Source organism: Mustelus asterias, chromosome 22 (genome assembly GCF_964213995.1).
Source record: "Mustelus asterias chromosome 22, sMusAst1.hap1.1, whole genome shotgun sequence".
In the NCBI taxonomy this organism is placed as follows: domain Eukaryota; kingdom Metazoa; phylum Chordata; class Chondrichthyes; order Carcharhiniformes; family Triakidae; genus Mustelus; species Mustelus asterias.
Window position 1 is genome coordinate 63027171 of NC_135822.1, and position 509310 is coordinate 63536480.

Below are 509310 nucleotides of genomic sequence, written 5' to 3' on the forward strand. Positions count from 1 at the left end.
CTTTCCTGTTCTGCTCTTCACCACAATAGAATGGATTATTTTGAAGATTTTGGTGTCCTTTATTTAAGCTGTGAAATCTGACAAAGTGTTTACCATGTGACTGGAGCAGTAACGCTGATATAAATTTAATCCCTTTCTTTTAGAAAAGTGACTGAAACGGGGGTAAAAAGCCAGAATGCAAAGAGCCAGTGAATATCGGAGTTGATGGAAATTTGTCTGAACGTTTTCAGTGCCTTTTTATTGCATTTTGTAACTGCAGCTCAGATCATTGACAGAACCAAAGCCTCCAACAATAAAAAGCAGGATTTCTGCTTGGAAGGATCACAAAACTAAACAACTGATTACAAACATGATAGGCAGGGTTTTTTAAAAAATCAAATTAAATCACGGATCACTCAAGATCAAACCTCTGACTGGGCGAGGAAGCGACGCGTGCTGCTGACCTGGTCCAATTTTAACACAAACGGCACCACGCCAGTAGAAATCTATGTTCAGCACCAGAGAAACAAGTTAAAATGATGCCTTTGGGCCTAACCTGCACAGTCCCAGTCCCAGTTCTAAGAGGAGAGGAAGAAGTCCATTTTGTCAGAATATGGATTAGGCCCCATGAGACGTTGGGATACGGATGCCAGTGTACGGTTGGTGGGGTTAATGTTGTGCTGTCAGCAGTGGCAGCAGATGCCAACAACAACTATCACCATAATAGTGTCAGTTGGTCATTGGAAAAAAATTGATGTGACTGACCATGCAGTTGAGTGTTTTCCCCTGTACTCATAGCGTACAGCACACAAAGCAGAAATACTGGTCAGGGGTTCAGTACAATGGGGGTTTCTGCTTGCAGTGTCACTGTCCTGCATCAAGATGAACTGAGAGTTTACATATAGAGTGCTGTCACAGTCACTTTGCCTTTCCTCATTCAGGAGTGCTCTGTGGTTGTAGCATTCATCCACAGGCTACCAGGAGGCAAGCAGTGTGACTGAAAACCAAAATGTCCAACAGAAGCATTGGCTGCCATGGGGGTTATTACTACTTCTCCACAGTGTCCACTGCTGGAGTTGCCTTCAACGTTATTCAACTTTGGAAAGACGTACCCAGGTGTGCAGAGATTCTCCAGAGTGATGGCGCTGCGTTCATACCTTCTTTCATCCTGAGCCATCTGCAGAAGCCTTCGTTTTCTGGGAGGTTTCTCCGTCTGCAGCCTGAAAAAACACAGAGGTTAGTGTGGAAGGCATTGCAGGACCAGGAAGAAGAGAAGGACTGTGGCCATGAGCCAGTGCAGGTCCAGGAGCAGGATATGGGGCCAGCAGCAGAAGCAAGGACACTCCTGCATCATGCCTCCTGCAGCCTGGAATATGGACAGAAGGCAAGCTGGGAGTCAGAGTAGAGGCAGGAGCTGGAGCCCTCCTGCCCGCCTGTCCCATACCACCTGCAACTCAGAGTAGAGGCTGAACCTCTGCAGCTCTGAGTTGGGCAGGGGCTGGAGCCCTCCTGTAGGATGGAGTAGGGACAGGGGCTTGGGCCCTTCTGTAGATCAGAGCTCGGGTCTCCCTGTCTATTGTCCCTTGCATCAAGGCCAGTGCCTCATGCATTTCAGAGTGGGGGCAGTTGGCACAGGACAAGGGGTTGTGAGTAGTTTTGAGTAGGGGCTCCCTTGCAGCTTGGGGAAGGATCTGCCTGCCTGCCACATCCCTACTGTCACTCAGAGGAGGAGGGATAGCAGCAGCAGCCCTCTGCCTCCTGTCTCCCAGGCCCAAAGGAAAAGCAGCTGGCTTTATGTATCCTTCCCCCAGACAATGAAGAACAGGTGCAGGAATAGGAACAGGAACACACTATCATTTGTCTCCAAGGACAGGTGGCATCCTGCCTCCTTCCCTCAGTCACTAAAACTGAACAGGAGGCACCTGCCTGCTACAGCTCAAGCAGAAACAGGACCAAGGGGAAGAGCAAGAACCACCTCTCTCTTGAGCCACTCCAAGGAATCCAACTGCTTCCCAGCCTATTGGGAAGCAGGAGCAGAGGCCCTCTTGCTTCCTATCACTTTCCCCCTTCCATGGCTCCTTATTTCCTAACCCTCCCTGGAGCCCAATTGCTTTGTGTTCCCTGCCTCCTGAAGGACCCCGCTGCCTCTCAAAGCAGAAGCCTCTTGGTTCCTACATCCTGATTCTCGGAGTAGGAACCTAAATGCTTCCTGCTGCTGAGGGGAGTGTTCCAGCCTCCTGCCGCCACTAGCTCTGGACTAGAAAGGGCAGACCCTTTTACTCCAGCTTCCTTTCTCAGGCCAGTTCATCATACTATCAGCTAAAGGAAGTATTGAGTTGGGCAGACCCACAAGCATTGCACAAGAGAATGCCCTAAAATACAAAGGCGAAGCTCGGAGAACAGCATTCTCCAATGGCCTCAGGCAGGATCATACGAACCTCGGGCGGACATGCTGGTAAAAGTCTCCCCAAAGGGTCTGAGCACTGAAATTATTGACCATTCACAACAACCGCATCTTAACGGGGAAATTGGTGACATCACATCACCATGTCAGCCAATGGATGAAACTCTGACGAACAACTATCAGGGAAAACTCGAACCTGATGCAACAACATCTTTAACGCAGGAAAACATCCCAATGCATTCCACAGGATCATTATAAAACCATATTTGACACTGAGCCACTGGTCAAAGAGGTGGGTTCTCAACTGTGTTTCAAATGAGTCAAATGAAAGTTTGAGAGAGGATATTCCGGAGCTTTGGACACAGATGGCTCAAGGTGGAGTGAATGAAATAAGGGTGTGCAAGAGGCGAGGCGAGGAGGAGCACAGCAGATGACAGAGATAGGGTTTTGGATTCCATTCGAGGCATTTCTGGATCTGAACCCCATGCAGGTCATCATGGAGCACAAGGGTGCAGGTGAATGTGGCTTCAGATAGAGACAGCAGATTTTGAATCAGCTCAAGTGTATGGAGTTTAAGAGATGGGAGCTCATCCACAAGTGTTTTGAGATGGTGATGCTGCAGGTATAGCAGCAAATGAGCTAAAACAGAGGAGAGTCCGACAGTGTTACAGATTTGCTGGTCTTGGTGATAGTCCAGGGATGAGGTTATTACGGTCAAAAAGTTTTGAATGGCCCGTTTCATCTTCAAACAGTTGCCAGCGAGAGGGACGGTGTCAGAGAGTCCAGTTTCTAATATGAAATTTTGCTCATCCAGTGATGGATCTTGGACAAGCAGTGTGACAATTTTGTGACAGTGAAGGAAGGGATCGGGGGAGGCGGTGGTAAGGCAGAGCTAAGTAGCATCAGCAAACTTGTGGCAACTGGTGTTGTGTTTTTGGACGATGTTGTGATCAAGTAGTTGAGAAGTAAGAGGGAAACTAGGATAAATCCTGAAGGGACACCATGGTCTGGAAGTGGGATGAGAAGATACAAGTGATTCCTGGCTTCGATGGTGAGATCAGATAAGGCAAGTGTGGTTTCTTCCTCAATAAACCTAGCAGAGTTGTATCCTGATTTTCAAAAAACATTATGGGTTGTGTAGGTCACATTCATACCTTCATGTTTTTCAATGTTGGGGCCATGTCAGACAGTGTCTCAGAATCTTGTGTCTTGGACTTTTCAGTGATCTTATCTCGTGTCTCGGATTCTTCAGTGATCTTTTGTTCCTTTGGCTCTTTCTTCAGGGTACCAGTAATACCGAGCTGGGGGGTAAAGACCACAACAGCTATAAATAATAATCCAATTCAGAAGATAAAATCAAGTTAATTGTTGCTGTAAGTGTTCATGAACAGATCTACAAACTACTCTCCTAGTAGTCCTAGTTGTGTATTGATAAAACATAATTCTGTAGGAGCTTCCTGTTTTCCTCGCCATACAAATGATCAAATTAGATATAATGTAAGAGTACATCATATAAAGATTGGAGCTGTATGGCATGTGATTTTAATGGGGAATGCGATGTCTTTTGATGGGATTACATACAAATGACTGGATGTCTAGCTCCAGTGTAAAGTGTTATTTGATTCACACTAAGCTTTCTATGGAAGGGAGAATGTGTAGTTAACTATATAATGTACTAGCTAAAGCCATACAGACATCGGGAAAATGTGGACAGAGATATTGCCCACTATACTGATGAGGCTAAGAGTTACCACAAACCGGACAACCGGCTTAACCCCTTATGAATTAATGACAGGACGGGCGATGATGTAGGTTCACAAAGGATGAATTCAGGAGATATGTTTTGGAACTAAGCACCCAACTAAAAGGGATGCACAAATTGGTAAAAGATAATCGGGAACAAAGAGACACGGAGAGAGAGCTTGAGGTGCTCCCTGACAGGTGGGAAGTTGCGTCCTAGTAAAAGCGCTACCTGACAAACCTGGGTTCGCCCCTAAATGGAAGGGCCCCTATGAGGTTAAAAATTGTGTAGTGTGCTTAATTCACAGATATGTGAGACGGTTGACCTCCAAGCAACTACCTAGTCAAAAATCCCTCTGAAAATAACTGAAGTCAGGTTCAAACAGGTGTGTAGGAGCTCAGACTGACTTGCCTGCTTACTTTCCAAGCCTTGACCCATTTACAATTTGGGATTCAGTTTGCGAAAAAGCATAGGTATTATCAAGCCAGAGCACAGTGTATCGCAGGGGAAAACACGAATTGGAATGCTGGCATTTCAACAACTACACTTAATCATGGGCACAGAAGGACAATAGCAAAGCACAGATTAGAAGCTGGAGCTTCCATCATTGTTGTGTTTTCATCTCTTTCTAGTTTTTATCTGGTTTCCTTAACTGGTCTGTTTCTCCCTCCCAATTTATATATCAATACCATTTTATAAACCAGTATCATCTTGGAAGTACGTTACCTCGATTTTTGGTACTTTCTGTGTCACAGATTTTGGCTTGATGTCAGTCAGGTACATCGCACGAGACAACAAAAGCAATGATGGAGGCACTTTTTCTTTGAGGTGCAACTCAAGCCACTGCAGAGAAAGGAGTTGATTTGTTTTATAAAAATTGTGCTTCTATTCAATACAGAGACTTGCATCATAACAATCCGTTTTCCAATCCAGAGCAATAGCACTTCACAAAAACACTTGTGTGTTTTTAATACTCCTTTTTAGAAATCTCCCTGAGTAATGTTGGGATCGGTTTCTGGGATACATTGCTGAAAGGGTTACTCAGTACAGTGTTATGAAGGGACTTGTTGCTTCCATTCCAATAAGCCGGCACCAGTGAATCGTCAGTTCAGCTATTGGTTACATTATCTGCCTTGGGTCACCAGTGTAATCGGTGAATAATTTTATAGATAGCCTACAATCTTTTCACAAAGATTCAATAACCAGAGGTTCCGTGAGCATCTGGACAGTAAAAACAATGTTCTACTCTGATTTGGTGGCAGAAAAAAACAATGAGACCACATGAAACTCAGAAGTAACTTTACATCAAAACCTCAGGTGAATACTAGGTTTTGGCCTGTCAGAATGTCAACTCAAAAAGCTGGTCTCCAAAAAGAATTTGCAGATGACTAACTCTGGAAACTAAAATGAAAGCTAATGATCGGATTGTTGGAACTCTTCCCTCCCTTGCCCATGCGGCAAACCACCGCAATATTGTCCAGCTGCATGCATATCAGCCTATGATGTGCGACGATCTGAAACGTTCACAAAGGTAGCCTTAATGATCCATTTAGTTACTGGCCCGAGTCCATCCCAACTCCTCAAATCAAACCTACAGCTCAGTAGACCTTTGCAAGTAAGCAGGGTGAAGAGGATGTGTCTGGGTGAAATTGTTGGGAGTTTTGAAAAATGACTTGATTAATATATTTTACACCAGGTTTATTTTCTACTTATTTTATTCGCGCATTCATGATACTGCGACGTTACAAGTCTGCACGCATACACAGTAGTTTCTACCATACTCAACACCTGTGTGAGCTGATCCCGTAGCTGCTTTTCTGTCAGTCCCAATGATCTCATTCCCCTCGCTCTGCATGCTGTTTGCAGTTCTGACACAGTCAAAAATTTACAACCTTCTTTGGCAATCATCTATAATTCAAAACCACAACAGGGATTACCAATTACAGAGCAGCAATAATTACTTTTGCTTTGAAATTCAGTTCTTAAAATAACACAGTATGTGGACCTTTGTATGAAATTTCTTTCAACGCCATTTTAGAAGTGTCAACTATTTTTAAGAAGGCAGAGAAAATGGATTCTTATAAACTGATTGACTTTATGCTAAAATACAAAGAGGTGAATTTCTGAGTAAAAGTTTAAAGTTTTGTTTTTAAACACTGCAACTATTGCTAAAGCTATTATTTTTGCCTTAGTAACTAGAGAATAATATCTGCAATTCTGCACTTACTTCATCGTCTGCTTTTATGGATCTTAGTTCCATCTGTAGCTGGAAGCGAAGCAGATTGTTTGTACCAAAAGGCTGCAATTCCAAAAGCCTGCACAGTGCCGTGAGTTGATCACGGTTCAGATGCTCCAGTGTCAACTCATCTTCAAAGTGCTTGGAGAAACGCACTATGTCCTGAGTGCTTGGATTTTCCCCTGAGCGACGCACCTTCATGTAAGTACACAAAGAACAGGACAACAATAAAACTGAAGCTTCATACGTTCCACTGCTTCTTTTTATAAAAGTAAATATAATCCAAATTAATTTGAAATGAAGTGTAGACATACTTCAAAACACACTGTGATGGGGTTGCCCCAACTTCAATCCTGCAAGTGGTGTTCAAGTATTTTCTCATTTCCAAAGCACCTGTTCCTATAGGAGCTTCCAAGCAAGAATTCTTCAGGACCCCTCATCCCATTTTGAGAAAAGGAGAAATGAATTGACCCATTTAAATGGCTGACTGGAGTTTTCCAGATTTCTGGGCTCCATTACATTCTGATTGATGATTATGATTAATTATGTTTGAATGTTTTGTGTCGAATTGCCAACCCATTATCCCCAGTATGAATTTTTCATTTTCTGAGTTTGTTTTTCCACACAAACCAGAATGGAATATGGGACAGACTTGCCTGATGACCTCATGTGAAGGGTCCTGAAATTAGCTTGTGGGGGATTAGGACCATGTGTGTGAAATGTCTTCATTTTTATAAAAGCACATGATTTCATAAAGTTTCCCAACATAAAAATTAGGAACAGGTGTTTCTGAAAACTGAAGCCACACCCCAACGCAATCGTTGAGTCAGCGGCGACAAAGAAAAATAACTTTGCGTGAAATTTGCTTAAATATTGGACAAATTATGTTTTTGGGTCAATTATTCTTTCAAGTGCGTCGCTTTCTGGGAAAATCCACGATCTTAAGCAGAAGTTAGAGCAACTGTGGCCCTGAAACCTCATGCTATGTACATCTGCCAAGTTGTTCCAATAAAAAGTAGTGTGTTGTAAATATGCCTGCAGAGCAATAAACATCAGTCATAAAACAGAAGCCTCAAACACATTAGATTATATATTTACTAAAAATAGCAGCTGCAAATAACGGCTGAATGATTCCTGTTCTCCACTTGCAATCACGTAGAGAACTGAAATATCAATAAAAATTAAAACCCCATCAATAACTTGGTAAGGGATGAAGATTACAGACTTTACTCAGTTTAATGAATAGAAACAACCTGAATTGCACAAGGAATGTAAAGAAGTAAATTTGAAAAGGTTTTTTCTCTCTCCATATGTGGGTGCAGTGAGTTTTATTAAGGATAAGATCATGATATCACATGGCAGACAACATCATTTTCAGCTGTTCAAAAAACACACCTGCCTTAAAGTCTACAAAGTCTAATCGCGACAGCTTCCTGAGGTAAATGGTAATTAGGCGATGTTTTGACAGCACTATTATTATCACTGCGTTATTATGGTGACCAAGGTTAATTCATCTCGAGAGGTCCAAATGACACCCAATCATAATGTAAAATTGCTCCTTAAATGATCGCAGGATTTCTGCTGCCACTGCTCTATCTGGCTTTATTCTACACGTTTATCAAGTTTTGTGTGAAGAAGAATTTCTTGATAATCAGTCCCAAAAATACTCTTCTATAGTTCAAACCTATTATGAGTTTGAATTAAAGTAATATTCTGGGTTAACGTTTTCTTTATATTTAACTATCTTGTATGATGCTGCTTCATTTCCTTGCTAACAAATCGATGGTTCTCAGGTGTTTCCTCATAACTCAGGAGTGCTGACACTGAAAGTCTGCCTCTTGGCTCTTCTTTGCACTGTTGCCATTCTTGCTCGGATGTCTCTTATTTCGAACCAGAACAATCTTTCACGTGAAGAATTTGAAGACCAGGAAATAACGTCACATCCATTTCTGTGGCTTGCCTCGCCCATGACCCAATGACAAAATATCTTGCCATCACTCTTGACCGTGCACTGACTGACCGGCACCAACTCCAGAATACTAACGCCAAGGTCAACACCAGAATGAACCTCGTATGGAAACTGATAGGTTCCATCTGGAACAGCCTCTTAGTCTACCCAACAGCAGAGTACTGCTGTTCAACCTGACTTAACAGCTGCCATGTAAAACACAGTAGATATCCACCTCTCGCAAGCCATGAGAATTATTTCTTGGACGTTGAGATCAACGCAGCTTGAGTGAATTTGTGTGCAAGCACAATATCCTGATAGCTGCAGGGAAACATCCTCTGTAAAGAACACCACTGCTTACTGCTAATAAATCACTCCTATTGAGATAGGATCTAATTTTAAAAAAGCCAATGTTCTCCTCTGAAATTCTGTAGTCCTTACTTGAACACACTCCACACCCTACAAACTGACAATAGTGTCAACTCTAGTTGGCATGCCTTTGGTTGACTTTAAACGTCACCAACCACAACCTGGTAATTGATCTGAGTGGTGAAGTGGAATGCACTGCCCGGGAGGGAGGTGGAGGCAGGATGCCTCACACCCTTTAAAAAGTACCTGAATGAGTACTTGGTACACCAGAACATTCAGGGCTATGGGCCAAGTGCTGGCAAGTGGGGCCAGGTGGGCAGGTCAGGGCCTTTCATGCGTCGGTGCAGACTCGATGGGCCGAAGGGCCTCTTCTGCACTGTGGTATTCTGTGGAGTCCCAGGTTTCAACCTTCTGAAAAATATCTCGGGAACCCTCAGCTCTTTGAGGATGGACCAGGGCGGCATGGCCAACTGCTTCGCACTGAAACATACGCAACAACTCAAATGATGACTGTGGCCATCCAAGTTAGACCATTGTCACGTATTGAACATGTAAAGGCGTCAAGAGGTATGGGGAGAGCGAGGGAATGTGGTGTTGAGATGGAGGATACTGAATGAGCAGGCTCGAAAGGCTGAACGGCCTACTCCTGCTCCTACTTTCTATGTTTCCCGCCTGAGAGGCATCATAACCATTTGCACTGCATCATCAGAAGCTATGGAATGAATTGTTAACCTTGCCATGAAATGGTAACCACTTTCCAGCGGTATAAATCAAGAAGAACTTCCCAGTCTGCAAATTGTGAAATTGTGCCCGGTATACACAAGTCTAGGTCATTAATATATATTAAAGGAAGCAGCGCTCCTCTTATAAACCTCTAGATGCTTTCTTCCAATCTGAAAAATAACAGCTAAAAAACCCAACTTCATATCATTCTGCCACTGCAGTGACATTGGCTCTCTGACAGGAGGCAGAATGGATGGATGTTTTTCAAACTACCATCTTTACAGTTTCACAATGGTAGTGTTGAGTCAGAGAATCATAGAATCCTACAATGCAGAATTAGGCCATTCAGCCCATTGAGTCTCCACCCACCCTCTGATAGAGCATATTAGCAGGCCCTATCCCTGTAACTTCACATATTTACCCCACTAATCTCCCTCACCTACACATCTTGGGACACTAAGGAGCAATTTAACATGGCCAATCCACCTTAACTTGACATCTTTGACTGTGGGAGGGGACCAGAGCACCAGGAGGAAACCGTTCAAGCTCCTGTCACCCAGGGCCGGAATTGAACCCAGGAGAGGCAGCAGTGCTAACCACTGTGCCACCATCCTGCCCCCCCTCCCATTACAATTTTTCATAGCAGACCCAGTCTTGGGTGAGGGAGTAGCATTATTATGATAATACAAAACCTGGCAGACGAGTAAATAGTGATGGGGATATTTATACGCTTCAGGAAGACAGAGAAAGGATGGTGAAATGTGCATTTTCACGGCAAATGGAGTTCAACGTGGAGAAATGTGGTGATGCACTTGGGGAAGACTGATCTCGCGGACTAAAAATGGCACGATTTTGAAAAGCACAGATGAGTAAATAAATTTTACTGCTCATATACACGAATCTTTAAAGCTGACAGTATAAGTTGATAAGATGGTTAAAAAGTCAGATGGGTTGCTTAGATTTATAAATCAAGGAAAATAATATAAAAGCAAGTAGATCATGCCAGAGCTTCATAAATGATTGGTTAGCCCTCAGCCAGAGAACTGTGGACAGTTCTGGGGAATCAGGAAAATGTAAAGACCTTAGAAAGATTACAAAGGAGGTTTCATTCGATTTGATTTATTACTGTCACATCTTCATAAGATACAGGAGCAGAAGTAGACCATTCAGCCCATCGAGTCCACTCCGCCATTCGATCATGGCTGATATGCTCCTCGTCCCCATTTTCCTGCCTTTTCCCGCCTTTTCCCCATAACCCTTCAACCCATTACCAATTAAAAATCTGTCTAACTCCTCCTTAAATTTACCCACTGTCCCAGCATCCACCGCACTTTGGGGTAGCAAATTCCACAGATTCACAACCCTTTGGGAGAAGTAGTTTCTCCTCAACTCTGTTTTAAATTTGCTGCCCCTTATCCTAAGACTATGACCTCTCGTCCTAGAATGCCCCACAAAAGAAATTATCTGCTCCACGGCTACTTTATCCATACCTTTTATCATCTTCTAAACCTCAATTTGATCTCCCCTCATTCTTCTAAATTCCAGAGAGTATCGGCCTGAACTGTTCAATCTCTCTCCATACGACAAACCCCTCATCTCTGGAATCAATCCAGTGAACCTTCTCTGAACTGCCTCCAATGCCACTACATCTTTCCTCAAATACGGGAACCAAAACTGTGCACAATACTCCAGGTGCCGCTTCACCAATGCCTTGTATAGGTGCAACAATAGGTTGGTAAAAAGTGAAAATTATTGTTTCATGTGCACTATACAAAGCATACCGTTCATAGGGAATGGAAGGAGAGAGTGCAGAATGTAGAGTTACAGTCATAGCTGCGGTCTAGAGAAATATCAACTTAATGCGAGGTAGGTCCATTTAAAAGTCTGATGGCAGCAGGGAAGAAGCTGTTCTTGAGTGGTTTGGGATGTGTTCTCAGACTTCTGTATCTTTTTCCTGACGGAAGAAGGTGGAAGAGAGAGTGTCCGGGGTGTGTGGGGTCCTTAATTATGCTGGCTGCTTTTCCCGAGGCAGCGGGAAGTATAGACAGAGTCAATGAGAGGCTGGTTTGAGTGACGGACTGGGCTTTGTTCACGACCCTTTGTAGTTTCTTGCAGTCTTGAATAGAGCAGGAGCCATACCAAGCTGTGATGCATCTGTAAAAGTTGGTGAGAGTCGCAGTGGACATACCAAATTTCCTTAGTCTTCTGAGAAAGATGAGGGACTTCAGTTATGAGAAAACGTTGGAAAAAATAGGACTGCTTTTCTGGAAACAGAGAAGATTTTGAGAGTTGTTGGGAGCTTGGCTGCACTCCTTGAAAAGGAAGCTAATTGTACCAATAATTTTAAAAACGGCTGAACAATATTGGACAATGAAGAACTTGGAGGGTTAGGGGTAAAAATTGGAGTGAACACAACTGCTTTTCCAAGAACTAGCATAGGAATGGACTCTTTTTGTGCTGTTTATTTCCTTGATTCAGTGTTGGATACTGAGTCTGCGGATACCCTTAGGATTGTTTCACATTCAGTCTGAGCATCATGAATGAGGAATACTTGCCATTTGTTTCTCTTCCTGCGTTACACTTTAACTGCTACTGCTCTTTCCTTGTGCTTGCTTGTTCAACTCGACCTGCCTTTCTGTTTCCACTGCCTCACATTTGATGTCTTCTTTGACCACTTTGTATTTAGATTCTGAGTCCAAGTCTTGCATGTAAATTCGAAGCAGCAGTAGATCAGTACTGAACCCTAATGCATTGGTACTTACCCCTTGAGCCATTCTGATAAAACTCCTTTCCCAAAGATTCATTGTTTTCTACTCTTCAGATGGTTTCTATTCCTTGCCAGGTTTTACCCTGACTTCTGAGTGGCTTTAATGAAAAGCCTGTTGTATGGAAATTCATGAAAGGTCTTTCTGAAGTAGAGATAAATCAAGTCATTGTGCAATTTTTCAATTTTCAATATAGAGTAATTAAGGAAAGTTAGCATGGATTTGTTACTAACTTGTGTGAAATTTTTCATGAGATGAAGTAAAGAGTTGATGAGGATAATGTGGTTGATGTGGAGTGGATGGACTTCCAAAAGGCATTTGATAAAGTACTGTATAACAGACTTGTCACTCAAATTGGCTGAGTTTCAGGAAACAGAGATTGGTGGTGAAGAGTTGTTTGTTGGACTGGGGGAAGATATTCCCTTCAGGGGTCGGTGTTAGTGTGTACATATGTCTTTTTCTCTCAAAGTACTACTGAACATATTTGGGCACAATCTTGCCTGCTGTTCATGCCGCGCACCCACTGCAGTGAGGAGAATTTGGTGGCCAGCCAAATCTCCGTTCACTGTAACGGGATGGGAAAATCCCGCCAGCAGGAATGGTGATAAGATTCCAGCCTTCGGGTTTTTGAGCTTTCACCTGGGACATATGCTATTCTCTGCAGGAGTTCCCTCGGCCGAGGCCTTCTGTTAACCAGCCACTGTTAAGAGAAATGTGCGTTGCTTTGCGATGGTCAGCTTTCCCTTACGGGGAAGTATCAGGCAGCAACTTGACAACATGAGATCAACATGAATTCTTGAAGCAAACCTTCTGTACGTAGGTAGAAAACTGTTTGGTCGCCTCTCCGCTTTGTGCTTTATTCCTTTTAGCCATTTCTGCAATCGTTTCCTGCAGGAATTTTGCAAGTTCAAGTTTCGCTGCCAGTTTCTTTCTCTGATTTTCTTCCTGGAAAACAAACACATTACCAAACCCAGTTAGACAAAATTCTTGCACCTACTGTCACCTCAATTAGGGAACTGCAGTCTATTACACATCTCTCATCAGTGCTCTTATTCCCAACTTCTCAGAAACACAGCCTTGTGTAAATATTGTAATTCCTTGAAATTCATAGCACCAGCGAAGCATATTCTTCGTCTTTAAGCATCGATCAAGTAGAAAACTCACGCGAGTGTAAGTTTTCTTTGAACAGAGGGGCCATCACAGTGAGCTGCATGCAGTACCTGTGGATGTCACCAAGTAACTTTTTCAGTTTGACTGAATAATGCTGAATAGTTCTGGACTCAACCTTGTTCATGTGTGAATACACTGAAAGGAAGCTCATTTAGTGGAAGGGAGGGAATCAGACAAACACTTCTCTCAGCCTGTTTTTAGTACCCAGTACTTCAGAGAGCAAAATCTTGGTTCAGTATTAATTCTGTTATCCAAAGATATATTTTTGACTCCCATCTCTTCCACACTCTGCTTTCCAGACCCTCTCTCTACCAAGCATCCTTCCCACAGCACATGCACCTTTCATCTGGTCATTTCAATTAAAAATATTCCATCAAATCACAAGCTTGTGCATCAAAATATCCCACCAACCTTTGTCAGTTTTGACTCAAATGTAGATGGTAACATCCCAGGAAACAATTTTAAAACAACAGGCAGCAGGAACTCCATAAACGGTACAATCAGAAAAATCATGAAGGGAACCAGGCGGAAGAGGTCAACGCATGTTCGAATAAGCTGGAACAGTTTACACAAGACAAAATGCATGATTAATGCAGCAACTAAAGTGTAGTTTAGATCTGAAACAAAGTTTTTAAAAATCGAGAAACTTTATAAAGGCAGTTTTAATATGATTCAATTCAATGAACTGCAACCAATTGTGTTAAGTTAGTAACAGCTTAAGACATGAAAAAAATGTCAAAACTGTTGTGTGCTGGAACTAAATGACCTCAGAATAAAATGAGGAAAGTAGAGTAGGGGATTCACCACTCTCTCAGCTCTCGTGTGTAGAATGACGTTCCAAGTGAGGTATTCAAAAGGTGGCGGACACTCGAGTTTTGGGGTCAGTGCTTTAGAACAGGAGAAAAAAAAGTGGAAGGAATTTTTTTTTTTTAATTTCTTTCTCCATAATAAACTGATTAAAAAGCAATATCACATTGCTTATCTTTTGAGAAATGAATTGTAGCTCTGAGATCCTACCTACCCTCCGTCTCTCTCGACGAGTGAGCTGGTGCCCATACAGTAACCTTGAGACTATCCTTGCTGCGACCTTTGTGTCGATCCAAAGTAATCTGAATCCATTGTAGTAGCGTTTCAGTTCACTGATAATTTTCTGCTTCCAAGTTTGCTTCACAACAGCCTTTTCAGTTGTTTGGGAAAGTGAACCTTCTGCCTCAGGATCTGGTGGCTGCTTGTTTTTATTGTCCGGTTCTTTCTTCCCTTGAAGCCACCGAACTGACAGGTGGAATTTGCACACGGGTACTGAAGAGGGTTGCATGTGAGGTAAACTGCAGAGGTGAAGAGGGCAGTTCCTCCCAAGTCCCTTATCTGTGGGATATAGTCTGTTTGATTGAAAATCACGCACATGGAGAACCACCACTGAAGTCCATAAATTGCTCTGTGTGAAACAGCATGTTCCTCTATATAAAACAAAAGGCATTATATTTTGAAATTAAAAATGAATCCCACATTTCAACAAAGATTTCTGAATGTACTTTGAGACCATTTATCACGTTCACTATCACCCTTCCCATTCAGACACAGGCAGCAGGGAAGTGCAGTCTACAAACACTGGACAAGTTTGATTCCATTCTCAACAATAATATATTGTTCGAATATATTTCAAACTGGCAGGATTTCTTCATTCTAAATAACCAGCTCAGGTAAATAGTTCTCATAAAGCATTCAAAATTTCAGCAGAAATGGGCAAGAAAGATAAATACAAACGTGAAGTTAAGAAATAAATTGTTTGTAACTGTTTTTTTGAAAGAGAATTATAATTATGGATGTCTGCTGGTGAGAAACTATCTTTACTTGTCCAACAGGTAGGTAAACGTAACAAACTCACAGAGCTCTAAACAGTGAACTTTCTTGTGTTTTAGTTTACTGCATACATCATCTGCTGTGGCAGGATTTCCACAATTTTGTAAAAGTTGAAGAATTAACACACATTTTGACATTAGGGCCGATGTAGCCAGATTTATGAAATGAAATGGATGAATGAACAGGACTAAACAAAGAACTGATTTGCACCAATTGCATATTTTACTCTTCTCCGGAGAATATGAAAATAGTAAAGATGTTTCTCATAACTCTGAATATACAATTGCATTTTGAAATAATTAATCTAACATCGCAGTTTGCATCCCTGGGGTTTCTGACTGGTCTTTTCCATCACTCTCACCAGCTTTTACAGATGCAGCACAGAAAGCATTCTTTCTGGTTGTATCACAGCTTGGTCTGGCTCCTGTTCTGTCCAAGACCGCAAGGAACTGCAAAAGGTCATGAATGTAGGCCAATCCACCACGCAAACCAGCCTCCCATCCATTGACTCTGTCTATACTTCCCGCTGCCTCGGAAAAGCAGCCAGCATAATTAAGGACCCCACGCACTCCGAATATTCTCTCTTCCACCTTCTTCCTTCGGGAAAAAGATACAAAAGTCTGAGGTCACGTACCAACCGACTCAAGAACAGCTTCTTCCCTGCTGCTGTCAGACTTTTGAATGGACTTACCTTGCATTAAGTTGATCTTTCTCTACACCCTAGCTATGACTGTAACACTACATTCTGCACTCTCCTTTCCTTCTCTACGAATGGTACATTTTGTCTGTATAGCGCGCAAGAAACAATACTTTTCACTGTATGTTAATACGTGTGAAATCAAAATCAAATTGTGGTCTCAGCCTAACTTACAACTAGAAGTTAGGTTTCAAATTTATACAATTTAAAGTTCTTCAAGATAAAATGAAACAAAGGTTATTAAAGCTTGTATCTCATAACATTAATGTGTCAGTTACTTACAGGATTCAAAACAGCCCTTCCCACACAGATATGACTGTTATTGCAGACTGAAGACAATACTGCCGGAATTATCTAGAAACAGGCCATTCAGCCTAACTAGAGCAGTCCAGTGTTTATACTCCACTCAAGCCTCCTTCCATCTTTTCTCATCTAAGTCTACCATAGTCACCATCTATTGTGATCCTTTTTCTTCATATGTTTGTCAAGTTTCTCCTTAAATGAAACATTGTGATTCATTTTGACCAGTTGCTATAGTAGTGAGTTCCAGCTTCGTCCCATTCTCTGGATAAAGAAGTTTATTCTGAATTCCCTATTGGATTCCTTGGTGACCAACTTAAATTGATGACCTCAAGTTATGCTCTTCCCACAAGAGGAAACATTCTCTCTGAATCCACTCACTCAAAAACCTTTCAGAATTATAAAGATCTCTATGAGGTCACCCTTCATTCAAGAGAAAAGAGATCAGGTCTGTCAATCTTTTCCTGCTGTTATCCGTATGAATCTTCTTTGCACCCTCTCCAGTTTCTCCATGCTCTTTTTATATAACCAGAACAGAACGAAGTGTGGTCTAACCAAGGGTTGATACAAGTTAGCATAACTTCCCGACTTTTCAATTCTATCCTTCCAGAAATAAAGCAGAGTGAAGATTTTGCTTTTCTTCTGAGGATTGGAGGATAGCCAATGTGGTCCCGTTATTTAAGAAGGGTAGGAAGGATAACCCGGGTAATTATAGGCCGGTGAGCTTGACGTCCGTGGTGGGGAAGTTGTTGGAGAAGATTCTTAAAGATAGGATGTATGCGCATTTAGAAAGGAATAAACTCATTAACGATAGTCAACATGGTTTTGTGAGAGGGAGGTCATGCCTCACTAACCTGGTGGTGTTTTTTGAAGAAGTGACCAAAATGGTTGACGAAGGAAGGGCCGTGGATGTTGTCTATATGGACTTTAGTAAAGCGTTTGACAAAGTCCCTCATGGTAGGCTAGTGAAAAAGGTTGGATCCCATGGGATAAAGGGGGAGGTGGCTAGATGGGTGGAGAACTGGCTTGGTCATAGAAGACAGAGGGTGGTAGTGGAAGGGTCTTTTTCCGGCTGGAGGCCTGTGACTAGTGGTGTACCGCAGGGCTCTGTATTGGGACCTCTGCTGTTTGTGATTTATATAAATGATCTGGAAGAAGGAGTAACTGGGGTGATCAGTAAGTTTGCGGACGACACAAAACTGGCAGGACTTGCAGACAGTGAGGAACATAGTCAGAGGCTACAGAAGGATATAGATAGGCTGGTAATTTGGGCAAGGAAATGGCAGATGGAGTTCAATCCTGATAAATGCGAAGTGATGCATTTTGGTGGGAATAATGTAGGGAGGAGCTACACGATAAATGGAAGAACCATAAAGGGTGTAGAGACGCAGAGGGACCTGGGTGTGCAAGTCCACAGATCTTTGAAGGTGACGTCACAGGTGGAGAAGGTGGTGAAGAAGGCATATGGCATGCTTGCCTTTATAGGACGGGGCATAGAGTATAAAAGTTGGGGTCTGATGTTGCAGATGTATAGAACGTTGGTTCGGCCGCATTTGGAATACTGCGTCCAGTTCTGGTCGCCACACTACCAGAAGGACGTGGAGGCTTTGGAGAGAGTACAGAGGAGGTTTACCAGGATGTTGCCTGGTATGGAGGGGCTTGGTTATGAGGAGAGATTGGGGAAACTGGGGTTGTTCTCCTTGGAAAGACGGAGGATGAGGGGAGACTTAATAGAGGTGTATAAAATTATGAAAGGCATGGATAGGGTGAACGGTGGGAAGCTTTTCCCTGGGTCGGTGGTGACGTTCACGAGGGGTCATAGGTTCAAGGTGAAGGGGGGGAGGTTTAACACAGATATCAGAAGGACATATTTCACACAGAGGGTCGTGGGGGCCTGGAATGTGTTGCCGGGCAAGGTGGTGGAGGCGGACACACTGGGAACGTTTTAAGACTTATCTAGACAGCTATATGAACGGAGTGGGAATGGAGGGATACAAAAGAGTGGTCTAGTTTGGACCAGGGAGCGGCGCGGGCTAATTGTTCCTTGTTTCTCGTTTCAAGGCTTCATTCTATGATCATCTTGCTGGTGCCAGTACAGAGCGGGACTGCGGATAGTTGGGAACCTGTCTCGGGGGCAGGGAATTCATATGGTGTTCGTGGAAGTGGAAATGACTAGGGTTGGGAAGCATTTTCCGATCAGGGCCATTGTGATCTCCTGGACTCGTTTCGATCGCCTCAGGGGGTCGGAGAGGAATTTCCCAGATTTTTTTTTCCCCATATTGGCCCTGGGGTTTTTCACTCTGGGTTTTCGCCTCTCCCTGGAGATCACATGGTCTGGAATGGGGGGGTGGGGGTGAGTTAATAGGTTGTAATGAACAAAGCATCGTAGCTGTGAGGGACAGCTCGGTGGATAGGATATTGGTATGTAGATAGGCTGGAAAATTGGGCGGGGATCCTGGATTCAGGATTCAATCCTGGACCGGGGAGTGGCATGGGCTTGGAGGGCCGAAGGGCCTGTTCCTGTGCTGTATTGTTCTTTGTTGTTCTGACCTTGCCAGCCTATGGGACAATTGGGAGAGATAGCCAATACTGAGGAGGACTGTAGCAATTACAGGACAACATGAACAACATTGCTGGATGGGCAAACAGTTGGGAAATTAAGTTCAACACAGATAAATGAGAGGTAGTAGATTTCGTTCAGAAGAATGGGGAGGTGACTGATAACTTGGCAAGTTTAAGTCTCGGTTGGGGAGAGGTACAAAGAGATCTCGAACAAATACATCAGTCAGCAAAAATTTTAGTTTAGTTCTGTTGGCACGGCTGGGTTCAGAGGGATTGTATGTAAGGTGAAGCTTGAATGCACATTGCACTCCAGGGCAGAGAAACATTGGAAGGAGAGGTTGAAACCCTGGAGGTGGATCCTGGGTGAAGACATCTGAGAGAAAGCATCATTTAGGAAGAAGATTCCAAGACATGTTTCTTTTTCCCTCGAGTGGAGAATAGAAACTTTTGTATGAAAGAAAGAGAAAGACCAGTTGTCTCAGTGTGAAAAGCAATGGGGGAGGATGGAGGTTCGGGGGTGGGTGGGGGGGGGGGGCGATTGTGGCCCCGCTGATGAGAAATCTGTAGAAGTTTTTTTAGGGTGGTGTTTGTCACTTGGTTTCAGAGTGTGACCACAGTTTGTCTATTGATTTGCATGGACTTCTCACTTAGCATGCACATTAGAATTTCAGATAGATTTTGTAACTTGTGTTATTCATACAAAAATCTGTATATATCTGTAAAAGCTAGTCATGATGTGGATATCCCGGTGTTGGACTGGGGTAAACACAGTAAGAGTTTTAACAACACCAGGTTAAAGTCCAACAGGTTTATTCGGTAGCAAATGCCATTAGCTTTTGGAGCGCTGCTCCTTCGTCAGATGGAGTGGATATCCACTCCATCTGACGAAGGAGCAGCACTTCTTCCTCTGGGTTGGGAAGCAGTGGTGTTCTGTTGGCACGGCTGGGTTCAGAGGAATTGTATGTAAGGTGAAGCTTGAATGCACATGGCACTCCAGGGCAGAGAAACATTGGAAGGAGAGGTTGAAACCCTGGAGGTGGATCCTGGAGTGGATATCCACTCCATCTAACGAAGGAGCAGCACTCTGAAAGCTAATGGCATTTGCTACCAAATAAACCTGTTGGACTTTAACCTGGTGTTGTTAAAACTCTTACTATATCTGTAAAAGTACAGTTGGCGTGAAGGGGTAGTGTAATTTAGTTCATCTTTTGTTTAATAAATGCTTTGTTCTCTTGTTTAACGTTTATCAGCTGTCAGATATGACTGTTCAGTAGCTGCTCTCCACACTGCTAAACAGAATATAAAAGTTAGCATCCATCTAGCCGGGTTCACTCTGGGATCTGACTTGTCCAGTAGTAATATCAGCTGAGATCGTAACAGTTAAAGTACAAACAATTCAAGATTTCAAAGTTAACATTTCCTCATTAATATATTTTTGAGAAGGATTCACCATCTTACCTTGATCTGAGAACAGAGGTAAGTAGGCTTGGGTTGAAATAAGCCATTTCTTCATCAAGTGGAGCATGTAATCCTAAATGATAAGAATAAATTAACACAGCAATTCTTTAAATTTAGCATCTGCAAAATGCAACATGCAGTTTAGGCAGTATTCATCTTAATAAGCGAAATGCTTGTTTGTGATTTTAAAGCCATAATTCCTATTCGCTGGTTCAAAGCAGTGAAGCTATAATTACTTCCAATGTTGCAATGTTGAGAAGAGGAACGGTAGCACAGTGGTTAGCACTGCTGCTTCACAGCTCCAGGGTCCCGGGTTCGACTCCCGGCTCGGGTCACTGTCTGTGTGGAGTTTGCACATTCTCTTCGTGTCTGCGTGGGTTTCCTCCGGGTGCTCCGGTTTCCTCCCACAGTCCAAAGATGTGCGGGTTAGGTTGATTGGCCATTCTAAATTGCCCCTCAGTGTCCTGAGATGCGTAGGTTAGAGGGATTAGCAGGTAAATATGTGGGGGTAGGGCCTGGGTGGGATTGTGGTCGGTGCAGACTCGATGGGCCGAATGGCCTCCTTCTGCACTGTAGGGTTTCTATGATTTCTATGATTTCTATGAGGAAGCAGTGCATTCCTGGTCATCAGCCCCAGCTATAAGGATACACGTTGAAATCAGGCAAAGACAGAACTGTGTTGTTTTACTCCCTCAAACAGCCCATCAATGCTCTTGGTCTACAAAACATTGAATGTTTGGAAGCAGTTAGATATAGCATTTGAGGCGAAGGATATGGGACGGGGGGGGCGGGGGGGGCAGTGGGATCAGGCTACTGAATTGGATGATCAGCCATGATCAAAATGGATGGTGGAGCAGGCTTGAAGGTCCAAATGGCCTCCTGCTGCTCCTATTTTCTATGTAGATTTGTCACGAAGGACAGTCATTTGAGTGACATGCAGAAGACCAGCCATCAAACTATGCCAAGTGAGGTGGTCAATGAGGATAACGAGGGATTTGGCAGAAAAAGCAGGGAGAAAGAAAAGCAGGGTAGCAAAAATGTTTCAGTGATGTATCTTTCTCATTGGTTTTCAGGTGGAATAATAATGATGATCCAATTTAAAAGCAATTCACCAGTATAATAAAGAGGAAATACATTTGTATTTCGGGCTGGATCATATCATTGACATAATTCATGTGCAAACATTCTGCTCAACCAGACATTGATGCAAGTTCGTTGAGATCTGTCAGTCATTTCAATTTGCAAAATATTGCCCAAATTCTATCATTCAGGGATATATTGAAAATTATCTTTTTCTGTCCAGAAAATAAAGCACAGCCAGAAATAATTATAGCACTGAAATACAGCAATGCCTGTCCTGTGAAGGCTCCAGAAAAGCTAGTTCAGTAATTGTGTGGCTTTGTTTGTGAAGAGGGAGAAGTGAAAGAGGAGGAGCAGGCACCTTGTTCAGTCTTGTTGGATCTTGCTCATGTAGAGTCCTATGGCAACCCACTATCCTTACCCAAGTAGTCATTCTTATGCAAATTTGGGCAATAGTGTCAGTAGATTAGTGAGCCAGCACAACCAATGTCCACACACCACACTTTTGAATAGGGACTACCGGAGGGTAACCAAAAGGATCCCCGGATGATTTTCCCCTGAGGGGACAGAGGAGTCAACAGTTCAGCTGTGGTTAAGATCCCCATTCTACTTCCAAACAACGTCAGTAGAATCAAGCTCTTCCAATAGCTCAACATGTAAACAAACAATGTACTCTGTCACAACTATTCACAACAAGAAGGTCCCAGGTTGGCGGTCTATGCTGCGAGCTACCCAACATCCATGGAGGATGACAATTGGACTCGGGGATAAGAACACCAGAGTGTGCCCTTAAATCCCAAAGTAGCTAGATTAGGTCAAACTGTACTTACGAAATGAGTGAATTCAGGTGCGATGGATTCCAACAAATGAAAAGTCCAACAATTTATTGTCCATTCTGAGACATTGAAACATGCAATTTTGCAAGCTCCTGGTGTTCTGTTGTAGAGCACTGAAGGAGAAATCATTGGAGTTTGTAACAAAGGCAATGCATTCAGCTTGAGGTAATTTAGCACAAGTTGGTATTTCAGTTTGTAAGTGCTGATAGTAAGGAAGCAGTTTATTTGAAAATAAATAGAAAACCAAAAGATGTGTGGGTTAGGTTGATTGGCCATGCTAAAAATTGCCCTTAGTGTCCTGAGATGCGTAGGTTAGAGGGATTAGTGGGTAAATATGTAGGGATATGGGGGTAGGGCCCGGGTGGGATTGTGGTCAGTGCAGACTCGATGGGCCGAATGGCCTCTTTCTGCACTGTAGGGTTTCTATGATTTCTGTTTGAAAGTACCTGCCGATGTATACAAGAAGAAAAGTTGTTTACCAATGAGCACTGAAACTAAAGGGTGCTGATTTAACACAATTGGGGTATTATGATCACTATTTCCCAGCAAATCTTTCATGATGATATTACTAATTAACCTTGCCTCATAGATCTAAAATAGCTTTTTCCTAGTCGGTTCCACAATATATTGCTCCACAAAACTATCACTAAAGCATTCTACAAACTCACCTTCCAGGCCACCTGTACCAGTTTGACTTGACCATAGAATCATAGAATCCCGAGTGCAGAAGGCCATTCGGCCCGTCGAGTCTGCACCGACTCTCCTAAAGAGCAACCAGGCCCACCTCCCACGCTCCATCCCTGTACTCCGCCCATTGACTGTAGCTATTCTACCTGGTCTGCACACTTTGGACACGAAGAGGCAAATTAGCATGTCCAATTCACCTAACCTGCACATCTTTGGACACTAAAGGGCTACTTATTGTGTCCAGTCAACCTAACCCACACATCTTTGGAGTGTGGGAGGAAACCAGAGCACCCGGAGGAAACCCACACAGACCATATCTGTGTGTCAAATTTAATTGCAATCCATTGTTAGTTTTTGAGATTTGATGAGACAAACAGACTAACAAACAAGGGCAAAAGCACTACATGCGTCCACCTTCACTGCGGAAGGTAATAAAATGCAATACCACTTTATCCCTCTGCACCAAATTCCTGATTGCGCATTAGGTTTATGAAGCACTCTGTTCTTGGATCACCTGATGCTTCCTCACGTAATGTGAGCATCAACAGTGAATTTTGACCGTGAAGTCAATACCTATTTTGTACATTTCCAGCAGGGGTCATTCGCGACCAGTACCAGGAACTTGACTTTTTTTTCTGTCTCTTGTCCAGGGTCAAGAGCAACAGGAGCATTCCAATTACTGTTCAGACTAAGACCTGATATCACAACACATGTCGATGATTCAGAATGTATGTACTTACCTTGTGCATTTATTGGGCCATAATGATATGGTTGAAAATGGAATGCAAGACTTGTGCTGGATTCAATTCTGTCTCCCCTCAGAATTCTCACAGAGGATGACTCAAACTTAGGTTATGCAGGGTAATCACATCCAACAAAACAGATTTTACAGAACTTGAATCTTGCGTTCTAAAGCAAATTATCTGCAAGGGAAAACATTGCTTATTAGCATGATTGCAACACAGAACAAATGAACAAATACAGAGCTAAAACTGAGTCAAAACAGACACTTTAAGGTTACAGCAACTTAGTCATGCGATGCATATCATCAAAATGGGTGACGATGCAACGAGAAAAAAAAAATTGAGGCTTTTTTTTTCCTTTGAAACAAAGGATAAAACAACAGTCCTTATTTCAACATCATTCACACCTAACTCTTCTTGCCCTATCCATGTGGAGGTTGCGGCACCGTGGGTCAGAGAACTCAAAAAGGAAAGGTGAAACCGTCAATCAGCTCCAAAATCATCCAGTTGGAGAACCACCCTACTGGCAGGACTTGGATTCAAAATGTGTGTCCAACTTCAAGGGTATGATTCATTTCACAAACAATTCCTTGCCCAAAATTTGATTTCCCTCACAGGTTCTAAAAATATACTGACTGACGGTTTTAAACAAAGGTGTTGGAATTAAAATGCATTCAAATAACAATTTCCAGATTGTGCATTGCAACTGACATTTACTGCACAAGACATTTTAATGACCGTTGTTTGATAAACAAACCATTATTGAAATTATGCCAATCAACAATGTCCAAAATACTTCCACATCTATTTAATACAAATATGATTTACAGGAAAGCAACAAGCATGGTTAATTTTGAGTTTCAGCAATGTGCGCTTACAAAGAAATATTTACATGAATTGTGAAACAAAAAAATTGTCTTCCCAAACATGGGCTGTTTGGAAAATTAAAATCTCAGCCAATGGAACAATTATTGATGAGAAATTAAGCACATCAGCTCCTTACGATTGACTCGAGTATATTTAGAAGGTACTATGAATAAGTTTTGACTCATAAGACAAGTCTGGAACAATGTTTCAGCACAAGCGAGAAAATGGAGGGTTACAGAGGGAGTAGAGGAGTGGCACTAATTGGATAGCTCTTGCAAAACAGCCTGCAGGAAAGCAGGATGATTCCACTGGCCTCTGCCAGAGTAGTGTGATTCGATGATTAGAACAAGAAAAAATGATGAGCTGTGTGGCCTCCCTGATCTCCACTTCCTTTGTGAAGTTTGATGTTTCCGATACAATATCACACAGGGCTTAAACTGGGTTCCAGAAGCACTGCTGTCTCATGGGCAATTACCTTTTGTTTTGGTGAGGGGAGGCATTTGAGAAAATAAGCCAACTTTATAAGTATTTTTTCAGCACAGGAAAGTTGAAATAAAATCTGTCGTGTCCATAACAAAATGCGAACATTAGTAACGGAAACAAATTTAGGCCCTACGACCCCTCAAGCCTACTCAATCCATCATGCAAACCAGCCTCCCATCCATTGACTGTCTACACTTCCCGCTACCTCGGTAACACAGCCAGCATCATTAAGGACCCCACGAACCCTGGACATTCTCTCTTCCACTACCTTCCATCAGGAAAAAGATACAAAAGTCTGAGGTCATGTACCAACTGACTCAAGAACAGCTTCTTCCCTGCTGCCATCAGACTTTTGAATGGACTTACCTCGCATTGAGTTGATCTTTCTCTACACCCCAGCTATGACTGTAACACGACATTCTGCACACTCTCCTTTCCTTCTCTAGGAACAGTGTGCTTTGTCTGTATAGCGAGCAAGAAACAATACTTTTCACTGTATACCAATACATGTGACAGTAATAAATCAAATCAAACAAATAAATCAAATAAAAATCAATTATCTGTAAGATCAGGGCTAATCCTCAAACCCAACCCAAAGATCAGCCATGATCTTATTGAATGGCGGAGCAGGCTTGAGGGGCGAGATGGCCTACTCCTGCTCCTATTTCTTATTATTATGTTCTTATTAACCCCAATTCTCCATTCAATCCTCACATGGCTTAATTCCTTTAAGGACCAACATATCTCAACTTTGACAATAACTGAGAGTTGAGTGCTCTGGATTTGTGATCTCCAACAATTCCTGACCCTCAGGGTGCAGAGATTTCTCTTCAACTCATTACGAACTGGTTGTCCTCTTACTCTCAAACTATGCCACGCCCCCTCCGCCCCCCCCCCCCCCCACCCCAAATCTTACAGTCTTTTGAAGGGGGAAAAAGGCCTGTCAGTATCCAGTCTGTCAGATCTATCAGGAGAGGACTACATGCTTCAGTGAGATCACTGCTCATTCTTGTGAACTCCAGTGAGTCCAGACCCATTCTGCTCAATCCAAAAATGCATCTGATGACAGTGCTGACATGATCACAACGGTGCTTGGAGACAAAGATTTGGAATCTTTGCACTTGGCAGCAGAGTGCAAGAGTGCTTGGTAATGGCTGAAGAGGCAAGTTGAGGGTGCACTAAAGCTGCTGGCTCTATATTGGGGGCGGGGGGGGGGGAGGGGCGGGGGCCTGGTTAGCCTCACAGTGCTAGGGACCCAGGTTCGATTCCAACCTTGGGGGTGACTGTGTGGAGTTTGTACATTCTCCCCACCGTGTCTGTGTGTGTTTCCTCCCACAGTCCAAAGATGTGCAGGTTAAGTGGACTGGCCATACTAAATTGGTAGCAAACGCCACTAGCTTTCGGAGCGTGCTGCTCCTTCGTCAGGTGGAGTGGGAGATCTCCCACAACAATCACGCTCCGAAAGCGAGTGGCGTTTGCGACCAAATAAACCTGTTGGACTTTAACCTGGTGTTGTGAGACTTCTTACTGTGTTGACCCCAGTCCAACGCTGGCATCTCCACATCTTACTAAATTGCCCATTAGTGTCAGGAGGACTGACGGGGTTACGGGGATAGGGCCTGAGTGGGATTGTTGCCGGCGCAGGCTCGATGGGCTGAATGGCCTCCTCCTGCACTGGAGGGGATTCTATATCTGGCCGGACAGTCTTGAGATGCTCCAGACAATCACATTACTGCAGCAAACATTTCACAAAATCAGAGGCAGGGAACTCCAAAACTGACACGAGAATGACACTGGAGTGAATGGTGGAACGCCAGCCCCTCGCTGGGGTTTGCTGCTTCAATCAGGGTGGACAGGGGGGAAGGGTTATCCCGCTGCACAAGCCGGTTTCTATGGGAACCACAAGCTTGGTGCACTCCACTCCCCTGTCCCCCCGTCCCCAAAATAGGAAGGGAGGAGGCGGCTCCAATTCAAAGCGCCCCTCGCGGCCACTCTGCGGCGCGCGCCCTCTCCAACCGCCGGGTCGAGACGGCACGGGTCTGAGGTGGGGGAGGGGGGGAAATCAACCGTCAATATGTCGCGAGGACTACCCCTACCAGCCGCGACGCACCGCCTTTTGACCGCGAGACCGCCTCCTCCCGATGATTGATGCCTCCCTCCGCCAATGGCCAGGCCGGATTGAAGATTGACAGCCGCCTGGGAACCAATCAGGCCTTTCCCCTCCCCCCCTCAGCCGCTGGGGGACCTTCCTGCTGGGAGGGAGGGGGTCAAGGACATGTTTGGGTGGTGGAGTAGCCCGCATCAATTTGGGCAAACTCTCAATACCCTGACTCCCCAGCCGTTCATCATCCTCGAGGCTGGCAAATTTTCCCTCGTATTTTGGTCAAAACAAAAAGTTGCACTTGTGATTTCTCCCCTAATTGAGTGACAGGATTAAGTTGTTGTGGTAACATGCAGAATTCCCAATAGTCTCCCCTATCCTTAATGAAACTCAAATTAATATGAAATACAACCACACCACCCATGCTCAGTGGTTTACACAATTATAACATCCACAATAAAGCCTGGGATATTGCATCATCCCTAATATTACAATAAATATTTTCACAATTCACATTGAAGTCAATTAACAAATTTCTACCACTATTTATCTACGATGTGACCTATTGCAACCCATTGCCAGAGTCCCAGTTCTTCACTATATCTGCCCCAAGGGCTGGAAGTTAATTTATCTCTCCTGGTTTCACTGGATGAGGACAACCCAGATCCAGTGAAAAGATCATTGAACTGAAGTGCTATTTCTCCCTCCACAGATGCTGCCTCACCTGCCCATCATTTTCAACATTTTCGCTTTGTTTCCCTGTATCTTGCTGTTTCCCTCCTCCCATCTCTCTCCCTCTCTTTGTAGGCTCCAAAACTGCATTACCGATCAAGCCTGAGGCTTTTCCAAATTTATCCAATAATAAAGCAGGACTTGGAACTGAGTAAAGTCCAATCTTGTGTTTCTTGTGCTTGCTACACAACATGTTCTTTGGAACAAGGATATAATGGGGCTTTATATAATTTAATTACTTCCCGCTCTCATCTCTTTTTCTTGCTTTGTCTATTCTAGGTGCTGCATTATGTGTATCTTTTAAAATGTTAATTAACTGTTATTTAATTGTCTTGTTTTTATGTATTCCAGATAATGTCAGCCTCTGTGGATTTGTGTGTGTGTTCTCATTACTGAGTTACATTTATGTTGCCCTGTGGGCTTCAAATGGATTTAATAGAAATCTGTGCATTACAGCTTTCCATATATGAGAGAAATGCCAATGAGATTTCATATTAAAAAGAATTGCTCACAGCTGGAGTGAATTCATTTTTTTCAGTATTACTTCAGATTATTTGATTCTTACAAAAGAAAAAAACAATTTTTTTGTTCAGATTATGAATTTTTTTCTTCTGTACTCCACTCTGAAGGTTTCAATGACATGCATTTCTAAAGTGACTGTTCTTCATTTGTACGTCTAGACAGTAAGCAGCAGCATCTATTCAACCATGGCAGATCATTAACCCATTCCTCCCCTTGTCTGATAACCATCAATGCATTAGCTCTTTAATCATTTTTTTTCATTCTTAGCCTCGACTTTCCTCTTCAATTTTCACCCCACCCACCCCCACCAGTATTTCATCTTAGGGTACAGTTCCGTGATCACCTGTGGCTTGTCACCTAACTAGGTAGTTGATGAAGGAAGAATCAGGTTCAACTTGATTCTTTCCTCATTCAACACTTTAAAGGTGAATTTCCAGCAGAGGTTACAGGAAAGCAATTATTAGATGTGCGAAGACTGCCTGGTTTCACCTGTGCCTCTTCCCAATACAATTATAACATCCGAACTGTTGATGTCTTCCTCAGATCAAATAACACAGGAGGGATGAGGAGCAATTGAATGTGGAACGCTTTTATTTATTTTAGCAATGCCTTCCTGCTGTTTTATTGTAGAAAATTAAACATACGAGAAAGACGGATGGGCACAAAGATGTAGCATTAGAAAGGAGAAAAAAAGGTACATGAAGATTTCAGAAGACGGATACCACTAGAACAAGACAGAGTCAGGTATAAGGTGGAGACAAGTGAACTGCAACCGTTCAAGAAGGTGGCTCACCACCACCTTCTCAAGGGCACTTCAAAATGGGCAACAAGTGCTGGCCCTGGCATAAATGTGCACATCTCGTAAAATAATTTTAAAAACAGGAATGCAGTAAAGTCTAAATTAGGTGAAAAATGAATGAAGAATGTCAAATACGGTTGATGAACCGCAGGCACAGATAGCTTTGTGGAAATATGATGTTGCGATGATAATGGAGTCCTGGTTCACAAAACGGGTAGGACTGGACACTAAAGGCAAGGTCCAGTGGCACCCTTCCTGCTGGGCGGAATGGCAGAAGCTCGTGCCCAATTCCATGCTGAGAAGCTCATTATATGCCTCGGTGGGTATCAGCCTGATCACCTCGTAGGTGGGGAGCTGATTTGTCACTCTCCATCAGCTAGCAGAGTTTGAAGGTCCAGGCACCATATTTAAATATTAATACAACACACACATCTCTGCAGCCTGCCTGTCTGCATAAAACTGTCAAACATGTCTGCAAGGCACAAAGAAGGATGCATCAGCCTGCTTTAGCCACCAGGCCTTTGATCCAAGGAGTCCAGCTGCCTAAGCATACCCCCTGCCTCAGGAATGGATCGGGGAGGCATTCCATCTTCACCTCTCTGACCTCGGAGGCCATTGCCCAGGAGGTCACCGCAGCTGGCAATTGCACCCAAAGCACCATCCAGTGCAGGAGGAGGATGAATGATCTCATCTGTTCCATCAGGGCAAGTCATCTAGCAACTCCCTCAAACAGCTACTTTCTTCATGGATCTCACACAGTGGAGGGGCATATATCAATGCTTATTCTCTCACACAGACACTTTCTCATCACCAACATCCCATCTATCATGTTCTTTACATCCCATCCTCTGGGGGAGGATTCAGCACACTCAGGGGACATGCATCTCACTTCTGCTCCATCCCCTCTGTTCACATGCCTTTCCTCTTTATGCAGGTTCAGCTGGTATACGACAAGTAAGAGTGAATCCAGACTGGGGGAGGGACGGCTGAGATCTTTGTCCTCACTGAATTTGAGGAGACTGAGTCGACCTGGCTGGGGGGGCTACAGGGATTGCTCCTGTGGGGAAGGAGAGATTGGCCTCTCCCAACAGCCTAGTACAGATCACGGTTCCATCGCTGCATCAAATCCTGACAACCACAATGAGTCATATGTAGATTTATATAGCTTATGCTCATCAAACTCATTTCTAGGCACAAGTAGATTGAGGTCCTCTCGGCAGCTGAGCAGCACTCACAGTCCCCAGACCACATCCAGGATGAGGCGGCTCATGAATATCCATTACAGCATTCACTTACACACTCCACCAGTGCAGAGACACACACCTCAGGGAGGCACAGCTCTCGATTAATACATTACTGATTCAGGGGAATGAGATGGGTCAGCTGTTAGTCGGGGAATATTTAGGAAACAGTGATCATAGTATCGTATGGAAGCAGACTAGGAGCAATTTAGAGTGAAAATACTTAATTGGAGAAGGGTCAATTTCAGTGTGATCAGAATGAATCTGTCTCGAGCAAACTGGAATGAAAGATCAGCAAGCAAAACGGTAAAGGGAACAATGGATTATCTTTGGAAAGAAGATGGTTCAGGTACAGTCAAGGTACATTCCCAGGGGAAAGGTAGGGCAACCAAAGCCAGAGTTCCCCAGATGATGAAAGAGATTGAAGGTAAGATGAAATGGAAACGGGAGGCATATGACAGATGTCAGGTTGAGAATACAAATGAGACCAGGCTGAATATAGAAAGTTTGGAGAAAGGGGAAGTAAAATGGAAAATAAGAGCCAAGGAGGGAGTCTGAAAGGAGATTGGCTGCTAACATAAAAGGCAATCCAAAACTCATCCATAGACATATCCATGGCAAGAATAGTAAGCAGAGTAGTAGGGCCAATTTTGAGACCAAAGAAGGGGACAAATGCTTGGAGATAAGGACAAGGTTGCGGTACTAAATGAGTTCTTTGTCTTTGTCTTTCTCAAGGAAGAAGATACCACTGAAGTCACAATAAAAGAGAAAATGCTGGATAGGCTAACAATTGATAAAAAGCAGACACTGGAAAGGCTGGCTGTACTTAAAGTTGATAAATCACCAGGACTCGATCAAATGTATCCAAAGGTACTGAGGGGAGTATGGAAATTGTGGAAGTGCTGCCCATAAACTTCCAATCCTTCTTAGATACAGGAATTATACCAGAGGACTGGAGAATTGACACCCTGATTGGAAAAAAAGGGTGCAAGGATAGACCCAAAAACTACAGGCCATTCAGTTTAACATCAATATGAAAATAGCTTTGAGAAACGATAATCCAGGACAAAATCACTTGGATAATTGTGGATTAATGAAGAAAAGGCAGCATGGATTTGCTAAAGGTATGTTTAACCAATCAGTTGAGATTTCTGATGAGAAAGCAGAGGGTCATGAGGCAACATGGATACAAAGTTGACTGAGTAACAGGAAATAGAGTGGTGATGAACAGTTGAATTCTGGACTGGAGGAAGGCGGGGTTCCTCAAGGGCCACTGCTTTTCTTAATATATATTAATGACCTAGACTTGGGTGAACAGGGCACAATTTCAACATTTGCAGAGGATAACAATAAATTTGTAAGTGTTGTGAATCATGAGGGGAGATTCAACAAGAGATTTAAAGGAAACATGGGCAGGCTGGTGGAATGGGTGATGAAATTTAATACAAAGAAACGTCAAGAGATTAATTTCAGTAAGAAGGCCGAGCAGAGGCAACATATTCTGAAAGAAACAATTCTGAAGGGAATAGAAAGACCTGGGGGTTTATGTGCACAAGTCATTGAAGGTGACAGATTCAGAACATGGTTAAAAAGCAAATGGGATTCTGAGCTTTATGAATAGAGGCAGAGATTATAAACACAATGAAGAAACGATGAACCTTTGGGCTTTGATTTAGCCTCACTTGGAGTATTGAGTCCAATTCTGAGAACTGGACTTCAGAAAGCATGTCAGGCTTTAGAGAGGGTGTGGTAAACATTCACAAGACTGGACTGGTAGACAAAAGGCAGGTAACTACAGGCCGGTTAGCTTAACATCTGTAGTTGGGAAAATGCTGGAATCTATCATTAAGGAAGAAATAGCAGGACACCTGAAAAAGAATGGTTCAATCAAGCAGACGCAGCATGGATTCATGAAGGGAAAGTCATGTTTGACTAATTTACTGGCATTTTTTGAGGATATAACGAGTGCGGTTGACAGAGGGGAACCGGTGGATGTGGTGTATTTAGATTTCCAGAAGGCATTCGATAAGGTGCCTCACAAAAGGTTGCTGCATAAGATAAAGGTACACGGAGTTGGGGGTAAAGTGTTAGCGTGGATTGAGGATTGGCTATCTAACAGAAAGCAGAAAGTCGGAATAAATGGGTGCTTTTCCGGTTGGCAATCAGTGACTAGTGGCGTGCCGCAGGGATCGGTGCTGGGGCCTCAACTATTTACCATATACATCGACGATCTGGAAGAGGGGACCGAATGTAGGGTAACAAAGTTTGCGGATGACACAAAGATGAGTGGGAAAGCAAATTGCGTGGAGGACACAGAGAGTCTGCAGAGAGATTTGGATAGGCTAAGTGAGTGGGCAAGGATCTGGCAGATGGAGTATAACGTTGGTAAGTGTGAGGTTATCCACTTTGGAAGGAATAATAGTAAAATGGACTATTATTTAAACGGTGAAAAATTACAACATGCTACTGTGCAGAGGGACCTGGGGTCCTTGTGCATGAATCATAAAAACTCAGTTTGCAGGTGCAGCAGGTAATCAAGAAGGCAAATGGAATGTTGGCCTTTATCGCGAGAGGGATGGAGTATAAAAGCAGGGAGGTCATGCTGCAACTGTACAGGGTACTGGTGAGGCCGCACCTTGAGTACTGTGTACAATTTTGGTCCACTTATTTAAGAAAGGATATATTAGCTTGGGCGGGGGTACAGAGAAGGTTCACCAGGTTGATTCCGGAGATGAAGGGGTTCACTTATGAGGAGAGATTGAGTAGACTGGGCCTGTACTCATTGGAGTTTAGAAGGTTGAGGGGAGATCTTATAGAGACATATAAGATAATGAAGGGGCTAGACAGGGTAGAAGCAGTGAGGTTATTTCCACTTACAATGGAAACAAGAACTAGGGGGGCATCGCCTCAAAATACGGGGGAGTCAATTTAGAACAGAGTTGAGGAGGAACTTCTTCTCCCAGAGGGTAGTGAGTCTTTGGAATTCTCTGCCCAATGAAGCAGTAGAGGCTACCTCGTTAAATGTGTTTAAGTCACAGATAGATAGATTTTTAACCATTAAGGGAATTAAGGGTTATGGGGAGCGGGCAGGTAAGTGGAACTGAACCCACTATCAGATCAGCCATGATCGTATTGAATGGCGGAGCAGGCTTGAGGGGCTAGATGGCCTACTCCTACTCCTATTTCTTATGTTCTTATGTTATTATCTAGGGATAAGGGTCTTCACTTCCGAGGATCGATTGAAGAAGCTGGGGTTGTTCTCCGACGGACGAGAAGGTTAAGGGGAAATTCAGTGTGGATGTTCAAACTCATGAGGAATCTGGGCAGAACAGATTGAGAGAAACTTTTCTGCCTCTGGCAGAAGTGTTGAGAGGGTCAGAGGGTACCAATGTCAGGTGATTTGCAAAGGAAGGACCGGTAGAGGGAAAGCCTTTTGATGCAGTCAGTGGTTAGGATCTGGAATGCACTGCCAGAGTGTGTGATGGAGGCAGATTCAATCGTGGCTTTCAAAAGGCAATTCGCTAAGATGCTGAAGAGAATAAAATTGCTGGGCTCTGGGGAAAGGTAGTGAGAGTGGACTATCTCAGCAGTTCTTGCCATGAGCTAGCATGGACAGGCCCAGGATATAACCTCATTCTGCGCTGTAATCCTGTTAGGATTCTATAAATCTAAGTTCTAATATCCACAATCGTAAACATTTATACTGACTTAACTATTTTCATGACTTAGAAGTAGAAGCATTATATCCGAGAACTTACTGAGACCAACCCACACTTTGCTGAAACTAGTTATTATCGACCCAAGCCAATAAATAAGTTACCCTGGTTCTCCAGTGAAACACCTTGACACATGGGCTAGGATTTTACACCCTCCTCCCACCTTGCAGGACCTTATAGTCTCCCAAAGTAAAGGGAAATTTAAACGGCCCACTGTATCTGCTGGGGGGATGGGGGGAGTGGGGGAACATACACCATGATGGGACTGTAAAGTCCTGGCCATGATAAGTATCTAACAAGGGCACATGTTTGCATCAGGCTTTGACAGAGGTCATCAGATCAAATCCATTGGTGTATATTCTTCAGTTGTTTTAAATGAAGGATTTTTTTGTTGTTGTAGACTGGGTCACAAAGCACGGGTTGTGTGGCATCAAAAATGGAATTATTTGAGGTCCCCCCTTTGTTCTGGTTGTGACTGGGTTAACATTTCCAATATGATTTGTGGTTTCATTTCCAAGTCCAATCCTAAAAGGGCAGCACGGTGGTTAGCACTGCTGCCTCACAGCGCCAGGGACCCAGGTTCAATTCTGGCCTCGTGTGATTGTCTGTGTGGAGTTTGCACGTCCTCCCCATGTCTGCATGGGTTTCCTTCGGGTGCTCCAGTTTCCTCCCAAAGTCCAAAGATGCGCAGGTTAAGTGGATTGGTCATGTTACATTGCCCCTTAGTGTCAGGGGGATTGGCAGGGTAAATACGTGGGGCTGGAGCCTGGGTGGGATTGATGTTGGTGCAGGCTTGATGGGCCAAATGGCCTCCTTCTGCACTGTAGGGATTGCATGATTCTATGAAAGGTGAAATCAAAAACCCATGCTTATCGGTGTCTTACTTTTCAGCATGAATAGGTAAACTAACGTAGTGACTTATTGTGACTCAGATAGGATGATAACTTTACATTAATAATCTAACTGCAGCACCCCGCCTAAACTCCTGAACTCTGCCGAGTTACTCGGATGCGGCAGCACTTGCTAAAGTCTGGGCTGGTGGTCGCTGGTGATCCTGCTGGGTGGGAGGAGCTTTAAAATCCTCTTAGTTACAGAGCTGTGCTTTGTGCAGAAGATTAAAAAGAAAATAAAGGAAGACCCATATTTCTGAAGCGCCTTTCACAGCATTAAGATGTCGCAAAGTGCTTTACATACATTTAAGTACTTTCAAAATGTAGTCATTTGTAATGTGGAAAATGCAGCAGCTAATTTGCACATTGCAAGGGGAGGCGGTGGTGTAGTGGTATTGTCGCTGGACTAGTAATCCACAGACCCAGGGTAATGCTCTGGGGACCTGGGTCCAACCCATGGTAGATGGTGAAATTTGAATTCAATACAGATCTGGAATTTTTAAAAAAGTCTAATGATGACTATGAAAGCATTGTCAATTGTTGTAAAAACCTATTAGGTTCACTAATGTCCTTAAGGGAAGGAAATCTGTTGTCCTTACCCGATTTGGCCTACATGTGATTCCAGAGCCACAGCAATGTGGTTGACTCTCAAATGCCCTCAAGGATGGGAAATAAATGCTTGTCCAGCCAGCGACACCCACATCCCATGAACAAGTACAACAAAAATAGCAATGTGATAATGACGAGAGCATTTTTTTTTTGTGATGTTAAATGAGGGATAAATATTGTCCGGGACACAGGGGATATGATCCCTGATTATCTTCAAAATAGTGGCATGAGATATTACACATGGGCCTGAACGAGAATACAAGGCCTCATCCCCAAGCAGCATCTCCAGCAAAGCAGCACTCCCTCAGTACCCGTACTGAAGTGTTGGCCTCAAAACCCAGAGTGGGCTTTTAATTTTGACTCAGAGGCTCGAATGCTACCAGCGAAGCCACAGCTGACAAAAAGAGGGTGGGCGTTCAAAAAATATCGTGAGTTCAGTAACAGGGTATCCATCTTTCAATTTTCAACAGCGTTATCCTAGGGATTATGTTTTTTGCAGTGACAGAAGATGTGTTTTTCTTTACTCAGCTCTCTGGTATAATGGCTTAGGCAAACTCCCAATTCAGATTAAACCCGTCCACAAGAACAATAGTCGTACATTCAGCAAGCTACCAATGATAGCAAGCGAGTAACTGATCTGATGATCCAGTTAAAATACTGGGCATTGGAGTATGCCACTTCATACAGGAAACTTCCTGTGCGGGCTTGTAACAAAGGATCTTCGACAAACAGCTGTGTACACAAAAATCACAGTGAGTATCTTTTTCTAATTTATACAGTCAAAGGAAACTGTGGAACTATTTGTCAGATATTGATCTGAAAATTTTGCATGCAGATATTCACAATTTACAGCATTGGGGTTAATTAATTTCTAAAATAGAGTGTGAAGTAGCTGCGCTTTTTAAAGTATAAACACTTGAGTGCAGCGTCCATCAGTTACATTTGGACATCGAAATATGCCTTGCAACCAGTGAACCTTCCAAATGTTCTTTGTTGCATGTGGCCCTTTTTTTATTTCAATGTGCAATGGCTGCGTAAGTAAGGGGGACAGCTTGTGAGTGGTCTGTGCAGTACCTTGAAGGTGTATGCACACAACTTACAAGAAACAGGGCGGCACGGTAGCACAGTGGTTAGCACTGCTGCTTCACAGCTCCAGGGTCCTGGGTTCGATTCCCGGCTCGGGTCACTGTCTGTGTGGAGTTTGCACATTCTCCTCGTGTCTGCGTGGGTTTCCTCCAGGTGCTCCGGTTTCCTCCCACAGTCCAAAGATGTGCGGGTTAGGTTGATTGGCCAGGTTAAAAATTGCCCCTTAGACTCCTGAGATGCGTAGGTTAGAGGGATTAGCGGGTAAAATATGTGGGGATAGGGCCTAGGTGGGATTGTGGTCGGTGCAGACTCGATGGGCCGAATGGCCTCCTTCTGCACTGTAGGGATTCTATGATTCTATGAAACAGTGTTTGACCAAGTTCAAATTTACACAACGTCACTAAATAGTAAAAATAAAGAGAAAGAAAATACAGATTAGTTTCCCTGTCCTTCTCCCTGGAGAGAAACACAATCTACACCATACCTTTATGAAGCCAAATCTCCCTACAACTAGTTAAAGAAGACAGCAACAACAATTTGTACATATATATTATAAATTTATATTTCACTTTAATGTCTCTCAAAAACACTTCACAGGAGTGTTAGCGAGCAAATTTTGACACTGTGGAGCACAAGGAGATATCAGAGTAGATGACCAAAGGGTTGGTCAAATAGGGACCGTAGATCACAGCATACAACTGGACCCAGCATATAAGACGACGCCATTTTTTGACCCCAAAAATCATGTTATTACATCCACTTGGAATATAAGTCGACTCCCTTTTCAGCCACAACTCTACACTCGCATTTGCTAGTCAGCCTTAATTTTTCACCGCACAAATGGGTGATTTACCTCTTGGTACCTTACGATTTGTGCAATTGGGATCGAGCAACCACTACGGGCTGTGCTGTGAACTTGCAAAGGAGTTTAAAGTACTACCACATAGAGTACAAACGATAAACATGGTGACTACTCACACCAGCAGTTCACTTTTATACTTGGCATGTCAGTTGACTTGTGGTTTTAGAGGGATTTTTCCAGGCATCAAAGTAGGAAAGAGGTTTGAAGATTATTTATTAATGTCACAAGTAGGCTAACATTAACACTGCAATGAAGTTACTGTGAAAATCCCCTAGTCGCCACACTCCAGCGCCTGTTTGGGTACACTGAGGGAGAATTTAGCATGGCCAATGCACCGAACCAGCATGTCTTTCGGACTGCGGGAGGAAACCGGAGCGCCCGGAGGAAACCCACGCAGACACGGGGAGAACGAGCAGAATCCGCACAGACAGTGACCCAAGCCGGGAATCAAACCCAGGTCCCTGGCGCTGTGAGGCGGCAGTGCTAACCACTGTGCTGCCACTGAAGTGGAGAGATTTAGGGAGGGAATTCCAGAGTTAGGGGCCTAAGCAGATAATGGTGATGCAATTAAAAGCTGGGTTAATCAAGAAACTCAAATTTGAGGAACATTGTAAGGCTGGAGGAGAGATTGCAGAGGTCGAGGGGAGCAAGGCCAGGGAAAGATTTGAAAGGAAAGATGAACACTTTAAATCGAGGTGTTCCTCAACTGCCAGCCAATGTGAGTCTGTGAGCACTGGGATGGTGGGTGACTGCGACTTGGTGTGGGTTTGGATACGGGTGGCTGTGGTTTTCGCAGGATGGAACTCAGGAGTGAGGATTTCAGCAGCAGCGGAGCTTAGGCCGGGATGGAGGTGGGTGATGTTACAGAGGTGAAATGGAAGGTTAGGTGATGCCATGCACATATTGTTAGAAGTTTGCCTTGGGGTCAAACATGGTTGTAAATAGCATGATTCAGCCTCAGATACTTGCCAGGGAGATCGATGGAATCAATGGATATGGAAATTGAGTTTACAGCGGGGCCTGAAGACAATGGCTTTGGTCTTCCCAATACTTAGTTGGAGGAAATTTCTGCACATCCAATCCTGGATGTTGGACATGCAGAATGACAATTTAGAGACACTGGAGGGGTCAAGTGAAATGGTTATGTGGTAAAGCTGGGTGTCGTTAATGTGCTGACAGTGTATTTTCAGTGTTGTGACCTGCTGCACTGTAGATGAGAAATCCTTGAAGGACGCCAGAGGTAATGGTGCGGGAGCAGGAAGTGAAGCCATTGCAGTTGATTGTCTGTCTACGACTTGATCAGTAAGAATGGAGTCATGCTTGTGCGGCCCTAACCAGCTGCTCAATATTGGAAAGGTGTTAGAACATAGAACATAGAACATAGAAAGCCACAGCACAAACAGGCCCTTCGGCCCACAAGTTGCGCCGATCACATCCCCACCTCTAGGCCTATCTATAGCCCTCAATCCCATTAAATCCCATGTACTCATCCAGAAGTCTCTTAAAAGACCCCAACGAGTTTGCCTCCACCACCACCGACGTCAGCCGATTCCACTCACCCACCACCCTCTGAGTGAAAAACTTACCCCTGACATCTCCTCTGTACCTACCCCCCAGCACCTTAAACCTGTGTCCTCTCGTAGCAACCATTTCAGCCCTTGGAAATAGCCTCTGGGAGTCTACCCTATCCAGACCTCTCAACATCTTGTAAACCTCTATCAGGTCACCTCTCATCCTTCGTCTCTCCAGGGAGAAGAGACCAAGCTCCCTCAACCTATCCTCATAAGGCATGCCCCCCAATCCAGGCAACATCCTTGTAAATCTCCTCTGCACCCTTTCAATGGCTTCAACATCTTTCCTGTAATGAGGTGACCAGAACTGCGCGCAGTACTCCAAGTGGGGTCTAACCAGGGTCCTATAAAGCTGCAGCATTATCTCCCGACTCCTAAACTCAATCCCTCGATTAATGAAGGCCAGTACGCCGTACGCCTTCTTGACCGCATCCTCCACTTGCGAGGCCGATTTAAGAGTCCTATGGACCCGGACCCCAAGGTCCTTCTGATCCTCTACACTGCTAAGAATGGTACCCTTCATATTATACTGCTGCTTCATCCCATTGGATCTGCCAAAATGGATCACCACACACTTATCCGGGTTGAAGTCCATCTGCCACTTCTCCGCCCAGTCTTGCATTCTATCTATGTCTCGCTGCAACTTCTGACATCCCTCCAAACTATCCACAACACCACCTACCTTGGTGTCGTCAGCAAACTTACCAACCCATCCCTCCACTTCCTCATCCAGGTCATTTATGAAAATGACAAACAGCAAGGGTCCCAGAACAGATCCCTGGGGCACTCCACTGGTCACTGACCTCCATGCAGAGAAAGACCCCTCCACAGCCACTCTCTGCCTTCTGCAGGCAAGCCAGTTCTGGATCCACAAGGCAACAGCCCCTTGGATCCCATGCCCTCTCACTTTCTCAAGAAGTCTTGCATGGGGGACCTTATCGAACGCCTTGCTGAAGTCCATATAGACCACATCCACCGCTCTTCCTTCGTCAATGTGTTTGGTCACATTTTCAAAGAACTCAACCAGGCTCGTAAGGCACGACCTGCCCTTGACAAAGCCGTGCTGACTACTTTTGATCATACTAAACTTCTCTAGATGATCATAAATCCTGTCTCTCAGGATCCTCTCCATCAACTTACCAACCACTGAGGTTAGACTCACCGGTCGGTAATTTCCCGGGCTGTCCCTGTTCCCTTTCTTGAATATAGGGACCACATCTGCAATCCTCCAATCCTCCGGAACCTCTCCCGTCTCCATCGACGATGCAAAGATCATCGCCAAAGGCTCCGCAATCTCCTCCCTCGCCTCCCACAGTAACCTGGGGTACATCCCATCCGGTCCCGGCGACTTACCAACCTTGATGCCATTCAATAGTTCCAACACATCCTCTTTCTTTATGTCCACATGCTCGATCCTTTCTGTCCACCGCAAACCAGCAGTACAACCACCCAGATCCCTTTCCACCGTGAATACCGAGGTAAAGTATTCATTAAGCAGCTCCGCCATTTCTAACGGTTCCGCACAAACTTTTCCCCCTTCACCTTTTAAGGGTCCTATGCCTTCACATCTCATCCTTTTACTCTTGACATATTTGTAGAAAGCCTTGGGATTCTCCTTAATCTTACCCGCCAAGGCCTTCTCATGACCCCTTCTCGCTCTCCTAATTTCCTTCTTAAGCTCCTTCCTACATCCCGTATACTCCTCTAAATCCTTAACACCTCCTAGCTCTCTGAACCTTCTGTACGCCTCTCTTTTCTTATTCACCAGGTTCATCACAACCTTCGTGCACCACGGTTCCCGTACCCTACCAACACCCCCCTGTCTCATCGGAACGTTGTCATGCAGAGCTCCAGACAAACATTCCTTGAAAATCCTCCACTTTCCTTCGGTACTTTTCCCCAAGAATGCCTCCTTCCAATTTACCCGTCTAATTTCCTCCCTGATGACACTGTATTTCCCTTTACTCCAGAGAAACACTTTCCTAGCCTGCCTGATCCTATCTCTTTCCAATGCTATCGTGAAGGAGATAGAATTATGATCGCTATCCCCAAGATGCTCACCCACTGAGAGATCCTCCACCTGTCCAGGTTCATTAGCCAGCACCAGATCAAGTACAGCCTCTCCTCTAGTAGGCTTATCCACATACTGTGTCAGGAAACTCTCCTGGACACACCTAACAAACTCCTCTCCATCCAAACCCCTAGCCCTAGGGATATTCCAATCTATGTTTGGGAAATTAAAATCTCCCATCACGACAACTCTGTTATTCCTACATCTCTCCAGCACAACATCCAGAAGAGGATGTTGTGCTGTCAGTGTTAATTGATTATGGCATGACAAGATAGATTATGAACAATACTATGGAAGGTAAGTATTTACCTCAAAATTATGGTTTTATGACAGGAAATTATACAAACTAAGGTTATATTCCCAGAATTTAGAAGGTCAATGGATAATTTGATTGAAATTTTCAAGATATTAAGGGGAACAGATGAAGTAAATAGTAAAAAGCTACTTTCCCTGGTTCGGAATTATTGGTCAAGGGACCATTGTTAAAGAATGCCAGGACATCAGGAGTGAAATTAGGAAATGTTACCACTCAAAAAGGATGACAGAAATTTGTAATTCGCTTCTGCAAACGGCATTTAACGCTAGATCAATTATAAATGTCAAATTGATAGATTTTTGTTATTTAAAGGTAAAAAGGTGATAAGGAGAAAAAACAGGCATATGATTTAAGGCACAGATCAGCCAATCATTAAATGGCAGAACAAGTTTGAAGGGATGAATTGTCTTTTCCTGTCCTATCTTCCTAAAACTATAGCTGCCAATCTGTTGTATGGTGGGATAGATCTTCAAAATTGCTGAAAAGAGAGAAATGTTGCTGAAGATTTTTGCTTTGCAGTCCTCAGGACAAATGCAAGATTGCCAAATGTTAAAAGTTTATTTTATTCGTGTCTCAAGTAGGCTTACATTAACGCTGCAATGAAGTTACTGTGAAAATCCTCTGGTCGCCACACTCTGACGCCTGTTTGGGTACACTGAGGGAGAATTTCGCATCTAACCAGCATGTCTTTTGGACAGAAACTTTTGGGAGGAAACCGGAGCACCGGGAGGAAACCCATTAAGACATGGGGAGAAGGTGCAGACTCTGCACAGACAGTGACCCATGCCCGGAATTGAACTCGGGTCCCTGGCATTGTGAGGGCAACTTATCAGTTTCTTAATCAAATGTCCCCATTTATGTACAGTTAAACTTTACTTCCCAAAACTAAAAAAGATATTCCAAAGAATTTGAATTATAGACTAGATTTTCACAACAATATGCACAACTAGGGTAAGTTAATATTCCATCTTTGAGAGCGATGAAATCACCTCCTGATTCCTCACGTACAATTCAGCTACTACACTATTTTGAGATTCAACAACTGCACTATTTTTAACTGTTCATACTGGAGTTCTAATTTCTGACTAATTCTTTCAGCATGATGCCACCACTGGACATGTCTTCCCCTCATAGCCCCTTCCCCCCCATCAGCATTCCAGGGACCATTCCTTCCATGACATCTTGGTCCATCCACTCCTCCATCACCCCCACCCTTATCCCCTTTTGATGGCAACTTCCCATGCAATTGCAGAAGGTGCAACAAGTGCCCTTCTGCCTCCTCCCTCCTCACTGTCCAAGGGCCTAAACAGTACTTTCAGGTGAAGCAGTGTTTCTCTTGCAATTCCTTCAATCTGGTCTACTGCATTCTCTGCTCCAAATGTAGTGTCCTTCACATCAGGGAGACTAAATGCAGACTGGGTGACCGCTTTGCAGAATAGTTCACAAGCATGGTCCCAATCTTCCAGTCATTTGTGATTTCAACTCAGCATCTTGCTGTCATTCCCACATGTCTGTCCTCGACCACCTGCAATGCTTCAGTGATGCCCAACTGGAGGAACATCACATCATACACCTATGACTGTGTGGACAAATTCCCCTCCAACTCCATTTGACCGTATGGGTCAGATCGCAAACAACGATGAGACAGAGTACAGGAAAGAGATAGAGAATCTGGTGAACTGTGCGATGACAATAATCTCTCCCTCCATGTCAACAAAACAAAGGAGATAGTCATTGACTTCAGGAAGCATAGTGGCGGGCATAATCGATCACATGTCTATCCCTCTTCAGTTCTGTCGAAGGGCCATATGGACTGGACACGTTAACTCTGTTTCTGTCTCCACAGATGCTGCCAGATCTGCTGAGTTGATCCAACATTCTCTGTTTTTGTTTCCTTTTAGCATATTGATTAATTAATGATAATACTGATTTTCTATCTCTAACTTGCTCCTCAAGCAGCTGCTTCTCCTGCCCTTCCGTTCACAATAGACCTTCTCTGATGAGAGTGTGCTGAAACATTAGACCCTCTCTGTCTGCCTATCCACCAGATATATATTTATGGAACAAATCCCTTTCTTGTTTAAGTACTCCTTGAGACCAATCCATATAATGATCAGCACACAGCACCTGTGGTAATACTATATTTGTTAAATTAATTCCAACTGGTACAATTATCACACATTGAAAATCCCCACTGTGACCTGAGCAACCTGACCTTGAATGTCTCGTGTTTCAAGCTCCCACAGACACTGATGGCCAGATCATCTATATTTTTGTGATGTTGATTGAGAGACAATGTTAACCAGGACATTGGCGATAACTCCCTGACTCTTCTTTGAAATAACACCAAAGGATCTTCCATGACCACCTGAGAATAGACAGACACCCTTTGACTCTGTCTACACTTTCACTGCCTCGGAAAAAGCAGCCAGCACAGTCAAGGACCCCACGCACCCCGGACATTCTCTTTTCCACCTTCTTCCATCTGGAAAAAGATACAAAAGTCTGAGAACACATACCAACCAACTCAAGAACAGCTTCTTCCCTGCTGCTGTCAGACTTTTGAACGGACCTACCATATATTAAGCTGCTCTTTCTCTACTCCCCAGCTACGACTGTAACACTATATTTTGCACCCTCTCCTTTCCTTCTCCCTTGTGTGCTGTGTGAACAGAATGTTTTGTCTGTATAGTGTGCAAGAAACAGTACTTCTCACTGTATCCCAATACATATAATAATAAATCAAACCGGGGCTGGGTTTAATGTCTCATTTGAAAGATGGTAGAACATGGGACTGGAGTATCATCTGGAACTTTTGTACTAAAGTCTCTGGGGTGGGACTTGAACTCACACCTTTCTGACTCAGACTGCAAACTGCTACAAACTGAGCCGAACCTGATGTACCTGACCTGTCTATATGCATGTATTCTATGCATGAATTATAGTCTGAATTGTGACAGTGTACAGTATGAAGGGCACAGTGCTGGTGGTCTAAGTCTCGAGAGTTGAGGATGAAATCGAGATTCACAGTCTACTGCTGTTACTGTGCAAATGCTGCATTCTTGAGGTGTTTGCCTTTGATAAGACCTTAAACCCAAGGCATATTCTGTTCTTCCAGATGGAGTTAAAAGACTGATGGCACCATTTTGAAGCGAAGCGGGTGAGTTATGCTGTGGCCAATATTTATCCCTCACCAGATCTCAGGAAAACAGATTGTTATCACGTTGTTGGCTGTGGGAACTTGCTGTGTGCAAATTATCTGTTGACTATTAATGATGAAACACTTTGGAACACCATGAGATCACGAAAGGTGCTATTTAAACGCAAGTTATTTTTGTCTTGGCTGGTTTCCCACATTCTACTATCCAGGAACTTCAGGTCAACCAGATCTCTGCTCCCCGTGTTCTCAGTCACATCAATTGGAATTCAACCATCCCCCTTTTTCTCAAACAATTTTCCAGCATTTTCTGTTTTTGTTTCAGATTCCAGCATCCGCAGTATTTTGCCTTTATTTTTAAATTCTCATCCTTGTTTTCATTCTTGGCCATTCGGCCCCTTGAGCCTGCTCTCCCATTCGATAAGACCATGGCTGATATGATTGTGGCCTGAACTCCACTTTCCCATCCGCTCGCTCATTACCCTCATCGATCAAAAATCTAATTTAGCCTTATTCAATGAGAATTGCACCCATACACTCCACAGAATTGGTCTGGATCTCAGGATGCCTTGTTCTGGCAGCATTTTTACTATGCCACCAGCTCCCTTCAATTGGATGATGCTGAACTGTTAGCCAAATAATCATGTTTTCAATATTTTTATACCTAGTAAACAGAATATTTGGAGAGAAATGTTCAAAAGAAAAGAAAAAGTTATGTTTTTGATTTGACTTATTATTGTCACATGTCTCGGCGGCACGGTAGCGCAGTGGTTAGCACTGCTGCTTCACAGCTCCAGGGTCCCGGGTTCGATTCCCGGCTCGGGTCACTGTCTGTGTGGAGTTTGCACATTCTCCTCGTGTCTGCGTGGGTTTCCTCTGGGTGCTCCGGTTTCCTCCCACAGTCCAAAGATGCGCGGGTTAGGTTGATTGGCCATGCTAAAATTGCCCCTTAGTGTCCTGAGATGCGTAGGTTAGAGGGGTTAGTGGGTAAAATATGTAGGGATATGGCCTGGGTGGGATTGTGGTCGGTGCAGACTCGATGGGCCAAATGGCCTCCTTCTGCACTGTAGGGTTTCTATGATTTCTATGACAGTGAAAACTATTGTTTCCTGCAAGCTATAGACAAAACATACTGTTCATAGAGTACACAGGGAAGAAGGAAAGGATCGGGTGCAGAATATCATGTTGCAGTTACAGATTGGGGTGCAGAGAAAGATCAGCTTCATACGAGGTAGGTCCATTCAAAAGTCTGATGGCAACAGGGAAGAAGCTGTTCTTGAGTCCGTGTTTTAAGACTTTTGTATCTTTTTCCTGTGAAAGAAGATGGAAGAGAGTCTGTCCAGGGTGCTTGAGGTCCTTGATTATGCTGGCTGCTTTTCCGAGACAGTGGGAAGTGTAGACGGAGTCAATGGATGGGAGGCTGGTTTGGACTGGGCTGCGTTCACAACCCTTTGTGGTCTTGGTCAGAGCAGGAGCCATACCAAGCTGTGATACAATCAGAAAGAATGCTTTCCGTTGTGCATCTGTAAAAATTGGTGAGAGTGGTGGAAAGATGTGCTGGTTAGGTGCATTGGCTATGCTAAATTCTCCCTCTCTGTACCTGAACAGATGCCGGAGTGTTTTCTTTTACCCATTCATGGGATGTGGTGTCACCGGTTGGGCCAGCATTTATTGCCCATCCCCAGTTGCCCTTGGAGGGCCGTTGAGAGTCACATATAGGTCAGACCCCAGGTAAGGACGGCAGATTTCCCACCCTAAAGAGCATTAGTGAACCACATGGGTTTTTCCGATAATCGACAATGGTTTCACGGTCATCAGTAGATACTTAATTCCAGATTATATTTTATTGAATTCAAATTGCACCATCTGTCGTGATGGGATTCGAACCCGGGTTCCCAGAGCATTAGCTGAGCTTCTGGGTTAATTGTCTAGCGATAGTGCCACTCGGCCATCATCTCCCCTGTGGCGACCCAGGGATTTTCACAGTAACTTCATTGCAGGGGGGTGGGGGGGAGATGGGGGAATGGGGGGATTGGGAGGGGATGGGGGTTTGGGAGGGGATGGGGGGATTGGGAGGGGATGGAGGGATTGGGGGGGGATGGAGGGATTGGGGGGGATGGAGGGATTGGGGAGGTGGGGGAATTGGGGAGATGGGGGAATTGGGGAGATGGGGGAATTGGGGAGATGGGGGATTGGGGGGATGGGAGGAGGTGGGGGATTGGGGGAGATTGGGAGATGGGGGGATTGGGGGGGTGGGAGGATGGGGGGATTGGAGGGGTGGGAGGATGGGGGGATTGGGTTTGGGGGGATGGGGTTTGGGGGGATGGGGTTTGGGGGGATGGGGGGGAGGATGGGGGGATTGGGGGTGGGGGGAGGATTTGGGGTGGGGGAGGATTGGGTGGGGGGGGATTGGGGGGATGGGGATTGGGGGGATGGGGATTGGGGGGATGGGGATTGGGGGGATGGGGCGATTTGAGGGGATTGGGGAGGGATGGGGGGATTGGGAGGGGATGGGGGATTGGGAGGGGATGGGGGGATGGAGGGATTGGGGGGGGGAATGGAGGGATTGGGGGGGTGGGGGGATTGGGGGGGGATGGGGGGATTGGGGGGGATGGGGGGATTGGGGGGGGGATGGAGGGATTGGGTGGGGATGGGGGGATTGGAGGGATTGGGAGGGGGATGGAGGGATTGGGGGGATGGAGGGATTGGGGGGGATGGAGGGATTGGGGGGGATGGGGGGATATGGGGGGATGGGGATATGGGGGGGATGGGGGATTGGGGGGGAGGGGATGGGGGATTGGGGGGGATGGGATGGGGGATTGGGGGGGTGGGGGGATTGGGGGGGTGGGGGGATTGGGGGGGGATAGGATGGGGGGTTTGAGGATTGGGAATGGGGGGGATGGGGGATTGGGGGTGGGGGATTGGGGGTGGGGGGGATGGGGGATTGGGTGTGGGGGGGATGGGGGATTGGGGGTGGGGGGGATGGGGGATTGGGTGTGGGGGGGATGGGGGATGGGGGATTGGGGGTGGGGGGGATGGGGGGATTGGGGTGGGGGGGATGGGGGGATTGGGGGTGGGGGGGATTGGGGGGGATTGGGGGTGGGGGGGATTGGGGGTGGGGGGGATGGGGGATTGGGGGTGGGGGGGATGGGGGATTGGGGGTGGGGGGGATGGGGGGTGGGGGGTGGGGGGGATGGGGGATTGGGGGTGGGGGGCTGGGGGATTGGGGGTGGGGGGGATGGGGGATTGGGGGTGGGGGGATGGGGGATTGGGGGGATGGGGGATTGGGGGTGGGGGGATGGGGGAGATTGGGGGGGATGGGGGATTGGGGGGGATGGGGGAGATTGGGTTTGGGGGGGGATGGGGGATTGGGGGTGGGGGGGGATGGAGGGATTGGGGGGGATGGGGGGATGGGGGGATTGGGGGGGGATGGGGGGAATGGGGGGGATGGGGATGGGATTGGGGGGGATGGGGATGGGATTGGGGGGGATGGGGAGGGGATTGGGGAGGGGATTGGGGGGGATGGGGAGGGGATTGGGGGGATGGGGGAGGGGATTGGGGGGGATGGGGGAGGGGATTGGGGGGGATGGGGGAGGGGATTGGGGGGATGGGGGAGGGGATGGGGGATGGGGAGGGGATTGGGGGGATGGGATGGGGGATTGGGGGGAGATTGGGATTGGGGGGGAGATTGGGATTGGGGGGATGATTGGGATTGGGGGGAATGGGGATTGGATTGGGGAATGGGGATTGGGGGTGTGGGGAATGGGGGATTGGGGGTGGGGGGAATGGGGGATTGGGGGTGGGGGGAATGGGGGATTGGGGGTGGGGGGAATGGGGGATTGGGGGTGGGGGGAATGGGGATTGGGGGTGGGGGGAATGGGGGATTGGGGTGGGGGGAATGGGGGATTGGGGGTGGGGGAATGGGGGATTGGGGGTGGGGGAATGGGGGATTGGGGGTGGGGGGAATGGGGGATTGGGGGGGGGAGGGGAATGGGGGATTGGGGGGGGAGGGGAATGGGGGATTGGGGGGGGAGGGGAATGGGGGATTGGGGGGGGGAGGGGAATGGGGGATTGGGGGGGGGAGGGGAATGGGGGATTGGGGGGGGGGAGGGGAATGGGGGATTGGGGGGGAGATTGAGGGGGGGGAGATTGGGGGGGGGGGGGGAGATTGGGGGGGGGGGGAGATTGGGGGGGGGGGGAGATTGGGGGTGGGAGGCTCCAGGCCAGCCCGGGAGGGTTGGCAGCAGTGCTGCGCCTCCATTCAGCAGCTTGTCCACAGGGCCCGGGGACTACAGCTCCCGTGCTGCAGCGCGGCGCGCGCCGAGGCCGGCAGCCAATGGGCGCGCGGGGGTTTGGGCGCTGAGCGCGCGGCCCGGGGCCTTTGTGCGGCTGTGAGGGGGGGAGAGAGAGAGCGGCCAAAAGCAGCACCGACACCCGGAGAGGCAGAGGCCTGGGCCCCGGCAAGGAGCAGGCCCAGCCCCCGAGCGGCAGCTCCAAACACACTGCCCACCACCCCCACTCCTCCCAGAGCCTGACAATGGCAGCTCCACACATCTCCCCCTAACCCTCCTCCTCCTTCCCCCCCTCACCCCCACCCCCTCTCCCTCCGCCCCTTCCCCATTAAACTGCGAGCGGCCTGGACATCCTCCCCTCCCCTCTCTCTCTCTCTGTCCCTGGATTAATTCAGCCCCATCAAGCTTGAGCCTCCCTGGCTCTGACTATAATGGAACAACCTGCAGGTAGTGTTGTGTTTTATTATTTAAAAAAAAATATCCACAACTTGATTTTCAGATTATATATATATATATATATATTTCTCCCTCAAGACACTCAGCTTTCATTTGATGTTATTGACAGGGCTGGTCATTCTTGAAAGGGGAGGGGGGAATGGAGGAGGAGGTTGGTACTGTGTTTTTTTTAATTTTGGCTTTGATGGGGGAGAGGGCAGAGGAAAAGGGGGTGATGGAGTGAGGATGGAGAAGGGGGGGGGGGGGGGAATGTACAATGTTGATTTAAAGGGGCACTGGCAGCCATGTTGCTGCTGCTGCTTCTGCTGTTGCTACTTGTCTCTCCCTGCTTGCTGACTGACTGAAGACGAAAAATGAAGTTTTATGTCAAAATCCTACATTCTGGCCTGCCTTTCAGTGTAGTTTTACTTGCACTGGATGTCCGGCATTCATTCTATTCCTTCCTCCCTGACCACCACCACCTCCTCCCTGTGTTCAGACATTAAGATGCCTTTATCTTTTTTAAATTTCAATTCTTGCAGACTTGGGGTGGCGGGGAGGGACAGAACTCCCATCTGTCTGAGCTGTCCAAGAGCTAATTTTGAAAAAAAAAGTGCTTTTGGCAAGTCAATATTCCTGCCTTGTCCACTTCTGATGTTTTATGTTTATCCTCACTAATTTAGAAGTTGACCATTAAAATGTAACTGTCATTTAGGAAAAAACAGGGAGGAATGTTTATGAACAGAAGTGATATTTGCTGATGCAATTGATGAAATTGAAAAGTTTATTCGGTGTATTATGTGGTTATCAAGTTTTCTTAAAAGAAATCTGTATTGATTTATTTTGCAGACTGTTGCTTTTTAGATTCATATGGCACAGAAAGGGATCATTTGGCCCACAGTGTCTGTCCCAGCTTTTGAAAGTGCTATCTTGTCAACTCACTGTGCTGTTTTCCAGGAGCCATGTAAATCTGTCCTCTCCAAGAATATATCCAGCTCCCTTTTGAAAATTTTAAAATATGCTTCCATCATGTTTTCAAGCAGTGCATTAAACAACATGATAAAAGCCAAACACTGCCGATGCTGGACTCTGAAACAAAAAGAGAAAATGCTGGAAAATCTGACGACGGGTCATCCTGATTTGAAACATCGGCTCTATTCTCACTCCATAGATGCTGTCAGATCTGCTGCGATTTTCCAGCATTTTCTGTTTTTGCATTAAACATCATAACTCATTGTGGAAAACATAAATTTCCTCCTCTCCCTTCTGGTCATTTTGCCAAATGGTTTAAATCAGTGCCTTCTCATTGCTAACCATTCCACCAGTGGAAACTAGATTTCTCGATTTACTTTTATCAAAATCTTCCAGAACTTTTACTTTTATTCAATCTCCACTCAACACTCACTGCTGTAAGAACAATTTCAGTTTATCTAGTCACTCCAAATATCTAGTCACTCCAAACAACAAAAGTCCTTCATCATTGGTACCATTCTTGTACATTGCTTCTACAGCCTCTCCAAGACAGTGACATCCTTTCTGAAGGGTTATTGGATACAATGCACCAGCTGAATAAGTGATGTACAAAGGAGCAGCTTCGCTCCCTTGTGTTTTTGTACTCTATGCCTGTATTTGGAAAAGCAGGAATTCTGAATGTTTTTTTTTAAAACGGCCTTCCCAACTTGACAGGCCACCTTGAAAGGTTTGTTTGGGCAAACCCCACTGAGCCTTTCTGTTCCTTCATTCCCATTAACATTGAATCATTCATTTATAATGCCTCTTCTTCATTCTAAGATGTATCAATGTGCACTTCTCTGTCAGTATATCTGTTGCCTTCTTAATTCTACTGTGCTCCTCACTGTTAACTGCACTTCTGAGTTTCATATTATCCACAAGCTTTCAAACTATATGCTAAATACCCAAGTCCAGGTTGTTAACATATGTATAAAAAAAGAACTAATCCTAATACTAGCCTCTGGGGTACATCACTGTATACCCCACCCCTTTCAGTGTGAAATGTAACTGTTTTTGACTTTCTACTTTCTGTCCCTTAACTAATTTTGTCCCTACACTGCCATTTTTCCCCCTCATGCCTTGGGTTAAAATTTTGTTAACAGGTTTTATTTGTATGTGATACTTTTTCCAAACACTTTTGGAATTATTTTTGTGAAGTCCATATAGATAGTGTTTTTCATTACTTCATTAAACAATAAAATCTGACAGTTTGTTTTCGACAAATCGATACGTCACTTATAATCAGTGTTTTTCCAGGTGACAGTTATTTTTTTCCCCCCAGATTGTCTCAAACTTTTCCCCACCGCTGATGGTGGGCTTATTGGCCTATGTTCGCTGGGTTTATCCTTTTTAAACAGGTGTGTCACATTTTCAAACCTCCAGGCCTCTTGCAAAATTCCTATATCCAATGAGACTTTTAAGGGGCGTCTGGACAAATACATGAATAGGATGGGAATAGAAGGATATGGTCTTTGGAAGGATAGGGGGTGTTAGTTCAGACAGGCAGCATGGCCGGTGCAGGCTTGGAGGACCGAAGGGCCTGTTCCTGTGCTGTAATTTTCTTCGTTCTTTGAGAGTTGAAAGATTGTAGCCACAGCATCCACCATCTCTACCCTTGCTTTATTCAGCAACCAAGGATGTATCCCATCTGGACGTTTCAACTTTAGACACTACCAACCTTTCAATTACCTTCTGTTTATCAATTTTTATCCCATCCAATCTTTCTTCTGCTGTGACGATGGAAACATCGTCCTATTTTGCGATAACTGTGCATTGCTTATTCAATATCTCAGCCTTGTTTTCCGCCTTCATGAAAAGGTCTCCTTTTTTGGACCCTAATTAGCCCTACTTTCTCTCTCTGCCCCGCTCCCTCCCCGACCCTATCCTTTTCAGTGTTGCTATTACTGTTTTATTTATGATTTGTGAAAAAAATTCTGGCTATTACTTATCTGCAAATTGGCATGTGAAAGGCTTTGTGTATATCGAAACATAGAAACACAGTAACTACAAGCAGGAGTAGGCCAATCATTTTGATCATGGCTGATCATTGAATTCAATCACCTGATTTCCCCCCCTTCACCTCCCCAGATCCCATGATCCCTTTAGCCCCAAGAGCTATATCCAATATCTTCTTGAAGTCAGACAACATTTTGGCTTCAGCTACATTTTGTGGTAGTGAGTTCCACGCATTCACCACCCTCTGGGTGAAGAAATTTCTCCTCACCTTAGTTCTAAAAGTTTTACCCCTTATCCTCAAACTATGACCCCTAGTTCTGGACTCCCCCACCGTTGGGAACATTCTTTCTGAAATTACCCTGCCTAACCCTGTTAGAATTTTATAAGTTTCTATTATAAGTATCCCCTCTCACTCTTCTAAATTCCAGTGAATATAATCCTAACCGACTTAGTCTCTTCTCATATGATAGATCTACCATCCAAGGAATCAGCCTGGTAAATCTTCGCTGTGCTCCCTCTATAGCAAGGACATCCTTCCTCAAATAAGGACACCAAAACTGCACACAATACTCCAGGTGTGCCTCACCAATGCCCTATACAATTGCAGCAAAACATTTCTATCGCTATGCTCAAATCCTCTCGCTATGAAGGCCAACATACCATTTGCCGCCTTCACTGCCTGCTGTACCTGGGGTGCTTACTTTTTGCACTAACAGTTTAAATAATTCAAGTGAGAGAATGTAGAGATGTGCAAAATTGTCTGATTGCAGTGAGGCTTGAACTTAAATTAAGGAAATTTCTTGACTGGAGGAGAAGTCTGACTGCGAGATGTCAAATATATCACTTCCTGATTTCCCCACCAGCTGTTGTTTACCCGTATAGAAGTTCTTGTGTGCCATATTGGCCAAGTTCTCACCAAAACAGCCACGTGGTCGATAGCACTACCGCTGGCAGGCTCTGGCGTGCTTTGTGAATAATCCTGAGCATGTTGTTAGTGTACGAATGACGTCTTGCAAATGACATTGGTAGCTGACACTTGTTATCTCAGTTCATATTTAAGGAAAGGCTATTTTGATGAGATGCTGGAGGACTGTCTGTGGACTCATAGCCCAGCATGAAATGGCTGCCCCATGAGAAAACGTTGAGGGAGGAAATAAAGCCTCTTGCAACATTACTCTTTACCAAAGACTGCATTATTTAAAACCCTTAGTCAGCTTTCAGTGCTCACTGAAGCTTTTAAAACTGTACGGTTCAAGACTCCAGATGCAACAAAGTGGCAGCATCAAATTGTGTCTGTTATGAGAAAGTGGAGGAAAAAAAGCTTGTTACATAATATGACACTGTGAGCTTGTACGTTCTCTGTATTCTGAAGCATCGGATTGTTGCATTATTATTAAAATTCATTAAAGAGTGGGTACAAAGTGATTGCTGAAATTGATAGTAGCTTCTCGGGAAAGGTATTATCCAAACCAGTGGAGTCAGAGTAATATTTTTCACCCTCAATTCAGGGTTATTTCTTTCGTGGCAAAGCAGCAAATAATAGATACTCTTTGTCTGGAAAAAAATGGAGCTTAAGAATAATTAATAATGTCATGCATTTGACAAAACAATTTTTATTTCTCAGGTGATGTGCTTTCACTAATAACATTATGCTCATCGAGCAGCGCTGTGACTGTTTTTCAGTCCCCAGGACCAGATTGGCCTTTCTGATAATGATGGTGCTACAATTTTCCAAATGGCTTCGATGACATTTTCGAGAAGGCCCTGTTTTTGCTTTGTTTATTTCAGATTGTAATTCTCTTTCATCCCCCCCCCCCCCCCCCCGGGAAGGGACGTGGCCAGGGTTAGTTCTCCAGCTTTTACCTCTTCTACCTTTTGTGCCACTTGAAAATGGTTTGACTGAACAGGGCATTTTGATGCAGACGGAAAGGATGTGGGTTCGTGCTCAGAAATCACGCAAGTGCCTCTTCTTGTTGGCTCCCCTGTGGGGAGGGAGGGAACGAACGAACGAACATGAGCAGCTGAGTCATTCCGTGCACCAACAAGCTGCTCAGTTGGTTCATACACATCTGTGAGCAGGTTCCTTTCCAACCCTTTTTCAGCATGGAAAATGTGTAGTATTGTGAGGTAGAAATGTCAGCACCGACGTTTGCTGTGTCGACAAACACCGATGGTGAAGCACTTCCTTAGATTATTGTTCACTCCTTTACTTGATGACACACCATCAGTGCCTGGATTTTTTTCTTGTGTTCTGTTTTGCAGTTATCACCACAAATATGCAAGCGTTGCTCGCTGAAGCAACCCATCAATTTGCAATATTATATGGTTATATAAATTCTTGCAGCTTTTAACTGTTAAATGAGGTTTTCCATTTTCCCCCCCATACCATTTCTCTGCACCCCAAACACCCAGTTTCCTCTCTTCCTCTTGAAGCCACTGCATATGTTGAAACATTTGCCTGAGGTCTGAACAAATGTATATTTCTCAAGGCCTTGTTAGAATCTGGCCTGACTGATGAGACTTAAATTCTTTTTCTTTCTATCCCCATCCACATTGTAGCCCCAAAGCCAATTGATTTGATTAATTATTGTCACATGTATTAGTATACAGTGAAAAGTATTGTTTCCTGCACGCTACACAGACAAAGCATACCATTCATAGAGAAGGAAAGGAGAGAGTGCAGAATGCAGTGTTACAGTCATAGCTCGAGTGTAGAGAAAGATCAACTTAATGCGAGGTAGGTCCATTCAGAAGTCTGATGGCAGCAGGGAAGAAACTGTTCTTGAACTGGCTGGTACATGATCTCAGACTTTTGTATCTTTTTCCCGACGGAAGAAGGTGGAAGAGAGAGTGCGTGGGGTCCTTGATTATGCTGGCTGCTTTTCCGAGGCAGCGGGTAGTGCAGACCGTGTCAATGGACAGGAGGCTAGTTTGTGTGATGGATTGGGCAACATTCACGGCCTTTTGTAGTTTCTTGTGGTCTTGGGCAGAGCAGGAGCCATACCAAGCTGTGATATAACCAGAAAGAATGCTTTCTATGGTGCATCTGTAAAAGTTGGTGAGAGTCGCAGCTGACACGCCAAATTTCCTTCGCCTTCTGAGAAAGTAGAGACATTGGTTGGCTTTCTTAACTATAGTGTCGGCATGGGGGGACCAGGACAGGTTGTTGGTGATCTGGACACCTAAAAACTTGAAGCTCTTGACCATTTCTATTTCATCCCCATTGATGTAGACCGGGGCATGCTCTCCACTCCACTTCCTGAAGTTGATGACAATCGCCTTCATTTTGTTGACATTAAGGGAGAGATTATTGTTGTCGAACCATTTCACCAGATTTTCTACCACATTCCTGTACTCTGTCTTATCATTGTTTGGGATCCAACCCACTATGGTGGGATCGTCAGCAAATTTGAAAATGGAGTTGGAGGGGAATTTGGCCACACAGTCATAAGTGTATAAGGAGTACAGAAAGAGCTGAGCACACAGCCTTGTGGGGCACCAGTGTTGAAGAGGATCATGGAGGTGGTGTCACCATTGCCGCTTAAAGTGTATGAACCATCTCCATTTAGACCACAGTTATGATAATTGAAGAATGTTTTTTAAAAAAAATTGGATCAGCCAATAATTTAATTTTTTAAAAATGAGAATTACTGCATAGTTGGAATAAGGTAACTTTATATTGAATAGAGTGTCGGGTATCACTTGAAGACCTTCCTGGTATCTGGGGACTGACTGGTACATTAACCCATTAAGTATGTTTAGATGTTTTTATTCCCTTGAATAAGATCAGTAGGGAACTCTGTTTTTTAAAAAAATAGTATCAGAATGGCGAGTATTGCAGCAGAACTATCGTTCTTCAATTGAAATTAATTTGATGTAGGCCAGTGTTGCTGCTTTAGTTACAAAGTAATGGACATTTTGTGAGTTAATTTTAAAAATACATTCAACAATGCAGTGTTTTCCATTCTGATGGGGGGTTTGCAACAGGGAATTGACTGAAGGAATGACAGCATGCTGTGATATTTTCCAGTGATGGAAGAAGCATTGACGGGATTCAGCTCATAGTGAAAGGGCTCGAGTCTGCCTTTTGAATTCTGGTTTACAGAATGTTGTATGGATGTACGGGCCCATGAGTCAAACCTTAAAACTTGAAATAATTCTATTTATGAAGTGGGCATTTTAAAATGCCAAGTTTGAAATTTCAGAGGCCCAATTTTCTCGCAAGACTGTGTTCTGATCAACAACAGCAGAAATTTGTGTCTGTAGAATGTCTTTAACATAATACAATGTCCCAAGGTACTTCGTGGGAGTGTTTAGAAAGCTATATTTGACAGCAAGGGACACAGTGAGGTACTCGGACAGATGACCAAAAGCTTGGCTTTAAGAAGCATCTTAAAGGAGGAAACAGAGTTGGTGAGATTTTGGGAAGAAATTCCAGAACTTGGGTTTCATTGATAGTTGAATCAGATCCTTCAGGTTGAAATGCAATACTTTTTCACGTAGCACTGTGTCAAACATGGATGTTATTATTTAATTGCCCTCGTGAATTGGTCAGTTGAAGTCAATTGTAAAGCATATTCAGTGTGTTTGAGGAGACCCCCATCCACCCAGAGAGAACATTGACTTTTTGTTTCTTAGCATGTTGATAGCTGTGCTGTGTATTTGAAAATTAAGAAAGGGGAAAAAATGATTCAGTATCTCTAATCTTGTGTGGGAGGGAAATGTGTGTCAGTTCTAAGTGATATAGGCAGGCACATGTGAAGTAAAGAATTACTGTACCCTGGGCATCCCCTCCATTGTTTGGTTTTACAGGTTTGCACCGTGCTGATGAGAACCTCTGCTTTTTTGGCCACTTATTTGTTAAAATTTATTACTCCATCCTTAAAGTACAAAGCCAATGCTCAGAATGGACTGGGCAAACCCAAATCCATTCCCTGCTTGCTCCAAAAACCAAACTCGGAATACAATTGAATCCAATTCAAGGTCCTCGAGAGAGAGAGAAACATGATCCAAGCTGACAAGATCAGGCATTGCACACCATCTTGAGCTTGATCTGAAGCTTGATCTTAGCCAAAAGGCCGAGAAGCATTTTTCTTCATTTGTCTGTTTGTCTCTGCTTTATTTGGATCTGCTGTTGCATGTCATAATATGCCTTCATTCACACCCCTCTTCCTGATACTAGCAATAGAGACTGCAGCCGATTTTGTGCTGGTGATTGGATTACTGGCTGTATCTTTGTTATTTAAGTGCTGCCGTAAAGTGTGTTGTTGCCGTGCTGTTTTTAGATGTCATCTTTTAAAAATAGAAAAGCTTCTTGGCAGTCTCCTGTTCTTGCATTCTTACGCACACAGAATGAGTAACTAGGCATGTGGAGGAGGAGCAAAGAGGAAGCACAGCACAGTACAGTGCACTGATTTCAACAGAGTGTTGTTTAGAAAGGTTTTGAGCAGGCGTCCACTTCTGACATTTATTGGCAGTGATTTGAAGGAAATGTTCTCCAGTGACTGCACCCAGAATCCCATTAGCTTAAATCAGAAAGTACCTTGGACAAATCATCGTAGCTTGGTTTCATATTTTGGTTTCGTTTTTGAAATTCGTAATCAAATATGGGAGTCTGAAGTTGGTAATGGTGTATGCTTTTTTTTCTTTTGAAGATTATTGACAAATAGTTAAGGCGTTTATATCACATGTTATTGCATAATATAATTTCCTTCATGTTTATATCTCTCTCTCTCTCTCTCTCTCTCTCTCTCTCTCTCTCTCCCCCCCCCCCCCCCCCCTCTCTCATAAAAAGGGTCAGGCTTATGTTGCATCTGTGTAATTATTGATTTCTCATGTTATGTCAGTGACTGGGAGAAATAAATATCCCGTTTAAAACTGGCTTCACAAGCTGATCAATCGCTGGGTTCTTTCTGAAGCAGTGTTGTTTTGTTGTTGTTGGGATGTTTCTTGTGTGCTCGTTTTCAACGTACACAACATCATGAGAGTCCATGTTCCAGTTCCTCACAAGTGAAAATGGTGCAGTAGAATATAAATAACTTGACAAATCATTTTCTGCTGTGAGCATATCATTCTCAAGCATGCTTGGTTAACACCCAAATAACTCAGATTTGAATAACATTTCCAAAAGTGACTTCTGAAGTGGAATGCTGCGTCAACAGTGAACACAACAAATTCTCAGCATTGCATGTCTTGCCTCTTTTTTGCTGACATTTCTTGTGTATAGTTTTGCCCAGTATCTCTGGGCTGACCAGCAGTGATGACAATATTTTGGTTTGCGTGCCTGTACTTCGAGCACACAGTGAAAGCAATAGCTGTGAAACAAAGGTTTTTCAGGAAAAATAAACAGCCGTCTGGCAATAGGAAAACGAGAAATAATTCCTTTTGACCTGAACAGGATAGAGCAGTGTTCTCTGACAAGTGAATGACCACATGTTCTCCTGAAAGCTCCTCCATCCATTATCAGTAAAGCTCAAGATAAAATGTTCAGCACTGTGCTGGATCACCTGTAGACTTACACATTGAAGTCTTCCGTTCGCTCCACTCCATTTAAAATTTGGCCATTTCATGCTGCCCACCCTATTTACAGCTACGGCTTGAGGCTATTTGAATACTGGACATATAGAGTGCTCTCTCTGTGTGGCAGCACTGATGTCCTGTGCTCTTGAGCAACATGGGCTCTTGGGCGGCACGGTAGCACAGTGGTTAGCACTGCTGCTTCACAGCTCCAGGGACCCGGGTTCGATTTCCGGCTTGGGTCACTGTCTGTGTGGAGTTTGCACATTCTCCTCGTGTCTGCGTGGGTTTCCTCCAGGTGCTCCGGTTTCCTCCCACAGTCCAAAGATGTGCGGGTTAGGTTGATTGGCTATGCTAAAAATTGCCCCTTAGAGTCCTGAGATGCATAGGTTAGAGGGATTAGCGGGTAAATGTGTAGGGATATGGGGGTAGGGCCTGGGTGGGATTGTGGTCAGTGCAGACTTGATGGGCCAAATGGCCTCTTTCTGCACTGTAGGGTTTCTATGATTCTATGAACATCGTGTAATTGAATGGAAGGCTTTTCGCTCCCTTTCTATGCTTCTGAGTTCCTGATCTCAGTTACTCTTCTATTGACAGGAGTTTGGTACAAATCATTTTTCTGACGACAGGGAGTGGAATGGGTGGACAGGTGTTGTGAAATAGAGCCGTCCCCATGTGTATGGTGAGATTATTGATGGAAATGTGGAACTGAACAAACACTTCGCTTGAGGATGCGTTGCATGTTTCTTTTTATTCCAGTTCAGCTGCAATTGGGAGCATTATCAGAGAGTCTTAAGCTTCTGATGAGTGAGAGAGACCACCTCAGCAATGACAACTGTAGATTCACAAAAATGATATTAAGATAGAAAGACATTGCAGTGGATGTCATAATAATTGGAATTTCTTGGAGCAGAGGAAGTTGAGGGTGGATCTTATAGAATGTTGACGATTAAGAGTTTGAGAAAATAAATAGTACTGGATGATTTATCTTGATGGACAAAACAAAAGGCAGAAACGTAAGTTAGAGGGAATTATTTTCAAGCAGTTAATATGTAGACTGCTTTACCGCAAGAAGCTGTTGAAGCGCAAGTCAATTTAAAAGGGAATAGTAGAAGTAGAGAAATGTGAAATGATGTGTGGAAAGAGCCAGGCAATGGGAGTAAACAACAATGCACTTACATAAGGCCATTAACACGGGAGCGTGTCCCAGTGTGGTTAGATCATTGGAAATGTCTTTGATTGGAACCAACAGGGGTATTAGCAGAATAAATGTCCTGGCCTCCCCTTTGCATCAACATATCTACAAAGAGTATTTGAAACGTTTCCCCAAATAATAGTTAACATGTTTAAAACTTGGCATTACAATGGAAATCAGTTTTCATGTTCATGTCTTCTGGTGATTGACCAAGTTGTCAGATCAGATGATGTCAGATGGGTGGGGGAGTGGGGGGGGGAGGGGAGGGTGTAGGGGATGCGGGTTCAATTTCCTGTTCTTTGCTGCTTCATGCTGTTTGAGGTTAGATTGTTTTTAAAAGCAATTTGAATAGTTGGTTTTGAAGGCTCTGTAAACTTAATGCAAAATGTCTTCATGCTGCACCCTTCCCTATCTCTGGAACCTCATTCAGATCGACAACCCACTGACAATTCTATGTGCCGACAACTGTGGATCTCGCACACCCTCTCTCTCTTTCCATCTAACTGTTGGCAGTCATGTCTTCTTCTTCTGTCACTCTCTAATTTCAGAAATTGTTCTCCATCTCTCCACCTCTTGACCTTCAGGACACTCCTTGAAACTGATCTCTTTGCCCTATTTGGTCACCTCTCTCAATATCTCATTCTTTGGTTAGGTGGCAGATGATGCTCCTGGGAAGCACCTTGTGATGTTTTACAACTCGCAGGCAGGCAGTATATAATTGCAGGTTCCTGAGTGTTCATGACATAACCGTTCACTGGTGTCAGCAGTCAAGATAATCTTGAATAAGTTAATGAGTTAGTACGCATTTATTAAATCTTTTGGAGTTATGCGTTGTGTTGCATGTGTCCTATTTTAGCTGGAATTCTGTTAGAAATTGCTGCAAAGGATGAGGGCTAATGGTGTTTTTTTTTGTCATTGTTCCACAGGCTCAACAGGAGAGAGGGAAAGTTGAGGATGCGGGGGCAACACGATGGATCTCTCCTTCACATTCATGAAAGGTATCATGGGAAACACGATTCAACTGCCACAACAACTTATTGATTCAGCCAATATGAGGCAGGTTCCTGACGTTCTGAATGCCAGCAGTGGCATTAGGGAAGACAGAGGGCAATCCTATGAGGCTTCCCTACAGCAAGGGTTTATCTTTCCTGCTTCTGGTGCTGATACAGTCTCACCAGTCACCAACGGCTACTCGAGTGTTAATATGTATGAAACACCAAGCAAATACCCAGCATACTCTCAGCTCCCCAATGGATCTGCCAATGGCTATGGAACATATAGGAATTTTGGTTCCACTGACTGTTATACAGGAGGAAATTACTTGGTGAAACAGCCTGAGATTCAGGAGAAAGCGCCTTCTCCACCTGTTCCCGAGCCTGTCACCCCAAAGAAGACGGGCTCTCCGGAGATTAAACTGCGTATCACCAAAACTTACCACAACGGGAAGGCACTGTTTGAGTCCTCACTCTGTGGGGATCTCCTGAACGAGCAGCAAGCTCAGGCTGCGGAGTCCACAGTGGCTCGCAAACAAAAAAAGGAGAAAAAGAAAAGGAATAAGCATGATTCTGCCAGCGTCGAGAGCCAAGAGCATAAAGCTATCAAAGTGGAGCCTGAAGAATGCAAAACGATTTGTGGGAATCCTCTTGTCCAGGTACAGCTGCATATTGCACAGGAATGTTTAACATAGTTTTGTTAATTTGTTGGAATCAATGCCTGGTTCCATCAACATTGAAAAGGTTCTGTGTTCCAACCAAGTAAAGTCATAAGTATGACATTATGCAGGGATGGCACGGTGACACAGTGGGTTAGCACTGCTGCCTCACAGCTCCAGGAACCCGGGTTCAATTCCGGCCTTAGGTGACTGTGTGGAGTTTGCACTTTCTCCCCGTGTCTGCGTGAGTTTTCTCCGGGTGCTCCTGTTTCGTCCTACAATCCAAAGATGTGCGGATTAGGTGGATTGGACATGCCAAGTTATCCCTTTGCATCCAGAGATGTGTAGGTTAGATGGGATGAGCCCTGGTAAATGTGTGGGATTGCAGGGATGGGATTGGGGAGATGGCTTGGGTAAGATACTCTGTCAGAGAGTCAATGTAGACTCGATGGGCCGAATAGCCTCTTCTGCACTGTAGGAATTCTACGATTCTTCTTCTGTGTTAAGTAATTTACACACACTTTTGTTTTGGCGGTGCTCAAGTCTTTTTGTCCATTTGGACCTGTCAATGTCCTTTGACACAATTGGACCAACTGCGTTCTCTGCTATTGGCCAGAGTGTGACTGCTTTCACTTGGCTCCACACTGCAAGGACAATGTCAAAGTATCTGTTCCAATAGCTTCTTTTCTTGACCCAGCGCTGTTTCTCTGGAGTCCTTTGTCCTTGCTCCTTTCCCATTTCTCATCTGCATGCTGCCACTCCGTAATATTTTAAACATGTGGTTCTACCTCAGCACCATCTCGGCTGCTTCTGTGATTTCAGACTGCTTGACTGAGGTGCAATTTCTACCCCCTGGGAAATCGCCATTGTTAGCGATTTCATTCATCATCTTGGTCGACCATTTGCAATCTGTGTGCCCTATCAGACCGTAAGCTGAGCGTTCAATCCTCTGCCCCCTCACTCTCAAAGACAATTTATTTTTTCCTTCATACCACACTTATCTTGCTTCTGCCTTAGATTTTCTGCTGGTGAAACTCCTCATCCAGGTTTCTGTCACTCCATGTCTAGATTATTCCAGTGCCCGCATCTTCCACCCTCCATCAACTTCAGCTTATCTAGAATTCTTTTGTTAATATTCAAGCCTACGCGAACGCCCACTTGCCCACCAGCCCTCTGCTTGCTGACATATATTGGCACCTGGTCCAGAAACATCTCGACTTTCAAAAACATTTTCGTCCTGTTGTCATATTTCTTCATAGTTGTCTCCACTCCTATATGGAACCTCATTCAGGCCTCCGACCCATTGAGAACTCTACATGCTTACAACTGTATATCTTGCACATCCTGCTCTGTCTGTTCATCCAACTGTTGGCAGTCGTGCCTTCATCTTCCGTCGCTCTAACATAGAAATTCCTCTCCATTTCTTCACCTCTTTCTTGTCTTTCAGGATACTCATTGAAACTGATCTCTTTGACCAAGCTTTCTCATCATCTTCCTCAATGTCTCCTCCTTTGGCTAGGTGTCAGATTTTGTCAGATGATGTTCCTGGGAAGCATCTTGTGATGTAGAACCATAGAAAATTACAGCTCAGAAACAGGCCTTTTGGCCCTTCTTGTCTGTGCCGAACCATTTTTTGCCTAGTCCCACTGACCTGCATTTGGACCATATCCCTCCACACCCCTCTCATCCATGAACCCGTCCAAGTTTTTCTTAAATGCATTTACCACTTTATCCGGCAGCTCATTCCACACACCCACCACTCTCTGTGTGAAGAAGCCCCCCCTAATATTCCCTTTAAACTTTTCTCCTTTCACCCTTAACCCATGCCCTCTGGTTTTTTTCTCCCCTAGCCTCAGCGGAAAAAGCCTGCTTGCATTCACTCTATCCATACCCATCAAAATCTTATACACCTCTATCAAATCTCCCCTCAATCTTCTACGCTCCAGGGAATAAAGTCCCAACCTATTCAATGTGTTACTACATCACAGGCATTTTATAAATGCAAGTTATTGTTGTTTCCAAACCACAGCCAAAGCCCCAATTGGACAACATTCAGGAGATACCAGTTGGTCTTCTAACTTGAGTAATCAGTAATCTTTTCTATTTGTCACTTCACCTCAGTCAGAGGAAACATGGGGTCTGTTGGGTCTGGCTGAGGATATCTACTCTGAACCTGCACATCAGTGCTTAAAAAAAAAAGTCAGAATACATCAGTAATGCCAAAGCATGAAGGGGTAACTGTCTCTGAGCCTCTTTATTTTTGAGCATAAGGATGTGGATTTGTTTGCAAATTAGTTTATCCTATTTTAACAAAGCAATAGATAACCCCAAATCATTCATCTGTTTTAATGAAAAGTATATTAGTCTGTTTGTATCATATCTTTGGAAAAATAGTCCAAAGATAGAATCACTGGACACATTAGCATCATAAATGTACATCAAGAAGGACATTTGTGATTCCCACTACATGTACCAATCATAGCAACTTCTGTAGAGTGCTCGACATATGAACATTAAATTTATTATGGTATTAGTGCAATAGTGCTCTGGAGGGGCAACTCCAATTCTCTGGACCCTGTAATTCGTACTGTAGTTCATAATGTCTTTATTTTTATCTCATGTGCTTCCTCAAGACTCGCCACCTGCTCCTGAGCCTTTTCCGTTCTCTTCCCAAGCAGTTGGCTAAGGTGGCAAAGTCCTCCTTTGTGATTAGCATACGTCCGACATTCACTTGATTTGCCACACAGACGTTATCTAAAGCATGCTGTTTGGAAGAAATCATGGCGGTCAGGCCATGTTGCAAAGCAGCTTAGTGTGGGTGTGACGTGTTTTAAATTCTCACTGCTGCCGTTATGGTGAAATTGCAGCTGAGCTCCTGTGTTTGGGGCCTGATGTGATAGTGGAGCGTGACTCACTTCAGGCAGATGTCTTGTTTCACTCTGTTGCCGAGTCAGTTTGGCATTTTATTATAGGTTTATTGTGATGTGAATGCACTGTTAATTTCTGCTACTCCTGGTCTGGGCTGTGTTGTCTATAGAAATATCTCAAAGGATAATTGAAAAGACCTGGTATTTCAGTAATCGTATTAATGGAAATTGGAAAGAAACAAAATGGATATTCAAGGAACTTGGAGTGCAGTCAACACCAGCCTTTGTTCCCCGGATCCTTTTTTTAAATTGCAGTAGCAGAAACTAAATTTTGGAATGTGGTCTGTTTATTTTAACTTTTACTGCTGTGGCTCTGTCATCAAATGTAATAAGCCATGCTTTTTTTTTTCTGTGGTGAATTTTGTTCTGTTGTGGCCCTTCGCTGTGCATCAGTGCAAAAACATACGGCTGCAAACTTCTGTTGCCGAGCATGTAGCAATGACTGTCCAGAGCTTGTGGCAACACATCCCATTTCAACAAGTAGTCATGTAAAATGATTACTCATACACAAGTCCCCCCCCCCCCCCCGCGTATAAGCATCTGTTCTCTTGTATCGTTTTGCTTGTTGATTGAATTGCACATCTGGCAAGGGCTGATGTCGAGGGATCACTTCCCGATGGAATATATAGGCTATTATAGCTCGAGCTAGTGTCCAGTGCAGGTTCCTTTTTCTGTGTGGTTTGAGATTTTTGGAAGTCTGCATTGCTGTCAGTGGCACTGGAGGCTTTGTTGCTGAACTGTATTTGGTTCTGAGGAGTAGATGATAATCCATTCATTACATAATTCGCAAGCCTTTATTACACACTTCCCTTTCAGTCAGATCCAGGGAGATAGAGTGGAATGTTGGCTATGATCGAGAGAATATCTTTCTGCTGGAGTGTGTTTGGATAGTGTATTACTTTGGAATGTGAATGGGGAAGGGAAAGATTTTGCAAAATTATGAATGGCAAACATTAAAATGAACTAATTAGAATTATGGAAATGGAGACTTGACCAGTGAATAAAATTGTCACACTGATTTGATTTTCATAATCTAAATGCCAGACAAATTTTTAGAATCCATCTTAAACTCTGTCAATTTCTTCTGCCAAATTTTGGGTTGGTGAGGCCAATTGTGGCAGTGATTTCCGCTAACTTGGTACCTCTTGGATCATCATTATTTGATCTGTCTGATTTAGTGCCACATATTGAAGGAAATTTAACTATCAAATCATTGAGGAAACATTTGTTTGTATGTGTGTGCGTGTGTATTGTGCATGCATGTGTGATACTGATGCCGGTTAATGGGAAAGATATATTCCTTGTTGCTGCTGAAAAGAAAAAGACATGTTGGTTTTCTCAGAGCCCATGTTTGCGTAGTCGCAGCTGACTGCGTATCTGCAATATTTGCGATTCTGTTGGAAAGTTGTTGGAAGCTTTTTTAAAAAAAAATGCACAGGCTTTTACTGATGACAGTTATAGGATAAAGTACTGTTCAGACTATTTTTAACAGAAGGGCAAGAGCCTCTGTAGCATTGCTAAAATTCTGAAGCTTTGCTCTTGTGGGTTTTTTTTATGTCACTGAATTAATGCTTTATTGCTACCTGACAAGCTTCTACCATCCTGTATTAAGTAACCAAAATCTTCGAGGATAGGCTGCAAAAAATAATACTTTGTTCAAAAAGGTGTCACGAAATCTTGTGCGCTTGATCCTTTCATCAGTTATCTTTCTCGTGCTTTAAAAAAAAATCTGCATACTGGCAAATAGTGGCTTACAATTCAATTGGGGAGGGAAGGAGTGTGCCATCTACACTCATTCTTCACCCACAGCTAACTTCTTAAAACCTTGAAACTGAGTGCCGTCTTGTGCAGATTGCCTAATGATGGACATTGTAGTTTTCAGTTGACAATTTAAGTGCCCAACTCTGTTTTCATAAGATATTCACCTTTCGATACACTCTTCGAGACACTCTGTGTCTATGGGCCATAACCCCCTGGCTTCCCAGCGTAGGATTTGGGGAGGCACCCTGAAGATCTGCAGGAGAATTCTTCTGGGAAGTGTCCAGAAGGGCTAACTTCCCCTGGACAATTATGCTAGGCTGAGAACCATCTGACAAAGTGACTTTAAATCACTAACTTCAGATGGTTCTGCTAGTTTTACCCTGATAGTTACTCTGAGAGAGTTAGAAGGAAAGATAGCGCTGCTAACTTAAGACAAACTTTGTGCTGCAGAGCTCTGCTCCTTCTACACATCGATGCTGGTACTCCTGAAATGCTTCACTGTTTTACTCTCACCTGGCTTGTGTTGGGAAGGTCAGGGGAGGCAGGAGCTTTGGATTTCAAGCAGAAGTTAGTCGCCACTTAGTGGTAATCCACTGCTGATTGCCTCTCTGGTGGTGGGGGAGGGGGTTATGGGCCCATGTCTGTGATTCACAACTTGCACTGGGAATGATTGAACAGCCCTTGTCCTTTCGTCTTAGCACCGTGGGTATTTGAATGAAGAATGTGAATTAAAGACAAGAATGGTTAAATGAATATTTCAGCAATGGAAACGGACTGTGAGTGATACAGTTTTGAGTGGATAGAGAATGATTTCTGTGGAAGATGTCTGGCTTGTATGTGGGGTTGTCTGCTTTTTAAGAGTTATTTTCAAAGCTTTGTGATCAACTTCTGGATCAAGGTACTGCCGATTGAAGCACTAACAAGGTCCCAATTTTTATTCTTGGTCTGTACTGAGTTAGCAGATCTTGGGCACCAGTTAAGAAATGGCAATTAACAACACTAAGATAGAGAACAAAAGAATCGGCCACAAGGTTGGAAAGTAGATGTGCAGATACTTCAACTAAATGCATGGCAGTATGTATACAAGTTGTATATCAAGAGTAGATCAGTTTTGATGTTCTCCATCGTCCTGTAGACTGCTGACACTGATCTTGGATGTGAAGTCTTGTCAGTTCATAGAAATCATAGAAACCCTACAGTGCAGAAGGAGGCCATTCGGCCCATCGAGTCTGCACCGACCACAATCCCACCCAGGCCCTACTCCCACATATTTTACCCGCTAATCCCTCTAACCTACACATCCCAGGACTCTAAGGGGCAATTTTTTTAACCTGGCCAATCAACCTAACCCACACATCTTTGGACTGTGGGAGGAAACCGGAGCACCCGGAGGAAACCCACACAGACACGAGGAGAATGTGCAAACTCCACACAGACAGTGACCCGAGCTGGGAATCGAACCCAGGACCCTGGAGCTGTGAAGCAGCAGTGCTAACCACTGTGCTACCGTGCCGCCCACCGTGCCGTTGGTCAAGCTATCACTGATACCCCAGCAAATGTCAGCAATGACAAGAAAAAGCAGCTGAAATAAAAGGAGGGTTTAAAACCAGAATCTTGATGCGTTCTTTTGATGAATTTATTGTTCATTTGAGGTGACCACTGTCGGGTTTGGGAAATAGGACACATCCATTTTGGGAAGCAGTGCCAACAGCAACATCAGTGATCACACATAGCAATTCGATGTAGCATGAAGTTGCATCCAGTGTGCACAATAATATCAGTGTCGATATTCCGAAACCATGATGTGCTGAACTCGTGCATCATTTTCCATTTGCTACAATAGTTCCAAATACAATCTGAGAATTTCATTGGGAAATTTGAAATGGTTTTGTATTTGAGGCTCTTCCTTGTGCGTTGGAACTAGATTAACATTTCCATATTCATTCTTGACAAAGGACCTTTAAATCTACCAGAGAATTGAGACTGAGGGTTGAAGTACATACGGATCTGTGTCTCAGAGGTGGAAACACCATATTCACTCTCAGGGTGTGGCCCAGTTCCTTTTTTTTAAGGCTTCCGCTGGAAGATAGTTGTGTAACTAACAGGAACAAATTGGATGTGTAATCTGTGTTCCCCACCAATGTCCCCATCCTCGCACACATTCTGTGTCCCTTAGTTTGTGTTTCTGTTCTGTGTGAAGCTAAAAGAAATAGGATATGAGAGTAAAGGCTAAGATCAAGGATAACGTCTATGTCAGGAAACAAATATAGTAATAAAACAAGTTTTAAAAGGGCAAGTGAAAACGAAAGGAAATGGAACAAGTACTAAAAGCGATATTAAAGTCCCTGTTTACAGCAATGCGCACAACATCCAAAATCAAGCAATACATCAGCCACCAAGAACTGAGTGACTGAAGCAGAGCTACTTAAAGAATAGGATTAGATGTTTCTGGTTCTAATATAATCAAGAAGGGAAACTAGGTGGGCGTTGGTGTAATTGTATTAATATAATGGCAGCAAGAAAAAAGGAAGATAAAAGCATTTAATGGGAAGTGTAGAAAGATTTGTCAAGGTGGTTACAAGAAGGATAGGAGAGCATAAAGAGTAGCGTGAAGCTGTTGAATCAAATGGCCTGTTTATATTGAGTAAATATTTTGCAATTAGTGAATGTGTTTTCACAATCCCCTGGTGCAGTTTCAAACTAAAGGTGAGAAATGTTTCCTTCCTGTTTCACATGTGAAATGCCATCTGAATGTCTTCATTACTCGTGGGGGGGCAATGGAAAAAGCCACTTCAGTAAATCGCGAGCAAACCCAACTGCAGAGCATGATATTCCACGTATGGCTGGCACTGGAGCAGGCATTAAGAGTCGACCGTAACCCTGTAACATGTAGGCAGCTTTTCTCAATTTACAGTGGTGAGAGATGTACTGAGTGCAGAATCAGTCAACAAGTGGACAGCCTGATGTTTACATACAAATGCTCAACACTCCCAATGTGGCAGGGCATATCTTGACATATGTTAGTGTCATCATCTTGTATCTCTGCCAGTTGGTGTGGAGAAAACAAGAACAGCCTTCCCAGGTTTCTGACTGGTGTGTTGTGACGCGTGATATCTGACTGAAGGTAGATTACTGTCGGAGATTATTCTGTACTTTTGAGTGTTTGCCTTCAAACAGTCCTGATTAGTAATGTTATTCAGCTTTGTGGAAGTGGTCAGCTGGGAGTGATGAGCACTGGTCACCCCAATTACTTGTGGATGCCCAGTTCATTCAGTATTCTTCAGAAGGAGAGCTTACCCCCTCATTTTGACTGGGAGTTGTGTTGCATGACAAGACCAAGTATGTAGAGCAGCAAATATCTTTCAAAATAGGGCAAAGAATCAAGCTCTCTCTGTCAAATGGCTTTTGGAGCTGGAAGTTATCCTTTTCTAATGAGTGATCCATAAGATAAGGATCAATTCATTGATATTAAGGTGACTATAATGGCATTTTGAAAGCAAGAGCACCCCAGAAGTGAGATTTCAGCTTTGTGTCGCAGAGGCCTTTTAAGCAGCTCCAGGAGTTTGAGATATTAGTTTGAGAAGAACATAGCATGATAAGGAACAATTTTTCATCCATTTTAATGGGGCATGTTGTCAGGTAGTGGGCGGGTGCTTTTACCACTGTAGCTTTTCTGTAATAACCAAACATCCCAGGAGGCACAGTAGTTAGCACTGGTGCCTCACAGCTTCAGGGACCTCGGTTCAATTCCCAGGGGAAGGGAAGGGGTGAGGGGAAGGGAGGAGGGTGTCAGAGATCCTGGGTACCAGCAACCTTTCGGCACTCTTGGTCAACTTGAGTGCAAAGCGCTGGACATCATGCATCATCCGATGTGAGGCCTTCAATGATTTGTGCACAAGGAGGTCCATCCTGCCCTTGCCCTGCAAGTGTTTCTGAAGTTACAGAAAAACAACTTGGCAATTATAGTCAATTACGGCAAATCAGAAACAAGCAATTTTTTGTAATCCTTCATTTACCTTGGTGTTCGCCGATTAAATCCTGGCTTTTCGCCCTTTCTCATTTCTGCGAATCCTTCATTTGCGTAGCAAACCCCCATATCTCGCCCTCGGTATTTGTTCGAGAAAAATCTGGTCTTGCTCACCCTCTGGTGAAGGCCAAAAAGCAGAATGTTACGGGGCCTACGCAGATTAAGTTTAGCCTGTTCATGCTGAAGGAACACCTCAGGCAGCTTTCAAATTTCAGGAAGAAAAATCCAAGAAGTTCCTCCCACTGTAGCCTTAAAGGTCATGACCAAGACCTGGCTAATCTGAGTGAACACAGTAAGAGTTTTAACAACACCAGGTTAAAGTCCAACAGGTTTATTTGGTAGCAAATACCATTAGCTTTCGGAGCGCTGCTCCTTCGTCAGATGGAGTGGAAATCATGGAGGCAGATTTCCACTCCATCTGATGAAGGAGCAGCACTCCGAAAGCTAATGGTATTTGCTACCAAATAAACATGTTGGACTTTAACCTGGTGTTGTTAAAACTCTTACTGTGTTCACCCCAGTCCAACGCCGGCATCTCCACATCATAATCTGAGTGTTGACAGGCATGCTAAGAATAGCCTCACAACGTCTGGGCTCATGAGTGGAAATCGGACAGGTTTCTCTTCCAAGTGGCTATCCAGTGACCTTTGCTGCAATGTACACAGCATTTACGAGTCGGTCATTCAGCCCCTCAAGCCTACTCTGCCATTCAATAAGATCATGGCTGATTTGACTGTGAGCTCGACTTGACTTTCCTGTCGATTGCCCATAATCTTTGACTCCCTTGTCAATCAAGATTCTTGTCTAACTCGGCCTTAAAAACAGTGACCTGGCTTCCACTGCTTTCTGGGAAAGAGAGTTCCACAGACTAGCAACCGTCGGAGAAGAAATGTCTCCTCCTGTATCTTAACTTATTTTTAAACTGTGTTTGTGTTCTCGTACCTTGCACACATCAGTATTGTGGATATTCTTTGAGGATCACATTGGGCTCTGCCTGCCTCTGATAGCTTCTCTTTCAGTTGGATGATATTATGCTTCGAGTGAAGTCACTCTGATGGCCAAGCTTGTATTCTCAGTTGTGGAATTTTTGCTTCAGTTCAGACAGATGCTGTAAATTGAACCAGCATTTCAAATCTCTATTTTCACTTGCATTCTATTTGTTTTATATAGTTTTGTTCTCAGAACATGTAACAGTTGAGCCAGTAAGAAATCAAGACCTTGTATTTTCGTTGTGCTTTATGTTGTTGGGATACCCCAAAATGCTCCATGACCAATGAATTCTTTTTGAACTGCGACCACTTGATATGTGTGGAGTTTGCATGTAATGTGTGCAGACACGTAGGAGCCAATTCATGTAGAGTCAGGAGCAATATCAATAACCTGTTTTGTTTGGTGGTAGTTGAAGGAAGGATGTTGACTTTCCTTGCTGCCTTGAATAAAATGTTGGTTTTACATTTGATCTGAAAAAGATAATGCTGCAGTCCTTCAGCAGAGCATTGAAATGTTTAATTGGATAATGTCTCGAAGGGATGGGCCCTGGATCCCACAACATCTTCAATGGGAGGCAGGTGTGATATCAGTTGAACCAAGACCAGATTTGTGCATTTCCAAGCAAACTAAATTTTCAACAAAATGCATTGACAACTCCCGGTGTCACAGAATTATTTACATCCAGTAAAATTATTTTGAAGTGTGGTCACCGGTTGCAATGTCAGACATGTGGCAGCCAATTTGAATCTAGCAAGATTCACCAACAGCATTGTGATAATGAGCAGGTCATCCATTTTAATTCTGTTGATTGAGGAATAAAGAGTGACTGACATCTGGGAGAACTCCCCTGCTCTGAAGAAAATATTGCCATGGAATCTCTTCCAGCCATCAGAGGGGGCTGGTGGAGCCTCAGTTTAAAGTTGTGTCTGGCAGTTGGCACTTAAACCATTGAATCTCTACAGTACAGAAGGAGGTCATTCGACCCATCGAGTCTGTACCGACCACAATCCCACCCAGGCCCTATCTTGTAACCCCACACATTTACCTTGCTAATCTCCCTGATACGAAGGAGCAATTTACCACGGCCAATCCACCTAACCCGCACATCTTTGGACTGTGGGAGGAAACTGGAACACCTGGAGGAAACCCACGCAGACATGGGGAGAATGTGTAAACTCCACACAGACAGTGACTCGAGCCGGGAATCGAACCCGGGTCCCTGGCGCTGTGAGGCAGCAGTGCTAACCACTGTGCCATCGTGACAGTTCACTGTACTGGAGCGCCAGTCTACACTTTGTCATTGGAGCGGAACTTGAATTCACACACGGCTAACAGATTCTCATCAATCCTCAGCAAAGTGTGGCTCTGCAGGCCAAACTGTGATGATGCTCACTCACACCTCTATAAGGCTGTATTGCTGTGTCCCTGTCTTGCTGTATCCAACAAGTGGAGCCATTCTCACTTCTTTTTCTTTGACAATGGGACATATGTTGAGAAATGTTGTATGGCATGGTTCTATTAATATAACTAATGAAAAATGTGTGTGCACCATGAGATCACATTGAAGGTCAAAGACTGTTGTGTTAACTTGAATACTGAAGAGCGAGACTGTAATATTGGCTTTCTACTCAGCATTTTGAGTACTGAAATTAGTTATTTATTTTGCAAATGATGCACAGATGGAAGAAATTCAAGACTAAGTCTTCAGTTCACAAAGAACCAGAAATTTGGGTTGAGATCATTCAGAGTTTAAAATTTGTGGTAATCAGGTAATGACTGCATGTCCTCTGCATACGCACTCTAAATGAGTTATTTACAGTCATAGGAGGAGTCCAGGCCAGCGTCCTGTAGAGCAGTGCAGTCAGTCCTATTCCCCGGCTCTATCCTGTGGCCCTGCAAGTTTATCTCTGTGCAACCCATTCTCCATTGGCCCTCATGCAAGCTTCTCACAATTGCAGCGTGTGTGGAATCGTTCCAACAAGCTGCACTGAGCCCACAGCACAACTTGGCCGAGCCTTTACTGTTACTCTTTCAGCTCGGGTAATTGTTGTGGTGTTCCCTTTTCAACGTCACTCTCCTGGAATATTAGCAGTAATGCGTGGAAAATATCTCAGTCACCGAACTTTGGTTAAATGCTGTCATCAGTGTTTAGCTCTTCGCTGCAGCGCCTTGTTAAAATCACAATGATTGAAGTATTAAAGTAGGCTCCTCAGCCCATTGTGTCTGTGCTTGTCCTCTGAAGGAGCAATTCACTGAGTGCGACCCTGCACATTCTTCCTTTTCAAATAATGATACAATTCTCTTTTGAAAGCCCCAGCTGACCTTGCCTCCGCCACAATCTTGGGTAGTGCATTCCAGATCCTAACCACTTGCTGCTTGAATAAGTTTTTCTTCATGTTGCCCTGCTTCTTTTGCCGATTAACTCAAATTTGTGCCTTCTGGATCTTGATCATTTCACCAAGACGAAGAATGTACTTCAATCTCCTCTGTTCAGACCCCACGTGGTTTTGAAAAATTCCATCAGATTGTCTCTGAACAGTCCCAAGTTCTAAAATCCTTCTATGCCACTGATTCCAGAGATGAGGAACTTCGTTCTCATGAATTTGTTCTGCACCCTCTCCTAATACTTTCACATCTTCCAAGTGTGGTGCCCAGAACTGGATGCAATGCTTCGTTAGTTACTGTTAGTGATTTCTGTGTACAATTGGGGACATGCATCACAGATTGTCTTTTGTTGAATATAACCTTTGTGCAGACTTGAAGTGCCGATATCTTTAGTAAAATGGACTGTGTGTCAGTCAAAATTATCTGAAATAAGCTGTACCATTGTTCGCGTACTTGGAGTTGATATAACAGTTTGTTGATGCGCTGTGAATTGGTAGAATACAAGCTTGCAGTGACGGTTCTCCTGGGCTGGAGGAGGCTAAGCAAAGCCAAGTCGTGAGGCAGATTGACTTGTTCAAGAGCAGTACTGACTGGGTGGGTGAAAGGAGGAAGATCGTGGTGAAACCTTAAAATGCAATGCTTGTGTTGTCCTGGGCTCAATATCATTTTCTTTTCCAGTTAGTTTGTACAAATACAGCGTTTTGATTAATCGCTTAGCCACTTTGGCAAACTCTGTGCTTCCAGTAGGCTGTCCTGACATTCTTTCTCTGATCTGAATTGATTATATATAAAATTCTTGACGGAGGTTGGTTGCCTTTCCTAACTCAGGCCCTGCAGAATCACATGTAAGAGTATCGTGGTAAGAGTAAATCAGAAAGAGGAAGTGGATGTGCTGACCAAGCATATTTCTTCAACGTACTTGAAGTCTTTACAAGTGCTGTGCAGACTCATCGGTCAGTGAGACGTGTGCAAGTGAGTTCAAGTTAGTCTGAAAAATACACGTGTATTCCAAGTAAGAAATGCATGGTAAGAATTATTGAATCTAATAATATCAGGAAGGCGAATAGAGGAGCATTCTACTAACCTTGGGTTTGTATTGTAGGCTTGGAGTGATTCCCTGAGTCAACAAAAGGAGGAATTCATTATATAATTCATTACAAGTCCTATTGGTTGAATTTCAGAAACAGACCAACGTCCCTTCAAACAATCTATGTAACAATGGACCAATCTTGTTAAAACGCAGGCAAGAAACAGTGCCAGGCATCTGCTCAGCCTGTGAGAGTGAGTGTAGGAGGGAGGAGGGCCTTGCCTGATGAAGAAATTATATGTCAAATGTTGAAAACGTCAGGGTGCATCTGATGCTCCAGTTTAAAACTGCAGCTGCAGGGTGCTGTAGGCCCTTCTTGTTCAAGGGCTCATTTTAATCTCGTCGAGTTCTGACACTACTGACTCAACTGCATAGGCAACTCCCTCGCTCCAACCAAGTGGCATCCAGACTCGAAACGTTGGCTCTATTCTCTCTCCACAGATGATGTCAGACCTGCTGAGTTCTTCCAGCATTTTCTGTTTTTGTTTCCGATTCCAGTATCTGCAGTATTTTGCCTTTAGCTTGGTGTTTAACTGACTTCCACTTCTCTTCCAAGTATTTTGCCTTTTTTTTTCCGTAAAGTTTACATTTCCAGGAGAGTCAAGCTGAAGGAACTCAGAGAGTCATTAGAGGTTTACAGCATGGAAACAGGCCCTTTGGCCCAACTTGTCCATGCCGCCCTTTTTTTTAAAAACATCTAAGCTAATCCCAAGTCCCCGCATTTGGCCCATATCCCTCTGTACCCATCTTATCCATGTAACTATCTAAATGCTTTTTAAAAGACAAATTTGTACCCGCCTCTACTACTACTTCTGGCAGCTTGTTCCAGACACTCACCACCCTCTGTGTGAAAAAATTGCCCCTCTGAACACTTTTGTATCTCTCTCCTCTCACTTTAAACCTATGCCCTCTAGATTTAGACTCCCCTACCTTTGGGAAAAGATATTGACTATCTAGCTGATGTGTGCCCCTCATTATTTTATAGACCTCTATAAGATCACCCCTCAGCCTCCTACGCTCCAGGGAAAAAAGTCCCAGTCTATCCAGACTCTCCTTATAACCCAAATCATCAAGTCTCGGTAGCATCCTAGTAAATCTTTTCTGCACTCTTTCTAGTTTAATAATATCCTTTCTATAATAGGGTGACCAGAATTGCACACAGTATTTCAAGTGTGGCCTTACCAATGTCTTGTACAACTTCAACAAGACGTCCCAACTCCTGTATTCAATGTTCTGACCGATGAAACCAAGCATGCCGAATGCCTTCTTCACCACTCTGTCCACCTGTGACTCCACCTTCAAGGAGCTATGAACATGTACCCCAAGATCTTTTTGTTCTGTAACTCTCCCCAACGCCCTACCATTAACTGAGTAAGTCCTGCCCTGGTTCAATCTACCAAAATGCATCACCTCGCATTTGTCTAAATTAAACTCCATCTGCCATTCGTCAGCCCACTGGCCCAATTGATCAAGATCCTGTTGCAATCGGAGATAATTGATTGTGGAATCTCCTCTGCTGGGTGGGAGAATGATGCAAAGCTGGATGGGAGGGTGAGCTGTGAGGAGGATGTAGAGATCTTTCCGTATGATTTGCACAAGTTGAATGAGTGGGTAAATGATTGGCAGATGTAGTATAATTTGGATAAATGTGAGATTATCCACTTGGGTGGCAAAAATGGGAAGGCAGATTATTATCTGAAACATAAATTAGGAGAGGGATATGTGCAACGAGACCTGGGTTTCTTCGTACACCAGTCACTGAAGGTAAGCATGCAGGTGCAACAGGCAGTAAAAAGGCAAATGGTTTATTTGTCTTTACTGCGAGAGGATTTGAGTACAGAAACAGGGATATCTTAATGCAATTATACAGGGCCTTGGTGAGGCCACATTGTGTGCAGTTATGGTCTCCTTGTCTGAGGAAGGATGTTCTTGCTCCAGAGGGAGTGCAGAGAAGGTTTACCAGACTGATTCCTGGAATGGCGGAACTGATGTATGAGGAGCGATTGAGTCAGTTAGGATTGTATTCGTTGGGGTTCAGAAGACTGAGGAGGGTTTTCACAGAAACCTATAAAATTCTGACAGGACTAGGCAGGGTAGATGCAAGAAGGATATTCTCGATGGTGGGAGTGCCCAAAACCAGGGGTCGCATTCTGAGGATCCGTTCAGAACACAGATGAGGAGAAATCTCTTCACCCAGAGAGTGGTCAGCCTATGGAATTCGCTACCACAGAACATAGTTGAGGCCAAAGCATTGTATATTTTCAAGAAATAGTTAGATATTGGTCTTGGGGTGAAGGGGATCAAGGGAGATCGGGGGGAGAGGTGGGATCAGGATCTTGAATATGATCATCAGCCAGATTATAATGAATGGCAGAGCAGGCTTGAATGGCGCAATGGTCCCGTTGTGCTGTTTTCTATGCTTTTCCGTGATGGACCCCCTTGCTGATAGTTAAGCAATGCACAAACAGTGGAGTGGAGTGTAATGGGCAGTTGTCAGATTAGAAACATCTCTGAGGAACTACCGAGCAAGTGGAACCATGACTGCTGCTGGCATCCTTCAGGATCCCATTGGTGTGTACATTATGTTCTCGAGCTCGTTGCCTGGACTCGAAATCATCAATTTTGACACTGACAACTTGGGTCATTTTTTTTCCCTCTTTGCAGAGGAAATTTGTCCTCTATGCATCTAGGATTCCTTACGTTTCAAACTAATGGCAGAAGGAACCTCAGTGGTCTGTGCTGCATTCGGAAACCTTGTCACCTTTGTAACAAAAGTACCGTTTCGCACTGGCATACTCTGATTTGAAGCTTAAAGGCTGTAGGTGTTACGTGCTTCAGCGAGAGTCTTGGAATCGGAGCAGGAAAACATAGAAACTGGAAGCAGGAGTTGGCCATTGGGCCCCTCGAGCCTGCTCCAACATTCATCTTGATCATGGCTGATCATCAAATTCAGTATCCTGATCCTGTCTCCCCCCACCCCCCTCCTCCCAACCCCGATATCCCTTGATCCCTTCAGCCCCAAGAGCAAGGTCTAATATCTTCTTGAAATCACGCAATGTTTTGGTCTCAACTACTTTCTGTGGGAGTGAATTCCACACATTCACCACTCTCTGGGTGAAGAAATTTCTCCTCATCTCAGTGCTAAAAGGTTTACTCCTTATCCTCAAACTTTGACCCCTAGTTCTGGACTCCCCCACCATCGGGAACATTCTTTCTGAATCTACCCTGTCGAACCCCGTTAGAATTTTATAAGGTTCTGTGAGACCCCCTCTCACTCTTCCAAATTCCAATGAATATAATCCTAACTGATTTAGTCTCGCCTCATAGGGGCAGTGATCCGGATGTCGAGTCATGAACTGAACAAGAAGCAGCTGAGGATTTCCGTCATAAGTGGTTTAAGATTTTAACCAGACGCTGCACACTTCAGCGAGGCAAAACGTGGAGTGTTTACAATTTCAAGAAAAAGCTCTGAATAACCATTCAGAACAAAGCTCCTTCACAATATTTACCCATATGTTCTATCACTGGAAGTCAGATCGTTCTTTAGAAATGTTTTCTTCTTTCTCTTTTACCTTTTTCAAGTCTCCTTTCATCTCCGTTTCTCCTCCATTCAATTTGTAATTCTGTTGTGTTCCCTTTAGGCTGCCAGCGCACATGCTTTCCCCTCTTTCCCCCCTCTTATGCGTTTGCCCTCTTCTTTTTGCAGTGGTTACAGCTAGGGTTTTTTTAGTTTTTAAATAAAAGAATAAAATAATTTGTTGCAAGAATTTGCGAATTGACTTTGCTCCCCTGCTGGGCTGCTGTGGTCATGTATATGCTGAGCTGGAGTCAATTCAGTTTGGATCAGCATGAGAGCTCTTCTGGACCTATCCGTGTCCAACAAACCTGGCCCATCAGGTTTTCATCATGGATGTTGAATGATGTATTTGGTGCATTGTTAACACATTTGTCTTTCATTTGGCCAAATTGATCATCATGAGCAGATTCCACGCAAGCTCTGTTTCGGCTTTCTGTCTGAGATTCCAGAAAATTCTGTTGGTTAGCCACTTGATTGTGCCACAGCCGTTTGGCGTAATATGATGATGTTGCCCTCCCTATGTTTTCCAGGATCATCGGTTACCAGTTTCTGGAAACCAGACTGTAGATTCGACTTCTTGTTACCAGATTGGAGACTTGGTATGGGCAAAGGTTGGCACTTACCCCTGGTGGCCCTGCATGGTGTCCAGCGATCCGTTGCAGCAGGTTCATACCAAGATCAACACAAGAGGTAAGACTGTGTCCCATGAGAATAATTGGCAGCAATGATATTTCCCTTGAGAAGCGAAGATCCTCCTTTATATTTACTTGGCTATAGCCAAGATGCGGTATTTGTGCTGGAGTCGGGCGCTGGGCCATGTGTCCAGTCAGGTCAATACTCTTGTTGCAATGTTACATTGAGAATAAAAAATTGTTGCTATTACTGGGATGAACTGTTCTCCTCTTTACATGATGTCCACTACACAGTGCTTCACTTGTTTCACTTTCAGCCTGTTAATTGTGAAGCAGAAAGTTTTGTTTTGGTGTCAGTAATTGCTGTCACATGTTTCTGGTGTCAGTTTTGCATTGGCCACAAGAACTAGGAGCAGGAGTAGGCCATCTGGCCTCTGGAGCCTGCTCCGCCATTCAATAAGATCATGGCTGATCTTTTCGTGGGCTCCACTTACCCGCCCGCTCACCATAACCCTTAATTCCTTTACTGTTCAAAAATCCATCTATCCTTGCCTTAAAAACATTCAATGAGGTAGCCTCAACTGCTTCACTGGGCAGGGAATTCCACAGATTAACAACCCTTTGTGTGAAGAAGTTCCTCCTCAACTCGGTCCTAAATCTGCAACAACTCTTGATTTTTTTTTTAATAGTCGGGAAAGCAAATGGAAGCGCGAGTCCTCTCACTTCACTCATTTCAAGTATTTGTGAGAGACTGGGAGGGTGACTACTATCTGGATCACCCCAGGTGGAAAGTCTCCAGTTTCCCCTGCTCCCCACACAGCATCTAACTGGTTTTTAAATGATCCCAGTGTTTTTTGTATTCGCTGCTACTACATGTAAGCCCACTTCACACACTGACTTGGTAACGGTGAAATTTCTGACACTGCTCACTGAATTGATTTATCCTGAGCTTGTCCAATACACGGTTGAATCTTGTCCTTCTGTTGACCTGCCATGTTGTGGTTTTACTTTTCCGATACCATCCTACCTAAAACGTCGTGGCAACAGCTGATTCAAGCGGCTGTGCTGAATTTATTCAGTAATTGATATCCAGAAGAAGGCAACAATATTGTGTCAATCGTACTGCTCTGTTCAGCCAATGGAGCAGAAAATCCTCTCATTTCCTTGGCCATAACAAATTGCCAAATACTTGGTAAATTTACCCACCCCCCCTCTCCAACTATGACTACAGATTAGAATTGTCATTAGCTGGATATTTTCATACCCTCAGCATAGATGAGAGAACGTTTGTTTAATGTGGCCTGTTAGTCTTAAGGTAGCATCTTGCCAGCCTCTTAATTTATATCAACTTTTTAAAAACAAATCTCAAATCCACAATAACTTGGTGAAGCCAGCTCATGTGAGAAACGGCGATGGGGTTTGATGGTAACTTTCAAAAGGAACTTGGATACATAGAAAAGGGGCTAGTTGGCAGAGCTATACAGAAAGAACAAACTCTGTTAGAGAACTGGCCCAAGTACAATGGAGTGAATGGTTGCCTCTGTAGTGTGAGATTCTATGTCCTGCAATCGTGCAAGACATTTGTATTTTATTCCGAGCATGTGCAGATGCTGCCTGTGCATTTTGCTTTGAGTGTTACAGTTGCAGCCTGACAAGTGGTTCGAGAAATATTCATTTTATATTGATCAAACGGTTCTCTTTTTACAACCAGCCAGGTGGCTTCTTTATGGCAGCTTGCGGCATAATACTGAATTCAAATGAGATTTGGCCAAGTTTCAATTTACTTGTGTACTTAAATTGAATTATTAACATGAAACGAATTTTTTTCTGGGCACTTCTCCAATAGCAGTATGTAAACAAAAGGTTTTTTTTTGTACATTCATTCACAGGATGTGGGCGTCTCTGGCAAGGCCAGTCTTTATTGCCCATCCTTAATTGTCCTTGAGTAGGTGACGGTGAGCGCCTTCAGGAGCAGTCTCTGTGGTGAAGGTGCTCCCACAGTGCTGTCATGTAGGGATTCCAGCGTTTTAACCTGGCGACAATGAAGGGACGGGAATGCATTTACAAGTCAGGATGGTGTGTGACTTGAGAACAATTTGCAGATGCTCCAATGCATCTGCTGTCCCTGTCCTTCTATGTGGTAGAGGATACAGGTTTGGAAGGCACTGCCAGTGGAGCCCTGGTGAACTGCTGACTGTAGCTTGTAGATGATAGACTCTGCAACCACCTATATATAGGTGGGAGGACATGATTGTTGTCTGTGGTACCAAGCAAGTGGCCTGCTTTGTCTTGGATGTTGTCGAGCTTCCTTGAAGGTTGTTGGAGCTGCATTCATCCAGGCAAGTAGAGGTTACTGCATCACACTCCTGACTTGTGCTTTGTGGATGGTGGACGGGCTTCAAGAAGTCAGTCAGAATGGTGAGTGGCTTGAAGGGGAACTCGCAGGTGGTGGTGTTCCCAGGTATCTGCTGCCCTTGTCCTTCTAGCTGGTTGTGGTCGTGTGTTTGGAAAGTGCTGTCTAAGGATGAGTTGATGCAGTGCATCTTGTAGATGGTACCCATGGCTGCTACTATGCATCGGTGGTGGAGAGAGTGGATGTTTGTGGATGGGGTGTCGATCAAGTGGGACTGCTTTGTCCTGGATGATGTCAAGCTTCTTGAGTGTTGTTGGAACTGCACCCACCCAGGCAAGTGGGGAGTATTCCATCACACTTCTGACTTGTGCCTTGTAGATGGTGGACAGTCAGTTTGAATGGTAAAAAGAATACTGCAGTCTATTGTGGATGAAGCTTGTTCTTCCCTCTCCCAGTTAGATGGGATGTAGAAATATATTTGAAGTTATAATTTAGGTGGAAATGGAGTACTGTAATGAGCGTCAATCACCTTAGTTAGAGATGATGAAACTGGCCGGGGTTCCTCTTCGAAAGTATGCATGTAGATCTCAACTGAGTGTAAGATTGGGCACTTGAGTGAGAAAGCAGAGGGTAAATGACTTCCCTATCCCACCAAGAAGCCACATTTTTATGGGAAGAAACAAAAAGAAAAAATACAAAAATGCATATTTCTGTGTTTGTGCTATTGTAATTAGCGACAGGAATGATCTGCCTGGTCATTGTTTGTAAGCATCTCTCAGATACTTCATATCACAATCATTCCCCAAAATGGGAAATGACAGGTCCCAAATTGATGAGTTCTTTATTTTCCTTAGCTTACCCACTTGGGTTTTGCTGGCAACGAGGAACTTGCCAGTTGGAATATGGACCTGTACCCTGGCTAACTGTGTTTGATACACGAAGAGAGGTTGTTTCTTCTCGAGTAGAGAAGACTGGGGCGACCTGATTGAGGTGCTCAAGATTATGAGGGGCATAGGCAGGGTGAATAGGGAGCAGCTGTTTCCCTTAGTTGAAGGGTCAGTTATGAGGGGTCACAAGTTAAAAGTGAGGGGTGGGAGGCTTTGGGGGGGATTTGAGGAAAACCTTTTTTACCCAGAGGGTGGTGACAGTCTGGAATGCATTGCCTGGGAGGGTGGCGGAGACGGGATGCCTCACATCCTTTCACAAGTATCTGGATGAGTACTTGCCACATCATAACATTCAAGGCTATGGGCCAAGTGCTGGCAGGTGGGATTAGGTGGGCAGGTCAGGACCTTTCATACTGCGGTATAGACTCGATGGGCAGAAGGGCCTCTTCTGCACTGTAGTATTCTGTGATATGCCTGTGGGCATCGATTTATCACATACTTTGAACTTTCAGTATGTTAAAGACAGTCTGTGGAAGCTTCCTCAATAACTTTTGACATTCGTTCATGTGGTGCGGGTGCCACTAGCGAGGCCAACATTTGTTGCACATCCCTAATTGCGCTCAAAGAGGTAGTGGTGAGCTACCTTCTTGAACTGCTGCAGTCCATGTGCTGTAGGTACCTCCACAGTATTAGCAAGGGAGCTCCAGGATTTGGACCAGTGACAGTGAAGGAATGGTGATATATTTCCAAGTCAGGATGGTGTGTTTCTTGGAGGGGAACTTCCCTGTGGTGGTGTTTCCATGCAGCTGCTGTCCCTTGTCCTAGGCAGTGGAGGGCATGGGTTCGGAAGGTGCTGTCGAAGGAGGATTGTTGAGTTGCTGCAGTGGATCTTGTAGATGATACACACTGCTGCTACTGTATGTTGGTGGTGGAGGGAGTGGATGTTTGTGGATATCAAATGGGCTGTGTTGCCTTGGGTGATGTTGAGCTTTTTGAGTGTTGTTGGAGCTGCATTGATCCAGGAAAGGGAAGAGTATTCCATCACACTCCTGACTGATGCCTTGAGGACAATGTGTCTGATTGTAGCTTCTAGTCATGTGGCAGGATAATTAAGATATTGAGTACAAAGTTTGTTCTGATTATTTCAAGATGATCTCTGTTTATGTTTTAAAAAGTCTGACCCATTTTGAGAGAACAATCTAATTATATTAAATTGCACAAAAGCTGTTGAGTGTCGCAAATTATTACCAATTGTTGTCACTTTTTTTTTGACAATTTAATGACTGCTTCTGAGGACGAGAAAGGTCAACTAAATAATGCTTAAAGACTTGTTATTAAACACCATGCTGTAAAAAGCCAGGGAAATTCATTGCAGTTGGGGATTAACAGGATGACAGTACATTGGACCAAGCAAGTGGGTTAGATAAACCAGGAATAGTTTTGCCTGAGTCATTTCGCCTCGTATTCCAGCAAAGCAAAACCATTTCACCAGAGCAGAGAAGATAGGTTGAGTCACCCTGAGTCATTCTGATGTCTTGTCCTTGACGAGTTGGTGGGCTGGCTTGTGTAAAGTACGTGGAGACCAATTGTCAAAGGAGGTAAGAAAAAATAACCTTTTGGAGGGGATAAGGAGACCAGATCACATTGCAAGGAATCATCCAACCACTCCATTTTCGTATGCTGTTGTAGCGAAAGTGATGACAGCCACATTCGATCATGCAACGACACTTCAGCAGTTCAGCAGGGCAGTGAATTAACAGCCATAAGTACTCTGGAACAATAGGTGCTGGGGTGAACAATACTCTGGAACAATAGATGCTAACATGGGGCAAGCAGGATGCCTTGGAAATTGTCAGTGAGTGCAATCAGAAATGTGGTTGACGTTTTCATTACTGAGGCCGTAAAACATCTTGTTTCAGTGGCGAAGTGTACACATGACAAAGTTGTGTCTCCTCTTTGTAAATATGTAGAAACCTTTTAGCATTGACTGGTGATTGCGCATCTTTAAAAATCGTATCTTTCTTTCAGCCCAGGAATCCTTTATCCTGCAAATTCAAGGGTTAGAGGTGGATCTTAGAGATTGGTGATGGTCAAAGTCTGTCTGATTTGGAAGTTGTAATCTTTGATCTGTTTGTGCAGGTGCTCGGGAGTACCACGTGCAGTTCTTTGGGACGGTGCCAGAAAGAGCCTGGATCCACGAGAAGCGTGTGGCGCCCTACAAGGGGCGCTCGCAGTACAGTTCCCTTGTGGCAGAAACTGCCAAACAGGCCAGCAATGCTGCAGAGAAACAAAAGGTATCCACGACGAGAAATTATCCAAAGTTAAACCAAATTAAGTTGCACCTGCGAATATGTTAACGGGGCAGCATCTTCATTTTCTGTCGGTTCCTGTGGATTACTGATTCTTGGGTTTGTTCATTTTTATAGGTTTACCGCAAGGGAAAGCATACTTGTGTATCCTACTTGGTTTTCCTGTCTTCATTTGCTTGTTTAATGTATTATTTGCACAGTTTTCCTGCCCTCTGCTGAAGATCTTCCATCTTGGACCCCTCCACTTGATTGAAAAGATCTCCAAAGAGATCTGAGCAGACGGACCTTTCCGATTGAGCAGGAATGGGAAGGCTGCCAATCGCTATCGTTCTCTATGTTCTAATGGCTGCTTTCTTCAATGCCTCCGAAGTCTTCTGCTCTCGGATGAGCTTGGGTGTCGGGGATGGTTATTCTGCCTCTGATCTGTAATGATGCTTTTTGTTTGTCTGAAACAGCTCAATACAAAGAGCCACTAAAAACATCGTTACTTGTTAGAGGCAAATTGGCTCTTCGTTGCTGGTCTTTGCCTTCTAAAATGGCAAGGCAGTACAAAAGGCAGACAAAATTGAAAATAGTTTGCTCAATCTGAGTTGAATGTAATGTAAGCTTACAATCCCAGTTGTGTAATCATTATAAAAGCTTTGGCAAAAGGCATTTGGGTCCAAAATTTGTGTCGTAGTGAAACTTTCTTTTCCATTTTTGCCTCTGTGTCATCTCCTCTCCGACTTGTAATTCTTTCTGAAAGCACTTTGACAGCCTGTTAAATTAACTGAAGCTCCCTGTGGGTAGAGCAGTCATTAGTTGCTTGATTGTGATGAAAAGACTGGGAGCTGGTGAGATATAGTGTATCCCTGGTTCGTGATTGACTATTTCATGAAGTAAGTGTTGTTTGGAAGCAGCCAACTTGAGCCCTGGTATTCCTGGCAGTCGCTGTTATTTCTTTTCAAGTTTCTTCGGAATTGAAAACATTCTGAAGAAAAATCAGACCGAACATTTTGTTTCAGATGAGGAAGGCTGTGGGGAATGGTGGACATTTTGGCTTAAGGTTTGCAAATAAAAAGTTACAATTTTGTCATATACGTGGTAAGAGGTGTTTGAGGTCTTGCAGTTTATCGATACCCACCTAGAAATTCTATGACTGCAATAAAAACCAATGAGTTAGAAAAGTAATTGACTGCGAAAAGTAATGCTTGCAGCAGTTTGCGCCATATTGGCCTTTGGAGTTAACAAAACAATTGTTCCAATCACACACGCAACACAGTCGGTGAAAACTTGAGGACTATTTCTATCTGTGCATTGGGAAGAAAACTGGACCCAAGGCATGATTTGGCACTATCTCGAATGTGTTCTGCCAGAACTTGTAATAATGTGGGTAGATTGGCCATCTTTGTTCTCCACATGCTCAAAATGTCTCCCTGATTAGCATTTGAGACCGTGTCCAGGTGCAAGGAGATGGTGAGGAGCTCCTCACCTGAGCTGCCAATTCGCATGTTAAATCAGTGAGGTAATCCAAGGTTGCACTGCTTTTCTTCCCACTCTAAAGTGCCACCTTTCAGATGAGACTTGTCTCTCCCCATGGGTGATGAGAAAAAAAATCCCAAACTGCTATTGGAAAAAAAGCATGGGCGTTCTCCCTGTTTTATGCCGAATAACATCAGGAAGGAAACAGATGATCTGGTCATTATCGTATTTCTGTTTGCGAGAGCTTGCAGATTGCCCAAAATGAAAACAGTGGAGGTGCTTCAGAATTATTTTATTGGCTGCAAAGAACTTGGAGTCACCCTGAGGTGGTGAACTGAGTATAAAAATGCAAGTCTTTATTTTTGAATTACTCAGTTACGTATATTCCCTTCTGGCTTTTTTTCTTTGATCTTTTAACTTGGATTTTTCTGTGCCAATCTTCATGCAAAAAGCAACTTGTTGGATTTCATTTCTCCCACCCCACTCTAGAATTTGTTTATTTCACCCCTGTTATGAAGCGGAGGTTGATTTCCCCCCCCCCCAAAAACACCTAACCACTCAAAAGAGGAGTACCTCACCTCATAATCTGTAAAAGTGAGTGTGAATTGGTACGATCTGCTCTCCAGCAACTTCCAGTGGTTAAATCAAAATAACTCCCTGACACACTCTCTAAAGTCAACAAGTAACAATTTATTTATCTATCAGTGAACAAGTTAACCCTATTAGCAAACAGAATAAAACACGATCCTAATGGAATGCTATTAAAATAAATACAATTCCCACTTATTAACAAAAAAAAAGAATTTTAGTCACTCTCTAAATTACAACCAGATTTTGTCTCTTCTGGAATATTCTGGGCCTTCTCTGTTGCTTCTTTTGTCTATAACTTCTGTCTTCTTTCTTTTTTGGTACCTGCCATATCAAGATGGGCTTTCCCTTAAGATATAAATGAAACTAAGAGCTGAATTAACAGTTGTTAGTCTGGCAGATGGCAGTTGCACTCTCTCACTCTCTAGAGCTGAATTAACAGTTGTTAAATGGCAGATGGCAGTTGCTCACCTCCTCCGCCGCACTGCCCCCTTCCTTTTATACCTGTGATGACATATCAATATCCCCCACAATATGATTGATCCTCGGTTCCAAAAACATCGGATTTAAATTTAATGGGTTCTTGGTATCTAAGTGCCTAATTCAAATTTGATTGGCTGAATTCAAAAAAATTCAAAAGCCTGTTTGTTGTCTTGGCAACACTGCTGCCTGGCCCTACGATGCAAATGTTTCAGTTTTGGGCACTCTGTAGTTGCATTTTTTAAACTTTCTAAAGATAGAAAAAGCACCACCTTTGAAAAAGCACCTCACAATTTTACAAACACCAATCTACAATTGCTCTTCTCAACCTCACAATAACCCCCACTTGCATTCCCTTTCTTGCTAGAAAAGACCAGTGTTCACTCAGCAATTCCTTTTTTTTGTCAATTATTTATTTAATCTTCTCAAGGGCAACTAGGGATGAGCAATAAATGCTGACCAGCCAGTGACACCCATGTCCTACAAATGAATTGAAAAACAAATCAAAATCCAGATTGAATCTAATTCATGGTCCCCACAAGGGAGGCGAGTAAGATGCAAGCTGACCAGATAAAGCATTGCACCCCATCTTGGGCTTGATCTGATGCTTGATCTTACATAGAAACTAGAAGCAGGATTAGGCCATTCGGCCCTTCCAGCCTGCTCCGGCATTCATCTTGAACATGGCTGATCATTGAATTCAATATCCTGTTTTCTCCCCTTCCTCCTATATCCCTTGAACCCTTTAGCCCCACTTTAGCCAAAAGACTGAGATCAGCAACTCTTCTTGACAGCCTGGACAAGATCCAGGAGTTGTTTTGATGGAGAATTGGATGGAGCAGGGAATAATCTGATGTGGTACTCGGAGAGCACAGGAACAAGTATTAATTGTAAATCAGTTGCGTTCATTATATGCAGGTGGGAGCATGGATTTGGTTTTTGCTTGAGCACTTCGCACAGACACACTGAAACTTGGATGGTTGAGTTAGAAGGTATCTGCTTGTTCTGTTTCACTCTAAATAAATGTAAGACTGAGTGAAGAGTGGCTCCAATATCACCCTTCACCCATTAACTTTCTGGACTGTATAAACAAGTATTATTTTCCAATGTAGGTCCACTATGACCGACTGGTAGCAAACTCTCCTCTGGAGTCAGAGGGTCCAGTTTCTGAGGGATTGTTGTGCTGACAGAGATGCTGCCTTATGGCTCAGAGGTTCAACCTCTTTATCCGCTTTAGCTGGATGTAGAAGAGTGCATCACACTACTTGACACAGAGCTGTCCCAGCATCATATCCAAGAGCTTATTCCTCAAACTAAAATCACTTGTAGTGAAGAAAGGAAGAGAGTATCTGGGTCATTTATCTCAATGTCATGTCTGGTACTTGGCTGTCGCAATTGGTCGTTAGGTTTGCCTATGTTTCAGTAGTAACTGCACTTCAAAAGTGCTTTATTGAATCATTTTGGCGTGTATTGTAGATTGAGAAATGAATGCAAGTAGCATGATAATTATGTTCAGCATGATGATTAATAAATTGTAATTGATGAACCTTTCCACTTTCCACTTATAGATTCTGAAGCCAATAGCACAACGAATTCGTCCTCAGTGGGATGTTGGCATCGCTCAAGTCGAAGATGCATTGAGATTGACTCAGGAGGAAAGGATAGCACAGTACACTTTCATTTATGTGGACGAGAAGCCCGATGCGTCAGCAGATACGACTGCAACGTCGTTAAACGTTGAAGCGAAGAGAAATAGACGACTGGGAACGTTGTCCAGTCCTCCACGTGACCAGGCAGTGGTGAAGCAGGCAGCTCTTGTGGTCCCTGCTGCCAGTGACACAGGTCAGCTCACACCCGAAAGGCAAGCAAATATCCAAGAGCCTCCCCCCAAAATGACTTGGCGAACAGCTGCGGCTCGAAAATCACTGCCGCCTTCCCTTGCAAACCTCAAGGGAAACCAGGCTGAGAAAAGAAATGGTGGCAGCTCTGACTGTGAGGTGTTGCCCATAAGAAAAAATGATCAGGTACTTGCAATCGAGGAGAAAGATGCCAATGGAAAATTGCCTAATCAGTATTTAATTGCCTTTAAGAGGAATACCACGAGGGTAATTATTAAATAGATTGTTTTGAAGGGTTAAAAAGAGGCAAATGTGATTTGATTGTTTTGCCCCATATTCCTTGCTCTATCTGTTGGCAGACTGTTGGTGATTGATTGAATTGTTTTGTGTGCATGTTGGGCATAAGAATCCGTGTCAGTCTTCAGTTTTAAATGGGTAAAGTTGTTTCCTTTGTTTGAAGCTCCAATAACAGCCCTTCAGTCACTCTGTTTGCAATCCCACGACATCCCATTGAGAGATCCATTCGCTGCACAACTCCACCACCCCCCTGCCCCTCGCCTTGAATCCCATATTTTATTTTCTTGGGCCATTTTCTTCCATTTGAGGGAAATTTAATTGATGCCGATGACCGCGATGAGGAAGCCAAGTGAAAATAAACGAAAGCCAGGAATCCCACTTGGGATTGCTCTTGCTTGACTGCTGTCCTGTGACTCCTGCTGGAAAGTAAGTGTGTCTGAGAGAGGGGGAGAATGAGAGAGCATTGGCTTCGTCAGCTCTGATGCACTGGCAGATTGCATTTTAAAAGCCTAATGTTAAGACCCAGGCTAGAAATTCCAAGGTGTTTTATGAAGTTAGTCTAAACCCGAAATTTTACATTTGATTTTGGCATGGGTGAGCATAAGATGTTTCACTCCAGGTATGATTTAAGTGACCCACTAGGAACCTTTCATCAAACAAAGTTTATTTAAGAACACAGTTAAAATATAACGCAACGAATTAGCATAACTTTTACCAATTACAAGATTTAAACATGATCTAGTATAATCCTTAACAGCTAGCTATCTATGTTGTTCCAAATCGAACACCATCCCGCAGACAAACGCCCTTCTTCAGACTGAGCACAAAAAGCAAGTATTCCCACATGGTGCTGGATCTTCAGCTTTTTGGCACCTGGTCCTTTGAATGTTGGATCAATTCTCCGAGGCTCCCCAGTCTTGGAACTACCAAAAAGCCTCTGGAGCGAGAGAGACAGAGAGACACTGCCTCCTTCCACCAGCTTCTGGCAGCAACTGAAACAAAACTAAAAACTTGGAATGCTCTGTGATTTTTTTTTAAAGTAGCTGTCCCCAGACATATCACCTGACCTGTCAATCATCCTCAATCAAGCTCCACTCAGCAATCCCAAGGGACACCAAAAAACCACAGGACCCTGTATTAGTTCAGATTAAAATCAGTATGATGTCTAGTCTGTCACTTCAGTATCAGTTAGAGGACACCGGCTGCAGACAACATGGTGCCGACAAAATCCTGCGGAGAGACATGATTAAAATAGATTTCTTAAAGGCAAAGTATCATTACACTCGCCGTTTAGTGAGATACCAGACTGCAACCAGTACCTGTTGAACTAAACCCAGCCTATGCCAGCACCTGGTGGACGGAGTAAATGTTGAAGATAAGTCAAGATTGTATTGAATGGCCAAGCAGGCCAACGATCCAACTTCTATTCTTATTTCTTATGTTCTTAAACTGAGGTGAAAAAAAAGACGAATGGAATAATTCCCTGTTTCTGTTGTTCCTGAGCTTAGGGATGGACGCCTGCCATCTGAGACTGTTATCTGCTTGTTTGGATGGCAGGCAGCTAATCAGCTACAGACACTACTTTCTGTACTTCATAAACAACTGTGGTTGAAGTTTTTCTCAGATCACGTGCTGTCATCAGTACTTGCATAATATGCAACAAGAGAATTGCAGAAGTCCTTGCGGAAAGTGAAAGATTCCTTCATTGACAGCTTGAATGATGTGTAAAATTATGATCTGTTCTTGTGGACCGATGCTGTGTTGGTGACCAAGTGCCAAATGTGAACAGAATGACTGGGCACATTAAAATGCCATGCACCTTCCTGCTGGAGATGCTGACTGTGTTCATTAATGTATTGTTTATACTTGTCTCATAGTTGTCCAGAGTGATGGGATGTTGACATAAAAATGTTTTCTTCTGGTGAATGGAACTTGCATTGTTCTGTAGGGTGTACATGTGTCTACTTTGGTTTAAATGATCTACAGAAATTAGATAACACACTTGGCAAATCTTCGAACTTGGCTTTTTCAAAATAATGTTTTCCTTCCCCGTTTTCTCTCCTGCCTTCCTCCAGTTAAAGCCACAGTGATGATTTGGGATAATCTGTTTCCTGCCGAGCGTTTTCTTGCCGCAAAAAAAAAAGTCCTGAGTTTTTAAGATTATTTTGGAACGTTTGTAATGTGTATTTGATTCCCGCGGAAATATTCCAGATGAGAAGACTCACCACTTGGCATTCTTTCAGTCAGAATAATGCCTGCATCGTGTTGAGCAAAATCAGCATCCGGTTAGCTGATTACAGAACTGCTTTGAAAATGTGACCAGAGAATTCCATCCGAGCTGGAAGAAGGTTCAAAGAGAAATATTTGGGATTTTGGATAAAGTTATTTGAATGGTTGAGAAAGACAGGAGGAATGTAAAATTGAAACTTCAAAAAAGATACAAGTATACACAATTAAAATTAAACCTGCTAGTTGGATTGAGAGATTTTCGTATCCTACGTCTTAAAGTAAAGTTTATTTATTAGTGTCACCCAGTAAGGCTTACATTAACACTGCAATGAAGTTACTGTGAAATTCCCCTAGTCGCCATAGTTTGGCGCCTGATCGGGTCAACCCACCTAACTAGCACATCTTTCAGGGAAGAAACCGGAGCACCCGGAGAAAACTCACGCAGACACAGGGATGACATGCAGACTCCACACAGACAGTGACCCAAACCAGGAATCGAACCCAGGTCCTTGACGCTATGAGGCAGCAGTGCTAACCATTGTGCCACCGTGTTGCCCCTTCCCTGTGCTGTTTGCCCAAAACCATGCCCTCTAATATTGCTGTGTTGTATCAATTTTATTGACAAGATGCAGAACAGGGGAAGAGATTTACAACTCTCAGTATATTTTCTATCAGTAAAGTAAAATCTCCCCAGAATTGTATTATCATTTTACGGTTATCAGAATGACAAGTAGATCTGGATTGCTTTGAAAGGTCCATTTAAATTAAAATTTGCATTTTGTCACCAAATAATTTTGAAGACTTGACATTTTATCTTCCTTTCCTCTTGTTTCCTCCTTTCTCATGACTTCCCTTTGTGTTTGGGGCACCTCAGGGAGGTGATGGTGGCTGATTTTGGCTTTGTGTGGGTAATGGAATCATTTTATTCCTAGAAGGGGACGAGTATTAAGGCAGAGCCATCGCCAAAAGACGTCAACGAAGTTCTCATCACCCCGTTAAGCCTGCGGAGTGAGAAACGGGAAGGGGAAGTTCATTCCTCTTTGCATGGAGAGACACACCTGACTACTTCAGGTAAACGCTTACCTTTGTCCCCTTAACTTCAGTATCTTGTATTCTTCACCCACCATTCCTCTGAAATGCAGGCAGGCTTTTCTCTCTCAACTCCTGAAACGACTCTGAAAGTTGGCTGCGTGAAGGCACAGATATGATGACTCACAGGTTAAGGTGTGTCTGGGTGGGTGGGTGTGTGCCTGTGTTGGAAGGAGGGGCCACCGCAGGGCATCACTCTGGCGATGCTGCCAGTGTGGCAGGCTTGCTATACTTGCAAGTGTGAGTGTAAACCCAAACTGGAAAATGCCGAGTTTCATATTGTTATATCAGTAGCTTTGGCCAGGCAACTCCCGGATTACGGAATGAAGCCAAACTGATAAAATTCCAATCTGAACTTTGTGTGAAAGTTTGGGGCTGAGCCAAGCCAGGCTTTTTCCTGCTCTTTGTGAACCTTCAGTGCGAGCTGTAAAAGAGTTTCTTGTTCTCCACTCAGTGTTGTGATTATTTAATTTAACTGTCAGGTTTAAACATTAATTTAAGGGTTGGGGATTGGGGGCGCTGGGGAGGAGTACAATTTGTTGGGGGTCTGGGAAAAGTAGTGGGAAGTCGGAGAGGATTATCTTTTCATTGTTGGAGAAGTGGAGCTTTCTTTTGTCTCAGCTGTTGAATATCCCAAATTCAGCTAATCTGTCTAATAGATCCTTGTCAAAGTCTTTTGATATTTCATACCGACACGAATGCCAAAGTTTTTAGTTTCTTTGTTTTGGTTTAAAACTCTCTTTCATGTCCTTCAGAAAGGAAACAGCAAAGAAGATCAGTTAGAAGTCGTTCAGAATCTGAGAAATCTACTGAAGTTGTGCCAAAAAAGAAAATGCGAAAAGAGCAGGTATGTCCTGTGAACCATGGGGTTGGTTACAGAGTCAGAGAGCACGGAAACAGGCCCTTCGGCCCAAATGGTCCATGCTGACTCTGGTGCCCCCTCAGCTCGTCCCAATTGCCCACGTTTGGCCCATATCCCGCTAATCCTTTTCCATCTATGTACTTATCCAAATGTTTTTCAAATGTTGCTGCCTCAACCACTTTCTCTGGCAGCTCATCCCATATACGCACCACCCTCTCTGTGAAGAAGTTACCCCTCAGGTCCCCTTTAAATTTTTCCCTCCGCGCCTTGATCCAATACCCTTTACTTTTAATTCCCATTCCCAAGGAAAAAGACGATGCGTTCATCCTATCTATGGTTGTTGGAGTGGAGACAAACTCATGTTCGGACATCGTAAAAAACATAGGAAACAGAAATATCCCATTCAGGCCCCCTAGTGCCCATCTCATCCTTCTGTTGGTTCACAGCTGAATTGTCCCTTAATTCCATTTGCCCATCTTTGATCCAAATCCTTAGATACGCTTAACTAGTAAACATCCATTGGTGTTGAAAGTTCCAATTGCCCCAGAATCTACAGCATTTCGGTAGGGGGAACGAGTTGGAAAATTCCACTACTGTTTGTGCGAAGAATGTGCTTTCAGATTTTGTTTCTGAATGGGCCAGCTCTCAGTTTACGCCCACTTGTTCTGGGCTTCCCAGTCAGAACCAGTAGTTTTTCTCTACCGAATTATATCCTTTATCAATTTAACACCGTGCTTAGTTAATCACTCAGCTGCCTAAACTTAAAGGAATACAGATTAGGTTCATGTTACTTGTATTTGATTCAACCAATAGTTTTGCCAAATCGGTTAATTTGTCTGTTGGCTTTGTTGCATTTTGCTCCCATCTATTTAATTAACTGGGTCTTCAAACTTGACATCTGCAAACTTCGATGTATGATACTCCCTTCCAAGTCTCACAACACCAGGTTCAAGTCCAACAGGTTTATTTGGTAGCACGAGCTTTCGGAGCGCTGACCCTTCATCGGGTGAGTGAACACTCACCTGATGAAGGGGCAGCGCTCCAAAAGTTTGTGGTGCCAAAAATACCTGTTGGACTTGAACCTGGTGTTGAGACTTCTTACTGTGCCTACCCCAGTCCAACGCCGGCATCTCTACATCATGACTCCCTTTCAAGTAATTTCTTCTTCCACCCACAGCACCTACCAACCCTGACCATGCCCCTTACCATTCTCATTCCCTGTCTCTTCCCAGATGTATAAGGGGTTTTGTCTGCTCTCTAACTGAAGACCTTTTGTTTTAAAGATGAAATCTAAACGTGAATAGCAGTACCTGTGAGATTTTGCTTTTAATTTTTTTCACTTGCATCTCTGAAACGTTGTACTTTTCCAATTATCAAACACAAGCTAGTTGGCTTCAGATTTGAATTCCGACACAATTATTGAACTACATCAAGTGCAATTCACAATGTCTCTCTCTGCTGTAAACAACAATTGGCTTAACAGAATAAGGGAGACAATTTGTGGTTTCAATTTTTATTTGAGAACTGAAATAGTCTGAAATGAAGTCGGTTAGACAACTTCACTGCATTTAACATAAATCGCTCATAAAGTTTTGCAAGAAGATTTTGAAATTTGGTCTTGTATCTTTCCCCGGTGAAAACAAAAGATGCAGCATCGCAAGTGCCAGAAGCTGAAGAAAAAATTCCCATCAGTATAACTGACTGAACAGGACTGATGAACATTGAGTTTGCAGCACATGTGCAGGTTGCACAGTGCAAATTTCGCTCTGAGTCACTATTCTGGGCAGGACAATCATGTTCGAGTCCAAGCCAGGGAATTCAAGCAAAGACTTGAATGAAAGCACTGCTCCTAATTCAGTGGATTAGTTTAACCATGTTCTTGTGAAATATGCATTTTTTTTTTGATTTTATGTTCAGTTCAAACCTTACTTTGGACATGCTGCTCGAGTTGAGGGGGGACATGATGGGTGAAAAAATAGTTCATCAAGCATTTGAATTGATTGGTATGAACCCAGTGGTGTGAGTATCAATCACTCGGTGATTAACTATACTCTTTGCGAGAAACGTGCAAGGTTGACGCACTCTCAAGGCACTTGTCATGAATTTTCAGTGAAATGTGCCCCCTCATTACCATACTCAATCATTACTTGATATTGATTTGTTAACTACTCTCAGAAATCTTTGGATTCACTATTAATTTGCATTTATGATTTGTGATCTGGTTCACAGATGGAAGTTATTCCAACGACAGCAGAGATGATTAGCCCACAGAGAGGTACCTCATTACTCCATGCACATGGGACAGTGAGTTCAGCTCTGCCAGGTAAGGCACCATTAGCACATGTTCTACAGTAACGATGCTTGATGATGAACATTCATATTTCAATTTGGAAAGTAACTTCCAAACCTAGAGTCATAGTGTCCTAGAGATATGCAGGCCCTTCGGCCCAACTCGTCCATGCCGATCAGGTTTCCCAAACTGAACTAGTCCCATTTGCCTGCATTTGGCCCACATCCCTCTAAACCTTTCCCATCCATGTACATGTCCTAATGTATTTTAAATGACGGGTTATTTTATTTCGTGACTCCTGTCTATTCATTCTGCTGCATGGAGGAAAGGGCACAGACCAAAACTGTAACTTCTGCCGGACTGTCTTTTGCTCTTAGGTGCCAGCGAGCTTTCTGATTCCTGCAAGCCACTGAAAAAACGTAGTCGGGCTTCTACGGATGTGGAGATGACAAGTCCGGGTTATAGGGAAATGAACGACTCTGATTGCAGAGGATTGCTGAGTGAGGTAGGAGCATGATGGGTGGAAAAAGAGTGATGGAGGGAGGGAGGGGTTTGGATGATTTATTTCTCGAAGGACAATACTTGAATACATAGCAATCCATTTGTTGCCATGTCTGTAATCGTCATCAGCCCCATAACCCGCCAAGATAGCCAAGCTCCTCTAGCTTTGGCCTCTTGAGCATCCCTGATTTCAATTTTTCCACCATCAATGGCTGTGCCTTCACTTGCCTGTCAGGAAGCAGGTAATTTTAAATCATTTATACTTGCATTTGTGGGTATTAGAAACATGTTATAGCTTTAAGTAACTTCAGTTTAATGTAAGAAAGGGTTGAAACCTTAGCTTCATATTAAACAAAGGTGCCTCCATGTCAGAGAGTTTTGGCCATTTTAAACTGTGCCGTCATTGTAATGAGAATTTATGACGTGAAAACCAACAGGGTTTACAGAGAGAGACTCATCTGTTGCTTCGCAACCAAGGGCCACCCTAGGTTAGAAAGGACCTTTGAGTTCAGCTTTCAGCTGGATCCAGAAGAAGGTAGACAGGGCCAGGGAGCTGCAAAAAGCTGACTTCCCATAAGATCAAAAGAGAGTCCGGAAACCAGTGAGTTGGGGGACAAAAGAATGTGTCAGGAAGACAGTTAAGTTACAGGAACAAAGAACAAGAAGTTGAACAAGGCTCTGTTAGGTGAACTTCAGGTAAGTAGTAGAGTTAAGAGACAACCACAGGATTCAGATTTAACGAAGAAACCAGACATCCAAGGTAAATCAAAAATTTGATAACATCTTAATTGGCCTGTGAAGCAGTGGTGTTCTGTTGGCATGGCTGAGTACCTGGGAGATTGCGTGGAAGCTTGAATGCACGTGGCAATCTAAGGCAGTGGAATACTGAACAAAGAATTTGAAATCCCGGATGTGGATCCTTGATGAAGTCATCTGAGAGAGTGTCTTGTGTAGGAGAAGATTTCAAGGTGTGTTTTTCGGGAGTGATGACTGGAAACCTTCGTGTGGAAGTCGGGTTCCAGTGAGACCAGCTAACTCACAGTGTGACAGGCATCTGGGGGATTTGATGAGAAATCCATACAAGTTGTTTTGGGTGGGATCTGCCACTTGGTTTTAAGAATGTGATGTATTTGACCACAGTTGACCTGTTGTTCACATGGATTGTATACTTAGTGAGAACATTATAGTATGATACTTTGTAACGTGTTATTCTTAAAACTCTGTGCAACTCTGAAGATGCAAGTTGGGTGAAGGAGTATTGTATTCTAGACAATCTTTTTATGTTTAATAAATGTTTTGTTCCTTTTTTAAAAAGTTAATTGGTACTCCTGTGAATCTGTTCATTTACATCTCTAACCAAACAATAAAAGCTATGGTCTAGTGAGCCAGAGTCCCATTCTGGGGCCTGACTGTCCAGTCGTAACATCAGTTGGGATTGTAACATGCCAAGGGCCTCACTCCACAAACCTCTACACTTGTCATTCCTCCTTTAAGATGTTCCTTAAAATTTATCTCTTTGACTAAGCGTTTTGGTTCCCTGCACCGATATCTCCTTTGGCGCTTGGTGTCAAATTATGCTTTGCATTGCTTCTGTAAAGGATCTTGGAACATTTTATTACATTAAAGGTGTATTTAGATAAAATTTGTTTTAACAATTTCAGAGATTTCTGTTGAGAGTTATCAGCACTTGGACAACATAGAGTCACCAGTCGCAATCAGTAGCTGTTTCAGAAGGTTTATATATCGAATAATAAACAATTGAATTATGATGTAATTCAAGGGTGTGTGTGTGTGTATGGCCGTAACAGTCATGTTTTTTTTATTCATCAATAGGATGTGACCAACATTTATTGTACATCCCTAATTGTCCTTGAACTGAATGTCTTGCTAGGCCATTTCAGAGGCTATTGAATACTTCACCACATTGCTGTTCCCATCATCATAAATTTAAATGTTGAATGCTTTCAAGTCTGATCAGAAATTGCATTAGGCCTTAAAATGGATCCGTGTGGGTCTGGAGTACATTGCGCTTTTAGTTGGTCCAGGAAATGGTCAAGAACTTATCAACCGCTTCTGTCAAACCAAACATGAATGGGGAACTATCCAGTTTTTTTTCGTCGTCCATAGTCTGAAATTTGAAATTTTGACCCCTCTTGCTCCCTTTTCTGGTCCGAGCCAACATTCCATGTCATGATGGTGGTTATTGGCCTATCAGCTCACTTGTTGCTGTACAATGGCAGATCCCAGAAGATGTGCCATTGCGAGATAGCCTGTGCATAGTTATTGAACAACAATGCACACCTTTTTGTAGATTTATTCACAGTGCCTTAGAGATTAAAGCTGGCCTCTACTTTCATCTTCATTGGTGGGTGTTGATTTCTAAACTGGCCACAAATACCTCCTTGCCCAGGTTTAGTCGCCCAAGTGGCAAATCAGCTCCTGGCCGTTTCCTGAACTGATTAATAGTGTTATGAGGACAGTTGAGGTAAACAGCAGTGGAAAGAAACCCCCTTTCAATATATTAGTGAAAGACTAAACAAGGAAATCATGAAGGAGAGTGAGATTGGGAAAGAGGAATTCGGCAATCGAAGCAAGTCACCAAAATGAAGGAACCGTAGAAAGTGATGGACAGTTGGAACTCCTCGTTTTGTGATAAATCTGTTAAGTGGGTTTTAATAAAAAACATTAACCTAAAAAGCTTTGTTCCGTTGGCATGCCCTTGTCAGGCTGATGGATTGGCCACCACAATGTGTGGTTAAAGCTCAATTGTGATCTGTAACAAGCCCAGAAAATGACCAAGAATACTTTTGAACTGAACATCGCCAAACGTGCCAGCTACAACCGTGCTGTGATGATCTTTGCTGTCCGGGTTTTCATGAAGTAAATATATACGATTGTCGAGAATAGTTGGCATTGAGTTAAAAGAGAGCTGTGCGGCGCTGCCAAAGGGTTTTAATGAGAGTGACTGCAAGTCTGAAACTTGTTTGATGAGCACAGTCTGGTAGAATCATTTGATCTGAATTTTTTTTTTGCCTTTGTGGTTGAGAGCTATGTACATGTTCTGAGTTGTGGGCACAGAAGTGCGGTGATGTAATCAGAAAGGAAATGAAGATGATGGCATATTTTTCCATTTTCTCTCCCTGTACAAAAGGCTGAAAATTGGAGTGGGGGGGGGGGGGGGGGGGGTGTTGTTTTCTTGGGCCAAAAGATGCTGTCAAAAGAAATGCTGATAGTATATGTGAAAATGCTTCAGCAATTTGGGGTGAAGGACAGGTGGAAGATTAAACATGGAAATTGAGAAGTTGCTGTCAGTTACTCCTATTAGCATCACTTTTTTGGATTCAAGTGAGGTGAACTTCCTACAATTGTGCAGCAAATGTGAACGGAACTCACCATCGTCGATTTAAACTTTTTGACAACATGGTGTGTTAAATACTGCATCAACTTTTCACTGCTACAAGTGTTGGCCTCTTTGCTTCAGCTTTTAATTGTCATTGTGTTTTCTTTTTCAATGAAATCGATTTGCTTTTTTTCGTTGTCTCTCCTTTTTCTCCCCCGCCTCGGTCAAATCTTTTCCCGCCTGTTTCCCTTTCTGCACCTGAATTTGGCATTGAATTTACCACTCCAACTTGCACTTCCTTGTTCACTTGCACTGTTGACGTCACGATCCTTCAGTCTGATTTGACTGAAGCAATGCAGAGTAGCTGTGCACCGTACAAGGTATTGCGCCTTTACCAGCTCACAATTGCAGCATCTTGCATTGTTAAGTGTGGGGGGAGATGAAATGGGCATGGGCAGTCGAATGAAGTGCTGACAGCATTTCCTGAATTGTGACAGGAATTTTGGGCCTTCTGGAGGATGACTTCTCTTGCTTCTGACGAGACTGGGCTTGGTGCCACCTTGTGGCGAAAGTATTGCCTATTCGAGATCAGTTCAGAAAACAAAATAAGTTTGACTAAAGGATGAAAATCTCAAAAGACCATCAGGAGTGTGAAGTTGTGTACAGCATATAAAATACTGTTGTCTTCAGCTGCTGAACTGTCCAACTCGTTTCTGCTACTTTCAGGCTTTTACGAGATAAACATAGGAACAAGGGCATAAACCAGCCCTTCAGAATTGCACTCAGTGAGACTCTTGTTGACCTGTTCTCTGAAAACAGACCCTCACTCCATGGCCCTCCACCTGCAGTTTTAATCTTGGTAATTTCCATCTGATGAGTTCTTTCACTGATTCCACTTGATCGATTGTTATAATGACTGACGTGGACTCGTTACATGCAGGAAGAAGTCCCATTAGGATGCTGAACCAGCTTCCAGCAGCGTACCAGCAATGACTTGCACTATTGCAGTTGGGATCATCGGCCAAGTTCCACAGCAGTTGGCAGCGGCAGGAAGTTGCATTTGTTGGATCTGGTTCCGGCTTGATCGGCCGACATTTTGTAATGTTGGTTTTTAAATGCCAAGCTGTTGGCGAGATAATGATCGAGTTTCTCTTGTGATAACATTTATCGTCCGACTGCCAGTAGTTCAGGTGGGAAAAGATAGGCATGTAGATTGATCACAACAAGTCAAGGCTGGCACTATTCCAGCATTGAGCTGCTCAGTGTGGCCATGTTATTTTTGCTGGACTCGTATGTTGCCTCCCTGCTTGGCATCCATTAACTTCCGCATGATGTGCTTTTGCATTATCTTGTGGTACAGTGCAAATTGGCACCTCATCTAGACTCTCAGTTTCTGAAGAAGAGTCATGTAGACTCAAAATATTAACTCTATATTCTCACTCCAGACCTGCTGAGTTTTTCCAGCATTTTCTGTTTCTAATTCAAATTCTAGCACCCACAGTATTTTTCTTTTATCTCAGTTTTAGAAACATGATTCATGGATGTTATAGAATCATAGAATCTCTACAGTGCAGAAGGAGGCCATTTGGCCCATCGAGCCTGCACTGACAACAATCCCACCCAGGCCCAACCCCTAACCCACGTATTTACCCTGCTAGTCCCCCTGACACTAAGCATAGCCAATCAAACTAACCTGCATGTACTTTGGCATGTGGGAGGAAACCGGAGGACCCGGAGGAAACCCACGCAGACACGGGGAGAATGTGCAGGCTCCACACAGTCAACCAAGAACGAAATTGAACCCAGGGCCCTGGCGCTGTGAGGCATCAACGCTAACCACTGTGCCATCGAATCTGAGATTTCAGTACCACGAGGTACTGAGATGTGTTTGCACTCAATTTTTGTGCTTCTCGTTTATTAATGTCAATGCAACCACACCCCAGTCACCCTCCCATAACTTGCTCAATGGTCATTAATCAAGAGTTGCCTTTGACAATGAATCAACTAAACAGTGTATCAGTCGAGGGCAGCCCCAACCTCATGCAATCTAGTTCTAATAAGGGTTAATAGGTAACAGTTAGGAATGTAAAATCTAACTGATTTACCGCCTACACCCAAATCTACTTTGCATAGCTTTAATCACCTTGCTTTTCTGTTTGAGTATTTTGTTGACCAGGTGACGTTTTTAACCTCTATACTCTATAGGTCGGCTCAGAGAAGCGAGCTGACAGCCCAGCAGTTCCTCCAGGTGCAGAGGTCTCCGACGAAACATCAATGGATTCGTGTTTGTCCAGACGTGGCAGTGGAACATCCAGGAAAGATAACATCTGCCAGGTGAGAGCTGAATGAAGATGGTCTTAACCATTGGCCTGTGATTATAGATTGGCTGATTAAAATTCATTGGTCCATGATTGTGAATTGGTTTATTAAAGTAATGTCAAAGATTTAAGTGGCAGATGGGGACAAGTTCCGAGTTACATCTGCAGTCCAATCTTAGAATGACTGTTCCAGACCTTCAGAATAGAAGCTGTTTGCTGGCCCACATCCCCATGCCTTGGGCGTATCAGCTTGAATGTTCTGTCACAAATTGCTTGTGTACATTAAGATCAAAGCAAAATGCTGCGGATGCTGGAATCTGAAACGAAAACAGAAAATTCTGGAAAATCTCAGCAGGTCTGACAGTATCTGAGGAGAGAGAATAGAGCCAACGTTTCGAGTCTGGATGGCCCTTTGTCAGAGCTCCGGTTAACATCTGGGATTCTCTGGATGGTTAATCAGAGGCACTCAGACACTGAAGAGTGCAGCTCTGATGAAGGATCATCCAGACTCGAAATGTTGGCTCTATTCTCTCTCCACAGACCTGCTGAGATTTTACAGCATTTTCTGTTTTTGTTGTGACTTGCGTGCAATCAATTGATGATCATCCCAGCACTAATGCCCTTGTACTCGTACCCAAATCACTTATTAGAATGATCATAAAATAATTTTACCACTTTCTATTGTCATGCATATTAAAATGGTCAAGGAAACAAGTTGTCCTCTTTAAGTTGAATAAAATTCGGGCTCGTGCTTTATTTGATGGAAAATAGGGAACTACAAAATATAAATGGGCTAAATGTTATTTGGATTTAAAAGGTGTTGCTTTAGATTACTCACATCAGGGTTTTTATTTTGACCATCTGCTGCCTTAGATTTGTGAGAAGCCTGGAGAGTCGCTGGTGCCCTGTGAGGGAGAGTGTTGCAGAGTCTTTCATATAGAGTGTCTTGGATTGGCAGAGCTGCCCAACGGGAAGTTCACATGCATGGAATGCACGACAGGTAATAAGGGATTGTTTTATCCATTCTTGGGCCTCTATCCTTCCAAAAGCAAGTCATTGTAAACATTTGGTAATGACAATTTTACTTAGTAATCCATTGGGTAATGTCCTTTGCACTCAGTAACCTAGTTGGTTCGAGGTAAAAGCAAATTACTGCGGATGCTGGAATCTGAAACCAAAAGAGAAAACGCTGGAAAATCTCAGCAGGTCTGGCAGCATCTGTAAGGAGAGAAAAGAGCTGATGTTTTGAATCCAGATGACCCTACAAAGGGTCAGACCTGCTGAGATATTCCAGTGTTTTCTCTTTTAATTGGTTTGAGGATTGGGCAACGTCAGTAATCCAATTGGTTTGAGGATTGGGTAATGTCCATTTTACTTAGTAACCCGGTTGGCTTGAGGTGTGTCACCTTGATCAATGTTCTGCTGGTGACAGATGATTAGATAATGGCTTGGCAGTTCATAGGAACTTGAGGATTTGGGATAGAACCTTAGCGCCCATTGCTCCATGTGCAAGTGGCCACACCACAGCTGTTGGCTCCAGTTGAGGTCCAGAACTCAGCATGTGGTTCATCTCATTGCAATAGTTTTTTTGTGACACGGCTGTAAGCAAAAGTTATAAGTTTGAATTGTAGTTGTGCTTCGAGCCAAAACAGTTAGATGTTGGAATTCAAGACAGTGGAATTCTGATGTTTCTCGAATACAAAAGCAAAGTTCTGTTCAGGTGACAGGTCATCGTCTTCCCAAAACTTGAACTGTTTCTCTCCACAGATGCTGCCTGACCCGCTGACTATGTCCATTATTTGCTGTTTTTATTTCTAATATTTCTCTGTTCTGGTACATCTGTTCTCTGACAGGAAACCACACTTGTTTTTCTTGCAAGTTGTCTGGGAAGCTTGTGAAGAGGTGTTCAGTGAATTCGTGTGGAAGGTTTTACCATGAATCCTGTTTGAGGAGTTATTCTTCAGCCATGTTTGAAGGGAAAGGTTTCCGTTGTCCTCTGCACTGCTGTTTGGCGTGCTTAGCAGACAACTGTGAAATGGCTAAGGCAACAAAAGGTGAGAAGAAATCAAGTTGATTATTTCTTGCAGCAGACTGAAAGAAAAGTCTTTATAACAACACTTGACCAGAGTAATTTGAGGATCAAATGCAAAAGTAAGAATTTAAAAGCTCATTGCAAGTGTCTTGGGTGGGGTCCGGATCCAACTAGATAGAGATCTACCCTCTGACTATTTAAGCAGAGATTACGGAAGCTATTACAGAGATTGTTTGTGTTCTTTCCCCTCTGGCTCCTTGTTTCTTTGTTAAGATTGGTCCAGTTGTCAAGTGACTATGTAGTTGTGACCACTGCAAAGTTATCCCTGTTCTTGTTGGTTTTAGAAATATTGCCCTTGGCAAACGGCTGCAGAGTTTTAATGTGGTATCCTTGTAAAGGGTAAAAGTGGTGGGGTGAAACAAAGCAGCTGAGGTTAAATCAGTGGTTCCCAAACTTTTTTCACTGGGCCGCACTTTCAGAATAAAAATTTGCTCCCGCCGCACCAAATTTTTTATTGATAAGAAATACATTCAAAAACAAAACAAACCAACTCCTAGCAGTGTTTGATTCATAACATAGAACACAACTACTTTATAATATGATCATGGGACATCAAGAAGGTATAAAACAATGCTAGTTTAAACCATGTTTAAATGTTTCTTTGATTGTCCTTGAATCTTCCCGCCACACTTGCCATCCTCTCTCGCTGCACCAGTGTGGCGCGCCGCACCCTTTGGGAACCACTGGGTTAAATCATCAAACAGCCTGCTCTAAATGTTAGTTATTGATGGAGCCTGTGGATTTTGCCTGGCCACAGCATGTTGACCATGGAGCTTTTAAATTGAGACAGAGTGTGGTGCATTTTGGGGCTTCCCATCTTGTCACGCAGGTGCAATTAGGATTTATGTTAACATTTCATATTTTTAACGTTATGCACATACTGTATGTGTAGTATCATTAGATATTGCATTGTGCTTGTTCAGTTTGTTGCACCACTTTGTGGATGAGACCATATTTCACCTCAATGATCTCAGCTTGGGTATGCGAGGAAGACATGCAAAAAATCCTTGGGGTGCTTCCTCCTTGGGAGTGAAGGTGAAATGTCCCAGAACATAGCACGAGTGGCTTTGGTAGTAAACTTTGATTAGATTTGGTGCCCATTTCATGGAAATAGGCCAGCCAGCCCAGTTTAGTGTGCATCTCCCACGTAAGCCCCAGCCGCAAACACATCTGTGCACCCCGTTCCCCCACCCCTCCATCCGCCTCTGCTTCAGCCATGTATCTAAGGTTCATTTCAACAATATTACCGAGTGAAGGAAATGACATTGGGTTCAGAAACCATAAAAAGCCCCATGAACGAAATCCTGATCACTGTTCCATTCAATGCACTTAAGAAGACTGTGTGGAAAATGGATGAAATTCCACATTGGGTAGTTGATAAATAGCTACTGCAAGTTATTATTTCACATTGTCGATTGGGAATTAATTTGGCTTGTTACAAGCTTTTATTTAGTTAATCAAGCAACTGGAACGTCCTTTTTAAAACCAGTTGTGTTTTTATATACATGTATAAAACCAGGTCGCATGCTGCGCTGTTTGCGGTGTCCTGTGGCTTATCACATGGGGGAGAGCTGTATTGCAGCTGGCAGCCTTGTCCTTTCAACTCACAGCATCATCTGCAACAACCACTCCAGCTTGAAGAAGGGCAGTCGCGCGTCTCTCCAAGTAAATGTAAGCTGGTGCTTTATCTGTGCCAGAGGTAAGACCACTTTCCAACCGTCTTGAGTTTAAATAACGCACCAGCTTAAAATGTGGCATGTGTAACTTTGAAATTTTTTGAAGCTTTTTCTTCCCTCCCATTTGTTTTTTGAAACCAAAAAAAAACTTTGAGACTAAATTAATGTTTTTCAGATTTTTTTCGGGGGGAATCATGGGTCTTTTCATTGCACCTCATGTTTTTTATTTGTTTCATGTAGGGGTGATTGAACAAGACCAATCCGAAACCCTTATCAGTTCTTATACATATAAGTCGCACTACCTCCTGAGCGAGTCAAATCGTTCGGCTGAGTTGTTGAAAAAACCTATGATTCCTCCCTCACCGTCAACTACAGTAAAGAAATGTGGGAAAGGTAATAAAACACAGTTTATCTCCGGAACCATGTGTGCTTGAATTTTCTTACTCCCCCAACCCACCCCACCTACCATGCTGTTATCCCTACCCTGCATCTGCTAAATCTGTGGCTTTATCAAATCCTGTCTGATCTTGCTTATGAAAATGTGTAAATTGAATTAATTTCCATTTTTTTGGACTAGCTGAGCTTAATGATCAGAATTGAAGGAAAATGAAGTTAATCTGGGCTTGAAATAATTACAAGGTCAACATTTGATCCTTAATCAGACTTTTCGGAGAAAAATATGCACATGACAGCATCGTTCTGTGATACTGCAGAATCCTTTTTTTTTCCTGCTGGGTTATGATTTGGCTTTGGTCATTTCAGACCTTCCCACTATTTACATCTGAGATGATTTGACAATTGCAGTTGCTTTCATGGCACAATAAAACTGTAACAATTGGGGGGAAAGTTACTGTCACAAATCTTCCATATTCTAGGCATAAAATTGAATTCCTGTTGCTTTTAACACAAGATTTTTTCAAGGTGAAAGGAAAAAAAATCACTGCATGTTCAAGGTTTTACGATTTGGATACGATTCTTCTCATGTAGTTCGCTCCAGATACAATGGGCATGAATTGTCTCGACATTGAAATAAATATCAGGCAGGATGCACCTTGCCTGATTGAAATGCAAATACTTGTATTTTTCTGTGTCTTTTCTGGACGAACCATTTGCAAGTCCTATTTCCTCCATAGCTTTTTAGCCTTCTCTGTCCCAGGCTCTTGATTTAGCCTTCTGCATTGGTCCTGCTGCTTTCTGGCTTTTGGGCTCTGTGTTTCATTTTCTTGGACTCTTAGACAGTGGTCTCTGACACACTCTAGCTCCTGGTGTGCATGCCTCACTCACTCCAACTTTGTACCCTGGACTCTGGCTGCTAATCTTGGTCACTGCCAAATGCTGTCCTGCTTTTTGAGTTCCCCGTTTCTTCAATGTTCATCCCCAGAATTGTCTCCCACTTGAGAAATGATTGGTGATGTAATCATGTACCTGTTGCCAGACTGTTGCAATAATTAAAAAAAAACATTAATGCTTGGAAAGTTTTCCATGTCAAAAGCGAATTTCTCCTTTTCCCCTTTGGGTGGCCCCCCCTGACTAACTCCCCGGAGTTGGTGCATAGCTGGAACATAAACGTGTAGGTTAGATGGATTAGCCATGGCAAATGTATAGATTATGGGGATACGGAAGGAGGATAGGGCCTGGCTGTCAGGGTGTGGGTGCAGACTCGATGGGCCAAATGGCCTCTTCTGCACTGTAGGGATTCTATGATTGTAGGATTCAAATATCCGACATCAGGTGTGGAGTTATCTTTTATATTTTCACCTTTCGCTGTGAATGGTATTAAGTGCCCAACCATTAGGTGAATTGTGCCTTTGTACACACAAGCATCATTTTCTAAAGGACAATCATGGTGTTTGAAAGTGCCTATATATATGTCAGGCCCACCCACCTTTTCAATGGGAGTGCAGAGTTGTTTTAATCAACCAACCTTTAAAAAAGACAATTTTTGCTTTGCTTTGGTGACCACTTGTAATTTGTGGGCGAGAGCATATGTTCCACGGAGGGAGCCTTGCAGTTATTTTGAGCCCCAATGTTGCTTAGCATGGTTAGGATGCTGCTTAACATGCTACCCAAGGTCAGCGGTGTTCCCTGCTTAATGTTTTCAGTCCAAGTTTCTGCTTCACTTCCGTCCATCCAGCTAACTGGAGAATGCTGCATCCATGCTTTTGTGTGTTAGAGAGACAAACTGGTTTGCTGGCAAGCTTAGATATTGGGGGCTGAGAGAGGAGAATCATTCCTTGTTACTTGTTGAGGCTGCCTTTCAAAAAAAAACAAGGCATTTTTTTGAGGAAAGAACTGGAGGTGAAAATTTCTATTAGGCAGGAGTGAGAAACAGGCAGTATTGCATCAGCAGCCTGTTAAACATCCTGCCTCTTACTCAGCCGAAGTGGCTGCAATGGAATTGAATATTGGGTACAAATTGTAGTTGGCAGCCTAAGCAATGCCACAAGTTTCAATCTGTCGCCTAAAATGAATTTCCACCTCTCTGCCCCTTGTCTTTACCTTTTCTTAACAGCTGACACGAATCTGTCTAATGTAAAATGCACGTAATTCATAGGGAAAGACAAAAGCCAAGGTGATACTTTTCTTTTTTTTTACACCAAAAGTGAGGGAGTTGCCAGCAATTAAACAATTCTTGAGCATGTTTTACGTAACAGCTGCTGTGTCTGTCATTCCGTTGTATGCTTTTGTTCATCTTCACCCCCGCTTCCATCTCGATACACTGTTCTTGAGTGGGGGGTGGGGGGGGGGGGGGGGGGAAATTGCATGTCTGGAATCAACTTCTCCAGTGACAAAGCTTCCCCGTGCTTCCACTGAAAGAATGCACGTACTGCAGGGCAGCCTGGCCCTGATCACGGTGTTATCTACTTGATTATTCTTCTGAGAACCCATCCACTGTTATTGTCTGGTCAACACTGATGATTGCTCATGTCATTTCTGCTGGGCAGATTTGAATATCCATCTGCACTGAGATTCACATTAACAACTGCGAAATGAGCAACTTCCCTTTTGAGCTTGAGCAAAATTCTGGTATTGCTTGCCTCTAGAGTTTTCTCCTGTGTTCCCGCTGTGCTGAGCTACACGTCTGGGACAGGTTCCATGCAGCTGAGTACGTCAGTGCAAACTTCACTGCAGTAAGATGCTCAGCTGTACGGCTAGATGTGAGGGCTGGAGGAGCAATGTGTTTGCAGAGACCGGGAGTGCCCATCGGCTCTGGTCGCTGTCACTGTAACCCTTGGTTCATCAAGCAGCACAGTTTTTGTGTTGGTTAACAAAAACATTTTCATTGGGTAAACATTCAGCTACTTCACATTTGGGTTTTAAAAATTGCAATTAAATGATTAAAACAGAAGTGACTCAAATCAGTTTAGTTTGAATTTGGAATATTCGAGGAAAAACTTGACTTTTGGGTTTGAAATGGGAATTTGCTCATTTGTTCTGGGTATGTTGAAAATGCGTGTCTGAAGTCTCTCTGCATGATGCTCAGCTGTGGGTGATAAATGACTCTTGGTGAGCATTGCTTCAGATGACTGTGGAAATCCCAGTCTGTGTAACTGGGAAAATGGTGAACACTAATGGTAGCGGCAGAGGTTGTGTGTATTTACCAAAAAGTCAGTAAAAGAAAGTTTCCTTGTGTGTCAAGGTGGCCGCCTATTATGCTGTGAATCCTGCCCAGCATCCTTCCATCCTGAATGCCTGACGATTGATATGCCAGAAGGGAACTGGTATTGCAATGATTGTAAAGCTGGCAAGAAATCACGTTACAAGGAAATAGTCTGGGTCAAACTGGGCATTTACAGGTAACTCATTTGTCTCTCTTTCAATTTAGCGAAGAGCTTTAATAACTCTGAAGAAAGGAAGTTTGGGATCAGAAATAGTATTTGGCAGTGTTGAGCTGAAATGTAATTATAATGCACCACCAGAGATAATGGAATGAAATATGAAGAGCTGAAGGGAATTTTGCCTGTGTTGGCTGCCCATTGTGCAGTTCCAAATTCTTTGAGAACTCATAACCGATGTTGAAGAATCAGAAGAGAATAGTGTAAGCAGCTAACTGAATTGAATTGAAAAGGAATGTCATTTGACTTTAGTTTGTGTGTTTTATTTTGATGTGTGCATTAAGGTAGTGTGTTTAAATTGGAGATACAAGGGACTGAACCAGATGGACACTCGGTGTGAGAGTCGTATCACAAGTTTGAAATGTTAAAAGTTCATAAATGGCATTACTCTGAATCCCTTGTGTAGTCATAAATGTCATCATTAAACAATGGTCGCAACAATGAAGAATTTGGATACACTTCCACTCAAAACACCTTGTGTCCAGTATCTTTTGTGAACTCCTCTAGACTAAAAACATCTTGACTCGGGTGACTGAATACATTTTAAAATGAATACTGCAATCATTAACATTTCCTGGCCAATTCATCAGCAAGCCTTAAAAGTCCTGTGCCAAGGTGACATGGGTTGTATCTTCTGGTGCTGAATGGGCATTCAGTCTTGAGACCTTGCTGTTGTTTGGATGGCACTGAATGGGGAATGTCTTCTTGTCTGTGTGCCATTATGATAAGTTTTCAAAGTTTGTGCCAGTGGATTCTCTGTCCACTGACAACATGTTGTGATGTGTTCAGAATGTGGTTTCGCTGCAGGTCAGAGTCAATCAGATGTGGTTGACCTGCACATCATAAAGCAAAACCAGATCTAGCTTCTAGATTTGAAATAAACAAAGCAATTTAATGACACATCTCTTCTGCATGACAAATATTGAATAAGTTATTGCCCTATCACATTGCCTTCAACTGCAGTGCAGTTACAGAGAGCTGGAGATAATCTGACAGTACACTGAATATGAACAAATATTGAGAGACCATTTTAAAGGGAAAGCCTCACACTTCACAGCAGTTGGTGAAAATCAAACAGTTTAAAAACTTTTATTGGCCAAGTGTTTGGTAGACTTTTGCCAACTTGAAGAATGGGGTGTGGACATTGCAAGGTCAAACACTGCATGGGTCTCTCTCCGACCAAAGGATGCTGTAAAACGAGTAGAATTGATAGTCTAGTTCCGTGCTGCTGTTTCTCACCATTTCAGAACAGATCTACAGATTAAATTAGTATCTCCAGTGTAGGTGAAATACAAACAGAAAATGCTGAAAGTAGTCTGCAGGTCAGGGAGTATCCGTGGAGGGAGACAGAGTTAATGCTTCAGGTCCACAACTTTTCATGGAAAAGTTAGACTGTTAGACTTGCTTGACAGAAATCACAATGTGAATACGTTTCTCAAACAAGTCCTTTTAATGTTCAGTTCAGGAAGCAAGAATATCGATGCGTTTTCTTGTACTAAGCTGCCTTTGCACATAAGATTTAGCAGTGATATTTCTCTAATGATTGAAAGTTGATGAACGTGGGGGGAAAAGTTGCTACAGGAAAGTCTAGTGGATGACCTGTTTATCACCATGTTTGTCTGGGAATGAAGTAAACAGAGTGTGATGGGCAACATTTCTGTTGACAGTGGGAGTGATTTAAAACAAAACCATAATCCCATTTTAGGGGAGAATTGGACAGTTATGTTGAGCAGAGGGAAGATGCATTTGTTTGGAGAGTGAATTGTTACGTCAAAGAGCAATCATCGGCATCATGGCCCAAATGGCCGTCACCTGTGCTGCAACCTGGTGTGTTCTGTAATGAACTTGAAGTTTTTGTTTGTGGTTCATGTTTTAGTCATCGACATTCCTGCCTTTATATTGCCTTGAACACAGCAACACATCTCAAAAGTGTCATGGATGTCAAAAGAGACACTGAGTCAAAGGTGATATTGGATCGGTGACCAAAGTTCTGATCTACAATTTTGCTTCGGCACAAGGAAGCATCCTGACCAATGTTGATGTGAGGTTCAAAATATGGAGGAGGAGGGAAAGTTTATCTCGAGCTCCCTTGACTGCTGACCTCCCAACTTTCATCCCTTGCCTCCCCTGCCGACTTACGTAAATAGTTATCTCTCCTTAGATAGTTCCCCTCCTTTTCCAAGCTTCCAATATCACCTTTGCTCCTGAAAAACCAATCGTCAAACATCAGAATAAGATTTCTGATTAAAGATTATGAACCTGAAGCATTATCTCTGCCTGTCTCTCTGGAAGTATCCACCCCAAAGGTTGGCTATTTGCAGCATTTTCTACTTTAATTCCACCTTCAAACTTTCTGAGCTTGTCCTGAACCAATGTCCATCACCTTTCCATAGCTTGTGAACACCTCTGAAACCAATGCTCACTGGCATGGAGTACTGCATCGCTTGGCAGAGCACAGAGGGCTGAGACTTGATGTAGTCGAACAAGATCTGGTGATGGATGCTTCATCTAGTTGTTAGTAAATATAGTAATGTCAATTACTTAGATTTGTTAAAGTGAATGGGGGCCAGTGAGACACGGACAGATTTGCAAAGAGGAATGTTATCAGAGATGGTGATGTTATGGCTGAGCAAAGAAACAGCAGGCAAATGAAAGCCTGAAGGCTCAGAAATTGAGAGTTTGAAAGTACAGATGTAAGTGACTTGGATGAGAGTTTAACCTAGGACCAGAAACAGAAGGAAAATGGGATTGGATATATATCTAAGTGGTGAGGGATGGGTAGATTGAATTGTAAGAAGTTTAACAACACCAGGTTAAAGTCCAACAGGTTTATTTGGTAGCAAATGCCACTAGCTTTCGGAGCGCTGCCCCTTCGTCAGGTGGAGTGGAGAAATGCTCACAAACAGGGCACAGAGACACAAATTCAATTTACAGAATAATGATTGGAATGCAGTCTTTACAGATAATCAAATCTTAAAGGTACAAACAATGTGAATGGAGGGGGCATTAAGCACAGGCTAAAGAGATGTGTATTGTCTCCAGACAGGACAGCCAGTGAGATTCTGCAAGTCCAGACAAGCTGTGGGGGTTACAGATAGTGTGACATGAACCCAAGATCCCAGTTGAGGGCGTCCTCATGTGTGCGGAACTTGGCTATCAGTTTCTGCTCAGTGACTCTGTGACCGCTGATCAGCATTTGGGCATTCGGCCTCTGATCTTCGGGTCAGCGTTCTCCAAGGCGGCCTTCACGACACACGACAGCGCAGAGTCGCTGAGCAGAAACTGATAGCCAAGTTCCGCACACATGACGACGGCCTCAACCGGGATCTTGGGTTCACGTCACACTATCTGTAACCCCCACAGCTTGTCTGGACTTGCAGAATCTCACTGGCTGTCCTGTCTGGAGACAATACACATCTCTTTAACCTGTGCTTAATGCCCCCTCCATTCACATTGTTTGTACCTTTAAGACTTGATTATCTGTAAAGACTGCATTCCAATCATTATTCTGTAAATTGAATTTGTGTCTCTGTGCCCTGTTTGTGAGCATTTCTCCACTCCACCTGACGAAGGGGCAGCGCTCCGAAAGCTAGTGGCATTTGCTACCAAATAAACCTGTTGGACTTTAACCTGGTGTTGTTAAACTTCTTACTGTGTTTACCCCAGTCCAACGCCGGCATCTCCACATCACAGATTGAATTGATCAGAGATGATCATGGCAATGATGGATACCATGGAAATGGAGAGGGCGCAGGAGATGACAATGTCAAATGGTGGAGAACTTCGGCTTGGTCCCTGTGAAGATTTAGATTCAGCCAATCAGAATAGTGCAACTGACCTTTAGTAAGAGGCAGATTCAAAGCATGCTGCCCAGTTTTTCCAAGATTTTTATACATGGCATGTTTCCTTTCTGCTATTTTAGGTCGGTGATAGCTTCTCATAGTTATAGACTGCATATTTCTGAAATCACTCCTGTTTGTAAATGCACTTATGCGTGAGATTGTTAATAAGTCCTTGTGTTGTCCTGTTGGCCATGTGTGACGTGGTGATGACCCGTGCTTCTTTGCAGTTGTCCTTACCCTGATGTTTGTTTCAGGTGGTGGCCAGCAGAGGTTTGTAATCCCAAATGTGTGCCACTTAACATTCAAGCAATGAAGCATCATATAGGAGAATTCCCTGTACGTTTCTTTGGATCGAATGATTACTATTGGGTGCATCAGGGCAGAGTCTTTCCTTACTTAGAAGGAGACAAGGGCAACGTGTCCGATGGGCGTGCTGGTGGTATTAACGAGATTTTCAAAAAAGGTAAAATCTTCAGCATACAAGCAGAGATATCTTTCCCTAATGCAAAATGAACAGCCTGCGCTCGTAAAGACAACTATTGCACGTTTGTCACTCATTGTATTGGCCGCTTTGTATTGCTTCCTTGCTCTTAAGTTCTTGCTGTAAGGGAATGAAATAATTCCAGCTTGTAGATATTTCCACAGCCATTGAAAGCCGCCCCTAGTCAATCTAGTGTGGAAAAGAGATCCCTCCATAGAATCTTTTCCATCTTTGTGCCTAAGGAATGCTGTTGAAATCTGTTTGGGTTGACGAGGAGGAGCTGAAGTGCATGATTTTTCAACACTTTGCATTTTGCTTGAATTTTCTTGCTGAGAATTTGGATGCGGTTGGTGTATAGTTATTGGGAAAAGTGGAGCTAACTCGCTATGTGCCTGCAACAATATACTGATTGCCTGAAGTTTATTATATAGCATGGGGAAGAGAACCCCATCCCAAATAAAAATGTTGCTTTCTGCCACTCCTAGCACTGGAAGAAGCTGCTAAACGATTTCAGGAGCTAAAGTTACTGAAAGAGAGCAAGGAAGCACTAGAAAATGAACGCAATGAAAGAAAGCCACCAGCGTATAGATTCATTAAAGTAAGTCCTGTCAATAATGAAAAGTAAAAGTAATCAGCATCACTTGAGATTGTTTCAATTATGTTTCTGAAGAAATTGTTTTTAAAGTCAACTTTTAACATTTTTTAACTCTGGGCAGCCTCGTTCAGACATACGGATGAAGCAGGAACTGTGTCTGCCACACTGCTGCAGCTTTTCGAATGAAAATGAAAAAACATTTAGCACTCATGATTTGCAACATTTTCCAATAATGGGCCCATTGACAATTCTGAACTTGCTCACTGAAACTAAACAGGAATTTTGTTTTAATGTCTCTCAGTAGAGTACCTTGTTATTTCCTTGCGCTTTTCTTTTGCTCCACTCCTCAGTGTCCTGGATGTCGCGTGGGGTACATTCCTACAGAATCCTGACAACCCCAAGTCCCCAACATATTTGCCATTCTTCACATGAACCTAGCTGTTCACCTAGAAATGAATGGTGATGAGCATTGTTGAGTGATAGATTGACATTGATCTTTCTGCTTTTTTTTTAATGGGACTGTACCTCAAGTGGCTCATGTGCCCATGAAAATATCAGGCGAAAGTCATACACGGTGGCCAGCTTGGGTCGCTGTCTGTGTGGAGTTTCTCCCCGTGTCTGCGTGGGTTTCCTCCGGGTGCTCCGGTTTCCTCCCACAGTCCAAAAATGTGTTGGTTCAGTGCATTGGCCATGCTAAATTCTCCCTCGGTGTTAACAGGCGCCGGACTGTGGCGACAGGGGGATTTTCACAGTAACTTCACTGCAGTGTTAATGTAAGCCTACTTGTGAATAATAAATAATTAAACTTTTCACCTTGAAGGATAAGCATTGCCAAAGTGTTTCCCTTCCAATCCTGGATACATTAGACCCCCAAGTACATACCGACAGTCACACCATAGGTTTATTGATTTGCAAAACTGATTGCAGTGACTATTTTTTAAATATACATCTCAGTCGTCTTTTTTCATCATCATATTGACATTTGTCGGGTGAATTAACTCTCTTCCTTGACTTATTTTTATAGTTTTTATCACTGTCACTGGTAATTTGGCTGTTAGGAGTGATCTTGAGCAAGTTATTCAAATTCAAGGAAAGTACAAAATGGTGAAGCATATGCACTAATAAAATGCGGCACTTTTTTCTACACCAGACGAACAAGCCAATTGGAAAAGTCCAGATCCACGTTGCTGACTTGTCAGAAATACCACGGTGCAACTGTAAGCCCACGGATGAAAACCCTTGTGGACTGGACTCGGAATGTCTGAACCGGATTCTGATGTACGAGTGCCACCCGATGGTCTGTCCGGCTAGAGAAAGCTGCCAGAACCAATGCTTCACCAAGCGACTCTACCCTGAGACGGAGCTGGTGAGAACAGAAGCACGTGGCTGGGGCCTCTGTACAAAAGTGGACATTAAAAAGGTGACTTTTTAACTCACTTTACTTCCTTTGACTTGCACAGAATGGCTGTCATTCGAGAGGTGTAAGCCTTGTGTGCCATCCATGTATATAGTTGAACAGAATTGTGTTTCCAGCCAAACTTGCTGAACTTGATGTAGGTGTTCCAGCAAATACCTTGTGTGGGTGGGAGGGGTGTTCAAAGCACCATCACATGTTCCTCACCTGTCATTTTTGCATGCAGGGTCAATTTGTGACGGAGTATGTTGGTGAGTTAATTGATGAAGAAGAATGCAGAAACCGCATAAAATATGCTCACGAAAGCAACGTTACCAATTTCTATTTGTTGACCTTAACCAAGGTAAGGCAGCAGTGTACTGGGTGTGACTATTACTTTTGTGGTGCTAATGAGGGCTGGATTGGGAAAAAGACAATTGCAATATCACGCTGGCACCTCAGGCTCCCATGCAGTGGATCACTGAGTGAAAAGGTTGCAATCTGCACTCACTCACTCTTGAGGTCCCATGTCACCAATTCTGTCCTCAATAAGAGGCATCAAGTGGAGGGAGACCTGGTGCTTCCCAGGAGGGAATGCTTTGTGAAGAGGGAGCCCTCTGTGCCAATTTATTGTGTAAAAGAAGCCAGGGAAAGAAATCCATAGTGGTTTTTGGCCCCAAAGTGCTTTGTAACCAATTAAAAAGATTTTGATGTGCGTGTCTGATGTATTATGAAATGTGTCAACCAATTTGCATAACCAATAGCAACAAGGTGACCTGTTCTTCAGCAAAGCTGGCTGAGGGATCAATGTTGACCAGAACTAACAGGCGAACTCTGCAGCTCTCCTTCAGTTCTTCACTGAAGTGTCAGACTGGGTTCTGTCCACCTTTCCTTTAGTCATCCTGAATTGTATTGGTGAAAATCCTAGCACAGTTTGTCGGACAGCCTTCTGGCTTAATGAATCATGATGGGCAAGGAGTTAGTGATGAGTGGTCAAAAACAGTCCTGAGTAACAAAATAGCTTGGAAGATTAGAAAGCTACTTCTGCTTCAGTGCTGGAAGGCTGTCGCGCCCAGAAACATGTGTCAACCCCCTGGCCTTGTGATGTTGTGATATCTGTGGTGGAATATTGGCCTTCATTGCAACGGGGGATGGAGTTCAAAAGAAGGCATGTCTTGTTACAGTGATACAGGCATCAGTGAGACCACACCAACAGTACTGTGTACAGCTTGGGACTCCTTACTGAAGGAAGGATATACATGCATTGGAAGTGGTTGAAAAAAGGTTCACTGCTCTGAAGAAGAGTCATACACACTCAAAACATTTACTCTCTCTCTGCCAGACCTACTGAGCTTTTCCAGCATTTTCTGGTTTTATTAGGCTGATTCTGGGATGAAGTATGTTGTCTTAACAGCAAAGGTTCAGCAAGTTGCAAGCAAAGGTTGAGCAAGCAAATTCATTGGCATAGAGAATAGAAGAGATGATCTTGATGAAATATCAAAGATTCTGAAGGCTCTTGATATGGTAGATGCTGAGAGAATGCTCCCCAGAGTTAGTGGACACAGTTTAAAAGCATGGGGCTCCCTTTTAAAACTGATATCTGTGAGGGCTGTTGGTCTTTTGAATTGTCTCGCATTCTCTACCCTAGAGAGCTGCGGAGATTGGCCATTGAATATACTCGAGGCCAAGTTAGAGAGTGTTTTGATCCACACGGGAGTCGAGGATTATGGGGTGCAGGCAGGAAAGTGGGAGTTAAGACCACAATCTGATCAGCCACGATCTTTTTAATTAGTAGAGCAGGCTTGAGGGACCAAATTCTTATCACCTTCTGGTCGATCTCTCTCCTGGTTCCTTATTTAGATCTCCAGCTGATACAATTGAGAAGCAGCAAATCATAGAAATCATAGAAACCCTACAGTGCAGAAGGAGGCCATTCGGCCCATCGAGTCTGCACCGACCACAATCCCACCCAGGCCCTACCCCCACATATTTACCCACTAATCCCTCTAATCTACACATCTCAGGACTCTAAGGGGCAAATTTTTTTTTAAACCTGGCCAATCAACCTAACCCGCACATCTTTGGACTGTGGGAGGAAACCGGAGCACCCGGAGGAAACCCATGCAGACACGAGGAGAATGTGCAAACTCCACACAGACAGTGACCCGAGCCGGGAATGGCGATCGTGGCAGAAAGCTGGCTTCTCGTGATAAAGAATTCAAGTTGAATTGTAATTGGACCATCCGTGTGTCTGAGTAGATATTGCGATTTGATTGTATAAATTTACGTGCGATTGCGTTACCTCTCAGCAGTCACTATTTTCAGCAATGGCGTTGTGTTTATTGCAGGCATCATCTTATATCACTTTACATTGTACCTTGTTCCTCAGTGCTTGTCTCCATGCCCTTTGCTGGTAAGCAAAATGAAGCCTTGAATTAAGGATTCTGTCGGGTTAATTCAAAACCCATGTGAAAATAAAGAACAGCCGAGAGTTACTTTCATTTTGGACTTCAGATAACCATTGTAAAGCGTGGCATTGCGTTTTCAGAGCTCTCGGTGTCTTGGTGGCCCCTCACAGGTGGACTGGATACTTTCACCATGATGGGTTTTTTCTGTGAGCTGTAAACGGGAAAGGTTTCTGGAACATAGAACATAGAACAGTACAGCACAGAACAGGCCCTTCGGCCCACGATGTTGTGCCGAGCTTTATCTGAAACCAAGATCAAGCTATCCCACTCCCTATCATCCTGGTGCGCTCCATGTGCCTATCCAATAACCGCTTAAATGTTCCTAAAGTGTCTGACTCCACTATCACTGCAGGCAGTCCATTCCACACCCCAACCACTCTCTGCGTAAAGAATCTACCTCTGATATCCTTCCTATATCTCCCACCACGAACCCTATAGTTATGCCCCCTTGTAATAGCTCCATCCACCCGAGGAACTAGTCTTTGAACGTTCACTCTATCTATCCCCTTCATCATTTTATAAACCTCTATTAAGTCTCCCCTCAGCCTCCTCCGCTCCAGAGAGAACAGCCCTAGCTCCCTCAACCTTTCCTCATAAGACTTACCCTCCAAACCAGGCAGCATCCTGGTAAATCTCCTCTGCACTCTTTCCAGCGCTTCCACATCCTTCTTATAGTGAGGTGACCAGAACTGCACACAATATTCCAAATGTGGTCTCACCAAGGTCCTGTACAGTTGCAGCATAACCCCACGGCTCTTAAACTCCAACCCCCTGTTAATAAAAGCTAACACACTATAGGCCTTCTTCACAGCTCTATCCACTTGAGTGGCAACCTTCAGAGATCTGTGGATATGGACCCCAAGATCTCTCTGTTCCTCCAAAGTCTTCAGAACTCTACCTTTGACCCTGTAATCCACATTTAAATTAGTCCTACCAAAATGAATCACCTCACATTTATCAGGGTTAAACTCCATTTGCCATTTTCCAGAAGCAAGAAGATTCTCAACGGTCAAGAGTGAAGTGAGACAAAAGTTTGAATTTGTGTTTTTGTAGGATCGGATCATTGATGCTGGGCCCAAAGGCAATTATTCCCGCTTCATGAACCATAGTTGTGATCCCAACTGTGAGACACAGAAATGGATGGTGAATGGTGATACCCGTGTTGGACTCTTTGCACTTTGTGACATAAGAGCAGGTGAGAGTTGAACGGATCTTTATTCAAACTGGATAGCAGGCAGTTAGTTTGCCTTATTGAGACAAGTTATGAAGTTGATTCGAAAATCCATTCATGAATATGTATATTTTCACATCAGAAATTAGTGAATGAATTGCAGTGACATAAATTTCGCACCATTCTTGGTGAGGTTACTTACCCTCCTGTTATTAGACCTCCAGAAATTACTCTTGTTCAAAACAAGAAGGAACGCTATTATTTGCATTTGTTTCCTCATGCATCAGTGCCCAGCGATGTTGATACCAAGTGGTAATCGAGTTGGGTGAAACCATGTGCTTAAATACTGGCAGATATTACATTGTACATGTTATTAGCTATGTTATTCCTGTGCCATGATGTGATTTTAGTCTCATACGACATGTTAAATAGTACCATTGCAGAAAGCTGTTTCAAACTGGTTTCACCTGCTGAAATGTTATTTTGGCCTACTTTCGATTTTCATTGAATTGTCAGAGTAGGATGCATGTCAGGGCTTTAGTACATCCGAATTAAAGAAGCTTCATCAATACAAGCCTGACTTTTCTCTTTCATGTCTTCTAACTTCTGAAGAGATTGCCTCTGCAGAGTGGTAACGACTTTTGAAATTGTGTCAATTTGTTTGACCTTCAGGATCTGAACTGACCTTCAATTATAATTTGGACTGTTTGGGCAATGGAAAGACAGTGTGCAAGTGTGGAGCTCCCAACTGCAGTGGGTATCTGGGTGTGCGTCCAAAGGTGAGTTTAATCTTTGTAACAGGTGGGATTGTAACATGAGATTTATTTCAGTGATAAAACATTGGGATTAGCTAAGATGGACGATGGGAAATGTAGTATTTTTGAGTAGATTGCTTTCAGATCACTCCAGAATGAAGAAGAAAGAACTTGCTTATCACATCCAGATGACATTCCCAAATGCTTCACCGGGAGTCCATCATCATAGGTGGAGCTTAAGCAATTGAGGAAAGATGTCTCTTTTTTGTATCACAAATTTCCTCCTCGTTGGGATGTGTTGACACATGAAACACCTTTCTTTTGGACAAACTTCACGATAGAGCTTTTTGTATCTATGCCTTTGAGCTTCCTTGTTTTAGCAACACCTTGTTCTTCTGCAGCAAACTGAAGTATAGCCAGAGACCTTCTCAAGGGCAATGAGGGATGGGTAATAAATGCTGGCCTAGCCAGTGATGCCCACATCCCATAAATCAATAAAAGAAAAGCAAGGCTGGGAGAAGCTCAACTGTGGTCCAGCGAATCCCTTGACGTTTTCGTGCCGCCTTCTCCGAAGGCACCTGTGACATTGGCTGATAATTCCATTGTGTTCTTCAATTTCTGCTTTGTTTCTTCATCTGTCTTTCTGCTTTTCTCAATCCTAGCAAGTAAAGAATCCCCACAGTGTCGAAGAGGGCCATTCAGCCCATCGAGCCTGCACCAATGACAATCCCACCCAGCCCCTATCCCCGTCACCCCACGTATATACCCTGCTAATCCGCCAGACACAAGGGGCAATTATCATGGCCATTCAACCTAATCCGCATATCTTTGGTGTGGGAGAAAACCGGAGCACCCGGAGGAAACCCACGCAGACACGGGGAGAACGTGCAGACTCCACATCGACAGTGACCCAAGGCCAGAATTGAACAAGGGTCCCTGGCGCTGTGATGCAGCAGTGCTAACTACTGTCTCACCGTGCCACCCTATCACAGGCTCAGAGTACCACAGGCTCAGCTAACCAAAGAGATGCAATAAATTCTGTCGACATGTTCAATTTTATTCATTTTTTTGTTGCTTTAAGTTGTGTTTGCAGCACATTAAATATCATCTGACAGTGTATGCATGTTGCATTTTTATGTTGCTCAAAATCTGAAGCTGCTGTCTATCGCAACAGTTCCGTTTTCCTTGATGAATGTGCACGCAATTGCCTTGATTGTACTCCATTGTTGATTTATACCGTAGTCACTTTTGTCTTTGACTTTAATGCTTCCCCTTCCTTTCTAAATTAGTTGTCTGCACCTCCTGAAAATATTAGTGTTCGGAGGCTGCTGTTCTGTGCCATCGTTCTGTTCCTTGCCTTCGAGTCCCTTCATCATGTTTCAAGCCTAGCCTGAGTCATCAGACTCTTAGATTTTTGATGTCAGTAAGGCATGAAAAGGAATCAGAACTGTATGTATCAAACCTTCATTCTTTTCTGCTATTTTAACACGGATTTTTGCTGACCCACAAAATGGCTGCTGCACGCCACATGTCTCACAAGATTGGTTATCTGTTCTGGAAGGTTCCGTAAGAAGTCTCACAACACCAGGTTAAAGTCCAACAGGTTTATTTGCAAGCTTTCGGAGCGTTGCCCCTTTGTCAGATGGAGTGAAAATCTGTTCTCCAACAGTGCACAGAGACACAGAAATCAAGTTACAGAATACTAATTAGAATGCAAATCTCTACAGCCAGCCAGGTCTTAAAGGTACAGATAATGTGGGTGGAGGGAACATTAAACACAGGTTAAAGAAATGTGTATTGTCTTCCAACAGAGAAGACAAGCAAAGTAGTTCCACTCTCATTCTTTTGGGATCTCTCGCCCCATTGTAAGACCACACTATGATGATGAAACTGGGTGACTGACTGAAGGAGGCCATTTGACCCATCAATCCTGCACTGACAACAATCCCACCCAGGTCCTATTCCCTGCTAACCCCCCCCCCCCCACACACACACACACCACACACACACACACACAAAATTTAGCATGGCCAATCCACCTAACCTGCACTTTTTTGGACTGCGGGAGGAAACTGCAGCACCCAGAGGAAACCCTCTCAGATACAGGGAGAATGTGCAAACTCCACACAGACAGTGACCCAAGGCCGGAATTGAACCCAGGTCCCTGTGCTAACAGTGCTAACTACTGTCACCTATTTTCACACGCTATTTTTGTTTTGTTTCAGCATATCCTGTTTCTCCATTGTTATCGAAAGAACTTGGGCATTGGTTCTCTTCCTTTTTGACCTTTCTTGGATAAATGTAGCTTGTATTTGAACCATCATCATTAAAGATAACCCATTGCTTCATTGCAGTTTTTCTGGTCAATCTTTTGTTCCATTTTACCCTGGCTGGTTCCCTTCCAATCCCACTCGAGTTTGCTCTTTTCCAAATTAGAACGTTGACCTCAGAAAACTTCAGTTCTGCCAAACCAATGTGAAGTGTTCACTTGAGCGGAGGTGAAAGTGGAGAAATAGACATGTTAATTTTCTAAGTGATGATTCACTGCTTAAAAAGTTGGTTAGATTTTATGAAACTGAAATGCTGCGTTTTGCCTCTTGGATCTACTAGACTGCCGCTGCAACAGCAAATGAAGAAAAGGCAAAAAATGCGAAGAAGAAGATGAAGAAACGGAAAACGAAAATAGACATCAGAAAAATGCACGAGGACTACTGCTTCCGCTGCTGTGATGGAGGCGAGTTGGTGATGTGTGATAAGAAGGACTGCCCCAAAGCATATCACCTCTCATGCCTAAACTTGACCAAACCACCATTTGGTAAGCACTGCATGGATCTTAAAAACAGATTTGATATCCACATTTCATTGTAATGTTGTAGGAAAAGATAATGCCAATTCTCTGAGGCACTATTACCGTTTGTTGTTTTAGCCAAGTATATTTTGGGGCACCCATAAAGTCTGCAGCTCTATAATCAAATTCTAGGCCTTTATCAACCTTTGAGTGAGAAATTTTCAACCACCATTTACTCTTCTGAGGTCACATGGCTATTAATGGTGTGATTCAAAGAAAAGGCAGCTGACTCAAAATTTTCCATCCTTTCATAGATGTTTTACTGGTTACCATAAAGGTGCTGTTGTAAACTTAACCTCTGAGAGAATCATTTACTCATTCAGAAGTCCTGAAAAGCCACCTAAAATGTTCTCTCGTAATGTACGTCCATTATTTCTTACAGCTGCAGTCTGTGTGTTTTGCGTGTGATTAGTAAGGGGAACCTGAACAGAGACTGGGTTTGTAAATTGCAGAACAGCACTTCAATCTGGATTTCCGAGACTCCTGGGGGGAGGAGGGGGGATGTTTTCCCGTCCTGCCCACCACGGGAATCGTACCAGCGGTCGGGGGGGCAGGCCATGCAATGGTCCGTTGACCTCGGGTGGGATTTTCCGGTTTTGAGGTGAGCATAGCCAGAAAATCCCGCTCTGTCTTTGTTTGACTGCTTTCTTGCTATTTTAGTCTGTGAAATGTCTTGGAATAGATTTGTCATCCAGTATCTCAATATTACTATTGATCTATTATATTATATTCAATGTTATTATTGATTTCTCAATATTAGCAGGGCAACTTGAGGGGGAGTAGGAGGTATGGTAGGGGCTTTGGTGGGGACAGGAGGAGACTCAAAGCTTCTTTCTTGGGAGAGAACATGGAGTGCTTTATACATCTTGTGGTCACTGAAGTGGCTTCACGAAAGGGAAAGGCACAAACTGGTTGTCTCTTGAGATCGGCTGGGTATTAATTGAGAGGAAACAATTTGTATGATTGTGAACCGGCTTGCAGAAGTTGTGTGCTCCATGGACACAAGAAAAGAGGGGTGCACAACACATTAAAACTCGAATGCATTTAAGCTTCTGCTCTTTTCACATGGTGTATTAACCTACTGGGGTAAAAACAATTGTGTTTCGATACGGTATCTATATGCTGAATTTAAAATTCTCTTTCAACACAAGTGACAACATGCAATCATTTCTAATGACATGGGACTGAACAGCTTCACTACAATACAGGAGTCAGGCTGGAAGAGATAAAATAAACCTCAACTGTAGTGTTAGGTACTTTTACAAATACAAAATTATCACTGCAGCATAAACTTTGGTTAGGATATTGTGCCCAATTGTCTATTCTTCAGTGGGCACAGCTGTTATCTGGAGCATGTGTGGAGGAGGATCACTGGGATGAACCATTTGTTGGAAACAAGTAGAGGGCCAAAAGGTGCAGAAAACTCGCAGCGAATCGAAGTGATTTTCATTTCATTCACCCTATCAATATTTTTCCCTCCAATCTCTAGGAAAATGGGAATGTCCTTGGCACCACTGCGACGAGTGCGGCAAATCCTCCACCTCCTTCTGCGACTTCTGCCCAAACTCCTACTGCAAGGAGCACCAGAAGGGAGCCTTGACTGCCTCCACGCTGGATGGCCGTCTCTGCTGCTCTGAGCACGACCCGAACTGCCCCACAGAATTTGACTCGTCCTCCTCCGTCAGTCTTCAGAACAACTCGGCAGCTGAGGACACCGGTGAAGAAACCACTGAGTGAATGCTTCCAAGTGGAGACGTCATGGACTTGCAGTACTTATCAGGGCAACCTTTAGTGTTCTGCTATAAAGGGCTCTGGGGATTGTAAATCATGCAGAGTGGAAAACCCAGATTCCGAGGGAGTAAGTAAAGATGACCAAAAGATTGTTTAGATTATTTTTTTTTGGTTTTAATTTTGGACACCTCAAAGTGACGATTGTCCTTTAAGAATTATCGTAATGACAGGAAACAGTGCTCTCATTTTTGTCTTTCTCTAAATTGTTAGTGTTCAGTGGTATTTGTGCCCGATTATTGACGTTGGAAGAATTACCTGCCCTTGTCCATTTAAAAACCAAAATCTAAGGATAATGCTATGTAGCTTGTTTGATTTATGTTTAAATTAAAATGAATAGTCGTGGGCAGGAGAGGGTGTTGGGGGTGGGGGGTGGAAGGGGAGAAATTAATGGACAATACATGAATCCCACTGAGTGGTCAGAAGGGGAAATCTGACTGACCCCCTTGCCTCCACCCCCACCTCACCTGTCCCCAGTCTAAGGTGGAAAGTGGATTGTGTACAGCACTTTGTTAATCTTGAAGAATCTTTCAGTGGACCACCATGATCTGCTCGTACCGGGAGTGGGAAAATAAAACCCACGTTAGAAGCAATCGTAAACTGCCAGATCAACAGTTGTTGAGCCTCAACATTCGACAGGGCAAAGGAGGAGAATATGAAGGGGTTTAATTTCCAGCACGGTATACAGGTATGAAGCCTAACAGTGGCTGGCAGTGTCGTGTTATCCTTGAGGTTCAGATAGTGCAAATAGCCCCAGCTTTTGCCCTTTGTGGCATTGGATGTCATCTGATATTCAAGTGTGGAACATCCTTCCCACGTTTTACTTGTAATTTTTATTGATATTTAGAGTTGTATTTTCTCCACTGTATAAGTGAGCATTCTAATTTGAGTTCTGCCTTTTTGGAGTTCATATTTTCTGTTGTCAGCACTACCATTATGGCTACGTTGATGTGATTTTATTATTTTTATACATTTATATGTAAAAAGCAAAATTATGATCGAAAAGAATCATGATTTAAAAAAAAACTCAAGTGTCATCTTTACTCATAGGAGTGTTTTATGGACAACTAAAATGCTCTTACTGAGTGAAAGTACTCCGAGAATCATAGAATCATATATAGCACAGAAGGAGGCCATTCGGTCCGTCACAGCTGTGCTGGTTCTGAAAGAGCCAATCAAGTTTCTTTGCCCCTTTGTCACTCATCAATCTGCTTTGACCAGCCCTTCAGTCCTGATCATCATAACTTGCTGTGCAGAAAGCGTTCTCCTTAACTTTCCTCTTCCTTTTGCCAGTATATTAAATCTGTATCCTGTTGTCCCCGACGCGCCCCCCCCCCCTCACACCCTCCTGCCAATGCAAACAGTTACTCACTATTTACCTCACCCAAACCCCACATAATTTTGAACACCACCGTTGAATCTCCCCTTGACCTTCTCTGTCCATCTATGATTCTATGCTAAAGTACTCCTGTATATAATAAACATTTAAATATGTCTGTATATTTAAAATAACCTTATACCTATCACGTTCTGATACTAGAACTTCGGTAGAATAAACTTGTGATATTTGTTTTTCAGCGTTATTCACGCATTGTATTTAATGGCAAAAAAAAAACCCTCCTCATCCATCACATGTCTACGTGTTGCAAATTCAGGGTACCTGTTGAAAAATGTATCGGTAAAACTGCCAAGTTTCCTCAGTTGCTCAGACTGAATTTCCATTCATTTGCTTTCCCACTTTGAATTTTCTTCGATTGGCTCATGACTCATTGCTGAGTTGTGACTGTTGGGTGCTACCTACCTTAGGAGACTCCCTCCCTGACTGTTAGCTGTGTCAATCCTTTCTAAGTCCAGCAAAACAAAAAAGAGTAACTGTCTATTAGCGGGTGCATATAGGACAGTGAACCTAAAATTGGCTGATTTTTACTCAGCCATCTTTTGGAAGAGAGCATTGGATTTCCATCTGTCCAGCTGTGCTTTGTGCACCAACGTATGGAGATAGTTGATAAAGTGGCAGCTGATGGGAGACAGATGAAGGAGGTGGTGGGAAGGATTATTCTTCTGCTTCCAAACCGCTTGTCTGCATTTGTGGGTCTCCCCATTCCCCAAAATTATCTGGACCTGCATCTGTCTCTTGTACTCCGTTTGCAATCCGCCTCCAATGTTGCTGACTCCAGTTCCGAGTGGGACTGACAAGTCAGTGAAACGTGTATCCAGTCTACTCTGACAGATGAAAGATGTTGAAATTTTTGCGTTGGATCTCAGTTTTTCATCACTAACAATGAGGAAATTTCAAGTCTCTGTAATCAGGACACACACGATGCTGGAAAGAAATGTTATTGTAGAATATGGTTATCGCAATGGCTTTCTCTCCTCCCCCACCTACTTGCATTTGCCCAAAATTATTTTTGCTTCTTTTGGCTGTATTCTGTCTGTCTGTTTTAGACTCCTCCCAGTTTGCATTATCTGTTTGTGCTTTTCAACAAAGATTCTTGAGTGAAGCTGTCTTCATTTTAAATGAGATTTTTTAATTTAGTCTTAAATGGCTGCACTTTATCTTTCCCCTTCTGTCTCTTCCACTGAGTCTGCGATTGTACTCAAGTGGAAGGACCAGCTGGGGTCTCGCAGAAGTTTCTTTTGAAATCAAGCACGTGGAAGGAACATGTGAAAATGTCTTGTCCTCACTGGATAGTTGCACTAAGTTGTTTTTGGGGGTAGAGATGGGTACTGTGTGTCCACTGCTCCCACTTTTCCATGTTCAATAAATCACCCACCACCCATGCCTATACCAGGCATTTTGGCCAAGAGTCCATCACCCTGCCAAATCCATGGGGAGACTGAAAAATTGATCTTTGTGTCACCATAACTCAAATGACACCTGTTCATTTTTCCAGAAAAGCACCAAAACCTGATGAGTATGTCTTCCTTTTGGGTTTTTGTTTCAGGACTGTGCGACTTTACCCATTTCTCCTATAAAATAGCTCTGAGCACTGATCGGAGCCAGAATGCCTTATGTGTACCTCTGTTCAGACTTCATTTCATTGTGCAATTTGTAGCATTAAATACACTACATGGTGACTGTGGTTGTGCAATGTGTTACCATTCTAGCAAGCCAACTTGGTTTGTCTGCCTTTATGGTGATCCTTTTCCCTCCTGCAGTTAGAGCTAGCATTTTAAAAATAGTTTCATAAATTGGCTAAAACCCACGTGCAACCTTTCTTTTTTGAAACATAAAGGGTCTTCGAGCAATTGTGCATACCCGTCTGAGCAGCACTTTTAAAATGACGGGTGCAATCTTTCACGTCGGCCAAGCTTTCATGGGCAGTGCACAGGTACTGGGGTGGAGGGAGGTGCAAACACTGACTTTTAACTGAGTTGCTGGCCAGAAGGAAGCCACAAAATGTGGGTGGGAAAAAAACGCATCTTCCCCCTCCACCAGCCACCCCCATCCCAGCCCTGCCTGTTTTCCTCAGCAGTCTGTTGAACCATAAGTGTTAAGGTGAAGTAGGGTCTGTTGAATGTTCCTCGATATCCACAACATGGCATGAGCTGGTGGTAGATCGGTTAAGCTGATCCTTTACCCCTCCTCAACCTATCCCTCACCTTTCACTTTAAGCTCAATGTATTAGTTTGCTAAGTGCGCTGTCATCTGTGACTTGATGGTTGAATTGTCTGTCATGTGGCACTAACTTCCTCTTGTTTTGATTGTCGTTGACTCGTATGGGTCCATACTGGTAGGGTGTAAAACAAAAAGTTGAATACAGAAACTCAAATGCTGCTTTGCGTTGTCTTAGTGTCCTGGTTCGTAAACTAGCAACTTGTAATCCAGCACAGGGGAAGGGAGGAGAGAGGGATCTCTCCAGGAAGGTTGTAGCTTACTCTTCAGGTTGAGAATGGCTGGTATCATCAGATGTGCTGCCAAACTAGGATGTTTTTGAATGTAATGTATTTTCACTTATTCAATTAAGGACAGTGAAAACGCCTGGCAAAATATTGCATGTGGCTTGTGGGATGCATTTGCAATGAATAGATGAGGAAACTTTGAACAGAGTATTAACAGTGGTGAGCCTGGGAATGTTCAGGTAGGAAGTCTATGATTTAGAACAGAGAGATTTCTGCAGATTGATCTGTTTGAGTGGAGAGGAATTTGCATTGCCGCTTGCAGCACCAAATCTTACAGCTTTCAGCACTTAATGCTTGTTTTTAAAAAAATTCCCTCTGGTTGGAAGGCTGTGCTCTGAACACCATTGCTGAATGCTTATTGCTCACTGAACATTATAAAATACGAAGGGGTGGTTGTGAATCCAATGGAAGGGTCTGGAACACTTCAAGTGGGAAAGTTTGAACCTTAATTGCACCCGAGAAGGATATTCGAGGCCATTTTTTATTTAAGATTGTTTATTTCATTATTAGCTGTATCCCTCCATATCCTGCTAGTTTTACTTCAGTTGCTTTGTGTTGCCTGATGGAAAAGGGTGTCTTTATCATTGTTGAAGATTGTAATGCTGCATACCAGTTTGTCGGTGGGAGGAGCGTTTTATTAATTAAATGTTACTCTTTTACTGTATAATAATCATGTAAATATGTGAAACATGTGAACAGGGTTTTAACCTACGAAGCGTTCCATTGTGTACAGAAAGGTGGATGTCTGGAAGTATGTTTATTCTTGCTGGGTCCTGGTCTATTATCTCTTACCCCATAACATTCTTTGGTTGGGGATGCATAGTCGCTCCAATTAACAATGTGTGATTGGCCTTGAGATTTTTATATACAGATAGAATTTAGTTACAAGCAGCTTTGAACACAAAAATAACTGAAACATTAAATGTACAAAGTTTTTGAAAGGCTAGGATTCAGGTGAAACAGTTGAAACCATTTATCGTGAGAACTACAAAGAGAAATGCAGAAACTTGGGGTAAGTTTATCAATCCTGTCTGTTAGAAATGGGAACAGCTAAACATGTACAGCATTGCTTTAATTTATTGTGTTCTTTTGAGATTTTCTTCAATGCTGGTGGGTGTTTTTCAACCGTGAGGCTGTGTGACACTGTATGGAAAGGACATGGATTCTGGTCACATTGGGGTGGAAGAGAAGGGGTTGTGGGAAACAAAATGGCGAACTCTTGATATCTGGTCTATTTCTGCTAGGAATTGCACATTGGTTGGAGAAATACTACAGGATTGGGTTTTTCAAATTTGACCAAGCAAGACTGATAACCACTCCAGAAGCAATCAGTCCAAGTGGTTATCATGTCTTGTTTTGCCTTGCTCTTAGCTGGATGGCATTTATAATGTGTTTACAAGAGAATTGTGACTTGGGAAAGGACAGATGATATTGGGTGCATGGGGTATCCTCACAGCAACGAACAGGCCTGGCTTGTTACTCGGATGAGAAGTCAGTGAGAATGATGACTTTGTACAGACTTCACCAATCCTGGAGGTGGAGGGTGCTTTTTCAATTATGTTTTCCAAGCATAATCGAATCACCAAGAGCCAGCGAGAAAGTACAGGTGAAAATTGTTTGTGGGGAACGTGAATCTCATATGCCAGCTTTTAGAACTCTCTGAACATGGGAAACTGAGGGGAGGGGGGATAATGAACAAAACACGCTGAAATAAAGCACTTTGAATGACAGTTCACACTTACAGAACTAAAGAGTGTGAAGTTGTTTTGATACTCTGGTCAGGCAGGGTGGACATGCTGTAGAAGTGGAGGCCTTGGGCACAAAGCTCAGGACACATGCAGGCTCTATGTTGCAGTGTCACTATGGATGTGGATTGCCAGCTTCAATGTCCATTTCTAGATGAGTTGTTAAATCAGTGTACAACTCTCTGCGAGGCCCTTCCCCAGCTCTTGAAATGTCTTGATCGAGGCCAGACTTCCACAGCTCTGGGAATGTTTAGCCAAGTGTCTAAGGGAAGTCCTCATTGGGAGAGAAGGTCCAACTCAATTGTTGCCAGAATCCCACTTAACCCGTTGGCCTTCCAGCGTCACAGACTGACTCCAGAACCAGGCAGCAACCCCTCTGTGGCTTTGAATGACGCTGATGTTGTGGTACAAATAGACCCTCAGCTTTCTACACTCAAATAAAAGCAAAATACTGTGGAAGCTTTGAATCTGAAATAACAACAGAAATGCTGGATAAACTCAGCAGGTCTGGCAACATGAGTGGAGGGAAACTGAGTGAACGTTTTGGATCTAAATGATCCTCCTTGGGAAAGATCATCCTTATCCATGCCTTTCTGTCTCTAACTCAGTATTATACATTTGGATTAATCCTGACATAGCGAGGGGTTTTGTGTCTTTTTTTTTTAACACCATCAGCTAACAAATTCAGCAAACGTATTGCACTTAGAAGCTTCCTCCTTTTGGATGCTGTCAAGTTATCTTTGCGAGAGAAAACGCATTAAAATCCAACTCAAAGAGCGTTGATTCATTCGAATCATCACTGGTACTAAACAGTCGCTCCTCTTTCACCTGGCTTCACACAAAAGTGTCTAAGATATTTTTTATTACTTGAAAGTTCTGTATCATTTCACAGTTATATTTGTTTTTGTAATTTTATTTATAGGTAGACAGTGCTGCAGTATATTTTTGTAACGCCATGAAATGTTGACTAATTGCAGTTCAGTATAGCTCATTATCAGGTAATGAAGTGTTTCTTGCAAATACCGTGTACAATAGGATAATGTTGCACAGCAATCAAAAACAATTCCTTTCGTATTTCCCCATTTATTTAAACTATGACATTTGTACAGCTTGTTACAGCTGAGCATGTTTCTTTTCTTTTGGAGAAAATTGAACTGCTTTGCAAACAAAGACAGGATTTGGGGATTCAGAATGCTGACAGAACACACTAACACTAACTTCCCTTATCAAACCACTTGGGGTGTATTGTTGCAAAGACGACCTGTTGCTGTTCAGAGTTTGCAGAATTCTGCTCTTAAACCTTGTTCATTTCCACATGTAATTGCACAGAGTGTGAAAACTTGCAGCTTTACTGAATGTACATGGACATCGCCCCCTCTCCTCACTAATTGGACTGCTTGTAATCTAGCCTGTGACTGTATTCTATGTGTTTGAATGTAGGATTGTTCAAATTCTTTTTGTATATGATTAGTCACTGAGATGGCTCTTTTTCTTAAAGAAAATTTTATTTCAGATTAAAGTTGAAAATTTGCCATGGTTTGCTTTCATAAAAGGTTCATTTTGAAGTTTTGTAATGACATTCCATTGATCTAAAGGGAAAATAATACAGACTTGCTTGATATTAATTTCAATAAACGGTTCTCAGTGTTCAAATGGAGGGTCTGCTTTCTGTGCTTGTCTAATCGAGGTACAATTTGCAGGCAACCAGAATGTCTTTGTAATGTCTTCATGTTAAAAGAAATCCCAACATACTTTCCAAATAAGATTGAGGCTGAGCCAGAAAGCAGGGTAAGAGGGATGACTGAAAGCCAGATTAAATGGTTTGATTCTGAAGAACTAAGAGTTGGACGGAGGTGGCTGCATAGAGGAATAAAGGGATGGGACAGCATGCTAAGGTCCAGGAGATTTGGAGCATTCGGAACAGAATTGTCAGCTGATGGGGTTTGGAGAGATGGGGAAGCATCTCTTCCAGACAAGGATTTTGAACTGAAGGCATCAGAAGCTGGGGTGACCATGCAGCTAAGTGCAGAGGGAGTGATGGGCAAATGGGAGTTAGGTGTGGGGCAGGTTGTGATCAGCAGAGTTTAGTTCACTGGAGAGTTTATGGATTGCGAAAGTAGGGAGGCCAGCAAAGGAATCATGGTTTTAGAAGGTGGCAGCTAAATGGACAGACAAAGGAATAAAAATAAAAGATGCATCTTAATTGAAATCGAAAACCAAAGCTGATGGGGTTTGGATTTTGGAGGGGGAAGGGGTGATGGATGAAAATCATGTGGGCCATTCCAGAGTAAATTGGTTAGCGAGAAGAGACCATTTCCACGAACTACAAAGATCAGCAAAATAACCTGCTTGATGGTCTGAACACATTTTCCCTGTTATTTGACATGTCAGATTTTGGGCATCTAAAAAATGTTGCTTTCCCCAGAGATGTCAAGAATTGTCCCCATACTGACTGTTGTTGGAAACTGGGGAGGGGGTGCTCTGTCTCACTGAGTGATGCCGAGAAACAAAGGTGAGCAAAGTGATCGGCCCATCTACTGGTCAATGTAACCTGATGCATCGCTCTCTCCAACCAGCTCACTGTGCGGCGATTCAACCAGCACCGACTGTGGCAGCGCCATCATCATCCAGGTTGCACTATAAGACCATAAGACATAGGAGCGGAAGTAAGGCCATTCGGCCCATCGAGTCCACTCCACCATTCAATCATGGTTGATTTCAACTCCATCTACCCGCTCTCTCCCCATAGCCCTTAATTCCTCGAGAAATCAAGAATTTATCAATTTCTGTCTTGAAGACGCTTAACGTCTCGGCCTCCACAGCCCTCTGTGGCAATGAATTCCACAGACCTACCACTCTCTGGCTGAAGAAATTTCTCCTCATCTCTGTTCTAAAGTGACTCCCTTTTATTCTAAGGCTGTGCCCCCGCGTCCTAGTCTCCCCTGCTAATGGAAACAACTTCCCTACGTCCATCCTATCTAAGCCGTCCATTATCTTGTAAGTTTCTATTAGATCTCCCCTCAACTAGTTCAAGGAGAGGGCCCACCATCAACTTCTCAGGCCGATGGCGGCACGTCCTGGCTTGTGAACATTGTTTATCAAAGTTAACAATGACACACACACACAGTCCCTACTAGAACCGGAGAGCACAATACCAGCCATGAAGGAGCAAATGAGACTGTTTTCCCTTGATTTTTCTATTGCTTCTCATCCAGCCTGACTGTGGGACAAAAGTTCTGTTTTGAACCCTCAGAGTAAGACCCAATCTGAATCAGGTGATACGCAAAACAGAACTGGCTGCATTTTGCAAGTCTGAACCAATGGATAGTTTATATGAAGAACATTGCAGAGTGTGCGGACATTGTAAGTATTTGCAAGTTCTTTCGCTTTATAACACCTTGAGATGTTTGGTTACACTGAAAGTTCTCGATAAATACAACTTTCTTGTTGCATCAAACTAACAGACCACGGCAGCAGCTGCAATTGAAGCCCATATGGTTAATTGAATTAGGTAGGGAGGATGGTGGATCAGTTTGGCCAACTGGCCTGTTTTTCTGCTATCGGCAGAATATATATATATTGTGTCACAAATAGGTTTACATTAACACTGCAATGAAGTTACTGTGAAAATCACAGTAGTCGCCACACTCTGGCGCCTGTTCGGGTACACTGAGGGAGAATTTAGCATGGCCAATGCACCTAACCAGCACGTCTTTCAAACTGTGGGAGGAAACCGGAGCACCCGGAGTAAACCCATGCAGACACGGGGAGAACGTGCAGACTCCGCACACACTGATCCAAGCTGGGAATCGAACCCAGGCCCCTGGTGCTGTGAGGCAGCAGTGCTAACCACTGTGCCACAACTATAAGTACTCAGCAAGTAAGTACTCAAAATATTTTTCCAGCTTTACGAATGACTGGGGCTTGAAGCCACTCTAGGGAGCACATCAGAGGCTTTCTTAAAGCAGTGGAATCCAGGGCATGGTGGACATAACTCGGACACACTTAAAACTCCAGGAACTTTTGTGCTGTTAGCTCGATAGTTTGGCACATTGGAAAAATCTAGTATGGATTTTGAAACCACGGGAATGGATCGCGAAAGGGCAGAAATATGGGTTGATTAATTCTGGGGCTGCCTGCGAGATCGGGCCAGCCTCAGAGGCCACAGAAAGGAAGCGGAGTCTGTCATTGAACAGAGACGGAAAGGAGATGTATGAAGTCAGAACCCTGAGGGGGCATGAATTAAGGAAGTTGTGGGATTAATGGTAAACAAGTCTGCTTCCAAATTCAGAGAGCGAGGAGGAGATATAAAGGCCAGTTGGGGAAGCTGGTGTTCTGTTTGTGTGTATGGTATGAGGAGGGACAGCGTTCAGTATACATTTGCAGGCTAGTATGCTTCTACGCTCCAATAAAACATATTGGAGCATAAAAACGCCAATGTTTTTATGTTGTAATGTGCGGTGTGGGGATCTCATTCAGTTTGGCCAACAGCATTAATAATCCATTTTTAGATGTCAGCAACTTTTCCACCATGCCTAATTTGAGGGATATGAAAGGGTATGGAAATGAGCAGGTAGTGTGTTTACTTTTTAACCTAAATAGGTACAAAATTGCATGATTTAAAATGGGCAGATAAATGGTAGATGCAGTTGAATGCACAGTCGTGTGAAGTGATGTAACAAATTTGGTTGAACCCGAGTTGCACTCAAGATGATGACCTGACCCACTTTGAGTTCAGTGAATCCTGTCCAACTCTGCATATAAAGTCACCCCTGCAACCTTTAATCCTTAAAATTAGTGCATGGGGATGTCACCATTGCGTGATATTTAGAGCAATATTAGATATACATTCACTAAACACAGATTTATAAACAGGAAAAGTCTTCCCCAGAATATTCTAATCCAGCTCACTATCAGCTAGGGTTGCATGGGGTAAAGTTTCCATTAACAGTGCAAAGGTTCCTGAAGCTTTAAATGTATCTGAATTGTGCAGGCCCTGGATCAACAATCTGAGATTCCCCCGCTTCAAGAAAGCCTGTGACATGCTCATTTTTAAGTGCACAATTTTTAAAAGTTTTTACAGATTAAAGAAAAATTAACTTGCTAAGAAATTGCCTTGTGTACACTAATTGAGCTTTTAAATATTTCTGTTCCATTTTCCAAGTTATTTTCATTGATTTTATATCAGGCTACTGAAGTGGAGGACAGGAGATCCTTTTTAAAATGCCTTTGCGATCAACTCATTGTCAACTGAATGAATAAAACTGCACCAGGTTACCACTGCGATGAATCAAGGAATGATTTTCTTTACTGGCAAAGGACACTGCGTTCTTCTGTTACAATGCATGATTGCTCTGGTTCATGGAAGATTTTATATCGGTGATTTTGCTAATTAAAACTTTATCAAACTTGATACTGAATCAGTGTAATTTCAAGCCCATTTTGCCATCAAACTTAACCCCACCACTACTGGCTGATAATTGCTCCACCATAGGTGGCCATGTCTTAGCTCACAGGGGCTTGAACTCTGGAATTCATCCTTAAACTTCATCGCATCTCTTAAGTACCCCTCCCCTGGAATATTGTGTGCAGTTTTGGTCTCCCTTTCTGAGGAAGGATGTTGTTGCTCTCGAGGGAGTGCAGTGAAGGTTTACCAGGCTGATTCTGGGGATGGCGGGACTGATGTGTGAGGAGAGATTGATTTGGTTAGGATTGTTTTCACTGGAGTTCAGATGAATGAGGGGGGGGGGGAGGAATCTCATAGAGACTTATAAAATTCTAACAGGACTAGACAGGATAGATGCAGTGAGGATGTTCCCGATGGTGGCGGAGCCTAGAACCAGGGGGTCACAGGCTGAGGATTCGGGGTAGACCATTTAGGACGGACATGAGGAGACATTTCTTCACCCAAAGAGTGGTGAGCCTGTGGAATTCATTACCACAGGAAGTAGTCGATGCCAAAACATTGAATGTATTCAAGAGGTGGCTCAATGGAGCACTTGGGATCAAAGGTTATGGGGAGAAAGCAGGATTAGGCTATTGAGTTGGACAATCAGCCATGATCGTGATGAATGGCGGAGCAGACTTGAAGGGCCAAATGGCCTCCTCCTAGCTTCTATATTTCCTCCTTTTTAAGATGTGGAGATTAACTTGCTGGACTGGGATGGGCACAGTAAGAAGTCTCTCAACACCAGGTTAAAGTCCAACAGATTTATTTGGAATCATGAGCCTTCGGAGCACTGCTCCTTCATCAGGTGAGTCACTCTTAACCTGCTGTTGAGAGACTTCTTCCTGTGCCCTCCTTTTTAATGCACCCGGGAGTTTTCACTATAATAGCTTGTATTTTACACACTGCATTTATGTACTTGACATCAAATGCAGACAACCAGTTCTGTCGTTTGTAAGAACTTCATCTCGAGTATGTGGAGAGAGATTTCACTTAACTTCTGTATGTGGTCTCTTCCAATGAGAATTCTCGTGTACAGGAAAATCACACCGAAAGGTAGGCCAAGGTGACCACTCTTCCGTAGAACAAAGTACTGAGCGAAGCAATCACTCAATCTGTGTGTTTGCTCACCCCCAGCACATCATGAGCATTGATTACAGGATGCTGAGTACAAGGAGAGTGTGGTTTGGGCTGGAAGGAGTGTTTGGGGATGTGAGAAGGGACAGGATGGAAGGGCAGATGCCGCATCTGCTGAGCTTGCGGAGAAGGTGAGACGGGAAGTGGAGTTGGTGTTTGAAGAGTGGAAGGAGTAGTTTCTTCCGAATGCTGCAAGATGTGATTGATCGTTACAGTGCTGGAAGTGGCTGAAGTGTGGAGTGCATGATCCACCTCTGCCCCCTGAGATTTCCACCCTCACATCAGCCAGTCTTCAATTAATTCAATTCAGTCTGTGTGATACGAAAGAACAGCTGAACACAATGGATACAGCCAAGGTTATAAGCTTTGACAAATCTTAGCGCCCAAAATACAGCGTCACTGTCGAGCTGTTCCAGTAGCTGCAACAATGTACAAAATTATCCAGCTATGTCCCATGCAGAAAGAGAAGGAAAAATCTCTTAGCCAATTACTTCCAACGTAGGGACTCTTTAAGCCCAGCAAAGTGATCAAAATCCTGTCAAGTGCTTGTTCTGATCAGCCTTGGTCCATTGGAGGATAAAAGAGGTGAATTCCAACGGTGAGGCAAGAGTGCCTGTCCTTGGCCCAGGCAGCAATTGACTGAGTGGAGCACCAACAAACCCGAATAAAATTCAAGTCAGGAGAAACTGATTGATTAGACTCATATAAAGCACAAAGATTATGATTGTTCGAAGTCAGTCATCTCAGTCTCAGGACATGGCAACAAGACTTCCTCTGGTGAGTATCCGAGGCTCCACCATCTTCAGCTGCTTCATTAATGACTTTCCTTCCCAAGGTCAGAAATGGGGACGTCCGTTGACTGCACAACGCTCACCATTCATGACTCCACAGATATTGAAGCAGTTTTGTGTTCATATTCAGCAAGACCTGGACAAGATGCAGACTTGGGCTGATAGGGAGCAAGTAATAGCGCCACACAAGTGCCAGACAATGACCTGAAACGAGAGGGAGTCTAACCATCACCCTTTGACCTTGAATGGCATTACCATGGCTGAAACACCCACTATCAATGTCCTGGGCATTACCAGTGACCAGCAACTGAACTGGACTAGCCATATACTGTTGCTACAAGATCCGGTCAGAGGCTAGGAACACTGCGGAGAGTAACTCACCTCATGAATCCCCAAAGCCCGTCTACCATCGACAAGGCACCAGTCACGGTTGTGATGGAACACACACTCTCCGCTTAGCTGAATGGGTGCAGGTCCAACAATACTCAAGAAGCTTGACACCATCCAGGATAAAGCAGCCTGCTTGATCGGCATCCCATCCACATTCACTCCCTCTACCACCACTGCACAGTGACAGCAGTGTGTACCATCTACAAGATGTAGGAACTCACCCAACCTGCTTCAACAGCACCCCTTGAAGTGAAGTGACAGGCCCATTGGAAGACTGACCACCTGGAAGCTTTCCTCCAAGTCAATTGGAACGAGATTGCCTTTACCTCCTTGTCATTTGGTAAAAATCCTGGAATTCCACACGCTTGTAGTGCTGTGGGTGTCCCTGCAGCATATGGACTGCAATAGTTCAGAAAGGTAGCTTCTACTTTCATAGATTAGGAATAGATAATAAACTCCAGTCTTGTCAGCAAGTTCACAATACTGTAAATTATTTAAGGAAAATAAGCACAGAGGTCATGGCACTGACTGGTTTGATCCGCTATGGCAGTTACTCCAATGTTGAGTTGTGCCTATTTGACCATCTGTCTGTAAGCGAACCTTCAAATATAAAGACTTCACATTGGTAAATCCTTGAAAAAGGTTTTACCAAAGAAAATTGCATGCAAAAAAAAAATCACATTTGCTGCTATCTTGTAATGAAAGGAAGCACCATGAGAGGGCAGTATATATTACTAGCTCTTCAACTTTGAAACAAGAGCATCACCTTTGTTTTTGTAAACAATTCTTAAAATATTCAACAATTAATGACTACTGAATAGGTCATAGCCATGTAAATGCAGTATCAATATTTTAAAGTAATTTGTTTATTAATGTGACTTCAGTTGCACAGCAGTGAATGGTAGACAGTAAAATGGCCATAATTTAGAATTTTACATAAGTTTGGTACATATTTAGTGAACACTGACATACAGTGCCGCCAAATGGAAAGCGATACAGATTTCAGAGACTTCTTGCCCTAAGCCAATCCTATTTAAAGAAGCAGTCTTGCTGTAGCTCCTGCAGTTTAGTGTTGCAGGATTACGATGACCTGCACACTTGTTTGAAGTTTATTTCCCTTAGTCGCATCAATATTACCATTTGCCGATTTTAAGGTGGTATTTCAGATAGTTTGACCAACTGCTGCTCTGATTTCTCTTGCAACAGAGAGCATCTGCAGCCAGAGATGACTGGGTGTGTTCAGCAACTTACTGGCTTTCATTGAATTGCACTGTAAATTCCATACTGCCTTCTTGAACTCCACGCCAGCTCTGGTGCCAAGTAGCAGAAGCCTGACTCCTGCATCTACAAAACCGGCATGGTGGTTAGCACTGCTGCCTCACAGTGCCAGCCACCTGGGTTCAAATCCAACCTCGGGTGACTGTCTGTGTGCAGTTTGCACGTTCTACCCATGTCTGCGTGGGTTTCCTCCCACACTCTAAAAGTGTGCAGCTTAAGTGGTTTGGCCATGCTAAATGGTCCCTTAGTGTCAGGTGGATTTGCAGAATAAATATGTGGGTTTGCAGGGATAGGGCTGGGTGGGATTGTTGCGGGTGCAGGCTCATTGGGCTGGATGGCCTCCATCTGCACTATAGGGATTCTCTGATTCTAAAGTCCACAGTTTTTAATGTGAAGCATACAAAACATAGCATAATGGCAGAAAGGACAAAATTAGAAAAAGCAGATAAACTACTGCAGCAATTACCATTGTGAACCCAAAATATAGTGGTTTTAATTTTCCAAAACAATCAGGCAATAGTACTAATTGAATAATTGGAGCATACACTAGTATACAATCATATGTATTTGTACACAATCTTCTTTTCCACTGTCTGAACTTCCATCTTGACAGGACATTTATACAGGTATGAGAGGACAGTCTCAGTGTAGCCTATTAAGAAATAGAACTTTTGAGGTGGCAATTTCTGAATGAAGATGGCGCAGATGACAATGACGTTAGCTCTTCTCTTCAAGACCACTTCATTGGCCAGACATCCGTGGAATGTTCCATAAATAAACTTGCGAATGAAAACATCTTCAATTGTGCGGTCTGCAGCTCCCTCTTCGCCATCCAGGTTGCCTGAATCAAGTTGAAGATGTTTAGTGTCCTTTACTGTTGCTCGACTGTTGCCAGCACAGTTAATCTGATAGCAAATCATACAAGTCCTCAACAGCACTACCCTCTGGGTGGTCTGTCCAGAACCACTTGTGGGGAAGGCTATGATCCATATTTCTTTATGGACAAAGATTGCTGAACATTTTGAAATTGGAACACCATAAGCAGATTAAATCACAATTATAAATATTTCAGTCATATCGAATTTAACATCAATCTCCATTGATTCACTAATATGCTGTACTGGTCAAGTGGTTAACTAGGAAGCTGTAAACAATGTTACTGCCTCGTGTACATTCAATGCATTTTAAACGCGCTATCCTACTTATATGGAGATCTTGGGGTATTTTATTGCTCTCTGACTATGGCTAGTTGATTTTAATGTATTCAAAAATAAATGTGTAAATCACTTACTGGTGTGTTGAGAGAGCCAACCTTTCCTGTGAGCAATGTAGTGAGGTGGATGCACCTCCTCGTAGGTAACTGGTTTATCACCTTTGCCAACACGAACACGAGCTGCTCGGTTCTGGAAAAATAAGTTCATCTCGAGTGAATCTGTAGGCTAGTTAGCTTAATATCTGTCATGGGGAATGTGTTAGAATCGATCATTAAAGAGGTTCTAGCTGGGCACTTAGAAAAAGTCAACGGAATCAGGATGAATTGGCATGGTTTTGTAAAGGGGAATCATATTTAACCAATTTATGAGAGTTCTTTAAAAATCTGTGTGAAGATTTTTGTCCTAATTTTCCCACTAGTTAATTATATTTAATTTCCTGTCCATTTCTCCTTGGGTTACCCTCCAGCTCCCCCCCCCCCCCCCCCCCCTGACCACCCCAGTATTGCCAGCTTCTCCATCTTCACTTCCACTAATTGTTTACTCCAATTCAGGGTCCTGGGGTGTCAGAGCCTATCCAGACAGGCAGTGGGTGTTAGACAGGATACACCCAGGCCAGGTGCCAGTCCATCTCAGGGCGCGCACACACAAACACTAACGGGCAATTTTACTGTAGCCCATCCACCTTACCTACATGTCTGTGGACTGTGGGAGGAAACTTAAGCACCTGGCTGGCAGCATGTGCGATCTCCACACACATACCTGAAGCTGGAATTGAACCTGGGTCCCTGGAGCCAGGCAGCAGCAATAACTACTGTGCCGCACTGGCTTCTACATTTTTCACCAGTTAAAGGTTCGTCAAGCTTCTCAGGTCAGCAGATGTGTTCAGTCAAATTTCTGATATTTAACTTAAGTAACACTTTTACCTTGAAGCATGATGCTGTCGTCTGTATACTTCTTCTCCATGCAATCCCACATTGCCAAGATGACAGAATCTGAAATTTAAAAAAGTTTAATCTTAAATTGCAAACTTAATGAAATAATACTAAATTGAGCAAAATTTGTTTAAGTTGGTCTTCCTTCACTGTTTTGGGAATTTCTCCCCACTGTTATAATTTTTTTCTCACTAAACCTGCAATTTTATTTTGGCAGTCAAACAGGTGATAGGGGCTTTGTGGTGAAAGATGGAAAAAGAGATGTCAGAAGCTGGCATGTAGTGTGGGGGCAAAGGACAGGTTAACTGGTTTCAGTGATTGTGTCTCCTCATTTTGTTTGCCAGATTCAGTTCCTGAGACTGGGTTGCAAACCTATGAAAATGATCTCTCCAAAAGACCTGGACTATCTGTAAGTACAGACGCTGAGGGACGTTTTAAAGATGTGACATAAAGAGCTTTCCTTTACCGGCAGCTGATAACAACAACTCCTCGCCGCTGCGGGCGCCGCCATGTTGCATTCGCACAGGACTGTGGGAGAGCGCCGGGGTTTTTTTTAAAAAAAGAACAGCGGTGAGCGCCGGACGAGTGAGCCCGGACCTTGTGGACGGTTTGTCGACGGCAGAGGTAAAATAATAAAACGGAATAAAATAAAACGAGCCGCAGCAGAAAGGGGGGTCAAGCACGGCCGGGGTCACCAACGGTCGGCGCCGGGGACAGTGCGCAGGCGCGCAGGGCGGAGAGCGCAGGCGCGGCACGAGCTAACGGTCGAGGCACGCGGGGCTGAGGTGTTAATTTTTAAAAAGTTTATTTGTCAGTGCCACAAGTAAGGCTTCACATTAACACTGCAATGAAGTTACTGTGGGAATCCCCCTAGTGGCCACACTCCGGCGCCTGTTCGGGTACACACTGAGGGAGAATTTTAGCACCCGAACCAGCACATGTCCATGGGACTGTGGGAGGAAACCCACGCAGACACGGGGAGAATGTGCAGACTCCGCGCGGACCGTCACCCAAAGCCGGGAATCGAACCCCGGATTCCCTGGTGCCGCGAGACGCAAAAAAAAGAGCAGAGGCGCCAAATGAGGAGGTGGGTTGAAAGCAAGCCCGGATGTGGAGCAGTCCAATGTGTGTGTGTGTGGGGCTCCACAGCACCTGAGGCTGAGAGAAGACTGTGCGTCGTCCTCACCCCGAGACAGGTGAATTACTAGTTTGGGTGGGCGCACATTCCTTGTTTATCTTCAAAAGCCACGTCAGTTATTAGTCGTCTTTATTGGTCGCCGTAAGGTTTATATCGCAGCGGTGCAGGTGGTTTAGGGCGTAGCGGCGTTTATTATTTACACACGGATTAAGAACGTGTTCCTTTAACCCCACCGTGAGGGTGACGTGTTGCAGCTGCAGAATGTGGGAGCTCCCGCACAGCCAGGTAGGTGATTCGGGGGAGACACGTTTGCAGTGGTTCGTCAGCCCGCAAACTGGAGATTAGATATAGCTCTTGGGGGCTAAAGGGATCAAGGGATGTGGGAGGAAAAGGGATCAGGATATTGCATACGATGATCAGCCATGATCAAAATGAATGGCTGAGCAGGCTTGAAGGGCCGAATGGCCTCCTTGTGCTTTTAATTTCTGTGTTTCCATGGCGGCTGAGCTGCAATCATCACGATCATCAGGCAGGGCTAAAGTTATCTGGGCACTTTTTTAACAGCTGGTGGTCACATCCTTCATAATAGGGTTCAGTCAGTGGTCAGGAACAGGAGTGTGCGACCTGTGAGGGAGGCAAGTAAGGGACTCCGGAAGGCAGACGTGGAGGAGCCTCAGGCTTTATTATGATCCAACAGATTTTAGCTTCTTGCAGCCAATATGGATGAAAGTGGTGATGACAGGGAACAAACTGACCTCGACACCTTGCTACAGGAAACCATTGTAGTAGGGGGTGTTAATAGGAATGTTAAAATATGTGATTTGATAGCCATTACAGAGAGACAGTTTTCTGCAGCCAAATGCGGGAGTCCACCTGGCTGTGTCACCTGTTCTGTGCCAGGGTTTGGGACATCTGTTTTGGGCTGGATAGGAATTTGCACTGGAAGGGGAAGAATCCAGAAGGTACCAAAAACATAAGGTTCCGCTGAGGGAGTACGAATAGCTCGGGCTAAACCTGAACCATGAACAAATTGGCATTGGGTAAATCAGAATAGAGAGTTAAATGCATGGCTCGAAGAATACTGTGGGAGAAATAGGTTTTGATTCATGGGACACTTGCACCAATACTGGGGAAAAGTGGGAGATACACTGTTGAGATGGGCTTCATTTGAACTGTGCTGGGTGACAATTTCGGTGAGTGGGGTGAAAGAGAGGGTGGCGCAGTGGTCAGCACTGCTGCCTCACAGCGCCAGAGACCCAGGTTCAATTCCGGCCTCGGATAACTGTCTGTGTGGAGTTTGCAAGTTCTCCGCGTGTCTGCGTAGGTTTCCTCCTGGTGCATCAGTTTCCTCCCACACTCCAAAGATGTACGGGTTAGGTTGGTTGGCCATGCTCAATTGCCCCTTAATGTCAGGGAGATTAGCGTGGGGTTATGGGGATAGGGCCTGGGTGGGTTTGTTGTCGATGCAGGCTTGATGGGCCAAATGGCCTCTTTCTGCATTGGAGGGATTCTATGTTTCTATTCTAAAAAGTGGGGGTAAGGGATCAGGTTTGGAAAGATGAGATAAATTGGAGAAGACAAAAGAACGAGGTAGGAATGTGGAATGTGATGATCAGAGCATGGCTCTGTAGTGCACAATAAGTATACAATAGTGTACAACCCTAAGAGTGCACCAGCAAATAAGACTAGAGGTTACAAAAAAGACACAACTGAAGGTTCTGCATGTGGACACATGAATTGACAGCACAGAGAGAAATTAAAATATGTGATCTGACAGCCAATACAGAGACATGGCTGCAGGATGTTGTTTAAGAAGGGTAGCAGGGATAACCCAGGAAATTATAGGCCGGTGAGCTTGACGTCCGTGGTAGGGATGTTGTTGGAGAGGATTTTTAGAGACAGGATGTATGTGCATTTAGAAAGGAACAATCTCATTAGTGACAGACAGCATGGTTTTGTAAGTGCCTTACAAATTTGGTGGAGTTTTTTGAGGAAGTGACAAAAACGGTTGATGAAGGAAGGGCCGTGGATGTCGTCTATATGGATTACAGTAAGGCATTTGACAAAGTCCCACATGGCAGGTTGGTTAAGAAGGTTAAGGCTCATGGGATACAAGGAGAAGTGGCTAGATGGGTGGAGAACTGGCTTGGCCATAGGAGACAGAGGGTAGTGGTCGAAGGGTCTTTTTCCGGCTGGAGGTCTGTGACCAGTGGTGTTCCGCAGGGCTCTGTACTGGGACCTCTGCTATTTGTGATATATATAAATGATTTGGAAGAAGGTGTAACTGGTGTAATCAGCAAGTTTGCAGATGACACGAAGATGGCTGGACTTGCGGATAGCGAAGAGCATTGTCGGGCAATACAGCAGGATATAGATAGGCTGGAAAATTGGGCGGAGAGGTGGCAGATGGAATTTAATCCGGATAAATGCGAAGTGATGCATTTTGGAAGAAATAATGTAGGGAGGAGTTATACAATAAATGGCAGAGTCATCAGGAGTATAGAAACACAGAGGGACCTAGGTGTGCAAGTCCACAAATCGTTGAAGGCGGCAACAAATGGAGAAGGTGGTGAAGAAGGCATATGGTATGCTTGCCTTTATAGGACAGGGTATAGAGTATAAAAGCTGGAGTCTGATGATGCAGCTGTATAGAACGCTGGTTAGGCCACATTTGGAGTACTGCGTCCAGTTCTGGTCGCCGCACTACCAGAAGGACGTGGAGGCATTGGAGAGAGTGCAGAGAAGGTTTACCAGGATGTTGCCTGGTAAGGAGGTGTTTTGCCGGACCGGTAACAGGTTCGTGGAGGTGGTCTGAGAGAAAGAATTCACACTACACCAGTATTGCTAGAATAAAATGTGTCTCTTTATTCCCCACAATACATGGACAAGTTCTACAAGTATCATTCAATGGGCTAAGCCTTATATAGTTTAACTACCCTGACACGTGGACTGGAGAGCCGTCAGTCCAGGTAGAGTGGCTTACCTCCCTCCGGGCGTCCGTACGTAACCCACGGCAGACTCTGCTGTAGTAGGGACTTTCCCGCATATTTATAGAGAAAAGCCTCTCTTTGTTCTGGACATCTGAATATGAGTCACTCTTGGTATCCGGCCAAATACGTGATGTTTAGAGCAGTCTTGTGCAATACAAGTTCTATTGTTCGCAGCTCAAGAAAACAAGTTTAATGGTTAATCATTCACGCTATGTCTTGGGCACGGATCTAATTTAATTATGTTTTGACATGGTTATCCTTTCATGTGGACAGGCTGTCTCCATTGTCCGTAGCAGTTGTCAGCATACGAGATTTTGCTGACAGGGTTGAAATCGGGACATTAACTCTTTATTCTCCTAACAGGAGGGTCGTAGCTATGAGGAGAGATTGGGTAAACTGGGGTTGTTCTCCCTGGAAAGACGGAGAATGAGGGGAGATCTAATAGAGGTGTACAAGATTATGAAGGGGATAGATAGGGTGAACGGTGGGAAGCTTTTTCCCAGATCAGAAGTGACGTTCACGAGGGGTCACGGGCTCAAGGTGAGAGGGGCGAAGTATAACTCAGATATTAGAGGGATGTTTTTTACACAGAGGGTGGTGGGGGCCTGGAATGCGCTGCCAAGTAGGGTGGTGGAGGCAGGCACGCTGACATCGTTTAAGACTTACCTGGATAGTCACATGAGCAGCCTGGGAATGGAGGGATACAAACGATTGGTCTAGTTGGACCAAGGAGCGGCACAGGCTTGGAGGGCCGAAGGGCCTGTTTCCTGTGCTGTACTGTTCTTTGTTCTTTGTTCTCTGATGTCAAAGACCTGAATATTCTATTACATTGAGGAAAGACAGAAAGCTAGGAAAAGGTGGAGAGGTTAATTAAATGACATTGATGCAATATTTGATTTGATTTGATTTATTATTGTCATGTATTAACATCCAGTGAAAAGTATTGTTTTTTGCGCGCTATACAGACAAAACATACTGTTCATAGAGAAGGAAACAAGCGAGTGCAGAATATAGTGTTACAGTCATAGCTAGGGTGTAGAGAAAGATCAACTTAATGCAAGATAAGTCCTTTCAAAAGTCTGACAGCAGCAGGGAAGAAGCTGTTCTTGAGTCGGTTGCTATGTGACCTCAGACTTTTGTATCTTTTTCCCGAAGGGAGAAGGTGGAAGAGAGAATGTCCGGGGTGCGTGGGGTCCTTAATTACGCTGGCTGCTTTGCTGAGGCAGCAGGAAGTGTAGACAGAGTCAATGGATGGGAGGCTGGTTTGCGTGATGGATTGGGCTACATTCACAACCTTTTGTAGTTCCTTGCGGTCTTGGGCAGAGCAGGAGCCATACCAAGCTGTGATATCACCAAAAAGAATACTTTTTATGGTGCATCTGTAAAGGTTGGTGAGTCTTAGCAGACATGCCAAATTTGCTTAGTCTTCTGAGAAACTAGAGGCGTTGGTGGTCTTTCTTAACTATAGTGTCGGCATGGGGGGATCAGGACAGGTTGTTGGTGATCTGGACACCCAAAAACTTGAAACTCTTGACATAGAACATAGAACAGTACAGCACAGAACAGGCCCTTCGGCCCACGATGTTGTGCCGACCTTCATCTGAAACCAAGATCAAGCTATCCCACTCCCTACCATCCTGGTGTGCTCCATTTGCCTATCCAATAACCGCTTAAATGTTCCTAAAGTGTCTGACTCCACTATCACTGCAGGCAGTCCATTCCACACCCCAACCACTCTCTGCGTGAAGAACCTACCTCTGATATCCTTCCTATATCTCCCACCATGAACCCTATAGTTATGCCCCCTTGTAATAGCTCCATCCACCCGAGGAAATAGTCTTTGAACGTTCACTCGATCTATCCCCTTCATCATTTTATAAACCTCTATTAAGTCTCCCCTCAATCTCCTCCGCTCCAGAGAGAACAGCCCCAGCTCCCTCAACCTTTCCTCATAAGACCGACACTCCAAACCAGGCAGCATCCTGGTAAATCTCCTCTGCACTCTCTCCAGCGCTTCCACATCCTTCTTATAGTGAGGTGACCAGAACTGCACGCAATATTCCAAATGCGGTCTCACCAAGGTCCTGTACAGTTGCAGCATAACCCCACGGCTCTTAAACTCCAACCCCCTGTTAATAAAAGCTAACACACTATATGCCTTCTTCACAGCTCTATCCACTTGAGTGGCAACCTTTAGAGATCTGTGGATATGGACCCCAAGATCTCTCTGTTCCTCCACAGTCTTCAGAACCCTACCTTTGACCCTGTAATCCACATTTAAATTTGTCCGACCAAAATGAATCACCTCACATTTATCAGGGTTAAACTCCATTTGCCATTTTTCAGCCCAGCTTTGCATCCTATCTATGTCTCTTTGCAGCCTACAACACCCCTCCACCTCATCCACTACTCCACCAATCTTGGTGTCATCAGCAAATTTACTGATCCACCCTTCAGCCCCCTCCTCTAAGTCATTAATAAAAATCACAAAGAGCAGAGGACCAAGCACCGATCCCTGCGGCACTCCGCTAGCAACCTGCCTCCAGTCCGAAAATTTTCCATCCACCACCACCCTCTGTCTTCGATCAGATAGCCAGTTACCTATCCAATCGGCCAACTTTCCCTCTATCCCACACCTCCTTACTTTCATCATAAGCTGACCATGGGGGACCTTATCAAACGCCTTACTAAAATCCATGTATATGACATCAACCGCCCTACCTTCATCAACACACCTAGTTACCTCCTCAAAAAATTCTATCAAATTTGTGAGGCACGATTTGCCCTTCACAAATCCGTGCTGACTATCCCGGATTAATCCGCATCTTTCTAAATGGTCGTAAATCCCATCCCTAAGGACCTTTTCCATCAATTTACCAACCACCGAAGTCAGACTAACCGGTCTATAATTACCAGGGTCATTTCTATTCCCTTTCTTAAACAGAGGAACAACATTTGCCACTCTCCAGTCCTCTGGCACCATCCCCGTGGACAGCGAGGACCCAAAGATCAAAGCCAAAGGCTCTGCAATCTCATCCCTCGCCTCCCAAAGAATCCTAGGATACATTTCATCAGGCCCAGGGGACTTATCGACCTTCAGTTTATTCAAAACTGCCAATACATCCTCCCTCCGAACATCTATTTCCTCCAGCCTATTAGCCTGTAACACCTTCTCTTCCTGAAAAACATGGCCCCTCTCCTTGGTGAACACTGAAGAAAAGTATTCATTCATCACCTCGCCTATCTCTACTGATTCCATACACAAGTTCCCACCACTGTCCTTGACCGGCCCTAACCTCACCCTGGTCATTCTTTTATTCCTCACATAAGAGTAAAAAGCCTTGGGGTTTTCCTTGATCCGACCCGCCAAGGACTTCTCATGTCCCCTCCTAGCTCTCCTCAGCCCCTTTTTCAGCTCATTCCTTGCTAACTTGTAACCCTCAATCGAGCCATCTGAACCTTGTTTCCTCATCCCTACATAAGCTTCCCTCTTCCTTTTCACAAGACATTCCACCTCTTTTGTGAACCACCGTTCCCTCACTCGGCCATTTCCTCCCTGCCTGACAGGGACATACCTATCAAGGACACCCAGTATTTGTTCCTTGAAAAAGTTCCACTTTTCATCAGTGCCTTTCCCTGACAGTTTCTGTTCCCATCTTATGCCCCCTAATTCTTGCCTAATCGCATCATAATTACCTCTCCCCCAATTGTAAGCCTTGCCCTGCCGTCCGGCCCTATCCCTCTCCATTGCAATAACAAAAGACACCGAATTGTGGTCACTATCTCCAAAGTTCTCTCCCACAACCAAATCTAACACTTGGCCCGGTTCATTTCCCAGTACCAAATCCAATGTGGCCTCACCCCTTGTCGGCCTATCCACATATTGTGTCAGGAAACCCTCCTGCACACACTGCACAAAAAGTGCCCCATCCAAACTATTTGACCTACAAAGGTTCCAATCAATATTTGGAAAGTTAAAGTCCCCCATGACAACTACCCTGTGACCCCCACACGTATCCATAATCTGCTTAGCAATTTCTTCCTCCACATCTCTATTACTATTTGGGGGCCTATAGTAAACTCCTAACAACGTGACCGCTCCTTTCCTGTTTCTAACTGCAGCCCATATTACCTCAGTGTGCATATCCCCCTCAAAGTGCTTTTCCGCAGCCGTTAAACTATCCTTGATTAACAATGCTACTCCTCCACCTCTTTTACCAGCTTCCCTACACTTACTGAAACATCTATACCCTGGAACGTCCAACAACCATTCCTGTCCTTGTTCTACCCACGTCTCCGTAATGGCCACAACATCGTAGTCCCAAGTAGCAATCTACGCCCCAAGTTCATCCAACTTGTTCCGGATGCTCCTTGCATTGAAGTAGACACACTTCAACCCACCTTCCTGTCTACCGGTACCCACCCTTGACCTTGATACCTTCCCCAATACCTCACCACCCTCAACACTGACTTCCGGACTACAACTCCTTTTCCCACTCCCCTGACAAATTAGTTTAAATCCCCCTGAAGAGCCGTAGCAAATTTCCCTCCCAGGATATTGGTGCCCCTCTGGTTCAGGTGCACCCCGTCCTGTTTGTAGAGGTCCCACCTTCCCCAGAACGTGTTCCAATTATCCACGTATCTGAAACCCTCCCTCCTGCACCATCCCTGCAACCACATGTTTAAGTGCACTCTCTCCCTGTTCCTCAACTCGCTATCACGTGGCACCGGTAGCGTACCAGAGATGACCACATGTTTTGTCTTTGCTCTCAGCTTCCAGCCCAGCTCCCGAAATTCCTGTTTTAAATCCCCGTCCCCTCTCCTACCTATGTCGTTGGTACCAATGTGTACCACGACTTGTGACCGTTTCCCCTCCCCCTTAAGAATCCGGAAAACACGGTCCGAGACATCACGGACCCTGGCATCCGGTAGGCAACAAACCATCCTCGAGTCTCTTTTGCTGCCACAGAACCTCCTATCTATCCCTCTAACTAACGAGTCCCCAATAACTATTGCCCTCCCGCTCTCCTCCTTACCCTCCTGAGCCACAGGGACGGACTCAGTGCCGGAGATCCTCTCACTGCGGCTCACCACTGGTATGTCGTCCCCCTCAACCGTATCCAAAGCGGAATACTTATTGCTAAGGGGAACGACCACCGGGGATCCCTGCACCGACTGCTTCTTCCCAGCCCCTCTCACCGTCACCCATCTATTTTCATTTCGCGGAGTAACTGTATCCCTGAAGCTTCTGTCTATGGCCATCTCTGCATCCCTAATGATCCTAAGTTCCTCCAACTCCAGCTCCAGTTCCCTTACACGGTTTTGGAGGAGCTGCAGATGGATGCACTTCTCACAGGTATAATCAGCAGGGACACTGACGTCGTCCCTCACCTCGAACATAGTGCAAGAGGAACATTGCACTGCCTTCACACCCATCCTCTCTAGATACCCTGCCAGTACCAGGTAGAAACAGCAAAAAATGAATTAACTCATCCCTGCTCGCCCTTTCTGCCTAAGCCCTGTGAGCCAAAGCCCTACAGCTTTCACTCTGCCTCCTGCTCACTCTGCTGCCCACTAACGACGCTGCCCGCTCAAAAGTGCGGCCTACTTTTAAACCCTCCAAAAACCTTCCCAGACTCCTGCTGGGCCCACTTCCTGTTTTTAAAAAAAAACCTCCGATTTTTTACACAAAATTTAACTTAAAATAAATAAATAAATGTAGTGAACACACCAACTGCCTTCTCCTCAGCCTGGTCCTGTGGAACAATGAGGCTGAAAACTGCAAGTTAAGCACTTTTAAACCCTCCAAAAACCTTCCCAGACTCCTGCTGGGCCCACTTCCTGTTTTTAAAAAAAAAACCTCCGATTTTTTACACAAATTTAACTTAAAATAAATAAATAAATGTAGTGAACACACCAACTGCCTTCTCCTCAGCCTGGTCCTGTGGAACAATGAGCCTTTCTACTTCGTCCCCATTGATGTAGACAGGAGCATGTTCTCCTTTACACTTCCTGAAGTCGATGACAATCTCCTTTGTTTTGTTGACATTGAGGGAGAGATTATTGTTGCCGCACTAGTTCACCAGATTGTCTATCTCATTCCTGTTCTCTGTCTCGTCATTGTTTGAGATCCGACCCACTACGGTGGTGTCGTCAGCAAACTAGAAAATCGAATTGGAGGGAAATTTGGCCACACAATCATAGGTGTATAAGGAGTATAGTAGGGGGCTAAGAACACAGCTTTGTGGGGAACCAGTGTTGAGGATGATCGTGGAGGAGGTGTTGTTGCCTATCCTTACTGATTGTGGTCTGTGAGTTAGGAAGTTCAGGATCCAGTCGCAGAGGGAGGTGCCGAGGCCCAGGCCACGGAGTTTGGAGATGAGTTTCGTGGGACTAATAGTGTTGAAGGCTGAGCTGTGGTCAATAAATAGGAGTTTGACATAGGTGTCTTTGTTATCTAGATAGGTGTCCTTGTTAACTAAATAGAGAACCTTAGTTCTGGGGATCAAGATATAGAATCAGCTTGGGTAGAAATGAGAAATAATAAGGATAAGAAGTCACTTGTGGAAGTGATTTATTGGCTCCCAAACAGTAACCACACTGTGGGATGAGATATCCAGGAAGAAAGGCTCATGAGAATGGTGCAGTGATAACTATGGGTGTTTGGCAAAGGTAGCCTGGAGGATGAGTTCATAGAGTGTTTTCAGGATAGTTCCTTAGAACAACATGTTTTTGCACCAACCACGGAGCTGGCAATGCTAGATCTGGTAATGTGCAATGACAGTAAGAAGTCTCACAACACCAGGTTAAAGTCCAACAGGTTTATTTGGTAGCAAATACCATAAGCTTTCGGAGCGCTGCCCCTTCGTCAGATGGAGTGGTTATCTGTTCTCAAACAGTGCAAACAGACACAGAAATCAAATTACAGAATACTGATTAGAATGCAAATCTCTACAGCCAGCCAGGTCTTAAATGTACAGACAATGTGGGTGGAGGGAGCATTCAACACAGGTTAAAGAGATGTGTATTGTCTCCAGACAGAACAGCCAGTGAAATTCTGCAAGCCAAGGAGGCAAGCTGTGGGGGTTACTGATAATGTGACATAAATCCAACATCCCGGTTTAGGCCGTCCTCATGTGTGCGGAACTTGGCTATCAGTTTCTGCTCAGCGACTCTGCGCTGTCGTGTGTCGTGAAGGCCGCCTTGGAGAACGCTTACCTGAAGATCCAAGGCTGAATGCCCGTGACTGCTGAAGTGCTCCCCCACAGGAAGAGAACAGTCTTGCCTGGTGATTGTCGAGCGGTGTTCATTCATCCGTTGTCGTAGCGTCTGCATGGTTTCCCCAATGTACCATGCATGGTAAACCATGCAATAAACCTGTTGGACTTTAACCTGGTGTTGTGAGACCTCTTACTGTGCTTACCCCAGTCCAACGCCGGCATCTCCACATAATGTGCAATGGGACAGGATTAATGAATTACCTCATGGTGAAGACACATTTAGCTAACAGTGACTATACTATGATTGAATCTCTCATTCCACTTGATGGAGTGAAGAGTGACTCTCACACTAGTATTTTAAACTTAATTGAGAGCAGATATGAGAGCATGGACACAGCTGGCAAGAGTAAACTGGGAAATTAGGTTAAGGGATAGGCCAGTAACGATGCAGTGGCAGACATTTAAAGAGGTATTTCAGAATACCCAGAAAATATACATTCCAGTGCGGAAGAAAGACTAAGGGAAGAACAGACCATTCCTGGCCAATTAAAGAACTTAAAGTTAGTATCAAATTGAAAGAAAAAGCATATAATTCCACAAGATGTGTGGTAGGTCAGAGTTTGGACAGAATGTAATGAACAACAAAGAATGACCAAAAGATTAATAAGGAATGAGAAAGCCGAGTACAAGAGAAAGCGGGTTCAAAGTACAAAAACAGATCCAAAGTGTTTCTGCAGATATTGGTCCTCTCAAGAGTGAGAATGGGGAATTAATAATGGAAAATAAGGACATATCAGATAGTTGATCAGATATTTTGCATCTATGTTCACTGTAGACGATATAAATAATTACCCAGAAATATCTAGGACTCAGAAGATGAAAGGGAGGGAGGAACTTGAAACAGTTGCAATCACCAGGGAAATTAAAACTGACAGTTCCACAGGTCCTGATGGACTTTATCCTTGGTTGCTGAGCTAGTGGATTGATTTTAATTTTCCAAAATTCCCTAGATTCTGGGAATGGCCAGCATATTGGTAAGCAGTAAGTGTGACTCCTCTATTATAGAAAGGAAGGATACAGAAAGCAGAAAACTACAGGGCAGTTATCATATCTCTGTTTAAGGAGGTTACAGCAGGGCACTTAAAATTTCAATGCGAATCAAGCAAAGTCAGCATGGTTTTGTGAAAGAGATGTCATACTTGACTAATTTGTCAGAGTTCTTTGAGGAAGTAAAAAGCAACATGGATAAAGGGGAAACTGAATGTGCAGAATTTAGATTTCCAGAAGGCATTTGACATCAAAGGTTACTGTGCAAAATAAGAGCTCCTCGTAGAGGGAGTAACATATTATCGTGGATAAAGGATTAGTTAGCTCACAGGAAACAGAGAGTCGCGATTAATGGGTCTTTTTTGGGTTGCACCTATGTCAGACTCCTATTTATTGACTACAGCTTGGCCTTCAACATTTTATTCCTACGAAACTCATCTCCAAACTCCGTGGCTTAAGCCTCGGCACCTCCCTCTGCGACTGGATCCTGAACTTCCTAACTCACAGACCTCAATCAGTAAGGATAGGCAACAACACCTCCTCCACGATCATCCTCAACACCGGTGCCCCACAAGGCTGTGTTCTCAGCCCCCTATTATACTCCTTATACACCTATGACCGTGTGGCGAAATTCCCCTCCAATTCAATTTTCAAGTTTGCTGATGACACTATCGTAGTGGGTCAGATCTCAAACAATGACGAGACAGAGTACTGGAATGAGATAGAGAATCTGGTGAACTGGTGCGGCAACAATAATCTCTCCCTCAATGTCAACAAAACGTAGGAGATTGTCATCGACTTCAGGAAGCGTAAAGGAGAACTTGCCCCTGTCTACATCAACGGAGACAAAGTAGAAAGGGTCGAGAGCTTCAAGTTGTTAGGTGTCCAGATCACCAACAACCTGTCCTGGTGCCCCCATGCCGACACTATAGTTAAGAAAGCCCACCAATGCCTCTACTTTCTCAGAAGACTAGGGAAATTTGCCATGTCAACTACGACTCTCACCAACTTTTACAGATGTACCACAGGAAGCATTCTTTCTGGTTGTATCACAGCTTGAGATGGCTCCTGCTCTGCCCAAGACCGCAAGAAAGTACAAAAAGTGAATGTAGTCCAATCCATCACATAAACCAGCCTCCCATCCATTGACTCTGTCTACACTTCCCACTGCCTCGGCAAAGCAGCCACATAATTAAGGACCCCACACACCCCGGACATACTCTCTTCTGGTTGGTGCCTGGTTTGGAGGGTAGGTCTTATGAGGAAAGGTTGAGGGAGCTCGGGCTTTTCTCTTTAGAGCGGAGGAGGTTGAGAGGCGACTTAATAGAGGTTTATAAGATGATGAGGGGGATAGATAGAGTGGACGTTCAGAGACTATTTCCTCGGCTGGATGTAGCTGTTACTAGGGGGCATAACTATAAGGTTCATGGTGGGAGATATAGGAGGGATGTCCGAGGTAGGTTCTTTACTCAGAGAGTGGTTGGAGTGTGGAATGGATTGCCCGCTGTGATAGTGGCATCGGACACTTTAGGAACTTTCAAGCAGTTATTGGCTAGGCACATGGAGCACACCAGAATGATAGGGAGTGGGATAGCTTGATCTTGGTTTCGGACAAAGCTCGGCACAACATCGAGGGCCGAAGGGCCTGTACTGTGCTGTACTGTTCTATGTTCTTCCACTTTCTTCCATCGGGAAAAAGATACAAAAGTCTGAGGCAACCGACTCAAGAACAGCTTTTCCCTGCTGCTGTCAGACTTTTGAATGGACTTACCTTGCATTAAGTTGATCTCTCTCTAACCCTAGCTATGACTGTAACGCTACATTCTGCACTCTCTCCTTTCCTTCTCTGAACGGTATGTTTTGTCTGTATTGCACGCAAGAAACAATACTTTTCACTGTATACCAATACATGTGACAATAATAAATCAAATAAAAGCAAGATGTAATGACTCAGGTGCCACAGGGATCAGTGCTGGGACTGTAACTATTTACAAATTATATCAAAGACTTGGATAAAGGGACCAATGTATGGTTGCTAAATTTTCTGATAACACAAAGACAGGGAGAAAGTAAGTTGTGAACAGGATATGAGTCTCCAAAAGGACATAGGTTAAGTGATTGGGCAAAAAAATTGGCAGGTCAGGTAGAATGTGGGATAATAAGTTGTTCACTTTGGTAGGAGGAATTGAAAAATGCATATTATTTAAATGGAGAGAGATTGCAAAACTCTGAGATACAGAGAAAGCTGGGTGTTCTGGTATGTGAATTGGGAAAAGTTATTATCCACGTACAGCAAGTGACTAGGATGGCAAAGGGAATGTTGGTCTTTATTAGAAGGGGGATGGAGTACAAAAGTAAGCAAGTTTTACAACACTTGTTCAGGGCATTGCTGAGACCACATTAAGCGTTGTGTTGGTCTCCTTATTTAAAAAAGGATATAAATGCATGAGACATTTTTCAGAGAAGGTTTACTTAGGATGGGGGAAGATTGAGCCGGCTGGGTCTTTATCCATTGGGGTTTAGAAGGTTGAGGGGATGACCCTGAGGTGAGTTGAAAGGGTGCATGCTGAAATAATTTTTTGGCTTGACACTCATGGGATGATGATGGAGATGAGAAGAAATTATTTCCCTCAAAGGGTTTTGAAGCTTCGGAACTCTCTTAACTAGGAAGTGGTGGAGGCGGGATGAATGAATATTTTTAAGGCAGGTAGATAGATTCATGACTTACAAAGCTGTCAAAGGTTATCGGGGAAAGCTGGAATGTGGAATTGAAGTTACAATCACATCCGTCTTATTGAATGGCAGAGCAGGCTGGAGGGGCTGATTAACTCCTCATCCTTGAGGGAATTAGGGAGATGGAATGTGGAGAGAGAATTGGGGAAAGAGGGAATGGGGTTAGAGATGGAAAGAAGGAATGGGAAAGGAGATGGGGAGAGAGGGAATGGGAAGAGAATGACAAATGAAGAGAACAATTAGGTGTAAGAGAGACAGGAAGAATGGGGAGAGCGCGAATGTGGGTGAGAGAGGGAATGGGGAGGAAGGGAATTGGAGGAGAGTGAGAATGCAGGGAAGAGAAAGGGATTGGGGAAAGAGAAAGGGAGAATGTGGAGAGAGGGAATGGGGAGAGTAAAGGGAATAAGGATAAAGAGAAAAGAGAGGAATGGGAACAGAGATGAAATGGGAAGAGAGAGAGAAGTGTTGAGAAGAGAATGGTGGAGATAGAGAATAGGGAGAGAAGGGAATGGGAGAGAGAGTAATGGTGAGAGATGGAGGGAGTTGAGGAGAGAGAAAATGGGGAGGGAGGGAACAAGGTAATAAGAGTGAGGGAGGGGGATAAGGAAAGAGAATGGGGAGGAAAGGACAGCTTGAATTGGCAGGGAGAGAGAATGGAGCGGAAAGGAGTACGTGAATGGGAAGAGAGAGGAAATGGAGAGAATGAAGGAATAAAGAGGGAGGGAGAGGAATTATGAGGAGAGAGAGGGAGGGGAATGGGGAGAGATGGGGGTGATGTTGTAGAAAATGGCAAAGGAAGAGATGGATGGAGCTATGGAGAAAGGGGTGATGGAGGTGAGATTGATAGATTTTGTTTGGTAATGTTACCAAGCAATATGCGACAAGTTAAGGTGCAGATCAACAAGGACCTAATTTATTGTAGCATGCCTCTGTTCCTAACTTTGCGATTACAGTAATTCCCCAATTAACGTCCTAGTTGCATTCTTTAACATTTCAGCATGAGCTGAAAAAAGGTTCTGCAAATCTGACTTTCCCATAAGAATAACATATATAAATTGGAGTTAGATCCCCCAGCAAGTCTCTGCCCTAATCTCCAGTGACTTTCACTCTGATCTGTTATCTGGATATGAAGAATCAATGATTCATTTGGGGCGAAGCACTGAGTGGACGGGATGCAGGGCGAGTGAGAGGCAGCAAGTGGGGCAGAAGCAGGGTGGATGTGAGGCAGAGAGTTTAGGGTAAAAGAGAAAGTAGTTAGAAGCTGTTGGACTCCAGACTGCAAAAAGTATTTTTGTCTCTCTCCCTGGTATTAGAAATTCTGCTGGCTAGTTGGAAGCAGTCTTTTTGCCTCTCCAGAGTGAACATTTTATAGCTGGTGGTTTGCTAGCTAGCAACAGGACACTCAAGGTAGAGATAGAGCGATTGCTTGCATCTAGCTAGCAACACTGTTATCCAAATAATGTTCAGTTAGTATAAAGATTAATTTGCTGAAATGAACTTCAATTTAGATAAATGTGGCACATTGAATTTGGAAGGAAGTGGTCAAAGTAAGGGTGGAATTTTCCATTCCAGGTCTATGTCAGATGGTGGGAGCTGGGATGGGGAGTTTTTCCTGTTGCGGAGGTCAGTTGCAATTTGTGCCATATCACGTGACCCCAACCTAATTAAATATGCTTTGGGGAGTTTTGCGGCATTTTGCGCTGTGGGCGCGGGCTTGGATGGCTCACACTCTGTCATCATATATAGACACCATTTTTGAAAGGTGCCTGGCGATGACTAACCCACGGTTGAAAATAGAAGATAGTGCTCCAGGAACACTGCAGAAAGAAGGTGGATCTTTAGGAACCCTCTTAAAGATGGAAGATGGACCTGCTCGAATGCACTGAAGCTGGAAGATCCACCTGATTGATGCTCTTCCAACCCACTCCTGTGTGTTCCATGGTCACTGGAGGTCTCTACCCACGTTCTGTAGACAGCCCTGGGCCACCTTTAAGCAAGTACCGATATGTACATGCCATGTGGTGCAACATGTTCTGGACCGGAGTAATTTCCTGCTGGTTTTGCAGATAATAGGGTGTGTGGGATGGGGTGGATGGGTTTCCGATTCCCGTCGGTCCTTTATCTGAATTCCATTAGGGGGATGCAAATCAGTTTCATGCTGGCCTTTGGTGGGAATAAGGACCTGCTATGGCAGGATTGGAAGATCCTGCCATCATTGTCCTGCCACATTGTCCCCCTATCATCCACTACTCAACCTGTCATGGCAGATCCTAGAAAATTCTGTCCTAAGTGCCTAGAGTCAAGAATTGGGGTCAAAATAATACTTTTTTGAGGGTTCCTTTTGAGATTTTCTTGAGGGCTACGTTTTGGCTTTTTATTTGAAGGCAAAGCAGATCTTAAGATTTAAGTTTGGAATCAAGGAATTTGCAAACTCTTCATTCGTCACCCCGAATCCCATCTTTATCCTCCAGTGATTGATATTAAAAGTGTCAAAGCCTGGAAGGTCAGTCAGGCTCTTTGAGCTTGAGTGGACTCCTAACTTTTTCTAAAAACTGAAAGATATTTTGAAAAGAACACACACAAGGCCAGCCAAAGAAAAGGGTGTACGCAGATTGTCATTTATATAGCAGAAACATTGAAAGAGAAACTTAAAAGAAATGAAAGAACTTGATTTTTCCCACAATATTTTTCTCCCTCTGCCCCAGATCTCTCTACTTTAAATTCTCCTCATAAAATAATTTATTGGAAAAACACAAAAAATGGCAGAAAAACAGTGAAAAAGATTCAACTTTGTTCTCTTTTGTTTGGTTATTGTTTTTCCAGCAGTCATTTGTAAACGTGAAAACTAGCCTCAGGAGGAGGGTTTTAGTCAAAAATGAAGATTTTAAAAATTATATACATAAATAAATAAGTTGTGTGCAAGTGCTCTATCTTGCCCCAAGAGGGCTCCTTTTCCTGTGAATAATTCACCCTTTCCTTCCTCATTATCTTTCGCCTTCCCTTGTCTCTTTCTTTCTCTCTTTCCGTCCTATCCTGTCAAATTCTCTCTCTCAGATGCAGCCAGAGATGCTTTATCTGCATCTGATCCTCCGCCATCTTAGTTTTCCCCTCTCCTCTGGATTCATCATGGCACTGCCGAGATCTCAATTCTCTTTTTTATATTACAGGCGGAGGCTTGTTATAACTGAGTGATGCGTGGTGGTTGTAAAGGGGATTGTTTATTTATAAATAGCTTTAAAAAAAGACTCGGGTCAATGTTCAACTTTTATTGAACCTAGGTTAAACCACATTTGGAGCACTGTGCATTATTCTGGTTTCAGCATTATAAAAAGAATAGAGATGATTGAGAAATTGTATGAGAGATTTACTTGAATGGCACCAGAACTGAGCAGGTTATATCTATCAGAAAAGACTGATGAGGTCTTCAAGATTATTAAAACATTCGAGAGAGAATGAAGATATGAGGCAAGACCTTGGGCCCATTAATATATGATCATCACCGGGTATTCAGAGAGAATTTAAGAGGAACTTCTATGGCCAGATTTGTTTAGAATGAGAAACTTGTTACCTCATGGAATGGATGTACTTGAGGGTAATCTAGATAAGTACATGACTGAGTAAAGAAGAATTGGTTTAGGTGAAAAAGGGTAGGGGGAGGCTTGTATGGAGCAAAAAAGCTGTCAGGATGCTGATGGGTTGAATGACCTGTTTATGTCATGTAAGCACTGTGTAAGATGCTGGATTTTGTTCAGCAATATTTCCAGATCTGAGACTTCTGAAAAATGTGATTAGTTTGAAATGTGTAATTTATATGAAGTAACTGTGACAAAGTATCATGTTCCAGTCAATTCTTTGTATTTTTAAAAACCATAAAAGCTACAAAAGGTGGCAGATGCAGACTCAATGTATTTTTCTGAATTCAAAGGGGTAATTTCAAATTGAATCGGTCATATAAAACTAGCTGTCTTGAATCCTCAAGGTGTGAAAGTCAACACACAGGATGTGTAACCTGCCTGGCTATGCACCTTATTTGGAAAAGGACTTTTAACTTGCAACAGGCTAAATGGCGAGACCGCCTGCTTTCAACAACACGATTTCTCCCTGTTTTAACAGATTCCACCAGATACCTTTCACTAACTACAATAAATCCAATTAGTCAAAGTGCAATACCTTGAAAATGAGCAAAATACTCTGCCCAACCTATTCCACCTTAAAGTTCACCAGGAAATCAACATCCTGGAAATTCAACGACAAGAGAATCCTCTGCTTTGAAAGACCTTAACTTCAGTCAAAGCATCATCTCAGAAATTACAGGAAACTACAGATTTGCCACACAAAAAAACTGGAATTGTTTTTTGTCATTCATCTGTATCTATTCTTTGTGTGAGTGATAGTCTGGGTGAGTTGCATGAGTGAGACATTGGACCTGATTTTACCATTGCGTACAGGTGCGAAAACGTGGTAAAGTCGGGCGTGAGGCCATTAACACGATCCGCGCCCGCGTCCACGCAGATGCCCACTTTACCGAGGCCTGAAAATGACCGTGATCTGATTCGCGCCCGAAACGGGCGCAATGGCGATTTAAATGCATTTGCATGCATTTCAATTGAATTAATGAACTGTCCGCCCAACTTTACCAGCATTTCCCCCTTTACCATCGCGTTCGCACGTCCAGATTCAGCACGAAACAGACCTGCTCGGCAAAGATCTGTTTCGGGCACTCCAGCTGCTGAAGAGGTATGTTCAGAGCTTCCAACGGCTCTCTGACTCAGATCGGTGGTGGGGTGAGGGAGGAGGGAGGCTAGATCGTTGTCTGGTGGGAGGGGGGGGGGGGAGGGGGGGGGGGGGAAATTGTTGTTTCGTGACAAAGTATCACTTTTTGCGGCCCAGGGGCGATGTGACAGTGGCGCGATTTTCAATTTTTTTTTCTAACTGCGCATGCGCAGTTCAGAGCTCCGATCGTTTCAGGCGTGCTAAGCTCCGCCCACAGCGCAATTCAGACCCGCAATTTGTTTTTCAGGCTAAGTGCGTATCGGGGCGCCTGAAAGCAGATTTCCAAGTCGGATCTGAATTGCGCCCAGATTCAGCACTTAGAATGAAAATGGTAAAATCGGGCCCATTGTGTTTTTTAAATTCCTGGGCAAGAGATGATAAATGATCTTATTTTTAAACACACAAAAAGCTTGCTGATGGAACTATTTAAAATGGGACAATTACCCTGTGAATACGAAAGCACAGATACCCACAAATAAAACACACTGACCAAAGACAGTGAGAAAATACATGAATTCTGTCCATGACAAAAGTAATAGACCATTTACTGGAAATGGTAGCCCGACCAAATCTATATTCAGAGACATGCTCATGTGATCTGGCTGACTTGGAAAAGAAACTTAACTTGAAACCTATTGAAAATCAAGTGACAATTTTCATACCTTGATATAGAAGAGGGGCAGCTGCTTTTGGTGAGATACAGAAACACAGAAGGAGACAATGCCAGTGTCCTGAAGAACAGCAAAAGATTGTTTTTATGTTAGCAACCAGGCAGGATGCTAATGAGAGAGAGTTCTCTGTTTGATGTTAAGAAGATGGACAGATGAGACTTCTGGCGATTTTGGGAACAAGGCGTCATTGAGCTGGAGCTGCGGGTGGAAGTTGGTTCTGGTATACTCAGGCTGAGTGGGGTGATTTTCAAAGGACTCCCAAAGATTTGGCCTGGTGTGGCAAGGAAAAGTAAGCCTGCTAGAAAACTGGGACTATCTGAAGACTGGATCTTGTGATGTGAGGTATCTGCCAGATGTATAGGGCACAGCTCAGAGAGTTGGAAGACATATCATGATTGCACTAGTTAGTTATTGTGAAACCTTATTTAATTCAATGTATTAAAAGTTGCTTATTTGAGTTATATTGATTTTAGTTTGTTTGTTAGAGTAAAAGCCTTAAAAGAGTGATATTTTGCCTGAGATTCTCTGGTCTCCCCCCACACCCCCACTATTGCTACCAGCGAGAATGGAGAATTTGTCGCTCAGCCAAAACTCCATTCACTGCAGTGGGACTGGAAAATCCCAGCTGTGGGTGAGGTCAGAGACTTCCGATCTTTGTCCTTGGATTATTCCAAGTCACTGGGAAATTCTTTTTTTTAAAGTTAGTGGTCTTCACGGGAATTACAGAAATGGACGAGATACTTTTTCAGATATTTTGTGATCTAAATGATGCATAATGTAAGTATATTTGTGCATCATTTCTTCAGAATAAGTTTGCTTTTGTGATAACTATTTAAGAAAATAGTATCTTACACCAGATGTGATACTTAAAATTATTGCTGTGCCTTTGGCTGCAAGCTTTCATTCTGTAAGACTTGAATCTGCCAGGAAACAGCAAGTACTGAAGAACCAGCAACATTTATAGTGAGTAAAAATGCTGTTGAAAATGAATTTTTGTTACATTTTGAAGTTCGGAAAGGAGTGTAACTGAATGTGAACAATATTCTAAAGTGTAGGATGAACTAGATTCTTCTTTTAAAGATCTGGCGCAGACATGGATGGGCCAAATAGCTACCTCCAAATGATCTGCAAATCTAGCTGATGATTTTACCTGCCTTAGATTTGGAGACCAAGACTTACCATATGACACAGACTCACACTAAATCCTTCATGAAGAATTTTAAACAAAACAGTCATCCCTCAGGTGGCTGATCTGAGATGACTGAAAGTTGCTTCGGACTGAGCTTGGACCGAGATCCTCCTGCTTCGTTCACTGGAACTCTTCCTATCAATCTATGTATTCTGATTTCACTTTTTTTTGAGACCTCCCTGTTAATATGCAGCTAATGTTTTCTTTCTAAGTGCAATATTTCAGGGGTTTACATACAGAACACCACTTTTGAAAGACTTCATGCACACTCTCCTCTTCTGTATGTTAGTTAGATGCATGATCGGCTGTTATCTTCCATTGGCTTCACTATGTATTCACAGGGCTTTTTCCTGTCCCGCTGCAATTACCTGTCTAACTTCAACTGCTTCCATTGATTTCAACTAGTTTGCTTTGACTAACAGTCCTATTTAATTCACATTATTCTATTAATTCAGGAGTATCACTGCCATAAAAAAATTTCAATATCGTTAGTAATAATTACATCACTGGGGTTTCCACGTAGTAAACACTGCTCAAAACTCGGTCAGTCCATAACCTGTCCCTTACCCACCTATGAATAACACATCAATTTTTCTTTTGCCTCTGAGCTACTCCTGGTTATTGAATTTTAAGCTGGCAAACAATGAGAGGAGTGCCTCCTCTAGATGACCTTTGATTTTAGATTGACCAGACTGCACTCATCCTTGCTGACAGGCGTTCTGAAGAAGAGTCATGTTGGACTCGATGTTAACTCTGTTTCTGCCTCCTCAGAAGTTCTTTATTTTATCCTTTATTCAGACCTGCAGCATCCACAGTACTTTGCTTTTGCATCCCGACGGGACTTCTTCTAGGCTGTTGTCATGTGGCCAGCAACAGGATTTGTTGAACATATGTCACAGCCATGTGAAAATCAATGACAACAGATTTTAAGTTATAAAGTTTATTTATTAGTGTCACAAGTAGGCTTATATTAACATTGCAATGAAGTTGTGAAAATCCCATAGTCACCACACTCCAGCGCCTGTTTGGGTACACTGAGGGAGAATTTAGCACGGCCAATGCACCTAATCAGCATGTCTTTCGGACTGTGGGAGAAAACCGGAGCAGCCAGAGGAAACCCATTGCAGACGAATGAGAGTTGGCATCATTCCCAACCAATAATACAGTGAGCCATAGTGGGAGAGAGGTGCGGAGAAACACTGGAGAAAGTGTGCTTGTTAAATAAAACTACACAAAATTAAAAAAATACATCACTATAAACAGCTGCATTTAGTAAGATTTGGCAGTTTTCAGCTGGAGGTCTGACAGATACAGTCTGCCACTGATGTTATGATCTGCCTGGTGTGTAGCAGTGTCCTGTTGCCAAATCCATAGTGATTTCAATGCACAAAGACAAATTGTCCAACAGTTCCATCTGTACATTGGAATAATTTGAGATACAGCGTTTAAACATTAATTTTAAAACAATTAATTAAGAAATTAATGACTGCAAGATAACCAAAGATTTGAACCATCATAATGGGAAGCATTGGCTTCAATAACAGCTTTTTAGTGCTCTTCTTATTTGGCCACAGGCTATTACAGGGTTTGGATTATCTCTGGGTATATTTGTCTTCCAGTTAAACAGCTGTGATACTCAAATGTTAAGTATAAGTCCTAAAAGGCTATTAGTGTGTAAGCTTCAGTGGCAGAGTGGTAGAACAATAGCTTGAAAAGGGGGAACAAGCTGGGTTCAAATCCCTGTCAGTGCCACTGGGTTTTTAACCTGAAGAATTTTTTTTAACTTAAGAATTAGCAAAACCAGCAGCCTCTGGTGGCATCCCTACAGTTATCATTGAATTTGATCTTACTCCGCACTAAGTTCACTAGCTCTACCATTAAATTAATTAATCTAGCCTATCCTATCTTAAACTGCATCTAAGGCCCTAACTGACACTTGAACCTAGCACCTTTCAGGTCTCATCCAATTGTCTAACCATAGAGCCACCAGACACATGCCTGAAAAAGAATAGTTTTCAGGAATACTTGAATGTTAAAATTTTATCATTAAGTCAAAACCTGAGTTATTCTATTGAACTCATCATTGAGAGTAAAAGATGCTTCTCCAGGTAAGTTTGTATTAGATGCCTTTTATGTTTTGAATATGTCAAATCCAAATGCCACCTGTGTGTTTGGACAAGTGGAAGTGCCAAAGTACCTTGCCGTTCTTTGCAAGCCTCAGCCTTAAAGCCATGACCAGACACAATTACTGTTAAAGATGAAGATTTTTCGATCTTAAATCTTCAAGTACCATTTAATGTTTTTCTACAATGCTTTAAAATCACCAACCCTTGATAACACTGCTAACAGATAAAGCCCAAATTGCAGAAAGATAGAACATTTTAACCACAGTCTCAATCGGCCACCTTCCATCAATGAAGACTGCCACACGTTAACAGCAACTGTTCTCCTGGTGACCCTCCCACACTTTGAGAAGGAACAAATGTGATCAAATTCCTGTCTTGTGGCAAAACTTCAGGAGCTAAAACTATCAGCTGAGGCCGCCAAGACAAGGTCAATGCCTAGTCAAGAAGCTCACTGAACTCTTTCAAAAGCAAGGAACCCCACAAGAAGACAAAGATGCCTCCAGTGTCCACCTGTCCAAACAGAAAGGGCAAGGGATCAAACGTGGGCAGATGCAAGGTATCAAAGAGTGGATAAGGGAAGAGCAGAAGGTGTTAAAATGGAGAATGATAAATAGACCATAACAGGAAGAGCCAAGGAGTAGAAATCAAAGAGTAAGTCAACAGATAAGGCAAGAGGTTGTAAAAAGTAAAAAAAAGACAAAACTTAAGACTTTATATCTGAATTCACAGAGCATTCGGAAAAAAAGATGAACTGGGAGTGAAAATAGAGATTAACAAGTACAACTTAATAACTGTTACAGAGACATGGCTGCAGGAAGGCTGCATATGGTGCATATGTTGGGACAGTGTCCCTTTAAGAGGTGAGTCATGTGAGTACGTGAAATCAGCTGTAAGGTTCACGGGCTTTTGTTTCAGTCTTGTATTACGGAGTGCATAACTGGCGAATAAACTTCCATATTGAGTTGTAGCAACCCACCAGTTTTATGTTCTTTGTTTTGACTGCGGCTCCGCCATTCAATAAAATCATGGCTGATCCTTTTGTGGACTCAGCTCCACTTACCCGCCCGCTCACCATAACCCTTAATTCCTTTACTGTTCAAAAATTTATCTATCCTTGCCTTAAAAACATTCAAATGAGGTAGTCTCAAATGCTTCACTGGGCAGAGCAGTCCACAGATTCACAACACTGTGTGAAGAACTTCCTCCTCAACTCAGTCCTAAATCTGCTCCCCCTTATTTTGAGGCCATGTCCCCTAATTCTAGTTTCACCCGCCAGTGGAAACAACTTTCCCCTGCTTCTATCTTCTCTATTCCCTTCATAATCTTACATGTTTCTGTAAGATCTCCCCTCATTCTTCTGAATTCCAATGAGTATAGCTCCAATCTACTCAGTCTCTCCTCATAAGCCAACCCTCTCAACTCTGGAATCAACCTAGTGAATCTCCTCTGCACCCCCTCCAGTGCCAGTATATCCTTTCTCAAGTAAGGAGACCAAAACTGTACACAGTACTCCAGGTGTGGCCTCACCAGCACCTTATACAGCTGCAACATAACCTCGCTGTTTTTAAACTCCATCCCTCTCGCAATGAAGGACAAAATTCCATTTGCCTTCTTAATTACTTGCTGCACCTGCAAACCAACGCCTTGTGATTCTTGCACAAGGACACCCAGGTCCCTCTGCACAGCAGCATGCTGCAATTTTTTATCATTTAATAGTCCATTTTGCTGTTATTCCGACCAAAATGAATGACCTCACATTTACCAACATTGTACTCCATCTGCCTGACCCTCGCCCACTCACTGAGACTATCTATATCCCTTTGCAGACTTTCAGTGTCCTCTGCACACTTTGCTCTGCCACTCATCTTAGTGTCATCTGTGAATTTTGATACACTACACTTGGTCCCAACTCCAAATCATCTATGTAAATCGTGAACAATTGCGGTCCCAACACTGATCCCACTAGTCACTGATCGCCAACCAGAAAAACACCATTTACCCCCACTGTTTGATTTCTGTTAGTTAACCATCCCTCTTATCCATGCTAATACGTTACCTGTAACACCGTACACCTTGATCTTATGTAGCAGTCTTTGGTGTGGCACCTTGTCAGGTGCCTTCTGGAAATCCAGATACACCACATCCACAGATTCTCCATTGCCCACTGCACATGTAATGTTCTCAAAGAATTCCACAAAATTAGTCAAACATGACCTGCCCTTCAAGAACCCATGCTGCGTCTTACCAATGGGACAATTTATCTCCAGATATCTCGCTATTTCTTCCTTGATGATAGATTCAAGCATTTTCCATAACGACAAAGGTTAAGCTAACCAGCCTATAGTTACCCGCCTTTTGTCTACCTCCTTTTTTAAACAGAATTTTAAAAAACAGAATATTGAATTGGTGCAGTGCTGTCACACACCCTTCCCAATGGAGAGGCTGATTATCTTTGTTTCACGTTCTCTAGCCAGCGCAGAGACACGATATGCACAACGAGAGAAGGAGGCCCTCAGCATCATTTTCAGTGTGAGGAAATTTTACCACTACTTATGTGGCCACCACTTCGTGCTGTTGATGGACCATCATCCACTTATGTGCATCTTCAGCTTGTACACTGGGATTCCCTCAATGACAGCCTTCAGAGATGAGCCCTACTCCTCTCAGCAGATTTGTACGATTACAAATGCAGGCAGGCAGAGTGGCACAAAAATGCAGATGCATTGTCTAGGCTGCCCCTGCCCTCAAGTGGAGAGCAATCCAAAAGTGGATTGAAAATTCTCTACTTCTCCCAATCTGAAAATGTGATGGTAATGGCGGCACAAGTGAAGAATCATACCAGAAACAACCATTTTCTGAGCCTTGGTTCCGAAAAGGTTCCGAAATGGACTTGGTTCCGAAAAGGAGGCCAATAGGAACCATCTGGAATTGAAACTATTTATGTCCTGGCAGTGGGAGTTGTCGGTTTAGAATGGCTGCTTACACTAGGGGATACATGTGATCAATCCTCTGAACATAAGGTACAAGGTGCTGGAGCAATTGCACCAGGGCTACTCAGGGGTGAGGAGGATGAAGGAACTAGCCAGGAGCAATTTTTGGTGGCTGAGTTTGGATGCTCATAAAAGGCCAATTTATTGCCAAACGTGCTGCCATTGTCACTGTTACAACCCTGAGAATGGCCCAATATGCTGTGGCAACATGTTCACGTTGATTTTCATACAATCCATAGAGTGCAGGCATTGGAAGAGAGGCAGGAACTCAAGAAAATTACAATCACCAGGAAATGGTACTTAACCACAAGTCCCAGGTCCTGATGGATTCTTAACAGCATACTCACACATGATCTGGATGATAGCATGTCTTCGGACCCATCCCCAGTTACTCTTTCTTTAAGCAAGGCTGTATATCCGTTCCAACCCTCTGCCATGCTTTCCTCAACCTCCATGGTGTTGATCTTGGTATTAAAATCAGATATCCAAAAAACGTACCAGAAATTTCTGGTAACACAGGTTTAGTGAGAGGGAGGAACTGAAGGAAATCAGTATTATAGGGAAATGGTGTTGGTGAAATTGATGGGATTGAAGGCCGATAAATCCCCAGGGCCTGATAATCTACACCCCAGAGTACTTAAGGAAGAAGTCGCCCAAGAAATAGTGGATGCATTGATGATCATTTTCCAAGATTCTATAGACTCTGGAACAATTCCTACAGATTGGAGGTGAACTGATATAAGCTAAGCGCAGCAGGTTGTAAAAAAGGCAAATGGTATGTTGGCCTTCATAGCGAGAGGATTCGAGTACAGGAGCAAGGGCGTCTTGCTGAAATCATACAAGGCCTTTGTGAGACCAAAGCTGAAAGATTGTGTTCAGTATTGGGCTCCTTATCTGAGGAAGGATGTTCTTGCTATAGAGGAAGTGCAGCAAATGTTTACCAGACTGATTCCTGGCATGACGTGCGAGAAGAGATTGAGTCAGTTAGGATTATATTTGCTGGAGTTCAGAAGAATGAGAATTGTAGAAACCTATAAAATTCAGGACTAGACAGGGTAGATGAAGGAAGGATGTTCCCAATGGTGGGGGAGTCCAGAACCAGGGGTCAAAGTTTGAGGATATGGGGTAGACTATTTAGGATTGAGATTTGGAGAAGTTTCTTCACCCAGAGAGTGGTAACCCTGTGGAATTTGCTACCACGGAAAGTAATTGTATGTTTTCAAGCTCTTAGGGCAAAATTGATCATAGGATATAGGAGAAGGCAGGAATAAGGTATTGAGTTGGATGAATGGTGGAGCAGGCTCAAAGGGCCAAATGGCCTCCTCCTGCTCCAATTTTCTATGTTTCTACATCGCATGGACAAGAAACTCCTCAATCTGAGACAGATTTGGGCAAAGACCAAGGTCTCTAAGAACATACATCGCAATTTTCTGTTTGGCGATGACTGTTTACCCGTTGTTGGATCAGATTGCACATATCATGTGGCAGAACGTTTTTTCCAGTGCACGTTATAACTTTGGTTTTATGATCAGCATAAAGAAAACTGACGCAGGTTCCAGGCTTCTCCAGGAAAATTCTAGTCTGAGCCCAAGGTTTCAGACCATGATCAAAAGCTGTGAACAGCAAGCTGGTTTGCTTATTTCAACAGCACACTCTCTCTCAAGCTGTCTATATCAATGACAGCAAAATATGCGCAAGAGGTACCAAAGCAAGCTTATGGCAGGTTTCGAACATCAGCTTGTGAACGAAGCGCAAGAGTGCATACCAAACTGCAAGTCTGCCCACTGTGCTCTACTTGTGAGACTTGACCTATGTCAAGAAGCTTGAGCTGCCTTAGGAAGCTTCTAAAGATCAGATGCCAGGACTAAATGCCAGACTCTGAGGTGCTCATCTGTACTGGCTTGCCAAGCATCCACACTGTACTGAGATGGTCAGAACTGAGTTGAGCTGGTCATATAACTGGAACACTTGCTTCCCAAAGTGAATCTCATGGAGAGTTTGAGCTGGGGTATGCTGTTATGGTCAACAAATGAAGAACAAGGACATTCTGAAGGCTTTGCTTAGGGGTTTTGATATCAACCCAAGTCCAAGGAGAAGCTTACGCAGGATCGATATAGCTGGCACAACTAAATGTGGCCTTTGAAAGAAGGTGCATAAAGGGCAGAGGGAAATGCAAAGCATGTAAATCTTGAACCAGCTACCTGCCCAAAACTCAGTCATCTGTGGTATCATGTCCTCTTTACAGCAGAATCTTCTGGTTGCAGATTAGCCTCAGTATTTACCTACATGTCCACTGGAACCCTGCAGATGATGGATAATGTGATGTGAACATGGTCATCTTTGCCTCAAAAGACAAAAAAAAATTCTTGACAGTGCACGTGCCTACCTATCCTCCTGAAACATAATGCCATGCATTCTTTATGTTAAACATCATATGACAGTTAACATAATCTGCTAACCTATCTCCTCCAAAAGCCAAGGGCAGCAACATGGCAAAGAAAAAGGACATGAAAGAAACTGGACCCGAGATCCCTTTCATTCTCTTCAACCATCTTCCCTGTTATTTCATCAAAAAATTTCAGTTACATTAGTCAAACACTATTTGCTTTTTACATATTAGTGGATTTTTAGAAATGTTTGTGAATCTTTGGAATTCAGCTCTTTGGTCCATTTGGGCCAAACCTGTAATGAAAAATGCATTGAAGAAGCAGTAATTGCTGAGTATGTGTCATTTGACAGCACTGTTGACAACTTTTTCATCACTTCGCTGATGATTGGCCAGATTGGATTTCTCCTGATCTTTGTGGATAGGACATACTTGGATAATATTTCACTTTATTAGGTAAATGCCAGAATTATATGCTCTTATACACTGTCCTCATTGAACCACAATTGGTACATTATCTTGATGGTAACAGCAGAGTGAGGTTACAGATTCCGGTGGAATACTGTTCTGATGATGACTCACAGTGACTCATTGAAGCCCAGTATTTGCTGCTAGATCTATTCTGAATATATCCCATTTAGTTCATTTTAGTGCCATATAATTGGATAAAAGTTATTGTCAATGTGATGGTGGGATTTCGTTTCCACAAGTACAGTGCGATGCTCACTCCTACCAATGCTATCGTGGACAGGAAGATTGGTGAGGACGAGGTCACCTAGGTTTCCCCCTTATGTTCCTTCTCTCGCAACTTGAAAGTCCAGCATGGCAGCAATTCAATTCAGAACTTGTCCAATTTGGCAAGTAGTGCTGCTATCGAGTCACACTCGGCGATGAACATGGAAGTTACCCCCAGAGTATGATGTTTCCTTTTTACCCTTAGTGCTTTTTCCCAAGCAGTGCACTGATTGATTCATCAGTTGAAAGCAGTCAGTAGATGGTTTCCTGGCTCACGTTGGACCACTTTGGCCTGACTGTATACAACTGTGTTATCATCTCTGGTCAGTCTGACCTGTCACTGGGACAGGACATAGGAGATGTTGGGTCAAGGTGTGATTCTAACAGCATGAATGTTTTAGACAATTTTGGCACAAGGTCCCAGATGTCATTGAGGATGACTTCGCAGGGTGACTGGGCTTTATATGTCTGTTATATTCATGTGATCTACCCCTTTTCATTCCTACCTTTTGTACCATTGTGATAAAAGAACTGAGTAGCCTGCTGGGCTGTATTCAGATGGCAGTTAAGAATAAGCACACTGTTGTGAGTGTGGAGTCATTTATAGGGTTAGGACAGCAGATTTCCTACTCTTATGTTAGTGAAACAGATGGATTCAATGCCAATCCAGTAGTCCAATACTTGTTTCTTTTTAATTCCAGATTTATTTCATTAACTCAAATTCATTTTGCTACAGCATTGGGATTTTCACAGTATCTTCATTGCAGTGTTAGTGTACGCCTACTTATGACACAAATAAATAAACTTAAAACTTAACCATACTCCTGGACTGCAGAGATTTCAGAGGATTGTAAAACTGGAGGAAATAACAGAAGGATGGGAACATGGCGAGATTTGAAAACATGCATGAGAGTTTTTTTAAAAATCAAGGCTCTGCAAGATCATGGCCTGCAAGAGGAATAAGTCAGTGGCAAGGAATGGCCTTTGTGATGAGGGCCAAGGATAATGGTTTGGTCTTCCCTTTATTTTCCCCAAAACTGGATGTCAGTCAAACAGCATGGCAAATCAGAGGCAGTGGTGGTGATGTACAGCAGGGTGTTGTCAGTGTACAGGTTGAACCTGATAATGTCACTGAGGGGCAGTATGTAGATGAAAATCAAGGATAGATAGATCTTTGGAGGATAACAAAGGTAACAGTGAAGGACTTGGGAAGAAATGCTCTTGCAGGAGATTCTCTGGCCACAACTAGGTATGTGGGAATAGAACCAGGTGAGGCAGCTGGACAAAGGAAGTGAAGCATTAGAGGAAGATGGTGTAGTCATCAAAAGCTGCAGCTAAGAAAAATGAGAAGGGACAGTTCATGACAAGTTGATTACATGGATTGCCATTTATGAATTTAATGAAGGCCCTGTCTGCTGAAACATAATGGCATGGCTCAAACATGGGAGTTGACGGAAAAATGGGCAAGAACTTCAGAGGTATCAATACATTTAAGGTCTTCTGCAAGATTGCGACATGGAGCAGTAGTTTGCAAGGCCACAGAATTCAAGACTAGATTTTGTTTTGAGGTGGGTGATGATGCCGGCAGGAGGGGGGAACAATCTCTGCGGAGGGGGAACTGCTAACAATATCACATGAAAGCCAGGAAGGAAAGGGATAAGAACAAAGAACAATACAGCACAGGAACAGGCCCTTCGGCCCTCCAAGCCCGTGCCGCTCCCTGGTCCAAACTAGACCATTCTTTTGTATCCCTCCATTCCCACTCCGTTCATGTGGCTATCTAGATAAGTCTTAAACATTCCCAGTGTGTCTGCCTCCACCACCTTGCCTGGCAGCGCATTCCAGGCCCCCACCACCCTCTGTGTAAAATATGTCCTTCTGATATCTGTGTTAAACCTCCCCCCCTTCACCTTGAACCTATGACCCCTCGTGAACGTCACCACCGACCTGGGGAAAAGCTTCCCACCGTTCACCCTATCTATGCCTTTCATAATTTTATACACCTCTATTAAGTCTCCCCTCATCCTCTGTCTTTCCAGGGAGAACAACCCCAGTTTACCCAATCTCTCCTCATAACCAAGCCCCTCCATACCAGGCAACATCCTGGTAAACCTCCTCTGTACTCTCTCCAAAGCCTCCACGTCCTTCTGGTAGTGTGGCGACCAGAACTGGACGCAGTATTCCAAATGCGGCCGAACCAACATTCTATACATCTGCAACATCAGACCCCAACTTTTATACTCTATGCCCCGTCCTATAAAGGCAAGCATGCCATATGCCTTCTTCACCACCTTCTCCACCTGTGACGTCACCTTCAAGGATCTGTGGACTTGCACACCCAGGTCCCTCTGCGTATCTACACCCTTTATGGTTCTGCCATTTATCGTATAGCTCCTCCCTACATTATTTCTACCAAAATGCATCACTTCGCATTTATCAGGATTGAACTCCATCTGCCATTTCTTTGCCCAAATTTCCAGCCTATCTACATCCTTCTGTAGCCTTTGACAATGCTCCTCGCTATCTCCAAGTCCTGCCAATTTTGTGTCGTCCGCAAACTTACTGATCACCCCAGTTACACCTTCTTCCAGATCGTTTATATAAATCACAAACAGCAGAGGTCCCAATACAGAGCCCTGCAGAACACCACTAGTCACAGGCCTCCAGCCGGAAAAAGACCCTTCCACTACCACCCTCTGTCTTCTGTGACCAAGCCAGTTCTCCCTTTATCCCATGAGATCCAACCTTTTGCACCAGCCTACCATGAGGGACTTTGTCAAACGCAGATGTTGGGTGGTCTGCAGTTTAATAACAAAGATACTATTTCCAACAATCACTTGGGTTGTATCTGGTGGGATTAAAATCATGGTTGATGCTGGACTGTAAGGATAACAGATTAAATTATCATACACACAGTGTTGTGGGTGCAGATCTAGGCTGGAATTTTCTGGCCATTGCCACTGGCAAGATCTTCCGGTCCCGCTGATAGCAAACCTCACCACCGGAATACAACGGGAAACCTGTTTACAGGCGGGACTGGAAGATCCCACTGCCCTCGCCGTGAAACCTGCTGTGGAGGTGCAGAAAATCCTGTCCATGGTATACAACATGTCTGATAATTCAACATTAATTTAGTTACTAATTTCAACTCATCATAAAAATAGAGGTTGATGGTACTTAGTCAAAGAAACAGTCATCATAAATCCCTACAGTGCAGGAGGAGGCCATTTGGCTCATCAAATCTGCACCGACACCAATCCCACCCAAGCCCTATCCTTGTCACCCCACGTAATGCCCCTGACACTAAGGGGAAATTGCACCCAGACCTATTCTCCGTAACCCCAAGTATTTACCCCGCTAATCCCCCTAACCTACACATCTTGCATTTATCCTTCCCCCTGGGGTTAGTGTCTCGTTGTTGGCAGTATGCATCAAACGTGGATGGGCTGGTCAGTTTATTTTAGTTAAAAACTCAAAACCTGTACCTGCAAAATATTACGTTTTGTAATGGAATACTGAAGGGCTCTTGCTCATTCTCAAAATAATAAACATAGGTCACAGCTGGAATTCAGAATTTTTATGGTATGTGAAGTAGAGACCTGTCACTCTTGCATTTTGCAAAAAGGGTGAATTTCAATGTATATTCAGCATCATTACAATATAAATCATTAACAAAATAGTACGTTCACACTGTAGTCATATTGTCAAGTTTTATTTCTAACATATCAACAGTTTTAAATGGTGAGAGGAACACATAGACCACATCCTGTAACATAATGTTTTTGTCCTCATATAAACCAGACCTGACAGAATTTCAGCTGCAGAGAACTTGAATAATTAAAAAAAAAATCACATTTCATATTCAGGCAAGTTGCTGTGTAAAAAGCAAATATAGTCCATCATTTTCAACCGTAAAAATATCTCCAGCAAAATCAGCATTTCCACACTTCAAGCCACGCGAGGCATTAAATGAGGTAAAACTCATTTGTTTAATTCATGGGTTCCACAGCCCTTGTAAAAAAAATAAAAAAATATGATCCACACACAGCTCATTACACTTAAGACCCCTAAGCTGTCTAATTTAAAACATCCATAAAAACACGATAAGAGGAGTCCTCTCAATGCGTTTTCACAGCCCTGCACAAAATTGTTAAGCGGTTGATCGAGTGCATGCAAACCAGGTTTCCATTACACATCAGCAGACAAAAGAAGATTTTATGCTGTTACAAAGCTCAGAAAGGAGAAGGAAAGAGAAATGTAGAGCTCTACAGGCAATCATTTTTGAAACCAACAGGGTTAATTATGTCATGCAAAAAAACATTTTTTTTGGCTATTTCAATAAGCTATTTCCTACACGAGTTTAACAAAGAAACCACAAAGTGAATCATGCCTTTCTGAGAGGCCTTCCAGCCAGACTGAACTCAGGCATCAGATTGTATTACTACACGCATCCAAGACTGTGCAATTTGAAAACAATAAAGCTCAGTACATCATCTGAACCCATGGCAAGTTAAACACAAAAATTATTGGCTATAAATATATAACATGCATTTGTAAAAATGCATATACAATTTTAACTAATGGCAACAGGTTTTTCTTTAAATCCTAGAGTTGGTAGCACAGTATAACAAAACAGTCAAGAACACTGAATTAGATCTTGCTACTTCAACATGATATAATTAACTCACTCACTTCTTAAATGAACAGAGCCAGGGAGGAGTTCTCCCGAGCTTTTTCAGTTTTCACAGATCACTTATATCTCAGCTGACGTACCTGTTGACCTTTTAAATTAACTTTTTCTTTGAATGTCATTATATCAAATCAACACATTTCACATGAAACAAGAGAAAAATCCATAAACAGAGCTATTTTTTTCCCCCAATACAGTACACACAAGGTATAAGAAATGAAAAATCAGGTTGCTGTGTTTCTTCACATACTCTAATTGCACTGAGACAACCTTGTGTGACAATTTGGTGATGGCAGAAGACCATTTCAGAAGTGATAGTTCCACATTTTAAAGAGTGGTTGAGAGGCCTGTTTGAATGAAATGTTGGCTGCTTAATTCAATTGGCTGCCTTCTGCCTTAAAACCATCCAAAATTATCAGTGGCTGCGACAGGGCCTCATTTACAGTTTCACTGCGTCAAGTGTAACTATGTCAGAACTTAAGATTTCAAAAGAATAAGTGACACATCTTTAGTGTACAAGAAAATATAAAATGGAACACTAACCCTCCAACATTAGGATGATCACCATTAAATTTTAACCTTCATGCTTTGGCAAATGTTTTGAATGAATTGTACAAATCACTGCCATCAAATGTGAATTATATAAAGTACATATACAGTAGCCATTTTTCATTTTGTAGATTTTTTTTCTTTTTTTTGTTAATGTCTACATCTTGAGACAGTCGAAAGAAACACCATATAGTTCCACGAACGTGACAATTATGCAGCCACCAGGAGCATAATGTGCATGCGGACACGTGCATGTTACTGCTGGTCTTCAGAGGCCACCAGGTTGTGGCTCAGCTTGAATGGTTGCTCGGGCCAGAACTCTGCCAACTTCTTCAGCTCTGCAGAGACATTTTAAAATCAATTAAAAGTAGACTCTTCCAGCCTTTTCTGAACAATAATCAATTTTATTTGCAACTTGGCCCAGTAGCAAGAGCATGGTAAAAATATAATGACATCAAAGTGGAGCTTTTTATGTTTACCAGTCACTTTTATGTATGGCAATGAAAGGAATGAAGGTAATTTTTGGTGCAGAGCCCTGATGTTGAGTTGAAGCATTTCACACATGTTTTAGATACAATGCTGGTTTTAAAATGCAGGCATAATGGTCATTCTAAACAGCATGCCATGCACTTTCAAATCTACATTACAGTGCTCGATGTCACCCGAGTGTGATGTAGAAAACAAGATGTGTTTTGAAGGAACTAAAGCTTGACCAGATATTATGAGTCTCCCCAAATGACTTGCTCTGTTTATCAGATGTGTAAGTGGGAAATACTGTGCAGGACCCACAGGAGCTGCAGTTTCTGGAAATGTGAAATTCAAACAGAATGTGCTGCTATTTGTTGGACTCATTGGGCAGGATTTGCCAGCCATGCTCGCCCCAAAGCCGGAAATATCCACCCAATGGACCTTTGCCTGGTCCATCTGCCCATTGAGTCCAGAAGGCGATCAAAGGTCATATCAAGCTTATGTTGGGAGTAAAAAGAAAATGGTGGGTGAATTGTCCGTTACAATCCTTGCTGTGTCCTTTTCCTCTTACACTTCCAATGAAGCTCAAGAGTTCAGAACCTCTGCCACCATTTTTCAGGCAGCAGCTGTTGGCAATGCTTCTGACATTCCCTTTGACAGCTTCTCTAAACCCTTTACTTGTTGAATTATCTGTTTTTGATTTACACCATCATTCTGTCTAAAGTTAATCTTGCCTGTCTTCCATCCTATCCTGATCTTTTCCTCTTTCCTGCCTCCTTTCTTAACTTTGTACTTGCCTAAAATCTACTACATCTCTAATGTTGTCCAGGACCAATGAAAAGTCATTGAAATGTTCAATCTGTTTCGCTCACACAAATGCAGCCTGAGTTGCTGAAAATTTCCAGCATTTTCTGTTTTTGTATTGTATGAGCAATGTTCAATATCAGGAGAGATAACGACTTGTAGTATGAGGTGGGACAGTCATACTAAACTATACAAGAACACCAGAATTAAAGGCAGAAGTAGACCACCAGGCCCTTAGAGCCTGCCCTGCCATTTAATACGATCATGACTGATCTATGCCGGCCTCAACTCATCTTCTGTGCCATTTCCCCTTGGTCCTCTGTTTCTTGATCAATCCAATATTCATCCACCTCCACTTTAAATGCTTTTAATGATCCAGCCTCCGCCACCCTTTGAGGCAGAGAATTCTGGAGAGTCACTACCCTCTGCAAGAAGAAATTTCTACTCATCTCAGTTTTAAAGAGCTATGTCCCCTTGTTCGAGACTCTCCCACGAGGCAAAACATCTCACCATCTATCCTGTCAAGCCCTCTCAGTATATGATATGTTTAAATATGGTCACCCCTCACTCTTCTAAACTCCAAGGAACAGAGACTCAATCTATTTAGCTTCTCTTGATAGGACAACCCTCTCATCCCAGGAATTAGCCTGGTGAATCTTCTTTGGACTGCTTCCAATATTCCTCCACCCCGTTTTTGGGTAAGGGGACCAAAACTGTATGTAGCTGAGGCCTCACTAACACCCTGTACAAGTGCAATAAAACCGCCCTAGTTTTAAACTCCAACCCCATTGCAATTTGGGGCCAAAATGCCGTTTGCCTTGTTAACGACTTGTTGGACCTGCCTGCTAGCTTTTTGTGTTTCATGCACTATAACATCTAGAAACCCCTGTACTTTACTCCATTTCTCTCCATTTAGATAATAATCTGCCTTTTAAGTCCTCCTACCAAAGTTCACGACCTCACACTTCTCAACATTAAATTCCATTTGCCAGGTTTTCGCCCAGTTACCCAATCTATCTGTATCCCGATGCAGAATCACAACATCCTCATCATAACATGCCCTTCCACCTATCTTTATATCAGCAGCAAATTTGGAAACCTTACATTCCGCTCCTTTCTCCAGGTCATGAATGTAAATAGTGGGCCAAGAACCGATCCCCTGCAGTATTCCAATAGTTACACCTTTCCACTCTGAAAAAGACCCATTTATTCCAACAGTCTGTTTTCTAAGTGACAGTCAGTTTTCAATCCATGCTAATACACTTTCTTCAAGTCCATGGGCTTTTACTTTATGCACCAGCCTCTTATGTGGCATCTTGTCAAATGCCTTTTGAAAATTTAAATACACAACATCTACAGTTTCCCCTCTATCTCCTCTCCCTGTAACATCTTCAAACAATTTGAGCAAATTTGTCAAACATGATTTACCTTTCATAAAACCATCTTGACTATGTTTTATTATATTCAAACAAGGCAGGTGAATTGGTTAACCACCTTAGACAACTCCTCTCTCATCCCATGTCTTGCCAATAATAGATATTAACCTAACTGGCTTGTAGTTCCCTGCCTTCTGCCTTTCTCCCTTTTTGAACAATGGCATCATTGACCATTTGCCAATCTTCTGGCAGCCTCCCGGAATTTAGCGAGTTCTGAAAAATTTCAACCAATGGGTCAGTCCACTATCTCTGCAGCCATTTTCACTAAAACCTTAGAATTCAGTCGTCAGGCCCTGGTGACTTGTCTGCCTTTAGCCCCTTGAGTTTCTCTAATACTCTCTCCCTTATGTTTGGGATTTTTGTAAATTCTACCATATTATTTGAAATCAGCCCATCTGATGTCTTAAGGATATTTGCAATGAAAGTAATTTGCAATATTTGCAATGAAAGATATTTGCAGTGAAGTCCGATGCAAAAAATTTATTTAGCATACCCAGCATTTCTTTGTTTCCTGTTATCAATTCACCCACCTTGTCCCACAAAGGTCCCACATTTACCTCAGCTGGCCGCTTCCTATTCATATATCCATAGAAACTCTGATTGTTTATTTTTATTGTGCATGCAAGTTTTTTCGCAAAGTTTATTTTCTTCCTTTTTATGAGCTTTTTGATCTTTTACTGCTGGATCCTAAAATCTTCCCAGTCCTCTTGTCAACTACTTGTTTGACATGAACTGGCCGGTGACTTGATCTCCCAAAGTGATCATTTTCTTCTGTTTATTCTTCCTCTCCCCATCACCCACCATTTGGCTGTTCCCAACCATCTGCTTAGTTGCCACCAGTGGAAGCTCCTGAGAGTTTTGAGAGTGTGTGTATGCACATATTTATTCTGAAAAAACAGTGGAAATACTGCAGCTCCCAGTTACTTCACTAATACAATTTCTCAGCCCAGATTATAACATTCAGTCTCAACACAAACAAGGCTATTTAATATCCTGCAGGTGAATAGTGGAAGGTCGAGTACATTGAACTCACTGTCCTATGCCATTTTGAATATCCTGCTTTTCAATTTAACATTATCCTAACCTCCTTTGTTAAACATGGATTTTGCCTCTTTCTCCTGGAATCCCTATTTTGATTGGGATAAACTCCTGCTGAGCAGGAGTGAATATCTGCCACTGCTCACTGCTGTTTGAATATCTGCCATTGCTTATCTACTGACCTGTACCTTGTTTACTCAGTTCACCTTAGACAACTCGTCTCTCGTACCATTATAATTAGCCTTATTTAAGTTGAAGACACATTTAAGTTGAAGACACAGCACATTCTGACAAGTTTAGTTAAAATTTTGCCATCATTTTATGCAGTCTTCTATTTAACCACAAATAGTAAAAACTTGTCCTCAGAACAGTGAGTTCAATGTACTCGACCTTCCACTTATACACCTGCAGGATATTAAATAGCCTTGTTTGTGTTGAGACTGAATGTTATAATCTGGGCTGAGAAATTGTATTAGTGAAGTAACTGGGAGCTGCAGTATTTCCACTGTTTTTTCAGAATAAATATGTGCATACACACACTCTCAAAACTCTCAGGAACTCCCAGTGGTAGCAACTAAGCAGATGGTTGGGAACAGCCAAATGGTGGGTGATGGGAAGAGGAAGAATAAACAGAAGAAAATGATCATTTTGGGAGATCAAGTCACCGGCCAGTTCATGTCAAACAAGTGTGTCACTGTCTGCGAACTGAGTCTGCTACAAATTAATTGTGGTGGTTTTTGTCTTATGGACAGTCTCAAGTTCCCCACATTAGGCTGGTACACAGGATAGCAAACATTCTTTCAGTTAGGTTCTCTACTGAATTGGCCAAACTAAACTAAATTCATGCCAGTGACTAAACAAAATGTGTGCAAGCATGGGCAATTGATGCTTGTGATGTTCCATTATAAGCTACCTCGTTTTCCCTTTCTCAATTGTATTGTTATTTCATCCCCAACTTTGAAATCGTACCTTCACTGGAGTGGTGCTGCTGGAGAACCTGAGCAGTGGAAGTGAACATTCTGCCATTTGCTGTCCCGACGGTGCCACACCCGTGTCTCCTCTGACTGGGTTGTCCGTGGCCTACCCTGAATGTCTATATACTGGGTGAGGCGAATGTATGCTATGCAGGCAGCGTCTTCCCCAATCAGATGAACATGAGGGTTCAAAATAGTCGTGTGGATGGGTTTGCTGTTTTTAGATAACACTACATAAGAGAAGAAGGAGGACAATAGTCAGTTCTTTTAATTGTAATCACTTCAGTCTAGCAGTTCAGTTTCTTCCCATCAACAGGAATTTTCCACAAGAAGAATCGGAAAAAGCTTCCCTATTTCCAGTTATTATCAGCAGCAATTATTCCTTAAGTCCTGAACATGGTTACTTTCCTCATATCTGCATCTTTTGACTCCTTCAGTACAATTAAATTTCAAATTGGACACTACTTTCCTGCAGTACTGCAGGGGTGATGTGGCAGTACCCAGGGAAGCAGAGAGAAGTCGGCGAATTACCGGCACACTATGTGTTAAGTGTTGAGTGAAATTAGTCGAAGCCTGGGTGCAAGTTGCCTGTCTATACTTTAGCTTGTGTGTACCCTGAGGAGAACATAAGGGGTGTTATGTTGGGGGGGGTGAGGTAGGTAGGTGGGCAAATAATTTTCTTTGATACTGGCAGAGGTAGCAGTTTGTATGTGACAGGCTAGCAGTTTTGATGTCGGAGTTCTAAACTGGGAGGCTGCCTCTTAATCAAGTGGGAATTAGACTGCTGATATGTGATGCTATCTCACATGTTGGGATAGCATACAAAGAAATTGTATTCACTGAGAGCGCATTCAGAAAATCTGCGTTAAATTCTCTCCGTATTTTAAAAGTTTTCTGCCAAACTGCCAGATGAAATACCAAAAGGTATTAGTGATGGAAATTTTTGAACAGAGACCAGGAATAACTGTGCAACCAGTTATTTCCTGAGTACAAGAAGAACCAAGGGTAGAATTCAAGGAACCAAACTATTCTGAGCTTAAGGAGAAAGAAGTCATGATGGTACATGGCTGGAGCAAGGACATACTCTGCTGGAGAGATCAGGCAAGGACACTGTTAGTTTCTCATTACATGAAATATTTTCCAATTCAGCTTTAAATTACATGACATGCAGTGCTAAAAATTGCTTACAATTCTCAAAATAAAATCTGTGGAAGTCCATCCCTTCAACAAGATTACCCAATGCTTCAGGTTCAAATGAGGTCAGTCCTGGATCGCAGATTTTCCTGAAAAGATCAAGAAATATCTTATGAAAATGTCAATTCTAAACACTACTGAGGATGATCAATGACAAAAGTGACCTGTTGTCAGGACTGGTGCAACCACTAAGCAAACTAGGCAGTTGCTTAGAGCAGCAAAAAACACGAAACATTCATGACGTTATATAAGTAAACTAACAGGCTTCAACAATAGGAATCTATATCTACTCTTACGCATCCACATATACTGATACACATATATTGATATATATATATATATATATAGAGAGACATATATATATATACATGTAGGGAGAGAGAGAGAGATTCCCATGTATTTACATTGCAATCTTTCCCAAAATTTCATTTTAGTTTCCATATTCTCTTTGTGACAGTCTATAAATTTATACATCTGCATGATTATTCCAAAACAACAAACCTGTAAATAATGCCAAATAAAGTAATTTAATAAAGCCCACTCTGTCATAATAATTATTGATGCTGTAAATTGTGCATATAATAATCTAGTAACTGTTGCAGCAACACTGAGTACTACATCATGTGAACCATATTACTCATTATAACGTGCATTTTTTTTAGTAGTACATATCCTGGGAAGTGTAGAACAATGAGATGGACTATCATCATATTCTTTTTTATGTGAAACCTAATTATAAATGCAGAATTTTTATTCATGCTCACGCACAATATTTATTTTTGAAACTTAACCTGTGGGAAGGGGTGGGGGGGGTGCAGTAGAGTTCCAGTTGAAGGTTCACATCGGGGGCTTAATACTCTTGCCCTGCCTACTGTTGGGTCCTAATCCCAAGACAATATGCAATTATTTATTCAGGAGCAAGATATGGGAGAAACACGCTTGGAATCGTTGCCCTGAAGTATAAGTAGTCATAAGGATGCAATTTACTGCTACAACCATATCAATGCAGAAATTAGGGCTATACATCAGACACCAGGTCCTAAAACTTAGGAGGGTGTCTCTCACCATTTGGACTTTGCACAGGTTACACTAACACCAACCCAATATCAGAACACATTTCAAAAGTGTGTCCAGGCGGCAATAACTGCCATGGAAACTTTAATTCTGAAAATATTTCACAGGGTATGGGCGTCGCAAAGCCAGCATTTGTTGCCCATCCCTAATTGCCCAGGAGATGATGATGGTGAGACACCCTGAACCGTGGAGGTGCTCCCATAGTGCTGTTAGGAATGGAATTCCAGGATTTTGATACAGCGACAGTAAAAGAACTATATTTCCAAGTCAGGATAATGTGTGGCTTGGAGGAGACATGCAGGTGGCGGTGTTCCCTGCATTCACTCCCCTTGCCTTTCTAGGTTGTAGAGGTCAGGTGTTTGGAAGGAGCCTGGTACACACGATTGCCATTGATGATGGAGGTGTGAATGTTTAATATGGTGGATGCAGAGCCAATCCAGCCATTTGTTTCTTCCAAATGGTGCCCAGGTTCTTGAGTGAAGCCGTATTCAGCCAGGCAAGTGTAAAGGATTCCATCACACATCTGTAGATGTTGACAGGTTTTTGGCAGTCAGGAGGGTAGTTAATCACCACTTAATTCCCAGTCTCTGACCTGCTGTTTATATGGCTCATCCAGTTATGTTTCCGGTCAGTGGTAGCCCCCAGGATGTTGATCGTGAAGGATTCAGCAATGGTAATGCCATTGAATGTCTTGGGGAGATGTTTCGGTGCTCTTTTGTTGGAGATGATCATTGCCTGGCACTTATGCAATGTAAATGTTATTTGCCTTTAATAGCTCTCAATATTTCTACGAATGATCAGGTGTTGGAAGGGCAGCAGTAATGAAGTATTAATGAATGGGAAAGATGATCTCTAAACTTACGCGTAAGCTTCAAAGTCCCCATTGTTGATAGCTTCAATCAGCTGTTCAGTTAACTTGATGATTTCTTGCTTCCGAGCTGAAAATAAATCAAAAAGAAAATGGGACAATTGATACCACCCAAACATCATAATTACTGGGGACAAAAATTAGCAGTTTGATCCCTGCTTACTGGTATCAATTCCCATTTAGAGTGATTTGCTTTATTCTGTAGCTAATTAAAATTGGTGCCTAGAATAGCTGGTAACACTAACTTTTACAATTAACTTTAAACTTGTACTTTGCATTGTTACCGTAATTTCACGAAAAAAAACCTGGGCTGTAACCTAATTACCATTATTACAATGTGTTTCTGAGAACAAAAGTAAATCACGTGTAATCCCGCACAATGAATCCATCCCACGTCAAAATGGCCCGACACAATGCCTGATAAAACTACCCTCTCATTCATATACATAAAGATTTAAACCCAACCATAAACACGCTAAGACAATTCCCTTGTTCACACAGACAGTTTAAAATCTTAGCCATCTCCACTTTTGCAATGACTTACCTCTTACCTGTAGGAAGACCGAAGTTGGCCAGCCATCTGCAAAAAAAGTCGCACATATAACCCGCCCACGAATATAAGCCACATTGCCTCTGGAATACGTTTAAAAAGATATACCCTGCAGGTTGTTTTCGTGAAAGTACGGTAATTACTTAAGACTTGCGACTCTCCGAGATGTGATGTCCTTCTAGTTGCTTGTTTTCAACAGACAAGACATATAACACACAACAGACAATTAAGCAATGTTCCCAGAACCCATGAACAAGATACATCATGGGCTATGGCTCACTTTACACTGAAACGGCATTATTGTTTGCAATGCTTGCACTGTTAAACTGTTTTGCTTCTTAAATAAAGGGCACTTGAAACCTCTGCCATTTGAGATAGCGGCTATGAACATAAAACACAAATTGACTTAGTTACTGTTAATAAAACAGTTGCTGTAAGGTCCTGGTCACAATTAAAAAGATGTTTGAATCACTGTATTCAGTAGTCATATACTGAATGTCAACACAAAAATGCACTAAATCGATGCCCACCTCAGGGGCATCTTTAAAGCCAAGTGATGTAAAATAATTAAGTTATGACATGAATAATTCAGAGACAGTATCCCAGACCTTATGAAGTTTTGTCACTTTACTAGGACAAAAAAGTTTTGTTTGAGGATTATACTTGTTCACTGTCTTACAGTTCTTTCCTCTGAAAAATAAATCACCATCCTGCCCTTCTGAGACCAAAAACAGTTAGCATTTAACCCCCCCTTTTCCCTGAATTTATATACCATGCCAAAGGCAGGGCTAACAGGTTGGCATCTTAAAAGTGCTTCATAGACAAATTTCTGACAGTATTCAAATTCATTCAAAGAGCATTTGACACAGGGAACCTTTGAAATACTAAACACTGTTTAACATACTCCCATACTATTGTCAATAAATAGGCTGAAATGTATCATGTGACAACTTAGATTACTATCCGTGCTCCCCACGCACATATCAGAATGTTCCATGGGAGACAATGAGCACAGTACATATGGCCTCTTGCAATAGGCTACAATTAAGAGTTATGAGAGTAGCCAAGTGACCTGTTCCTTGCCCACCCTCAAAGGGTGAAGTGAGGCACTCCTTCAAACGTACAACCTGGATATTTGCATGACAACAGATCTGTATCTCATTACTCTGTGATGTTGCATGCATATATGACAATACCCCACACTGTTGCCGTCACACTGCATCACGAACCAGCCATCCAGCCAACTGAGCTAACCCTAAGGTTATTCTTGAAGGCCCACCTTCTCAACTTTGCCCCTCGCTTGCGGTGTGGTGATCCTCAGGTTATCATCAGTCAGCTCTCCCCGGGTGGCATGGTGGCCCAGTGGTTAGCACTGCTGCCTCATAGCGCCAGGGACCTGGGTTTGATTCCCGGCTCACTGTGCGGAGTCTGCACGTTCTACCTGTGTCTGCATGGGTTTACTCTGGATGTTCCAGTTTCCTCCCACAGTCCGAAAGATGTGCTGGTTAAGTGGATTGGCCATACTAAATTCTCCCTCAGTGTACCTGAACAGGTGCCAGAGTGTGGCGACGAGGGGATTTTCACAGTAATTTCATTGTGGTATTAATGTAAGCCGACTTGTGATACTAATAAATAAACTTTAAAACAAAGGGGAGTGAAACCTATGGTCATCTATGGCAACTTTACCAATATCTCTTTTGACAATAATCCTCCACAATTTTTGGCTGTTTTATCCTTTTGCAATTTTACTTAAAGCAAAAAGTAATCATACCAATTGAGACTGTGTATGTATTAATTTTTAACTCATCTCACTTCATATTAGTGTGCTAACATGGGAGTATCTTTGAGTGTCTTGAGACCGAATACAGTAATGGACTCAATATTTCATGATGTGAAAAACACTTCAGTCAAAACAACAGCAGCATTTGAGACCACAAGAATACAATTGATTTTCCCCTCTTCCTATCTAATTTTAACATACATTTTTTTGTTTTGAAGAAAACAATGTATAAAATATGTTTTCAAATACAATGGCATAGTATAGTGATGGTTACATATTAGCTTTTTGGAGACGAAGTTGTGATCAATGTAATAAGTAGATAATATAAGTTTTCCAGGGGTTCATATGGTATCCAAGTTGTATGATTTCCCAAGCAACAGAACACAGTGATTATATAGCTCTGTGAGGCTCAGTGTTCAATACTGAATAGGTCATTCATGACTGATGGCTGATTTTACACTTGATATCATGTCAAATACTGCCAAATCCCCAAGTGCAATTCTTGCACAAGCCATCTGCAAGCTAAGTGTGCATCTTGTCAAGTCTAGCAGCCCAAATAATCCATGAGAAAGACGATTTCTGGCAGTTTTAAACCTGTAGCTGTCATTGAACCCTCCACTTGGAAAACAGTGGTGCTAATGTGGGTCTCAAAAGCAGTTGACATCAGATTATACCTTGAGGTAATTACAGTTTCGTTTGCAATTGTTCTCTAGTCTGCAAAGTGTTAGTGTTTACAATTCCTGTGTTAATACGAAGAGTATCATGGGGTTTTGGCTGGTTAGGCTGTAGATATACACGACCTTCCATTATTTACACAGTAGGAGTTTGAGGCATAAATTGCAGGCATTTCTCCTCATTTCTTGCAGAGAAATTGAAGATTATGACTATTGTGTTGGTACTTTCTACTGCTCAGTCGAATAAACCTTAAAAAGCTTTAAATGATCACCACAGAGGCAACGCCTCTCCTCCTCCCATTTTCTTCCTCTTCTGCCCACATTTCACTGTGGCATTCTTCTTCCTTACATTTATACGAGTCATCTCCTCTTTCACTCAGCTCTTGTTGGCACTCTTCTCCCGTCAGTTCAAACTGAGCCTCCTCTCTCCACCAATACCATGGGTTTCCCAAGTGCAGTATCCCAGAGTAACTGAATTCACCATGTTTCTTCTTTCACAATTTAATTTGGTGATAATTCTATGATGGAGAGATCCTATACGATGTTAATAGCTCCTCCTTTCTTCACTGACAAATATTATATAGAAAATTGGGAAATGTTTCAGTAAACCCAAATTGGTACACAAGACTCATTTGAGTCTAATGATTCTACAGCTATTCGTTCCCAAGTAACAGAGAAAATGATTGATGGAAATGTTTTCTTCTTTTTGGCTGTAAATGAAATTCTCTCTTTTCCCTCCATTAATTAATCTTCATCAAACGTGCGATGCAGGAAAATATTTCAGAGTACAATCACAAGTCATCCACATCAGTCTTCTCACATAAGATTTTTTTCTTCTCTGCATCTGTTGAAGTTATGATGTGGAGATGCCGGCGTTGGACTGGGGTAAACACAGTAAGAAGTTTAACACCAGGTTAAAGTCCAACAGGTTTATTTGGTAGCAAAAGCCACAAGCTTTCGGAGCCTTAAGCTCCTTCTTCAGGTGAGTGAGAATTCTGTTCACAAACGGCATATAAAGAGACAAACTCAATTTACAGAATAATGGTTGGAATGCGAATACTTACAGCTAATCAAGTCTTAAAGGTACAAATAATGTGAGTGGAGAGAGCATTAAGACAGGTTAAAGAGATGTGCATTGTCTCCAGACAGGACAGCCAGTGAAATTCTGCAACTCCAGGCAAGCTGTGGGGATTACAGATAGTGTGACATGAACCCACTGTTGAAGTTAACATGGAAAAGGCCATGATTTCCACTGAGACCAAAATGGCAGAAATGAGAGTGAATTAATTTGAAAATGATTCATCAGTTCATTTTCTGAGGCACACGCATAAGGGAGAGAGTACTGTGGGAGTTCCCACACTACAAAGACAAGAGTGGTGCATCTTCTCAAGAGCAATTCAGGATGGGCAATAAATGCTCGCCATGCCAGCAATGCCCACATTCCATAAGTGAACGATAAGAAAAAGTGGGCTCAGTGCCTGGGTTGGGGAGAGAACATCTAGTCATGATTCCTATTCCTAAATTCTAACCAACGACCTCTGCTGAAAGCATGAATTGGTGCACATCAGGTAAAGATGGAAATTGGTTTGGATGGAATACCTACTATATTGTAGTAATAGTCGATCTCATTTAAAAGTTGATCCCTGGCCTTCGACCAAAGCTCCTTAATTTTTAACATAACCTTGTGTATAATCTGACCCTACTTTTTGAAGGATAGGAGAACAGCGTGCTTTTTTCATGTTTTTTTGTGTACAATACTACAACAGAATAGTGTAAACACAAGCTACTATCAGTGATTATAATTTCCTGATAGTATAGTCAGACTACCAATACTGTGTGATTACCTAATCTTTAATCACAATGTTCTCTGGTACCTCACTCCAGATTATGTCTTCTAACGAGATGAGAAATAATGTGAGTTACTAATCCATTCAGATGGGGCTGCCAGCAGTAAAACAGGCGCTACCAACAGTGTTGCCAGGTCAGAATGGCGTTTCCACCAATGTTGCTCTCTAAACAAGCTGACACTAGGATAAATAACCTGTTTCGACCAGTAATTTTAATTTACTGATATTATGGTCATAATCTACCAATTGTTTTTGGATTATATGTGTTTTCCTCTGTTCACTCAGTGTGGTTTAGCGCTCATCGTATCCAAAAAGAAATTGAGGTTACAGCTACTATTGTTTAGCCTTCTGAAAGCATGGCATAGCTCACCAGTAATTGGTAAATATTTTTCATGTTTTAAGCAAACAGTTGTCTCTCCACCATGCATGGATTTCAACCTCTCAAAAATATTACTCGCGTATAAGTCAGCCCTCTACTTTTTGCTTAAACATTTGATCAAAAAAATTACTTTTACACAAGTATACTTGGTAATCGGCACAGTTGAATAGTTGCAAATGCCCTTCACATGAGGACTAAGACCTTAGTAAAAATACTGGAGCTTGTCAGGTGCCTGTGAAGTTGTGGCCTAGCCAGATTGATTAGTTGAATTGAGAAAGTTCTTTCCCTTAAGAAAGTAGGGCAGGATTACATGATAAAATGGGTGCACTCTTTTGATCATCACTGCTGCATCTGTACAAAGGTTAGGAAGCACTTCTTGTTTAATACTTGATTTACACAGAATGAACACAGTGGCATGACGGGAGGGAACATACATTAGAATTTGGCTGCTGTGATTGGCTGAAGTACCATTGGCTTGAAAAGGGAACAAGAAGTTCGCAACAGGAGCTGTTTAGAGTTACCATTCAGCAAGCCCTGTTGGGAATGTAGGAAAATTGAAGAGGATATTTTCATGGAAGAAAAATGTTTGGGAGAATCTCCTGTACTTTACTCAGACAATACAACTGTGAAGGAGATAAAAGCATTTCAAAGAGTTTACAGAGGAAATAATATTTTCAGTATCGACCCTTAACTGTTTCTACCATCCCAGGAGAAACATTAACCTGCATTTCTGATTTTTGATCGACCTGCTGTGCTCTCCAACACTCTGTTTCTCGAACTACGATTTGTTAAGGCATTGGAATAAGCATGAAAGATGTTATGCTTACATATTCTCCCCAGAAAAACATAGGAAGGGGCAAAGAACAATTTGGAAAAAAGGCTGGAATGTGGAAAAAAATATATTCACGTTATTTCACATTAACGTTTTCCAGAATTTACATTGACAGTTTGTGGCCAATATTTACACAGGCCAACTTTACAATGCAGGGAGGTTAAATAAGCATGCATTCATGGCCCTTTAATGTTCAGAAGCAGAATAGAATGTAAAGATGTACTTTTAATACCTATAAAATACATCTTTACACTCTATTCTTCCAGAATTTCCTGTTAAATGTCATAAATACTTTACTTAGAACAAATAGAACAAAGAAAAAAGTAATAGTCAGGAAAACTTAAACGTTCAGTATTAAGTAAATCAATATGAAGTATTTTTTCTATGGTCATCCATCCGGCTTGAATTTTTCCAGAATGAAGACTCAAAAAATCTTAGAAGGAATGAAGTTTCCATTCACTGAATAATGCACATGACATAATTAGTGCTCCATAACAAAGCCTGTTCTAATCAGATCAGCTTTCTACGAATTAAATCATCATTGGTTCACTTCAGTGCTCCTCTAGTGCAATGCACAGAACTGTCCTGTCAAACAATCAACCAGGATCTTAAACAGGGTAATTACGCAGATGAACAGTAACATTGGCTTTCTTCTCCAGGCTGCCCGTTGGGTGACAATCATAGCATAGTTCTTTACTACCAAAGGAAACAGCACTTAATGCCAATAATTACAGACAACTGAAAGCAGACCAAGATATGTTTTTTTCCATTCATCTCAGCATCTTTCACTAATATAACTCGAGCTTTCTGAAGTTAACATCCTCATTGCAAATATCAAGAAACATCCAAATATTTTATAATTAGAGAAAGTGTTCTTACAGTTCAACATACCTGCCACTTTGCTGGTCATTTCTGAGTGCTTAGCCATATCTTTCTACTAATGACACTGAGCTGTTATTTAAACTGAGTGACCTAAAGATGCTATTATTATCCAGCTGTCCTCAGATTAGATTTACTTGACAAGCTATGCCCTTCCAGATGCTCTGATATTGTAGCTGTCATCTCTGGTTCATTATAAATCGAACTTAACATGGCATAGGGAGGAGTTTATCAGCCAGAAGGATTAAAATAATTATTACCTGCTCATCAAAGGATAAATTGAGAATAGAAAGAGTACATCCTGTCTCTAGGAACTGTGATGTTGGTGATGAGGAAAGGTTACTTATGCCACGTTTGTAATAACACTGCTGCTCGAGTGAGAAATTAGATTCAAAACTTATGAAACTGAAAGTAAGAATGATTATTGACTCCTCAAATACAAATTATCATCTGGAGTGATTCCCCTCCATTTAATTGGAACTGCTAAGATTTCACAGAATCTCTACAGTGCAGAAGGAGGTCATTCGGCCCATCGAGTCTGCACCGACCACAATCCCACCCCACACATTGACCTTGCTAATCCCCTTGACACTAAAGGCCAATTTAGCATGGCCAATCAACCTAACCCGCACATCTTTGGACTGTGGGAGGAAACCGGAGCATCCAGAGGGAACCCACGCAGACACGGGGAGAATGTGTAAACTCCACACAGACAGTGACCCGAGGCCGGAATTGAACCCAGGTCCTTGGCGCTGTGAGGCAGCAGTGCTAACCACTGTGCCACCCAAAAAAAATGGAAGGCACTTAATACCATATGAGTGACTTTAAAAAATGGAGACATGTGATTGCATGAAATGTAACCACAAAGATATGGACATAGCTAGAAAGCATAATGCAAGATCCTAAGTAAATGTTTTTTTAAATTGGCAAGTTGCAGGTGTGGACAGATACCTTGTTTCTTCATTACAACTACTTCCTTTGCCTTTTTTTCCATGACAACTTTCTCATTTAATCTCTCCAGCCCACTATTATATCCTAGACCTTCCCTTTAGTTCTTCGCGCACCCCCCCTCCCCCCTCCTCCTGCCTTCAATGCCATAAAATCCATCACATTTCTACCTCCCCTTAGTTCTAGTTAACTTGAAACATCAACTGTTTCCCTCTCCACAGCTGCTGCTAGATCTGCGGGTTAAACAGAATGCAGATTTGTTATTAAAGATGTTTACTGCCTCAGCCATATAGATTGCTTGCAAGTGGTCTTCTGCTCGTTGCTCAGTGGAGATGTTATCTAGCTATTGGGAAGATTAAACCACCAGCTACAAAGTCATGAACTGGAAATTTAGAATGATTCTCTGTACAGGCTCAACAGATGACCGGAGACCTTTATTTTTGACCAAGTCAATCTAACGTTAAAAAACAAGTGGAAAATGCACCTGGTTTTGTGGAAACAAAAGTAACAACCATCAAACGCGTATTTGTTGTTTCTGTTGTTCAGTCATTATTACCAAGAAACCTGGTGTATGCCACAAGTTGAGACATGCTGGAATTCCCTGACAGTCTAATTAAAATGAACCCAAATGTATAAATGGATGTAAATTAACAATCAGGGCTAAAGGAACCTACCACACTTGCACCATATATTCCTTTAAGTTTAAAAATTAAATTTCCAACTCATTCAACCATCATTCACACACAAGCTACAGCATGTTTAAAACCTGTGACATTTTTGATATCAAACAAAAAAAAGTCTTGCTAGGAGAAAATGAAGAATAAAAATTCAAAAATATTGCAGTTAAACACCAGGATTATTACTTTTATGCTGTTCCTCAAAATCCAGTCACAATTTTGAGAGAGCTTTTAGTTTAGTTGTAGGAAAGTGGTCGGTTTCGGGGTTGGAAATGTACTTGGGGTAATAGAATCAATAGATGGGATTGTAAATTCCACCTTTTTTTAAGCCAGATCATTGACATACCCAGGTTATGTGCATCTTGAGCTGTGAGCCAGGAAGGCAGTTCATGGTCATTGTTCATAGTAACAGTCGCTACTGGACCAGTCCTTCAGCATCTATGAGATAATTTTTTCCACTCGATCTCACATCGGAACAGTGGAAGCATGTGATAGTTACCACTCTTAGTTTTTAAGTGCCAGTCATTCATAATGCCAATAGGAAAAACGTGTAGTATACAGAAGTTAGTTAGGCACCACTGGGAAAAGTGTTTAAGTTTATTTTTTATTGTGTCACAAGTAGGCTTACATTAACACTGCAATGAAGTTACAGTCAAAATCCTCTAGTTGCCACACTCCATCGCCTGTTCAGGTGCACTGAGGGAGAATTTAGCATGGTCAATGCACCTAACCAGCACGCCTTTCGGACTGTGGGAGGAAACCCACGCAGACATGGGGAGAATGTGCAGACTCCGCATAGACAGTGACCCAAGTCGGGAATCGAACCCTGAAACCTAGCGCTGTGAGGTAGCAGTGCTAACCGCCATGTCACCGTGCCGCCCTCTTTCAAGGTGTAACCCTGTGAAAGTGTTCCTTCTCCATTTATTTTCAACTGGGAAACACTTTGCAAAACTAGTGTCTAAATTAGGCACAGCTTTTATGATTTTTGTGATGTTCAGATAAAAGTTATTTAAGTTGAAAGTGTTCGTTAGCTTATACTATCAAAATAATAGTGTAGATGTAAACAAATTTCTTTCTGGGCCTTAAAGTAGAAAACAAATCTGTTGGGAAAAGGCTGCAGTTGCAGCACAGTTATTTTCTAATATGAATTGTTCAATGCCATCCTTAATTTTAACCACAATCTGCAGAACCCTTACTCGCTTTCCCTTATCTTTTCCTTCTTAATCCCATTCCATTTGGTTTGGATAATTGGACCGTTGGACACTTCGGTGCATGATCCTTAGTAGAGTTGTGCATAAGGGTGTATTCCCTGCTTTTCTATTCCAGCTCAAACCTGAAAATTCATCCTTCATTGGAGAAACAAGTTCAAAATGTTAGTTCAGGAGTGCTATTCAAACTTCTTGGCCATCTCTTGGCAAATCTCCAGCTGCATAAGTTCTCATCTTAGTTGCGAGGGGTAAATCATTTCTCATGTTGCACCATAATAATAAAGTTCCATTACATTATGATTTAAATGGCAAGCCAAAGCCATTTTTCAGACAGAGTTGGGAACCAATATCTGTAACACTTACATTGAGTTGGAGGTGGTGAGCTGAGGGGTCTCTTGGAGTCATTGGACTGACTCTTAACACTTATACGGTCCAAACCTTTAGCAACTGAGTTTGTGGAAAAAATTATATAAGATGTGAAAGAGACACAGAATATCGGAGACTAAAGCAGAAATGGATAGACTTTGAGGGAATGAGTATTTTTCCAAAAATATAGATAAAGCCATATTCTCAAGAAGAATAAATAATTTCCATTCTAAATGGTGTGATAATTTTGTTTCCAAAATGTGGAACTTTATTTTTTGCATATCGCACTCTTCCGTCACAGAAACAAGTTCATGCACCTTTCATGACCACAAGGTGTTCCAAAATGCTTTGCAGCCAGTGAAGTACTTTTTGAAGCCTTGGCCTTGTTTTACTGAAGGAAACATGGAAACCAATTTGCGCACAATAATTCTCAGAAACGGGAATGCAAACATGACCAGAAAATTTGTTTGTGATGTTGATTTAAGGATTAAGGTAGGCCATGACACCAGGGAAACCTATTCTGCTTTTCTTAATAGTTTCTTGGAACCATATTGTTGTTATTATATTCAGTCACAAGAAAGATTAAATTTGCCTGCCCCATTGTAACAAAGATGGTGAATTCGATTCACATTATTTTGGACTTGAAAATGGTTCTCATCATATGGCTGTGATTCTAATCCCAGTGACCTTCGAATTTCAGTTTCAGTGAACAAAGAGCTCGTGAAGAGTACTTTACAAAATAGAGGTCCAATTTAATGGACATTGGATCTTTGGATTTGGGGTTGTTAATTCATCTTCTCTCTTTACAGATGAGCTTTTGGCAATCCTGTGTCATTCTTTAGGCAGCTGTCTTGAAACTTGTCAAAGGTACCCAGAGAGAGAAAGGTTTCTAAATATTTTTCCCTCTCTTTTTCTTCTGTCTGATGAGACAGATAATTTGCTTTGTTCAGAATTGTGGACAGGAACTCATTGCTGCAACTTTAGCACCTCAAGGTGGTATGCAGAATCAGGACTTCTAAAGTCTAATTTTAAAAATAAGATTCATATTATCTTTGTAATCACTCGGGTAAAATGGGAGAGAATATGGCTTTTAAGATTAATCTATAAATTTGCTACCAAACGTTGCTGTGTTACTGCTATGTATGGATTACAATCTAATTCAGAGAATCATCTCACATGGTACCAATTGATCTTTCCAGATCAGTTAGAAGTACAGTTGTGCAGATATCTCAACATTTGTTTTGAATTAAGTGTCAAATTGGTCAGCCAATGAACAGCAAACTGAAAAAAATCAAAGCAGAAGTCAGGCTGTGCCATGGAAAATGTTGAATGAACGCTTAGTACGTAATTGAACCAACAGCTCAGATACAGTTAAGTTCTGTACAAGCATTTGATCCAGAAGGCAACTGACTGTAATGTTGCAGTAATGAAAAGTTCTCAAACATGCTGCACATCTTGGTTTGATAATGGAAACAAAGTGCCGAAATTGAGGGTTATTCATGCTATGTTACCAAACGTACAAAATCTCACTCAGCTAGAAACTTGATCTGCTTTTACAGTTATAATAAACTTGAACTGCTATTTTAATATTCAGTTGATCACTTGATTAATCACAGATCAGTGGAAATTCCCTGGATATTAGTTGCAGCTCTTATTTGAAATGGTATAAGCAATGCGATCGCAGCCACTATAACAGCACAAGTTGAAATAAGTTGTTTGATTCGTAAAACTCTGTAGGCTAAATGCGATATCACACATCCAGTCAGTGACATGCTGAGTATCCTGACATCTTTTAAAATATACGGCTGCCATCTCTTCCCAACTGCCATAAAATGAATTCCATTGAACCAAATAGTAAGAGTGTAAAGTAAACTAGTTATGTTGACGAAACTAAGCTTGGCTGTTGAAGCATTCAGAAGTAATATGGGGAATTGAGAAGAAACAAAACTTGCATGATCCAAAAATTCTGACAGTCATGGATGTCCAAATTTGAAAAGTGACATTACAGGGCAAAGAAGTGCTGTTTAATGAAGCAAACATAAAAATGGAGAATGCCCTCTGAAGTTGGAGTAAATGTCAAGTCCAAGCTCCCAAGTCCAGTTGCTGTGTGTCCTGGATTGTGTTCTGTAATCCTTATTGGGAGGACGGATGAATCAAACCATGAGCTAAGTGGGGGGAAACAAACTGACCTCCAGTAACAAGGAAATAATCTTAATAATTAACCCCCCATTACCCTTGTTGCATTAACAGTGAAGAGTCAGGCTTTGATAATATCTGCCCAAATAGCCAGCCTATTTGCTGCTTCATGAGCGCTGGTTACATTATTTGTGACTTTGTGAAGTTGTATAGTAGTGTACAGTGGAATTGTCTAGATATTCGTCAAAGCAGCATAAAATTAAACATGCAAAATAAATGGATGGATATGCAAGAAAGTGAATTAATTTATGAAGATCTGATGCATATTTAGGAAAGTCACATTCATAGAGTTTCAAGACAGAGCGGGTCAGGTATTAAACTGGTTCTGGCAGCCTCTTCCCATGCGTGTTGTCAAGTTACCACAAAAAAAGTCACAGCATTTTATATTTCAATTTCACAGTTATACTAAGATGCCATGTCTCAATATGAAATAAATGTTTCACATGTGCTTAACTTAAACTGGACCTACTAGGCAGAAGGAAAACTGCCTAAGTAACGGACAGCAAGTTGAAATACCAACTTGTAACATCTGTCAGATCAACTGTGTTAATGTAGGTGGGTGCAGAATAATTTGCGACACCTCCTTGCAAATGGGAGAGATAATCATGGGAAGTCTTTTCAGGATCCATTAGCCTGCATTTCTTTGTGACTGGTTCACAAGAGCCATCAGTAGAGGTCTGGCAGAACGTTACGTTCTGCCTTCAATCAGTGTAAGACATACAATTCTTTCAAAAGTAAAAACAGAATTTTCAAACAAGAAGTCATGCCAAATGTAGCTCAAAAAACAATTAGAAGAAAAATTGTTAAGTTTCACTTTCACACACAGGTGTTCAGGTAATAGGAAATGGCGATATTCTGTGTAGGAAAATGAATTTTAACAGTAGATAACCACTGGTTTAAAAAATGACAGAATACTTCATATAAAACAAATGGCTTCCCGATCCATGTATATTTACACATATCCAGATTCATTTTAAGGACAGTTTTCTGGTGCTTTAATTAAATGCATCAGAGTCGTATTGGGAATAGCAACTTTAGCTGAGGTCAGCATTGTTCAGAATGGAAACATGGGCGGAATTGTACAGCCTGGTTGTGGCGTGGCAGGGCCATAAAATGCAGCAAGCATTAAAAGTCCATTGACTTCTACTAGGACTGGAAAATCCCACCCATGAGATAAATACTTGTGCATGGGTCAACTTTTCAGAACCTTCATTCCGAAGCAGATTGAAAACTTAAGTTGGCTCAGGAACAAGTGATTTTAGCTTTGGTATTCAAAGCTGAATTTGTGCTAATTAATAGGAATGTACAAGTAACAGTTATCAAATATTACAAACTTGATTATTATCCAGGAATGTAAATATATCAGGCATTTTTCAAGAAGCTGTGTTTACCGCCTGGATGGTTTCATGTAATCTGTTATGCTCTACTATTTCGATCATGCCACTGAGTTTCTTATGTTTAAAAGCTCAGGTTGAAATTAAGTACTAAATTGCTTGCATCGTTCTACTCACTGCTGCTTGGTAACAAGAGCCACGCGAGTCACAAGCAATGCTTAATTACATACTCATGTACTAAATTAACATCCAGCATAAGTTTTGGATCACTGTCAATTATAAGACACATGCCTTCCACATGCTGTAAGCACATAGCATTCTCTGAGCCTTCTGTGGAATGAAGAATCTCAGTCAGGAAGCACTTCTTGCTTACTTACAAGGGGTGGAGAAGGGTGTGAGAGGTGGTGTCTGAACAGACTGGCCGCCCTCAGATTCAGCAAAAGGTGCGGACCCTCGCCGCACACTCTTTAAAACATCTGTGAACTTTGCAGCTGAGGATGGAAGGTGAAGAGATGATATAACATACAGGGTTTTAAACAACTGCTACAAGTGAAAGCATGGCAAGCTATTTATTACAGGTTACGATATTGCTCAGCAAACTGCATCTTGGACAAGTTAAAAAATTTAGCAATGTGATTTTCCTTCTCATCTTACATTGCTTCAAACTGTTCGTTAAAAGCTTTAGAATAGTGTTTTGTCATAACGACTGAAGGAATTGTCTGCATAAGTAAAATTGCTTAATTTATAGATTAGAATGAAGAGAAACTTCAGTCTTCCAGTTTTCCGCCAAGCTGATGTCTTGATTCTGAACCCATTATTTGAAAGTTTTAAAGCAGGAGTGGACGGCAACATTAAGAAGGCAAGGGTAAAGGTCAGCTGATCATCGGACACAATTATATTGAAAATAGTGTTCAGCAATGCACCTAAGGTTTTTGGAAAGTTTGAACTCCAGTCGCAGTGTGCTTAGAACATTTTAACACACGATCCTGCTCCCATGCCCACGTCGGTCCTTGGCCTGCTGCAATGTTCCAGTGAAACTCAACACAAACTGGAGGAACAGCATCTCATCTTCCGGCTCAGCACTTTACAACCTTCCGGTCTCGACATGAATTCAACATTGCTCTACCCCACCTCGACCCCTTTGTTTTCATTCTATTCTATTTAAATTTTTTTACTGTTCTCTACTTTTTATTTCTTTAATTGTCTTTCTTCATTTTTCTTCCCCCCCCCCCAACTCTTTCCCCCCACTTTACGCCCCTTCTCTTACCTTACCGTTTCTCCTCCTTTGCTTCTCCTTTTCTAAATTTTACCTCTGTCCCATCCATTTTCCTCCTCCCCTCCCCTCCCCCAACATCTTCATTTTAGCTTCTCTGCCGTTTGGCCATTCACACCCTTTATTCTCTCTGTGGACAGCTATTAGCAGCCTTTTCCCCTGGTTTCTATGGCCATGACTCATCTTTCATTCCCTCACCCTGCAGTATAAATATCTCCCACTTTCTCTGCCTTTTAGCTTTGACAAAGGGTCATCTGGACTCGAAACGTCAGATCTTTTCTCTCCTTACAGATGCTGCCAGACCTGCTGAGATTTTCCAGCATTTTCTCTTTTGGTTTCAGATTCCAGCATCCGCAGTAATTTGCTTTTATCCAGTACTTAGGACAATGTAGGCTGTCTGAAATACATTAACAAGGCAGCATCAAACTGCATTTATACAGCACCTTAAACACAGTAACACATCCCAAAGCATTTCATGGGAGTGTCAACAGATAAAATTTGACAACGGGCCGCAAAAGATGATGTTAGGGCAGGTGACCACAAGGTAGGTCTTAAAGGAGGGAGTTCCGGAGCTTAGGGTCAAGGCACCTGAAGGTTTTACTGCCAATGAAGGGCAGGGGAGAAGGAATTGGAGATGTAATAAAGCCAAATGTGGGAATGTATAGTTTTGAGAGTTGTAGGGATGGAGATAACAAAGGGATTTGAACACAAAGATGAGCATTTTAGATCAAGACACTGTTGGACTCGACATTTAGGTTAGTAAACACAAGTGAATGGAAATTCATGAGTTCAGTTTGGGATGACCTCCAGAGGGTGGAAATAGGAGGCTGGCTAAATAAGGACCAGGATATAAAGGTGTCTGAGGAGATGTATTTCTCCGACAGAAGTAGGACAGCAGGGACGCAATCCAATATTCTTCAGCATTGAGTTAATTACTCCTTCAGTCTTAAGTTTTCTCAATTTTGTTTCAATTAACAGACTTGTGGACTTAAGATATAGCATGGTTGCATTTATGCTACTATGAAAAGTCAGTGAAAAATGTTCAGCCTCGTTCTATTCTTTGAAAATGAGTTTGTTAATAACATATCTCGTGGTTGTTCATGGCAGTGCTCCTCTATACTGAGGCAGAGCACTGTGTTGTTGTGGTCTGCTTGCAAACATCATTAAACAAACTTCACAACAGCTTTATCGAATATCATCCACCAACACTGAACTCATCAGTATTAAAATGTGTGCTTCAAATGGGACTACAATACTGGCATTGCAATTTAAGCATTTATTTACCAGGGAGGTAAACAGCTTTCGCCCCAGTGCCAAGCAGTAACTTAGGGCTGTATCTTTTATTGGGCCATCCAAGTCTTTTTGCTAACTATCTGCACAAAGCTCATCATGTGTGTGTACAGGACTTGCATGCTGTCAGTACGCATGCTGCATGCTGAGTTATCTCCCATCACACATTTACTTACTAGGCATAGAGGAGGGAGTGAGAGGAGGCATCTGAGGCTGTGTGGCAGGAGTCTGGGGCCCCTCGTGGTCAGGAAAGGGTCCTGACCCTCTCCGCACACTGCTAAGAACATCTGTGAACTTTGCAGCTAATAATGGGACATGAAGAGAAGCTAGGATGAAAAGCTGTGAAAAACACAATCCTTATGGAAAATTGAAGTAATTTGAAATATATTTCTTACATCCTTATGATGGTGAAATGACACGAAATGGATTTCAAGAGCTCAGTGAAAACACAAAGCTGTAGATTTTACATGTTTGGCGTCCATTTTCTGTGCTGTTTTAGTTAGGCGATAAGGTTTTAAAAGCTATATTTGCTATTACATGATATTTACCAATATATTTCAATGTTTTGTTTTCCCATAAGTTGAACAAGGAAATAAAGTAACACACAGACAGGGAGAGAGTCGCTGAAGAAAAAGAGAAACAATAAAATTCACCACACTGCAGAACTTGCATCAGATCATGAACCTTTTTTGCACATAGAGGTTAATATTTCACAAGTGCCATTATTGGGTGGCACTACAGAGTTTGGGTTCACCTATGGTCCAGATTTAATGTGGTTCACTACCTCTCATTCTATGCTGAAGACATTATATGGTCCAGGAAGCAAACTATACATCCACAGCACTAAATCAGAACTTGCTGTGGACTAATCCCTGCACATTTGGGATTTAACTTAGGATTTCTGGATCTTTTTCAAGGCAAAATATGCTGGTGTAAGATACATCATCAATGTACCTTCTGGATAGAGTCCAAATGTAGGAAGTAAATTTCTTAAGGTTTCTCCAAAGTTCTGCAAAGTTTTTGAGGGTATTTAATTTTTCTCTCAGAACAACTCTGTTGCTTTTCATTTTGCAACGTTTTCCTGTTGAATAAAGGTGAGTTTAGAAGTCAAACTCAAAGATTTACACTATGAAATATATTGAAGGATTGTATCCTTTCATACCCCAGTTTTTTAATGTTATTGGCCTAAAATAAATGCTCACTGGCCAACACAAACGTTGCCTTGCAACAAACATTAGGTATGTGAAAATCGGCAAGGTCTATTCATCCCCTGTTATTTTGAAGCAAGTCACATCTCAGCACATCCGGTGGCTCAGTGGGTAGTGTCTCTGCCTCTGAGACAGAGGCTCTAGGTTTGAGTGCCACCCCAGGTCTTGATAGTCGAGGAAGACATATTCTTAATGGAGCCAAACAAACAAAATCCTTCAATCCCAATGGCAAGTATTAAGAGTAGGAGAGATTCTGGTCAGCCACGTGATGGAAAAGAAAGTTGAAGCTTCCACCAACATTATCCATAACCTCAGACGACAACATGCATGTAAATGTGTATGTTCCCACAGCAACTTGGGAGTCCTGGAGCTATCTGTAACAAGCATCACCACATCTCAGCACATCTGTTGGCAGTTTTCTATTTTGGGAACTAGCAGAATAAAGGAGATTAATTTCAATCACCGGGATGGCTACATTTGAAAAAGGTGGAATAGCACAGGGTAGAATTCCAGAATATTAGTCAACCAATGAGATTGCAGTATTGCATAATAATACACCAGGAATCGCCCTGTTTTATATTGCCTGTAATAGGTTAGCTAACATATATATTTTGATATTTAGGGTACAAAGATGTGTTATCCTGAAGCAAATGAATGATTTTTGCAGCTATCTTTAGTCGTACACATTTTGACCCCTAACTTCATCAGAGTGACAATTTCTTTTGGATTGCCATTGTGAATGAACATACCCCTGGCTGTAATTGCACAGCTCCTGTCTCGTCCCACCTTTCTCACTCAGACTGGGTGAGACGGGAGTAGTGCCGTGCACCTCCGGCAGCATCGGCGTGGAAAAACAGGGGCACAGAGACGTAAGTCAACCCCCCCTCCCACCTTTTATGGCAGTAACCAGGAGCGGGGAAGAGACAGGAACGGGTAGTGGGATTTCAGGGTCCCCTTGGGTATACCATGCGAGGTCTGGTCTGGGTGTTTAGATTGCTACTCTGGAGTCAGAGGTGTCTTTTTCCTTCTCTTTGAGACGAACTATCGGTAAAACTGGCAGAACCAAATTAAGTTAGTGATTTAAATCGCTTCTGTCAGATGGTTCCCAGTCCAGTACATTGTCCAGAGGAAGTTAGCGCCTCTGAGTAATTGACGGGTAAATCTTTAAGTGGGAACTTCCTAGAGGGGTTCCCCAATGCATCATTGCGGTAACCCCCAAATATGACGCTGGGGAACCAGGAAGTTATGGGCCAAACGTGGGCAATTGGGACTAGCTTAGTGGTTTAAAGAAAAAAGGCGGCATGGACAAGTTGGGCCGAAGAGCATGTTTCCATGCTGTATGATTCTATGACTCTGTCATACATGAATTGTTTGAAATGTAGATTGGAGTTCAAATTCTTTAAATTAAAACAAAATGAAGGAGAGACGAATGAGTTGCTGTCCCAACTGGTCCACACATAATTTTGGTGTAGATACTCAAAGTGGTGTATTCTAAGTTATGTGCTGACAAAATTAGGACTTGATCATTTGTGGGAGTCATATGATAGGTATTAAATTGTTTGTGTTTCGTTGGTTACTGTTCAGCATTCATAATAAAGTTTCATTTTAGTCAGTATCCACTGCACTGGAAGGATCTGAAATTTCATTTTTTCCAACAGGTTTTTTTTGCAGTGTATATTTTGTACATCATGAAGCACAGAGGCCATGCTTCAGAGTAGTGTGTATTGAGATTCTGTCATTTACCGCACTTGTTAATTCAAAACAAGTTCCCTTGCTGAATGAAACACCTGGTAACTGTTCCATATTGCAGAAATGTAGCATTGTCCAAATCTACTAAGATGTACAGTAACGTATCTCCAGCCCATTTCAACCCCTACATTTTAGCTCTGCACCATCTGTCTACTGAATTGATCATGAACATTTGGGGCGTTGGGAACAGCAGGGAGGAAGGGGCGGGGAATTGACCCACTTTGACCCTTGACGTATATAACCTGTTAGCTTTTCCCCATGATTATTAAGTAATGAAATCAAACCATTGAAATCAGAACTATGCTCCATGGTTAAAAGTCATAGTGAAGACCAGACTGCATTAGCAGTTGCCCACCAAACGTCTTCGGCAAATTGTACTTTCCAAAGCTTCATTTTAAGAAACTATTACAAAGCACCACCTAACTACAATTTCAGATTATCCACTGAAAGTTGATATTTATATTCCCTAAGTTAACAGTGAAAACCATCATAGGAGTGAGATACTGTGTCAGATTCAGTGAGAGATATCTTTTAAGAAGGGAGTAGAATGTTTTGCGTAACTGACCTTGTGACCAGTGCAGTAAAAGTTCTGGGCAGATGACAGCTATTCTCAAATGGAACCACACTGCTTCGAGGAAGTTGGACACAACTCCATCTCAGCAGCAGAAATATAGATCTAGAGGTTTCAGTATTTTAATTCCCAAGTTGGAGGTAGCATCTTAATTCAATGAATCCAATGAGCCTTTTCAACATTTTCATTATGAGTAGGACAGCTGACGAGTACTTATGTGGTATCTTTTCCCGATATAGGCAGGGCCCCACTGTCGTAAGCTGCAGGCCTATTTTGCTCTTGGATCACCAATGTTGAAGGAATGGTACCAATGCTGTCCCAGTCAGCTTTCCTTTATATCTGAACTAACACAACATCAGTCTTTGTTTAAACAAACATTTTAAAACGTTCGTAAGAATAATAAAAATATGCAAAGCAATCTTTTCACAGATGATCATTTTTCTAAAATTCCATATAGTTTCCTATAACTCAGTTTCAGTATAGGTTCCTCCCACCCACCAAGGCCATTAAAGATGGCAGGATGTTAAAATCCTTTTAATGACATTTCATTAGAAATATAGGAAACTTTGGAGATGTTTGAGACAAATGCAATGTGATTTAAATTATGGATGTTGCATATGAATGTCTTTAAAGCTGCATGAACCCACATTTTGATGCCATTTTGCCATGTCCATTAATGAGTCACTGACAGAGCATCTTAAAAATTAAATTAAAATGGCAGAATTTAACAGATCTTCACCCCCTCCATGCTTCCAATTCCTTCCCAGCCAAGAGAAATGTTATGGGATTTGAGCCAGCTACAACTAATAGCTAAATAATTCCCGAGTGAGAAGAAATTGAATCACAGTCTAGCCAAAAATGGACCTGTTTGTGGGTACAATAGTGTATTTGTGGTCATTGTACAGGATTAGCAACCCAGAGATTATAAATTCAATCCTAGCGAGATCTGAAATGATTTCAATAAATCTAGTAACTTGAACTCACATGAAAGAAAACAAAATGACCATGAAGGCTGCCAGATTTTAGTTAAAAATCTCAAATGGTACCGATTCTAAACTACACATGACTCCTAATCCCAGAGTACGTGATTGACTCTGAGACCTCAGATGTGGTCTTGTAAACTATTGTGTTGGAAACCAATCAATATGAATTAAAAGGTCCATCACTACTTTCTCGGGGTCTTTGGGGATGAGCAAAAACTGCAGCCTCGTTTATACAGTTTACACTTGAAGAACAAAATAAATAAACAGGGATTCTGTGGTGAAGTGAAAGCTGGGACAAGAAGCAGATTGGGAGAAAAGATATTCCCAAGAAATCAGGATTTTTGACATAAACTGCACAGAACTGAATCTACAGCAGTCACTTTCTGCATTCTGGAACATTCAGCTTTCATGCTGACAATGGCAATATTATCCAGAACAGGTCAGACTGATTAAGGTGGAGAAATCCATACTTGGGAGAAGAAATGCCTCAAAACATAGAAATGGAATGGGCAAACTGAAAATTGATAGAATTGTAAACAATATCAGCCCTGTTATGTTTAGGGATTGCTTCTGCACTCAGGGAGACTGATGGATCCATTTTCAAATTTTTGAAACTCCCTGAAAAATATGCGTTTGCCCAATTGAGCCAGTCAAGTCACCATGTGACGAGTTTTGGCTGTAAATTGAATCTATAGCTTGAAGGTATGGTGTTCAAATACAAGCACAGTGTGCCCCTCCCCTTCTTTCCCATCCGGTCAACAACATCAAAATCACAAATCATGCAGCTTCAAACATGAGATTCTGTACTTTGGGATGATTACAGTTAACCATGTAAAACAGTCTTAATGGTTCAAGCCAAGGTGCTGAAGCTGAACAGCATGCAGTTTTTAGCTTCGGCCATTCATAATAAATCCTGCCGCAATATTCAACTATCTGATTAATTTTAGACTCCATCTAAACAAAACACTGACAAGTAACTACAAGGTTGACAATTGCAGCTTTCAATATTTTGAATATTCACTTTCCACTGCAGTGTTATATACAATCTATTTAAAGACTTGCGTATAAAGCTCTTTTGCAGTTTCAATGAGATCAGTTTTACTTTAGGGACACAGGCCACAGCTACATCATCATTAGATCTGTAAAACTTAAAAAACTTCCAAATTTTGTTGCTGGATTAAAGTCATTCAAAACACAAGAGATAAATTACTTCAGTTTCAAAATAGTTAATTCCACAACTGAAGGTTTTTAAAATTTTGTGATGTTGTGCATAAGTTTGATATATTGGAATAGAAACTGGGCAGCATAAGTTTTTCTCTCCTTTCTTCTACTTAGTTGGTATCTCAATTTCTAACGACTAAGAAGAGATGCAAGCACTAAAAAATTATTTTAGTTTCTATGTCTTTTCTTTGAATGTCTTTGACCTTTTTTGTCATGGCACCTCAATTTTGCCATCTTGTGTGTCATGTAAAATCATATTAGTAACATGTGGGCTTAAAGTTTCTCAGATGTAGCTGAAATTGCAAAAATGCAATGAATTGTTAGATTTACAGGCATTGCTTTAGCATCATTTGCAATTTACTTAACTGGTGTGCTGGACATCTTTTGTGAGAAAGTTCAAAGCATTAAGATTACTTTACGCCATTGTGTGAATACAATAGATGCTAACTTCTTCTAAAGTACTATGTTCCTGGCTAACTACCTAATTGTATGATGCTCGATCGATGTGATCATCTCCAGGCAATTAAATCTGCAGAGGCTAGTTTTCTTTTTCACTGTTGTCTCAAATGGTTCGGAGAGGTTTTTGTATTTCTGTCATGTCTAATTAACAAATTTACCTAATTTTTACATGGAAAATTTATTTTAGTCATTCACTGTTTAATTATAAGAATAATTCAGGTTTCACTGGTATGGTAGAAGACAGGATAAACAATTAAAAAACAGATTTTTGGGACAAATTAGTGGCGTGACTTCAGAACATTATTCCATTTTTTAAAAATATTACCAGTTGAGGAGACTAACAGAAAAACGAATCCCTTTAACCCCAAGTAGAAACGTAAAGCTAAATTGTCAATTAACTACATATTGAGACATATTTTAAGTTTTCTTTTTATGAATGGCCACTTTCTACAACTTGGTTAACACACACAGGCAGTCACGTGATATGCAGAACACAGCATGCCCAGACAACTTACAGAGTACAGGAGGCGGAGGGTGAGCAGACTGGAGCACCTCGACCTGAGGCCCAGCACCTGACTGGTTCCTTACAGCACTGCTCTCAGCGCCCTTGGCTGGAGGCAGCATGCAAAGGACGATGGAAACAAACACACAGAGCATGTTACACAGTAAACAGAATGAATGATGAAAAACACCACAAGGTGAGAGGGCAAAAATAATGACGGGACATAATCTTTCCACAAGGCTCAAAGTCTAGTTTGGCTTATTCAAACACTTTTGTACAAAAGATCTGAAGTGGAAATGTGCACATAGAATAGAAGGCAGCATTATTGAATATCCCATTAAAAGAAGAAATTTCTCAATTCACTGTTGAAAAATTTCACCATTTTACATTACAGGCCCCATGTCTATGGCCTCTCCTGCTCTCCAGGATGAGAGTCTCACACTGAATTTTATAAGTGCCACATGCCTCCATTTTTCTCATTTTCTGCTGACCCACTGGACAGAGCAGCTTAGAAATGCAAAAACAACATTTGTTTTTGGTTTGGGCAAGGGAATTGGGAAGAAACGTTAGAAGGAAACAGTTTGTCTGCCTGTTGTCACAGAAAACGGTGATCCACCACTGAGTGATCACAGTGATAGCAAACAGAAACAATCTCCAACCTGGTCATGACCTCAGGCGGGTGAAGAAGAACAATTTAGACAAATGGCACAGGACAGAGTCAGTCAAAATTCATTACTGGCCTTTTGACATTCTCAAAATGTACTTTTGCAATGAACAAAATGGAATTCTCTGCTGAGATGAAATGGCAAAGGATGAAATAAAAAGGCACACACCATGACAAACTACACCAGTTACTCCACAAAAGTCAAAATTTAGACTTTGTATCGAAAAACATTCTGACCATGGCGAGTATTCACATTTATCAAGCCTGTGAGCTGATGGCTTCACATGACAAAATTAGGAGAAGTTTCAGGTCATAATCCCCAACAATACAGAGAACTGCTTTGCATTTCACTCTGAGATCCATGCTTCAGAAACGACCCACACATCATGGAACTTCCAGTCAGCCTCATATCAAACTTTTAAAATGTGTGGACTCGGTGATTTCTGGCAATTCACCACTGGACCCAGTTCTAGCCATAGATCATTGTAGCGTCTTGAACAGTTTTACATTTGCTCAGAATTATTGCACCATCACACATCTCACTTGGTGTGGAAGTAGGAAAAATTCCAGCAAGCAGTTTGTTTTTGCTTGGGATGAGCCCAGAAAGGTCACATATCTCTGACTTAATTTTTTTAATTCCAAAACTTGGTTAACGGTTAGCACGTCACTTAGAGTCATAGAGGTTTACAGTATGGAAACAGGCCATTCGGCCCAACTTATCCATGCCGCCCTTTTTTTTAAAAACCCCACAGCTAATCCCAATTGCCCACATTTGGCCCATATCCCTCTATACCCATCGTATCCATGTAACTATCTAAATACTTTTTAAAAGACAAAATTGCACCCGCCTCTACTGCTACCTCCAGCAGCTTGTTCCAGACACTCACCACCCTGTGTGTGAAAAAATTGCCCCTCTGGACACTTCTGTATCTCTCCTTTCTCACCTTAAACCTATGCCCTCTAGTTTTAGACTCCCCTACTTTTGGGAAAATATATATTGACTATCTAGCTGATCTATGCCCCTCATTATTTTATAGATCTCCATAAGAACACCCCTCAGCCTCCTACGCTCCAGAGAAAAAAGTCCCAGTCTATCCAGCCTCTCCTTATAACTCAATCCATCAAGTCCCGGTAGCATCCTAGTAAATCTTTTCTGCACTCTTTCTAGTTTAATAATATCCTTTCTATAATAGGGTGACCAGAATTGCACACAGTATTTCAAGTGTGGCCTTACCAATATCTTGTACAACTTCAACAAGACATTCCAACTCTTGTATTCAATGTTCTGACTGATGAAACCAAGCATGCCGAATGCCTTCTTCACCACTCTGTCCACCTGTGACTCCAGTTTCAAGGAGCTATGAACATGTACCCCTAGATCTCTTTGTTCTGTAACTCTCCCCAACGCCCTACCATTAACTGAGTAAGTCCTGCCCTGGTTCAACCTACCAAAATGCATCACCTCGCATTTGTCTAAATTAAGCTCCATCTGCCATTCGTCAGCCCACTGGCCCAATTGATCACGATCCCGTTGCAATTGGAGATAACTTTCTTCACTGTCCACTATGCCACCAATCTTAGTGTCATCTGCAAAGTTACTAACCGTGCCTCCTATATTCTCATCCAAATCATTAATATAAATGACAAATAACAGTGGACCCAGCACTGATCCCTGAGGCACACCGCTGGTCACAGGCCTCCAGATTGAAAAACAACTCTCTAAATTTTGTATCCATTTAGATACCTCACCCTGGATCCTGTGAGATTTAACCTTATGCAATAACCTACCATGCAGTACCTTGTCAAAGGCCTTGCTAAAGTCCATGTAGACAACTTCACAAAAGTCACTTGCCCAACCACCAATTTAAGATAACACAGACTCAATAAACTTGAGTAAATTCATACACGAGACAGACAACTAGAACTCACTCACTATGAATGGATCTTTGCATAGCTGAGATGGCGGACTTGAGGTGGAAATAAATCAGTACACTCACAAAAGACTGGCATTTTTCTTAGGTGCTAATTCAGTTTGTAGAAAGACTAAAAGGTGGGCAAGGGAGGGGAAACATTGATTATCGGTGTTTTTTTATTACCTTGATTAATAATGTAGATATCACTGAAGGACCTTCAGTTTGCCAAGCAAGTTAATACCCTGCTTACTACCTACTGAGCAATTTTAATAGCATCTGGCATCAGCCTTGAATGTCAGTTTTCACAATACACCTACATCAAATCACCTCCAAAATCACGGCAACTGTCAACTTGTCACAACATGCTGAAATCTAGACTAAAGAATGAGAACATTGGTGGGATGACTCAAAACCTACATTGTTGTCAAGTGTATAGTTACAAAAAGATAAAAACAGAATCACTGCTGGGAGACTTTACTGAAATAATAGTAGATGCAAAACTTGTTCAAAGAAGAACATAATTTACTGAAATATTGTGCAATTTCTGCCCAATTGGTCATTTGACAGTAATGAGCGAAAAGATTTGGCTTTGGTACAAAGATTGGTTGAGCTGAATCTACCCTACTTGCTTTGAAATTCTCATGACGTGACAAAGATTTATGATAGCTTACTAAATGAGACATCATTGCCCAAAAGCATCTAGTTGCTTTTATCCCAATAAAACAGAACATTCTGAAACAATGGGGCAGTTTGATGTCTCTATTCAGCCATCTTCCACTTTTAGATACCACCGAACATTAGCAGACTAGAGTAAAACAAATTCTACTCATACTCTGTACAGACCTCTCTATCGAATAAATATGATCAAAGAGGGGATCTCAGTGAAATGATAAAGCTCTTAAATAGTATGGAAAATATAAATCTGAAGTAAGTTCAAATATCCAAGTATATAAATGACAAATTACACAAATGAGAATTACATCTGAAAATAAACAAAATAACTTGGGGTTTTAGCACACTATTTAATATTTAAATACTTGAACAGGAACTTTCACTTTACTGCTCCTTATTAGATTCTAGAAACTATGTTTCTGCAAGCTTTGAACACACTCATGGGTGCTATTTATTTTTACTGAAGCTGTCCATTTAATATTTAGCGGGATCTAAATTTGGAAGGAGGCCCAAAACATTCCAAACATTTAGTACTGTTTTAAAACAAATATTAATAAAGTAATTATTGATTAAATTTATTGGTCCTACTTTCCAATAACATTAAAGGCTAATCTTATCTGGAACACAGCCATTTATAACTCTCAAAATGATTCCTTCCCCAATCCCACCTTCTTAGTTCTAGACTGTAAGTAGATCTTGAACTTACCTAATTTCCACTAAATGCTCACCCCATATTGCACTTTTGATCAACCTTCTTCTTCTTCCCTCTTGCTGCATGTACCGAGATCTTTTGTGTAAAATGCTGAAATGAGTAGATTCCCTCTGTGTCGTATCTAAAGATGCACTTGATCGAACAGGCTTAATATCCAGCAGTTTGATTCACTTCTTAAAATGTTTTGACAAGGATAGTGATGAGTTTACTCTCTGGTCTCTTCTTAATTCTCACTGTGATGATTCAATTCTATGTGTTGGATACTTGTATGGCATACTTTCCTTGAGTAATGTGCAATATTTGACATGCATCAACATGGAGTATTATTTGCTGCTACTTGCATATCCAGTGTGAACTTTTTACAAAATATTTCACTATATTCACCATCGCTCACATTTTCATACCACCATCACATCTGGTCAACTTGCAATTTTGGCTCCAGTACTCAGGTTATTAATGCAAATGTGAAATCAGAATTCAAGCACTCATGGAATCTATTCGCACCTGAACTAGAAGCATGCTTAGGACTGTTCATCAAACATGAAATATTAACCTCTCTCTCAGACCTGTGATGTATTTCCGGTATTTTTGGTTTTCTTTTAAGCACTATACACTGTTCAGTGTGCCATGAAGTTTCACTGGCACACACCTGAACTGGTGACGACAGGAAACCAAACTGATGTGGTTCCTCTTCACCATAGAAATTGTAAAGGGTGTCAATAAAGTCCTGATGCAAATTTAAACTTTCATAGCTTTGGATATAGACATGATAGAAGCAATCTGTAAATGACATATCAAAGCATCATTCACAAAGACTTCTCATGTTCATTTTGTTGTTGATTGAAAGTGACAACAGTAGAAGAAAATTTGAACTGCACATATGACTCGCAGAACTGATGTCCATAGCAGCAATATTACTGCACGCACATTATAGGAAAAATGCAACATATAAATCAGTGAGTTGGAGGAAAAGGTTTCTATCATTTGTGTGTCCAGAGTTATTAAAGTTGCACAAGAACATTCTGAACACCCTGTGTGAAAGTAGATTATGTTCCCTTCCTCATCTGAAGACTTTGAGTCATAGTGGAGTAGTGTTCTACAGGTGCCAGCTGTCCTCTGTTACCTCCCCCAGGTGTCCATACTGTTATTTGAAGTCAGACATTAATGAATTGAGATCATTTGACTAGAGTAAACCTAATGTTTACTTTCTCCCCAAATCCACAGATATATTATTTCAGCAGGGCTCACTGGAAGCCTGGCTGGTTTTCCCCTCTGCAGCCCAGAGCACTTAAGCCAACTGTAGCACCACAACTGCTTTACTTGGCTCAGACAAGTTATTTTACCAAAATTAGGGATTCAACCAGACAATCTTCACGACTCAAATCACATTCTGCCCTCACCAGATGAGTTGACAGGGATGTTGCAAAGAACTTTTAAGATATAAGTACATCAAAACTTGTCAACTCACAAAGTCAATGAAGAGCCAGCACACAAGAAATATGGCATTTTAATTCTTCTCCATAAATCCATGAAGACCTATTCTTTTGAAACCCAAGACTACTTTGCGAGTTCTTCTGAAAAGACAGGATGCTTTTAATTTGAATTTCCTTGATTGAGATGATGCTAAACTATGCGGTCAGTTGAAAGGATATAGAATTACAGTGTTCATTATGAAAACTAGATCACTGAATTAACCCAAGATCTCACTGAAAGTACCACCCTCCATTTCCTGTACTTGACCATCCATTGAAGTAAAGAAAAATCAACAATCAGCTAAGGAGACATAATTCAGGGTCAATAAAGGTTAACATTTTGTTCATAACTGCCAGTAGGTTTATCTCCCACCCACCATCAAATCACCTTGATCACTCTGAGACAAAGGATTCACATGTTCCTAAGTATCAGAAGAATGATCTTTCAAAGGTCACGAGTAAAATTGTAATGCACTGAGGGGAGATACAAATTACTTCAAAGCATTTAGCATGCTCCATACTCCCAGCAGTATCCTCCCTGGATATACCCAGTTTTGGCTCTCTTGCAAGAACACATTCAGATAATTTATTATAAAAATCACAGATTGATGCTGAATTTAAAATGGCTCAGAAGGCAATCATATTCAAATCATTCCATACAACTCCTGCAGTAAATTTTGCAACTATCTAATTGCAGAGTCTCTGATGTGACTGTAATTGTCATCAACAGTGTGAGAGGAATTGCGATGAAGTTATACTTTGTGTCACAAACATTTAATGAATTTAAAGCAAGAAAATCAGTGTAACCTCTGAGACTGAGTTTTCGTCCACTGAAACCAATCTTCAGGCATCCAGTTGACACCGTTGTCAACACATCTGTCTTAAGCTGCACGTGTGTTGATTTGTCCTTGTGGAGGAAAAGCTAATTGAACTCTTCGGAGTGCTTTGTTTTCTTTACTCTGACATTTGAATGTACAAAGAGCAATGTCCTTGACATTAGGCAAGGGGATTAATTAGTAGACAAGAACTGTTTGCACCCAAGGCTGATTTCAGGTAATGAAGCAAATAAAAACACAGCCATCCTAGGCTGGAGCTAAACACAAAGGGAGGAGATAACTGGGGAATTCAACACTGCTCAAGTTGGAACACAGCTGAAAAAATCAGCAACCGTCAAGTCCAGCTCAACATCATTTACACTAGTGTCAGGAAAGTGAGAGAATTTCTTCTTGTTCAGCGTTCTTGGGTCTTGGAAGTATTGCAGTGTTAAACTGGTTCAAAGTCCAAGTACCAACCAGATCATGATGTGTAAATAATGCCGTTGTGACTCACTGAAAATTCTGACACCAGATTCACGAGCGTCTGTTTGCATACAGCGCCAATGAGTAGGCATACCTGAAACCCTCAAGAGTGAAACTGCCCAACAAAGCTGGTCAGCTTCACAAAAGCAGTGCAAGTCTGCAGGCTGCCCCGAGGAACAGGCGTATGACAGCAAAGTGATATATAGTATACACTGAAATTAATCCACCACTTATAACCACAGATCCAGCCTCATCTCTTTCGAGTCTACGGATGGTGCACTTTTCAGTAGGTGCAAACATCACAGGCATAAGAATTTTCTCAAACTTAGCATGCACATACTGAAGTTTCAACCAAACCAGTGTGATCTTAATGATGAGTGAGGTGGTATTTTTAATACACTTGACAGCACACTCATTGCAGATTTCCTGTGGTGTCACAACTTACCATCAACACCACTTTTATTTAAGAACTAAATTAACAGCAACAAGAACTACTTGCTTTAACCATTTCCATCTGGGACTTTAATTAACGTAGGTGCTGCTGAAGCTAAAACTTCTAACATTGTTCATTCAAATCTGTTCTCATGTCAAACTTGGTTGCTTCCCAAACCAGTTTGTGTTTGCACTCACAACTGAAATACTGCCTCTCCCTCAAAAGCAAAGGGTGTACAATGAGACCAAATGCTCTCCTGACCCATGTTGGCTTGACTTTTAAATAGCCAGCAGTCCAACCTACCAACTAGTCAGTGAGACAGGCACAAGCTCATCAGAACGCATGAGAACCACAGGAGCAGAGTGAAAGCAAGCTGCATTCTCATTCAACCTTATACAATGATGTCTGTCTGATGCAAATGTTATCAGGCACAAATGAAAAAGTTATGTGGACAATATATGAATTCTAAAGGTCACATTTAAGTGGGTAGATATGAAACAATGGATGTGATGAGATCATTTATCTCTGCATTCTGATGGTAACTATAATGCATGATTACATATTTTCTCTGGTGGTTTTGGATATGAACTGAGTTACCCTACTTTGATAATGGATTATGGTTGCATACTCATTCATTTTTCAATCAAAATTATTTCCAACCTTTAACAAACTGCAAAGTCTTTGGATACAATCAAGAGTGTTGTGTTGAGGCCACAATCAGATGAGTCACGATCTTACTGAAAGGCAGAGAAGGCTCAAGGGGCTGAATGGCCTACTTCTGCCCCTAATTCCTAAGTTTAGATAATTTCAAAAGTTTCAATTTAGCTGGAGAAAACATAATCCATGCCTACTCATTCCAGCAAGGCACATCAATGGGATGAGCAACGGCAATGAAATCATGGTGCAGAAGCAGATACAAGCTGACTACAAAGAAACACAGGAATCTGTCCTTGAGCCCCTCGTGCCTGTTTTATCATTTCAGTATTTCATGGATTTTCACCTCACGGATAACAAGCTGGATGTGGAACAAAGCACAATTACTTTTTCAAAGAGCTAGCACGGCCACAACAGACCGAATGACCTCATGTGCTGCAAGTTTCTCTTATTCTGTAACTTCAACCTCATTTACTTGGCTTTCCTCCATTTCCCTTACCTACCACCAATCCTGCTTTCAACTGCTCTGATGATGTCACTTACCACACCACAGCTTCCAATATGTACTTTATTAACCATCATTTTTCCAAAACCTAGCTCATCATTCCCGCCACCCCCCGCCCTCCAGAGCTGTGACCTGACCTTCAGCCTTCTCATTTGACAGATCATCTATTTCCACTACCACTATCCAAAGACATAGTTCCTCTCCACTCTCTTACTTTCCAAATCCACAGTTTAAGATTCTGTCGACTGTACCATCTGCTCTCTTGCCCCGGCACCTTACAGCGCAGCGTCAGAGATGTCCAGTGATCTCCTCCCACACTTCCTTCTTGGGTTCCAAACTGCTGCTCGATCAGACAACAATTAAGCACACAATCACTGTTGCTCTTGGTCCACACTTTTCTGCATCACAAGACTAATGCAGGTGTGCTGAACACCTCTATTCTGTCTTCAAATGCGATCCTGTCCTGAACACTCTCCTGCCAACTAGCTCAGTTTTCATTCGACTCCCCTTCTAACCTCAATCTTTGGCTTTCTACACTGTTCAAAAGAAATTCAATGCAATTCCAAGGAAGAACCCCATATTTTTATAGCCCTCTAACCCCATTTATTGTCTTTAATAATGCCATACCTCACTTGAAGCTCCCATTTCCCCTCTCGCAGGAAGCTGCAATGTAAGAACTCTCAACAGAACTGCTGGTATACCTATACCAGATAAACTGTAGTGGTTCAAGAAGGCATCTCACTACCATCTTCTCTAGATCAATTAGGGCTAGAGAGAGCAAGCAATGCCCATATCCTGTGAAGTAATAAAAACAGGCATGATGGTTTTTTTTTACCATCACGGGGGGTTAAGCGGAAGGGGGGGGGAGGTCGTGCATGCAATTGCCATGTTCTCCTCATTAGATCACTGCACTGGTGAGATGCTACGCAACTTTGGTGACAACCAATCAGGCACCATGCTTTATGGAACCTGCTCAGTTTTGCCATTCTTCATACACTTTCTGTATTACCCTCTCACCCTTCAGCTAAACGTATGCACTCTACTATCTACTGGGCGGCACGGTAGCACAGTGGTTAGCACTGCTGCTTCACAGCTCCAGGGTCCCGGGTTCGATTCCCGTCTCGGGTCACTGTCTGTGTGGAGTTTGCACATTCTCCTCGTGTCTGCGTGGGTTTCCTCCGGGTGCTCCGGTTTCCTCCCACAGTCCAAAGATGTGCGGGGTAGGTTGATTGGCCAGGTTAAAAATTGTCTCTGAGATGCGTAGGTTAGAGGGATTAGCGGGTAAATATGTGGGGGTAGGGCCTGGGTGGGATTGTGGTCGGTGCAGACTCGATGGGCCGAATGGCCTCCTTCTGCACTGTAGGGATTCTATGATCTTATGTCAATCTCAAGTCTTTCTTTTGCTTATCTCCTGAGGAAATAAGAAAAAGTAGGGTCAGTAGGTCATTATTGGGAACTGGTAGCATAGGGCTAATATCACCACTAGTATTCCAAAACGCGATCAAATGATCTTCGGACCTCGGTTCACCATGGCAGCTAGTTGAATTATTTAGAATTCAACTAAACAATCAAAAAAAATCTGGAATTGAAAACTAGTCTCAGAGTGCCCTCAAAGAGGGCATTGTCAGTGATGCCCACATCCCATGAATCATAGAATCCCTACAGTGCAGAAGGAGGCCATTCGACCACAATCCCACCCAGGCCGTATCTACATAACCCCACTTATTTACCCTACTAGTCCCCCTGACACTAAGTGGCAATTTAGCATGGCCAATCAACCTAACCCACACATCTTTGGACTGTGGGAGGAAACCGGAGCACCCGGAGGAAACCCACGCAGACACGAGGAGAATATGCAAAGGATGAAAGAATTGTAAAAAAGCTTCGAACCTACTCAACATTGAACATCAAAAATGATTTTCAACCTCAACATCTGTTGCTAATTTAACCTCTTTACAAGCAGTACTTACTTTCCTTTGTGCCTTGTTTTTCTTACCCTTTCCTTGTTCCATTTTAAATGCTGTTCAACTGTAGTATCTTCCAATTCTGTTGAAGTGTCCATACCAGAAATTTCTCTCCCCACAGATGCTGCCTGACTTGCTGAGTCAATCCAGCATTTTCTGCTACGGTATCTCGCTATTTATTTATCCTTGAACATGATTTCCTGACCTCAAAATATGACAGCCATGCTCGGCTCTGATAGCAGCTGCCAAGAGGAGAAAGATTTGTTTCCAATCTCTTTACAGCCTGGCATGATCATGTGAAATGAAAAATCAAACCTGAATGAGGCCACTTCAATTTTAGCCTTTGATGGTCATGCATTGTTTTTACCCAGTCAAGAACCCCAAGAACAAATGTAGCACACGCCTTCGTATGTCTCTGAGCCCTGCAATGCCACCTTTAAAAGCTGCTCTCAATGTAGTGCTCACCTTTAACATCTTCGTCTTCAATAGTCGTGTTACTGCTGTCTGAAGACTCCTGCAAATAAAACAGAAACAATCTTACTTGAAATACTCCATGCATTCACCACCTGAACACTGAATTAACAGTACAGATACTGGTAGAAAAAGAAAAGCCTTTATGCGAAAGCTTGAGCGAAACAGAGCAGGAGGAAGCATGATGATAAAGCAGAGAAGAATAAAGGAACTACTTTTTATAATTTTGAACCATGCAACCTTTTGTTTACACAAATATCCTATTTACTTTTATATTATTATAATTTTAATTGGGTGGGTTTTTAAAAAAAGATCAGTTTAACCTGGTGGAAACATATTCAACAGTAACTTGCTGTTCTATGTAATTTGACTTGAGAGCAAGAAGGACAGCAGGATCAAATGCATATTGAGATTGCGAGCCATCTGATGTCCGGCAGTCATTTAAGTTCAAGCCCTATGAACGTTAAAGGGGCCCACTGTTCAAATGCTTAAAACGGCTGCACTGTTCAGACAAAGCTCTTATAATTAGAGCCACGGTGAATGCTGGCCAGTCATTTTAAGTTCCTATTCAAAGAATCATATCTTTTACAGCCTGAAGAACATACTGCACATTCATTGCAGAAAGATTGCAAGAAGAGATGATGCTGAGTTGTTGATGTTATAAGCTACCTGATTTGAGTGATGTATTGAAATTAACCTTGTGGTTGATTAGGGATTACTCTCCAATAGAGGCCAAATTAATTTCTAACCCTTTCCACATCTGCTTGATGTGACCACTCCTATCTATCATAGCTTTAACTCTCTGGATGTTTTGGGGTTAGCGTACCTCAAGACCCAATATATTCACAATTATTTCAGAAGTAAAGACTCAGTAAGTAGACACATTAATGGATTGTTTTAATAACCATGTTTGTTCAATCATTTCTAATTGGTAGGCTCATCCAATCAGCAAGAACAAAAGCTCCCATTGATCTGCCAGGCAACACAATGCTGAGAAATGTAAAGTGCAGCTTTTTGCTGTCAGTTGGAAATACAAGTGTGTTTTCCAAAAGATGGCGCTGCACTTTGTTTCTTTTAGCAAATGGATCTGGTGAAGAATTGGAAGGATCATGGCAGCGTATCATTTCATAAATTACCTCTCACATTCTGGCATTGCATGGTTGAGGGAAGTTAGTGTGCCACAACTTGGATCCAATGAGACGTGTGAAGCAGGGCTCATGATTGTAGCCACACAGACGTTACTTCATGGTTTGTACCAACATAGAATCCCTGCAGTACAGAAGGAGGCCATTCGACCCATTGAGTCTGTATCGACCACAATCCCACCCAGGCCCTATTCCCGTAACCCTCGTTTACCCTGCTAATCCCCCTGACACTAGGGTCAATTTAGCATGGCCAATCAACCTAACCCATACTCCTTTTAGACTGTGGGAGTACCCGGAGGAAACCCACGCAGACATGGGGAAAAAGTACAGTGACCCAAGGCTGGAATTGAACCTGAGTCCTTGGCGCTGTGAGGTAGCAGTGCTAACCACTGTGCCACCGTCTTCACTTTATCACCAAGTCTTTAATTAAACCAGTCTTTGGAGTATCTTTGGGGGATTTAAATCACTTCTTTGTGTCTACATTACAGCTCATAAACTGAAACGGTGAAATTTTAAAAAAATGTTGTCTGCTGACTGGGTGGGAAAATTATGTTCTCTGTTGGGTGTGAAATAAATGGGGAACTGCATTCCATAATTTAAACCCAAGAGAAAAAGTTGTCACTTATTTTACAATTATATCAGAATGGAAGAACTTGAGCATCTCAAAACAGTATTACATTTCAATCCAATCCTGAAATGGACTTCAGTTTTTTGATTAAAATGATAATGTATTTGGTTGCAAACCAAAGCCTTCTCATTAGCTATCTGTTGCACTTCCAACCACAGGTGGAGGTGTGAATGCTGACTAAATGTGCCATAACGGGTCAAAGGTAGGGTTCTGAAGAATGTGGAGGAACAGAGAGATCTTGGGGTTCATATCCATAGATCTCTGAAGGTTGCCACTCAAGTGGATAGAGCCGTGAAGGAGGCCTATAGTGTGTTGGCGTTCATTAACGGGGTTTGAGTTTAAGAGCGTGGGGTTATGCTGCAACTGTACAGGACCTTGGTGAGACCACATTTGGAATATTGTGTGCAGTTCTGGTCACCTCACTACAAGAAGGATGTGGAGACACTGGAAAGAGTGCAAAGGAGATTTACCAGGATGCTGCCTGGTTTGGAGGGTAGGTCTTATGAGGAAAGGTTGAGGGAACTTGGGCTTTTCTCCTTGGAGCGGAGGAGGTTGAGAGGAGACTTGATAGAGGTTTATGAGATGATGAGGGGGATAGATTGAGTGAACGTTCAAAGACTATTTCCTCGGGTGAATGGAGCGGTAACTAGGGGGCATAACTATAGGGTTCATGGTGGGAGATATAGGAAGGATGTCCGAGGTAGGTTTTTTACTCAGAGAGTGGTTGGGGTGTGGAATGGACTGCCTGCAGGGATAGTGGAGTCAGAAACTTTAGGAACATTTAAGAAGCTATTGGATAGGCACATGGAGTACTTCGGGATGATAGGGAGGAAATAGCTTGATCTGGGTTTCAGACAAAGCTCGGCACAACATCGTGGGCCGAAGGGCCTGTTCTGTGCTGTACTGTTCTATGTTCTATGTTCTAACATCTGTTGGTCAACTGCCTTCAAGGGTGACAAAAAATTGAACCTCTAATCAATAGTGTTCGGAGAACCAAACCTAGAATGTATGAAAGGACTGATGAAAGGGCCCAACCCGGTCTTCAGTCCCCCTTATTTACAGTAATTGTCTGCCCAGTTCCAAGTAGAAGACCCTCAATCCTGTCTTACTCAAAAACAGTAACCAGAACCTTTTAACTCTTACTTAATAACAGGGACACATTTTCTATGACAGAACGTGACAAAGGAAGATTTCAAAGTTGGGAAAGACTACAGCACAGACAGATGGTACCTTTATCCCATCCACAGGATTATGGATGACAGTAGTTTGTGGCTCCTAAAGAGATGAAAGCAGATATAGAAAAGGAAATTTTAGTGCGGAGAAAAGAGTTATAAACCAAACTAAAAACAGAGAGGCAGAAACGATCAAGGAAAAGAAGGAAACAAAACAGAGAAGGAGGAAAAAAAACTTGACACTTTTCTCCTGCAGAGTTTTACCAAAATAAACAGTCTTGAATGGCTAGAAATGGATAAAAGATGGAAGGATTGTAAATCATGATTTGAATGGGGTGACTGTTCCACTGCTAAACTGGCCCTTTGTAAAATTGCAGAATGAGAACTCAGCATTCCTACAGCTGGGGCCAAATGGTAGCCTGATTTCGACATTCTGATAGCTTTGGTTGACTGCTGCATTCAGTGGGGACTGACACACCACCGCCAATGCCTCCCAACTTACCATCCAACTACTAAATCGCAAAGATAACGTTGGTGAAAGAAAAAGTAACCTATCTAACATTTAATGAGCTGGACTTGTATATACCAAAATGTCTTGCAAAGTTACGGTCGAAATTAGATCAGCAATTGTTTTAAACAGCTGATTAACCTCATCTTTAACCAAAGTTTGGCACGAGGGCAGACATGGCATGAGGAATTCAGCGACTGGAAGAGGGATCCAGTTTAATTCAGCACTGGGGTTTGATGTGTCTGGTTTCAGATTGGAGCCTCCAATTAGCCACTTCCTCTCATAACCCCAAGCACCAAGTGGGCGAGTTGAAGTCTGCCAGAAAATTTCCTGCTCTATTAAATCAGGGGAAGAAGAGGGTGGAAATAGATCAGCTGGGCGAGTAGAAACAGGGATAACAAGCCTCACAATATAAGAATCCCACAAAAGTGAGGCACTCCAGAAAGATGTACATATCAATTTGAAGTGGGACAAACTAGATTACATTGCATCAACAACAAGTCCAAGGTGTTTAAAGGCCAAGTGAATACAGGAGAATACTCACATGGACGCTTTTCCAAAACGATTGAACAATCATGGCACAGATCATGTCAGTGGCTCCCAATCATGAGAGCTAAACGAGGACATGGGATATGGAGGGAGTGGAAATGTGTACGTGGCCATATTGCACACAATTACATTCAAACTTCTGGGGAACTGGATCAAGCTGATATTTTAATATTTTAACTGAAAATTAACACATCATATTAAACAGTTTAAAAAAAGCTGGCTGTTCTCCATTTCTGCCATGAACATCAATGACAATGAAAGCCCAAACATATTCTTTTAACTATAAATGTCCTGACATTTAATGCCACATGGACCGTGGTGGTCAGGGATGAGAAGGCAGGAAGCGGGATAAAAATGAACACAGAATTCTTCAGCACTGATTGGGAACAGGGGAGAGGCACTTGGAATGAACAGGTATTTTTCTCCGGGATTGTGGAAGAGGGGAATCTTAAATGGCAACAGAGATGAGCCATTGAGCACTGAGTTAGTGGGTGTTGCTGAGCTCAGAGATCACCAGTTTCAATAACTGCAAGACCTGAAGCAACCTGTCAAAATTTGAAGGATCAGGAAAACCGACCAGTTTTTCTAACATTATAAATATCCTTTGAGCCTGAGGCATATATGGACAAGCACAAGGACCTAGCGGTGTGATGGAACTGAGAGACTTGCCAGGCCACTCGAAAGAGCAGTTGAGAGTCAAACTCAAACATGTCAAACATGTGAGACCGCAGTCACATAGGGCAAGACCCGGTAAGCACATTTCCCTAAAGGGCATGAGGGAACCTATCAGATTCTTGCAACAATCTGGCAACTTCACGGTCACTTCTTATTTCTGCATTGTCTTTTTACGGAATTCAAATTCTCACACTGCAATTTGAACTCCCATTCTCGAGATTTTTAGGCCAGCATCATATCCTCCAATACAATTAGCATTTACAGTACATAGCTGATAAGGTTCTTATGTTGTCCAGTCAGTGTTGATTACCAAAGCATATTTATTAACAAAACAAGATATCTGATCAATGCAGGACTGTGCTGATGTTAAATGGCCCAATAGAGCCTGAGATTCTAAACATTTGGACCAAGTCTCGATATTAGGTTCCAAATAAAGTTAGTGAACAGTTCAAAACTTGACACTGTGCTGGAAAGAAACCCTTTGAGGGACCAAAGCATCAATATATACTGAACAGTAGCCAAGTAAAAACCCTGCCAATGTAAATTTCGGGGTGTCAGTAGGCTTTGAACATCTCAAGGCAAAATATTCCCTCTGCACTCCATGTTTTGTGCATTACACTGTATTTTTATGGTGTCATCTCAGTTTGCTTTCTCTTTGTGCTGACTGTGGCTCTTTCTGCTCACCCTTCATCCAGGCACAAAGACAGCCAAATTTAACTCTGGTCCTTTGCATCATAACCAACCATAAAAACATGCACAGAAAAACAATTAGCTGGAATTTCATGAATCTTTCCTCCTCTTCAAAAAATTAATCAGGAGGTGTAACCAAAATATTTTTTAAAATTTGGACAAAAACATTCATTTCTGATGAGAATTGTACTGAGCGTCCTTTCCTGCTGACACTCCCGTTACATACTGCTAAATCACATCACAGTCATTAGCAAAAGGAAAAGCCATTACAAGATAAAAACAAGCCAACTAATACAGGAGGTACTAATGAAACATGGCTTTCTTCAGGCCCCTGTAATGTAGGTGCCAAATCCATATAAACACTAATTAAGTAACTCAATTTAAATGAGCACCACTTATTTTAAGTAATCTAACAGGAAATAAAGACCACCAAACTTATTTGGAGCTCAATGCACAAACAGTTCAAGTTTCTGTCAGCCAAGTTATTAATTAAATGGAAACTTTGCCTTGCAATCTTGTATTTTGCAAAACGAGAGGAAGTTTTTTTCCTTCGGCAACTCAGAGGATTTAAAAAACAATCTTAAGGCTACTTGAAGGAGACTCAACAGGAAAAGCTCTTCGAATTAACTTGTATAAAGGGCATCATGCCCTTAAAACTATTTCCAAGTTTGGTCTTGAAACAAGGTTAACTAACGATCTAGCCATGCTTCACCAATGCCTCTGGAAGAAGATGGTATAAGAAGAAGAGAGCCAATACCAGTGCAGGGCAGGGAATGTTTCCTTTGGGACTGGTTACTACGTTGTTTTTGGTGCTGTTTGTCTGAGGCTGTGCAGAAAACAACAGAGGGTTTAGGTTTATTTCATGTCCACTTTTCACCTCCTAGCCCCGCCTGGGACAGTAGATCAAGCTGAGCCGGCAGATATTGAACTGTCTGAGGTGCAGAGCCTGTTCAGATCCAGCTGCAAACAGTGGCTTGTCCACTACTAGTTGATTGGATCAGGCTCACTTTGTTACTTTGTGAACTGGCTCCTAAATGCGAGCCTCAAAGAGGAGGGGACATAATTTTGATCACAAGGGAAATTTTTTTTTTAAGTCAATACATTATCCTAAACAGCCAGATTAAAATTACTTTATCTTTGTGCGGTTTTATCAGAAGTCTCTGAGTCTGGAAATTATACTACAGCTGTTCTGGAACTTTTTCTACCACACATTGTGAAAGCTGTATTTCTGCACTGCAGACTACACAGAGATCCATTAGCACAGCAGACAGTTCAATTTCTCTGGAAAAGCAGAAGCAAGAATTACAAACACCAAAGTCAGTGATACACCATTTCCAGCACTGTTTTTCAATCCCTTGTTAATCAAATTAGACCAGTCACTATTGTCAACCCAAGAGATTGAGTCTGAATGAATAATGGTGGTTTAACAAGCTGCACAGTGTAATCTATTTGATGGTGTAACATTATTAGAATGTTCTCCCATTTCCATACCCACAAAAGTAGTGCTATTTTGCACAAATAACACCTTGGTATGTAGCATCAGAACCAAAACCAAGAAATGGGATCATCTACCATCACCCACCAAAAATTAAATAAATAGTTTTTTTAAATTTTGCTGCTTTCATCGTTTTTTCCCAAAATGTAGAAAAGAAACTCCTTTCAAAATTCCTGGCAGAGTGTCTTCAATTTTTACTCAACATAGTCTAGTGAGGGTAAATAATTAACATAGTTGAAAAGTTTCATTAATAATTCCCTCCTGATCCAACTACAAATGTTCTGACTGTAGATCTTCCTGCTGTTTCAGCTGGGCTGAGGCTTTGTCATTTATTTTGGACTTCATATTTTAAAACCTCCATCAGTAACAGGCTAGTGACCTTTTCCATCCAAAGTAGAAGTTGTATCAATTTGTAGATTCTGATCTAAACTAAGCATTTACTATTAGATTTATAAGGCCTGTCTGGTCCATCATTACTCAGATGGCTGCACGACAGTCAAGCCCTCCAGCCGTCTTTGTAGCTGCCATCACTACCATAGCACATCAAATTGAAAGGAGACTTTTGGGTTAGGTATAGCAAGAATGCACACGAGGATTTTACAAACAGATCAGGAGGGGCGGCATGGTGGCACAATGGTTAGCACTGCTGCCTCACAGCGCCAGGGACCCAGGCTCGATTCCTAGCTTGGGTCACTGTCTGTCTGCACATTCTCCCCGTGTTTGTGTGGGTTCCCTCCGGGATGCTCCCGTTTCCTTCCACTGTCCGAAAGACATGCTGGTTAGGTGCACTGGCCATGCTAAAATTCTCCCTCAGTGTACACAAACAGGTGTCGGAGTGTGGCGACTAGGGGATTTTCACAGTAACTTCATTGCAGTGTTAATGTAAGCCTATTTGTGACACTAATAAGTAAACTTTAAGAGTGTTTGGTACATTGGATGCAGATATTTCCAAATTTAATCCACATCTGAACGAGCCGGTTAGGTCAGTATCAGCTTTTGGGATTTTACTTGGATCTTTATAAAGAGATGAATTCATGACTTAAGAAATGGAAGGTCTGTGTCTGACTCAAAACTAGTGTCAAAAACAGGTCTGTGCAACCTAATTGCATTTGCAGCTGAATGCTGTATACCAAAGATAATCTATTTACTTGATGAGGTCCTGAGAACAGAGTCAGTTTGTGTCACAGAGGGATGAACTAGATTTCCCTGACCACACAATTGCAATTAATTATTTCTTTAAACCTTAGTCTACTTGTCCACAAAATTACCACAAAGCTGCCTGCCTGAAAATGCAAGCTTCAGCTCATTTTCCAATGTTACAAACACACAATCATCATCTGTATTTATTCATCAGTTGTGTGTGAGTCTTGCTACAGAACCTTTTTATTTTCTGCTGGTGAAATTAATTGAAAATGCTTAAGAGTGATGGCAGGGTCACTTGGTAAGCGAAGGAAGAAGAATGGTTCATATTTCAAGGGTTCAACTTGAACCTATCCTCTTCTTTCGCTTAAGGCATTCACCAAGCTGCTGTGGTATCTTCTCTGGGATTTCAGGTTTTGATTTCCAGAAAAAAAACCTTCAGACGTTCCAAAATATTTCCACAAATACCAAATATTAAATTTGGAATCACTCAACAATTACCAATCAAGTTCTCAAAACTTGTAGCGCAGGTTTCAAAAACTATTTTCAATGCTGCAGCCATAAAGACAGAAGGTGCCATTTTTTCTCTGCTCTAATATTCAATTTAACTTAACATGCCCCTGAAGTTTCAGTTTGCAGATGTCACAGCACTGGCACTGTAGTTCTTGATGCAGAGCAAAGGAAGTATTGCTCATTTACTGTCAAATGTTAATGAGTTCCATTCATCCATTAACTCTGTGCTTGTTGATCTACATTGCTTCCCAGTCCACCAGTCAATACTGAAAGAAATGTCATCCGCTCAATAAAATCCCATTGTCGCCTTTCATCTTCCCATCTTGGGTACTTGGCTCAACAACGCACCCACCACCACCCCCATTCCCATATTAATGGCGGCGACAGCAAGAACGTTGCTCTTCACTGCCTGCTCAGGTGGATATTGAGGAGTCTTGTGCCACTGTTCAAGAGAGGCCAACACCAGGATTCAGCCTGACTGCTGTAATGAGAGATGTTTGGTGTCAAGGATTACCCTTAGAAAGCAATCCAGCAAGGTTATTGGAAATGCAAAGGCCAGAACAGAGACTACAAACAGATGACATTTTGGTGTGTGGTCTCCATGTCAAAACCTTAATGCTCTGACTGAGGTGGGAGAGGATAATTGCTCATGATTTTCATCGTTCTGCATCAGCTATTAAACTGAGGCTGGGCTGCCCAAAAGGTATGCATAAAAGATGTTACCGCATTATTTTGAAGAACAACAGTGGAGAAATTCTCCATTAACGAGCACATTGCTATTTGTGGGAGCTTGCTGCACACTAATTGGCTGCTCTGTTTCCTTACATTACAACAATATGATACTTCAAAAGTACTTCATTGGCTGTTAAGTGTTTTGGAGCATCCTGAGGTTTTGAAAAGCATTCTTTAAACATAAGTCTTTCTTTTTGATCTGATGGGGAGGGACATTTCTAATTAACATTTAGCAAATTTAGAACTGCATTTCTGACATTTGTACAAAGCTGGATTGTGGCACTCCGATTGATGACTGAACTACAATCTTGTGAGATAATCCTCAGACAAATTCAAGAATGGTTTTGATAATTCTTTTCTGCTTTAGTTATTGCCCATTTGTTCACAGTAGCAGACATCCATAAGTGAAATCAAATGCTAATATGTAAACACAAAAGGTTAAAAAGGGAGAGAATCCTATCTAATCACTTGAGCGCTGCTTTGGTTATTTGCAATTGGTTGAATTATCTAACTGACGAGGTTTTAATTCTGCTACAATGTTAAGTGCTACAGTGATCCACAAATTACATTACTGAATCTTACAAGGAGAAGCAAATGGAGAAAGTTGCAAGAGAGAGAGAAAAAGAAAGGAAGCATTAGATTAGTTTAATGCTATTTACGAAGATGGATCTCTAACCGTTGTCAACATGCACATACTTCAGTACTTTCTATTCTGATGGGGATTTAAGTAATGAAAAGCTGTAAACACAAACAGATGACTATCACCTCCTGGCAGAGAAGAGAGGGGAAAAAGAATAAGTGAGATTAACGTGAAGTGAATTGAAATTTCAAAAGGGTCCTCACCATTAATTGAACACTGGAACTTGACTTCCTTTTCTGAATAGAGACCAACACAAGAAAAAGAAAAAAAAGAACAAGAAATGGTGACTTGTTGCACATGTGGCACATTTCCTAACACCAGGTCCAGATCAGGTACACAATCTGAAGACTAATTCTCAGGGTCAATGTTTTTAAAAGGACACCATCAAGAAAACAAAATGCCTTGAAATCCTGAAAAAAGTGCAAATCATATGACTTAAAGACACAAGTGCTGAGCTGCAGTATCCCTTTCTCAGAGGCTCAGGCTGCACTTCAAAGACATAAAAACATAACATTATTCCAATGGACCCAAGCCAAATAGGAAAGTTTTCCAGTATCAGCTTACTCTGGATCAGCTTTATTGCGATGGAGTAATGGGATGGAGATCAGGCACCTTATTTACTGATCTTGCACCTCCAATCTGTTTAGTCACTGGAGAAAGTGTGTTGCATGTTCAAAGAAGGTTGAGGTTTTTGATTGTCTTTCATCTTGGACTTTCACTCTTTGTTCCAGCTCATTTGAGGCTTGTCATTAAGATGTGAAATGTTGAAATCAACTAGTCAAAAGGGAGAGACCGGGAGTGAAGAAATGAATGGCAGTAAAGCAGAATTATTCCGTTCTGCAAAGTGACTTTGTCTTGGTCGCCACTGTTGAAAGGCCAGCTAGTGAAGAAATTCACAGTTTAAGCTCTACCATTGTCCTTTCTGACAGGTGAGGGCAGTGACCAAGACTGAAAAAAGAGACAAACCAGGTTTGAGGTGGGGAACCTGATAAAGAGAAAACATATGCAACAATGGGATGAGAATAGGGGAAAGAAGAGTGGCCAAAAAAAGTTGTAACAAATGGAGAGAGCAAGTCTGAAGGACCAAATGGCCTACTCCTGCTCCTGAGTCCTATGACTAAGACTTGCATGTCAACCCAGTTGCTTGGCCAAGTCTATTTATTTGTTATTCCCTATCAATGATTCTATCTGTTAAATGGATAACAAATCTTGTTTGCATTTCAAGCATTGTAGTCGAGGGAAAAGTCTTCCCAGAGGCAGTTGGGTCCTACTATAGGTTGTCTGTAGGCTTCCCTGGGAGAAGGACCTGGATTAGACTGAATGCAGCATTAGTCTGTGCTAATCATGCTGATCACTGAGTAGCACGTCATTATCCAATCCAGTGAATCAGATTTTCACCCGGATCTCTGACAGTGTGACCAGGATTCACGTCATGACTGGGATGGCAAATGGAGATTTTAGAACATCATTTTTAAATGATTCAGTGTTAACAACAAAAGGGATGCTGCAGCTTTGTAGCATAAATTACAGTTAATCAAAGAATGGAACTAAAAATAGCTTTTACCACCCTTTCATCAGCCCAGTGGATTTAAAATCAATCTTTTATTGAAGGTAACGTGTTGAAAGGTTCATTTTAAACTCAAGTGCTCTTTTTTGATAACATTTCAATTTGAATAAATTCCCTGCACAATGCTTCACAGCAGAATACCAAATCTAATTGTTTCACAGGAAGAGAAATCTTTCATTGTGAATTCAAATTCTGAGACAACTCCACACAGGAGCCATTAACAGCATGCCTGCACTGGTGAAAGGGCTCATTCCATACTCAGGTAGAATGCTCAAAGGAAGAGTTGTGAACATGCATACACTTTGGTATAAATTATGACATTAGTTGAGATATTTTCGATCATGCATTTTATGTGAGACATCACTGATGGAATTTTATAAACCTCTCTCCCCCCACCACCCAACCACCCCCCAGCCAAACTCAAAAACAATATTCCTCAATGGGGCAATTTGTTTCTTAATTTAGATCATTTCCTTTTTAACCTTAACATTTTCTCTTCTATTTCTTGTTCGATGTTTGCCTCCTTTGCTTAACCCAGCTTGCCTAAGGAGGAAGCTGGTGCCTCAAGGACCCATCTAATAGTCACAGCTAATCCTTTTCCAAAGTTAATCAAAGAAAACAGCAAGGACAGCTCATTTGTCCTCTTGTCCGACCTTCCTTCGCCCACCACCTTGTGGAACACTTGATTTGGTACCCGTAGGATAAGGTGGCAGAACTCTCCCAATTGAGATGGGCAGTTGGAAGAATCGGGCAAGGTTGAGGTCTCATGGGCCCAGACCTCCTGCATGAGCGCCAGGCTGGCCCACACTACCTTTCTTCTTTCCTAAAGCGCAATTTAAAAAAACAGGATTATACAACACATTTTCTATCTTATTTCTGAAGTTTCCGAAATATGTTTATTGATCCATTTGTTTTGCCTCTGCTTGCCAAGATGTGTGGCAGCATTGGAGAATAGAACCCATCATTTTCTCTTTTGCATCCAGTGACAGTACTTCAGATTTGCATTAATGTGGTCTTTGAACATTCTACCCATTTGCAGTTCAAATAAAAGTAGAAAAACAAAAGGAGGAGTTTGAAAGCCATAGGTGACCTTGCACAACTTATTTCAAATAGACCAAGTTTCAGTATTTCAAAGCTGTTAACACCTTGACCCGACTAACTCCTTCAATGTTTCATTACACGAGGGATGAGTTTGCAGTTTACATTGGTATGCAAGCATAACTTTATCATCTAAAAGCAATGGATGATTTTTTAAGATTGACACTATTCTTTGTCTTCACTCGAAACAATAAGTCAAGGTCCAGAGTTATTCACTTATCTATCATTGGCTGACCCATCTTTGTCTGGCCGGGGGGTATGTTGTGACTAAATTGCATGGGCTACAGCTCCATTATCCATCCCAACAATTCCTGCAAGTTTTTGAGGCACGGCCCAACAACTGACTCCTCACTCAGCACTGATAACTGAGGGTGTTGGCAGCCACAAACGGCTCTTAAAGGGAAAGAAGCATGTCGTCCTAAGCTCTACACACAAAATCTCCAACCTCGTCTTTAAAAAAATCAGTTTGCTTCTAAATACTTCATATCCAAAATATCATTGAGATGCTTTTGCTTGAAACACGAGGTTTAGTTGTTTTTTTTTGGCTGTGCTCACACTGAATTAGCTAGTGACAGCCTTCCATCTCCTAAGATAATAGTTTGCATCAGGCAGTCAGCTGTGTTAAGCATTGCCTGGTGTGGCTGAGAAGCCCTACTTTGGCATGGCAGTCTTGACCACATTTGCTTCAGAGAGAGACAGTGGGCTGCGAAGGTGCATGATTCACTGGCCTCTGCCGAGCCAGCTGAGCATTTCATTTCTGCTCACCTCTCCCAATGCCCATCAAAACATTCATCCTCCAGACTCAGCACTGCAACTTCAAAGCATGATCTAAAGAATTAACACTTATGGTCACTAAATATGCTCAACTGAGATTCAATCGACAAACTTCAGATAAAATCCATTCCCAAAAGATGATTTGAATAGATATGCTTCTACTTCAAGATCTAATTCAGAAGTACCAATAGACAGCTTCAATCTTCCACACCAAATCTGCAATATCAGATTTAGCATCTGGGAAACTTGCACACTTCATTGATAGATGCTCAGGACTGGCTTCTCCACCAACTGACCCTTTTAGTGAAGCAATATTCAAACTAAGGAATGGAAAAGAAACTTGGAAGAGCAAGTTTTGACAAAAACAAACATTTTGAAATGAACTTGTCACAAAGTAACAGAATTCCATTATCCCACAATTTAGTTCTGAATTTAGTGCTGTGTTTTCATGTCCCAGCCTGGCATCGAAGGGAAAACCGAGATCACATCACTCTGAGCAGCACTCATATGCCAGGGTACCCATGACAGACAATGACACACTGTGATGACCTCACATGCAGGTCCTGCTCTTCCTGGCTCATAGAATCCCAATAGTACAGAAGGAGCCATTTGGCCCATCGAGCCTGCACCAACAACAATCCCACCCAGGCCCTATCCCTGCAACCCCACAACCCTTAACCCTGCTAGGGGAAATTTTGCATTACCAATCATTCTAACCCTCAAAGGGTGTACAGTTAAGAGGAGGTCGAAGAGAAAGCTTCGATTTGGTCAAGCAAAAGGAAATCTCATTTTCCTATCCTTGGAGACTGTTGTATATCAGCAACATTAGCAAAATGGAAACTTCTAAAAATGGCAACAGAACAGGAATGACAGTTTGCATTTCCAATTCTTCATGCAGTGAGTTTCTAACCTCAGCTGGGCATTTGAGAGAGCGCTCTTGTGCTACATGAGACACTCAATCATATGAAAAGAAACATAATTCTATTACTCAAATGCACCTTCAAGTCAATGGCTCACAGCAGTCCTGGTGTCTCGTTCTCAATGTGGGTAGGATTCATAGCAGGTGGAGGGGATGGGGGGAGATGTGACGCAGAAAATAAAGCTTTGGTGTAGATTGAATATAGTTTTGCTTATCTTGTTCATAAGTAACAACTCACATCATTTGTGACCATAGTAAATTGTCTCTCCTTGCCTTTCTCAACCTGTCTGCAAACTTCAACAGTTGACAACACCATCCTCCAATTCCTTTCCACCATTGTTCAGCTGAGTGGGACTGGACTCACTGATTTGTTCAGCCTTAACTAGATAATCCCCTGCAATGGTTTCTCTTCCATTACTTGCACTATTACCCCAAGGAGCTAACATATGCTGCCTTTTAATAACATCTTTCCAAAACACAACTTCAAAACTGCCGAGTAACACCTATTCACCCTTCTCCTAACTTCCCCCTCCCTTCCATTTCCTATGATTTGCGATTATGCTTAGCCAGGACCAGATAAGCGGAATTTTCTCAAATTAAAATATTGGGGAAGTCAAATGTCTTTGGTCACCACCACAAACTTGATTCTTAATTTCTGACTTTATCTTTATCCCTGGGCACTGTCTGAGTTTGAACCAGACTGTTCACAGTTTTGATATCGTTTAACCTTCAGCTGATCTTCCACTGCCATATACTCTCCATCAATAAGATATCCTCCTTCCAGAACTCTGTAATATTGCTGGACTCCATTACCACTTCAGCCCCACTACTGCTGAAACCCTCATCCATGCCTTTGTTGCTTCAAATTCATCTCATTCAATGAACGTGGAAGTCCCATGTTGCACTTTCTGTGAATTAGAACTCGACTAAAACTGTTTCCCATGTCCTAACTCACATCAGGTCCTGTTCACCCATCACTCTTGCGCTCAGTGACTTACACACTGCCAACTGGGTAAGCCTCAATTTTAAAATTCTCCTCATTGACAAATCCCTCTTTGGACTCACCCTTCCCTATCTCTGTAACCTTCTTGAGGCTAACAACCCTCCAAGATCTCTGTGCTCCCCCAGTTTGGACACTTGAACAATCATGATTTAACTGCTCCATCAATGGGGGCCATTCGTTCAGCTGTCAAGCCTCTAAGCTCTGGAATTTGCTCCCTTATTCTCTCGCTCCTCTGATAAGGCAAACCATAAAAACTCTTCAATGTCCTTACGTGACTCAGAGTCAAAATTTGTTTGATGATGTTAAAGGCGCTGTAAAGATATTATTGAGTTGTGGCTTGCATCTTGTAAGATAGTTTGGATATTGATTAGCAGTTCTTGTGCGTTTTGAATGACTATTGCACTTACTGGGGGCTGACAACACAACATGGTGAGAAGTGTAGGATGAGAAAAGTCTCCTGATTTGGCCATGGATGGCACGTGCAGTCAGAAAATATATTCGAAAATGGCAAGTGTAAAGGAAAAAAGCATTTTCAACTAGAATAAAATGTCAAACAGCAACACGAATGGAGGCCAAGTGTGTGCAGGTGAATTGGACCCGGAAGGAAAACCAGAGCACTGAACTGGATGGTTATGTTGCAGAATCATCTCCTCCAGAGCCTATATGGTAGAAATCAGAATTTAAGAGTAGGGAACTGAATCAGGAACCCTCAAATGGTAGGTAGCATTTATAGGCTATGCTTTTGGTTAGATTAGTTAATATATTGTTAGGGCTTGCAGTTTGACATGTTTAATGAAAGTATTTACATAAGTATTGTTTTCCTTTAAATTTTATTTTAAAAAGTGACCTTGTGATTAGTTCTTAAACCTGTTGCTCCTGTTTCTCACAACTGTTACATACAGACCTCGGTCTCCTGAATCTTACCAATCAATAGGCAAGCTAATTATTCTGACAGGTTTCCAAATAATGCTCGTGCCTTTTTAATTCTAGGTTGCACCTGAATAGGCTGCTTTAATTGAGTAAAGCGTTTGTCCGAACAAGCCTCAAGTCTGAGTGAAGTGGAAACTCAACAGTAAGGATTTCAAGGACTCAGCTTTGGCAAGGAGCTGGATGGGTCTGAACCAGATTGGACCTCAGATTGGCTTCCTCAACCTTACTTACACTTGATGCATAGAAATGCAGGAGGCCTAAATAAATAACCCTGCCACAATATGTTGGTTCTCTTTAGTAATGACTGCTAACAGCTCTGAAATACCATCACCAAGGGCCATGACAAAGAAATATTGAATTTACTGTGGACAACCAATATTCTTAATCGGCTTGTAACAATAAAACTAGCTAAATATATCCTTAAATATGACATTGCTCGAGTGGATGATGGGAAACTGTGGTCAGCAGTCTGCCTTTTAACTTGGGAGTGCTGATTCTTCTGAGATTGTCTGCCCACAAGCAAATTGCACCTGTTCATTCAGTCATCGCAACTCCATTTAAAGGTCCTATAACTTTAAACAATTCCACTCATGTTTTCTTTTGACGGGATAATGGAAATTAATCTTGATTGAATACATCTTAGGGACTGGAAAATTCTGTCAAATATGCAAGTTCATAGTTTTTCTGATTCATTGCCTTATGAGTAACAAATGACCTAATTTTCCCAAACGCACATGTCCTTTGTTATTTCATTCAAGTTCAATTCATTATTGGTCAAATTAAAACATCAAGAAGGTGTGGTAATTGCACGAGACATAGCCTAATTAAACAGGACTGCTTTTCGGAGCAGAGTCTCATCAGTCCGTTAGGTTAGTAAAGCAATTTGTCTGTGCTTCAACTGCATTCTTCATTTGGGAATCAAGCTTTTAATGACCGATTCAGCTACTTAGACTGTCACACCTTTCTGACATGGTTTAACCAAATACTTGTTCCTTCTTTGCATTACATCTGCACTTCAAATAATTGTGAATACGCTGCTTTAGAAAAATCAGCAACCAATATTGGTGCTATTGAGGAAACAGAGTATGAAGCCAGTTAATGCTGTTTCTCCCTGAAGTTTACATATGCCTCATTGTGAACTTCTACCATTAGAGTCTGTTCCTCTTACTTCCAAGTTGCTAATCTTATTACTTTGATAACTTAATACTTTCAAAATGCAATTGATCTGATCTTGGGCCTCCGCCCACTTTATAACATCATCAGAAAACATGGGCTCAGTTCCAATGTATGCTGACAACATCCAGTTCTACTTCTCCACCATCTCCCTCAGCTGTGTTGTCCAACATGCAGTGTTCCATAATTCCATTGTCTTTGGTCCATGCCACAGATCATATTCCCTCATGGCAGTTCCATCCACTTCTTCAGCCACTGTCTCAGGTTGAATCAGATTACTTGAAACCTTGCTATCTCATACATCCCCGAGCTCAACTTCTGACATCATGTCATCCCTCCATCACAGTGAACACTTCCTTCCAACTCTACAACATTACCTGCTTCAGCTCATCTGTTCAGAAAACACACATCCATGCATTTGTCACCACCACAATCCACTCACGTGCTTTTCTAGCTGATCTCTCCTCCATGTACTGACCATTTTGCATCATTTCAAAGCTCTGTCTTTCGGCACTACAATCATCCCTCTGACTCTGGACTTTTGTCCCTCTATCCTTCATCCCAACTTCCTGCATTAGTGATTGTGCCTTCAGCCATCTCTGTCTTTGTCATGCACTTCCATAACTGAACCTCTATGTCTCTTTCCCTGCTTTTAATCTTAAAACCCACATCCAACCAAGCTTTTGGCTAACTCCCCCTTTCCCACACTCCCCTTCACCCTCCCTGCCCAACCAGTAACTCTGTGTTAACTTGCTGTTCATCTTTGGCTGAATGAGCAACTTCGAAGAGGCTTCATAAATGCAAGTTGCTACTGTGGTAAATTCCTACCTTCTCTTGGAATTCAGGTTATTGGATAATCTCATTTCTTTCCATACAAATGATGCTTTGGACCTATCAGCAGTTGACTGGAGTGCGATGGGTGACTCCTAAATTTTTAACTTGGGAGTCTGCTAGATAGTTACCATCAGGCACTTGGCTCAATGAGCACATACTTTCAGGAGCATTCATTTTTCAGCAGAGAAGTGGATAAATATTTAAACAAAAATGATAATGGAGAAAGGACCCAAGTACGGAACGTAGTGGGCAGCTCTTTTGGAGATCTGTCTAATGATTTCCGTGTTTGCCACAGCATGAATGACAAAAATGAATGAAAAAGCATCAGGGTTTCCTGCAATTTAAAATTTTTGGTCCCATGGATTTATAGCACATGAAAAGCAAGGAAATGACAATTTCTAATCTGAATTCCTACTTGAATAGCAAACCGAGTGCTTTGGCTGCGTCAGATGTGCCAACATCAGTGCTGATTTCCTGCCGCAAATAATGGCATGAAATTCAAATAGTATAGCAAATGACAAGTCCATTAAATGTAAATGTTTGTTTAAATTTGACCAATAGTCTAAAGAGAAGCACAATGTCAATCATGATGTGCTGGGGCCACAAGTGAATACATCAGAAAAACAGGCATCATGGAGTCTGACAGCACAGGAAGTGGTCTCTCAGCCAAGATGCCTTTGCTGGCCCTTTGAAAGATTGATCACCTGCTCTTGCCCCAGAGCACTGCATTTTTTCTCATTTCAAGGAAATATTGATTTTTCTTTTGAAAGTTACAATTTAATTTGTTGCACTGACTTTTCAGACAGTGTATTCAAGATCATCAAAACTCAGTGCCTTAAAAAAGTCTAATCTCTGGTTCTTCCGCCAATCTGCATCTTCTTTTACTGACCTTGCTACCAGTGAAAACAGTTTCTTTTTATGTGCTTTGTCACAATTTCATAATTTTGAGCACTGATATTAAATTTTCCCTTCACCTTCTCTACTCAAACGAGAATAATTCCAGCTTTTCTACACAGAACTGAAGATGCTCATCCCACACTTTCTACTCTTTTGACATCTGGTTGAGAAACAAAAGCCTGGGATGGTATAAGAGGACTTAGAGGGAATATAACTGTAAACAAAAAGCATCTACACTGATGAGCACTGAATAAATAACTTGATGTACGTTTGTAAACATTTTGCTCTCTTGGAGTGATACCAGCAACAACTGTTGTCAAATGGACTCTTAACTACTTTAAAACCTAATCCTGTATTTTTTCCTCATTCATTTGGTGAGCGATACTTGGAGGAAACAAAGCACCTTCTTCCTAAAAGCTACAGCTTTTATTATTTGCTGTTGTCATTCCTATTCTTCTTACCAATCTTGCTGGGAGGGAAATTCACCAAACATGTAGACCAATTTCCACAACCTGGTGCAAAGTGCCACGGTAGACATTATCTGTGCAAGCTGATTTATAAAACTCTCTTCCCTAATGAAAAATCTTCACTTCAAGATGAACTTTCCTGTAGGTGCTGAAGATGCTCATTGACTACCTCGAACCTCTCAGTACACAATTAGACTAGTTCAGAATGAATGTCCACTTGGTTTTCCCATCATCCCTCCAACAGACCAACAATGGGATAGAAAAGCGCAGCCTGGTAGATAAACAGCAAATTAAAATATAAAAGGAAGGGGACAGAACAGGGCAGAGTGCTGTCAAAAGGAAGCAAGAGAGAAACCAAGACTGTAGGTAGAATGTAAAAAAACGCTACCACACAGGTGAACAATACCATGCCCTAAATAGTTTTCTTACCCCCACTACATGTACCGTCAAGCAAAAAACAAATGATCATTGTAACAAAATGAATGACCAAAGGACTTGTTCAAATAAGGGGTTTTATGTAAAGGATAGTTCATGCAGAATGTAATGATGGACCTGAATGTTGCAGTGTGTACCTTTATGACTCTCTCTGTGCTTCCATATGGGATTGTTGCTGTATTTTGTGTTAACGTTACACTTCTCTGAAACCAGTCACCGGAGCATTAGTGTCATTAATTTATTTTGCACACCTTTAAAACCAGGGATTAATCCACGGTTGTTAAAATGAGGCACTTGGAGGTGTTCTCCTTGCTTACTTACATACCCTTTAAATTTTGTTTTTAAAAATGTTAGTTGTTGTCTTTAACTCCTTCCCTGCCAGTCTTGTACAAGAGGAAAGGCTGAACAGCTGAGGCATGAGAGCACCATAAATTGCCTTGCCCTCTTCCTATCTATTCCTCTCTTAGGGGAAGCCTCTCACCTCCGCTCTGAACCTTCCACCTGAGCAGAACTGGAAATCAAGGGTGGGTAAAACTTGCAGCATGCTCTTCACATCTGCTGCTCAACTTCACTGTCAGCTAACAACCACTGACACAGAAGTAAGCAATGAATCAATTAACTTGTCAATCCTGAAGGCATAGGCCAATGAATGGTTGAGGAAAAAGACGAGGCTGCTCTGGCACAGCTCAGTCATAAATATATAGTATTTAAACAAAGATGCACTGAAGAAAGTGAAGTCAAATTGAGAGAAAGAAGACTAAATCATGTTCAACTGACATAGGGATAAAGACCAAAGAAATACAAAACACCAAGTGGATTAATCCCTAGAAACAGATATTCTGGAAAAATACTCATTGAACATATGCAAATGATTTAAACCATTCCTGCTTTTTGAGAAAGAAAGTATTAATTAAAAGACCGTTTCGAGACAACAGAGTACAGTCTCCTTCACAACACCGTTACTGCGCTCATTTCATGATTAAGTTGGAGTGTACAACGTTTCTGTTCACCATTTAGTGTTGAGTTTGGCATTTGTATATAAAGGTCAAGAAGTAACCAAAAGCAATGCTAGCTTAACTATGTTTACTGTTATCCAATGGGCATGACAAAGGCACAAATCTACTCCAAATAGGTTTAAAGAAGGCACAGGATGGAAGTGGAACATGGGAGGCCCAATAAATGCATTGTAGATGCACTAAGGTGTACCAGCATTTGCCAAGCAGAAATAAGAAGTTGACTGCTCCCCATTAAGAATGACAATAAAATTAGTATTTTGCAGTGGAAACCTGAAACATACAATATGTTAGAAGAAATGCGGTGCTTTGCCTACCAAAAGTCTGTGAATAAAATAAGAATCTTAACTCCTTACACTGTGAAGACTACAATGCACATAATTACTTTGCAAAGATACCAGTTGGGGTTTCCTGGTCCTGCCCACCCCCGGTACGGAAATTCCTGCCTGAGGTCAACAGACCTTTTGCTTGTCCGTCAGATTCCCCATCCCACTTGCAACGATTGCCGCAGTGAGCAGGACAAAAGATTCAGGCCAGCACATCATCCAGACTTCTCTCCGCTTCTAACTCAGAAAGTTGTTTGCCAACAATGCAATTTAGTTGGAGAATTGCATATGGTGAGAGAAGATTTTGGCAAACATGTAATTTTCAATCATTTCATAGCAGATATGTGAAGCATAGCTTACAATAAACCCCATGGCTTGGACTGATGTAATACTGAGTCATTCAGAGCAGGAAACTCCTAGTTTCCATCTGCTATCCTAGTTTGAGTTGGCTGATTACAGCTAGGATCTTTAAAAATTGCCTCAATCAGTCAGATCTCATACTCCTGATCATTATCATTACTTGGTAGAGACAGGGTATGGTTTAGGAATAAATAGATGCATGAAGGAGTGACTAGAGGGCCACTCGTGCCCGCGGAAGCATCAATCAAATACTTTCTTTCTGATGACAGCAATAGAATGATAACTTTCCAATCTCCTCCGCCTCCCTCCCAGAAATAATCTTTGAAGGGGCTTTGGGAAGAAAAATCATAATGGATCTGTACTTCTACCTTAATAGTAATGTCCATTTTCTTGGTTACAGTAGCAGCAGCTATAATCTATGCTGTTATACCAACCTATCCTCCACATGGGATGATCTACCCCTTCATTTCATATAACCTATCCAACAACATGGAGACAAACAAGCTCATGCTTGTTCGTATCTGACAGATATTTTTCTTTTTCTACCCTTTAGAGCCAAATACTCAAAAAGTGTCAATTAATGTTATAATTCTCACTTCTTCCACCCAAACAGCAATTCCTGATTCTGTAGATGATCTTCAAACCAAATTGCGATGTTAAAATTAAATGGGTTGCAATGATTTTATGCTTTCACTCTCACCTGTCAACTTCATCTCATCAATACAGACCAGAAAGTATAAACCAGAGTGAGCTTGGTTTGAAAACTTGCTGGAATGTGATTGGGGAGCACAGCCAGAACACAGACCGCAACGTTGGCCCTTGTCTGCAGTGTTGCTTAAGACTGCTTTGCCTCACAGTACAACAGCTATGCACACAAAGATGCGAGACATGCGAATAAACACTGTCATCAGGAGAGTATCAGAGTTGCTGAGCAGCTTCCGATGCTGTCACACACCAACCCATTTACAACATCATCGTGCTCCATAAAATAGAGAAAATCCACAGACAACACCGGCCTTCCATTTGATGAAAAGATAAAAAATCAATTTGAAAGTGCTCAAAATGGCACCAGCGCTTGGCGGAAACTGCAGCTAATATTTATCCTGCGGTTTGTTGTTAACCTATCCAGTTGGACAGAATTGTGGAATGCATGCAGAATAAAGAGTCAAAACCTCACCACAGACCCAACAGCAGTGGTATCCGAGTTCACCTTGCTCGAGGGCAATGGACAGCACGCAAGTGAATCAGCATCGAACATGGACAGTGTGCCACCTACTCCACAAATGGAAGGTGAGGGACAACCCAAGGTGCGATTGTGGCTATGAGTCACAGACCATGAGACACATCACATCAACCTGACCACTAATATCTGTTTCTCTTCACTTGGCACTTTGGGAGGCTATCAAGTGGATCACCAAATTAGACCTTCCATTATAAGCATTTCTTGTCATGCAGTAGTAGTACTACAGTGTTATGGGAGGGAAATGTGACAACTTGTTACACTTCTGGCGAAATTAAATGACCAAAAAAATCCTATTGGCCATCAAAACAGTGGACAAGTACAAACAATACTAAGACTTATAATTATTTACCATTCACGGAAATATCTCAAGTCTACTATGAATGTCACCGTGCCCTCATCTAATAGAGTCTTTATCAGCCATGTCATAAAATGTTCAGGAGGCTATTGCAACTCGAAAATCAGTTACTTGGTTTGACCATGTGTAGTTCATGACTTCACAGCAGTGCAAGGATCTGAGTGTCATCTTCTATATGAATATAGTTCAACATCATTACTACAAATGTGAAAGAAAATTTTAATATTTGCTTTATTCATTAATGGGATGTGGGCATCGCTGACAAGGCCAGAATTGACTGCCCATCCATAATTCCCTTTGAGAAGGTGGTGGCAAGCCGCCGCATTGAATGCAACCAAGTGCTCACTCAGCCATACCAGGTTTAGGGTCTAAGTTTCCTTCCTCAAAGGGCAATAATCTATCTACACAAAACTAGTATGCAGGTACAGCAGATAATAAAGTCTGCGAATGGAATGTTGGCATTTAGAGCTAAAGGAATAGAATATAAAGGTAAGGAAGTATTGTTGCAACTATACAAGGCATTGGTGAGGCCGCACCTGGAGTATTGTGCACAGTTTTGGTCCCCGTATTTGAGGAAAGATGTAGTGGCATTGGAAGCAGTTCAGAGGAGGTTCACTAGATTGATTCCAGAGATGAGGGGTTTGTCGTATGAAGAGAGATTGAACAGTTTAGGCCCATACTCTCTGGAATTTAGAAGAATGAGGGGAGATCAAATTGAGGTATACAAGATGATAAAAAGTATGGATAGACGTGGAGTGGATGTTTCCTCTTGTGGGGCATTCTATGACGAGAGGTCATAGTCTTAGGATAAGGGGTAGCAAATTTAAAACAGAGTTGAGGAGAAACTACTTCTCCCAAAGGGTTGTGAATCTGTGGAATTCGCTTCCCCAAAGTGCGGCGGATGCTGGGACAGTGAATAAATTTGGGGAGTTAGACAAATTTTTAAATTAGTAATGGGTTCAAGGGTTATGGGGAGAAGGCAGGAAAATAGGTTTGAGGAGCATATCAGCCATGATCGAATGGTGGAGAGGACTCGATGGGCTGAATGGCCGAATTCTGCTCCTATATCTTATGAACTTATAATATACACCCAAATCCACAAAGATTGCATATGTGTTGCTAGGCCTTTCTTGATTCCAGTGAGGCTCAAACTGGTTGGTTTTATGGTCTGCAATCAGTGCAAATGGTTCCTTCATTGGAAAAACTTAGAACTGCCACTCATGAAATAGCCCAGTATATTCTGACACTGCTGGAACTGAGGGGTGCCTAAAAATTAATAAATTAGGTTAAAACAATTCATCTTCTAAGGCACTTATGCAAAGCCTTTGGTCAACCACTATCATCTTAGTAGGGAGGGTGGGGAGCTGTTTCTTGAGGAATCAATGGACAAATTGCCTGACTGGATACATTTTCAGAATCTTTATCGTTAGAATATTAAAAATCAAAGCACAGGGCAAACCAGCTGCTCAGAATTTGACAGCCATTCATCTTTGCTTTCTCAGATTGGGCATTTGGCTCGCTTTAATGGCATTAAATTTATGAAACCTAATTTTTCCCTGTTGCTGAATACATCTATAATTTGAATTTTAAAAAAATAACACAACTGTTTTTTTTTGTTCATTCAACAAGATGTGGGCATTGATACCAGGCCAGCACTTGTGGCACATCTCAAATTGTCCTCAAAACGGTAGTGGTGAGCCATCTTCCTGCATAGAACTGAGTGGTTTGCTCAGCTAACTCAGCGCAGCTAGAAGTCAGCCACATTGCTGTGTATACAAGTCACATACAGGCTAGACTGTGAATTGCATAATAGTTTCATGGTCACCATTGCTGTTGCAAGCATTTAAATTCCACATTTATTTACTGACTGAACTGAAGTTTCCCAGATGCTGTGGTGGGATTTGAACTGACCCATCTGGATTATTAGTCCAGGCCTCAGGATTACTCATCCAATAACATAACCACTGTGTGACCATGCCCTATAAATTGGCTGCATATTAGTTCTGTTGTTAAATTTTGCATTTTTTAACAGTTAAATCAATGGATATTTCTAATATATCGAAGCATTAATTACTAACGTTTAACCAAGATGAAGCAGATGTTTGGGAAAAAGCTCCTTGAATGCGCTCTCTTTGTTGGTTTCAGAAAAAACCCTGCACTCCATTGTGATTGCAACGAGCTGCCCATACAGCCCTACTTTTTTCATTCAGTGGCCACTTTGTAGTGCTTTGTTCAAGATTAGAACTTTTCAAGAATGCACAACTCAGTCCCAGCCACTGTTTCTGACATGCATGGTACTTTTCTTACTGGAGGAACAGATGACTGAAATATAAAGGGGTAAAATTCTTCATGTTGAGAATTTTGTTTCTGGCCAAGATTTTCATGAACATTTCTCAAAGAAATCATCATAGAAACCCTACAGTACAGAAAGAGGCCCTTCGGCCCATCGAGTCTGCACCGACCACAATCTCACCCAGGCCCTACCCCGATATCCCTACATATTTACCCACTAATCCTTCTAACCTACACATCTCAGGACACTAAGGGCAATTTTAGCATGGCCAATCAACCTGACCCGCACATCTTTTGGACTGTGGGAGGAAACTGGAGCAACCCGGAGGAAACCCACGCAGACACGAGGAGAATGTGCAAACTCCACACAGACAGTGACCCAAGCCGGGAATCGAACCCAGGTCCCTGGAGCTGTGAAGCAGCAGTGCTAACCACTGTGCTACCGTGCCGCCCAAGGAAGGAAGAAATTTCGCTCCAGAGCATTTTGAAGCAGATGATCAGAAATATCGCACTAGATTACATCCCTTTCCCAATTCTTCCTGACCCAACCAGTAGCTTTGGCCACATAGCGTGGACACTGTACTGTCTGCCAGTTACACTACAAAATGTACAGATATCACCCAATAAATCAAAACCATCCTTTCACTTTGCCATTACACTTGCGTCTCTACACTTAGTGCCAACACAGGGGATATCTGCTGGTCATTTTACCACTGAACTACGCTCAAGTTAGTGGCGGATGGGAGGCAGATGGTGTGGTGGGGCAAAAAAGGTGACTGAATTTGTTAAACTACTGATCCAATTATACAACAGTAAGTAATTCATTCAATCTCCAAGTCCTGAACTACTACAAATCCTCACCACGACTGCCCAAACTCATTCAACAATCTGCTGATAATGAGTGAGCCACGTCAACAGACTGCTCTTTTGAATTGCTGCTTTGTAATTCTCTGCAAAGCCACATACTGATACTCATTCATAATTGACAAATTAGGATCAAAAGAAATCTGGAAACTGAATTAAAAATTGGAAATGCTTGGCAGACTACAGCAACAGTAGAAATAAAAATGGTAGCCTTTCTGACAGAGGCTCTTGGTTAAAGCCAACTTCTATTCAAAGATGGGATATGTCAACCGTTTTAAATACTGACAGACCTAATAGATATTCTTAAGTCTTTAAACTAAACCTGTTTTTAAAAAAAATGTTTAGCACACCTTGCTGCCTTACACAAGTTGTGTAATATGGGTTCCCTTCCCTGGTCAATAGTGGATTGCACACTCTTGACACAAGTCCCAGTCAACTGGATAAACTGTAAGATACAACTTGTTTTGTCCATGGAAAGAATGTCGCATTACAAAAAGCTGAAACATTTCCCGTTTTAGCTTAATTTTTCATTCAAGCAGTACTAAAAAACCTTTGAGCCATGATATCAGGAGCTAATTATTCAGTTCATTTGAATTGCCCAGTTGTCTGTGACAAGGCAGATGATACAACCAGTCTCTGCTGGTTGTCCAATATGATTACTTAATGGTAACCTCACCATGTGCTCGTCCAGCAGGTGCTCAAGTTGCAGAGACAAGAGCATTTGGCTTCACAGCAAAGACTCAAGTTCAAGCCCCGCTACTCTTCTAAATATTTTCCCCCACAACATCTGCTGGTTTTGGTTGGGCATTTCAAAACATCAGGGAAGGGAAAAACATCGCTAATGTTTATCTCACCATGTTTCCCTCTGTCCTAAATGCCCACCGACTTCCACTGAGGGGTGCACACCTAAACTGAAGGATGATGACAAGAGGAATGAGAAAACAAAATAGAGCTTAACTCACTGCCTCTGGACTTCACCTGAAGGCAAGGCTACTCTGGCCTTTACTATATAGTTTGCATCATTTTTCAAAGGAAATCAACTGAAAAACCAACAATACTGGCTTACAAAGAACTGTAATGGAAATACATTTTTTAACACTGATCTTAAGTGATTCCTAACTGATTTGAACTCCCACAATGTGTGAAACTGGTTTGTATTGTGACTGTAGCCATGCATAACATTGCCTCATTGATCACTGCTGAAATGTACTCGGATATTAATCACACTGCATGCATCACCACAGTCCTGGATGCATGACATTGTTTGTGTGGCTACAGGATGTGGGGAGGGAAGAACGTGTTGGGAGGGAAGTCACGGCGGAGCAATAGTTAAAAAAAATTTTTAATCACCATCTCCGCCGAATAAATGCTAAAGATTGTGTGAAGTTAAACCTTTGGTTTGAAGCTTGCCCATTCAGTTTCCCTTGGGTCAAATGCAGCTAAATGCCTCACCCAGAGGCATACAATATATTTACATGTTGAATCACTGCAGTCGCCCATTTTGTAGCTCTACTACTAATTTGCAGTTCATTTAGTACTTTCGAATATCATGCATAATTCCTTGCTTTTTATTTTGAAAGCTCCTTTTTGTATTGTTCAACTGTGATAGCAGGCACTAACAGAAGCCAGAAAATGCAAACTAAAAAGATAAAAATTAAAGCAAATAAGGATCGACCAACCGACTGTGAAGAGAAGGAAAGACAGAGGTTGAGCTGAAAACCTACCTTGACTCCATCGGCCTTCTTGTTTAATAAACTTTTGGCTGCTGTATTTTGAAAATGGAAAAGAAAAGAAAATTACATTTATATCTCAACTTGCCATGACTGTCCTGTCAGGATTATAATGTATCTGTTTCCAATTGCGCTGTAAATACTGCAAACAATACACTCTGTCCAAGTACAAATAAACCAGCTCGGGACACCAGATGCTCAATAATATTCATCAGCAAACAGGGTCTTTGACTCCCTTGTTTTTCCTGTTGCATACACAGGTCCAACATTTGCCTAACTATGGCCGTGCGCACATCAGCTTAAACTGATGAGCCCCTCTACAAATAGTGCAGCTGCCTGACTGCCTCTGGAGTGCTTGCGCATTGAGAGAATTTCCCCCCCACCCTCTAAAGAATTGGCTCAGGAGGAATTAACGAGTCACATATCATAACCCACGACCTCACAGTTCAAGGGGAAGATCATTCAAGGGGTTGCAATGTTTGCTTTACCCATGTGGTTGGGCTCCATCATTTCTTCCCCCTCCCCGATTATCGATATTTACATTAATCTACCATATTCAAACAGGAGGTTGTTCAAGGCAATCCCAATTGTTGTGTCACAGTTACCGGTAACTTCAATCCCTCAAAAGAAAAAGTAAATCATGGAACAAAAATTTGGATTAGATGCATCAGAAGCGTACCAAGAGAAATCGCATTACTGTAATCATCTGCAATACCAGTCTGGTTCTACCCAAAAGATCCTAATCCATTCCTTTGTAAATTCTTGTACACTTACCTGTAAAACGAACCACTGACAGGTGTGTAGTTAATTTAATAACTAATTAAATTAATTAATTGTAAAGGGTGGCGGATAGCACAGTGGTTAGCACTGCTGCCTCACAGCACCAGGGACCTGGTTCGATTCTGGCCTTGGCTGACTGACTACATGGAGTTTGCACGTTCTCACCATGTCTGTGTGGGTTTCCTCCCACACTCCAAAGATGTGTAGATTAGATGAATTAGCCATGATAAAATGAATGGGGTTACTGGGATAGGGCAAGGGAGTGGGCCTGGGTAAGTTGCTCTTTCAGAGAATTGGTGCAGACTTCATGGGCCAAATGACCTTTAGTACTGTAGGGGTTCTATAGTTTTATACATATGGGCAACTGATATATAAGTAAAAAGAGCGTATGCCAAACAATCTTCCAGCCAAACAGCACTGTCGGAGACCACCAACAATGCCTCAAGAAGATAACTCACCACCACCTTAAGGGCAATTAAGGATGGCAATAAATGCCAACCTTGCTCACATTCAGAAGATGAAGTTAAAAAATATTTTTGAACTGGTCATTTTTGCTCATTGCAGTTTGTGGAGTTGTTCATTGCCTTATATAAAAAGCACACATGAAAAAAAAACTTTCTGCAAATCCCAGCTACTGCTCACTGCTATTATCTTAACATCAACTGCAATCTCCAGCACTCTCCCTGAAATTGGTCCCAGAATTCGCTGTTCCAAAACCTCAGGAATGAGCCCGAATCACACACTCCTTCTCAAGAAGCCTTCTGCTGTTGCTGAAAAATGAAAGAGTGGGAGTCTGGAGGAATGACAGGCAGGAACAATGTGCCCAGTGATCTCCACAATCGAAATGAAAGGCCAACCATCCATTGGACGCCTGAGTCAATACAAAACCCAATACAGGATGTAAGCCTGTAAAGGAAATGCTACAACCTTCATGCCTGATTTGATACAGTTCTCGCAGACTAGGAAATGAATTGGTGATAAAATGGAGGCATTGAGGAAATTCAGAATTCCAAAATTTAAACCTTCAGCTTTTCTTCAAAACCAGATGTGAACTCTGGTGCCATCTTACGGTGTCACTTAAGCTGCCACAAATCTAGGATTGATTTCACTGTTTTAAAAGAAATTAATCTGCAAGCCCCAGTCCTAATGTGAACCCTAGTCTAACCCCATGCACTGATGTACACAAGTTTAGTCATCATGGTGGAAAGTTTTCCAAGTGTCACCTTGACATTTTCAAACCACTGCAAACCCAAAGGACAGTTTCAATGTCACCATCATATAGATCTCCCTCCACATGGAGAAAAAAGTCCATAATTTTAGAAAGCTTAAAAACCTCCAACTAAACTCAATATTGTATCTTACATAATGTATTGCTTCCAATGTACACATCTGTTCAGGCATAAATGTGGCTAAACTGAGGTGAAAACAGCAAAAGAGAAAATAAAAAATGGAGAGGTTAGGTCAAAAACAAATCAACGATAGCAGAGTTAAGTATGGAGCTTGTTGGAATGGCAATGAAGCCCTCCTTACCTTGCAATAAGTAGAGGTGGAGTCAAGGAGACAGATGATTCAAAAGAGAAAGACAAGAAATTAAATCAAATAGTGGCCAGTTTTCAACAGTTCCTTGTGGTTCAATGAGTCTGAGGTCTCCATGTTCCCATGGCTGTGCCTATCTTCCTGCAGCACGACTTCGAAAGCAGTTGAAACATTACATCAATCCTATTTACAATTGCCCGTGGTCACCATGCACAAAGCAAGGAAAGCTTACGACCCTGGCAGTTCTCAGAGGGAATGATGCCTCTGAGCAGACATTGCCTGACTGGAGATGCCTCTGGTGCATAGCTCTGAAAAGCAGTGTCCGAGACCAAATCAAACAAACTGCATCACGACCATGCTCCAAAGTCTAAAATATCTATGAAGAAAAAGGAAAGCATTTGCATTTCCCTTCAAACAGATGTCTCAAAGCATTTCTTTCATTTTGGAGAAGAATTAGTGACTCCAGGTTAGATCAATTTACTTGATTTGAGTTGGATTCTTGTCGGACAGAGATGCCATTATCATTTGGTTTGTTGGGCAAGGGAGAAGAGATTTGGACTGAGGGATAGAAAGGGGAATCCCATGAAGAGTGCTGTGCTGAGGGATGGAGGAGAGTTTCCTAGCTGGATTGTTGAGGGTGGAATGAATGCAGTTGGTTTGTTTGGGAAGGGCTGTAAGATGCGACCTCAGTGAGGAGTTTGGTGAAGGGATATGTTCACAGGAGACCAATAGTTTCTCCAAAAGGGATAGGGTGGAAAAAACGTAGTCAATATTGACTGCACTTGTGGCCTACCAACAAAGGAAGGAGAGAGGTCACTTGAATCCCTGATTGGAAAATGGAGAAGAGTGAATTCTAAGTGAATTTAGATTGTTTCCCTGGAAACTTGTGCAAGATAGCACCCTCAACCAAAGTATCAATCTTAATCTGAAGTAGTGTGTTATTTCCATTTAAACCTTTTTAGTTGAACAATTTCAGAAGGTCTCATGCTTAACTGCTCTCCAGCACATGACCCTGTAAAGAGTTGTAGTATCTTCATATTATTTTACCACCACACATGCAACTCATCCCACTGCCACAAGATACTGCGATAGGGAGAAATAACCTCTTAACACACAAAACAGAGCAAGCAAGCCCCATTTTCACATGCATACGGCTTTTTCTTTCTGCATGCAGCATTCACTTTTCAAAAGTGCAAGTACAGCCATTGACACGTCGAAGCAACAAATCAGTCGGCGAGGCAAGAAAATTATCCTCACACTATACTGACACTACATATCATCCCCAGGGTGTGCAAACCCGGCTCTACTTCCGCCACATAAACTTAATCCCTCCTCTCTCCCCCTTACCATCTTACTCTGCAAGGATGTTGAGATAGTTTTGTGTGAATGTTTCGCAAGTACAGCTGCCTCAGTGTCTTTATAACCGAGTTGAAACTCAGACAGGCCAAATACAATTGTTACTTTCACAAAATCTGTTTGATTTTCATATTTTTTTTCCCAAGGACTGGCAATAATTGGGAATTCTGATATCAGGCTGCTTTTTCTGCCCAGTGTTAATAGTGCCCAGGAGTACATTGCTTAAACGAGATTACACTTGAATAATATTCAAGTATAGTCTGCATTTTTTGAGCTCTGAGTGTTTAACTGCATAAATCTCATTGCTGGCAAAGCTTTTGTGATATTTGAAGGGACATTTATCAGTCAGATTCTGGAAAAGCTGGTTCATCCAGTATTTGACTAGTTCCCAAAAGAAAATTATCCTCACGCTATACTGACACTACATTATCATCCCCAGGATATACAAATACTGTCAATACCACCTCTCCTCCTTAGGGCAGACTCTCATATTCACAAGTACTATCTAAATCTGAGACTGAATGTCAGCCGGTGTAATGAGTCTCAAGGGGCGTAATGCTCAAGCCCGATACTCTCTGCACTCAGTGTCTACACTGGAAGACCCAGCTGAGATCACTGGGTTATCAATCAGGTTCAGGGACCCAGGCTGGCCAATGTCAGGATGAGCAAGTCCATGTCAACACCGTCATGGCTGTTCTAGTTAAGGTTAGATTATTCAATTCAGGTAAGGGTTTCAAGCAGGGAAGGATGTGTGAAAGGAGGCAGGCTTCTGGTTTGTGTGATAGTGACACATCATAATGCGCATATCCACTGAGGGGAGTGAAAGAGTGCTCTTTTGCTGGACTTCCACTATGTATTCATTATGTATCCAGGCACAATTTGGACAGGCAGCATTCCAAACTCATTAACACTAGCTAATCCAAATGTTCTACAGCAAGTCTTTCTCTCACTCGAACAACATACCATTGCTCTTTGAGAAATTAAGTGGGAGGTTAGTCCCCAGAGACCAGATAAAAAGATGTGCCAATGCCTAGCACTCCTGTTAAATATTAGAGATGATCTAAACTGACGAAACCAAATTCAATTTGTCATGTCTAAAACCCACACCTGACTTGTTTCAGACGACAGCAACAGTGCTACATAAAACATTGCACAGTTGTGCAAGACAGGGGCATACAAAATAGACTGCACCAAGCAAGACAGACACTTAAAGGACCAATGAGGTTAAAAAACATCTAAACCAAACTGACTGCAGCAAATGGACATTACAATCTCGGCTACACTACACAGCAAGCAACCTGATCAGTTGGACCAAGAGCTTGCTGGTTTTCCGAGTTCTAACTTTATGGTCAGTGCCTCTGGATACAGCAGGTGTTTACTGTCATCAACTTGAACCGCTCAGAAGAACTGCATCAATTGTACATTAATGCTTAGGCTAAAATATGCTTTTGCCAAGCAGCTCAAAGGCTGATCTCAAGCATTACCTCATTCACAAATTATCTGAAATCAAACTGATGCCTATTTGATTGAGTGCCTGTAATGGGAGTTCCTTTCTCATTTCTGATGGTCCTCACATTAAAAAAAAATCACCCAAAGCTTCTCCTTGCTGCCCAGCCAGTTAAAATGGAATTGAAATATTCAGACAACAAATACATGAGGTAGGGTACGTTCACAAGGTATGAAAGCAGAGCATTAGTTCTGAGCATGCCCTCCACCTGCAGTGTCCGCCCGCACACGTCTACCTTGTTCAACGAGACCAACAGTCGCGCTGGCGGCAGCTGTCATTGTAGCTGGCGCAGTGGTTTGTCTGCCCACTGTTGGCGGGAATAAAAAGAAAGCAAGTAACATCAGCAAAACACTCAGCATTGCTTCACCACACACTAAATTTATTCGAGGTGGATTACTGTGCCACATATCTCTATGAACTTTTGTCAAATCCTGATGCACATCTGCAGTCATTGGAACTCCTTTCTTGCATATAAATCGAAATTCGGCACCATCTTTGACCACTGCGTCTAGAACGATGCACATGGATAACTATTTAAGGCTCCAATTCAATTACAGTGGTTCACAGGATTTCTCATACTATGGAGTTTAACTGGTTTTACATCAACCATCTAAACCCAATGAGCCAGACAGGAGCCGTGAAAGAGATCTCTAGAGGCTGCCTCTTCGCAATGCCAAGGGATTCATTCTCATTTTTTGATGTCCAATTTTGATATCCTGTTTAACTCTCAAACTTTGCTGATCATTGATGCAATTCCACAGCTAAACTGGGAACCACAGCAATATAGGCAGCTTATTGGGGCATAAGTTGCAGCAGATAATCAGGAATTCTACCTTCCTTCTGAAAGTTCAGTCAAATCAGGGTAAACATGATTCAGAACCTTATAAATTGAAGCGAAACAGCAAATGTGTAGACACCCTCTAACTTCAGCAGAAACCTCATTAACTCTACACATGGTTCAAATTTTACTAACTTTGCATGCCAATGTCTGCAACCCTATCCTGCCTGAAATGCTGTAGTTCTGCTTCATCATGCAAGTTTGTTCACTTCCCTTCTCTGCTCTCTTCCTTTGTCCAGCACCATCCACATCATCCCCACCAACCATTCTCACTCACAACGTACACAAACACAGTCATCAATGAATTGAAACCCACCAGTATATCAGGAGCAGGAAACCCTTCTCTCCTTCAACCTAACAGATTCCAGATAGCTTGTCCAGATAGATTTTCCTGGCTGATAGCAGGTGCGTTACCTGGGCTTCAGAGAATCGTAGCACCGTTGGTTACATTACTAGACACGCAATCTCGAGGCCCAGACTAATGACCTGGAGGCGCGAGTTCAAATCCCATTGTTAAATCAGCGAACTACCTTCTGAATGGCCACTCAATCATGCCAAGACTGCTGTGACCACTGTAGGAATATCACTGCAGTGGTTCCAGCAGACAGAACACTAGCCTCTCGAGGCCATGTACAGATGTGCAATAAATGCTGGCCTTGCCAGCAAAGCCCACATGCTGTGAATTAATATTTTAAAAGTGAATCTATATCCTTTAATTGGACTGATGATTGAGAATGCACACAGTCTGATGGGATCCAGGGTTGCTTCTGATAACAAGCTTCACAATTAAGCACGGGATGCTTGAGAGTGCAGGGGAGCAGTTTGCCTCGAATTCTCCCTCCACCAAGAATTGGGAGAGAGGACAGAGGGTGTCTCAGCTACAAATGTAGGCAGCGCAATTGTGCTGAACACATTGCAAAGCTGGAGTCAATAATTAAATAGAGTAACCGAAAGTGAAGGATCAATCAGCAGGAATGTGCATAGATGGCACAGGCACTCCTCTCCAGGTTATTTCTTATCAAAGGGAGAGCGAGCTAGAATAGACATTGACCAGGTGTGATTATTCAGGCAGTTCAGGATGGGCAATAAATGATAGCCTTGGCAATGACTCCCACTTCCCACTAATTAAGAAAAAAAATGTATAACTGTCATAATTTCATAATTACAATTCTATATCATCAGAACATGGGCTGCTTTGGAATAAACACGGTGTCCATTAATTCGTCCAAGGTAATTTATCAGAAGGGAGATAAAAGTAGTTGGACTTACAAAGGTCTATGACATGTAACGTACATTGCTTTTATAGTGAATGAGCTGTATATAAATACAGGGAAGGAGGCAAACCCAACTCACAGAATGGAGGAGCAAGACAAACTGAATGCTGTCCTTATACTGAGTAGATCTAATCGTCTGTGCTGCACAATCATGTTTGCTCTCCATATTGAGCAGTCTGACACTCTCATGATGAGTCAGAACACATTGCTGTGAATCATAGAAGGAAGGAGGTGAACAATTGCATTGACAATTATAGTGGAAAGCTGACACTTGTATTCTGGCAGACTTGAAATCCCTGAAACATTTTCTTTCAAGTTATAAAGTCTGGCACACCAATCCTTGATGCGGCGATGTACCAACATTCTCATAATGAGGAGACGTGGAATCAGCAAGGACAACAAAGGAAAAATTCAATAGCTTTTTTCATGTGAAGGTTGAAAAATGTTAAGCTCCTCAAATCGTGCAGTTAAAATGTTCAAAGTTGCTGTAAAGGATTGTAAAATGAAAGAATGATTGTGTGCATGATATGTGACACTCTGAGATATGAGATTGTTTAAAATTATCTATTATCATGCAAAAATATATGCTTCACGAAAGGTGAAAAGTGAAGCTGAAAATGCAAAGGTACTGAGGAAAATGTGTACAAATTGTACTGCAGCTAGAAACTGGTCCTATGCAAAACATTTGGTCTCCACACAAATGTTATAAATCAATGACTTGGCTCTAGAACCCCCACCCATTCCCAATTCCCATGTCTCACCCACTCCAGCTACATACTGACTCCAGCCTCATGTCCCTTCTCAAACTGCCTACTTCTCATGCTTTGGTCATGAGTGCACCTTCACAAACCATTTCCAGCAGAATCTGCAGACACTTCAACTGCTTGCAACCAACTTTCTTGACTTCTTTCCTTAAATGTCTCCATCCCTCTAACCTCACATAAATTTATCAGAATGATACCAGAACAGCAGAGGTTGAATGACACGAAGAGCTAACACAAAATACAAATTCCTGGAATTTAGGAACATAGGGGTGATTTGGCCCAAATTTTCCAATATTATGGGGAAATAAGAGGGTAGCTGGAGAGAAACTATTTGGAGAGTCCATGAATGGGGGCAGAGTAGTCATGTTAGAGTTAAGTCTTTTAGAATAAATGAACAAACATTTTTACAAGTGAAGGACAGTCGTAGTTTGGAAATTTGTCCCACATAAGGCACATAATGCTGAGTCAAGTATTAATTTTAAATCTGAGGTTGAAAGATTTCTGTTCACCACAGGTATTCAGGGATTTGGACAAATGTGGGGTAAACGGAGTGAGGTCAAATATCAGCCATAATCTCACTGAAACAGTCTGATGAGCCAGATGACCTAGGCCTGCTCCTACATTCCTCCAAATCCATCTTTTGCTCACCAACTCCTCAGTTCTCCTTCCTCTGCTTAGCATTCATTTTCCCAAAGCATGTGAAGTACTGTGGGTCTCTTGAAGAAGTTTACTGCTGAAAAAAATTGTTACCATTTCAACTTTGTGTACGGCGCCAGACTTTATTTTAGAATTGTTAGGTGCAGAAGTAGGCCATTTGGCCCATCCTGTGTGCATCAGCTGTGAAAATATGTCCCACTGGTTTATTCTGAGACAGCTATTTTTCAACTCAATAAAAGCAGTTGCTTGTGGGTTATTTAGATGACTAATGAGCCAAGCTCCTGAAATGCCAGAAGCATCAATGGCGTGCAATTAATTTGTACATCAGAGTTCCAGAAGACATCTGACTGTGGGTTCAATGAGAGAATTGGCTGATTTGAAACGTACCTGAGAAGTTTCGTGTTGCTAACATAGTGGTGAGGATGGCACCCTGGATGGGAGAGAAGGAAAATGTCAGCCAATGGAAATAATTTAAACTATCACATCACAATCACATTCAAGCAACTTTCACGATCGAAAGTTTGTTCCAAAGCATTTCAATTCAGGACTTTTAAAATGCAGCAACTGTTTCAATGTAGGAAATGCAGCAGCTAATTTGCATTCACAAACAGCAGTTGATAAATAATCATTCGTTTCAGTGATGTTAGTTGATGGATAAATCTTGGTTGAGACACAAAGGAAACTATCCCTGCTGTTCTTCAAATTGTGCCAAAGGATCTTTTTGCACAGCTGAGGGGGCAGTCAGGGCCTCTCAGTTCAAGATCTCAAATGAAAGATGGTCCACATACCTCCAACAGTGCACCATTTCCTCGGTACTGCATTGGACTGTTAGTCTAGATTGCATGCTCCAAGTCTCTGGAGTGAGGCTTAGACTTATGGCTGTCTGACCTGTGATGAGTGTTACCCACTCAGCCAGGAATGACTCACAAAATCACAGAATACTACAGTGCAGAAGAGACCCTTAGGTCCATCAAGTCTGCACCAACTCATGAAAGATCCTGACCTGCCCACCTCGTCCCACTTGCCAGCACTTGGCCCATAGCCTTGAATGTTATGGCGTGCCAAGTACTCATCCAGGTACTTTTTAAAGGATGTGAGTCATCCCACCTCCTCTGCTCTGCTCTCAAGAAAACAACATAAGCCTATCCAAACTCTCTTTATAAACTCTCCTTAAATATTCTATCTCAGGCAACATCCTGGTGAATCTCCTCTGCACCCCTTCCAGTGCAACCACATCCTTCTTATAATGTGGCGACCAGAACTGCACATAGTGAGGCTGTGGCCTCACCTTGGGTTTGTAATTAGCAGCAATGGACTGAAGATATCAGGTCTGGTCACTTACTCATTCAACACCTACAAAAGATATGCAATTTAAAGTTGTTTCCACTTCAGTTCATTTCCTTTTAAATAAATCAAGTTAGCAGTTTGGAAATGAAACATAATGGACAAACTGCTTTGTGATACACTGAACTTCTGAGGCCATCCAAGGTTCAATATTGTTCCAGTGAACAGTCTAATCATTACATCACAGAATATAATTCATGGTGCATGATACATTTATATGAGAAGGTATCATGCAAATCTCTTGTGTTTCTTTAGTCTTCTGTGTACATGAGTTGATATTTTCCAAAGGTTTTTCTCGAGTATTGTGCAATTACTAGAAATGTCTAACCTTCAAAAATGGATTAAATGGCAACTTTCTGGATTTTACCCAAATCGCAATGTGCAGATACTTTATAATTCAATTTCTTTTATCTACTTGTGATCTGAGTTCGCTAATCACAAAGGTTTTTACTTTTATTTGTACTTGTGTGGTATGTGTGTCAATCTTCACTCAATGGTAGCCCGCCCTCCTTCAAGTAAAAAGGTTGTGGGTTCAAGACAAACTCCTCAAACTCAGCAAGCGCTGCATTTTCAGATAAGACATGGGACTGAGGCATTGCTAACTCTCTTCAGGTGCACATTGAAGATCCCTTGGCAAGATTCGATAAAGAGCATTTAGTCTCTCCATGTATAACAGCCAACATTCATCCCTCCCAAAGGGAAACAAAAAAATCAGGATGCTGAATATAATCAGCAAGGTCATTCTGATGAAAGAAAGATTATTGATCTGATATCTCAATTCTGTTTCTCTCTCTGCAGATACTAGCTGCCTTGCTGAGAATTTCCAGCATTTGGTGAAATTTTATTGCCTGCAGTTAATTAACTGATTTAGAAGTGGCATAGTGGTACTGTCATTGGACTAGCAATCTGGAGACCCAGGGTAATACTCTGGGACTCTGGTTTGAATTCCAGCATGACAGGTGGTGGAATTCGAGTAAGATTTGAATAATTCAGTGAAAACAATGTGGAATTACAAGTCTAATGATGACCATGAGACCATAGTCGACTGTCGTAAAAACCTATCTGATTCACTAACGTTCTTTAAGGACGGAAATCTACCGTCCTTACCTGGTCTGGCCTACATGTGACGCCAGACCCACAGCTATGTGGTTGATTCTCCACCATCACCATCCCTGGGCATGTCTGTCCTAAAAGAAGGACAGGCCCAGCAGTGTTGGTGGCAGAGTGGTATAAAGCTGGGAGGGAACTGCCCCAGGAGTCCTCAACATTCCAGGAAATCTCATGGCATCAGGTCAAATATGGGCTGGAAACCTCCTGCTGGTTACCATGTACCATCCCACCCCTCCCCTTCCTCAGCTGATGAATCAGTGCTCCCCCATGTTGAACACCACTTGGAGAATGGCATTAGGCATAGTGGTTAGCACTGCTGCCCCATAGTGTCAGGGACCCGGGTTCAATTCCAATCTTGGGTCACTGTCTGTGCGGAGTCTGCACCTTCTCCCCGTGTCTGCGTGGGTTTCGTCCAGGTGCTCCGGTTTCCTCCCACAGTCCGAAAGACGTGCTGGTTAGGTGCTTTAGCCATGCTAAATTCTCCCTCAGTGTACCCGAACAGGTGCTGGAATAAGGCAACTCGGGGATTTTCACAGTAACTTCATTGCTGTTAATATAAGCCTATTTGTGACACTAATAAATAAACTTTAAAAAACTTTGATGTTGCCTGAATGAGTGAAGCTCCAACAGCATTGAAGAAGCTCGACACCATTCAAAACAAAGCAGTCTGCTTGATTGGCATCCCTTACACATATATTCACTCTCCACCACTGACGAATAGTGTGTACCATGTACAAGATGCACTTCAGCAACTCACCAAAATCCCTTAGGCAACATCTTCCAAACCCATGACCACTATCATCTAGAAGTACAAAAGCAGCAGATACATGGGAGCACCAACATCTGGAAATTCTCCTCCAAGCCACTCACCATGCGGACTTGGAAATATACCGCCATTCCCTCAGTGCCATTGGGTCAAAATCCTGGATTCCCTTCCTAACAGCACTGTGGATATACCTACACCACATGGATTGCAGCAGTTCAAGAAAGCAACTCACCACCATATTCTCAAAGGCAATTAGGAATGGGCAATAAATGCTGGCCTAGCCAGCTACGCCCACATCCCTTACATGAATATGAAACACGCAGGTCCTTGTGCTAACACCGAAAACAATACTCTGTAACCAGGCTGGGAACTGTGCACTAGGGCAAGTCTCCTTTTCATGTTCAGATCCAAAGGAGGAGAAAACTATCAAAACATTTTGAAAACTGTCATCACAAGACTCAACACACCAATAATTAGGATAGAAGATTCTCAAATTCTACTTGACGCAGCCCCTGATTGGAATACAATCTTTCTTACCTTGAGTTTTCGCCTGGCATTGAATTTCTTCAAACACTCCACAGTCTCTTGACGGTGCATCATGGACGCAACAGTGGATCGTTGCTGAAAGCGAACAAAACATTTCATTTCAAAAAGACTGTTTTTCTGTAAGATCACTTTTTGCTTCAATTACTGTGAACATATTTACCCCATTCATTTCCTCAGCCCATTAAAAACAGTACACTTTCTATATTAACTCACTAGGCCATGTGTTTCTTTTTAAAAGTGTGTGAACTGGGCATCATCAGAATCTTCTTCATACCCCTTTTAATCTGGGACACTTGATCATCATCCCAGACGGAGGAGTTACATGTGAACAACCCACATTATACACAGCAAATAACATTCTGCAATAACATTTGTGAAATGGTTCAGTCCAACTGATGTTACTTTGTGAATAGATTTCAAGGTGCAAAGTTTCTGCTTTCCAATTTGTAATAGCCAAAGTGATCCTATTTTGAAACTGGATTCACACTACCTTTGTGGATGATGATGCAAGCTGAAGCTACTCTTCCCTCTCCTAATCAATGCAAGTATGTGAACACTTACACAGACCCAGGGGTGTTTCAGAGCCTCGGTGGCAGTAATACGTTTGGCAGGGTTAATGGTCAACATCTGGTTGATGAGATTCTTGGCCTCTGGAGTAACTGTGTCCCACTCAGGGGAAGGAAACTAGCACGGGAGAGAAAAACTGCAATAAGACAAGAGAACTTGCAAGAGCAAGAAATGGCATGTATCTTATCCACAAGTTCACTTTCTGTTCATATCTGTTTCTTTTACTTGCATCAAATGGAGGTGAGAGTTATTACTGCCTTGGTCAGTATTAAGTATGGTTTCATTTCTAATTTAAAATAAATGGGTTACAAAAGCATTTTCAAAGACTGCAGCAAGTCCCATTCACCCATCACCTCTCTCTAACCTATACTGGCTCCCAGTTAAGCAACATCCAATTTCAAAATTCACCATTCCACATTCCTCCATGGCTTCACCTCTCCCTATCTTGGCAATTTCTACTCACAACCTTCAAAAGATATTTCCACTTTTCTAATTCTGGTCAGGGTCTCTTGATGATCCTTAATTTTAATTGCTCTTAAATTTTATGACTCTATGCTCAACTGCTGGTGGCTCTGCTTTCAGATGCTATGGCACTTAGCTGGAAATTCCCTCACCCTCCCCTCTCAATTCCTTCAAGACCATCCTTCAAATCTATGTCTTTGCTTAAGATTTTGGTCATCTTCCCTCATATCTCTGAAGATGCTCAGTGTAAAATGTTGCTTTACAACATTCCCGTCAAGTGCCTTTGGATCTGTTATTGCATTAAAGGTGCTTTATAAACACAAGTGATTGCATTAACCAATTAATACTACAGGAAATTAATCCATCACAAGAGGAATCACAATGTCAAACTCAATGGTATAAAATAAGATATCCTTCGGTAGAAAAGATAAAACGTGCTTTACCAAATGTATATTCGCTACTGGAAAGACAGGGGTTTTTTGTGACACACTCTATCCTTTGCAACCAATGATGTCACTGACAACTGTCAGATCATTGCTCAGTGATATTGAAGAAACCTAAAAATTATTTCTCGATACTAAGTTGTAAATCTGGTTTGGCTGCAGTCTTAGACTTGTCTATTCCCAGATAAAGTAGAACCAAAGCTGTTGCCACCAGCAACTAATGAATGAAAAGATATTGCTGCTAATATCCATCATCAACTTTTTTAAAAACTGGTAAGTTCCTACTGAATCAAGACTCAAACACACGCTCAAACTTGATCAATTATCTAATGACCAACTCATCAGAGGGGAGGGGTCAGCTAGACTTAGTTGGCTCCCCAAGCAGCTTGTCTGGCAGTGGGAACAAATTGGCCCACCGTGGCAGACTTGATCAAGCAAGACAGTCCACAATATTTTCAATGATTAGGTAATCAAGACAACACATTGATGGAAGGAGGAAAGATAGAGCCATCACTGGGAACTAGCATTCTTATGCATTTCAGCTCCAGACAATGTTTGAGCATGTGTCTGGGTGAACCTAGCTGGTAAAGCAATGGGAAACTCATCACATCACTATGGTGGCAAGATCTGCAGATTGAACCAACTCAGAGCAAATGGTTGTTTTCTGCATGCCCAAGCCTACTGGTCAGAAACCTGATAACTCATACTATCTCTGGGATTATATTTAAAGAGGAGGATTTATCTCTGGCAAGGCATATTTATTGTTACCTCTCCATTAGGGCTTCTAACCACAGACTGGGTGACCACTGTGCAGATATGTTAGCTCAGTCTGGAAGCATGACCCCAACCTTCTGTTTGCCATTTTAACTCAGCACCCAGTTCTCATGATCACATGTCCATCCTCGGCCTACTGCAATGCTCCAGCGAAGCCCAAAGCAAGTTGGAGGAACAGCATCTCATCTTCCAGATGGGCACGTTACAACCCTCAGGACTCAATATTGTGTTTAACAACTTTCTCCTCCAACTTAAATCCTTTTTAAAAAATAAATCTCATACATTTATTATCTCAATGTTCATGTTCCCCATACCAGCCCATCTGTCTTTTGTTCTTAACGTTGCTACAGCTTGTTGCAATCTCTCACAGCTACAGTTTAATATCGAACACATTTCTCCCACTCTTTAGTTCTGATGAAGAGCCAAAGAGACTCAAAATGTTAACTCTGTTTTCTCTGCTTACAGATACTGTTTGACCTGCTGAGTTTTTCCAGCATCCTCTGTTCTTGCAGTGTTGACTGTGGGCTAACTGGGTCTTTCCAACACAAATAACCAGTTAAGTTTGGAAAACTGCTATTTAAGTCCATGTTTGGGGCAGGGGTGGCACCCCACTGACTCTGGCTCTTGGGAGGGATTGTGCAATGTCAGGACTTTTCCATACAAGTGGTCAGTTGAGTGCTGTGACTGGGAAGGTTGATGGAAAATAAATGAGTAATTAGAATTAGTAAGGTGTTGCATTTTGCTATCATGCTGGTCAAATCAAGTTACTTTCATATACATACATCGTACGCGCCAGCCTTGATCTGCTGATAGAGCTTGTGTTGGTCTTCATCCCAGAAAGGTGGGTAGCCAACGAGCAAGATGTAGAGAATAACTCCTACAAAAAAAAATAAGAGCACAAACAAGCAAATGCATTTCAATCGATAAGAAGCTCCGAATTTTTCATACAAAGTTTAAACCAAAGGTGAATATTTAAGCCAGAGACATTCACAGCCCCATTAGATGTACATCTGGAAATGACAATCTCATTAGGAGTGCTCACCACACACTCTTTGTGGAGACAAAGTCCTGTCTTCACACTGAGGATACACTTCATCGTGTTGTGAAGCACGGCATGATCTTCAAACAGATCCAACAACTCAAGACTGAACAACCATGCAGCGCTGTGGGTCATCATCAGCAGTGGCAGCAGAACTGTACTCAACCACAATCTGTAACCTCATGGCCAAGCATATTCCCCCACTCTACGATTACCACCAAGCCAGGTGATCAACCCTGGTTCAATGACGAGTGCAGGAGGGCACGCCAGGAGCCGCACCAGGCACACCTAAAAATGAGGTGTCAACACGGTGAAGTTACAATGCAGGACTACATAGAAACGAGAAGTAGAAGGCCATTCGGCCCTTCAAGCCTGCTCCACCATTCATTTTGGCCATGGCTGATCATCAAATTCAATATCCTCATCCCCCCTTCCTCACATAACCTTTGTTCCCTTTAGCCTCAAGAGCTATGTCGAATTTCTTTATGAAATCAGACAACACTTTGGCCTCAACTACATTCTGTGGTAGTGAATTCCACATTCACCATCCTCTGGGGTGAAGAAATTTCTCCTCACCTCTGTCCAAAAAGTGTATCCCTTATCCTAAAACTATGACCCCTAGTTTTTGACTCCCCGACCATTGGGAACATTCTTTCTGAATCTACCCTGTCCCCAACCCTGTTAGAATTTGTTGTGGGTTTAATCTCAGTTGTTTGGGTTTAATCTCAGTTGTTTGGGTTTAATCTCAGTTGTTGTGGGTTTAATCTCAGTTGTTTGGATTTAATCTCAGTTGTTTGGGTTTAAACCCAGTTGTTGTGGGTTTAATCTCAGTTGTTTGGATTTAATCTCAGTTGTTTGGGTTTACTCTCCGTTATTTGGGTTTAATCTCAGTGGTTTGGGTTTAATATCAGTTGTTTGGATTTAATCTCAGTTGTTGTGGGTTTAATCTCAGTTGTTTGGATTTAATCTCAGTTGTTGTGGGTTTAATCTCAGTTGTTTGGATTTAATCTCAGTTGTTGTGGGTTTAATCTCAGTTGTTTGGATTTAATCTCAGTTGTTTGGGTTTACTCTCCGTTATTTGGGTTTAATCTCAGTGGTTTGGGTTTAATATCAGTTGTTTGGATTTAATATCAGTTGTTGTGGGTTTAATCTCAGTTGTTTGGATTTAATCTCAGTTGTTGTGGGTTTAATCTCAGTTGTTGTGGGTTTAATCTCAGTTGTTGTGGGTTTAATCTCAGTTGTTTGGATTTAATCTCAGTGGTTTGGATTTAATCTCAGTGGTTTGGATTTAATCTCAGTTGTTTGGATTTAATCTCAGTTGTTTGGATTTAATCTCAGTTGTTTGGATTTAATCTCAGTTGTTTGGATTTAATCTCAGTTGTTTGGATTTAATCTCAGTTGTTTGGATTTAATCTCAGTTGTTTGGATTTAATCTCAGTTGTTTGGATTTAATCTCAGTTGTTTGGATTTAATCTCAGTTGTTTGGATTTAATCTCAGTTGTTTGGATTTAATCTCAGTTGTTTGGGATTAATCTCAGTTGTTTGGGTTTAATCTCAGTTGTTTGGGTTTAATATCAGTTGTTTGGGTTTAATCTCAGTTGTTTGGGTTTAATATCAGTTGTTTGGATTTAATCTCAGTTGTTTGGGTTTAATATCAGTTGTTTGGGTTTAATATCAGTTGTTCTGGGTTTAATCTCAGTTGTTTGGGTTTAATATCAGTTGTTTAGGTTTAATCTCAGTTGTTTTGGGTTTAATCTCAGTTGTTTGGGTTTAATATCAGTTGTTCTGGGTTTAATCTCAGTTGTTCTGGGTTTAATATCAGTTGTTTGGGTTTAATCTCAGTTGTTTGGGTTTAATCTCAGTTGTTTGGGTTTAATATCAGTTGTTAATATCAGGGATTTGTTCCCAGGAGCAGGCTGAGGGTAAGAGAGTGGGTTTTCTGACTTTAATTAATTATTTATTTTTTCAGTTAATTTTGGGTTTAAAATCGGAGGTTTTTTTCAAAACCGGAAGTCGGGCCAGGAGATGCCTGGGGAAGTTTTTGGAGGGTTTAAAAGCGCACCAAAGTATACAGCGGGCAGCATCGTAGCGGGCAGCAGAGTGAGTGGGAAGTTGAGTGAGCTGTCAGGGCTTTGGCTCACAGGGCTTGGACGAGCAGGGGTGAGTTTTTGTTTCCTTACACTCTTATTAACTTTTCACTGTCTTACTTGACATAAAGTGTCCAGTATGAGTGTGAAACCAGTGTGTTGTTCCCAGTGTAGGATGTGGGAGGTCCTGGAGGCATCTGGCCTCCCGGACATCCACATCTGTGAGGGGTGTGTCGAGCTGCGGTTCCTGAGGGACTGTGTTAGGGAGCTGGAACTGCAGCTCGAGGATCTTAGGCTGATGAGGGAGAATGAGGAGGTGATAGACAAGAGCTATCATCAGGTGGTCACACCAGGGCAACGGGAGGAGGCCAAGTGGGTGATGGCCAGGAAGGGTAAGGCTAGGGTGGTTGAGAGCACCCCAGTGGATTTGCCTCTGCACAACAAGTACTCCTGCTTGAGTACTGCTGGGGGGGACAGCCCGCCTGGGGGAAGCAGCAGTGGCCGTGTCTCCGCAGTGGAGTCCAGCCCTGTAACTCAGAGGGCTAAGGAAAAGAGGAGGAAGGCGGTATTAATCGGGGACTCGATGGTGAAGGGGACAGACAGGCGTTTCTGCGGAGGTAGGCGGGATTCTCGCATGGTGGTCTGCCTCCCTGGGGCCGGGATCCAGGATGTCGCTAGTCGCGTCCCGGAAATCCTGAGGTGGGAGGGAGAGGAGCCTGAGGTAGCGGTACATATTGGTACCGCTGATGTGGGTAGGAAGGGAGAAGGGGTCATGAAAAGGGAGTACAGGGAATTAGGGAGACAGCTGAGAAAGAGGAAAGCAAAGGTAGTAATCTCAGGATTACTACCTGTACCACGGGAAGGTGAGGGCAGGAATGGAGTGAGGTGGAAGATGAATGTGTGGCTGAGGGACTGGTGCAGGGGGCAGGGATTCAGGTTCCTGGACCATTGGGACCTCTTTAGGGGCAGGGGTGATCTGTATACAAAAAACGGGTGGAACTTGAATCACACGGGGACCAATATCCTGGCCGGTAGGTTGGCTAAGGTTACTGGGGAGAATTTAAACTAGATAGGTTGGGGGGAGGGGAGCTAGAAGAGTTGACTAGGATCAAGGAACTAATTGATGGGGTGGAGGATGCAGGGGTAAGGGGAATTACAAAATTAATGGTAGAGGAGAGGGTGCAAGTGAATGAAGGCGGTAATTTAGATAAGGGAGTAGAGGGAGAGGGTGTTTGCGACTCATCAAAGCGGGTCCAGATAAAAGCTGGAATAAGGACACTTTGCCTGAATGCACGAAGCATTCGGAACAAGGTAAATGAGTTGATGGTGCAAATCAGCACGAGTGGGTACGATCTAGTGGCCATTACAGAAACGTGGCTGAAAGGTGACCAGGACTGGGAGATGAATATCCAGGGGTATCAGGCGTTTAGGAAGAATAGACAGGAAGGAAAAGGTGGTGGGGTCGCGCTATTAATAAGAGATAATATCAGGGTAGTACTGAGGGATGACATAGGCTCTGAGGAACAAAACGTGGAATCATTATGGGTAGAGATGAGGAATAGTAGAGGGAGAAAGACACTAGTAGGTGTGGTATATAGGCCCCCAAATAATAATGTTGAGGTAGGGAGGGCTATAAACAAGCAGATAAGGGATGCGTGTAAAAACGGAACGGCAATAATCATGGGGGACTTCAACATGCACATTGACTGGCAGACTCAAGTCGGTAAGGGTGGAATGGAGGAAGAGTTCTTAGAATGCTGTCGGGATAGTTTCCTTGAACAGCATGTTACGGAACCGACGAGGGAACGAGCTATTTTGGATCTGGTATTGTGTAACGAGGTAGGTAGAATTAAGGATCTTATTGTGAAGGACCCTCTTGGGTCTAGTGACCACAATATGGTCGAATTTCTGATTCAGATGGAAGAGGAGAAAGTTTGGTCCCAAACCAGTGTCCTCTGTTTGAACAGAGGGAAATATGATAGGATGAGGGATGAATTGGCTAAGGTAGACTGGGAGAGCAGGCTGGCAGGTAGGATAGCTGAGGAACAGTGGAGGATTTTTAAGGAGATCCTTTTCAGTTCTCAGCAAAAATATATTCCAGCAAAAAACAAGGATTGTAAGAAAAGGGAGAACCAGCCGTGGATAACGAAGGAAATAAAGGAGAGTATTAAAATAAAAACAGCTGCGTACAGAGTGGCCAAAAATAGTGGAGAAACAAGTGATTGGGAAAAATTTAAGAAACAACAAAGAGAGACTAAGAAAGCGATAAAGAAAGGAAGGATAGACTATGAAGCTAGGCTAGCAATTAATATAAAAAATGATAGTAAAAGTTTTTATAAATATATAAAAAGGAATAGAGTGGCTAGAGTGAATGTTGGACCCTTGGAGGACGAGAGGGGGGAGTTAATAGTGGGAAATGAGGATATGGCTGAGTCTTTAAATAAGTTTTTTGTGTCGGTCTTCACGGTGGAGGACACAAATAGTTTGCCAAATATTAACGATAGAGGGTTGGCAGCAGGAGAAATACTTAATACAATTAATGTTACCAGAGAGGCAGTGCTGGGTAGACTAATGGGACTGAAGGTGGATAAGTCCCCGGGTCCGGATGGAATGCATCCCAGGGTATTGAAAGAAATGTCAGAGGTAATAGTGGATGCGTTAGTGATTATTTATCAAAACTCGTTGCATTCTGGGGTAGTGCCGGTTGATTGGAAAACGGCTAATGTTACGCCGCTGTTTAAAAAAGGAAGGAGACAAAAGGCGGGTAACTATAGGCCGGTCAGCTTAACGTCTGTAGTAGGGAAAATGCTGGAATCCATTATTAAAGAGGAGATAGCAGGGCATCTGGATAGAAATGGTTCGATCAATCAGACGCAGCATGGATTCATGAGGGGAAAGTCGTGCTTGACGAACATGTTGGATTTTTATGAAGATGTGACTAGGGCGGTTGATGGAGGAGAACCGGTGGATGCGGTGTTTTTGGATTTCCAAAAGGCGTTTGATAAGGTGCCCCATAAAAGGCTACTGAAGAAGATTAGGGCACACGGAGTTGGGGGTAGTGTGTTAAAGTGGATTGGGGACTGGCTATCCGACAGGAAGCAAAGAGTCGGAATAAATGGGTGTTTTTCCGGTTGGAGGAAGGTAACTAGTGGCGTGCCGCAGGGATCGGTACTCGGGCCGCAACTATTTACCATTTATATAGATGATCTGGAGGAGGGGACGGAGTGTAGGGTAACGAAGTTTGCAGACGACACAAAGATAAGTGGAAAAGTGAATCGTGTGGAGGACGGAGAAGATCTGCAGAGAGATTTGGACAGGCTGAGTGAGTGGGCGAGGATATGGCAAATGGAGTATAACGTTGAGAAATGCGAGGTTATACACTTTGGAGGAAATAATAACAAATGGGATTACTATCTCAATGGAAACAAATTAAAACATGCTACCGTGCAAAGGGACCTGGGGGTCCTTGTGCATGAGACGCAAAAGCCCAGTCTGCAGGTACAACAGGTGATCAAGAAGGCAAATGGGATGTTGGCCTATATTGCGAAGGGGATAGAATATAAAAGCAGGGATGTCTTGATGCACCTGTACAGGGCATTGGTGAGGCCGCAGCTGGAATACTGTGTGCAGTATTGGTCCCCTTATATGAGGAAGGATATATTGGCATTGGAGGGAGTGCAGAGAAGGTTCACCAGGTTGATACCGGAGATGAGGGGTTTGGATTATGAGGAGAGGCTGAGGAGATTGGGTTTGTACTCGTTGGAGTTTAGAAGGATGAGGGGGGATCTTATGGAGACTTATAAGATAATGCGGGGGCTGGATAGGGTGGAGGCGGAGAGATTCTTTCCACTTAGTAAGGAAGTTAAAACTAGAGGACACAGCCTCAAAATAAAGGGGGGTCGGTTTAAGACAGAGTTGAGGAGGAACTTCTTCTCCCAGAGGGTGGTGAATCTCTGGAATTCTCTGCCCACTGAGGTGGTGGAGGCTACCTCGCTGAATATGTTTAAAGCGCGGATGGATGGATTCCTGATCGGTAAGGGAATTAAGGGTTATGGGGATCAGGCGGGTAAGTGGTACTGATCCACGTCAGATCAGCCATGATCTTATTGAATGGCGGGGCAGGCTCGAGGGGCTAGATGGCCTACTCCTGCTCCTATTTCTTATGTTCTTATGTTCTTAATTTTATAAGATTCTAAGAGATTCCCTCTCACTCTTCTAAACTCCAGTGAATATAATCCTAACCGATTTAGTCTCACCTCATATGACAGACCTGCCATCCCAGGAATCAGCCTGGTAAACCTTCGCTGTACTCCCTTTATAGCAAGGACATCCTTCCTCAGATAAAGATACCAAAACTGCACACAATACTCCAGGTGTGGCCTCACCAACACCATATACAATTGCAGCAAAACATCCCTATCCTCAAACCATTTGCCTTCTTCACTGCCTGCTATGCCTGCACGCTTACTTTCAGTGACTGATGCACAAGGACTCCAAGGTCTCATTGAGTATCCGCCTCTCTCAATTTACACCCATTTAAGTCATAATCTGTCTTCCTATTATTGCTACTGAAGTGGATAACCTCACATTTATCCACATTATACTGCATCTACAATGCACATGCCCACACACTCAGACTGTCCAAATCACGCTGAAGCATCTCTACATCCTCCTCACAGCTCACCCTCCCACCCAATTTTGTATCATTTGCACATCTGGAGATAATGCATTCAATTCCCTCTTCCAAATCATTAATATATAGTGTGAACAATTGGGGTCTTAGCACAGATCCCTGCAGAACCCTACTCGTCACTGACTGCCAATCAGAAAATGACTCATTTATGCCAACTCTTTGCTTCCTATCTGCGAACCAGTTTTCTATCCATCTCAAGACATTACCTGCAATCCCATGTGCTTTAACTTTACATAATAGTCTGTTATGTGAGACCTTGTGGAAAGCCTTCTGAAAGTCTAAATAAACCACATCCACTGGTTCTCCTCGGTCAAGTCTGCTAGTCACATCCTCAAAAAAGTCTAATAGATACATCAAGCATGATTTCCCTTTTGTAAATCCATGCTGACTTTGTCTGATTGTACCACTGCCTTCCAAATGCCAAGTTATGAACTCCTCGATAATAGACTCCAGCAACTTCCCCAGTACCGATGTTAAGCCACATAGTTCCCTGTTTTCTCTCAACCTCCCTTTTTGAATAGCAGGATTACACTAGCTACCCTCCAATCTGAAGGAACTATTCCAGAGTCCAAAGAATTTTGGAAAATAACCACCAATGAATCTACTATTTCCAGGGCCAGTTCCTTCAGTACTCTGGGATGAAGATTATCAGGAGCTGGCGATTTCTCCACCTTCAATCCCATCAATTTCCACAAAACCATTTCTCTACTAATGCTGATTTCCTTCAGCTCTTCACTAAAACATGTTTCTCTCAGCACTTGTGGTACATTATTCATGTCTTCCTTTGTGAAGACTGAAGCAAAGTACAAATTTAATTCCTCAACCATTTCTTTATTCCCCGTTATGAATCCTCCCGTTACTGACTGCAAGGGGCCTACGTTCATTTTTGTCAATCTTTTTCTCTTTACATATCTATAGAAACTTTTACAGTCAGTTATGTTCCCCGCTAGCTTACTTTCATAACTCCATTTTTCCCTTCTTAATCAATCCCTTGGTCCTCCTTTGCTGAATTTTAAACTGCTCCCAATCCTCAGGCCTATTGCTTTTTCTTGCCAATTTGTATGCTTCTTTCTTGAATCTGATACCATCTCTAATTTCCCTTGTAAGCCATGGTTTGGGAACAATTCCCTTGCGTCACACAGGAATAAACAACTTCTGGAGTTCACTTATTCATTCTTTAAATGCCTGCCATTATCTGCCCACTGTCTTTCCTTTCAGTAATGACTTGCGTGCCAAAGAGCATAGCGGCAAGTAGAAGACACAGTGATTCTACAACCAATGAATCAAGTCTAAGCAGTGTAGCCCTGCCACATCTAGCCATGGAAGGTGGTGGGCAATTAAACAATTCACTGGAGGAAGAGGATCCATAAATATTCCCATCCTCAATTATGGAGATGCCCAGCACATCAATGTTCAGATAGAAGTACCGAATAGCGGATCCAGATTAACCTCCTCTGCATGATCCCCAGTATCACAGATGCCAGTCTTCAGCCAATTTGATTCACTCCATGTGATATCAAGAAATGGCTCAAAGCATTGGACAATACAAAGTCTCTGGCCCTGACAATATACTGAGCCAGCAATTGTACTGAACACTTGTATTCCAGAATTCGCTGTGCTCCGAGATAAGCTGTTCCAGCACAGTTACAACATTTGATGTCTACCCAGCAATATGGAAAACTGCCCTGCACACAAAAAGCAGGACAAATCCTAACTGACCAATTACAGTCTACTCTCAAGCATCAGTATACAGATGGAAGGGGTCATCAACAGTGCCATCAAGCGGCACTTGCTTAGCAATAACCTGCTCACCAATGCTAATTTTGGGTTCTGCCAGTGTCACTCAGCTCCTGATCTCATTACTGCTTTGGTTCAAACATGGACAAACAAACTGAAGCCAGAGGTGATGTGAGAGTGGCTGTCCCTTGACATCAAAGCAGCATTTGACTGAGTATGGCATCAAGGAGCCCTAACAAAACTGAGTGAATGGGAATCAGGTGGAAACCCTCTGCTGGCTGGAATCATACCAGGCACAAAGGAACTTGATTGTGGTTATTCAATCATCTCACTTCCAAGACAACACTACACTAGTTTGTCACATTAGTGCCCCAGGCCTAACCATCTTCAGCTGCTTTAACAATGACCTGCCTTCCATTCTAAGGCCAGAAGTGGGGATGTTCGCTGTTCATTACACAGTGTTTGGCACCATTTGTAACTCATCAGGTACTGAAGCAGTCCATGCCTAAATGCAGCAAGACCTGAACAATAGCCAGGCTTGGGCTGACAAATGGTAAGTAACACACAAATGTCAAGCAATAATCATCTCCAACAAGGGAGAATCTAACCATTGTCCCTTGACGTTTGATGTCATTACCATTGCTGAATCCTCCACCATCAACATCCCTGGGGGCTACCATTGACCAGAAATTGAACTGGACCAGCCATTTAAATACTGTGGCTACAGGACAAGATCAGAGTCGAGGAATCACGTGGTGAGTAAGTAACTCACCACCCAACTCCCCTGAATCTGCCGCCATATATACAAGGTACAACTCAGGAGTTGTGCCTTGGAATACTCTTCACTTGCATGGATGAATGTAGCTCCAAAAACACTCAAAAAGCTTAACACCATCCAGCCAAAGCAGCCCACTTGATTGGCTCCCCTTCCACAAAATCTTCACTCCCTCCACCACTGACAAATAGTGACAACAATGTATACCATCTACAAGATGCACTGCAGGAACTTATGAAAGCTCCTTAGACAGAACCTTCCAAACCCATGACTGCTCGCATCTAGAAGGACAAGGGGGGCAGACAATGGGAACATCACCATCTCAAAGTTCCCCTCCAAGCCACTCAGCATCTTGACTTGGAAATAAACCGCCATTCCCCCACTGTTGCTGGATCAAAATCCTGGAAATCTCTCCCAAACAGCGCTGTGAGTGTACTTACACCACATGGACTTCAACAGTTCAAGGCCACCTGCTCAAGGGCAATCAGGGATGGGCAATAAATACTGGCCTGACCAGTGACGTCCACATCCCAGAAATGAATTTTTAAAAAATTCTAAAACCTAAATGTTATAAAGACTCATTTGGATTTTGTCCTTGCCTTCCGAACTGTCACAATTAGACAGAAATATTCCATTGAGTTGCTGATTTTCTGGATGGAGCATGGGTTTTGGGATCTAATGCACATTTACATTTTGTTACAAGTACAACTGGTTGTGTTCTGTATTCCCTGAACTGGTGTTAACCCCACTATCATTCTGCATTGGAACTTTATTGGACCTCAGTACTGAAGTGGAATGACTCATGGGCAGAATATTGGGAGGAACAGTTTCTTACCAAGTGTTTCCCATCAATTAAGCTCTGGGGGCAGAGATGGTACATGGATCATGCTTCTATTGTTGAGGACTGTAGTGTGCAGACACAATGGCGATTCTGCAGCCCCCCTCCGCACCCCCACCCCCCTCACCCCACAGAATTAATAGATTGACTCAGTTTGAGAGGGGTATCATGACAGAAAAATAAACACCAGAGGAATTGTTTCCTTTAAGGGTTAATGGTGACAGATAATCTCCTTCGACTACAATGGCAGAAAGTCTGTTTCTGGGAACCTTACTCCATTTTGAGTCTGAGAAGGGTCTTACCTTTGGCAGATATCCTCCCATTAATATCTGTGGCATTAACTGGGACTGTACTCAAAAAACACCCTTGATATTTTCCTATTCATTTGAGGGAAGAGTCTTTTTGTCTGTTCCCAATACCTCTCCCATTAGCAGCTTGGTTGGATCAGCACTCATCTCAAGTGAGCAGCTGGCAAGGCTAACCTTTCACCCTACTCCTCCTGGTGCATAATACTATTTTCTGAAGAGTCATATAGGACTCGAAACATTAACATAGTTTCTCGCTCCACATATGCTCAGTTTTTCCAGCACTTTTTAATTTGTATTTTAGACTTCCAGCATCTGCAGTGATTTTGCTTTTATGTCTTGTACTCACCACATGCCCAAATATCCACAGGCTTTCCATAGGCTTCTTTTCGAAGTACTTCGGGAGAGAGGTAGCCAGGTGTGCCTGCAAAACCTGCAGATGATAAGAAAGCTTGTCAAGTATTTTGATTTAGGTTTCTCTCCAGTACTTATATACCAATATCTAATACATCTTCACAAATGCATCTTGCAGAAAGAACTGCACTTACACTGTGCTGCATTTAAGTGTCAGGGACATTTGTCTCTCTAGAAATTTAAGGGTAGGCAGTGGTTTTGTCACTGAACTCGTTATCCAGAGACCTGGGGATCTGAGTTCAAATCCCACCATGACATGTCGTGAAATGTGAATTCAATAAAAAATAATCTGGAATTAAAAGTCTAATGATGACCATGAAACCACTGTTGATTGTCATTAAAAGCTCATCAGGTTCACTCATGTCTTTTAGGGAAGGAAATCTGCCATCCTTACCTGGTCTGGCCTACATGTGACTCCAGATCCACAGCAATTAGAGGTGGGCAATAAATGGTGGCCCAGCTAGCAACGCTCACGTCCCATGAAATAACAACATTAAAAGAAAGAGATGTACAGAGAGATGTCCTTTTCTCTGGTACATCTCTCTGTGAAACCTAATCAGTGATGGTTTAACCCAACATCTTTCTTACTGGGTCAAGACATTATTATTTAAAATTAATTTTCTGACTGCAAAAAAAAATCACAACTCAGTTAAGTAGCCTGATGTTGAAATCTATGCAAATGAAAATTTGTTCAACAAAATATTTCTCCTATTCCTTTCTATTCTCACTGTTGAAGTCAACTGCACAAGGAGGGGTGCAATATGCCAGGCCTGCTGCAATTGATGTTACTGTTCACCAGGGTTCCTGTCGCATTAGATTTCTGACAGTCAAGGTTAGATAATATCAATGTCTGCGTAGCTTTGTTAATATTCTCTGTGAATCTGCCTGACCTCAGGGAGGATGGGATGGTGCCTGATCTAATCTTTACAGCTTTGTCCATTGTGGCCTTGCCTTGCAGTTGAGGCTGGCTGATGCAGCATCTTTGAGTTTGGGCTGTTGAACATTTTGAGCTCCTCAAAGCAAGTGAAATCACTTTCAAATGAATCCTTTATCTTTTCCAACTGAAAAATCCGAGGCCTGCGATGACCAAACTGAGCAGGAAGAATCAAAGAGAAAACCAAGTGAGTGAACAATTAATGATTAACTGGGGCCAGTCTTGTGTTTTTAAAAGCCCTGAATTTGCAGGGAGAAGGTTGAAGGAGATGTGCTGCAAAGGAAAACGGTTGGTCTTGATTTTGAACCACTATAATTCATCAATGCTCTCTCAATTTATCTATTGAGCCACTAGATAAAAGCAAAGTTGGTTGAATAGATTAACTGATGGGACTGGGAGTAATTTTAACCTAACTCAGTGTGACATGACCAGGTCATTCACTATAAGCTATTAGTTGTGTCTCAGTCGGAGCACTTTCGACTGTCAGAAGTCATTTGGTCAAGCTCCAGTATTGTCAGAGATGCCATCTTTCAAACAAGATGTCAAGCCAAATCCACCTATGCAGCATTTTTAATGCAGTAGCACCTTCTGAAGCAGTTCGCAGAAGTGAGAGTAACCAGATAACAGTTGATAAATTGGTTGCAGTGATTGTGAGGAAGCCTTTGAAGGTAGGGAGAAAGATAACAGAACTAAAGGTGTTTAGGTAGAGTGCTCCCAAAAAGGAGGATGACGGCTCTTCTACTGAAGATAGGAGAACTTGAAGAACAACAGAGTGCAGAAAGAATCCAGGTGGCAGGCTGAAGGAGATGGCAGGATTGAGACTATAAAGTGAAAAGGGCAAGGATTTTGAAATCTAAATGAGAATGATATGTGATGAGTCAAGGATAGTGGCAGAGAGCTGGAGCAGGGCAAAGTCAGCATCTATGTGAAGGGTGAATTCTGACCTTGCACACCGAAATACAATGATGTTGAAGAATGACAGGTGTATGCTAATGTGCAAGGATTGTAGGAAATCTGATTTCGCTGGGGTAGGCAGGTGTGAATTCTTCAGGTCACTGCAACAGTAGGTGAGAAAGATGGGATAGGTGGACTGATGCTGCACAATAGAAAGATCAAGAGAGGTTTGCTATCTATAGCCAGTTTATCGCTAAAAATAGTGTGCGTTATTTGGCCTCAGATGTAAACCTGATGAAACACAGGCACCATATTAAAGCCATGTCATGCATTAAAGTCAAGGAATAGATTTGGCAGTAATACAGCAACTTCAATCTTGATGAAGCTTAGAATGTCAAAGAGAGTTCACAGATCGCACAAAAATAACATTTTTGAAAGGCATGACGAGAAAGACTTTGATTTTCTGAAAAGTTCAATCACAATCCTAAACCACATCAGCAAAAACCATGTGGATACTTGATGCACAAATGGAAAATTATAAACTCTTTAGTGTGTGATTTCAGTCACCCAGAACATATCTCGTGAATGACATTTTGCAGCTTTTCAAGTTGAAGTCAAGTTAGATAACCAAGACACAACACTGCGTAGTTAGGTGGATTGCCTTGAATCCGGAGGCAAATTTTTATCCATTTCTTCACTATATGGTGAACAACCTGATCTGGGTGACCACAGTTGCACATTGGGCTGAACTTGAAATGCAGTTTGTGGAGAAGGTATGATGTTCATGCACAGACAGTGCAGTTTCTGTTGAATGAAGACCACTGTTTGCATGGGAGGTTGAACGCTGGAGGCGCGTCAGATCACTTTGATGATGATATTGGTGTTATCCCAGAAGCTGTACCATTCGTCCTTTTTGTTAAAACCTGCACTGTTCAAAGAATTTGCAGAGCTCCAGAAAGGTTTGCATGATTATTGTCACATATTCAGTAGGTTAAGTTCTGCAATTGGTAGTTCTAGATTGGCTTCGATTTGGTCAACCTCTTCCAGTGTTCAACCTCTTCCAGTGTTTTTGCCTTTTGGCACATGTCTGGGCTATCACTCAGGACTAGGAACCTAACCTGGAAGTGATTTCAGTGCAGTGAGAGATGACAACTTTCACATGGTCCATCCTGTTCTCTTCCAACATATGTAACTCCATTCACAAATACGAAGGATACATAACAGCATTGCACTCCACTACTCCTGGCACACTTATCTGACTAAACCACTGGAATGTAAATTTGTAACTTTTACTCTTCATCTACATCAACTAAATCTTCAAACGAGTACCAAACAATTTGTACTATTCACCAAAGCAAGCACTTAATAATAGCTTCGTTGATTTGCTAAGTACCTAAATTCTAACTACTTATATTTCAGGCAAAGCATCTAAGTAAAACTGAATAAATGAATTTAATTTAGTTTTGAAATGGAGTTTTACCTTCCTTCCCTATTCCACAGCCACCTTGCTCAGAGTCAGGAGGTGTATGGGAGGAGCCTGGGCTGCTTAATTCACTTTCTTCCTCAAGAGGAAAATTCACCATAATATCCATCAAAACTAGGAGCCTGCTGAGAGGACAAACTGCAGATGCAGCTGGAAAGTGGCTACTTGGACCTCCAGCAACAGGCCACCCATTCAAAATGGAAGGCTGAAAAACTGCTTCAACAACTGCAGAAAACCTCTGCACACAGAAACTAAGCAAAACAAGTGGGACATGACCGACTAGACTGCTTTGTCAAAGGGCTACCATGTTTATTTTAATGGAATTTACATATATCCTCATTCTTAGTGTTACGAAAGAAATGGTCTCTTGTATTTATCACACAGCTAACGGATGCAGTAAAGTCCGACATTCCTGTCCATGAGTCCAGGTCAACTTGACTGGACTGACTTACATTGACTGAAAATGATGCTGCATTGTCAGAATTCATTTCCGTTATTAACAATAAAACACATTAACACAGAAGACCATCAGGCAGGATTTTCTGGTCGTGCCATTCCTGAAATTCCAGCCCAAGGTCAAATTTAGATGGTTCGTCAAATTGTCTGTCGTGTCCACAACAATTTCCTGGTGGGCAGGACCGGAAAATTTACCCTCGTGTTTTAAATAGAATTAAAAATCCTAACATATATAGGGTAGCCTGTCCAGATGATATCCGCCTGACACTTCTTGGGGAGTTGAAGTTTATTTATTTGTGTCACAAGTTGGCATACATGAACACTGCAATAAAGTTACTGTGAAAATCCCCTAGTCACCATAGTCCACGCCTGTGCTGGTACACTGAGGGAGAATTTAGTATGGACAATGCACCTAACCAGCACGTCTTTCGGACTGTGGGAGGAAACCGGAGCACCCGGAGGAAATCCACACAGACACAGGGAGAACTTGCAAACTCCGCACAGACAGTGACCCAAGCCAGGAATCGAACTTGGGTCCCTGGCACTGTGAGGCAGCAGTACTAACTACTGTACCACCATGCCGCCTGTGGCGGAGGCTATCCTCTGTGAGCCCTTTGCCCCCACCGAGCATCTGGAATTGTTCCCTTAAACTGGAAAGAAGCTAATGCACTCCCAATCTTTAAAACAACACGTATCCAGACAACGACAAATTCATCAGTTTGATGTCAGCAAAAGGGAAGAAGCTAGCAGGAATCCTTAGGAGATGCAGTGATTACTTAGACAGAGAATGACTTATTGAGGACACTAAACATAGCTTCAAACGAAGGTTCCAGCTTGGTAATTTAATTGTATTTTGAATAAGGTAGCATGATTCTAGATCGGGGAAAAATGGCAGATATTATCCGCAGAGACTTGCAAAAAGCTTTACACATGGCATAACAAGTTTCTCTGAAAGATAAACTTGGGTATTAGTGTCAATCTACCATACTTCAGAACTGACTGAAAGTGATGAGGCACAAAGTGCTGACAGGTGGATTGGCACCTGCTTGCAGGCAGATTTCCAGTGTTGTCCCAAAGGAATTATATTAGATCCGTTGAAATTTGCTGTTATTAATAATCTACATGTCGGTGTTGGGAAAAACTGTGATGCATATGGTGTCGTAATTGCAAACGACTGCCTGGATGGACTGGTGGATCATTCTTTGTATGTCATTCTTTGAACGTAGCAAGCTCAGTCTAACTTGCAGTAAGAATGACAAATGTTTATATTGCAGCTTTCAAATTCTCAGGATATCTCAAAGTGCTTTGGAGTCAACAAAATACTTTTGAAATGTAAGTGATTTTCTGGATTGGGACTTGAAGTCATGACCTCTGACTAGAAACAAGAAAGTGCTGCCACTGAGCCCAGGCTGACATATCATCCAAGACAAGTGTCAGTCATGAGATGGGAATGCAGCAATGTAATGAGGAGGATCGCCAGTCATGATGGAAGCCAATAGGCAATATTGCTGATGATTCAACAGGTGATGTGGAGCTATTGGGGCTACTGACTGAGCAGCCAGCAGAGTACATAATTATTTGGCAAGTAAAAATTGGCAAGGTACATTGAAATTGGAATTTATGGGCATTGTCAGAAAATCCCATGGCACGATTTAAGAGAGTTCTCTTTCAAGAGGAATAGCAAGATAAGTTGAAACTAATAGAAAAATCGGCACATAACATGGATGGAATGAGAGCTGACTTCATTGCATATGCCAGAGAGTGGTGACAAAGTGGAAAACAATTGTCAATAACTGGATCACCTCTAAGCGGGTCTGTTGATATATTGGCTATTTAACCAGGACTCACTAACACTTTGGACAAGGTACATGTTCAACACCTCCCAAGGAAATTCAGTCATTTTGACCCATTTTTCTTTTAGCAGCCCAACTTGGCCCTCCATTTTCAAGCTTAACAACAATAAAACAGTTTCCATTTTAACTCGTTGTTACACAACTTCATGATACAAAATAAAAGACTGATTGAGGATGAAAATGATCCTTTTAGCCCCAGGACTTCTGTCTATATCTGATAATAAATACAAGTGATATTTGGAAAGATCACAGTAAAAGAGACAAAAATGCCAAGTGGGTAGAAAATGTCCATAAAAGGACATGCCTTACTCACCAAACCATGCCTGCTGTTCCCCTTGAACTTCAATGGCCAAACCGAAGTCTGCTAGCTTCACTGCGGCACCTTTGCATTTACTGGCTAGGAGTAAGTTTTCAGGCTTCGGGTGTGGTTTTAGATGGAAGGAAAATCGCCATTGTTATGCAATAGAATTCTTAAAACAGGAGCAATCTCTTGATCAAGAGCTTTAAAACCTTCATTTATTTGCCCAGAGCATTAATGCATGAAGGGATATCCTCACACACCAATGGTCTCCATTGTTCTGTCATGTAATTCAGACACCTTCCAACTTCTTAATCATTCAACTTTGTGTAGTCTGCACCATTCAATCGCTAAGAATCGGTGAGTAACTGTTTCTACTGATTAGTAAGTCGTAAGGGACATAACTTGAAAACAAGGAAATGCCTCTGCAGGCAAAAGATGGCCTAAATTTTGAACTCGCTTCAGCAAATGCAATTGATGCTTGGTTCAATTTGTATTTAAAGTCTGAGATTGTTAAGCGTTCTGTGTAGCAAAGGTACTGAGGGATATGGATCAAAGACGGGTTGATGGCATGAGGTCACAGATCAGCATTAATCTTCTTCAATGGTGGAACTGGCTTAAAGGGTTGAATGGTCTACCTTTGTTCCTACGTTCAATGTTCAGAAGGACATTAAGCTAGATAATAATCTGTTAACCCAGCCTGTCTCAGAAGTGAGAGAAAAATCAAGGGTAAATACACACCTATCATCCTAACCAGCAATATTCCAGAGTTGATTACTACTTTGTGTTGATCATGGCTGGTATAGCATTAGATACATTTCGAATGGCCTAAGCCCTGGACTCTGAGAAAGCAAAAATCATTCAGGGCGCTTATTCCTTATCATTTGTCTATGTGGATGGAGAGCCAGTCAGTTGATCAGAGGGGCTATGCTTGACTCTGGCACTCCAGCGTTATAGGTCTTGCCAGCATTGGATAAGAAAATGGAATGTGACCACTGTTTGGAAAACTAGGTTCTGGCCAAGCATCAATTATTTTTGGACAAAAGCGAAGAGACATTGGAGACACGTATACATTCACTCATAATTTTCTTTTTAATTACTTTGTTAATAGATCAAAAGGATTAAACACAGCCAAATAACTGATGGCACAAAATTGCTTAATTTCACAAGTAGCAGTGCTAGGTCGTGAGCTGCTTAAAATACTTGGAGCATGAGATTGTTCCCAGGCCTACAGAAAGTTGCTGAGTTCAAGCTCAGGACTTACTCACAGTACAAGCATAAATTGGAAGGAGTCACCTTGTAATCCTCTGGCAGTGTCTGCAGTCCTTGTTGTCCGGGCGTGTGTGTGCTTGGGGTCGGAGAGTGAGGTCTGGGGGGAGGCATTAATGCTGTGCAATTTGGGGTGGAATGGAGGTAGTCAAGCCATGGATCTTCCAGGAAGGGCCAGGTTCAAAACCCATGTTAACCTCAGGGGAAGAGTGGGTCATCTAGCATACCTGGGGGAGGGAATGGGAATACAAAGCTACCAATTTAACAGCAGGGAAGTTCAGGCCTTTGAGCAAAGCCACCCCTGTGCTATCCAAGTGACATTATTACCCTCAGGGAAGATAGGATAGAATTAATTGATTCAGAATGCATGCCTCCTCCTCGCCGCCCAATATACATCAAAACCAAAGCCAAGATGATCAATTGGTAACAAAGTAATTATTTGGGACTGTGTAAAGTAACATATATCATGATCGAACTTGAGAGGTCACCAAATCCTGGGCCTGAATTCTTCAGTTTGTAGGCAGCAGCAGGCTCGAAAGCTGTCACCTTTTGAGGGATCCACGACTTAACCGTCAGGTGCATTGGCTTGGCACCATGATGAATTCATAAAGCATTGAGAAACTCCCAATATTTACACGTCACAAGATACCAAAAAGGCAAATTTAACACACACACACAAAAAAGCTTCCATCAACACTGTGTGAGTCTTTAACACACACAAATACATCGATTTACTTTTTAAAAGTCATATTGTTCTTCACTTTGTAAAATATTTATAACAATAAAAGATTGTTGATATAAATGTGCATAATCTCGCAATTAGAAGCACACATTCTGAACTAAAGCAGCCATGCTATTTCCAGCACATCCCATTGGCAGAATCTCCCAGCCAAAAGACACATGCAAGCAGGGGCAAGGCCACCAAAGCCTCAAGCCTTGTTAGAGAGAACTGATAATTTTAACACGGATTACATCCCTCTTGAGACCCTTTCACCCTCCCCACCCACCAACAGAAAACATGGCCATGATACAGCACAGTGCAGGAGTCAATGTGCAGCACAGTTCTCAGTCCATGTTCACATGACCAGTGTCCCAAATCTATCACTGGTGCTTCTAAACCCTCCACCTCTGAATTCACTGGAGTTATTGCTCCATTATTTTGCACGTTTCCATATGGTGGTTTGGATGTCTGAATGAGAACACTCAACACATCAACTGTACAAGGCTAATCTGCAATCAACCACAAGGCCAAAATTATATCCTGTTCCTGAAAAAAAGCCCGTCAGATTCACCCCCGCAACATCAGTCACATTTGTCACCCTATCAAGATAAAGAAAATTGAGCTGGTTTTTAAGGCAATGTCAAACCCCAAGAAAATCCATCTCAAACTCTGATCATGTAATAAAATTGACTGCATTAAATTATCAGTCTGACTGAATATGAAGACAAGGACAATTTAACTTTTCAACAAGTGGCTTTATGAGCTAAATTGTTTCAAGGCAATTTCTCACATCTTTAAGTCTCCCCCATGATGCTCCCCACAAAGAGAGGAATACAGTGCTCTGGCCACCCTCTTGGGAGGATTTCACTCTTGAGGACCAGGCTACTTCTGATACTGACTCACCCTCTTGTCTTTCAACTTGACCTGGTTGAGTTCAAAAACCCTTCAGGTTGTGTAGCACGAATCAAGACATTCTTAGTTTGTCACAGAGAATGACTGAAGATAAACCCAAGAGAGCTGGAGTTGGGGAACTTCCAGTCACCTCGTGATTTTGTTCAGCTTGAAAGTGCCTGGCAGCATGGTACTTTCCTGGTTACCCTGTCAACATTTTAAGCTAAGAAACAATTTTGTATTATCCATTCCAAATCCATCACAAACCCTTCATCCGATATCAAAGTTTCTATATGTTTAAAATACCAACTTTAGCGAAACTCAGATAAAATTAGGTGTTTTCATAGGGACCTGTGCCAGAGTTTTATTGTCGCATCTATTCCCTGTCAGCCCCTGCTGCCGCTCCCTTAGAATTCCCAAAAAGAATGATCTGGCAGAGAATTAGAAAGACAAGCCCCAAGTTCCTGGTCCGTGTTAAAATTACCAGTGCAATGGAGCTGCAAAGAAATTGAAAACAGTTTACCAGAATATGTAAAAGACACAACTTGCTAGGGTTACAATCTCCCCATCATTACTACAGAACAACTCACCTTAAGATCTCGATGGACAACACCCATTTGGTGGCAGTGCAGTACGGCCTCCAGGATCTGTTGAATGCAATGACTGCATGCAAACACCAGGGGGCGTGTTAGTTGCAGGTGAGTCTCACATGGCACAGACTGGCGCTCTCTCTCAAAAAAAACAAATCTCAGCAAAATGCCAGGCCAGGGCAAAGCAGGAGTAACCCAGAGCTGGCTCAATCCAGCAGGCAAACCGCAACAGAAACACCTTTCTCTTTAAACTGTTGCTCAATGGCTGAGCTGGGAAGGTGGGGTAAAATCAGCCGAATGTTGTCACTGGATCGCTTTAATTCTGAATTAAATGGACATCCCATGGAGGTAGTTTTCAACTGATGTGGGATTTGCTTCAAATGGTGATTTTCACCATGGTGAGGAAGAGACTCATGGACCAAACACAGTAATTAAACACACACACACAAGCACTGAGTCCTAAGTGCTGTTCCTGGACTGAAATTAAGACCCACAGCCAACCTGCTTGATAGCCTCACTCTCTAGTGGCAGCAGAAGGTAATTATGGAAAGAAGGACCACCTGAACCCCAAGCTCACTGCTGCTGGATTCCCCGTCTCCTCTACTTCCCCCACCACTTGGCTAGAGCGAAGCGGATTCATTTTCCATCACTTCTCGTACATAGACCCATAACAAACCGGATAGTCATCCCATCAGAATAAAGAGGCAGGAATCAAAGTTGAAACCTGGCACACCGTTCGCTATAGAGCTCGGATATGATCCACCCTACCCCACACTTCTGGGAGTACTACAGCCCATTGAAGTAAATTTTATGAGACACAGCAGAATCCGCATTAAAGCAGTGAAGCTCAGCCATAAATCAGAATGACAGCATAAATCCAGTGAAGACTTGTGGGACCGAAATTTATACATCGATCACAGGGCCTCAGAAACTGCTCATCTTAAGCTCCCAACACTGCTCTGCCCCAGGAACTCACTTGATACAAACCCAATTTGAAACTTGTGCTTTTTTCAATGACTTCGCTGCTCCTGCTGTGGCTCCCCGGCTATTGTAGCACACGTTTGAAACAAATTTTGTTAATCTATTGAGTGGTTCTTAGATGGCTGCCGAAGAGCAGTGCAGTTTCTATTACCCCCACCCAAGCTTCACTGCTAATTCAAGACCCAAAGAGTTCAAATGATATCCCACTGAGACCAGGTGTCATGAGAATCTTTTCTTCGGAACAAATTGTTTCTACGAATTGTGTAGCCATGATTTCACAATCACACTGTTCTGTGTCTATGACGATTAAAAATTATGCATAACGGGTTAAATAAATAGTTAAAAGTGTCTTTGGAAAATGTGAAAGCTAATCTGCCATGACACCACAGAATATTCATGGTCCAAAAAGCTAGAGAGGATTAACAACTGTGTTCATCCAAATGGGTTTTCAACACTCAACTTTGTATTTTTCTATTGCAAAAATATAATCGGTTGCTTGGTGGACTATGCCATGGCTCTTGGTGGTTATTTAACAACTGCAACCGTTTTTACTGAAGGCACCAAACTAGGGGAGGTCTACTGGGAGAAGGACTGTTCCAAGCAGTTGCTGAGCTCCTCGTGAGTGAGACCAATGAAGGCTCAGAGACTTTAGCAACAGGAAGTGAAAGACAACTGGCCTCAGGAAGAGTTTACATGGAGCAAAGCCGCTTCACTCGCTGATCATGGACAGGTAGAGGATCATCAGATCCTCGAAAATACTAATTTACTCTCAAATATTATCAAGAGAAAACAACGAAAAAAAATCATAATAAAAGTGAATATTATTGTTCTTATAATGAACAACATTTATACAAGGAAAGGAAGAACCAGAATTATTCAGACTGGCAGGTGTGGAAGGCACATTATCTGTCATACTCATCAGTGAAAGAGTTAACGTTGTAAAAAACTGTTGTAACCTTTCCCACAGTAATATGATGCGCTCAGCTCCTGTAAGCCGAGTGTGGTTAGGCATTATTATTTGCAGGGCACTATGTATCCCACGTCAAAGAACAATCGCACTTCAACAGAGGAAAATTTATTTTCTGCTGGTGATGGAAGTGCCCCTGTCCTCAACCTCAGCTGCAGCAGAGATGGTATCAATTTCTTAATCTGTGAAATGTCAAGTGCCGGTCTCAAGGTCCAAAATGTAGGCTTTGCCCTACAGCACACCCCTGTGTTAGCCCCCTCAAAGCTGACAATAGCAAGTTTACACTCCTGAAGGCCACCTGGTGACACTACTGTGCCTTTAAGAAACCTATTTTAATCATGTTCTCTCCAGTTTTTTTTAAGCCAGCCTGGTGATTTTTGTTTCGATGCCATGCTGCCTGAGCCAGGGTCATATAATTGTTGCTGAAGCAATGTAATGGGCATCTTGTTTATTTTTAATCTGGGCCTCATGCAGTGTCCTGGAGTTTTATGACCCTTTTGGAATTGTTGGTTGAAGAATGACTGACAGGTCAGGTGCCTTTGGATAATCCACAGAAGAAATCCAAAGGTTTTCCTTTCATTTTGGCAGAAGCTGTTTGGACTGCAGGCTGAAAGCAGTGTATTTTGTCTCTCTCCCTGGTATTGACAATTCTGCTGTCGGTGGCTGGCTAGCTCGAAGCTAAGGGGAAGTAGTTTCTCTGTCTCTTGAGGTCTGCTGAAAGTTCCAGGGCCGGAAAGCCTCAGCATTTTGATTCAACATCCAAAGGAGTAATCCACAGCAGGGATTGGAAAGCTGCAAGGTCCAGCATCATGTGAGCATACTTGCTTTCTGTGCCAAGCCTGGAACATGTTTGTGGAGGTTGTTTAGCTTGGAACAGTAAATTTAGCTGTTAAGATTTATACAATGTTTTTGTAATTGGTAATTGGTAAAAATTATTGCTGATTTTTCTTATTTTAGTTCAATTGCATTCTTAAATAAACTTTGTTTCACTTGAATCATAGCAGGAGTGAACCATTGTATGCTTACCCGTGCCAAATTCAAAGTGAAATATTTATGGTCTGACTTCATAAAACGCCTTGGAGTTTCTGACCTGGATTAACACACTTGTTAATCTTCAATGGCCTGCAGGCTAACGCTATTACTGAACTTCAGTTGACTGCACTCTAACCCCAATCTTGACCGTAGTTGCCTGCACTCTGACACCACTGCTGGCCCATGTTCTGATGGCCAATCCTACTGTTGATCTACAACAGTCTGCATTCTGACCCCAAAGCTGAGACTCAGTCCCTTGCAGGCAGAACCCTGTATTGACCTGTGATCCCAGCTCATTTGATACCAGCAATTGGTTGAAATTGAGATTGTTGCAGCTGCCACAAGGAAGTGGAAGTGGTTCCATGCTCATGCTTGGCCCTGGCCATAAACCAGTCTGTGCTTCTCTTAAAGAACATTGTCAAGAGCAATAAAGCATGACAGACTCAAGAAGGACAGGAGGGGTGGAAGTGCAATCGTGCCCTTGAAGTCTCAAAGGTCATGAGGGGGCAATGCTTTCCAGAACAACATTTTTCTTTTAAATATGTATAAGTTTGTGGAGGGTGGGCATACTGTTTCCAATATGCGCAGCAAGTTTTCACTGCAACACAAATTCATTTTTTTTTACCTTGCATTCAAGGTGATGGAAGCATCAACAAAGGTGGAGGGGAGTTGGGTGGTTGGAGACAAGAGTAACGTTGATCCTTATTTTGTTATCCCCCATCAATTTCCTTTCGAATGCCTGTCACGGCTGAGTACCCAAGAGACTTTTCGGAATGGTAGTGATAGCCATGCAAAGTAAGTCTTTTCAAAAAAATGTAAAATAACGACACAAAAGAGGACGAACGATAAGAGGCAGAATAAACTCTGCACCTGTAAACATGACACGATTTTAGACTCAAGCGTATCATTATTTTATTTTTTTTGGTTCTTTTTCTTCATTTCTGTAAAGGTTAGAAGATACTGACCTTCAGGTCCCTGTGTACTATGTCATGTTGGTGAATATGATTAACACTGTCTAGAATCTGATGGATACAGTGACTGTAAAACAAAGCGGGACAAGGAGAGACAAGTGGGGGAAGGGGAGTGGTAAGGAGAGGGAGGGGGAGAACCATAGGACTAGTGAATGTTGTGGAAGTGAAGAGGAGAATTGTCACAGAGGAGGAAGAAACGGACAGCTTTTTTTGGCACAAGAGACATCCACGTGGTGTGAGCACAGCACCAGCTTACGTACACTGGCGACTCACACTTCTTTTGGCTTCAGGCCTCACACAGTTAAGCAAAAACATCAATCTACCAAGAACACACAGAGTGGAACCATTTTTAAGGTAATTTCTGACAGGTATGACTCTCATATTTTAAATACAAATATCAAGGCAGTTATCTTTAAACCAACTTGACTCTCTGCCACAAGACCTGGGTAAACATTCAATTTAAACCAGAACATTCAGTCACAACTCGGGGGTGGGGCCCCATGAAAGTTACACTCAGATTTACTTGCAGTGAAAACTGATTTTAATGGCGAAATGAAAGAGATTTTTGACCTTTTTTGAAAAATATTTTGCAACTATTTCTCCAATATTACCTTTCTTTATGCAGTATTTTTGCCCCGAAGAGCGGTGTTAGGGTTATCACAGACAGAGGAATTTATAATGGAAAAAGTATAAAGACCATTTACATGATGGACATTGCATGGGACTATGCGCTCGTGCCTTTTTTCCATGGTCCCTAACTTCCCTGGTTCCTTCACCAGAAGATAGCTGATGTAACTTGTGTACAGTTCAGTGGAAGATTAAATATTACATTAGAAGTCTTTGACACATTATTCCAGTCACACATTGTGGATAACAATCCCAGTTGGTGTTAAACAGCTAAATAATAAAACCACCCAAATGTTTTTAGACGTCACATCAAATTTTTCCTAAAAAGGTGGCTCTGACCGATTATAAACATCTTATTTGTGAACCGTACTTTTGGCCTGCACAGGTGTTTATATCATATAAGTTGCAGGGCAGCTCACAATTGGCGTCTAACACCACTGTTCAAAAGATACTTTGGATTGGGCCTTGCAAAGTGGCTGTTCTTGCAGTGGTGTCAGCCATGGCTCAGTTAGGCATACAGTCACCTTTGACTCAGGAGATTGTGGGTTCAAATCCCCCTGCAGACACTTAAACACAAAAATCCCAGCTGAGTGCTGCACCACTGGAGGTGCTGTCATTGGATGAGCCATTAAACCAAGGCCCCCAGCTCAGGTGGATGTAAAAGATCACACTGAACTATTCAGAGACCAGAAGGTGAATTCTCCCCATTGTCCTGGCCAATACTTATCCTTCAACCAACATCACTAGAACAGCTGGCCATTTTCACATTTGCTGTTTCTGCGAGATTGCTGTGTGCAAAATGTCTGTGTATACATTACAATGACCAGACTTCAAAGCTCTTCATTGTCTCTAAAGCAATTTGGCATGTCCCAGTGTCATGCAATTGCTACTTCAATGCAAGTCTTTCTTTTAATCTTTCTCGCACTTCTAACGTAAAAAAATATATAATTAGCCAAGGATGCTGCAGCACGCCTCGGCTTGACAATCAGAGAGTTGGGTCCCCGGCCGAGATATTCCCTTGGACCTACCCTGCATGCTTGCCCAGGGACAAGGGGGCTTGTTGCAGCCCTGTTGCTCTGGTAGTAATGAGTTGAAGGGACTGAGATTGAGGATTGGCCAAGAAGACTGAGGCATGACCCTGACTGGCGCAGGTCCTCCTCACCCACACGAGCACCTCAGGCTGTGGGACAGGAAACCGGAAAGTAAGGATGGCCAAAGCTTTAAATACAAGCCCATAAAAAATAAAGAAAGTCAGTATTTGTTGATGGGTTGTAAAAGCTGTGATTTACAACAATGATGATGGGGGAACACTTTATTTGAAATAAAATCCATTTAGCCTTTCTATCACCTCCAATGTAAAACAAAAGGCTATCTTGCTTTGCTCTGATTATTATAATTAAATGTTGAGGATCACTTGAGTGATGCAGTTTTGAAAAGGCCAAATTATACATTATTGTATTGGACCAGTGAGGCTAACGACCTACTTGTTTTTAAACAATGCCATATAACAAGATTTTAGCAAGTAACACAAAGTAGTGCTGTCGCCCTTGTACAAATTAAGTACAAGTCAATTATCACTGCTTCAGCCCACTTCCTTCACCTCTTGCTCATCACTAGCCGACGATTTGAAGCTTGGTCATGTGAGCAACCTTTCCATGAACCTGTGAATAATCACTTGGAAAAGATGAAATAGTGCAGTCACAGTCTGTAACCCATCAATTCATTCTGGTCCTTGCAGCCTGGGTACATTAGAACAACAACATGGGAAGAGAAGCTGTCTCTTACAGTGGTCCATTCCAAAAAGACATCCATTTAAATCTCCCCCATCACTGATAAGGGAGCAATGCACAGGCACAGTTTAACTTGATTATTTTTGACAGAATCAGTTCATTAACAAAGAACTCAACGTCTCTGAGCTATATCTTATCCCTGAATGGAAAATGAATAAACATTCACTAATTTGGGAAAGATGTGAAGGGTGCTGAGAGAATGTGACAACAAATGCCCATCAAATGTAATATAGAAGTGCAAAGGATTGAAATGTCATTTCAAGCACTGTGCTGAAAACTGAAGAAAAGGTGCAGGTAGTGGTTATCTCTCAGGGAGGGACACTGCACCTCACTGGATTAGCTCTGTTGGGATCGCTTCCTGCACGGGTTCGGACATAACTGAGCACGATTCCACCACTGTCAGGCACTGCAACCATCTCTAGATTGGCTTGGAAGATAATTCATTTCTAGATATTGCTAAGCTTTTTCATTGCACTGATAACTGAAGGTGACCCTCCTACACAAGGGAGGCCACAGCCAGGCGCCCCAAGGTGAGATATGTACGCGAGTGGGCATTCAACTAAGTAGATTAAGAATAAGATGCAAACATTTTCAACGTCTGGCCACAGGTCAACGTTGGAGATTGTGAATCCAGTGCCAGTTGAAGCGGGACTGTGAAGATTGTCTGAGATGGACAGATACAATTACCATGTCTGGATAGCAACAAAGTTAAACATCAAACCGCATTCTGCCATCTCCACAAACTACAAATCCCACCCTGGCAGAGCATTTGTGAAAGGTTCACTCTTCTCAATGCTCTTTCTGCTTTTATTTCCTCATTGCTAATTAAGACCATTTTGTGAATTACTTTGATTAAATGCAATAGCCAACTTACACAAGTGACCATGTCCCGAAACCAAACAGAGGGGGTTTAGATACACAAATTTTAAGAGAGTCAAGTATCAGAAATTACCTTACTCTTCCTCCCAAGTTCACTCACGATTAAAACAAAAATAAAATTCTTCTTTTTAATAACATTGGAAACATGAGGGGAAACAGGTACAGAAAACATTCACAAGTGAGGTAGGTCATCACAGATGTGAAGGTGTGCAAGCACAGTAAAATACACAAAGAAACAGCTTGAGGTGCAAAAAGAATGAGATTAAAATTATACAAGGAAAAGCTAATGTGTTGTATTACTGGATTTTTGAATACCTAGACCAATAGACTGAGAGCAAGAGAAACAGCCCATTTCCCCAATCTCACCAAACATTATACAAAGTTTAAGGGACCATCCACATGGTCAGTTTTCCTTGTGTAACACTTTTTGTAGAAAGATCTCTTTTCAGCCCCACCCAATTCCCAAGAGTAAAAAACATTTGCTAATAAGAAGCATTTCTCGAGAACTCAGCAGTTGGCGCGAGAGAAAATAGTGACCACAGTGGACAGTCCCTTACAGCAGTGATCCTGTTAACACAATTCAAACCAGCTTTAATTATCTTCCCCTCGGTTAGATTATACAGTTACACAGTGACCAAGGTGAGATAATCTCTTGCAATACTCCATTTTAAACAAGCAATGCAATGCATGATTCAACACATCCAGTGGAAACTTGTCGGAATAAATCAGAATCCTTTTATATTTCCCTGATTGATCAAAAGGGTAAACTACACATACTCTTAACTAAAATATATGCTCCATGAGACTCCCAAAGGGAATATTACAATACCAGGATGAATCCATTGTTAATATTTGGGAACAGTAATGCCTTTGATTATGTTGAAATATCTGAGGCAATTATGGCTTTTCTCAAGCTTAAAGAGAGGGAATGACATCACTCTACCCAAGTACTGTGTGATAGGTTACCCATCCCTTACCCCTAACTCTCCTCCAACTTTATCACTCCATCGTAGGTGCATCTCTGAACATTCCATTCTTGTTCCTAAACTGAAATATGTCATGCTACATGTCTTTCTTCTTTGCAGACTCCCTTATGTCAAAATCAAGAACAATCAACACAATATCCTGTTTAGCTTTTTTCCTGATGTGGAGATGCCGGCGGTAGTTTTTTTCCCCCAGGGCCTCAAAGTTAGGAAATATCTTTTTGGACAGGGTTCAGAATGGAGTGTGGGTTCGCATTCCGTGGCTATGTGCTAACCACAGTCTGAGAACACATACAATTGTTGCACTTCTTAAATGCTGAACAATTCATTTGCTTTTCTTTGTGAGCACTGTACTGGGAATGTTCAAGGGTTTCAACCCGACATGTCCATGCCCTAGAACAAAAACAGAAAATGCTGAAAAATCTCAGCAGGTCTGACAGCATCTATGGGGAGCCAACGTTTCGAGTCTAGATGACCCTTGTCAGAGCATCATCCAGACTTGAAACATTGGCTCTATTCTCTCCCCACAGAAGTCAGCTATGTAGGAGGAATTTCTTTACTGAGGGTTGTGAGAATTTGGCATTCAGTACCTTGGCTGTGAATATGTAATCTATGGGTATATTCAACTCCAGGATCGAGAGATTATTAGGCAACAAGGACTCTGAGATAGTGCGAAAAGGTGGAGTTGAGTAGAAGTTCAGTCATAACCTTACTGAACAGGCTCCAGTATCCATATTCCCGACTCCTACTCCTATTTCTTACATTCCCACATCTATTAGCAGTCCCTCTCTCCATTGACATGCAGGCTTTCAGAACCCAAGTGTACATACAGCTAACCACCACTCGATTTACTTTGGCCAGCTTAGTTGTGACTGTGGTGGTGAGTTGCACCAACTCAGTTTCTCCACTGAAAAACAAAGACCAAACATTCTTACTTGATTAATATGGTCACTGGGTTGAGGCAAAGGCAGCCCAAAGTTTACCACTGAGAAATTCAACCTGTAGCCTTGAAGAGCTCTGCTTTGTAAGAATGGTGGCAAGCAATTCCTGCTCACTAACTCAAGTCCATTATTCCAGGAAATTCTTGTGGACAGTAAATAATACTGCAATCCTCTTAGTTATCATTATGGAAAGATGATGATGACTTGATAAGTGATCTGCTTTCTGGTCGGAATCATTTACTTTTTTTTTCAGATTTTAAACATATAGACCTTGCAGAATGGCCTTGATATGGTGAACTGTCTCCCTCTTCGACAACTGATTTGTAATTTCTTTATCTCTTATTTTCTGATTTAAGCAAAATTACCAACCCTGGTCCCAAAATAAGATACATTGGTGAACCCTTGAGACTTCTGAGGGGCAGTTCCCAACCTACGAGTCTGAGGTGGGGTTGGGGTGGGGAAGTGGTCTGCACATGTACAACCCGCCTGCTTCTGAAACTTCAGTTCACTTGCCAGATCCACTCCCTGGACCCCCACCAATAGGACAGCTCCAAAAACAAGCCATGTACCAGCTACACCCAACACATACGCAAAATAACACCCTCTGAAACATGAGAAATGCAGAACAAAACACTTCTTGCAAAGGCCTGACCTGGGACATGGGACAAAACGTTGAATTATATAATGGTCCCAGAAAATGCAGGATGCACCCTGGAGGTAAGCAACTGAGCAGAAATGGTCCAGGCTTCAGGTCTGTTTTTGAACTTGCTCTGCAGTTGGCCATGAGCAGGACACTTTTCTTTATGGATTACCCGGGACAAAAGGGTAAAGCTGGCGTGTTTCAGGAAATCTCCATGCTCAAAAATAATAGGAGAAAAGATAAAGTAATAGTGGATTTTAATAAGATATGGAATGTAGGAGGGAGGAAAGGCTATGAGAAGGGCAAAGATATTCCCTCATGTGGAAAAGGCCTGGAGCACATCTCAAGGTTGACTGAGAATGAAGGAGGTACGTATTTGGAGCTCAGGAATGGGCAATGAACAGAATATACTTCATTAAAATGAGGAGTGTTATAAATGGGAATGAATGGAAGCTACAGGTTAGAGAGTTGAATGACTTGCTCTACAACTTTCCAATTTGTGGTGAATCAAGGAACTATTCTCTGAAGGTTTATCAGCTTTCAGGAGTGATATCTCAACATGGAGAAGTTTTGCACCCTTCCTTTCAGCTCTGACCAACAGCTCAGGCAGTCTCTACTCAAATGTTTCGACTCACCTGTGCAAAAAACAAACAACAATTCAGCTTGTGTGATATCACCCAGAAACCAAGTGTATCACAATTCCAAAAGATCTCTCTCTCACCTTCTCCCCAGTGACTCAGTAGTAGGTTTTGAGCAATCTTGCCTTTCAATAATCAGTTGCAGTTTGTTTTTTTGTTCAAGGCGACCAACAAAAAAATGATGAACTTACTGGAACTTCCTTAATGTTCAAGGCCTACAGCCGGCTGTTCTTTAAATGCCCATCTACCATGACAATTTCCCCAAAAACCCCGCTGGGCATATTGTGCTTTTTCTTAACTAGTGCTTTAACAGGATCACTGCTGTATGATCAAAGATTACAAAAGAAAGTGCAATTTGTTCTACAGACATCATGGCTTTTCTCTTTTCTTCAATTTGGTTCTGTTGGTACGAAATATGTATGCCCATATTGTGGGGGACTGGAGAAAATGGCTATCCAGTCAACAGTGCATGACACATCACACCTAGAAATTGGATTCAGCACATCAGCAGAATTACATCTTCTGAGTCATGACTTCAGCACCAGGTTTTTGAAGTTGAAAGCTAAATTTTGCCGTCACCACCGCACTTCCCCCCTCTTATTGTCCCAAATAAAGTCTCATATTTCTCATTCTGCTACTGGCCACAGCCAGTTGTAAGATCCTGACACCAGTGTGGCTCTTACTTACATGAGAACACAAGGCTGTGTGAATTATGAAATTTGTTAGATATTTTTGTAGCATTTGTGGCCAACTGCAGACATCCTTTGCAGTGTTTACAAATCAGATCTATTGCAATGATGACTGTTATACAGATAGTGCATGAAACATACTTTGATGCAGAAGACCAGTTTACATTATGCTGATCGGTGGGAATCTGAAAACTAGAGGTGTAGTAGTTCAGTGATGGGACTCAGCAACGTGTGGTGGCTACTTGTTCATCTCATCTGCACCATCCCCAACTGAGATATTTCTGGTTGATTGAGGAGGACTGACAATTACCGGTTGCCACATTAATGGTCCTCTGGCCATACACTGGAGGGCAGGGATTGGAAGAAGCTGCAGAAACAAGTGGGCGTCCAAAGGAGTTGTCGCTGTGCAGCTGATTGGCAGTGGAATACTCGACTGAGGATAAAAGATAAGGTGCAAGCAGCATTCTGCTGAATGAAACCTCGCATAATCCAGTCTAGTTGAGCCATTTTTGTACTCAATGGTACAGATTGTGATTGACTGCTTCGACTGATGTCAGATTTGGGACTCAGATCCAACCCTAACGTTGAAATTGGACTTGAACTCATTGCAGTATCTCACCTCAACTGGCTTCAGTCAGTACAGAGGGAAGACAACCTCTCGTACCAGTTATTGATGGAGTCACAGTTAGTGGAGGAGTGGGCTCATAAATTTAAAATTAATTCAAAACATAAATGGGGAGTTTGAAAATTTATCATTTGAAGTCTAAAGAGAATAAGTAATTTCACAAATGGTTGATGCTATTGACTAAAGACAGATCTGATGCAGTTTGTACTTTGAAAGGTTTGATAGGCTGGATGGGCTCCCATTTGTTGAAATTTCTACATGTGCTTGGCTCAGTTTCTCTCCCTTGGTTTCTTTTATTCCCTGAAGTGCTCTTTCCTGTCTTGTAACTCCTCCACACGGTAACGAGGGATTCTCTCTGGGATTACCATTAAATGTTGAGTTCAATCTATTTGAAGAGGTGCAAAGGGGCAGCACGTTGAATCATGCAGCTCAACTGGGACACAAACCAGCAAAGCAAAAAAAGCAAGTAGAACACAGCCAGGTGGAGGTTTCTCCGACATGTGAACAGTGCTATGAAGGTGTTATCTGGGGCACATTTTCACTTTGGCTGGATTGACATTTGACACTATGCCCAATTTCCATCTGCTGGGTATCAAAAAAGGTAAACGCAGTACCAATCTGCTGCCACCCTGCGTAAACAGTGAATACTCCCCCTGTAGTGAGTGTAATTGATAGGGTCAAAGTGTTTCATATCAGACATCCATTCTAAGTGTCAGCATCAAATTGTATTCCCACAACAGCATGAGTGAGGTGGTGCTTAGCCAATTGCAAAGTGATCCCTTTGAAACAGCCAGACATAAATAGCCATGATGTCTGATGTACAGAACGTAGGTGACACTTAGGCGCAACCCGAAGACTTCACTCACAGTTGGCTAAAAGGTGATTGATGAAACGGCTTACCTTGCATCTGCTTCACTGTAATATTCTCTGGCTACAATATCTTCAAATAGCTCTCCCCCAGTAACCCTGCAGATGAAGGAAGTAATTATTAAGCTTATACATAGATAGAGCACTTAACCATTCCTGTTCTTATATCAGTTGATATATTGTGTCCAATTCTGGCCACCACACTTTAGTCGGGATGTCAAGGTCCTCGAATGGGCGCCGAGTAGATAATATTGCAGATGCTGGAAATCTGTAATAGAAAGGAAACATTAGTCCTGTTTCTCTCTTCACAGATGGTTCCCAGGCCTGCTAGGTATGTTTAGTGCTTTTACCTTAGATACCCTAAGGTGAGAGATTTCTGTTACATGGACAAACTAAAGAAGTTTTGATTGCTCTACTTAAGGACAGGGATGGTAAAGAGGAGGAATTAATAGAGGTGTTCAAAATCATGCAGTGTTTTGCGAAGACAAGAGAAGAAGCTGTTTCCACTGACAGGAAAGTCAGTAACCAGACCCTTGCTCAATAGGTCATTCTCTGAGCATTAATTCAGGACATTGAGCACCAATGGCTGTTAACTGAGAGGGACATGACAGCAAAGGTCATGACAGTCCTTGTCAATCAGGGTGGTCTCCTTATATAGTTTCTTTGCATCAGTCTTCAATGCTGACGGTGATGCTATGTTACCAATAACATGTTGAAGAGCTGATGTTAAAACTAAACCTGTAAAAGTAAATACGGATGAAGTTTTGACGAGAATTAGTGATTTCTAAACAGATCGGGCTGCCAGTTGTTGATGGCCTGCATCCACAGGTGCTCCATGAGCCACTTGTTATTAAACAAGGGGGAGCAGGTTTAGGACTGCTGGCTGGGGTCCAGCAGTTATTAAACAGCTGGCTGGGGTCCAGCATCACTATCACTGACTGTAAAGAAGCCGATGTGTAACCAATACTTACAAAGAGTAACATTTTCAAACTCAGGAAACTGTAGGCCCAGTTGTTTGACTTTGCTTTCAAGAAAGAATCATCTTACACACCCAACTTTACAGAGAAGGAATTGTTAAGAGTATTATCACACGCTTCTGGGCTTGTCTCACCAAGCCCAATGAACCTTGAAGAACTTTCAAAGTTAGTGGATAATGGAAATCCAATCGACATTGCCAATTAAGACTTTCAAGAAGCCAAGCACAAGACTCTTTGATTTGGCAGGTTCCTGAATGGATAGGTACCTTGTTTCATTCCTGTAGACCATAGTGGTTTATATTTGTTATGTAGGGAGAGCACTAACTAATGGGAAACACACAGATAATTATCAGGGGTCTTGCTCTCAACTATCAGTGGGTAAAAGCAAATGAGAAGTTGTTCGCAAGCTTCCTGACGATGTAAAGGTATGTTAGGGCCTTAAACAGAGAAGAGAATGTAGGTAGATCTGTGTGCCATAGGGGAATGGGCTTCTACTAACCGATGGCATTGAATACAGATCAATACACAGAGATACAATTGGATTGGAGAAACTCCAAGTATATGTACACTATGGAAGATTTCTGTGTGGGAGATAATCCAGAGGTTATTATGCACAAATCACTGTCTCAAATCAATGCAGCAAGTGAATTTTAAAAGCAAAGAGGATCACGATGCACAACCAGAGTAATAAAATAGAACACATTGGAAGAGGTCTAAATCAGGCCATGTGCAGAATATTGCAATTTTGGTCTCCTCTTATGGAATGACACATGGAGGCCCTAGAATAAGTTTAGGGGACAGGATAAGAACATAAGAACTAGGAGCAGGAGTAGGCCATCTGGCCCCTCGGGCCTGCTCCGCCATTCAATAAGATCATGGCTGATCTTTTCGTGGACTTAGCTCCACTTACTCGTCCGCTCCTTTACTGTTCAAAAATTTATCTATCCTTGCCTTAAAAACATTCAATGAGGTAGTCTCAACTGCTTCACTGGGCAGGGAATTCCAGATTCACAACCCTTTGGGTGAAGAACTTCCTCCTCAACTCAGTCCTAAACCTGCTCCCCCTTATTTTGAGGCCATGCCTCCTAGTTCTGGTTTCACCTGCCAGTGGAAACAACTTCCCTGCTTCTATCTTATCTATTCCCTTTCATAATCTTCTGTTTCTACAAGATCTCCCCTAGTTCTAGTTTCACCTGTCTGTGGAAGCAACCTCCCTGCTTCCATCTTATCTATTCTCTTCATAATCTTCTGTTTCTGTAAGATCTCCCTTCATTCTTCTGAATTCCAATGAGTAGTGTCCCAGTCTACTCAGTCTGTCCTCATAACCCAATCCTCTCAACTCCGTAGTTAACCTAGTGAATCTTCTCTGCACCCGCTCCAATGCCAGTATATCCTTTCTCAAGTAAGGAGACCAAAACTGTACACAGTACCCCAGGTGTGGCCTCACCAGCACCCCATACAGCTGCAACATAACCTTGCTGTTTTTAAACTCCATCCCTCTAGCAATGAAGGACAAAATTCCATTTGCCTTCTTAATTACCTGCTGCACCTGCAAACCAACATTTTGTGTTCATGCACAAGGACACCCAGGTCCCTCTGCACAGCAGCATGCTGCAATTTTTTATCATTTAAATCATAGTCCATTTTGCTGTTATTCGTACCAAAATGGATGACCTCACATTTACCAACATTGTACTCCATCTGCCAGACCTTTTCCCACACTATCTAAATCCCTTTGCAGATTTTCAGCATCCTCTGCACATTTTGCTCTGCCACTCATTTAAGTGTCACCTACAAATTTTAACACACTACACTTGGTCCCCAACTCCAAATTATCTATGTAAATTGTAAACAATTGCGGTCCCAACACTGATCCCTGAGGCACACAACTAGTCACTGATCGCCAACCAGAAGAACACCCATTTACCCCCACTCTTCGCTTTCTGTTAGTTAACCGATCCTCTATCCATGCTAATACATTACCTGTAACGCCGTGCATCTTTACCTTATGCAGCAGCCTTTTGTGTGGTACATAATTTGTCAAATAACTTCTGGAAATCCAGATACACCACATAGACTTAGAATGCTGAGGCTTTCTACTTTGGAAAATACTAAACAACAAGATTACTTTAAAAATCTCAATTAAACAGAATATGAGGCTTGGTTCTAGTGTATAGGTGACTTGATCGACATACTTTCCTGAGAACCAAGGGACATGACTTTGAATTATGCAAACCTAGAACTAAGTTAGATGTGACGAGGTGCTTCGCAGAGTGAGATCGATCGCTAGTATGTGTGGCAAGTGTGGACCTCTGCAATCATTCAGAGAGGAGCGGGATGATTTCCTGAGATAGAAGATAGATGGCTCATTGGGGACGTATGCCATCTAGTTAAAATAATTTAACAGAACTGCACTCACAATTTTCAGCGGGCCAGAGAGTTCTTCCCACCAAATTATCCAAAACCTTTTTCTCTTTTATCATAGAAATTAGGTAAATGAGAGGTCATATGTTCTGGCGGTGCTGGTCAAGGGAAGCCAAACTCTCATGCATTACAACTGATACGTCAAAAAAGACACGGGGTTCTGACCCATCTGATCATGTCCATTCAATTATCTTGTCCCCCGAGTTTCTCTTTCAACTTAGTTGCCTGAGTGAACACACGGTTGTGCAGCAATAAAACCATGATGTGGAGATGCCAGTGTTGGACTGGGGTAAGTACAGTAAGAAGTCTCACAACACCAGGTTAAAGTCAAACAGGTTTATTTGATAGCACAAGCTTTTGGAGTCTTGCTCCTTCCTTAAGTGAGTGAAGAGTTGTGTTCACAACTCTTCACTCACCTTCACTCAGGAAGGAGCAAGACTTCGAAAGCTTGTGCTACCAAATAAACCTGTTGGACTTTAACCTGGTGTTGTGAGACTTCTTACAGCAATAAAACCCACAGAGCATCTTGCACTTTCTGATGTACGACTGATGGCCAGGCTCTCATTTTATTATGGATGAATATGAAAAAGGCACAAAATTACCCTTTTGAGTGTACCTAAACACAGATATCAAATTCCATCTTGCAGTGATAATGAGTGGTCCTTCCATTTACAAACAAAATTGCCGGTCATCTTCCTGTCCATACAAGATGGTACTGAGTGAATAATATGGAAATCACCCAATCAAGAGGTCCAGATTGAATCAGAAACTATGAATAGGTTTGGTTAATCAAATTGAAGTTTTAACCTGCCAGCTCAAATAGCTGCCCTGGTGATCCATTCAAGTTCGGATGAAGAAATGAGTACTTGGCCTGCCATTACATTCAAGGTTATGGGCCAAGTGTTGTCAAGTGGGATTAGGTGGGCAGATCAGGGTCTTTCATGCGTCAGTGCAGACTTGATGGGCCAAAGTGCCTCTTTGCACTGTAGTATTCTGTGATTGAAAGTGAAAATTTAGTACAATTTATTTGGTGCTTACGTTTGACAACAGCTGATGGGCATCTTTTAAAGAAGTTAAAGCCTTGACAATAAAATGTGTGGCCCCCATCCTTATAAGTTAGCAGGTTGTGCCAATTCATGAAACATGGCCCATGATCACAAGATATGATTCAACACCCTCTGAACTTGCATACAGAACTAAAGCTGCTGCACAAATTCTGTAAGTCTCAAGTATCTGAAAGAAAGTCCTGTAAGGAGGAAAAATGCAGGGTAAGGAGCGTCTAATTCAACCCATTTGCGATCTATAAATTAGCGTGACTGGCAGAACACAATTCAGCAATGACTTGGATACCTATAATGTGTTTAACTTAGTAAAATGCCTCAAGTGCTTCGCAGCAGAGATATCAAACAAAATCAGAGACAAAATGACATAGGGAGATATTAGGACAGGTGACCAGAAGGTTGGTCACAAGAGGTTATTTGTGAAGTGCGTCTGAAAGGGGAACAGAGGGTGTAGTTTTAAGAAGTGAATTCTTGAGCCCAAAGCCTTGTGAGAATTGAACAAACAATTCAACACAAATTATCAAAAAACATGAAAGATAGAGACAGTCAGCAAGAGAAGAAAAAGAGAAACCTTTGTGTGACCTGCGCATCAAGACCAAAAAACAAATTCCCTGTTCCCTTGCAAACCACTGGTATCTGTACAGGATGCATTTTCAGGTGTGTGTTTGTGAGTGCGTGCGCGTGAGTGAGAGTGCGTGTGAGTGAGTGAGAGCATGCGTGTGCGAGTGAGTGCGTGTGTGTGTGTGAATGAGAGTGCGTGTGCGTGGATGAGTGCGTGAGTGAGTGAGTGAAAATGATGCGGGCGTGAGTGAGTGAGTGAAAATGATGCGGGCGTGCGTGTGTGAGAGTGAGTGTGAGTGCATGAGTGAGTGAGTGCATGCGTGCGAGTGCATGCGTGCGAGTGCATGCGTGCGAGAGTGAGGTGAGTGAGAGTGTGAGAGTGAGTGAGTGAGTGAGAGTGAGTGAGTGGAGTGAGTGAGAGTGAGGTGAGTGAGAGTGTGAGTGAGTGAGTGTGAGGTGAGTGAGTGAGTGAAAGTGGAGTGAGTGAGTAAGTGTGAGTGAGTGAGTGAGTGGAGTGAGTGTGAGTGAGTGTGAGTGAGTGTGAGTGAGTGAGTGAGTGTGCGTGAGTGAGTGAGTGGAGTGAGTGAGTGAGGTGAGTGAGAGTGTGAGTGAGTGAGTGTGAGGTGAGTGAGTGAGTGAACGTGGAGTGAGAGTGAGTGAGTGAGTGTGAGGTGAGTGAGAGTGTGAGTGAGTGTGAGTGAGTGAGTGTGAGTGAGAGTGAGGTGAGTGAGTGAGTGAGTGGAGTGAGTGAGTGAGTGAGTGAGAGTGAGTGAGTGAGTGAGTGAGTGAGTGAGTGAGTGAGTGAGTGAGTGAGTGAGTGAGTGCGTGAGTGCGTGAGTGCGTGTGAGTGAGTGAGTGAGTGAGTGAGTGAGAGTGAGTGAGTGAGTGAGTGTGAGTGAGTGAGTGAGTGAGAGTGAGGTGAGTGAGAGGGTGAGTGAGTGAGTGGAGTGAGTGAGTGAGTGAGAGTGAGTGAGTTGAGTGAGTGAGAGTGAGAGTGTGAGTGAGTGAGTGAGTGAGTGAGTGAGTGTGAGTGAGGTGAGTGCGTGCGTGAGTGAGTGAGTGAGTGAGTGAGTGAGTGAGTGAGTGCGTGCGAGTGCATGCATGTGTGTATCCGTGAGTGAGTGTGTGAATGAGTGAGAGTGAATGCGTGAGTGCGTGCGTGTGAGTGAATGCATGAGTGAGTGAGTGCATGCGTGCGAGTGCATGCGTGAGTGCATGCACGCGCATGAGTGCGTGCGTGAGTGAGTGCGTGAGTGCGTGAAAGTGAATGCGTGAGTGTGCGCAAGTGCGTGCGAGTGAGTGAGTGAGTGAGCGTGTGAGTGAGTGAGTGAGTGGAGTGAGTGAGTGTGAGGTGAGTGTGAGTGAGTGAGTGTGAGGTGAGTGAGTGAGTGAGTGAGAGTGTGAGTGAGGTGAGTGAGGTGAGTGAGTGAGTGAGAGTGAGTGAGTGTGAGTGGAGTGAGTGAGTGAGAGCGAGGTGAGTGAGAGTGTGAGTGACTGAGTGAGTGAGTGAGAGTGAGTGGAGTGATTGAGTGAGAGTGAGTGAGGAGTGGAGTGAGTGAGTGAGTGAGGTGAGTGAGGTGAGTGTGAGTGTGAGTGCGTGAGTGAGTGAGTGAGTGAGTGCGTGCGTGCGTGCGTGCGTGCGAGTGCATGCATGTGTGTATCCGTGAGTGTGTGTGTGAATGAGTGAGAGTGAATGCGTGAGTGCGTGCGTGAGTGCGTGCGTGAGTGCGTGAGAGTGAATGCATGAGTGAGTGCATGCGTGCGAGTGCATGCGTGAGTGCATGCATGCGCATGAGTGCGTGCGTGAGTGCGTGAAAGTGAATGCGTGAGTGTGCGCGAGTGCGTGCGAGTGAGTGAGTGAGCGAGCGCGTGCGTGAGTGAGTGGAGTGAGTGAGTGAGTGAGTGAGTGTGAGTGAGCGCGTGCGTGAGTGAGTGAGTGAGTGAGTGAGCGCGTGCGAGTGAATGCGTGCGTATGAGTGCATGCGTGCGCGTGCGTGAGTGTGTGCGAGAGCGTGAGTCGGTGCGTGAGTGCGTGCGAGAGCATGAGTCGGTGCGTGTGTGCGTGAATGAGTGCGTGTGTGCGAGTGCGTGCGTGCGAGAGCGAGCGAGCGTGTGAGCGCGTGCATGCATGCGAGCGAGAGCGTGCATGAGTGCGTGCATGTAAGTGCGTGAGTGTGTGCGAGTGCGTGAGCGAGTGAGTGAGTGCGTGCATGCGTGCAAGTGCGTGCGTGCGAGCGCGCGCGCAAGTACGTGCGTGCAAGTGCGTGCGTGCGTGATTCAGTGTGAGAGTGTGTGTGTGTCTGTTGCAGCAACCATTCTGAGTGGTGCAGTGCAGATTTTTCTCTATTGAATTGTCTTTCTAATTTGTAACGAAAAGAATTGATCTGACAAATGAGCAAGGTGAAGCTGTGACATTGAACCACAGCTTTGTCGCTTGCAGACAAATGAGCAAGTGCAACAAAACGGACCTTATAGAATGTCCTGCAAAGCCAAAGATAATCACTGATGCACATGAAGTCAAGGTGCACACTTTGCCTCTTCCATCTCAATCCACTGCGATCTGTCAACTGGTTTACAATCTAAGCACTTTGCATCGGATTAGTTCAGTGCTTCCTGCATGGTGCTCAGAAAGACTGGCTGCAGGCCACTACTGTACCAGAGGCATGTTGGGGGTATTGGATTATACAAAAGGATCTGCATGACTCCAAATTGTTCCCACCCCCATTCCCCCTTGCAATTACTGACAAATATACAATTTGGCACATTGTGGCATGTTTTGGAATGGCAACATGGTGGTAACACTACTGGAGTGTGTTCGGAAACCAAAAGTAGTTTCAAGGGATTTAGATGTGTACGGGTAAACATAAGGTATTTTTTTAGGTGGATTTAATGTTTCTGTGCCCGAAAGAAACCTATGGTGGAATCATGCAGGACAAAAGTGTTCTTATGTGTGGAGGTTGGTTTTAATTCCAACTAGGTTTCTATTGTGCTTAGAGATGTTTATGGTGTGCAGAACAAATAGTTGCAGCCATTACTGATAAACTAAAGGCCCTTCCCAAAAAGGGAGAGCTTTTCTTTGCTCTTTAGTTTTTAACCAGATGCTAGGGTAGTTGAAGATAGACAGCTGGAGAGAATATCTCTCTCAGCTTTGCTAGAAGAAAAGCCATAGCATGGAGTAATGGTTAACAATCCAGTGCCAGAAATCTAAAGGACAGCTACTTAAGGAAACCAGAGAAATGAAGAGGCGTTTCCAGGAAGCCTTAAGTTAAAGGAATGAAGAGGAACTGGAAGAACATGATACTGTTCATTCAAGTCACAGAACTGAAAAAGAACTGGCTAGTGAGAGGTGAGTAAGAGATCTGGAGTGGTTCTAAAGTTTGTGATATCTGACTGCAGTTTATGAGATGATAATTTAAATAACTATGGAAGAATTGGTGGGCTGGATATTGGAATGTGTGTGTGTAAAAGCAGTCAAGACAAAGAAATCCTAAAGCGATTGGTATAAAACCTGGAGTGGATTCGCTGCTAGAAGTGGGCAGAAGCTCTGTTCAACAGAATCCTTTGGAAAACGTGGAATAGATTTTCAAATGCAAACCACGAAGTGAAAGTATAACTCAGACAAGATTTTAAACTGTGTTTTTGGGAGTGGAGCTTGGAAACTCTCAAAGGACAATCATCTGGGGGAGAATCTGAAGAGAAAACCACAGACACTAACTTGGGTTCAGAGTGGAGTGTGTGTTTAATCACAGTCAATCTGTGCGCTTTAAAAAAAGATGTGTGTTTGGTAATGAGCCCATTGTAGCTTCAAATCTGCTTGGTCATCCATGTTAATCTTAAAACCGATGTGTATTTGTTAATCTAAGGGGTGAATCTAAAGTAAAGGAGTACTGTATTATGATCCAGTACTCTCACGTTTAATAAAAAAAATTTTTTCTTCTTTTTAAAACTAATCAACAGGCCTGTGACTTTATTCCTTCATGTTTGATTTTAAAAAAGGGTAAAGGTTCTGGTCCTTTGAGCCATGATTCCAATTTGGGATCTTCCCGCCCAGTTATAACTTCAACTGGGATCATAACACTAGCAATCTGGAGGCCCAGATTTTAATACTCCAGAGACATGAGATCACCTTGCACCAGATATTCTGACTTTTGCTGATGGTTGCACAGTGTCCAGTGCCATTTGCAACTTCTCAGATACTGTGCTGGCATGCAGAAAGATTTGGATGACATTCAGGCTGAGACTGATTAGTGGAAAGTGACATGCAAGCCACACAAAATGCCAAGCAATAACCATCTCCACCAAGAGAGAATCCAACCATTACCATCACTGAATCCCCCACTATTAACATCCTGCGGGTGACCACTGAGCAGAAACTGAACTGGACAAGTCGCATAAACACTGTGGCTGCAAGAGTGGGAATTCAGAGGCTGGGAATTCTGTGGCAAGGAACTCACCTTCTGACTGTCCAATGCCTGTCCATCTATTAAGCAAAAGTCAGGAATGTGATGGAATACTCTCCATTGCCTTTCTGAGTACAGTTCCAACCACCAACAAGTGCCATTCAGTACAAGTACCCTGTTTTATCAGCACATTATCCACCACCTTAATAATTCATTTCCTTTACCACCAGCGCGCTCAGTGGCAGCACTGGGGGCCATTTCCGAGATGCACTGCACCCACAAACTCTACCACTTCAAAGAACAAGGAAAGGACAACAGATTCATGACAAAAACACCACTTGCGAGTTTCCCGCTAAGTTACAGGCCACCCTGACTTGGAAAGGTATTGCTGTTCCCTCACTGTCACTGGCCAAAATTCTGGAACGCCCTCCCTAACAGAACTGTCAGAATACATACACCAGATGGACTGTAGAAGTTCAAGGTGGCAGCTGACCAACACCTTTTCACGGGAACTTACGGAAGGACAATAAATGCTGGCCATGCCCATATCCCATAAATAAGCAAAAAGTCTTTAAGTTATAACAGCACAACTAAAACAACAAGGCTGGGAGTAAGTTTCAGCTCCTGTCTACTTCTAAGATGGTGGTGAATGCAATGTTGTCTGCTTTTCATACATGACGATAATCAATAATTGCGGTTTGCTGCAGTACAAAAGATTTATTGCTCCTGGTAAGATCTAATGGAGACCCAAGCATCTTAACAAATAAAATGGCAGGTGAGTTGGGAAGCAGAGGACACAATTTCAGGTCATTCACATAAGGATTTGAGGTAAGGTGAGAACTTGCTTTTACATAGTGTTAGGAATTTCAAATTAAAAGTAAAGATTTTGACAAAACAAGTCTGATAGACATTACGCTGCACTAAGGGCTGAGAGATACAGATCAAACTAGTAGCAGGGTGAGACTAATAGTTTGTTAAGCAAAGTGGGGTCTGGCAGTCTTGTGGCCCAGTTCATAGCCACATCCAGTTTGCAAACAGTTTTCTTTCCTCAGAGTCAAGCTGTTGTGCTGAAAGCAGAAGAAGTTGTCTATGTTAGACCCCAGAAGTTCTGCTCTAAATTGGAATAAAAGGCTCCCATTAAAAAAAACTACAGGTGCTGTGTGGTAATTATTTGCTGGATTTGCCAGTGTTAATGGGATGTTGTTTTGGGGAGGTGAATTCTCAGAGTTCAGGGAAGTAGATAGGTTTAGATGGGGGTGGGGATAATTCAACTACACTGTCTGGGTAACCATTATTATAGTCAAGTGTAAATGTTGTTCTTTACTGTTGCCTTTCTTTTATTGTGTTTTAAAGTTTAATAAATGTTTTGTTATTTGAATGATTTCCAACAGACTGATCCCTTTCCTCATCAGGTTTCATCTGTTTTCTCACATTTTTCCCAAATTGTAAAAATAAACGATTGAGAATCCCCCTAAAGGGGCAATTTACTGTGATCAATCAACCGAACCCGCACATCTTTGGAGTGTGGAAGGAAACCTGAGCACCCGGAGGAAACTCACATAGACACGGGAGAACCTGGAAACTCCACACAGACAGTGACCCAAGGCCGGAATTTAACCCAGTACCTGGCACTGTGAGGCAGTAGTGCTAACCACTGTGCTGTCCAATGAGAGCACTTTTAACGATGTGTAGTCAATGCAAATGCTTCTAGGCCAGTTGAAGTCTAATAATCTCACTGATTTGAAGTGGGTAGAAAGGCTTCCCTTTGTTTACTTTGTATTACTGTTGAGAGAGTGAACCAATCACCAAAGTGGCCTCAGCTTTCGATGCAGTTGGTAAATGTAATACAGGAGGAGGTCCACACGAACAACAGAGCATGACCTTGCTGGATTATGCACATGCAAATTGAAGCAAAGGATTAAAGCAGTACTTTGCAAACTATTTGCCAATGTGACACCATTGAATTCACCACCACCTTCCCAAGAGCAATGAGGGAAACAAGTGCCAGCCTTGCCACCAATCCTTACATCCCACAGCAGAATATATTAAAACTCTTGAAAATTAACATGATCCCAACAAAAGCAAAAGAGCTATAAAGTAGCATTCAGTGCAGAGTTAAAGTTGGTTTATCAAAGATCAACATATGAAAATACATTATTGTGGTAGTGAGCCCCTTTAAGGACAAGGCTTTGGAGGGTTATGTGACCAGTTTGGCCAATCACGCCAAAGCGAGCGAATCCTGGGGCTGAGCGCAGGCTCTGCCAGGAATTCTGGACTTAAAATAATCGGTAGCATCTTGCTCACTGTCTGGATACACTTATTCCTGTTCATTAATAGTTCTTCAGTTACTCCATTTTCCAAAAGATATACTTGGCGACAAGGATCAACTGAGCATTTTCCATTTGCCATGGAGAATGGAAAAGCAGACCTTCTGTAAAAATCGTTACAAACACGTCTATTCAGCAGTCAGAGAATTATCAAAATACCTCTCATCTGAAAAGCTTGAGCCCTATGATTCTTCTGTAAAGCAAATGAAATGGAGAAGGGGGGAGGTGGGCGCAGATGAGAAGCAAAGGGTAATTCTATTAACAGCCAGCTGTGCCCAATCCCATTAGTTGATAAGGAGCTTGACTTCCCTGATGCTAAAACCTTTGAAGAAGAAATATGGCATTTTCACCTGAAGCCCTGGGTGATTGAATTAAACTGGTATCTCTGCACAATGGCAAAATGGAATGAAGGCTTAAAGCTGCAATGGGGACGTGATAGCAGCTATCGTGGCAAGGTTGAGGCAAACAGCTGAACATTGTGAATTTTTGAACATCCCTGAATGAGATGTTGAGAAACCGGCTGATGTGTGGGGTGAATAATACTGTCATACAGAAGAAACTGTTGACCGAAGCTGAAATAAGGTGTTGGAAACTGCCCTTGCCATAAAAAGTGCAGAAAAAAAAATGCGATGGAACTCCAAAGCATGCAAGCTGGCAAGGTCCACCAAGTTTGGAGGGAAACTGCTCATAGCAGTAGCTCCAGGGATGTAGGTGCAGAGTTTAACAGACAAAGATGTACAGGACTACAGAGAGTAAAGGGGTATAGGAGATTCAGTTTACAAACCAAGATCTGTGATGAATGCTGTCGGTATGGTGGAGCCCAACTCCAAGAAAAGTGGTTTAGGTCACACAAGAAGCAAGTGCAAGGCTAAACTGGATCTGCCCGGTATAGAGGGAAAAAAATTCCGGCTCCAGTGCACAGAACAGAGAGTAAGTATGAAGAAAGATCAGAGATATATAGGTTGGATATCATCAAGGTGGGCAAAAAAAGAGGCTCCCATCACAATTGGTTCATGCTTGTCCACTCAGAATGGAGGTAGACACAGGAGGCGCCACCACAACGGTGGAACAAACTGATCAATACCAACAGGGAGGGCTCCAGACCCCACAGAATCCCTACCGTATTGGAGGCCATTCGGCCCATTGAGTCTGCACCAATAACAATCCCACCCAGGTCCTATCCCTGTAACTCCACATATTTACCCTGCTAATCCCCCTGACACTAAGGGGCAATTTAGCATGACCAATCAAGCTAACCCACACATCTTTGGACTGTGGGAGGAAACTGGAATGCCCGGAGGAAACCCACGCAGACATGGGGAGAACATCCCAACTCCACAAAGACAGTCACCCGAGGCCGGAATTGAACCAGGGTCTCTGGCACTGTGAGGCAGCAGTGCTAACACTTGTGCCACCGTGCCACTCCTCGAGATTAAAAAACATTGCAACTGGGCTGACGACATATATGGGAGGAGGCTTTTCGGATTTTGGGAACAACAACCTGCAAACCAGCAGTGTGCCCAATTTCCTTTCATTGTAGTTGAGGGCCAAGGGCCAAGCTTGATCGGACAAGACTGGCTTCAGGAAATAAAACTGAATTGGTTCAAACTTTTCAAAATGAACAACGGGAATCGGCATGACATCTTCAGGAGATGCCAGGAGGCATTTCAATTAGAACTCGGCAAAATACGAGGCTTGAAAGCCAAAATTTATGTCCAACTGGAGGCTACACCAAAACTCGACAGAGCAAGATCCGTGCCCTATTCACTACATGAGAAGGTGGAGAACCAACTTTGACGGTTAGAAGATTTGAGTATTATCAACGGTGAATCAGGTGGCAAAATTGGAGGACCTGTACGCCAAGCTAACTGGAGGTCTAACTTACACAAAGTTAGGCATGAGTCATGAGTACCAGCAGCTGTGACGCATTCAGGGATTTCATTATTTTGAACATATATAAGAGCCTATGGGGCAGCTCACCAAACTGCCATTTGGAGTCTCATCAGCTTGTGCAATCTTCAAATGCACAATGGAGAGCCTGTTACTAGGTTTACCTCAGGTACTTGTTGGATGATGTGCTAATTTAGGAGCCACGGAAGAGGAGTACCTAACCAACTTAGAGGAGAAGATTATTATTGAAAAGATTCCAGGAAGCAAGAGTAAGATTGAGAAAGAGAAAGAAAAGCACCTTTAAGGCAAACAAGATGACTTGCTTAGGTTTTGGAGTAGATGCACAAGGGTTGCACCCGATGGAAAATAAAGTTAGGGCCATTAAAGAAGCATCAGCCCCAAAGAATGTGTCAGAGTTAAAATCTTTTCCTGGAATGGTAAATTATTACGGAAGGTTGATTCCCAACTTGTCTCAGATACTGGCACCTCTACATGCATTATTAAAAATACACCAGAGATGGTACTGGAAGACATAGCAAAGCAAAGCCTTTGGACAAGTGAAACAAGCCCTGCAGTCATCCTGCCTTTTAGTCCATTTCAACCCTTCAAATGAAATTATTCGCACTTGTGATTCGTCTCTTTATGGAATTGGAGCCGTTCTGTCACATAAAATGAATGACGAGTTAGAAAGACCCACTGGCTATGCTTCAAGGATCCTAACTGATGCAGAAAAGGCATACTCATAGATCAAGAGGAGTTGGCCAGCATATCTGGGATAAAGATATTCCACCAATATGTTTACAGATGGTATTTCACTATAATTACTGATCCGACACCCTTTCTAGGCTTGTTTAGAGAAGAAAAGCCATCCCCCCAATAGCGTCTGCGATTGGCCGTTTATGAATATACCTTTAGACGGGGACTCAATGTCAAATGCAGAAGCCTTGAACCATCTCCCACTACCAGAAAGTACGCTGCCCCTGCCAGTGCCTCAAGAAATTATCCTTGCCTTGAATTTCCTCGGCACACCACCCATGTCATTGAAACAGATCAAATACTAGACAGAAGGATCCAATATTGCCCAGAGTTAAGCACATGATTCTTAATGCTGATGTTACAATTGAATGTCTGAACAACTAAAACCTTTTAAAATAGGGAAGGATGAATTGAGCTGCGAAGTTGGTATCTTTCTGTGGGGAGCCAGGGCTGTTGTCCCCATGCCTGGCAGGATACCTGGCGGTTCTCCCCATGCTTGGCAGGATATTATTGTTGGAGGAACAATCCAGAGATGTCCAAGATGAAAATGTTCGTTCACAGCTACGTGTATTGGCCCGGGTTAGATGCAGGCATAAAAAGCATGGTTAAACAGTGCAACCAATGCCGGGTACAACAAAGTTACTGTCGAGTGGCCAGGTCAATCGTGGGTGAGACTCAATATTTATTTGTAAGCCCATTCTTGGGCACAACATTCCTACTTAGAGTGGATGCAAAGTAAAAATAGCTAGACATCTATAAAATGAAGTCCATGACGTTTTTTGCAACAGTGGAAAAATTAAGGCAAAGTTAAGGTGTTGGTTTAGGACACTGGGACAGCATTTACTGGAAGGAGTTCCGGCATTTCATGTTACCAAACAGCATTTACCACACCACACTGTACTGCCCCTTCTCAAATGCATTGGCGGAGAGGGCTGTGCAAACTTTTAAAGCAGCCATGAAAAAGCTATCATCATCTCCACAGGCCAAATTTGTGTGTCTTCTTATAAAATAAAATCATAGAACCTTACAGTGCAGGAGGCCACCATTCGGCCCATCGAGTCTGCAACAACCGCAATCTTACCCAAACCCTATCCCCATACATTCACCCTAGCTAGTCCCCCTGACACTAAGGGGCAGTTTAGCATGGCCAATCCACCTAAACCGCACATCTTTGGAATGTGGGAGGAAACCGGAGCACCCAGAGGAAACCCACGCAGACACAGGGAGAATGTGCAAACTCCATACAGACAGTGACCTAAGCCGGGTCCTTGGCGCTGTGAAGCAGCAGTGCTAACCACTGTGCCATCCCTATTTATTTGTGAGGATGAAGTGTTTCACTCCAGGTGGGATTCTATTTACACAGTAGGAAGCTTTTATTAGAACAAACTTTATTTAGCAATACAGCTCAACTATAAAAAAAATTAGCTTAATATTTACCAATTGAACAAACATGACAAGATACAGTTCTTAACTGCTAACCTATCTCTATTAGTTCCAATTCAAGCAATATTCCTCTTATATACTTAAAATACCTCTTCAAAATCAGTTAGCAAACACATGCTTATTGCCAGGTCAAGAGTTCTCATAGCACTTCTGGAGGGAGAGAGATATATATATATATATATAGAGAGACACCTCTTGCTCATTACAAAACCAGACAGAAACTGATTGTTTTAAAATAAAAGAGAACTGTGTGTTTTCCCTGCAAGCTTAGCTCCTCCCATTAACATGACTGTCTCTGCCCATCAACCAACCAAAACCCTGCTCTGAAACCCCAGGATAAAAACCAAATAAACAAAAATGCATCAATTCAGATTAAAACAAACACATCCCTAGCTAAAATCAATCATTAACCTGCATTCTCAGCATGTGAACTGCCTGTTTTCTGCAGACAAATCAGCACCTTGTAAAACACTGTGACTCTTTGTGATAACTCAGTCTGCAGCGGGAGCCCCATTTTGCAGCGAATTGCTGGCAAAACACAGGTACCTGCCATTGGACAGTATAATGGATTCAAACAGCAAAAGGCTATAGCCAGTTGCCATGTAAAGGTCTGTATTTGCATGAGGCTGTCTTTTGTGGAGAATCTGGACATGTGGACAGGAAAGGTCTTCTCAGGGGCCTATGAGAGAGAGAGAGAGAGTGTGTGTGTGTGTGTGTGTGTGTGAGAGTGAGAGAGAGAGACAGAGGAAGAGAGTGTTTGTGTGTGTGTGTGCGTGTCTGACTTGGATACATGTATACGTGTGAGCTTGTTCAAGCAGATAATATAAATTTGGGTCTGTGCTCATGGGTGAATTTGTTTGTGCATGAGCGTGTATATGTGAGCGCGTGTGTGTATATGTGAGTGTGTGTGCATATGTGTGTGTGCATGTGCCTGCATGTTGGGGAAGGATGTATATTTGTGGGTCTGTGCAAGCTTGTGATTGTGTATCTGCCTGATGCTTTATATTCGGCACAGAAAGCAACTCCTCCTATTTGACCCTCTGCCAAAACAAACTCAGCAGGCAGAATCAATCCGCTTCTCTTTCAGAAATTCAGTCTGCAACCTTACCTGCAACCACAGGGAAGGGCTGGCTGATAATTATTTCCTGCATTACTACCTGCCATCCCTGATCTTAATTAACATAAATTAATTATAATACAGGCACAGCAGCTTTCAGATTTGTCAATATGGCTCATCCTTCAAACAGGTTATGTGGATGTCATACATTGGAAATCACAACACAATTATCCAGAGGACCAAACTGCAGCAAGTACTCCAAGGTCTCGGATATGGAATGAATGGGAGTGTGGAACGACAGGAGATATTCTCAGACCTATATTCAAATACCATGTCACAGGTGAAAGGCGAGAAAAACCCCTATTTCTAGCAGCAATGCATACAGGCCACCCACGCTGTGCACACACACACACGATAAGACTGTAAGGGGTGAACTCCCGACAAAACAGCAAATTCCTTAAGAGCCGGTCTCTGCATTCTGGCAGGTAACAATCACATCAAAAGTGAAAGCTGTTGCTGTCAGTTATTGCCCAGGATGTATCCATCATTAGCAGCAGTGGAATTTGTCAGGCAAGGTGCAAGCATACCTTAGATTGGGCACACTCTCAAAATAGTTTCCAGCTTGAATGACAATTTAAATGTGAATTTCCAAATGACACATGCTATGACCAACAATCCACTAATTGGAAGCTTCCCATTTTGAATAATCTTTTTCCTCCTTCCCATTTGTAACTTGATTCCAACCATGAATTTTGGGAACATCATTTATCATACTTTTTCAGTCAGGAGACCTCCCTTTACCATAAGTCCTTGTTTAATGTAGTCTCATTTCAACGTCAGCAAATTAATGGGGCCTATCATAGAATCCATCATCGAATCCCGACAGTGCAGGAGGTTGCCAGTCAGCCCATCAAGTCTGCACTGACCACAATTCCACCCAAGCCCTATCCCCACAACCCCATGCATTTACCCAAGCTCAGCTCCCTGACACGGCCAATCCACCTAACCCGCACATCTTTCGACTGTGGGAGGAACAGGGAGAACGTGCAAACTCCACACAGACAGTGACCCAAGGCCGGAACTGAACCCGGGTCCCTGGCGCCGAGAGGCAGCAGTGCTAACCACCGGGCCGGCTTGTAATCTAAATGAGTTTTTTGAAGCCCATTTTAATGTTGTTAAAATTGTTCCTGTGCCTCTGCTCTTCTCGCGAGCCAGGGAAGCAGTGACCATTTAAAAACCAACGTGGAAACAGCCCCAGTTCAGCCCCTCTACACCATCAGGATTCTCACTTCCTCAACATTGGAGCTCTAGCTTTGCATCAGATTGGGATCTGCAAATGGTCCACAAGAGTGAAGTAGCAAGAGGGCGAGTGAGGATCGAAGAAAGCCACAACTTGGGGGGGCAGAAGTCACAACTCGGTAACAGGGAGGGCAGAGGTCACAATTCGGGGAACAGGGAAAGCAGAGGTCACAACTCGGGGAACAGGGGTGGGAGAGGCCACAACTCGGGGAACAGTGAGCGCAGAGGTCACAACTCGGGGAACAGGGCAGGCAGAGGTCACAATTCGGGGAACAGGGAGAGCAGAGGTCACAACGGGGGGGAACAGGGAGGGCAGAGGTCACAACTCAGGGAACAGGGAGAGCAGAGGTCACAACTCGGGGAACAGGGAGAGCAGAGGTCACAACTCGGGGAACAGGGAGAGCAGAGGTCACAACTCGGGGAACAGGGAGGGCAGAGGTCACAACTCGGGGAACAGGGAGGGCAGAGGTCACAACTCGGGGAACAGGGAGAGCAGAGGTCACAACTCGGGGAACAGGGAGGGCAGAGGTCACAACTCGGGGAACAGGGAGAGCAGAGGTCACAATTCGGGGAACAGGGAGAGCAGAGGTCACAACTCGGGGAACAGGGAGGGCAGAGGTCACAACTTGGGGAACAGGGAGGGCAGAGGTCACAACTCGGGGAACAGGGAGAGCAGAGGTCACAACTCGGGGAACAGGGAGGGCAGAGGTCACAACTCGGGGAACAGGGAGAGCAGAGGTCACAATTCGGGGAACAGGGAGAGCAGAGGTCACAACTCGGGGAACAGGGAGGGCAGAGGTCACAACTCGGGGAACAGGGGTGGGAGAGGCCACAACTCGGGGAACAGGGAGGGCAAAGGTCACAATTCGGGGAACAGGGAGAGCAGAGGTCACAATGCGGAGAACAGGGAGGGCAGAGGTCACAACGCGGGGAACAGGGAGGGCAGAGGTCACAACTTGGGAACAGGGAGGACAGAGGTCACAACTCGGGGAACAGGGAGGGCAGAGGTCACAACTCGGGGAACAGGGAGAGCAGAGGTCACAACTCGGGGAACAGGGAGGGCAGAGGTCACAACTCGGGGAACAGGGAGGGCAAAGGTCACAACTCGGGGAACAGGGAGGGCAAAGGTCACAACTCGGGGAACAGGGAGGGCAAAGGTCACAACTCGGGGAACAGGGAGGGCAGAGGTCACAACTCGGGGAACAGGGAGGGCAGAGGTCACAACTCGGGGAACAGGGAGGGCAGAGGTCACAACTCGGGGAACGGGGAGGGCAGAGGTCACAACTCGGGGAACGGGGAGGGCAGAGGTCACAACTCGGGGAACGGGGAGGGCAGAGGTCACACCTCGGGGAACAGGGGCGGGAGAGGCCACAACTCGGGGAACAGGAAGAGTAGAGGTCACAACTCGGGGAACAGGGAGGGCAAAGTTCTCAACTCGGGGAACGGGGGGGCAGAGGTCGCAACTCAGGGAACAGGGAGGGCAGAGGACACCTCGGGAACAGGGAGAGCAGAGGTCACAACTCGGGGAACAGGGAGGACAGAGGTCACAACTCGGGAACAGGGAGGACAGAGGGGTCACAACTCAGGGAACAGGGAGGGCAGAGGTCACAACTCAGGGAACATGGCCAGGAGAGGCCACAGTTCAGGGAGCACAGGGGTGGGAGAGGCCACAATTCGGGGAGCACAGGGGCGGGAGAGGCCACAATTTGGGAAGCAGGGGCAGCGCTTCTGGCTGCTCTCAACCCCAGAATGCAATTTCATGCTGGCTGGACAATTCATGGGCAGCCATTGTGAAACATGGGCAGGCGTAGAGAAAGGGGAGATGGTATGAGTTAGTGCTGCGAATCTGCTCCCTCGGAGGGACAGCTGCTTCGGTCGGAGCTGTCTCAGGGAGCTGCAGACCTGTATAACTAAATTGCAATGGAAAACTATTCAAAGTGTTTCGGCAGCACATTCAAACACAAACCTCAGTCCCCAGACACCTTTTTAAATTTTATTTCAGACCGGAATGTTTGCCCACCCGAGATTGAGCTTAAACATAAAGACCACCGTAAAAGCAGATGGGCTGCGTAAAACTGCCATCAATTGTCCCCTTAATGGGCTAATTGTTTGCTTGATTGTTGGCGGGTGCACTTCCAACTCTCCAGCACGCCAGTCGACTGAAATATTCCACTAGTGCACGATGACACAGGACATGTGCCTGATGTCTTTTCGCACAATTCACTTGCTTCCAAGTCGAGCGAGTGCTCACCCGAGCAATGTAAAATAATGGTCTTTGTTTTTAAAAAATAGTCTGCAGTCATTGTGCTGAAATTGGAAGAAATTGCATTGAGATATCCGCTGCACCTGTTACATGTGGACATATGTAACAACTATTTGCCCCAGCCATGACTTCATGAATAGTTAATCTATTTTTTCTTTACATTCTGGATTGATACAGGGATTAGGGTGAAGAGACTTTGAATGATGAGCTCCTGGAAACTGATTATGCAGATATGTCACATGAAGAACAATGCCTCCAACAATATCCTGCTCTCTCAGTACTGGACTGACCTGTCAGACTAGTTTATAAACTCAAGTCTGCAGTGGGATTTGGATCTGAGCTGAGCAAATGATGACTCTTGAATGAGATGTTTTGAAAAGGTTTCTGCAGCCACACAGCTGGCATGGAACATACTAAAGGTTAAAGCTGTATCCACATCTATTTTCAACTATCTCAAAGTGTAGATTTGCCTATTATTTAGCATTTAGGAAGAGCATTTTCCAAACCCACAAAATTCAAACAGAACAAAGCAGCAGAATTAAAATGGGAAATTAATTTCTGGAACTTCTAACATAGAAACGTTTACAGGCCTCAGTTAAATGCCTGGGGATCACTCAGGCTCAGTCAGTCTACAAAGGCAGTGGTGTCACTGCACCTGTACCCAAATGAATGATGAACACAAAGATAATTGAGAACTATGATAATTTGACTAAGCTGCTGCAAGTGAGGATGGAGTATTTGGCATTCAGCCAAATCTCCATTCACTGCAGCGGGACCAGAGGATCCCGCCAGCGTGAACAGATGGAAGATTCCAGCCCAAGGGTCTGGTTCATGGAAAAATCCCAACAAGAATAAGAACTCTCGATTGTTTTAACTGTTGCTGTAGAAACGACCAAGTTACAAAACAATAAAGCGGAAACAAGGACTGCCGTTCAAATTTGGATTTTTGTGTGGGAGGTATCTGACCCCAACATGGGAAAATGGGACAGCTTGTTCCAGATTGCCCACTTCACGAAGGAGGTGAATCCAGGCCTTCACCTCATTTCTGGTGCAGGGCCAAAGGAATGTTGGCCTCCAGTTAACCGATCATGCATCTGGAGACAAATTGATTCTGGTGGTGGGAACATCTTGGGGGAAAAAAAACATAATTTCATTCCCACTCTCCAACTGCTGAAATAATTGAAGATAGACAATGACCAATTAGAATGACACATCCCAACCTTAAAATCACCACAGATCATAGAATGCTACATACAGACATAAAACACGGAAAGTTCATTTATTTATCTGTGGCATTTTCCACATGAAGACTATGATGGAGGTGCAGGCACTGAATAGAAAGAGAATCCTAAGACACAATGGGATATCTTTAAAAACTCTCAATTTCAGTGGAAATTCCCCAACCTTGCGCAAAAAAGTTCCCTCAGTTTCTAACAGTTATCTAGGGACCGACATGATTATCCCCTTACACCGCAGTGTTTATTTTAGTTTGGATTATCTAGAAACTTGAAATTGACATCAAATGATGTTAAAATGGATTCATTTGTAGTGCTGGATAAGTTAGACTTCTTGAGCAAAAAAGAGACATAGGATATGTGCACAATTACATTAACAGACAAACTGTATTAACAGCCTGGAAATCACAAAGGTACTTCAGCAGAAACATAAAGGTAGCGTTAAGCTCCCAAAATGTAAATTTCCACCCAAACCCCCATCACCAAATCTGGATAACCTCGCCTACAGAAGGTCCTTCAGTCTGACTCTTCTGGATTTTCTTTTTGTGCAAACCCATTTAAGGGTGCAACTGATTACAAATCTAAATTGGGGCGCCACAGGTTGCTGGATAAAGGCTCGTCAGCAGTGATTCCATTTCTGCTCTGCATCTCGAAATTGTGGGCAACAGATCACATCTGCCATGTTGTGAAGTTATGGAGCGTTGAATGCTCCAATTAATTCTTCTGGGAACACAGACCTCTGACATGAACATCAATCACTACTTTAAAGGCCATCTTCCACAATCAAGCACAATCATGTTCAGAAGGCAGTATGGACTGTCGTGATTTATCCTCCAAACATGAGAAAAGGTGACATGGGCTACTCATGCTACCAGTCTCCCACACAGCCCTCTTCAGGTTCCTGTTTTCCCATCCTGCCTCTCAGGTACCCAGTCTCCCTCGGCTCAGGCTTCCACACTCCTCCCTCTCTCAGGTCCCCTATCTCCGAATGAGTCCCTTTCCAAGATTCCCAGTATAAAATAGACAAAAGCCCACATATTTCAGGATTGTTATTGAAGTGTTGCTATTTCCAATAGGAAGCAGATGCATTATTTTCATAGATTAGTACTCACAAGTCAAACACGAGGTAGTGAAATCCTTCTTCTGATATGCTGTCATGGAGACGAACTAAAAATATAAAAGTAATTTTCCGTTAGGTTTTGGTAATTGAAACATCAGATTTATGAACAATCCACACACACTCACAAGGCTTTGTCACTTACTGAAGAAAAAATGCTGTTGATTCTTGTCACACAAAATGGAGGCGGTCCTTAATAAGAATAAGTCCAAGCCTGAGAAGCCTTTGTGATCATGGCCCTAAAGATTTGATGGTCATTTATCGTGCTAATTCTTCTGTTGGTTCCCAGATATGGCTTTGAAGACTCAATATCTGGTTTATCACAGACTTAATGTAGATTCCAGTAATCTGTCAAAATGCATGACAGAATTATAAATGATACGATCTTCCTGACTGGGTGATGTTTTCCAAACTCATCACAAAAGCAATAGTAACATATGACCAGGACCATTCAGCCTTCAAACATGCTTCCCCTTTCGAACAAATCATGGCCAATTTATATCTCAACTCTGCAAACCTGCCATTGCTTCAGATCCCTTGATACTTGAACCAGCAAAGTTCTATCGATCTCAGCCTTGAAAATTTCAATTACTTCAGCATCCACAATATTTCAAATTTTCACTACTTTTGTGTTTGAAATGTGCATCTTATTTAATTCCTAAATGATTCAGTTCTCATTTTAAGAGATCACCTTAGTTTGGATTCCCTCACCAGAGGAAATAGCTTCTTTGTATCACCCTGTTTCAAAAAAAACTTGATTATTTTGAACACGTCTATTTTAACACCCTCAACCATCTAAGTTCAAGTGACTACAAGTCAAGTTCATGCAATCTGTTTCCACAATTTAACATTTTACGCCCTGGAACAATTCTGGTCAATCTGCAACATGCCCCTTCCAAGGTCAACAAATTTGTCAAGGTTGGTGTGCAAAATGGATGAAGTACTCCAGGTGGGATCTCACTGAGGCACTATCTAAATGAAGCACTTCTTGACTTCTGAATTCCAACTTCCCTGAGATACAAGTCAACAGTGCTTTTCAAACTTTTCTGAAAGTTGTAAACAGTACTACACTCTGTTACTGTTAACTTATTATTCCTGGACCTAACTTCCAAACAACAGTGGGCAGTGAAGGGTATGTTCACACCATGGAATCTCCAGCAAACAAAGGGCACACAGATAGTGGAAAACCAGCAGCTTTGACCAAATTTGCGACTTAAGCTGAACCTTTCTGCCATACTGCTTTTCTTTCTCACAAAGGGTGGGCCTGAGTGATTCCAGGAGCATAGCAACTGATCTTTGGACAACGCAGTTCAAACCACTCAAAGTGACACCACTGCCCAGCTGAACTTTTAAAACATTCTTTCATGGGATGTGCGTGGTCGGTCATGTTTGAGTGCGTGGTACGTCATGTTTGACCAGTTTTTCGAGGAGGTTACCAGGAAAGTGGATGAAGGGAAGGCAGTGGATGTTGTCTATCTGGATTTCAGCAAGGCCTTTGACAAGGTCCCTCATGGGAGGTTAGTTAGGAAGGTTCAGTCGCTGGGTATACACGGGGAGGCAGTAAATTGGATTAGACACTGGCTCAATGGAAGAATTTCTTGCATGTTTGTAGAAACTTGATGTCTGTGACATCAATGGAAGAGGCCAGAGAGTGGTTGTGGAGGATTGCTTCTCTGAGTGGAGGCCTGTGACTAGTGGTGTGCCACAGGGATCGGTGTTGGGTCCATTGTTGTTTGTCATCTATATCAATGATCTGGATGATAATGTAGTAAATTGGATCAGCAAGTTTGCTGATGATACAAAGATTGGAGGTGTAGTGGACAGTGGGGAAGGTTTTCTAAGCTTGCAGAGAGATTTGGACCAACTAGAAAAATGGGCTGAAAAATGGCAAATGGAATTTAACACAGACAAGTGTGAGATATTGCACTTTGGAAGGACAAACCAAAGTAGAACGTACAGGGTAAATGGTAGGACTCTGAAGAGTGCAGTTGAACAGAGGGATCTGGGAATACAGGTACAGAATTCCCTAAAAGTGACGTCGCAGGTGGATAGGGTCGTAAAGAGTGCCTTTGGTACATTGGCCTTTATAAATCGAACTTTCGAGTATAAAAGTTGGAGTGTTATGGTAAGGTTATATAAGGCATTGGTGAGGCCGAATTTAGAGTATTGTGTACAGTTTTGGTCAGCTAGTTACAGGAAGGATGTAAATAAGGTTGAAAGAGTGCAGAGAAGGTTGACAAGGATGTTGCCGGTACTTGAGAAGCTGAGTTACAGAGAGAGATTGAATAGGTTGGGTCTTTATTCCCTGGAGCGTTGAAGAATGAGGGGGGATTTGATAGAGGTGTATAAGATTTTGATGGGTATAGATAGAGTGAATGCAAGCAGGCTTTTTCCACTGAGGCTAGGGGAGAAAAAAACCAGAGGGCATGGGTTAAGGGTGAAAGGAGAAAAGTTTAAAGGGAATATTGGCGGGGGGGGGGGGGGGGGGGGCTTCTTCACGCAGAGAGTGGTGGGAGTGTGGAAAGAGCTGCCGGATAAAGTGGTAAATGCGGGATCACTTTCAACATTTAAGAAAAACCTGGACGGGTTCATGGATGAGAGGGGTGTGGAGGGATATGGTCCAAGTGCAGGTCAGTGGGACTAGGCAAAAAATGGTTCGGCACAGACAAGAAGAGCCAAAAGGCCTGTTTCTGAGCTGTAATTTTCTATGGTTCTATGATGTGGGTGCTGCTGACAACGCCAGCATTTATTGCCCATACCTAATTGCCCTTGAACTGGCTTGCTCAGGTAAGGATGGCAGATTTCCTTCCCTAAAGGACATTAGTGAACCAGATGGGATATTGTGACAATTAATGGTTGTTTCAGGGTCACCAGCTTTTATATTCCAGATTTATTAATTGAGCAACTGCCATGGTGGAATTTGAATGCATGCCCCCAAAGCAGTATCCTGGGCCTCTGGGTTACTAGTCCAGTGACTAGTACACCACTGTCTGCAGAGGAGCGTAGGTGTTCAATTGATCAGTATATACAAGACCAAGACTGATAGATTTTGTGCACAAAGGGGAAGAAATGGATCTGGGAATGAGCAGGAAATGGAATTGATGCACAAGTTCAGCTATGATTTCACTGAATTTTATGCTCAAGATTCTGGAGTGAGACTTGAACCCACAACCTTCTAACTGGGAAGCAGGAGGGCTCCCCACAGAGGCACGGTTAACACTTTGAGACGAGCTTGTGTTTTTTTCTCCACTTTGTGCCTGTCAGCTTAAAACCGAGCAATAAAAAATACTATTCACATTCTCGTTTCCATGGACACGGTCTCATTCCCGAAATGATAACAGATGATGCACATATTACTGTCAGAACGCCTTCCAATTTGCCCTTCAGACGGGCCAAGGTCAGAAGAAACTTGCACATCATCAAACCTCCTAATAGCCCAAACTGAGGAACATTTGCCACAAACAGCTCAGCAAAAGCAAAGGATTTTCATATCTTGGTTCACAAAAAAGATGGGAGTTGGTGTAGGCCTGTTGGCAGTGTGCTTTTAAATTATTTAACAGCCCAGCATGGCTGCGCTGAAGGGGAGGAGGATGGGAATTAGTATTCCGGAGCCAGACTTTACTGCTCTGAAACGGAACAGAAACTACGACAGCCTACTCCGTGTAAACAGACTCGGCAATGCAGAAGGAATACAGATTTAGTGCAGTGATGTAAATGCCAATATAATATCAGCAGAGTTAAGTGTAATCATGGCTATTTATAAATGATTGCATTGGGAGATGTCTTGAGAATACAGAGTTCTTCAATCTCACATTCCCTATTTAGCGCCAAATTATCATTCATAACGCTGCAAATGAGAGAAAAAAACCATTTACGCTTGGAGTGATGACAAATCATCGAAGGTTTCCACATTATATCTCATCCATCGAGCTAGGGGAGGGGTGAATATGCAATGCAGAATGAAATCACTGGCTTTCACAAAGAAATCGGCAGACACAAAGAACCTCAGCTCCAAATCTCAGCACAGCCCCCACATCCCCGGCAAATAACTGGGAAAAATGACACAACCTTTTTATTTAAGGAGGAATTTAACTTAATCAAAAGCTGTGAAAACAAGCAAGGATATTGACCCTCGAGTTCTGCCACAGCCCTTCCTGCATGTTGTCAAGGTGCAAATTGTGGACTTGAAAGTAAGTATGAATATGGGGATTAAATCCCCATCACAACAAACTGAAACAGTCTTTTACACTGCCCAAGGGTAATGAGGGCAGCAGGGCCCTGGCAGCAACCTTCAGGATAAACTGGCCAATTCAGGTAATAATGTTCCCAGATCCCAGCCGTAGCAGGTCATGCCATCATACCTGTGCTGGACTTCAAAAGGAATTATCCAGTTCTACGCACTTCTCTTGCTCTTTCCCTGCATCACTGCAGATCTTTCTCTTTCAAATATGCATCCAACTCCCTTTCCAAAGTTACTGCAGATTCTTCTTTTAGTGCATAACTAGCTACATACCACTCTCTGCTTTCTATCTCAACCAGTTTTGTATCCACATTCCTACTTTCTCTTCAATCCCATGGTTGCAAATTTTGTAACATTTTATTGAATACCTTTTCAAAGCCCAGAAACACAGTAACCGCACCCCTCCTGCATCTCACCATACCCCCTACCCCAGCGCGCGCGCACACATGCGCACCTCAACACACACATAGTAAGACACACTCCTTTACATGTAATAAAAGAGTTGCCTGATTACTGAATACTGGTCATTTTTGCTAGTGCAGAGATATCCAAGGTAGACTACTAAATTGTGCAGCACGTTTCTCTCAGACACACAGCATTGCAGTATTTTGAGAATCTGTACCATCTGCGAATTCACATCCTGGCTTTGTAAATGCCTTGGAAATGACAAGAATGCAAATGTGACCACTGACTTATGGTAGGAACCAGATTGTCAGAACTTAATGATGTATCAGATCTGCAGCATGGTAAGATAACTTACCCCACGAGTTGAATAAATGGATCACATCATACCCAGGACAATGGCATTTATGGGAATACACAATTAGCGGGAGAGGAGGGGAATGAGAGTTCAGTGAAGGTTCCTCCAATTCCTGGGTTTGTGGCCATCTCCTTGCCAAGTGGCAATCCTTGTGATTGTGGTATGTGGCAGTAAAGGGGGCCAGTCAGTGGACAAGCCCGAGCAAAGAATGACAGGCTCACCCCCCCTCCATTTCCACTGCAAATGTTGAAGGATTCCTGGAAGCGCTCTCTCAGACATCACATACTCCAACAGGAAAATAGTACCAAATCAACAGAATATGTTTACAAGGTTGCAGAAAAGTGACATCTCCTGAAAATCCCTTACCTGGCCCGGTTTGAAAGGTTCTTCCCTAAATTCCATTCCTTAAAGCTGAGTCTTGTCCCAGAGTTTGAAATCAAAAGGACTGACATAGTTTTCAAGCCATAAAATGTATAGACAGTGATTTGAGTGCATCATATATGAGATTGATGACATGGCAGTGTTGAATTAAATGCCACATGAAAGCAGTCAGGGGTTGAGAACTAATCGTTGCCATCCGATGCTACCAGATTTTTTCACAAACAGTTCACAGTATTTTCTTGGCCTGTTTTGCATCGTTACATGACTGTTCATGACAACCAACACGTACAAGTTCTATGTCTGTACAAAATGTGGTAATAATTGTAAAATAAAGTCATACTTCAAATTTTGCAGACCCACAGGGATCAAGCTCGTCATCCAAGCTCCCAAGGATGTTAACTCTCCACGTGCATGATTCTGCGCTGCTTAAACCAAATGAAAATTTACAAAACGGCATCTCAGGCATGCCTTTCCGCTGGTCAGCACACACAGCCTTAGCAAAGCATTAAATTTGCTAATTTCAGCAAATGATGTCATCTCATTCTGATTTCATAAGAAGTAGCCTGGCATTTCCCTTGAGAGTCAGGGTTACCTGACAGTCAATCAAGGAAATATACTCAAGAGTTGATCAGAGTCCAGTCTAACCACAGATCTGAGGTCAGTATCAGCAGCAAGCTGGAGTCCTCCAAATTGACCATGAAGTCTTTCACTCTCTGGTCTGGATTCAAAGTCAAGGCTCCAAATATGTCGATCACTTAATGATGGACTCTGCACACTCTTCTGTTTGAACAGGGAATCATCCACTTAAAGTGACTTGATTACCAAATTGAAAATAGTGTGATTGTTCGAAGAGTTACAATGCTACAAGGTTTAACAAATTCAGTGAGAGAGATTGGGAAGAAGCATGAATAGAAATCTGATCTCCAAGAATTCAGGGAAATTCTCAGGGAACTGGCAATGTGGAGAAAAGAACATAACATAAGAGCTAGGAGCAGGAGTCGGCCATCTGGTCTCTTGAGCCTGCTCCGCCATTCAATAAGATCATGGCTGATCTTTTCGTGGACTCAGCTCCACTTACCCGCCGCTCACCATAACCCTTAATTCCTTTACAGTTCAAAAATTTATCTATCCTTGCCTTCTAAACATTCAATGAGGTAGCCTCAACTGCTTCACTGGGCAGGGAATTCCACAGATTCACAACCCTTTGAGTGAAGAAGTTCCTCCTCAACTCAGTCCTAAATCTGCTCCCCCTTATTTTGAGGCCATGCCCCCTAATTCTAGTTTCATCTGCCAGTGGAAACAACCTCCCTGCTTCAATCTTATGTTTCTATAAGATGGATTGACTTCTGGGTTACCCTGCTGCTCATTAGCGTTTGCTACAAGTTGACTAGAAATATAACCAGTAAGATTTATCTATTTATATTGCAATTTCAAGTTCTGACAAGTGCTCAGGTGCTCCACTGGAGCATTTTAGATAAAAGTTGACATCAAGTTGTGGAAGGAAGTATGAGAACAGAAGACCAAAAGTTTGGTCAAAGAGGTAACTTTGAAGCAGTGACTCAAAGGAGGAGAGGTAGAGAGGCAGAGACTTTTAAGAAAGAAATTGAAGTTGAGGATCTAGGCAGCTGTAGGCACAGCTGCCATGGGGTGGGGGTTGAGGGAGGGGTGGGGGGAGTGACGCAAGTCAGGTTTCTGCAAGATGTCAGAATTGGAGAAGCACAGGTATCTCAATAATTGTTGTTCGGTTGGAGCAGTTACAGAGAGAGAGGGAGAGGGCAAGACCATGTAAGGATTTGCTTAGGATAGCTTGACGTGCTCGTGATGAGACACCCTCTTCAATTAAAAAATAAACCCAATGAGCACGATTTAAAGCATAAACCCAGTTCTTTTTTTTCCAAGATGAGTGACAACCATCTCGTAGAGACCAAGCTTCACAGTTCAGGGTATTGACAAGTGAGTCAATGCTTGGGTAAGGCGTGCTTCACTGCTCAGTCACACTGCGATCCAAAGCCAATTCGAGCATACCATTCTGCAAGGCTCACATTGAGAACAACTCCACCCAACAATCTTCCACAACTCATCCTTTATCAACAACATCTAGCAATGTTCAGCCTCGCAAAGTGAAAGACATAACAGTATGGAGAGCTAAATTCAGTGACAATTTGCAACTCTGCAAGTGAACCAACTGTCGGAGAAAAAAAAATGAAATGTTCCAAAAATAATTTGCGATACTGGATGGGGAGTTGTGTATGGGGTTTCTCACGGCTCTGTGGAATTCACACTGTAAAATAATGTTCCTAGAACAGGATGTGAATGTGAACGATTTGACATCTGATGATGATTTTCAGCACATCGACAACTTAATTTAAAATAGTTACTCTCCACCACCGCCAAATGCACACCAATATGTTGCTGCTGCAAGAGTTTGGCAACAATATTATCCACTTAGATAGCAAGGAATGAAACAATTCATGGCAACTTCCACATTACCTCCTTGCTCTTGTACTCTATAACCTTCAGTTATACAAACTGCTCAAGTAAGTAGCTGGAAAGGAAAGATGAAAAAAAACTCAAAAATTAAAAAAGTTTGAAGATCTCGGGTGGGAATTTTCGGTTTTTCGGGTTGAGCAAAGCCGGAAAATCTCCATGTGTCAGATAAAGCCCAAGATGGGGTGCAATGTCTTATCTTGTCAGCTTGGATCTTGTTTGTCTCCCTTGTGGGGGCCTGGAATTGAATTCAACTGGAATTTGAATTTGGTTTTTGGAGCAAGCAAGAAATGGATGTGTGTTTGCCTGGTCCACTCTTGAGCACTGACTTTGTAACTTTGAGAACGGAGTCTTAAATTTAAGAAAAATGACCTCAGAACATTAGTCCGGGCTTCTGGAACACTTGTGACAGCACCACTGTCTCCCCTTAACGTGCAAGAGAGCGGCATTCACCTATTCTTCATCACAGTATGAAACTGGAGATCAAAACTGATAACACCAAAATTAGAAAAATCTGTCAAATCAGCCAAGAAGATAAGGAGCCCCAGAAAATGCTGAATAAGATATTTTCACACTCACCCATTTAAATAAATAGAAAATTACTCAATTTATATAATTAATCGAGAGATGAAAAAGTATTTATGGTTGACAAAAGTTCATGAATAAGCAGCGATTAAATGCAACAGGACAAGATCAGTATCAGATCACCCATGATCAGAAATGAATGTCAGAGCAGGCTCGGAAAGCCAAATGGTCCACTTCTGCTCTTATTTCTCACTTTAAGATAAATGTAGGCAGGCAACATTTGGTCCAACTACGTAAAGTAGAAGAAACATTGCTAGTCACAGAACAGGTGTAAGAAAGGTGTCAAAGTGGTGAACTGTAGCTATGTGGTGAATTGAAAGGTGCAGAGTGTTCAATCGGATTTAATAGTGAGCTCAGAAGTCCCTCAAGGGCAGGAAGCAGCCATTCGGCCCATCAAGTCTGCATGACCTTCAAAAAGGGCACTTTTCATCATCACGGTATTTAAAGCAAGCTAGCTATCAGGACATCCTTGATGTCTAAAAGGGTCTATCAAAGCTTTTAAAGGGAAAGGAAACCATTCAGGTTTGTGGCACAGAAGTTGGCCATTTAGCCCACAGTCAAGATCTTTACTAAAGTGGTCTGAAAATCACTGATAACATGGGGAGCAATATAAACCTTGACAATGCATCCTGGATTCAAATACTTCCAGCATTATCACCATTAACTCAGAACTATCTATCCCCTATCCCCACACATTGGCTATGGCCAATTCACCTAATCTGCACATCTTTGGACTGTGGGAGGAAACCGGAGCACTGGAGTGCAAACTCCACGCAGTCACCCAAGGCCGGAACTGAACCTGAGTCCCTGGCGCTGTGAGGCAGCAGAGCTAACCACTGTGCTGCCCATCCAGCATAGAGGAATGTTAGGGACCCAATCTATTTTGTCCATTGTGTAGCTGTTTTAAGTGTGTTTTATACTGCATGTCGTATATATTTAGTGGAGCTATTAAAACTTGACCTCAATGTTTCAAGACGTTTGTTAGTCTTTGAGGAGCAGACAGAATGTCTAACCATGAATGAAAACCTCTTCTAGTACAGGGACAGCAATGTCTGAAAGGAGGGTGAGGTGGAGTGGGAGGTGGTGGAAGAGGTCACAGATTACAATTGCCTAAACATTTAGGCTGAGCTGGGAAATGTGGAGCTAGGCAAGCAAATTTGAAATGGGATGACAGATACGTTGGAATTTATGCAGGACAGGATGCAGGTAACGAAGATGTGGGCAAGCTGGTGTCTCAGCAGGTTTTCCCCAGCAAGTTGCTCAGCTTAGCAGATCATCACAAGGTGCTTATCAGCTGGCAATGGGTAGTTGAGGAGCTGTGTGTGGCTCAATAGTCCTCACTGCTCATCAATTGAGATGGATAAAAATCCAAAATTGCCATCCCTATATTTCATCTCGTTCTCACCCCTAGAGACTGGGTTTGGTGGACTGCCATGCTCCCCACAGAGAGAATGTAGAGAAGGGATATCTTCAGCTACACTCCCATTTTCCTGAGACTTCAGGATAATTAGGATTCAGGAAGATGGGTAAATTTAAATCAGCAACATACAGGGAAAAGTAAGTTAAATTAATCTCTTCTAATTCCCATCTGACATCAACTTTATGCAAGCAAGCTTAAGACTGCATTTAATGCTTCCTCAGACGAAACATACATTCATCACAAGCAACAGGTAGTGTGCTGTCACAGGGAAATGTCACTTGGCTACCATTGGAACAATTATGCTTAATTGATTTGATTTGTGTCTCACAGAATGGCTCTGTAGCTGCATTGTAAAGTTCAAGCAGGGTTTGTACAGAATGCATAAAAAGAAGTCCGCCATTTTCATGTAGAAATATGTCTCCCGAATCTACCATCTGCACAAAAAGCTCAACATTCAGCTCATGGGCATTCACAAAGTTAACACTTTAGCAGCACACAGAGGGAAGACTCGCAGGTTATCGGCTCTCTTTTCATCATCACGGTACTTAAAGCAAGCTAGCTACCAGGACATCCTTGATGTCTAAAAGGTCTATCAAAGCTTTTAAAAGGAAAGGAAACCATTCAGGTTTGTGGCACAGAAGTTGGCCATTTAGCCCACAGTCAAGATCTTTACTAAAGTGGTCTGAAAATCACCATTAGCATGGGGAGCAATAAAAACCTCGGCAATGTATCCTGGATTCAAATACTTCCAGCATTATCACCATTAAGTCAGAACCATCTTCGGTAATTTATGCTGGATACTTCGCACTTGGAAAAAGTTTGTGTCTGTTGGTGATTAAGAAGTTATTGTTTTAAAAAAAACAGAAACAATGCTGGACAATGGGTAGAATGTCATCAGATTTCAGCTTTCAGAATTTTACCACACTCTGACCTTGAGTGTGGATTCACTCCAAATCTTCAGATTATTATATAATGGAGGCTGCTCTTTGAAGCTGTACTGAGGGGCTGTTGTGTTTGGGGACCAGAGCAGAAACCCCAGAGCATATTACGAAGCCCCATGAGACCCCAACAGTTTTTCTATTTGGCATTAGCGTGGGGATAAGGTGTTTCACTCCAGGTGTGATTGTATTGACACACTCGGAAGCTTTCATCAAAACAAACTTTATTTAACAATACAGTTTAACTATAATGAATGAATTAGCTTCACTTTTACCAATTGAAGTACTTAAACATGACAAGATACAGTTCTTAACTGCTAACTTATCTCTATTAGCTTCAATTCAAGCAATATTCCTCTTCTGGACTTAAACGCTTCTTCAAAATCAGTTAGCAAACCCCCATGCTTGTACTTATTAACAGTCCCCGAGCCTTAGGACACCTCGAGAGTGAGAGAGACCAAGAGACAGACACCTGTCTTCTGACAGCCCCAAACAGCAGCCTCCACAGAGAGAAAGAGGAAGAAAGCGAACTCTTACTTCAATCAGGACCAGGCAGAAACTGACTCTAAAATTAAAGAGAACTGTGTGTTTTCCCTGCAAGATTACCTCCCCCCATTCACATGAATCTGCCTGTCAGTCAACTTCATCAAAACCCTATTCTGAAACCAGAAAGGGAAAATCAAAACAAACAAAAATGCATCAACTCAGATTAAAACAAACATATCCCGAGCCATAGTCAATCAGTATCTTGCATTCTTAGCATGTGAACTACCGTGTGCAGACAAATCGGCACTGTGTAAACAGAGTTGAATTTTAAACGCACCCCCTTACAAGAAACATGATAAAAATACATTTCTTAAAGACACAGTATTATCACACAAATGTAATGTGAAACAGGCGGCCATTTTGTCTCCGTATCTGGTTCAGGTGAGTCTTGAAAGAAAACTTGTTTATTCATTCATGGATGTGGGCTTCACTCTCTAGGCTAGAATTTATTGCCCATCCCCAATTGTCCTTGAGGTGGTGATGGTGTGCTGCTGTCTTAAAGCACTGCGATCCATGTGCTGTAAGAACATCCACAGTTAGAAAGGGAGTTCTGTAGGATTTTGATCCAGTGACTGAGGTCGCTTTCTTTCTCTCTGTGGAGGCTGCAGTTTGGGGGCTGTTAACAAGTACAAGCATGTAAGCATGGGGGTTTGCTAACTATGTGGCTCGAAGGGGAGCTTCTCAGTGATGGTGTTCCCATGCACCTGCTGCCATTATCCTTCTAGGTGGTAGAAGTCACAGGTTTAGAAGATGCTGTCGAGGGGAGCCTTTGTGAGTTGCTGAATACATCCTACAGACCCACAACCACCTTCCTTTGTGCTAGGTATGCCTCCAACTAGTGGAGAGCTTTCCCCATGATTCCCATTGACTCCAGTTTTGTTCAGGCTCCTTGATACCACACTCAGTCAAATGTGGCCTTGATCTAATAGAATCCCGACAATACAGAAGGAGGCCATTTGGCCCATAGAGTCTGTACTGTCCACAATTTTTCCAATGATCGATGATAGTTTTGTGGTGTAGCTTGCAATTTGAGTTTTATTGTTATTAATTGTGTGATTCGAACGTGTGCCACTTGAGGATTAGCCTGGGTCTTTGGATTACTAATCCAGTGACCTCATCAATGTTTCCCCCCAAAATATGTCAACAGGAAAAACACCCATGACAGAGCTTCCTTTTGATGATGCAAGACATATACGACCATCAACCATTAATTGGAGTCCAAAATGTGGCAAGATTGCAGTAACAAAAAAATAAGATTTTGTTAACCAAAACATTAAAGCAATTGCTTTCAAAAAATGTAGTCACAAAAAAAAAAGAGTTGGACAAGACAACAAGCAGTGATTTGCTCAATTGGTTTAACCAACGTTGTTATTATGAGACAAATAGCTACATTCTGTGCTGTGAACTTTGCTTGCTTACTGTCCTTTTGAAGACTTCAACCAAACTCTTAGAAGCACAGAATGAAACAGATGAGAAGGTGATCATTCGGCCCATCCTGCGTGTTCCAGTTCTTCGGGAGAACTATCAAATCAAGTCTAAAGATCTATTCTAGCCCTGTCTTGAATACAATCAATGACAAAGCAGCTTAGCTTTCTCCAAGGTAGAGAATGCATCAAATTCACAATCTAAACGAGAAGAAATTTCTTCTCATCTCAGTCCTAAATGGCTAAATTAGCGCCTCTCAATAGTCAGGCTCAACCCAGGATGCTTGGTTACTAAGGTAACGGACAGCAGTTGCTTCTAAAGCACAAGAGCTTTCAATCAGTTGCCATGGAATTGGCATCTATCACTTTGCCCAGTGAAGCACAATTCATTCAGGCACTTAGTTGATTCCCATCAACCCATTACTGCACAATAAAACCTGCCATGTCCAACACTGTCTCATTTGCTGTTGTTTCATTCATTATCTAATTAATCAGCACACTCGGTTTTACTAGATTAGATACGTTGAATTCAAACACAAAAACATCAGCAAAGATGGAATAGTCTCCTACACAAGAAATCAGGCTAGGAGATGACACAGTGGACGTCTTTAAAATGATGAATCTGGCAACAGGTGAACCAAAATCTGATCACTTTGCAAATTCCCCACGGTTGAATTAGCTTTTGGCGTTCTGCTGCTATCACAGCACCATGGGTAATGACGAACAGCAGAGGATGAATCATGCAAGCTCATGGGTGAGCAGCCCCTCAAAACAGCAGGAGGGTCCTCACTGAAAAATTCTGTGCAAGCTTTCATGGATCACTGAGGAAGTCACTCCATTTCCCACATGGCCAAACCATTCCCCAGCACACATCTTAGTGGGCAGATCAGGGAGGAATTCAACTCAGTGCACACTTGTCAGGCTTCCAAATTTGGCACAATGGTGAATACTGTGAATAAAGTAGTACTACTTCTGGTCACTTATGGTGTTATTAAGGATTTGTATAATCCTGAGGTTATGATAAACAAGGTTTGAATGAAGTAGCAATTGGGAAATGTGTTAGAATAGGCCAAAGCCTGACTTGTTCCATTTGATTTTACAACTACGGATACTGTAATGCTGATGGTTGTGAAATTATATGTATAATTGGCCGATAAAGATCTTGAAATCATATCTACGATTACACATTAACCACCAGAACATGTGCAGATTCAGCAAACCCAAAAGAAAACACTGCTTTACCAAAGATTTGCAGGGCTGTAAGGAAAGAACCGAGATGTGGGACTAAGTGGATAGCTCTTTCAAACTGCTCATATAGGCACAATGAGCTTTCTTTTGTGCTGTATCTTTCTCTACTTTGCAATATTATGATGTGGAGATGCCGGCGTTGGACTGGGTAAGCACAGTAAGAAATCTCACAACACCAGGTTAAAGTCCAACAGGTTTATTTGGGAGCACAAGCTTTCGAAGCGCTGTGCCTTCACGGCGCTCTGAAAGCTCGTGATCCAAATAAACCTATTGGACTTTAACCTGGTGTTGTGAGACTTCTTACTGTTGCAATATTATGGGTTGCAAATAGCTCTCGGTTTCATTTGGACCATTTCTGAATATTGGACTGGTGATTGAGATTAGAGTTGGTGGTCAGGTGACATGACCCCACTGACATCTCCCAATTGAAGCATACAGAAGTGGACTATCTTCATCACTCAGCATCTGAATCGGTTAAGTTGGGCTCCACGCGAAAAGAAAACTGCCCTTTCTATTCTGCCAATCAACATGCCAATCAAAACTTAACATGACAAACATCTTTCATAAGTGTGAATCTTCTCTCCTGCTCAAGTTGTCTCTGTGTCCTCTCAATCTGACATTGGCAGAATGTGTGTCATAATTTGCTGTTGGCACACAGGACACTGGCACACTGGGCTAAAACTACTCATGGTCATTTAGCTAAGGTTTCTTCAAACCTGAGACACTGAAGACTCTCACCCAGTTTGGATTAAATAGTAATTTGAGTCCTGGAAGTGAAATATCATGGTGTTGACCTATTCTGCTCCTTGTTGGATAATTCCTTCCTCACAAGAGGTAATCGCAATGAACTGTCAGTCTGAAGGGGCTCGACAGGATAGATGCTGAGTATCTGTTTCCGCTGGGCAGGCACTTTAGAACTTGGGAGGTCAAAGGTTGGAATTTTGTCAGTTGCCCGACTCCTGGTTCAAAAGTCAGGGGTGAGCCTACATCTGCCTGAGTGAGGATGAGATTCTTTCCCCAATCTGGAAGGAAGTCCAGCTTCGTAGAACATTGCCCAATGGCCAGCAGCGCTCTGATTACAGTAATGTCACTGGGGGCAGTGATCACTGCTCCAACATTCCCAACGTCAATCAAGGCTGGAGCTGGATTCGGTGGCAAGTGGGGGAGAATAGGGAACCATCATCAGGAAGGCAGTGGATCATAGGGGAGGCGATGGCCTTGTGGTGTTATCGCTAGACTATTAACCCAGAAACTCAGTTAATGTTCTGGGGACCCAGGTTTGAATCCTGCCACGGCAGATAAAGAAATTTGAATTTTAAAAAATATCTGGAATTAGGAATCCACTGATGACCATGAAGCCATTGCTGATTGTCGGAAAAACCAATCTGGTTCACTAATGCCCTTTAAGGATGGAAATCCGCCGTCTTTACCTGGTATGGCCTACATGTGACTCCAGACCCACTGCAATAAGATTGGCTCTCAACTGCCTTCCGGCAACTAGGATGGGCAATAAATGCTGGCCAACCAGCGACGTCCATGTCCCATGAGTGAATGAAAAAAAACATGAGAGCAGCTAACGCCATGCAGGAAGGGACCTCCATCAGGCACAAGTCCAACATGAGATCCATGCTGCCACCGGAATTTACCTGACAACCTTGCCATGTAGTCTGGGGACCCTCTGTTGCTGGCAAATGCTTTGCTGACCGATTCCTCCTGCTCCATGCTCTACCTCACTGAACTCACCAATCATAAGACTCAATCACAACACACTAACACACTCAATCACTAACACGGCACAGTGGCACAGTGGTTATTACTGCTGCCTCACAGCGCCACGGACCCAGGTTCAATTCCGGCCTCAGGTCACTGTGTGTTGGGTTTGCACTTTCTCCCCGTATCTGCGTGGGTTTCCTCTGGGTGCCCCAGTTTCCTCCCGCAGTCCAAAGATGTGCCGGTTAGATTGACTGGCCATGGTAAATTGACCCTATTTTCAGGGGGATTAGCAGGGTGAATATGTGGGAATAGGGCCTAGGTGGGATTGTGGTTGGTACAGACTCGATGGGCCGAATGGTCTCCTTCTGTACTGTGGGGAATTCTTAGATTCTTTGAATGGGGGTACCATTCAATTTGTTCAATGATCTCATGAGCAAAGTGCAATGGGTCTCAGGAATGAGTGGGGAGGAACAGTGCACCCACCAGTTATAATGTTTTGTTATATAAATAAATGAGCGACGTTCCAAAGTTACTGAGTGTCAGTGTGAGGAAACAGAATGCAAGTGTTTGCACTCATATGGCATAAGCTTGGATGTCGAAGACCCTTCAGCCCATCTGACTATCAACCTCACTATCACATTTGGTCAAGCTGGAATCGTAGAGTTAATGGAAATCCCAACGGGACACAGTTCCTTCTCAGTTCAGTTTGTCACTCAGCATTTTTTTTAAACAAGGGCACTGCATTATTTTGACAACCTTGCATTAACATTCCAAAACATTATTAGCATTCTCTTTTCCAAAATAATAGTGCAACACAAGAAAATAGAAATGTGAAGAATGAGCTTCCTCATGCTATTCGCTCCAGAATGTATAAACCAATTTGAATTAAGATGCAAAACCTTTAAAGTGTCAAATTGTGTTGAAAGATCTGGCGTGTTATTCATCAGCTCAAGTATGAAATTAGAGCAAAATCCTGCAAGGACAGCTCTGGTGGGTTTTGTGTTTGTTCCTTCAAGAACTGTGTGGGCGAGCTGCTGTCAGCACCACAGAGAGTAGCTATAGAGGCTTTGAGCGTGGGCTACTTAAATACTGCTGCTCCAGTATTATTAACTGTTCCAAACATCAGGAGCTTTTCACACCTATAATGAACAATCTCACAAGAATAACCATTGGATTTTCAACATCCTCTATCAGAGGAGATAGTTTATTTACAAAAAACATGATTAAATAACCCATTTGTTTAATGGTGATCCTCAGCATTAATTTGGCCACAGTATTGCTTTTTGCAGGCATGCGTCTGCTTTGAGTTCCAACACTCTGTTCCATGAATGAACAGGATGGCAGCAACAATTTGTTTCAGAGACTGCAGAAACCAGAAAAATGGGTCAGAGGTCCTAATCTAAATTATTATCCACTGATCCATTGAAAGTGTGTGGCTGATGAGGGCAAGGTGACAGCTACGGTATTCCCCACATGCAAAGAGCCTGGCAATGACCATAATCTCTGCTCAAAGAAGGATGGCCACTCCAGCAAAGTCATCCATACCACCCTCCACAAATGTGAAGACCAAGGAAGAAATATGACGTGAAATAACCCCACGCTGCTTTCCCCTTTCTAACCTTGAAGTTCAAAGGCCAATTGCTGGCCTTCTGTTACAAATCACTAACTTAGCCTTAGTAGGTCAGGGGTCAGGCCCGAGTATCTCTGATGGGCATCAAGCACGACAATGTAAGCTACTGATCCATGAAGGCACCCAAGAACATGGGCGAAATCTCTCTTTGTTCTTAATGATACGTAAAATATCACGATATCATCTGAATGATATCTAATCATGAAAGTTATCAAGACATCCAGAGAAAGACAATGGGAAGAGGGAATGTGGGTCCATTAAAAATTGAGAGAGTCAAAAAGGAATCAGAATTACTGCTTGGTGCCCATCTTCATTATAGAGGAAGAGGATAAAACACCAATGAAAATGAGAACCCAAAAACCAGTCAAGAGTAAGAACTGAGTATTTAAAATAACTAAGAAATCAATGACTGAAAGAATGACGGGACTTGAGATAGACACATATACAGGAACTGTTAGACTCTGACCAGGGTAAGTAAGAAACAAGTTGGGCGACTGCAGATGCATTCCTGATAGTTTTCCAAACTTCTTTTGATTTTGGAACTGTCTTTTTTGGATTTGAAAATTGCGAGTGTCATTCTATTAATTTGAAAAGGAATGAGGAAGAAACCAGAAGGACAAACATAACACCTGAACATCAGTTGTGGGCAAGTTACTGAGATTTACCATTACGGATAGTGACTGAACATTTGAACAGGTATGAGTTGATCCAAGAGTTTGTGTGCAATTGTAATGGGCAAGTCATTTCTGAGTGTTTAAATCTTTTTGAGGAAGTCACAAATATGGTGGACAAGGGAATCTCTATGGATGCTGTCGATAAAATGATACACGAGATGATTTGCTGAAATTAAAGTGAATACGATCGTAAGTAAGCCTGTAAATTTGGTTTTAACTGGTTGGAAGGTGTAGAAACAAAGTAGGGAGAAGGGAAATGTACTCTTGATCAACGCAACGTGATGTGATGATCCCAACCTGTACTCGGGCCTCAATTTTTCACAAATACATCCATGATTTGGATGAAGGCACTGAGTTGTATGGGCAAATTTGAAGATAACACAAAGTTAGGTGGCACAGTATATGGAAGTGGGGAGTTACAAAGAGATGCAGACAAATTAAGTGAGAAAAGAAAACTGCAGCAGATGGAGTCCAATGTGGGTAAGTGTCATATCATCTACTTTGGACCCAAGTGAGGAAAATTAAGTATGTTGTTATTGACAAGAGACTAAGAGCATTGAGGAACAAAGTGATTTAGGGAACCTTGTTCACAGATGTTGTGGAATTTGTCTTCAGGGGGGTTAAAGCAAAAAATTCACCAGAGTCTTCGTTGGAGCTCATCTGGGATACTATGTTTAGTCTTGAGCACCAACCTTGGGAAAGAAATACTGTGAATCATCCTCATGCTTGAAGGGTCAAATTATGAGGACAAGTTGCACAAATTTGTTCCATGTTCCTTTGAGTTTCCATAGTTGAGGGATATTCAAATGAGTGTGTCTAAAGGATTATAATTAACTTATCGGTAGACACACAGAAATTCTTTCCTCTGGAGGGGAATCCAGAACAAGAGGACATACTGTTAAAATCGGAGCAGTGAAATTAGGAACCACGTCTGCAGATGTAGCACTGAAGTTTAAGTAATGTTACCCATTGTAACCATAAGTTATCATTGAAAAAATAGCAGATGGACTTTTGACATGTGACCTGACTTTAGTCACTGCTATTTTAAGGCAGAATTTAATGCGTTTATTTCTAATCGTTCAAGAGCATAAGTTAAGTAGCAGAGAGAAGAGCATCACAGAAACATATTAATATGCCGATATTAGCACAGCAATTTCTAACCCCTTCCCTCTGCAGATTATAATTTAGCTCCAGCTCACTGGTATATTCTCAACTCCACACAACCCAGAATGCTTAATAGTCATCCTCTGTTTTCAAAAAGGGAATGTACAAAAAAGGGATGTACAAATTAACTCAGTAAGAGTTTTAACAACACCAGGTTAAAGTCCAACAGGTTTATTTGGTAGCAAATACCATTAGCTTTCGGGGCGCTGCTCCTTCGTCAGATGGAGTGGAAATGTGCTCTCAAACAGTGCACAGAGACACAAAATCAAGTTACAGAATATTGATTAGAATGCGAATCCCTACAACCAACCAGATCTTAAAGATACAGACAATGTGGGTGGAGGGAGCATTAAGCACAGGTTAATGAGATGTGTATTGTCTCCAGACAGGACAGCCTGCAAGTCCAGGAGGCAAGCTGTGGGGGTTACTGATAATGTGACATGAATCCAACATCCCGGTTTAGACCGTCCTCATGTGTGCGGAACTTGGCTATCAGTTTCTGCTCAGCGGCTCTGCGCTGTCGTGTGTCGTGAAGGCCGCCTTGGAGAACGCTTACCTGAAGATCAGAGGCTGAATGCCCGTGACTGCTGAAGTGCTCCCCCACAGGAAGAGAACAGTCTTGCCTGGTGATTGTCGAGCGGTGTTCATTCATCCGTTGTCGTAGCGTCTGCATGGTTTCCCCAATGTACCATGCCTCAGGACATCCTTTCCTGCAGCGTATCAGGTCGACAGCGTTGGCCGAGTTGCAAGAGTAGGTACCGTGTACCTGGTGATTTAGGGAACCTTGTTCACAGATGTTGTGGAATTTGTCTTCAGGGGGGTTAAAGCAAAAAATTCACCAGAGTCTTGGTTGGAGCGTATCCTAGATGATACGATCTAGGACACTAAACCTCTGCAAGACGTGCCGGATCATCGACATGGATGCCATCATCTCACGTGAGAACACCATCTACCAGGTACACGGTACCTATTCTTGCAACTCGGCCAACGTTGTCTACCTGATACGCTGCAGGAAAGGATGTCCCGAGGCATGGTACATTGGGGAAACCATGCAGATGCTACAACAACGGATGAATGAACACTGCTCGACAATAACCAGGCAAGATTGTTCTCTTCCTGTGGGGGAGCACTTCAGCAGTCACGGGCATTCAGCCTCTGATCTTCAGGTAAGCGTTCTCCAAGGCGGCCTTCACGACACACGACAGCGCAGAGTCGCTGAGCAGAAACTGATAGCCAAGTTCCGCACACATGAGGACGGCCTAAACCGGGATGTTGGATTTATGTCACATTATCAGTAACCCCCACAGCTTGCCTCCTGGACTTGCAGAATCTCACTGGCTGTCCTGTCTGGAGACAACACACATCTCTTTAACCTGTGCTTAATGCTCCCTCCACCCACATTGTCTGTATCTTTAAGATCTGGTTGGCTATAGGGATTCGCATTCTAATCAGTATTCTGTAACTTGATTTTGTGTCTCTGTGCACTGTTTGAGAGCACATTTCCACTCCATCTGACGAAGGAGCAGCGCTCCGAAAGCTTATGGTATTTGCTACCAAATAAACCTGTTGGACTTTAACCTGGTGTTGTTAAAACTCTTACTGTGTTCACCCCAGTCCAACGCCGGCATCTCCACATCAAATTAACTCACACAGGAGACTGTGGACGGTGCAGCCTTCCCACAGCCACCGTTCCACCCCGCACGCACACACACTCTCAGTGATTGCTTTTAAAGAGAATGCTGAACTTTAACAAAAGACAGGAACACTAAGTGACAGGATATCAATCTCCTCTAATTTTGAAGAAATCAAGGATACAAGCACTTGTGTATTGGATGCAGCTAATATTCGTAATATTAAAATCTAGGCCAATTACAGGGATTATTAAACATTAACTTGCCACTGCAAGTTTTGATTTGCCCACCTGGCACTGATTTTGTGCACCCCTTTTATTTTGTTTTCAACACAGCATGACTGTTGTGAGACACTGCTGAGTTGGGTGGAGTGCGGAATGCATAGGGAACTGCAGCACAATTAAAACCTGCAGAGAGGTAAGTAGTTTGAAATTGCTCTTGGTCAGACTGACAGGTGAACACCTTCACTTATTTAAATGAATCCTCTCATAACTTGTGCTCTTAAACTATTTGACTTAAACTATACTGACTGTGACAACGCAAGTTCAACCAAACACTGCTGCTCACAGCCAGTTGCAGTCTGGATCCAGCTCTGCCTCAACTGATGCTGCCGACATTAAAATCAAAACCATTTCCTGACGTTCTGTGCCTTGCTGCTCATGACGATGATGGTCTGCCTACCCTCCCTGTGTGAAAGATATCGCAATGAGAGAAATTCCCTGACTGAGAAGAGGAATGGAGCAGGTTTTGCAAGAGCCATGTTTCCTTGACAACAAGACTTGGTTGTTTTTCAAATCCTGCTTCTCAGGTGGGAATGTTATTGTGTACTGCTGTTTGAATGATGCTGCCTCTCTTTTCTTCGCTAGTTGCATACCTGTGGCAGAAGCACAGGCTGTGTTGTTGACGTTAAGTTGGAGAAGAATCTGAATGTGTAAAATAAGCCGGTATGCTTGAAATACACTTGACGAAATGGATAGCATCTCACATGACTTCCATTCTTCCTGCCAACCCTGGATTTAATCTGTGATATGCACCATCCAGGTATAATCCTAGACTGACAGTCCATGTTCTAATCCCAAGGCCTGATCCAGGATCTGTCAGCCTTGGCGAAGTGGCAACACTCTTGTCTCTGAGTCAAAAGTTCGAGAGTTCAAGTTCCACTCCAGAGACTTGAGCACAACATCACGAGTGACACATCAGTGTGGGACTGAGCAAGTGCTGCATTGTTGAAGGTGCCAACCTTCAGAGGAGACCTTAAATGTCGGCCTTGTCTGCCCTCTTAGATGGGCATAGAAAGATCCCATGGCACTATTTCAATAACAGAAGAAGGCTTGTGCACTAGCGTCTTAGCCAATATTTACATCTCAACTAATACCACAAATAACTGATTATCTTCTTTTCATTCCTGCTTGGGGGAGGTTGCTGTGTGAAAATTCCGACAATATAACAATTTACCTTGAAATAATTAATTGGTTGTTAAGTGAGGGGTGTGAAAGGCACTATATAAATTCTGGTCTTTCCTTTCTTCTCTGTACATATGCTTGCAAACTTTTATGCCTCGCCCATCAGCAGTTTGTTTGCACGTGGATGCCTGCAGATTGTTCCTGTTTATGGATTGCCCTGAGACTCTCATGCTAATGCTTTCTCCACATGTTATCTCAGTCACAAGTTGTCCATTAGCTAGTACACTTCTGTCTGCTTGGCACTGTAGCCACTCATAGCAAGTGTTAGGATTCAAACTCCTCCTTCTTATGGATCACAAAGTACTTCGAGTAAACACAAGACACTTCCAAGTATACAGATACCAAGGATGAGGGATCAGCTCAGCCCAGATCACGGAGTGATTTTAGGCTTCAAGTCCTCCCTCTTAAGCTTTCTGAGGATGGCTGAAAAACATGCTGCTTTATGCACCATCTAAGAATACGAGGAACAGGAGGCGCAGGCCATGCAGTCCCTCGAGCCTGCTCTGCCATTCAATAGGACAATGGCTGATCCTGAAACTCAACTCATTTTACCTCCATCAATAGGTACTGATGGCATTGATCAGATCTTTTCATAAACCCAGCCCTAAATTCTTCGAGCGCGATCTAGTCATATACTACACTATAGCTAATAGATACCTCTACATATGTTTATTATTCTATCCCCTAAATAGCTCAAGCTGATGCCATTATTGCCACTTTTCTTATCAGAGGACAAGTTGTACATACCTCTCACAACACTTCAAAAATATTCTGCTTAGCTTGAAAGACCTGGTGCTCCAAGATACAAACAAGTTTGCCTCTTAATCCTAAACACTCCAACAAGTTCTGAACAGGTATATGTTGGACATTGACAGCAGACTGGTCCAACTGACTCTGTGTTCCTCCGAATGCCAATCCAATAATAATTGACCAAGTTATTAGTCAGTGTTTCTGTAACTTCACCAGTACCAGATGTGTGTTGTTTTGCGCTATCATGGATAATTATTCATCATTCATGAACTAACAGCTGCTTCAGTATACCCATCCACCCTCATCTACAACAGTCAAACAAGTTTACAAATATTTTCACTCTTTGTTCTGAACGCTTAACTATTCAATACAAACTAACTTATGAAGGATGAAAATGAATAACATGTCTTCAAAAGTGGCGTTAAAAATGTGGCTAACTCCCTGTCTTTGACAAGCTCAGTTGCCACTGAGCATTGAAGTCCAACCATCCCGAAGTTACTGTGAAAATCCCCTCGTTGCCACACTCCGGTGGGTACACCGAGGGAGAATTTAGCATGGCCAATTCACCTAATCAGCAGGTCTTTCGGACTGTGGGAGAAAACTCCCGGAGTACCCGGAGGAAACCCACGCAGACAAAGGGAGAATGTGCAGACTCCGCACAGTGACCCAAGCCGGGAATTGAATCCTGGTGCTGTGAGACACCACTGAGAGACACCATGCTGCCCCCATAACTCATCTCCTGGACACTGCTGAGTGGTAGCCTCGTGACAGCAGGTGGTGTATCCAGAGCATTACTGCAGTTTAACAGAGTCGGAATTAGCAGGCCCTTCACACATGACAATATAAAAAGGTCCATCAAGTGTTACATCTGCATAGCTGGCAATTGTGTGATACCAAGCCAAGAATTGACAGATCACAGCAATCAATCTCTCCCAGTCAACAGACAGACTCAGAAATGACATGAATGCTCGTTTGTTTTGGGAGTTTCAGCTTCAAAGTCACCTGTTCCTTTCAAGTACTGCATCAAATGGGTGTGTGTGGTATTCAATCCCAGGGTTAAGTTCCTCTACTGCTGTGAATTACTGCTGGTAGAGGGCAGATTATCACTTATTGCTCCTTTTTCCATATAAATCATCAATGAGTGTATTACTTTTTAAGCAAAATTGGAACAAGTTTCACCAGTATTATCATCAATTATCCGTTCACTTTTATTGAGTTACCATGAGTTTACTGGCCGAGTCAAAATCCTGGAACTCCCTTCCTAACACCAGATGGACTGCAGTGCTTCAAGAGGGCAGCTCACAACCACCTTCTCAAGGGCAACAGGGGATGAGCAACAAATGCTGGCTTTGCTCACGTCCCACAAAATATCAAGAAGAAAAATAATCTCTGCTTTTCTTCTTCACTTGCTTACAGGTGGTCTGGTTCCTGAAACTTCTCACATAACACCAGCTGACCAGGAACGATACTCAACATCAGGGTACCCAAACCTATTGAAGCGAATGTAGTAGCATTTTCTGGCCTCACACAAGCAACCCACCACAAATGTTTTCAGAGTTGGGAACCTCCAACTTCAACTGGTAAATGCTCCATTTTACTCTTCCCTCCCATTCTGCTGCAGAGGGCAGAAACACAACATAGTCACACTCTGTTTCAGATCTATACCCTTCTGTTAAGGTAGCAAATCTCTTCCTACTTGCTTCTGTATCCTGCTGCTCAAAGAATTCCTGACGAGACGTGAACTAAAATGACTGTACAGGGCCATCTGCCCGGGTTGCAATCACAGGCCTTTCATCCAAATCATGAAATAATTCAGTGTGAACAGATCAAATGCTTCTGCCTCAATACTCACCAATATTGGAGTGTTTCAACAGCCGACAGATTCGAGCTTCTCTCTCCAACTTCTGGTGATCTGCAAGAGAACAAAGACAAATAAATCAAAAGGAAACGGTGGTGGAAGACTCAGCAACAAATCAATCGATGGATCAGAAATTGGTTTGATTTTTAGGCACAAGAACTGGTTAAGAAAATCTGCTCAGAGATATCAGAACGAAGTCACAGAACTTAAAAAGACTGCAATCATAAATAGATGAAACAAAGATAAAATACACATATTGGGTAACTCACAGTGCAAGAAAAGCCAAGTTAGCTCTTTGGGTTGTGATATTATTCTGGAAACAGTTTTGAGTTCAGATCGAGCACTCTGATTCAAAACAGTAACCAAGCCTCCTGCTCTTCCAATTACTTTGAACCTGCTGTGTCTTTCCAGTACTGTCTCTTCCCAAAGTTCAGACACTTGAAGGGTGAGGGGAGGGAGCACTCTTGAAGTTTCGGAACTGAATCGAGCGATTTTCCAGGAAAGTTCTTACTACCTCCCCTGATCACATTGCCCCTATCTTACCTTCCTCCTGTGATCAGGGGAATTTGAGATAGGGATTGTGGACCTGCTTGTGTGTGTTTGAGTGTCTTTGGTAGTTCATGTTTGCATTCGAAGAATGCAAGAATCATCAATTTTTCTGCATATGTTTTGAGTGCGTTTGATTGTTTACCCAAAAGTGCTGCCAACAACACCCCCCTGGTGGGGTCGCAAACTTGAATTAAATGCTGTGGCCCACCCCTTCATGGGTCCCAAGATGCACTTGAAGAAGTGGCTGGCTTCAACTGTAATGGAAACAAATGATCATCTGAACTTATCCTGAGCAATGCAGTCTGGCCATACAAGTCACCATGCCAGCTTCCAAGCTTGCTGACTTCTCCATTTCCCAGCCATTGACTGCCAGCCAGGAACAAGGGCAGAAACAACACCCTGAAAGAAATTAGACAAGTGCATTCCTCTGCAGTGCAGATTGGGCAGTAAGGCAGAACTGCTCTTGAAACTGCAAAATACTTTTGAGCGAGAGCTGGACCTGTTTCTGGCTGGAGTGGCGATCACAGTTGGTAGTGTGGATGATTCATCAGAGGCAACGTTGTCTCCCAAGGCAGTTTTAATAATCTAAAGGCAGATTTTCCACATTTTTCTCCTTATAATTGGCTGGAGTTTTTATCTGATATTTCATCTCTCTCAGGAAATCCCAAGGTTTTTGGGTTGGATGTCGTGAGGATTTGTTGTGGTGCACAAGACAGTGCAGCTGCAAGGGCACATCGTTATTTGGATTCATTTAATTGGAGAGAAGAAGATGTCTCTGCAATCGGGAGGGGAAGAATTGCACCCTCCTTCCTTTAGCTAATTCCAAGACATATGACACAAAAAACCCAGACAACAATAGCAAAGACAAGCATCTCATTATGCCAATCTTAACAACTAGCTTTATGCAAATGTAGCATTTGTAATACATAGCTTTTCAAAATGATCACAAAACAATGCTTCATAATTCTCTTCACAACTCAGGATAAGGATATGCAAAAAAAGTAAAATCTCAAAGGCCCCTGATTGAAAAAGAGGATCATATAAATTACTGGAATTAAATGGACTTGGGGAGCATTGGAGACTTGCAGGCTAATTCTCAGAGCTAAGTCAAGTGAAGGATGACATGTGAAATGTCATGTGTGTATCCCAATTGGTAAATCATAAAACCAAGACAAGGGATGGTAAAGGCACATAGCAAGCAGGTGGCTGCATTGGGCCTTTGGATAGGCTACATGAGGGACCACCAACACAATGCCAGAACATGAAAAGAATAAACTTTCTTTGACCACCGAGGCATTAGACCATCACTGAATTGTTATTGTGGAATCAAATGTAACACTAATTTGCACATAGTAAGGTCCTACAGCCGTGAAATTAATGAGCTGTTTTTGGGTGTAGGTTGAGGGATAAATATTGGCCAGGTCATCCGGATATGTGATTTTATTTAAACCAGAGTTCAGGACAAATACGTCAACATTCTTCAATTGTGTCGGCAGGGATTTGGTTTAAATATGTGAATTTTCAGTTCAAACATGTGAATCTTGGCAGTGAGTCAGCACTGACGAGTCAACCTTATGTCATGTGATGAAATCCTGGGGTCCTTGAGCCCACTACCTTATGACTCAAGGGTCAGAATCTTATTACCGCAGCCAAACTGACATTATCGTCATTAGGAGATTTTGAAACTCTCCAAAAAGTACCAGGCATTAACAGCACCCAGTGGAGACCAAGTGCTTTCCTCAAGGGAGAAATCATCAGAATGGTTTGCTGGTAAGCTGCAGGGAGAAAGGAGAGTGGCATAGGATGAAAGGGGATAGGTAGGGAGTGAGCAAATGAGTGGTAGTTCCTCTAGTAATTCAGCACTTGATGTAAAGGTCAGCTCCTCAGGTCAATTCTGAGAAATTGCTGCACTGCCAGGTTTCACTAGAGATGCTAAATCAAGGCTCTGCCTGCCTGTTCAGGTGAACAGGAGTAGATGCTGCGGGATATTAAAAGATCTGAGCTAAAGAGTAAGAGATTCGACAAGGTGCCTTATTAAAGGGCATTGGCATTGAGGAGACTGGAACGAAAGAAACACCAGCACTGAATGCACGGCTGAAGAACGGATGGTCTATAAATGTGAGTCACCTCTGAATGACTCAGTTTCTCATTTTAGTGACAGCCTGATAACAGGTCGACTGGATTTATTTTGACAGATATGCTTCGACTGCCATTTGGTAATTTGAGGACCTGCTGTGGTCCTACCACTGAAGCTTGGCTCATCTCTTTCAACTGTCCTTGAATTTGCTCTGCACTTCCAAGATCTCCTTCTTGTTGCACTCTGTCCGAGACGTCCTGCACCGCATGTCACCACTGCAATCCTACAATTCAGGGCGAGATCTTGCGACATTCTGCCTGAAAATCACTCTGCTGTCAAGCAACTTAACATCCAAGATTTGTCACACTCCAACTCAGCTATTATCAGCCTCCCCATCACAAAGATTGTGTTCTCCACCTCCATAACATCACCCATCTTCATCCCTACTTCTGGCAGCCCCACTGATGTGGAGAGCTTCATCTGTGCCATCTAAATATTTGTTGCTGGAGGTGACAATGGTTCTCTCTCACTCTAACTCTCAATTAAAAGGTCTGCTGCCCATATCTTATCCAGCACCTATCAGCCCTCTTCTTGCTGGTTGACATTAGCTCCTGTGGAGTTTGCACGTTCTCCGTGTGACTGAGCGGGGTTTCCTCAGGGTGCTCTGGTTTTCTCCCACAGTCCAAAGATGTACAGGCTAGGTGGAGTAGCCATGGTAAACGTATGGGGTTACAGGGATGGGATGAGTGTAGGGAAGATGCTATTTCAGAGAGTTGGTGCAGACTTAATGGGCCGAATAGCCTCTTTCTGCATTGTAGGGATTAGAGTCGTAGAGGTTTACAGCATGGAAACAGGCCCTTCAGCCCAACTTGTCCATGCCGCCAGTTTTTACCATTGAGCCAAAACCCAATTGCCCACGTTTAGCCCATATCCCTCTATACCAATCTTACTCATGTAACTGTCTAAACGCTTTTGAAAAGACAAAATTGTACCCGCCTCTACTACTACCGCTGGCAGCTTGTTCCAGATACACATAACCCTGTGTGAAAAAATTGCCCTTCTGGACCCTTCTGCATCTCTTATCTCTCACCTTAAACCTATGCCCTCTCGTTTTACACTCCCCTACCTTTGGGAAAAGATGTTGACTACCTACCTTATCTATGCCTCTTATTATTTTATAGACCTCTATAAGATCACCGTGAAGTCTCCTACACTCCAAGGAAAAAGTCCCAGTCTATCCAACCTCTCTCTATAACTCAAACCATCAAAACCTGGTAGCATCCTAGTAAATCTTTTCTGCGCTCTTTCTAGGTTAATAATATCCTTTCTATAATAGGGTGACCAAAACTGTACACAGTATTCCAAGTATGGCCTTATCAATGTCTTGTACAACTTCAACAAGACGTCCCAACTCCTGTATTCAATGTTCTGACCAATGAAACCAAGCATGCCAAATGGCTTCTTTACCACTCCGTCCACTTGTGACTCCAATTTCACAGAGTAAGTTCTGCCCTGGTTCGATCTACCAAAATACATCACCTCGCATTTATCTAAATTAAACTCCATCTGTCATTCATCAGCCCACTGGCCCAATTGATCAAGCTCCCATTGCAATCCTAGATAACCTTCTTCACTGTCCACTATGCAACCATGGCGTCATCTGCAAACTTACTAACCATGCCTCTTAAATTCCCATCCAAATCATTAATATAAATGATTTTGATTTGATTTATTATTTGATTTAATACATGTGACAATAACATATCGTGAAAAGTATTGTTTCTTGCACGCTATTCAGACAAAACATACCGTTCATAGAGAAGGAAACGAGAGAGTGCGGAATGTAATGTTACAGTCATAGCTAGGGTGTAGAGAAAGATCAACTGAATGCAAGGTAAGTCCATTCAAAAGTCTGACAGCAGCAGGGAAGAAGCTGTTCTTGAGTCGGTTGGTATGTGACCTCAGACTTTTGTACCTTTTTCCTGATGGAAGAAGGTGGAAGAGAGAATGTCTGGGGTGCGTGGGGTGCTTTGCTGAGGCATCAGGAAGTGTAGACAGAGTCAATGGATGGGGGAGGCTGGTTTGCGTGATGGATTGGGCTACATTCATGATCTTTTGTAGTTTCTTGCAGTCTTGGGCAGAGCAGGAGCCATACCAAGCTGTGATACAACCAAAAAGAATGCTTTCTATGGTGCATCTGTAAAAGTTGGAGAGAGTTGTAGCTGACATGCCAAATTTCCTTAGTCTTCTGAGAAACTAGAGGCATTGGCGGGCTTTCTTAACTATAGTGTCGGCATGGAGGGACCAGGACAGGTTGTTGGTGATCAGGACACCTAAAAACTTGAAGCTCTCGACCCTTTTTACTTTGTCCCCGTTGATGTCGACAGAGGCATGAAGTCCTTTACGCTTCCTGAAGTCGATGACAATCTCCTTCATTTTGTTGACATTGAGGTAGAGATTATTGTTGCCGCACTAGTTCACCAGATTCTCTATCTCATACCTGTACTCTGTCTCGTCATTGTTTGAGATCCGACCCACTACGGTAGTGTCGTCAGCAAACTTGAAAATCGAATTGGAGGGGAATTTGGCCGCACAGTCATAGGTGTACAAGTATAGTAGGGGGCTGAGAACACAGCCTTGTGGGGCACCGTCGTTGAGGATTATCATGGAGGAGGTGTTGCTGCCTATCCTTACTGATTGTGGTCTGTGAGTTAGGAAGTTCAGGATCCAGTCGCAGAGGGAGGTGCTGAGGCCCAGGCCACGGAGTTTGGAGATGAGTTTCGTGGGACTAATAGTGTTGAAGGCTGATCTGTAGTCAATAAATAGGAATCTGACATAAGTGTCCTTGTTATCTAGGTGTTCCAGAGTTAAGTGCAGGGCCAGGGAAATGGCGTCTGCTGTGGAACTGTTGCGGCAGTAGGCAAACTGTAGTAGATCCAGGTAATCTGGGAGGCTGGAATTAAGGCACGTTGCTTGGTTTTTCTTAGGTACCGGAATGATGGTCGTCTTCTTGAAGCAGATAGGGACCTCAGATTGATGTAAAGAGAGGTTGAAGCTGTCTGTGAATACCTCCGCCAGCTGATCCGCGCAGGATCTGAGTGCACGTCCAGGTACCCCATCCGGCCACTCGCTTTCTGTGGGTTGACCTTCAAGAAAGCTGCTCTGACATCTGCAATGATGACCCCAGATACAGGTTCATCCAGGGCTTCCAGAGTGGAGGGCATGCTCTCGCTGACCTCTTGCTCAAAACGGGCGTAGAATGCATTGAGCTCATCAGGGAGGGGTGCGTTGGAGCCGGCGATTTTACATGCCTTCATCTTGTAGCCTGTTTTGTCTTGCAGACCTTGCCATAGCCGGCGGGGGTCGGTGTGGCTAGCCTGGGACTCTAGCTTGGTCCGGTACTGTCTTTTGGCATCTTTGATGGATCTCCTTAGATCGTATCTGGCTTTCTTGAGTAGGTCAGTGTCGCCTGACTTGAACGCCTCAGTCCTGGACTTCAGCAAGCAGTGGATATCCCTGACAAATGACAAATAACAGTGGACCCAGCACCGATCCCTGAGGAACACCACTGGTTACAGGCCCCCAGTTTGAAAGACAACTCTCTACAACCACCCTCTGGCTTCTGTCATCAAGCCAATTTTGTATCCAATTAGCGACCTCACCCTGGATCCCGTGAGATTTAATCTTATGCAACAACCTACCATGTGGTACCTTGTCAAAGGCCTTGTTAAAGTCCACGGAGACAATGTTGACTGCACTGCCCTCATCTACCTTCTTGGTTACCCCTTCAAAAAACTCAAATTTGAGAGATTCTATGGATGCTATGGTTCTACAATGCTGCAAATGTAAAATATTGTTTTTTTTGTCTTTTAATCCCTTTATGGCCTCATCCCTCTCTGCAATCACCCTTCACCCCTTTATCACTGGCGTTTGTTCAAATGTGGTGTCAACAGACTATTTTCATAGTTTATCCATTACAGTTTTTTTTTAACACGTCTGTAGCTCCTTGAGGCAGCCCCACAATGGCTGTCCCCTGAGGGAGCACATTAGAAGCCCCAGCCCACACCCACCTTTTTCTTGGCAGCTGTCCTCTCTCTGCTCTCCCCAGCAATGCTGAGCCTTTCCCAGCACATGTCAACATCTGCTGGGAAATTGGTCAGCCAGTGTGAAATCATGCTTCGGGGGAGGAGTGTGGGCAGGAGCGCATTTTGCATCCGCTTCCAGGCCTACCAAGTATACGCACACAACAGACAAAAAGTTCCAGCCCATGTCACTCCTACATTACAACAGTGACTAGAATTCAAAAATATTGCTTTTGAGATCTCCACTGATCACCAAGAGGCGATATAAAAGCAATTGTTCCTTTTCAAACACGAATCCTTCATAAACTACTGCATTGAAACAAAAAGCTCCGACAGTAAAGGAAAGGGTACTCTCAGATAAGGTGGCCAGGAGTTCTGATGAAAGACCACAGACTCTGTTTCTCGCTCCACAGATGCTGAGTATTTCCAGCATTGTCTGCTTTTGTATTCTTGTATAATTCACTGCTGCTTCTCTTCCAGCAATGACCACCTTGAAGTTCTACCTTTCTCTCCAGCAGGATTTTGCTTCGTCTGCTCTAACTTGTTGACCTTCATTGCTTCCTATTTCCCAGTTTGTCTTTGATCAGGTATCAGTGGGAATTCTATCCAATGATTTTGCATGGATTCTAAAAGAAATTCCACCTTCATGGTTCAAAACCACCGCCATTACAAACATCTCTTCATGTGTTCAGCATTCCTTGAACTGTTTTTCTCACCTATTCTGATGGAACAACACACATGTGAAACATGACCGACTGTTCTTGTCACAGATTCCACCAGACCCGCGTATTCTCAGCATTTTTTAAGTTTCAAATTTCCAAAATGTGTGGTATTTTGGTTATATCCAAATCCCCTTTGTTTAGTTTTGGGTTACTTCAGGACTCGTGTACATAACCTAGACCAACATGCCATGCAGTACTGAGCGAGTGCTACACTATCAGAAGGTCACCTTTCAGAGCAGATGTTAAACGAGGGCCCATCAGAGGAATGGAGAGGGTGGGAATTGTTTATAGAAGCTGAAGGGGATTTGAGAAATAGGGAACCTTGATCACATACACAGGCTGATGCTTCATGGCTATAACAAGGGAGTGCTGCACTGTGAGAGGTGCCAGCTTTCAGAGCCCAATAACCTCACTGTCTCCTGATCAAACCAATGTATTGAACTCTCTTAAGCAACCTAACAGTCTTCAGCCAACAAGATCAAAACAGATAAGCTGCTATCTGTTGAAGGGATCTTGCTGTGCGCAAACCCAGGTGACATTTCAAAAGTTATTTGATAACTGCGAAATGCTTTGACACATCCCTTTGAACAATTCATGGTTTTCTTTAGATTTCACATTCATGTTCCCTTATCCCATATACTTACCTTACTGGAGTTCAGGTCTCAACGTCACAAGAGGGTGCTTGGAGGAACTTTCTTTTTACTTGTTTGCAAATGTCTCATGATAGTTCTTGGTTTAAGCAGAGAATTTCACAATTTTAAAGAAAAACTCTGCATCATAAAATCAATTCTATGGGAAATGTTTTTACCATTTTTTAAAAACGCAAATGCTTATCAACGTTTTTTCGAGCCTCCTGTGGGTTGATGCATCACTGCAGCTCATGATGATGGGAAGGTAAACATTCTTAAATCACCTCACTGCATTCTCTCTAAATAAAATACTGTCCCAAAAGATTAAGATATGCACAACATGGTTTCAGTTGCCCATCTTTTACATGATTTGCAGGCTCTATGGTTAAAACAGATCTGCTGCTGATGAAAGGCATGGGATCTACTTCACGCCAATAAGCACTCGTGACCATAAGAGCTTCATGTGCTTGTGTTGAAGATTCCTAAGGGACTTCCTTCGTCAATCCTGCACCTTCAGTCCCTCTTGAAAAACCAAGATGCCAGTGGATCTCGATTCCAGCTGAACCAAGTGGCACATTGGTAACTGGCCTCAGCACAGCAGTTACCCACAGTTCAAGAGTTAATGAGCCACTGAGCTGCATTTACAAATCCCAGTGCATTGGGGATAAACAAAGCCATCATTTAAGGGGAAGCTGGATGAAGAAGAGGGAGAAAGGTACAAGGTGATATGCTCGGGTTAAAAGGTGGGAGGATGCTCATATGGAGCCAAAACACTGGTATGGACTAGTCAGGCTGAATGACCTAGAATCATAGAAACCCTACAGTGCAGAAAGAGGCCATTGGGCCCATCGAGTCTGCACCGACCACAATCCCACCCAGGCCCTACCCCCATATCCCTACATATTTATCCGCTAATCCCTCTGACCTACGCATCTCAGGACACGAAGGGGCAATTTTTTAGCATGGCCAATCAACCTAACCCGCACATCTTTGGACTGTGGGAGGAAACCGGAGCACCTGGAGGAAATCCATGCAGACACAAGGTGAACGTGCAAACTCCACACAGACAGTGACCCAAGCCGGGAATCGAACCTAGGTCCCTGGAGCTGTGAAGCAGCAGTGCTAACCACTGTGCTACCGTGCCGTCCACCTGTTTCTATGTTGTATATATTATGTATTTGTGTATAGTCTGGGCCCTCCCAGGTAATGGTTGCATGAACCTAGACTGCCCTCTTGGCTAGACACACTTTCTCACAAAAGCAGATGAGCTCTCTCTGGTGTCCTGGTCTTTATTTGTCCCCAACATATCATTGGAGACTGCCGTGTGTAAATTGGTTCCTGCATTTTCCTGCATCACAACAGGAGCCACATTGCTGAACTATTTCTTTAACTATGGAGTACTATGAAAGTTATGAATCTAAGTTTTTATTTACTGCTCCCCTGAGGTATCCAATTTATGTCGCAAACTGGAGTGAGAGGCTCAGAATTGTCAGAATCCATGTGTCATTTTTGGCAGTGACGTCTGGTCAGCTATTCAATCATTGTGTGAAAGTGCAGCAGCAATACCAATCCTATTCTCGACCTGAAGTCAATTCATACACTTAACAGCAAACAAGGGCAAAAACCTGGGCTAGTCGTTCCTCTGATTAGGAAAAGGGACATGGAGATCAGCTGAGTGGGTTCAATGAGAAAGAAAGCATGAGGGGCTCAATGAATGAACCGTGAAGCAGCAACTAAACCTTTAGGGGAGCATCGATATTGGCTTGTGTGTAACTGTACATTCTATTCTCAGGGCAAAAATAGAACAGTCTGAAATGTCTATTCTCAGCACTAAATGTGTGTGATGTCATGCACATTTGATGTAAATCCCTTTACTCCCCATTACTCTTTTTGAGCCAAAAAAAAATTGATTGATTTCTCTTGTGTTCTATTTGTTGTGAAGTTACTGTTTGAAAGTTCCACCATTTGTGGGTCAAACAAAGTAAGCCAAACAACAGAAAAAAATGCAACATGCCCCCTTGACAAATTGACTGCCAACGCTCAAGGAACAACAAAGAAAGGAATGGAAAACAAAGACTTGCAAACACTTTATGGAATTCAAGTTGATCTGTCACTGAACAGCTCAGGATTCAAATGGAATGGTTTATGCCCAAATTGTCAAGAAGAAAACCAGGTGAAAGCTTGTTTGCAGATGTGAATCCAGAGGGCAGAATCAGATGGGTGGTCCCTGTCCCTCTCCACCTGTCCAAAGAAAAACCTGCCTGGAGCTCCTTCCTCACAGCATTGTGGACGCACCTTCATCACATAGACTGCAACAGTTCAAGAAGATGGTTTACCACCACCACCTTCTCAAAGGCAATTAAAGATGGGCAATGAATGCTGGTCTCACCAGCAATGCCCACTTCACACGAAAGAATAAAAATATTTCCTGCTATTGGGTAGAGGCTAGTCACACTGAAATGAAGCAATTCCCATTTTTATTCATAATCTGTTGGAGATAAAATGGGGAGACCTGCAAAACCTACAATGACAGCCAGATTACTTTCTGACATATTTCACCTCAAGGTTAATTGACACATCACATTTAAGTCTAAATTAATCATGGTACAGAAAAAAAACACAAAGAAAAACGCGCATTAAGCTTCACTGTGTAAAGATCCCACTTGAGGTGAACAATATGGATAACTGGATAATTTCACAACTGCTGCTCACAAAATTAGGCTCCAGCTCCAGGAGAACAAGCAGTTGTTCCCCATTCATTAGAACCTGCTGACCTGCAAGCTGAGAATGGGTCAGTCACATGTATCAGGCCCAATTCTCACCCTTGCCCATCATCTGCATGCCAGGATAGTGACCGATCAAGAATGGAAAACAAATTTCCTTCCCACATCCCTGTGGCTCCTACCCATCCTAAAGATATTGAGGTCAACTGCAATGGAGCCCATTACTGCCAAAGTTGAAAGTGCAGGCCGGAACGGAATATGGTTGTATTTGCCTCAGTACCATGCCCAGCAGCACACCGAGTGCTATGCATTCTCTGCAATTCCTATCTTCATTAGAGCAACATCGATAATTATTGCTCATTTTGGGAAGAATGAAGTGATTTTGAATAATTGGTTTAAAAAACTCCAAAGTTGCCTTGATGCTGCAACATTAAACTCTGTTTCGAGTTAACTCACCCCACAATCACATCGGGCATTGTCGGTGTAATTAATTCTGTGACTGTGGAAGCACTGACGACTTCAGACAATTAAATCTTGTTGACTTCTGTGGCTGTTGTTTTCTCACTCTTCTGTCAATTTTTTGTTGAAATTTTCTCAGTACTGGGGCAGATTCCCTCTCCATTTCAAGCAAACTTGACCAAGCAAAAGTAACTTGCAGATATAAAACAGCTATAGTCAAGTGAAACACCTCACTGCAGCACAAATAAACAAAATCTGACACCAAAGCACGTAAGGAGACGCAAGGACAAAGGTAGGTCTCAAAGAGTGAGAGAATGTTAATTCTCCATGGCTTTCCCATCCCCTACGTCTCTTATCTCTTCCAGGCCTAACACTAGGAATTTTGGGCTCATCTAATTCTAGTCTCTTGAACATGCCCGACTTCAACTTCTCCACTACTGGTGGCTGTGTCTTCAGCTACCATGGCTCTGAACTCTGGAATGCCTTTCCCTGAATCGCCCTCATTTTTGGCTCCTCCTTTGAGATGCTCCTTAAAAAATACCTCATTATCTCCTGACGAGGCTCAGTGTCAAACTCTGTTCAATAATGCTCCTGTGTACCCTGGGACATTTTAATAATGGCAGTAAATAAATACAAGTTAGGAACATATAAGGAGTCAGCTATTTGGCCCCTCAAGCCTGCTTCTCCATTTAACTGTATCACGGCTGATGTTCAATCTCATATCTAAGCCATCTTCCCACACTATCCCATATCCCTAATGTCACTGGTGTCCAGAAACCTACTGATCTCTGCTTTGAACATACTCAATTTCACAGCTTCCACAGCCTCTGTGGAATAGAATTCCAGAGATTCGCCATCCTCCGATTGAAGAAATTTCTCATCCTGGTCCTAAGTGGCAAACCTCTAACTCCAAGACTGTTGGTGTTGTCATAAGGTGCTCTATGAAGACAAATCTTGGAACACATGAACCTGGCACCAAATGTTACTTGTTGTCATTAAGAGGACACAAAAATTTTAATCTTGTTGTGCTGTTTATTTATTTTATTATTTATTAGTGTCACAGGTAGGATTACATTAACACTGCAATGAAATTACTGTGAAAATCCCCCCGTCGCCACATTCTGGCACCTGCTCAGGTACACTGAGGGAGAATTTAGCGCGGCCAATGCACCTAACCCGCATGTCTTTCGAACTGTGGGAGGAAACCAGAGCACCAGGAGGGAATTCACGCAGACACGGGGAGAATGTGCAGACTCCCCCCACACACTGTCCCAAGCCAGGAATTGAACCTGGGTCCCTGACACTGTGAGGCAGCAGTGCTGACCACTGTGCCACCATTCGTGTTCACGAACGGATGTGGATGCGCATTGCGGAATCTGCTTTCTGGGTGTTGGCTGAGGTAGCTGCTGATTTACTGCCCCATTGAGGGTATAACTCTGATTTTGCAATGCAATAACTCGATGTACCAGCGCTCCGTGTTGACAAAACAAGAATAAATAGTAATAGGAGAAAGAGGTTCATAATAGAGTTAGAAGAATCATCCACAACATCTACAGGTCGAAGAACCTGAACCAGTGACTCAAAAGGTGAAGGGATTTAGCTTCTGATAATTTCTCTTCCACATTTCAGTCATCTGAATGATTGCTGCCTGCAGAAAGTGTCAGTCAGAACTATTTTTATACTTCCTGAGAGTCACTGGTGCAGCAGCATCAGGGGAAGTGGGGAGAGGAGGCAATGATTAAACATCATGTCAACAAGCTATCAACAAAAACATCTGGGTCTCCAAACATGAGTGCTGTCATGTTGTGAAGGTAGTGAACGTTCCAAAGGCGACGAGCACTGCTCCTGAATGGTGGGGCCCCAAGAGCGTCCTTCATTTCTCTGGGGCCAGTGAGTTGTTTTTTTAATCTATTCAGGGGATGTGGGCATCGCTGGCTGGGTCAGCATTTTATTGCCCATTCCTCGTTGCCCTTGAACTGAGTGGTTCACTCGGTCATTTCAGTGGGCATTGAAGAGTCAACCACATTGCTTTGGGTCTGGAGTCATATGGCACCAGACCAGGCACAGATGGCAGATTTCTTTCCCTGAAGGACATCAGTGAACCAGGTGAGCTCATGGGAACGCATTATTGAAAATCAGGCTCTGACTTCAGTGAGGAAGAATGGGTAATCAGGCTGGGAGGGAGGCGACAGCCCACGTTCTTTTAATGAGAGACAAATTTGAATTTTGATTTGATTTATTATTGTCACATGTATTAACATACAGTGAAAAGTATTGTTTCTTGCGCGCTATACAGACAAAACATACCGTTCATAGAGAAGGAAAGGGGAGAGTGCAGAATGTAGTGTTACAGTCATAGCTAGGGTGCAGAGAAAGATCAACTTAATGCAAGGAGGTCCATTCAAGTCTGATGGCAGCAGGGAAGAAGCTGTTCTTGAGTCGGTTGGTACGCGACCTCAGACTTTTGTATCTTACTGTTCAAGTGTCAGGGAGAGGATAGAGATTGAGAGACTGGTCCTATACACCAAACGGCACAGCCAACCCAGCAGGAACATCAGGCCTTTTACAGCCAGTTACCAAACCATAACGTTGGCTGAGGACAGGTGCCAAAAGAGCACCAAAAGTCAGACAAGATGAAAAGCACTGATTGGAAATAAAATGGGCACAGTTTGAATTGGAAAACTCAGTCAGTGGCACAGCATGCTGCGTGACCAGACTCCCACACACTATCAATTCATCAGGGCTTCATCACAACTGAAAAACAGCCGGAATTTCATTTTAAGCAGAATTTAATTAACCTTTACAGGCTGATTACATGTATGCCAACAACACTGTATAAAATCATTTGCAAACCTGTCTTGCACAGGTTTTTGGGGAGAACTGAATTAGTCAGTTCCACCAATTCACTGGACCTCCTTCCCATGAAGTTAAATTCTGCTGCATTCCTTTGATTATCATTTCCAGAGGTTGAGAACAAAGCTTTCCATGGATGGAGCAATGCCTCTGACTCAGAATTAATTGGTTCATTGAGAGGGCCCATGTACTGTTGGAGGAAATTGCCCGTTCAAGCACATTGCTCAGCTTTGCATCTTCCGCCTCCAAAATTTAATCCCCTCTTTGTAACTTTGGATGAATTGCAATTTGAAAAGTCCCTCAGCATAATTCCTTACTTGGGTGTATTGACATAGAAGCAAGTGTAAATTCACCCCTCTCACTTCCTTTCCCGTTCTTAAAAGCCATGCATGTATTTAATCAGGGTTTTCCACCATTTCCTCTATTCATCCAAATGTTGAGATAAATTGCAGCAGAAATACAATTGTTGGCCTTAATAACTTGAAGTTGGATGCAGAAAGAAACTACACCTCTTCAATTTTGGCCTCTTGATCATCTCTCATTGTAATCACTCCAACACTGACAGGCATGACCTTTGTTACCTCAGCTCTGGAATTCCCTCTTCAAAATCTAACTCTTCAACCATGTGTTTGGTTACCTGTCCTGATGCCTACTTTGGCTCAGTCACAACTGTTTGTCAGGTAATGCACGTGTGAAGCTGTGTGTTTCACCACAGCGCTATATAAATGAAATTTCATGTTATGTCAAGTCAAATTACATCTTCATCTGACAAGCCTGCCAACTAAGAGTAAGAGCCTGTGCCTGTTTGGCTGAGGGTAAATTAAGCACTCAGATGAAGCCACTGTTGCAGGTCTTTCATTGTTCACTGCATTGTGTGGACTTCATCTCCACCCACCCAGGGATGAAGAGCTTGTCTCTCTGGCGCTGCAAAATTTGTGGCACCATCGCGCACAAGGGACAAGAGTCACAGATCCACCTGCTTGATTCCCGACGAAGAATTGTCTAATTGGTTGTCAAGAGCTGACCTGCTCTTCACTCTTGGCAGGAGAGAGTGAAAAGATAAAACACCTTATGCCTGTTTGTGTCATTACCTCTGAAATTCAGAACTCTCTGTACCAAGAAACCAAATTATTGGGCAAATAATTGAAGCACAACAGAAGGAAAGGTTCAGGTGGCAACTGACAAATGTTGTTTCATTACAGAACTACAAATCAATACAACAAGCCAAGGGAAGGATTGCTTTGCTGCAATTTTAACCAGCCTTTCCGGGAGATTTTTAAATCCAGACAGTTACCTTAGTTGCATCAACTATTTGATTAAAGATAATTAAGATCCTGAACTGAGATCTGCCAGTGAAAAAAGGCTGAACTGAAATCTATTTTTGAAAGGGAAGAGAGGAAACATGGATAAAGAAACATGCCTTGTCAATTCAGGCCGCTATGTTCTTGGGAGCTGGGCAAAGAGACGAATACTGACATTGAAATAAGCACTCTTTTTTTGTCTACAGAGTTCAGTATCTCATTAAAACTGTTGTAATTGTTCCTTCTAGTTGCTGATGAATGATTACGTTTATATTTGTGAGGAGCTCCCAATGTCCAGTGTTGACGTCAACAGTGTAATGGTTCGAAGGTTTGGATACGAAACTGGCTCAGTTAAAGAACACAGTAAGGAGTCTAACAACACCAGGTTAAAGTCCAACAGGTTTATTTGGTAGCAAACGCCACTAGCTTTCGGAGCGCTGCTCCTTCGTCAGGTGAGTGGGAGATCTGCTCATAAACAGCAAACAGGGCATATAAAGACACAAACTCAATTTACAGAACAATGAATAATGATTGGAATGCGAGTCTTTACAGCTAATCAAGTCTTAAAGGTACAGAGAATGTGAATGGAGAGAGCATTAGCACAGGTTAAAGAGATGTGTATTGTCTCCAAACAGGACAGCCAGTGAGACTTTGCAAGTCCAGGCAAGTTGTGGGGGTTATAGATAGTGTGACATGAACCCAAGATCCCGCATCAGTTAAAGAAGACAGAGGGTAGCAGTGAAAGGGTGCGTTTCTGAATGGAGGGCTGTGACAAGTGGCGTTCCTCAGGGATCAGTGCTGGGACCTTTGCTGTTTGTAATATATGTAAATGATTTGGAAGAAAATGTAACTGGTTTGATTAGTAAGTTTGCGGACGACACAAAGGTTGGTGGATTTGCGGATAGTGATGAGGACCATCAGAGGATACAGCAGGACATAGATCAGTTGGGGACTTGGGTGGAGAGATGGCAGATGGAGTTTAATCCGGACAAATGTGAGGTAATGCATTTTGGAAGGTCTAATACAGATAGGAAATATTCAGTAAATGGTAGAACCCTTAAGAGTATTGATAGGCAAAGGGATCTGGGTGTACAGGTACACAGGTCACTGAAAGTGGCAATACCTCTGTGGAGAAGATAGTCAAGAAGGCATACGGCGTGCTTGCCTTCATCGCCCAGGGCACTGAGTTTAAAAATTGGCAAGTTATGTTGCAGCTTTATAGAACCTTAGTTAGGCCGCACTTGGAATATAGTGTTCAATTCTGGTCGCGGATACGGTAGGGACTTTTAAGGGGCGTCTTGACAAATACATGAATAGGTTGGGAAGAGAGGGATATGGTTCCCGGAAGGGTCGGGGGTTTTAGTTAAGTCGGGCAGCATGGTCGGTGCAGGCTTGGAGGGCCAAAGGGCCTGTTCCTGTGCTGTAATTTTCTTTATTCTTTGTTCTTGTCAACTGAGTTGCAGAACCAGGTCACAGCCTCCTGAACAGAGTGCCTTTGAATGCAAGATTTTTTTGTGCATGGCAGAAGACAAGATGGACGGCACTACCCCTCACTTTCAGCACCAGCTGAGCTGCCTTTCCACTCCCAAAATTGGAAAGGGAGCATGTTCAGAAAACGTTTGGCTTGTTCCCCCACATCTGCCATACCTCACCCTGAGGACTTAGCTGCTCACTATGCCAACTGGCCGAGCTACAAAGACAAGGACAATTCCCAGGTTCCATCTTGGGCAAGGGTGGTACTAAGGATGAGTATCCAAGGATGGACGCTGGGCAAAATGGTCATGGTTCCCACTGGTGAATGTTACCTCATTCTTCGAATGAAGGAAATACAGACCAAAGCATCATTCATTGCCTAAACACAACAGGCATCCCGGACATAATCTGGGACGGTGCCACGTGGTTCAGGCAGCCAATTTCACTACGCTGAAAGACATTTAGTCAACTGTTGTTTTTACAACAAATACAAACACTTCTATCATCCGTGTTTTCCTGGTGCCAGTCCACAAATGACTGCTTACAAACAACATGGCATGCTGGTTTTTGAACTCTTGGCCACTGGGTTACCTATCCAGCAACCTCATTGGAAGTGTACTTTTGAATACATGGGATGAAAAGAAAATTAGACTTGAATGTGAAGTCTCTCACAGAGGAACAGCTGACCCACACATGGTCATGCCAATATGGCAATGCTGCAGAGGTTGTCAACAAGTTTCCAAATTTGCCAAGGGCAGATGGCACAATAGGTCTTTTCCCACTCTTGCAAATAAAGGCAAGATTGGACAGACTATGAAAACAAAAGTTAAAAATAAGTTTACTTATTAGTCACAAGTAAGGCTGACATTAACACTGCAATGAAGTTACTGTGAAAATCCCTTCCTGGTCCCTGCTGTCTTGTACCATTTTTTTGAATTGCCAGCTTCTGGACATGTTAGAAACTAGATGCTCACTGTTATTTATTTGTAAGTTATCTGCACCATCAGGAATCTCAACACTATCAGTCACACACCATCACAATTACAAGTCAAAATAAACAAGATCATGCAAGAGAGAACATCCTGCATCTGCGCTAGTGCTTCACTGGAGCTATTTGAAACTAATCCCACTGCCCTGCTCTTTACTTCAAATTGTTATCCTCTTTTCTATTCAAGCATCCCATATCTTCGCCTTCACAACTACTCATCCCAAAGCAATTCATTCACTCCCACAAGCAGTGGTTTAAATAAATAGCAAAGATGCATACAAGAGGAGGTTGGATAAATACGGGGGAGAAAGAAACAGAGCAGTATAAACAACTGCAGGCCTGTGGGGAAAGAGCAGGGGATTGAGAATAATGGAACAGCCAACCCAAAGACAGGATGGATCCAAAAACCTCCTTCAGCAACTTGCTCAAGGATGACAGGATCATAAGCCGAGATGAAGAGGAGGAGGTTCATGTGGAGTATGAAAGATGGCAGGGAGCTGCTGGGTCACATGGCTATTTCCAGTCAGTACTCACAACATAACTCAAAGTAATCCACCAAGAACCCTCTGCATATCGAAAATACCCCACAACTCTTGACTGCCCAAATTGGTAATATGACAATATAAATTTAATGACCCATTGTCTCTAATTCTTCAATGAGAAAATAAAACAGGCTGAACAACAATTATGGCCAAGTCAGCCAATATTCAAGGTGATTCACCCCCACCTTCTCAGGACATTTGGAATAGGCAATAAACAGTGGCTCTACCACCAGCACCCATGAATGTAGGCCCTCTAGCCACACACACACCCACCCCCCAAGCAATTCCCCTGCTTTCTATCAGAAAGCTATGAATTCACACCTCACAAACCACATGGAACAGCTGGTAACCCAACAAGTCAAAGGGTTAAATGCATGTGGTGGATACCAAGTGCAACTGCACTTCCCAAAAAAGATAACATAGCTGGCTTCTCAGAGTGGTTATGTGATATCGGAACTTTGTTGGAAGGAAGACTGAAGGCCACAAGGACAAGGAGACTGAACACCATTTAGATTTGCAACTTTAGGCAGACTGGAGCAGGCTGAAGAACCATGTCCCAGATTACTTTGCTGCTTCGTGGCATTCTGCGTTGAATAAGCCCTGCTGGTTGGAGCGCTTCAAACAGCTGAGGGTGGGTCCCTGCAACACTGCCAAGAACCAGCATTCATCACCTGACACCTAGCCCAATTATCCTTGGATTTCAATACTGTATGCACCAGTCAAATACTGCCAGACTTGTCAAAACAGTTTGCTCTCAGTGATAATCACATTAAAAATAAACACTTGGGAGCTGCCTGATTATATTCTGACCGCTAAAAATATCGCTGCAGTATCCAGGTTGCAAAAACTTGTAAGGTGTACAGTGACAGTGTCATTGGAACATTACTGGCATCTTCCTCTCACTCCAAATACCAAACTCTGAAATAGAAGCACTGCTACACAAATCCTTAGGCTATCAACGTATTGGTGTTCAAGGATCCTGTTCATAGGAGCAGGACGGTGACTGGCCAACAAGAGGAAGCAGGATGGGCAGAACATGAAATAAAACTCTGAATATAACCAAATACAATCAGATCGAGTACACTCCTGCCAAATTACCTTTGTCATGCAGATATCAGCCTTGGCTCAGTGGGTAGCAGTCTCTTCTCAGAGTCAGAAGGCATGGCTTCAGGATCCACTCCAGAGGCCTGAATACAAAACTGAGGCTGACACTCCAATGCAGCAGTGCTGCCTTTCAGATGACGCACTGAATTGAGGCCTAGTCTGCCCTCTCAGGGTGGGTGGACAAGTGATCAGTGTGGCATCTTGCTCTGCAATTCTGCTCAGTATTTTGGCTGAAAAACTCCATACCACAAGAATGAGATCAGGACACACCGAATTGAGCGCCCCCAATTAAAGCTTCAGCAATAGGGATATAACGAGATCCCTGCCAGGAAAAACATACCAATGATTCCCTTTCTAGCCAAGAAAGGGCCAAAGGATCGGGAATCTAAGCAAAACTTTTGATTTGACGATGCCTCTTTCCAATAGAAAAGTGTTTAAAACAGATGGAGATGGGTCTCAGCTAGTGTGGGCACAATATTTCAGCAAGAATGTCAGGACCTTGGTGAGGGTACAGAGAAGATTTACCAGAATGGTACCACGGGCAAGGGATTTCACCTATGTGGATACATCAGAGAAGTTGGAAATGTTCTCCTGACAGCAGAGAAACTTAGGAAATATAATGAAAACGTTCAAAATTATGAAGGGTTTCTCAAGAGTAAAGAGAAATTGTTTCCACTGGCAGAAGGGCCGGTAGCCAGAGGACAGAGTTACAGCAAATTGGCACAAATGAAACAATGTGTTCTGATCTGGAATGTACTGTCTGAAAGTATGCTGGAAGCAGAGTCAGGGGTACATTTCAAAACAAATTGGATAATGGGGGGAGGAGGGGGTCAAAAAGGGGGAGTGGGACAACTAACTCACTCTTTCAAATAATTAGCATGTGGGCTTCAAACAAACCTCTTCATATTCAATTTGAAATCATTCGTCTACCCAAACAGGTGGGGGTCTTCATACTCAGCTTCCGTTGATGCAACACAGCACCATGTATTGAGAACAGCATATCCAGAAGCCACATCAACCCAACTAACTTGATAAACACTTAAAAGGAGGGGGAAAAACAGGGTTATGTTGGAGGTTTGGGGGGGGGGGGGGGGGAAGAGTGGGGCAACTAACTCACTCTTGCAAGGAATTAGCATCAGGGCCAGAGAAAGGTCAAGTTTCACAGTGAAGCACCATGAGCCTGGCGTCATTTCACAGCTGGTGGTCCCAGTAGTTGCACCTGGACCATACCCACTGGTGTTTGTGAGTACTGATACTCATCACATCCTTCAATGGCATCTCATTTGCAAGGGGTCCGCAAATAGATGTGAGATATAGACATCTTTTGGGTGCCGACTAGCTCATGTCAGTGCAAGCTCTAAGAGGAGAAGGGATTCACCCAGGTCCAGTCCTGCTAAAAAAAAGGGGGGGGGGGGGGGGTTTGTGACATAGGTCCCCAGGGTTTTGAATATACAGCAGCAAACTGATCAAACTTTTGAGCCTCAAGATGCTCATGAAACCAACCTGTGCACTGAATAACATGGAAGTACCCATTCCAGGAGAGCTTTCAAGCTCCAACTCAAGAAAGGAAGAACTTTCACAATCTGCAATCATTCCAAAGTGTTCTTCAATCTATTAAGTGCTGTTGAAGTGGAAGAAACATGACAGCCAATTTGCACGCAGCAAGATCCCACAAATAACAATGTGATAATGATCAGATAATCTGTTTCTGAAGTGACATTGGCGAGGGATAACTCGGCGGCCAATGTGATTTCCCCTGATTTCTTTCAAATTAAGATGATGGGATCTTTTACAATTGTGTTCAAATGGGCAAGGCCTGAGAAATTAGGCCCAACATAATCATCATAGAAATCATAGAAACCCTACAGTGCAGAAAGAGGCCATTCGGCCCATCGAGTTTGCACCGACCACAATCCCACCCAGGCCCTACCCCTATATCCCTACATTTTTACCCACTAATCCCATTAACCGACGCATCTCAGGACACTAAGGGGCAATTTTAGCATGGCCAATCAACCTACCCCGCACATCTTTGGACTGTGGGAGGAAACCGGAGCACCCGGAGGAAACCCACGCAGACACGAGGAGAATGTGCAAACTCCACACAGACAGTGACCCAAGCCGGGAATCGAACCCAGGTCCCTGGAGCTGTGAAGCAGCAGTGCTAACCACTGTGCTACCGTGCCGCCCGATCCCAGATAAAACTGGATATTTTAAATTAATACAACTCAAACTGCTTTTATGAGGTTACCACTGGTCAAAAGCCAACAGGAACACATACCAGAACTGTCTCACATATTGGACAGGGGTTTTCATCTTAACAAGAGGGAAGTCATCATGACCTGAAACCAGAACCCAAACTTCTTACTTTTGGAATGAAGAGGCTCAAACTTTACAATGGAATCTCGAAACCCATCAAAAGGTGATCAGCCAGAAGACATTATGATGATGTATCCAGCCAGATCCCCTGCTATTAGAGAGTATGTACAACTAGGATGACCTGGCCTAACCTCATTGGGTGTTGTGACCCCCCCCCCCCCCACCCATCACCCCATTGGCCAAAAACCAGCGAACATTCGAAGGAAGGGAGGAGAAGGATAAAAATAGTCATTTGCAAGACAAACTCCAGCGAAGACACCACCAAACCTACTATGAGCTGGGATGACGCAAGAGGGCATGCGAGATCCACCTTATGCGAAGAGCACCCAGGTTCATCTGTCGCCATGAGCTCAGTGAATTGAATCCAACAGCCCAGTCAATTTCAACAGACTGGGTTATATCTATTTCTCAGGCAATTAGCCTAGTTTGGGGAAAGTTAACATAATCTATTGTTTAAGAATTGTTTCTTTAACCTGTGAGTGTTTTAATAAAGCAAAGTTTGAACCACAGTCTTTCTCATAAAGTGAAGACACTTGAGATAAGTGTGATAAATTGGTCAAGTGTCTGCATAAAACATATCACAGACAATCATGTGAGGGGCCAGCCAGGACTTCAACTTATCATACTCAAAAGATAGTACCTCAACAAGTGCAACACTCCCTCGATATTCACTCGAGTGTCTAACTAGATTTTTATTTTGGATGGGAACCCACAATTTTCTGATTCAGAGGCAAGAATCCTAACCAGTGAGCCATAGCGACTTGTGAGCCAAGTCACTCACATCCACATTCCTTGGGTCACGAGTTATAAGCCTTCACTCAGTTTGAACAGGATGAATTATACACAATACGAGATTGAGAGGTGGGAACCAGTGATACCTGGAACAATGAGACAAAGTGAAATGGAAATTCACAAGTCCAATTTAGTGAACCATCACCAATGTCTGCTCAAGACCTTTCACACCTCAATCTAACCACGCAATGACACAACAGTTAGTGCTGCACAAATATCAAGCATGTTGCCCCATCTTACACACAGTATTACCGGCCACATAGTGCAGGATTTCTAACATTCATGACACTGAGAAGTACAACATGAAGTAACATCAATAACATTCCACACAGCACAATTCAACTAAGCCTTAAACATCAAGTCTAACACTGATGCACCAACAATGCTCCTTTCAGTTGGCCAAGAACCAAAGCTACCACAGTATTCAGATTTCAAAAAACAGAGTTTTTACCTTATACCTTGTGTTTCTTTCCAACCTCCCACTGTCATTGGGCTCTCAAGAGCCAATATCCAGTCTCAAAACATTCAGAGGTGGAAGGTTTCACAAACCTAACAATACTTTTTAAAAGTATTCCAAAAGGATGTTATGCTGATGTTTGGCTTGCTGACTTCTTGCTGCAAGCAGCTTCAAATGGCCTTTCTGGTTCCTGTCTCTAGAGCCATTTTGCATTTGATCTGAGACAAGGAGTTGCCAGACTACCCAGCTTCCAGAGTTGCATCAAGCAAAATGGCAGCAATGCCAACAGATGGTGGAGAGGAGGAAACAAAATGTGAAACATAATTGGCTACTTGGCATGACTCCTGGCCCCGTATTCTTAAGCTCTGTTCAGTTCAGGTGATGCTGGATTTTTTTATTTCTTCACAGAATGTGGGCATCACTGGCTTGACCAGCATTTCGCCCATCCCTAATTGTCCTTGAGAAGGGGGTGGTGAGCTGCCCTGTTGAACTGCAACAGTCCATGTGGTGTTGGTACACCCAGAGTACTGTTCAGAAGGAATGTGGCTTTACAGGCTGCAGCTCCCAAAACCAAAGTCCCATCAAGGTGAAACTGATTTCCAGGTCTCTAACTAAAGAGGTTGATGGGACATCAGAACAGAGCACCAAGACACGAATCAAAATTCTCCATTCTACCCATGTGTGCTGTGGTGTGGGAAATGGCACTGGGTTGTGGGCATGCTGACTGGCACAGACGAAAAGGAAGCTGGTGGCCTATTGTCAGGAAACAGAGGTAGTTTTAAATCATTGAAATTTGCATTTGTGGGTATTAGAAATGGGGTAAAGTTTTAACCAAGTTTAATTCTGTGTTGTATTTGACAGGGTTAATGACTTCAGGTTGATATAGATGCATGCATGGTGATGAGGGTTTACGACCGGAAAGAAAACAGGGTTTGAAGAAAAAAAAACAGACTGTTACTTAGCAACCAGGGGCCACCCGAGTTAGTTGTAAGCTGGTGCCAGAAGAAGAAGCTGGACAAAGGAAACTGCGGAGAGCAGATTTCACAAATCCCCCCCACCCCCCAAAAAAGAGTGGGGACAAAACTATGTCTCAGGAAGGCAGTAAAGTTAAAACAACAAAGCACAAGAAGTTCTTCAGGAAAATTCAAGGAAAAAGCAGGGAAAGGCTTCTGAATAAGAGAGATAGCTGCAAGAACCAGATTTAAAGTTGTTTTAGTGAAAAGCCTGACATCCAAGGTAAATCAAAAGTTTGGTGACACCTTAATGCAGCCTGTGAAGCAGTCATGTTCTGTTGGCATGGCTGGGTACCTGAGAGATTGCGTGGAAGACTGAATGCACGTGGCAATCCAAGGCAGAAGAATATTGAAAGGATAGGGTTAAATCCTGGAGATGCATCTTTGGTGAAGGCATTTGAGAGAAAGTGTTGTTTGAGGGAAGATTCCAAGAGCTTTCTGAGGGAGTGGAGTTTGGAAACCCTTGTGCCAAAGTTCCAGTGAGACCAGTTGGCTCACAGTGTCACAAGCATTTGGAGAGATTTGATGAGAAATTCACAGAAGTTGAATTGGGTGTAGCTGTCACTTCGTTTCAGTGTGTGATGTGTCTGACCATATTTTGCTGATTGGTTTACATGGGCTGTGTACTTCCTGAGAACGGTGGAATATAAGATATATTCTGTGACTTGTGTTATCCTTATCCTTCACAACAATTATCATCGGGGATTTGAATCTACATGTCGACTGGTCAAACCAGGTCTCCTCAAGGCTGCCTTGACCGGAGTTCATAGAATGTGATAGTTTCCTTGAACAGTATGTAATGGAACCTACGAGGGAGCAAGCTATCCTAGATCTGGTCCTGTGTAATGAGACAGGAATAATTAATAATCTCACAGTTAGGGATCCTCTCAGAAAGGGCGATCACAGTGTGGTTGAATTTAAAATACAGGTGGAGGGTGAGAAGGTAAAATCCAATACCTGTGTTTTGTGCTTAAACCAAGGAGACTACAATGGGATGAGGAAGGAGTTGGCTAAGGCAGACTGGGAGCAAAAACATTATGGTGGGACAATTGAGGTACAGTGGAGGACTTTCAAAGCGATCTTTCACAGTGCTCAGCAAAAGTATATACCAGTGAAAAGGAAGGACTATAGAAAAAGAGATAATCAGCCATGGATACTAAGGAAATAAAGGAGGATATCAAATTGAAAGAAAATGCATACAAAGTAGCAAAGATTAGTGGGAAACTAGAGGATTGGGAAATCTTTAAAGGTCAACAGAAAGCCACAAGAAAAAGCTATAAAGAAAAGTAAAATAGATTGAGAGAGTAAACTAGTTCAGAATATAAAACAGATAGCAAAAGTTTCTAAAAATATATATAAAACAAAAAAAGAGTGGCTAAGGTAAACATGGGTCTTTTCGATGATGAGAAGGGGGATGTAATAACTGGAAATGAGAAAATGGCCCAGGCATTGAACTGGTATTTTGTGTCGGTCTTCACAGTGGAAGACACAAATAACATGCCAAAAATTGATGACAAGGAGGCTATAGTAGGTGAGGACCTAGAAGCGATCATTAACACTAAAGAAGCAGTGTTAGATAAGTTAATGGGACTAAGCGTAGACAAGTCTCCTGGCCCTGATGGAATGCATCCCAGGGTTCTAAAAGAGATGGCAAGTGAAATAGCAAATGCGCTCGTGGTAATTTACCAAAATACTCTGGACTCTGGAATGGTTCCGGCAGATTGGAAAACAGCAAGTGTGACGCCACTGTTTAAAAAAGGAGGTAAACAAAAGGCAGGTAACTATAGGCCGGTTAGCTTAACTTCTGTAGTAGGGAAAATACTTGAATCGATCATCAAGGAAGAAATAACGAGAAATCTGGATAGAAATTGTCCCATTAGGCAGACGCAGCATGGGTTCATGAAAAGCAGGTCATGTTTAACTAATTTAGTGGAATTCTTTGAGGACATTATGAGCGGAGCGGACAACAGGGAACTGATGAATGTGGTGTATCTGGATTTCCAGAAGGCACTCGACAAGGTGCCGCACAAAAGGAGCTGCATAAGATGAAGGTGCACAACGTTACGGTAATGTATTCGCATGGATAGAGAATCAGTTAACTAACAGAAAGCAAACAGTGGGGGTAAGTGGGTGTTTTTCTGGTGAGCGACCGGTGACAAGTGGTCTGCCTCAGGGATCAGTGTTGGGACTGCAACTGTTTACAATTTACACAGATGATTTGGAATTGGGACCAAGTGTAGTGTCAAAGTTTGCAGACGACACTAAGATGAGTGGTAGAACAAAGTGTGCAGAGGACATGAAGTCTGCAGAGAGATATAGATAGTTTGAGTACACAAAGGCCTGACAGATGGCGTACAATGTTGGTAAATGTGAGGTCATCCAGTTTGGTACGAATAACAGCAAAATGGACTATTATTTAAATGGTAAAAAATTGCAGCATGCTTCTGTGCAGAGGGACCTGGGTGGCTTTGTGCATGAATCACAAAAAGTTGGTTTGCAGGTGCAAACTAATTAAGGTGACAAATTAAGGTGGTAAATGGATTTTGTCCTTCATTGCTGGAGGGATGGAGTTTAAACACAGCGAGGTTATGTTGCAGCTGTATAAGGTGCTGGTGAGGCCACACCTGGAGTACTGTGTACAGTTTTAGTCTCCTTATTGAGAAAGGATATACTGGCACTGGAGCGGGTGCACAGAAGATTCTCTAGGCTGATTCCGGAGTTGAGAGGGTTGTTTTATGAGGAGAGACTGAGTAGACTGGGACTATATTCACTGGAATTTGGAAGAATGAGGGGGGATCTTATGGAAACATATAAAATTATGGGAATAGATAAGATAGAAGCAGGTAGCTTGTTTCCACTGGCAGGTGAAACTAGAACTAGGGGACATAGCCTCAAAATAAGAGGGAGCAGATTTAGGACTGAGTTGAGGAGGAACTTCTTCACACAAAGGGTAGTGAATCTGTGGAATTCCCTGCTCAGTGAAGCAGTTGAGGCAACCTCATTGAATGTTTTGAAGGCAAGGATAGATAAGTTTTTGAACAGTAAAGGAATTAAGGATAATGGTGAGCGGGTGGGTAAGTGGAGCTGAGTCCACGAAAGGGTCAGCCATGATCTTATTGAATGGCGGAGCAGGCTCGAGGGGCCAGATGGCCTACTCCTGCTCCTAGTTCTTATGTTCTCCTGTTCTTACAATTCTGTATATACCTGTAAAGGTACAACTGGGATGAAAAAGTAGGTTTTTATGACAAACTTTTTCTTGTCTGGTGAATATTTTATTATCTTACTTTAATCTGCTCAACCATGTCTCTGTACAATAAAAATAGCAATTTATTGATCCAGGGTCCATTCCGAGACCCGACTGTCCAATGGTAACATCTGCTGGGATCGTAACACTTGCTGCTGTTCCTCCTGATACAGTAAGAAGTCTAACAACACCAGGTTAAAGTCCAATAGGTTTATTTGGTAGCAAATGCCACTAGCTTTCGGAGCGTGCTACTCCTTCGTCACTCCACCTGACGAAGGAGCAGCACGCTCCGAAAGCTCGTGGCATTTGCTACCAAATAAACCTGTTGGACTTTAACCTGGTGTTGTTAGACTTCTTGCTGAGTTTACCCCAGTCCAATGCCGGCATATCGACATCATGACCTCCTGATACAGCCAGCTCATGGACTAGGTGAGAAAGGGAACCTGGGAGGATAAAGCACAATCAAAGAAAAAGAATCCTTCCCACAAGACTTGAACTCAACAAATAAGTGAGGTGAAATCAAAGGATGTTTGCTCATGCAAATACACGCTCTGATTACTGCTGGTCAGACTCCAATTTTCAATTCCCCGGTTATGTTATTTTGTGTTCAATCACAGCATGATTAAACAGTGTCAGTAAGGCCAGAAAACATTTGCTAAACAGTTATGGTGTGGAGAATATTGCAACCACTCTCCAGCGATGCGGGGGGTGGAGGGGTTGCACATCGACTTAGAAGAGGAGAAAATGTGGGCAAAAGATGAGATGCAGAATGCTGTCTCACAATGACTCGAGGGGAGCTGGGGGGGGGGGGGGGGGGGGGGGATCAGTCTGCTCCTGTTACCCAATTCCCAGCTTTTTATTTGCTCAGCTTCCCCACAACCTATCTGCCCTTAGGCCGCAAGCTTCTGAGCTGAGCTCATCAACACATCGCACACATTCCTCACTGCCTAACCAACCTACAGTGAATGGATCGATCCTGCACTGCAATGTGCCGCATTGGCATAGCCCATACTGCAAGCTCACTGCGGCTGTATTGCCAAGTGATTGTGACAGAATTCTCCTCCCAACTCCCTTCTTCCCTGCACTCGTGATTACAAAAAGCAGGATGTGAACATCACAGCTGCCACAAGGGTACTTATTCCTGGTCTCTCGAGAAAGGAGTGCACAGATCCTTTAGAGATATTTAAAATAAAAATTACTTCCAGTTAAAGTTGCCAGGTCTTCCTATTCACACAGCCCATCTCATACAGAAAGCAGGAGAACAGGATTGTATATTCTATCTTCAACAAAAACATAAGATTAATATTTTTAAAACTGCCTGAAAAGCGAATCCCTGCCCACCTCAGCCCACTTTCCAGGTTGCAGTCACACGCATACTGCAGAGTTTCAAACTCATTGCCCAAAATAGTGTTTCAACATTCAGTCAACAGTGGAGAGAGACACAGTTAATGGAAGGAACAAAGATATGTGAAATAAACGTGTCTCAAATAACATAGCAACATGCAATAAGTGCAGCTGACAGCTTCTTATCATCATAAGAGGGACAATGACGAGGATTAACCCTCGCCACTCAGTGCATCATTTAGTCACGTGACTTACATATCGTGTGTGCTGCTCTGCTGACCTCACGCAGATTTAAACCATTGTGTTGCTATAATCTGCCAGCAACAACTGTGGATTATGTCTAAGCAGTGACCTCGCAAAGGCATCACAGTATAAAAACAGGGGGAACCAGATCTGGCCATTTGGCCCATCAACTATCCACATTCCTTTCGCTCGCTGCAGCCTATCAATCCAATCATGGACTTTGCCACACTTCCTGAACTGTCAGCAAGAATGATACAGAAATGCTACAACAGATAATGGTTGAAGTCTTTCTCTTCGAGTCCAACAGACTGGGAACACGAGGTTTGATTATGAGTCTGGATGAGCAGCTTCAATAACAATCGAAAAGTTTGACACCATCCAGGGAAAAACAGTATGCTTCTGCAGCACTCTATTCATTACATTAAATATTCACTCCCTTCACCAGTGGCACAATGTGACTGCAGTGTGTGCTATACACAAGATGCACGGCAGCAGCTTGCCAAGACTTATTTGACAGCACATCCCAAAGCCATGACCTCTTGTCATCATCATCCCCAAGTCACATTGCATACGGACTTGGAAATATACCACCATCCCTTCATTGTCACTGGGTCAAAATTCTTAACAGGACTACGTCGGTATTGACGTGACAGGGACCTTCTCAAGGGCAACTTAATATTGGCATCAAACATGAGCCCTGCCAATAATGTGTACATCCCACAATTAATAAATTTAAAATTATATTACGCTGTTAGCCCACCTAAACCAGCATGGGAGTGGCGTGGTGGAGACAGAGATCATTCACTACCTTTGAACAGGGAATTAAGGGTTAAGAAGGGGAGGGGGAAATAGTCAAGGTTCCCACTTCACTCTATTGACTTCTCTGTGTGAACTCTGGACGAGAATTTTGTCTGCCTGTGTTACGACACCTTCCATGGGGACTAACAATGCTGTAGCCACAAGTATGACAGTCATGACCTGATCTGAGGGAATTATTTCTTCACGCTTGTATTTTCTCAGTTTTTACCAAACCAAGCTTTTGAAAGTACCTTGTTTCAGGGAGCACTGTTCCAAATGTGGTGTCTGTCAGTAGCCTTGTTTTGACCAGTGCTGATATTGCAATTGAAAGGCGAGATCTGGTCAATAAACTGCAGGGAGGTGAAATTTTAACGCCATGGATGGCATACTCATCAAACAGACCACTAACTGATTGGAAATAAAAAACTGTTAGCCAGCTGCTTCAGCCAGACCTAATGAACACTCTAACACGAGGCAAATTTACCTCCCCCCATCCACAAGTTCGGATCCCAGATGCATTAAACCTTGAAGAGCTGATGGCATTTGAATTTATTTACCCTTTTTCATTTGCTCCAAGTGCATAATTTTCTCATCCGGCCAGGATGAGAGAAGGCAGCCTCTGTAACAATTGTTGAAAGACCGAGAGGAACCAAGCAGTGGATACCGCATAATCTGGTAAACACCTTTCGGGTGTCAAGGGTTCGTTTGGAAAAGAGGATGTTATCCGGCTTTAAAAACACTCCAATCCACCTTGCCACATGAGCCTGTGTCTCTGAGATCACACGTTTTTCAAATCTTTTCCGATGTGTCAGCCTACACTCAGTTGGCAGCACTCTCACCTCTGAGTCAAACGTTTCACGTCCCACTTTAGAGACTTGAACATATAATCCAGGCTGACACTTCAGTGCCTACCTTTCAGATTGCCATAAAAGTCAGGCCCTGTCAGCCCTCTGAGGACGACGTGAAAGAGCGTGTGCCACATCACAATTTGAATCTCAACCAGCACAGATAATCTGGCGATGTAATCCACGGTTGTTTGTGGAACATTGCTGTGCACGAATTGGCTGCCACATATCCTACATGACAACAATGACCGACCGCAACTCAGTCAGGTTCCGAAAGTGGCAAACAAGCAAGACTACCGGCAAACTCTTCATTCAAGAAGTGGAAGAGGAGGTTTTGAGATTGGTCGTGGGAGTGTATGGATTGAGAGTCCATGTTAGGTCACTGCATATTTCTGTGGTCTTACAGCAGGACAGGTGCCCTCTCAGCCACAGTAAGAACTTGGTCCAGTACTATTGATATGGTGAGAAAGTGGGAGAGAGGGAGGGAAGAAAACTCAGACTCCATAATTCTTTTGAAAGGAAATGAGATATTTACCGGACAAAGACGACTGCTGAAGAATGAAGGCACAAAGTGAGCAAAGCTCTGTTCGAATATTAATTTACTCAGGGGTTCTGTTCATCAATCCTTTAACAGACTAAGTTTCTAATGTCTCTTTCAAAGAAAGAAATGCTAAGGGGACAAGCAGCTTTACAAACTTCAAGATTCTCTTTTGCACTTGACAACTAAAAACTTCAAAAGATGGCTTCACACCATTTCCGCGATAAAACACCCCGGATTTTGAGATAGTGTGGATAAAATAGCAACTGCAGATCTAGGGTTACACTTGTTGCAAGAGTCTGTTAGAATCATGCAAACTTGGCAATGTGTTGCTTGCAAGGGAAAATCTCACTGTGCACTCACCAAAAGCAGCCAACACCCTCAATAAAACATGACAAAATGATACACTATCACACCTATCTAGTCCGTGCTCAGAACTCCTTATTTCATAAAATCCCTACAATGCAGGAGGTCATCATTTGGCCCATCAAGCTTGCACTGACAACAATTACACCCAGGCCCTATCCCCGTAGTCCCAGATATTTACCCTGCTAGCCCTCCTGACACTAAGGGGCAATTTAGCATGACCAATGCACCTAACCCGCACATCTTTGGAGCGTGGGAGGAAACCAGAGCACCCAGAGGAAACCCATGCTGACAGAGGGAGAAAGTGCAAACTCCACACAGACAGTGACTCAAAGATGGAATCGAACCCGGGTCCCTGGCGCTGCCACTCAATACTTACATATATATTAGCAATACATCTTCAGTTGAACACACTGTTGGAAACACTCGGCGGAATTTTACCGCCTCGCCCACCCGAGGCCAACGGAGAATGCTGTTCTGCAAGCCTCGCCAGGCCCGATTCTGGGGCAGGCAAGGCAGCAAAATTCTAGCCACTGTCTTTTGGATGAGACATTAAGCAAAAGCCTCCTCAGAGGACATACAAAATCCCATGGCACAATCTGAATTGGAGTTTCCTGGTCAGTAATGGTTCTTCATCCAACATTGCTAACACAGATTGTAGACAACTTCACCCACAGCACTGTGGATGTACCTGTAGCAGATGGACTGCAGCGGTTTAAGCAGGTAACTCACCACCGCATTCTCAAGGGTAAGTAGGGATGAGTAACAAATGCTGCCCTTCCCAACAATGCTCACATCCCATGGAGGTATTATGAAAACATTTACTTTGGAAATGTACTTTTCACTGCTGCTTCTGGCTCATCGCTGTGCACAAACTGGTTGCCACGTCGACTGGGCTGAGAAGCTACTGCACTTCAAAAGTACTCCATTGTTGTGAAGCACTTTGAAACACACTGAGGATGTGAAAAGTGCCCGAGAAGTGTCAGTTTCTTTCAACCTGGTCAAAATACCTGTCGAGGTCACAGAAGAGAAAAACCTATCCCCTGAGATCTCACAGAATTAAAGACCCTTCCTGCCCATCCAGGGCTAAGCAAGCTCTGATTTGCACTATGTTGCATTGAAACATGGAAGCAGAAAATAGGAGCAGGAGGAGGCCATTCAGCCCTTTGAGCCTGCTCCGCCATTCATTATCATTAAATTCAATGTCCTGATCCCGTCTCCCCCCATCCATATCCTTTGATTCCGTTCGCCTCAAGTGCTATATTTAACTGCTTCTTCCGCTCAGAAACTGATATGAGCGGAAGTCGCGCAGCACAAAAAAGTAAATAAAAAGGAATTCAAATCAGTTATTCCCGAGTATACTTTATAGCATACAACTGCAGCTGATGAGCCTCTCAACATAGTGCCCGAGATCTTCCAAACATGACCATGAAGCTGCTGCACAACTGTAAAACCCAACTGGTTTGTCAATGTCCGATAGGGAAAGAGAGGGCAGCTGCCCTGAGTAGTCCTGGCCTGTAGGCGACTCAAACACATCCTACCGAGGCAGTGGGCCCTGACCAATGGGGACGGCCCCATGCTGGCCAGTGCCCTTGGGGCACCAATCAAAGCCTGAGAGCACTGCATTGGGAGAGACCAATAGGAGTCTAGGGTGGCCAGAGCAGCCTGAGACAACAGTGAGCTTGTCTCCGGTGTGAGGGACGCTGAAGGAGGCACCGGTAGTCGTCAAGGGAACACTGAGGTGACTTGACCAGACTAGCAGGGCTGAGGAGGGCTGGGCAACAAGGCATGGGTGAGGTGAGGAGGCCAAATAGTCAGTGAGCCAGCAGAACAGCAAGGTTGTTGAGTGCACAGGGGCAGCTTGAACCCCAGCCAGGGCTGAGGAGGACTGGGCAACCGAGGGAGAGGCCGAGGCCATACCATAGCTAGGCAGCCAGTGAGCCAGCACAAGGACAAGTGAGCGGGGGCAACTTGGACCGCAAGGCTGAGGGGGGCAAAAAAAATCTTGCTTTTTCAGAAAATGTATTTGTTAAAATCAAGGTAGATAGGTCAAAGTTAAGTGCCACTTTCAATTTGGCAATCAAAGTGCAGAAAATTGAAGGCAAAGTAAGAGGGAAAAGCTAGGCAAAAAGAGAGTTTGTCATTTTACCTCAGAAAATGTGAAGTTTTGAGCAGTGCACAAACTGCACATTGATCCTCACCCACCTGAAGTATGGGTGAATTATCTGGTGACTTCGACTTGCCGATTTCCAGAGGTATCACATCACCTGAAAAAACTGAACAAGAAGTGGACTCTGAAATGGGAATGGAACGACAAAAAACTGCTCAAGCTCATTCTTCTGCAGCTGAAGTGAGGGAAGAATCCTGTCCGGAGGGCATTGCCAAAATCTCTTCCACTGGGTCTGATTGAATATTTCATAGACCAGAGGATAGAAGGTGGAAAATTTGAGAAAAGAGTTTCAAGTTGGAGGCTGAAAGCAATTTAGATGTGTTCGTGAATCCCATTTTCTGAGGGTGAAAAGAAATGGCATGATGGAAAGGAGCAATAGGTTGATTTTTTTCAGAAACCTCTGAGGCAGTCCATTGTTATGCTTGTAAATTATTCCCTCACCCTAATAAAGGGAAACACCCATTCATGGTTACTCTAACTGGAGATCTTGCTGATCATGAAACTCCCAAAAGTCATATCAAGGCCATGTGTGTATTTCTTCAGTAAGAAGTCTCACAACACCAGGTTAAAGTCCAACAGGTTTATTTGGTAGCAAATACCATAAGCTTTCGGAGCGCTGCTCCTTCGTCAGATGGAGTGGTCTCTGTTCTCCAACAGTGCACAGACACAGAAATCAAGTGTCTGTGCACTGTTGGAGAACAGAGACCACTCCATCTGACGAAGGAGCAGCACTCCGAAAGCTTATGGTATTTGCTACCAAATAAACCTGTTGGACTTTAACCTGGTGTTGTGAGACTTCTTACTGTGCCCACCCCAGTCCAACGCCGGCACCTCCACATCATGTATTTCTTCAAACATGTAAATCATCTGAATATATTACTTGTTCATCGGCCAGTTGCAAGTTTGCTAGTTTTAAGACACATGATCATAATATTGGCCATCTCTACCATCAAGCTTACAACAGGTAGGCTTGGATTTCAATTCATCAATTACAGACTTGTTTCCATAAGTTACAAAGCACTGAAGCAATAAGCAGTGATTTGTGCACTTGTACTTTTTTGGTTCCTGTGGCTTGCATTATGGATTTCAATTCATCAATTGCAGGCTTGTCATCAAAAGTTACAAAGCACTGAAGCAGTGATTTATGCAATTTTCTGTATATCTGTGACTTGCATTGTGTGAGCGGAGGGTGGGTTTGGTCAGGAGGGCAATGATGTCATTTGGGGGCAGGACTTGACATCACTATGGTTGGGGGGGTGGGAGGTCTTGATGTTATCAAGGGTGGAGCGCCGCGTCACTGGGGTAGGGGGGGGGGGGGGGGGGAGGTGGCTGGCGTAGAGACAGATCATGAGGCCCACAAAAGTGTAAGTCTGCCTCTAGTGCAAGTACAATTCCACATCAATGTGAATTGACTCCTAAGTGCCCTCTGAAGAGGCTGGGCAAGTACCAAGTTATGGCAAACTGTGACAATGGTTCCAATGGCAGGCCCGCCACCACTTTCACAGGGCAACAAGTGATGTACAATAAAGCTTAGCCACTAGGAGAATAAATGTACATCTGTAAATCCCTTTCATTTTGGATGGGACCTGCCTCGTCTGCAATGAGTACCTATCGTCAGCTAAAATAGTTTGAATGTGTCCACTTTGTCTTGTTCTAACACTAAGACATAAATTACTAGCTATTTAAGGAACGTTGATCATTAGCAAAACAAAGCCACAAATGACCACCATTATTCTATCCTCCACCCCCAATCCAAATTCAGAATTGGCTTATGTGTCTGGCTTTTAGTAAAAAGGAGTTCACAGAAAACTAGCTCCATATCATGACATCAAGTGGGTAAATACTCAACCATAAGGGATCCCAATCTCTCCTGGACCATCAAGGGAAGACCAGAAAGAAAGTGTGATCCTTGGCACAAAGGGTGAGAACATTAATGAACAGGGAATCAGCGAGTCAGAGAAAGCAGAGGGTGGAGAATGGTCCTCTATCTTTCTCTCAGCCTGAAAACTGTGGAGGAAGGAACAGAAATACATCAAGTGAATAACACCGAGACATTGATACGAAAAACCAAGTGAAAAGGCACGTTTTGTGTTACTGCCTTTAAAAAAAGTTAGAAAATAGAATTCATTGCCTTGGAGAGAGTGTTTTTGCACGGATGCATAAATGCAGGATTAGAATCATTAGTCAAATGACAGACAAAGGTCTGAAGACTGCATTTACAGATGCTGCTTTCCACATTTGTCAAAACTGCTAACTCAATTGGCTCAGGAATCGATGGTCAGGTTCTGGTTAGGAAGCCAGAATGATCAATTGGGAAAGCAACTGGTTCAATTAATTCCATCGTGTTAACCAGAAGTTCCTGCCTCTGAATCTCAACTGAACTGCGAAATGTAGATCCACTTTCTGAGCGCTCCAGGGACAGAGAGCTTGTTATTGCAAAAATAGAGAGGAGAGATATTGGGGTATATGTGGAATAGAAGAAAAGATAGATTAGTAAGAGAAAGAGAGGAGGGAGGTAGAAAGAGGATGAGGAAGACATAGAATGGAGAGGGGAGGCAATGGAAAAGGAGGAGGAGGAGGGAGAGAGGGATGCGATGAGAGAATTAGGATGCAGACAGTGACAAGGTAGGGACAAAGGAGGGAGAAAGGCGAGTGAGGCAGGACAACAGAAAGAGAGAAGTAAGGAAAAAGGATAGAGAGAAGAACTGAGAGAAACACAAAAAGGTGGTTTGACAAAGAGAAAAAGAGAAATGGAAGAAAAGATGGATGGGGAAGAGGAGCAGTGTGGGTGGGGAGGCAGTGAGAGAGAAAGAAATACAAAGGGAGGAGAAGCTGAAAATCCACAGAAACACGTCACATAAAGAATATGAAACAAATACACACATTTTGGTTCAGAAGGAATTGTTGTTGGCTGCTGACTGACAAGCTTTAACAATGACCTTTAATTGTTCTGAGGGCTTGCACGAGGAAGACAACTGGATTTTTGCTAATTGACTGCACTTTAATTCAAATGTAATTAACAGAAATAATCTGCACTCCCTAAAATTAATTCTGATTTACCTGTGTTAATACGGCACCGCGCTTGGATGCACTGCCGGGTGTTATCATGTACATACAGACTGGTTTGCTTTGCATACAGTTTGTTTTAGCCAGGCTGGCTAACAGCAAGTATCAGGGAACTATTACTGTAACAGTTCTTAAACCCTGGAGATCGAGTCGAACAGGTACCACATGAGCAACTCCTCCAAATGTTTAAACAAATGAAGTTGCATTATTTCCTAACATCCTACATTCTGATCCAACTCCCAGCTGCGCAAAAGATCATCATGAGGAGAGCGATAGATAGGAAAGATATGTTCCTTAACCCGTTTCATTAGAGAGGTACTTTTTGGTATCTCCCTTCCTCTAGCCAGCAGCTGAACCCCACCCTGGTGCAATGACAGTTTCTCCCTCAATGTCAGTAAAACAAAGGAGATAGTCACCGACTTCAGGAAGGGTAGTGGAGGACATGCCACTGTCTACATCAAGTGGTGAAGTGGAAATGGTCAAGTGCTGCAAGTTTCCAGATGTCCAGATCACCAAGAACCGAAAAATGCTGGAAAACCTCAGCAGGTCTGACAGCATCTTTGGAGAGAGAATAGGGTCAATGTTCCAAGTCTAGATGGCACTTCGTCAGAGCTCTGACGAAGGATCATCCAGACTCGAAATGTTGGCTCTATTCTCTTTCCACAGCTGCTGTCAGACCTGCTGAGATTTTCCAGCATTTTTCAGGCGGGAGTCTCGCATGGTGGTCTGCCTCCCTGGGGCTGGGATCCAGGATGTCGCTGGGCGAGTCCCAGAAATCCTGAGGTGGGAGGGAGAGGAGCCGGAGGTAGCGGTACATATTGGTACCGCTGATGTGGGTAGGAAGGGGTCATGAAAAGAGAGTATAGGGAATTAGGGAGACAGCTGAGAAGGAGGAAAGCAAAGGTAGTAATCTCAGGATTGCTGCCTGTGCCACGGGAAGGTGAGGACAGGAATGGAGTGAGGTGGAGGATGCATGTGTGGCTGAGGGACTGGTGCAGGGGGCAGGGATTCAGGATCCTGGACCATTGGGACCTCTTTAGGGGCAGGTGTGACCTGTACACAAAGAACGGGTGGCACTTGAATCCCAGGGGGACCAATATCCTGGCGGGAAGTTTGGCTAAGGCTACTGGGGAGAGTTTAAACTAGATAGGTTGGGGGGAGGGGATCAAAATGAGGTGACAGGGTGAGGAAGGTAGCTCGCAAACAGAGAAGGGTTATAGGCAGTGCAAGAGGGCAGATGGACAGAGAATAGAGAAGGGGAGAGCTCAGACCAAAGGCTTGAGATGTGTTTACTTTAATGCCAGGAGTATAGTGAATAAAGGGGATGAGCTCAGAGCATGGATCGATGCCTGGAAGTGTGATGTGGTGGCCATTACGGAGAGTTGGATGTCTCAGGGACAGGACTGGATACTCCAGGTGCCGGGATTCAGATGTTTCAGGAAGGACAGGGAGAGAGGCAAGAGAGGGGGTGGAGTGGCACTGCTGATCAGGGATAGTGTCACAGCTGTAGAGAAGGTGTATGCTGTGGAGGGATTGTCCACCGAGTCTCTGTGGGTGGAAGTTCAGAGTGGGAAGGGGTCGGTCACTTTGCTGGGAGTTTTCTATAGGCCGCTCAATAGTAACAGGGAGGTGGAGGAGCAGATAGGGAAACAGATCCTGGAGAGATGCAGTAATAGCAGAGTTGTTGTGATGGGAGACTTTAATTTCCCATAGATTGGAATATCCCTCGGGTAAGGGGATTGGATGGGGAAGAGTTCGTTAGGTGTATTTCAGGAGGGTTTCCTGACACAACATGTGGACAAGTCTACAAGAGGAGAGGCTGTACTTGATCTGATACTGACCAATGAACCTGGACAGGTGTCAGATCTCTCAGTGGGAGAGCATCTTGGGGACAGTGATCATAACTCTATCTCCTTTAGGCTTGCATTGGAAAAAGAGAGGATCAGGCACGCTAGGAAAGCGTTTATATGGAGTAAGGGGAAATATGAAGACATGAGGCAGCAAATTAGAGGAGTAAATTGGAAGGAGGTATTCTCGGGGAAATGTACTGAAGAAAAGTGGCAGTTTTTCAAGGAATGTCTGTCCAGAGTTCTACAGGACAACGTTCCAAGCAGACAGGGAGGTGTTGGTCGGTTAAAGGAACCGTGGTGCACGAAAGCTGTGCGGGACCTAGTCGAGAAGAAAAGGAAAGCGTACAAAAGGCGTGCGGTGGACTGAAAGGATTGAGTATGTGGACTTTAAGAAAGAGGTTGTGCTGGAATCTTTGAATGGCATCAAGATAGATAAGTCGCCGGGTTCGGATGGGATGTACCCCAGGTTACTGTGGGAGGCGAGGGAAGAGATTGCAGAGCCTCTGGCGATGATCTTTGCGTCGTTGATGGAGACGGGAGAGGTGCCGGAGGATTGGAGGATTGCGGATGTGGTTCCTATTTTCAAGAAAGGGAATAGGGATAGCCCAGGTAATTACCGACCGGTGAGTCTAACCTCAGTGGTTGGTAAACTGATGGAGAAGATCCTGAGGGACAGGATATATGAGCATTTAGAGAGGTTTAGTATGCTCAAGAATACTCAGCATGGCTTTCTCAAGGGCAGATCGTGCCTTACGGGCCTGGTGGAGTTCTTCGAAAATGTGACTAAACACATTGACGAAGGGAAGGCGGTAGATGTGGTTTATATGGATTTTAGCAAGGCGTTCGATAAGGTCCCCCCATGCAAGGTTCTAGAAAAAGAGAGAGGGCATGGGATCCAAGGGACTGCTGCCCAGTGGATCCAGAACTGGCTTGCCCAAAGGAGGCAGAGAGTGGGTATAGATGGGTCTTTTTCTAAATGGAGGTCGGTCACCAGTGGTGTGCCCCAGGGATCTGTTCTGGGACCCTTGCTGTTTGTCATTTTCATAAATGACCTGGATGAGGAAGCGGAGGGATGGGTTGGTAAGTTTGTCGACGACACGAAGGTTGGTGGGGTTGTGGATAGTCTGGAGGGATGTCAGAGGTTACAGGGGGACATAGATAGGATGCAAGACTGGGCGGACAAGTGGCAGATGGACTTCAACCCAGATAAATGCGTCGTGATCCATTTTGGCAGGTCAAATGGGATGAAGGAGTACAATATAAAAGGGAAAGACTCTTAGTACTGTAGAGGATCAGAAGGACCTTGGGGTCCGGGTCCATAGGACTCTGAAATCGGGCCCCGCAGGTGGAGGAGGTGGTTAAGAGGGCGTATGGTGTGCTGGCCTTTATCAATCGAGGGATTGAGTTTAGGAGTCCGGGGATAATGATGCAGCTATATAAGACCCTCGTCAGACCCCACTTGGAGTACTGTGCTCAGTTCTGGTCGCCTCACTATAGGAAGGATGTGGAAAAGATTGAAAGGGGGCAAAGGTGATTTACAAGGATGTTGCCTGGATTGAGTGGCATGCCTTATGAGGATAGACTGAGGGAGCTCGGTCTTTTCTCCTTGGAGAGACAAAGGATGAGAGGAGACCTAATAGAGGTGTATAAGATGTTGAGAGGCATAGATCGGGTGGACTCTCAGAGGCTTTTTCCCAGGGTGGAAATGTCTGCTACGAGAGGACACAGGTTTAGGGTGCTGAGGGGTAGGTACAGGGGAGGTGTTAGGGGTAAGTTTTTCACACAGAGGGTGGTGGGCGTGTGGAATCGGCTGCCGTCAGTGGTGGTGGAGGCGAACTCAATAGGGTCTTTTAAGAGACTCCTGGATGAGTACATGGGACTTAATAGGATGGAGGGTTATAGATAGGTCTAGAAGGTAGGGATGGGTTCGGCACAACTTGTGGGCCGAAGGGCCTGTTTGTGCTGTAGTTTTTCTATGTTTCTATGTTTCTCTATGTTTCTATTTTTGTTTGATTCCAGCATATGCAGTATTTCGCTTTTATCACCAACAATCTGTCCTGGTCCCCCTATGCCGAGAAAGCTCACCAACAGCTTTACTTTCTCAGGAGGCTCAGGAAATTCGGCTATGGCTCTCACAAATTTTTACAGATACATCATAGAAATCTCTTTCCAGATGCATCACAGTTTGGTATGCCTCCTGCTCTGACCAAGACAGCTCTTTCCAGATGCATCAGAACTTGGAATGCCTCCTGCTCTGACCGAGACCGCAAGAAACTACAAAGGGTTGTGAACGTAGCCCAGTCCATCACGCTAACCAGCCTCCCATCCACTGACTCCGTCGATACTTGCTGCTGCCTCAGGAAAAGCAGCCAGCATAATCACATGGACAAGGGATTGCAGGTAATACCTTGAGATGAGATCGAAAGCAAAGAGCTGGCAAAAATGGGTCTTTTTTCTGATTGGCAGTCAGTGACTAGTGGGTTCTGCAGGGATCTGTGCTGAAACCCCAACTGTTCACATTATATATTAATGATTTGGAAGAAGGAACTGAATGTATTATCTCCAAATTTACAGATGATATAAAGTTGGGTGGGAGGGTGAGCTGTGAGGAGGATGCAGAGATGCTTCAGCGTGATTTGGACAGGCTGAGTGTGTCGGCCTCTGCATGGCAGGTGCAACATAATGTGGATAAATGTGAGGTTATCCATTTTGGTCGCAATAATAGGAAGACAGATTATTACTTGAATCTTCCGTCAGGAAAAAAATACAAAAGTCTGAGATCATGTACCAACCGACTCAAGAACAGGTTCCTTCCTGCTGTCATCTGACTTTTAGACCCACCATATATTAAGTTGATCGTTCTCTACACCCTTGCCGTGACTATAACACTGCACCCTCTCCTTGTCTTCTCCCCTATGTACTCTTTGAATGGTATGCTTTGTCAGTATAGCGCACAAGAAACAATACTTTTCACGTTATCCCAATACAATAATGAAATCAAATCAGAAGGTGCGTTTTTCCAATCTTACACCCTTCATTTGGCGATGCTCTGTCAAATGCTGCACATCTGTCCTTAGCAAAACACACAAATACATTTATGTCCAGCCAGTTGTTGCTCATTCCCTCAAGCTGACTTTACAAGGGTCAGGATTGCTGTTGCAAATGGCCCTCACACTACCTCAACCAGGGACAATTAACTATGCCCATCTGGACGCTGTGCTCTGCATAACCCAGCAGCACATTTCTTGCTACAGTTGGGAAAGGCAGAGAACTGAACAATCAAGTTCTGCGTTGAAGCAATTCATTCTCAAGCATTCATTCAGAATTATTACTATTTAGGAAAAATGAATCGAGTCTGGATATAATTTCCTCTGCCTTAACAAATTAACATGCTTGACCGTGATGATTATCGGCGAAAACAGGAGGTGATTTTCCTGCTCAATAAGCAGGAAAACCTGTCCCTTCTCAGCTGATTGGAAGAGATTTTGAACAGTGTAGTTGGGAATGAAATATTGACTGAGGCAAAGTGACACATACAGCATCAAACATGTTTTTATAAATGATTCTTCCTCCCCCAACCGTGCTGCCACTGGTTTCTTCTGGGTCGCATATCGTGAGTAATTTGAATGTGCAGCTCGCAGACTAAGATTAGGATCATTGTTGTCACCTAAGGTCATCAGTTCTCACATATAACCATGTCGCCACCTAAAATACGAGGGTTACTATCTTTATCTTATCCAAAAATAGGATTGCAATCCTCAATGATGCATTGCAGGTCTGGAAGAGCTGATAGCTCATAGGTGGTGCTGGGAAAGAAAGAGAGAAAGTAGGAAAGCACGATGGAGAAGGGCAAGGCTCGGTGGCAGAGAGGTGGGACAGAGGGGGCAGAACGTCAGTGGGCAAGGCAGGCAGAGTGGGTGAGGCAGAAAGAGAGAGAAAGAGAGAGAGAGAGAGGAGGGAAACAGAATTTGGGGGCGGGAAAGAGAAAGAGAAGACTCACTTCCTCTGAAGAAATGGTGGTTTGCCAATATATTTTATCTCAGCTTACGTTTTACTTTGAAGAAATAAGTGAGACATTTTACAATCACATCATGCTATACAGGGGCACCAGCTTGGCATTTATGTTTCAAATCAAGCCATTCATAGTCCAGTCAGCACGCTATAAATGTTGGTAAATAGGATTTTCCTCAGACAAATCATCCATTTCCATTTTGGAATGTCATGGGCTGCAGTGCATTACTGAGAAGTTTCATTTCAAAGCTGTGGTGATAATAGAAGAGAGAGAGGGGGGAAGAGATGAACAAACTGACAGACATTTATGCCTTTCATGACTTCAGATCATCCGAAAACACTTTCCTGCCATTGAAGTACTTTTGAAATATAGACACTGTTGTAGTGTGGGAAACACAGCAGGGTCTTAACGTACAGCAAGATTCCACAAACATCAACGTGTCAATGACTGAATAATCTTTCTTCAGTTATGTTCACTGAGGGATAAATATTAACCAGGACACTGGGCATAACTCCCTTCCTCTTCTTTGAAATTATACAGTGAGATGTTTTATGTCTACCTGAAGGGGTTTGAATGCCTTTAAAAAGCAACAAAAGACAAACACTGAATGGCACTTGGTATTTTGAAGTTGCACATTTTTAAAAATTGCGATAGCCTAACAACACTGTTTAAAAGCAGACACCCAAGCGACAATAAAATACCACTTTCCATGTTAATGATACAATAAATCAACGGTCAAGAAAAGGATTTAATACAACCCAAGACTTGAACTATCTGATCATTTTCTAACCACCAATCAATACAACTCATAACCGGCCAATTTAATCAGTCGCAGTTCCAGTTTAAAAACAGTATTGATCAGTCCAGACACTACGTGGCTCGCTCTTGTGGAGGAAAGTGAGACACTGACTGAAAGTTAAAGTAATTAGATTCAGTGATCCATATTTTCTGCATGTTGGTGTATGAACCTGCAGCACTGGGTTCCCGGTCAGAGTGGCAATGTTGCCACGCTAAGATTCAAATCACAGACAGCCAGAGATGAGACGACAAGCAGCCAAGCACAAGAGCAAAAGAATAAAACTCTATAAATTACTGCAATCATCTGCAGAAAACTCCTCAATGGCCAGACCAGACTAGCTTTGTTTTAGGGTGTCAGCAATGACTCAGGAGGCACTCTTGCGTCGACAGGCTGTTGGTTTAAATGCCACTCCAGAAAGTGGAGCACGAAATCCAGGTTGACACTCCCACTGCAAAAGTGAGTGTAGGGCTGCCAGCTGCTTGCCACTCTGGGACAGGCATACACTTTAATTAACTGGAGTGGAGCATTCTTGTACCTCGCATCTACAACAAGGAGGCGACCACTTACCACCTCCTTAACTTCGGAGATGGTGAAGTTGCCCCTCCCCCCTCCCGCAGTAGAATACCGAAGGTGGTGAATCATTTCCTCGTGACCAGATTGATGGTCCCTGGGACCGCCAACATGGCCATTGCCTGTAGGAGCTGAGGAGCAGTGTTGCACACTCCTGCGGGAATAGTAGGTCGGCTTTATCCTTGGCAAGGTAGTCCAAGGTAGCCACATATCGCATAGTGGATTTAACACTGCAGATGTTAATGGATGCAATCATTGAACCCCATTTTAACATGTTTTATCACCTACCAAACCTGATGTCTTTGACAGTTCCAATCCTTTGGTCAGCTCTTGTATGCCTATAGCATCTGTAAATTCTTGCACTTTGGCTTGCCTGAGAAAACTGTCCTGAATCCCCCGCTGGAACTGTCCCATCCAGGTGATATCACTTCCTCTGTTGTAACAGTCACTTCCATCCAACCCCCTCCTGCGACCTTATTGCTCCTGATTTCCTGAAGCTGGAATGAGCTGCTCTCCACACTTTGGGGTTGCAGTTGAGATGCACTGGTCACCTTGTTATTTCTGATGCTTTGGAGCTCAGGGTCTCCTCCTCCAACTCCCTCGAGATCTGCCGTTTCTTCTGCAGATGTCCAATTGCATCCCAAAGGGCAGCCAACCCCATTGCCTGAGTCGGGTGGGAGTGGCCTCTGGCAGCTCAGTAATGAGAATTTCTTTTTTTTAAAGCTGTACTGAAGACACCAAAGAAAGCAAATTGTCGAAACCATTCCGTCTCTACGAATGCATGTTGGGCAACCAGAATTCAGGAAATAAGATTCAAATTAAATTATTTTCCCAAGTGCAATAACTTGTACTTCAGACATTTTTGCCAAATGAACCTGGCCAAATGAACGAGGCCTGAACTCTGAGCTTCCTTTACAGTTAACTGCAATTGAGAAATGTCCTGGCACTTGATACTGTAAGAGTGCAGCTCACGACAGGGCATATGGATCTCCCTCCATTGGCTGCATTCCATGTGGAAAATAGCTCAGGTGACAGAAATCGCCAGGCTCATAAACTGTGCCACGACACTTTTCCAAGAGAGATGGCGTTCGCAACATTGCACCCGAGCATTCGCTCTACTCACATTCTCTGTGGCCCTACATGCAAAAGGGAGCTCGGACACCACCTCACCCACTCTGATGTGGAACTGTTCATGAATGTGGCTTTCATGAAACCAATGCAAAAGTAAGAGCACTTGTAGCCAAGTTGTGATCCACCCAATTATTTCTGAATAACAAGACCATCACAACCCTCTTTTAACAGCACTGAAATTAATGAATTCAGTTCTTCTGCACTGAAGCTTCGACACAATTAACAAAACACCAAACTATTGAGTCTTTTAAAGTACAGTTTTACTCATTACCTGGTCTGTCTGACACTTCAATAAAGAGGGCAAAGCAATACCTTGCTCAGAACAGAACAACAGTGTCTCTTTGCTGACACCATATTCCCAAGTGCTGACAGGGCTGAGTGTGAATGGGTGAACAATTAAATCAGAAATTTTACAATTCAGCAGCTGTGTCATAACGTGTCCCAGTTCCATGTACAATATTACCATCCCAACAAGGCACTTGGTTATTTGTCTGATAAGTTAATAAATTATGATGTGTGCCAGGCTTGCAGATAAAATTCATTTCTCATCTGTGAATGAAGAAAAAAACCTCAATCCCATTCTTCTGCCAAACCTCAGTAGCCAAGCATCAGGATCTTAAGGTTCCCAGCAAATTTGCAGACCAGCTGGCTGTTAAAACACTTGAGAGAGGGGACCAAAATTCAATCTTCCTGTGACACAGCACAGACATGTCACAGACAAGTCTCACCCCAACCCTAACCATTCAAAGGTGCAACATGCTGATGAATCAACACGCTCTGCATAAAGCAGGACACAGCAGCTTGATAGGTGGAATGGTTTCAGAATCTCCAACACGTGGTCAGACAAGTCTTGGAAGAGAATTATTCACCCCAGACCACATGAGCTAGCTGAATTCAGTTTCTGGTATGCCAAGGGCTTCCAAAAACTTTAGGTTCAGAAAGTTTATTTATTAGTGCCACAAAGCGGTTTACATTAACACTGCAATGAAGTTAGTGAAAATCCCCTAGTCGCCACACTCAGGCGCCTGTTTGGGTACACTGAAGGAGAATTTAGTATGGCCAATGCATCTCACCTGCACATATTTGGACATGGGAAGATTTGTGAGGGAAGGCAGGGAAAAGGAACCTAAAAACTTAAAAGGGTAAAAAAAATTGATTCATAAAAGTCTCAGTGGCTGACCCAGTCCCATGACTGTCATCTTAACAAAGCTAACGAACACACAGTTAACCAATATTACGTCCTGTACAGAATTCCATTCTGCAACTTGTTTTACAAGGCTTCTGTAAGCCGATATCAAAAATGACCTTTGCAAGTATAAAATGATCATGTAGAAGTACGTGACCAACAGGGTAACCAAGTGTTGAAGGGAGAACAGCAGCAAAGCAGAATCATTTACTTTTAGATCTAACTTGTCCAATTCAGAAACTAAAGAGAGGGCCTTTCAAGCAGTTTCATTTGATAAGAAAAAAACCTGTCCAATCACATTTCAGTTGCTAGTGCAAAAATATTGGGGGGTTTTTCTGATTTCACTCCCTATTCTGGCTTGGGAACACTTCCAAAATACTGTTGCCCACAGCATCTCACCCTTCTCAAATCACAGAATGTGAAATTCAATTCATTATTTGCTAATATTGCACAAAAACATTCCCTCTATTTTCCGAGCTTGGCAAATTACCTTGTTTTGGAAAAGGTTTGTAAAAAATCCCTCAGCTCACAGAGAGACCTGGATATATGTCCAGAACATGTGAAAGACAGTACGTTTGTTTGAAAGGGCAATGGGCCTCGACAGGCAATGCAAATAAATCCTTCAGGGTTAACTTGGCAACCATTTAATTGTACCTTAAAATCTGGGCTTATTCACGTCTGTGGTGTTTCTTATTAAGTCCAGTGAGTAACACACGAGAAAAGATTGCAGGGCTCTGCAGAGCGAGTTCACAAGCCATTTCAAACAGCCCAGCCTGCAGCTGTCATCTTTCCAGTGGGAAGCAGGAAATGGAAAGTTACACCAAAAAGTACACACAACTGGCAAATTCCAATCCAATGCTGATAGGCTGCCACACAGGTTAAAACGGTCATGGTGGCTTGGGTTTCTCTCTGGGTCTGAGAGCAAACGAGCCTCAGGATGCTGAGGGGTGAATTGTCCCCGGTTCCTGTGAAGCTTCAGTTTGCTGCTCCATGAACAGTCCACAGAGATGATGCACTCTCACATTCTCCTCCCTGCCACTCCATGGGTGACAACTTGACTCCTGTCTCTCCGCGGCCAAGCAATGAACCTTTGCAGCTCAGAGCCAGCACAAATTTATCCCTGCACCCAGGCACTGGTCTGAACTGTACACCAACCTGCATAGGTGTCCGAACCTTAATTTCAAACATATTGATTTGAGACTAAATTGATTTAGAAACGCAAAAACTGGGGGCTTCAGGGCAAACAGCAGTGTCCAAACAACTTTATCAATTAAAGTGGAAGAGATGGATACTTGATCTGAACAGCAACATCAGTTTCAATTACCCCGGAGAGTGACACAACCTCTTTATATAATCTTCTGTATTAATCAAGCTGAAACCGAGTAATTTTAAATAAAGCTGACCACAGTATGAAGGCATGAGAAAGAGTCAGTCAGCAGAGATTGTGGGAGTGGCTGCAATGTGGGGTGTGCAATGATAGCTCCATCTAACACACATGCAAGTTGTCCACCTGATAACCTCCCACTCAACTTTTCCACTTTGACATTTTTCTTCTGCTGCTCACACCCAAATTACACTAAAACCTGCACTGAAGTGCAATTAACAGATGCCCAGGAAGACAACAGATTCAACTCAGCAATCTCATGCAGTGAGTTCAGGGAGAATTTGCCTTCATATCCTGCCTTTCAAAACACTCCAAACCTCTTTACAGTTTACTTTTGAAGTGTTGTCATTGTTGTGGGATATGTTACAGCTAACTTGCACACATCGGTCACCCAAGTCGCAATATGACACAATTATCTTTTTTTGATGCCCCTGAAGGATAAACATTGGCCAGGACCTCAGTGGAAACTACCTTCTTCTTCCTTAAATTGGCACAAGACAGTCTCTTCTGGCCCAGCTGAACATGTGGACACACTTCAGTTTCATGTCTCACCCAGACAGCATTTCTGGTACTGCAGTGCTCCCTTAGTGCTGCACTGCAGTGTCAGCCTGTATTATGTATACAAGTGTCTGGACTTGGACTTGATCTGGCCATCTGACTCAAGGTGAGTGTTACCACTCAGGCAAGGTGATAATCTGGGAATTCAATCCACAAATCACCCAGAACAATACAAAATTACAGAATATTAGCTGATAAACATATCATTCTATTTATTCCATCACTGGAAACTTCAAAAATGCCACTTTGAGTGCTTCACGAGACCAAAAATGCACAGGAGGTCATGTTGCCAGCAATGTCATGGAAGTTCCATTAATATTTAAATGAAAACAACTGACATCGTCTTCATTTTTATTGTATTCTTGTCAATCTCCAAAACCTCCACACATGGTAACTCAAGGATGCGCTCCATGTAACACACCATCTTCCTTAATATCCATATTAATGATCCTTTAAGACAATCAACTAACTTACTCTGAATCAACGCTTTAAAATAGATTAGCTGTTGCTCAGGTTCGAAATTAGAACCTTGGGTTTATTGATCTGCAGCAAGTGTCCCATTTCTGAGAGTGTTGTTGACATAATAGACCACATCAGCTACTTTACATCTCTTCCCTTTGAAAAGAAATTACATTAGGTATCATGTAATCTCTGAAATTGGAGGGGAAGTGCATGCACGCAAACTTTCTTGTCATAATTATCTTTATATCGCTCGTACTGGTGAATTTTATCAGGTCAAAAGCATCATACCCTATTTGCCGGTTCATGACACTAACAGTCAATAAGTCAGGAGCTGCATCAGGCCTCCAAAAAATTCAATGCCAACATGGCAAAGCTACAACACAGGATTACACGCATGCCAAACAGAAGATGCAGCATGTGACAGGCAGAGCTAAATGATCCAATAACCAACGGATCGGATCAAAGCTCTGCAGTCCTGCCGCATCCAGTCATTAACACTGGAAAACAAATAAACAAACCCGCAGACGCATCAGTGCTGAAGACGAGACTGAAGCCATTTGCAATCAAATTCAACTCAAAGTGCAAAGTGCTTGATCCATCTAAGTCTCCTCCTGAGGTCCCGAACACAGAGGGCCATCGTCAGCCAATTCCATTTACTTCACGTGATTTTAAAATAAAACGGCTAAGAGGCACTGGATCCTGCAAAGAAGTTGGGACCAGACAACATCTTAGTATGCTGATGAGCTGTTCTCCAGAACTGGCTGTCTCTCTGACCAAGCTGTTCCAACAGAATATCAGCATCACAACATGGAAAATCTCCAGGTGTGTCTTGTCCTCAGGAAGGAGGACAAACACAACCCAGGAAATTAATTCCCCAGGCTACCCTCAGCGAAGTGAGGGAAGGTGTTGTCAGCAGAGTTGTCAATCAGCACTTACATGGCAATAACCAGCTCACAAATTCACATTCAGCTCCTGACCTCATTACAGGCCTGGTTCAAACATGGACACAGAGGCTAAGCGCTGAAGGTGAGATGAGTGACTGCCCTTGATATCAAGGCCAAGGATAGCAGAAACTGAACAAAATGGGAATCAGGGAAAACTCTTCACTGCTTGGAGTCATACATAGTACAAAGGAAGATTGTTGTGGTTGTTGGAAGTTAATCATCCCAGTTTCAGAACATCGTGATGGGCAATGGTTAGCACTGCTGCCTCACAGCACAAAGGGACCCGGGTTCAATTCCAGCCTTGGGTGACTATGTGGAGTTTGCACACTCTCCCTCTGGTGCTCCAGTTTTATCCCACAGTCCAGATGTGCAGGTTAGGTTAGTTGATTGGCCATGCTAAATTGCCCCTTAGTGTCCGAAGGGATTAGCGGGATAAATGCGTACGGTTAAGGGAATGGGACAGGGGCGGGCCTGGGTAAGATCTTCTATTGGAGAGTCGGTGCAGACTAGATGGGCCGAATGGCCATCTTCTGCACTGTAGGAATTCTATGATTAGTGCTGGAGTTTGTCAGGGTTCGTGTCCTTGGTCCAACCATCTTTAGCTGCTTCATCAATGACCTTTCTTTCGTGATAAGGTTAGAAGTGCGGATATTTGCTGATGATCGCAAATGTTCAGTACATGATCCAAATTACCTTTCCGTGGAGCAGAGGTCAGGAAGTCCCAGGTCCCGACAAGCCTCGAGAGTTTCATGCATATGTGGACCAGAAGTGCACTGCACATGAGCAGTCTGGCATTTCTGTTGCTCTTTGGGCCGAGGACGGATCCAGTGCGCTTGTGCAAAGCAAAAACACCATAAAAAGCCCAATTTTATGAATTAATATGAAAGAGTCCCAGATGGGGGACAGGGAGAGGTCCCACTGAAAAATAAAGAGGAGCAGAAAGAGAGACCCCAAGCAGGAAAAGGGTTGCAGTTATAGACCCTAAGTGCCGAGGGTTCAGACGAAACCCTGGCAATCGAAGAGGGCAGCATAAAGTTGGTTATTGTATGCTTCGGCTGTTGGGGCAAAGAAATCCATTTGGAATAGGAGCAATCTGCTTGGTATGGATTAAGAGCTGAAATTTTGCTCAAGAGTTAACGGAGTGCAGACTCCAGAATCCAAGAGAATGGAATCTCGAGAGATGAGATTGAAACCCTGCAAGGTGGGCTGTCGTTGACGCCATCTGACAAAGAAGCAACTTTTGACAAGAGCCCGTTTCTCCTGAACCCTCTCCGACTGCCAAAGTGAAATCTTCGAGGCTGAAGACTGGAATCCCTCATGTGAGAGGCATAAATTCAATGAGATCGAGTTAACTGAATCTGCCTTAGTCACATCAGCCACTTGATTGTGCGGTATGGCGTGTTCGATCACAGTCTGCCTGTTAATTCACTTGGACCTCATTTTAACTCTGATCGTTAGAATATATGAGAGATATTGTAAACTGTTTTATCTTTCTGATCTTGTATTAAACTTTGTTTTTGTTTGTTCAAAACACATGGAATCTCGTCTTAACAAGTGTTTTGATTCTCAAACTTTGTGCACTTTAAACAAAAGGTGATTGGTCCCAAACCAGATCACAACAATACCTTGCAGGTCTGGTCCAAAACCATAAGAAATACCATTTGCAACTCCTCAGATACTGGAGCAGTCTGTGTCTGTCTGCAAGGAGGCCTGGACAACACTGAGGCATGGACTGGAGCAGTCTGTGTGTATGCATGTAGCAAGCCCTGGACAACACTAAGGCTTGGGCTGGAGCAGCCTGTGTCTGTATGCAGCAAGCCCTGGACAACACTGGGGCTAGGGCTGGAGCAGCCTGTGTCTGTATGCAGCAAGCCCTGGACAACAGACGTCATTGTCCACATTGGTGCAAATGACGTAGGCAGAAAGAGCAGGGAGGTCCTGCGAGAGCAATTCAGGGAGTTGGGTAGTAGACTAAAAGGCAGGGCCTCTAGGGTAGCGATCTCTGGATTACTCCCAGTGCCATGTGCTAGTGAGGCTAGGAACAGGGAGATTGTACAGCTGAACGTGTGGCTAAAGGACTGGTGCAGGAGGGAGGGTTTTAAATTTGTGGATCACTGGGAAGTCTTCAAGAGAGGATGGCACCTGTACAAGGACGGGTTACACCTAAACTGGTGGGGCACGAATATCCCAGCTGGGAGTTTTGCTACTGTGGTTGGGGTGGGTTTAAACTAATGTGGCAGGAGGGTGGGGATCAGAACAATAGGTCAATAAGCATAGAACCTGGGGACGAGGTTGGGGCCAAGACAAGGCTATCTAAGAGGAAGAGCATTCTGAGGGAGGATGACCTCAGTGGGCCTGGAGGTCTGGAGTGCATCTGCTTCAATGCAAGGAGCGTCACGGGCAAGACAGACGAGCTTAGAGTCTTAATGCTTGCGCGGAACTTGGATGTGGTTGCAGTGACGGAGACTTGGTTAAAAGGACAGGACTGGCAGCTGAATATTCCGGGGTATAAGTGTTTTAGGCAAGACAGAGGAGGGGCTAGGAGAGATGGGGGTGTAGCAATGCTGGTTAGGGAGCATATTACAGCTGTACAGAGGGTGGACAATTTGGAAGGGTCAGGTAACGAGTCACTGTGGGTGGAGCTCAGAAACAGGAAGGGCGCAGTCACTATGCTGGGGATATACTACAGGCCTCCCAACAGCCCAAGGGAAGTTGAGGAACAGATATGTAAGGAGATTCTGGACAGGTGCAGAAAAAATAGGGTTGTTGTAGTGGGAGACTTTAATTTCCCTTGTATAGACTGGAAATCGCTTAGGGCTGGGGGCCTGGACGGGGAAGAATTTATAAAATGCGTACAGGAAGGTTCTTTGGAACAATATGTTGACAGTCCAACTAGAAAGGGGGCTATACTGGACCTAGTACTGGGGAATGAGCCTGGTCAGGTCATCAAAGTTGCAGATGGGGAACATGCGGCAAATAGTGACCACAATTCTGTAAACTTTAGGGTAGTAATGGAAAAGGACGAGTGTTGTCCTATGGGTAAGGTGCTGAATTGGGGGATGGCTAACTACAGCCGGATTAGGCAGGATTTGGTGGCTGTTGAGTGGGAGAGGCTGTTCGAGGGTAAATCCACATCTGACATGTGGGGGTCTTTTAAGGAGCAGTTGATAGGGCTGCAGGACAGGCATGTGCCTGTAAAGAGGAAGGATAGGAAAGGTAGGATTCGGGAGCCGTGGATAACCAGTGAAATTGTGGGTCTAATCAAAAAGAAAAAAGAGGCATACATGAGGTCCAGGCAGCTAAAAACAGATGGAGCACTGGAGGAATACAGAGAAAGTAGAAAAGAACTCAAACAGGGCGTTAGAAGGGCAAAAAGGGGTCACGAAATGTCCTTGGCAGACAGGATTAAGGAGAATCCTAAGGCATTTTATACATACATTAGGAACAAGAGGGTTGTGAGGGAAAGAATCGGACCTCTCAGGGACAAAGGAGGGGAATTATGCTTCGAACCAAAGGAAGTAGGAGAGCTCCTAACCGAATACTTTGCAACAGTATTCACAAAGGAGAGGGACATGCTGACTGGTATTGTCTCAGAGAGATGTGTTGACCCGTTAGAAAAAATCTCAATTACAAGGGAGGAAGTGTTAGGTTTTTTAGGAAACATTAAGACAGGCAAATCCCCAGGGCCAGATGGCATCTATCCTAGAATCCTCACGGAGACAAGAGATGAAATTGCTGGGCCTCTAACAGAAATCTCTGTCTCTTCGCTGGACACAGGTGAGGTCCCAGAGGATTGGAGAATAGCAAATGTGGTCCCGTTATTTAAGAAGGGTAGCAAGGATAACCCAGGTAATTATAGGCCGGTGAGCTTGACGTCCGTGGTAGGGAAATTGTTGGAGAAGATTCTTAGAGATAGGATATATGCGCATTTAGAACTGAATAATCTCATTAGCGATAGAGAGCATGGTTTTGTACGAGGGAGGTCATGCCTCACAAATTTGGTTGAGGTTTTTGAGGTGGTGACAAAAACGATTGACGAGGGAAGGGCCATGGATGTCGTCTATATGGATTTTAGTAAAGCATTTGACAAGGTCCCTCATGGCAGGCTGGTGCAAAAGGTTAAATCTCACGGGATAAAAGGTGAGCTAGCTAGATGGGTGGAGAACTGGCTTAGCCATAGAAGACAGAGGATAGCAGTGGAGGGGTCTTTTTCCGGTTGGAGGTCTGTGACGAGTGGTGTTCCGCAGGGCTCTGTACTGGGACCTCTGCTGTTTGTGATATATAAATGATTTGGAGGAAGATGTAGCTGGTGTGATCAGTAAGTTTGCGGACGACACAAAGATTGCTGGAGTTGCGGATAGTGATGAACATTGTCAGAGAATACAGCAGGATATAGGTAGGCTGGAACATTGCGTGGAGAAATGGCAGATGGAATTTAATCCAGATAAATGCGAAGTGATGCATTTCGGTAGATCTAATGTAAGGGGGAGCTATACAATAAATGGCAGAACCATCAGGAATATAGACGCACAGAGGGACCTGGGTGTACAAGTCCACAGATCCTTAAAGGTGGCAGCACAGGTGGAGAGGGTGGTCAAGAAGGCATATGACATGCTTGCCGTTATTGGACGGGGCATAGAATATAAAAGTTGGCATATGATGTTGCGGCTGTATAGAACGTTGGTTAGGCCACATTTGGAATACTGCGTCCAGTTCTGGTCACCACACTACCAGAAGGACGTGGAGGCTTTGGAGAGAGTACAGAAAAGATTTACCAAGATGTTGCCTGGTATGGAGGGTCTTAGCTATGAGGAGAGATTGGGTAAACTGGGGTTGTTCTCCCTGGAAAGACGGAGGATGAGAGGCGACCTAATAGAGGTGTATAAAATTATGAAGGGCATAGATAGGGTGAACAGTGGGAAGCTTTTTCCCAGGTCAGAGGTGACGAACACAAGGGTTCAAGGTGAGGGGGGCAAGGTTCAACACAGATGTCAGGGGGACGTATTTTACAAAGAGGGTGGTGGGGGCCTGGAATGCACTGCCAAGCAAGGCGATTGAGGCGGACCCGCTGGGATCGTTTAAGACTTACCTAGATAGCCACATGAACAGACTGGGAATAGAGGGATACAAACGAATGGTCTAGTTGGGCACATGAGCGGCGCAGGCTTGGAGGGCCAAAGGGCCTGTTCCTGTGCTGTATTGTTCTTTGTAACACTGAGGCTTGGGATGGAGCAGCCTGTGTGTGTATGCAGCAAGCCCTGGACAAGATTGAGGCTTGGGCTGGAGCAGCCTGTGTCTGTATGCAGCAAGCCCTGGACAACACTGAGGCTTGGGCTAATAAGTGGTAAGTGACATTTGCAGCGTACAAGTGCCAGCCGATGAGCATTTCCAACCAGAGAGAGAATCTAACCATCTCCATTTGACATTCAATAGCATTTCCATCGCTAAATCCCCCACTTGCATCATCATAGAGGTTACCATTGGCCAGAAACTGTCTTGGACTAGCATGCAAATATAGTGCTACAAAAGCAGGACAAACTGGGAATGTTGTCCTCTTTTTAGGTCAAACCAAACCAAGTAAACAAACTCAGATTAAATCAGGACAAAGTAAAAGGGGCAGCTCCCCAAAAAGGAGGGGGAACAGCCCGAACAGAAATCAAAGTACAAAGGAAACTTAAAAACATCAAATTAAAATGTGATTATTGGGGTCAATAATGCACCCCAACCCCTGCCTATGTCAACTCCTGACTTCCAAAAATCTGTCCACCATCTACAAGGAGCAAGTCAGGTGCATGATGCAACATTCTTCACTTGCTCCAACAATAGTTAAGAAGTTTGATAACATCCAGGACAAAGCAGCCAACTTGCTTGGCACCACATCTGCAACGATCAACATTCACTCCTTTCCATGGGAACACCACCAGCAAGTTCCCCTCCAAGCCACACACCATCCTGACTTGGAATTATAATGCCATTTCTTCATTGCCGCTTGGTCAAAATCTTGAATCTCCCTCTGTAACAGCACTCAAGCTGTATCTACAACAGAGGGACTGCAGAGGTTCAAGAAGGCAGCTCACCGCCATCTTTTCAAAGGCAATTAGGGAAGAGGGACGAATGCTGGCCTTGTCAGCGACACTCACATCCCACAAAAAGAAATTTAAAAATGTGAATGGGGTGGAATTGTACACTGAAGTGGTCAAGTTGCTCAATCCCCGTTGAGAGAGTACTTCCAGTGGAAAAATTACCAATGCTGCTACTTCAGATTGAAAAATAACAGCAAAATAAATTACCGATTCAGTCCTCCTGAATGAATTAATGGCCCATGATGAAAACATTTGTTGTGACCTTTTGAGTGCAGCAACGAGGAAATTATTTATAACCAGTTACTGAGGATAATTCAATTTTGTTAAAACTGCAAATAGATTTTTCCCCTCCCCCGTCCAAAGATAATTAATATTGCCTTTAAAATACTAGACAGGCCAATCAAGTTGATCAGACAGTAAACAACATCAAATTGCTCTGATTGCTCATGAGCATTGTGTCAGAAAGCCAGAAAAACTAGCAGGTCCTAGCTTCCTGCTCAGTCCAGCAATTAACCCAGTGGAGCTTCACAAGAGTCTTGGGGTAATTACAAATGGTCTGAATGCTCCTGGGTGGGTGGGTTGGGGGTTGAAAATACCAGGTCATGCAGCCAGTGGATGGATCTTAAAGCACCTTGCAAGAAAGCACAAAATTACTGAGAGTCTGGCACTAAATGGGTAGCGACACTCACACGATCCACAGCATGGCTGGTGCAAGAAATGGAAAATGGAAAAATGCCAGACTGGTGCTGCTAGGGGCACTCTGTCAAAGGCAGGTTGTTTAAGCAGCACAGATGGAAAATGACTCCACTAGTAATGCCATACGTGATCTGGGAGTGCTTGATGTTGACACTAAAATGAGCAGGTGTTCCTTCCCCCTCCAGTACCTTGTGGTATACAACATTAACAAAACATTAATAGTCAAAGTAGGAGTAAAGGAGCATATTTTCCCAACCCTAAGCCAGTATTTAATATAAACTTAATTCCTTTTTAATCACTTTTTGCACTCTGCCACTGGTAGGTCTCCCTTTAAAGGTTGCTTTTTTGAAATGAATAGTAAGACCAGGTACAGGCCTCATTACAGGTTCAAAAGATGGCTACATTTATTAAGAAGTTACAGATATTTTGGCTCTGGGATGAAGGGTAACATACAAAACTGAATTTGCCAGTGCAATCTCTGGGGAGAGAACAAGCAAGGGAGAGCGTGATGGATCGATACCCCCACTTAGTTAATTGATAGATAGGTGTCCCCATTGAAGCTCTATTCACCTATACATATACTAATGCAGATGACAGACTTTGCCACATCTTTTGTCCTCATCCTTTATCCAGATCAAAACTTTTCTCACGCGAACTGACAATAGCAAATTGGACTTGGCCAACGTTCATTGGAAACTCCCCACCCCACTCTTCCACCAATGGTCACCCAACTTCATACTCATGGCCTTATGTCAACATGAAAACTAAAAAAATGCCTGGTTGGCAGATGAGATGAATCTGGACAGTCAAACAGTCCTCATCTCCAATATCTGCAAGACCAATAAACAAAACTTTAAAGAGGATTCAACAAAAGCATCATTTCAAATACACTCATTTTTCCTTGGTTGCTGGAAATTAATCTTACTTTTTGGAAATTCCAGACCAATTAAAAACTGTTCAACACCATACATACAAAACGAGCAACAGGTAGCTGCTCCTGTTTTGTAAGAGGTGCCATTCATTGTGAATACCTTTCACAATGCACAGGCCTGACGATTACAAAGAAGCACACAAACATGAAACCCTCCAAGTCCGGCTGACATCCAAAACCCAAACAGTTGACCTGCAACTGAACAGCCTGGCAATAGCTTCAAAGCAACTGCAGTTGGGCTTCCCCAACCTGCAACACAGACCATGAAAGGTCTGATTTCTGCAGCTGCTGTCGAGTCCCGAACTCCACTCCTGCACAGAATGAGAGTTTGCCGACAGCAGAGATTTGCTTTTGTTCTCACCAACTCCAAAAACTATCACCAATTAGCTCAGCATTTTGAACCACATTTCTAAGGTACACTGATACAAAACACTGAACACAACAGAGGGTCGCGGAAGAAGTTTCTGGACAAAGCAAGTTTCAATGTTTGGAAATATCACAACGAGTATTGTCTGTAACCTGAGCAGTGCTTGCATCAACATGTATGGATTAAGTATCCTGTTTGTGCATTTATATTGGTATGGAAACCACTATTTATAAAAAGTGCTGAGCTGTATTTTTACACAGGGAGAGGGCACATTCTCCACAATTTATTACGGACTTGAAGAGTTCGCCGTTATTCTGCTTCGTATTTCTGAAAATTCAAGTTCACAGCAACACTTGAACATTCAAGTGCCTCATACAGGACTGTTTCACCCGAATCAACATCCTTCTGACTCATTCACTGCCTCATTTGACATGGAGGGACATCGACAAGGCAGCCAGCCGCTGTAAATGGATCTCTCAATGACTCTTATGTGCTTATGGCTCCACCCTTTCCCTCCGACACCCTTATCCAAATAGCCTTTTCCATGTGCAAAGGCAAACAAGAGCTCAATAACTGTTCACCCCGAGATGGGACCAGCTCACATCTGTCACCAGCCAATGACTGCAGCTGCTGAGATCACAATATTGCATCTCAGAAAGGGGTTGAAAGTACTTCAGAGTATAGATGATTCAGCCCTTCAAATCCAAACTCATCTTCATGTTGCATGAATAAAAAACAAATTCCCTCTGGGAACATCTTCCACAACCTAACCATTCTGTGCAGAGAGAGATTTCTCCTGAATTTCCTATCGGATTCATCCACTATGTTTTAAATTCATAGCCTCTGCTTCCCCTCTTGCACATCAGCAGAAACACCATCTCCCCGTCTAGCTATCAAATGCTTTCATACATTTATTTTTAAAGGCCTCAATCAGGTCACCCCTCAGTGTTCCTCTTTGAAAGAAAACAACCACTCATTCCAGAAAGATTCGGGCTGATTATTCTCAAGACCTTTGGAGCGAATCGTACAATCAGGAATGGGGCTGTAGTCGGGTTGTGGGAGAACGTCTTCCTGATGTGACTCATATGCCTCAGGACCACACTGGCCTTTGGGGGGGGGGGGGGGGGGGGGGGTCACAGGGTGAGGAAGGAAACTCAGGTAGAAGCACCTTTATCAGGGATCAGCAGCTTTTGTTAATCAGTCAAGTCTTTCTTAAAAATGAAAACTATTGGGAGTTGCAAGATGAAACTGTGGTATTTCTGAACCAAATATGTGGCAAATCTTTATGCATATTTGCAACAATGCATAATTTGTGTGTAAAATACATATTGGATTTATGAATCAACAGAAAATCTGCCTTATCACATTTCAGTTTTTCTAAATTTTCCCCCATTGTTTCTTGGTCCCTTCAGTGTGCACATTTTTAGATACTTACCTCATCCATTTATCCCCACAATAAAAATGGAGCTCTTACTTTTTCTTAAATTAATTTTCAGAAGCTTTTTTCATGATAAAGCAATGGACAAGGTTGGAAGCTGCAAATGAGATGTCAAGAGCCACACGCAGCTCCAAAACCACAGGTTGCTGACTCCTTACTTATATTGTGGTTTGATGTCTGACATTAATTGGACAGCATGATGTGGGGGAAGGAAGGACTCTGAAGAAAAGGTGAGAGATGATTGAACCAAAGCATTCCTGTCTGCCAAACTAATCCCTCCCCGGGCTTGAGCAAGAAGAAAAGCAATGGAAGAACATTGTTCCCTTGGTTGAGGACTGGTGAAGGGGCTCGTGGGAGGCTGTGAAAAGCCTAAGAAGCATGGTACAGGAGGCAGAAGAAAAGAGAAACTTACTGTGCCAATTCTCAAGGAAACACAAGGCGTACTCAACAAACAACTTGCAGAAGAACAGACTGCCTGTCTGTCCCTGTTCTGCTGCTTCATGGGTGAAGGCAATTATACCATTCTAATTATCTCATCTATCGACAAAACACACAATGAGATAATTAGAAGCTTCGCATTTACTTCAAAATTCAATGTGTTTTTTTTGAAAAATGAACTCAGACTGCACTAAGAAAAGATACTTGTTCCTGCAGCTTGCTGGATCTGAAAAACAACAAGTGTGTCCAGCTACAACAGGTGTGTCATCAGAACAGACAATTCCTCCCTCTCACTCACACGGTTAATACAAGTACATTTTACCTGAAAGATTTTTACAATTCATCCAACAGTTTTTCTTGGAAGTTAGCTCGAAAAACAACCAGATTGATTTGGTTGGAAACTGAGAGAAAAGGATTTGAATGGCAGTGAACAAGGGCGCGACACTGGGAAACTGTGCACATTGCAATGCTCAGACTGTAGAACCTGCCTTCAGTCATTCAGCAGCACAATATCCAGAATGGCTGGATGGCCATATAGGTCAACAACTCAGCCAAAGAGAGGTGCAACTGGGACACAGGACAGTGGTGGGACCAACTGAGAGTCATTTGACAGCGTTGCTGCTAAAACAGAAATAAAGTCCCGAAAGATATAACAAAAAATCCAGATATCAAATTTCAGATCCCAGTGTCCAAAAAAATCTGAATGACTTTTAGGTCTACCACGCCAATGTTCTGGCTGCCAATAATTTTCATGGCCTCCAATTGTTCCCTCATATTGTTGAATCTCCTGGGCAATCTCCATTCCCCCCCACTAGAGTCATAGAGTCATAAAGAACCACAGGTAGAGAGAGAAAGAGTTCAGAGTCCTTCACATTTCGAAGTGTCAAATCTATCGACAGAAAAATAGCAGGCATTACTTCGTAGAATCTTTTGACTGGAAGCACAACAATTACCAATTGCTGGTGCGCATTCCTTCAGCAGCAATTAACTTCCGCCTGACCTCAGCGCAGGTTCAACAGACCTGAACCTAGACAGCACAATACTCTGTTGTATCTGCTCACACTCAGGACAACTGAGATGACAAACAGTGGAAGCAGCAAGTGAAAGACAGGGTAAAGCAATCCCACAAACAGGAACATTGGATAGATTTCATCACCAACTCTCGGGAGCCCACTGCCATTACACACTCACTTTAACACTCCATCTGCCCTTGGGAGAAAGTCCCACCTGTGAGAGCTGTCAGCCACTAGGATTGGCCAACAGCTCTCCAACCAACCGAGCCAGACACAGTTGCCAGAAGTAGTACTGCAGTGCTCTGTCTTGAACTAAGTCCAGGGGAGGGGAGGCCCTTGGGGGTCAGGAGGCAGGTGATCGCGGTGTGTGGTTGGGAGGGGGGGGGGGGGCAGAGCTCCAAGGTCCCTGAGAGAAGGCGACCCAATTCTGGAAGGACCTTTAGATTGAGGCACCAGCCCCTCCCCAGTGCCCGAGACCCTGCCCACCCAAGCATGAAATTGCTTCAGGGTTTGGGTAGGTGGGTTCCCGTCCATTCAATTTAACGCCTCCCGGCCCCTCCCATGTCTCAAAGGGAGCATAAAATTCTGCTCACAGATTCTCAAAGTTCAACTCAACCAACATAATCTTATTCGCTTGTATTGAGTTGATCTTTCTCTGCACCCTAGCTAGAACTGTAACAATACATTCTGCACCCTCACCTTTCCTTCTCTATGAACGGTATGCTTTGTCTGTATAGCGTGCAAGAAACAATACTTTTCACTATATACTCATTCATGTGGTAATAATAAATCAAAAATTCTACACACTCGGGTGGTGCTTATATAAGCAAGAGTTAATTTGGTGCAAACTAGGAAAAAATCTAAACATTGGAGTTGAACAGCTAGTGCAACAGCTGACAAACTTATGTAAAATTCCAGTTGTTAATCTGTTTAAAAATGGGTCAATGCCTACCTCAAAGTAGTGCACAAAGGAGTTTTACATAAACATATTAACCAGTGAAACTCCCAATGAGCTGTTGTAAAGTGGGCATGTGAAAGAAATGCATCAGAAAGCACTCATTCCTTCAAATTTCAAATCCTTACATGCGGGTGATGCTGACAAATTCCATTCCCAGCTCCACTAAGATCATGCTAGACCTTCTTCATCACAGTTCATTGAAATTCAAACTGAATGACTTATTAAGATACTCCACAGCGAATAGGAGTCAACCCAGGACTCAGACTGAAAGCCAGACAAACTAAAATGGGGGTGAACAAGGAACAAAGAGCCCAGGAATGAAACCCGGAATTCTTCCGAATCGTGTCTCCTGCGGAATAAGCTTAGCGATAAGCTGAGGAGCTGTCCCTGGGCTTGGTTTGGAAAATGATATCCTGCTGCCTTGCATGTGTTCGATATGAATTAAAGGGGGGCAAAGCCAAAGCTTCCATAACAAGCAAACGTGGCTGCCTGTTTCAAGACAAATACTGTAAAGTGCAAAGATTTAGCCCCTCCCAGTCATTAGAGCTCTTTCTGACATTTCAAAGGAGACTCACGTTAGCCCAATCGATGTTACATCTCCCATCCATGTGAGGTTACCCTAGCAGCAAAGAAACTGCTTTACGGAAAAGATGAACGTCCATCTACCATCCTTGTAGTCACATGGTGCACATACATGGAGCTCTGGATTATATTCTCTCCAGCGAGAGAATGAAGCAACATCTTCAGCACATGGATCAGAACATACTCAGAAGCCATGACAAGACAGGAGTCAAGAATGCAAGTTTTGTCAACACTATTTGCAAGCCAATCCTAACTCCAACAATATGCACTTATTAAAAAAAACCCAAAATTTCAGATCTTACATTGGAAATCATTCATCCCCCCCACCTTTGAAAAAACGATTTCCACCTTCCCCTCATCCCCACCATTCCTCTCCCTTACCGAGAATTGGCAAACCAGGAACATGCTCTTTGTGGTTCCTGCCAAAAGTCTTGCAATGCCAACCATCAGTAACCACGCACAATAAGCCATCCTGCAACATCACCACCTCTCTCAGCTCCCCAACTCCATAGCTGTCCCTGCTCAGCAAGCTAGGGTGGCTGAAGCTAGATTTCCCCTTCCCCCAGGATAACATCGCACATAATGGGAAACTCATCAAATAGGAAAGCGCAAGAAAAATTAGATCCAGCTCATAATGCTACACCTTAACGCTGTTCATAATACAAGTATAACTGCAGCGATATTTCAAGTCATATTTTTCCATCAATTTAGATAGAATATCCATGTTGAGCTATTAAATTCTATTTCCATTATTACACAGGGTCAAGTCTGGTGCAGTGAAGGCATTACTTTGCAAACCTTCCATGGTTAAGGGATATATATAGTAAATCAGTTCAGTGGCTGCAGGGAGGTGACCTGGTATTAACTGCGTTATGAAGATACAGGGAAGTGAAAAGCCATAGCTTACATCCATTGTTACCATTAATGAGTAAACAGATGCAATTGTGCAGGATCATTGAAGGGAAATTAACCCAACATTGTTTGAAAACAATGATCCATTAGCATTACTTAAACCGGACATAATTCAACATGTATCAACAGAGACACTGAAGTCCCTGGTGATTTTTTTTAAACCTAGTCATGCCGAGATAAGCCAGGGAGAGGGTGATCCCTGCATCACCATTGAGAGGGAGTGTTTCAATGCAATTACTGGAGGGCAGGGGGAGGGTATCCTTATGTGATCCTGGGGAGGGGTCTCTACACTTCCCTGTTCTTTCCATGCACTGTTTGTGAACTGAACTTTTCACTCACTGATGAAGGAGCAGTGCTCCGAAAGTTCATGCTACAAAATAAACCTGTTGGACTTTAACCTGGTGTTGTGAGACTACTTACTTCCCTGGAAAGTGGGGGATCCATCAATCTACATCCTCTGATTGCAATATTTATTTACAGCTAGCCAACCTCAAAATAATCTGCCTTTTAAAGTGCAAAATCTGCAACAACTTAGTTAATCAGCCAAAGTAACAACATTAAAACAAAAATACGTTTTATCAAAAACCCATTAAATTACAACTGCCTGCAGCCCGCCCGGTAACCTCACTAGCAGCAGCATCACCGAATCAGATTGGTTAAGACAATGAACCAATAATGAAGCCAGTTCTTCAGCTGTCCTGTGGTGCCTTTGTAATGCCAATGAAAACATAACTCAGCGACAGAGTACTGGCAGGAGCTTAGGTCTCGCTCCACACACATGCTCACTGATATCTGCAATGCAGTGGCTGTGAACTCAGTTCATCCGGCGGAATGAATACACAACTACAGACTGCAGATCAGAGTCAGGCAGACGTGTGTGTGCACACGCACGTACATGTATCGATCAATCCATTCTTGAAGAAACAGAGATGAAGTCTCAAAAGGCACACAAATTAGCTGTTCATCTCCCAAAATAAAAAACACACACATACAGGCAGCTCTGCGTGTTAATCACATCATACCCAATACTCCATGATATCCAACACAGTCTTAACAGACAGACTACTAGAGTAGTTTGCAACGTGTACCAAATAAACAGGGAGGGGGGAAAATGTAAAGAGGTATTTATATGTAAATGTGAAACCTTGTGAGCAGACAGTCTGTACACGCTGCCAGTGAGCAGTGTTCAGCATAAAGCCAAGGAGAAAGTTCCACAGATGAGAAAGGGGTGCTAATCCTGGTTCGTTCAATCAACCATGAAGGCCTGATAATGACCAGGACATGAAAGGTTTGGAAGATCAGTTGGATGGTTTCCCAATTAGATGGCTGGAAGAAATTTGGTTAAATTAAACACTTGTACCAAACATTTTATCACAAGATGGTCTGAAAAAGGTTCCATCTTAACCCCTCCACGGCTAAGAATTAACACTATCCTGGATGCCTATTCTACAAACGCCTGGACAGCTTAAGGCGTTAGGTTGAGGCAGCAAAATCCGAGAGCAGATAAAAACCGAAACAATAAGAATCGCAGACGCTTATTATGTATGCGTCATTCAAAGCTTGTGTTTAAGAAATATGTGGAGTGCTTCAAACTTCTGAGAGAAATGCATCCTCTTCCATGTCACATCAACACAAATGATGTGGAGATGCTGTGGCAAGTGGAGAGGATCTCCAAGTGACGAAGGAGCAGCGTTCCAAAAGCTAATGGTGTTTGCTACCAAATAAACCTGTTGGACTTTAACCTGGTGTTGTTAAAACTCTTACTGACATCAACACAAAGGCAGCAAGTTGGTGGAAAATTTGTTATTTAAAAAGTGTACACACCCTGGGGCAGACTGTTTGAGGTTTATTCACAGTCTTCTGGGTGTAAAGAATATCGCCTTGACGATTTCAGCATCAGGCTAGCTACAACCACATCTTCTGGGCAAGGCAGTTGCGAATAAGCAAAAAAAAAACAGTTGTAGCTTATCCTGAGGCGAATAAAAAATTGGAACAGCAATAAACAGCAACACACACCTCAGCAAAGGGGGAAAAATAGCAACCAGATACAAGTGAAGCATCAAACCTGCCCATACGCAGAATGCACCCTTGATTATTACAGTACACATACTGCTGGGCAAAAGGACGTGAATGAGACACATGTCGATTGAACGATTAGCAACTGTTGTACTGCGCAACTCATTGCAAAGCAGATATGATGCTGCCACGCTCCCATACACTGAAACTTCTACAATTGCTGCTGTACAAACACTGTAAAGTGGCCGGGAAGGCAAAGTTGCCCATCTTACTGTGCTCCTTCAGACAGCGAGCCGTGCCAAATACTTGATGCTTTCTTGGCATCACTTCTACGATCTTTGTTGCATTTGTGTCTGAAAGGCCCAAAATGCTTTTGAGAGAGATTAGTATTGAATTTATTTTCCTATTTGTTTTTTTAAACATCTTGCTTGCGACGACTGAAATCTTCACCGCGGACAGACCCAGTCATAATTACCCTAGCCCAAGATCACAAGTAATGTGCAAACTGCTCAAAGAAAGAAAAATTGCACAGGCACCCAAGATCACTAGGGGCAGGCTGGACTGAGAACAGTCAAATGAAGTGCACACAATTTGAGGCAACTTAAGTGATTTTCGATCTACAGTTCCCCAAAGCATCCCGTCACTGGGGTTTTCTTATGTCATTGCTAGTCTGCTATAGACGGATGGACAGAGATTGACTGTCATGACTGGTCAACAATGTTGTTATTGTGCAATAAACAGAATGGTAGATGAGAACCACAGATTATTCCCATCTCGCAATTCCCATCTTTAACATTTTAAATTTCCTTCAAGAAAATGTGCTCCCAATATCTGAAAAGCAAACTTTAAGAAAATATTTCAGGAAATATGACTGAGTTCACTAAAGGCATGTATGTACATCCAATCCAGGTTCAACCAAATGGGAATGTTCCAGTTGTTCCCTTCACCTTACCCAGTGACAAATAATTAATTTCCTGAGTTTTCCTGGATAAATAGCTCATTCCATTTCTGCAGCATTACATCACAATTGGACGGCACAATTGGGTTCGCACTGCTGCCTCACAACGCCAGGGACCTGGTTCGATTCCGGCCTTGGGTCACTGTGTGTGGAGTTTGCACGTTCTCCCTGTGTCTGCGTGGGTTTCCTCCGGGTGCTCCAGTTTCCTCCCACATTCCAAAGATGTGCAGGTTAGGTTGATTGGCTATGCTAAATTCAGGGGGGTTAGCAGGGTAAATATGTGGGGTGACAGGGATACGGCCTGAGTATTTTGATCAGTGCAGTCCACTCGATGGGCCGAATGGCCTCCTTCTGCACTGTAGGGTTTCTATGATCACAGGTTTCGGACTGCTTGTCATTGATTAAATCCCTCATCCTGCACAAAGGCTGGACCAAGCAAGCAAGATGGCAGATTTGTTCCAACAAACTCCACTGATGATATACAGCATTTGAAAGAATAGATGAGGGTAGTGTGCTTCCTATGTCTGTACTGACTTCACACGTCATTTGATAATATACCACATGACAGATTTGTTACCAAAATTCAAGCCCATGGGATTAAAGGGGAAGTGGCAGTGGGGGGGGAAAAGGAACAGACAGCAGGGAAATTTACCGTAAAAATAGATTGGGACTGTTTGGACAGATCTTAAGTATCAGTACATGTACGAGGGGCTAAATGGCTTCCTTCTGTGCTGCGTCATTCTGCAACTGTAAGTTATCTTCAGAATTATACAGTAACTGAATTCCACAATTTTTCAAAAAGCATTCTAATGTTGTGTTGGTAAGTGTGATGGAATGGGAAACCAATGTTGACTAAACAACTAAGATACGCAAGGACCTTTAAATAGATTGTATGCTATGCCCAATGACTGTTTCACAGTCTACCTGCAGTGCTAAATGAATGATTGAACAAATATATTCCGTGGCAATCTTTAGCAGTCTTTACGGTGCTGATTAAAACTAACATGTGAAATGATCAGCAATGTTGCCTGAATAATAAATATGAAACCCAATAAACATCCATCTCTAGTAGTGCATGATGACGATCTGTTTACTGAGCGCCAAAGTTTAACTTAGTTGTACAAGATGGGGCACTGGCAGCTTCCTTCCTGTGAAACCACTGTGGTTAACTTTCAACTATCTGTATACTTATTAGAAATCTAGAGTAGGGTATGCACTTCCTCTCCACAAACCTTACTGTGATCACCTATTTCTGTCAACATTTCCTATGAACCTTTTCAACAGTAACTATCATGATGTAGTCACACTTCTCACCAATTGATGGTGGGGCAAGGCATTTCTGGGATTGTCTCTCTCAATTCATAATGCTGTCTTTCATATCATGGTGCTCTGGCAAAGGTCAGATACCCCATGCTCCCACATCAGCACAACCCGAACTCATTGCAGGCCCTGTCCAGTCACGATGGAGGGGTACAGAGTTGATCTAGTGCTTTCCAACAGGAATCAGGAAAAGGCTTTTTTAAAAAAAGCATTCTTCTGTACTTTGGAACTGAAGGTGGCATGGTGGCACAGTGACAAGCACTGCTGCCTCACAGCGCCAAGCACTGCTGCCTCACAGCGCCAAGCACTGCTGCCTCACAGCGCCAAGCACTGCTGCCTCACAGCGCCAAGCACTGCTGCCTCACAGCGCCAAGCACTGCTGCCTCACAGCGCCAAGCACTGCTGCCTCACAGCGCCAAGCACTGCTGCCTCACAGCGCCAAGCACTGCTGCCTCACAGCGCCAAGCACTGCTGCCTCACAGCGCCAAGCACTGCTGCCTCACAGCGCCAAGCACTGCTGCCTCACAGCGCCAAGCACTGCTGCCTCACAGCGCCAAGCACTGCTGCCTCACAGCGCCAGAGACCTGGGTTCAATTCTGACCTCGGGTCACTGTGCCGAGTTCCTATGTTCTCCCCATGTCTGTGTGGGTTTCCTCCAGATGTTCCGATTTCCTCCCACCATCCAAAGATGTGCAGGTTAGGTTGATTGGCCGTGCTGAATTGCCCCTTGGTGACAGGGGTGTTGGCAGGATAGATGCGTGGGGTTGAGGGGATAGGGCCTGGGTGGGATTGTTGTCAGTGTCGGTGGGCTGGGTGGCCTCCTTCTTCACTGCAGGGATTCTATGATTCTACTTTCCCAGAAGGTTTTGTTTCCTTAAAGCCTCAAACTGTGCTGGGATCAGCTCTGCTCTGTCAACCGAGGCCAAGAGGCCATTCTGCATGAGGAAGCCAGATCTACTTGACTATGGAAGTCCTTTTTGTGTTCATTCAAGGGATGTGGGTGCAACTCGCAAGGCCAGAATTGATTGCCCATTTCTAATCATCCAGAGAAGATGGTGGTGAGCAGTCTTCTTGAACCATTGGAGGCCTGTTTGCGTAGGTACACCCACAGTGCTTTTCCATCCCAGCTAATGTACTTTGACAGTGTCAAGCTCCTGTCAGGGAATCCCAACGTACCACCCTCCCCACGACTCCCTATGGATTACATCGGAAACATACCAACACATTCACAAAGTGAAAATAAGTGGGAGTGAAGAAGGATTGTCGTGGAAACTTTTCATGTTTCGTAAATGTTTGTTATTAAAAGCTAATTGGTAGTCCTGTTACTCTGTTCGTCCATGTTTCCTTAAAAAGTAAAAATTACAACCATTTGAACAAGGATTCCTTCTCAGATCTTCTCATCCAGTTGTAATACTTTCCAATCTGCATAAACCATTCCAGAGTCTGAATCATTTTGAAAGATATGACCCAGGCATGTACAATTTCTGCAGTTCCCTCTTTCAACATTCCGGGACATGGATCACATCCAGAAGATTTATCTATTTTAACTCCCATTAAATCCTCCAGTACTTCTTTTAAAAACTAGTATTAATATCTTGCAGTTCCTCATTTACATTAGTCCCTTGCATCTCCATTATTCCTGGGAGGACGTTAGTATTTTTTTCCATGAAGACCGACACAAAGGGTGGCAATTTACAGCCTCGCTCGTCCCGAAACCATAAAATCCCGCCTGAGATCAACAGACCTTTCCATGGTCCGCCTCTCGCCTGCTCCAAGTCCACGGCGGGCGGAACAGTAAAATTCCGGCCAAAGTATTTGTTTAGTTTCTCTGCCTTTTTTTCATACCACATTTTAAATTCTCCTGACTTTGCTTGTTATGGACGCACCTTTATTTTTGCTAATCTTTTCCTTTCTACATACCTTGAGAAGCTTCTGTAGTCCATCTTTATGTTTCTCACCAGTTTACTCTCACATTCTGTTTCTCTTCTTCTTCAGTTCTCATTTGCCGAATTCTCAGTGCTCCCAATTCTCAGGCTGATAGTTTTTTATACGCCTCTTCCTTTGACCTAATGCAATCCTTGATTTATTTCATGAGCCATGGTTAGAATCCTTGCTGGGTTTGTGTTCATTGAGCAATGCGTTTTTGTTGTAAACTGTGTATTAATTGTTAGCTACTGCCTATCTACTGTCATACCTTTTTACATAGTTTCCCGATCTGCCAGAGTTAATTTTCCCCTTACACGTTCATAGTTTCCTTGGTTTAGATTTAAGGTACTAGTCTCTGATTGATCTACATTATTTTCAAACTTAATGTCAAATTATTATACTATGGTCACTCTTTCCCAAATGTTCCTTTACAACAGGTTATTAATTCACCCTTTTTCATTGCGGAATACGAGATCCAAAATCAGCCGTTCTCTAGCTGGGTCCTGAACGTACTGCTCCAGAAAACCATCTTGCATCCAATAATTCATCCTTCACACGAGTATTAATTGAATTTACTCAGTCTCCTTGTGGATTGAAATCCTCCATGATTACTGCAGGATCTTCTAATTTCCTGATTTATACTGTGATTTACATTACCACTGCTGCTTGGTGGCCTGTGACTCCCACCAATGTTTTCTGCCCCTTGCTGTTTCTTAGTTACACTCAAGGTCATTCTATATCTTAATCTTTAGTACTAAAGCCCTCTTTAATTAACTCAGATTAATTAACCCACCACCTTTTGCAATCTTCCCACCCATCCTGGATGTCACATACTGTTGGAGATTCATGTCCCAATTTTGCTTTCCTTGCAGTCACATCTCTGTAATGGCTTTCAAGTCATGCATATGAATTTCTATTTGAGCTGACAATTCATCTGTTTTGTTGCAAATGCTGCGGACATTCAGATATACAGCCCTCAACTAGGTTTTTGTAAACTGGCTGTAGATTGCAATCACTGTGCCTTCCCGCCATATTCTGATTGTCATTACCTTCATTGCTACCTGATCAATTCACTTCAATTTACTCAATCTTCCTCCACATGATTCCTTCCCCACTCCAGTCAGTCTAAACTATCTTTACTTAACCACTTACACAACTCATGAGAACACTGGCTCCAGTTCAAGTGTAGATAATTCCGAGGGTACAGCTCCCATTTTCCCCAGTACTGGTTCCAATGCCCAATGAATCAAAACCTATTTATCCCACACCAATTTTGAGCCACACATTCGTCTCTCATCTTATTTACCCTATGCCAATTTTCATAATCCTGAGATTATCTGAGGTACCTGATTATTGGAGATACTGCTTTATAATCCGGTGCCTAGATCCTCATATTCTTCATACAGAACTTATTTCTTAGTCTTTACCACCTGCATGGACCATGAGCACTGGATCCTCTCCCTCCCACTGCGAGTTTCTCTCTCGCCCAGAGCAGAAATCCTGACCGAACTTTGGCACTAGGCCAAAACTTGACAGGCTGTATGACTCTCAGTCAAATGCTCCTGTCCCTGACCATTTACTAACTCTAGGGTTCTGCCTAACCGAAGGGAAGGGACTGCCTCCTGGAGCTAAGTGTCCAGGTAACTCTCCCCTTTCTTGGTGCCTTGAATTGAGTGCATCTCAGACTCCAGCTCAGTAGATCAGAGTCCAATTTGCCTAAGCTGCAAAACTTCCTACAGATATGCTTGTCCAGGATTGCAGTGCCTTTCACAAATTCTCACACGCTGCACTCATGGCACAGCACCAGCCCTGCCATTGTCTCCAACCTTACTTATTTAATTAGACAATTTGTTAATAATATACACAGACAATGTAATCAAAGGTTGCATTCACCCAGATTGGAGACAAGGAAGTAAACTCACCAAATCACTAGAGACTGAAAAAAGTAGACAAGGGGGCTCCTTTTTGAAACACAGCTCCTGATTCCCACCAGAACCAAATGTTCAACTCCTCACTCAATCTACGCAACACTCAGGCATATTCTGGCGTCCATGTGCCCCTTTCAGCATGTGGGTTTAAAACCCCTCTACAGCTTCTGATGACTCGCATTCAAATAGCCCAGTCAACCAGGGAGCTGCCTGCAATTGCAGTTATCTGAACGTAGCTGTCCTCACTGGGTGTTAAGTACTGTAGCAGAAAGCTGAGCTAGAATAATGTTTGAAAGAAAGAACCTAACTCTTGATCTAAATTTAAAGTTAAAAAGATTTATCAGGAATTCCTAACTCTTCACTCAATCTATGTCCCACTCAAACATAGTCTGGTGTCCGCACACCCTTTTCAGTCCCTCAAGTCTTCAACTCGATCATGGTCGATAATTTACCTCAATGCCATTTTCCTGTGCTATCCCACGGTAAGCCTTCTTAGACAAATTTCCACAACCTTCTGCTGAGCTGACCTCAACCCATGTGCTCCAGAGCTGTACGACAATAAACTGGCTTTGCAAATGATGAGACACCCAAGATGACCAACATCTTTGCTGCAGTTTTTGACTTACTGGATTTTACTTAGACTTGAACGTTTCAATTCACTCAATGAGGCACAATGGCACCCAAGGGTCTAAAATGCTAGGTTCAATTAATCGGATTTAATTATTAATTGTAAACAACACAACAATGCATCAGGATTAGGTAACCATGACGGATGTAATAAATCAGAGAAGTCAATGGCAAAATTCTCAAGGGGCTGATTTCAGCTCTTGCCAAAAATGGCTCCTAACACCATTAGGCAAAAAGAACATTTTGTTTCAAATTTTAAGGCACTATTAACTCCAAGGAGCAGAAACTCTTTCACTTTTTTCAGCAAATTGTTTAGTGAGCCGTTCTGGCCCCAAACTTTCCCAGGTACACTCGTAAATGACAATACCTCGAAGCAACCAGATTTTAAACTGAGTTTTATTTGATTAGAAGTTTTCAAGGATTATCATACACCAATGTTTAACAACGTACCAAACACAAGTGGCAAATTTCCATACAATTTTACAACAGCTCCTTACATTAATGTGGTGCCTTTGACGTAATAGAATGCTTTAGAAGCACAATCAAATAAAATTTGACACCAAGTTGCAAAAGGAAACATGAGGTCCATGGGCAAAACGCTTGGTCACAGAAGTAGCTTCCACGAACCACCCTAAATTAGAAAATAGAAATGGAGGGGCAGAGAGATTTGGGGGAAGATTTCAAAGCACAAAGGTCTTGGCAGCTGAAGGCATTGCAGCCAACTTTGAGATCTGAGGAGCCTGTGAGTTAATGGACACAGCCACGCTGGCTCTGAAAAGAAGGATGAAATTGTTTAAGTTAAACCCAGTTTAACCCGAAGCAAATGTAGATCAGCAAGCACAGGCTGGCAAGTGAATGGAGTGTGGTACAAGTTAAAATACGGCCAGCAGAATTTTGATTGACCTCAAGTGTGCAGAAGATAGAAACAGGGAGACAATTCAGGAGTGCACTGGAGTAGTGAAGCCTGGAGGTAACAAAGGCACAGATGAGGGTTTCAACAAGAGAGGAGCAAGGGCCGAGTCAGGTAGTGCTACGGTGGTGGAAGTACACAGTTTTAGTGATGGTGTAGCTATGTGAGTGGAAGCTTACCTCTGTGTCAAGGATGCAAACAAACCAAACTTATAGAAATATGGAACTCAGAAGATGTATTCTGGACTCAAAGAGCATGTAATGGTTTCAAGCAGCAGCAGACAATCAAGTACTGGAAAACCAAGGGTTTTCTTTTTCTTGGCCCGAAGTTACCTCTGGTCAGTTTTGAAATGGGTGCAACTTGATGCACTGCTGTGGAGGCAGAATTTGAATGTGGTTCACTGAAGCCTGAGGTGTGTGAACAAGCTGTGACAGGGAAAGCAGAAGAAATACACAACTTGGTCAAACTCAAATAAGGTGGTATCAGAACCTGAAGAACCAAAGAGCCTATTACAGTTTAGATCTTGTTCTACTGAGAATGACCAAGACTGAGTTCAGTGTGAAGGTCCTATTTTACATTGAGAGAAAAAAATAATGTGGTCGCAGTGGCTTCCAGACACCCATCATCCTTGACAGAAAATTACATTTCAGATGGTACATTTCAATGTCCTTGGAGAATACTCGTCCCTCATGAGAATATTGTCTAAAGTATGGGTACAGGAGCAAAGTGGTTATGAAGCCCAATTGGTAATCCAGGTGTCCAGATTAATAAATCAGTCGCAAGTTCAAATCCCACCATTGCAGTTGGGGAACTCAAATTCAGTTAATTAATGAAATCTGGAAGCAGTAGTATCAATAATGGCGACTATCTGAAAAGATTGCGATAAAAATCCAACTGATTTTATTAGAGTCCTTTTGGGAAGAAAATCTGCTATCCATGCTGGGTGTAGTCAATGTGTGACCCCCAGATCTACAGCAATACGGTTGACTCTTTAATGGCCTTGCAAAAAATTCCTACAAAAAAAAAGACTGCAGCAGTTCGGGAAGATAGCTTACAATTACCATCTCAATGGGGAACTGGGATCAGATAATAAATGCTGGCCTTACCAGCGACTACCGATGCAAGAAGTATTGGATAGGCTGCCTGCGCTTAAAGTTGATTACTCACCATTGTTGGCTGAGATGCATCCAAGATATGGAGGGAAGTAAGGCTGGAAATTATAGAGGCATTGGCCATAATCTACAGATGAAGCCGGAGTAGGCCACTCGGTCCCTTGAGCCTGCTCTGTCATTCAATAAAATCACGGCTGATCTGATTGTAACCTCAACTTGACACTCCCAACCTACCTTCAATAACCTATCACACACCCCCACCCCCCATGTTTATGCAGAGTCTACCAATGCTAGTTAGATATTTGTGGTGGTAAAGAATTGCAAATGTTAAACCTTTGCTCAGAGACAGACGCAAGGGGAAGGCCAGTCAGTTTAACCTTGGCATTGTGAAAGCTTTTTGAAGCAAGAATTCAGGGCAAAATTAACAGTCAATTGAACAGATGTGAATTAAGTAAAGCCAGCATGGATTTAACGGGAAATCATGTCGAACTAACTTGCTTGAACTCTTTGATGCGTTAACAGAGTTGAAGTGGGTGCCCTTAGCCTTCCATAGGTCATTTGATGAAGTGACACATAATTGTCTTTTAAGCGAAGATGAAGCCCAGGTATGAAAGGAACATTGGCAGCATGGGAAATAAATTCACTTCCCAGTGGCAGGAAACAGATCAGTGGCGAACAGTTGTTTTCAGGCTGGAGGAAGATATATAGTGGTGTTACCTTGGGGTTGGTGTGAGGACCATTGCTTTTCTTCATGTACACAGGTGTTCAGAATTTATCAATGACACAAAACATGGAAGCATTGTGAACCGTGAGGAAAATAGTGATGGACTTCAAGAACACTGACAGGCAGAATGGACAAATACGTGCAAAATGAAATTTAACGTAAATAAATTTAGGAAGAATGAGGAGAGGAAATATAAGAAGAGTACAAGTCTAAAGGGAGTGCAGAAGCAGGGGGACCTGCAAGTCAATGTGCATAAGTTATTGAAGGTGGATAGGCAGGTTGAGAAAGCGGCTGATCAAGCACACTAGATGCTCAGTTTTATAAATAGGAGCACAGAGCACAAATATAACAAAGTTATGGAGAAACAAAAACAAAGTGCTGGAAAACCTCAGCAGGTCTGACAGTATCTGTGCAGAGAGAAAGAGAGTTCACGTTTTGAGTCCAATTTGGGCTCTGGAGAAAAGTGTCATATTGGACATGAAACGCCAACTCTTTCTCCCTTCACAGAGGCTGCCAGGCCTGCTGAGCTTTCCAGCATTTACTGTTTTTATTTCAGATTGTCAGAAACTGCAGTATTTTGCTTTTATTAAAGTTATTATTATGCTTGTATAAAAGTCTGGTTTAACCTCAACTGGAATATTGTATCCAGGTCTGGGCATCATACGTTAGGAAGAATGAAGAAGCACGAGAGAGGTTGCAAATAATAATGGTTCCTGGATGAGGAACTTCAGTTGCAGAGATCGTTTGGAGAAGTTCGGGCTGTTATCCTTGGAAAAGGTTGAGAGGAAAATTGTCAGAGGTATCGAAAATCATGAGGCATTTGGTCAGAGTAAATCGGAATGTTCCCATTTGTGAGGATCAAACAACAGGGACCACCTATTCACGGTGATTGGCAGACGAACTTCAACATGAGGTCAGAATCTGAAATGGTCTGCATTAGAGTGTGGTTGAGGCAGATTCAATCAAGGTTTCCAAACAGAATTGGATAATTGGCCGAAGCATGTGGAGAAACAGGGTTGCGGGGAAAAGGTGTGGTAATCTTACAGAGAGCTGCCACGGGAACAAAGGCCTCCTTCTGTGCTGTAATCGTTCCATGATTACAGGAACAAAAAAAAGTGCATTCCTCCCATTGAAAACTCTCTCCAAAACAACCCTAAAGGAACAGCCCTACCGTGCACCTGGGGCAACAGTTACCCGTCTGACTGGTTTTAAAGCAATCGCCAAAAAGGAACTACCTTCATCACCAGAGATAATCATCGCACAAAATTCACCTCTATGACTCCACATGCGTGCAGTGATCCTTCTGCAGCGCAACTCACATCTGCAGGTTCCATACTTCACAAACAAAACAAAAAGTGAGATTTCTGCAAAGAAACGCTACCTGCTTAACCAGCAATGGAGACGCATCAACGGGTAAAGAAATTACAATCTGAATCGATGTTCAATATTTAAGCGTCAGGCTTCAGTGTTTTCATCCATAAAGTTCATTCTTCTTGGTACCCAAAGTGACACATCCATGCAATACTGAGGGAGTGCTGCACTGCTGCAGGTACCGTCATTCAGATGAGACACCCAACCAGTGCCCCATTTACATTCTCAAGGTTCCACAAGCAGTATTCAAAGAACGGCAGGGAAATTACTGCTCAACCCAATAGGTAACAAGAGTTTCTTCGGCGGCAATGTGGGATCTTGCTGTGCACAAAATTGCTCCCACGTTTCCCACAATACAATAGCGACAACACTTCAAAAGTACTCGGTCGCTGTCAATGCTTTGGGATGCCCCGAGAGTGTGAAAGGCACTAGAAAACGCACGTCTTCTCTTTGACCTCAGCTATAGTGAGCAACATCCATGACATTTTCTCAACTCAGTCTGGTTGTGAGGTTATGCCTCACAAGAGGAGGGGCTGGTAGTCACGACGAGAAAACAATAAACAGAAAATAATGATACATTCATCCCAGACTGCAATCCAATTGGGGGCCCATGTCACAATATCAAAATGTAAGTGGTTGACAGCAACCATCCACGGTGGCACAGTGGTTAGCACTGCTGCCTCAGGGCTCCAGGGTCGCGGGTTCAATCCCCGGCTTGGGTCACTGTCTGTGTGGAGTTGCACGTTCTCCCCGTTTCTACGTGGGTTTCCTCCGGGTGCTCCGGTTTCCTCCCACAGTGCGAAAGACATGCTGGTTAGGTGCACTGGCCATGTTAAATTCCCCCTCAGGTGCCAGGGTGTGGCGACTAGGGACTTTTCACACTAACTTCATTGCAGTGTAAGCCGACTTGTGACAATAATAAATAAACTAAAACAATGAGCTCATTCCAAAGGGTTGACCGGGTGAAGCTCGACAGTCAGTCAGAACACTGATGTTCAGCAGGCTCAGCACTCCTGCTGATATAGCAAGCAGATTGAAAGCTATCCTCACTCCCCAGCTACATGTTTATGGGCAACATTAACTATAATTTTCTGCAATTATATTCTGTGAATAGTATTTAACATATCTTCAGTGAAGGTGGCTTTCAAATCACACTTATTTCATTAAATAAGAACGAAGCTTCAGTCAGGCAAGTTACGATCAAGCCAAGTGTTACTACAGATTTTCCAACTCTCACTCTTTTTGACCATTATCCTCAGGGGACAAAACGTGAAAAAGGAAACGTGAAAGGGTTAAGTTGCAAAGATGCAGTCAATCACTGCTGCCAAGGAAAGGCCTGGGAATTGGGTTTAAACCCAGTGCAGAATTTGGTGAGTCTTGTGCACTGACAGACTGACATATAATGCTGGTTCCTTCTGACCTAAAATCAGAAATTTACAAGTGATTCCCAGTCTGAAATCAGAAATTTACAAGTGATTCCCAGTCTGAAATCAGAAATGTACAAGTGATTCCCAGTCTGAAAATTGCTGTTCCAAATAGTAATTAATCTCCAACTGACCGAGATTTGCAACATTTGAGAGGTGGAAGAAGTTGAAAACAATTGTATGTGCACAACAAAATAATAAGTTGTAACACTCGTAGCCATTTTGAAACATCAAAGCTCGTTTGGAGCAATGTCCTCTGGTTTTTGAGAATCCTTTTGCAAGTTTTATCTTTGGACAACCTAATCACATCCTTTCAATAAAGCAGTCTGCCTCACAATCAACTCTCTTTGGTTATGACAACATGGACTATTTAAGATGCTGGGTTATACAGGGAGCAATAGGGGAAATGGAGTCTTAGCCAAGTTCACAACACATAAATTTTGTCGACGCAGCTCACACTGACTTCAACACGTATATATGCTCAACTATCCTCTATCCCACCCCACCAGCAATTTCAGTGACTCAGTACAGGGCTGTCACGATGAGAACTGACCCGAAGCAGCTGAAAAAAGGGGAGTAAGTTGAAGCAAAAGAGAATAAAATGGAGGCAAGGGTGTGGGAAGATGACAGGAGAGATAGAAGGAAGAGAGTTTTCAGAAGTGAGCACCGAGGGGTAACTGAGTTCATGAAGTGATAGAATTACTGTAAAGGTTGTGAGATAGGTGATGAAAAGGAGACCTATGCACTTCATGTGACAAAGTAGCCACATGGGGAAAATCTATTTGAGGAGTGTCAAGTCTTTTGAGAGCCCTATCTATGGAGATGGAGAACAGAGGACGCAACAGGGAGGGAGTGGGATAGCAGAGGGCTAAGCAAGCATAGAAAGACTGGCAATTTTCACTCAGACAGTATTCGCAATACGAGTAAGGTAGCAGGCAAGTGGTTTTCAAGTCTGTTGTGTAAGATAGGGAGGGGCAAAAAATAAATTACAGACAGATGAAGCGTCAACAAAAAGGAGTTACAGTCTAATTGTAGAACAAGACTGAATTTCATACAGGAACGAGCAATTGAAAAAAATAAAAATAGATAATGCTAGAAATAGTCAGCAGGTCAGGCAGCATCTGTGGTGAGAAAGAGAGTTCGTGTTTCAGGTCAATGACCCTATATGGTGCTGAAAACAACATATGACATCTTTATTAAAATGAAGCAAATGCCTTGGCACAAGTGAGGCTTGGCTCGAGCAACTGCCATAACCGGTCGATTCAGCTGTTGGGAGAGCAAAGGTAGAACCACAATTTGAAGTTAACAGCAGCAATAAAGCAGCCCCCACTGAAACAGTAAGAGGAGGAGGAAACTGCGAGCTGGAATGCTTGCAATACTAACAGATCGAGGTAGAACAGTAAATGCCCACTCTCTCAAGACGGTGTGCGATTGTCCAGTAGCTACAGGGAGCAATCTTTGGAAGGGAAGGAAATGGAGGTGAAGTTTACTAAATTCCAGAATTGTCTGAAAGCCATACCTAGCAGTAAGACATCTCCAGTGTTGTGACAGATACCCAACAGGGTTTCTAATGTGGGCTCACAGCCCGTGATCTTCAAAACACTGACGGAAATAATTCATGCTGCAAGCCAGTGCAATCCTGTCCAGTAATGTCTCAACCACAGGAGGAGGCCTCAAATCCACAGGAATCATTGGAAATTCCACAGAGCTGGGGTGATGGTGGAGATCAGGGTCAGGGATCTGAAATAGAGTTCTTCAACCCAACCTAAGCCGAACAGCATGAAAGGGTCAAGAATTGTTACCTATGAAACAAAAGGGCCTTTTTTCATTATAGATCAGATCCTGGGAGCTGGCCAAGATTACCTTGAAATAATACAGATTTCCCCATGAGACAGCACCCAAACTGCAGCACTTTGGCCACAGTCTTGGTACAGAGTCCCAGTGTTACATCATTCCATCGTGTTACCAATATATCAAGATTGCAATTGTACCAGGAAGACACAAAGGCTGATAGTGGTCAGCGGCACCTGTGAACAGCCTGCCTCACAGCCAGAGAAACTCCAATATGTCGATCCTAACATGGATGCCTGCAGGGGTAGAACCACATGACTAAAGATGGTCAAAGAACAATATAAAGTGACTCCAATAGTTTCTCTGACTATTCTGATTTCATTGTAACCAAATCTAGTTTAAATGTGAGGAGATTGTTGTGTTTCCACTGGGCAAAAGTGCAACCAATAAACGATTTCTTCGTTTCAGGAGGCCTTCGGACTGCACCGACTCTTCCAAAGAGCATCTTACTCAGGCCAACCCTCCTCCCTATCCCTGTAACCCACGCATTTACCCCAATAATCCCCCCCTAACCTACACACCTTGGGACACTAAGGGCAACTTAGCATGGGTCACTGTCTGTGTGGAGTCTGCTCGTTCTCCCCGTGTCTGCATGGGTTTCCTCAGGGTTCTCCAGTTCCCTCCACAGTTTGAAAGATGTGCTGGGTAGGTGCATTGGTCATGCTAAATACTCCTTCAGTGTACCTGAACAGGCACCGGAGTGTGGCGACTAGGGGATTTTCACAGTAACTTCATTGCAGTGTCAATGTAAATCTATTTGTGACACTAATAAATAAACTTAAAATATATCCTTTCCTGAAGGCACTGACTATGACTACGTTTCATGGGACTCAGACCATTTGATAGCTCAGTGGGAATTCTTGGTCTATAAGTCAGCAACAAAATGACAGAGATTTGTTCAAGGGAAGGTGAGAAGAGGGGAAATACAGTCCAATTCTGCCACAGTCAGCAGAAACACATACAAACTCACCCTCCAACAAACTATCTTTCCAAAAGGAGAGCAATCCTTGTTGATTCTCTTCTCCCGCTCCCTCAAACTTGCTTAAGTTTGGGACAATTAAGTTCATTTCAAGTCTTGAATTAAGACAAATACATGGATAAGTCATATGAACATATGAATTAGGAGCAGGAGTAAACCATTCAGCCGCTCAAGCCTGCTCCGCCATTCAATATAATAGCTGATCGGATCAAAACCACTGTTCTGCCTATCCCCGATACCCTTCGATTCCCTAATTGCTCAAGAATGGATCCATCTCTGCCTTAAAAATATTCAATGATCCCGACTCTACCACTCTCTGGGAAAGAGTGTTCCTCAGACCCTCAGAGGAAATGTTTCTCCTCATCTTCATCTTAAATGTGCAATGCCTTATTCTTAGAGATAATGGCGGAGTGGCAATGTCACTGGGCTAGTAATTCAGTGGACCAAGATAACATTCAGGAGACACATGGTTCAAATTCCACAAGAGCAGCTGCTGAAATTTAAATGTAATGAATTAACCCAGAGTGAAAACTCGCTTCAGTTATGGTGACCATAACAACAATAACCGACTGCCACAAAAATCCATCTGGTTCACTGATGTCCTTTAGGGAAGGAAATCTGTCATCCCTACCCAGTCTGCCCTTCGCATGGCTCCAGACCCACAGCAATGTGGTTGTCTCTTAAATGCCTTCTGAAATGGTGTTCGCAAGCTACTCAGTTCAAGGACAATTAGGAATGAGCACAAATATGTTAGTTCTTGTCTGTCACACCACATTCAATGAAAGAATTTGTAAAAATTATGCCCTCTCGTTCTGGTAGCAGCCTGCATTTACTATATGACCCTCAACTCGCAAACTAAAGAAGAAATTCCAACACCTTCAACAATCCAGAAAAAAGGCCTGGGGCAGGGACCTATTCATCGCAAGTGGATCAGAAATCTCTCAGCATTTGACAAATCCCAAAGTTGAACTACATAGGCTGGTAGCAGGTACTTGAGGGAAGGTGGAGATGGAAAGGCAATCGAAAAGGCCAGAAGGAATCCTAATCAGTCCACTGACACAAACCCAAGCCAAGTCCCTTCGATTGACAGTCGATCTAGAAGCCGCAAGGGCAACACGAGGTGGGTATTTTTATACTGCAGCAGTTGCAAGAGTAAACAAATCTAAAGCAGCCTTTGCACGCTGTCCTGGAATTCAGAATAGTAACTAAAGCCAACCCTCTGAGTAGGAACCCAAAGTTACAAGGCAGTAATTTTGTTAAATCAGGGAGGTGACATCATATGCCATGGAAGGAAAACTCAGGGTAATTCACCAACACATGGGCACAACCCCTCTGCTCCCCTTCCCTCCACCGATCCTCGGGAGATAAAATTACTGCTGTGAACTCTCTGCTAACTGTCAGCTCTTACTAAAAGTGATGAGGTGATGATTGTTTGAGATGCAGGAGGACAGAATTGCTCTTTTAGAGTCAAGCTTGCTTGGACTTTAAACAGGCACAAAGAAAAATAAATAAATAGGAGAAGCACAGGCCTATCACAGAGCACATCTGTTCATTTAAATAGATGGCAAATCTTGCAGGCTCAGTTGAATAATTGCGATCTTTCCCAGCCAATCTCCTGCACACACTGCAGCCTTTTCATCCCAAAAACAATTCAGAGGACTTCTGCCCTTTAACCTGTAGATTACTTGGCAGAGAGCCAATTTCAAATTCAGGATAAGATGATTCTGCCAAACAAGCGTGCTGTATTTCCTGGATCCTTCTCTTTCCAGAAACACTTCCACTTGTTTCTTGAACCCACATATTCAGTGCACTTTCAAGACATTCCCTATTGAGCAATTTCACTTCAATTGTGCAAAAGTTCCTCCGGGTTACACTTCTTTATCATCCAAATTTCAACTTGCATCTCCTGTCACTTGTACAGTTAACCACAGTTGAGCCATTGTAGCAAGTCCGGAATTATGACATTCAAACGATGAATGGCAGAAGACCTATTATTATCCAAGTAGCCCGTCCCAGAAAAAGGGTAAAGTTCTCTGGCCCCTTTTGCCAGCAGAATCTTCTGGCCCAGCCAAAAGCCAGAAGATCCCATCTGCAACTGACAGCGAGTCACCTCTACCAAGGGAAAACTCACCATGCAGAGAGGTCGGGGCTGCAGAGCTCCACCCAGTGTGTTGTGTAACACAACATACCCACTCCTGAACTCATTCAAAAGCTCCTTAGTTGCCTGGGAGAGGTGAAAGCTCAGATTAAAAACCAATAACAAATTGAAATGGGGAGAAAATCCCCCTTCATTTTCACAATCAAAACTAGTTCAACAGATCACTCTGGGCTTAACTGAAATAACTTGAAGTGCAATGATTTGCATAACCAGAGATTCATAAAGTGGCCTGCAGAAAATATATCCAGTTTTCACATGAAAGAATTCCTGCTCTCCAAGTCATTTTAAGGGAACTATGAACAACTGCTTACAATTTGATCGAGTGATCATTTTCAAAATGCGTGACAATATTTCACACTCGTTTCCAGCAGGAATACAGTGGCAGTGCGCCACTGCAACCAGACAGGAATACTTCAACGACACCTGCCAAATCCATAAACTCTGCAACCTAGAATGACAAGGGAAAAGGTGCATGTGAACACCATTATCTCCAAGTTCCTCTTCACATCACACACCATCCTCGACTTGGAAATATATTGCTGTGGCGATGAAGTCCAACACCTTATTATGTGGCGAGTCAGTGTGAAGTGGAGGTGGTGGGACATATGAGCAGTCTCTGCACCCACACTGTGGACTTCCAGCAATCTTTCGAGTGGAAGGATGATCTGTGTCCTGCCAAAGGATTGTCCTGGGAGTAACCATCCGACAGTCATTGCCACCTCTTCTCAGGGGGCTGCTTTAGACACTTTTCATTGCCAGTACCCCCCAACATCACGAGAATGAATTTGTTTTCAAAAAAAATCAATGCACGGTTTAAGTGAAAATACAACTGATCGTGGCCAATAAAGAGCACCAACAGCTCTTGGGAATTTGCAATAAAATATTCCGCCTGACCAGTTTCCTCGATTTTCAAGACAGTAACGTCACAAATGACCCCTGGATACATCTCAACTTCCAACCATTTGACAAGATCCTACCTACATGGAAAGGCTACTGCTTCAGCTTAATGCAATGGGGATTCAAGCTCAAACATTTTTGTATCCTTTCATGGGATGTGGCTGGCTCCACACCCAACCTCCCACACTGTGCTGCTGGGGAGAGTGTTCCAGCATTTTGACCCAGGCACAGAGAAGGAACAACAATATATTTCCAAGTCAGTATGGCATGTAGATGAGAGGGGAAATTGCAGGTGGTGGTGCTTCTACTGCCCTTGTCCTTCAAGGTGGTCGAGGTCTTGGGTTTAGAATGTGTTGTCAAGGGAGACGTTGTGAATTGTTTCAGTGCATCTTAAACATTACTGCGACTGTGCATCGATGGTGGAGGGAGTGAATGGTAAAGGTGGTGAATGTATTGCCAATCAAGAGTGTTGATTTGTTCTGGATGGTGTAGAACTTCTTGAGCGTTGTTGGAGCTGCACTCATCTGCACACGGAGAGACAATTCCATCACACTTCTGACTTATGCCTTGACAGACTCTGGGGAGTCAGGCGAGTTACTTACCGCAGGATTCCAGAATAAGTACTGTGGCCCTTATTCTTAGAGCCGCAGTACTTCAGTGGCAGGTCCAGTTCACTTTCTGGTCAATGGTAAACCCCCCCCAGCATGTTCATCATGGGAGATCCAACAATGGTAACTCATTGAAGTCAAGGGGAAATGGTTGGATTCTGAGACAATCAAATAAATTGTCTAAGAGCTGTGTGGAGCAATTTAATGGGCAATAGGAATATTGACACTTTTGAAATATAAATCAAGAGCTATAATTAATAGATTCTTGATGGAAGCAAGTTGCATTCAGGTACAATATCAAGCTCGGAGCAGCCATTTAAGTAAGCAGCGCACAACTACAGAACTAATGAGACAAAATATTTAAGGGGGCAGAGAAAATTCGAACAGTGACAGTTGTAAAGCAGTGCACTTACAAATCACAAAATGTACAAGTTGAGTCTGATAGAAAAACTGCTGGAGGTTAACGAACATGTCCAGTTGTTGTGTTGAAACCACAATGATCCAGCATCAGCAAAGAGGACAATGAATCACAGTGCCATGTAATCACAGACAATTGCTTACAATAAGGCAAAACCTGTTTTAACTTTCATTTAGCATTCCTCAAACAGAAAGAAAGACATAGCAAACAGCGAGGGAAAAAAAAGCACTGAATTTCTGCACAGCAAGATCCCACATGATTTCAACCAGATGATCTGTGGCATGAGGGATAATATTAGCCAGGACACTGGGAGAACATCTCTGCCCTTCTTTGAATAGAGGCCATGGTTTTTTTTAATGTACACCATAGAAGGGCCTTGGTTTAATGACTCACCTGAAGCATGGCTTGAGATGTTTTTGTGCACACTCACTCATAAAGAATGTTACTGGAAAGGTGCCAAGCAAGATAAAGATGACAAGTAACTGCAATACGCAACTGCTGTCTCTGAGTAGCAGCAGAAACTCTTGCACAATTTTCTCAGTCGGTTCCAACTTTGGTTCCCCAACATACATGGAGAATACATGACTGAAACCTCACGTGTTCAAAGAGACCAAGGGCAACAAGGTGATGAATGACCAGAACCCACACATAATTCAGAAATTTTAGCAAAGGAAGCAGCCACTTGGCAATAGCCATGTCCCATTTCCCGACTCTCGCATCATATCTCATTGTGAAATCCTATTCAACGTGAGCTCTTCCTAGACTTAGACACAGTGCCATTAATTGTAGCCTAACCACTGCCCAGCTGAGGTTAGTTCCTTGGCACAAAATGGAGATCAAACAAGGGGCCATCTTTGTCTGTATGACTCAGCGACACACTGACTCAACTTGCTCAGACATTGACAATACAGCACCAACATACTCCACTGAGGAGCATCAAATCTTCCCAACTGCATAGGGTTCAGAAGCAATAGAATGTGCACATTGACTGAGTACTGCTGAAGCTAGATCAAAACCAGGAGTATTATGAGAAGGAAAAAAGCACTCCTGCTGAATCCAGAATAACACTATTTCTGCCACAACTGAAAAAGTGCATTCAATTTTGTGCACCACTATTTAGAAAGGATGTGAAGGCTTTCTAAGGGATTGAGAAGAAATTTACTGGAATCATTTCAGGTGGATAGACTAGAGAAGCTGGGATTGTTCTTCTCAGTGCTTACAGGAGGTGATCAAGTGAATCAAGAGGAACTATTTCCAATGCTGAAGGGTCAGCAAACAGAGGGTGCAGATTTAAGGTGGGCACTGCTTAACAGGGAGGTGGTAATAGTTTAAATAGCACCCATCAAAATAGAACTGGCTAAACTTGCGCTAACTGGTGCAAGAGTGGGACCATCTGTGCTGCTATGCAAAAGAGGTCAGTATAGACCCAATGGGACAAACAACCACCAATGGTGTGTCATTCTTTATTATCTTCACGTACTAAAACCAGGGTGGAATTTCCAATGTTACAGAAAATGAAAAAAGGCCGAAACTAAGAAAGCATTACGAATGCTCCCAACAATAAAAATCAGGGCTTGGGAGTTCACAGCCCTGATATTCAACATTTTTGGCTGTGCAGACCGACACAGGTGCTCACAGCCTGTCCCTCAGTCATGTCACACACCTTGAATGGACAAAGTCATCTTCCCATGAAGAAACTCACAGAGGAGGTGGCTTAGGTTTGGACTGGATTGAGTTAAGATCTATAAAAGGCAGCCCATTTTTCACCAATCCAATTTAATTTCTTGACAAAGAGAATGGAGCAGATTTGTCTATATAAAAGTTGGTTTGACAAAAGGCTGGTTCACAATATTGAGGCTCACGGAATATGAGGGTCAGTGTCAGCTTGGATTCAGGACAGAAAACACCGATAGGCATGGTAAATGGTGGTCTCTTTAGACTAGAGGATAGCAGACTGCGGTGTTCCCCAAGGGTCACTACAATTTTTACACACATAAAAAACTCATTATTGGAATACAAAGTAAAACTTCAAAATTTGCCAATGATGCCTCACTTGGAGGTGTGGTAAACGGTGAGGATGATACAAATCAACTGCAAGCAAAGGCTAGGATAGACCAGCCAATGAATTTAATACAGAGAAATGCGAGGTGATGCATTCTGGCAGAAGGAATAGCACTGTTCAGGAGTGTGTGAAGGGATCTGGGGATACATGTGCATAGATCTTGGAAGATGACAGGACATATTGAGATAGTAGTTAACCAAGCATAATGAGATCTTGGGCTTCATAAAGAGGTACTGAGTGCAAAAGCAGCAAAGTTAACATGAACCTTTATAAATCTCTGGTCCAGCTCTGCTCAGCACACCTCAGGACACACGTGAAGGTCTTATATTCAGGGTGCAGGAGATTTAGCACAATATTCCAGGGATGAGGGAATCACATTACAATGTTAGCTTAGAGATGCTGGGGCTGTTGTCCATTGAGCAAAGACAATTGAGCAGAGACTTGATACCTGTGTACAAGATTGTGGCAGGTCTAGATAAGGAAGACCATTAGCTGATGGTACAAAGAGACACAGATTTATTTTGGGTACAAAGATGCAGGAGGGGATGTGAGGAAGAACGTTTTTACCCAGCAAGTGGTAATTAATGGCCTGGAACTTGCTGCCCAGGAGGTGGCGGAACCAGAAATTATTTCAAAAAGGAAATTGGATGGGAAATTGAAGGACATAAGTTTATACGGGTACAGAGATAAAGCATGGGAATGGGGCAAATTGGATAGCTTTAAAAGAAGGCTGGCATAGACTTGATGCACCAAATGACTGTTTTTTCCAGTCCTGTCGATTTACTCATCGCACTTTTAGGGGAGCTATTTAAGTCAGGCCACTATGAATCATCTTATTATTTTAGCTCAGCAAAATACAACAAGCTAAATAAAAGCAATTTGTTGAGATTTACCTCTGTCTCTGACAACCTATTTTATTTAATGCCCTTCATTATTCAACAATGCAGCATGGCTGGTTTGACATGGATGGTCAATAAAAATTCCCTCAAACTGTAAGCATTATGGTGCTTCCAATTATATCTGGATGCACTTCAAATTACTGAAACATTAACTTAACAAAATCAGAGATAATGTAGGTCACAGAAAGATAAAGAGCCATAAAAAGACAGTTGGAAAATGTGCAGAAACATGGCTTAATGCAGGGTGATCGAATGGGGAAAGATCAGGACAGGAGTGGCAAGACATGGACATAACTTTCAAAGAAGCACAATAGGTCAAATGTTCTAGCTTCTGTGCTGTATGATTCAATGATCTGAAAACCGCTAGCCATTACCTTCTCCACGATAATCCTCAACACCGGTGCCCCACAAGGCTGTGTTCTCAGCCCCCTACTACACTCCTTGTACACCTATGACTGTGTGGCCAAATTCCCCTCCAATTCGATTTTCAAGTTTGCTGACGACACCACCGTAGTGGGTTGGATCTCAAACAATGACGAGACAGAGTACAGGAATAAGACAGAGAATCTGGTGAACTGGTGTGACAACAATAATCTCTCCCTCAATGTCAACAAAACGAAGGAGATTGTCATCGACTTCAGGAAGCCGAAAGGAGAACATGCTCCTATCCATATCAATGGGGACGAAATAGAAAGGGTCGAGAGCTTCAAATTTTTAGGTGTCCAGATCACCAACAACCGGTCCTCCCCATGCTGACACAAAAGCCCATCAACGCCTCTACTTTTTCAGAAGACTAAGGAAATTTGGCATGTCAGCTATGACTCTCACCAACTTTTACAGATGCACCATAGAAAGCATTCTTTCTGGTTGTATCGCAGCTTGGTATGGCTCCTGCTCTGCCCAAGACTGCAAGGAACTACAAAAGGTCGTGAATGTAGCCCAATCCATCACGCAAACCAGCCTCCCATCCATTGACTCTGTCTACTTCCTGCTGCCTCGGCAAAGCAGCCGGCACAATTCAGGACCCCACACACCCCGGACATTCTCTCTTCCACCTTCTTCCTTCGAGAAAAAGATACAAAAGTCTGAGGTCACGTACCAACCGACTCAAGAACAGCTTCTTCCCTGCTGCTGTCAGACTTTTGAATGGACTTACCTTGCATGAAGTTGATCTTTCGCTACACCCTAGCTATGACTGTAACACTACATTCTGCACTCTTTCGTTTCCTTCTCTATGAACGGTATGTTTTGTCTCTATTGTGCGCAAGAAACAATACTTTTCTCTATGTTAATACATGTGACAACAATAAATCAAATCAAAATCAAAATCATTGGTTAACCATGTCAGGACAGTTGCCTTTGGCCACTGTTTTTTGCAATTCAGCTTAAACATATCCTGAACTTCTTCTGAAGACATTGCCATTCTCCACTCCATTCCCAAGATGGTGCCTCAGCAATCAATCCCTGTCCTCTTTTATATCCATTCATTTGGTGATATTGCAGCCTAGGCCTCGGGCAACCCATTACCGCCAGTGAATTATTTTCTGAATATATAAGTATTCTAACCTTGCAAGCGCATGCATGCATGATCAACTTACTTCCCAAATCTAAACCATTGTCTTTTTTCAATCACCATTTATTTAACATAATCACTAATTTTGGAAAAATTACATTGTACATAGGAACAGGAGTAGGCGATCAGTTCGTGTAAGCCTGTTCCAACACTTCAATGACATCACAGCTGATCTGCAGCCAAACTCCACTATATCGACCTGCCTTGGCTCCATATTCATTAATATCCTTGGTTAGCACAAATCTACCAAACCCAGCTTAAAAAATTAACTGAGCTGACATCTACTGCTATCTGTGGGGCATAATCCCAGTATACCACCCTTTACGCGAGATGTTTTTAAACTTCTCTTCCGAATGGCCTGGCTCTGATTTTAAGGTTATGTCCCCTCATCTTAATTCCTCAACCTAAAGAAATACTTTCTATCTTCCCTTCCAAAGTACAAAAGATCTTAACCAAATAGCTTTTAATCTTCTCTATGGCAGAGAACACAAACCTAGTGTGCAAGGTCTCTCCTCATCTCTAACCCATGGTGCCCTGAAAGGCAAGCAAATAGGGATGGTGGTGGAAACATGGATGTGGGGTGGGGTGAATGGGTTTACTCAGGGTTCGTGGTAAAATAAATACAGGCATGAGCTTAGCTGTCTACAACTAATACAAAAACAAAATTGAACAGAGGGGTTTTCAGCAGAACCAAATTAAGTGTAGCAAATTTTAAAACTCCAAATATTTGTGATCTTTATCCAATGTATTATTTTCACACTTTCAAATTGGCAACTGAGGGTAGTATGATAAGGATTTTGTATATTGTAAATTTTTCATCTGAAACTCAGCAAAGATGAAGCAATTACTTGAAAAGTTTATGACATAAAAGGTTAATATCATATTCCTCTGTAATAAGTTGTTCCTCTGCAATAACTTTTCATTTACGTAGGGCGGGATTTTACAGACTTGCTCGAGTGAGACTGGAAATTCCCACCCAAGGTCAACGGAGATTTCTGTTTTTGGACCCTCGCCTGCGCCGATTCTGTGGAGGGCAAGCTGATAACAATAAAACCTGCAAAGGTGCTTCACAGGAGCGTTATTTACCAAAATGTGGCACCGAGCAAGAGATAATTTGGGACAGGTTAAAAAAGCTGGATCGAAATGCTCTGTTTAAAGAAGCACCATATCGCCATTTTGCAGACTTAACAAGAGAGGCTCACATATACCCAGTACTTATCACATCTCTCAGAGACATGTGTTAAAACATTGCCCATGCAGAGCAGACACTTGTTAAGCAAATATGGGTTCAACTCACACATCCGTCAAAGTAACAATGAGATCACAAACAGTGAAACTGTTTTTTTAATATAGTACCGGCCAGCAAAGTAATGTTGACCAGGCGACTGTGAAAAGCGCCTGCTTGGCCTCAAATGCTGCCATTGAAGAATCAACATCAAATGAAGTAAACAGACAGACAGGCAGCAGCTCAGCTGAATAAACCCATTCAAAGAAATGCCCCAATGGTAAATGTAACCTTGTAGCCCATCTCAGGACTGCAGTGCATGTTCAGCTCACATTCTACAGTGCTTGTCCTCTGAAATCAGAAGGTCGTGGATTCAACATGAACTTGAGCACAAACTTTAAGCTAACACTTCACGAGGAGTGTTGCACTGTTGGGTGCATTCAGTTTTGAATGCGACAACCAGACCCTTGTCCACCCTCTCAGAATGGATCAAAGAGCCTCATGACACTCATCCATGGAAGAGCAGGGGAGTTCACTCCTGACCAATATTCATCCCTCAGCCAACACCTAAAAACTTATCCTCTGGTCACCATCACTTATGGGGGCTTGCTCTGCACAAAGTAGCTGCACTTCCTACATTACAAAAACAGTGACAGCACGTCACAAAGTACCACTCGGAGTGTAAAGCACACTGGGACGTCCTAAACTTACGAAAGATGCTTTAAACATGCAAGTTTTATTTTCTTTCACCGTGTGTGACATGTATGGAAATATCTGACCTTTGAAGATTTTGGTTGAGTTTGGAGAGTTGTGGAACCTTCACAGCAAGGTAAGCTCTGAACTTTATACTCCCAAGTCCTACTTCACAATACGCTACGCATCACAACCATAGTCTCCTACAAAGGATGCAATATGGAATAGTAATTCCCCGAGCAGTTCGCTTGTGGAGAGGTAGTCTTCTTTCCCATTTTTTAAAAATTAAGTGGTGGAAGGATTTATTTCATATAAGGAATGTTTCTAATTGAAGTCTTTCAATCAACCTTAAAATGCACAGCCTCCAGAGGATCCACACAAAGTTAATGATTTCCCTGCTTCGGATTGAATTATTATCCAAGAAACTGCTTTGTTCCACATTCTATTTATAGTATTTGGGCTCCCAGTTTCTGAAGATTTGCAGCTCAATGTCCAACTGTGTTTTGGTGCACTTCAAAAGGCTCTTCAAGATATCAAGAACCTAAAGATATTTTATGATGTTACAGGTACAATATGAAAGCAAATTGTTACCTGAAGTCAGGAATAACTGCAACAGGCAACTGCGGCAACTCGTAGTAAAGTTTGATCCTGATACATGTCATCAGGAACAAGAAGTCTGGGCCAATGAGTCTTAGAGAAATATGAATGTAATCATGTTCCTCTCTGTTTATCAAATATACACTGACGAGTATTTTCTTTTGGAGAGGAGATAATATCCTCCAATTGCAAGATCACTGTTCTGGAGCCTGATTCTTCTGTTTGGGGAGCAATTAAATATTGTTTGAAAAAAGGAACTAAATTCAGGGACTCATTTATATAAATGGCTTCTCACATTGTAATGTTGCATATCGGGAAGGTTCTACATTCAAGTGCTGTGACTACTTTGCCAATCATCTTTGAAAGGGCAGCACGGTGGCACAGCGGTTAGCACTGCTGTCTCACAGCGCCAGGGACCTGGGTTCGATTCCGGCCTCGGGTGGCAGTCTATGTGGAGTTTGCATGTTCTCCCCGGGTCTGTGTGGGTTTCCTCCAGGTACTCCGGTTTCCTCCCACAGCCCAAAGATGTGCGGGTTAGGTTGATTGGATATGCTAAATTGACCCTGAGTGTTGGGGGAATTAGCAGGACAAATACAAGGGGTTTCCGGGGATAGGGTCTGGGTTTGATTGTTGTCGGTGCAGGTTTGATGGGCCGAATGGCCTCTTTCTGCACTGTAAGGATTCTATGAAAGACAGCAATGAAATGAATTTAATCAGTTTGTGTTATTTTGTGCTTTTTGGGTGGCATTCTCCAAGTGAGCACAGGACAGGCAGAAATTGGAAACAAGATGCTTGAAAGGAAAGGGAGACTGGGAGACAGGCACAAATACAGCAACATGGTTGAGGCTTTTTTAGGTGAGCATACTTATCCAACAGTTGACAGCAAACACCATCAATCTAAGATATATGAGGCAATTTAAGTTAAGAAACATACTGCATTGGTATTCTCAACAGTTTCCATGGACAGTCAACACAGAGGAATCATGCTAGATCTAAGAATAGTTTACATTGTTCCATTTCACAGCCTCTGGTGTCTATTAAGAACATAAGAAATAGGAGCAGGAGTAGGCCATCTAGCCCCTCGAGCCTGCCCCGCCATTCAATAAGATCATGGCTGATCTGACGTGGATCAGTACCACTTACCCGCCTGATCCCCATAACCCTTAATTCCCTTACCGATCAGGAATCCATCCATCCGCGCTTTAAACATATTCAGCGAGGTAGCCTCCACCACCTCAGTGGGCAGAGAATTCCAGAGATTCACCACCCTCTGGGAGAAGAAGTTCCTCCTCAACTCTGTCTTAAACCGACCCCCCTTTATTTTGAGGCTGTGTCCTCTAGTTTTAACTTCCTTACTAAGTGGAAAGAATCTCTCCGCCTCCACCCTATCCAGCCCCCGCATTATCTTATAAGTCTCCATAAGATCCCCCCTCATCCTTCTAAACTCCAACGAGTACAAACCCAATCTCCTCAGCCTCTCCTCATAATCCAAACCCCTCATCTCCGGTATCAACCTGGTGAACCTTCTCTGCACTCCCTCCAATGCCAATATATCCTTCCTCATATAAGGGGACCAATACTGCACACAGTATTCCAGCTGCGGCCTCACCAATGCCCTGTACAGGTGCATCAAGACATCCCTGCTTTTATATTCTATCCCCTTCGCAATATAGGCCAACATCCCATTTGCCTTCTTGATCACCTGTTGTACCTGCAGACTGGGCTTTTGCGTCTCATGCACAAGGACCCCCAGGTCCCTTTGCACGGTAGCATGTTTTAATTTGTTTCCATTGAGATAGTAATCCCATTTGTTATTATTTCCTCCAAAGTGTATAACCTCGCATTTCTCAACGTTATACTCCATTTGCCATATCCTCGCCCACTCACTCAGCCTGTCCAAATCTCTCTGCAGATCTTCTCCGTCCTCCACACGATTCACTTTTCCACTTATCTTTGTGTCGTCTGCAAACTTCGTTACCCTACACTCCGTCCCCTCCTCCAGATCATCTATATAAATGGTAAATAGTTGCGGCCCGAGTACCGATCCCTGCGGCACGCCACTAGTTACCTTCCTCCAACCGGAAAAACACCCATTTATTCCGACTCTTTGCTTCCTGTCGGATAGCCAGTCCCCAATCCACTTTAACACACTACCCCCAACTCCGTGTGCCCTAATCTTCTTCAGTAGCCTTTTATGGGGCACCTTATCAAACGCCTTTTGGAAATCCAAAAACACCGCATCCACCGGTTCTCCTCCATCAACCGCCCTAGTCACATCTTCATAAAAATCCAACATGTTCGTCAAGCACGACTTTCCCCTCATGAATCCATGCTGCGTCTGATTGATCGAACCATTTCTATCCAGATGCCCTGCTATCTCCTCTTTAATAATGGATTCCAGCATTTTCCCTACTACAGACGTTAAGCTGACCGGCCTATAGTTACCCGCCTTTTGTCTCCTTCCTTTCTTCTCAGTTGTTTCAGATAATAGTCAATAACTCACATTAATATAGTGACTTCAACAGACTGAAATGTCCAAAGTGCTTGACAAAAACATCAGACAAAAAAAAACTGACTTGAAGCAACATAATGAGAAACTAGGACAGGTGGTCAATGGCTTGGAGAAAGAAAGTTAAGGTTTAAGGAGCATCTTGACAGAAAACAGGCTGAAAGGTTTACGGAAGGAATGTCAGAAACTATGGCAAGGCCGCTAATGGTAAGATGAAGGAAATTAAGAGTGTCAATGAGGCCAGAAGTAGAAGAACTCAGAACCAAAGAATGAGTATTTAAGCTTAAATGGATCTGAAGTCACATTTGGACAGCAAGCACAGGGTTGATAGGTGAACAGGACTTGGTATGAGTTAGGATCAGAGCGTCAGAACTTTGAATAAGCTGAAATTTAAGCTGAGGGTGTAAGTCAGTCAGTCAGGTGACAGGAGAAATGAATGGAAAGCAAGAACCAAAGTCGATAATCTGCAGCTTAGGTTGATTGGTCACGCTAAATTGCCCCTTTGTTTCGGAGATTAGCAGGATAAATACATGGGAGTCACAGGAATAGGGGATTGTTATTGGTGCAGGCTTAATGGATCAAATGGTCGCCTTCTGCATTGTAGGGATTCTATGATTAGAAGCCCATCTTGCATCTCAGAAATATGTGTGTTCCAAAACATGACAAACACTTGTCCCGGAGATGGCAATTCAATTGTGACATTCAGAGGGAGCACCTCCCATTGTAAACCACAAAATCAATTAAGAAATGAAACTGTGGAGGATCACTAAATTGGTTCCCAGAATGAGAGGTTTGTCTTCTGATGAGTGGCTGAGTAAATTATTCTGGACTATTTGGAGTCAAGAGAATGAGAAGTGATCTCATTGAAACAAACAATATTCTGAAGGAATTTGACAGGGAACATTGAAGCTGTTTTATCTTGCTGGTGATTCCAGAACATTAGAGGCACAGCCTCAGAAATAAGGAGCGCAATCTTACCGGCTCGCCGTGCCAGTCGATCAGCGTGGTAGTCCTGGGAAATAGCACGCAAGGGTAAAATTTTGATTCACGCCAGGCGTGAAGCCTATTAGCATAGGACTGCCTTAATTTAAATGCATTAACGTGTCCAGGATGATTGCTTCAGCCCTCGCGGATGCTTTCCCTCCTCGCGGACATGGCTTCACGCTAGCAAGAATCACTGCTGCTCTGCAGTAGCAGGGACCAGGGGCCATGGCCACATTCGGTTGGAGTGGGGGGGGTGTCAGAGGTCACTGAAGCCCCTGGAACATGGCCAGGCAGTGCCCATTGGGCAATGCCAAGGGGTGGGGTATATACGATAAAGGAAAGAAGGCTTATGCTGTGGGGGGGAGCTCTACAAGGGATGGGGTCATGTTGCCGATGTCTGGGGGGGGGGAGGTTACAGTGGGAGGAGGTCCAGATCAGTAGGAGATTGGGACACCTGGTGCAATGGAGCCTGAGCACCCCAAAGCCAGTTTCCCTGGCGTACTAAGGCTCCCCCCCCCCGCCCCCCACCCGCAAGATTCCACCCAAAGTGTCAATCATTTAAGATTCAAACAAGTAAAAATTGCTTCAATCGGAGAATTGTGGACTGTTGCAATTCTCTGCCCCAGAGAGTTGATTTGATTTATTGTTGTCACATGTATTAGTATATAGTGAAAAGTATTGTTTCATGTCCTCGAAACAGACAAAGCATAGGGAAGGAGAGAGTGCAGAATGTAATGTTACAGTCAGAGCCAGGGAGTGTTGTGGATGTTCCAGTGTTCAATATATTCAGAGCTGAGATGGACAGATTTTTGATAACTCGGGGAATCCAGCGATATGGGCAGGAAAATTGGGGTCGAAGATCTGCTGTGACTATGTTGAATGGCAACACAAGCTCAAGGGGTGAAATGGTCCATTCCTGCTCTATTTATGTTCCAAACAGATTCTTCTGTCCAGCTTTGTGTAAAAGCACTTCAATGATGCAGAGCTTTAGGAAGGAAGTAAGGTTTCAAAGGAACAAGAATGATTGCCTGGCTAAAAAAACTGAGACACAAACTGTGAGAAGCTGAGGTTGTTCTCCTTGGGATTTGATGGAGATGTACCAAAATTATAACAGGTCTTGATAAGGTAACCATTTACTGATCACACAAGGGACAGGAGAAACAGATTTAAGGTATTAGACAGAGCGATTGCAGAGGGATGTGGTTCATGGCGAGTAGCAATGCTTCAGAACTCGCTGCCTACAAGGGCGGTAATATCGATTTCGAAAGGATACTGGAGGGAAAACAAACATGCAGGGCTATGGGAATAGAGCAAGGGAATGAGACTGATTGCACTACTTTACAGAGAGTCAGCATGGACTCAATGGGCCGAGTAGCTTCCTTCTGTGCCAGAATGACTTTATCATTTTATATTAGTATTTAATTGTATGCAAGAGAGCATTAACTGGGGATTCACCTCAACAGACACTGACTGGCACGGAGGTTGTTGGATTTGGATGTGTATGCTTCCCATTTCTAACTCTGTAAATAAGTACAAATGTAAAGATTTGCTGCCATTCTTTTTCACCAACTGGCTTTCTGCAATAAATGTTACAAACCCAACATGACCAGTTGTTCCTCACTGCACCAGCACATAGAAAAGGCAGCTTTAAAGGTTTCAAATCCTTGATCTGTGCTGAACAAAGTGATCTCACCAGCACAAAGGTCAGGCCTCGCACCTGAGGATTGGAGAGTGGGGGCTTAAGGAAGATTTCTGCTCTTCATTGTTTTCTTGTGGTGTGTACTGCAAAGGCAAAGAACGAGAGCTAACTTTCCTGCTCCAAAGTATTGTCTGCGAGTGGGGAATGCTGGAATATTATAAAGGGACAAGAGTTCCTGGATTTTGACTCAGGAAAGAGTGAAAGAACGGCAATATATTTCTAAGTCAGCACAGTGAAGGATTTGGAAGGGAAGTACCAGATAATCGTGTTCTCATTGTCTGCTGACCACGTCCTTCCAGATGATAGTCATCGTGGGTTTGAAGAAGCTGCTGAAAGAGGCTTGGTGAGTTCCTGCATCTTGTAGATGGTACACGCTATTGCAACTGTTCGTCGGTAGCGGAGGGACTGAGTATTTGTGGAAGGGTGCCAATCAGGCTTTGCCTGGAAGGCGTTGAGCTTCTTAAGTATTGTTGGAGCTGCATTCATCCAGGCAAGTGGAGAGTAGTCCATCCTGACTGCTGCCTTGTAGATGGTGGACAGGTTTTGAGAAGTCAGGAGCGGAGTTACTCACCACAGGGTTCCTAGCCTTTGACCTGCTCTTGTAGCCACATTATTTATATGCCTAGTCCAGGTCAGTCCTGGTCAATGGTAACCCTCAGGATGTTGAAATGACCAATGGGGAGAATGACAGACAAAAGTTAGACCTTCCAACAATACAGGTTCTACAGAAGAAAAGAAACTTCAACCATTCGTGCTTTGCGTATGTTCTCATTGCTTGGCCTTGAAAACCCAGCAATGTTTTAAAAATAAATTTCAACACCAGTGACAATGACTGTAATTGCATTACAACTTTCCAAAAGCTTCAATTTATTCATATCATTAGTGTAGTTAATAGAATAATTATTTACATTTTGCAATGGGCAAAATTACATTTAAAATAACTGCAAAAAAATCCCACATCCATCTGTGTCTTCAGTCGCTGGCCCCTGTATTCAATGTCCCACCTTTTCCCCATGGATGGGGTAATCACCGAACTCAACCAATTGGCAGCAACTCAGTATTGACTCAATCATTTGTTTCCTCCCCTATCCTGGGTCATGTATCTCCTATATTCTGATAGAACACCACATGAAGTTCATCTGGGATTTTCAGATATGCCATTCGAGTAAATCTCCTTTTTCAGAGTGGTGGCTAAAATTAGACAGTCTTCCAATTCAAGCCTAATGGTTGAACAATAAATATTCCTCAACACTGTACCCTCTAAGTCTTGATTGGAGGTCCTATGGTTTCAGCTGCCCTCCAACAACACACCCAAGCATCTACTTCTCATAATGGAGCTCAGAGAGTGACCATGAGGAAGGTTATTAACCGGAGGGGCTGAAACCTATCCAGCTCTTGCCTCCTCCCCTTCACCCCAAATAGTGAGCAGCAATCAGGCAGATACCTTTCACTTTACTATCTGAGGGACAGTGAAGGCAGTGCACATTTACAGCTCTGTTGGTGTTCAACAAATTTGACACGACTTGGGACTCTAACAAAAGTTTGGATAAGAGAACGGATGCAGTTCCTGGCACAGTTGTGGAGATGTTCGAGGTTAACAGAACCAAACTACATTGTATTTCAATGTTCCACACTAAACGATGACTGACAACCTTTGCCAACATGCAAAGTATATGGGCACCACTGCCTGCAACCACTGTGGTTGGAACTGGTCTTAAATGCAAGTTAGGCACAGCATGTCACTCCCTCATACTTTAAAGATAAAACACAAACAGCACAAAAATAGCATCTCACTTGTGCAGAATGTGAACCTTGAGAGGGAGCAGTGTGTGCATAATATGCGTGTGCATAATATGCGTGGACCTCACGGGGATGGGGTGGGGAGGGGGGGGGTTAGCTGCTATTTATGGAGACAGGGAGAAACCACACTCTCAAGCAGCCTATTGGGATATCTGGTGCCACAGTTGCGTACCTGAACCTTCTGCGCTGCCTCTCTCACACCCTGACCCATAACACCCTACACCCAGTTGGAGCCCTCCTCACCAATTAGCGTGTCTTTTTTTTAAAAAAAAGCCCCTTGAAGCATAGGCGGTCAACAACATCTTCAATCCCTGCAACCCTCCCATCCCATCAACACCCGCTTCCTCCCATCGCCTCCCCATAGAAATCGCAGTAACTATTGCCACACTGAAATAAACTCAACCCACACCAGGAAAAAGAACTGACAAACAGAGGACTGGCCTGTCAGCTTCTTTGCAAAGATTAGGTAGCCTCTGGGACTTTGAATGTCCTGAACAAGGCAAAACCCGAATTTCCTGTACTCACCACAAATCCAGACTGACCTGCCGTGGGATTCGGTTCTTTCTACATAATCTTTCAAAAAGAATTGTTTGGCCTAATGGGACCAGCGCACTTCATCATGTGGCAAGTTCACTTCTGCACTGGATTAGTGCCAATGACTGTAATACTACCAACAGTATGAAGGGTAGGATGGCTTTATGCACCCTTCCCCTCTCTGTGATCCCCTTGCCATGCCTCGGGTAGCCAGAAAAAACAAACATGGCAAAAAAAAAACACGCAACCAATGTGGCTTATACACACCTCTCAGCCAGCCAGTTGAGGCCTTGGCAGCAGGTCATGTACCCATTGGGGAAACAGGGCACGGTGCTCTGAGAAGTGGCATGAAATGAGGATTGTGAAGCAAAGGGCATGATTCATTCATGAGCTTGAAACAAGAATTTGAGGGGGCTTTTTTTTGAAGTTCAGTTTACCCACCAACAAGCCGCTTTCAAAAATATTGACAGCTTGAAATTCAATACAAGAAACCAACCTCAAACACTGTTTTATCGGCACTTATTTTATTACAGTGAAGCGAATGACAACCGGCACCTTGCACAAGGCTGGTTCCAGAAGACTGCAGTCAACGCAGACACAGTAAAGCACAAGAAATCTGTGTGATTAACTGCACAATTCCATCCCCTGAGCAAATCCCCAGAAAGGGCTGGATGGATGAGCAGGTTCATGCTAATTTCAAAACGGATTTCCGCTTCCCCCCCCCCCCCTCCAGTTTATGTGGGATTTTAGGCCAGCTTTTTAATGCTTGTTGATTAACGAGCACGGTCTCATCCTCCAGCACCGCCGCAGCAGCACCGCTGCTCTTCCTGCACCAAGAACCAACGTACTTTCAATTACATATTTTAAAGTGGACGAGGAAAGCACCGTGCGTTTTTTTTTAAAAAAAACGTTGCAAGAGGAAGGTTTCCTGCTCCTGAAACGATGCGACCGTACGTTTATTTATTTTTTTAAAAGACAGACCGTGCAGCGATTGCATTAGATGAGAAAAGCAAATACTGCATCCAGCCTGCAGTCAAAACAGCTCCAGCCAGAACCCCGCGTGTCCCACTGACACTGTAACAAGTTGTACGCAAGAGATTGACACTGTCTTCCCCCCCCCCCCCCCCCACCGCCTCGGATTTTCAAACGCCCGACCTGTGGGCAACATTTTAAGTCGCAAAATAAAACGCGATGGGTATTAACAATACAAAATGTATCACTTTTAATAAAAGGCACGACTGAATGGCAACCGGGCTGCAAGGAGATCGGGAGGGGGAGGCATTTCTGACGCGTATTTTATGAACAAAATCAAGTTCCGACAGATCAAAAATAATAAAGGTTGAATTTCAGCGTCGCTGTCACCTGCCTTGGAACTGCTGAGATGGGTGGATGCAGATTGACAGCTGCCTACAGCCCCCTCAAAAAAAAGACTCAAATGTATGGGGCGGGGAAGGCAATGAAAGCATTCAACCCACCTCGAGCAGAGAGCTTTTTGGTGTTAATGATTTTCGCTGCATATTCTTGCCCTGTTGACAGCTTCACACATCTGCGGACGATTGAGAAAGCGCCTCTGGACAGAGAGAGAACAAGAGAAAAAATAGACACAATGTGGCAGAGCAAGGATCATTTTATACAATTCAAAAGGATCAGAAATGTTGCGCTTTTTCCTTTGCTGAGGGGTTACTGCGGGGGGGGGGGGGGGGGAAGAGGTTACCCTGAGACTGCTGAAAAAGAGGGGGGGGGGGGGGGAGAGACAGACTGGCTTGCAACAGGGGGAGGAGGAAGGAGACTTGTGTTACTTACTTGCCGAGCTCCTCGTAAAGCTGGTATTCATCGCTGAATCGTGTACACGTTCCAGTCGAGGCCATGTTGGAAAAATTGCAATTGGAGATTGCAAGGGAGGGAGCCAGCGCTTGCTACCGGGCGCCGGCTGATTGACAGCACCGCCCGCCGCCTCTCGCGAGATGGCTGGCAAGCAAGAGGGGAGGAGAAACGGGGCGGCTTCCTCTGAGTGACAGACCTGAAGCAGGCAGATGACATGAAGATTGTGGCATTGCTCCCAATGTGTTTTTTTTAAAAAATCAGGTTTGGGAAGATGCATCGCCTCTGTTGCAATGCGAGCAGGTCAATGAAATTACTTGCATTTTTCTAACTGCAGTACAGGACAGGTGATCATTGGAGACCCTAAAAAAAATCCTTCAACCTGTAAGGCTGCAACAGCACAAACACATTCAGGAGGTCATTTAGTGTCTGTGGCTGCCTGCATTGCAAGCGAACTCTTGTCCGCAGATAATTTGCGACCCAAACTTGGAGAAATTACTTCGGCAAAGAAACTCTCAGTTTTAAGGAGTTCAGGAAACTCAAAAATGGGGCAATAGTCTGAGTAGTCATCGTCCTTTTTTAAAATCACATTTAAATTCTCATTTACACCCACAGCCTTTTTGTTGGAGAAGTCACTCATTATAATCTTACCTGAATAAATTTTTCAAATTTATCCTATCATTTGTTCAAATAACAGTTTCAAAAAACAATTGAGCTGAAAATGCTAGAAGCTTGAATATTGGCTTAGTGTTGTCACTGAACGATACCGGTGCAATGGGAAATTGGATACGCCACTCAGACTGCAGCAACTAAACTCAGCTAACTTGGCTGCTCCAGACCAAGAAATTAGACTGAGGCATTGAGAAATAATTCGATGGATAAATTTCAACAACATGTTTTTACATAGCACCTTCCCCTTCTGCGTTCTGTTCCTAGTATTTAACTATGAGAATACTTTTCCATTTTAGTCACCATTGTGCAGTGAGTGCCCAGTGGGGCCGCATGAAGTCAGGCCGAACATAAGGATCCACAGATAGCAAGGATATAAGTGACCCAAGAGATTTTCCAGCATTTTCTGTTTTTGATTTAAATGACCAAGCTGTTTTTGCAGTTTTGCTTATTGGAGGAATTTTAACCAAGTTACCAGTAAAACTCCCCTGGCTCTTTTATGTTGCCCGAGGCTCTCAACACATGCCTCTGGGGGGCAGATTTGACTCCAGAACTGTCTGTGCCTCAGAGGCGAGAGAGTTGCACTGAATGATGGCTGTGAAATTCACAGGTCTCACCAGCAGTCCCCAGTATTTCCCATTCCCTTGTTCCAACCAGGCCGAACAGTCCATTTTCTCCATGTTCTTCAGACTCGAGCACAAACCCAACAACAATATTTTCAGAATTGTATTGCATCTTAAAAGTCATAAAACATCCCAAGGTGCTTCACAAGTTGACACAGAGCTGCATAAAGAGAAATTGTCAAATAAAGATGCATATTTGTTCATGTTGTGGAGAAAAACAGTCACTCTGGGGTCCGTGAGGTTCAAGTAAGTAAAAAGCCTTAATTCGAGCATGCACAGGAGAAGCTCCTAGATTACCTTTCGGTAAACCTCTCAAATTTACAGTTTGAGACACCCTTTTATAATTGTTACTGCTCGATCTCGTTAACAGCCACTAATCACTGATCATTCTACATGCATTAACTGGTGAGTTTCTTTACCTCATCAGCAGGCTAGACAATCCACGAAATGCAGATGTTATCTCTTTTCTCAACTTAGGCCTCTCCACTGGGCCTAGAATTATATTTCCTTTATCTCCCTTATGTTTACACAGCCTATGAGCAACTAGTATTGTTCATCTGCCATTGTCAAGTATCCCATCATTCAGTGCATACGTAGTTTAATACCAATCCTAATGTCTCACTTAGTTCATCAAGGGCAAACACGTGCACACATATCAGGGATGTTATTGTTTGTGTGAACAAAGTAACGCGCTCCTTCCTGTTGGCATTTCAACCTCAGCTGGACGATTACTGAATTTGCATTCTCCATTCTCTGCACATTTAGTTTGTTTATAGGGAGATTGTTACCTTGGCCTAAAATTCTGTAAACGTCAAATAACCAAATGAGCATCAAGCAACAATGGAAGGATAGACACAATGTTCAAAATTCTATCTTGGCGCCATGTGCTGTTTGCAGGAGAGAAGAGTTTGGCTGTACTTGTCATATTTCTGGCAACTGGTCACTTTTTAATCTCGAGGTCATATTTTGGATTGAATGAAGGGCTGTTGTGGCAACTGCATCATTATTTGTGTTGGAATGTCATGGAATTGTTTACTTGATAGCCCTCTAGCTTTTAAGTTTAAAAGATTGTGGGCCACTCAACAGATTTCAGGACAAAAATTAATCCTGGAATTCCAATGCAGCACTGATGATGGTGGCATCTTTTGATCACTAACCCGGGGAACCTTCTCTTCAAGATGTGCAAAAGATGACACGATTTTGAAGATTAGCAATGAAGTTAGCTTAGTGTTTATATTTATCTCTCAAATACATCTAAAAAAATGTTTTGCTGTTTGTGGGATCTTGCTGTGCAAACATTAGCTGCTGCTTCAATATAATGGTGAGTGATGACACTCAAAAAGTACTTCATTGGATATAAATTACTGAGGTCATGAATGGGACTTTATGAAGACAAGTCTGTATTTTTTAATATCGATGGTAGTCATGATGTGGAGATGCCGGCGTTGGACTGGGGTGAACACAGTAAGAGTTTTAACAACACCAGGTTGAAGTCCAACAGGTTCATTTGGTAGCAAACACCATTAGCTTTCAGAGCGCTGCTCCTTCACCAGATGGAGTGGAAATGTGCTCTCAAACAGGGCAGAGACACAAAAATCAAGTTACAGAATACTGATTAGAATGCGAATCCCTACAGCTAGCCAGATCTTAAAGATACAGACAGTGTGGGTGGAGGGAGCATTAAGCACAGGTGACACAGGACACGGTGGATAGAGTACCCTTCGTTGTCCAGTACTTCCCTGGAGCTGAGAAGCTACGGCATCTCCTCCAGAGCCTTCAACATGTCATTGATGAAGACGAACATCTCGCCAAGGCCATCCCCACACCCCCACTTCTGGCCTTCAAACAACCGCGCAACCTCAAACAGACCATTGTCCGCAGCAAACTACCCAGCCTTCAGGAGAACAGTGACCACGACCCCACACAACCCTGCCACAGCAACCTCTGCAAGATGTGCCGGATCATCGACATGGATGCCATCATCTCACGTGAGAACACCATCTACCAGGTACACGGTACCTACTCTTGCAACTCGGCCAACGTTGTCTACCTGATACGCTGCAGGAAAGGATGTCCCGAGGCATGGTACATTGGGGAAACCATGCAGACGCTACGACAACGGATGAATGAACACCGCTCGACAATCACCAGGCAAGACTGTTCTCTTCCTGTGGGGGAGCACTTCAGCAGTCACAGGCATTCAGCCTCTGATCTTCAGGGAAGCGTTCTCCAAGGCGGCCTTCGCGACACACGACAGCGCAGAGTCGCTGAGCAGAAACTGATAGCCAAGTTCCACACACATGAGGATGGCCTAAACCGGGATGTTGGATTTATGTCACATTATCAGTAACCCCCACAGCTTGCCTCCTGGACTTGCAGGCTGTCTGTCTGGAGACAACACACATCTCTTTAACCTGTGCTTAATGCTCCCTCCACCCACATTGTCTGTATCTTTAAGATCTGGTTGGCTGTAGGGATTCGCATTCTAATCAGTATTCTGTAACTTGATTTTGTGTCTCTATGCCCTGTTTGAGAGCACATTTCCACTCCATCTGACGAAGGAGCAGCGCTCCGAAAGCTAATGGTGTTTGCTACCAAATAAACCTGTTGGACTTTAACCTGTTGTTAAAACTCTTACTTTTTTAATATCGACATACCACAAATATTTAATCCCTCCACTGCTGATGAACAGTGGCAGCAACGTGTACCAACTACAAGATATACTGCAGGAACTCACAAAGGTTCCTTAGGCTGCACCTTCCAAACCCACAACCACCATCATCTCGAAGGAAGGGCAGCAGATACCTGGGAACACCACCATCTGGAGATCCCCTCCAAGTCACTCAACATCCCGAGTTGGAAATATGTCGCAGTTTCTTTGCTGTCATTGGGTCAAAATCCTAGAGGTCCCTTCCTAAACAGCACTGTGGGTGTACACATCATGGCAACTCAAAACCTCCTTCTCAAAGGCAACTAAGTCAGAGAGTCATACAGGTTTACAGGATGGAAACAGGCCCTTTGGCCCAACTTTTCCATGTGCCCCTTTTTTTTTTAAACCACTAAGCTAGTCCCAATTGCCTGCATTTGGCCCATATCCTTCTATAGCCATCTTACCCATGTAACAGTCTAAACGCTTTTTAAAAGACAAAATTGTACCCACCTCAACTACTCCTACTGGAAGCAAAAACAAGGTGGCAGGTAACTACCTGAATGACTGTAAATTGGGAGAAGGGAGTGTGCAGTGGGATCTGGGTGTCCTTGTGCACCAATCACTGAGGGTAAGCATGCAGGTGCAGTAGGCAGTAAAGAAGGCAAATGGTATGTTGGCTTTCATTGCGAGAAGTTTCGAGTACAGGAGCAGGGATGTGTTGTTGCAATTATACAGGGCCTTGGTGAGGCCTCACCTAGAGTATTGTGTGCAGTTTTGGACTCCTTTTCTGAGGAAGGATGTTCTTGCTCTCGAGGGAATGCAGTGAAGGTTTACCAGGCTGATTCCGGGGATGGCGGGACTGATGTCTGAGGAGATATTGACTCGGTTAGGATTGTTTTCACTGGAGTTCAGATTAATGAGGGAAGTTCTCACAGCAACTTATAAAATTCTAACAGGACTAGACAGGGTAGATGCAGGGAGGATATTCCCGATGGTGGGGGAGTCCAGAACCAGGGGTCGCAGTCTGAGGATTCAGGGTAGACTATTTAGGACGAAGGTGAGGAGACATTTCTTCACCCAAAGAGTGGTGAGCCTGTGGAATTCATTGCCACAGGAAGTAGTTGATGCCAAAACATTGAATGTATTCAAGAGGCAGCTGGATATAGCGGTTGGGGTGAATGGGATCAAAGGTTATGGGGAGGAAGCAGGATTAGGCTATTGAGATGGATGATCAGCCATGATCATAATGAATGGCGGAGCAGGCTCGAAGGGCTAACTACCTTCCTCCTGCTCCTATGTTTCTATGTTTACCTCTGGCAGCTTTTGCCAGACACTCACCACCGTGTGTGGGAAAAAAATGCCCTTTTGGACCCTTTTGTATCTCTCCCCTCTCACCTTAAACCTATGCCCTCTACTTTTAGAATGAGCAATAAATGCTGGCTGAGCCAACAACGCCCACATCCCATAAGTTAATTTTTAAAAGTGTACTTACCCACATCAATGTTATGAACCGGACAGCAGTTCACAGGATTTCCTATGATGTTGTCTTCTGATGACTCGATCAACCATTCACAAGTCCAGAATGTACAGTATTGGCAGACATGCTACTCCAATGGCTTAGCCATGATCAGCACTCTGCCCAATCATTGATCTGCATACAACAGTGCACTAATTTATAGAACAAAACAAGCAGTCTCAGACTTTGTCCCTCAGTGATACTTCCTTTGTATGTGACTTATCATTTTCATCTCCTTTACCCATCCTTGATACCTTTTTGTCTCTCAATTTTATTTTTAAAAACTCCTGTGTAAAACCCATTTTTCCAACTTCAGTCTTTGAGGGTCACACATTCACCATCTGTCAATGCCCCTGAACTGACCACCAGGAGGAGCCCTGGAGCAGGCAGGCACCCGTGTGTCTTTCTGTGCAAGTGGCTTGTTTCGATCTGGCTGCTCCCCACAGCAACATGAATGACATTATATACCCAGTAGGCATGGTGTCATAACAACTTGTCAGCCTCCCTTAACAGCTGAGCTTCCTGCAGTCAATCCTTGCAGACAAATCTCATTCACACTGACCTTTTCACTTAATTTTTTTATATATAAACTCAGGCTTCCGTCCTGGAAAAATCCTTTACTCTGAAGGTACCAAATCTTTGTATGGAGGTATTTTGAGTGAATGGTTACATAACATTATTCCAAGTGCGAAAGTGAGTTTGACCCCGCTGCTTTAGAAAGATCATATTTACATAAAAACAATTCACATTAAGATTGTTTTTGATTTTGCTTTTCTCCAGTAAAACAAAGCGCATCATTATCCAGTATCCATTGGAGAAGATGTTTAAATGACAGAGGAGTGCTCTGGACCACCTCCCCATGCTGAGTTGCTGATTTACTGTCTTCACATTCCTCCCTTGGAGTGTAGCACAAATTAGTGGAGGGTTTTGCATTCTGATTGACAATCCGACATACTGTCGGGAATGCTCCTTATTCATTATAACCATCTTTATATCAGCAAGTCCTATCTGGTAGGACAGTCTTATGAAGTCCCATGGTCCATCAGTGCAGAGGGGCTCTACCGAGTATTCCCACAGGATGTCAATCCGAAACTGAGCGTCTCGACTCTGGTCTTCACTCACCAAGAGTTTGGTCTCTGCTCCTCCAGATGCTAAAGTGGGAATGCTACCACTAAAAGCAAAGGTTCTTCCTTTCCGAATGCTTGGTGTTTGAACAATAATGGCACAGCCCAACAAGTATAATTCAGGCCATTTGATCAGAGGATCATTTGTGGCAACAAGAATGAACCATATAATCCCTACAGTGCAGGAGGGGGACATTTGGCCCAACAGAGCATCCATCCCAGGCCCATTTCTCCACTTTATCCCCATAACTCTGTGCATTTACCATGGCGAAACCCCCTAACCCACACATCTTGGGACACCAAGTGGCAATTTAGCATGGTCAATCCACCTAACCTGCACATCTTTGGACTGTGGGAGGAAACCAGAGCACCCAGAGGAAACCCAAGCAGATACAGGGAGAATGTGCAGATTCCGCACAGACAGTCATACAAGGTCGGAATTGAACCCAGGTCCCTGGCGCTGAGAGGCAGCAGTGCCACCATGAAGTAGAGAAAACTGTATTGAGAAATTAGGAAACCAAAGCTTCAGTGCTGGATCAGCAGGTTAATTAATAAGCAGTCAACAATGTAGAAGGAGAATGTCCCACATGCAGTCCCCAGTGTATGAAGATTTTGCCAATTTCAGCTAGAGTGGGATGAGGAGCACTACCATTGACCAGCTCTTCATTCTCCTGACATTCCTTCTTCCATTACTTAAACACTGCAAATAAAGCTGACATATTAGGTAGGCATCTGTCTATCTAAGGAGAGGATAGACTGTGCTCAGGGTGACATCACCCCCGGATTGGTTGTGGCTGTGGAGACCGATTCACGATTGGCAATCCCTTCTGCACTGATGAATAGTATTGGCCTTAAGTAGACTGATTTTTGTTTCCTTCTGTCGAGTTCTTTTTCCGTCATCTAATTATTTGTTTTACGAAATTCCCTCTGCTGTTTCCATGCCCCATTCAACTGCTCATCTCAGCTACTTGGTTTAGCATCATCAACTTCGATCCCCATCAACGTGGGGTCTCACTTGCAGACATCATTATATCACAAACATGGGTGACCTGTTGATTATGAGCATACCAAAAAGCGTGTCTTTGTGTTTGTAAATTATGTTAATTTAATTCCCAGTTTACCTTCTTGAAGTCTCTTCTCACCAGCCCTTTGCAAATGGAGTAGCCAAGCAACCTGCCTCCAGGCCTCTGCAAGTGCAATTCCTTAACTGGCTGCTCGAATACAAGCATAAGTGTATGCTCTTCCCTCCAAATAAGTTCTTTCCAGGGAAAAGCATTGTTAGACAGACGAGTCCAGGTGGAGGAAGGGGCACCAAATTTGGAAACATGAGGCTACAAGTGAAGGGTGGCGAGAGGAATGCCAAGCTTGGATTCTGTAACAAGACAAGTACCATGGAGTTACTGCCAGCTGCACACTTCATTTTTAAAATGGGAAAGGCTCACTTGTGTCCTCAGCTCTCAGTTCCTCCTACAAGCAGCTGGCTTGGCCTCCAGTGGGCATAGCCTGGTACCTTCTGCCTTGGCTAAAGAACAAAACTAAGTATTGGTATCATCAGCTTATCTGACGTAGATAGAGAACATCACCCTCTAAATGCCTGAAGTCTGAAATAATGGGAGAGGTAGACAATCCTCGCATGAGGACAATGGCTCAGAATGGGAACACCAGCAAGAAGTGTGTCACAGCCAGGTCACTCTCCTGACAAATCAAACTTGTGGCCAGTCACCTCGGAAAAGATCCTTACCAAGTTAGCAATTAAACCTGGTTGCAAATATACTGGCAACTGGCACCTGATGAAAAAGCAGCTTTAATTTCAGAAAATATTTTGAACAAGGGAAGACTGATGTGTGGCAAGGTCAGCCGCAGGTTTGAGAGCCTGTAAACTAATTACTTGGAGCAAGAAATAGTGCGACAATTTGAACATGCAAGGATGCAGGGAGTCGGAAGAGCAGTCAAGATATAGCTGGATTCTGCTCAATAATTCCCCAGAAGCCCCAGCTGAGATTAGGAAGTGGAGAACTGTCAAACTTGTGCATTGGAGGTTTCATTGATTCCAATACCCAACCACTCTGACACTTGGGTAGATCATACTACAAAAACACAACAGTCTCATGTTTATCAAACAGGTAAGCCACTGGATAACACCTCCAAAAGTTAAGATGCAGTTGCACATTCAGTGCACTTTATAAATCCTGTTTCTTTTCAAATGACTCAAAGTCAGAGAATTGTACTTGAGTCAATGACACAATTGCCAATATGATACTGAGTAAATCTGCTGTTGTTCTATGAATAACAGAAACACAATGACAACGATGGAGCCCACTTCCTTATTGATTTCTTCAATCAACACAGATGATATTACACTGAAACAAATCTCAGTGACCTACGACCAACAACACAATTAGCTTTTTGCCTCATTAGATATCATTTTTAAAAATTACATCCGAATACATTCACATATTTTGCCAAGTGAGCCTCCGAATCCTGCAGTTCAGTGTGCCCTCATGTCTAGTTGCAGAGGTCACTTTAGATGATGACACCAAGTAAGGGGCCAGACACAGATGAGGAAGATGATTTGCCCAAGAACAATGGAAGAGAAGCACTGTGCATGGTGTCAAGGGCTGCGGCAAGGTGGGACAATGCACTGTGGTCACAACCGTTTGTGTAGTGAAATGGAGTAGAAAGCACAATGCAAGCACACCTTTTTATAGCATCCACAAAAGGGTGAAGCAAGGAGATTGATCTCCTTGATGACCTCCTTCATGACAAACAAAAATGAGTTAATTTATAAATACAACCTGCAAGGGAAATAAGAAATAAATATGACTTACAATTTGGTATTCGTTCAAGCTGTGCAAAAAGACACATGTTTCTATCGTGCTCCATAATGATTGATCAGGTCCAAGGATATGAAGCAAATTGTTTTTGTATCCTATATATGAGAGACGGAAAAATAAACTTTTAAGGTCTATTCTCGTTTCGGATCTTTTCTTCGCAAGAAATCATTTTATTTCTTTTGTATTTCAATAATGTCTTTCTCCCTGCAATTCAAAACAGATTCTTATTCATGTATTGGGATCATTTCAGATGCCAGTCAGAATGGAGGTGTTCTTTTATAAATAAACCTTACAGTGAAAGCATGATGAATCTTTTGGCCTGTTGAAGTACACGTTCATGGCTTTTTTCCACATTTTCCTTCAGAGGCTTTGGTTACTCACCAATAAAGTCTTCCCACAAGGTCAAGATGATGCAACAGGTTTGAAAAAGGCCCTTCCAACCCGATGATCCTCCCAGAATAGTCATCACATTGTTGTAATCCAGGTCAGAAACTCCAAGGTGTTTTATGGAGTCAGCCAAGATCATAAGTTTGGCACTTTGAAGTTTGGCACAGGTAAGCACATGATGTTTCACTCCAGGTATGATTCAAATGACCCACGAGGGAACTTCTATCAAAGCTTATTGAAGAATGCAGTTAACACACAAAGAAAGTAAGCAATAACTTTTACCAATTAGAAACACGAAAAAAACCATGATATTTTATAATCCTTAACAGCTATGAATACTGTTACAACACAACATTCTGACAAACATACACCCCGGTTTTGGTTTAGCACAGAAAATAAGTAGGCTCACGCGATGCTGGATCTTGCAGCTTTGCAACACCTGATCTGAATTAGTCCTTTGAATGGAGAATTGAAACTCTGAATTCCCCATCCTGGAACTCCCAGCACACCCAGGTAGATATAGAGCCACTGCTGTCCTCTAGCTTTTAGCCAGTAAACCACTTCAAGAGACAGGGGCACTCCTTGCCTCGAGTTACCAGCTAGCCAGCCACCAAGAGCTAAATTTCCAATACCAGGGAGACACACAGAAACACACTGCTTTTCAGTCTGGGAGTCGAACAGCTTCTAACCAAACTGAAAGTGAATCCTTAGATTCTGCTGTGAAGGAACCACCTGACCGTGACCAGTCAATCATTCTTCCCCCAACAATTCAAAAGGGATGTGAACTCCAGGACAGTGCATTAGGCCAAATTAAAAATAAACAAAAAAGATTATATGACTCTAGCAACAATAAAAGGACAGGTGACTGCTTATAACTGCAGAGAACATGCTTAAAATACATTTCCAAAAAGGCACAGTAGTGTCACAATATTGTCTTCCCATTGTAGCACCTGGCTGTTTTATACATGTCCTTAGATCAGCAGTTGTAGATGTTATCTTAAGTGTGCTAAGAATTATCCAGCTTTGTGCCCCCTATTAATGTTCATGGGACCTGAAAGTTTGGTTCTGGATTTCCGCTCTCTTTTTGCTGTTTATCATGGCTCTATTCCAGCATGAGGAGCCCGAGTTATCAGATTCTTCACAGCACTTCCTTTGAACAATGAGGAATTTCCTTGTTGCAAGCAATGATTGATCTTGTGAGCATTTTTCTGGCCCCTTGTCAATAATATTTCCCAATTGCACTGCCGATGGACAGGTCAGAAGGAATCAATCTGCTGCTTTTACTACGATTAACACATATTTAAGTTCATTTCACCAAAGGATCTAAAACACACATCGTAAAGAAATTGTGCATCACCACAACCCACCAGGGAGGCTGAAGAACCAGAGCACACTGATTTAAAGTGAAAGGCAAAAAGGACCAAAGGCAACATGAAGGAAAGCTTTTCATGCAGCGAGTGCTGGAATATGCTCCCAGCGTGGAGGTAGACTCAATCGTGGCTTTCAAAGAGAAAATTACCCGAAGAGATAAAATTTACTGGGTTACAGGAAAAGTTGAGTTGTTCTTAAACACAGTCAAACTTACACAATGGCTTTGCTGTAAACTATGTGATTGTATTATATTTGTTGGAGTACAATAAGGGTAATGGAACACAACTGTGCCAAGATGTACATCAACCCAAATCTCGTCACTATGATTTGCAAGAAGTTTGTTTCTAAGTCTTGTCACTGATAATTTTGTGCAACTTGAAACATTTGGCAATTGTTCGGTTTCATGCTTCACTTTCCTTGGAAATAATCTGTTGTATGTATATGCTAGATGAAGGATTTAGTGTGAACACAATTTTATGTTATCTTGGATGAAATATCTCTTGGAAATATTGATCCGGTCAAACTTATCCTGTTTAAATGAAAGAGGTTGACATTTTGCTTCTTCCCAAGGATGTCAGCTCATTCTGGCTGATGATTTGGAAAAGCATCATCTACTATTTATTTTGCTGACATCCAAGCAACTATTCTTCATGCATCAACTCCAGAGAGTGTGCACTGGAATTGGCCTACTCCATCTTGGGTGTCCTCAAATACGTTACTGGATAACAATTAGAAAGAGGATCCATTGCCAAATCAAGTCCAGAGAAGACCATGTCCAATTGGCGTCACCCCAGCCCTGGTCCAGTTAAGATCAGCTCATTCTGCACCAATTGATTGATTTTTTTGGGGGAAAAAAAAGTTCTCTAAGACTTTAGTTTCACAAACGTTGAAATCTGGATAATAACTGAGTAAGACCGAAGTTCCTTTTGGGACTAACCAATTTTTTTTCTTTCATGGGCTGTGGAGTCAGTTGCCCTTGAATTAAGTGGCTTGCTAAGCCATTTTAGAGGACAGTTAAGAGTCAACCACATTGCTGTGGGTCTGGACTCACATGAAGGCCAGACCAGGTGAGAGTGGGCGACTTCCGTCTCGAAAGGATAATAAGTGAACCAGATGGGATTTTAAATGATAATTGATAATGGTAGCCTTCCCAGATTTATTTATTACATTTAAATTCCACCAGCTGCCAGGGAAGGATTTGAACCCATGTCCCCACAGCATGAGCCTGGATCTCTGGATTACTGGGCCAGTAACACGAAATCACCATCTCCCTGATTAATTTTCTAACAACTTTTCACATGTCTAAGCTGTATAAAGAGAGACTGTGCAACCTCTGGAACATTGTAAGGAATGCCAGGTCAGAGTTCTCGAAGAGAAACAGGTCTGTTGTTCAAGGCCCAGCTGCATCGAGCAACCACACCATCAGTACTCTGACCCATTCTGTCCACTAATAGATTTGGAAAGCAGTGCTGTTTTGTGATGTATAAATGGATGTAAGGCACATGACCTTTCCAAGTGAAATTAGATATTGATTTACTTGGAATTTTTCCAGGTGGAAGAGACAGAGGTAGCTTTGAAAAAACATCATTTGGCACAGCAATATATTCATCACTAAGGTGTACAGCAGATGGAAATATTATCCTATGTGATTTAACACATTAGGTTTATCTTGCCAGTTTAAATGCTGAGAGACAGCTTCACACAAGCAGCTGCGCATCTCGGCAGAGTGGGCAGCTGGGGCACACAAATGTCATAAGCAGAAATAATGTACCGGATGTCAGCCACAACGTGGTGGGGTGCATTCTCACACAAGTCAGACAATAATGGATTGGAGTCCCACTCCAGAGACTGGAGCATAAAATACAGGCTGACACTCCCATAATGTACTGAGGGACTGAAGGGCATTAAACTGACATCTTGTTTGCCCTCTTAGGTTAACACAAAATATCCCAGAGCACTATTGGAAAGAACAAGTGAATTCTCCCTGGTGGGTTGTCTTGCCCAATCCCTTTCCCTCAGCCAACATCACTATACTCCTTGCTATATTCCCTACTATACTCCTTACACACCAATAACTCTGTGGCCAAATTCCCCTCCAACTCGATTTTCAAGTTTGCTGATTACACCACCGTAGTGGCTCAGATCTCAAACAATGATGAGAGTATAGGAATGAGATAGAGAATCTGGTGAACTGGTGTGGCAACAATAATCTCTCCCTCAATGTCAACAAAATGAAGGAGTTTGTCATCGACTTTAGGAAGCTTAGAGAAGAACATGCCCCTGTCTACATCGTAAGAAGTCTCACAACACCAGGTTAAAGTCCAACAAGTTTATTTGGTAGCACAAGCCACAAGCTTTTGGAGCGCTGCTCCTTCATCAGGTGAATGGAAGTCGTGTTCACAAACAGGGCATATAAAGACACAAACTCAATTTACAAGATAATGGTTGGAATGCGAGTCTTTACAGGTATCCAAGTCTTAAAGGTACAGACAATGTGAGTGGAGAGAGGGTTAAGCACAGGTTAAAGAGATGTGTAATGTCTCCAGCCAGAACAGTTAGTGAGATTTTGCAAGCCCAGGCAAGTCGTTGGGGTTACAGATAGTGTGACATGAACCTAAGATCCCGGTTGGAGCCGTCCTCATGTGTGCGGAACTTGGCTATCAGTTTCTGTCAGTGATTCTGCATTGCCGTGCGTCGTGAAGGTCGCCTTGGAGAACGCTTACCCGAAGATCAGAGGCTGAATGCCCGTGACTGCTGAAGTGTTCCCCAACAGGAAGAGAACACTCCTGCCTGGTGATTGTCGAGCGGTGTTCATTCATCCGTTGTCGCAGCGTCTGCATGGTCTCCCCAATGTACCATGCCTCGGGGCATCCTTTCCTGCAGGGTATCAGGCAGACAACGTTGGCCGAGTTGCAAGAGAATGTATCATGTACCTGGTGGATGGTGTTCTCACGTGGGATGATGGCATCCGTGTCGATGATCAGGCACATCTTCCAGAGGTTGCTGCAGTACCCTGCCACAGCAACCTCTGCAAGACGTGCCGGATCAACAACACGGATGCCATCATCCCACGTGAGAACACCATCCACCAGGTACACGGCACCTACTCTTGCAACTCGGCCAACGTTGTCTGCCTGATATGCTGCAGGAAAGTATGCCCCGAGGCATGGTACATTGGGGAGACCATGCAGATGCTACGACAACAGATGAACACTGCTTGACAATCACCAGGCAGAAGTCTTCTCTTCCTGTTGGGGAACACTTCAGCAGTCATGAGCATTCAGCCTCTGATCTTCAGGTAAGCGTTCTCCAAAGCGGCCTTCACGACACACAACGCAGAATCACTGAGCAGAAACTGATAGCCAAGTTCCGCACACACGAAGACGGCCTCAACCGGGATCTTGGGTTCATGTCACACTATCTGTAACCCCCACGACTTGCCTGGGCTTGCAAAATCTCACTAGCTGTCCTGGCTGGAGACAATACACATCTCTTTAACCTGTGCTTAACCTTCTCTCCACTCACATTGTCTGTACCTTTAAGACTTGATTACCTGTAAAGACTCGCATTCCAACCATTATCTTGTAAATTGAGTTTGTGTCTTTATATGCCCTGTTTGTGAACACGACTTCCACTCACCTGATGAAGGAGCAGCGCTCCGAAGGCTTGTGGCTTGCGCGACCAAATAAACCTGTTGGACTTTAACCTGGTGTTGGGAGACTTCTTACTGTGCTTACCCCAGTCCAACTCCGGCATCTCCACATCCTGTCTACATCAACAGGGACGAAGTAGAAAGGGTAGAGAGCTTCACATTTTTAGGTGTCCAGTTCATCACCAACAACCTGTCCTGGTCCCCCAATGCCAACACTATATTTAAGAAAACCCACCAGCGCCTCTACTGATTTGATTTAATTTATTGTCACATATATTAACATACAGAGAAAAGTATTGTTCCTTGTGCGCTATACAGACAAAGCATACCGTTCATAGAGAAGGAAACGAGAGAATGTAGAATGTAGTGTTACAGTCATAGCTAGGGTGTAGAGAAAGATCAACTTAATGCAAGGCGAGTCCATTCAAAAGTCTGACAGCAGCAGGGAAGATGCTGTTGTTGAGTCAGTTGGTACGTGATCTCAGACTTTTGTATCTAAAGTTGGTGAGAGTCGTAGTGGACATGTCAAATTTCTGTACGTCAGCTATGACTCTCACCAACTTTTACAGATGCACCATAGAAAGCATTCTTTCTGGTTATATCACAGCTTGGTATGGCTTCTGCTCTGCCCAAGACCACAAGAAACTACAAAAGGTTGTGAATGTAGCCCAATCCATCCCCCCATCCATTGACTCGGTCTACACTTCCCGCTGCCTCAGCAAAGCAGCCAGCATAATCAAGGACCCCACACACCCCGGACATTCTCTCTTCCACCTTCTTCCATCGGGAAAAAGATACAAAAGTCTGAGGTCACATACCAACAGACTCAAGAACAGCTTCTTCCCTGCTGCTGTCAGACTTTTGAATGGACTTACCTTGCATTAAGTTGATTTTTCTCTACACCCTAGCTATGACTGTAACACTACATTTTGCACTCTCTTGTTTTCCTTCTCTATGAATGGTATGCTGTCTGTATAGTGCGCAAGAAACAATATTTTTCACTGTATGCTAATACATGTGACAATAATAAATCAAATCACTAAAACAGGTTCTGCAATTTTGCTTTGCATAAGTTGGCTGTTGCATGTCCCCAAAAGTGACCGGACTACACTTCATAAAGACAATGCATTGACATTTTGGCATGACTGATCTTAATGAATCATGAAACATGTTCAAAGGGCTTAATACCCTCCTCCTGTTCCAATGTGAAAGGTGCTATGTAAATGCAAACTTGTTTCATTCCCACTGCAGCCAATATCAGTGGTCTGATCTGTATTATGGAGCTAACCTACAAGATAATGGATCAAGACTGTCCAAACAGTGCTGCAGAGACTACGGTAGCAATTGCATTTTAAGTAGAAAAACATGTTCGCCCATTGGCAAAGAGAACAAAAGAGAGGTTAATGTCACAAGGGCAGACCCTCCAAAAGAAGTGGATACCAGCAGATAGGTGGGTTCTAGAATGGGATTTAACATTGCGGGGATGCCAAAAAAGAGTTTGGCATTATTGATGTGGAACATAATACTTGTCGCAAAAGAGGACATATGAATTAAAAGCCAAGCTAAAAATGTTTTAAAAACTGCAAAGGAGCCAATGTTGGTGAATGATATATTTCAGCGTGGCAACGAAAAGCCAATAAAACTGTGATCCAGGAGTGGGTGTGCCGGGCTGGGCTGTGGGAAGACCAAGCTTTTCTTGCTGCTGTGAATCCCTGGTGACAAGCTTTGGCAGGTACAACAGATTCACTTTGGAGTTGCGGCTAAGGACATGGGTCACAAGCACATAGCTGTGCCAGATCTCAGGTAAAATAGTTTGGCTGGGAGCAGTGGGAGGGCACGTCTGTTAGGGTTGTTTGGGGTGAGAGAAAACTCAACAGTGGTTTCCGTTTTGGATCATTTGCCACTGGCCTCTGCTAAAAAGTAAGCATGTGGCTGCTTACTGAGGACAATGTCAAGCATGGTAGTGATATAGCCGAATAGCCTACAAGCAATCATTGTCCAAGACACAAGGTCATTTCGATAAGGCTAGCCTTCAGCTTTAAACTGTAGAGTGAGAATCAGCACTTACAGGAGAGGAGAAGATTAGAGGGAATAAAAAGAAAATAAGTGAACCTTATTAAACATGCAGCTTCAGGTTTCAGCTGGAATATTCATGGAGAAAAGTGACACCAGATATATCAATGAACTCATGGTGTCAAAATGCACAGAATGGAGTCAAAAACTATTTCTAATTTTCCAAGGTCGCTTTTTAAATTTGGTAGAACTCCAGCTTCCAGACTCCCCCCCCACCCCCACCCCCCCCACCCTAAAACTCCAGCCCCCCCCACCCCCCCCCCCCCCCCACCCCCACCCCCCCCACCCTAAAAATGCACCCTAAACTGAACATTACCATTTTCTCTGGGGTACGAGAAAAGAGAGAGCTTGGGGAATGAGTATACACAAACCTTTGAAGGAGGCAGCCACGTTGAGAAGACTATTGTAAATGCATATGGGATCAATGGCTTTATAAACAAAGTACAAAAACAAGTTATTTTTTAAAAAACCTTTATAAAACGTGGATTAGGCCCCAGCTGGAGTCTGGTGTTCAATTCTGAGCATCACACTTTGGGAAGAATGTCCAGGTCTTGGAGACAATTCAGAAGTGATTTACTAGAGTGGTACCATGGATGAAGGACTTCAGTTACATGGAGAGACTACAAAACTGAAAAGATGTAGGGAGATTTAATAAGGGCTGTTCAAGATGATTCAGTGTTCTATTAGAGTCGACAAGGGCAAACTGTTTCCGGCTGCAGAAGGGTCAGTAACCAACAGACAGAAATTAGTCCCAGAAATGAGATCAGGAGAAATGTATTCATACTGCAGTTACTTGTAATCTCAAATGCACCCCCAAAAGGGGGGATGGAAGAAAACTCGATAAGAACATTTCAGAAAAAAATTGGATATATGAAGAGGAAAAGATTTTCACAGCAACAGCAAGAAGGCAGGGAGTGGGGCAATCGGATAGCTCTGAGATTTGACACCAGCACAATGGGACAAATGGACTCCTTTTACACTTCATTATTCCATGTTTTTTAAGGATTTGATCAGTCAAAAGGAAACGGGAGTCAAATAATTTGATGGTATTAGGAAAAGGCAAAGCAATGGTTAAAAATGCTGCAATCTCACTCCGGCATTCAGAAAACAACTTTGACAAAGTCTACTGGGGTTTGTGTAATCCATCTATCTTTGCTGAGTGCATTTTGAGTCAATGCTTCATTGTTCTCTGCTTTTCAAAGCAAGCATCAGTGTTATTTTATCATATCCTGTTGTCATTATACAAACTACTGAGCCCCTTTAAAGACATTAACTCAGTGTTATAAAATTGATGCCATAAAACAGAGGGGATGTTATCACATCACTCATCCCCAATGAATCAATGATGCATTTCCTTTTCAATAATCATTTTCTACTTTTAAAAGTATTTAATTATTCATTGCTTCACTTGTGGCTCAAAGCCTTGTACCTCTGCTTGAGAGTTTTGGCACCTTCAGATGTCAGCCACCTCTCTCCGTTTTTCTGCATGTTTCCTCTATTCTCATCTACTCCATTTCACTCACTTTTTATTTTTTTCCCAGTCTTTTCCTTCATTCATCATTCTTTTAAGAGCCATTTCACTTCTCTCCCGCAACTGGAGATTCTTTGACAGAAGTCAGTGGGGGATTCTTTGTCCATCTAGCCTGGAGAATTGACAGGTATTTTGACCCTGTGAAGCCCAGTCTCGACCATCCTGTTGGATTCACAAACTTACACTGCCAGTCAGGGTGAACAAGAAAACAAACCGTCAGGGCCAGGAACTCCAGCTGATTTTTCTCCTCCCTTCACCAGGGCAAACTGAGGTAAATTATACCTCTGGTCCAGTTAACGTGGGATATTAACACGCTTTTGTATGACTCAGTTCTTCATTGGTTGGCATCAATACAAGTCTTAATCTAGTGGGGTGGTGACCAATTAACTCTTGAATCCCTTTTGAAATTTAAAATTTCTGTTGAAATGACCTTATTTTTGCCAGCATTTTAAAAGCAATCACATCAGAACATGAATCAGCCCATGAAGTTCTTTCTGGTATTCAGCTAGATCATGATGTGGAGATGCCGGCATTGGACTGTGCCCAACTAGATCATGATTGATCTGTATCTTCCCTTCATGTACCCACCTTAGCTCCTTAACCCTTGATAACCTAAGCCACAATCCCAGTCTTAAAATTTTCAATTGTCCCAGCATCCACAGATATTTTGAGAGAGAGAATCCAGATGTCCATCACCTTTTGTGCAAAAAATTGTTTTCAGTTCTTGCTCTAAAATGGCCAAGCTCTAACTTAAAAATTATGTCTTCTTGTTCTTGATCCTCAACCACCCTCAACACTGGATTAAATAGTTTCTTCACATCTACCGGAACAATTCCTTTTAAAAGTTTAAACGCCTCAAATCAGGGAACTCCTCGACCTTCAAAGCCCTAAGAAATTTGCAAGCCAAATAATCTGTCCTCATAATTTAACAAAGAAGCCCAGTATAGTTGTGATTTAAATTTCAATTATTTGCAAATGATTAAACTCATGGATCCAGGATCGGTTCCTGGCTTGGGTCACTGTGCGGCATCTGCCCCTTCTCCCCGTGTCTGCGTGGATTTCCTTCAGGTGCTCCAGTTTCCTCCCACAATCCGAAAGACGTGCTGGTTAGGTGCATTGGCCATGCTAAATTCTCCCTCAGTGTTACCCGAACAGGCGCTGGAGTGACTTCATTACAGTGTTGATGCAAGCTTCCTTGTGACAGAAATAAATAAAATTTAAAAAACCTGCCAGACTGACCTTTCAGAGTCAAGTTATGGATCAGTGATAACTTCTTCCAATTCCTCCCATCATAAATGCTACTCCTTCACCACTGACCCCAACTCTACACCTCTGCGCAGGCAGAACCAATGAAACTTCAGCATTTACCTGCAGCACAATGCTCACCAAACTTTTGTTACCTCCAGACTGAACTATTCTAATACACTTGCCACAAACTTCAACTCCTCTGCAATTCCGCTGTCTGTTTCTCAACTCACCCCAACTTTTGCTCATCATCCCTGTGCTCATTGACCAGTGTTGTCTCTGGTTGTAACAACATTTTACATTGAAGACGATCAAGCTTGCTTTTAAATCCCCTTATCCCCTGCCCCATCAGCTTTCCCAAGCTCTCACCAAAACTCTGATCTCTTGTGCATCGCCCCTTCTCTTTATAAGATGAATGGCGGCCACACCTTCAACACATTCTAGGATTCTTTCAGTGAACTATCACGTCCCCCTCCCCACCACCCATCAACCATCTCCCCTCTTTGATCAAGCATTTGATCACTGCCTTTGAATAACAACTCTTTGGCATGGCAGCAATTCTTGTTTTGTATATCTCTTGTAAAATGCCTCGGCACATTTTCCAAGTAATTATTGACTTGATCTTCAGAAAGCAAAGAACGTTTAAGTCATTCAGAGCATCAGTTACTGGATCAATTTTCAGTCACCTTTAGATTTTCATTTTTCTTTCGGTATAGCCACCTGTTGGAAAGAGTATTGTGTATTGGTGCCACATTGGTGCTTTTAAATTTCATTCTGGGATGTGAGCATCACGAGCAAGACTGAAGTTTTTTTCATATCTTAATTGTCATGAGAAAATGGTAATAGATCTTCTTAATTCGACTCAGCGGCTTGTTCGGTCACATCAGAGACTAGTTAAGACTCAGCAGAATAATAATTAAACAAGGGAAATCAAGGGTTTGGTTCTGGTGAAAATCATTGTTATGAAAAACGCTAATTTAAGAACTAATGTATTGTATTAACTACGTGAGCAATAGTATGCAGTATATTCAGAAGTAACAACGACATCCAACTTCAAACTAGGACTGTGAAAGCTCCATACAGAATCACAAAAGGTAGAAAGTACCTGTCATGAACAACTCATTTTCTCTTCATCTCACCCATCCTCTTCAAATCAGCCCTTTCCCAAACTATTGCTTTTATTTTCACACTGCTACTTTTTTTTCTCTCAAATTTCCATTTGGACCTGTATGTCTTTCCACCAGTGGTACATTTTCTAAAAATATGGCAAAAGGAGGTCAAGAAAGCATGGGAGACTTGCCTTTATTTGCTGATGCATAGACCATGAGCAGCTAAGCTGGAACTGTATAAAACGACAGACCACAGCTGGAGTCCTCATGCAGGCCTGGTCACCACGTCATAGGAATCACGAGATTGCATTAGAGAGGGTAGAGGAGATTTACAAGTACGTTGTCTGGACAGCAGAATTTCAGTTATGAGGAAAGCTTGGACAGTAAGGGAATCAAGGGTTATGGGGACGTGACGAAACTGTTCCTTTAAGAAATGTATTTTAGTCATGTTTCTGTGCCGAATATGTTTACTAATCCCTTCTATTTTATCTGAGTCATTTTGTTTGGACCCAGCAGCACTGCATTGTTTCTACAGCAGCATAATTGATCTCCATGTTTGTTTTAATCTGAACGAGTGCAGAGTTAGGCTTGATTAGGTTGATTGCCAAGTAAGGTCATATGACTGGGTTGGGCTAGGCTTTCACAGAGAACTTGATTTTGAGATCTTGAGAGATGTTTTGCTCTCTCTCTACGGCTTGCTCTGTTTGAAGGGGAGACTGGAATCTGCCAAGAAATAAGCCCTTTTCTCTGAGATTCTATTGTCTGGGGGTGGAGCTCTCTCTGGAAGTTACTGCATAAAAATTAGAAGACAAGTGTCTACCTGGATCACTCTCCAGAAGGGCCAAAAGGCTGGAAATCAAGTGCCTACATCAGCACCTTTGGTTTCTGTGCTAACTGGCTCTAAAGGAGGGATTCATGTCTGTGGGGGTACTGCTAAATTGGAACAATAAAGAAAGCTAGCTGTTAAAAATTAAGTAATTTAATTGATAGAAGTTATGCTAATTATTTTTTGTTACATCCTAACTGTGTTCTTAAATAAAGTTTGTTTTGATAAAAGCTTCCGATTGGCTCACTCATATCTGGAGCGAAACACCTTCTGCTCACCCCAATTCCAAAATCAAGAGGCCAACTTCATAAAATACCTTGTAGTTTCTGAACTGATCCTTAACGGGGATAAGACGAGAAAGTGAAGTTGAGGATTATCATACCAGATCAGGCATCATCTCATTGAATGGCAGAACAGACTCGATGGGCCAAATTCTCAACTTCTGCTCCTACGTCTAATGGTCTTATGGCAGGCTCGTTGTTTTCTTGGTCAAGGAAGCTGAAGGGAGCCTTATTAGAAAGGGTGCAGATAGAATGGATCAGCAAGCCCTACTTCCCTTCTTTTGTGGACTCCTGAACCAGAGGATTTGTGGGGGGGGGGGGGGGGGGGGGTAAAGTGTTTAGAGTGGATTCAAGGGGAAATGTTTTCAGTCAGAGCATGGTCGGGAACTTGCTGCCTGAAAGAGTGGCAAATGCAGAAACACTCGTAATATTTAAAAAGCACTTGACATGCACTTTAAGTGCTGGAGGCCAAGAGCCAAAGATTGGGATTAGGCAGAATGGCCTCTTTCCATGTTGTGGAATCCGCTGCTTAAAACTCCCATGTACCACTTAACTGTTAACTTCCATTAAAACTATGTTTAATGCATTACTTAACTATTGACCACCAGTAAATTCAGTGCATTTGTGATGCCAGATAGCTAACCACACCAGATCAAGAAACCATAAGCCTAAATACTTAAGTCTCTCCCCAGTCAGTCAAAATATCTTTGCAAAGCTATTACCTCATGCACTATGTACTATAGTACTTAGAAATCAACCTCTTTGCCATCCTAATTTCTCAATGATGCTGTTCCACGGATGTTAAATTGTGGTTTCATGCTCAAGATTATTGCACTAAGTCCCTGATTTGGTCGCACCATTGTCAGCACATTAGATACTTTCTCTGTGGGCCGAGGGAAAAAATCAGTGCACCGATGTAATTTTATTCCTGCTTCCACTGTCTCTGCTGATCCATCATTGTGTCAGAAGTAAATATGCCAATCATACCATGGGCAGGATTTTACACCCTCGCTAGACCCAAGACGGAAAATCTCGTCCGAGGTCAACAGACCTTCCCATTGTCTAGCCCTCGCCCACTCTGATTCCTGGGGCAGGCCGAGCGGTAGAATTCTGACGCATATGTTTTGATGTCCCAGACATTAACAGGATGTAGATTAGGGCAACAAAGCTCATGAACTGACCGCTTTGGACGTCCTCCAAATCTGACAAACTAACGCATGAAAAGGGTGGATCCGATATGATCTAGAAAGGACCATCTAGCTTAGGTAGCCAAACACCAGACAGTTGTAATTTTTTTAAAAATTCATTCTGGGACATGGGCATTGCTGGCTGGCCAGCATTTATTGCCCACCCCTCGTTGCCCTTGAAAGGCAGTTGAGAGTCAACCACGCTGCTGTGGCTCTGGAGTCACACGTAGGCCAGACCGGGTCAGGATGGCAGATTTCCTTCCCTAAAGAACATTAGTGAACCAGGTGGGTTTTTCCAACAATCAACAATGGTTTCATGGTCATCAGTAGATTCCTAGTTCCAGATATTTTTTAATTGAATTCAAATTCCACCATCTGCTGTGGCAAGATTCAAACCTAGGTCCCCAGAACATGAGCCGAGTTTCTGGATTAATAGTCTAGTGATAAGACCACTAGGCCATCTTAGTATGATGCCTATAGGAATTACAACTAAGAGCCTCCCTTAACATTTGGTTCCATATCGTTTCTTGAGAGAAGTCGTCAACCTATTAGTCACAACCAATTAGAGAAAAACATTTGGAAAATTCCACTCCAAGTCCAAATTGCCTTTGACTTCCTCAATGACTCTGTATTCAGTCTACAAGCAGCAGATAGTTTCTTCAATCCTTGTGTGATTGGCACATCAAATAGAAGGACATAACAAAACTAACTCAAGATTAAAATGACCATGACCTATCATTTGGTACCTAGTTCTTTTAAGACATACTCACTGTCTTAACCAGAATCACTTCAGTTCTCTCCTCAAGGTATGCAGTGAATCAAGTTGTTGAACAAGAACTTGCTCAATAGGTCTCTTATTCTTTATGAAAAGAAACTCATAACATTTATTTCATTGGCATGAGCCATGATTTACTAAAAACGATCCACTGTGCATGCAATTTCAATAGCTTAATTATTTTAAAGACCCGAGTCAAATTGCACAAGTCTATGCTTCTCTCAAATATAGAGACCTAGTGTTTGAGCCTATCTGGCTAGCCAAGGCATTTTAAACTGGGAATCAGTCACATGGCTCTCCTCTAAGCCTTTCGCAAAGCTTCAAATCCACTCATGTTTAGGAACCAAGATGGACACAGCATTCTTTTGGGCGGCATGGTGGCAGAGTGGTTAGAACACTGCCTCAGTGCCAGGAACCCAGGTTCAATCCTGGCCTTGGGTGTCTGTTTGTGTGGAGTTTGCACATTCTCTCAATGTCTGTGAGGGTTTCCTCCGGGTGCTGTGGTTTCCTCCCACAGTCCAAAGATGTGCAGGGTCAGATGACTGGCCATGCTAAATTGCCCCTTCCAAGATGTATAGGTTCGGGGGATTAGTGGTGCAAATATGTGGGGTTATTGGGTTAGGTCTGGGTAAGATGCTCTACTAGAGTCAGTGCAGACTCGATGGGCAAATGGCCTGCTACTGCACTGTAGGGATTCTATGATTCTTAATAAAGCCAAAACAAGGTCTTGAGTGAGAACAATGTGTTGTTTTGTGACAGATATAAACGTGAATGCTCCAGTTCAGCGCTCCATTTGCTTTGGCTGTAACCTTGTGGCATTGTGGACAAACGTTAAGAACCAGTTAACCAAGGTCTTTTGCTTCCACCACAGTTTTTAGTTCTGATCCTTGAAAGCTGCAAGTGTTTAAGAATAGAATAGAATAGAATAGAAACCCTACAGTGCAGAAGGAGGCCATTCGGCCCATCGAGTCTGCACCGACCACAATCCCACCCAGGCCCCACCCCCACATATTTTACCCGCTAATCCCTCTAACCTACGCATCCCAGGACTCTAAGGGACAATTTTTAACCTGGCCAATCAACCTAACCCGCACATCTTTGGACTGCAAGCAACTCTGGCTCTGATCTCACATTTTACAAATCTGGTGGTGACAAATGCCAGTGGTCATGAACATAGAAACAGTCATTGACTGGAGAATTCAGGAACAACACCTTCACACAAAGAGGTTAGAATGTGAAATCTGCTGCCACAAGCAGTTGAGCTTTTAAGAGAAAGGTAGACAAACATGAGAGAGGAATACACAGAAAGTAATGTTGACAGAGTTAAGTGAAGAGGGATGGGAGGCCATTAGTCTGGAACATAAGCACCGTCATGGAAGCGTTGGGCTGAATAGTCTGATAAGCTATGTAATTCCATGCAACTGCATTGCTATGGGTTTTGGTTTGATTAGATTAGGGCAGCATGGTGGCATAGTGGTTAGCACTGCTGCCTCAGTGTCAGGAACCCGGGTCACTATCGTGTGGAGTTTGCACGTTCTCCCCATGTCTGGGTTTCCTTCGGGTGCTCTGGTTTTCTCATACAGTAAGAAGTCTCACAACACCAGGTTAAAGTCTAACACTTTAACCTGGTGTTGTGAGACTTCTTACTGTGCTTACCCCAGTCCAACGCCGGCATCTCCACATCATTTCTCATACAGTCCAAAGATGTACGGGTTAGGTTGATTAGCCATGCTAAATTGATCCTAGTGTCAGGGGGAGTGACAGGGTAAATTTGTGGGGTTACAGGAAGTGGGCCTGGGTGAGACTGTGGTCAGTACAGACTCGATGGGCCAAATGGCCTCCTTCTGTACTGTGGGGATTCTTCGATTCTAGATATTTATGTGGAACATTTTTCAAAATATTTCACTCAATCCAGATTAACAATGCAAGCAATGATACAAAAACAAGTGAACTACAACTGTGCTCAAACTATGACTTTAGAGAGGGTGAAATTAGAGTGGGTTCCTGCTCCTGTTCACCAACTTGTGATCTTTGATGAAAATGCAACGAAATATGAAGTATAATGTTGAGCTCTCAATACAGTGAGTTACAGGATTACATGCTCGAAGGGTTCAGGATAGTCCTTTCAAAATGGTGAAACTGAGTAACTTCCAAATTAACAGTCCCCCCTCACAGGAATGCTATCTCTGAGATATGAAAGGGATTGTTTATCACTCCGTCACTCTGAAGAGAAATAATAAAGCAGCCCCTAATCATGCAATTTCTCAGGGCTCCCAGTGATAGTGTTACAGAACCAATATGATGGTTTGTGTTCAACATCCAACAAGAATCAGAAGAATATCCGAACTGCAGCACATATCATCATAATGCTCCGGGGGATACAAGAAGCTGCTCTCTCATTACCTTTTGTTTCAGTCACATGCAGCTCCTGTTTATTCAGCAGGTTAAGTATCAAATGAAGACATTAATTGTTCCAGCGAAGTTCAGTGGGTTTTGCATCTTCTTCGTTTCCCCCTCATCCCCCCCGCCCGAGATGAATTAATGCCAGTAAACCACATGGGTTCCGTTCATTTCCTCAAACGTGCTATCTTAATACTTCCAGCAGACTTCCCGTTCTGTTGAAGAAGCCTTGACACTGTTGTAAAACATTTCCCTTGATCATCACTTGCGTGCATCTTTAAATGTTATGAAATATTCTTTGATCTTTTCAACTACCGAGGTGATTCACATCATGCAGCCTCCATGTGGAGTGAGATAGAGGAGCTCGGCCTCTAACCTTCCCCCGATCAGACTTTAGCTTTTTAGTCCAACCAATAAGAAATTTCACCCTATCCATTCTGCAGTTCCCAATGCACATCATTAACTGCAGAGAATGACTACTTTGTAACAAGGCAGCTGACATCAAACAATCAAGGATTGGGAAAAATCTAAGATTCCTCCCCCACCGCCCATCCCACTTTAGGCCTTCCATGTTATTTCTGACCAAACTCAAACATAGCTCAACTATCGTCCAATGCTATTACTGCTAAACAAGCAGCAAGGTGGAAAACAACACATTTCAGCACACTCAACCCTCCTGCATCACCCGAGACTGGGAGCTAGCTGTGCTGAGGCAAACTAGTGTCTGGCTATTCAGTGACAATTCACATTGCCATCCTACTGAACTTTACCTAGCTCAGTTTGGAGTTTCAACCAGAAATGTTTTTTGACAACAAACAGTGCATTCACTTCAATGTCTTCCTCCACCCCCGCTGTTCTTCTCTTGATGCTGTTATTTTCTCACTGGAGTACAGCTTTATAGGCTAGAACATTGTTCTGTCATTGTTCACTCATTGGCTTGATATGGAGTGGCAGCAATCTATTCAGTTAAGAAGGTCACCAGAACTGACCTCTCTCCCGTTTTGTGCACCTCAAGCAGCTTATACCTTTGTAGTGATTCGGGGAGGAAACACTAGCCAACTTTCGAGCTGTGAACCCAAGGATAATTACAGACAACTGCAGCAACCCAATACCACCCCAAGTGAATTCGGCAAATTCACGAGACTTGGGGTCATACTTAAATCCTTCCTGGTCAAGGAGGCTCTATTTCTGAGCCATCGGGGCACATTTTGTGTTTTGATTTCACATTTCCAGCATCGACGCTATTTTTCTTTTATTAAGGCAGCTTTCACACTTCACACAAACCAAAACATTCAAACAACTCACCACTATGAGTTACTTTTAACAGGAGATCCTTTTAAATTGGTAGATCTAAAATAAGCAGGTCAAAATGGCAACATTTCACTTCTAGCATGCTTCACGGCACTCTGAACAAAGTCAAGACATTTCTGGAAACAGTCCCAGTTTTGCCAAATATAAAAAAGCCCAAAAAGATCTTCATGCTAACAAGTGGTTAAAACAATCAAGGATAGAGTTGCACTTTTCACTTATGCAAGGTTTAAATTGCTGCATAATTGGTTACTATTGATACATCAGAAATAAAGACGGCAAAACTGTTGGCAACCTGTTCACCAGTTGCTTTGGGGAACTGCCCTTGTGCTCATGTTGACAAAACAGAGGCACACAATTATTGTAAAACTCCTGACATGCCTTCGGGGACATATTCCGTAAAACTAATAAAAACATGAAATGGAAAAACAACAACCCATTGTAGCAGCTGATACTAAAGTCAGTGACAGTCAGTTTCAACATTTGGGTCAAATTAATAAATGCCTTATCCCAGAAATCGATACCCTTTCAGGCTCCACATGCAATTCATTCAGTTCAAAATATTCATTTCCGATTTGCTCTTTCCTAAAAATTTACAGCAACGCTAACGGCTGAGCAGAGAATTGGCTCATGCAGGTGGGTTAATCACTATCCTGCTTAGATCGACACAAATCTCCCCACTTAGAAAGTGAAATAAAGAACAAAGAACAATACAGCACAGGAACAGGCCCTTCGGCCCTCCAAGCCCGCGCCGCTCCCTGGTCCAAACGAGACCATTCTTTTGTATCCCTCCATTCCCACTCCGTTCATCTAGATAAGTCTTAAACGTTCCCAGTGTGTCCGCCTCCACCACCTTGCCCGGCAGCGCATTCCAGGCCCCACCACCCTCTGTGTAAAATACGTCCTTCTGATATCCGTGTTAAACCTCCTCCCCCCCCCCACCTTGAACCTATGACCCCTCATGAACGTCACCACCGACCTGGGAAAAAGCTTCCCACCGTTCACCCTATCTATGCCTTTCATAATTTTATACACCTCTATTAGGTCACCCCTCATCCTCTGTCTCTCCAGTGAGAACAACCCCAGTTTACCCAATCTCTCCTCATAACTAAGCCCTTCCATACCAGGCAACATCCTGGTAAACCTCCTCTGCACTCTCTCTAAAGCCTCCAAGTCCTTCCGGTAGTGTGACGACCAGAACTGGGCGTAGTATTCCAAATGCAGCCGAACCAACATTCTATACAACCGCAACATCAGACCCCAACTTTTATACTCTTTGCCCCGTCCTATAAAGGCAAGCATGCCATATGCCTTCTTCACTACCTTTTCCACCTGTGCCGTCACCTTCAAGGATCTGTGGACGTGCACACCCAGGTCCCTCTGCGTATCTACACCCTTTATGGTTCTGCCATTTATCGTATAACTCCCCCCTACGTTAGTTCCACCAAAATGCATCACTTCGCATTTATCAGGATTGAACTCCATTTGCCATTTCTTTGCCCAAATTTCCAGCCTATCTATATCCTTCTGTAGCCGCTGACAATGTTCCTCACTATCTGCAAATCCAGCCATTTTCGTGTCGTCCGCAAACTTACTGATCACCCCAGTTACACCTTCTTCCAGATCGTTTATATAAATCACAAGCAGCAGAGGTCCCAATACAGAGCCCTGCGGAACACCACTAGGCACAGGCATCCAGCCGGAAAAAGACCCTTCCACTACCACCCTCTGTCTTCAGTGACCAAGATGTGGAGATGCCGGCGTTGGACTGGGGTAAACACAGTAAGAAGTTTAACAACACCAGGTTAAAGTCCAACAGGTTTATTTGGTAGGAAAAGCCACACAAGCTTTCGGAGCTGCAAGCCCCTTCTTCAGGTGAGTGGGAATTCTGTTCACAAACAGAGCATATAAAGACACAGACTCAATTTACATGAATAATGGTTGGAATGCGAATACTTACAACTAATCAAGTCTTTAAGAAACAAAACAATGTGAGTGGAGAGAGAATGCGAATACATTCCAACCATTATTCATGTAAATTGAGTCTGTGTCTTTATATGCTCTGTTTGTGAACAGAATTCCCACTCACCTGAAGAAGGGGCTTAGAGCTCCGAAAGCTTGTGTGGCTTTTGCTACCAAATAAACCTGTTGGACTTTAACCTGGTGTTGTTAAACTTCTTACTGTGTTTACCCCAGTCCAACGCCAGCATCTCCACATCATATTAGTTTAAACCCACCCGAACTGCACTAGCAAAACTCCCAGCCAGGATATTCGTGCCCTTCCAATTTAGTTGTGACCCATCCTTGTACAGGTGCCCTCCTCTCTTGAAAACTTCCCAGTGATCCAGGAGTATGAATCCCTCCCTCCTGGACCAGTCCTTTAGCCAAGCGTTCAATTGTACTATCTCCCTATTCCTGCCTCACTGGCCCGAGGCATTGGGAGCAGCCCAGAGATTGCCACTCTGGAGGCCCTACATTTTAGCCAATTTCCCAACTCCCTGAATTGCTCTCGTAGGATCCCCCTGCTCTTCCTATGTACGTAATTTGCACCAATGTGTACAATGAAATAAAGAAGTTTTGCTGGTCTGACTTGTGTGCGTCTCCAATGCTCGTTAATATTTCAGTAATTCCATTTTGTTCACCATCACGACATAGAAATACAGGACAGAAACATGCAAACTGGTTTGTCAAGTGTTAAATGTTCTGAATGTCCATCACCTGGAAGCATTATCATGTTCAGCATGCAGTGAAAGTAATACAGAAATGACACCGAGGAATTCAGAACTAATTTGTTGCTGTTCCTTGAATCCATTTGCGCAGCTTTCACAGAGATTTTGGTCGGTCCAGAGAATCATTGATGGGAAATATCTCGGCTCTCGATTTTCTGGTTCAGACTCCCATAGAGATGATAACCGTGAGGGGAAGTAACTCAATTGTTCATTACCACTTTCTGTTTTTGTAAAACGCTAACTCCTTCTCCCTGTTGCAGAGCTTCCTTGAGCCAGAGATGAACTTCCGGACTGTGCCGACTAGGGGAATTTTTACAGTAACTTCATTGTGTTAATGTAAGCCTTACTTGTGATGAATAAATAAACTTTACTCCCTCATATTTGTGCCATCACCAATTTGCCTATTTGCATTTCCATGGCATTGCCTGACTTTACCCCCCATCAGCTGCTGCAGAAATATTCATTTGCGCCCTTCTTACCTCTAGGCTGACTACTCCAGTGCAGCCCTGGCTGGTCTCCGACATTCTGCCCTCTGTAAACTTGTCATCCAAATCTGTGCTGTCCCTGTCATAACTTGCATCAAGTCCCATTCCCCTATTACCCAGAATCCTGCTGACCTACATTAGCTCCCAATCAAGCAGCAGCATTTTGATTTTAAAATTTTCATCCATCAGGGTTTTGCCCTCCCCATTCCTGTAACCTCCTCTCACACCACAGCCCTCAGAGATATCTGCACTGCTTGAATTGTGGCCGCTTGTGCATCACCGATTTTAATCGCTCAACTATGAGTGGCCGTGTCTTCAATTGCCCAGGTCCCAGTTCTGGAATACCTTTCCTACACCTCTGGCTCTCAATTTCACTTTCCTCCTTTGAGACGTTTCTTCAAGCTACCTCTTCCATCAAACCTTTGGTCATCTGACCTAATATCTTCTTAAGTGGCTCAGTGTCATACTTCACTTTGCAATGCTTCTGTCAAATGCCCTGCAATATTTAATTACATTAAAGGAGCTTTAAGTTAAAGGCTATTGTTGCTGAAATACAAGTTGATTGCCACTGATAGACTACAGGTGTCTAAATGGCAAACAAACTTCTAAAACATTCACACAAAGCATCTTGGCTATGCCTGCCACGATTCAGTGGTCATCTCCTGCTGAGGTGAGAAAGGAAGAGAATCATGCATTCAAATCCATGTGCTACAACTCTCAATCAGATAATAACATAACCCTGAGCATCGGTGGGGCACCTCCTCACAACTGATGATGACATGGCACTGGCAAACACGCAAGAGTGAGCTGTTCACGTTATGTCACGGCAATAATTCAGAACCTGCTGAATATTTGATAGAGGAAGAAAAATAAAATTATTCAGATGAAAGTAAACAGAAAGTGCATTATGACTTGAGAGGATTTAATTGGGTTTTCACCAAGTAATTACCAGTCACAATGTTTTATGCTTTATGGATTCTCCATCACGGTAGACAACGGAATCCACATTTACTAATGGTTGATCCATAACACGCATAGAAAAGGTTTCATTTGAGGAATGCTGACAGTTTCCCAGGACACTGGGCAAACCTAAGCATACAGTGACTGAACATTCTGTTCAAAGATCTTGTGCAATCACATCTCTTTCGCGAGGTTATATATTAAAATCAATTGTTTTTAAGCTGTAATTACATAACCTGGCAATTGTGTTAGTCTGTGTTCGAACCAATGCTAAATATTGTGCAAGTTCATGACCTATAGTCATATACTCTATCGGTATCCTGTTTTATCAAGGGAAAACTGAACCTGCAACTCTCAAATCGAATCTTTCAGATCTTGGCTGGCTGGACTTGCAAGCAATTCAATTCAAAAGTTTTAACTTGTAGTTAATGCGAACTTAGTTAATCTCAGTCTGGGAGGAAGACAGTGCTATACCCAGCCTCAAAAATAACTGTACAGAGAGAGGCAAAAGGAAATAAAACAGCCAAGGTTCTTAATCATTGCCCACTAATCTCAGGTGGAACCATCAAGTGGCAATAGCATTACGTCAGTTAGCCTTAACTCAAATGTGTGAGTTCACATATGAGAAAATATGAGTTGAGTCAGGTCCAAAGTGATGTCATATCACCTGTGCAACTCGAAGAAGGCACATTGCCTTCAGATTTGTTGAGCAAAATACACTTACAAATTGAATGAATTTGATTTTTGCTGTTTGAGAAGCTTTCAACAAAATGATCACACCAAATTGTATTGGATTACGTCAGATCAGTCACACATGGACAACATCACAACGACTTCCAGAGTCAATTTAAAAGTAGGAGCTCTACAACGGGGCCTCATGACAAAGCGTTTGGTGTGGATCGAAAACAGGGGTCTATCTCATACATAGCTTCACCACACACGAGTGCGCCATCAAGATATAGTTGCTACTGGGCAATGGTCTGTCCAGCCAATTCAATAGGTCTTGATTATTTCTTGTGTACATTTCTGGCAGTGCCTCAGTTTCAATCTGAAGAAGAAAAACCACTATCATGAGGTATGCGATAAGTATGATCTTATCAAGGAGCTTTTCAAAAACGTCTGGCACTTGGTTTACTGCACAACATATCACCCTCCTTTATCATGTTGACATGTACCACCTCTTTAGTGTTATTTAGTGTTTTGTTTCCTTTCTACCCCTCTTAAAGTTCGGTTAATTTGGCTCCTCTTAATTCTAGTTAAACTCTGAAGTAAGTCTTACCTTATCACAGAGTCCAGGGTGTTTTCACTGATCCTGAAACAAAATGAACATTCTGATTACAGGTTTCAGATAAGAAGTTGGAAAACTTTCTGGAAATTACATTATTTTTGGATGGATCCTATGCCTCCAATCGAGCTTACTTCTGTTTTTGAAAAACACCAAAGCATTGCAAGTCCAGACCTCCTTTGCACTTTAACTCAAGAGAATTGAAGGAATAGTGAAGTGTATAACTGCAACGCGCATATATGAGAGAGACAGATAGATATTGGGAACAACCCCTTAAAAAGGTGAAAGCAATACCTATAATGAATTATTTTCTTGTAAATCATTATACTATTTTATACTTTCCAACTGTAGAACAGAAATAGGAGCAGACAACTTAAGCCTGCTCCATCATTCAATACAATAATTTGACCAAACTTGAACTAAACCTGATACAATGCGTGATCCATTCCAAACTGACATATTCTTAAGAATGGTTCTAAAATAATTCACTAGTTGTTTAGGTATGTTGGTTTTTAACATTTTCAGGTTAATTTTAAAAAATCAGCTGCTAATCATACACAAACAAAATCACAGCATGCTTCTATGTGGCTGCTTCCTGTCTCAAACAAACTGCAAGAAGTTTAACAACACCAGGTTAAAGTCCAACAGGTTTATTTGGTAGCAAAAGCCACACAAGCTTTCGGAGCTCTAAGCCCCTTCTTCAGGTGAGTGGGAATTCTGTTCACAAACAGAGCTTATAAAGACACAGACTCAATTTACATGAATAATGGTTGGAATGCGAATACTTACAACTAATCAAGTTTTTAAGAAACAAAACAATGTGAGTGGAGAGAGCATCAAGACAGGCTAAAAAGATGTGTATTGTCTCCAGACAAGACAGCCAGTGAAATTCTGCAGGTCCACGCAACTGTGGGGGTTACAAATAGTGCGACATGAACCCAATAACAAATAGTGTGACATGAACCCAATAACAAACTGCCTCAGAGACAACAGGTCAAATCTTTGTAACACTTACTTTCCAGTTAGACTGAGTAATGGCCATTACTGCAGATGCGTTTAAACTCATGTAACGCAAATAAATTAAATAGACCGCCACTAAGCCAAAACTATACAAAAATGCTCAATTTCTGTCATAAGCCCTTCCAAAGAAAATACTTCCAACTCTCTCAGATAACATTAAGATAGACTAGATAGCTGTAGTGTTCACCCATAAATGTTTTTATTGTTTAAGTTCAAAACCATGAGTCGCATATAAATATCAATTCTTTCAGGCAAAGGGATAAGGACAGTATCAAACACTATTTTCAATGCTCACCAGAAAGCACTCTAAATCACAAACATGGAGAAATTGCTGAAAATAACTGGAGATAACAAATCAAGTCTCAGAAAAATTCAAAATATGCAACGATTAACAGAAATAAAAATGAATCAAAATAAATACAGAGACTTGGCAACCAATGCTTTGCAATGACTTCGTTCTGAAGCTCAGAGAAAGTCTCTCATTACTCGAGCAGAGTACAATCCATGATTTACGCTCATCTTCGGTGGCGTTCGGGCTCAGGTGTGTGCCTTCTGCGGCCGGAGAAATCAGAACTGCACTGCTCCAGGAGAAATGTTAAACAGAGATGGGTCAAACGTCTGCCCTTTAAACGGTGAACCTTCAGCGTCCCAGCCCTTCTTCAACATCTCGTGCACTTTCTAGAAACCGTCAACAAATAACAAATAGTTTGAAAAACGAAGAGAAAGTATGTCATTTGTCTCAGTTTGTAACAACATATACCACATGCACGAGTTCCTGCCTAGTTACAAACTGACAACACCAGGTTAAAGTCCAACCTGGTGTTGTGAGGCTTCTTACTGTGCTTACCCCAGTCCAACGCCGGCATCTCCACATCATAGTTACAAACTCACAGATGCAACTTAAAAACTGCCAGATGAAACCACTGTCCATACATTTACATTTAAGCAGCCAAATGAAAAGCCAGAGATCACAAGAGTTGGGAGAAATAGAAGTCAGTTGGAAAATGATCTTTTCACCAGCAGAGTCCAACAACAGCTTCAGGACAAATTAAGCAAAGGCTTCTCTTTCTATCAGGGTCCAGATTATGAGTCAGTATCAAACCAGCTCCTTGTGGTTGAAAGTTCACAATGTGAAACCATCCAGACGGACAGCATCATCTGTTGCTAAAAATTGGTAATCTCATTCCGAGAGGCCTCAAATTCAGGTAGGGCGGTAAAAATGAAGCGCACAGTAAGAAGTTTTGAAGTTTGAATAAAATTATATTATTGTAGCAAGAAGTTGTAACTTCATTTATTCTGGACAGGGTCTGACCTTGGAATGCAAAACATTCAAGCCCCGCATAGAACTGCACTCTCCACCCCTCAAACACTCGGCTTAACATACCATAAACAATGTAGTAACACACAGGCTTTGCCACTTACAATCATGCAGAGAATCTGCTTAAGCAATCAAAGGCCCTTCACTCCCTGGGGAATTAGTGTTTTGCCCATTCCTTTTCAGATCTTTACCCACCATTTATACCTACCTTTTGTCACCATCTGTTGTGTGTAAAAGTTACTTTTGAACTCAAGAGCAGCTTTGGTAAAGGTGTGCCGGACTAATGGTTTGATTCCATCCTCAGGTGACTGTGCGGAGTTTGCACATTCTCCCCATGTCTGCATGGGTTTCCTCCAGATGCTCCGGTTTCCTCCCACAGTCCAAAGATGCGCGGGTTAGGTGAATTGGCCATGCTAAATTGCCACTTAGTGTCCCAAGATGTATAGATTAGGGGGATTAGTGGGGTAAATACATGGGTTACAAGGATAGGGTTTGGGTAAAATACTCGTCAGAGGGTCAGTGCCGGCTCGATGGACTGAATGGTCTCCTTCTGCACTGTCGGGATTCGATGATTGGAGGGAAAAGGCAAGTAATATGAAAGAAAAATCTTTGACCCACTTTGTAGATACAGAAGGAAAGAAACAAAACTTGTTTTGTCTTGCCGACAGTTTTTAAAAAAAGTCACATCAGCGTTCCTTAAAATAGTCTCTAATGATCCAAATGCCTTGGCTGCCATTTCATTCGGCCATCAGCACAATTCTATATTTAGATGCAATTAAAACATGTCTCCTGCAGAACATTTATCTACGTTCAAGTGTTTTGCCAATACCATAATTTGCGTGTGGGAGTAACACTCTTGTTCTCGGAAGGATTCTGGCTACTTATTGTGCAGCAAAACCTTTGTTCATTAACAATACCAGTCACATAATTGGGAGAAATTGAAAAAACAAACAGAATATGTAAAGTGGCTGAAAGATGCAAATCCATGGTACAGGGACAGACCATTTTGCCCAAATGACCTTGAGTAGTATCCATGTTTGCCACCAGTGTCATCCCACAGCTTTGGGTAATGGTACACCCAGCAGAAACCAGGCTTTTAATCAAAACTCTTAAATAGAAGCAAAAATCTGAATCATTGGTAGACAAAGGAAAGCCTCATCAGCTCTCAAAACTTTTCCCGTACTTCACATCAAATTATTTTTGAAGACATTAACTTCTGTAAGGTAGTCACTCACAGTAATGGCTTTGATCCAGATAAAATGACCACAAACAACAGGTTTATCTGAGTTCATTATGTTTGTGTCTGATAGATTCTGTTGATGGATGTTAAATGCAGAATTGTTTAAAGGTAATAGGCTAACGGGTGTTGGGCATTGATTAGGTAATTATATTAAAATGTTTATATAAAGGAGTCAGCCAATGCTGTCAGGTATGGACATATTAGAGTTGAGAATTAAGCTCTGCAATAAACAGCCTCCAGCAAAAGCATTATAGTCTGTGTCTTCTTCACAGCCAGATTTGGGAGTTGCTCTGACACATCAGTGGTGCTGGTCAAGACACTGAGAATACTTCACTCATCTTTAAATAGTGTCATACAAGATGTAACATATATCTGATGCATGAAAAGAAGAAAGTGGGCCTTGCACAATGTTACTGACCTTGCAGCATTCCCTCATCACTGCAATATCAGCCAAAAATAAAAACAGAAAACACTGGAAATACTCGGCAGGTCTGACAACATCTGACAATGTTATTTGCTTGAAACAATAATTCACGTTGCAGGTAAAGGACCTTTCTCTCTCTGCAGATGCTGCCAGATCCGCTGAGTATTTTCAGCATTTTGTTTTGATTTCAGATTTCCAGCATCTACAGTATTTTGCTTCTCTTTACTTCTCTCTCAGAAACGAGTATGTGGAAGAGGTTCTGCTCTCCTTTCTGGCTGGATTCCCATTTGTTTCTTATCCCTTCATTGCTTTCCATTTCCCTCATTGTGTTTGACACGGGCTAGAATTCTCCAACCTCGCCCGCGGCTGGGATTCACAACTCCCACAGCAGTGAATGGAGTTTTGGCCGAGCACTAAATTCTCCATTCTCGCTGGCAACAGTGCTGGCGCAAACGAGATCAGGAGAAGCCCAGCCACGGTGGCCACCAAAACTCACTTTCTCAGCAACTGTCTCCAGCACCAATTTATTCCAAGTGGATTCGAACTGAAATTCCATCCTTCGTGTTTCGATTCTACCCATGATTGCAGGTGTCTCAAAGATATTCAACATTCCATGAATTGTTGTTCTGGCTGCATCGGGATCCACACACACTGCCATATGTACATTCTCGATCTCTCTCTCTCCAGAGGCACCAACTCAATCTCATCTCAAAGCTGCCCTGCTCTGTTGTTTCATTTCATCCCACAGCTTGCTCTTCCTTTCAGGGGTTAAGGAATGCCAACTCCAGCAAGTCTGGTCCTTGATCTGAAACATTAAAGGCCCTGATGTTACTGGCACGGCCGCCCCGAAATTGGGTTGGGCAAGGCTCGCAGAACGTCATTCCCCGTTGGTCTCGGGCGCGATCTTACCAGCCTCAGGCGGCCGTGCCGGTAAAATCAGAGTCTAAGTCTCCACAGAAGCTGTCAAACTATTTTGTTTCTATTTAAAATTTCCAGCATCTGCAATAATTTCCTTTTATTTAACGTCAGCCTAAAGTTTGGTTCAGAACTTTTCAGGGAGGTTTAAACCCACAACATTTTGACTGAGAGATAAATAAAAGATAGCCAAATGAAGCAGGCTGACACGAGAATTAGTCATAATGCGCACATGTACTGGGAGTAAACAATCCAGAGAAATTTCACAGGAGAGAGTGATGAGAAACAAACTGACACCGATTAGGACAATAACCGAAAGCTTTGAATAGCTCAGTTTGAAGGCAGATCACCTTCAGAATATCAAGTGTGATAAAGACACAAATCACTCTCAGCCCAGTTTTCACTGAATATTCTTATAAACTAGTTCTCTGCTTTAATAGATTTTGTATCTGGCAAGCTGACTGTCCAAGAAAATAAGTCATGATCAAACGACATGCCTCCTAATAATGAGATAGTGGGAGGAAAATTCACCCCTTCTATTTCTCAGTCTTTGTGGGAGCCCACAAAGTTTTGGTGGAGTGAACAGAATAGAATCCCTACAGTGCAGTTGAGCCCATCGAGTCTACAATGACTCACGACAGAGCACCTTACCCAGGCCCTGTGCCCCACATATTTCCCATGGCTAACCCATCTAATCTTGGGAGACTAAGGGGTAATTTAGCACGGCCAATCCACAGAACCTGCACATCTTTGGACTGGGGGAGGAAACCGGAGCACCCGGAGGAAACCCACGCAGACATGGGGAGAACATGCAGACTCCACACAGACACCTAATGCTGGAATTGAACCCAGGTCCTTGGCGCTGTGAGGCAGCAGTGCTAACCACCGTGCCGCATGGTTTCACTATTTCATCACGTGGATAAAAGACACCATAATTACCAATTGTTTAGCTGTCCCTTGATTCAAGCATAACATTTCCTTAGTGTCACGAGTACTTGCAAAGATCTTCAGGTGACTTTTTTGGGCACATACAGCAGGACATCCCATGAGATAGTGGGACCCAGAGTGCAGGATTGCTTCCTTCCCTTCCCTGCCATCTGTCTGCTTCATCAAGAGACTGGAACTCTTATGTGCAACACAGCTTAATGGACACATTGTCATCATTCTGAGCAATTCGGAGCAAGCTCCTCTCAATAAATAATGTCAATACTATCGCACATAGAGAACTTGAGAGCTTGTTTTTGTCCTCCTTTGGAACATTGGCCATTTGACAATTGAGAGAACAAGACCTGATGGGAGATGATTTTCAATCATGCAGATACATTCTATGAACCTGACTTCAACAAACACACTAGCATTTGTTCAATCACCTTCCCATGGAATCTAGAATATGAGGCGGAAATACTGCTGCTGGAATTTCTCTAGTGCTCCTGTGTGTTTCAGAGTCACAATCTAGGCCCCTGCACTATGGTGACGACAACTGCTCTCTGCGTCAAAATGTTCATTGTCCAGTCCTGCAGCAATGGAGGATTAGAGATGGTTCAGGTTATTAAACTGGAAGTCCCTAGTCAAGAATCTGCACACTGGCAACAGATGCACAAAGGTCACCGGACATCTGTGTTGGGATAGCGGTGTTCTTGGGCAGCGGAATCCATGAGTGAGAAGTCCATTTCAGTGAGCCCTCCGCTCATCCCAAATTAGGAAGGGGCTGGCAAAGAAGCCAGCAGATGTTCCATCATGAGATAGAACTAGTCAGTGACCTTTCTTGTTGGTAACTTGAAGGACATCACCCTTGTGAAAGAAAATCCGAGTCCCAGACACGAGGGCTGTTCAAACGTCCAGCACAGAATGCATTTTCCACTTTGTCCTTGCTGGGGAACCACACCCAGCAGGAACACCAACTTTGGTCGAAGAAAGAAAGCTCCACATTTGGCAAATTGGAATGCTAGAATGTTCAGCGATTATTTCAAACTTTTTTTAAAATTTGCTAAAGCACATAGATTTTGCACATAGAAAATCATTCCATCATTTCACTTGCTCAAGTGTTACGAATGCACATAGAAGTTGGCAGACCTGTCCTCAGATCGAAATGTCACAGTTCAAAGCAAAAATAAAAAGCCCACGTGCCACCTTCAAAAGGAAAAATATCACAAAGGCTTTAAAATACACAAGGAAATTCATAATCAAGTTACTTAAATACTTATTTTGGACATGAAAAGTTGCAATTACGGAGGGAAAAAGGAGACAAAGACTTTCTCTGCAAAACCGGAGCAATTCCACTGGTTCTGCAGCAAACCATAACAGAAATGTTGCTATGTTACTATGGATTTTTTCATTACAGACTTTGACAAACAAAGTAGAAGGGTTATGGACAGGAAACATGACAAAAATTGATTAGTAATATAGAAATAGATAGGTGCTCAAGTATTACCAACTGTCTCCCCATTCCTGATGGTTTTCTTACCGTTTCATGACTCTGTGGTTTGCCCTGCATTTTCTGGTGATAATCAAAGGTTAATCTGTCCAGCACTGCATGCTCCTCCTCATCCACTGTTGCCATCGACCGCTCTTTGTTTATCTTGTCTATGTCTATAGTCTCTTCACCTTCTAGAATTGCATTCCACCAGTATTCCCCATTTTTATTCAAGTTAATCTGTTAACAAAACAAATATTTAAAAAATATTACATTTCCTTCATAAAACTGAACAGTTAAAGGTACCCAGGGGCACACCTCTAATATGGATGGAATGATGCACTTGCATGGGAAGAGTCAAACAAGTAGAACAGCTTTCAAATAAATTTTACATTGGACAGCATCTTATACTTGGAGTGTATTTAATTGTTCATTAAATTAAAAAAAATTCATAGTATCTCTTAGAATTCAACATTAATATGAAAACAGAGGCTTTGTTAAAACAAGGAGCAAGGTACAGTTCAAAGCATACTTCAATCATTTATTTTAAGTGTGTACACATTCTCCAAATAGGGAGAAATGACAACAGCTTGGAATGTGTAGATAAAGAGTTTGCATAGCTGAGAAATCCACAAAATAGGCATTGTTGGCTTCAGGCCCCCTTTCCTAATCCACATTTGCAAGAATGGTGGGATTGACAAACTTAAGAAGCTCTCAGCAGAAAATGTAATTGTCAGGTTGGACATTGACAAGGATTCTCTCGGGTCAATATTTTCTTTTTCCTGCAGTCTTAAAGTAATAAGAAAATGAACACAGCAAATTGTTCAGGTAGTGGTCTCCTGTTACTCAGCAAGTTCTTTTTGTCTGCAAGGGAATGTGATGAAATTCCATGGAATAAACAAATGTCATTCACAAGGTCTATCATGAAGAAGGCCAACATTTAAGAGTCAAGTGATTCCAACGGTTCACATTATGGAGATTTTTTAAAAAATGGACGGGCACGGTGTCACAGTTAGCACTGCTGCCTCACAGCGCCAGGGAGCTGGGTTTAATTCCGGCTCGGGTGACTGTTCGCAGTCTCCCCATGTCTGCGTGGATTTCCTCTCACAGACCAAAGATGTGCAGGGTAGGTGCATTGGCTATGCTAAGTTGCCCCTTAGTGTCCTAGGATGCATAGGTTAGAGGGGTTAGCGGGGTAAATATGTGGTTACATAGAAAGAGTCTCGGTGGGATTGTTGTGGAATGGTGTGGACATGATGGGCTGAATGGCCTCCTTCTGCATGGTTTCAATGGTAAAGGCCAGTCAGTCTCAGCCTGAAACAGTCCCAGAAATAATTCTCTTCACTCAACTTCTCTGCCCAGTCTTTCTGAAAATACTTGCTGCCAGCCCAAGACTTGTGAAAAATTGTGAACATAATTGTTTAATTGGACCTTGCATCTTAAAACTTATTTTTGTGACCAAATTTAATGCAATTTATCTTAAGTGTGATAACCTGCACAAGGTCCGTGGGGAATCATTGACTGATCTTCCAATGGGACTTGTTGAGTATGAGTTCCCCTGGTAACAGGCAGTGTGTGACCTGCCAGGCTCAGGACTGAGCCTGCTAAATGGTAGTGCCAGGCAGGTGGTTTTACTTTGAATTCTGGAATAAAATATTTTCTTTTCCAGTCAGGCTTCCTGAGTCATTACAATAAGGATAATGAGAGTAAAAACAAATCAAAGCAGAAAATGAGCAACTTATTTTCTACAGAAACTCAGAATAAATCACACATGCACAAAAGAATAAAATTCATCAACCAACCAGAGAGGTGGGTGCAAGTTAAGTTATCCAGTCTTCTTGGAGTAAGTTAGTGCATGGGATTGGAAAATAAAGTGGAAAGACTAGAGCAATTCATGGAAGACTTCAGCTTCACATCATTAAGTTAGGTTTGAATCGAACTGTTCTAAACTCCAAAGGCTACTTGGAGACCACTCTGTGCATCAATATAACATTTAACACGAGATTAAGTTTTGATCCATGTGCCTCTTTTGATGCATTGGCACTCGACCACCAAGTAAGGCAAAATAATTTTACATTTAATCTCCTGCCATATCCCTATGCTTGGAAGCCTCAGTGCTGGTCCATAATTGGAAAATTATCCTGAGTTGTGAAAATGCAAACCCATCTTTGAATGTACACGTCATGTATTGAACCCGAGTTATTAATGATTGACACTCAAAATCTCTCCTGCACAGATCTTGACCAGTAGTTTGCTGTAGACCTACTTGCTGGCTGGAGTAGAGGCATTGGTAATTTACGAGTCAGCTCAGAGCATTTCCTGTGCAGACAAACCTCATTCCTGCGACTTCACCATCCCTGACTAAAGGACAATATTCTGCAACAAGGTGACTTAGGGTGGGGATTTTTTCTTCTCATTTTGAAAGGGTTACAAAAACAAAAGCTTAAATAATTGTAATTTTGAAAATAATTAAACTGGGATGGTGCAGTATTAACTGTGCATTTAGTTCAGCCTTTCTTCATGACTCTGTTATTCAACAATTCTGCCGTCAGAATTCAAGGTCTCAACAGAGAAGAAAAATTGAGGGAGGAAAAAACAGAGCATGACAATTAAAGGCAATTTTCTGTAACTGATTTCAAGGAACTAACATGAAGCTTTCTTCAGGCAACTGATGTTTGCAACAAGCAGACAAGTGAGAGGAAAACTGTTATGTTTGGGGCTTTCATGAGCTGATGTATTTTCCACGTTAAGTTGCTTTTGGAACGGACTATCAAATTTCAATTCATCAAGAATAAATATTTCATGAAAAACTGACCTTTACGCAGAACATCCCATTGAATGCAGAAGAAAAGAAAAGGCCAAAACATTTGCAATCAAATGCATCTTGCGCCAGAAATGCTGTGAGGATAATCCCAGGTCAGCCTCCTCCCGAGATCTCCAGCAGAGATACCAGACTTCAGCCAGTTTGATTCAGCCCACTCGAGAACAGGAAACAGCAGAAGGTACTCAAGTCCACGGGTTCTGACAACATCCCAGCAGCAGTACTGAAGACTTGTGTTCAAATAGCCACATTCCTAGTCAAACTGTTCCAGTAGAGCTACTGTGCAGATATCTACCCGACAATGTGGAAAACTACCCATGTTCCTGTCCAGAAAAACAGGACAAATCCAACCCAGCCAATTACAGCCTCATAAGTTGACACTCAATCATCAGCCTCTCTCAAAGCTATCCTTGTCCTAAGTTCGATTTTATTCTTCATCTCATCTGACACATCAACAAGAAGCTTTTCCTTTTCCTCCTCGGTGTTAAGAAACGCAAGCTTCAAAAAGTTACTGATACCAATGCTCATCCTGGACCCTCCACACCTTGATTTGATGAAAAGTATTGTTTCTTCCACGCTATACAGACAAAACCATTCATAGAGAAAGAAAGGAGTGCGCAGAATGTAGTGTTACAGCCATGGGTAGGGTGTAGAGAAAGATCAACTTAATGCGAGGTAGGTCCATTCAAAAATCAGACGGCAGCAGGGAAAAAGCTGTTCTCGAGTCGGTTGGTACGTGACCTCAGACTTTTGTATCTTTTTCCCCGACAGAAGGTGGTGGATGAGAGAATGTCGGGGGTGCGTGGCGTCCTTAATTATGCTGGCGGGGAATGTCGATGGAGTCAGGAGACGGGAGGCTGGTTTGAGTGATGGGCTGGGCTTCGCTTCGTTCACGACCCTTTGCAGTTTCTTGCAGTCTTGGGCAGAGCAGGAGCCATACCAAGCTGCGATACAACCAGAAAGAATGCTTTCTATGGTGCATCTGTAAAAATTGGTGAGAGTCGGTAGCAAACATGTCAAATTTCCTTAGTCTTCTGAGAAAGTAGAGGTGTTGGTGGGCTTTCTTAACGATAGTGTCAGCATGGGGGAACCAGGACAGGTTGGTGATGATCTGGACACCTAAAAACCCGAAGCTCTAGACCATTTCTACTTCACAGTGACGGCTGTGTGTACCGTCTCCAAGATGCACGGCAGCAAAGTTCCTTTGACAGCATCTTTCATACCCATTACCTCAACCGCCCGGAAGGATAAAGGCAGCAAACGCATGGGATTGCCACCTTCTGCAAATTCCCCTCCACATCTCTCACCAGTCTTGAACTAGATTGCTATGCCTTCAGCAATATTGGATCAAAATCCTGGGACAAATTTCCTAACAGCATTATAGATGTACCTACACAACAGGGAGTGCAGCGGTTCAGGGAGGAGCTCACCATCACTTTCTGAAGGGCAATTAGGGATGGGCAACAAATGCATGTCAGTGATGCAAATCACCCAAGATCAAATAATTTTTTAAAAATGGAGACCAACAAGGAATTCCACAGTGTGCTGAACGAGAAAATCAGAATTATTCTCAGAGTTATACCCTCTCGTCCACTTCACAGCAAACTTCAAACAACAGCCAAAGAGAGATTCAATTCAGCTCATCTGTCCAGCACCTCACCACGATCACTGACACAAACAAAGGCCTATTTGTATACTTCCAAAATGCCAAAAGGCATTGTAGGCAGAAGAAATTGATGACACATTAATATAAACTTGTCTTGCTGCTCCACTAGGTATACAGAAACAGCCAATACGGGTGATCCACAAAGAGAGGAAGTCATTGGCTTGATTTCCAGTTTGAGAAACAGAAATTCATCAGCCCATCCTTGTTAGCAACTGGAACATAGTTAGCCTGTGTCAACACTTCTAATCATTAACATATAACCTCATGGAAAATACACATACATGGAATTCATACCCAGACCAACTGCAGTGCAACCTCTCCTTGTTCTAATGCCCTGTTGACATGCCATGAGTTTGTGTGTACCATGGACCTCTTGGACCAAATTGCCTGTGTCTGTGTTGTACATTCCACATACGTTAGCAGTCTTACCAAGATGCAGCACCCTGGTTCTAAGCTCCACATGGAGTTTTCAGTGTTGATTTTATGCGTCAGTTTTCCATCTACAATGACTTGCTCACTCCCACCTTCAAACACAACCACACGTAGATAGTTGCTCTGTATATCTACAGAAACCTGTGTGCAAACACAAGGAATAAAATCAAATGATTTCATTTTTATACACAAGTTCCATTTCTCAATTGCATTTTACCTTAATCAAAAAGTTTAGATGGTCCTGAAATACAGTAATGCAATTTCATATTTATCTGAAGTTATCAGAGTTCTGATAATTCCCAGCCTATGCCAGGTTTCCAATCTATGACTCGCATTCTTCTCTGGATCAGAGAGCATGAAAGTCAGGCAGTGAAAAAAAGTAAAGTGCTGTTCCTTCAAGCGCATTGGAAGAAAGTCTAATTTTATAAAAATTAAAATCAGTCCCTGGCAGCTAGTGACAAAAGAATGTTAAGCAATGAGCAGTTAGGATTTGGAATGCACTACCTGATTGGTAGCTAGAAATAGGTTAAAGAAAATAGTCTTCAAAAGGGAACTGAATAAATACTTGAAGGAGGAAAAAATTGCAGAAAAATGGACAAAGAATGGACCAAACCGAATTGCTCTTTGAAAGAGCCAACACAGACACACTGCGGCAAATAGCTCCTTTGGTCCTGCACTGCATGGCCCAGAACGAGCCTTTTGCCCATCCTGTATTGGGACTGGTGTGTAGCACAAGATTTGGGAGTGAAAAAACACCATTTTGAAAACAAAAGAGAGAGAACTCCCTCTTTTTTCCCCAAAACTTGCCAAGGGATTGTAAATGTCCATCTGAACTATCAAAACTGAGTCCCACCGTAAAGGCAGTACCTTCAACAATGCATCTTCAGCCATCTTTGAGCATCGAGCATCACTGGCAACATCAGCATTTCTGGCACATCTCTTTTGTAATTCTGGTGCCTTCTTGAATGGTTGCAGCACATTTGGTACACGTACACCTTCAGTGCTTTTAGAAAATAACTTCCAACTTGTTAACCAACAACAGTGAAGGAGCCATGACACAGTTCTAAATCAGGATGGTATCTGTCTTGGAAGAGAACTTATAGGTGCTACTCCCATGCATCACCTTACTCTGTCCTCCTTCCCAGGTGGTTCAGATCCCAGGTTTAGAAAGCACTGTTGAAGGGGTCTTGAAATGTTGCTGCAGTGCATTTGGTACATAGTACACACTGCTGCCACTGTGCTTTGGTGGGAGATGGGATGCCAATGACATGGGCTGCTTTATCCTTTGTCCTGGAATTTACTGCATTAGTTGCTCAGCACAAGTGCTATTGGCCCTGTCAGCTTCACCAAAAGCCTTCCCTCCAACACAAGGTCAGAACGGCTGATCATTGCAGTGTTCAGTGCCATTCACAACTTCTCAGACACTGAAATGGTTAGTCAGCAACATTCGGACATGGGCTGGTAAGTGCTAAGTAACATTCATATTAAGTCTTTGGTCAATGGTAATTATCAGCATCACCATTCAGTGGTAATTCTTTTAAAATCCTTTGATGGGATACATGATAAGGACAGAATTTGTTGCATCCCCAATTGCTTGGCCATTTCAGGGAGCAATTAAGAATCAACTACACTGTCATTGAATGTCACAGTGAGATGGTTAGATTCTCTCTTACTGGGAATGATTGTTGTCTGGCACTGATGTGGCACAAATGCTACTTTCCACCAACTTAGCTGTATGGCCTGAGCTGGTATTGCATGAAATTTTGACATACCCAACTTTCTAAAGACCATTACTTAATGAATGAGCAAGACCAAAAATTTAAATCATCTGTATTTGTCATGGTTGCTGGAACACATCTTATATTAAATTCACAAATGAGGATCATCTCCTCAAACCAAAAAAATTCTAAAGCATAAGGCTCTTTCTGGAAGGATTAATCTAGATCACAGTTTAAATACTTGTAAAGCATTCAGCTTCTTGCACCACAACAAATTACAGGCTGTTAGCTAGCCGTTTAACTCCATTTAATTCAAATAACTCTCAACGCTGAACCATGAAACTACAAAGGGTCCATCAGAAAGAAATACAATCTAATCCCAATGAACTGGTTTGTCAAAAACCATCACGTTTTCAGCAGATGCTGCCTGGACCAGGGTTTCAGCCACTCATCAGATGAAAATGTACACTATCGCTGACAAAACACCCACAGGTAACTACAATTACTGAAGTGGAACAGTGCATCTACACTCCCTGTACTCAAGTTCTGGATATGCAAGCAGCAACACCTTGTGACCTTTTTCTTCAATTTACCTCAACCCAATCTATTTTTTTTTCAGGTCATTTGGAAACAGTTTTAGATCATTATGACCTTACCAGGTTTTAGATTTCAGCACCTGACCTGTTCCAGTCTGACTTCACCAGCACAATTTTCCACCTACTTCATCTGAAGGCATCAATCTCTCCTGAGTTTAGTTTCTCAGGCACTGGTAGATTATCTGCACCCCAACCAGGAGACTATTCTCATGTCCGCCCAAAGGCTGATCAAGCGATTTATTCCACCAGAATTGGAACCTGTTTACAACCAACATGTGTGTACACATGCTTCCCAACAGATATTACTGGACATTGTTCAGCAGCAAAAAGTATTTTTATGCACCCGAAGTGCTGTCACAGCCAAGTTCAGTGTAGACCAGGAATCAAATCTGGGACCTTCAGCAGGATGGCTTTGTGGTGTTCTGGACAAAGTCTTGGCCTATTCAGTCATCACAAAGTTTGGCAATGAATTCTGAACTGGTCACACACGGTAGCACAGTGGTTAGCACTGCTGCTTCACAGCTCCAGGGATCTGGGTTCGATTCCCGGCTTGGGTCACTGTCTGTGTGGAGTTTGCACATTCCCCTCGTGTCTGCGTGGGTTTCCTCCGGGTGCTCCGGTTTCCTCCCACAGTCCAAAGATGTGCGGGTTAGGTTGATTGGCCATGCTAAAATTGCCCTTCGTGTCCTGGGATGCGTAGGTTAGAGGGATTAGTAGGTAAATATGTAGGGATATGGGGGTAGGGCCTGGGTGGGATTGTGGTCGGTGCAGACTCGATGGGCTGAATGGCCTCTCTGTGCTGTAGGGTTTCTAAGATTTTAAGACCTCTTACAGGTTAACTTATTTGAACCAGGTGGAATCTGGTTCAAAATGCGTGAGATTGGCTATTACCTGTCTTCCTTTCACAATCGCCTTGGACACTGGCACCTTAACTTCCAGGTCAGTGTAATCCTGGGACCAAGTGTAGTTGTCCCTCACAGCCCCATTGTAGCTATCAGAGTTTTCTTCACATTTTCTGCAAAACAAACCAACAAACAATTAATCACAGGTAACATGTCATTCCTAAAACTGCAAAAATGTAATAAAACTGCTAGCTGTGACTTTCTCACTCTCAAGTCAACAAGCATTCATAAAACAGAGATGGCACCATGTGTATGAAGAGGTCTACTGCACGAGTAAGAAAGGTTGATTCCCAAGATTGGGCCAAATTGGAAATAATTTTGTGATGTGGATACACACCAATCAAATGCTGTGTCAGCACTGCCCAAACACCTTTCACGGATCATCCTGACATCCAGCCAAGGACAGTTTCAACGCATTAGTTGGGCAGGATTCAAATCAAAGAGATGTGAGAACAGTTTGCTAACTTACTGCAATACTCTAGCAGTGTTGCTAAAAAAAAAGTCATATAGCCCACCCTTGTCCCAGTCAAGGGACCTTAACATCTATCAAGAGCTCCAATATAACATGTGCACCAGTGGTGTACCCAGCTTGGGTGGGGGAAGAGGAGAGCAACGGATACCTTAAACTTAATACCTCTGTGATATAATGTACACTTCTTTACAGGAGTGGGGCTAGGTCTGTCATGAATAAACACAATCTTTCTCAAAAAACTTAATTTATTTGTATCTTATTGGCTAGAATTTTCATAACCACTCAGAAAACATTACCCTGAATTTAATGATTTATAACAGTTACCATGTACAGTTAGTAGATGTGATACAATAAAACATTAATGTTATATTGTTTTTTTCTGTTCCAACAGTGCATTGTTTGTTTTTTCACTTTCCAACTAATATTCAGACATTCAAAACTCTAAGTCATTCAGGGCACTATTATCTAACCCATGCAGAAGAGTTTTATTGTGTTGGGGTTTCATTTTATATCTGTGAAGATAACTGAAACCTTTTTGTTTGACCTTTAAATAAGAATTCCTTAATTCCCACCACCTCCTCCCATTTCCATTTAAATGCTCCCACTTCCCTCTCCTGAACCCTTGTTGGAAATGAGGACTCTGGGGATGAGTGGCAAGGCAGCAAGAGATCATTTGAAAAAGATGTGAATTATAATAGCTCGAGCCCGACACTTCTGCACCATCCAGTCCCCTGGGTTGAGGGACGATAGCAAGATTGTGGTAAACCCTTCCATTATCTGCACCTGCACTTCTTCCAATGACGTGGGATGCAAGCCACCCAGAACAGGCTGTTTATCCACTGACATAGTCAGACATTCCAATACTTCATCCTTCTCAATTTTTACTTTGTATTGTCTCTACTATCTGCAACATTTTATCAGATTCCTCTTCCTAAGTAAATACCCTACAAAGTAGTCATCAGGTATTCTGGCTTTACCCTGTACTTCTAAGAATATAACCCTCTGTATCAGGGCCCACTCAGTCATTTTCAACACCTCTATTACATCTCTTGTTCACCTTTTGAATTTGAAAACGAAAAATATTAATTCTTTAGTCTCTCATTACTGGTACCAATCCAGGAAATATCCTTCCCATCAATATACTGCTACTCCTCATTATCAGTTCCAAAATGGATCCAGTTAACCCAATTTTAAAAAGCTACTGTCCTATTCCTTTCAGAGTCACTCAAGCTGCCATGTCAGGGACACAGATTCACTCAAGTATAAACGCTGTAAAGGGAGCAGTCAAACACTGAGTCAAACCCTATGACAAGTAATATCTGCAATGCAGCAGAGAACCTGCTACATTTGCTTGGCGCAGTGAGGTGGAACCCAACTATAAACAGAGAGAAGCAGAGACAACAACCCTCGGGTCTCCTGAAAAAGACTATACAGTGATTAGTCACATCCTCAGAACTACCACACAGGTGGATATTGATTCTCATTCCCTATTTTATATTAAGAACAAACGGATACACATACTTGGAAAGCTCAAGTTGCTCCTGTTTCACAACTGGTGCAGCAGCAGTGCCCTCTAGCTGTTTATCAGTAGTGGTGGGCTGCTGTAAATCTGCCTGAATCGCTTGCTCATCTTTCTCTGTGCTCAGTGTGTTCTGTTCAACCGTCACTGCTGCCTCTGCGTCAGGTTGCTCCTCTGCTGCTGACTCAATCTCCACCTCCTGACCAGGAAGTGGGACACACAGCTTGTCTTCTTCCATTTTCCTGTCATTCAGTTTCTTCTCCAGCTCTTTCACCCGTCTCTCATTATCTTGAATGGAATAACGTTCAAACTTCTTGAAAGCCTTGAAAACAAAATGAAAATGAAAACATTGGCTTTCAAGGGTGTAATCACGACACTTTATGTTAGGTAACGATATCACGAGATGATGAGGTGCTCAGATGAGAGATTAGAACGGAGGTGCAGGTCAGGCACGATCTCACTGCATGGCAAAGCAGACTGGTGGAGCTGAATGACCTACACGTGTTTCTATTTTCTTGAAACAATGTATGCCCAATTAAAAGGTCAAACGGCTGAAGAATTCTTGGTTGCAACGGGACTGGCTGAAGCCATTGGCAAGAAAGCTGCCCTTTCCCTTGCAGAAGCCACAACAAAGACTGAAGCAATGAAAACCTTAAATCCAAAACAAAATGAGTTGGGGGTCACAAAATCCAGATCTCTGTAGGTGCCATTTTACAGGATTGGACTGTTCATCAAGGAAAAAGAAATTTAATTTGCACATCACCTTTGGAAAATATCCGCAGGAGCTGTTGTACAAATCAAATAAAATTTGATATGGAGACATTAGAAAGGCAAAATTCTGTGGATGCGAGAAATGACAACAATAAATGCTGCAAATACTCAGTAGTTCTGCCAATATCTGTGGAGAGATAAATCGAGTTAACATTTCAGGTTTAAAGTTTATTTATTAGTGTCACAAGCAGGCTTACATTAACATTGCAATGAAGTTACTATAAAAATCCCCTGGTCGCCACACTTCGGCACCTGTTTGGGGACGCAGAGGGAGAATTTAGCATGGCCAATTCACCTAACCAGCACGTCTTTTGGACTGTGGGAAGAAACCGGAGCACCCGGAGGAAACCCACGCAGACATGGGGAGAACGTGGCTGACCTTTCATCAGAATTGAGATCAGTATTTCGAGTTGTTTTTTTAAAAAAATGAGAGCTAATGGAAAAGATGATTAAAGGTATGTTTTAAAGAGGGTCTTAAAGCGGAGAGGTCGAGAGGCAAAGAGGTTTACGAAGACAATTCTAGATCTTGGAACTTAGGTAGCTGAAAGCACCAGATGGAGCGATGAAAATCAGGGACATGCAAAAGGTCAGATTCAGAGCAATGCAAGTACCTCAGGGGGATATCGGGATGAAAGAAGTTACAAAGATGGGAGGGATGTGGCCTTTCAGGTATTTAAAAACAAGGAAGAGAATGTTTCAAAGTTGATATATTGCCAGACTGGAAGTGGATGGCCATGATTTTGCATCCTATTTGCAACAGGCATCAATGGTGACAGGCATGCAAAATATCACAAGAGACACAAAACAAAATTTATGCTTGTGGGATATCCCTTTGCGAACGTCCCTGCCTCCTACCCTTTCAATAAATTTGCATCTCAATATCAGGACTCTATATCCGGTAATTCCCCCATTATGTAATTGGTTCGCAACGAGAGGTCTCCCCTGGCATGGATCTGGCAACCAGAAGAACAGTCGAACAGGGAGAGGGGGGCACTTTTGTTGACTTTCAGAGTTTAGAAATAGGCACTCACTAGTACGATTAATTTGCTGGGACTGCGTTGTCAACAGGAATCCCTTTAAAACAAAGTCTTGCATTTACATAGTTCATGACCAATGGATGTAACGAAGCACTTTGTATTATTTTGTGATGTCACATTATCTTGGATCCTGTCATCTTGCTGTAGCACTTTATGATTTCATTCATATCCTTTACAAAACACTGATCTCTGATGATTGTTCTTTAACTCTTTAATCCCCTAAACAATCACCAGTTTTTGTACACTTCAGCAGCTTGGTTAGTTACCCTGCTGAAAACCATTATGTTGAATGCAATTCAAATCAAGCACATCTGACATTAGGATACAAATGTTCCGACACGGAGTTTCAAAGGAGAACACAACCTTGCTAATAACATTGCACTCGCACACAGGTTTCTTCAAACACATAAGTACACGGTAGATTTGTTGAGAGAGAAGCTAGCGCAGTTTGAAAGTAAAAAGTGACCGTACTCATCTTGATAGGAAATCCAAGACCATTGATTATGGCAGATTAAATTCACTTCACTAGCTTTCAGGGATGAGAAGCAGGTCAAACTATAAAAAAGTTAAAATTGTGTTTGCTTGGCAGTGTATCCTGGGCAAATAGCAATCTGTCAACACAACCTTCTCGATTCAGAGATGGGAAATTCTTGCAAACTCTCAGAGATCCACAAAGCATTTGCAGTCACATTTGTACCGCTGAAAATACATGATTTATATTAAGTTGATCTTTTTCTACACCCTAACTATGACTGTAACGCTACATTCTGCACTCTCTCCTTTCCTTCTCTATGAACTGTATGCTTTGTATAAATAGCGCGAAAGAAACAATACTTTTCACTGTACACCAATATATGTGTTAATGATAAAATAAAATCAGAGCAACATTATAACTGAATGAATTGTAATTAAACAAATCCCTTCAACATTCTTTACTAAAATAAAGTGTGTTGCTGATGCAGCATGTATTTCAGGTCGAAATTAAGCAACATGGAAAATCAGAAGTCCACCCTGGGCTGTTCAAGCACCTCTGGATGTGGGCTAAATCTGTTAGCCTAAGAAAACTTCCCACGTTGCACGAGTATGTCAATTTCATAGACTTCCTATCTGGCAACACCACCTCAATTTTAAAAATCTTATCCTGGTTTTCAAATACCTCCATGGCCTTATCCCTCCTCTCGTTGTAACTTCTTCTCATCCTAGACCTCTGTGGTGCTCCTTCCTTAAGTCTCAGGTTGTGTGGAGGCATGTCAGAGTTTGACTGTGTCGAAATTCTGAAGAGTTGAAGCAGTTATCATCTTTGTCAATGGAATCAACTCTAACATATCCTTTTAATTCACCCGACAGCTATTTGAAAACATTTTGATTCAAATCTCATGAATCTTCACAAAGTATAGCTTTAGGATAATAGGTTGCATCAAATAATTGTAATGGTAATTTTGCCACTCTTATCCATTTTAACCATCTCACGTCTCATCCATATCATCCCTCTATTGCCATCCCCATCCCTTGTGGAAACAATTTCCCCAATCATGGTAAATGTGCTGCGGGACTCCATAAATAACCCCTCCCTCCCAGGGCTGCTTATTGTTTGCAGCTTCATGTACGTCACCCATTCCAATCTTCAGAATGCTTCATGTGCCTCCGCGTGCATCAGACACCACCCATCAAATCAACCCACCAATGGATATACCTCTTCCAAGTTAAAACAGCCCAGACATTTAAAAAAATCAAATTATCATATAATAATAGTAAAAAGATGCAAGACCCTAGCCCCTCGGACTGAATATCTCTGTGAGGAACTCACTGTTGCAAACGTAAAAGGCGGCTGCATAGAATTATTCTGGAGACTTGTACCTTTGGCCACACTGTTTTCAAGATTAGTTCTGGCCATCGGCCATTTACATTGTGCGCAGTTTTCAGATCAGCATTTCTCCTGTGCAGTTATTTTTTCTCTGGCCAGTCTTTACAAGGGGCCCTTGACAGCGAAGCTACTAAAATTTTGAACAATCAATAGCCAACTCCAATGCTACGCTGTGTGCATTTCTGTGCTCCTCACCTGGGATGCCTGTACATTAAAATATAATTGATTATTTTGATTGTCTACGTGTTTATGCTGTAATCGTTTAAGAAACGTCTGAAGCACAAATTCCCATAAAGTCTCAGGTGTCCCAGTCCGGGCTGAGCTTGCTGGCCTTGGCAGAGTGACATGTCGGGGTCAATACAATTGTCACCAGCCGATTAGCGGCCAGACAGCAACAATAACTTAGATTCTTTAACACCTCCAACACGGTAAAACATCTCAAGGTCCTTCACAAGGGTGATTTCAACCCAATTTGAGCCAAAGATAGGAGAATAGGTAAGGCAGGTTTTAAGCAGAGAGTACAAGGGAAATTAAAAGGAGAGCCAGCGATATTCAGGTGGGAATTCCAGTGCTTTAGATCTCAAAAGGTGACGGCGGACCAATTAAAATCAGGTAAGTGTAAGAAGCCAGGTTGGAGAAGCACCTGGACATCAGAGGGTTATGGAGGTGGAGGATGGTAAACAGGGAGGGATGAGTCTGCAAATCCAGGAGTTAACACAGTGAGCACAGTGGTGATAAGTGAATGGAATTGGATGTGGGGAGATGAGACATTGGTGTGAAGAGGAGAGGGACAGTGAACTGGAGAAGATGGGTGAACAAAGCGGTGTTGTGGCTGTTTGCCCGGACCCCCTGCACTCACCCTCAGGGCCAGCTTCTCGGCCACCCCAGGCGGGAAGCCCAGCTTGTCCTCCCTCAGCACCATCAGGCGGAAGAAGTCGGTCTTCCTGTACAGAAACCCGAAGAAAACTTCCAGAAAGTTCTCGATCTTGCCGACATGCTGCAGGATGCCCAGCAGCGCCTGGTCGTACATCTCGGTCCTCTCAGGGGGCCCGTCCATTTCCAAAGCGGGGACAGTGAACCCACCCCTTCGGCGCCCAGGCCTCTGTCTCGCCGTCAGTCCTCGGACCCGGAGCCGACCGCCGCACGGGAACGAGCTTCGCCTCCTTTTCCTTTCTTTAACTTTCTCCCTTTTTTCCCGGCGGCTTTCCCCGAGACACTTCCGCCAGATTCCGTCCACCGCGACAAAACGTCCCCCCAGTCACTTGGTCCCGGAATAAAGGTTCCTAGACAACAGCCAGGAGAGAAGCACCCCAGCTTCTGCTGATTGAAATCTTGCAACATTTCAAATTTGCATTTTCATTGCAAACATTTCAATGAAAGTGACAGCTCGTTTGGTTTACCCGTTCGATTTGTTTCAGTGTCACAAACTGAATGATTCAGTAGCCTACATTTTAAAATTAAAGGCTCTTGACAATTAAAATCTTGAAAGTCTGCAAGATCAAGAACACTGGCCCACTTATTCTCTTCACTCGCAACAGAAGCTATCTTCAGTGCCAATAAGACCTCAAAATGGAGCACAGGTAGTAGTAGAGGCGGGTACAATTTTGTCTTTTAAAAAGCATTTAGACAGTTACATGGGTATGATGGGTATAGAGAGTTATGGACCAAATGCGGGCAATTGGGATTAGCTTAGGGGTTTAAAAAAATGGGCGGCATGGACAAGTTGGGCCGAAGGGCCTGTTTCCATGCTGTAAATCTCTATGACTCTCGGTGACATTGATTTGTTGGCAATTCAAAACAACTAATATCTGCAGAGCAAGGTTCCACAAACAGGCCGATGGCCACATTCCTCTGAAAACGCCCAATCTTGTCTGATCTCAGAAGCTAAGCAGACTCAGGCCTGGTTAATACTTGGATGGGAGACTGCCTGAGAATATCAGGTGCAATAGGAGCCAAAAGGATTGGTTCCATAAACAGATTAAGGACCCAAGCAATCTGTTGGCTGACCAGAGAAGGTATCTGCCTTTCTTCAGATCATGGCACAGGTTTTTTTTTACATGTTCCCACATGGAAATATTGTCTGGGATAAATGAGGGTTCAATGAAACACACAAGAACAAAGTCAAACTGGTAACGGCGGAAATGCTTTCTGAGACAAACAGACAGAGCGTGACAATGGTAAGTTTGGATCAGGAAAGATGGGTAGATGCTTGCTCGAGTAGATCATAAATAACACCATGAACTAGTGGGGGAAATAGTCCAATAGCCTCATCTGTGCCGTACTCTAAATAATCCGAGTGACCCGACTGATCTTAACTCAATAATGAGATCCCCACATGTTCTATCAGAGGATCAAAAATATTCACAGGCTTTTGCACAGCTGGGAAATTAAACAGGACTGATAATGGGAAGGAACTAAGAGTTAACAGCCCTCTCCTGCTTTCTTCAGACTCCAGTACTCTTTTCATTTTTATTATAATTGAACATCTGGTAAACCAAAAGCACTTCACACCAACTCCTTACGCTCTCAAAATATGTCAAAAGGTGGGTGCAGCATAGTGCAAAGGTAAAGTCGCCAAAGTCCCAGATGACCATAGCCTGAGAGCTGACTGGTGGTGATTTAACCTGAGGATCACCACACTCAGGCTAAGGGGTAAAGTTGAGAAGGCGGGTCTTCATGAATAACCTCAGCAGGTATGGGAATTGAACCCATACTGTTGGCATCACAAACCAGCTATCCAGCCAACTAAGCTGAACTGACCCACAGCACAGCGCAGGAAAGGCAATGGGAATGTTTCATCCTGAACACCATTAAGTTACAATACGTCTGCAGGACAGTGAGATAAAGGTGAATCCAATTAAAAAGGTTGAAATAAAAAAAGCTAAAGGCTTAAACTAGGGTGAGATTATGTGGGTACATGCAGAATGAGGAGCTTGATGTGTCAAGTTAATTTTCTCGCACTTATTCAAATCTACTTTGTGGGCCGAAGGGCCTGTTCTGTGCTGTACTGTTCTATCTATCTATCTACTTAATTTGCAGATGACACATCTGAACCTTCCTGCTAGCGACTGAGGTGGTTTGTGCTCATATTGCCCTCAAATGGAAAAAGATGGCACAGCAGTTTGATTCACAGACTTGAATTTTGTTTTACGTTTTATAGCCCTTATCACTTCCTGAAACTTCTGAACAGTGTTCAAAGGGAAATTCTGCAGGGGTTGGAAGTCTACAAAAGCATTTCAAATATGGCAGGAGGCATCAGTGGGAAGAGCAAATCAGTTAATGTTTAGATTGCAGCCCGATCCAAATCTGAAGTAGTAACTGTCATATTTAACACAATCCGAACAAGGAAGGACCAGCAGTGCTGAGAAGACAAATCCAGAGAGAAAAATTTAGCAAAATATTTCAAACTATTATACACTCATTGACAAACAATAACCAAATCACAAACACCACTGTAAAATTTTGTGAACTTCAGTAAGAGAATGAAGTGTCAGTTCGCAGTTGCCAAGACCAAATGTGTGCCTTCAGAACCTTATAATAATTTAAACAATGTCCACATTTTTCACACACAAAAACAGAAAATGCTGGAAAATCTCAGCAAGTCTGACAACATCTGTGAAGAGAGAATAGAGCTAATGTTTTGAATCAAGATAATCCTTTGTCAAGAGTGTCACCGCAGTATTTTGCCGGTATCTACATTATTATTCCCTGGTGTCGCTCTGAAACAGGACAAAAACGCCTGAAGAAATTTTTGTCACAAGGAATTAGGTACACATTATAGCACAAAGTGGCTGAATCACCACAGCATGAGGAGCCAGAAAATGATGACACTCGACACAAGGTCCAAATACTTCCAGGCCACTTCAAACAGGTGGAGTTGTAAAAGAACCAATCCAACGGCCATCAGATCTAGCCAGGAAGCTGGCTTCCCAGTTACCTCCTTCAAAGGAACAGAACACAAACCTCATAGAAGTTTCAGTGATACACAAGATAATGAGAGAGAACGGAAGAGCAAGAGGTAGGAAGAGGGGATAAAAGGGAGAAAGGAGGAGGAAGTCTCCTGTGGTCACTGTGCATTAACTGCAGTGTGAGCATCATAGCATGTTTCCAGATGAGTGACATGTCCAGCCTGACCTGAGCTTTTGGGGACAGGAACAGAGCAGAGTTGGGAACAAACATGTCCTTGCCAGTCAATCGTACACCCATCCCCTTGCAAGGTCTGTAGGGCCAACCCCTGTACCTTACCTGTGATTGTCCCACACACTGGCACAACACACGCAGCTCATTCAACATCTCCACACCCAGTTGATATAACTCATTGGTGGCTCAACACACTGTTATTAGAAGTAGCGAATCAGCCTTAAATGGCTGCAGGGCTGTTCTTCCCCTGGGCCATTTTTCCCCTTCCAATCTCCACATGACTGAAATCAATCAGAGCAGGGTGGAGGAATCACCCTGGTGAGCTTGGATTCTGTTGCAAAATCTTCTCAGCAGCTGGCTGGTAGCCTCTATAATGGTTAATTGTGAATAAATGTTGCAGTTGTTATTCACATCACTGGCGAACCAGAATTTCACAGATTACAACTGAACAAGAGGCATGGTTGGGGCACAGTGATAAGTGGATTCAGAATAGTTGGAGCATGACACTGATCCTGTAAAGTTACAAGATTCAAACCTTGGTGACAGCGAGGCGGATTCAATCAAGGCATTCAACAGCAAACTGGATTATTAGCTGAAAAGGGAGAATGTGGGGAAAGTGGAACAAGGTGAATTTCTCCTTCGAAGACATGCCGGGCAAAATGACTTCCTCTTATCCTGTAACAATTCTATGAAAAGCTACGTGAACCAGAAGCAATGCGACTGAAACCAGGGATTCCACCATCTGGCCAACTGGATCCATCAACATGACCAGTGAATATGAAGCACAAACTTGTCTTGCCCTTTTCAGTTCACCATTTGGCTCATGCCCATCATGATGGTGATGTCATGTGCACACTTTAAAGGTTATCCCCAAAGTGGTCCATGAACAATGTACTTGTGTGCGTGTATTCCACCTTGGAGTAAGTAAACCCATTTTAAAATAACCCAACAGAAAAATATTTGTACTTCAAGGTTAGTTTATTTCACTCTCTGCTCTAGAACACAAACACACATAAAAATGAAGATACAGCAATACTAATGAACATAAATCAAGATTAGTCCATGTTTGGTGCAGGCCTGATGTGTTTTGAAGTTGAGGAGTTGCGTTATCTGAAGTGAAGGTCTTGAGGTTATAGACTTGTGGCTGCAGTTGCACTGGCGCCCACTATTAAATTGCCAGAGGTCACTTAACAGCTGAGTTTAAGTGGAATCAGGCTTTTATACGGATGGGAGCTTCTTTACTCCTGTTCTACAGCATGGCACATTTAACTGTCTACAGCAGACCAGTAGCTGTTTTGAGATACTTTTCTTGGATTGACACCTTTTCAAGATGGTCCTCTGTGGATCTGCCTTGTTCCTGCCCTTTTTAATGCTTCTTGCAGCTAAGGCAAGCTGGCCACCATTATGATGTAACCCACACAACAATGTTGAGTCACCTTCCAAATAAGGCAAGTGGTAATTCCAAGTTATCCAAAACTACCTTATCCCTCTGTAATGATTAAAAGGGTCAATGTACTTCGATAGGACGAATAAAGGAACTGAAGTCTATGTAAATGGAGAAAAACGGCAGAAAGTTGCAACACAGGGATTTGGGGATCCTTGTGCATAAATGACAAAAAGCTAGCATGCAAGTTTAGCAACTTACAGAAACTTATCAGTAAGATTCTGTGTGTTTGGAGGAAAAGCCATCAAATCAATGAGTTTCTGTTTAGTCCTTGGGAGCATTCATTGAATTTTAAATGTATTTGTCTGAGGAATGCATCCTGCTCTCCTCAGAAGGTGGGATAAAGATCATCAAAATCAACACTGGATGCCTGGAACCATTTTAAGAATAGTCATCAGAATAGCTTTTCTAAAATACACTGTAATATCCCATGTGTCTGCTGCCCTTCTCCTTCTAGATGGTAGCAATCATGGGTTTGAAAGGTGCTGTCAAAGGAGCCTTGTTCAGTTTCTGTTCAATGGTAACCATCAGGATGTTGATAGTGGGGGATTCAGCAGTGATACTGTGGTTGGATGTCAAGGAGGGAAGGCTGGATTCTCTTTTGTTGGAGATAAATCATTGCCTGGTACGTGTGTATCAATGTCACTTACCACTTGAGCAGTCCAAGTCTACATGTTCTTCACGTCTCGCTGCATATGGCTTTGGACTGTTTCAGTATCCAAGACCAGAAGACTATAAGACATAAGAGCATTCAGGCCATTCAACCCATCGAGACTACTCCGCCAATCAATAAGAACATGACTGATCTGATGTAATAATCCTCAATTCGGCTTTCCCTGGTCCCACAAGGGGAAATAATTTCTCAGTATCTACCCTGTCAAGCCCCCTGAGAATCCTATATGTTTCAAAAAGGTCACCTCTCATTCTTCTAAACACCATTGAATACAAACCCAACCTATTCAACCACTCCTCATAATAAAATCCCTCCATACCCAAGATCAACTTATGAATCTTCTCTTGCCTGCCTCCAATGCCAGTATATCTTTCCTTAGATAAGGGACCCAAAACCATTCCCAGTATTCCAGGTGTGGTCTAACTAGTGCCTCATATCATTTTAGCAAGACTTCACTATTTTTATACTCCATTCCTTTTGAAATAAAGTCCAACATTCCATTTGCCTTCCCTATTACCTGCTGAACTTGCATGCTTGCTTTTTGTCATTTATGTACAAGGATCCCCAAATCCCTCTGTGCTGCAGCTTTCTGCCATCTTTCTCCATTTAAATAGCATTCAGTTCCTTTATTCTTCCTACCAATGTACATAATTTAATATTTTCCTATACTATATTCCATCTGCCAAGTTTTTACCCATTCACTTAGCCAGTCTATAGTCCTCTGTAGACTCTTAGTGTCATCCTCATCACTTGCTTTCCCACCCATCTTTGTGTCATCCACAAACTTGGCAATAGTGCATTCACTCCCCTCATCCAAGTTACTAATATATATTGTAAATAATTGTGGCCCAACACTGGGGCACTCCACTAGTTAAAAGTTGCCATCCTGAAAATGCCCCTCTTGTCCCAACTGCCTATTAGTTCACCAATCCTCTAGCTATGCTATTATCCCAACACCACGAGCTCTCATATTAAATAGCCTTTTGTGTGGTACCTTATTGAATGCTTTTTGGAAATCCAAGTATATTACATCTACTGGTTCCCCATTATCTAACCTGCATGGCAACGACCAATTGCATGGCTGGTGATGGGGCCTGCTCAGGCATGGAACCTGGTTCTGAGATGGTCCAAGTGCTCCTTCAGGGTTTTACCTGAATGTTGACCTTGTAAGATACTAGTTCCATTTTTTCCATAATAATCCCAGGGATTCACCGGCGACCGTTCCTGAAGTTCCTCACAAGAACAAGAGCACTTGTTCCTAAAGTACTGTTTGTCCAATGGAGCAACACCTGTTGTTGGTGTGGTCCGCTGTAATCAAACAGAAGTTGTGCCAGTTTAGTCTCCATAGATGCTGCTAATTGTTTCTTCATGCCATTTTGAAGGTTTGAACCGCCTGTTCTGCCAGTCCATTTGATGGTGGGTGATAAGGTGCAGTTTTGATGCATTGGATGCCATTGGAGAGCAGAAGTTTTGGAAATCACCGCTAGTAAAGACTATGCCATTATCGGAAACCAGGACTTTCAGTATCCCACGTATACTGAAGCGTTCAATTGTATTCTCAATTGTAGCCTGAGAAGTTGTGGAGCCTATGCAGTGCACCTCCAACCACTTGGACTGTACTTCCACCATGATTAAAATGATGGAACTCAAAGGGGCCTGCGAAGTCCACATGCACACGCACCCATGGCCCACAAGGCCATTCCCATGGGTGTTGGGAGGCTAAGGGTGGGTGTTTTTGATTTGGCTGGCACAGGTCACTTTGCTTCAAGTCTGTGATGTGAGATCCAAAAACCAGGCCACCACATGTTCCTCCCAGCCAGCATCTTCATTTTTGATACTCGCGGGTGGCCATTATGTAGTTCCATTAATATTGGACGTCATCTTCGGGGCAGAACAATTACTCGGGACCCCCAAAGAATGATCCAATCCTCAACACTAAATTCAGCTTTCTTCATGAAATAAGGTTTCATTTCTTCAGATAGTTGTCCTTGGAATCCCCCGAATAGAATCATGTGTCTTATTTTGGATAAGGATCTTTTTAGGTCCCAACTTTAATCTGCCTCGCTGATGCTGACAATGTCTCTGAAAAGTTTAGGGTCATTACACAACCTCTTCCAATGCTGGTAAAGGAGCCAGGTATGTGGACAACGGGTGGTGACTCAACATTAGCTATCTGGGTTCCAGGGCAGCGTTCCAGAAGATATTTTAGGCCACCAATAACAAGGCCCAGCACTGTTTCAAAGCAGAAGTGATGGGGGGAATTGCCTTGTCTTCTTTGAAGAGGCCTAATAAGGATATATGGTCAATGACTATAAAATTCCATAGACTGTAGACACTACTTCACACCAAATACGACCACCAACCCTTCTCAATTTGAGAATCCCTTTGCTCTGCAGCTGAAAGGGTCCTGGAGGCATTCGCGATGGGCTTTTCCACCCTGTCTTTCCAGCAATGTGACAGCACTGCAACAACCCTGTACGGGAAAGCACCACAAGTTCTTCAGGTTGAAACGAGCCAGAAAGTTAGATGACAGTAACTGATGTTTAACTTCTGCCTGCAGAGCTTCCCAAGACCATTTCTGATATTTTTGTAGTCGGGCACGCAAGGAGGCCAGCATGGAAGCCAAATTCAGGATGAATTTTCCATAATAATTGACTCATCCCCCAGGAAAGATTTTAACAACATTGTGTTCCTTGGGGTTGGTGCTTTTGATATCTTTTACCGTATCCTCTACTGGATGTAACCCCTTCCCATCTCATCAATAGCCTGAATAGGTTATTTTGGCCACTTGGAAAATGCATTTCTCCCTCTTCAAGCAAACTCCCACTCTGCAAAATCTCTGTAAGATATCCACTCCATCTGACGAAGGAGCTGTGCTCCGAAAGTTTATGGTATTTGCTACCAAATAAACCTGTTGGACTTTAACCTGTTGTGAGACTTCTTACTGTGCTTACCCCAGTCCAACGCCGGCATCTCCACATCAAGACTTCAGTTGGCCAGGTGTTCGTGTTCTGAAGCCCCGGGACCAATACGTCATCCAAGTTTACTGAGACTTTAGGTAGCCCTTGAAGGATGTTCTCCATAACTTTGAAAAATAGCACATGCTGACAAGAACCCAAAGGGCAAACAGGCAAACTCATAGGGTTCCTTATGTGTGTTGGTTGTCACATATTTCAGGGAGGACTTACCCAATTCAAGCTCAAGATAGGCGTGGCTCATGTCCAATTTGGAAAACATCTTGTTGACTTAGCGTGCAAATCTTCGATTCAGGGCATGGGGTACCTTTCCAGTTTCAAGACCCAATTGCCTGGTAATTTACAGTCCTCACAAAGACAAACTGATTTGCTGAGCTTAACAGGGACTCCGGCTGCAGCCCGTTCTGCAAATTGCAAGGCGGAAGCTTTCAAGGTACCTTAGTTCAATTTCCACCTTCTCCAGCATGGAGTAAGGGACTGGTCTGACTCTGAAATACCGAGGTGTAACATTGGCGCCAATGGAGATCTTGAGCTTGACTGCTTTTATATTTCCCAGGCCCTCTTGAAAAATTCCATGGTATCTGCAAATAACTTGTTACAGTCGCCCACACCTAGCCTGAAGATCTCCAACCAGTTCAACTGGATCTGCTGGAGCCAATCTCTCCCCATAAGACTTGATGTGTGGGCCTGTACAGCAATGAGTGGGAGATGGGCTGATTGTTGCCTGTAAGTTACTGGGACCACTGTGGTGCATTTTATTGGTCAAGGTTCCACTGTGTAGACTGCCCTTTGTTTCTTCCAACCTTAAGAGTTGAATGCTTCTAAGTCTTTTCACTGATAATGAAGACTGCAGCTCCCACATCCACATCCATCTTCAAGGGATAGCCATTCAATAGTAATTCCACAATTATCGGGGCAACTTTTGTTGTAATAACGTAATTCAGTTGTACCTTTCCTGTCTCTGGAAGAGGGGATACCTACATGGTATGCTCAGGTAGGGGCCTCGGCTTTCTTCCCAGGTAGCACACGTCTTGCCTGAAACTTCACTACAGCTGTCTTCTTTGACAGTGCTTGCAATAATCCGTCATCTGGCAAGTGCGCCTTTATGAACTATATTCTCTCATATTCTTGAGGTCACTATCTTCTCTTGACAGTCTGGTGGTGACATTAGGGTTCCTAAATCGCAAGGGTCCTTTTAACACCTGGTTTACACAAGCAGTCTCCATTGAGGACTGATGACAAGAGGTCCCTCCCCCTAGTTGGAGGACATTGCTGCCTATTGCACCTTGTAATTCCTGAGCTCCTTTTTCTGCATTCTCAAGTGACAAGGCTATTGTAACAATTTTTTTAAAGTCCAAATTGGATTCTGCCAACAGCTTCTTTTACGTGGTTAAGTCGTTATGCCACATACCAATCTATCTCACAACATTTCATGAAGAGGTGGTCCAAATTTGCAATGTTCAGCTAATTTCCGCAATCTAGCCAAGAACTCAGTGACAAGATTCTCGAGGAGTTCTCCCAGCCATTTTGAATCTCCAAAGAGAAGAAGGCCCTCCGGCCCACTGAGCCTGCACCAACAACAATCCCACCCAGGTCCTATCCCCATAATCTCACGTATTTATCCTGCTAATCCCCCTGACACCAAGGGTCAATTTAGCATGGCCAATCAACCGAATGCGCACATCTTTGGAGTGTGGGAGGAAATCCTTGGAGACATGGAAAGAATGTGCAAAGTCCACACAATCACCCAAGTCCAGAACTGAACCCAGGTCCTTGGCGCTGAGAGGCAGCAGTGCTAACAATATCTGTTTTTTTGTCTCCTTCAATTTTGTTAGCATGGTAGTAGTATTGTGCTCAGTGTACCCCACTTGTGGCATCGGCCTCAAGTTTCCAGAAGAGGCATAATGGCTTGTCCTTACCAGGTTGTTTGGATAGAAATAGAGAGAAAAGAAATTCTCCTCATCGCCAATGTGGTCATTCAGCCAAACGTCAGTTTCCCACCAGCAATACCCTCTATTATGCACTGAAGGAAAGGGCTGTGACTGCAGCTTATAGTCAGGTAGTCTCCACCTCAGGACCTACAACCACGGACCGGATGGAGGTTTAAGAACCCCACTGACCGCTACCCATTGGGCAAGCCTCTGCTCAATCAATAAGGCAGCTTGTACTCCACAAAGCCCATGGGGAGATTGATTGATGATCCTCCATTGCCATCATAACAATTGTGCTCACGAGAGGGCAGGCTTCCTAATTCTTCCCTTCTTAAACTGAGCAGCAATGAAACTAAAGTTTA

General features: G+C 43.0%; 5 protein-coding genes across 61 annotated transcripts; 1 reads left to right on the forward strand and 4 right to left on the reverse strand.

Moving 5' to 3' along the window:
• Positions 1-203: 203 nt before the first annotated feature.
• Positions 204-29356, reverse strand: letm2 (leucine zipper-EF-hand containing transmembrane protein 2). Its single transcript, XM_078238496.1, has 11 exons — positions 29198-29356; positions 23556-23661; positions 20213-20285; positions 14357-14792; positions 13747-13890; positions 12973-13110; positions 6352-6555; positions 5913-6032; positions 4851-4967; positions 3538-3684; positions 204-1199 (listed from the first exon to the last, which is right to left on the reverse strand). Exons 1-11 carry the CDS (start codon positions 29354-29356, stop codon positions 1143-1145), a joined length of 1701 nt encoding a protein of 566 aa, XP_078094622.1. The 3' UTR covers positions 204-1142.
• Positions 29357-48935: 19579 nt separating this feature from the next.
• nsd3 (nuclear receptor binding SET domain protein 3) lies at positions 48936-126387 on the forward strand. Of its 8 annotated transcripts, none has more exons than XM_078239394.1 (23): positions 48936-49320; positions 60913-61637; positions 78922-79081; positions 84403-84557; positions 88670-89206; positions 92398-92536; positions 93310-93401; positions 95646-95739; positions 96084-96211; positions 101753-101881; positions 102739-102865; positions 103719-103919; positions 105477-105656; positions 105874-106026; positions 109274-109430; positions 113566-113774; positions 114278-114390; positions 115538-115807; positions 116028-116144; positions 119302-119443; positions 120092-120198; positions 122785-122989; positions 124512-126387. In XM_078239394.1, the coding sequence occupies exons 2-23, from the start codon at positions 60957-60959 to the stop codon at positions 124757-124759; spliced, it is 4344 nt and encodes a 1447-aa protein (XP_078095520.1). In that variant the 5' UTR covers positions 48936-49320; positions 60913-60956; the 3' UTR covers positions 124760-126387. The 8 variants fall into 8 exon arrangements, with proteins under 8 accessions (XP_078095520.1, XP_078095524.1, XP_078095526.1 ...); XM_078239398.1 differs by having other exon boundaries at positions 88670-89125; XM_078239395.1 differs by lacking the exon at positions 48936-49320 and adding an exon at positions 57638-57898.
• A 13575-nt stretch (positions 126388-139962) lies between these two features.
• Positions 139963-142167, reverse strand: mrps24 (mitochondrial ribosomal protein S24). The gene is made up of 4 exons (XM_078239403.1): positions 142113-142167; positions 141638-141706; positions 140792-140903; positions 139963-140341 (listed from the first exon to the last, which is right to left on the reverse strand). The coding sequence occupies exons 1-4, from the start codon at positions 142155-142157 to the stop codon at positions 140058-140060; spliced, it is 510 nt and encodes a 169-aa protein (XP_078095529.1). The 5' UTR covers positions 142158-142167; the 3' UTR covers positions 139963-140057.
• A 33173-nt stretch (positions 142168-175340) lies between these two features.
• On the reverse strand, positions 175341-443786 carry LOC144510121 (calcium/calmodulin-dependent protein kinase type II subunit beta). 50 transcript variants are annotated; one of them, XM_078239423.1, is made up of 26 exons: positions 443620-443774; positions 443292-443386; positions 342938-342997; positions 318027-318081; positions 295255-295320; positions 282592-282664; positions 279136-279238; positions 273138-273221; positions 262097-262191; positions 259630-259752; positions 259060-259143; positions 255690-255732; positions 252005-252076; positions 246585-246625; positions 228514-228546; positions 224548-224616; positions 221427-221471; positions 218418-218466; positions 207679-207774; positions 201149-201274; positions 198787-198900; positions 194877-194960; positions 184734-184809; positions 182792-182886; positions 181599-181833; positions 175341-177221 (listed from the first exon to the last, which is right to left on the reverse strand). In XM_078239423.1, the coding sequence occupies exons 1-25, from the start codon at positions 443682-443684 to the stop codon at positions 181601-181603; spliced, it is 2079 nt and encodes a 692-aa protein (XP_078095549.1). In that variant the 5' UTR covers positions 443685-443774; the 3' UTR covers positions 175341-177221; positions 181599-181600. The 50 variants fall into 50 exon arrangements, with proteins under 50 accessions (XP_078095549.1, XP_078095547.1, XP_078095544.1 ...); XM_078239421.1 differs by having other exon boundaries at positions 246585-246622; positions 251978-252076; XM_078239418.1 differs by having other exon boundaries at positions 251978-252076.
• Positions 443787-477854: 34068 nt separating this feature from the next.
• Positions 477855-499027, reverse strand: nudcd3 (NudC domain containing 3). The gene is made up of 6 exons (XM_078239476.1): positions 498645-499027; positions 494116-494435; positions 492112-492235; positions 488904-489047; positions 484039-484227; positions 477855-478355 (listed from the first exon to the last, which is right to left on the reverse strand). Exons 1-6 carry the CDS (start codon positions 498840-498842, stop codon positions 478245-478247), a joined length of 1086 nt encoding a protein of 361 aa, XP_078095602.1. The 5' UTR covers positions 498843-499027; the 3' UTR covers positions 477855-478244.
• Between the last annotated feature and the right edge of the window lie 10283 nt (positions 499028-509310).

Bases quoted from the DNA above. Each gene is read 5' to 3' on its own strand.
- letm2 (XM_078238496.1), bottom strand. From the start codon at position 29,356: ATGGAATTGGGCACGAGCTTCTGCCATTCCGCCCAGCAGGAAGGGTGC. The intron at 13,111-13,746 runs GTTGGTGGGATA...TTTGTTTTCCAG, and splicing joins TTGAGTCAAAACTGACAAAG to GAAGAAAATCAGAGAAAGAA. The intron at 6,033-6,351 runs GTAAGTGCAGAA...TTTGAATTATAG, and splicing joins CCATAAAAGCAGACGATGAA to ATGATTGCCAAAGAAGGTTG.
- nsd3 (XM_078239394.1), top strand. From the start codon at position 60,957: ATGGATCTCTCCTTCACATTCATGAAAGGTATCATGGGAAACACGATT. The intron at 102,866-103,718 runs GTAATAAGGGAT...GTTCTCTGACAG, and splicing joins ATGCATGGAATGCACGACAG to GAAACCACACTTGTTTTTCT. The intron at 109,431-113,565 runs GTAACTCATTTG...TGTTTGTTTCAG, and splicing joins GTCAAACTGGGCATTTACAG to GTGGTGGCCAGCAGAGGTTT.
- mrps24 (XM_078239403.1), bottom strand. From the start codon at position 142,157: ATGGCGGCGCCCGCAGCGGCGAGGAGTTGTTGTTATCAGCTGCCG. The intron at 141,707-142,112 runs GTAAAGGAAAGC...TTTAAATTTCAG, and splicing joins GTTGTTGTTATCAGCTGCCG to ATTCTGTCATCTTGGCAATG. The intron at 140,904-141,637 runs GTAAAAGTGTTA...TTATTTTTCCAG, and splicing joins CGACAGCATCATGCTTCAAG to AACCGAGCAGCTCGTGTTCG.
- LOC144510121 (XM_078239418.1), bottom strand. From the start codon at position 443,684: ATGGCCTCGACTGGAACGTGTACACGATTCAGCGATGAATACCAGCTT. The intron at 273,222-279,135 runs GTGAGTAAGGCA...TATCATCTGCAG, and splicing joins GGAACAGCAGGCATGGTTTG to GTTTTGCAGGCACACCTGGC. The intron at 182,887-184,733 runs GTAAGTTTAGAG...TGATCTTTTCAG, and splicing joins GGGGACTTTGAAGCTTACGC to GAAAATCTGCGATCCAGGAC.
- nudcd3 (XM_078239476.1), bottom strand. From the start codon at position 498,842: ATGGACGGGCCCCCTGAGAGGACCGAGATGTACGACCAGGCGCTGCTG. The intron at 489,048-492,111 runs GTAATAGCCAAT...GTTTGCACACAG, and splicing joins CGATTGTGAAAGGAAGACAG to GTTTCTGTAGATATACAGAG. The intron at 484,228-488,903 runs GTAAGACTGCTA...TTTTGTTAACAG, and splicing joins AACCAGGGTGCTGCATCTTG to ATTAACTTGAATAAAAATGG.